Source organism: Apus apus, chromosome Z (assembly GCF_020740795.1).
Source record: "Apus apus isolate bApuApu2 chromosome Z, bApuApu2.pri.cur, whole genome shotgun sequence".
Lineage (NCBI taxonomy): Eukaryota > Metazoa > Chordata > Aves > Apodiformes > Apodidae > Apus > Apus apus.
Window position 1 is genome coordinate 4,315,579 of NC_067312.1, and position 576,716 is coordinate 4,892,294.

At 40.7% G+C, this 576,716-nt stretch overlaps 1 protein-coding gene across 2 annotated transcripts; it reads right to left on the reverse strand.

Moving 5' to 3' along the window:
• Positions 1-80,853: 80,853 nt before the first annotated feature.
• On the reverse strand, positions 80,854-347,762 carry SETBP1 (SET binding protein 1). Of its 2 annotated transcripts, XM_051642997.1 has the most exons (7): positions 347,502-347,762; positions 330,636-331,296; positions 295,166-295,249; positions 225,411-225,476; positions 161,412-164,877; positions 87,137-87,304; positions 80,854-81,586 (listed from the first exon to the last, which is right to left on the reverse strand). In XM_051642997.1, the coding sequence occupies exons 2-7, from the start codon at positions 331,125-331,127 to the stop codon at positions 81,030-81,032; spliced, it is 4,833 nt and encodes a 1,610-aa protein (XP_051498957.1). In that variant the 5' UTR covers positions 331,128-331,296; positions 347,502-347,762; the 3' UTR covers positions 80,854-81,029. The 2 variants fall into 2 exon arrangements, with proteins under 2 accessions (XP_051498957.1, XP_051498958.1); XM_051642998.1 differs by lacking the exon at positions 225,411-225,476.
• Positions 347,763-576,716: the final 228,954 nt, after the last annotated feature.

Below are 576,716 nucleotides of genomic sequence, written 5' to 3' on the forward strand. Positions count from 1 at the left end.
GAGCACAGCAAATTAAAGATATCTCCTTGCCCACAACATAATTGTTGTAAATTCATTCACCCATTGGAAGGAAGGATTTTCTTGCCAAAGAGAGATTTAATCACTTTTGTTTTCCCAAAGTCTCTATTTCATATACACCAGTGGCTGACCTGTATTCGTGCATGCAAACAAAACTTCATGTGTGTGGTTAGTTCTTACTTCCTGGACAAGGTTCTTGGACACAATTGTAGCTGGATAAAGATTTGACAGCTTTCTGGAGTGCTAATTCTTCACTGTTTTGACCAATACCTGCCTGTTTTAAAGTTATTGTGCAACACTGGAGAGTTACTGATTGGTCACCCGCGGAACATGGACCACATCAGTTTCTAAGGTTAAATTGGATTTAGATTTTGAATGGTGCATGGTCACCTCATAGATTTTATGGAACATGTTAAACATTGTAGGAGAAGATGAGAGAAAGGGTTTTCTAAAAATGCTTAAAGCAGTTGTGAAGAAGAAGAGTTTCCTGCTCAGAGGTGGCATGTAATGATTGGAAGGAAGGCAGGACTCGTAACACCAGGGACATCACTCCATAGAAGCTGTGGCCTGTAGCTGAAGGACTTTGGATTATGAATAGGAAAAAGAAAAAAAAGGAAAAGAGTATCAGAGGAAATAAAAGCAAAAACATAAGGCATGGGAAGATATATCACAAAATTGTATGCTAATAGTTGATAGTGGAATTGATGGGTTTAACAGCAGGGAAAATAAAAACTGGCTAAACCAAGAAGATTAGGAGACCAGACTTACTAATGCAATGATTCTGTAATGGTATTCTTTGGACTATTCTAAAGCCACAACAGTCCAGCAAGTGTATGGCAAATGGTCTACACAACTCTACTAAACAGTAGAATACATTAAGTTTATCTCCTACAGCTGCACAAGTTGTCTGTGATCAGCTTATTTGAATTGCTGGAAGTGCCTGAGCTCAAGAGTGATTCGTGTGTTTGTTTGAATGGGTTTTTATCTCCAAGGAGAATCTTCTCCACAGAGCTATTGGAATGGCTATTGATACTTTGTGTAGCCACTTTAATTTCAGATTTTTTTGCAAGCTAATATTGGTTTCTCAAAATTGTTTTGTTCATAAACATCTTAGGCAAAAAGTTTCTGGACTTTGAGGTATTAATGAACGGCACCTACTCACCACCAAAAGTACATTATGAGTCATGTCTTACTTCAGTCTTATGACATCGCTCCTTTCCCTGGACTGACCAGTGAAAATGTAACTAGTGACCAGATGACTGAAGTGTAATAGTCAAACATGAATCATGACCAACAGATAAACACCTGGAAAGCTTCATTTGGGGAACACAAGGGACATAAAAGCAGATTCAGAATCAAGGTGTGGTCCTCCATATACTCATTAAAAACCTTACAAGACTTTAGAGGAGCAGAGAAGTAAATGCATGTATTATTTTGTGCCTAACCTATTTTTGTTATTTCAAGGATTCTAATCTAACCCAGAGGGAGAGCATGAGAAAGTCATTAGACTGGAGGTATAAACACTTTTTGAAACAGAGATAAGCACACAGATGTATCTCCTTTCTCAAGCAAGTATCTGCCATGCTAGTTTTGAGAGCTCTACAGTAAGTTGATGCTGTTTTCACAATCAAAAAATGTTGCATTATTTTCTGATTAGCCTCTTTGTTTTTATTAAAAATGGTAAATTTACTGTAGCTTCTTTTATAAAGGATGTGCAACACGAACAGCTTTTCCTCCTTTACCTGCCTCTCAAAGACTAGCTACAGAAACAAAGGCACAAGAAAGCCTGTACTTTAGAACACCTGCAGAAAGAGAAAATTTGATTAAGGGAAGTTGCTGGGGTATTTTTTTGCCTAAAAAGACACTGATGGATTTCAGGCTTGCCCAATATTAGCTGGCAGCTCAGGGAATATTTTCAGAGTTGAAATTTTTATTCTGTTCTAAGGAAAGGCACAACTCAGTAAAACTGAACAGATTCTATCATAACGAAGTGATACAGACAGGTCTATAGTCAACCTTTAGCAAACTGCAAATTGTATCAAATGCCTATGAGAAGTGGTGGTAGGCAGAACTAGGCAGAAGATCTTTAAAAACTGAAGTCCTACCAATGAGATCCATAATATGCAGTCATGTCTTGTGTCATTTCCAGAGTTTTCTTTGTTTCAGCAGAGGCAATTAAGGATAAATGCTACCTGTCTTATAAAACTGTGAAATATTAAAATGAAAACAACCACTTATGATGAACTGTTGGGCTTAAACTTGCCAGGCGTTGTAATGACAAGATTATGACAAGGTTATCTAGAAAAGAAATATTCTAAACCAATGAGATTAAACAGAGCGACATCATCCATTGATTAATTTATCCCACAACTGAGAACAATGTAATAGGATTATAGGTGAGGATTTTTGATCATAATAAGATGTGGACTGATGCCTGAGAGAAAGTTCAGTTCTCACAACAACTGCAGCAAGTTCCACGTGTAGAGACAACATAATAATGCTTAACTGGCAAAATAACTTGTTGTGAAGAGATGCTTTTGCTATCATTATATGGGAAAGCTCTACAGAATTTAACAGACAATTGTAATATTTTGTTATTATTTCCACTTTCTGAAGTGTCTATCTAAATGCAATGGAAATACTATATCCATGAAAGAGCTTTTCATATATCTAAATCACCCTTCCAAGCATACATATTTGTTATTTATAATATGTAGCACATTTAATGAGGAGGCATATTTTTCTCAGTGCTCTTTTGGCCACAGGGATGCTCTTTCCTGTGGGGATTTCATGTTAGCATGTAATTTGGAAACTGTAAATTTTAGGTCTTAGGATGACTTTGGACAGCCTCCTTGGCAAGTCTGAGACACACTTGGTCATATGGGGGTATGTCCAGGAGTAATGCCTTGGGGAACACCTTAAGACTGTGTTACAGAGAGGTCCATCATGATCAGAGCTAGGCTCAGATGTGAGCTGGTCACCCAAAGTCTTTTTTGAGGTTAGTGATGAGAAACAGTACTCTGTAGAAATTAATTTCACTAACACCAGATAATTTCTTTAGGATTATGTTAATCAGCTTTAAAAACATCCTAAAAAACTCTTTCTCAGGACAAAGTGAAACAAGAGGGATTAGCTCAAGAAGCCAACTATATTTATTCAGGTGATAATGAGGGACTGTTCTGTATTATGGCTTGCCTCTTTTTTCCCAGTGTGCTGGATAGGCTTCATCAGTGCAATGGCTATTGATAGAGAAACTATGGGAGCGTTATTAAAAAAAAAAAAAATCTCTTTAGATTTCTGATTGCTGGAACTTTTTTGGATCTCTATGTGAAGTGAGACACTCTCACAAAAGATCCTTATTTGATAAGAAAGTTATTCTTTTTGCTTCAGAAAAAAAGAATGATTGAACAAAATTTTATTAACTTACTGTATGTCTAAAATAGACTCACAAACATGGGTCAGCTGAGCTCAGAGATACCCTGTAATGTAATTCTCCTGTTTTATAAATGGGGAAACACAGACATCAGAGGACGACGTTGACAGCACTGTGAAATAATTGGTTAATTATTAAGAAGTTCTTCTTCTGAGGCTCTCCAGTCAGAAGACCATGAATGTTAAAATAAAATAAAATAAAATAAAATAAAATAAAATAAAATAAAATAAAATAAAATAAAATAAAATAAAATAAAATAAAATAAAATAAAATAAAATAAAATAACTATGTGGTCTTCAAATGCAGGATGAGCAACTCCTGAAAGGCACAATTTTAATGGAACTCATTCAACAAAAAAGCACAGTTAGAAGTAGCAGTCAGAGAGCACATGTAACTACATGGACAGTAAAAGGAAAAAAGTCTTGGCAAGAATGTGCTTTGAAGTTTTCCACATAACTATGCTTTCATAAGGAGAGACCAGTCACAGACTCTATTGAACCCAAATGGCTGGTCTGAAACAACGCACGTACAGAGAACTTTCAGGGATTCTTGTTTTCAAGACTATATTTTTATTTATGTTCCTTACATGTGCTTAAAACTCCACAGCCAACTTTTATTGGCTTTGCTTGATTTAGACCAAACCTAGTTCTACAAATAATTAACATTTTACAACTAAAAAATCCTGTATAGGTACTTTATTGCAGCTGAATTTCAGTCTAATAATATAAAAAATAATCTTAATAACAATCCTGAAGTATATGCTAACTCTATAATCCATTAACATTTTATGGTATGGAAACACTTCATGTTTTATTGACATATTCCAAGAACATGTACAGAGGGACTAGCTAGGCATGGGAACAAGGGAGTTATCCTTAAATTGTAATTCCCTGTTATTGTAAATTATACCTGCTCTGCATCTTTATGGCCCCCTTCCATCTTGAAATGTTACTATGTTAGTTTTCTGTTTAACTTATGCACCTTGAATGTTGTAAAAACTGCCCTAAAAGTCAATAAAAGTGCAATAACATTTTGTCAATCAAAAACAAAGGAGCAATCTCTATTGAACAAACAATTGGAAAGCTGCAGCTAAAATGCAATTGCACCATGTTACAATTGATTAAAGATATGAACCAGAAAATTTAAAAGGTTTTTTTCCAGTGTTAGCTATTACCAGTTGCTTAATTTATAGAGTAGTTACTTTGATCCTATCTATAGTCCTGTAAAGAGGCTACCAGTGCAAGCAGTGATAGTGGTTTATGTTTCTTCCATTAATAGGGATTACCCATGATCATCCTAAATGCGGTGAGCATTTCTTGCCACAGTATAAGTCTGTTTCTATTCTGAAATGACTCAGTGCTACACATTTTTGTCTTTACCGGTCTTCATTGGATTTTTCTCCCTTGAACCCAGTTTTGATTAGATGTCAGCTTTCAAGCAAGCAACTGAGAGGGATTGTGCTGGTTTCAGCCTTTATTGCAATTGCCATTTGAAGAAGAAATTTCTCACAGGGCCACTGGAATGGATCAAAGATCCAAATGAGCAGAGAGGAAGCCATTGCCTCAAAGATGGAGATTGGGATATTTAAGAAAAGAGATTGGGTAGATTTAGCCAAGTGTGGGTATTGTTTTTCTGCTCTAATTTTTTTGTATATGCCAGGGAGTAAAATTCCTTCTTCAAGAGTACAAACATCCCTTTGGTAAATATGACAGTTTGATTCTAAGCTCATTTTATGCAGAACAGATAAATAAACAATCATAAACTATGTCATCATAAACAAAAGCCTCAGTGAGCTCAGGCAATGAAAACCAGTCAATAAAGGACACTCAACCCCAGTGAAAGCAACAGCTAATGCTCTGTGGTTCCTGGTGATACTCTACCGTTGTATTTTAAAACTGCAAGGAATTCCTTGTGTCATCAGGAAGGACCACTTTATTGCTGGTGAATTAGGAAATGAGCAGGGCTAAAGGTGCATTTGAATTCCAAAGACTCATTCATTTAGTTTGTCTTTAGATGCAGGAGATCACCTGGTTATCTCATGGGCTTGGATGGGTGCAGAAAAAGAAAAACAGACTCTTTTTTGAGTTTCAACTTACACATGATACCACTGATCAGCTGTCACATATTTATGTCTGTTCCTCTGGTTATTTCAGTCAAAAATCCAAATCTAAAACAAAACTTCTGAATTTTTTTATTACACTTCCTAACATTTTCTAGATTGACTATAACCCTTTTTAAAAGAGCAAAATTCTCTCTTTGAAAGTATCTCTATTAATTTTTTATGAGACAAGCTTTTTAAAAATGAATGGTTTTAACTTGAAATGAATAATTTTATTTCTGTCTAAAATAGATACTTTTTTCATCTCAGAAAACCATGTACCCCTCCCAGTTATTTTCTATATTATGGGGTATTTTAAATGAATCAGAAGGTTTAGCATACTGAAAACTATCTATGCTAATTTTACATTCCTACTATTTATTACATGAAAAGTATGCAGACTACCATCAGATACATTAAATCAGCCTCATTTAATCTAAAAAGTGATCAAACTTTATTTAAACAATGCCATTTCACTTGGAAGTATCAAAGGGAAGAACAACAATTTCAAATAATTAATTTCTCTCTTGCTTAATGAATTATTGATTTGTACTTTCTTTTGAATGATAATGCTTTGATGTGATAAACATTGATTCTAAACTTTATACAAAAATTGTGTATCATCAGCGAAATATGGCAAGAGAGCAACACACACCAAGCCAGACTTGAAGGAATGGAAAAATGCAAAAAATAAAATACAACATCATGAGGTGCCACAACTGTGTGCATGTGTGTAGGAGAGTGTGTAAAACAGCAAATGGAAAGGAAAGTTATACATCCAGGAGGACGATAACGATGCAGAATTATAGAAAGTTTACGTTTGGCTTAACACTGAACAGACTACCTTGGAAATGAAAAATAATTACTGTCTACTACTACTGATTCTTCTAACTTGACATTTCTTGCAACCACAAGTGCACAGCTGTCACAGGCTTAAAGCAAGAGCTCTCTTACAGTCTGCTCATGTTCAGAAGCTTTAGCTTCATGCACAGCTATTCACACCAATGGGAACTACACAGTCAAAAGACAAAAGTGCTGAGAGCAGTAAACAAATAGATAATCCTGTCCTCCAAACAATTTTGCATTTTCTTTATGCACCATTTATTTCAGACAAAAAAGCTGCCGAGAGATTTACGTCAAAGTGATTTCCCCAGCTCAGCTGCTCAAGGCTGGGGAGATGATTGAAGTGCTGAGCTACACTTTCCTGGGGATCTGCGTATACCAATCTCCTGCAAGGCTTGGAGGTGGGAGATCTCACATGTTCTGCTTCAGATAAGTTCATTTATAGCATAAGCTGGGCTGTTTTTGGCAGCCTGGATGAGGGGAATGATCCTGCCGCTACTGAGAGACAAAGAACTTTATTTTTTTTCCTTGCACAGCAGTAAGACCCCAGAACTTGTCCTTCCTTTTGATTGTCATCTCCTAAGTGGTTAGGTGGGGAGCGTGTTTCACCACCCTTCTCCTGGGACCTCTGCAAAGAGAGGACCCCTTACACATGCATGGGGGAAAAAGCAATGCTACGACACACATGGGGCAAAAATACCCAGGTCTTTGTAAGACACACCACAACAATATCATGCTGGAAGACACTCATGCTTGTCATGCAAGAATCCTCAAATGAGTATGGCTGCACTGGGACAACAAGTGCTCCTGCTATTAAATGCTTAGACTTGCAGCTAATTAACTATAACTATTATCCATCCAGGATGCATTGAGATTTTGTCTAGATTACTTCAAAGGGTAAGGAACAAATGCCACCAGTTGAGGACTAACTAGATTCAAGTGTGCAAGGTCAGACAAAAGACACAAAGAAGGATCAGGGGGAGCTGAAAACCAGGAGCCTTCTCTCTCTGACATCATAGCTAGCATGCCCAATACAGTTGAGAGGGTGTTGCAATTTATCCCATTGTAAACATCAGGATAGTATCCCCTAGAGTAGGAAACAATCCACGTTTCATGTGAGCATCACCACATAGGCAACATTGGCCAGCTTACTACAAAACCCTGGCTCAAAGATGTACCTGTTGGTAGAACCTAACATAAACAGGATAGGCAAGGTGTACAAATAAATATATTCAAATAAAATTGTATAGCGATCCATATCACACTTTTTTTTTTTTTTTCCCCCCATACGCATGCTTTTGTGCATGGACCCACTCTTTTAAAGTGTCTCTGCAAACTCAAAAGACTCAATAGAACAAAATGTCCCTGCAAATTTTGCAGTAGGTTAATTCATATTTGAAACCATAACTTCTTCTAGTCTCACCAGAATCAGGTGTCATATTTCTTTCACTCAATAAAAATGAGTTCTCCATTCCCAGGAAATATTTCTAGTATGAATTTAGAGAATGAATAACTTTTTTGTGGTTATCAGTAAAAAACCTCTAACAGCCCATTTAAAACCTATTGGCAAGAACAAGAAGGCTAAAGAAGGTATAATTAATGTAATTTTTTTTCCCTTTCCACATATTTAACGGTGTTTTGGAACACGATGCATAACATACACAGCCCTGATTGTCAGGAGGTATATCAACATCCTGCACCAATGGTCTTACACACAGAGAGGGAAAATGAAACTTGAGACTTCAGTTTGCAAATAGCTGGGAAAAATTGCAGGGTTGAAAACTTGCAATCATTATGGTATTTGCATTATGATAAATTAAAACCTGGTATTCTAGGTTATGAACGGTGCTTTATAGCTGGCATTCTACACTGTATTGCAAGCTCATTTAAAATGTACTCTTCCACTGCATGATAAGAACACAAATTATAATTAGGGAAGTAACCCAAGCAGAAAATTAGTCTGGAAGACTAGTCTGAATATGCTCCTGCAGACAAAGCCATCCTGTGTCCTAACTTTACTGTATCAGTATGGAGAGAGATTGAGGCAGAAGATAAAGGCAAGGACAGATAGGGCCTTCTGGGGGAAGAAAAAAAAACAAAACAGCACAAGAAACCCCAACAGGCTTTGCCAGTATGATCTGTAGTATTGGAGTAGTGCAAACATGCATAAAGAGAAGTCCCACCAGATCCCATCTTTGCAGAGTTACTCACTGCACAGGCTGTTACAGCTACCACATACAGGTCTATACCAGGACTTTTGTTCCCATAATGCTATTTGCAGCCAAAGATCCAAATTTATGAGCACAGAAAAGGTCTGCTGAACACACTATGAACCCAGAGCCTGCTCCCACACAAGTAAATGTACCCATCTGTAACCAACAAAGTTATGGCTATACAGTTAGTGATCTGAGAAAACACAGTTCAAAACTTAGTTCTGAAGCAAACTGACCCATCAGAAAGTCAAAGAGTACTTGGTACCACTAAAAGTCAAACCAGATAAACTACCTTGAGAAACTTATAAGCAAGCAAGACACATACCTGAGAACACTGACATTTAAGGTTTTCTCTTCCAGAAAAGTTTTGTGGGCTTTAAAAGAATAGCCACATAGTTCTGTACAAATAACTTGTTATCTCTGCGATTTATCTAGAGAGTGGAAAAAATCCACTCATGGCAAAATGATACCTACCTTTCAGTTGCTTTTTCTTGTGGAAAAGTACCTGTATACAAGAAAACGATTGCATTGCACTCAAAGGAAAGAATTTTTTTTTTTTTTTTTTAATTACATGTTATTTTCTTTTTCAATAGGAGCTGGTTTCCTAGAGGTAATTGATACTACTCTGTTGTAAGGGCACCCATGACTTCCCAGTGCCTCACAGGATTTGGCAAATTTACCTTTATCTAGTAAAAGATAAATGGGGAAAAAAAAAGCTTCTGAGGCAAAGAGCTATATCGATAGTTACCACAAAAAAAATTGTGCTCTTTTGTAAGGGACCAGGCTTTGACAAAAAATTTCAATGTTTGGTGATTCTGGCTGCCTATCTAATATGCAGGACTTTAAAAATTGAGAATTAAGACACAAGAGGCCTAATTTTCTCCAGGGGTGGCCTGCATCTGTGCTTGTCAGTGTACACAGCACTGGTCAAGACTTCATCAAAAAAAGCATTTGATTGAAAGGAGTGCAAAAACACGATCAGGCTGCACAAGAGCACACAACACCCCCTGTGCTGTACACTGAGTATGTCTTTTCTCAGTTACCATCTATGAACTGGTGAATTTATTTCCATTTCTGCAGGTGTTACCCAAAATATTTACCCTGAATACATCTTTGATCTCCAGGGTAACTGCACAATCCAGAAATTTGGTGCACCCCAGTATTGGCTTCTCCCTGGCTGTCTGCTGTTGTCCTGAACCCTTTCTGCTGCTCTGTCTGAACCACCTCTGGAAGTACAGAGTAGCAGTTAAAAATCACTCCACGAGCACAGATTTTAGCCTAGATTTTTTCCATACTAATTTTTAGTTATTTTTTTGGCTGAAATAAACAAAACAAGAGGAACAGAGGTTGTAAGTGCATAAATGTTGCTAGGAATGAGTTGCTTTTGTGGGATAAACAGTACTTGACATTTAGGGAAACAAGTAAAGCCATCAAAACACATTCAATTTGACACAGCCTTATACCCAAATCCATAATCTTAGCTCTCCAAGAACACAAATTATCCACAGTAGCTCCTGCTGGTCACCAGGTCTCTGTCATATTTGACTAATCAGTACATTATATTTCTATCTCCTACTCACAGTCTGCGTGGAGCATCCCACTTCAATGATGAAATGGTGTGGAGATTCAGTTGGTGGTTGGTGACAAGGATAAGGAAAAACCAGGAAAAAAACTCCAGGAATAGTTGCATGGACCTAAATGAAAGAGCAGATTGATTAGGTATAGTTGCTGATCTCATTTGAAGGCTGAGGTGCATGAAGTAAAGTAATTTCACATGAGTTCCTAGGCAATTTGAAGATTTTTGCACTGCATCCCACGTGTCTAAGAGCTTGGGAAAAGGGAGTTATAATTTCAAATCAAAGCATGGTCTGGGGCAGGATGAATACATTACTTTATTGTGTATTTAAATCCATCCCTGGTCAGAAGCTTCCCTGGGAGCAATGTTCAGTACAGGGTTCAATACTGTGCTTCTGTTCATTCAGAGGTGATTTATAACTGTGTCTGGGTAAGCACATGCTTATGAATTGTTGTTAAGGCTACAGATATCTCCTGAATCAGCCTGTAGAAAAAACCCAAAAGTTTCCAAAACCAAAAGCAAAAATTAAAGTGATAGCTTATTATTGAAAAGCACATAAACACCTTTGCAGCCAAAGCTCATGTGTTAAACATTGTCATGGGCACATGTGTTGCTAATTTGCAGTACTCATTTTAAAAACTTTTGGTGAAGCACTATTCTGTATTCAAAATGTCAAAAACACTTACAAAAAGGAAACACTTTCTGTAAAGAAAAAATCAGGAAAGGAATGCAGATTTGTTTTACAGCTTGTCAGAGACCTTACATGGGTTTTAGTTTTTATGAAAAGCATACAATACACAATCATCAAAAACAAAACCAGCAATGACGATGTAGAAGATTTGAGCAACTGAAGGTTTACTTTTTATTACTGATTCCTGATTTTTCATTCCTCCCTTAGATATTTTCAGAGAAATGCCTTCTGGGAAGTAGCTATATATTATAAGATAACTTAATTTTAAAACTCTGGTTTGGCGACATTTACAGGATATTTAACACTTTCCAAAACTGTGATGATATTTATATTCCTGGATATAGTTTTAGGAACCTAACTTCAAGTTTAAAAATGCTGACTCCTAGGCTTCTTGAGATGGGTGAGAAATGTCCTTAAAAACGTGGATAAGATTACAAGAATAAAGGTGTTGGGCTTAAAACATGGTCAGAGATAAAAAAACCAACCAACCAAACAAACAAAAAATAACAACCAGCTACTAAGAAGGCTGGTAATCTGCTCATGTAAGCAGCCTGCAATCTCCTGATGAAAAGTTTCTTACCAAAGGATGTCTTGGGCTGTGCAAAGACTTATTGAGCTGGAGCTCAGTTAAATCCAGCTTATTAAATTCTCAGTAGGTCCAAATTGAGGGTGCACATAGTAGGGTGTAACCAGCAAGAGGGGAAACTTGCTTATTATAATTATTGAACTGGGCAATAACACTTCCTGATAGCTCTGTATTTTTGTTTACTAGAGTTCCCTGAGTCCGCAAAACAGTATAGGTATAGGTATAGGTATTCCCCATGACAAGGATTTTGTTGTTGGCAGCTTTCACAGACCTGGATCAAGTGATAATCCAATAGCTAGTTCCATTATGAACAAAAAACCCAAACAAAAACACTTCCAACATTAATTATAGGGGTTGCAAGAAAACAAAAAAGCAACCGACCAAACAAAAAAAACAACACCAAAACAACACCAAAAAAACCAAACACCAAAAACCCAGTAGACGTTACAGTCATGTTAGCAGAGGGTAAGGCAGAACCAAGGCTATTCTTTGCCAAAAAAAATCTCATAATCTCAACTTCTTTTCAGGATTTTAGAAATTATTGGGTTATTCTGTAATTTTTTGAAAGCTTGAAAAATCACACTACAAACCTTCTGGTGAATTTTCTATCACTTGTTTGGATTGAAGAAATTAGAAATGTTCTGCTTTCCTGATGCTTTTCAGCACCTCCTCCTTTCCACCCTCCTACAGATTAAAAGTGATATGTTTTAGCAAGAATGGCCAAAAGAAATAATATGCAGAAGCATGTCTTAAAGCCTCAGGCTTTTAGACTCCAAAAGACAGGAATGAAAGCTTCAGACACAGGTGCAGCCATGCTGTTAGAAGGTGTAACCCCAAGATTACATGTAATGTCCTTTTGAGAAATCTTCCCTCAAATTTGAAACTCACTTGCAGCTCCCCTCTGCCTATTTCCTTGCTGCCTAACTCCTGCAATTTTAATTAATGATGCTATTATGTACTTCCATTGGAATATAAGACCCTGTTCAGGCAGCATGCAGGAGCACTTTGAAGGAGCCCTGCAGAAAAATGAGAACTCTGATTACCTTTTTCAAGTCAAGACTTCTTTAAAAAATGTGGACATACTGAGATCATTGCAGACTTCTAAAGAAAAATCTGTCCCTGTATTAGTGCTCTTCAGCAGCTGTAATATTTTGAAGACGAATAAGTGTAGAAAAATCTCAGCTTTGTTTCTGTCTTCAGAGTATACCCTTTCCTACCTGACCATCAAATACAGTTCCTGCAATATTTTGTTCACGAGGACCGTTCAGTAGACCCAATGATTTATCAATGGCCACAATCATGCATCTCTCTATATATGTGTTACTCTTATTTTATGGTAGTCTTAATAATTTGCTGTGCCCTTAATGATTTTTTTTTTAACTTTCAGTCAGCCCTGAATTGGTCAGGTAGTTGAACTAGATGATAGTTGTATATTCCTTCCTATTGAAATACTGTATCCTAGTCTAGCCTAGCCTAATCTATTAACACCAGACTCAGCTTGGTACCTTAGCAAAAGCTTCCCCTCACTGAGTTCTCTGCCTTGCAGCACTGCGCTGGGAACACAGCTGTATGAGCTAGATGTTATGAGAAAGAGGTGAGGTAACCCAGTGTGATTCAAGAGGTTTTCTTGACCTTCATCTGATATATTCCCTTATTTCTCTTCTACTGACACAGAGACCTTGCTACATCATTTCTATCCCTGACCTACATAGGTAGACTTCACTTATTCTGTGACTGCCTTTCCTCTGCCAGAGCACTGAATACACTGCAAGTTTTCATCCTCCCCTGGTCCCACAAGCATTTTGCAAGATAGCACAAAGAAATACAGTGACCAGGTGTGGCCGAAATGGCTGAGAGTGGAAAACTTTTCTTCTCTGTGACACAATGTTCTACCAGCCTGCATTACTCCCAGGTAAATTCCCTTTTGCTTTGCTGCACAACAACCTTTGATTTCTTAAAGCTAAGTAATTTTTCTGAAAGAAAGGTATGGAATCATATCTTTAAGTTGTTTTACTCTGCTTGTTTGATAGTCACCACTAGGAATCAGACATTTCTGCAGATAAAAGATTTTAACTTAAGCTGAAAACAAAACCATCACGAGTGTGCTGTAACAGCCATATATTCTGTGAGAGGAGTGGATATGGGGGAAGCTGTGACACCATTCATCACTGGATTACCACAAATGAATGCAAAATGAGTGGCCAAATATATTTTTAATTATTATTATTTTTTAATTCCTGTTTTCTGTGTGGTATTTTTGGTTTTGGCTTAGGTTTAGGTTTTGTATCTTGTTTTGTTTTGTTTTGTTTTGTTTAATTTATTTTAGCTCAGTGTAAAGAGATAAAACACCCTTACTGAAATGTAACATATGGGGGAGAGAAATAAAAAGAAAGAAAGGGAATAATTTTTAGGGCTGGTTTATATAATCCTGCTTTCCTGCTTGTTGCAAATGTACTTGTGTCTCTTTAAGAATACTCTTACATTGGTTTATAAAGTTAATGGCATTAAAAATAAGGTAATTAACATGTTCATAATGTAAATGATAATCATTTCACATGTCAAGCATCTTAATCCCCTACTGAATCAATATGAATTATTAAAACAGACTCTTCAAGACCTTTAAAATCAACTCTCAAAGCATGCGCTACACCATTGCCATACAGGAGTACCAAGTTACAAAATCATGTGTTAGACTGTCTGACACACTCATTCTGTTTGATGGGAAAAATAAAGCAAAAGATCCTCCCATCTATTCAGAATTTCATCATATGTATGCATAAGCGAAATGATAATTTTATTTTCTCAGAGATGTCTAATTTCTTTAAACATAAAATTTCTAGAGAGGAAAACAAAAGAAAAATCATATATCCAGTTTACAAAATAAGTTTTTTCCATAACAAAGTGGTGTAACAATCTAAACAATCCTTGAATCAGTAAGTATATAAAGACAACAAAAAAATCTAATACAGTAAAATTAAAATTTCTAGATGTTATTCCCACGTTTACTGCACAAAATGTAAGAAAAAAAGTTTTACTTTCAAACTCTGGCAAAATAGAGACAAAATTATCAGATGGGTCTTACCTCCCAGTTGGCTCACAATGCTACAAGAGTCATGAAGTCTCTCTCTTTTGTGTATATATCTATGGGTATGCAGAGACAGCCAAATATCTGCATAGGATGGCTGTTTCCTGGTCAACCCATTGCAAGAAGATGGCAGATATGAATTGTTTCATTTATTTATTTATTTGTTTGTTTATTCCCCAGATACAAAATAAATCAAGTTTTGCAATCAGGTAAAAAAACTTTCACAGGAGAGTGGGTCTCAAATATTTTTCCTATCAAATTGCACAATGCTCATGTTAACATCTTGTTCTATTTGAACAATCAGATAACCAACTGGATGTTGATAGGCCAGGGGTTGTTCTTGCTTTGGGAAAATTTCTGTGCCTGTGGAGTTAATTGATACGTATTTTCATGATGCTGTGATACTCAACTACACTCAGACCAGATTTTCAGTGGGAGTACAAGAGCACAGTCCCTTTCCCCAGCCACCCCTCCAATGCATACAACTGGATTAGCTTACAGCAGATGGGAATTTAGCCCTCATTTTCCATATTTTGATCCACCTGAACTCAGGTATAAGTTGAAGTTCTACCCTTCCTTGTGAGAAAAGTTCTACCTTCTATTGTGAGAAAGCAGGAAACTCATTTCAGAGAGGTTAAAATTTTACAAAGTTTGTGTAATCAAGAATAAATTATAAGGAGTTATATGTCTGATAGGAGATAAGAGTTTATGTACCTTGCTTTCCTGGCATGAAAAATAGGACTTATCCTCCTACCAACCACCTCCAAAAGAACAAAAAAATAATAAGAAGAAAAACCAACTAGGAAAAAGTTCAGCACACTGCCTACTGCCTCAGATGGTTTGTGATTAGCACTAACTACAATGAAAGGGCAGACAGAAAATGGAGAATTTCAGATTTGGGGCAAAATACATCAGTTGCAGTTAGGGAGGCTTTTCATGCCTCCTGAAAAGAGAAGAAGGTACTTCATATTTGAGGGACCTGTATTGGTGCCAGTCCCTTCTGACTAAAGAGCATAAACTTCTTTTCACAACAGGATATGAAACAAGCCTGAGAGATGTGAGAACAGTCTAGTATTTTCTAATTTATCTAATGAAAAACATTACCTCCAAACCACTCTTGGTAAACTCTTAAGGCATTCTGGCTACATTTTTATTATTTCTGAGAACTCAGAAGTGGCATTACACCAAGACTTTTTCTGAACTTCTGTTTGAACTTCCCAAACTACTTGTGAAGGCTACACAGTAAGCAGACAGATGTGGATACTTGTTGCTTTAACAACTGACTCTGGAGATAAGCACAAGACAGACTTTGAAGTGCTGTAGAAGGTGGGAGAGCTGAAACAAAAATAATGCTAGATTTCCCTAGATTATCTTCCCACAACCTGAATGTAAGATAACTTCCTTTTTTTTGTCTTAGAAAAAAAAAAAAAAAAAAAAAAAGCCAAACAAACAAACAGAAGCCACAAAAAAACCCAACTTACACACCTGCAACAAATATTCCTAAAGTCAGAGATCCAGAGTCAAAAGTTGACAAAAATGCAAACAGAATTACGTTACCATTATCTTTTGCAGGGTATTATTTGTATTACTCTTCTACAACACAGAACACATGAAGAGTAAGAAGTAGGCTACAAGTTTACCAAAATAGTTAAGGAAAATATACAGAGGGAAGAAACCGAACACCAGCAGGAAAGACTGGGGCTGAATGGGTACCTCCTTCACTGTGAGTAGTGCCAAGAAGTAAGACCAAATTAGATTTTTACTTTCTTTCACTGAAGGAACAGGAGAGATGAGTTGAGTCTGAAGCCATGAAGAGGAAAAAGGAAGAAGAAATAACAAAGAGTGGAAATGTGACAGTTGAAGGTGGTGTTTGGAGGTGACACAGATTTGGTCACTGTGCGAGTATAAGCAAAGAATATGATCCTTAAACCACTCCAGGACTGTAATTATGTAATAGAAATAACAGTCCTGAATGAGAGAGAGTGTGCACAAATCCCTCAGTGCTGGCAAACTACAGATGTTGGAACCGAGAACCTTCTATAACACATTACAAATCCTGACAAAACTGGAGACCCTGGAGCCTGTCAGTATAAAATGGATCAATGGTATGTGAGACTAAATAAGGCAGTGTCTTTCAATGGATTAATTTTGTCTTTCTAAGAGTCCTGATACTGTGAGTTGTCAAAGACTAAGCCTCTCAGGAACTTATATCACACTAATGTTGTCTAGTACTAGATGATATGTTACAATTTAATTTTGTAGAGATGTAAATGGACACAGCAGTATCAGAATGAGGTAAAAGGATTATCATCTGGAGAAGCTTGCAATAGTGGCATGAAAAACAGACAGGTTAGAAAGCAAGCAGATACAATAGAGTTGTGATGAGATTACTTGATCCTGTGTAACTACAAACGGAGTATCTTTAATATAAGGAATTATTCTTTAGAGAAAAAAGCACTGAGCAAAAGAACATACTGTTCATTTAATGTCCATATTTTCTTCCCCCAAGATTTTATTTTAAAAAATATGTCTTTCTATTCTATAATAATGGTAATTTGCTCATTTCCAGAAGAAATTGGTGATGAAGCATAGCCCATAAGTATGCATGGCTATAATTTAAGCAAATACAGTATTAAGGCAGGTATTAATATACAAGCTAGTTTGTTAACGTCCAAGTTTAGATTCTGTACTATGCAGAGAAGGAGTCAAGAGAAAAAAAATAAATTGCCTTATGACTTGCTGTCAGTTTTGAGTGCCTACTGACTTAGAAGGGGTATGCCCAGCCGTTTGTCATTTCTGTGGGAAAAGTACTGTGAGTGACATTTCTATTAAGGATGCAGACTCAGTGAACCATGCAATATCTACAGTGACAAACTATCTGCTGAGAAGAAAAATCATGTGCTTGTCATGCATATCTGATCCTTTAATTCAACATACACACCGTAGGACTGTTAAAAGAAAGGACTTCTCCAAGAGAGCATGCTTTCAGAACTAGTTAACTTGCAACCCCCTCCAGATCTGTCCATTGTAGGATATGAGGACAAATCTAAATTATTAATTTGCACGATGTTTGTATTATTAGAAATGGGAAATTAAAAAGAAGGACCAGGAAAGGAGATGAAATCACGCAGTAGCTTGTTCATAAGACCAGGACCAAGACCATAAGCTAAGGCAAATATTCTATGAAGCTCTCCACAGATCTGAAGTCAAGATTAGCACACTAAAGGAACCCAGAAATCTGGAAATCTGACTTTCAGCTGGGTTATTTCTGGATATAGTAGAACTTTTTACCTCATCTATCTTGGATTCTCTTGCCAACCAAGGGAGCTGCCACATCTAAAAATCAACCTAACTTAATTTCCTGTTTGACTTCAAAATTCTGTTCACAAATTGAACCTATATCAGAGGGACTGACTTCAGAAGGCAGAGACAGAGGAAATTTGAATTCAAGTTGAAAACTTCTTTTGATTCTTCTATTGCAGTCATCTCAGCTGTTAGTGCAAAATACACAAAATAGATGTTCATCAGTTATTTCAAATCAGTGAGGGTGTTAGGTCATTAATGACGGGATGGCAAGACAGAGAAAAAAGTGTATATTGCACCAGAGTTTTGTGTTTCAGAAGACCACCTTTCCTGAGCAAGGTTTGATCAAACGTTATTGTCATCCCCATAAGCTGTAATGGACCCTCTTCCAGCATGTGACATGAAAGATGAGACCCGTTCTTGAATCTGATCCTCTCTAGGCAGTGGAAGAAGATATGGACAAGATGTTTCTAGCATCCCTTCTGACTGAAAAAGGCAAGATTCTTGTACCAGTTTTGAAAACTGCTGCATGCTTCTGTTATAAGGGTAGGAACTAAAGGACTGCCAGACCAGTGACTGGAAGATCCTGCACCACGGTCAGGGCAATAGCAGGGAAAATAAGAAATAAGGCAGAGAATGGGCTGGAAATCATCCTGAGGAGAAGTACTTGGCAGTGTTGGGTGATGAGAAGCTCGCCATGAGCCTGTAACATGTGCTGTCAGCCCAGAAACCAACTGTATCTTGAGCTGCATCCCCAACTGCACGGCTGGGAGGATGAGGGGAGAAATCTTCCCTTCTGTTCTGCTCTAGTGAGACCACCCCTGCAGTGCTGGGTCCAGTTCTGGGGTCCCCACCACAAGAAGGACATGGAGCTGTTGGAGGGAGCTCAGAGGAGGCCACCAAAATGACGAGGTGGCTGGAGCAGCTCTGCTTTGGAGACAGACTGAGAGAGCTGGGGTTGTTCAGCCTGGAGAAGAGAAGGCAGAACTTTTAGGGAAGAGAAGGGAGAATTTCTAGCAGCTTTCCACTACATGAAAGGGTTATAGGAATGAAAGGACAAGGGGGAATGGATTAAAACTGGAAGAGGAGAGATTTAGATTAGTCACTAGGAAAAAATTCTTTAGTGTGAGCGTGGTGAGACACTGGCCCAGGGAAGTTGTGGCTTCCTCATCTCTGGCAGTGTTCAGCTCCAGGATTGATGGGGCTTGGAGCAACTTCATCTAGTGGAAGATTGGAAGTTGGATCTACTCCGACTCAACCTATTCTAAGATTCTATGATGATTCTATGATTTACGCATTGTGGAAAAAGAGATGAGCAGAAAGACTCTTGCTGGAGAAGAAAGAGAGGGAATCATTCTTACCTAAGCCTGAGATTGAGTGGGATTCATTAGATCTCTTCATGGACATCAGTGACTTCAAGTCCTGTCTGTGTGAAAAGAAGTCTCAAATCCTTTCTGAGCTCCTTGACCCTTTCCAGCCCATCATAGCAAGTCTATATAACCATGTTGTCACCAGTGAGAGTCCAACCCTCAATTTCTGCAGGAGGACCAGCCTGTAGAGCTCACATGGTTCCTCTCAGGTCTAACAAGAAGTCAAGTGTGAGTGTCCCTGGCAAGTTGCAAAATGTGCTCCAGAGAGCAGAAGGGCTTGGGGACAACATTCAATACATATTTCCAATACTTGCAGACTTCTCCACTCATGGTCTGAATGCTCTGAGCTACTGTCTGTCATGGTATTAATCTTGCCCAAGTCCACCACAGTCAGGTCTGTAGCTGCAGTTGTAAGGGTTATGCTGGATGGAGTAGGGGAAGCCAAGTGACACCACTCATATTGACTTGAGTTAGACACCTGGTCTTGCTGCCTCCATGTGTTGGAACCAGTTGATGTCAGGGAAAAGAAACAAAACACAAAGATCTTTTTCCTTCACGTCCATTTTTCTTGCCTGAACACAGTGACAGTGAGTCCCCTTAGGGACTTGGGTTGCAGGAAGCAGAGGAAATCACAGATTTTTCAATTTTATAGACTGCTATCAGGGAAAGTGGCAACTCAAAACTGGAAGAAATGTACCATGTTGACACTCATATACCTCCTGTGAGCTGGATTCCTTTATTTTGTATAAAACATGAAAAAACAATGTTCATTGTGGGATCAGTCAGCAGACCAAATAGACAATAAATACGTCCTCCTTCTTCCCAACAACTCCAGTCCTAAAATGAGAGATCATCTCAAAATCAGTGCCCTAACAAGGAAAATACTTCCTGCACCTCCCAGTGCTTTTTTTTTTTTTTTTTTTTCCCATGAAAATGTTTTTATTTGAAGAAGAGGAACCTGCTTTAAACAATTTGCTCTGCTCTTACTGTGACAGAGTTTTATCTTCCTGTCTTACTATTTTTCATGCAAGTTTTCTGCCTGCCCTGTGTCTAAATTCACAGAGCTTAGAATAAACCTCACAGCTAGGAAGAAACCTAAATGTAAGAGCAAAAAGTTATCTGACTTAAACAAACTCCACAGTAGCTCTCCACACCTTGCAATTCCAATTCTCTCACCAAAACCCTTTGCTGAAGTATGAGCCCTAAAGACACGGAGCCTCAAATTGTAACAGAAAAGCAATGTGCTCTTCTGGAAGTCACCTGTGATGAGCATTACAGTGTTTCATTCTTTTTCCTTTACTTCTCATTTAGCCTCCTGTAATACCAGTATTACACACGCAGGGCTGGATGAATCCAAGGAACAAAATTCAAAGGACTTGTTTTGCCCTAAAACAGCTTACCAGATGTTTTTAACCAAAGATTTCTTGAAATTTAAAACTCTCGGTCCACATTTTGCTGGGTCCGGCTAGTATATGTCTCAACTGCATGACTGGGAGTGTGGCACCTGTGAGTTTTATCTTCTGCTCAGCCTCCAGCAAAGTTCTTATTGACTATCTTCAGAGTTTTGACTTGGGAATTGCCATATTATTATTAAACTCTAAGTAAGGAGGGATGGTTTATCGCAGAGGGCCCTCAGGGACTTGTGTTTGGCACCTTGCTGTATCACAGGTACCTGTTATGTGGATACTTCTATGAGGGCCAGCTTCCCTCTGCCTACATCTTCTGCCTATAGAAGAAGAGAGATGCATCTATCATCATTAAGCCAGAGAAGTGCTACCAATTAGAGCAAGAGACAGCAGTCATGGAATTCCTACAAGCACCTCACAGAAAGCTGGAATAAACACATTCCTTTCTATTTGCCATTCTGCTTCTGAGTCCACTAACTACAGAGGCTCCTGAGAAAAACAGAAATGCCATTCTCTTCTCAAGTGAGATCTTTCAGTTTACTAGGCAAAGGAAATAAACAGCTGAGAAAGGACAGAAGTGGAGGTTGTGTTTCTTTTGGAGCTGCTGTTTATAATGTGTATGCTGCAGAAGATGCTTATTTATTCCTTTTAGAGTAGCTCCTGCACTCAGAGAGATTTTTGTTGTGTTGCTCTTACAGTTCTGAGAGAACACAAATCTTTGAGAAACCACTTGAGATTCAGACCTTAAGAGAGTCTCTCTTCACCCCCTGGAAGAAGTAAAGGAAGACCTGTACCACCACTTCCCTCTTCCTGAAGTATGGAGTTTTGATGAATCAGGGAAATTGGGGTTTTTTTTAAATTTATTATTATTATTATTATTATTATTATTATTATTATTATTATTATTATTATTATTATTATTATTATTATTATTATTATTATTATTATTATTATTATTATAATAATAAAATAACCACATACACACCTGCTGGTAGAAAAAGTAGATAAGGGGTAACTGGCTTCAGAGTCAGTAGCATAACATGCAATACTTCAGGAACAGCGTCCCTCCCCATACACCTTGTTGCATGCTCCCTTGTACTTCCCTCCAGGATTTTTGGAGTCTAAATATACATGGCTGTGTAAGTGACTGGGGCAACTACTTGGTAGGTCTGTGGAAGGAGATGGACTGGATCATCTTGGGAAGTCTTGTGTCTTCTTGCTTTCTTGAAGTAACACATTATTGTGCATCTAGGCTTGATTTCCCTGGAGACAATAACATCAGGGCATCAGGACATTTACTGAGTATCAGATTGTTATGATTCTTGCAAGCAAAACTTTACAGGGATTTGAAAGGATGACTTGACTTACCACAAATACTTCCTCTTGTAACTTAAGAATCTTTTGGTCTAGACGTAGAGGTGGTAAAGTTTGTATTGTGCTAGCATATGTATAAGAGCAATCTCTGCACCTAAACAGAAGTTTCCCATTGCTTGTCTGGCATTCATGAGCCTGGGTAATTTGTTAGATGTTAGAGAAGAAGACTACTGAGAAGACTGCCTCATTTACTGATGAAAAAGAATTCTTTCCTCAGAAGTGTAGCCTGAATGGGAGACAGACTGCAAAATTTAGTTCTGATTTTGCTGTCTTCTGCATACTGACTGAAAAAGGGTCTTGCTTTGCCCTGTAGTAAAAATTATGGTGCAGCTGGTAGCAGGGGTGTTCCTTGGAGCTTGAAAAATACACTTTGTCATGAATTCTCCTCCTAGTCTTGGAGCTCTCCTGCTTGTCTTTGACTAGGTGAGACAAGGGACTAGTTTGAGATCATGGACTAACTTGGGACAAGAGGACTGACTGAACTCTTACTTTCCATAAGGAGGTATTTGTCTACTTGGTGCAGCAGCTCTCCAAACGGACATTTTAGGTAGTCTGGAGATAACCCACCTTAAATAGTCCCTTCTGTGCTCAGACTAAGTCACTGACACTTAAACTGTACACACATAAGAAGTAAATAGTCGATAGAGTGTGTTCTTTTAGAGTCAGAAACGGGCACATATTATGGTCTTTTACACACAGTTTGGAGACATAGAATAAGTAGTTTAAGAAAATCAACAACAATGGGTCTGATGTGATCGTGTGTAGGACCATGGGCTGCCTAGGCATAAAGAATGAGATTTGGTGACCAAACAACTCATCAGGATCATCATTCCTAGGATTATTGAAGTCAGTCTTAAAACCATAAGCAGTTCTTCCTTTTTTTTTCTGTTAAAAAGCATGATGTCACCAAACTCCTTTATCCAACCCCAGACCACTTTATCCAACATGGCTTTGTCTGAATAATCGCAGGTACTGTTTTCTGTGTCCTGCTCCAGGGAGCAGAAAGAAAGCACACAACTATCCTGATAATCTTGTGAGACAAGCCCATAAGACTTAAATTATTTTCAAAGTACTCTGGGTGTGTATATATGAATTTCTTGGAGCATCCTGTGGGTTTTAGTGGTTCTGATGACATGGGTGTGTGTACACACATAGTGAGAGATTATAGAAATGAAAAAGAAAATGAAAATGAAAACAAAAACAACAATAATAACAATAATAATAATGATAATAATAAAGAGAGAAACGGAGATTCTTTTTTCCTGAAAAGAAACAGCCTCTGAATTTGTTCAGTGCAGTGCTATTCCAGCTCAGAAAATTGGAGAAGACAAGTCAATGACAACCTCATGTTTTTTCTTCTTGGCCTGGAATCTTTCAAAAGTGTTTGGAAAATGCCATGAATGTATTTGCTGCATGGAGCCTCCTTTGTGAAGAAAGTTTATTTTGACTATTACAGGTGAGAAGGAACATGTGAAACACACAGTCCTGCAGGAGATTAAATTAATTTTAATTAATATAGACCTAAAAAATTTGATGCAAAAGACATTAATAAACCAACCAACATTCTGTAGTGTTGATTTTATCCACTAGACATGTTCCTCAATCACTCAATTTAGTGTGTGTAATGTTTAGCAACCAGAACAATACCAGGACTCAAGTTAGAAAACTGCTGCAAACAGAAGATAGTGGAGCCTGTCATTAAATCAAAGCATAGGTTCCCTTCCTATTACCCAGTTTCCTAAAAGATGTTTTTTTCAACAAGGAAATACAAGTAAAATGAACTGTTAGTCTGAGTTTCTTACTTTCATGGATTTTGTTAATTTAGGGAAGCACAATGAAATAAATAGAAATGTGGCTGAGATACAACACCCTGCTTCTATGTGAGTCATGTGTAGTCTGTGTCACTTAGTTTAAGAAGAATGAAGAATAATTTGACTGACAGATATCAGGAATTACAATCACTACAGTTTGTGTCTCTTGCATATTGGTTTAAATAATGCTGAATACCAAATGTGCCTCTTATTAGGCACCAGAGAACCCACACAATCCACTTCCCTGAGAAAAAACCTCTTTGCTATCTTGGGTTTTGGTTATTTCTGATCCTCCCATATATCTTAACAATTTCTTAGTAATTATTTTAAGTCTGAATGTTCAATTTGTTGAATTATTTCTTTTTATAGAAATATTAAATGAGTACCTTCCAACACTCAGCCACTTCTTTTCAAGACTTATGCAAGGACTGGGTAGCTCTGACAGTATTACTCCTCTGTCAGATTTGTAGTTGATGAATGGATCCAGCAGTTATTAAGTGAGACTGACAGACAGAATGATGATCCAAGCCTCACTTCCTGAAGAAACCAGGCTAAAAATTATTCAGTAGTTATCAATAATTGGCCAGGATGCACCTCCAACAATCACTGAGGAACACTTAAACTGATATTTCAGTTTGTCTTTTTTTCTTTCAACACTGAAACAATCTTTTGTCCCTACTTCACACCTTCCCAGGGGTTCTTCCAAAGTGGTACTTCTGCCTCCCTAGATGAGCCATCTAGAGCATTTCTCTGACCATATTCCTTGAGCACAGCTAATATGGGTCTTATAACCAAGATCATCTTGGATAAAATGATGAGAACTCATAGATAACGTGGATAACTGTCAGACTGTGGCAATGAAAGAACTATTTGCTTAGGTAGTAAAACTAACCAGGTAACAACCTTCTAACAACCCCAAGAAAAATGAGAGTTAACTTGGATTTTGCAGCCACCAGAACCTGGAATTGGAATTGCCTTTATCTGTCCTTGAGCAAGCTGAAGCCATCCACCCAAATGTTGTCAGTTTCTCATACCATGTTTTACTTGAACTTGGAAAAGAGCAAGGTTTTCAAATAGACAAAACTACTGCTTACTTCGATGGAAAGCAGCTTTTCCAGATCTACAGGATGTGTGAAGAACAGCTACTCTCCTGCGGTGTTTCAAAGCAGCTGTGTCTTCTTGGACTGCAACAACCTGGATTGGAAACAAACCCATTGGAAATTTTCCTGCAGCCACCCTAGATCTGACCCTGTATCTCCTCTCTGATCTTCTCAGCAGCCTCAGACACCTCGGGCTTTTTCTTTAACACCCTCTTGTCCTCTTCTGTTATCCTCAAAGAGGACAACTCTCTAGTTGAACTGAAGGGCTGCAGCCCAGACTAGGCAAGCAAGGAGTCCTCCTCAATGCAGCTTGTCTAGACATCCTCGGCAGACAGAATGTGCAATCAGTGGTCAACAGTAACGGGTCATCATCTGTCACTCATTCCCACATCAACGCATTTGTACATGTGTCCTCAAATTACCATTTTTTAGTTGAAATTCAGTTGCAGCTAAACAGCTATCAGCAGATCCATGTTTCTATGCATTCCTGTTGCTTCACAGAACAAGAAAAGAAACACACACAGGGTTTTGTAATTGCAAGGTATAAAATACATAACTTTGTCAAGGATTCTTCTTAGAATTTGAAAGGCAATAGAATGAAATTCCCAAAGTCAGTCATTTGCATTAAATTTGAGGATAGACATACATCTACTAATAGAAAGAGAAGGAAGGAGGGTTGGTTATTCTGTCAGCTACTGACACATAAGAATGTCATGCTGCAACCATAATGACATCACAGTGTGGTTTGATTGCATGACAAATGACTTCAACAGGATCTTAGAAGTGGATCTCTGATACTCTGTTAAATAGATTTAGAGATCTCAAAAGACTAAGGTATTAATTCCTAAGGGAAAAGTGAGGGTAAACAGTGGGGTTAAGGTTATTTACTGGTTTAAGAGAGAGGTGGGAGACCAGAGTAGTCTCTTCCAAACGGACTGCTCCAGGGCAGCAGTACTTAGCTACAGTCAAACAGAAGTAGCCAGGTCTGCAAAGACCAAGTGGGAGAGACTTTAAAATTAAAAAAAACAACAACAAAAAATAAAAACCAAAACAAAACAACCAAAAAAACCATTTTTGTTTGTTTGTTTTTTGTACTTTCAAAGGGAAGCACATAGTATGGATTTAATGTGGTAAAAGAGCAAGGTATTAGAGAGATATTGCTTTGAGTGGGTGTTTGTTTCAGTTTTTCAGTTGGTTATAAGGCTAATGTTTCCAGGAGAGGATTCCTGACTACCACAAAGCTAGACTTAATCTTATACTCTTGACTTCAACCTAGCTCAAAAAAAAAAAAGTGCTGAATATGGGAAAGAAATAGACATTTTTAGTGTAATTTTATAATTTCTGTATTTCTTCATTTCTAAAAAGATGGAGTCCAACAAGTAACTTATTATTTTATTTGAGAAACCTGGCTTGTGACATTTTCATATAACTCGAAATTTTCAACATCTGTCTCTAATTAAGAGACATTTTTCTACTAGGAACAACGATTACAGTGTCTAAAAGTGCTGTTACATATATATGATTCATATCTGCCTCCTAAGAAGCTGTCTCATGTCCTGAAATTCTAGATTTGTAAATCCTTTAGCTAAACATTTATATCTGCTACTTAGGCCTTGATTGTGCAGGTGCTTCAATTTGCAATATTTTGCTGAGGTTTGTCTGTGAATGTGTAACAGACGTGTAAGTGTTTTGCAGGTCTGGGACCTTTTCTGTCAAGACTCTTCCAGTTTCAGGTAATGTATTGAATTCTGTCTCCTGTGCAGCACATTTTACAGTAAAAAATGCCCATGTGAATAATTAACTTCCTGCACTGACTGCCAACTGCTTTCCTCAAATTATAAAATAAGCAAAGAAAGATGACTGACTAAGACCAACAAAAAAGAAAGAAAACAGGTTGTCTACATTTTCATTTTAGTTAAGCATTAAAGTATGTTTGGTGGATTGGTTTTGGTTTGAAGGGGTTGTTTTTTGTTGTTGTTGTTTTTGTCAGCTAATATAAATAACCTTTTTCTATATTATACATGGTGGAAGACTGTATCAGGAATATAATCTGGGCTATATTTACTTCTGCATACAATTCTCTGAGGTGAGTTTATCTAGAGATTAAGAAGAGCATTTCCCTGACTATTCAGTGCTTCTTGCCAAATGTTTGATGAGAGAATGACACATGACAGTGCCATGTCCTTCCCTCACCTAAGGTAGTGCATAATAGCTGTATGCAACCTTGGAAGGGACACTGTTGTGCTTCAAATACATATCTGCACTACTCTAATTGAAAAGAAAGTCAAGTAAGTTATTAGTATGGTTTAGCACAGACAACAGTGCATCACATAGCAAGGATTAAAAAAAAAGATAAAAGTCACTTCCCTATCAAAATATACATAGGAAAGGAAAAGTCAATACTGGTATGGCCAAGTGTTATTTGTATACCTCTGAGGGCTGAGTGGGCAGCTTAGTGCAGCATTTTAGCACACAATAAAAATATACAGAGTGGAACTTCAAGTCAGATTAGACTTATCATGTATTTTCTCCCTCATTTGGGAGCAGACAGGTTAAGTGGAGAGACTTGGGAGAAAGTGTGTTCCCTCACACCTGCATATCTACCAATGCCATACCATCTTACAGCCACAGGCCTTGAAGCTTAGCAGAGGTTCACTGATAAGGAGCTTCCTTAGTTGTGTCTTATGTTGTGAAGATTAATATACCCTGGAGGCTTGGTGAAAATACAAAACCAAATCTCTTACTGTTTCTCAATGAGATGTTTATATTTAAACTAGATTAAGAAAGAATATCTCTGAGAAGCACATTAAAATCAGAAGAAAATGGTAATATTTGTCAATGCTGAAAAAAAATTGCTAGCAACATTTTCTATGTGGCTGAATATAAGCAAGTGTATTTTTTCTGAACAAATAGCAAGTAAAAGTTATCAGTGAGATATTGTCTAGCACGAGTAAAGCTTAACTCTTACACTAATATTTGACTCTTTTGTCCTGGGCTACTGTCTCTTCCCATTCATCTTAGTTGTGAAGGTGGGTGAAATTATTCTGAGCTGCCTCTGCAGAGGCAGGGTTTTGTCTTGGCTGTGTGGCAACACGGGGTGCCCGAACTGGCGCATAAATTAATGGATTCACTCGCAGAGTTTGACCCATTTCAGATAATTTCTGTGGGGTGAAAAAAGTTAGTTCTACTGAAAATAAATATTAAAATACTTTAATTTAAGGAGATTCATTTCTGCTCTGTAGCCTGTGAGAATTTGGAGTCTTCTCAGCTGACAGAAGTTCCTATCCTCAGAACTTAAAAGCACCTGGAACTGGTTTCAGTTTGGGATGGAGTTTTTTGATAAAAAATTTCAACACTGTCAAACTACCCTTTTGGACACTTGGAAAGGAAAGTGTATGGAATTTTATATTTTTGCTTTGAAATTTTTATACATTTGTACTTGAAAAATAGTGTAAGAAAGGTAAGAAAGATTTTAGAGCTGTTAAAATTATTGATTTGAGGTGTACCAATGTATTTTTTCTTTCAGTTTATAAGTGTATTTGAGGTTTTCAGTTTTCATGCCTTAGTGGGATGAAAATAATGAAGAAAACAGCATTCATGTGATTCAATACGGAAATTTAAAAAGGAATAAATTATCTTTCTAGAATATTAGTATTGAAGACAAATGACATAGAAGCTTTTTAGGACTGGTTATGTCTGATGCAGATTCAGACATTAATTTTGTGTTTGTAGCCACATTAAAAGAGACTAGATCATGTAAATATTATTTTACATACTTATCCTCAAACTTTGAAAGTCATCCTATTGATTTATTTTGAACTAATCATTTAGGTAAAATTAAATACATTCTGTTAAGCACCTAATTGTGAAAACTAGGCCCTGTCCCATTGGAGAATTAAGCTGAAAGGTAGAAATCTTTACTATAGAAACAGTTGATGTCATTTTAAGCTCAGTGACTTCCTTGTGCTTACTTAACTGTGACCGTTTCAATGTGACCATGCTCTAATATGATTATAGTCATTTATGTTGGTCCGATGCACTTGCGAGGAGTCAAAGTGTCTTCATTGCTGTTCTTTTCTGGCCCCTGCCATATGCTGACCCACATCAAAGCCTCAAACACAGTTGCCAAAAGCTGCAGATGCGATAAAGTATATGTGTAGAATATGCAAATCATCCTCAGGAAGAAATTTCAATTTCTGTACTAGTAGTTTTCACTTTAATCCTTTTGCCTTGAAGATTTCATTTCCTTGGAAGAAGGGGAAGAAAGAAGATGGATAACCACTCTAGTTCCATTTCTGCTGTTGCAGAGCCCTGATACTGAGATCTCATTTCTCAAGCTTTATTGACTTTGATAAAAGTCTTTGACTTGCTGAACTTTCTCTCACTTTAGGCACAGCTCTAGAACTATGGATTTCCTGACAAAATAATTAATCTTTCTCTCACTCTCTCTTTGCGTATGTGTGGGCACACTTACAAAATTATTTTATGCAACTTCTGTCTAAAAAAAATAACATTATTTTTGTTATAAACTTCCAGGAGAAATGGCCAAGATGATCTCTTCCTTGCTGTGCTAGGTAAAAGAAGTCATCGTGAGTTCTGACTTGCAAAAGTCACTTTAATTACATCCTTGCAAGAGAATTAAACAATTAAGCTAAGGAATAGATGGACAAGTGGAATGAAATCTCATTTTTTATAAAACAACAAAATGGAGAGGAACACATTCAGATTCCACCCAAACCTTTTTCAAATCCATACTGTTACTTTATTTAGAGAAAGACCATAAAGATTAATTCAATCTAGTATCAAATTATAGGACTTAGTGAGACTGTTGCTCCACAACATCAGTGCTGCATTTGATGACCGAAGTTCATCTGGACTTTGAAAGAAAGCAATACATTTTGAACTTGATGTATTTATTGTTTTTGTTATCATATTTGGAAAATCTGTTGGGGCAGAATTCTTTGTGTTGTGGATATAAACATCTTCAGGCAGAAAACGCTGAAGGTAGATTCTAGCTGGAGAACTGTAGATCTGTTGTAAAACTTAGAAGCTGGAGCCAACTTCTTGGTGACATGAGAAAACTATAACCAAGAAATTTATATCTTGGTTAAGTTCTATGAGTCGGATGTTTAAGGAAGCAACCACAGTTTAACAAGTTTCTGTGGGTCAGCTGAGCTGCGGTTATTTTCTGTTTGTACATTTTTACCCCACATGCAATAGAAGATAACTTATGTTCATGCCTGTCATTGCTGTCTAACTCAAGACCAGCAGCAGGGTAAGGGCATACACGAGGATGGTGACTGTATGGTAACTCTGTAGGCCATGGCAAATTGGTTTGATGTTTGACCCTCAGCATAGTGAACAGGGAGTGAGACTGTTCCTCCTTTCTTTTACAGGTCCCACCTCTGGCGTTTTCTCATCTCTCAAGGTAAGGAAAGAATATCCTGATGGTTGCTGATGCACATACAAAATAAAACATAGACTGATAAAGCAATAGTGAGCTGATAATAGCTTTCAGCAATCCTTCTGAATTGATGTTCATGTTTCCCAGACACGGACATGGTGGACTTTCAACAACTCTCCTTCCCTCCGCTTACACCCTCATGAGAAACATTAGCTAGATGATGACATTATTGGGAGGCTCACTCTTTTTTTGCATAGGAGTTGTGAATAATGTAATAAAAATTAAATTCAGGAATTCCAGAGGAGGGAATATAAATTAATAATACAGATGCAATGTGTTTGGTTTTGAGTCTAGAGTTTTCATTTTCATTAATATCCAAGTTTCAGTGCTTCAGGTGCCACTATTAATCTCTTAAGTCCATCTGCTTCTCAGAAGTGCACAAGCAGGAAAACAAGGACCCAGCATCCATCAGTATTAGTGAAGGAAATAAGCTCTACCATAAGTCAGAAGTCAGAATATTGCACACTTTTGCTGAGGAACCAATTTCCCAGTCTTTCTGTCTCTAGCAAACAGAAATCATTTTTGATGCTACATCTGATTGCCTTCCCTCGTCACCCTTACATGCACCTTTAGGGAGAACAAACTACAGTAAATGTTCTGCTATACACTGTCTGATCTTTTCCTCATCACTTTTTATCTGCCAGAGTGTCTTCTGCTTATTTATTAATTTGTTTCTTTCCTGAGTCCCTTTGGAGATTTGTGGTTGATGATGATATGTTTGATGCAAAAAGTCTTTGCAATGGGATTAGGGATCAAATTTCACATCACCATGAGTATGAAAGAATGGAACAAAGTCAGTGTTAAAATGAGCTGAAGGCCGCTGTGGAAAGTAAAGTTCCAGCTTTCTTTTCTATGACTATAAAATTACAACAAGGAAAGAGGAAGGATAAACCAACGGACAAAACCACGCATTTTTGCAGACTTAAAAAATATAAAATGAAGCCTCAGCAGTAGTTTTTATAACCTGATCAAAACAGATAACTCTAATGATGATTTTTTTTTGGTGTTTTAACCTTTAACATTATGAATGGCTGGATTGTACACTCTCTCTGAACCAGAGAAAAGACTGTTCTTTTCCATATTGGACACAATAACTTTTGCAACGTGGGTCTAAAATATTATTCTCATAGCAATGACAGAATTTTGTTTTCTGTTTATTTCAAGTTCTGCATGTAAGCAGGCAGTTATAATTCCTTATATTTGCAAATGCCAGAAGTATCTAAGAGAGGGCCATCCTTTGACCAACCCGGTGGCCTCTCCTTGTCCCTGCATAGGAAATGCCCCGTAAACTATTCTTCTGATGCAATCTTCGTGCTACCTTAAACTTCGTAAGCCCATTGTAGAGCTAGTAATTTACCCAGCTGAACAGAGTCAGTTTCTCCCAGTTCTCTAGTTGTACCCTATCTCTCAGGCTCTTTCTGATGGCTCATTATAGATGGGTCTGATGCAATAACAGAGAGGACTTGTCGGATCTTCACCCAGTAATCAAAAAGCTATTACTAAGAAATTAAGTGTCATACCTTCCTGTGACCTAGGCAGAGAGTACAAGTCTTGTGTCCATTTTGTTTAACATGTGTTTTCCAAATGCTTGTGATGTCTCTGGGTCTGTGTAACAGGGCAGCCAGGCAGGTGTCCTTGTGCTGTGGCCTGTTACACTCCAGGGTCTCCGTTTCATCCCATTAAGGACTGAAAAGAGTTTTCTTTCTTCAACATCTCCATTGCACAGGAAGCCATCTGCATGTTAAAGAGCCAAGAAAGGCAAGTTTGATCTGCCACTGGCTGATGGTCAGACAATCCTGCTGCTGACTTGGCTGCAACATAAGCATTTATTGGGCAGAGCTGTGGCAGGCACCTGAAGGGCACCAATATCACCATTAACTAGACTGAGGTTTACCGGACTGTCAAAGTCCTAATTTCAGGGATTTTTCCTGACATTATAATGACAACACTGGGACAACTTTATAACATCCCAACAACTGCATTTAACATGCCTATTAAATGTGTTATCAAATGAGGTCTGTGATTGTGTATGTGTAAATAATAAATTTACAATAAAATAAGTACTACATGATTTGAATATGTTCTAACTTTAGATGCAAGATACAATTCTCCAAGGTTTGGATGACTGTTTTTTCCTTCCTTAGTATCAATGAATGGTCCAATGTACCTTGCAGTAGAGTTAAGTGTGAATTTTTACCATGAGAGAAGGATACATCCTGACTGGGGTGGTTTTTCTCAAGTAATTTGAAGCCAGTAAAAAACTGCACTTTCAGTGTCCTGCTCATCATGCCTCACATAAAAATACGTTTAATTCTTTTACACTGCCTGTTGGTTTTGTCTTGGGCTGATGGGAATGAATTAATTTGTAGCTTGCATGAAATAGTTTTGCTCCCCATTACCATGTTACATGGTTGAGTTTTTACCTGGTCAAGACATTTAGCTTACTTCACAGTCTGTGGCAAGTCCTGGGGAAAAAAGTCAAGCCTACCAAAATGTCCAACTACAGTTATGGGAAAGTCTCTACAATCCAATATTCTCTTCTCTGAATTTTTTTTTATGAGTAGCTTAGCAATTTCATCTGTCAAGTTGATAGCTTAAGTACATAGACGAGGTGATGTGACCAAATTCCCACTCTCATATAAATAACATAGTTCTCTTCCAAAAAGCTGGGATTGCAGTCTGAAATGAAATGGTTTGGGACGTTCTGATTTCTGAAGTACTGCATGGCTTGCCTTACAGTATCCCAGTAGTAATGTCTAGCAGTTCATCTATTTCCCAGATGTCTGATTATTAGTGTACTTTGAATAATTTTTAAGGAAATGGTCCCTCTCCTGCTCTACTTCAGTTCATTTTCTGAGGCATCCTTGCACTTCAGGTGTCTCTTTTCTTTGCTTTCCCTTTTTTTTGTCTCTGTGACATCCACGCTAACCAGGCCTCTGACATCCTTGCCCGTATTTAGCCATGATACTGGTTTCGTAGACTCCTGTTTGGGATTCCTCATAATCAAAAAAACCTCTCCTTTCAGTAATCAAAGTGTTATAATTTAACTGACTCCATCTTCAGTGATGTTATGTATCCTTTTTTCACACATCACAGTACTTCCAGCAATGCTAAGAGTTGACTTGGCTTTCTTCCGTGTGGCTGTAAACTCTAACAGAATATTGCATCAACTATATACTTGGTAAATATTTCTTGGTAGATAACCATGAAATCTTTTACAAACAAGCCAGTTTGGCTTAAGACTTCCATATCTTTTCATGTTGTCTTTAGTTTCCTCCAGTTGAGTAGTTTATTTTCATATTTTCAGTGTGCAGTGTTTTCTGGATGAGAAAACAACTTTATACTTCTCATTACATATGATGTTGCAGGTTCAGTAAGGTACACGGAAGTCACACTGAAAATGGGTTTTATCCATTTTCATTTCAAAAGGTTCCCATTCCCTGAAAAGGGCACACCTTTTTTGTGTTAGGCATAGTAACATCCCTAGAAATCTTACCAGGTGTCCGTTGGAGGCAATGATGCTGTATGCTACGTTTAGGCCACTCTGTGTAGCCTCTTTCTCCGTATCATGTTCTCGGCATGGATAGCTGGCCAGAAGTTTTTTCTAGACACAAGACAGGTGAATTGAGTTACCATTTTATGGAGCACCTTTGATGTCTTGACGTATCAAAGACTCAAAACCACTTAAGATTAGAAGAAGGTTGCTTTATAAATCCTCAAGGCAATAATAATTTCAGTATATTTCTGGGAAGCTTTTTGCTATAACAATTCTATGTTTGGAGAAGTGTTGGAAGACATAAGAGTAGATGAAGTTTTCAATTTATAATACGTCAGCTAAGTAATTGAGGGGGCACTGTGCACTGTCAGCCCAGAAACCAACTGTGCCTTGGGCTGCATCACCAGCAGAGTGGTCAGCAGGGCCAGGAGGGGATTGTCCTCCTCTGCTCTGCACCTGTGAGACCCTACATGCGGTACTGGGCCCAGTTCTGGGGTCTCCAACACAGGAAAGACATGAAGCTGTTGGAGCAAATCCAGAACAGGCCACAGAGATGATAAGAGGACTGGAGCAGCTCTGCTCTGGAGACAGGCTGAGAGAGTTGGGAGTTTTCAGCCTGGAGAAGAGAAGGCTCCAGGGAGAACTTCTAGCAGCCTTCCACTACCTGAAGGGGGCCTGCCGAAAAGCTAGGGAAGCGATTTTTTACAAGGGCATGGAGTGACAAGACAGTATGAAACAGGGTTTCAAAGTGAAACAGGGTAGATGGTTCTCAGGAAGAAATTCCTTGCAGTGAGGGTGGTGAGACACTGGCCCAGGTTGCCCAGAGAAGCTGAGGCTGCCCCATCCCTGGAAGAGCTCAAGGCCAAGCTGGATGGGGCTTGGAGCAACTTGATCTAGTGGGAGGTGGCCCTTCCCACGCAGGACGGTTGGAAGTAGGTGATCTTTAGGTCTCCTTCCAACTCAAACCAGTCTGTGAGTCTATGAACTAGTTGCAATGTTTCCTTGATTTTGTTTGTATTCTATTTAAAATGTATTCAGTGACTCTCACTTGCAAACAGATGGGGTTGTGATTGTGACCTGCAACAGCTTCTGTCATATTGCTTCTGTGGGCTATGCATGATGTAGGTGGATTTACATACATACAAAAGTGTTAAGCTAGAGACAGTGATGAGTGACTCAGAGCAACTCCCAGCCAGGACTTCTAATGCCTGTTTTCCTGTGCAGTTGTGGAAAGAAGCAGCAGGATCTAAAATCTTGTAGGAGCTTAACTGGGGCATGGCAATGTTTCTATGGTAAAGGTAAGGAAGTATTAGTGTCATTACTCTGCTAAAGACTCTGAGGAGGATGTATCTGCAATACTGGATATAGCTTTGCAGCTCTTTTACATCACAACATTCACAGAAGTGTGCATTTGGTTTTTGGACTCTCTGGTACTACTTGTCAGTGAGATGGTATTCCATTTCCTCCAGAAAAAAGAAGGCAAAGAGACAAAGAGCCAAAATATATGCCTCAATGAGAGTCCTAGAAGAATAAATACAAATTGATCTTGAACACACAAAACAAAAACTAGTCCCAAGCAAGTCATGGCATAGAAGACAAAAATAATCATCTCAACCTCTGTCTGGTTAAACCTGCTAATACCCAGGTCTAACTCATGGTCCACATGAATGAGCTGTAAAAGGCAGACATTTTTACTCTGAGAAACCAAAAAGATGTGCAAGCACACAGAGGAAACAAAGCTGCCAAATTCAATACTGCAGTCTGGGAGAGTTGAGAAGTCAGGGAATGGTGAGGTTAGTGCTGTTTCTGAATCAGAACAAGGTTACAGATTTGCTGTAATATCTTGGAAAAGTGAACATTTTTAAGAGCTTACACTAAAAAAATAATGTAAAATCAGCAGCAGCTTAAAACCCAAGAGTGGCACAGAAAGAAGTGGAGGAGTTACCAGCTCAGGAGGACTCAAAGTAGAGAGAATGGCTCAGAGATTGAAATGCTTTGATTTAGGTATTCATGTGAAGGTGTATACATGTGAGTTAGGTGTCTAAGCAATCAGTACCTTAAACTAAAGTCAGTGGAGAGGGAGTCAATAGATGCTGGTGCAAAACTCATCTCTTTGTATGTCTGCACTGGTTGCCTGATCAATCCCATTCAGCCTATTGTGCTGCTGAGAGATTTGATTCAGTTACCAAAACACTGGCCTTTTGTGCCATCTGGCATGCCCTAAAGTATTTGAGACATTCCCTGGGGCTGGCAGATATGATCCAGGACATATAGGAGATACATGTTGCTCTAGATAAACAACTAATGTTGCATCTTAGAAGTCGCAGACAGCAACTGGCACCTACATTTAGTCAAATGAGTTAAGCTTTGGTTTGTACAGAGAACTCAGATACTTACCTCATTTGTACACACCTAGACATCAGTGTCTCAGTCTGTGATCTGAATCCCATTTCAACTAATCAATTATGCTCAGATGAATTTAGAATCATAGAATCTTTAAGGTTGGTAGGAACCTTAAAGATCATCAAGTTCCAACCCCCCTGCCATGAGCAGGGAACCACTAGACCAGGTAGCACAAAACCTCACCCAACCTGGTCTTAAAAACCTCCAGGGATGGGGCATCAACAACCTCCCTGGGCAACCCATCCCAGTTCCTCACCACCCTTAGGGTGAAGAATTTCTTCCTAATATCTAACCTTAAACTCTCCCATCTCAGTTTAAAACTATTACCCCTTGTCCTATCACTGTCTTCTCTGATGAAAAGCCCCTCCCCAGCTTTGCTGGAGCCCCTTCAGGCACTGGAATGTGCTCTAAGGTCTCCCTGGAGCCTTCTCATCTCCAGGCTGAACAGCTCCAACTCTCTCAGCCTGTCTCCAGAGCAGAGCTGCTCCAGGCCTTTGATCATCTCCATGGCCCTTCTCTGGACTCCAACAGCTCCATGTCTTTCTTGTGCTGAGGGCACCAGAGCTGCACACAGTATTCCAGGTGGGGTCTCACCAGAGCAGAGCAGAGGGGCAGAATCCCCTCCCTGGCCCTGCTGGCCACACTTCTTTTGATGCAGCCCAGGACACAAGTGGCTCTCTGGGGTTCAGCACACACTGGTGGGTGATGTTGAGCTTCTCATCAACTACCACCCCAAGTGTTTCTCCTCAGGACTGCTCTCCAGCCATTCTCCCCGCAGCCTGGATTTGTGCCTGGGGTTGCACTGACCCAGGTGCAGGACCCTGCACTTGGCCTTGTTGAACTTCATGAGGTTGGCACTGGCCCAGCTCTCCAGCCTGTCAGGGTCCCTCTGGATGGCCTCCCCTTCCCCCATGACCTTGCCAGGCACAAAGGTGAGACTGACTACAGGCCAGTAGTTCCTGGGTCTTCCTTTTTCCTCTTTTTAAAAATAGGGGCTATGCTCCCTTTTTTCCAATCAGTGGGAACCTCACCAGACTGCCATGACCTCTCAAATATTTAAACTCAGGACATCTCCTGTAAGTGGGACTTGTACATGTAGGAACATACAGAGATTCTGGCCTGGAACAGGATACTTTTCTTACCAACTGGTGGGTGAGTGGTACAACACAGGACAAGAGAACAAAGAGAAGCTGTGAAGTATATGTAACTGGGGCTTTGGAAAACAGATTTTGCATTAATATTGTCTTCTTAATACTGATTAATACTTAATGCTGATTTACGTAGACAGAAACTGAGATATGTCCACTCAAGGAGACAGAAGGAGCTGGGCAAGAACCAAGTAATTAGGGCAGCCCAAGAATCAGAAAAAGCGCTCACATTGCTTTGAAAAAAAAACCCAAAAAACAAAACCAAAACCAAACAAAAAACCCCAACAAAACCAAACCAAACCAAAACACAAACCAGAACAAAAACAAGAAAAAAAAATATTGTCTACTGCTTTACCTAATAAAATATTAAAGTGCATAAAGGTAAAATTTTTATGAGAAAATATCAGATTTTATTCAAAACTTTTCTTTTCTATGCAAACCAAGCTAAGGAAAATTGAAAGTTACTATGTTCTTTTAGGGCAGTTTTAATGTTTCTTTCTACCTGTACAGGTAATTTATGGAATATTTTTTTTCAACAAAACAAAACAGTATGATATGGGTTCTTTCTTTACCCACACTGATTTGAGGAATAGGGGAACTCCCCTCCTATCTAAAAGAATTTCAACAAAGGAGGTTGATCTTAAAAAAAAAAATAAAATTCTCTAAGGTGGCTTTACCGGTCAGAGTTATTGTCATTCTGTTTTGTCAGTACTGTCATATGGCAAGAAGTAAAGCATGTTTTATATTTATAATTTTTATGTGCTACCATTGGAGAAGAAATAGTTAGATTCCTCCAGTTCACAATGTTCCTTATCTGTGACATGTCTTGTCCCTTTGGCTTCTCTACACCACTTCTGAACAAGTTATTTATAGTCATATTATTATTTCTTGCTGCCTGTGCTTTCAAGTCTCCCTCTGACTTTAATTAAAGTGTCCTTAGGCTTGTGCATGTAAAAAGCTAACAAGTTCACCCAGTCAAGATCTCTCCTAATTACAATGCAAAGTAGGAGTTCAAGTGAGGAGAACATCAAACAGTTTTTATGTGACATATGAGAGCCTGACACTGTATTTTGACAAGCCTGTTGTAGAATACATGATGCCACTAAAATACATTTTAAAAGTAATATCCCAGCTTACACATCAGCCACAAAACAAGCTGATGGTGTAGAGAGCAAGCTGCACAACATGCTGTAAAGAGTAAAAGAGTGTTTGGTGTGTTACTGGTGTGTTATATAAACAGTGGTAAGATCCAAAATACGATGACTTTTGGCTTTACTTCTTATGTGTGATGGTATTTGCAGAGAGACCCAATCTATAGGGCATCTCTTCAAATCTAGGTTCCTACACTGCAGCTGCCTGATGCAATATTAAGCAGTGGACGTTCACCATTAACACTGCCTGCCCTAGCATAAGCTAATATGTAACAGTGCAACCTTTTTAGGCTGGAGTAAGAGCGCACCCACATTTTCTCTAGATGTGACACTGGAGAGAAAGCATTATACAGTCTCATTACTCTAGGAGTCTATGCACCAAAATCCATACTTTTCACCCCAATTATCTTTATTATCTCTATAAACTGTAGGTCCCACACTGCAGGTGCTCAGAAAGTCAGGCTGTGAACCCAGCATCTGCCTTACTCGTAGGCTGCAGTTCATCTACCCTAGGCTGAGACTAATCATGCCTAAAGGTTGTTGTTGTTTTTTTTTCCATCTGCTTGTAAGAAGAACCAAAGGTGACTGGCTGAGATGTTAATTCTTCAAGCATCTTCACTTAGTCACAGAAAACCCATCTGTGTACAGTTCTCTCTGCATTTTCTATGTCCTCTCTTAAAATTTTAGATTTCCAAGTACATAGTCTGCACATTAGTTGAAGAAAAAGACAAGCTGGGACTGGGAGAAAGGAAGAAGAGAAGGTGTATGTGGTTAGTGTATATTATCAGACCCAAAGCAAGCAGGAATTTTTTACTGGGATTTTTTTCTCTTTCTACAGAATGTTTCTTGCTCTTGCTAAAATTGAAATACTCTTGAAAAATACCTTGGGTTTTTTTGCGGTCTTGAGATATTGCAAATAAGACTGAGAAACATCACAAGAGGCATGAAGAAAGCATCAATGAATTAACTTCCTGACCTTCAGCTCTACTCATAGCTCAGCATCATCAGCAGTGCCGTGAGCACTCTGCCGTCAGAACCAACACCGAGGCAGCAGGAATGGGTGAGTCAAGTCCTGTGGGCATGCAGATGACTGTACAGGGCTCCTGCATGGCAAACACCTTTTATTTCACCGTTCAAGGTGCCACTCAGAACTCAGCAGTGACCTCTTCAGTTGCAAGATCGATACAGTGAGTGAGAAGAGGTGGAGAAACGACGATGCAAGGGACAGAGAGAGTAGAAATGCACAGAACAGAGAAGGGAAGGAACAGGATCAACACTATGAGAAGGCCACCAGGGTTTTTTAATTGTTGCGTAGTGTCAATCACTCATTTTTGGTCAAGGGTGACACTTCTGGGAGATTCCCACAGCACCTCAGCTACAATTTCTCCATTTCACTGTCAATATGAATGCAATGTTAATGGCAATATTATTTCATGCAGTATATTGCAGCTTAAATATTTAAAGCCACCTAACTGCAGAGAATCTGAACTGACAGACCATTGTATAAGAAAAATTTAGGACTGAACAGCGTATATATTCTGCATTGCCTCACAATTCAGGCCAAAATGAGGTAACAGCTACCAGATTTTGCTTTCTGCTCATCCCTGGCTGAGAAAAGCTACAATTTCCTTAGAAATCTGGATGCAAGTACAAAACATGCTTGGAGACAAAATAATGCGCAGAGACCAGAAACACTGTGTCTCTTACAGCATCTTAGACATCCATTATTAGAGCTGCATCTTCCTAAATGTATTTCAGTGTGTACTGTTTTGTAAGGAGGGTATGTAGACAGCGTTGTAGTTACTGTAACAGCCACAGGGCCTCCCTGGATGGCATAGCACAACATACTGTGCTTAATGTTGACACTGTTCAGTGAAACAATTATTACAATCAATTTGACTTCTAATGCAACTTCTCTTGTAAATCTTTGGGTCATTAACCTTAACAACATTAATGTACTCTCAGTATCTAGTTCCACCAAATTAGTGTCCGAGGTAATAGGAGAAGGAATGTATTAATGTGTTATTGGTGACTAATAAAGACAGCAATCCTCTAATGTGCTATGAAGAACAGCTGAAGCATGCAAGGGAAGAGGAAGCACAGACACATTTGGTACTATATGTCAAGTCATCAGATTAGATGTTAAACAGCTTAACCTCTTCACCACAGACTCCAAAGGAGCAGGGATGGGGCTGGGTCCTTGGCATATGACAAATGAGCAATGCTTGTCATATTGGGCTGGGCAGAAGAGCCATCTTCAAAACCTAGTGCTCCATGTTCCAGTAGCTAAAGAGCAGCATCATGTAAAATCATATGGTTGTAGAAAGAAAGGGAAAATTCTCTTAAGTATGAAAGTGTTAAAATTTTTTAACCCCCATTGTGCTTATAATGTAACTCACACTTCAGAGAACTCAGGTTATGCTGGGCTGATATAAATAGGCCTTTGCATGAGCACCATCCAGTTCATCTTCCAGCCAGCATGCTCTAAGTGACATCTTCTGATATTCTTTGAGACAGCTCTTCACTGATGGTAGGTGTCACAGCTCATCTTATCCACCACTGCAAAAGGAGCAATGAATGTTCACAGCCCAGCAGAAAGGGTGCACAGGGGCTCCTGAGGGTGTGACTAAATGAGTGCTGGGAATCCCACCAACATCCAAGCATAGGGATAAGGGCTGTGTTTGAAGCTGACTCTCGCCAGCTTTCATTTGTGGAAAATGGTGTAGTGGGTGAATGTGGCATTAGACAGGTAAGGTTTGGGTCACCTTTAATGCCCCATAACATCAGTCTTTACCTGTAGTTACTGAGTGAACAATATGTTCCTCTTCCAAGAAAAGCTATATTCAGATCATAGAATCACAGAATGATTTGGGATGGAAGGGATCTTACATATAATCTAGTTCCAACCCCTCTGCATGGGCAGGGACACCTCCCACCAGACCAGGTTGCTCCAAGCCCCATCCAAACTGCCCTTCAACACTTCGAGGGATGGGGCAGACACAGCTTCTCTGGGCAACCTGGGTCAGGGTCTCACCACCCTTACACTAAAGGATTTCCCCCTAGTAGCACGGAATAATGCATCAACAAACATCTCTCAATAATAATAATAAAAATAAATAAATAAATAAGCTACAATAACATTAGTTTCATCCACATGTTCCCAGATATCTTTATAAATTATAAACCAAAATTATAAATTCAACACAGAACCAGAAGTCCTTTAAAATCAACCTTTCAGAGAAGAAGAAAGGGACATGAAGAATTAGTGACAAGTTTAATCACAAAGGCAATTTTTCTGGAACCGAAGAGATTAGGCTCTTAATTTAGGGACTGACAGGATAACCAAGTGTGTACCTTTTCCTCTAGAAAAAGTGTTAAAGGATTTTAAAGTTTATTCTATAATCAGGATTCTTGTCATATGGCTGAAAAAAGTCATTTTGTGTTTTGGTAGGGCACTGTCCCTGATGCTTAATTTCTGTTTTGCAAATCCACATACCAACATAAAGAAAATCAATAATAACAGTAGAAATAAAATAATCTATACATTTTGGCCAAACAGACACTAAATGTACAAAAATGCAAACAAAAGACTTCAGTAAGCTTTATATTGTTGAAAAGTTTTGTCCTACAGAGCTGACCAAATCCCATAGTTATTATTTGCTAAAAATTTCAGTTTTCTTCCATCATGAAGACCTGATGAAACATGTAACGGAAAATTCATAATGAATGAAATTTTAACCATCACTACCTTCTAAAAACAAAACAATACAAAACAAAAAGCTCTGCTGCAATTACTGTATCCGCAAACTATCAAATAATTTCTAATAGTATTAATAAATTCTGGATAAGGCTTTTGTACATAGCTGTGCTTCTCATTAGTCTCACCAAGTGGGATTAGTTTTACCTAACTGGAGCCATCTAATAGGTTAAATGTCTAAACTGACATAGTGAAATGATCACCAATTCCCAGGAGCAGGGTGCGGGGGAAGGAGTAACAGTTACGTGAGATAGGCAAGTAGCCTGCATCAGCATTTACTGGTATCACTTGCTATTGATGGAGGAAGGAACTGAGATGACAAGTTTAAAACTTATTAAATCTTGACTTTTGAATTAATAAAGACAGCTGTAAAATAAGTCATACCTCTGATCTGTTAGTTTGTGAGGTGGGGCTGTGGGGCTGTCATGGAGCTCTCTGGCAACAGGCACAAAAAGTATTTTTACCTAAGGAAAAATATTATAGACAGGGCAATAGAAGGCAGGACAGACTTTCCCATTTTACTGTGCTGCCAAGGATTATAATTGTGATTTTCTTCCTCTCCTGGATGCCAAAGTAGCATAGAATTTACTCTACCTTCATCTTTCTTTCCTTGCCTTTTTAATGCTACAAGAACACAGAGCTTGACACTTGTAGTGTTTTGCCTTGGGCTGTGTCTGCAAGAGAAAATGGAGGCAATAGCTCTAATTTCAGCAACGAGTAGCCTAAGAACTTTTTTTTATTCAGGAAGATCTGATGAGGCAGGAAGTTTTTATTTCTTCAGGCCATTTCCATGGCATGAATTATGAATATCATGGAAATGTGGCTATTACACATTTAAGAATGTGTTGCTGCATAAGGCTCACAAGGGGGGGCACATGAAGAGGGAGAATCATATCCAATTTTAAATTATATGAAGAAACAATGAATTTTCAGCATATCATTTTGATTTGTATTTCTATAATTTAGACCAACAATTCTGGGTTTTTTTTGTTTGTTTGGGTTTGTTGGTTGTTCGTTTTTTCAAAATATACAGGATATTTTACATGTAGATTAATTGGTAGGCCACATATTATAAATAATATCTAATATTTCACAGCACTTTCCTTGGATGTAGTTCTTCATTAGCATTGAGTGGCATTGTCTCTTGAGATTCAGCATCTTTGCACCACTCAGGAGCTACAAAAAGACCTGAAACTATTCCAATCAGCCAAATAATGCAAAGCAGCAGATTCACATATGCCAGTCTAAATGGGCATAAACCACTGCTGTTGTTGAAAGAGGCAGTTGCATGTCCCATATATTTTTTTCCTACCTGGCCATGAAATCCAGCCAACAAAAACCCAAGCAGTGAATTGATTAGCTTTAATCAACTCTCTTAACCTGTTTGGTGTGTGGTTGTATAATATCTTTGTTGGCATTTGGAAGGAGGTGCCACAGGGTCAGAGGAGGATGAGGTTCACTCCTTAACTGCTGCATTAGTTCATGCTGGCTGAAAGTTGAATGTGAAACTATGACTGAAGATCATATCACCTACGGAGAGAGACCCACCAACAGTGGGCACTCTGCTTCCACCTGTACCACATGAGATGTGCTTTGGATAACAGTCGTAAATGAGCCTTTCTTCCATCCTGTACATTGGATGATCTGTGAGATTCTTCTCTGCTCAGCAGAGAAGTGGTCTTTCACAGCACTGAATCTTCAAGGCCAAGAAGGGCTGTTCTACTGAAAGAACTACATTAGTCAAACAAAAAATATTGGACTCCATGCAGAAGTAACTGAATACATTTTTTATTGCCTGCATTATGCCAGAGGTCAGACTTACTGAGATAATCCTCCCTTATGCCTTTAAGTGTATAAAAAAAAAAGTGTATAAAAACAGATAAAATTAATCCAGAGGACACTTTTGTGCCTGTAGATGGCTAGCAAGATATCTGCTCTATCTGACTTCTGGTATTTGGGGTCATATTAATTCACAGACTCTTATTTCTCTTCCATTGTTGGATTTTCCATCCTTGCAGCTCCCAGCTTTAATGGGCTCATAGGCAGAAGTAATAAGTGAGTTATGTGGGTAGCGTATTTTTTTGCTCTCCCTGCCAACCTGGAGCACAACCATATTCTCCTTAGTTGCAAGGGTTTTAATTTTTTGTGGCCATGAAGAAGATCAGGACATCTCCTGGGCAGAATACAGTCTGTCTACAACTCACAGGTCAGAGAAAGTTGTCTTAATACATGATAGAGTCACATGCAGGTATCAAGCCCATTTCTTGGGCTAATAAAGAGGATTTTTCATCTCTATCATGACTGAAAGAAGGAGAAGTCTGAAGGGTCAGGTCTGATGCAATGAGAGTGTCTCAGGAAGAAAGTTGAGGAGCATTGCCATAAGACTTTTCAGATGTATTTCTGTTTCCACACAGAAAACAAAACACCTGTTTAATAATAAAGTGTTCAGTTGTTTTTGTTTGTTTGTTTTTGTTTATTTTGTTTTGTGTTTTGTTTGTTTGGTTGGTTGGTTGGTTGGTTTTGTTTTGTTTTATTTGGTTTATTTTAGTGTGGACCAAATATGGCGTTTTGCTCCATACTTGCACATCATTACACATAACGTATCAATAAGAGTGCTTCCTGACAGGTATTGGTACATTTTTCTTTGTAGCTCCCAGGAAACTTGAACAAGTACTATTCTTGGGTTTTTTTGGATAGCAATCAAGGAGTAAGTGTCTTGCCTCATAATACACAGCAAATCAGTCACGAAGTTGGGAATCAAACATACGCAAACTCAGCTCCCTGTCTGGATCTGTAATCAAAGCACCAACTGTCAGTAAATTAAAATCTTAATAAAACCATTATATGTGAAAAACATACACATCTGAAGATGGATGAAGCAAAATCTATCTGGAAGTTTCTGAATTACTTTATATTTTTATTTATTTATTTATTTCCCCTGAAATCTTTCCACCAGAAATGCAGAACACATTTCCAAAGTACAAAGAGAAATGTGGACCGTTGAAGAACACCAACTCATGGAAATAAATGGGAGGGGAATCTTGGCTCTCAATTACACAGATCCTTTGTCACAGCTCAAGTGTGTTCTTTTGGCCTGTGAGTGAAATGGTTTTCTCACTAAGTCAGGCACTGGCAGAGTTTTTATCTTCATCACTTTAATGGACCATGTCCATTATTCGTTGAGTTAATTTCAGAAAGGGGGCCAAGTTTGGTAGGATTAACTGCCAGCTAAAGAAACAAAGCTTTCATGATCTCCTGTCTATCTTGCTTGAGGGGGAAATTGATGCAGCTTTCTATGTGTGTGCTCAATTCCAAGTGCCTTCATGAGACATGGCATGACAGAGGCTGCCAAGTGTTTAGCACAATAACTGGAACCACATTTTAAACACAATAAAAACCTAATGAAACCAGCCTCTTTTAAAGCCACCCACCTTTAGCACAACACATTAGAGGCTTTGTAATAGAAAAGAAAAAGGAAACAATAAAAGACATTCTTTATTAAAAATAAACCCAAAGAACAAAAAACACAACACAGAACAAAACAAAAAAAATACCCTCTATGCAGGCTTACAAAAACAGGGCCCTTAATGGAAATAAAAATGCCAGCAGATTTAAAGGTATTGCTTAACAGGCAGCAGCGACAGTAGAAAAGTTGTGCTCAAGGGACCTGATCTCTACAGTAGAGCTCAAGACCTTGGGGAAGGAGCAGGCAACACCTGAAGGTGAGCTGTACCCCTAGAAGAAGCATGGAGGGTCAAATTGGTGATCACCACATTGGGAACAAAGCCAATATTGAATGCTGAGGAGGGTTTTTTCTGTAGCAGTGGAAATCAGACAAAACTTCTCCCTCTGGCCACTTAAGCCTAGCAAAGAAGGTGCCTGAAGACCAGTATTTTCTGTCATTGTGAGGATGATTTGGAGACACTGTTTTCTTCCAGACAGTGGAAATTTCTTCTCTCCCAGTGGAGCACGGTGAATCCAGAGGGTAAGAGGGAAGGGACATGCGAGAAGAAGCAGGAAGGGAATGTGCCCTTGAAAGGGGCTCTTCTGAGAGCATTTGAGGTCTCTGGGTGGCCCATCCTGTCTTTCACATAGCTGTGCTTCTTAGATGCTGGGCCACAGTTCAGGGGCATAGAGCTCCTGGTATTTGTGGTTGTCCCTAAAAACAAGAGACAGGAATTTCATAAAAGCATTATGGAGTAGACAAGTTCAACAGTTTCAGTGTCCGTTTTCCTTGCAGTAGAATTACCTGATCTTCAAGGTGCTAGAAATGCTAAAGCTGAAGACTTAATATTTTATTAAGAGTGTTTTTCACGTTAGTGCTCTAGACAGCACCAAAGACATTTCAATTATGTGTAAGAAAGTGCTTTTTTCAGATTAAATGCATATATTTGTTCATTTAGAAGAGAAGTTAGGGATTGCAAGGGACCTTACCTTCAACTAAAGGGGAAGAGAGATCCTGCTGGGAAGGATGCATTTGTCTATGTCTTCTGCTAGTAAAATGTTTCTCTGGGAAACTTGTAAACAGTTTTGCAAGTTAAGGTGGCTCCAGTACACCTATAACATTGCACTGATAGCCCAGATTGGAGACCCATAAATGGCTTCTCTGTTTCTCTCACGTACAAAAAAAGTGCGGAAAAACATAAAGCACCTATAAAAGCTTTGAAACCTATGTGGCTTCTAAAACATTTTTCTAGAATGTGGCACAGAGTCACGTCTGTAGAAGAGGCTTCATATGTTCATAACACAGATATATAAAAGTCTTTTAGGCTGTCTTCCCGATACCTCACTCTCAGTGGAAACAAGGAAGCAAAACAGGCCAATGGTGTACTCTGGAACTCACCCCTCCCTTAATACTGTGGTTTTAATACCGGCTTTGGAGCACAGATAAAAGAAGTAACTCATGCTCTAATTTTATGTCATGCAAGTTTCTCCTTGTATCACGTGCAAAAGATATCAGTCAAATAAAATGTAAGACTATCTGACTCCTAAGGAGATGATATGATGATGATACTATCTGTTTGGGTTTTGTTTGTTTGTTTGTTTGTATGTTTTTTCTTTTCTTTTGTTTGTTTGTTTGTTTTCTTTTCTGGTAACTTATTTTTCTGTGGCCTGAGGGAAACAGTGAGTAGCTAGCTTTCCACAGAAGCTTGTGATACATCAAAAGCACCCATACTCACATGGAGCTTCAGTCACATTCCTTTTGGTTTAGTGACAATGACATTTTTTGTTGTTGTTGAGGTAGCTTTAGCTTTGTTCTTTTCAGAAGAACCAATTTCTTGGAAAAGACTGGATTGAATATAAATCAGTGTCCTGAAGAAGCCTACAATTTTTCCAGACATGTAGTCTGACAGTTTTAGGTCCCTGGGTGTCATCTCTAAGGAGAAAACTAGCAGTAAAGATGCCTGCAGTTTGTAAACAATGGCAAGAAGAACATCCTGACAGGAGGCTGTAATGTGGTCTTTTTTCTCTTAGTTATTTGCTGAAGAGTGAGATTTTTTTCTTCCAGCCCCTTCCATGACAGAAGGATCCTGCTCTGTGTGTTGCAATAACTCTCAACACTTGCCATTTCCAGAGAGTTCCTACTCCATGAAGGGCACAAAGAAAGCCCTTGGGGCAGCTGCCTTGGCTTGCTCTCCTAAAAGTGGGATCTACAGAGACAAAGCCCCATGGAACATGATTTAGCAGTTCCCCCACCACTTCAATGGAGCAGTGACGTAACCCCTAAGGGTCTACACATCACAAAGAAGGTACAAGATGTTCCAACCTGTGGTCACTGTACAGCATCTCCAAACGGTCTAGTCACAGCCAGGAAGTAAAGGAGTCAAGAGAGTGATGGTTTCATTTAACATGTGAGAAAGCCTAAGTGTAGTGGCTTTCCCTCAACACTGGAGACAGCTGCATGACCTTGCTGCTTTCCAGGGAGATCCCAAATAATTCTGCCTCCTGAAGACAGGGGTGAGCAACATCCAGCCTGTGCCCTCAGCTGGAAGAAGTATGGACACAAAGATGTAACTCAATATATAACAAACCATGAAGTCTGCTTGTTTTCAAAGAATAATGAGATTTTCTGAGTTGCTGAACAGAGCTATTCCTTCAGCTTTCAGCCACTTCAGTTAACCAGCTTTAACAGACCAGGGAGTTTGCTTACAAATATTTCAATGTAAGGTTTTTCAGTTTTTATGAAATGAGTCAAATGTGACTAGATAGAGCCAGCTGTCATGCAAGCTTCTCCCCATACTTTTGCCAGGCGGTCGCTATGTGCAGTACCTATATAGTATGTTGGCTGTTACAGCAAAAGGCTTTGTATAGCAATGCTGGAGACATGAACTGGCCCTGAATGTCTTTTGTCTTGAATTATTTATATGTGGTCCCAAACATGAGAGATGAAAATTGATTGTCACTATAAAGAAGTTGTGTTTTGCTGGTAAGTTGATGGCATTTATAACAAACCTTGCATAACCCTTCACTTCTTCAGTGATAATTTTTTTGTTCACAGGGTGAGTTCGGTTAATAGAATCAAACTAACACATTTTCTGAGATTAAAAAATTATATTTTCCCTTATAACTTTGAAGACTGATTTTACAGATATTTTATTTTAGGGAACTTCTCAGACAACTATGTGGGGTGATCAGCAAAGGGCAACCTCATCTGCCCCAAATTTGGATTTCCTTCAATGGAGCTTATTTTTAGTGGTTTTTTCTCCTCTCATTTGTTTCTGAATTTGCATCTATGCTTTAAAACATCATTATTTATTCACTTCTAAGGTGAAAAAGAGATAGGTATAAACAGAAATTTTTACTCTTAGGCTGTCACTGGTCTCACTAACTGGTGAAATAGCATAAACACATTGGCAAGAGAATGCAATATTTTCCACTTTGAGAATGAGGAGATTTTGTAGTCAATTGCAATTACTTTTGGATTTTACTTTCATGGTAAAATAATATTTTTTTTTTTTCTGATCAAACTAAATCAATATTCATTTCCATAGGCATCTTCAAGGTCTCCCTTAGGGCCCTTGGGAGAAGATGGCACACTTGACTCTTTGTGAGAATATTGATGATGACACTCTTGTTGCATCTCTCATTGGGCAGCTGTCACATCACAAGAAAGCACCACCAAGAGCTAGCCTGTCTCCTGCCTGCCTTTACTCAAGAAACTGGAGGAAAATGAAGGTGGAGACCAAGTGATACTTCCCCATATTAGGGTTCAGGTCAGGGTTGAGGGCACTTTGTCATGGGGCTGGTCAAGCCAGGCAGGCTGATGGAAGTGAGCGTGGTTTGGCCTCCGATCAGTCCCTGCATGTTCTTTGGATAAACTCATGACTTCAAGGTCCAGAGATGTCCATGGAGCATCTTTCATCAGTATAGATAAAATCTCCTTACTTCCCTTGTCTGCCACTTCCCAACCAACATCTGAATCCTGCTGAAGTTTTGTAGCAGCTACCTGCTTGCTCCTGAAAACCAGCACCAAGCTTAATATGCTGCTCAGGTAGAGTGGGCCAAGCTCCCTGCTGGTGTAAACCAGAGGCAACATTTTACATTGCATTACACTTACACTAACCTCTGTGAACACATCCCAACAGGAGACTTGGCCCTTTAGCTTCAGATGCTTTTAAGGAACACACATTAATGAAAATAAGACAACAGCAACGTGAAAGCACATGTAGACTTGCAGATTTAAAATTCTTTCTTACCCCAAACTGAGCACAAAGGGAAAGATAAATGGCGTTTTGTTGCAAGCAGAGAGAAGATGATAAATGTGTAGAGTTCATGATCTAATGTGAGAAAATGTTTATTTTCTTTGCCTGGGGAAAAGGAAATCAAGTAAATCCAGCTAACTAACAGCTCAGCTGTTTTTCTCTACACTTAGTTGTCCCCACCTGATTGCATTATGGCACGACTTGCTCACGTCAGGGTAAACAGTTCATTCCAGACACAGCTTCACAGCAGGAGGGCAGGTTGAAGATGCTGTTGTGTTTTTTTTTGTTTTCTTCTCCTTTAAGCTAACTCCTCTGGTATACCAGCTTGGTGCTTCTCTTTTTTTTGTATATGTTGGATTTTATCTCCAAACTCAGTTCTAAACACTGGATGTCTCTAATGAGATCATTTGGACTCAGGTTTCAGTTAGCCCTGCTGACCCAATGCAAAGGTCTGAAGAGAAAATGGAACACTGATTTTTTTGTGGGTTTTTTTGGGTTTTTTTTTGTGGTTTTTGTGTTGTTGTTTTTTTCTGAAAGAGAGAGAGAGAGAAGAAGGATTAGGGGAAAAAAGAAAAAAAAAAGGTAAAATTAAAACCTTGTCTTAACTGAAGTTGTCAAGAGTTCAGGGGAGTGGCTTATTTTAGAAATCAGAATTGGGCTTTTCACTTAGTCCTTAGAATAAAGTCATATAAATTTCTTCCTAGTTCACATTTTTATAGTGTTTTTTTTTTCTCCCTCTTCCTGCTTCAACCCATAAGAAGTTTCCCCTTGGAGAGGGAGCTGGAGAAATGAATCATACCAGGCTTCTCTAATGAGTGGTGGGACATTTCCCCCATCCCTGACTGCCCTCCCTTCATTAGTGTTGCTTTGGTTCCAAGTCTGTTAAAGACTTTCTGTGTGTCAGTGCTGACTAATGTCAGTCTGGTTTGGTCCTTGAACATAACATATTGGGCAGTGAATAGAGGTCTCATCCTGGTCCCTAGCTGACAATGAACCTACCCTTAAAGAGGAGGTGGTAATTAGCTTCTCTGCTGGCATCCTTAGAAGAAGAAGTAGGGATTGATTGGGCTGTGTAGCCTGAATTGCCTGCTTGCCACTAAAGGAAAGATCAGTGTATTGTTTCAGAATAATGTAAGAAAGGCTGCTGCTGCTGCCATTCCAACAGTATGGAATGAGATGGATCTTGCATGGTGTAAAAGAGCAATGGTCCATTGAAGAGAAATTCAATGGGTGATCTTGTCTGGTACAAAGGTTTGCTTCAATTCATGAATTATTTATGAGCCTCACTCATTCGATCACCATTTCATGCTCCTCTTTCAGCATACCATGCCCAGTCACTTCACTGGTGAGAATTCAGTGCTGTCACAGGGAGAAGCTTTGAGTGGCTCCTCTTGGTCCCCAGCCCCATCCCCAACCCTCTGTCCCCATCTCCAGTCCCAGGCCAGTGAGTTTCTCCCCATCAGCACGTGCATTGGGTACAAACACATTTTGGAGACCCCAGGATGAAACCTCTGGCAGTTTTCAGGAACAATAAAATCACCACAAGATTTACATATATCAGGAAATAGTGATGAAAGGGGTTTGTTTCTTAGTAAAATTCTACTTTTTTTTGTTGTACCTGATAAAACACTTTGTCTTTTCTCCCAAAATATTTGTAGGTAGTTTTCCTTTCTTGTCAGCTAGCATTCACAGCTATAATGACAATATTGCTGGAAAATAGTACAAACCACAGCGGAACATCCAAAAGCTTGGCTTGCTTCAGCCTGTTTTCTGCACAGCAGTCCCTGACTTTAATATCTCATCTTAACAGAGAACAATTTCTCTGGGAAAAGCAATAATCACACAATTTTCTCACCATGCCTCTGTATAGTTGGAAGCTCTCAATGGGAAAGAAGGCAAGTAATTTGGACTTCTATTTTAATTGGATGTTAACACTGAAAAAAACAACAACATTGATGAAACCTTCAGATGTGTTCACGCTATTTTTGATTGCGGACCAGCTTCTTTATGCTCAGAGATACATCACATTAATGATTAAGCTTCTCAAATAAGTAATATGGGAAACAGAGAAAATCAGATTTTTTCTTCAACAGTCCTTTGTGAAACCTAAATCCCAGAAGTGAAAGTGGAAAAGTTGTTCTGGGCATTCTAGGTTGATGCTGATTGGGATAGTTTAAGTTAAACCTTTTGGTTTCTTCAAAGACTCCAAGTCCTTGGTCCCTTACACTGGACTGAGTCCTTCAGTGATAACCCAGGAGATTTTTTTCCATCCTTATCTTCCCCTAGAAATTCCCATGCGGAAAATCCCTGTTTTATCCTGACAACTAACCACCCTGCCAGTGATTATACGCTTTCAAGATTCTTTAAGTGCAGTGGAGAAACAGAAATACTATAGAAAGTCAGCTCTGGGAGCACAGAGCTGACCAGCACCACCAGACACTGTCTGCAGCACTAATGCCGTGGGCGGCCTCCCATTACTTTCACCAACAAGACCATCTGGTTGCGGCTTCTGCAACTGTGGAGTGTTGGAGACCTTAGCAGGGGACATGACTTGAAGGCACAGCCCAAAAGTGGGGGAGGAACAACTGTGGAGGCAGAAAGACAGGGGGAGAGGGTGAGAATAAAATATGCTGTTAGGTTAATTACTGTAAAAAAAACCCAACAAAACAACAACCTTACTACATCCTACTACATGACTTCAGTCTTACCACTCATTCTCCCTTTTTAAACTGTGAATTTAATGCTTCTTTAAAGTGTCTGAGTGGCAGTTCTGGGGAGTGATGGCTTGTCCCTAGGACAGAGGGAAGAAACTGAACAAACTTTCTTGCACGGGAGCCTGCAAATGGGTTTCAGCTCCAGCTATTCATCTCACTCAGGAGCAGCAGGGAGAAGAGCCTCTTCCAGGTAAGGAGCCCAGAAAAATCCCACACCCATTCCAGAAACATGGCACAGAGTCTCTGTAGGAAATACTGCAACTCTGGACACCAGCAAGCCCACAGTGCAGCCAAGCAGTCAAGGGCAATTGAAGACCCAGCCTAATTTAAGCATGGTTATTTGCTTTGCCAAGTCAAGGATAACAAGCCAGTTGCGTTTCACACCCCTGGTTCAGATGTGTGGCTGAGCAGCACTTGAACAATGTCCTGCAGGGAGGTTTACAAGAACCCCTCTGGGCCCACACTCCTTCACTGTGCCTGGACAGCTCGTTTCATGCCAGTGTCAACTCCAACTGCATGAAAATTGGCTGAGTTCGAGGGTGAAACATGAGGTTTGATGTGTTTCTCATTCCAGCACAGCTTGCCCATGGGTTTCAAGGTCCAGCAGCTGCACGAGATGGGCTGGATGGTGGTTCCCATTCTCCTGGAGATCTGGCATTATCATTCTGCTACTGCCTCCACTCCACCTGGCTCTGTCAACATCACTCACTGCCACCCTCCCATGCCCCTCTGAGTCTCTCAGCCTGTTGCTTTGAATCTTTCCTGGAGATTGCCAGGTTTTCCTCCAGGCAGTGGCTGCACAGCACTGCCTGCTCAGGCTGGAGCTGGAGCCCCATGCTGAGCAGGGAAGAGCCACATGCAGGTCAGCAGCCGTAGCCTTGGACTCTGTTGCACAGGCCAGGGCCAGCACATGGTTCACATCACATTGCTGTGTTTTATTTTCCACAAGTTATTTTTATTAATGACTGTTTCTACATAGACTTCCTGAGCTGTGCTCACAATGCACTTGCTAGTGTAAACTCTAGTGCATTCACACTTCCAGCTGGTTGCATGGATACAGCCATGGATTTCTATGCCTTAGCTGTCCCCAGGTCTGATTTTTGCTAAATGGAAGCTTGTGCTTTTTTTGAATTTTCACTAGAACTGGTGGGGAGTTGCACAAACCCAAACAGTAGCCCACAAATGGTGCCATGGAATCATCACTCATAAAACTTCATTTCTTAACCAAGCCCATTTTTATAAAAAGATGTTATTTCTCCCAGTTGGAATGCATGCCTTGATTTTGTGCTGCATTTTTAATTTTTTTTTCTTGTTGAGAAGAATTTATTTTTCCTTAAATGTTTCTTTGTTTTCTCTTTAGGATATTGAGGTTTCAGAGCGGTGGTCAGTACTGTTTCCTTTGGACACAAGGAATTGCATTTTAATGTTTCTGTGTAGCTAAGCCTTTCCTTGAATGGATTTGAGAAGGCTGAAAGATCGGTAATAATGTGTTAAATCCACAGCTTGGAGCACCTCTCCTATGAAGACGGGCTGACAGACATGGAGTTGTTTCAGCCCACAGAAGGGAAGACTCCAGGGAGACCTTTCATTAACTGAAGGGAGCCTACAAGAAATCTGAGAAGGAACTCTTTACAAGGGCATATAGTGATAGGACAGGGAATAATGGATTAAAACTTGAGGAGGGGAGATTTAGATTAGACATTAGGAGAAAACTCTTCGCTATGAGAGTGGTGAGACATTGGAACAGGTTGCCCAGGGAAGCTGTTGAAACCCCATCCCCAGAAGTTTTCAAAGGCAGGTTGGATAGGGATCTGAGCAACCTTGTCTAGTGGGAGGTGTCCCTGTACATGGCGGGGGGGTTGGGTCTAGATGATCTTCAAGGTCTCTTCCAACCCAAACTCTTCTATGATTCTATGATTCTAATAGAGATGAGTTGTACCCCTGAAATTACTAGTGAGCTAAGGTATGATTTTATGATGTCTGATAGTTTTGAGTTTTATAGACTGCAGTCCATGGAAAACTAATATCCGAGGAGCATTCACGTCTAGTCCATAGAACGGTGACTCATGGAATGTTCATTAGTGTTCTGCGTGTTTCCAGCTTCAAAGGTTGTTTAAAGAAAAATGAAAACAATTACAGCTTTTTTACTGTACTTTCTGCTGGAAGCATTTGTAGAAGTCAGCACAGAGATATCCTAGTAACTGAGACAGAAAAACATGGCTAGCAGGTTTGTAATACATGGGGGAAGAACCTGTATAGAAATGTATGTGCCTGCTTATAGTCTGCTCCCTACATTCCTGGATCCTTTTTTCTGGATAACAAATTCCTTAGAACAAAATGGAAAAATTGGACTGGAAAATTTTTTGGTTTAATTGTTCTATAATAATAAATTTCAGAATGATGGGGTTCATCTGCTTCCTGCTTACGATGGGCTGTGGAAAGTTACTCAGTAATTCTTACATGAAACTTTAAATTCTACTGTCAAAAGCTAGACAAAATAACCAAAAAAACTAAAATGTCATCCTGGGCAAGTTATGCTAGTGATTAATTGCCTACACATGTTGTGGGTGAAGACTGACCCTTGTAAATAGTGAAGATGTTGTTATGGCCAAATTTTGAACTGCACTTTGCCATCCACTTATTAGAGAGTATTTTTAAGAGGAATTTAATGTTAATTCTGTCTTGCATAAATTTAATGCTTGGGGAAAATAAGGAGTTAATATCACTGATTTCTTCCAGGTGTACAACGAAAATGGATTTGCAACATTAACTGTGCAGCAAATGTGCAGTCTTTTAGAAATATGCTTCATTTACTGTTAAACTGAATTTTTTGTGGCAGGGATGAGCAAGAAAGCATGGCTGAGCAGGACAGCACATGAAAATAAGTCTTAGACCATCATCTGCTAGTCACTACTGCTGTTCCACACCACCCACTTGAGGCAAGAGCCAGATATAATCACCATCAGGGAGAGAAGGACTAAGAGCAGTTTTTAAAACAGCTGAGAGAGAAATTGTTCTACAAGTAGGCAAAGAATATCGTGAAAAAAACATGAATCAAAGAGAAGATCATTACAAAGAAAAGTATCTGAAATAGCCAGCAGTCCCCTTGTAATCAGAAAGGTGAAGGATTTGGAAATTAATAGGATGCCATTAATAGGATACTATCCTGCCTGAAGTAAAACACTGTTTAGTTTTTTCTCATCAGATAGCCAGTTTTATTGTGCATAGAAATGAATCCACACAATATCTCTGTCTAGATGAGTAGCTCAGATGAGGTCTGATAGGCACGCTAATCTGCATCTGAAAAGCAAAGAATGTCATGGCATTCAGACATGGTCACTTCTGTTTCCCAAGTCCAAAGAATCAAGCACCTAACCACAATGGTTGGTTAGGATGAACATGTTTAGATTTAAAATGAATTTGTAAGTTAGAGCTCTTTGGAAATTCCTTGTCACTTACCTTCCAGTGCAATTTCACATTGCTGAAAAAAAGCACTTTATTGTGGGTAACTGCAAAGGTGACAAGTTAAAAAGTGTACTGTCTGAGAAAAGATACAAATCCACATGCTGTACATGGGTATTGGCTGAACTGCTGATTATCTTTGAACAGTGTCTACAGGCAGATGCCTAAGGAAAAGTGTAGAAAACAACCACTTTCTGATTCCTAGGTACGTTTTTGAACCAAATACAAAATTAAGACCGGCTTGTTTAATAGCAACCAATACACCAAGGAAAAAGAATATTCAGGATTATTTCTTTGAAAACATCTTCCTTTGCACATCTATAAATTGATGATTTTATGCTGTTGATGGCAAAGTATGAACCAGATTAAACTGATTTAACATTATGCCAAATCCTAAGACCAATATATGTTTTTTAATATTAAGCAGGGGAACATACACAACAGAACTGATCAGGAAGGAGACATGGTCTAGCTCATAAAAGTTTCTTAGAATACAAGGTTTTCTCAAATCTCATTTAGATAATGTGTTAAACCATAAGCTTAATGTCAATTTTGCTATACATTTCTCAATGAGAGTAGGAAAATGTTAAAAAAAAACAACTTCAAGAAGGCTTTGAAACACTCCCATCAGTCTGTGATTGCATCAAAGCTGTTAATCCTAGAGTAAAATGAACTGATACTTCTTATCTTCCAAAGTTCGACTCTGTCTGTGAGATCTAGACTGTGTCTATGCGTAGACACTGTGACATGCTGGGATATGAAAGGTATGAGACATGACTGTCCTTTTGACACTAACATGACACTTTTAAAAGATGCATTAGGGTGTAAAATCCAAACAAAAGTCCTGTGATGTGAATGCAGAACTGAAATATTATCAATAGTTTATTGGCAGTGAAGTTCTGCAGGAATATGCCCAGCATTGTAAAATTTTAATTAATGACTTGAATTTCAGAAGAGTAGGCATACCTATTGAACTTTCAAATTATGTGAAACTGAAGAAAAATTAAGGATGTAAGGCTTATTGAGGTTTAGAATTCAAGTTGATCCAAAGAAAATGGATCATTAAATAGAAGAAATGAGTGCATCTAATGAGTGTTGTTGAAACTTCACTTGGGCAATTTTGTTCCGTTTCTAGCACTACAAATAAAGGAAGTTGGGAATCGAGTGGAGGCTGAAAGAAATTCCGGAGAGGGTAATAGAAATGATCTGATGTTTAGAGATTGGAACAGCTGGGAAAAACTAAAACAACTGAAGTTATTTAATTTATTAAGAGGCCAGGAGTACACATCATAACCATTTTCAAACACATAAATAATACTGTGTTAGGAGGAAGAAGCAAAATAAGAGCTGTTGTCCTTGTTTCCTCAGTGTGGTATGAGTAATAAGGGGGTGAAATCACAGAAGTTTTTTAAAAGTGTATTAGTAATAGGGAATATATTATTGTATTATATTACCTAGGGATGCTAAGAAAGTCTTCAACAGGAAATCAGGCAAGCACCTGTATGAATGACATAATGGAATTAGTTCTGTTTAAGGCATAGGAATGCACAATACAGTCTTTCTGTGATGTTTTATTAATCCTCACCTGTACAGTTACAACAGGGAAATAGGGAACAAAGCACTCTATAAGAGAGAAACCTTTTTAGCTGAAAAAAACAGTTTCTGTGAGTCACTAGATAAGAGATGGAGACCCTACAATGTAGAAACTGAATGTGATCCAGAACTCTATGCATATAGCTTGCCACCCTGCTATATGTCACATAATCAGAGAATCTCAAGGATGCGATGTGGTCATGGAAAAAAAGTAATGTATAAACTAATAGGAGAGCCAAGAATGGTGTCAGGAAGTCTTGTTTGGTCCTCACCAAGGGAAAGATTTCCTATAAATTGTATATTCAAATTCTCTGGAGTTTACAAATCAGTTACAGAATTATAGCAGTGCTGTGAACCTATCCAATGTCATGTTCTTAATTGAACCAATAGCTGAGAAAATGGCAGTAGTGGCAATTAATCATAAAGATTTTTTTTTTTTCCAGTTTTTCAAGGGAAAGAGTTCCATAAGGTCAAATCTACTACAAAACTACTTTTGTTGGGGAAATGTATCAGGACTACTTGTAAACACTGAGAACGCTCATTTTGGCTGAAACTGTATTACCTAGGGAGCCAAAAAATGATGAATTTACAGATGGTTGATGTCAAGGCAAGTGGCCAGATTCTTTTCCTTGGACTTTTCTACAGGAACAAAATAATATTGAAATAATACCTTCCCTTCCATTCCCTTCCTGTGTAATACCTGGCCTATGTTGCATCTGAACTATTTGTTTGCCCGTCAATATCACAAAAGACTTTGGAATAATCCTTAACAAGTGTACATATGCATTGACAAGACTAAATAGATAACAAGGACAGTTATCAATTACTTGAACATTAGTTACGATATAGCGACTATCAGAATGTACTGTCATAAGTCAGTTTATCCTACCCAGTGGTATTGCTGGATAAAGCAGGACTTCAAGTGTGATGGTCTAGTGAGATTTTGGGAAGATAAATTACATTTTTTTAAGTGATGGCTGTTTTTTGTCTTGTATACAGGGAATGTGTGAGTGCATGTGTGTGTGCAGTGTCCTTTCCATTACAAGGAACAGCTTTTACTGCCATGGGTAAGAAGGCTTGTGTCCCAAAAAAACATGTTAATCCTTAAATCCTGTTTCCACAATGAGAAAAAGCTACTTGTTCTAAGACCAGAAACTGGCTAGAGACCCTTTCATGAAAACCAAGTGCATGCTGTCCCTGTGTATTGTAGGGAGGTTGGACTAGATTACCTTTATAGGTCCCTTCTTTGATTCTATGATTTCTATGAACCCCTTTCTTTCCTCCTTTCTTGTATTATCTTAAGAAAAGCCAATCCCCTCCCCCCCCAAAAAAAAAAAAAAAAAAAAAAGCAAAGCACTAACAAAAATGCAAACCAAACCAAAACAAAAAAAAAAAAAACAAACCAAAACAAAACCAACAAAAAATCCCACCCACTCTGTAAGGAAAATTCCTTACAAGGTGTGACTGAAGAAGTCTTTGTGCAGCCAACCACTACAAAGGCAGGCACATTTCACGAGCTGTGTTTATAACCTATTTTGAATTTGGCCAAGAATACAAAATATCTTTTCTAATGAAAAGCCAGACAAAAACTCAATGGAGAAGGACCAGTTTCCTCTTTTCAGAGCTGTGGCAGTAGAACAGACCTTTGCACAGGGGTCATCTCTGCTAAGTGTACTTCTAGCATGTGAGGCATCCAGCAATGCCTCTCTCTTGGTCTTTCTCAGTGCAATCAGCAAAATATGTACAGGCAGAAATTGGGTAGTGGACTACACACGTGTTGAAAAGGTGACTATTTTCCCCTAGAAAATAACTGATAATTGTAGCATTGGCTATATAAGTGTAGTTTGTAGAAGGCAGCAATATGTCAGAGCTATTGGGTTCAAGGAGCAGCCTAAGACAGTGAATACCCAAGCTCTATGTCATTGTCCTTCTTTTGAGGTAGATGTTGGACTGAGACCCTAGACCTGATGTGTCCTATAATCAATGAGAATGATGAGCAATCCACATCACTGGGATTCTAAATTAGCATCCAGAAGAGTTTCTTTGTGGTCCATTGAGCTCCCAGGCCAACTTTACTCTCTAATTGAATGCCTCAGTTCAACAGGGTACCTCTCTAGTATTAAATAAGGTCATATTATTTTCCCTCTTAAGGGCTAGGGAAATTATGAGCTCTTGAGTGGCTTTTCCACAGCATATTAATACCAATAATATTGTACCTAGAATATACATTGAAAATAAATATGCATATCTAAAACAAGATGAAGGATGAATCAAGCACACAAAAGTCTAAAAAATAATGAGGTCCCATGACTGAAAAAATTCAAAGCCAGAGAAGAAAACAACTGATTTAAAGACCACTGCAGCACTAGTAGGACATACAAAAGAGGAGATGTCACTACTTGGAGCAGTAGGGACTGAAGTGAGCTAGTTTTCATGAGAAATATAAAATCTTGCACAGAGATTACTTTTACTCATGAAAACTATTATCCATGACTTACAGAATTAGCCTTGTTCTTGGTTTTCCATATCTGGGCCTCATCTTCTATCTGGTGTCATTTCAGCTTCTATTGATCTTTCTGCCAGTTGAAACTTAGGACAGCCACAACCAAAATAACTGTCCTTATTCCCCTGAACAGCATAGTCTAGTTTTGTGGAAAATCCTTTTTTATCCCCAGACATTCAATATTCTGAAAATGCCACTTCTTCCTTGAAATACAAACTCAGGTATCTTTATTTAAACAACTTTATGAAACTTCTTCCCATGTCTAATTTTAAATAGCAATCAGTGCCTCAATGTTCCACATCCCTACAATGCAGTTTATCTCCTAAAACTAAAACTGAACATTTCATCTTTCTGTTCCACTCTTCTGAAAGCTCCAAGTATCAAGATGAATCACTAAAATACCCTATGAACAACACAGTTCAGAATATATTCCAGCATGAATGATGTATGTACACTTTTCATGGGGGGTTGTGTAGCCTGGATAGCTGCAGTGTAGTCATAGGACTGCTCAGAAAGACAAACATTGCTACTTAGTTCTCCCTTCTCCAGTTTTAATGCCTTGCCCTCAAACCTCAGTCCTCTTATCTGCTTTTACAGCTTCTCACATTGCCCCTGTCAGTTCCACTGAATAAATGATGTCATCCTTGTCTGCTTGAATGTTTCCTTCTTTCTGCACTGCCCTTGGCACAGAATACTCTTCCCAAAACTAATCCATCCTGAAAGCCATTTTTCTTTTCCTTCCGATCTACCCTCTAGGCCCACAGTAAAATGGCAGCTGCAAATGGCTAAGCAGATGCTAAGAATGTAAAAGCTTTTTAAAGTATCTGGCTTCTGAAGCCAACTCTGCAGTCTTAAATTGAGCACCTAAACTCCCAACACAGGCATTGGAAGGCCCAAGCAGCTCAAGATATGACGGACTGCGAAAAGCAGAGTGACATTATTAGTGTTCACCTTCTGAACAAGCAGCTTTCAGATCTGCTAAGGGCTGGTGTGCATCTGAAAAGAACCACCACAGACTTTATGTCTTAGTTAGAGCTTCAGGGACACACCGCCCACTGCTCTCTGATCAAAGCTCAGAGCCTCCAGTAGAAAGAAGCCAAGAAAACTGTTTTCCTTTACAATGGATGGAAACAGTAACAGCAGCTGCATCTGATGCCATGTGTTTGTACACCAGCTAGCTGGCTACACTCTTCCAACAGGAAAGAGAAGTGGTTTCTTGATATGAAAAAGATTATCTACCATGATTTGAAAAAAAGTAGTAGACCAAACTTCCTCTGACAGGTATCTCCTCTAACACATAAGTAATTAAACTGGCACCCCAAAACTCACCACAACAACCCAGGGAGAGAGAAAGAATTTACCTGTGAATGTAGATCGAGCCTGTCCAGATAGGTGGGGATATGCTGAAATCGAATGTTGCAAATCTGTGGAGCTTCTAAAACTGAAATAAACCATTAGGGTGAGATTGAGGCTGTTTAGACAATCGAAAGGTTGTACTTTTTCAAGATCTGTCCCAGGCCTACTCTAGATTTGCTCCAGGTCTGCATCATTAGCCCCTTAGAAGAATGGAGAAAGGAACCTAGGTTTCCAGCTTCCCATTTCCTAAGTCTTTCTCTTCTAAAATAGGGCTACTTGATGTGTCTAAATTGGCAAACTCAAATAGAAAAAGAGACAATATGGATCATGGAAGGAGGGGCTGGCCACTTGGGAGGAATATAGGACTGTTGTCAGAGGATGTAGGGAGGCAACTAGGAAAGCTAAGGCCTCCTTGGAACTAAACTTTGCAAGTGAGATCAAACACAATAGAAAGGGCTTCTTCAAATACATTGCAGATAGAACTAACACTAGAGGAAATATAGGCGCACTGCTGGATGAGGTGGGTGCCCTGGTGACAGAGGATATAAAGAAAGCAGAGGTGCTGAATGCCTTCTTTGCCTCTGTCTTTACTGCTGCAAACTGTCCCCAGGAGCCCTAGATCCCTAAAGCCCCAGAAGACAAGACAAAGGAGGAGTTTGCTTTGTTAGATGAGGATTGGGTTAGGGATCAGTTAAGCAATCTGGACATCCATAAATCAATGGGTCTGGATGGAATGTATCCAAGGGTGCTGAGGGAACTGGTGGAGGTCATTGCTAGGCCACTTTTTATCATCTTTGGTAAGTTGTGGACAACAGGAGAGGTGCCTAAGGACTGGAGGAAAGCAAATATCACTCCAGTCTACAGGAAGGGCAAGAAGGAGGACCCGGGTAACTATAGACCAGTCAGCCTCACCTCCATCCCTGGAAAGGTGATGGAACAACTTGTTCTTGGCTCTATCTCTAGGCATATCAAGGACAAGTGGGTCATTAAGAGCAGTCAGCATGGTTTTACTGAGGGGAAGTCATGTTTGACCAACCTTATAGACTTCTATGAGGAAGTAATTAGGTGGATAGACGATGGTAGAGTGGTAGATGTGGTTTATCTTGATTTCACTACAGCACTTGACACTGTCTCCCACAGCTTCCTTGTAGATAAGCTAAGGAAGTGTGGTCTTGATGATCAGGTAGTGAGATGGATTGTGAACTGGTTGAAAGGAAGAAGTCAGAGAGTTGTGCTCAATGGGACAGAATCTAATTGGAGGTCTGTGACTATTGGAGTCCCTCAGGGGTCAGTACTGGAACCAGTACTGTTCAATATTTTCATCAACGACTTGGATGAGGGAACAGATTGTGCCCTCAGCAAGTTTGCTGATGACTCTAAACTGGGAGGAGTGGCTGACACACCAGATGAATGGCTGTGCTGCCATTCAGTGAGACCTGGACAGGCTGGAGAGCTGGGCAGGGACGAACTTGATGGAATTCAATAAGGGCAAGTGTAGAGTCTTGAATCTGTGGAAGAACAACCCCATGGACCAGTACAGGTTGGAGCTGACCTGCTGGAGAGCAGTGTAGGAGAAAGGGACCTGGGGGTCCTGGTGGGCAGGAGGATGACCATGAGCCAGCAATGTGCCCTTGTGGCCAAGAAGGCTAATGGCATCCCGGGGTGCATTAGAAAGGGTGTGATTAGTAGGTCAAGAGAGGTTCTCCTCCCCCTCTGTTCTGCCTTGGTGAGGCCACATCTGGAATATTGTGTCCAGTTCTGGGCCCGACAGCTCAAGAAGGACAGGGAACTGCTGGAAAGAGTCCAGCGCAGAACCACAGAGATGATGGAGGGAGTGGAACATCTTCCTTATGAGGAAAGGCTGAGGGAGCTGGGTCTCTTTAGCTTGGAGAAGAGGAGACTGAGGGGCTTCCTCATCAATGTTTACAAATATGTTAAGGGCGAGCGTCAGGACGATGGAGTCAAGATTTTTTCAGTGATGTCCAGTGATAGGACAAGGGGCAATAGATACAAACTGGAGCATAGGAGGTTCCACGTAAACATCAGAAAAAACTTCTTTACTGTGAGGGTGACAGAGCCCTGGAACAGGCTGCCCAGAGAGGTTGTGTCTCCTTGGCTGGAGACATTCCAAACCTGCCTGGACACATTCGTGTGTGATGTGCTCTGGGCTCTGGCAGGGGGGTTGGACTGGATGATCTTTCCAGGTCTCTTCCAACCCCTAAGATTCTGTGATTCTGTGTTCCGGCAGGTTCTCCAGTCCTCTGGTCATCCCTGTGGCCCTTCTGCAGCCTGTCTCCATCTTTTTTGTAGAGAAGGGATCAAAACTGAATGCAATATTCCAGTTGTGGTCTGACAAGAACCAAGTAGAGCGGCATGATGACTTCTTTATCTCTGCTGGTGATGTCCTTGTTGATGTAACCCAGAATCCTGTTGGCTTTCTTTGCTCTGCAGCACACTGTTCACTCATGTTGAGCCAGTTGTCCAACAAGACTCCCAGGTCCCTTTCCACAGAGCTGCTCTCCAGCCAGGTGGATCCCAGTCTGAACTGCGCTCCTGGGTTATGTGTTACTTACACTTCTCCCTCTTGAACTTCATAAGGTTCCTGCTAGTCCACTCCTTTAGTCTGTCCAGGTCATCCTGGAGGGTGGCTTTCCCTTCTAGAGTGTCAACCTCTCCACTCATCTTGGTGTTGTCAGCAAACTTCATCAGGAAGCTCTTGATGCCAACATCCAGGTCACTTACGAGGATGTTAAACAGCATTGGGCCCAATATGGATCCCTGGGGGACCCCACTTGTGACTGGTTGCCAGTTTGAGGAGGAACTATTTACTCTCACCCTTTGGGTATGGTCTGTCAACCAGTTCCCACCCACAGCACAGACCATTTGTCAGGGCCATAACGAGTCAGATTCTCCAGGAAGAGGCTGTGGGGGACCGTACCAAAAGCCTTGGAGAAGTCCAGGTAGATGATGTCTGTTGCTTCTCCTGCATCAATTGAGTGGTTCACTTTGTCATAGCAGGTGATCAGGTTTGTCAAACTTGATTTGCCCCTGGTAAATCCATGTTGGCTTTTCCCAATCACTTGCTTCAATTGACTTGTGACAATCCTCAGGAGGATTTGCTCAGTGACCTTTCCAGGGACTGAAGTGATGCTAATGGGTCCATAATTACCTGAGTCCTTCTTTGGAACTTTCTTAAAGATGGGGGTGACATTAGCCTTCCTCCAGTCCTCAAGGATATCTCCCAATCTTCATGACTTCTCCAAGATTATGGAGAGTGTCTGCAACAACATCAGCCAGCTCTGTCAGCACCATGGTAGATGGCACCCAGTTCCATCGATTTGTATGGGTCAAGCTCCTGTAATAATTGACAGATCAACTTTTCCTTCACTGATGGTGGGTCAATTTTAATTTTATATGCCAATTCTCTGAACATTTCAGCTTGTTACACCTGTTGGAAAATTCCCCTGTGTATATAGTGCCCTTACACCTTTGCACAGAAGCAGAACAAAACAGACTCTACGAGTGGTTAGCTGCTGCACCGTCTCAAGGTATATCCACTGACTGAGATGTCATTCAGGTCTGTTGATCCTAATGTGGCAGATCCAGCACTGTAGCTGTCGTCACAGATGCATGTCAGGAGTTATCAGCGCAACTGTTCAAAGGCTCCCTCTTTCTCTCAGACTGTTGCATCTTTATTTTGCTGATTCATGGACTAAGTTTTGGGAGGGCATAAGGGCACCTGATACATCAAAACTCACAATACTGCTATATAGAATAAAAAACAAATGTGTTATTTAATGTGATAATCAGATTGACAGAGATTAACAAGAAATATTTCAGAGACCAATTTTAAGTTATACTATGGGGTCATTCACCCTTTTAAAAAGGGCATAATCATTAATTATCACATCAAGAGTTACTTTAATGTTAAAGAAATATTTATAAAAAACTTTTTTTGTGTCCTGATGATAATTCATTCTTGACCAAATACTGTCTGTATGACCAGTTTAGCCAGCTACTGTCTCAGGAAACAGTTACAAATTTTGTTTTCTTCTTCACTCTACAACTATGAACATCCCTCTTTTTTTCTTCAAAAACCAAGAAAGAAATAAAGTATTCTCAAAGGTTATAAATCATCCTCTCAAATAATCTTACATTTCTTCCTATAAAAATGTTGTAAAAAAACTAACCTGCTTAAAGAAATGGGAAATAAGAACCTAATGAGATAAAACTAGGATCAACTACAGCAAACAAATGCCTTCCTTTAAGCAACTCAAACACAACTTTTTCACCAGAATGAGGGAACAACCAATTGCACTTGCTTTGTAGCATGTTTTACCAATACAAAATAGAACCAATTTAACCAAAAAGTTAGAGCTGGTAAAAGGGATGAAAAGGAGGAGGAAGAAATATTGGTAAGACCACATATGTTCAATAAACATAAGCAAGAAGTAAGGAGTGGAAATAAGAGTATTTACAAATAATGGCACAGTATAAAAGTATAGTAATATCATTCTATTCTACTCCTAGGTCCAATTTAGTCATACAGATAAACTACAAGAGAAGACGGTACCCCAAAATCTTCTTGTAAGTTATATATATTTGTTTGACAACGAAGATACAATATCTCCAAGCTAGTGTCAACCCAATCTCTCGGTGTAGATATATTAGTTCAGATAGCAACAATACAACCAGACTGCATAACTCTGTCCCTTAGGTGACATAATTAAATACATAATTACAACATTTCTGGTTTCTCTTGATGTATAGCCTTGGGTCATTTCACCAGGCTCTCTATGCAAATACCAAGACTGTATTGCATGCATATACTGTTAATTGCACTGGAATTATTTAGAAATTATAGAAAATCAGAACCTTTTAATTAAAATTCCAGACATGTAGCAGGCAGAGCTTACTACCATAGTGAACATTTACTATAACTTTAAGAAGTTTGCAAACATATAAGAGAATTTGAGGGAAATAGGGATTTATGTATCTCAACCTACCAATACTGGAAACAGTTTAGTAGCAGAATAAGCACAAGTTTGCTGTGCAGTTTCCATTTCCTCACATACTATTTGTTACTTAACAAATTGAACCAAATGCAATGAATTAAACAAACAAAAAAAAATCATCTACAATAACTATTATTGTTGCTATCCAAGAGGATGTGCAATCTCACTTCAGTTTTTCCCCAAATGGAATGCATTTGAGAATCCCAGGAAATCAGAATGTGTGAGGAAGGTCTACAGGCAGGTGTGGTTAAAGAGAAGAATGAAAAATATTGACCAGAACCTCAGTGTTCTTTAAATAATCTTTCCTTCCCTTTTGTAATCACAAATGTGCAATCCAGTACAGTTATAAATACTCAGTATGCTGGATGCTACAATTTTATCTTTCTTTTTAGGAAACAGTGGACTGTGTTTTCTGAGTCACTATTTTAGCCCTGTCTGATACACTTGTGTAAAGATTCAAGAAAAGGCTTTCTGGATAAAAGGAGTGCCAATCTTCTTTTTCCCTCATTGTTAGCTGCCAATCTGTACCAACCACTGTTGAAGGTACATCCCTGCCAGACAATCTATTTAATAAATATCATTCAAGTATGGTACTTGATGCATTTGCATTTAATTTCTCCAAGCCGTCTTCTAATTGGAGCATCAACTCTGTCTCCAGTTACAAAATGAGAACTTTGCTTTTCTTATGCCAAGAATTTTTCTATAGTTACATAACCCTCTTTCACCAGTGATAGGTTTTTGCTCAAGGAGAGTCTTGCTTTGAACATCCCTTGGAAAGGTCTCGGTATGGATCTGCAGGTAGAATCCAGTTAACCATCCAGTTAACCATTGTTTTCTCTTGCGGTCAATCTGCTTTTGACACATTGTGTAATTTCTCTGGCTGTCACGATTTATTCCATGGAAGATCCACAAGTGTCATTCTGGGTAAGATACAATTGCAGTTGTCATATAGGAAGCTTCCAGGTGCTAGGTTTTTCTTTTTTTCCCTAAGAAAGGGACCAGAAAGCTCTCTTCCTTTGATCTTGTTTTAATACCTGAAAATTCCTCTGACATTCGTCAGTAAAGCACAAGGATCATGGAGTGATTCAGGAAGCTGAAGCTGCGGATTCAGCTGTGCAGATACACAGTGTCAACTATGCAGGGACACCTGTGACTAGTGGTGTTCCCCAGGGTCCAGTGTTATTTAATATCTTCATCAATTACCTGGATGAGGGGATATAGTATCAGCAAGTTTTCTCAGCTCTCCAGCCTGTCTAGATCTCCCTGAATGGCTGCAGAGTCTTCATGTATATCAGCCAATCCCCCCAGCTTCACATCATCAGTAAACTTGCTGGGCAAAGATGAACCTAATGAGGTTCAGCAAGAGTAAGTGTGGAGTCTGGCACCTAGGAAGGAAAAACACCCTGCACCAATACAGATTAGGGGTTGACCTGCTAGAAAGCAGCCCCATGGAGAAGGACCTTGGGGTCCTGATGAACAACAAATTATCCATGGGACAACAATATGTCCTCATGGCCAAAACAGCCAACAGTATCCTGGGATGTGCTAAGAGTGTGGCCAGCAGGTCAAGGGAAGCTCTCCTCCCTCTCTACTCTGCCCTAGTGAGAACATACCTGCAGTATTGTGTCCAGTTCTGGGCTCCCCAGTTCCAGAGGGACAGGGATTTTCTGGAAAGAGTCTGATGGAGGCTACAAGGATGATTAAGGGACTGGAACATCTGTCATAGGAGGAAAGGCTGAGAGACCTGGGGCTGTTTAATCTTGAGAAGACTAAGAGGGGACCTTACTAATGTCTATAAATATCTGAAGGGCAGATGTCAAGAGTGGGACAGTCTCTTACCAGTGATGCCCTGTGATAGGATGAGAGGAAACAACACCAAGTGACAACACAGGAAGTTCCACCTCAATATGAGGAAAAACTTCTTTCCTGTGAGGGTGACAGAGCCCTGGGACAGGCTTCCCAGAGAGGTTGTCGAGTCTTCTTCTGTGGAGACTTTCAAGACCCATCTGGATACGTTCCTGTGTGACCTGCCCTGGGTGTTCCTACTGCAGCAGGAGTGTTGGACTCAATGATCTTCAGGGGTCCCTTCCAATGCCTATGATTCTATGATTCTATCATTCTATGCTTCATTCTCATTATTGTATTTCTGCTGCTTCTGACCTGTTGCCTGTCTTCTCCAGTTAGGATATAATCTCACCCAGGAATTTAATAGATTATCTCCTATCACAGAGGTACCCCAGTCATAACAGGAATCTAATAATAATAATAATAATAATAATAATAATAATAATAATAATAATAATAATAATAATGATAATAATAATAATAATAGTAGTAGTAGTAGTAGTAGTAGTAACAGAAATCTAATTAATTCAGAAGATCTGATTTTTTTTTCATGTATTTTGGGTATCTTGGTATTCCAGCTGACCCTGGGATGTACTTTCTCCTGTCAGATCTTGAGTGTGAGCAGTCCCAGCTGTTTCTCTAAAGCTTGCAAGAAGGACTACTTGGAGATCCCCCACAGAAACAGAAACAGAAAATAGGAGTAAACCCAGCAGTCATGACAAAAATTGACTGAAAATATCCAGTGGCAGAGATGAGACTGCAGTGAAAGAGTCCATTTGGTCCCGTACTTAAAATGCTCTAGTAAGGAATAACAGTGTCACTTCATGGGAAACAACACTATATGCATTGCCTGTCCAGGAGTCCCATTTTTTGCTTTTGCAACAGTCCTCTAGCACAAGATTAACACTGTGGTTGGCATCCAGCTGGGTGTCATTCTAAAATTTCCTCCTCCTCACTCAGCCCTTCAGATGTATTAAAATCTGGGTGCTTATTCCAAATCATCAGACCATATCATTTAACAATGTTTGGCAAGTTTTATTTATTAAATATTTTGCAACAAAAGCCTGTAAGGCAACAGAAAAGTAAAGCGTAAAATACATTTGACTTAATTGGCAGCAGCAGACTGCATGCGTCAGAAGGAATTAACCTCCAATAAAGCAGAATGTGCAGGAAACACAATGTACTAGTTTGATATGGTCTTTCAAAGCTACCGCTTCCTGGAACAGAGGCAGAAACACAGGTTGGCTAAGCCTGGAAAAGGCCATTGGATTTATGTCCTCGCAATAACTCTCCAAGGATCTCACACATGCACATCTAGGAGCCTGGCAAGAAGGAATTCAGGATTCTCTTGCCATATCAGGGATTTCATACTCTTTTTTTTCCTGTTCAGTGTTTGGATCCAAGGCAGATGGAGCAAAACATTGATGCTTCACCTCCAGTGATTCATCCACAATGTCCTTGGTCAGCCTGTGCTCTGAATATCAAAGCAGTCAGACCAGACAGCTTATCCTTTATCAGTGAAGGTATAAATGACCGAGCCAAAACTACATAGTCTATATCTTCAGAAACCCACCCAATACGAACAGATGTGCCTGAGAACAATGTATAGAAAGCTGAAAAAAAGAAAGGATTTCATGTTATTGTTTGAGATATTTAAGGCTGGACAGGAACATATGGCTGTGGTAAAGAAGGACAAAGAAACCCTTGCCCTGGTTTAAAGATTCATTTTCACTTTGCTGTGTACATGACATGGCCTCATTTTTCATGGTTGAAAGAAATAAAGAAGCTGACTTGGAAAGAATGTCCTGTCATGAAAGTCTTGATAAGGATGCTCTCTTGTACAAATTGCACCTTTCCTGCAATGAATTTGCAGCCTTTTGGTAACATTAACAAATAGTCATTTTAGTTTTCAAGAAGTACTTGTGGTAAACTGAGGCCTGGGGCTAGCAACACCTGGTGAGGCACTTTAAAACAGGAGTTGATCCATTTCTATTTCTACTCAATAAAATAAATAAACTTCACTTTGGCCAGCTGGAACTTGGTTTTAGAATTGGAAGTCAGGTAAATGCTCATTCTTGTAAAAACAATGAATCATCTACTTAATTTAGAGTGTTAAACTGCACTGATGTCAGTGGGACTAAACTGAAGGTTAAATGAAAGTTCTTGTTTATATTATGTCTTGAGTTTCATAGAATCACAGAATCATAGAATATGTACGGTTGGAAGGGACCTTTAGAGCTCATCCAGTCCAGCCCTCCTACAGTGTGCAGGGACCTTTTTAACTGGATCACACTGTTCAGAGCCTCATCAAGACTGACCTTGAATGTCTCCATGGATGGGGCCTCCACGACCTCTCTGGGCAACCTGTTCCAGTGCTTCACCATCCTCATGGAAAATAACTTATTCCTAATAGCCAATCTAAATCTACCTGGTCTAGTTTAAGGCCATTAACCCTCATCCTATTACTAAACATCTCTCCAGCTTTTCTGTAGCCCCTTCAGGTACTGGAAGGCTGCTATAAGTTATCCCCAGCACCTTCTCTTCTCCAGGCTGAACTACTCCAGCTCTTTCAGCCTGATTCCATAGGAGAGGTACTCCAGCCCTCTGATCATCTTTGCAGTCCTTCTTTGGACTCATTCCAACACGGCCATGTCTCCCTTGTTTTGAGGGCTCTAGAACTGGAGACAGAACTCTGGGTGTTGTATCACAATTTTCTAAATTGAGACAATGATTCAGACCACAGGAAGGCTATGTCTCCTTGCTATGCCTTCTTTTCAGGAAGCAGAAGCAAAATTATTCTGGCCCCTCAGGGTCACATTGGTCATTCTAGAGTTAACATCCTGGTGAACCACCTTTTGAGAACAAAGTAAAGCAACCAAAAAATTCTCACAGTATTGTGAGCAAAAAATTAATTATCTGGTTTCAAGCAAAATTCTTCATTTTTGTTTTACACAGTTTTAGGTAAGTTACCAAGATCCACACCTTGGAGAATTTGTGTTTAGCAGGCCCTTCAATGACCTTCATGGCCTCGTTTTAACATATTCAAACAATACAGAGCTATGTACAGTACTTCAAAATGGAAGTACCCTATAGCACCTGACAACTTGGATGATATGTGCCCCATTTGCTCAGTATTTAAGTTGTTTTCCCTGTATCAATAATCCAAGCAAAGCAAGTTTTACTTTTTGCAGTAACTATCTATTTATCTGCAGTTAAAGAGAGAGAACAGAGGACCAATGGTAACTATGCCTTGATGGCAGCTGTTTAATGAGGATAAATGATGAGCGCTGTGTCAGTTTAGAAATCAGCAGTAAAGTCCCAGTAAGCAAGTAGGCTGCCTCTTCCAACTTCTATTGCAAGATTCACTTTTATTCTCTCTCCATGACCTAAATCTTCATATCCTCCAGCCTCTCCCTCCCTTCAGTGAGTGTCCTTTTGTGTTTCTGAACTCATCACTTCCCCTTCAAGTGTGCTGATTTACATTTTTCTGCTGTCTTCTAGAAAACTAAGCAGTGTCCTCCTTTGTCATTATCTTCTTTACAGCTCTGCCACATCATAATTTGCTTCCTTCATACATCACTTTTCATTCCCTTTCAAATTGTGCTCTTGTCGTGTTCTGAAGATGGTCACCTGCAGATGCTCTTCACGTGCTCTCTTTCTTGCCCTCACCTTGCAGAGACCTTTGTAGTTAGCCTTTTAAAACTAATTTTCTGCTTGACATAATTGTTCTTTCAGTATATAAACAGAGTATTGGACAAGGCAAGCAGAAGACAGTAAAAGATATTTGAGTTCACAAATAGCATTGTTGCATGCTAGATCAGGGAGATGCAGCAGGAACATTTGTTCCCTTTGAATACAATGACAGAACTTCTACAGATTTGAGTGTTAATCGCCCATAACGTTTGTGGGGCAGCTTAAAAACTGCCAGATAGAAGCAGTAGTAGTAGTAATGTAGTAATAGAATGGAGACAGGGAGGAAATTTCTCATGCCTTTTCAAAGATACTCAAGGTCAGCTGAACAATCATACCAGAGATTTTTCCCCTCTTCTGGAGCAGGTCACCTGGAAAAGCAGAGAGATAATAGGGTCCCTGATCTTTTTCTTGCATTGCTGGCTGGGGAGATCCAGAATGGGATAAATCCCACCAGGCAAACATATGACATACAGCTGCATTTGTTTCAAGCACTGCAGCAGAAACACTGGGCTTCCTATATACTTGATTCATACAGGACTGATGTATTCCGTGTTACCTTGGAGCTGGGTAACTTTTTCGGAATTTTTTTGAAGTACAATGGACTCCCCAGAAAAAGTAGATTATTAATACTTAAATATCTTCCTGCTCAGTACAAAACTATGTCCCATCTTTTTCCCCTTCTCTCTTCTTTTCCCCTCATCTTTCCACCACAGTTTGTATAAAACCATGGTGATCTGACTGCTAGTGTTGCTGAGTCAATTTTCCAAAAATTTGATCTTTTAATAAACGTCTATATTATCAATATGTTTTTTCTTACAGGCAAAGTTTGTATTACAGCATGTTACTCACGGTACTCCAAAGCTACTTTGGGATTAATAGTTTCCATAAGGAAAATGAAAACAGATCTTTTGCTCCTGCAAAATGCTTTAACACATTTGAAATTGGTAGCACTGCTCTGCATAAGCTGAGAATATGAACCAGTGGCTTTTGCTCTGTGTCATAGAGAATGTTAATTGCCATAATTAAATTAAGATTGCACTAACATTCTGTTACACTGCTCTTACAACTCCTATGGTGCATTCACACCAGTTTTCCTACACTTCACAGTAAAAAAAAAAACAAACAACAAACATGATAGATTTCTTGATAAGACAAAATTCACTGTGATTTCCACACTTTTTATTAGCTCCGAAACTTCTGCATTAGCATAGTGGTGATGTGGTTCATTACTTTTCCATAAAAGGCCAAACATACATTTTTTTTTAGGTTAACATCTATGCTTCCCTTTGTTTCCTAAAAATTGCCAGATAGTTTTTACTGAAGGGCTTTGAGTAGGGTCTACTTAGTAAGAGTAGAATTTTTCTAAAATTATGCGCATGCTTAGTGTTACAGAATAGCAAATAATGATGACATGAGCTCACAGAACTTGAATACAAGCTGAAGGCATCTGCACCAAATAATCTTTCATTGACACAAGATAAATTCAACATATGAGTTAGCTGAGGAGTCTGGTGGGAGACGGTACTGTGAGGGAGAGCAAGCTGAGGCTGAGGACGAGTTAAGGTCTCACTGTGGTAAGCCTCCATAACCCAGAGGACGTGAACAATTTCCGTTATCAAAACTGAATTAAGACCATACTTTGACCCAAGGGACAGTACTCATCTCTTTATTCATACCTTGATTATTGAGTGGGAAATTCCTTCCTAAGTTCAAACTCTAATATTATGGCAAATGGCAAAAGAAGGTTTGCACAGAGCTCTACTCCTTCCATAAGCAGAGGACACTCTGCAAAAAAAGGAGGATAATCAGAAAATAACATTTCCAATGAGGGTTTTTTCTGACTCACTTGGAATTTTCATTATTTTCAGTTATTTCAGGGCAGAAATGAGTAATGAAAGTATTTTAAATAAATAAGGAAAACACTGAACTAATGAAAAAAGATGACAAGAGTATAGTATCTCATTAAAGAAAGAGTACCTAAAAAAAATACCAGAGCTTGTGTGCTTTCTAAAATTTGTTTTTAAAACTTTCAAAGATTTTCTTCAGAGGTGGCTTAATTAATAAAGCTGGAGTAGTTACCAGGGTTGAAACTGTTGCAAACAAGTCCGAGAAAGAGCTTGACTCTACCCTGAGAAAGCAGATGGGGATGCTGATCAAAAACTTCTCCCTGCCCAGGAGACTGGTGAGGAGTATGGTGCTCTGATACTACACATGGTGTCAATGATCTGGTGAAAAAGAATTCAGAAGCTAAAAAGCATGAAATACTCACAGATGGAGTCCCTCACCCACCCAGCCCCCAAATGACAGAAACCAAACATCCCAAACTCTCGCTCTGCCAATGACTGCACTCTCAGCCTTGATCCCACCATACTGCAAGGTGACACTAAGAAAATACAGCAGAGCTCAGCAGCGGAGGGAGGTTAATCTCAGAAAAGAGCTGGCAGGAGGGGTGATCAGTCCTGAGACACTACAGCAGTGAGCATAAAGCTTGACAGTTCACAGATGCTTCCAAGGGAGACTCACTGCAGGCCTTTTAAAAAAACGTGGTTAGAGTTGGAGACCAGTGGCTTATACATCACAGAGCCTGATAAAAACAGTGAGCAAAAATGTCAGCACTTTTGCAAACTGTTTTCAGAAGCTGGGGCTAGGCATATGTCAATGAGAGAAAGAGGAGCAAGAAAAAATAACCATCACATTTGAGATCTTTCCAGCAGCTCTACTCCAGTAACACAAAGCAATAGCTGCAAAAAACCCCCAACAAGTCATAGGGGTCATCTGTGTGGTTGGATGAGCTGGTCCTGCCAAACCAACCCACCCCACAAACCTTCAGAAGGGAAGAACATGAGGGGTTGCTAAGTTATCTATCCTGTCAGAGTTCTGCCACCTTCCCTAGGAAACAGGATTTACTTTCCACGCACAAGTTGCTGACCTACCGGGGAAAGTGGTGAACCCACTCTGGGGAGGACAAAAAAGAAGAAATCTGATGTTGCTGCAGAGGAACTTGTAGATGTTGAGGCTGACTGTATAATAGCAGCTGACCACGCTCAAAAGCAACTGGGAAAAGAAGCTTAAAACCATGCTACAATTGACTCCTGGTCCCTTGGTCACAGCATGAGATTTCAGAGAATGGAAAATACCCCTTGGCCTACAGCCCTACTGACACTCAGTGAGGAAGGGGTTGGCTCCCATTATCCCCTCATCCATAACCCAGCCCCTGGAACTCCCTTCTTCACAGGGATCAGGAGAAGGACACCATCTGCTTCAGGAGTAGAAATCCCACCTGGGTGGTGAGTATTAATGCCCTCGTGCCTGGGGGCACAATCTGGACCAGAGATGTTTCTGTTCATTTGGTGGTAAGCACAGCCTGAAAGTGTGAATCCCCCTTTTGTCTGTGGGGCCCATGGCATGGTCCATTTTTAACTTTTAAGGATATTCTGGGAAAACGAAAAAAAAAAAAAAGAAAAAAGAACAGAACCAAAGCATGGTTTTCTCCATTACCATAAAGAGGGCTTGTGAATGCATGGTATTAGTATCCCAAAAGCTATTAAACTCCTTAGTGATGGGAAACAGATGGAAAATAAGACAAAAGAATTCACAACTCATGTTAGACTGAATTGAATTCCTTTAATTTCACACAATGAATAACATATGAATAGGATTAACTTTTTTTTTCTTTTTTTTTCTTTTTTTTTCTTTTTTTTTTTTAGTTAAGTGCTCTATACTGTGCTAACCTGATTTGGTAGCGAAAAGACTGAGCTTTGTTTTAGAAAAAAATGTTTAAAAACCAACATCTAAGATCATGAAGGAGCATGACATTAAAGCATGCCAGATGTATCTAAGCCTCAAAGAACATCAAGTCCATATCCATTTTTAAATGTACAAAAATGCTTCATGAATAAAAACTGTTACAAAAAGAACATTTCAAACAATGTACAAGTTTTTTTTTCTTGCCTCTATATTCAATAAAATACAAATACATTTTTTTGCTCTAAAATATGTTTACATACAATCAAAGTAGAACATGCAAATTACACTTTAAAAAAGGCTTTTAAAAACCACTTATGAATACAAACTAAAAATTAGCCAGCACGACTTATAGAACAATCTTGTGCCCCATTCGTTTGATTTTTTTATTTTTTTTTGAAATACAGTATATACATATTTAACACTTCATGTGCATTTATTATTTAAGAAATAGCTTAAAAAAATAAAGAAAAAGAAAAAAAACAAACCAACATGGGATTGAACTGATCCCCCATGTTGTCCAATTGGCAGCTCTTTCAATGTTTTAATTTTTTTTTTCTTTTTAGTGTTTTAAACAACCTAGGCAAGCATCTTAAGGAGATGTCAAATATGTGTCCTTTGTTGAGATGTGCTTCTAATTATCTCAGAACTGCTACGCCCCAGTTTTTGGATGATATGGAACGAAGAGGCATTGTAAGGGCATGATGTTTGTGTTCTCAATTCAAAAACCATCTTGCTTTGTTTTTTTTTTCTTTTTCCTGTCTTTTTTTTTAATTTATTTTTTTTTTAGTTGTTGTTCTTTTTACTCTTCAGGATACTACTTAAATGTGCTTAAGTGCAGTCCTGAATCAGGGCCTGTGAAAATAAGAGTTGGGGAAATCCTTGGGTATATGGAGCAGCGATTCCTGTTTATTTGTCATATTGCTGTAGCGCTCAGAATCCCCATGATGAACCAGCACCTTATTGTAACAGACGCTACGCAAAAAATGTAACAACACAAACAGAATATTCTACACGAATGGTCCAAAGCATTCCTGTCAAATGGACAGTCATGGGCCACGCTGTAGGATACCCAGTAACCGATGACTATTATAACTTACTTTTTTTCTTTTTTTTTTCTTTTCTTTTTTTCTCTTTTTTTTGTTTCTTTTGTTTTTTCTGGGTTTTTTTGGTTTTGTTTTATTTTTTTGTTTTGTTTTATTATTTTTTTTTGTTGTTTTTTTTGAGTTACCCAAAAACATGCAAGGTGCTTCACAGAAAATTTAATATTGAAGGGCTCAAGAAACTGGCAGTATGAAGCTCTTGGAGACACAAGTGATTGTTTTTGTGTTTTTTTTTTGTTGTTTTTTGTTTTAACTCTCTCTACCACATGCTTGTCCTTGTTTCTGGTTTTATGCTGGGTTGAGGAATACAAGACCCAGGGAGAGGATGGAAACCCATGGCCTCATTTCATATGGCTCACAGCCATATGATTTTGTTTTGCTTTTTTATTGAAGCATGCTAACATGTGTGTTAATCTGTGACACAGCAGAGGTGTTTGAAAGGTCTTTTTGGTCTTAATAAGCAAAAGGGCTTTCAACCCAGTTTTATACAGCTCTTAGTAATGTGTGGAGAGAGTTTAAGAGTTCCTCAGTAAATCTTCCTAGTGGTGGGGAAAAAAAATAAAAATCAAAAAGCTCATTACTGGAATATTGTTGGGTAATAAACTGCAGGAGTGGGATTTTAGCCTTAAGCCCTAAAACTAAATCCTTTATGATCTGCATGTAGTACATTGCCTTATAATATTATTCTGTCAGCAACTGGCTTATCATATTTATAGACTATGCAACATGCAGAACACAAATTCTGAGTGCCATCTAACAGTATTTTCAGCCTACTTTCATACAAATTAACAAGCTAATCTTCCTGCCAGTCAGGACAGGCTGCACCAGGCTGTTGTTTGCACAAACAGCCAAGGCTGTACTGCAGCACTGAGACCTACCAGCATCATCTTGCAGTGAAAAACAAACCTTGGGAGTCTGGATAGAGCCCATCTTATGCTGACAGCTTGCAGCTACCAAGTTGTGAATGCTACACTTGGCTTCTTTAGGACTAAAAGGACCTCTTAATTTTTTGGCTCAGTGAAGTGTATATTGGGTTGTACATCAGAGTGGATGCTCTCTGTAAGCATGGTGTCTCTAGCAGCACTTTGGATGGTACTTCTCAGAAGGATAAGAACATTTTTTTTTCCCAAAGCTCAGGAGCATGGGAAACAGCAGCCATTAAGTGATCCCCTCCTGGCGAGTGGTTGCATCCCAGCACATCCAGAAAGGTCCAGCCCAAATCCAGCCCTTATTGGCACTCTGAAAGATCTGACATGTCTTGATGCCAGAACAGGTGTTCAGTGACAGAATCTGGTCCTATCAGACCTTTGCTCCACTCACTACATATTGAAATGTCCTTCAATGCTAATAAAGAGATAATTGAAGATAAAACTAAGGTAAAGTTATCATCTGGCTTAGTTTCAGCTTATAAGACTACCCAGAATTACAAACTTAACATTTTTCTTGCGTTTCAAACAACATTGTCACATACGTTGAGGAAGGAGAGACAGAAAGAAAAAGATTTCTTAATCAACTAAACTTCAGACCAATGTTTTTTTAAGGAAGAAGGGAGGAGCTCAAGGAGGCTTACCTATTTTTATTTTTTATTTTTTTTGCAGACCTACCATTTCAGTCAATAACACTGCTAATTCAAGAGAAATGAAAAGCAAAATTGGTTGTAGCAGAATGCAATCAGCCAGTTTATTTCTAAGCTGCATTAATTGGGAAACAGAAAGCGCAAATGAGTATGATGAATGATGCAAAACAAATTGGAAACAAAATTCTGCGATCCATCTTATCAGTTTTAAGGAGATAGGATCTCAAGATTTGTTCCAGCCTTTAAAAAAAAAAAAAATCCCCTCTCCCAGCCCCCAAACCCCAATCCAAACCCCAAATGCATTCAGTTTTAATAAGCTAAGGTGCTATCACAGAAGAAAAATCAGTCTCTAAAAATAATGAGCTGTATGTTTACAGTGTCCCTTAACACCATAGTCTTGATACGATTTTTGTAAATAAATAACAGAATAGAAGCAAAATATTTTTGTGGGGACTTTTTTGTTGAGTTTGTTGATTTATTTTTTTTGTTTTTGTTTTGGGGTTTTTTTAGTGTCGTGCTATTTGAAGATTCCTTGGCATTAAGCCAGTTCAAAGATTTTCTCAAAACAGGGAATAGTAGTTGACTTGTAAATCATTAAATAATTCCAATCCCCACTCTCTTGCTGGAATTTTCCCTCCCCACTCCCAATTTAATATCTGTCTCACCATGCCAAGTCTTGAGTGTCCTGAAGGACTTTTAAAAAAAATTAAACAAATTTGAAAGTATCTATTTCAGATTTCAACAACTGACTTAAAAAAAAAAAAAAAAAAAAAATTGGTACTGCAATGTAACAGCTTCATGTTCAGTCTTTGTTTCAGTTAAAGGTTTTTAATTAGGCTGTGGAAATGGAGCTTGGGCATTTTACCCAAGTTAAATCAATGGCTAACGTACAACTCGAATGAGAAATGTACAATTTGAACTGACCATTTAAAGAGACAATTTGTCACACACGGTTTGCATCCATGCAGACTGAGAGCTTTATAATTACATTATGTACAAAAAAAAAAAAATTAAAAAAAAAATTGTTTTAGTTTATTAAGGCAACCACAACTTGGAGAACATGTCCAAAGTGGCATTAATACAATTGCAGTGGTGATACCCTTTGAACATTTTTATTTTCAGATAAGAACACTTATTCCTTTTTTTTTGTAAGAAATAATTGCCAAGAAATAACCTATTTTCCATAGGGATTTGTTATCTATTTTTTTAAAACAATCTACTTTATCTATTTTCTTTAAAAGAACATACCAAGGCATTGTTACCCAATAGAGATAATTCAGATACTGGGTTTCCCAGTTTTCCATCAATTTCACTGGGAACTGCAGGTGGTAAGAACTGGTGGGTTTGGGCCCTGTCCTTTTAATCCAATTTTTCTGTCCTATTTTTTTTTCTTTTATCTTTTAATATTCCTTTTTTTTTTCTTTTTTTTTTTTTTCTTTTGGTGATTTTGTCCATGTTTACTATAACTCTATTCCCCAGAAGTGTCTTGCTGTTCTTTACTCATTATGTACCGAGCATCAAAAACAACTTGGTTGATGGATGACCCCTTTTTCACATGCCATTGAAAATGCCAAGTTGCTTTACAGAAATGTGCTATCGTAACTGAATATCCATGTACACCTTATTTTAAATTGTGATATTCCGTTGTTCCTTGGGATAGCACTCGGAATGAGTGTGTGCGCGTGTAAGGCTCTACTTTTCTATTGCCTATATTGCAGCTAGTTGTAACTAGGCAAGTAAATGAGAAAGAAATATATAGTTCTAGCAGGAGGCAGGCATTTGGGGTTATGGTGCCCCAAAGCCTGGTAGGTATATAAAATTGAGAAAAAAAAAAAAAAAATTCAGACAGATTATAATCAAGATCACAGTTGAGAAAATTACATTTTTTTTTGTTGCTTTTTTTTTGTTTGTTTCTTTTTTTTTTCCTTTTTTTTTTTTTCTTTTTTACAGTGTTTTCTACTATGGTATGGTTACTCTTAGTTTCACCTGGCCCGCTAAACACAATCAGAGTCGAGCAAGCAGCTCTAGTGACAATGTTCAGCTCTCTGCGAGGACAACCTCTCGCCTCCAGGTACGGTGAGAGAACAGCAATGCTGAGATGCTGACTAGTTTTGGAAACTGCAAAGTAGAATCTATCCCCAATTTTACACTCCCCCCGCCCCCCCCCCCTTGCCCTGCGCCTGTCCCCCACCTTTTCCCCCTCTTTGCTTGAGGGGGTGGCTGAGGCCAAGGCGATGAAGAGGAAGAAGCGAACCCCGGCTGACACGGCGCTCCACAATGGGATCCGGCTGCCGAAGCGTCAAGTGAGTCTGGTGGTTGCCGCAGGGGTGAAGGAGACCATGTTCCTCCAGCCCCTCAGTCACGGCTTGCCCCGCCACCAACGGGGTGCTCTGGCCTTAGGGAAGGCCTTCGCTTTCATTCCCTCTGCCTTTCCGGTGCCGCTTCACTTTCACATCCTCCTCTTCCTCCTGCGGCGATTTGCTTTTCCTTTTCCCAAGCCTGGGTGTACGGGGCAGAGGGAGAGGTGGAGGAGGTGGAGGAGGAGGAAGAGGAGGTGGCAGAGGTGGCGTCTCTCGAGCCATGTGTATGACAGCTTCGATGGTGGCCATGATTGTATCTTGAGTGGCTGTTTGCTCCAAGATCAAAGGGTTGAGTGTCGGTCTCTGACCTCTTTTGCTAGGAAGGTCAACACATTTTTCCAGAACGGGCATTTGGTCTCTGGAGTCTTCATCAAAGGAGAGGGGTTGCTTCCGAGGACGCCCCCTCCGCTTCTTGACAAAGTTATTGCCTGTCTTTGATTGTCTCTGCAGCCTCTTGGCTTTCAAGATCTTGTTCACATGATCCAGGTTCTTCTTCGTGGACAGGATCTTGGTGTAGTTGCACATCTTGCGCACCTCACACTGGATTGCTTCAATTTCACGGCGCTTGAACCTTTTTTTCAGTGGAGGGCTGGCTGTTGGGAGAAAAGAACAGAAACAGGGGTAGGTCTAACAACAGTGAATGGAAACCTTCCTTTGCACACTTTCAATGTCATGAAGACTAGATGTTTTCAAGCTCAGTAGGCTGAATGCAACTGCTGAAGAACTGATGGCTGCAAGAAGGACTCTGCATAGAAAAGCAACTAAAAGAACATTAAAAGATTACTACAGACCCAGAAGAATTGCTGTTACCTCCTGTTTTACTGTCCTACACTAAAATACAGCTTTGACTATTAAGCAGTCTTCAGAGATTTCTCTACGTTTCTCTCCTCTTCTAAAACAACAAAGCTTTTCTACAGAAATATTTTACCATGGGTTGGCTTCATTCTCACTTCTAAACCTCTAGGTGGAGAGAAGGAAGGGCTGCTTAGCATAGCTGTCATATTGACCCACCATGACTATAAAAATTCCTGTACCTCAAACATATATTCCTGATATCTTCATCCAGCCTTTAATTCTTGCTATAGATGCCAGTTAGTACAGAAGTGTTTGCTATGGAACCCATTGGCACAGACAAGCTGTGTGGGTCAAGTCACCTGTGGCAAATTAATTCCCCCTGCCTGAGTTTCTTTGCTATCATTTCTGCAGATACCAGTTGAAACTACTCAGTCATATAATTGACTTTAATGGTCCCTAAAGTAAGCTCACTCCTGGTTCAGATCACTTACTTTAGATCTGAATGAAGTCCAAAGTAGTTAAGTCTCTTGCCAAGGTCACATTGTGAGTCATTGTCAGAGCTGGAAAGAGTACCCAGCATTTCTTGGCTCCTGGTGCTTTGCTTAGGACACAAGACCTTGCTTGTTTGTTTTTTTTTAAATTGTCTCATTGTCCTTTACTGAACATGGCATCTGTTCAGAGCTCAGGATTTGCACATGGATTATAAGTAACTACCCCTTTGTGAGAGAAATAGAATGCATTAATTCTGCTATTGCAGTAACTGGTGCTTCCTTTTACTCCTAACATAACCGTTCTGCCCTGCTGGAAAAAGAAATAATGGAGTTCAGAATTTCTTTTCATTAAAGAATAAAACATCCCACTAAATTAACCTCAGCCCACATCTTCTTGCAAACTTAATTTTCACCTGACTGTCAAACAGTTATTTGGGTTTGAAATCCTTGAAATTTCCAGAGCAGCCAAGATTTAGAGAAAGGTTCACATAGGGGTTATCACTGCCTTCATGGCTAACAGGCTAATCTTCTAGCAGTAGTTTAAATAAGGTTGCTATTGTAGCATTTTCTGTAGATAACCAGGAGCTGTCAAGTGGTAGAATCTCTTCCTGCTCAGTATGGGCTATGACAGATTCAGCATACAAACCTCACTCACTGTCCCTCCCGCTTGGAGAACATAAATTACTAGCTCTCATACCAACATGTTGCTTGGATTCAGCAAAGAGCTTGCGTAAACAAACCCAAGTTACAGTGCAAGAAGTAGGAGTGAGTCATAAACAAAACACAGACATATGCTTTCTTATAAATAAAGACCTGGATGGCCAACTTCCCAAAGTCTGGTTTTCATTAATTACAAAACAAAATACATTTTCCATATGTAACCCACTCCCAGCATAAAAAAAAAAGAAAAACTAAAACCCTCTTGCAGTTGGTGATTCACAGAGTACAAAAGAAAAGAGGAATGCAGTCATTTTGGTACCAAAGAAAAAGAGAAAGGAAATTGAATATCCAAGTTGCTCAGGATAAGCTAATTAGTTGCACAAAGTCCCTCTCAAGTAGGTCACCCTTAAAGAGTGTGGATGCAAGTGCCCTAAGGCCAAGTGGCAGACAGCTATTTCTCAGTCACCTGATCAAAAAAAGGTTATATCCCTGTCACACAAAATGATTACTCTCATCTGGTCTCACTGCTGATAGACACATATAGTTCCAATATTTTCAGCCCTAAGCATTCAACTCCTTTGAGAAGATACTCCAAGATCCTGAGAATAACTTAAGGTCAGAATATAAAAGAAATCAAACATTTTGCACAGTCTTCATATTTGCTGTCCACCTTTTACCTTTTATTACTATTGTGAGGGCACATTTTCAAAACTATTTTTTTTTTAAATACCTACATTCAAGATGCATTTTTTTTCCAGAAAGCAAAGTTTATTTTTTTCAGTTGATGGAAATCATAAAGGTGGGAATTTCAGAAAAAAATACTGGAAAAACTGCAAGATTAACAGTGAAATCAGGATATTTGGCATTACTCTCAACTTTCATTGGATAGAAAGTAAGCCAGAGGATAGGAATCAAATGTGAAGGAAAGCATTAGCCAGGCATCAGCAAATGATTTATGTCTTTTCTTAGATTTATCTGTAGTTTCTTGTTCTGCAGCTTAGTATTGCCACTCCATCCCAGTCAGTGGAGATCTGGTCTGTAGAGTTGGAGGAGGATGACCTTCATTTCTGAAATGGGAGCTCAATGCAAGTAAGGTCACCATAGACAGGCTTGTGACACCCTGATACTTGATAAGGAAGGGACCAGTCTCCTGCCCACCCTGCCAAATTCAATCATGTCTTAGGCACCGTAGAGGCCCAAGTCACCCAGGCTGAGTGTTCTAAGTGGAGTCCAGTAGTGAGTAGATAGTGCTTGAGTAGAGTAAAGGCAAGCATCTGTTTTCTGCCAACCTTTCTAGTTTTCCAAAATTAATTATGCGGACAGTTACATGTATTTATTTTTACTCACATGTAAATCTTTAAGCTGAATAACCCTCTCAGTGTCTTCCTTCACATTGTTTAGTTACTTTTCCCTTCTAAACCTTTGCAAGCAGACAGACTGTTTCATTTTGGACTGAAATTAATTTTCTCATTTAGAAAAAAAAAAAAAAAATCAAACCAAATTTCTATCCTGGTCTACACTGGCTTACTGCACTTATTTTTCGATGTTAAATGCTTTGGGGTGTTTATGACTTTCTCAGTTAGCTTGTTAGATGCTACTAAAATGCTTTTGTTTTTCTTCCTAGCTAAGCCTCTCTAGCTTGTTAGCTCTAGAAAGTATTAGAGCTGTATTACATAGTCTGCCAACAGTCAGAATGCATGTACTGAATAAGTAATACGCTTTCAAGTCAAGTTTTTTAAAGGAGATATTAGGAAAACCAATATTATTTTGACTACTGAGAATCAGGGACATCTGATTCTATACTTGGAGTATGAAGACCATGAGGAAAAGAGCCTGATGAGTCTGTAGGGGGAAGATTTGATGAGGTGTGCATATGACAAAGTATCAGGGAGATCAGCCAAAATAATCCACTATTGAAGTGAAAGCCATTAGGTGTTATCAACTCATCTGGAAGCTCTTGGTGAGCAATCTTGATTAGAAAATATTTCACTATATTGCTATGTGATATACTGTTCTGCTGAAACCCAAAGCAAGGTAATAATCTTTTCACTTTTATCCAGACAGACTATGCCCACGTTGGTCTGCATTGTTTTTAGGCTTTGTTGTTCTCTTCTGGTATGTACTTTACTGTTTGCACATGGAAATTTTGATTTGGGAGGAAGATTTTCTTCTTTCTTTATCTGGTGGAATTAATCCAAAGGGGTTTGAAGAGGAGGAGGGAAATAGTATCACTATGTCTGCATTCCTAAAAGGGAATGTCCTACAGAGAGGATACAAGATGATGGCAACCTCAAGGTGCTGGGGACAGAGGGGCAGGATGCTTTGCTGCCTGGGCACAGTTATTTCCCTACAACTCCCCTACAACACTCTGCCTCTGTGAAGACCTGAAGTTATTTGGCACAATTCAGTCCAAGGTGAAAAGAAACTAGAAACTCTTGATGCAGCACAAGCTTCTGTACTTTTCCTCCACCTTTTTCCCATTGTCTAAACGACCCCATCTAGTTGCCCCAAACAAGCGATAACCACAGAATTAGTCTTAAAAAACAGTGTTACACATTTAAAATAAGGCCCACGGAGGCCTGGTGTTTCTACCCTCCCAAGGTACACAGATGCAGTGAGGCTCTGTCTCACAGACAGAGACAAATTGAAATGGCCCCAGGCCATGATGGGAAGTCACAGAGGATTGATATGATGCTGGAAAAAGCTTCTGAAGCAAGGAGAGAAATCTCTACCAAAAAAATACATTTCCAGGGGCAACTTAATGCAGTCTGGAGGACCCACTCCAGCACAGCACTACTGAGTGAGAAGGTGAGCCCAGGTAGGTCAGACTGCCTTGGAAATTCTCCATAGCTCTCCTAACTTTATTCTGCATGGCTTTTTTATGTCTGCAGCACTAAAGATCTCTCTTACTGCCTGTCATTCCCCAGGCCACTTGCAAGAACATGGCACAGAGAAGACTGTTTACTCAACATCTGGGCTCAGTTTGTCAGTTTGAATAAAGGAATTTTCAAAGAGCTCCCTATTAATTACAGAAAACTCATAGCTCTATCCTCTTTACCCATTAACACAGTTTCTTTCCGTTTTCACTAAATTGTTTCAACATCTGGGCTACAGATAAACCAACAATTTAATTAGACTTCTGAAAACGGAAAGAATGAACTATGCAGTCAAGCATACACTTTCATCTTGAAACTGATCATAAAATATTTGTGTGTTTTCATTCTCTGTTGCATTAAAAATCTGTCCTTAGTTTATATGTAGGAAAGTATTAAGAGCTAAACAGAGAATCTTGATTTTGAAATAAAAAATATAGCTTTATAGAGGCTACTTTACACCACGAATCCCTTGTTTTCACTATTTATTCAGGAATGAGAGTGCAATTAAACAGCACCTTCAATTCATAATTAAATAAATAATAATTTCACAACTCAGTGATGCAAATATAGTTTTTATGAATTTGGAATGAAAGGTTTGACAAGATTATGAAACTCCTAATGGCTGCACAAGGCTAATGTTCTGTGGGCTCCCCATTTGCCGGATATTAAGACACAATGTACAATTAACTTCTCTTTCCATGCCCAAGAAAAGGCATGATGATGCCTGAATGACTTGGCTCAATTTCTGACTTTATAAAGCTATCACCTTTCTGATCTGATTCAAAATAGAAGCACAGACTATAAGTTGATTGAAAAACATGCTATTCTGACTTATTTATTCTGATATATTTTACATCACTGTTCATTGCCCCAGACAATTTCACATTTGCAAGACAGACTATTATGCTAAAATCACTCAAGTATACAGAAAGAAATCTCAGCTGCTTCTTAGCTATTCATTGTGTATTAGGCACGTTTGAGCTACAGGGATGGGAACATTCAAATAAATGAACAACAGGGCTGAAAAAGGAACCCAAGAGTCTTGCTTTGGAGTCCCCTGCTAGACCATATGGGCTGGTGCTCCTTTTGTCCTCATTACTGCACAAGTGGTGGTATCTGCATAAAATAGACTTGATATGCCAAGATGTGATCATGATAACAAAGTGTTAAAAAAATAACAGCCTGATTATTACATTAGGTATGCACATTTGCAGCTATTTCTCCAATCAGAAAAAGCAGTACAAGCACAATATTGGTCAGTGCAGTGCCAGAAGGAAGAAGATGGGGAAGAAATAAAGGGGATAGAGGGAAACAACATTACCTGCTTCAGAGGTTGCTGATGATGAAGATAGAAGAGATAATACTGGAGTCGGCATTGCAACACTGTCAACAGCTGCTGGTTTCCTTCTGGTCATCATGTTACAGGCAGAACTTTCCATTTTACTATGAAGTGAAATCTGGTCTGCTTTTAAGTGGGGACCTGCAATTCCTGGGCAAGGAAACAAAATTTGGATTAATATTGATAAAGTGACCTTTCGGTGGAAAATCTGGAAAAGAATAGTCAGTTGCTGCCCTTCCTAACCCGATATATTTCCGTATTTTCCTGTACATGTGCCTGTAATACAATCTTGAAACTAGCAAGAATCATGACTATTTGGGATTTTTTAATAATTTTGCTTCAGGATGTACTAGCACTGATCTCTATAAACAACAGTAAACCAACATAGTAGCTTCACATTACTACTTTCCTTTCTCCAAGCAAAATCACACTCTGATGTCTGTACCAATTCATATCTGTATTTAACAGGATTGTCTATTTGTCATTCTCTGGGTAGTGTCTACTCCACACCCACACACTTCTCTTCTATAACGACTTGATGCAGTGGGTGTTTCATCTGAGTAAGGAGCATCAGGAACAGCCTCAGAATGTAACTCCCTCTCTAAAGTACACTACACTTATTTTTTAGGATTCTCCTTCCTAACGAAAATTTGTCTTACAACTCCCTAAAGAGGTGTGAGGTTTTTTTAAAAAGAGCTATTTGATACATGTTTTTCTACCTAGAGATTACAATTTTCTACCTAAAGAAGAAATGAGTGGTAGAAATATACCAAAGAGGTAAAATATTCAAGAAAAATAAAACATGCACTCAGAGCTCATACACTCCTCCCTTAATAATGTTTCTCAGAGTCATATTATTTCAACCCATTGTGTTTGCTTGTAAATGTGCTAAATTTAAACTACTGGGATTCAAATTTTTCACATTAGGTATCTGCCTAATACACCTGAATGTGTATCTATCCATTTATATGTAATATTTCTGTGAGCCCATGTCTGTGTACACACATTTCTTATATGCCCATAAATATATGGATTTGCACAGTGGAAAGGCAGCTAAAATGACTCAGTGGGAATATGTTTTCCCCACTTTAGAAAACTAGCAGTTGCTGCTTTGTAAAAATCCTGTAATCCCACTCTGATGAGACCAGAGAAGAAGTCTGCTAGAATGAAGACTCTGTGCTGTGTCTTTGTCAGCTTATGAAAATGCCTCCCAGTCTCTGTGAGATGCTGAACTTCAACATATCCAGAACAGTAACTCATCTTTCAAAGGTAATCCTTCATTACGTCCTTCTCTTTTCAAATGTCAACCTGTACACGGGCCTGAGACAAAACGCAACAGATTTTGGCAGCTAAATCACATGAAGATTCAAAGACCACAGAACAGCTGAGACTGGAAGGCTCCTCTTAAGACCATTTGGTCCACCCTAACCTGCTCAAGCATAGTCAGCTAGAGAAGGTTGCCCTGGACTATGCTTGGTCAAGTTTTGAGTATCTCCAAGGAGGAAAAAATCCAAAAGCTCTCTGAGTGACCTGTTCAAATGCTCAGTCATCCTTACAGAAAACACGTGTTTTGAGATGTTCAGACTTAACCATCTTTGTTTCATTTTGTACCCACTGCCTCTTGTCCTGTCCCTGGGGACCACCTAAGAAGAGTCTAGCTCCATCTTCCTAACCCTTCCCCATCAGACATTTTTATACATTGATATGACCCCTCTAAGAATTCTCTTCTCCAAGTTGAACAGCCCCAGTTGTCTCAGCCGTTCCTCACAGGAGAGATACTCCAGACCCTCAATCAACTTAGTGGCTTTTTGTTGGACTCTCTCCCATGTCCATGTCTCTGTTGTCTTGAGAAGCCAAGCCTAGGACTGGATACAGCACTCCAGGTGTGGTCTCACCAGTGCTGAATAAATGGGAAAGATCACCTCCTTCGATCTGCTGGCAACAGAGCCCAGGAAGCTTCTTTGCTGCCAGGGATCACGGCCAACTTGGTGTTCACCAGGACACCAGGCCCTCTTCTGCCAAGCTGCTTTCCAGCTGTTCAGCTCCCAGCATGTGCTCATGCGTGGGGTTATTCCTCCCCAGGTGCAGGACTTGTCCTTGTTGAACTTCAAGAGGTTCCCCTCAGCCAATTTCTCCAGCCTTTCAAGGTCCCTCTGTATGCCAGCATCACTCTTCCCAGATTTTTTACCTTCTCCAGATTTTCTGAAGGTGCTTTCCACCCCATCACCCATGTAATTAATTAAGATGTTAAACAGTTTTGGCCCTAGTATCAACACCTTTGGTGCACTATTAGTGACTGTCTCCAGCTAGACTTTCTGCTACTGACCACAACCTCTTCAGCTTAGTAGTTCAGCCAGTTTTCAGGCCATCTCAGCATATATTTATCTGGTCTGTATTTCAACAGTGTATCTATAAGGAGGCTATGGGAGACACTATTAAAGGGCTTGCTGAAGTTGAGATAAGCAACATCAGTATGATTTTCCAGTCATAAATCTATGCTGAGTAGTCCCAATCTCCTTCTTCTCCTTCATATGTCTGGAAATGCTTTCCAGGATTATTTGCCCCATCACCTTCCCAGGGATTAAGATGAGGCTAGCCAGCCTGTTGCTCACTGGATCTTTCTTCTTGCCCTTATTGGACTTATATTTACTCTATTTGAGTCCTCTCCCAGTCACTGTGACCTTTCAAAAGTAATCAAGAGTAGCCTCATAATGACATCAGCTAGCTCCCTCAGCACTTTTGAGTGCATCCTGTAAATTCCATGGATTTATACATGTTTGGTTTCTTCAGCTGTTCTGTAACAAGATCCTCTATCATCAAGAGTAAGTCTCCTTTCCTCACCAGTTTCAGGGGCCTGAGATTCCTGAAAGGTCAGCCTTACCAGTAAAGATGAAGGCAAAGAAGACAATGAGCACTTTGGTCTTTTGCCATTTCTTTGCCACGAGGGTCACTGCTCCATTCAGCAGTAGGTCCACATTTTCCCTAAGTTTCTTTTTGACCCTTATACACCTGCAGAAATGTTTACTGCTATTCTTCTGCCCTTGACAGATTCAACTGCACAGACTTTGGCTTGCAAAGCCCATCCCTGCCTGCATGAACATTGTCTCTGTAGTTCTCCAAGTCACCTGTCCCTGCTTCCACCTCTCTTTTTTTTACTTCTTATGTCTGACATTACTCAAGAGCTCCTTGGTTATTTGTGCAAGTCTCCTTTGCTTGATTTGACTTGCCCCTCAGATTTGGCTTGATGTCTCCACAATTTCTGTGATCCGAGCCCCAGTCCAGAAGCAAACCTCCCAGAACAGCAGGTTAGGTCAGCAGATGGGGGCCTTCATCCCCTGCATCAGTAAGCCCGCACTGCTATCCTTGGCTGCATCTGGATAGCACCTGATAGTTCCACAGAGAGTTTCCACAAGTACTCTGATACCTTCCCCAGGAGATCAGGAAGATCTCGAAGCAGAGCCAGAAACTGCTCCACAAAGTTCTGCGTCTGTTGGCTGCACAGAGCCTTTCCAGATACCAGCCAAGATTTCCTTGTATTTGCAACTTGAAGTTGTTATGAACAGTCCCTACCTTTGTCCCTTGCCTATGTGAAATATCAGATCCATGGGTTGTCTCAAAAACTGTGTAAGAAATCTCCAGAAGACTCAGGCACAGAAGAACTGCATTGGTGAGAGGAGTCTGAAAGATGGGACTACAGAGTGAGCCAGTCAGAGATAGGAGTCCTGATGGACCTGTGACCTGATATCAGCCTTCGACTTAACATAGGAGAATGGGGCTTAGAGCAGAAATAGTCAGGGAGTGAGATAGAATTACAGGTCAGAAATACAGGCGGAACCACTCAGAGGAGCTTCTGCCTATTAGACCACACATCCTTCCAGAGCCTCAAATCAAATACTAAGCATCTCAAATTTTATCCATTCAACTTAAATCTCTTTCTGTTCAGATCCCCTATTGCAAATGAGAACAATAATATACCCCTCATCTCAAGAGCACTGCTGTGAAAATAAAATTACCAACATTCATGAAACATTCATCTATTCAAAACAAGGCTCAGAAATGTAGAATAAATGAGACATGATGTCACACACTAAATAGTGAGAGAAAAATCCAGTTACCAAATAGCTTTTTGTTAGGTGAGCTCTATATATTGAATAAAGCACTGTGCCATAGGATAACTGGGATATCTGCCCAGGTAATTACACCTATGGGATCAGAGCACCATGGAACTGTGCATATGCAAAACCAAGTTTTCACCACTCCATAGTGCTTGAGTTTGAGCCTTAACATTATTTATTGATGAATGTCATTTGTGCACAAACGTATCAATACTCATGCACATATATGCATGTGCATATGGTACATAATAATGCTAACAACCTCATAAATTCAACATCTGGTTCTAATTAAACTGAAGGGCCTATATAAAGAGCCATATGAAAACATGCAGCTGTAACCTGTTGACCTCTATTGATAAAAAAAAAAAAAGTCTCTCTGAAGCCATGCTTCAACATATCAGGGGACAGTCATTCATTTTTTCAAAGGTAATCCCTCACAAACCACTTATCCTCTCAAATCTCTACCTGCACACAGTGTTTGCATTAGGGCCCTTGATTTATGGATTCCCACTCCTTGGATGGAGAGGCGGACTTCCTGTTGCCGTGGTTACTTGGATCTTGGTTCAAGGTTAAACTACTCCCAAATCAAAATCAGTGGCAGGCATAGCATCTAACAGCCAGGTTATTGACTACCCCAGGATGCTTAAAGGTCAAAGACCAAAGTGCTGCTTACTGCCTTTGGGGTGAGTCAATATTTTCAATATTTTTATTCTGTTTCTTCTGAAGAAGTAGTTGCTGCTCAATTACCACCTATCTGGGTTTAGCAAGGTCATACAAATAATTGAGGAAAATTCTCCCCCTACAGAAGAGACACAAATGTAATGAATTACTTCAAAGACCACATGGCCTGACTGCAGCTCATCACTGGTGAATCATGGGTCCAGCCATCTGTCTTTTGTTTCAGGCACTTGGTTGCTTCAGCCTGTATCCCTCATCTCACTGCACTGAAATTCTCATCTAAGTTGAGGAACAGAAGTAATTTATGGATCTGGAGCAGCCAGTAAGGATGAAACATCAGCTTTCTTTCACCAAATGCAATAGCAAAACACAAACAGAGATTTGGAGCAAACTTTGGAACTCACAGTGGTGCAGCAATTTGGTCATGAGACTAGATTCATGCTGCAGTAGTGGGAGGTCTGTACCTTGAGTAGATAGACCTGCTGGTACAGTATCATCAGCTTTTGTTGGACTTTTCCTTCCCATTTGGGGTGCTCATTTCAGAAAGCCTTAGGTAAGAGTACCCCCCAGTTCAACCCATCTTTGAATCAGGTGAATATAAATGATCTGCAACACTATCACAGTGGGATGACAGCTTAAAATTCACACACATATATCCACAATTCCAGTGTATTTTATCCTTCATTGCTACTCCAGAGAGAGAACAAGGCAATGTACACTGGTGGTCTTATTTATTGCCTGTCTATTGATCTTTGTGCACTTCCACCACATTAGAGCCCACTTCATCCCATGAAGTCCTTTCCTGAGTCCTACTGTGTGCACAGACAACACTGTGTGCACATGCAATTGAGCAACAGGGCAGAAAAGCAGAGAGGAAATCCATCATTATTTGTTTAATGAGAGAGGGCAAAGGGAAAGGGCAGCTTCAAAAGCAAGAAATGAAGGAGATCATCAAGAACCTAAAACAATAATGGCATGATTAGAAATAAGTAATCATAATGACCATAAGTAAAAGGGTGAATCAGGAGAAGAACTATTCTTGTTCAGGGCAGACTGGCAGAAAGCCTGTCTATCACAGAACACAATACTGATGTGAAACTGGCCTTTTTCTTAAACATTTATGGGTCCCCTGATACTTTGGATAAAAACCCCAGCATTCTTCATTCACTGGCTTAGCAACTTATGGGTTCTGACTGATAATTAATGCATTAGTTTTAAAGACCTAATCATGATTATTGTTGTTATTAAGTACTCATGTTGCAAGTAATGTGGTCTAGCTCCATTGTGCTAGGCTCTGTACAAATGGATTAATTAACTATTCTGGCTTTACTGTTAAATCATGTTAACTCTGTTATTGCATTCATCTGTTTTCTCTCATCTTGTGCTTGTATGGAAAGGTTCTTGGACAACACCCACCTTTTCCTTTTTTAATTTGTGCACAGAATCTAGCATAATGCATAGCCAGGCTGGAACTCGATGCCCCAGTTCAAAAGAGATAATAAATGTTAATTTGTCTTTGGAAAACAGAAAATCAGCTGATAAAATTGATCTCGGAGAAGCTTCTGCTAGGGAATATTTTTCTTTAGAGAGTTCATTGCCTTGGATTTCATAGTCCCTACAGATTTCTGGAAATCCATAGTTGTATTTAAATTGTTTCTGCTTCTGACTATTGTTATTGGAAAAATCTTACAGAGGATTTTTCTCCTGGCCTCTTTGCACAATGTAGCTATACAATGCAGATGCACAGGAATGCACATCTAAACATTAAGTTAGTCTTAGTATTTGCATTTTGATAACTCCTCTGTTTTGAATAAAGAACCAGAAGAAACCTTGTATCTGGATGAATCTTTTCTTAAGGCTGGTTTTAAATAGATCAGTCAAAAGTTTGGCATTGCATCATATTCCAGAAGAGGGAACTGAATTACTATGTGATAAATGTAGTTAAGGAAAGTAATTATTCTTCTTAAAGTAATATTATTACCTTTCTAACTTATGGAATTAATTTCCCTGGCTTCTATTTGACGTGTATTATCATTTAAAAATAACTGTACTTTCAATGTACAGCACTGCTTTATGGCTTCAGGTCCTTTTATCTTCCTCTCTTCACCACCACCACATTAGAAACTTCAAATTCCACCTCTTCTATGAGGGATTTTTGTATTGTGCAGGATGTGTCCCCCTGAATAAAGCTAAATTCCTGTAGAATACAAAAAAAAAAAAAATTACTCTTATAGCCAACAGGCAACACTGAGGACATGGAGACTGCTGTATTTAATTCCAGCTATTTTCCTTTTTTTTTTTTTTTTTTTTTTTTTTTTTTTTTTTTTTAATCAGGATAGCTTTAGAGAATGAAAGAGGGAGACTGAGAAAGCCATCATTAGATAGATCTTCTGATCTTTATCTGCTGTAGCACAGTCAGAAGAGCTAATGCTATGATGATAGCTTTGAAATCTCTTAGGAATTGGATAAAGAGAAGCGATAGTGATGAACTCCCAGCTAATAAACACAGAGTGCTTATTTCTGCAGAATGATCAATTTCCAGATGTCCTGAGGCTTGTCTGATACAGTTGATTTACTCTTTCTCCCTCACTTCACTAATAAAGCTCAAGTCCAACATCAGATTAGAGAAGAGCCAGATTTCTTAAAGGGGCAGGAGGAGGGCTGGAATAATGACACGCAAATGCTGGAAGACAAACTAATCTCTTCTGCCTCCTCCTATAACCACCAAGCTGTCTTAAACAGCTGCCTTCCTCTGCTGAAATCATACACTTTATCCGCTTTGGGTTACTACAGTAATACAGACAATTAATTTGTTATCTTGTTAGTGGAAATTTAATGCAATGATCTAAAAGAACTCTTACATATTGTGATAAACTTTAGTGCCTCCAGGGCACTTCTCTTCCATAGGACTCATTTCACATCCCATCCATTATGTAAATGAGATGTGGAAATAGTTTAGTTCCCCTAATGTATCTGTACACTGATGGATTGCACAAAGTCAGCCCTACTGAAAGTAATGAGGTTAAATGCATCTTGCCATTTCTTTCTACTTGGGTGAATCTCTGTGCCTGAGTTCAAGACACATGGTGCAAGTCTTCCTCTTCACTTCTTTATGAAGATAATTGTGTTTCCTGACAAGGAGCACAGTGGCAACTGCTGCATACCTGAAGCCCAGCAAGGCATTACTTAAGGAAGCAGAGCAGCTGCTGTTGCTATATACAGCTGTGGGGTTGTCTGCTGAGGCTTCAGATCATCTTCCACTTCTGTGAGGTGGGTCCCAGGACTGCATGGAGCTGCAGGAATGTGCAGCCCACAATGACATGCAGTGTTTGAAAACAATGTAGCTGTTAGTATTACCAATGAAAGAACTGAACCCAAGGTGGAAAGGGTAAGGAAGCATCATTTTACTCGTCATCAGGATGATTCTCTAAGGCCCACTGCCCCTCCAGCTAAGAGGATGGTCAGCTGTAATTTCAAATTTCAAAAGGCCTATGTCCCAGTTTCAAGCCTATATTTGTAGTGAATCAAACTTCCTAAGAGATGGAGCCTTTGCGTTTTGCTTTCAGATTGCTTTTTCATGTACTGGTACAGGAAGAATCACGGATCATCACAGAATCACAGACTGGCTTGGGCTGGAAGGGACCTTGAAGATCATCTAGATCCACTCCCTCCCTCCTCCTCTGCATGTTGCCAGCATGAAAACAGAGGAGGCCTGAGTCAGGAAAGAATAAAGGAGGAAACTCAGTCATGGGGGATGAAGTGGTGTGTGTCTGGAAGCTCAGTTTTTCATGTACTCAGAGATGAAAATTTAATGGGGCTGGTGGCAGCCATTCATATTCCAGGGCAATATAGGACAGTGACCCAAGGGGGCTGTAAGTGTGCTCATACCCAGTCTCCTCCAGCCCCCCTGTGTGCCCTCCCCAAGCTACCAGCCCTTCAAACAGAGTGGGACTGGGCTTTGAAAATGTCATGGAAGAAAACATCAAATTTTGTCATGCCAGGAAGTGATAAATAGGTGAAATGAGGATTTCCAGTAGAAGTTGGATCAAAGTAGAAGAACATGTTAGTTAAACGTGGGTGACAGCAATCAATAAATTTAATGAGAGAAAAACTTGCGAGTTCAAAAGACTAATTCAGAGTCAAAGGCCTTATGAACACAGATTTATGCCAAAGGGGCTTGCTAATGGGTTCAGAGTCAAAGGCTTTTCCTTCTCAGAGCCTGAAACTTTTAGCTGAGCAGAAAGTTACAGTTTACATTTGTTGGAAACAGACAGAATCAAGAGAGACAGATGGAGACCAATGATGTTGGAGAAATGAAATTTGCCATGAAATATCTCAGTGAATGAATAATTTAATACATGGTGATGAAGAACTAAACTCTTTCACAGAGGAGGAAGGAGAAAAATTAAAATCTTTGAAAGAAGTGAAATGAAAAAGAAGCATTTGAGAGAGGATGGCTAGGTGGAAGAGGGAGATGAAGGGCTCTTTTTAAGGCATAAAAAGCCATTAGGTATGCTGAGAGGCAGAAATGAAAAGACCTGCAGCTAGGAGCAAGGAACTACCTAGAAAAGAGTAGTCACACAGAGATGAGCTGTCATAGTGGATGAGGATATGCTCACTGGGGAGGAAGGGAATGGAAGATAGGATTTCTTTCTCCAAAATGCAGCTGAGGAAAGACAGATGGGGAAATTTCAGTCCGTAAAAAATGAGAAAAGTCACGGGTGATGTTTTGAGTTGTTGTTTTTCTTAACAACAGGGATGATAATTTTTAAATGTGGCAGATAGAGCTGATATTCCCTAGGCAAATGGAGTTGGGAGCAGTTTGTATTTATCACAGATTTAATGGGACACTGACAGCTTTTTTAGGAGTGTGCTGGCATGAAGCATGAGCAGGAAAGTCAAGTTGCTGGTGGAGGAAGGACAAATGAGGCACAAGGGCTGGGCTGGTGTAATGATGGAGTCATTCTTAAAGGAACATTCAGTGTAGAAAAAGTGGTGAAATATAAGAGAAGTTAGCAAAATAATTAGCAAAAATCTTGCTGAACAAGCTTGAATGAGACCTCCACTGAGAAAAAAAAGAGCTCAATGTTCCTACAGAGATGGTAAGGCCTCATTCTCCCCATGTAATGCAACCAGCAAAAGACAGTATCTGTATAATGCAAAATTCAGCTGATTTTTTTTTTTCTTCTTTCTAACTGAAATGTTATATTTGCATTCCACCAGTTTAAGCAGCCTTTTGGTGATGGTTGTGCTAGAAAAGTAAACAGTACCAAGGATGTCGCTTGAACCCAAATACTCATACTATTAGATGAAACCAAAACAAGAGAACCAGGTGGGTACTTCTACCATCTAACTTAATCCAGTAACATCTGAACTTGTCCCCAGGGGGGGGTCATGCCTTTCTACTCCACTGCACCCAGAAGCAAATGCAGCTAATCCATGGTGGTAGCCACTTGGAGACAGGTGGGAGGAGGATGGTCTTCAAGTCATGAAGCCAGTATGAGCATCCAAGACTGCTGACTTCTGAGTTAGTGTTCTCCCTACTGGGCAGCCTAGTAATTCAATTTTTCTTTGTTACCTGTAATAAGCTATGCCCCAGTTCATACAGTGAGAAAAACTCAATATGACACAATTTTGAAGTAAAATCTCAGCACTTAATAGAAGTCCCCATATACCCTGCAATCTAGGAGAGTGTAACAGAGGAGTTTTTATTTTTAGAAGGTTTACTGCTGGCTTTGTTTTCATATCTGAGTCTATTCATCCTACTTTATGCTGATTTATCACTAAAATGAGTGTTTGCTTTATCAGCACCAGAGATGAAAAACAATGCACACTGGGAGTGCACGTATCCTCCTTCTCTTGACTTTTCTGTATTTCAGATCAATAGATATGGGGTATTTTTTTTTTTTTTTTTACTTTTATTCTGAGAACCACATAAATGGATTGCAATATGAAAACTAAAATCTATTTAAACAGATGCATAGGTAAGATAATGAGTGTTATTGCCAATTAACCTTAGCAACAAAGAAGTTTAGTAGTTACCTATCGTTATGGTATCTAGGACACTAACTATTGCCCTATTCTAGTGTCATTCTGAAAACAACCACAATATTTTAAAATTTTCAGAGTACAGTCCATCCTTTTCATATCTATACTGTTAAAAACCTCTGTGACGTGTCATTTCTCTGATAATATTTTAGGGCAAAATCTTTGGATTTTACAGATTTTTCAAAATAAAATTCTGAATGAAGTAGTTTGTTGAGACTGGTTTTCATTAAAATTCTTGCTGGAGACTGCTTCCTTTAACAGTGTAAGAAGGATGGCAGAGAAACCATGTATAATAAGGTCAGAGCCTGCCTCTGTGGCGTATAGACCCAAGAAGGCATCTGACTGATGAAGAAGAGGTTAAAGAGGTGAAGAGTGCAAAGTGGAATGAAATAGGGAAATAAATGGAAATAGGAGACAAAGAATAGATTAGAAAGAAGCTGGAGGAGGAAAATCGCTTATTACAGACATGTGAAAAGTAGCCTGACACGAAAGAGAATAAAGAGCATACCAGGAAAATCCTAAATGCTTTCAAGCACTGACATCAGAAGTTATGCTATCAACTTGAATGCCTGAGCCACTCTAAATCTCTGAGTGTTTTTCTGCACAGCCTTCGTGCAAATTTATCTTCAGTTTTTATATTTTCTGGAGCCAAACCAGGCTATTTTAGGTGTTTCAACCAATGAACTTCTCTTCCCATATCCTCATATGCACCAAACAGACAAAATACAGAAAATTGTATCTGGATAGGAATATGTTCCCTTTAAGCATCAATCCCAAGAGAGCTTAATAATTGAGCAAAGATGACAAAAGCAGAGCTTTCATTGAATCATTACTGCTTTCCTGGGGTGGCAGAATTTTATTAGCCAAAAGGAAAGGTTTAACAGTGGCTGAATCCGCTGAAATTCTGACTCTGAGATTTTTGTCAGGCCATCAAACTATGGAAAAAAAACAATTAATTTGAGTAAGCTGTTAAGCACAAACTCTCCAACCTTTATGCTTGAAATTAAGTTGATAATTTATTTACTTAGCACTCCATTTCCCAGTACAGATTTACCTAAATATAGGCCCTAGTTTCAGACAATCATTTGCAAAAGCTGGCCTTGAAGTTTTGCAGAAATCTAGAATTCTGGGAGAAGCAATCTAGGCAGAAAAAGGTGCTCAGGCTTTGCTTTTGTCTGCAGGGACAACTGTCCAGTCGAACAGTTCAATCAAACTTAATATTTTGAATTTTGTGTGCAAAAACAATTATATGGATTTGTACATACACCCTCCTGATTTTTTTATTTTATTTTATTTTAATTTTTTTAATAGCTAAGGAAATAGGTTATCATCTCATCTAACTTTAGGTGGCTGCAACCAGGTGTCTACACAAGATCTACATGTCTAAGCTGCCATGATGGTCAACAGAGATCACATTAATACAGTCAGAAGAGTGGAGTAGATGATTCATTTGGAAAAGTGGGGTCCACTTCAGTCCAAGATTAGTCACTTTAAGGATCCATTGACAAAACTTTCTTTTACTATAACGAAAGCTGAAAAACTTAATTCACATAGTGATCTTATGCTGTAGACACCCAGATTTGGGTGAGAGAATCCATCCACCCTATGAAGCTCTTTGGCCAGATCACAATCTCTACTGTTTAAATTTCTCCTACTAAAATGGAGAGGGTTGAATGAGGATGGAGCATCTCTGGGCCAGCAGTGTGAGCTCTATACAGGCACCTGGTTATATTTGAAATGCTCTGAGGTATTCGAAACATCCGAGGGAGGCTGGCAGATATGATACAGGGCTTCAGGCAAGACCTCTGCCCTTCTGCAAGAGCAACTGGAGGCCAGGCAGGATATCCTAGGCATCTCAAATGACAGTTGACAACTACGTGTGGGCAACCAAATCAAGCCCTGAGTCTTCATTTTTGCTTGTCCCAGAGTCTCTTGTGGGCAGGGAAATATCTCATCATTGTAAATACCCCCTTGTCACCAATGAAGGAGCAGAGCAAATATGCCCTGTCAACTCTTCCCTGAATGGGAAGAAGAGCGGCTGCAATGCAAGGCATCAAAGTATACGTGCAGTAAATTTAAACCCATGGAAATTTCCTGTGATCCTTTAGAATGGATTTGTTACTCAGGAAGAACATTATAAATATTTTGTTCTGTCCCACAACAAGCATCTTTTGGCTGACATTATAAAGAAGGGAGCACTTTTTTTTTTTTCTTAGTAAACAGAGCATTAAAAATAATAATAATAAATTTTTAAAATCCTAGCAACTGAGCAATTCAAAATTGCAGGTGAGTGAAAAACACAGGAACTTTTGGGAAACAGCTCTGTCATTGCTGTATGTTGAGAAGGAATTGATTAAATTAATATAGCCTAACCAACAGATACAAGAACAAGCCACCCTGAGTGCATATTTTTCTTCATCTGTGCTTGAGGCTAACTCAAAGCAGAGGGTAAAATGTCTCAAAATTATCAGACAACTAACTAAGTTTAACATTTATTTTCTCCTCTTGTTTATCCATTCTTCATTTTTAATTCAGAGTTGGGAAAAGGCTATGGAAGTAAAACCATTACAATGGTTTACAGATATATATCACTTAAATCCAGCTCAACTCCTCAAAAAAGCCTTTAAGGGCAATCTAAGTTATGGTTAGATCTTAAGCTGCATTTCTCCACAGGAATTTCTCTCCTCCCCACAAACATTAGAGCCATTTCATCTAGAGATGTGAATCCTCAGAGATGGGGAAAAAACCCACCACAAAATGGCAAAGATTCATCAGTGAAATATCTTCATTGATGATTAACTGTTTCAATGGAAAAAAATAAATAAATTAGCAACTGCTGGGCATTTTGAGAACTTGCTGTGCTATTTCTGTATAGCTGTGCAGCTGTTTCTCATTCCAGGAGTTGAAGGGGGAAAAAAAAAAAAAAAAAAAAGAAGATAAAAAAAAGTCTTCTGTTTTTCTTAAATGATCTTGAACCACTTGGCATGTGACTTCTGAAGTGTTTAGCACAGTCTTACACAAACGTCATGAAAATTTATCAGCCTAGGCCCCAAATCTACTTGCCTGCCTTCTATCATCAGTCATCACACTAATGAAAATACTAATGATATTGCAATTGCTTTTCAAGAGAAATGAGCTGCTTCAAATGAACAGGAATGAGAAGGAAAAAAAAAAAAATATTGCACAAAGAGTATATCACTCTCCCTTTTTATTATTATTAATTAGATGAAGCATTTGGCTTCAATGACATCTGAGGTTCCACTGTACAAATCACAGTAGACATAAAAATTGAGAAACATACCACATCACTAAAGAGAGAGAGGAAACAAGTGGTAAGAACAGGAAATGGAACGGGAAACAGAAAACACTGAAGATGTTTTCAAGTCACTCAATGAAGTCTAAGCTAAGCTATTTTAGGACTTGAGATGATCAACAAAGAGAATAAGACATGTCTAGAAGTCAACTCACTGCACCTGGACTAGAGATGCCTCTGTGTGGGGACAATTAAGCCATGCACCCAGATCGGGTAGCTCAAACCCAGACAGCAGACTTTCAGAAGGCAAGGTACAGCCATATGAACTTCAGGCAAGGCATTTTCTTGCCATCACATAGCAGATCAGTGAGTGATGCAGCTTCACTCTCCTAGTCCCCAATCCAATTCTTTATCATAGCTGCTGTCTTGACTTTATTGCTAGGATGGGTTCAAGCAGTGCATCTCTGAAGGAGAGAAGCTGAAGAAACAGGTATTTGAGCTCCTCAGGTGGCACCATGCATCTTGTCCTTGTCTTGCCAGGAAGGAGCTGGACAAGAGGCCCCCAGCAGATTAAATTGTCAGTAGGTGGTGCTGATGATCAAGGGGTGCAAGTACTGGTTTTGCTGTACCAGTGTACTTTGATCATGAGCAGTACCTGTACCTCCCCGCAGCTCACATTTTCCCTAGAGATCACACACATTCACCACAGCATCTTCACAGACAGGTGAATTTTACCTGTTAGGTTTGTCAAGTGCTGTCTTTACCTTAACCCACATGGGGTTTTTTGTTTGTTTGTTTTTTCATCTCCCTGTCCTGTTGAAGAGCAGGAACGAGAGAGTAGCTGGGTTTAGGGACACAAGAGAGGGTGCCCTTAGGACGTCTCGTAATGCATTCATGTGGGTGCCATGGACTTACAAAGGAGAGGTTGTGTCAAGAAACTGGAACTGGTGTGGGATAGAAAGGAAGGGCACTTTCTCCCAGGCACAGTCCTTGCTGTATGGCTTGGGGAAGCATCAGCACTAAATTAACTGCCTGCACCAGTGAGTGAGCAGACTTGACAGCACAAGGGATGCTTGCCAGGTCTGATCCTAAACCGAACACTTTACATTTTGAAAACTTTTGAGCAAAAAGATGAAGGAGTGGATGCAAAGCCTCTCCTAAAGAAAACAGTAACAACAACAACAACAACAAAAGAAGCAAAAAAGCAACCCTAGAAAGCCACAACAGTTCCTGTGTTCCAATCTGCTCTGCCATGAAACCAGAACAAATAGGCTGTGGCACGGTTTTAAGAGTCGATTATAAAACACCCCATCAGAACATAAACATCCCACATCGACAAAGTAATCTCTGCGGATCTCAGTGGGCCTGACCTGCTGCTGCCCTCTTCCTTGTATAGTCATGAATACAAATGCAAGGTGAATGCTGGCTGCCTTCTGATCTGGTGACATTTTACACCCATGTTACTGATGTCAACAACTGCATGAGGGAGCAGAGAATCAAACTCAGGATAACCACTTGCAAAAAATAGAAGAGCAAGCTGAAGGCATGTTTCCAAGGAGTTTAGGTATTTCAGATCTGAAGCTTACATGGCTAAGTCAATTCTTTCTGCACTCCCACATTTACTTAGGGAAAAGCTGTGTGCTTTACATTGCACTATAATTCATGGTTTGAACAGGCACTGCCCTGTCTCAACAGGAGAGCTGTTCTCTGTCCCTGCCATCTCACTTTGAGAGTACTAAATCAGTGTGGAGAAATACCTCCCCAAGAAAACTATTCCAAAATCTCTGGAGATCAAAGCCCACAACTTCTGTCTCTGGCATGCAATGGGATAAAAGATTATGGTTTTTTGGCTCATGGTCCTTTCTCTTTCTAAGCAAACAAACAAGTAAACAAACAGCAACTGCCCTATTCCCACCTGGCATTAGCACAATGTTATGTTTGAGGCTTTAAAAGCGTAAAAGTCAAACCATTCAAAATGATGGGTCCCGTAGCAAATGTAACACGGTCCCAGGGGTACCTATGTAGTGTGTGATATTGCTGCACATGGTATTAACTTTTATGCCTTCGTCTATATATGCAGTGTGGCTCATTTATAGCTGCTCTGGGAACCTCTATGTTTACATAAATTTTAATTTCCTGTCTTTTGTTTGTTCTCTCTATCATCTTTCTAAAACAAAATTTTCCTTGTGAATTTTAGTGCTCAACCAATTATCTGCAGATGGAGGCACAGGAGAATTGACATCTTCTGATTCTTCCATGTGGCCCTGGCAAAAAGCCTCCACTTTGGTTTGGACTTATTAGAAAATGCAGATCTCCAGCAGTGGCAGTGTATTTCTACCAAACCAGGCATGTTCCCAGAAGTCATGGTGATTTTGGGCCGTTGTCTCCTGAGATGTGTCCAAAACCTTCCTGCTGAGTTGACATGGGACATATTTACTATATCATAACTCATTTTCCTGTTTTTGTTTTCCTTTTAAATACACGCAGCTTGTGAATTGAACAAATCTGGTGGCTGACTTCATTTAACTGCACTCAAGTTATATGCCTTCAATTTTTGGTGCAAAAGCCCTTTGCCACCTGCTCCGATAACTAAAATAAGGTGTTTACAGCTGCCTGAAACACATCTTTTGTTCAAGTTTGCAAAACTAGTGCCTTGCTTAGCAGAGATGTGATAGCACCTTGTTACAAAACATTCCTATAAAAGATTGAAACTGTAGAGATGCCAGTTGCAGAGAAAAAAAATTCATAACGATCCAGATACAGATTAATGCAGTGATCTTCATAAACTGCTAATTAAAATTCAGCGTTGACAGGACCAAGCCTTGCTACTATTTTTTAGGGAAACAAAGAAAAACAGATAAAGCCAAATTATAATAGGTCGGTGCAGCAAATCCCAGAAAAATATGGCAGTTCTCGGCAGCTGTGATAGGAATCCTTCCTCTTCTTGAATAATAAAGGCTTTTGCTAATTTTAACCAGAGCAGAATCTGAAAAACCTGCAGTCGTGTGTGACTCAGAGAGCCCCAAGGGAATGGGAGGTGGGGGGGAGATATGTGTGTGTGTGTGTGTCTGTGTGTATCATCTAACAGTGCCCAGAGCTTTTGAGATCCTGGACCACTTCAATCACACAGGCCAGATTCATTAAAAACCCTGGCTACATTCCAGCAGTTAAAATTGAAGCAGCATATTTATTGCATTTCGCTCAAATAAATCTGAAAATGTGTGAATCATATCCCTGGGAGAGATGGGGAGAAGAAGTAAACAGTCTTAGGTCGCACTCAGAACCGGGGCATGACGAAGAACAAAGATGCAGGAGGGTCATGGTGGCAGGGCACTGCAGGATGCCTGTCGAGTCAGAGGGTTTGGGAGGCTGAGGGCTCAGCCGCCATTTTCTCCACTGCTGCTCTTCTGGCCTGTTTGGTTTTCTCTATTTTTATTTATACCCCTGCACACATACACGTGCACACATATCTTAAAGAGCTTCTCAGCTTATGCAACTCCACTCTGTGGTTCTCTGCGGTTTTCCAAATGCTGTTCATGACGCTGGCACCTCACCCCAACTGCAGCTGCATTCAGCTGGGATTCAATTACAGCTTGTCTTGAAAAAGCAGATTGGTTTTTCAAAGATAACATATTTGGGGGAAGGATTTTTTTTTTTTTTCTTTTCCTTCCAGAACCCAATTTTTATTAAGAAAAGAGAGGCATGACTTGCTGCTTGATCTTGCCAGGTGCTGGATGCCTCCAGACTGGTCCTTAGCACCCTTGGTACTGCTTTATTTTAGCACTTTTTAGAAAGCACGCAGCACCCCGTGGGATTCAATTCTGCGAGATTAAAGTGCTGACAGAGCAGGCTCCAAGCTGGCTGCTCCCACAGGGAAACTATCAGAAAATGTATGTTGATAACCACTTTTCTCACAACTGATTTTGCAAACAGAAATCAGTCTAAAAGTAGCAAACCTAATAATTGATTTTTTTTGGACAGAGGGTGGTTTGTTGCCTTCCCCCCCCCCCCGAAAATATTGGGAAAGGAGCGTAGGTAAGTATTGCCAAAACATGAGGGAATTGAATAGTCCTCCAAGGCTTTCTCTGCACCCTGGATCTCCTCCTTCCTCAGGCAATGTGCAGCTCCCCCCAGGTGATGCTGTGCAGAAAGGAGTCCTGTGGCTTGGCTGGGTGGGATGCAGGCAGTGTGGGAGATGAAGGCGCTTGATGTGACTGCTCTACAGGCAGGGTGGGAGAGGACAGGTTTGCTGGTCTGTGATGGACTCTGAGAGACTGGTGCTGGGGATAAGAACAGGTTACGTGAGTACAAGGGCTGGAGGGATGACAGGTTTTCAGCTTCCAGTCTTGGTTTCCACTTAACCACCTTTGCCTATTCAATTATCTATTGCAGTAATGAATGGAAATTAACAAGGTTATTGCTTCCTTCCAGCTTTGGATGGTGCTCAAAGAGGCTGAACACAGTACTAGAGCTGGGGACACAGACACTGCTCCTCTAAAGCATCTTGAGTGAAGTCATACATCACCTGTTCCTCATATTAGGCAACAGAAGAAGCAGCCTGATTTCTGAGGATGCCAACCGCCCATGGTGTCTGGTGAATCCCTTGGGAACAGCTGATAGCAGGTACCTTGGCAACCCAAGTGATTAGACATGGAGGTTTTGTGGCTAATGTTGTTAGCACTTTGGCAAGGGCTGGTCTACACTTTCTTGCCTCAGTTTCCCCTATCTGTAATCAGAGCAGAACACTTTTTAACTCAGCTCTGGGGCTGGCAAAAACAGTATGTAATAAGAAAATAAAAAAAAAAAAAAAAGAAAAAAAAAAAGTTGCTTCTTCTAAAGAAGAAATGGTGCTTATTAAATGAAAGTATGTCTTTTGGATCAGACAAGGAAACAATAATAGCCTTATTTATTATTTCTGTATAGTTCTAACTTTCCTTGGTCCTTCTATATGTGATTTATTCGCATGCTATTAAAGGAAGAGAATGGATCTAGGAAATAAAACTGCATGTCTTTGATGGAGTTTCTCCAAATCAATAAAGACCAAATAGGTGAAGCTGGCAGAGCAACAAGGAGGACAGTGCAGGCATGGTGCAACAGCAGAGAACCTCAGTACGTACCCTTCTCAAGCCACTGAAGGGCTGATGGAGCACTGAGCTTTTACAGGTATCTCTGCCTGTTTTACAGGTTCAGCTGCAGTGGGAAAGCCTGCAGTGACTGTGAAGAAAACTATGCTGCATTAAGGAGATATAAGAGTGGCTTGCAGCTGAGAGCAGCTCAGCACAGCTTCTTCAAACCCACCTGGGGAGTTCCTGATGCCAATGGGTCCCATGGCCCCAGGCACAGGTAGTGAGGTGAGAGATGCACCTGGGGTTTGCTTTGCAAAGCTTCACTTTCAGGGTTTGATTTTGGAAACAGCATTCAGTGGTGGTGCAGACAGAGCTCCTGTCTAATCTGAATCCGAAAATTTAATAATAGCTTTGTGTCTCATAGTGCCTTTTGTTGAAGCAGTGCAAAACATTTATCTATCTATATATATTATATATATATATATACTAACAAATGTGGCTATCTAGAACCCTCAGAGGTTGGAAACATCATCCCTGTTTCTAGTGAGTGAAACTGAGCAATCCCATTGATTTTGTATCGTGATTTCTCTTGAGTTTCAGCAGGGAGGCATATACTGTATCTAAAGGCAGACTTTCTGTATTACACCAGCAATATCTTTGAGATAAAGACAGAATGCTTAATGCCAAAAAAAATTTAATTTTCTAATTAGTGAATCTGAAAACACAAAGAGTAATTGAAGGTCCATTCAGTTTGGCCTAGGGAAGCACTGCCACTGTAGCAGTGGGTTGCTGACGTGAGACGGTAGCACAAGGACTGAAGAATAAATGAGGAGCTTCATGGAGAGAGGAGGACAGCACTGCAGACCTTCAGCATCCCTGACACTTATTCTGTGTAGTGCAAGGAGCTGCCATTAATAACTTTTCAAATGACCTTTCTCTCAAGTCCACAAATAAAATACTTTGCAAAGGAGGAGAAGGGAAGGTATTTACCCTCCCTTTACTAGGCACTATATGGGAGCCTATACATCTCTGTTGCCTTTATCTGTATATCTCTACCTGTATATTGCTGATTACCTAGCAGAGTGCTGAAAGTATCCTGGTTCTTGCATGGCGTTTGTCATCAGAACATCTACCTTGTCAGTTTTGCTTTGTAAAAATAATATTAACAAAAATAACCCAATCCAAAACATGGTGCATAAGTCCTTGCTTGTGTTGACAGGCAGGAATTCAGGGTAGGTAAGGAAACTTTGTCTAAATATTGCCCCATCTGACTTATGGCATGTGTTTAATAAAGACATTTTTAATAATGGCATATACAGTGTCCAGTAAAATCTTGACTGGATTTCTGTTGGCTGCAGTGTGTTTTGGATTGGGCCTCAAATGAATAAAATAAAATAAAATAAAATAAAATAAAATAAAATAAAATAAAATAAAATAAAATAAAATAAAATAAAATAAAAGGAGTGACATCAAATATTTAGCTAGAGATTCATATTTATTAAAGGATAAGCAGAGCTTCAGCCAATGCAGTTTAAAAATAAAAGCATGGGTCACAAAATGCAGTGCCAGCTCTCTGCTAACTCCCTCCTCCCTCATCACGTATATTTTCTTGTAAGAAAAAACAAAAGCTTTCAGGCCACTTGTGTGGCATGTTATTTGCCGCCTGCAAATAGAAACAGGCGTGTTACAGGCCTCTGAAAAATGCAGTTTGTAACTGTAAGACCAACTGACCCTCAACTGCGGTGGCACTTTGTGGCCCTCACATGCAAACAATCATCTATTGATTTCTGAGCCCTTCAGCTTCAAACCCACTCTTGTTTTCAAGAGGCTTCCAGTTGCAGGCAAGACACTGTCCTTGCTAATTCTCCCTGCCCAGAGGCTGCTCAGTATTTCTGCTGCTTGCCTGAAGTGTTATCAAAATAATGACGGCTTGCAAAGCAGAATTATCGAATGTTAGTTTTTCACTGTTTTGGAGTAGAGGCAATGAACTCATAGTCATATAACTAGGCTTTTATTACCACCCTCTTTGCACATCTGCCAGAAGAATATTGAGGAATATGATATGGGAAATTACAGCACCAGGAGGAGGGATGGAGTAGATCAACCACCACTGCATGTTTCCCAGGGCAAATTTCAGTGAATCAAAGGCCATTGAGGAAAGCTGCTTAAGTGTCTGTGTTCCCTATAAGCACATTACTGTATGCACACCACAAACAAATCTGCTTTATGGGCTACAGGGTAGACAGGGAGAGATCCTACAGAATGAGACTCTGAAAGAAAACGTTCTCAAATAATATCTCAGATCTTCATCCCAACAGAAAAAAAAATTGCATTTCCACTGTCTCTTTCATTTCAAGATTTCAAATACTCAGATCATTTTGGTATACCAGCACAACGTGGGTATGGAGGACACAACAGTGGCACAGCACACACAGCACTGCTACGCCCACAGTTTGGAATGGGCTGCGATGGTAACATGTTGGCCTGGAGACAGTGGCTCAGGCTGTGACAGGCAAGGATACAGATGGTGACTGCACCCCTTCCTGGCCAAGGCAGCAACTAATCTAGTCCAAGAAATAGGCTTTGAGCTTTTGCTGGTACATCTAGGTAGATTAGTATCAACTAACTGGAAGTGCCTCAATGTTAGATGGGTAAGGTCAGAGCTCGTAACTCAGGGTTTGATATGTGTATGTCAGGATGGAGATTCCATTGATTCCTCTCCATGGACTGTAATTATTGACCTGTCCACTTGTCATTAGCCTCTCTTATCCCAGAAGAAGCAGTTCTTAATCTTTAGTACTGAAGTTGACTGTGATGGAAAATAGTGCCTTAATCCTAGTGTGAGTCAATGGGAAAACCTAGAGCATTGACTTGGCATAGGCTCTGGGGAAGATGCAGGATCTACAGAATCTCTAGCAATTCAAGTCACAACCCTCATTCCCTTTTAGCTTTTTTTCCCAGGTAATTACAGGACTTCATTTTACTAAGCATGTGATAAATTAAACACGGGGGGGGGAGGGGGGGGGGGGGGGAAGAAAAAAAAAAAAAAAGAAAAAAAGAAAAGAAAAAAAAAAGAGCCAGGGCTTCAGTAGAAGAGTTAACAGTTGAGCACTGAAAGAGAGCACCTCATGGGCTAGGAAATATTAATTACTGTTTAGGGATCTCAACTTTCTAACTGTTAAATATCTCCCAATAGATGCAATGAACATTTTTTTTTTATATAAAACGGCAGCCCTTACTTTCCCCTGGAAGGGGCATTCAACAAACTCACAAGACTGAAAAATAACACAGTGGAAAACAGGGGAGCTATAGCTACATACAAAAAAAGAGCCACAAGAGAATTTGCTTTTTTGTTTTACTGAAAGTTACTGTACTAAAAATAATTGGACAAAGATTGCGAGGGAAGTCTGGGTGGTAATTTAAGCATCCTATTCTGAGCAGCATGCAGATAGACCATGGAAAGAGGGAAGCAACACAAACAAATACTGCCAGGTGCTGCAGCCTTAACATCTTGTAATTTAATTCTAAGCCATTTTTCTTAAAAGTGGAAACTTCTTGAACTGAGTGATGAGTTCATGTCAGATGTCTTTTAAAAAACCACAAGAAGAGTTACTTGTGATGGGCATGAGAAAAAACGCTGCACCCTGGAAGTACATGGAATAACAAGTTGAATAGAATGGGAGCTGTCTATTTCATATTTGTAAATACTGAAATAAAAATTGAGGCATTCCCCAAATTGCTGGTGCATGTCAATGTTGGAAATACTTGGGATGTTATGGCACTGGATTTTAGGACACTGGATCAATGTCCTTGGATGATAATACCAGGAAAGGAGGAGACCTCAGTGGAGTGCTTTACAGGGAGGCTGTGGAAGAAATCAGCTCACCCTGTGGTAACCCTGACAGTTTTTTGGGCTTCGACAGACCTTATAGGCTCCTATAGGAGGGAAGCAGCATGACTGAGCCTACAGTGTAGACCTTCTCCCCAACATGCTCAGTGCGCTCTGTGTATCATCATATTGGCAAACGCCAGGAAGACAAGACCTGCACTTCTGCACTGAAGAATAGACAGACAAGATGAATAGAGATATGTTTCTGAAGGCATTGGTGTAAATGATGGTGGTGTAAGGAGATACTGCACTCATAAATAAGTACAACAAAAGTCTCAAAAAATCAGTTCATGGGGTCAGAAAGTTGGAAAAACTATCTGTGAAGGGCCAGATCCTGAGTTAGATAAAGTGGAGTCTGTGCTGTTTAAGCTTCATGGGTTTATAGAGAAGGTACATACAGACTGATTTTTGAGCTCAGCAGCTCAGAAGATGGGCATTCAAAGAATCTGAGTTATGCATAGGCTAGTCTTCTTCAGTGTGACAGACAACACGCTCTTGAACTAAAAGGTAGTTAAAAAAACTCTTAGGTGAACATGTTATTACGTTCTCCCAAAGACTTTCCAGGGAGTATACTTATCCTTCAATCTGGATTTTGTTCCTTACAGTAAAATCACAATCCAGGATTGACTTGGTCTGTGGTCATCTCCAAGGAGAGCAATTATTGAAGCTTTCTATTGATTTCCCACATTTCACATCCCCTTGCTCTTTTGCCCTATGGGAAATGAGGTAGAGAAGGGAGGTTGCAACCAGCATTACACATTGCTAAGGATAAACCAGTTTCCACTCTACAGAAAAGTTTAAGGCATATTATACCAAATCTCTGACACTGAACCTCTGCTCAAGATGTAGCTTTTGTTGGGGGAATGTCAGTGTAATACCTTGCTATAGTAATCCTACAGGTTGGATTTTTTTTCCTGGAAGGATCCCATCTCATCCCTGAAGTTAACCTGATACTATTTGTATAGTTGGTTTATTTTCAAAGTTCAGCTTTCATAAAGGAAGAATGATGAAACTATTGCAACAGAGACTCCCCAAAGAATCTGGGTTACAGAAACTGAAATGCAAAAGAAAATAAATATATATACACACACTTAGGGTTAGAACCATATCCTCAACAATCCACATGAAAATTAAGTAATACTTTATTTACTTAGACTCTACAGACCATGACAAGTGGGAGGAAAAAACAAGTTATGTCTGAACATTCATATCCATGTTTCCAACTCAAAGTTTGTTTTTCCTGCTTGGAGGGATATTTGTCATTTACTTAAAACTTGCACCACAACAAGGCATATGTTGATTTTCCAGCACCTTTTTCTTCAATGTTCATTCCAGAGTCTCCTCTTTTCCTCTAACTGTTTCCCAAATTCCCAAACAAGATGACATCAGTTCAGAAAGAGAAGGCCTGAGTCCTTAGTACTTTTGGACAGCAAAGTGTCTTAGCACAGAAGTTGGAGAGGGAAGAAGACAAAAAGCCACAACTGAATGTCCAGGGATCCTGTGGTTATGACTTGTCTGCCTACTAAAAATGCTGTTCCTCATTTTCTGGTGTGTTCCTTGAAAGCATATCTGCCTGTATTGGTGGGTCTCAACTGTCCAAGTCAGATATATTAGAAATGGAAAAGCCATATTAGCTCAGCCAGCTCATCCTTCCAGCCATTCCAGAATGGGTCAATCCATTCAGCCTTAAATGACTGGGCTTCCCCAGCTTCCCCAGGGGACACTATTTCACAGCCTGATAGGTTTTCCTTGTACGAGTCTCTCCTGATGTTAGATTAATTTAGTCTTGGTTACTGAAGGGGAGGGCTTAAAAACTGTCTTCTGATGTGGGAAAGACAGTGCTGGGGGTGCTTAATTTGAAAGAAGAGATTATTCTCAAACTGCCAAGCATCTGCAGAAAAGGGTTTTTAAAGGGCCCTCAGCTGGGTGAGCGAGGCACTAGGCACTTTTGAGAGGTTGTTTTTATATATGTGTATATACAGGTGGATATACATAGGTAAATATATACAAAAGTATATGCAATATAAAAATGACGGATTATTAAAAGCTGATGGCAGGACAGAACTCACGCCAAAATGCTTATCTGAAATGTTTCTGAGGGGTCATCTCCCTGGTCCTTCTGCCATAGGCTTATGACTGCTTACAGGGGCCGACAAAAAATTCCCCTAAGTAGAACTGAACATGACACTTTGTTGTAAGTAAATATGTTACATAGGCTCTTTTATGCTCTTTAACACCATACAGTAAGACTTAGCAGTGGAAACTGCTCCTCACAGCTATGATGAGCACCCTTCCAGGCTGCACATATGTGATGACCTAGATTATCCAAATATTGGCTGTGTAAGAGAATAATAGCTTTAATTATAATGGCACCCAAAAAAAATCTCTCCTTGAGCTAAGCAGTGCTTGCTGCACTGACAGCAAGTGTGTGCCTGTGACTGGGAAGATGCTGGAGGAATGAGCTGGTTCTGGCATTGCCCCACTCAGAGTGACAGCATTTTAGGAAGGTTTGTGCTGAAAACAATTTAGCAATACTGCTGTGCAGCCCACATGACCACTGCTGTTTGTCTTCCTCTGCAGCCACTCAGTGCTGTTACTCCCTTCTCCTGGCTCCAACACATTACTCACTGACCTCTTTTCAGCCTCTGTGGCTCTCTTCATCAATGCAAGCTCTGCTGGCTTTAAGAAAACTGGCCCCAATTCCCCTTGCTGGCCTTGACAAAGGAACTGGCAGCAGCTCAGATCAATTTTTTATCTGACCTTGATCCGATGTGCTACCTTCTCTCCAGAAATTTGCCCCTTGCTACCTGCCTTCTAAGTGGCTAATTTATGCTTCCGACATAGTAATAATTAAAAAATAAAATAGAAAAAACCTGCTGGCCCCAGACAAATGCTACCTTCCTCTGATAGAGTCAGGAATAGATTAAAGGGTTTGGATATAAATATTATGCCACTAAGGTTTTAAATAAAGACATCAGGACTACATGTAAGCTGAGAGGGAAGGGGGATTAGAGGGAAAACACATGCAGAGCATCCTGACATATTTCAGGGGAGTGAGGGCCAGAGTCCATAATTTATCCAGCACAGCGTGGCAAAAGGATCTGCCAGCTGACCTAGTCAAGAAACATTTGCCAAAGGCAGTGCATGCACGTTGGAGGTGGCTGCGCTGGCACCATGCCGATGGCACCTGTTCAATAGAGGCCCTGAGCCATGTAAGGTAAGGATGGCCACTGCACGTTCCCTCTGGCAAAGTCAGGGGATCTTCTCTGGGAAACTGAATGGAGAAAGAGGAGGCATAAACACCTCCTCGGGCTCGGGTGAAGTTTTCTTATTGGTCTTTTTTCAACCTTTCGTCTCTAAAAGTGTGTGGGGTTTTGAGAAAGATCAAGTAAATCTGTATGAGCTACATGGGACAGGCAGGAAGGACATTGTCCTTGGCCCTTGCGCAACAGGGGAAGGAAGCAGGTTTAAAGAGCCAATTAGGTTCTTCGATGTCCCCTTTTATCCATTAGGGATTCACTGAAGGAGGAATGAGTAAAAGCATTCACTGCCCTGCAAAGGGAGGCCAAGTTGAGAGGGTAAATGACATTTCCCTCCAAATGAGCTGGTTTTGAGCCCCTGGAATTGTGGGACAATGCAGTTTCCTCTTGCCTTCTAGTAAATGCAGATATAACTCCACCGAGCTGACAATGCAGTGACACAATCTGTGGCTGTGATATTATTGTGATTTATACACATCAAAAACAGACTGCCATGACTGCTGCAAACAGACATTTTGATAGATGTGGACGTGAGAACAGAGAGGTGGATAAACGGGAAGGGAGACAGAACAACAGATAATGTTCTCTAATCCTAAACTAGAAATGAAAAGCAGCAAGGGTAGCTTTGCCCTCTCTTTGAGCTCTTCTCTCATCTCAAAGTTCATCCTGAAGTAGTCATCAGGTTTCTCATTTCCCCCCACCAATGCAGGGGGAATCTGAAATGATGAGTGCTTATGCAGCTGGCCCTGTCACTCTCTGGAAACTATAAAATGCTGAAACCTTTTTTCTCAGCCATATGATTTTTGCTGACTGGAGAGCTACAGAGAAGCAGGCCAGCACTAGAAGTAAACCTGAGGCTGCTGCAGATGGCCAGGTCTCTCAGGATCACATGTAGACTCAAAACCAGTCCAGCAAACATGCTGCAGCACTCCAAAAAGTTCACAACATCTCCATACCTGAACCACACTGGTCTTAATACTATTCCTAGCTCATGAGAAATGCCCTCAGCACCTCAGGAATAGCTTAAACCCAACCATACACAGCTCTCTGCGTGATCTCTCCACAAACAAGTGTTAATATTATGCTAAGACCCCATGTGTTCAGCATACTCTCCATTCCTGTGGATGAAACAAACTTGAAGCTGTTAATTTTACAGATGCTGCTAAACCAGAACCTGAGTTATGAGAATCTCTAAATGTTAGCACAGCTGCATGCTTTTGCCCAGTCTTTAGAAATATCCCATCTTATAATGGACTAGTAGGGGGTTCAGAGCCCAAATTCAAGTCAGGGGTCTCAACAGTGTTCCAAACTATTTTGTGTGTAAGGGACTTAAATTATACAATACGGACTTTTTTTTTTATTCTTTCTTTCAAATAATTTCTTTCCAGCCTACATCCTCTGGTCTGGGTGGCACACAGACTTTCCCAAATACTTTTGCTCTCACTTGAGAATTTACTTACATGTGTTTAGAATATACTAATAGCTTTTGAGACAGAAAATGTAATCAAACCTGACCATAACCCATAGTTGCAAAAATCAAGTGTCTTTAGCTTAAATATTTGCTCCCCCAGAAAAGCTGGGAAAAAACAGCTCTTGTAGTTTCAAGTCACTGATGGAGAAGTGCCACCTAGTACAGAACAGGGAAAGAGTCATAACATCTCTAATGTATTATCCCCAGTCCAGTATGTTATGGCTAATTAGTTGGAACATAAGCAGCTGAAGTTAAAATGTCAGAGAAGTTAAAATGCATAGTTGTGAGTTCAAACCACATTGCCATGTTTCAAAGAGCTTTGAAGAAATAAGGATTGAAGCAACACAAACATTTTGTTGCCCTGCAGAGGAGGGGAGGTTGAAGAAAATGACCTGAGATTACAGATTTGCAGTTGACTTGTCAGAATTTTTAACATCTCAGAAAAGTTCCTGATTTCAGAAAAGTTCTGCTGACTAAAGGATCAAGAGATACATCAAAACTGCAAGCCAACAGTTCATTAAACAGCAACCGGGTTCATCCAAACCCTGGTTTCAAAAGTAAACTGCTCTCTGTCTGCTTAGCAGCAAGAAAAGGCTCCTTTCTATTGAGAGATTAACACAACTTTATTATAGCACTAAACAGATACAACTGTCTTCTTATCTTACAGAAGAAGGGTGCCTGTTGAAATAATTACATTACTCAGTAGCTACTGTGTTTCCACAGAGCAGTAAACTCAAAGTTCAGATCAGTGCCATGCCAATAATGAGCTGATAGTAGTCATATATGAGCATAATCAGGAGAGCAGGTAGACAGATAACACTAAACTTTTATGGCCCTCTTCATTCAAATAAAGGAGAAACTGTAATGATTACAAAGAATCACATTAACAACTAAAGAAAAGAACAGGAAGCCTCCAGCTGCTTCAGGGGTTTTGCTGCTGCTTTAGAGTTTCCCTGCTCCTACAATAAATCACTCTGTTCCTTGCCTCAGTTTCCCTCCTGCAGAGGGGAGCTCCAAGGACAATGCTCTAGCAATGCTTGGCTCCTTCTGTCAGACCCTTCTCCAGGAGAAACCCCAAGGAAGGATCAGAAAATCCATGTTGATACAGTGATACTGACCCCATCACACAGACATGCTGAGTGGGAGTTGGTACTCCCAGACAGGCAGGTTCCTCTATGATACCTGCTGGGGTGCAGAGAAAAGCACCTCTGAAGTGTGGTTAGTCAGGAGAAAACAGGGAACAAAAAGTCTATCTAGACTCCAACCCATCCTCCAGCACTTTCACCCATTTCAAAACCTCTTTGGCAACCACATGAGCAGCAATCGTTCTCCCACGAATGCAGGTGAAGTACAGTGATGGCATTACAGCCATTACCCAGAAAAAGGAAAACATAAATTTAACCCTTCCTCAGGCTCAGGGGAGCCCAAACCTGCCATGTACCAAGACAGTGCTCAGAGCATGCAGTAATTTTTGCCTGTGCTCTGCCAACACTCAGAGGCAGTTGGAAGGGGAACCGCCTCAGCTCTAAAAGCTGAAGCATGGCACCGAACCTTCCAATAGTACTCATTTATCATCCAAATGGGACAAACCTGCCTTGAAAACACTTCTTGTTGCCTCCTTCCCAGAGAGCAAAATTGGACCTACCAGACCACACCATGGCTGCCTACAACTGGAAACACTGATTTCTCAGCAAGTCCTTTATCAGTAGCAAAAATCAATTACATGCTGCAGAGTTTAAGGGGCAATTAAACCCAGCCTAATGTTGATGCTTTTGGATGAATGACCCTGCTGTCAACCCCACTGACCATGCCACACTGACTCATCCACCTTTCTCCCCCTGTTCTGGGCTGGTTGGGCCAGCGGTTCTGGGTTCGACCCACTTGCACAGCACAACATCTCTGCGTGCTGCATTTTAGGTGCCACAACTGTCCATCACTCATGTGTGGCATCACTAGAAATACGCAATGCAAATGAATTAGCCAGAATCCTACACCCACTGACCTGCAACACAGCCCAATTAAAACATACACACCACCCTCCTTCCTTGCAACAGTGCTGCTGCAAATTTACAGCATTTAGGGAAGAACAACACCATCTCTGTTGTGCTCTTCCTCTTCCCTGTGCCTGTTGCCACATGTGGCATTTGCCTCACACTCCCTGTCTGCAGCAGAAAGGACAGCAGAGCTCAGGATGTGCTGCAGCAGCCTACAGAAACATCTTTCTGTTTTAAACATGCTTGGCACAGAATGAAGCTCTGATTCTCCTCACCACTGTGGCAGCATAAAAGAGGAGTAACTTCATTGCAACCAGGGGGATGAGAAGAAAATGAGCCTGGGAGACAGGGGCTGCCTGCTTGATTGATTTATTGCATCAAAATTTAAGCTTTCAAAGATTTTTCCTTTTCCCTTCATTTTTGGTTTTACCCGGTAAAGGGGAGCTGCTCCAGACTAAAAAAATCATAATAATCATAAAGGCAGTAAAGCTGCTTCTCCCCTAAATGAGTTCATTGCTTGGACTCCTCTTGTGTAGAGGACTGAAGAAGGGCAGATAAAAGCTAGAGGCTGCGAACAGAGAGGGTAAAGCCACCCACACATTGTAATAACAACCAGTATTTTAAATCTGGCACTACCTTTGGAAACATTTACGGTCTTAAAACATAATTATAAAGATACAGGGGTGAGGGGGCGGTGGGAAGAAAGACACACACACTGAAAAGAAGAAAAATTATTGAAACAACTGTTTAATTTCTTGCTGTCATTAATACCAGAGTATTAAATAAAATCTCCCAGATGAATAAAATGACTCTGCTGAGACAAAAACAAAATTCCACTGGACTGGCCCTGGTTTTTGCAAATAGCAATATGTGTATGCAAAGGAATTCCTTGTCCCTGAAAATGTTTACAACTCAGAAATAATTGAAATCAGAAGCCAATCCTTTCCACAAAAAAAAAAAAAAAAGGGGGGGGGGGAGGGGGGCTTTTTTTCCCCTGCATTTGTTTCTTGACTTCTCCTTCTCCTTCTGTCCCTCTCCCTCTCCATTTATGAAGGAAAAACTCCTTGTAATTTTAACCCTTTCCAGCTCAATCAAGGCAAAAAGAACAATTACCTTAGAGATGTGCCAGATTTTTCCCTCACAATTTGAATAGTAACAAACCTCTGCCTAGGTCAACTACAGACAAAAGGGGTGGAAATTCACTTATTTTTTGATATTTCATGTTTTTCAGACAAAGTTCTCAAAGCATTTTACAACTTTTAGTAAATCAAACCTCAAAGGCCCTCTGAAAGAGAGGGAAGTACCAACATTCCCCATCTGCAGTTGTTATAACTACTTTCTTACAGAACATATTTAGAATATATTGAAAGGTATATGGAAAGAAATATCCCATTAGAAGAAAAAAAATCCTAGTGACTGTTGTTTTGCTTTGTTTTCAATAACACATAGAATCATAGATTCACAAAATCACTTAGATTGGAAAAGACCTTCAAGATCATCGAGTCCAACCATTAACCCTACTCTCCCAAATCCAGCACTGAGCCATATTCCCAAGTGCCACATCTAGATGACTTTTATATACACCCAGGGATAGTGACCCACTCACTTCCCTAGGCAGCACATTCCAATGTCTGACAACCCTTTCAGTGAAGAATTCTTCTTCCTAATGTCTAGTCCAAACCTCTCCTGGTGCAGCTTGAGGCCATTTGCTCTTGTTCTATCACCAGTTACTTGTGAGAGGAGATCAACACTGACCTCTTTACAACGTCCTTTTAGGTAGTTGTAGAGGGCGATGAGGTCTCCCCTCAGCCTCCTTTTCTTCAGACAAAACAAACCCAGCTCCCTCAGCCACTTCTTGTAAGACTTGTTCTCAAGACCCTTCACCAGCTTCATTGCCCTTCTTTGGACATGCTCCAGGGCCTTGATGTCTTTCATCTATTGAGATGCTCAGAACTGGACACAGTATTCAAGGTACAAAAACTGTACAGTCCAAATCCCCCCTATTTAACCTTCCCTTTCCTTTATGTGTACTGTTGGTTAAGTTATCTCCAAGGATTAGGACATACTTTGGTTCCCTGACTCATTTGGCCTTGAGACTCTGCTCAGGACATGGCTAGAAGTACTCATGAGTAACAAAACCGTGGTGATTTTCTGCTATGTCTGCAGGGGATTTGAGAGGATGTCTTCGTAATTAATTATTTCTAGGGTCCACTGTCGAATTTTAGACACACAGAAACTAGACAGTCTCATTTTTGCTTGTTTGAGCTCCTCAAAAACAACCTATTTATATGTTGAAACAATGCAACAGGTATTCAACTTCTTTGTTTCTTACTTTTACTTCTTTTTAGACATTCTTTTTAGACTCCACCCTCAGTAAGTTCGCAGATGACACCAAGCTGGGGGGGGAGTGCTGATTTGCTGGAAAGTAGGAAGAAGCTGCAGGAGGACCTGGACAGGCTGGGTTGACGGCCTGAGGCCAATGGCATGAAATTCAACAAGACCAAGTGCTGGGTTCTGCACTTTGTCCACAATAACCCCAGGCAGCGCTACAGACTGGGGGAAAAGTGGCTGGAGAGCAGCACAGCAGAGAGGGACCTGGGAGTACTGGTTGACAGCCAGTTAAACATGAGCCAGCAGTGTCCCCAGTAGCCCAGAAGGCCAATGGCATCCTGGCTTGTATCAGGAATGGTGTGGCCAGCAGGAGTGGAGATGTGATTCTCCCCCTCTACTCAGCACTGGTGAGGCCTCACCTTGAGTACTGTGTCGAGTTCTGGGCCCCTCACTGCAAGAAGGATATTGAGGTAATGAAGCAGGTCCAGAGGAGAGCAACAAGGCTGGTGAAGGGACTAGAGGGAAAGTCTTACAGTGATAGGCTGAGGGAGCTGGGGTTGGGCAGCCTGGACAGGAGGAGACTCAGCAGGGACCTTCTCACTCTCTCCAACTCCTTGAAGGGAGGTTGTAGTCAGGTGGGGGCTGGGCTCTTTTTCCAGGCAACTAGCAACAAGATAAGAGGGCATGGCCTCAAGCTGCTCCAGGGGAGGTTTAGGTTGGCTATTAGGACACACTTCCTCATGGAGAGGGTGATTAGACACTGGAATGGACTGCCCAGGGAAGTCGTAGAGGCACCATCCCTGAATGTGCTCAAGGAAAGGCTGGACGTGTCACTTAGTCCCATTTTCTAGCTGGTGTGGTGGTGTTGGTCACAGGCTGGACTTGATCTCAGAGGTCTTTTCCAGCCTTGATGATTCTGTGATTCTGTGATAAATGACTTCTACTGAATACACCAAATTCCACTTCAATTTTATTTTTTACATTTTTCAATTGGAAGGCATTTTATTTTCCGATAAAGAAACCTAATGTAAAGAATGGTACTTTTGACCAGAAGCAAGCCCAAGGTTTCCTGCAGGACCAGTTGCTCCAGGTACTAAACTGTTTTTACATATTCCTAAGGAAAACACTGCCTGTTTTCTTTTTCAGAGGCATGCCAAAGAAAATAGAGTACCATATGTTAATTTTGATGTATACTGAAGCTTCCAGTTTGCATAAGGGGAAGAGGAGAGACTGTTGCAGCCATTTTCCTCTATGTAACTAAAAAAAAATCAAAAGCATAAATGGTAAGCTAAAAATGTTTTATTCTATTTCTTCCTCAAAAATACCTAATGTGACCAAAAGGGTAACATCATTCATGCTCCCTTCTTCTCCTAGTAGCTCCTAGTTTTAGGAGAAGGCAGATTATCAAAGTTGTCCTTGGAGACACTTCCCATCACATTCCTTCTCGGACATGCAGGAACCACCAAAGGTTTGTTACTAAAGATAGTCTTTAATGGCCCAGAAAAGGAAGACCTTTGACTCTGATTGATTCAAATAAACACATCAGCATCCACACCCTGCTTGGTTCTGATGCATAAAAGGGCAATAGGACATTGACACCACTGGATCCAACTTCATTAAGAAGTACTTGAAAAATTCAGTGCTCTAGATATAATAATTTATGGACTAAATTGTCTAGGTGAAAGACTACATCTTCCATCATTGGTAGAGGACAACATTTCTAACACTGTATATCCTTGCACCATCCTGCAGGCTGTCAAGGTCACATGTGTTGGTCATCTCATCCATAGGAAGGGAAAAGAAAAACAACAAACCTGGTTTGTGGATTGCCTTCATAAATATGTTTATTGAGTCCTTGGAAGTATCTTCATTTGTTGATCAGTATTTTAAATGCTTCAAGAAAAGCATTTACATATTGTCAATAATTTTGGATTGTACATCTTTTCAGAGTTTCATAATTTACATGGGGCCTCTTCTTTCACCTGTTAAGATTGTGATGATACTTTGTGGTCTTTTTCATAATACTAATTTAAACAATACTTCAAATTATAATATCTATTTGATGACAAAAATTTGTCTGGAAATGCAGACAAGGGGAAAGGGTTCTGGCATTTATTTCTTCCTGATTTACATAAGGACCTTTTTGCTTTGGCTACAACAGGAATAATCAGCTACCACAGGACCCTGTTTGGAAACTGCCCGGGTATGGTCTTCACAAGCAGGGAGAAAATACGGGTAATACCTCAGGTGAGTAACCATGCATCTGTGCATGACTTTTGGGCCACAATCACAGTCCCAAGAAGAACAGATAGGGGCTGGTGGTGGGATGACAGATCTCTGAAACACAACCAGGTAGTCAAAGAAGATCCAACAATCAGAAAATATGCAGGTTGTCAGAGTTACTGCACCACTTTTAGGTTATTTTAGTTAATTAGTCAATTAATTAATGATCTCAAAATAACATCAGCTGGAAAGGGATAGCATGTAATCACTAACTAGGATGTGATTTGTTTTGACTCAGTATGGTTTCAGGGCATGTGAGATTTTCCAGTAAGATCAGGTCATACGAGTGTTTGTCCATGAAGATTGAGAGTGGCAGAACAGCAAGGCAGCAGCCTGCTATAAGATCAGCATGTGGCTCTGTCTCCTAAGATTGTACGGAAAACTGCTTAAAATGAGGTGAATTTGTAGCTCGAAGACACAAAACTATAGGTCTGTGGATTTCTTGCACCCGCCTCGAACTGCAGTTAACACTTACCAACTGCTTGGCTTTAAATTACTACATACAACTAAATGGAGACAGCACATACCATGATATATATTTTTACCATCATTAAACATCATGTAGCCATTTCAGTCTGATAAATAGGCTTGGGATCTGCAAAGATGCTGACACCTAGATTGCTGCCCACTGCTGAAAGTAAAATGGTGCTAATGATACCCAAAACAGCAGTGAAAAATATATGCTATTTTATGACGGTCACCAACAGACATGAATGACCTTTAGATGTAATGACTGTATATTTAAGTACCTACACTTCCCTAGATGTTTGCTCCAAGTAACAACCTATATTAAGACAGGGTGAAATGGGCTGAATTGCAAAACTACCATATCTGGCATACAGTCTTGAGGCAGATATGTGACATTTCAGCCATATCTGATAATACTTGGCTCAGGTCTCTGAGTAGCCTCATAGATCTGCAAAAATCCCTACCTAAAGTCCCTTTACATAGCATTTGCTGCTAAACAGCTTCTTATTGCCTCCAAAATGTGGTGCTAATTAATGTGAACTAAGTTACAATATGTGCTAAAGATTCCAGCTTTGTTACTTATTTAATGAGCTTCATGGGATTTGAACACGAGGCTCAAAGTAGCAGGGGAAACCTCATAATTAGTTTCAATTAGAAGAAGTTCCTACGCATTACAACTATTTGATAAACTGCAGAGGGAAAAAGAACTACTGAACAGATACAAATCACTAGCTTTGTTTCATTTGTTATTATACTTATTTTCTTCTTAATTAGTGCTGATTGGCTTATGATCCTAATTAATGCAAAGGAATTTGGAATGGTATACAATGGTATGGCTTAGAAGATGCCAGAGTGTACAACTGCTAAATTATTGCTAATTGTTATTTACACGAGGACAGGAAGACTAAGTAATGTGCTGCCTAATTAGCATTAAAGATATGGTTTCCATTTCCAAATGAAATAAAGGCAAATGTGATAAAATCATTACGGCTACCAAAAAAAAAATTCCCCATCCTTCTCTCTGAATGTCAGTGGTTGCACTGCCAACAGTTTTTTAAAAAGAAACAACCAAAACCAGCCAAGAAATAAAAGACCTTCAAGGAAATGTAGACCCTTAATCCAAAGTGGACACTGTTAAAACCCTTTCAGCTGCCACTTCAAATTTTGAATGTTGTATCTATTCTGGGAATATATTACTAACAGCAAGCACTGTGCCAATCTTAATTAGTGAAGACCATCATGATTTTAGCAGTTAGTACAGGTGTGCCCAGACTATAGAATTGCTCTGGTTACAAAGAGCTGATGTATATTGTTACTCCCCTCAGAGCTAAGTGGGAAAATGTCCAACTCTGAGACATCAGAAAGCTTGGACAATATTCCTGAATTGGCTCTACCACAGATTCACTGGCAATCCTTTGTGGTCACTTCATCTCTGCCTCAACTTCCTCACAGACCAAGAGCAAGTCTCTGATAAATCAGCATCAGCAATGATAAAGCACTTGTCAAAATAGCTGATTTACGTACACATTTCACAGGATCTCTACAAGAATCACAATTCTTTGAAAACATAAAATGCTGTGTCAGTGTCATAGCAATTATCTCCCTTCTTATTTTTAATCACTCAACATTGGAAACAAGATAAGAAGTCTCAACATTAAGGTTTATGGAAAACTTGTTATGCAAGAAAGGAAAGGCCCAAGGCATTTAAACAAAGCTCCAAATTCTTTTTCCTTTCTGTGCATCAGTTTTGAGCACTGCACAACATAAAGTATGGTGGCTGTCGCAAGACTCTTGTTTGCACTGATTTCTGCAAAAAATAGACATTTTATTTATTTAATGCTGGTTTTTTGTTTGTTTGTTTCTTTTCCCGCTCTCCTGTATCTCAGTGCCAAGGAAATGGCCAAGATGATCTAATAGGCCTTTCCTATCTCTAATTTCCATGATTTGATGAAAAACTATATTCTGCACACTTCTCAGCCCCACATACAAACATTATTCTTGGCCACTAGTCTATGTTTAAGGATGTGATTCACTTCTCAGGGTTTCTAGAGGTTATATTTTTATGCATACATAAACGCGCATATATTTAGTACCTCCCTGTAAATTTTCGTTTTTGAAATAATTTGAAATAAAAAATATCAACCCAAAATATCAGGGAGATTGCAGATATTGGATGTTTTCTGACTAAATACTTGCATACACATACACATCTATGTTATAAACATACATGCATATGTAATAGGATGCTGCCTGTGCTTGTCTGAGTTGCCTTGTTCCAGTTTGCTTCTGGGCTCAGGGAGTTTGTGCTTTGCTGCCAGCAAGGGGCCTTTCATTTACCAGATCAACACAGATAACTCAGCACAGCCCTGCTGTATTGCTGAATGAAGACGCAGGCTTGTGCATGAAAAATGTACAGTTTTCCTGAAGAAAAATGAGCATTGAAATCTTGAGCAAAGGTCAAAAGACCTTTCTGTGATGAACCTCCACTTAACTGAGTATATAGTGTAGTTACACTATAGGGAGTGCATATATATGTATACATACCAAGTGTATAGTATAGTACAGTGTAAACTGAATATATACTGCTCCAGCAGCTCAGACTTAGTCCACTTAGGCTTCATTCTCACTTACTTAACTTTTAGAACTTAAGTTCTAAAAGAGCCATTTTCCCCTATTGGGGTTTTAACCTGCCAAACCTATCAAAGCAAGGCTTTCTGGAAATGGGAAGTCAGTCTACAGACCTTACTGATGCCATTTACATGCTGCAAGCTCTGTTGGGCTTAAGCTCCTTGCTGAATCCTGAAGTCCTTTGAAAGGCTTAATTTTTGTCATGACTGATGTTCGAAGTCTTTCATCCTCACCATAACTCACCTCATGCTGCCTGTCCCCACACAGCTCCTTCCCTCCATGCAATCAGCTCCACTTCCCTCTCATCCCCACAGCCCCAACATTTTCATGGCACTCTGGGACCCTCTGTAGTTCTGCATGCCACCCCGGACACCTCCACGATGGCACTGCGGTGGTGGTGACACCAGCATCATGTACGTGGCCCATTTAGAAAGATGGCAGCATATTGTCTGTGGGACCTTCCCCATGGCCATCATTTTCCATTTCAACAAGGCATTCCTTGGGTGAACCATTCTAACATATTGCACAGCTGCACCATGTTGCAGTCTCTCAGCTTTCCCTCATTTGTTGTGTTCTACATGTCCTCCTTGGCTCACCTCTCTGCTGGCATGTTCGTATTTTTTAACCTCTCTCATCTCTGGGTATCTTCAGCTACAACAGCTTTTTCTCTGTCCCTTGCAAGTGCCTTCAAGAACCTTCTTTATCTTTACTGTCAGACTGAGAACTCCCAGCCAGGCTTTGCTCTGCTGCAAAAAGTCTCCAGCACTCAGTTCCCACCCTGCACACCCCTCTGCTTCAGCAGACCTCCATACCCTCACTAAAGCCTCAATGTCTTGCAAGCAAGACATGGTGAGAGACACGCAAATGTGTTGGTGACAGGCTTGTCAGCTAGGCTAAACTCCAGCCCACCACAGCAACACTAAGGAAGGTGACAGAGCACTGGGCATACCTGGGCCCCAGACAAAGCAGGGGCTAGAGCTCTGGGGTTTCGCCAGCTGCACCTCAGCATGGTCTGACACTGTCACCTTGAGGAGCCCAAGGCACAAAGTACAGCCCAACACCACGTGTGGGAGGGAACAACAAGGCCCTGTGGTTTGCCATTGCTGCAGGTGAGATCCAGCACAATTCCAACTCCTATTTAATTGTCACCTTGGCTTGGCTACCACTGAACAACTGTTTTTTTTCTCAATTGAGTTAGGAGTTTTTTACTCTCTGTTTTAAAACATAAACTGGCTGCAAGTGAAGTTAATGGTTGTTGTATTATTCATTTCACCTGGAGCTAGAACAAGTCTACATATTTATCCAGGACCTGATACTAGCAGTTATCACAGAAGCATCTGAGAGGCATCAGATGCCTATTCTTCTTGTCTTTGGTGTAGTCAATTGACATTCAGGAAAAGAGAAAAAAAAACACTCTATATTCTTCATTTATTGGCTGTGGGGAAAAAAAGCCTCAGGAACAATGTGGATTAAAGGAGACATTAAAATTTGGAGGACATTTCCTGAGCGTTGTAAGAAATTTAGATAAGGTCACATTCAAGAACTAGAATACATATCTTTCAAATCATCTGTACCTCTCCAATGACACACTGACAACATTAATAAAAATCAGAGGCTCGGAACTAAAATCAGAGTCTGCCTCAAACTTACAAATTTTCAGTTCACCAAGTGCTGCATGCAAATAGCTTGCTGGACTTGGTGCCTTAAGCGAAAAATCCACTTCGTATTCCCCCTCCCAGGCTGCTGCAGTTAACATAAAGTTGTTCCCCATCCAATGGCTACAAAGCAGCCTCTGGAAAACAAGAAGATTGTCATTTCTGTCACTAGTGGAGATGATCCTCTTATAAGAATAGCATGAATGGGCACTAATTCTTGAGCTCTTTTCTCAGAACTCAAAGTAAGGGTCAAAGCAGGATGGCTGTAGAGCAGTGTGGATGCTTGCTCTGTTATGTATTTACTATCCTTGCTGAAGAGACAAAAATACTAATTTTTTTTGAGAATACTGCATACAGTGCTTTTCTTCTAATCATTAAGCTCAATTACTTTTCCATTAAACAGACAGGAGAGCCTTGGAGGGGACCACTTGAACTTGAACTTAGGAATTTATCTTGGATAGATGTGTAAGTAGACTAAACCGCTACTTGTATTTTATCAAACACTGTGATTTTAAAAACAGACATCATGAAAGTGTTCAGTTTCTCCCCATTTTTTATCAGGATTTGTTGACTTTGTGTGTAGCAAGGCTTGAGGACTCACTTCGCTGCTGTGAAATTGTGTGACCAAATCAGCACAGTTTATTTTTCTGGTAAATAAAGGGAAGATCTGAATTCAAACTTCTAGACCTGCCTGGCACAGATCATTTTTTCCCCACGTTATTAGGCCTGTGTGCCAGCCAGTCTTGGCAAAGGACAGGGACTGAAGGAAAAGACCTATAATGACAGGCGAATTTCTAACAGTGGAGATTTACTGGAAGAAGAGTAAATTCTCCACAGACTGACACTTTTATACCTTTCCAGACTATTTCCTCCCATTCAATACCAAGCTAAGGTTCATTTAAATAGTAACCAAGAGTCAGTCTTCCCTGTGCTGGAGCAATTGGGTGATGGATTTCGTTTGTACTTTGCAATAGGTCGCCACAGATGAACTTAATAACTTCTTCTGTCTGTAAACCTCAGACTCAAGATTCCCTGAGGACAATCCCAGCAGCAAGTGCTCAGCTTGGTGCCTTCTCATGAATAACATCAAGGTTAACTGAAGTCACATGTGTGGGCACCGAAACATGAACCAAACACTGAAATAAACACCAGGTTCTTGATCAGTAGTAATTATAATTATATATATTCTCTGATAGGGATCTGAACCAGCTGTGACCAAGTCTGTACAGAAAGACACTAACACCTTTTCACCTCTCTGGAAACACACTAAAGCCCACAGGGGAAAGGCACAAGATACGAGCCACTTTGTTTGACAACTCTGTATATTCGGTGTCTAGGCAAAACCCCAGTGTGTCCCTTGGAGAAAGTATTTCTGATAAAAGCGTCAGCAACCCCATAAGCAAAAGGAGTGTACTGATTTGGTCCTAGTACATGATTAGAAGCAAGAAGTTGTCCCGGATGAAGTCTTCAGCAATGACATAATGTACACAACACATACACAGAGGTGATGAATTTAAGAAACACAGAAAAAATAATAATCTGTAGAAATATGGGTAACACAAAATCACAGAATCCTAGGGGCTGGAAGGGACCTGGAAAGATGATCCAGTCCAACCTCCCTGCCAGAGTAGGATCACCCAGAGCACATCACACAGGAACGTGTCCAGGTGGGTTTGGAAAGTCTCCAGCCAAGGAGACTCCACAGCCTCTCTGGGCAGCCTGTTCCAGTGCTCTGTCACTCTCACAGGAAAGAAAGTTTTTCTGATGTTTATGTGGAACCTCCTATGCTCCAGTTTGCACCCATTGCCCCTTGTCCTCTCACTGGACACCACTGAACAAAGCCTGGCTCTGTCCTCCTGACACTGCCCTGAACGTGTCTGTAACCATGGATGAGGTCGCCCCTCAGTCTCCTTTTCTCCAAGCTAAAGAGACCCAGCTCCCTCAGCCTTTCCTCATGAGGGAGATGTTCCACTCCCTCCATCATCTCTGTGGCCCTGCGCTGGACTCTTTCCAGCAGTTCCCTGTCCTTCTTGAACTGTGAGGCCCAGAACTGGACACGATATTCCAGATGCATTCTCAAACATATGCTATTCTTCACTCAGTGTGCAAGGGCCTTGAGATCTGTGGAGGAAAAGTGCTACAGGAGAAGAAAGTTTCATTTTGTTACCACAATTATTGATCCAATGAGTGCTTTTTTTAAAGTCGCACAAGGCCATTTTCCTCATTTTTTGCTGCTAACCAAATCTCCCACCTCCCTCTTACCCTCAGTCCTACTGTTATTGGCTTTAAATTATGTCAGAAAAAAAATGGCATTTTTTTTGCAGCCTAACCGTTTAAATGCTGATGCATAAAACAAATGGTGTCAAATCATATCCTCAAATCTGATTAAAAATAATCCTACAGATGCTAAATATGGATTACCACAGCAATTCCTGAAAATTCATAAGCTTGCTAAAAAGACGTTCTATTGGAGTTCTGCAGCATGGTGCAGTTAAGGGCTGTTTATTTTTTTTAAACAATTTGCAATATAACGTGTGAAAACGTAGTGTCATACAAGCTTCATTCAGTTTTGAATACCAAATTGTTTGTGGCTGCTGGGATGTGTCTCCTGGTATACGATACCACCAGAAGCAGTGTTATGGCTATTTCTGCTGTTGGACCAACTCTGACTCAGGTTATGTTCTCATTATTTCTCTTTTAACATTTAAAAAGCTTTGAAATCTAGCTATTTCATGCTAATGAAGGCCATTTCATACTATATGTCACACTAGGTCAAAGACACATTGCACTAAGGTCTGTCTGTTCAGGTCTGTCTACTACACAGACTTTATTTGACACTGTTACACCCTATCGCTGATGAGAATGTAATGAGCAAGAATCTTGCAGTTTTAACCCACAGCCTCTAAATAATATATATGAACATAGTAAATATGAAAAGCTTTCCATATCCCCTCTTCAGTATAGATTTAGTATTTTTTTCAGTGACAGCTAAATCTGTGCTGAGCTTCGGCAAATTCTTATATTGGCAACTCGGCTGCAACTGTCATTCTCACAAAACACCAGTGGTTAAAGTTGACTTTTCCATGGCTGAGCTCAGATGGAAAGAACATCATCTCCGAGCATCAGAAATGTAGAAAAAACAGAAAGGGAATGGATAAGTGCTCCTCTGTATTTTGCTGACCTTTCTGGGAATTCAACTCGGTTGACAAGAGCAGAGAACTATGAATGTAACTACAGTACACTGTTGCTGTTTTCCTGAAGTTATTTTTTTTAGACTGAAGATTTATGGTTTTGGGTTTTTTTCCTAGTAATATAAAAAAAATAAAATAAAAAATGGGGACTTCACCGTATTTTGTTTAAATGGAGAAAGTTATTAAAGATTTTTCTCGATACATGATGAGAGTTATAGCTGTAGATTTTTCTTATTATCTCCACTTAACCTGGAGAAACAGTAGAAGTGAGTAAGAATAATCCATGTATAAAGTATACAGTACTTCAGTTCATCTTACAGCTTTCCTAGGTAAGAGCATTAGAGGATGGAAGCACAGGGATTGAATAAATTGTTCTAAAGTCTGGTTAAGATTAAGAGACAGGTTAAGTTTAACCTTAACACATTCTACCATTTCTCCTCCTAGTGACTTGAAGGCAAAGGGGATACACTTGCTAGATTTGAAATCAGATGCCTTGATTACTTTCCCATTCTCTGATAAGGGAAATGTTACTCTACATATGAGGGAAACTGATTATGAAGGTACAAGTACTTTGCCCTTATCTAGCATCAGTCTATGCGTATCATATTGAAATGTGATCCCTCTAAATGTTTGATAATATCAGGGCAAACAAGAAAGAAGTATGTTTCAGTTGATAAAACCATTCTTCTTGTAACAACAAATGAATTTATGAATCATATACTTTAAAAAAAAACAACAACAACACAATAAAATAAACAAAAAAACCACCCAACTAACCACAGAGAGAGCTAGCCTAAGGATTTCTTTCACACTTGCTGCACTCTCCTACTGCCTGCTGGCTGCAATTAGGTGCTCCCAATGGATCAGATTAGTGGTGGTCCCAGTCCCACCAGCAACCATGATGACAAATAAGCTCTTTCCTCACTTCCACCAGATCAGATTCCCAAGGAGATTGGACAATACAGGCTATAGAGAATGAAGACCTAAAACTGCCCTCCTTAAGCAAGATCTGTGCTTCTCTCTGTGCTCTTCCAAAGGTATTAATCAATTTAAGAGCTGAGGGTTTATTGTTGCCTGCTACTTTCTTCAGTCTGTGTTCAATCTCAACTAAGCAGAAGGCGCAAAGCTAATGAAATTAAAAAGTTAACTTAGATTTTTTCCAGCCTGTTTATGTACTGCCTCAAAAGAGTTATCTTTTGTGCATGTGCCTGTTGAGAGAAGAGGAAAGGCTTTTAATTACATCTGAAAAGGATTATCCCCAACTCTACAGAAAGGCTCTTGACATTTTTTGAAGACTAGGCATCTTTGGTTGCGCTGGCAATGGAGCATGTATGACAGAAACAGAGTATGTTGCCTTTCCTAGTTGGTAAAATGACCCATGCTGCTAATGGCAAAGCCCTCAAAGCTTTCTGTTTAGCAGGAGTCTACACAAATACAGATCAGTAGCCTCAATTTGATTCTCACCAGTCCATCTGTAAAAACAGTATCATTCATATGTCTGCTGTCAACACAATCACTCTCTCTAATCCTAACAATTTGTTGTTTGTTCTTATTTGTTCTGAAAAAAAACCCTTCTGAACATTCAGATTACTCTTTTTCAAACTACTCTGTGCTTCATAATACTTTTTGCCTTATCTTCTATGCATTAAAGATAAGTTGTCACACAGAAATGTAATTATTCTTTTATTTTTCAATAAAAGGTTGGAATCAGTTCCTTCACCTTAAACTAAATAGTACATAGATTTTAATAGAGAATACAGGTGATATGATGATAAGGGCACACTTTACCATGCTAGAGATAATGCTAGAACACTGTGAGGTGTTTAAGGAGAACATAGGAAGCATGATGGAAGTTTGGATTTGCAAGAAAACATTAAATTAATTACTTTAGCCCAAGCAAACAATGACTAAATGTAGAGATTATAACAATCTGCAAGCGTTTGATGGAGACAAAAAGAGGAAGAGGTTTTCTTAGGGTCATCCAAAGGATAAAAGTAGCAGTAATGCTAGATGGACATGATAAATTAAAAGGTTCTTGCCACCTCTAATGACTCTAATTCTATTATATTAAAACAGAGGAAAAACTACAGAGAAATACTAACTCCATTTCTAATACAGACCTTCACTAACAGATTAAACAGTACAGTAGATGGTAATTTGTTCTTTTGTAAGTCAAATGTTAATTAGATTCCTCGCAGCTGTCTGTATATCCTTCTGAGCTGGCTGATGAGCACATTAACAATGTGAACTGATTCAAGAGTAGAGTGAAACTTGCTTAGGAAGGATAATGACACATTTGAAGTACTGGCTGGTTCCACCAAAATACAAAACCCACTAGTATGCAGTGTCTCTGTTGCATGTTTTATACTATGCGCACATGGCTTGCTGCACTGGCAGGCTTCAAATAATCTATGACTCTGAGTTCCTCCACCAACAGAGCTACAGAACATTAAAAAAACAACAACAACAACAACAAAAACCAACAACAACAAAAACAAATAGAGAAACTGGAAGCCAATAGATGCATTTTTTCATCATTTTCCAACTAGTTATGGGAACTAGTCAGGTTACTTGAGACATCTAAGTCTTCCTCACACATCTGCAAAACGAGGAAACATTACTTCTCTTGTTAGTTCAATTACTGGTAGAACCTCAGTGTCCTTAGCTGAATATTATGGAGGTGCAAACTCTTATGACACTATATCAGTGGCAATTCTATTAATTCCTAGACATACTGTAATTTTCCCAGACCTTTAGTCAAGGAATGAGCTGGAGATGGAGGTCTCTGTCCAATTACCTTGTTCTAGAATTGTCTTGAAAACAGTTCTTCCACAGTTAATTTGTATTTCGATTGTATTAAAGGTAAGAATTAAAGTTCAAATTCAAAACAAAACAATAAACTAAATTCTTCTCAAAGATGAATTAATAAAATATGAACAATGAGTTTAAAATTCAATTTTGGGTAGCTTCTTTTAGTTTAAATTATCTGAAATCACTGCTTAAATATGAATTTAGAACTTTTTGAGTTGGAAGGGACCTTAAAGATCAGCAAGTTCCAACTCCCTTGCATGGGCAGGGACCTTCCACTACAACAGGCTGCTCAGAGCCCCATCCAACCTGCCCTTGAACACCTTCGGGGATGGAGCCCCCACAGTATCTCTGGGTAGCCTGTTCCAGTGTCTCACCACCCTTACACTGAAGAATTTATGCCTGATCTCTAACCTAAATCTCTCTTCTTTCAGCTTAAAACCATTACCCCTTGTCCTCTCACTGCATGCCCCTGTAAAAAGACCCTCCCCGGCTTTCCTGTAGGCCCTTCAGGTACTGGAAGGCCACTATGAGGTCACCCTGGAGCCTTCTCTTTTTCAGACTGAACAACCCCAACTCGCTCAGCCTGTCCCCATAAGAGAGGTGCTCCAGCCCTCAGATCATTTTCATGGCCCTTCTCTGGACACGTTCCAACAGGTCCACATCTTTCTTGGGCTGGGGGCACCAGAGCTGGACACAGTATTCTAGATGAGGTCTCACCAGGGCAGAGTAGAGTGGCAGAGTCACTTCTCTTGGTCTGCTGGCCACACTTCTTTTGATACAGTCCAGGATGGAATTGGCCTTCTGGGCTGCAGCTGCACGTTGGTGGCTCATGTCCAGGTTTTGATCCACTGGTACCCCCAGGTCCTTTTCCATAGAGCTGCTCTCAAGTGAGACCTCCCCCAGCCTGTATTCATATCTTGGGTTACCTTGGCCCAGGTGCAGGACCCTGCACTTGGCCTTGTTGAACGTCATGAGGTTCACCTGGGGCCACTTCTCTAGCTTGTTCAGGTTCCTCTGGATGGCATCCCATCCCTCTGGCATATTGACTGCACCACCCAACTTGGTGTCATCAGCAAACTTGCTGGGGGTGCTCTCAATGCCCCCATCAATATCGTTAATGAAGATATTAAACAACACTGGGCCCAGCCCTGACCCCTGAGGGACACCATTTGTCACTGTTTTCCATCTGGACTTAGAGCTGTTGACCACGACCCTCTAGCCAGTTCCTTATCCACTGAACAGTCCACCCATCAAACCCATATCTCTCCAATTTAGAGAGAAGGATGTTGTGGAGGACCATGTCAAAGGCCTTGCAGAAGTCCAGAGAGATGACATCCAGTTTTTTCCTGGTTGACTGATGTAGTCACTTCGTTGTAGAAAGCCACTAGGTTGGTCAGGCAGGATTTGCCTCTGGTAAAGCTGTGCTGGCTGTCCTGGATCAACTCCTTGTCCTCCACATGCCTTAGCATGTCTTCTAGGACGATCTGTTGCATGAACTTCCCAGGCACAGAGGTGAGGCTGTTAGGTCGGTCATTCCCAGGGTCCTCCTTTCTACCCTTTTTAAATATGGGCATAAGATGTCCTTTCTTCCAGTCACCAGGGACTTCACCTGACTGCCATGACTTTTCAAGTATCATGGGCAGGGGTTTGCCAACTACATCCACCAATTCCTTCAGGACTCTGGGATGTATCTCATCAGGTCCCATGGACTTGTATATCTTTAGGTTCCTCAGAGGGTCACGAACCTTATCTTCACTTATGAGGGGATGACTTTGTCTCTCTGGTCTGCATCTTTGTGGGCTATCAACCTAAGAGTCGTGAGGAGAGGGGTTGCAAGTGAAGACTGAGGCAAAAAAGTTGTTAAGAACCTCAGCCTTCTCCTTGTCTGTTGTTACCATTTCACCATTATGGCTCATCAGGGGTTACGCTTTCTTTAACCTTCCTTTTCTGGTTTAGGTACCTGTAGAAACCCTTCTTTTTTTTCTTAACATCTCTTGCCAATTTCAGTTCTAGCTGTGCATTGGCCTTCCTGACCTCATCCCTGCATAACCCGGTAGTGTCCCTCTACACAGGATACCTGTCCCCTCTTCCACTGCCTGTGTAGGTCCATCTTGCCATACGTAATTGACTCACCAAAATCCCAGGACCTGGATTTTTACGTATAACTTTTCACTGAAATGAATGAAACTTCATGCCAAAGTACTCCCCTTGGTTTTGAAAAATCCACCTTTTGTTTTAAAACTTAGCACATAACAGACTGAAACCGCTCTAATTAAAACTGTAAATTTAGAATAAATTATATATTTATCAAAGATTTCGGGCACAATTTTTAAAACACCTAGTATGTACTCCATAAATAGCTGTGAATACAAATTAGGGCAGGCAGGTGAGCTGATGTGTACTATGAAGTATCTATGAAATAGATATCCAGTTGCCATTTTTTCTACCTGCAGTTTATTTTGCCAGCAGTTAGTTTTGGGTGTAATGCATAAAAAACATCCTCAAAGGGTGGATACAGCAGTAGCTTCATTACTTTTTGTAAGTCTGGTGTTTTGTCCTTTTAAAATAATGAAATTAAACTTCAGGTCTGAAAAATGATCCTGCAGTGGAAAGAAAATGGAGTATATGAGCTAATAAGCTCTATGATTCTCACTTATGATCTAATTGGCAGCCAAACATAAATTCTTTCTTAAAATCAAATCTGATATTTTTTCATCACATACAAAAATTGCTTAGAATGTGATTCTTTAAGAGGAGTACAATTTTTTTTTTTTGCACTTTGCTGATGCTGCCTCCACTTGAGCACTGTTCTTGCTATAACCACATGAAGCATTCCTGTTCAAAGGTTCTGTTATTGTCAAGGAGATGAATTATAAAACAACTTTATATTGTGCAGTCTGCAGATTTTATTGACAAATGTGTCAGGACCAGAAGAACTGGGAGTCTCTCTGCTTGTCGTGGGATAAATAAGAGGATCTTCAGAGCTCTTAGCTTTATTCAATTTGTTTAGATACAAGTTGACTGTGAGCATTGATTCGATGCAAGACCAGTTATGGATTTTTAGGTAGGTACATACACAGTGGGGAGTTATAGATGGCTCTAATGTGAATATACGGCTGCAATTCACATGGGAGGCTGCAGAGATCATGCAAGTCCAGCGTGCTGGATCGAGGGCGGATGGGTTTGATCCTCCAACAGAAGTGTTCTGTCCTGTTACTCCATGTCATGACACGGGCAGGGCAACCCAGGGAGACTGAGATGAGACTCTCTTGTTTTCTGAACCTTCTCAGAGAGGAGTCCAGGTGCAGCTGGATCCAACCTCAGTCTCAGACCTGGCCTTTCCAGGGAGAGTAATTAAAATGACACAGTCCAAGGAAATACTTGACCCCCTGATACTCGTTGATCAAATTAAGATGAATTGACACTCAAGGTCTGTATTTGCATTATAGAATCACAGAATCATAGAATCATCCTGGCTGGAAGGGACCTTGAAGATCATCAAGTCCAACCGTAACCTAAATCCACCTACCATAACCAAACCTATGTGTTCAGTGCTTAAATCATGTCTCTAAGCTCTATATCTATATTTTTTATAAACACTTTCAGGGATGGTGACTCCACCACCTCCCTGAGCAGCCTGTTCCACTGTCCAACCACTCTTCCAGAAAAGAAATTCTTTCCAATATCCAATCTAAACCTCCCCTGGAGTCCTGTCATTATTCACTCGGGAGAAGAGGTCAGCGCCCACCTTCCTACAACCTCCTTTCAGCTAGCTGTAGAGAGCAATGAGGTCTCCTCTCAGCCTCTTCTTCTTCAAACTAAACGATCCTAGTTCCCTCAGCCTCTCCTCACAGGGTTTATTCTCCAGACCTTTCACCAGCTTGGCTGCTGGTTTAATTAAAACTATAGAAAAAATACTGATACTTCAAGTATTATCTTAGGCTGCACAATCATAAAGGCTGACAATTAGATCACAGGAGTACAATACGTGTATATTTAAGCTTCCCAAACTGAGGAAAAATCGTGGTTAGGCCTTGTGTTACTTAATGATGTTAGGAAGGAAGAGAGAGTAGGAGAAGGGAAGTTCAGAGAGAGAGAAAACAGAAAATCACCAGTCATGGATCCAGTGTTAGGCCAAGCAACAGGGGAGAGTTGGTGTCAGTGAGGCTCCCAAAGCCCACCATTGCAGCCCCCTGTATTATAGGCAGTTTCCTTGTTTTACAAGGATGAGCAAGCGTGTTTGAGTCATAAGCCTGAGCAGCTGGAGTGGACCTGCCCCCTCTGCCCCTCCATCACTGCACGTGCAGGCCAGGCCATATGCAGACACTCAGTGCAGTCTCCATCCTCTCAGCCAGGCCTTTTGGGATGCAAATGAGACTTTGTTCAAGGGGTTACAGTGGAGTTTCAACACCAATTCCAGCAAGTATAGGTCCTGAGGGCTGGCCCCTTGAACTCCAGCATCAATATATCACTTGATCTCATTTCCCAAGAGGGAAAGACAGGATAGATCATACTGGTGCACTAGAGGGTCTCTGTTCATAGCATCTCATTATTTCAAGCTTAGTTTCCTATATCTATCGTCCATAAACAGTGAAAGCCTAAGCTGTGAATAACAGAATCACAAAATACAAGCTAATTTGCAGGCTAAAACATGTCAGAACATGAGACTAACACAATGACAGAATCACAGAAAGACAGAATTATCACAGTTGGAAAATACCTCTAAGATCACTGCGTCCACCAACCTCCAACCCCCCCCAAAAAAAAAAAACAACACACCAAACAAAAAAGCCCACTAGAGCATGTCCTGAAATGTCTCATCTACATGGTTTTTAAATACGTCCAGGGATGGTGACTCCACCACAGAATCACAGAATCATCATAGTTGTTAAGAACCTCTGAGATTACCAAGTCCAACCATAAACACACAAAAAAAAACCCCAACCCAAACAAAACCGAAAAACAGAACAAAAAACCCCAAAAAACCCCAAGCCACAAATGACCACAAACACCTCAACAAAAAATACCCACAAAAATACCTCCACAGCCTCAGCCACTAAAGCATGTTCTGAAGTGCCGCATCTTCACGTTTCTTGAATACCTCCAAGGACAGTGACTCCACCACGTCCAAGGCAGGCTGCTTCAGTACCTGACCACTCTTTCATCTTCCTAATTTCCAAACTAACCACCCCTGCCACAACTCCAGGCCATTTCCTCTGGTCCTATCATTATTTACTTCAGAGAAGAGGCCAAAACCCACCTCCCTACAATCTCCTTTCAGGCAGTTGTAGAGGATGATGAGGTCTCCCCCCAGCCTCTTCTTCTTCTTCAAACTTAACAATCCCAGTTCCCTCAGCCTCTCCTCATAGGACTTGGTTCTCTAGACCCTTCACCAACTTGGCTGCCCTTCTATGAACTTGCTCAAGAAACAAAATGTCCTTCTTATAGTGTCCTTCTAGAACTGCACACAGTACTTGAGGTACAGCCTCACCAGTGCCAAGTACAGGGACAAGATCACCCTCTATCCCCTGTGGGCCACAGTATTCCTGATACAAGCCAGGATGCTGTTGGCCTCTGGGCCACAATACTTTGTTCCTTTCTCCTGCAACACAATGTCTTTTTCTCATCCATATGCTTCCTAACCAGTCTACTACTACCTTGGAGACCCAGTCTTTTCCTTATCTGTTTAAAGAGTATTAGTTTGTTGACAGTGTGCTACAATGCAGGTGAAGTTAATGCAAATGTCCAAATAAAACCCATGATCTTAAGATCTCATCCCACCTTATTGTGATTAAACTCAGTCCTGAAAATGCTTCCTGCCTACAGGCAGAAATACCCACGGGAGCAGTCTCATTGGAAGTGCAAACCCAGTGTGGGTTTCCTTAGGCAAGTGAAAGTCAGCATGAAAGTCAGTGGGAATACAATGCTAGGATGGTGGCTGAATGAGAAGAAGATAAAGTCTAAAAGGCAACTCAATATCTTTTTGTGTAGAGAATAATTTTTTAGTAACAGTGGTAGCTCCTCTTGCACTTCACTGCAAACTGAGCTTGGAAAGTATTTCTGCTGGGTACCTCCAATGGTGCCGCTGAGGAAGTGGATGGTGCTCAGCACAGGCAACAAAGAAAGGGGTAAGGGAGGGTGTGATTTATCTATATTCCTGCCACCTAAATGTTTTGTATCGAATCTTAACCAGTCATCTAGTATGTCTACCTTAAGAACAGGCAACTGTTATGTTGATGCAAATCTTTGTTCATAACTCCAAGAAGATCTTAACTGTAAACTTTTACATTGCAGTTTTCACTGAGTATCAAGCTGGAAGGGTCTTGGTCTGAAATCTTGGAATAAAGAACTGTGCCCTTAGGCTTTTGAGCCATGTATGCACCATATACTGTATCAGTTATCAGGCTTTGACATTTCATAACCCATGCAAGATAGTTCAAACATCCTATGTTGCTTTGCATGCTATTCAAGTAATTAAAAATGGAAAATGCTCTAAAACCTTTTGCGGGTAATGGTACTTTAAACATAAAAGCCTCCCTTCATCTCTGTTGAAATTCTTTGGATTTGCACTGGAATAAATCACTTGTTCAGCACTAGCGGAATGTTTGGATTAATATAACACTGGAAAGAGAACAACATATTTAGGGTTTTTTATTTTATTTTATTTTTCTTAGAAATTGTTTTATTTCAGCCAAATCTCTAGCTAATTCTGTTTATTTTTCAATTCCCAGTGATGGTGAGAAACCTGCAATGTTTTGATCTTTCAAGCATTCTTCACAAAATGCTCCAAGGTCATTATCTTAAAGATAACTCTGTTCTTCTGTTTTAGTATTTATTGAAGCAGTTATTTCAAAATAATGATTCAAACATTGTGTTTCTCACCACAAGTGTAAGCTGAAAGGGAAAAGACAACTTGGACTTCAGTAGGGTGAACTATAAAAAGCTCAATAAAAAACTCAATAAAAAGCTAAAATAGAAAATGAATTAAAATTTATATGATCCACAAAGTACAATTCATTGGCTGTTTTCAAGTATTCTGGCAATTTTCTAACATCATCCAGTTTCAAAATAATGGATCATTAAAACAAAGCCACTAGAATGTTATCAGTTGATTGCTAAAGAACAGAGAATTAGGTGCTCTGGCTCTGAATGCTAGGTATAATCCAGGTTTGGGAAAACCACTTAGTGTCTCTATCTTGCCAATGTTTCATAGAAGGATGATGAAGAACTCCAGGCTGGACCACTGCCCGCTTTCCAGCATCAGCAGCACTGAGTCACTGACAGTGGAAATGCTGAAGGTCTACCCACGACAGATGGAAATACAGAACACCAATAAATCATAATACAGAGATGCTCAGATTTTAAGGATAGCAATCACATTTCACTCAAAATCTTTTTATTAAACCAGGAGATCTGTGTGTGAACACAAGCTAACAGGCATGTCTTCATCTGAAATTTTTAAGACATGGAGCATCTATACTGTGCAGTCGCAGTCACACCTTCACAATCACCTTGGCTTTCCTTTGCTTTCCTTTCAAATTGTTCTTTAATTCCTTCCCCCACATTTAAGTGTCTAAGTCTGGAGATGAACCCCAGGACTTTTTTTCACAGTGGAGACTCTTCTGCATCCCATCAGCAGGATAACATCCTCATTCTCTAAGTATATAGCGACTGCTGTCTGTGATTAATCTACTGCACCATTTTCCATTGGCCTTCCATATATTTCTTAAATGAAACACTTCTGGACTATCTCCCATGACATTTTTTACACTCCAATGCTGTTTCCTGTAACCATCCAGAGAAGCATGTTTGCCTTCCACCTCTCCTTTTCTGTAGAATCTAAAATCCCTTGCAGTCACATCAGTGTCCTTCCTATCAAACTGACCAACACAGTCTCATTGCTCTTGCATTCCCCTTTGCCCTCTATCTTTTGCTTTAGAATTAGAGAGGGTTTCAATCCCTCACCAACCCTTGTTATTGTGGGCTAAGGATTACCATAAAAAATACAGCATATGGGTGCAAGTGTTTGCACTCTCATGTCTTCTCTGGATCTGCAATGCTCTTCTCACTGTGCTCGTGAACCAGACATGGCAAAGCAGCCATGAGAGCTGGAGGCCAGGTCAGCACAGTCTTCTCAATGCAGACACTGTTTGCTGGAGTGGGACGCCAGATGCCAGGGACACTCTGGGACACTGAATCTGCAAGAGGTGATCAGTGCTTAACCATAAAGGCACAGTAGGCACCCAGGGCTGTAGCCCAGCCACTGGTACAGAAACTTCATGAGCAACATCCTGAGGCTTTAATTGAAAAAAAAAAACAACAGTGCCTTTTTGTTGAAGTGACAGCAGTAGAAACAGCTATTGTAAGATACAGCACATCACTGAAGATTTTCTTTCTCCCTTCCTCTCTCATCTTTCTTTTGCAATAAGGAAATGAATGTGTATTTGGAGGAGAAAAGGACTAATTCAGCTAAGGGCATAAGATTAATAAACCCCTCCCCTTATAAAAATATCCTGTGATTTTTAATAGCTATTAAACCCCCAAAGGATCAGATTTCTTAGGATTTAACTCACAGGACTTGTTCAGTCTGAAGTAAATGGCCAAGTACTCAATAGATCTGCATTAGCTCCATAATGACCCTGCTGGTATTTGAAATTATGGCCAGACTGATCTGAGGTATATGGCTTAAGCTGCTAAGCTGTTGCCTGTTGCCTCTGTTTTTCATTTGACTTGGTAGCTTCCTGAAGTCCTGAGTTCATTGTTGAGGATAATGCAAGCTTTTCCTGGCAGTGAGTGAGCTGTCACAACTTACCAATGTGACATTTAAGTAAGGTAAAGAAGGATTACTCTAAATGCCTGACTTAACCCAACTAAAGTTTGACCCGACACATTATATTTCAGTGTCATTTTCACGTGTGTGGTTTAGCTATTTAGACATTGCTATCTGTTTTCTTTGGAAAGCTTCAGATATTGAACAAGATACAATCTTTCGTCCAAGGTTAACATAAACAGCAAACAAGGATGTTCCTAGTATAGAATCATACAACAGAATGGCTATGGTTGGAAGCGACCTTAAGGATCATCTACATCCAACCCCCCTACATTGGTAGGGACACCTCCCACTAGACCAGGTTGGTCATAGCCTCATCCAACCTGGCCTTGAACACTTCCAGGGATGGGGCAGCCAGAACTTCCCTGGGCAGCCTGTTCCAGTGTTTCACCACCCTCATAGTACATGTCTAGAAGCAGTTTACTGACATACACTGCTTCTGACAATAACTTTATATGCTTTCAAAAAAATGAACTTAAGAAAGTGTTGCCATGACAAGAGTCTAAGAATAATTAATTGAAATCAACTGCAGTAAACTAATGCAAAGGACAGGAAAAGTGAGTCTAGCCATTGCTAAAATGGCTGATAACATATACAAAAATACACTTGCCCTAAGAGGGAAGAAAATAAATATAACTCTCTTTGTAGCTTCAGCTTCCAAGTCTTTCCTCCTAGACAGTGACATGATGTTCCCAAGAAGCAAATGTCATTTGAGTCGCAGGACTGCAGCCTGTTGCCTGCATGCCCTTCCTGTACAGCACCACATCAGGTTCCATGGGGTGGAGGAGAAACAACTTGGCCCTTTCCTTCATGAGCAGAGATGTTACTGAAATTGTCAGAAGCTGTGCAAAGCAGCAGCAAGATGTGCTGTCAATCAGGAATTGGGGTCTCATAGGCACCCTCCCAAACTCCACCCTCTCTCCAGCATGCTGTCCCTCTCCAGGTCAACCTCCAAGGCAGCTACTGGGGTGGGTCAGTGCCTCCAAAACACTCATTTTCTGAGCTCATCACAGCAGTGATCGTTTCAGCAGAGATGCATCATTAATCACATCTGAGACTACAGTAATCCTGAGGGGGCAGAGGAAAATGCCCCCCAAGTAATTCCTGCAAATGATGTACTCCTGCCACAGTACCCATCCCCTTTCCTGGGAAAGGTATGTCATGGCTTTCTCTCCCACATGCTGCAACGCCTCCCCTCTGGCAAAACAACCCTAATCAGTGCTGCTCAGCAAATCACTGCAGTCACTTACGTTAACTTTGTGAGTTACACAACTGACACGCTCATGCAGATGTTGTCTGCAAAATATTGGAGACGATGCCAGCTAGACACTTGGCACACAGACTCAATCTGGGAAATGAGGAGCTTTCTAGGCTCATTCCTAACATTCATTATTTTCGTATTTAATATGAAAATTGATGCGACACATCAGGGAGACTGGTCAGTCAGCTAGTATGGAAACTATTAGTGCAGAAAAATGAATAGCCTGGCAGTTAAATGTCTGCAACACCCACACACTCCCTGGAAACAAGTTAGAAAAAGGGTTATTCATCCGAATTTATCCCATGGTCCCCGGGTCTCATAACGGTGGTTTAAAGTGGCTGAAACACTTTGCACTGCTTGTTGCTGGATCTGGGTACTCTGTGGTGAAGAGGGAGTGTTTTTAAGGCAGAGTTGTCCCAAGTCTTAAAATCCAGAAGGCAGAGCTCAGAAACTTTGCAGAAACACTTGTGTGACACTGCGCATTTTCTTAGCTACAAACTCTCTGGAGATCAGTTTCCTAATCATGTTTCCAAGGGGAATCTGAGGGGTGATTGGTTTTAGAAAGCTATTTAGGTGCAGTAGGAGCTGGAAGCTTTTCTTTACAAAAACTGTTTTCTCTCGTCACTGTCAGTCATCCTTTAGCATCAGTACAGGGAATGAGTGTCATTAAAATGTGCTTAATAAGAAAAGTCTCACTAATAGTGGCTCTTGTCTCTTGGGCTGCTACTTGAACCCAAGTCCCAATTTCATATAATGCAAATTAAGAACTCTGAAGTTCATCCTTTATTTTATTGGCTGTGGCTTTCTTCACTGCTTATAACTCTTTGGCTGTATCTACACCAGCAAATAAAACGACCCAGCATCTGCTGTCTGACCCTGAAAGCAAGCAGATGGCATGGCTTGTCTTACTAGGGCTAAAAATTCTACCTGAAACAGAGTAACCTTATCTGTGTCTTTTTGAATGAAAACCATCCCTGGCTCACGATACCCACAAAGTCATGCTCAGGTGTTACCTGGAGGAAGCTTACTGGTCACAGGCCTAAATGTGCCAGGGAACAGGCTAACAGCAACTTAGGAGAATTGTCTCCTGTTTCCATTCAATACACCACTATAATGTTGCTTTTTGGGTTCCGGCTCAATTCATTGATTCATCATTAAGAACAGTGGATATTGAAGAGATTTGCACTCCTATTTGTGACAATAAATTTTTCCCCCAGCTCTTATCTTAGGATTCAATTAACCACTCTCTCATAGTTGCTTCCTCCCTCTAGTGACCATAGGAGGAGCTCAGATGATTGGTTTCAACTGGTTGCATGACTTTTGGGTGGCTGAAGTTAAATGAAAATCTTATGCTAAAGTATTAAGGATTTCCTCCATTTTTAAATCTGAATGGTATTAAATCCAACCTCAGATTTGCAGGGAATGAAGAAGTACTACTTAGAACATATGCAGTTCAGTTCTTTCCTGTGAAGTTGCCATATGGCAGAGGAGTGATAGGAAGAAGAAAAATATTGACAGTGATGATATATCTTATTACAGAGCATACGGACTAAATTTTCCTCTCAGTTACATCAGTGAAAATCTGGAGTGAACAGCCCTGTCTTGATAGGAAAATCAGATCACTCAGTGGATATACAACACCAATTATGAGAGTGAAACAAAAGCAAACTTGAGAAACATTATGGTATAGTAAAGGAGACATGTGGTAGGATGCCAGAAGACAGGAAGTCATTTGACCCGGCACGCTTAGTCTTCCTTTGAAAAAATGATCCAATCTACAGTAACCACAAGTGGTCAGGATCTTGTTTTATGCCTGAACTTGGCAAACTGAATGAAGGCTGCCCAAAAACATCTGTTCTGGGCTCCAAACATTTATATAGCTCTTTGTTAGAGTACCAAAGATGGCATCACATCAATAGAAAGGAAGCATTGCAGCAGAAAGCAGTACAAGGATGCTAGAGAGAAAAGTCCAACACAAGATCTGCAATGGTTTACACATCAATAACTTTCATTTATTTGATGCTGAACATTCAGCTGATCAAAACTTTAAAACTATAAAACTACATTTGACAGACGAAACCAAAAACTTCTCCAAGGAGAGAAATTATGGTTCATTCCTATTTCTATAGCATTTAGAAATATATTGTAGACAACTGAGCAGTGAAAGTTGCAAAGATAGCACTGTTTATCTAATAAGTTACAAAAAAATAAAGGCAAATATATAGCTGAGAAGACTTCTGGAAATAAAATAGGAAGTATATTTATTCAATAATAGTTGAGTATAATTTCTTTGAAACTTGAGTTTTGCAAACAACTAGCAAATAACTGTTTTCTATTCAGGATTCTTTCCAGTCCATATAAGATGATCAGAAATGTAGAGGGGTTTTTTGACCTAGGTGGCAGGATGATGTTATTCATGAAAATTAGAAGAAGTAAGTAACAAAAACTCAGCTAGACAAATAAAAACCTGGAAAACTCAAATAGAATTACTAACAGCAATTCTGCACACAAAAGAGTTAAACTGCAACTAAATAAATAAACTATGTAGAATTTTTTTTTTTTTTCTTGGATGCCTATGAAGACTGAGCTTTTGCAAACGAGTTCAAAGACAAACTATAGCCAACTCAGTGTCCACAGTTTCTTTGGAAGCAGCATGGAACATTTGGCCAGAATAAATGGTGCCAACTATCCAGTGCAAAGCCTATACTTTAATTTGCAAAAGCAAAAAGCTGTGATTTATACCTCTGAAAGGAAGAAGTAAAAAAAAAACCCAAAAAACAAAAAGCAAAAAACCCCAAAAAAGCTAACAGTACGTTCTGTGTAAGTTTATTATTTTGCCAACAAATTTTGTGGGTTGGATGATGAGGTACGTTCCTGAAGATTAGACATCACCATTTTTTTTTTAAAACAAACAAAACAGCAGGAGAAATCAAAATTCCCCTAAAGCAGAGGCAGTCCTTGCGAAAGTTTAGAGCTGCTGTGGCTCCCCCATGGCTCCTTTAAAAAAAAAAATAATAAAAAAATCATAAACCAATAGCATTAATCAGCTTTGGCTCACAGACAGCATTTTCGCTTCCAGTTGAGGGCAATTAGAGGCACAGTGTCAACTGGTCATTTATTAGGCTGTGCAAAACTCTATGGATACACATTGGTTTTGTGGCATAAAAAAATTCTCACAAAAAATGGTACAGTTACTTGTAGACATCCTCTGGTTTCCTCTCCTTTTCTACCAAACTGTTTACTAGTTCACAGGAAACTAAGTAGTGCTTGGAGAATACAGAAAAAGAGAGTAAAAATCAACTGACAAGTGAAAACCAAGTGGGATGGATAGTGAGCTGTTAATCCATACAATCAAACTTGGTAGTATCTTTCATAGTATGGCTAAAGGAATGGGGTCTTGACCTACATAAATATTAAGTGATGAAATTTAAGAAGATAAAGATTTAATCCTTTATAATTATTGTGACAGTATTACTGTCACATAATTGTTCAACATTATTTCTTCATGTTTCTAAAATTATAAAAAAACCCTTAATGGAAGGCTTTAGGAGGTCATGCATGTTCATGATAGAGCCTCAAGAAAATTTTCAAGATTTGGCCAGATATTATGCTTAAAAACGGAATACTGTTTCTCACAGAGGAATCTTTTTCACTGTCATGACTTCTCCTAGCCAACAAAGGCCTATTCTAAGACTGCAGATTAAAAGTAAAAATAAATTCCTCATCATTGTGCAATAAAAGAGCTCTGCCAAAAAAAAAAAAAAAAAAAAAAAAAAAAGGGTGCATGAAAACCCAAGGGATGCAACAATGTCATTTTGCAGTCTGAAAAATATCACTTACAGCTGAAAAAAGCCATTCACAGGTTACATGCTGTTAGATGGTTCTTCTGAGTTTCCTGGCAGTCAGTCTGGAAAATCTATTTCTTTAAACTTGCCTTTTGATTATCGTATATAATTATAGTTATAACAAGAGAAATATGGGTAAGAATAAACTCCATTAAGGGCAATTCCAGGTACCTGTTCTACTGTTATGGACAGTCTTCCAGCCCCTGAAATGCCTATAGGATTTCAGCACACCTCTACACAACTGTCTACTTAGATGTAGCTGCCCATTAATAATTTTCTTTGTAATTTCTTCTCCTTTGACAGCAGCCAGGGCAGAAGGCATTCAGGCAGTGTAAAGGTAACTTTGTTCAGGTCCTACCTAGTATAAATCAGGATGTGTGCTTATTGAAATCTTAGCCTTTCCCACAGTTTCTCTCTGGTAAGCCTTGTATTTTATGAATCATTGCTATTACTCTGGAGCTGGTTTCCATGAGGGCTCTCATGGTTTCTGCTCCTAATCAACTGGTCACAATTCAACTTTGGCTTCCTGTAGCAGGATTTATCAAAAGCATTCTGAAGATGAAAAAAACCCCGTGAGTTTCCAACGCGTGAATGGTGCACTGGGAAAGAAGAAGAAGGGATATAAAAAATGATATAAAAAGTGATCCACAAGGACAAAAGTCAATCTGATAATCACAGGAAGGAGGAAGAGAGGCCTTGCACACACACATCATGCCATTCTCTGTTCTGTGTCTCTTGTTTTCCATGTTCATTGGGTGGAATACTGGATGAGATAGATGCAGTATAGCAATTACTACATTATTCTGAAATGTGGTAATTGAATAAAACAGCAGTGTAGTACAGCAAGCCAACACGTGCTTACATGTGCTTGATCAGTCTTCATGGCAACTGGATTTTTCTTATTTGTGTGAATTTCACAAAATGCATCCTTCTTATATTTATTTATTTATTTCTCAATTCGATTTTGTATTATCTTCTAGGACCTTTTAAACCAAGATTATGCCCCACTGGCAAATTTTCCTATATGAGTGTGATAGTCATCAAGAGAACAATGTCATTTGGGTGAAATAAGATTCTCCAAGCAATCCTTTAAGAGCTGGGAAATCTATACATTTCTTACTGAAAGGTAACCTAAGTTGTGATTTGGTCTTTTGAAGTAAAATATTAGGGATGCTTTATAGATTTGCAGCATTTCTCATTATGGGAAAGAAAAGATCATTGCTTTCTTAGGCTATCAATATATATTTGTGAGGCAGCAATAACTCTTCAAGTGATTTCATGTTCCCATTGAAATGTCTACTTGTTTTAAAAAAAGGCAAGAATTATAAAATGATACTATGCTGACAAGATCTAAAAATAAAGTCACTTGAGAATTGTGTTAAAATAAGCACTGCTACTAGCTTGATGTAAACAGGAGGGAAACCATACCCTAAAAAATTACTTCTATTGCCTCTGGGCATAGTCATTCAAGTGGAGAAATGGCACCTGCTTTTCTGTAAGTCATTTATCATTTCTGGAAGAAAAAAAATACCGTATCTCTAGAGAAGAGGTCAGTACTGCTCTGTTTGTGTCATTGGTATCTCTACATAACTTTGTGGTTTATGCTGCAATACACTCATTCACAATGATGCATTTAAGTCTGTTGCAATTAGCTGTTTCTCACTCTGACACCAACCTTCTGGCATTAGACCTCCCTGCACTTTCGTTTACCCACCCGTGAAATGAGGGTAAAGATACTGACCTCTCTTGTAAAACCAGTCTGAGATTTACTGCTGAAAAGCACCACGTGCAAATTAGATAGAATATTTAACACCTAATAGCATATGTAAAAAGAGCACAAATTCCACTGGCTTGTCAACTTTCTTTGAGAGATGCAGTCTTGGGATACCCACTGCTGCCTGAAACTGACTCAAAGTGGCCAGTTTACATGAGACTCCACTGACCACCACACAGTTTATAATGGAAACATTTTTCTTGGTCTCAAAGGCATCTCTTATCCTCTGAATTAGGAATTGCCCCTGGTGGAAAATGTAAATTCTGCCTTGGATGAGGGCATAAGACATAAGTATGGTACTAACAAAAGGGTTGATGCTTTCTAGTTACAGCAGTGGGTTGGAAAAATAAGTATTCTTCTGTGGCAAGGGTCAATACAATGCATGAGAGTCAGGTGACAATGCCAGGACCCTTCTTGCACCCTGTCAGGAGCAACGGAGGCTGCCAGTACCATGTTGTGTACGTGAAAAGAGCTGCCCCTGATGCAGGGAACCTGCTAACAGGACCACAACAGCAACCTAGTTGGCCATCCAGCTGCCTGAGAGCACCTCTTTTACTAGTGGCTAGCAGAATGTCAGGATCCCTCATATGTTTCGTGGCATCACCTGGATTTACACTGGTTAGGGGCAGATGATCATCCTTTCTCCTGACTTTACCCTGCAGCATTTGCCTGCATTTCACATAGCAGTGGAAGGAAAATGCTTAGCAAGTAAGTTTATAGCATTCTTCATTAAGAATTTACATATAGAGAAAATCAAACCTGACTAGGAACCTAAAGACCTGTTTCATAATTTGATGAAATAGTGTGACATATCAAGAGACTTAATACAAGGAGTTCTGTGTGCTAATGTGATGCTAAAGCACAAGAAGGACTTAAGGGATACCAACTTCTCCCGGGTGTCTTGCCCACCACTGAAAGTGCATGGCTATAATAAACACCAATCATAATAGAGAAATGGAAGACCAAAAGCTGCCTGGGGGCTATAGTGCTCAAGATGAGAACTTGTACTAGCCAAGAATGTTGCTGGGGAGTAATTAGGTCTTCTGTAAATCCTAGTAGGACTCTTGCATCTCCACTACCTTCTGGCACATCTTGCTTAAACACTGAGTGCTGGATGACTGAGGACTCCAGTATAGAAGGAGTAATACTGAGAAGAATAAAAAAAAGGGAAGCTGCCAGCACTTTGAACAGTGTATGAGGAGTGAGAAGTAGTGTTTCTTCCCTGGAAGACTCTAACCAGTGTAAGTATATCAATACTATCCACATTTTAAGTAGGCTTCTTTGTGAATCACGATGAATCAGAGGATAAAGCTGCCCTGCTCTGTGCTCAGGTACAGTGTGAAAGTGAAGTAGAAAGTGCCATCAAGTCATAATAAAACACTACATTTAAAGAACTCATTTAATTTCCAATATTTCAAAGATTTGCCAGTATTAATTAATTAAAATCTTGCAACAGCTCTTTGACCTGGGCAGAGACTACATCATCACTGTATATCAGTCAGTAAACGTGGAGACCCTGAAGGCTAGACTGAGACTTCCTGCCTTAGGCACTTGATTTATTTGTTGCAACATCTGAAAAAAATGGGTGCTTGGCTCCAGCAGAATGATTCAGACCCCTTAAGGCAGGTGCCTAGGCAAACTACACAAGCAATGCAGAGGCAGATGCCTCTGAAGTAGCATCCAAGTGATGTTCACATTTTTCTTCATCAACTGAATGGTAAGTTGTGTGTCCTTCAGCAGAGGATGACTTTGTGTGGTTGCATGCATCTGCTCAGGTGTAGGCACTAGGAAATAGTATTCTCATGAGAGAGGCTGAGTAAGTTCTTAATTCAAAGCTCAAAAGTGTGCAAGCCCTCTTATGTGGGAATGAAAATGCAAATTCCCCTCTGAAGAATAAGCACCTGGGTTATGGGTTCAGTGGAACGACAAAGAACAAGATATTAACGGTTTGAGCACTTATCCAGAAGACAGAAAAGTAGAGATTCAGGCTGTCTTAGCCCAAGGAGGTCTGACTCCAGTACTTCCACCTTCCTGGACTATAGCAACCTACAGGCAAGGCTGGAGCAGACACATTACTTCCTCCTGCTGAAGGCCAACTGCTCAACAGCTAGAAGCGTAAGATGCAGAAGATACAGTTTCAGACCAGTGGAAGGGGAGGTCTTTTGTTTGTCAATTTCTATTTTAGAGCTGTGTCAGATAAATGGCATGAATGGAGTTAGGCCTGGGAATAGATGTTCCCTCATGCCCCAGGCTTAGCTGGCACTTAAAAACGCCTGGGTGTTTCCACACTATCAGACTGACTTGTCCCTCTCCTTTATCCTGGTATCCAAGTCCTCCATATTCTGCACTTGTTAGCTTAATGAAGTGGGCTCTTGTCAACACCTGGGGAGATAGCAGCAGCTCCTCATCCACTTTTGAGTCATGATGGACTGCCAGGAGCTGCTGGTCACTGAACACATACAAAACTATTTGCTTGTGTGCTTAACTTACCCATAAGTCCCAAAGACACTGTTCAGATTTATGTACATGCTCAGTTTCTCTTTGAGGCAGGTTTGCCTTCAGATGAAATGGACTAACCCATTTCCTGGGACTTAGGCCCATCCATCTTGTTTTCACAGGGACTTAAATCGACTCATGGATGGTCTAAATCACATTCACTGACTTGTTCAAACTATGAAGCACCTCAGAAACAGCTGACAAAAACATTCAGGAGGCCTGAACCTGGGCTTGAAACTGATTTATGATAATTTTTACCTGCTAGGGGTTTCTTTGATCTCAGCAAGAGTCTTCTGCTGATTAGCAGAAGTGAAGGAGAATCAGAGATAATGCATCCAGCTCTACCCACTCTTTAACGTAAGAGTGGCTCCTATTAGAGTTTTCACAGTTTGTCCTTTTATGCAAGAACTTGCACAGCTGACTTGGCTAAACTTTTAATAGTTTTGCTTTTGGTGTGGGAGGAAACGTTAAGCACTGCTTATTGTTACTTAGAATTACACACCCAAATGCCACAGCTCCATCCAGAGTTCCCAGGCATCTAGCTACTTTATTATCTACCACAGCACACTGTATCACAAATAAGATCTTCCTTACTGCCTAAAGTAATGTCATGATGCAGTGTGGGAGACAAAGAACGCTGGGTTTGCAAAATGCATGCATTACTTCAGATTGCAATGAATTCATTTAAGAGGAGATCAGGCAACAACCATTAATTTTGGTGTCATAGATTTCTCTACTCTCTTTTTTTTTTTTTTTTTTTTTGAGATCTCCCACTAGATCAAATAAATGAAATTGCAACAGATCTCCCAGCATTCTAACATGCCATTCTAACAGCCAATATCTGCCTAGCAGCTATGAGAGGCATCCCTTTATCAAATGCCTCCAGCTTCTGTCTACCACATCTCTACCATTCAGTCTGTGCTGTTGGAAATAAAAAAGCTAAAGTTTTCCAATGTACTTGGCTGAGTCAGATGCTCTTTTGGGCAGTCATGCACAAGCACACGTACTGACTGTCCTGCTAGCTGCAAATTTGGCCCCAGCGTGCCAAAGGAGATGTGCTATTGTCCTTGGGTGCACTTCTGGAGGCCACGTGTGGGGCATGCACAACTCCACCCTCAGCTGAGGTGGAAAACTTGTTCAAAGTGGTTTTGAGGTTTTGTTAAGAAGCAAAACAGGAAATATGCATGAATCTGGAGTTTAACAATTTTTTAAAAAACTTTTTGCTCTCCCAGAATTGGTTGGGTGTTGTTTTGTTTGGTTTCAGTAGAAAATAAATAAACATTAGAATCACAAAAATTCTGAAACTGACTAGGTCCCAGTTCTGCAGTAAGTCTGCTGGTGCAGCAAAGAGAATATGGAGTGGTTAAGAGATTTTCTTTTCTTTTCTTTTTTAAATGAACCAAGCAACTCAAAGGCTGTGTCAACTTACTTAAGTGCTCCTTATGCCAACTCATCATAGCTGGCACAGAAAACAATGCTGACTATTTCTCCCTTCCCTGCCTACACTGGAGGCGAGGAAGGCCAAAGACACAGAGCTGAAACAGCAGCTCTGTGCCATCTGGAGAGACTCTGTATCCTCAGCCTGGCTGCTTGGGAGCAGAGAAAGAACTACTGAGATCCTCCTAAAAATCAGTGAAAAGGACAATGCCAGGATGCAGTCCTGAGTAATGTGCTCTGGGAGATCCTCCTTTAGCAGAGGAGTTGGACTAGATGATCTCTAGAGGTCCCTTCCAACTCTGACAATTCTGTGATTCCATGAACACATCCGTGGGGTGAGAAGCACAAGCACAAGACTTTCTGACCCAACATGCTGGTACCTGGGCTTCTGATACCCTTGTATCCTCCCTCTGGTAACCATGAAAACCATAAGAGTTGGTTTTATAGCCTCAGCAAGATGGGCCCTTGCCAGCCCTGAAAAAGACACGGTGAAGCCACCAAGTTGTCTCAGGAGTGCAGGAATGAGAAAGTCATCACTAACAGTCTCTGTGTGGGACCTAAGAACAAAAAATTCCATCACCAGGACAGCAAACTCCTGAGCTTTGTGGTACAATGCTGATCCACATTTCACATTTCACAACATGGCTGAGCAAACTCTACCTGGATGTCTCCACAGCTCTGTTTCTAGGAGAGTATAATGTCAGGCTTGGGTCAGATTCTGTCATGAGATATGCGGTTGTCATTCACAAACAATCTCACTGTGACAAGTGAGGTACTGATAGGTGCCATAGAAATTGGCTGATCTGTATCTTGCATTCAAGATCAACCAGAAAGGTTCCTCACAGTTTGTTCACAGTTTATCCAAGCTGCCTCTGAGTGCTGCACAGGGCACTATCAATGCTTTGGCTGCTGCTCCAGCATCACTCTGACGTCAGCACTGTGATTTGATTTTCTGTCACCGTTCTTGCAGATTAAATTTCAACCAGTGACCCATGGGCTTGATAGCTCATTAGCAAATCCCTCTGAGCCATCTAGATGCCCTTGTTTGGCAGCTGACTCTGCATTGCACATACACGCAAAGCCTCCTGAAATCAGCACCGCCCAATGTAAAAGCTCTGTCAGAGTCAGTGTTGCTGCAAAAGCCTATGGGGATCCATGCCCGGCTGCGTGTTTTCAATGACATATCACTAATGATTCCTATTATGAGTCCCTGGGTCTTTTCAAGTCATTGAGGGTGTGTAAAAACCCCTCTGTGGACAGTAGAAATTTCCCTTTCCCACCCTCTCATCAGCCCTTGATCTATAGGGGAATTATTCTTTCTTCTCTGTGAAACCTTAAAACAGCACATTCTTACTTCTTTTGTTGTTCGGCATAATTATTGCAACCAGGCAGACTAAGGCAGCTGAGATAATGCTCTTCCAGCTTTCTTTTGCTGTGATACATGAATACAAAACTCTTGGTAGGCAGTGGGAACTGAGAAGCTGCCTCAGGTCATGCTCTGGATGTCACAAACCCCAGTTCTTACTGTTGTAGTTGAGTCTGATGGGACACAGGTTGCTCTGCGTGCACCAAAATCCCACAATACTTGCTAATGCATCACTAGCAGGTATCTGGAGCTCATCTTTTCCTGTGCCCAGGTCTGAGTCACAGTGACTAGCAGATTAATAGTGAAGATACATCCATTGCTTTGTTCTACTTCCTCTGTGCACCTGAACAGACCTCTTGCCTTGTACCTAAATTATCAGTGCCTTTGAGCAAGAATCACAGAATCACAGACTGGTTTGGTTTGGAAAGGACCTCAAAGATCATCTAGTCCCAACCCCTTGCCATGGGCAGGGACACCTCCCACTAGACCAAGTTGCTCCAAGCCCCATCCAATCTGGCCTTGAACACTCTCAGGGATGGGGCAGACACAGCTTGCCTGGGCAACCTGGGCCAGTGTCTCCGCATTCTCACAGCAAGTAATTTCTTCCTAATATCTAATCTGTGTCTCCCCTCTTTAATCTTAAAACTGTAAGCCCTTGTCCTATCACTACATGCTGTTGTAATGATAGGATGAGGGGCAACAGTTTCAAACTCAAATAAATCGTATTGCCTATAGTCTAAAGCTACAGGACACACTTTTCATTTTAGCTCTTCTTAAACTGCCACTTCCACAAGTATCCAGGCTGCACACCATCAAAATCTTAACCAACCCTCTTCCTTATAGCCAAGAAAATATCTACAAATGCTAAACCAAGGCTATTTCTGGCACATGGCAGGTAGAGCACAGCAACAAGGACTCTGGCACACCCCCAGTGAAGCCAGGGATGGGACTTCCCAACCCCACACTCCCTTCTCACTTTGGCAGATACTTCACTCCAGAAGTCAACTTCACCAGTTTCAATGGGGAGACACCTGATTTCTGCCAGGCCAAGACAAGAATCCGGCAAGTGATTCTTTATTGCCTTTTAAAGCCAAGAGCCCAGCAGAAGCCAACTGTGTCTGACATGAAGCTGCTGCACACCCAACGTGGAATCTGCACACCCAACGTGGAATCTGCACAACTCCATAAACCAGCAGTGGTATAAATAAAAACTTCAAACAAGACATTCTGGCTTTGGCCAGAAAGAGTGAAGATAAATAGCTGGGACCCGCCAAGTTGCGAAGGAAGAACTGCTCGACTGTTGGACAGAGAGCAAAGTAAGAGGCAGGAATTAGTCAGGGTGCTGCGGGGCTTGTAACACTCCCAAAAAGCAAAGGGGTCACAGCTTTTAATTTGATTAATTCATCGCCTGTCCAAAGGCTTTGTACTGAGCCTGAGGCAGAGCAATAAACATACAATCATTAAGAAAGGAAATAAAAGGTTGGTTGGGTGGTAAATACTCAGTTCTCTCTCCCACTCCATCTTTCCCCTTATTTCTTCTCTCCTTGGACAGTGCAAACATTGCAAGGAGCACAGTAAGTAAGCGGCAGCACCAAAACATCAACAACAAAACTCAATGTATTACAAACGCTTTGATCAAAATGCTTTCAAGGAAAGCTCTGACTTGCTTTTTTCTGCATTTTTGCTTTCCCTCAAGAGTGCATTCCTCTAGGAAATGCCATAAGCAGAATGGAGCAACAGTCATACTACCTTGGCCTTTTCTCCCCATCATTGCCAGAAGACTTAGTGGAAAACAACAAGAGGGACATTTATCCTACAGGGGGCAGATAGTGCTTTTTGAGGTCATTTCAGTAGTTTTGGTTGTATTCCTAAGCATCCAGGGGCCCAAACAGCTGTTTTGATGAATGTAATGTTTTTTACAAATAATGGTATTTTGTAAAGCTCCAATGCTAACTGTTATGGGCCAGATGGTACAAACACTCACTCTGTAATTGTACAGTGCCTGTCCCTCACAACAGGACATAGTGGAAGGGCACAGCTCTCCCCACCCTCTGCCAACACTGGTGCTGGAAAACTTTTGCAGCTGCTTGAAGCCATGTAGGAGCCTGGGCTATCTGAGGAAACCACAGCAGAGATTGCCAAATGGGGAGAGGGAGGGTGACTAATACTCCATCCATCCTCAGTCAGTGAAGTTCAAGTCTGGCTCTTCTTCCACCTGCTTCAAGCACTGCCACTGCTCCCACACTGCATTCCCAGGGCACAGCTGTGTATCAGTCCTCACCGTGGCTCTGCACTGCAGCAAACTGCTTTTATTCCCTTTCCCCAGACAGATGCTGAGATATGCTGCAATTTAGACATCTTTCTGCAGTCAGACGAGAAAACTATGATACAGAAGATGGGTCTCCAAACCCTGGACCACGCATCAGTCTGCCTGTGCATCTGTGTACACAATGCCATGTGACACATAGGTCCTCTTAAGTCAAGTGCCACTACTGAAGAAATCAAAGTGACTTCTACATGTGTTTGAATTGATAACTAATTAACTTCATTCCTCCCTTGATTGTCACTTATCCTCCCATGTTCAAGTATGTAAAGGTGCATCCATGACTATATAAACAAGATCCAGCTAGTATAGACATTCATTTTATGTCTGTAAGCTGGTCAGATGAAAAAAATATTAATCAAATATAGTGGTGAACCACTGTTTCCCCTGTTACTGAAATAATGTGTTCACTGCAGAAAAATGAACCAAATCTGTGACTCTGGAGCTATTAAAAATTATTAGTTGTAAGTACTATTATAGAAAAATCAGCATAGTTTGATTAATAAGGCAGTGGCTAACCCTGCTTGCCTGTGTCTTCCAAATATATTCAGGAAACAAATATGCTTTCTCACTACTGAAATACAGATCCTTTCTGGGTGTAAAACTGTGGCTGTTTCAAGTTTCATGATAATAGTGCAGAACTGCATGTGCTGTTTCTCAAAAAAAATCCACCAAACAACACCCTTCTCAAACCAAAACAACACTCGTGGTGGCTTTGCCAATATTTCACTATGTTTGTTTTTGCACATAGCAAGCCATGTTTTAAATCATGCTGATGTATTTGACTTCTGAGAGAGGACGAACCAGAGATTTATTCAGGACTATGTGGCAACAGCTCATTCCAGCAAGAAACTGAGCTGTGGAGGGGAGTTTTGTCGGGGAAGAAATCTCATCTGGATAAATGACACTCCTCAGCAGAGCATGGTTACTTATATGTGTGTTTGTGCTGACATCAGATGAATGATGCTCATTTGTTTGATTGTCACTTCTCCTCCCTTCTTCCAGTATTCCTCCTACTCTCCCTTTGGAAGGTTTAATCACCTACTGTAAGGCTTTTTAACAGGAACAAGGTCACTTTTAATATAAAGATGTTGGAAAACAACTTTAAACAAATGCAACATACAGTCATGCATATAATAAGGGTGACTTATGTATGTACACATGTATGACACATCCCCTCTTCTCCTACTCAAGTCACAGGGCCAAATGCTACCCACTGTGTGATGCCCAACTTCCATCTAAGGTTGATACCAGTACCTTCAGGGTTAAACCAGCACCATATATACTGGCTGAGCAGAAAAGGTCAAATCAGAAAAAATTCAGCCTGTAGCACTGCCGGATGTTGAAGGGGAAAGGTGTGTGGGGGCTTATAGGTAAGTTAAGCATTAATTTGTAAAGCATGTTTGTCATGCTAACTATCCAGTATTTGGAAACTGATGATTACTACCTTCCTAATAGCTGCAAATGATTAACTTTATACTTCTGTAAATTTACTGTGCGTGGTGTCTGTGCTGTATCTGACAAAACCTGAGTACTTATTAGCTGATCTTTGAGCCATGATGCCCAATATGAAAGCAAGGCAATCTTTGCTGGTTTGGGTTTTTTCATTTTTTTAAAAAATAAAGCACATGGCAGAAATACTGTGAGCAAAATGAAAAGCTGCATAGACCTTGACTAGTCCCACTACAAAGAATAGCAGAAATAGAGTGTCCTGCATACAGTGACTTTTGACCTCTGCTTCACCCCCAGCTACGTCATGGCCTGCAATAATAGTAACTAGGACATAATCAGAAGGGTCAAACACACAAATGCCATCTTATCTATGCACTTTAAAATGTTAAATATGTTTTTCCTCATTTGGTCACCTAATGAAATAGGGAAAAAGTAACCGTTCCTGTTCCTTTTTTTTTTTTTTTTTTTTTTTTTTTCCCCAAAAACACAGGCTATGGCATTGAGACAGCTCATCAGCAATGCAAGTCTCCTCTTCAGCATCACATACGAAAATGAAGCAGGCAGACACATGACAAGGAGATGTGGAGTCTGCTATGAGGACCTCTTTAAAGTACAGCTCTGCTCTCAGTCTCCCCAGCCCAGCTGTGGCACCAATCTGTGGCTTCTCCCTGGGTCCCTCACGTGAGGCTTTAGTAACTACTGGAGAGCAGATGAAAAGATCAGCCATCCAGATGTGCACAGTGCCTCAGGTCACAGAGTGCCAGAGGGGATAAAGAGTGTTCTGCAAATGTATGAGGTGCGCATCTAGCTATGGGAGTGGAAGAAGGCAGTCACCAGAGTCAGTGCTTGGTGCATACAACTTGAAGGTGGTGGAGGCCCTGCCCCTGGAAACATTCAAAGTCAGGCTTTACAAGGCTTTGAGCAACCTAATCTAGTCAAAAAGGTCCCTGCACACTGTAGAGGGACTGGACTAGAGGAACTTTAAAAGTGTCTTCCAACCTCATACATTCTATGACTCTAAGCTTTAATAATTAGTGTCAATTGAAAGACCTCCAGTTCCTCCAGAACAGTAGTGGAGAAACAGGCTGTGCACTGGGAGAACAGCCATATGCATTAACACCACACCTTTAATCCCAAGAGGACCCAGGAGAAGTAAAATGAGCCAAAACTCACAAGTTCCCCCTTAAAAAATGGCCAGTGATAGTGCAGTCTGGTGTACTACAGGGAATGGATGTGGCCAACCAAGGTGACTGGTGGCACTTGCTCATTGGGAACCTCCACTTTTGGTACTGATTTCTTTTGCTAGGACTGCAACCACCTCCTCCAGAAAGTAAGAGGGATAACTCTTCCCTTCACACCCTAGTCTCTCTAGACAGTAAAAGCATAGATAGGCTTTAAGGCTATATGGCAGAACTGTTTTCTACTAGATGCGTGGTAGAACCAGGAAACATACCAGGACTACATAGCATGAGGAAACAGTGAACTTTCCAGAAATGGCTAAGGGCTGTTAAATATGGATAATAATAACTAATATAACAAACAAACAATGGCACCTGCACCAGCACATTACACTGAAACAAACTGAACTCCTGAATGCCAAAGAGCACTAAATACTTCCCTCATCACTCTTATCATAGATATCTCTACTGAGAGTGGGTGAATTTAGTTTCGTATTTTATCTCCAAAAGACACAGAATGAAGCTGCAAATGGCATTACTGAGCATGCCAAAATGTCCATGCAGTAAAGATAACACTGAAATTGTGATATAAATCTATTTCCAGCTTTCATCTGAATATTCAGGATGTCTACTCTTATCTCTGTTAGATATTATTTTTATGTTGTGAATGATGACAAATTCCAAATGGCAAGAGCAACCAGGCTATGGAAATAGCCTCCTGAAACAGAGCTGTATGTTCTCACAGGGCTTTTTTTTTGCTTTTACCTTTTATTTTTATGATTAGTCAATCACTGTTTAGTCACATAAGGGAAATACAAGGTGAATTAGGAGAAAGAAGGTCAAGGTTATCATGGAAAAGTTTAATCCCACCTCAGTGGGACCTGGTTAATAGTTATGGTTAGACTCAAGTACGGACCTCTACTGGGAATCCCAGTGAAGGTCAAAGGCAGAGAGGAAAAAAGCTGCACTGAGATCTTAGACAGTCAGAAGCAGACAGATGTTCCTAGGTTTTAATGAGCAGTCTTGGCTCTGGGCCTTTCTTGGCAAACCTGTTTAGTTTTAGTATTTTTCCTTGTAGTGCAAGGTATGGCTCTGGTTAGCTGCCCTGCTTAGCTAATGGCTGATGTTTTTTCCATCTAAATAATAAGTTTAACAAAGAAGAAAACACTCCATAATCTGAGACTTGATGGACTAGCTCAAGGGGAAGATGTGCAGTTGTAATAATGAAAAGTAAAACTAAATAAAAAATACTATTTTTAGCTTAAATCAGAGCCAGTTTTAAAAGTTTAGACAGAAAATCTGCTGGAATTCCAATTCTAAGTTCTTCAATGCCATCTTTACTTTTTTATTGCCATGGACAATAAACTGAAGGAAAATAACATTTTCTTTACAAGTTCTATTTCCAAGCCAGCCTGGTGGGATCATGTCCCTAATTTGAAAATTCATTTTGGGGTCAGCAATGCTGAGAATCTTCTCTTAAAAATTTGCTATGCTTAAATGAAAGATATTAAATTGGAAGGCACAGGTTTAGTAAAATTCTTCTGTTCAGAAAGAAATAATGCTACAAAACCAACTGTTATCAAACTGTAAAATCAGGAACATCCACTAAAAAAATTAGAGAAGTAGCCTTGTTAAAAATTTTGAAGACTTTAAACCCTTGTCTGCTAGGACAAAACTTCCTTAATGCATTAATCACTGCAGCACTTGGTAGAGAATAATTTTGTTCTTTTTCAGGCATGTGGGACCCTATTATAACCAGTGACTGAATTAATTCTCTTTTCCAGTATTTCTGGGTGTTACAATTGGTCTGATATAATCAGATACAATTAATTGAAATGTTTTCAGGGGATAAACACTCATTGTAGACTGCTTTTCATTGCTGTAGTCCAGATCCTGGTCTCAGTGAAGAAAATGGAAATGTCTAGGTGGCTTAAGCATGAGCAACCTTTGGATCTCCATCAGTTACAAGTCAATAAAAAACTTAAGAGCCTTGTATTGGCAGGTTATATAAATTCTCTGCTCCCTCTGTGTTCTCAGCTGATTCTCTTTTTATTTTGGAGGCTATGGATTACTTTTCTTTGAAGCTATTTTTTAGCACATCAGGATCTCATCCTCCACTGGTTTGTTCAGGAAAGCTCACCCTTTTCCAGAACCAAGTGTGAAATCTGCTTTGTGATAAATATCTGATGGTGAAGGGGATCTGGGCTTGCTCCCAAGCTAAATGCATTTATATTGCAGCAAAACACCTGCCTCTGTGTCACCACAAAAGCAGCTCCCTATTGTAAAGCATAATTCAGTCTCTCAGACAAGATTCAGATTCTTTTTTTTTTTTTTTTCCTCTGCAGGAGAGGAACAGATGTCCTTAGCAGTCAAAGGGAACTTCCTCCCTCCTCATCTGCCCAGTTTATATTTCCAAGTCATGAGTTCTAAAACTCTTCAGAGTAAATTGGTTAGGGTTTACTGTTTCCATGACACCAGTCCCTTCCCACAGCCAGTCAATACTCAGGATAATTACTTTACATGACACCTGCCAACTGGAAGTGACAGATTTACATTAGGATTGTACCCAGGTTCTCCATATATGCAGCCCAGCTATCACCATGATAGGTCCCTCTGGGTCAGCAGTACACCACACCAGTCATGGGACACTGATCCAGCTTCACAACTTCCCACGTGCCTGGTCCATCCCATCAACAAATGCATTTTTTACACTTTCTGGGCCAGAGCAGAGTCTCTCTGCTCAGTGCCATGGCTGTTTTCTCATTTCTCAAAGGCTGGGCAATGATTCCACCCAAAGATATGAGACACCAGTAAGAGGAATGCCTGCCTTGCCAACAGGCATTAATTCCTGTTGTTGCAGAACGCAATGGTGAGATTTTTGGAGGAAGTGCAACAAACCATGACAGACAGGCAAAGGCAGAACAGATTTCTTTTTTTTATAATTATATGTTAGAACTTGAACTTTTAAAGATTTGGGCTTAATGCATGGCCAACTTTCCTGTTGATCACCCCAAAGTCTGGATGCAGGAGTCAATTACAAAAAGCCTGGGAAGTTATAGAGTCATAAACATATTTTCTGTAAATGGCAAGTCCCTCTTTGTTCAGCATTAAAATGTAAATGCAGTAAGTTAAAACAGAATAAAGCAGAGCTTACCAGAAGAAGCTGAAGTCTCATAAGTAGTTCTGTCCTTCCTATTCGTCCTGAAGGGCTGAATGTCCTTCTCCCTATAAGTTCCAAACCCTTCAAAGCTTCTTCTTTTATTCCCACTTGCATCGTTGTCCCGCTTCTCACTTGAGGAAGTCATTTCACCAAACATGTCCAGGGACTCTGACCTTCCATTACTCTCAGTATTACCAGAGTATCTCTTTGTGCAAGAGTCAATGGGATCACTGCTTGAGTCACTTTTATCTTTACTCTGTGACCACTGCTGGGCATCAGAAAGTGATAATGTAGACAGCGTATCCACTTCAAAGTTACTCTTGGAGCCTTTGTGTCCGGTTTCACAATGCTGGTGCTTCTGCTTCTCCTTATGCTTGCTTTTCTCATTGAGCAAGGAGAGGTCTTTATCTGAGCCGCTTAGCCTTTCACTGATTGCATGGCTAGAGAAGCCAGTGGACTTGCTAGCAAAGAGACCACTCAGATCTTCATGTGTCCCCAATATCCGCTCATCCTTATGCTTGTGCTTATGTTTGTGTTTCCTTTTGTGAAGTCGGCCACTTGAAAGGCTTGTTCCTCCAACTTTTGGAGGAGCCAAAGTGGACTGCATGTCTCCAAGGCCCATTCCCACAGGTGTCTGTAGGTGCACTCCGTGTTTCGCTTTATGCTTGGCAGTGGTGGACATCTTCATATGAGAGCTTGCATGGAATTGGGGTGGGGGCACGGTAGGTCTCATAAATGGGGAAGCCGCTCCGAGCGTGTGAGACAGGTACAAAGGAGCTGGGTACTGACCATAGTAACCAAGATTCATCATAGGCATTGATGTGTAAGGCATTCCATAGGGTGCATAGTAACTCCCACTGGGAATAGGGTAACCGAACCCTTGTAAAAAAGGCACCTTTGTCATGGTGTCATTGGTTTTGGCAGGTCTACCACGCTTCTTCTTAGACTTCATGTCAGAGGTCCTGCGAAGATAGAGCAATGGGTCATACTGGATATATGGCACAGGGTAGTAGTGATCAAAATTAATCCTGAAGATGCTGGGATATGGATTTTCATGATAAAATGTGTAACTTCTATGGGAAATCCTGAACACTTGAAACTTATTGATGAGTTCCTCAAGGTCTGCCAGAAACTGGAGGTCATCTCTGTTCTGCAGGCATTTCCTTTTCCTCTTGTGCTTTGGCTTTTTAATACTCTCATGAGAGAGAAAGTTATCCACAATGAGATGCTTTTGCCGGTGACCATGCCTGTTCTTTGTGCTGGTGTCAGATGGGATAGCCTCTGGATTGTCCAGGGTGCAGAAATCAAAGGAGTATCTCCGGCGGGATTCTGAGCTCTTCTCGGCTTGGTCAGAAGTGCTGTTGTTGTCTGTACCTATCCCACTGTCGCTAGGTATGGTTTCCTCGCTGTGAGACTCGCTCACTGGCGACAGTGTGACTTCTTTCAGAGAACCTATTTCACAGAGGTGGGAAGGTGAATTAGCCATTAACCGGGGTGGAGACAGCTTCCAAGTTCCACTGTGCATTCCTTTCTGGGTCTTTGTAGGAAGAGCACTGATAGGTTGAAGATTTGGCATAGTTTTTAACTCTGAAAAATTTGTTTCAGTGCTTGCAGGGCTAAGGTTGCCATTAGTCCCCACTAACTGTGTGGAAAGCGGATGAATAGCTGCTGGTGACGATGCCACAAGTGACTGCAGGTTGGAAGGCACTGCTGGGTTTTCTGGCTGGCTAGAAACAGGCCTTGAGTGCTTGATGGCTGTCTTAGGTTCTTCTGGCTGAGGCTGCAGCTCTGCTCTTGGCTTTCTGCCCCGTTTTTTACCAATGTAGATAGTTCCCCTCTTGCTGACATTGATCTGCTTCCCTAGTCTGGCATCAATGGTGGTTGGCCCAGCACTAGATGGTGGCTGGACTTTTGCTTTCAGAGCTATGCTGCTGGAGCAGGAGGACAAGATCTGATTGAGAATATTCTTCCTCTTGAGGGTCTTCATTTTATTAATGGTCTTAATGGTCTTTTTATCCAAGACCCCAAGCTTCCCAACCTTTTTGTGAAACTTGAGTTCACTGGTGGACTTGTCCTCTCCTGGGACAAACTGGGCCAACTTGGCCAGATTCCGTCTCCTCTTCCGTTTCTTTGTTCCTGGAAATTCACGATTGATTGGACTCACTGGGCTGGTGGAAGTTCCCTCATGAATGGTTTCAACAGTAAGCAAAGGTTGTTTCTTTGGTCGTCCTCTTTTTTTCTTGACAGGTGTGATCACAGTAAGACTGTCTGTATTGGTATACAGAGGGCTGGATGGTGTGATGGGATAGGCTGAAGGAGGCTCCACCATCAGCTTCTCAGATGTTGTCATGGAGGTCTCCCGAAGGATAGATTTAGGTTTGCTGCAGGTCCATCGCCGCTTAGCTGCATGTTTGGGGTGCTGGACCTCAGATAATTTGGTGGCTGTCGGAAGATCGGTGGGTAGGAGACTGGATGTCACAGCTACAGATTTTCTAAGTCTGGTGGCACTGTTGGGGGAAGCTTTGTCAGTGAGCACACTGCTGTCAATAGCTACTAAGGGAGGCTCATTTTCAATCACTTTCCCTGGCTTTGTGGCTCGAAGATCTTTTTTACTTCCCTCTGGTAGAGAGCTGGTCCTATTTGCTACTTCACTGCTCATAGAAAGTCCATAAGGCAGGCTTTTCTCCTGGAGAGTTTTCTCGATGGAAGATTTTGTAGATTGCCTTTTTTTCCTTTTGTGGCTAGATGTATCTATGGTTGGAGACTTTATTGGGATAGTAATTCGTACGTGACTGGTATCGCTTTCACAACTGCTCGCAGAGGTGGGATTCTGCTTCAAGGGTGATGTATCCAGCACACTGTCAATTGAGTAAGACTCTTTTTTCCCTTCCATGCTGTCATGGGATTTGCTGTCAAATGTCTTCTGAGCACTCTTCACCCATTCAATGTCTGTGGTTTGGATAGTTTGACTTATCAAGTCCTTTTTGCTGGACTTCTTCTTTGTACTCCCAGTGGGTTGATCAGGGGCCTCCAGCTGCAGACCTCCGTCTTGATCCCCGAGAGGCAAAAGCCCATTGCACTCAGAGGTGCTGCTCGGCTGGGTGGCCACGCCAATGTTGGTGGGTGATGGGACTGCACTGCAAATGGCAAGCTCTTTACTACTGGCCGACAGCTGCCCCCATGGGCTGCTGGTACAGGACTTCTTTGCTTGGGATTTGCTGAAGGAAACTCCTGGCTCTGAAGCAGAGACCTTGGTGGCACTAACCGCTTCTCGATTGGGTTCTGTGTTGATGAAGCAACTTTGAGAAGCAGATCCAGTATCAGAGCTGGCTGACCAGTCAAGATGGTGCTGGTTGCTACTTTTCTGCTGGTGCTTTGATTTTAAGGTGTCACTGGTGAAGTCTTGTTGGAGGCCTGGATCATAGTGCAGAGCAGGATGCTTTTGTGGCCTGTCATAAACCTGGTAGGTAGCAGAAAATATATATGAAAAAAAAAAATTAGTTTATCATTCTATCCATAACATCTGGTTGCAGCTCATTATTTGTAGTGTGAATGAGAACTCTCCTTAACCAATATCCTTGTAAGCGTTAGGAGCCTTTATAAAGTCTTCTTATACTTGAGCCAAATTTGCATTTAAATTCTTGCACTGTAAACAAGTGTGGTTTTGTTTTCCCACTCTAAAAACAATGGGAAAATTTCTACAAATGCTAAATGGCTAAGGAAACATATTCCATTGAGTTTTAATTTAAAACACAAGTAAAATATTCCCTTTCAATGGATGAATGGTGCAACTCAACCTCCTGGTGAGAATCCCTCTTTCCTAAAAAATAACCCCTCACAGAATTTGATGCTCAACAACAGCAACTAAGCTCATTGTTGGAAACAAGAAAAATGCAAAATTATCTCAGAAGAGGAAAACAAGAGGAAACAAGAGGAAAACCCACGGGTCCACTTCCCTATGAAACCAGAATCTGCAAAGATTGAGTTGCTTAAATTTCCACAAAGAAGTCATCTGCACAAACTTAGTGCTTAAAATCATATGCATAGCATCAAGTGTGTGAGGCACACTTGGCAGGTTCAAGATTTGCCTTGCTCCCTTTCCATTTTAATAATCTGCTATTTGCAGTGTTGGGAAGAGGTATTTTCAATAAGATTTCTAATCTGATAACAGCTCTTCAAGCTGCAGAGGTTACAGTAACTAGAATCATGTTGGACAATGTTACAGAGTTTCTTTAACTGTCCTCTTCTAGGCATTTGTTTTCTCCTGTCACATTTAGGAGCTTTTTTTCTGTAAAGCTCTGGATCAAACTGTGCAACAAATTTAGTACACCTAGTACTGCAAACAACTGTTCTTAGCAAGCTGTACTGACATGGTTCCAAATGCCAAACAAATGATCAGAGACTTAAAATAAATATGTAACCAAGGGAAGAACAATAGAAAAGAAATGCTAAGTGTCTTGTGTTTCTGCAAGCATCTGCAGACACAGTTACAATTAAGTTTCTATCAGTAGTGTTACATTCAAGTCGCTGTTTGGGGTGTTTGCAGTAGAAGTTTTGGGGCAAGGAGGCTGTCAGCATAAGAGGGTTTTGAGCTGGGAAACAGTGTCCCCAGTTCTGAGCAACTTCAGAGGGATTTAAAAAGTGTTAAACACCCCCAAGCCCATAGTACATTATTTAGTGACCAGTAAACACACATTATTGGCAAACTGATGTCGAGATACCCTCATATGCATAAAAAAACGGTCATGTGCCTTTCCTGGAACAGTCAACAAAAATGAGGCTGTTATGGTCCACAGTCTGAGGAGTAATCAGTGCCTCTTTAAGTCCTGCAGATAGTTCAGCTGTTGAGCACATGGACCAGCCGTGCTCAGGGAAAGCAGAGATTTCCAGGAACTGTGGACTGAGAAAATGAAAGCAGGCAGCTGCGGTGGAGCTGCAGATGTCGCGGGTGAGAGACACCCGGGTTCTTCAGCCTGAGAAAAGAGCCAAATGCATAAACACCCTTTGGGGAATGAATCAGTTGTTCCTCTTCCTCCTCCTCTTGCAGTGGCCTCCCACGCAAGCCACACAGCATGCAGCAGTCTCAACCCACACCACTGATACACTTTTTTGCAAAACGGAGCCCACCCCAGTCCACATCCTTGGAATGAGGCTAGGAAAGGATTGAAAGAAAATCAGCAGCACTGGCACTGAAGTTCTATAGTTTGTTTTGAATTTTTTTTTTTTTTTTTTTTTTTTTAATTGATCACAAAGCTCCTGAGCTTTGTTTCACCCCAGCTATTTGGGGCTTCTCCTGCTCTCAGGCCACCAGGCTGGGTGTGCTGTCTAGCTACGCATAAGGAGGTGAGCAGGAGGTGGCCATGCCCTGGCAAGGACCCAGTGGACAGAAGGTGGGTGCCCTCCCACTGATGCCTCATGTGAAACATCATCTTCCCAAGGTACCATGATTTGTGACTTGGAAAAGCCCTGACAACGATGGGCTGAGACCTCTCTTGGCCTCCAGGCCTCACAGCAAGGCAGGTACAGGCTGTTTCTGCACAGATCCTGACCTTACGACTGCAGTTAAAGCCACTCCTTACTCCACTGTTATTTCCAAAAGGCTGAGCTGTGAAATTAAATTACCTGAAAAATTTCATTTGGAAGTTGAAAAAAAAAAAACAAACAAAAAAAAGGAAAGAGGGTTACAGCAGGGAGTGAAAGCACCCCAGTCCCTCCAAGCACACCACACACACACAGATTCTAGCATAGAAGGAGTAATAATCTCTGATCTATATTTTACAACAGTTAATAAGGGCTCAGAACTGAGAGGCCAGCTATATATCAGTGATGAATGCTGATATATCACTTGACTCTTCCAGCCTCATTTCCTCGGCCTGCACATTATAAAATGATGATGCAACTTCCAACATATACCTAATGATAGCCTTGTCATTACTTCAGCACCACAGGCCACCACAACATCTATCTTACAATTAATGAGAAAGATATGCCTATGTCATCAAAGGTGCCAACTCTGGAGGCATTTAATCACACGGATAAGCACTCGGATTTCAACAGGCCTTCAAAAAATGGCCAGTCTGCAGGATCAGGGGACTCCATATCCTAAGCGGGATGTCAAAACTGTACCTCTGCTCAAGCACGTAACAGCCCACTGGGTTTTTTCATGCAGCTTCTTCCCATGTAACATTTACTATTTGCTATCTCTTGCCAGACACATCCATATCACCCCAAAAGAATTATTCTGCAGCACAGCAACCAAAGATCATTTGGCTGCAGTAGGTTGGCTTTCAGTGGTTGCAGTGGATATGTGGGAAATGTTTACCTAAAAGCACTACTAAATCAGTTAAGAGTAATGCAGCCAAGTGTATTTTATTCCCTGTGTATCCACCTGGGGTGCTGTCTGATCCCATTGATCTTAATGTTTAGGTTTCAATTTTCCCTGCTGGGTGAGTATCACCCTAAGCCAACAAGCCCCAGCTGAGCTAACTTAAAGCCTCTGCTGAGCTACTGGAGGACACCAGAGCTGTCAGTAGGATGAGGGCAAATAGGGTTCTTCAGAAACCAGGATCTTGATGACTTTCACACAAGTTCATTACTTTACTCATCAGTAAGCATGCAACATACTGCAGCTCCATAAGTCTTGACAAGGGGTTGCTGACTTGAATAGAGTTCCTATGGCAGCATCAACGCCACTAGCATCAGGAATGGGCTTTTTCATGAAAATGGAGAGATTTACTTTTATTTACTTTGTGGTTTATGAGACCCTAAAACTATTTCAAGCTTCAGCACCTGCCTTTATTTGTAGTTTACTCTTTCATTAGATGGGATTTCCTTGAACAGCCAGCTATTCTGCACTGGGAGTCTGCTCCTTCAAAAGCATAAGTGTAACTTAAGCCACGACATTATATAACATCTCATCAGACTTGGTCAATATTTCTCTTTATACTCAGTTTACTGGGTGTGATTGTGAGGAATAGTAGCATCTTTCCTTTAAAGAAAATAAAACATACATAACGAAGCTAACAGTTTTTGTTGCTGCAAAAAAGTGTGAGTAATGTGATTCAGCACATACTAAGGCTTGGACTTAAAAAAAAAATATATAAAATTGAATCCTCTTATTATCTGCTTATGATTAGTATACAGTTTTAATGCCAAGATCATAAGTTTCAGTCCTCAGTTTTGGTAATGATGTGTAGACCTATAAGCAGTATATACCTGCCTTGCCAGAGCTATGCAACCTTGCATCTGCAGAGGTGATTACTCCTCTTAACAATTTTGTTCTGGCATGCAGCCCTTGCAAGTCAGGGGATGAGACTGTACCAGTCCCATGAGGAGCAGCACCCTAGTCTGCCAGTAATACCCAGCAGGAAAATCCATCCCTCAGGGACTCTTCATTGAACTACTGGATGTTTCTCTCTGCTTCCCCATTTCCTCAACTGAGCTTCTCTCTAAATCCACATTCTTCTTCCAGTCCCAGAGCAACTGGGAAGAGATGACAGCAACCAAATAAAATGAAATAATATTAACAAAATATATATTAAAATGAATATAACAATGACAACAACAGCAATAATAATAATAAAACATGTAATTAAGAGAAACCCATCATAAAAAAAACTGATTACAAAAAATGTTGCTCCCCTGCTCCAAACACACCTTTTTGTGGAAGGTAACACACAGACAGCTTGTCAAGAAACTGGCTTGCAAATCAAAGTTAATACTACAACGCCCCCTCTTTAAATCATTCGCAGATCCATCTGTGTAATGGCTCCTCAAGTGTAATTCCCTATTAAGAGGCTTTATCTGGAGAGATAAGCAGCTGGTTCCCCTGTCACTAATTGCTGTCTGCTGTGATTTTAAAACATCTGCACCATTGTGCTCTTAATTTTCATATTCTAATCACCCTGAAACTTGAAAAAGGTACATCATTGATTGTTTCTGTGGGTTAATTAGTACACAGTCTCCTTGTAGAGACAATTTAAAGGCAGTCAGAACCTCAATCAGCAAGTTTGTTTTAAAAATTAATAACATCAGGAGAGGAGCGTCTGTGGGGATTGGCATCCACAGTGACACATCAGAGTGTGCTCTGGGGACATACCATCCTTTGTTATCTTCTTCACAGGCTGGAAATAAATTAAAAAAAAAAAAAAAAGAGGGGGAAAAAAAAAGAAAAAAAGAGATAAAGAGGAAAGGCTTTTCTAAATGGATAATGTCACTTAGAATCAGAGTCTTGGGAGGTGCTTGCTTTTATCTCAGGGCCACCTCTGCCTCTCTGTGAGAACAAATCTCATAAAAACACCATATAATACCTCTTTGTGCTCTAGGTACTTGTAAGCTGTTTTTGGTAGCAATTTTGGCAAGCAGGAGCTGGAGTCTCACTGGAAATCTACGGGGTGAAGCTGTGACTGTACGTATGTGGACATTTGCTCTGCTTGCCACCTGGGCTGGCTAGATGCTGGGTTACCAAGTGCTATCTCCAAGCCATGCAGAGAAGGATACTATGTCAGACACAGCACTCTGCCATGGCAGCAGTCTTGCATACAACCTGGGCCTTCCCTTGCCAGCTCAGAGCACAGGCAAGCCTGAGTCCATACCTGCTTTAATTTAAGCTTATACCTGAAAGTACTCCAGACAATGCTGAAAAAAAGGCCTTTGGTGCCTAGAAAAAGGTCAAGCTGAGATTTTCTAAACAGAATTAATAAATCTAGTGGCAGTGAGGTTAAGTGGAAAATGCAATGGGCAACTGCCTTCTGAAAAGTCAGACTCTCCTTTGCAAGAAGCTTCTAAAAACTATAGAAGTTCCAGATGATTTGTTCTTCTTGGAAAAGCTTTCTTTTCTATTTCTGCTTCCTAGACATGCATGAAAACATCTTACAGGAGGACAAAACCTTTTGAGAAGAAGAACATTGGAGATTTCCAGCTCTGACACATAAATAAGTAATCCTGGCCCAACTTACACTTTCACTCAAAACCGAGCATTTCCTTTTGCGTCCCAATGGGACAGCTACAAATTGTTCACTCTAAGGCTCTAATCAGAATTACAGGTTGGAAATACTTCATGTATTTTGGTGAGTACATTGAGCCTTCCTGGGGGTAGCCTGGCCCTGTAAATAAAAGATGCCAAGCAGAGGAGACATCAGGTCTAGAGAAACTTAACTCTAGCCTGATGACTTACAGGTTGAGCAGTCAATGTAATCAATTTATGGGAGGGGCCTGTGATCAAGTCAGGTGAGTTCATCATAGCAAGTGTCTGAAATGGTTTTAAGAAGACTTTTAGATCCTTGGTGATTCTAACCTGGGTGGAAGAATCACAAACTGGCATATGACACTTGCTGGAAGTGCAAATGGGTGTAGTGTCTTCTGAGAAACCCCACTGAATGTTGTGCAGAACTTATGTAGTGAATTTAATTCCAATTTAAATACTAATAGAAAACTTGTCAGCAGGCTCTAACATAAAATTCATCATTATCATCCCAAACAAGGGTGATTTTCCAAAGCAGTGAAATGTATACCTCCCAGATTTTAATCCTTTCCCAGCTCCCTGAGTCTTCAATAGCACAAAGTCTTCACACCATCACACTCACAGGAGTGAGGATCATTCATCAGACATCGAAAGAGGGGCAGGAATTAACACGAAGCTGCAGGGGCACTACTTGAGAGCAACACACAGCATGGGGTGGTAGTGGGTTAATTAAAAACAAGCCTTCACCTGTTTGTGTCCATTCACTGAACACAAACATCAGACTGTGGTGCAAGCCTCATGCAAATCAGAAAGATCTTCACTGAAGCTGCTGGAGGTCCTTCCAGGTTTGCACTCCCATTGCTGTGTAACTCTGTTGTCCCTCAGGTATTTTTGTAAATGTGTCAATACAGAGAAACTAAAGTTCAGGCCTTTGCATTATAATTGTTTTGAGAATACCTATCTAAACCACTTATTCTTCAGGAAAACACAAAGTAATGTGCAGAGATTATCAGACACGTTGCTGATGTTGTTGCAAATTGTAATTTTTCATGCATTCCTGGTAAAGCATGATGATTTGTTAAATAATTCAGAAATTCTAAAGTTACTCCAAATGAATTTCACTACCTGCTCTAAAATGGAAGATTTGCACACTATTTCAATCATTTGTTGGGTTTCAGACACTTCAGTTTTCCACACACAGGAACTGAGAATTTTGTCTGGGGAAAACTGCAACAACATGTTGATGTATAAAGGTAGGATTTGGTGCTGCAGGCTGATCTGCTCCTTACTAGTGGGATAAACCAATCTCTGCACATATTTTCCTTATCAAATGTTTTAACAACTCTGCTCTTTTCAGAGCTTTGTATTAAGCACCAAGTCTGGGAAAACTCTAAACAATGGGATTTTTCTGTCATCTCCAACAAAGAGCCCATCACCACCGACATAACAATGCAGTTTAAATATCGCGTTTAAGCGTAACAGCTTGCTGCCTCTGCTTAGGCAGCTGGGAGAGAACAAATGGGCATCAGCTAAGGTGGACTACAATGGGACTAATACCATTTTTCACATTCATCTGGTGAGATAACCATGGTTTGGTCCTTATTTGGCCTCAAGCCAGCATAAAGATTTTTAAGTGAGCGTTTGAGACATTATGTCCGTGAAGCCCAGGCTCACAGAGCAAGAATCCTTTCCTGAGCTGCGTGCTTTCTTTGTTCAAAAGCCTTGCTAATTAACTTAGCAGCAGCAGCAGTGATATTAAGGCTTTATTATTCATATATAAAACACACTTCCATCCCTTTGGAAGTGGTATTGTTCCACAGAGCTTCACCTACTCTTTCCCATGTGTAACTATGAGGTTGTACTTCCAGGTTTCTATCTCATCCTGCTCTTCCACTTTGCTCTGTAATTTCAAGTTGTAGAGGGCAATGTGTATCTGTGTAGTGACTTGGCCAAAATCAAACTGTAGAAGGATCCCAAGACATACTGGGACCTGCAGAAATGCTACAAGTAAGGGCCATTCATCTCTGAAAGGTTTGGTGTCATCCAGGATGTTAATGCTTCAGCATGTCTCAGATGACTAAATTGGAAATAAGGATGTGAGCAGCTGTGCACTGTTTCTGCTAGAATTTTAAAAGCTTGCAGTCCTCAATTTGCATTGAAAGATTTCTTTTATCCTTCATGTAGTATAGGAACCTGAATACTTTTTTTTTTTTTTTTTTTCCAAGGGGTGGGGGAAATTTAAATGGCTTTTCCATTGAGGGTAGTGATTCTTTCCACTAGAGTTAAATAATTTGATTATAAACTGAGTCCTTAAATGTCAAGGAGATGCTGAATTCACCTGAAACCAGGCATTAAGAGAAGCTCATAAAAGCTGTGAGCTCCAGTCAGTTAGCTCATCATTCTTTTAGAATGCACTTCATTTAGCAGTTACTGACTGCCAGATTAATTCTTTCAAAGCACCCTGATTGTAGGTAGGGTCTAGCATGAAGCTCTGCATGTGCAACAGCATTAGCAAAAAAGTCCAGAAATCTTCCAGAACATCTATCTGGGGCAGATGGGTTAAAGCTCATTAAAATTTGCAGGAGAGGTAAAATACTCAGTATCTTCCCACCTCCTCTGTTTAAGATATGAGTCCTGTACCATGAATCCAGAGAAAGTATCACGTGTGCCTTCAGCAAATGCACCCTGAACAAGTGAACTCCAGTCATCTGCAACAAAATGTGGGAGGTTCGTCCCCTTTGGAAAATCTGCCTGAAGAGGTCACACCTCATGAATTTCTGGCTCCACTGAGTTACTGAAAAGTTACTACAGTCTGTGCAAAGCCAACAAATGGTGTGGGGTGTACCATCCAGAGATGGGACATGCTCTGGGCTCCGCCAAACAGCTGGTCTCAGATCAGACTCCCAGGCAGGATTCTCCTTTGTTTTCACCAGTGAAATGATTATCTGCTGATGGAAGGGAATAGGAGCACACTCATCTTCCCTTCGAACTGCCCAAGCAGGCATGCCGTGAAACCTGCCCTGTTTACAAAAGGCTACAGGATAAATGGAGTTTTAGAAGTTTTATCCTCCCAGTATGCCTATAACCGCTGCCTATTTTTCATCACTTTCAGCAGATAAAAAGTGATCCCTTCCCCCTTCTCCCTAGAATTGGCAGCAACTGCATGAGGTGATAACTGGGAAAATTTTCTGTACATGTTGAAGATGTAAAAAGCCTGGCACATGTCTCTGTTTCTGTGCTAGTCATGATGTCTCTGTGACAGAGTTGTTGAGGATTTTAGTGTTCAATCAGGTGATTTTATTTTACTTCTCTAAGGAAGAGAAGTTTGAAGAAAGGCACCCAGCAGTGCAGCAGGATGCTGGAGGTGTGGACATGTGCTATGAAGATGTTAATGCCCACCTGCAAGTACTTTTTCAAGACCACAGTAGTGGTGATTTTGGGCAGTAGCAACACCATAAGCTGCCCTGGGTGAACCTGAATGCTCTCCTGTAAGAATCAGTTTTATCATCCCTTGGAATTGGCTCCCTGCAGACACTTCTTCCACCCAGATGTTTTTGTAGGATCCCCACCACACCCCTAGCAAAGGCTTTCGCACTTGAGGAAATTCAGCCAGGCTGGCAATAAAGTTTTGGAGCAACAGCAACAAAAAAATAATGACATAATAACATTTCCGTGGTGATGCTAGGTGAGGTGATGATGAGTGACATCACTTTTTAGGGGCATTGCTGTTCTTTTCTTATGACACATATCTCTGTTTTGATGTTTATCTTTAATCTCTCCTTCCTCCCCTCCCTCCCCAGCTGTGGCAAAATCACCTTTACTAATAAACCTCCAACTCGAATAGCAGGTTTTATTTAGGGTGCTATAAAAACAGTAATTTCTCAGATCATAAAAGGGGCTCGACTGGACCGCATCATTTTGCTGAAGTGAGTTTTCTGGTGGAGTGATTCTCTCATCTAAATGCCACAGTCCCCCTCTACCACTATTTATGTACCAAAATAAAATGCAATTTTCTGTATTTTATTATGTGTGAATCTCCAGCGGAAATAATCCGAGAGCTGAACCCAATATTTAATTGCCCCTTGATGTTGTATTTTCAATATTTTCTCAGCCATTTTCACAACAACAGGACAAGGCTACCTACAGTTTTATTAAGGTACAGCAGCATTACTTAAAAGTCCCAAACAAGTTCAGGTGTGGCTTCTACACACATATTTCAACAGCAGTACAGACCAGAAAAAGAGAAGGCAGAGAAAAGTGGTCTAGAAAAGATGACTGCAAAGCACTTCATGCACATCTTTGTGCTGAAATGACGTCCCAAACTTCTCTAGTTTCTCCCTTAAGAAATAAGGGGTAATATTCACCCATGACGTCTATAGGCAGGTGAAAAGCCTTTTTAATATAGATTTAGGCCTGGCGTTACCATCCAGAACAGGAAATCTTGTTGCTCTCCTGGGCCAGAAATTGGCTTATCCTATGCTGAAGATCTGATTTGGAGGAACCCTTAAATTCTTGAACCTGTGCAGAAGTTCAGCACGTGCTCCCTGTAAAAGTGGAGGCATCAAGACCAGACAAAGCAATGGTGTGGTATTGCCAGCACTTCAGAGCATTGCCCTTTTAATTGCCCTTGCTCTAGTAACTCGTCTAAGTATATTTCTTTGCTCTACACATGTTGGCAAAGCAAAACCATTCCCAGCCCTGTTATTGCTTCCTCTTAAGTGCTGACTGTGTGCTTGAGTTGAGCAACTCTATAAATACTGACACGGAAGATACAGTCCCCTGTCCAAGCAGCTTGGCACACAGGGTAAATCAGAAGCAGGCAGTACACATTTCAGACATCAAAATGCATTTATCCATTGCTAAGGGGACAAAGTTATGCCTCTTTCTTTTAAAAATGTAACTTGTTCTGAAAGTTTGGCACTGGAAGGGTTGGCAGAAGATAAATGTTTCCAAGAGCCACTTGAGGAGAGAGTGGGAGATTGGCTTAAAGCACCAGCGAAACTGGTGTTTTAAGCATCTGAGATACACACCAGAGGGACTACAAAAACTTGGGGACATAAGTGCCAGACAAGGTCCTTCAGTTTAGCAGATATACAGGGTTAGGGGGAGAAGCTAGAAAAACTGAGATGAGAAACAAGGCCCACATTGTTAATAGGGGTATAAATAATAATGAGAACAGTTTATCACAGTAATGATTATCTGTTATCGGAAGTTCCTTTTAAATCAACACTGGGTGTTTCTCTAACCAGTATGCATTAGTGCACGACAGCTATTGGACTTGTAACAGGAATACATTTAGGCAAATCCCCTGGTATGACTCATAAGTGATCACAATGGCTCTTTTTAGCCCTAAAAATGTGTGACTACATATCCTCTCTATATCCTCCAGTGTTTTGTCAAACCTGGTGTTAAGCAATTCCAGCAACGTGTCTTCAACCCCTTCCTCTGGGAGGCTATATCCCAGCATCATAAATCTCACTGCTCAGAGTCTCTTCTCTCTTCCCCTGGAATAATTTCCATCCCTAGACACACCTCAGTACTGGATTCATCCCAACAATTCCTCCTCATCCTTGGCACCAAAAAGAGTATTTCACATATTTTAACAATTAATTTCACTTGCCATATTCCCTGCTGCTGTGAAGCAGCATGTCTTACTGTTATAACAGAGTTCATTTACTAGAAAGGGCCTTTCTACCTCAATATGCCCAGTGAGATGTGGTTCCCTCTTGGACAAGGACAGGCAGCACTGTACCACAAATGGTTCTGCAAGTGCAAGTGGTGCCAAAAGCCACAGGTTCAATGCACTCAACATGGCACAGGGACACTTACTATGATTCCTGTTGCCATTTCTGTACACTAGCTGAGCACGGATTTTTGAGAGGCAAATACACGTGAAATATCCTTCCAGACTGACTCTGTCCTCACCAAATAGCCAAGATCTGGCCCTGACCTTTAAGAGAAGGCACCCAATCTGGACCTATGTCTCACAGACATCTGCAAATCAGCATGAAAAAATATATTCTGGATCTGAAGATACATAAAACCCTGGAGTCAGTTTTAGGCATTGACAGACTTTTTTGTTTGTTTGTTTTTTCTTCTTTTTTAATATACGGAAGAATGTATTTATTTGGTCTCCTCTGGTTTAAATTTCTCTGCTGTTTTGTATGCTGCATCACAGTCTCAAAACACAAACCCAGATCCAAACCTCTGAACTGCTGGAGGTCTCTGCCTCAATCCAAATGTCACACTCGGTGTTCTGGAGGGTGTTTGGGGGTTTTCTGGGTATACAGGGAGAAAAACAAGGAAAAGCTAGATCTCAAACCACTGTACAAAAAGATTGTCTATGATGAAGTCACCGGTGCAAAGACTGTTCAGTGACTGCTTTAGACATATTTCAAATAAGGAAAAAAAAAAAAAAATCTACTGCACTGTGGGTATTTTCTTATTACTCCATAGTTGTTATTTCTTTTTGTGCTCTTCCTCTGCTTTATTCTGTTTTCCACTAGACAATGCACACACTTCTGCATCGTTCCCCTTTGAGGATTACTCTCAAGGATACATGCATGTCTATTTTGTGCAACCAGACAGCAAAACCTTCTGAAATCAGTGCAGATTCATCACCCACCCTGAGCACGACCTTATCAGCAGTTGCAATGGGTGTCCCCCATGGAATACTATGGAAAGGGCAAAGCTGGAAAATGTGCACTTTAAAGTGCCAGAGTCTTTAGTTCATTGTGCACCACTTGTAATTTCTGCTGCTGCAGATTGCTCAGTTTGTTATGCGTTTCTGAGAATTTGGGGTTTCACTGACTAGAAATAATGAGATTTATTACAGTTTGGTTTTGTTTTTTTTTTTTACTTTTTTTCCACCCTCCTGGAGTAAATAAGGCATAATTGAGGGCACCAGATACCAGAATGAATAAAATCACCTGACATTGGGAAAGAAAAGAAATAAAGCTTCCTGAGACTCCTTTCCCCACATGTAACATATTTTGCATTTACTCTTAGCAATGAAGGGAATATTTAAACAGAAACCAGTGCCATGCACAATGGCTGGGCTTTGATAGGAGACATACAATAAAAAAACCCCAAAAAACAACAACAACCAAACAAAAAAAACCCAACACAGAAAAAAAAAAAACAAAAACACAACAAAACTAAACCAAACCAAACCAGAAAAAAAAAAACACCCCCCAAAACCCCTAAATGCCACATACAAGGACACATTGAGGTTTGTCAGATTGACAAGGACTCGGATGGACTGCCACAGCAGGTATGAAAAATTAAGATTTTAGTCTCATCAACATATGTGTTCTAAACTGGTGGCACCTCCTTGAAAATATATATAGAGCTGAAAATAATTTCTATCAGCTTGCATGCCTTTCTCCACCAGGTACCAGGGATATACATTTTGTAAATATACTACTTCAGTTAGTGCAGTTAGTGAAAACTCTGTGTTTGTGTGTTTACGTGTGGCAGAGGGATATAAATAGATGAATAAACAAGTAACAAAAGTTTGTAACTTGTTTTCTATCACAACCTTCAAAATTACATTCACCACATCATTCACATGAAGCAAAAAGATCATGTTGGTGTTTAAAGTCTATCTTCAATAAATCTCAAAGCACTTCATCAAAGAAGTAGGAGTCATTATTCTGCACACTACAGATGGAAATACTAAGACTCAGGGATTTGCCCAAGCTCTTTACATATTCCTTTGCCACTGCCAGCAAAAGAATTCAGGTTTCCTCACCCTTGCTTTTGCCAGTGCCCATTAAGTTTCCAGTGACCAAGGTCCAAAATCTGTGTGTTCCCAAGACATTTTACAAATTAGAGGAACATGTCTTCAAAGAACTGAATGTCTGGCTGAAGGGCAACAGACTGATCCTTTGCTACATGAATCTATGCATGACAGTGTGTGTGAAAATAAAAAGGCTCTGAACTGTGTGAAATTTTGATTTGCCATCAGAAGTGACCATGGGTATCACAGATGGAACTGGAATCCCTGTTTGCCAAAGGAGGATGAACATGGGGCTGTGTTTCAGTGCAGCAGAACCCCTTCCCAACCAGGCAGCTAAGGTTTGGAGACTTCTAAGACATATAGGTCTATCATTTATATGCTGCAAACCTATGAACAAGTGTTTTTTAAGACCTTTAGCTTTGTGGTGATATTAAAATGGATTACCCATGCATCTGTGATTGCAGTATTCCTGCAATGCTCTACCTGCCCCTCTGTGTGAATGTATCTGTGTGTGATTGTGTTGGTGAGCGTTTAATTTTAAAGGGCTTTTTATTTTTTTTTTTCCTCACAGAAAGAAATGCAAGACTGTGGGGAAGATCCCCAGTCATCCACCCATGAGGTAATTACACCAGGAAAAGTCATCAGGTCTATCCACTTCTCATCAAGCAAAAGACACGGTCGCTGGCAAGAAGTGACCTTGTGTTTCTGCTGCTCAAACTCCCAGCAACGCACAGCAACTTAAATTAGAACGTGCAATATAATTAGATTTTCTTCCCTCGCAGAATTATACTTCTCCTGTCTGAAAAGGAGGGGACACTTCAGAGGCTACAACTCAGCAGGGCTATCGGCTGCACACCAGGGTTTTGGTTTGACTGAGATAGGAAAAAGGCTGCAATTAAAGAAAAGCCATTGTGCTTTCAGCTTCTGCCCTCCAGAAGCCCTCCAGAGCTTTTAGTTAGGAACCACAGAAAGTGAATTGTAGAGTGGGATGTGAAACAAGAAATTCAGGTCAAGATTCAAATCCGAGTTTCTTCCATGTGACTGAGCTGTTTGTTATCAAGGCTGTAGCTCAGAGTTACCTGGTCAGGTATGAGATGAGGTATGACATCTATTAAAATATCACAGGAATCGGACATAAAGCCCCATCTGCAAAAAAGCTTGGTGCAGCTCACCAGTCAGAGCAGAGTATTCACAGAATGTAGCTCTGGCCACCAACTGTGACCAACACCTAGTTTAGGAGCCTGGTCCCCTATATAGTCCCATGAGGCCTCAGGAGAAGACAACAGAGCACGCTAAATCACTCTGCTGACTACATAGGACACCTGAGCAGCTAATTCAGGCCCCTAAGTTAGGCATCTAAATAGGGGCAGTGTGAATGTAGCCCAATTTATGTAGGTGGCCAGTTATGTATACTCAATCCTTTTCCTGCTGCCCCACAGCAGACTTGAATAGGCTGAACTGTGCCTTTACAAAAGTCTTCTGGAAACACTTCCTGACCAATAAAATGCAAGGAGGTCAAACAAGTTCCTCACAGAGCTTTCAAGATTCCCACCTTTGCTTTTAATTTCCTCCCATCTAAAGCAGAGGACTTTTCATCTGCCTACTGCAGAGTAATTTTCATTCCTCATCATCAAACTATAACCTTACAAACTTTTAATTTGAAATTTCTTGAATGAAAGACCTCTTCCCTTTTTGAGGTAAACCAAGGAAGAGCACAGAGGTACTGTCAGATACACCACAGACTCTGTACCATTTTTAAAGTGATCCCAGGCAGAAAGTATCTTGTAAACAACCAAACACAAAAAAGAACAAACTTATGCACAGAATTCAGGGTGGAGGGTTTTTTTTGTATGCTAAAAGAGGCTAAAATTTCCTTGTCCTCTCCCTGTAAATGATGCATTATACTAATGGGCATTTGAAAATGCAGAAAATCTGTTACCAGGATTCAAGCTGGTCACACTGTTCACATGAACTTCTAGCTTCATGTTCAAGCTTTTATTCAGTCTATTGAGGTTTGTTCATCAGTAAAATCTCAAGTTATGAATGTTCTGTTAGCCACAGGGTTCAGCAGCTGACCACAGGAAAAATGAAACTGAGCCAGCTGCCTGCTGCCCACAGAGCAGTAGTGTCACCTGCCTCTGGGTGTCCTTTGCCCCTGCTTCTTCTATAGGTCATTTCCAATGAGAGCACCCCTGCTCCATTCATGGTGCTCCCAGAGAGGCTTCATTTGGTCACTACACCTTTAATGAGCAGTATGCTAATCAGCCCACTCAGTCAAGTGCAGACAAGGGCTGTGAGACTAGAAAGGCTTTCCTCTGCTGCAATTAAGTGTGGTTTGATGTAGGCACACCCTGGTTTATCTGTGTCCTTGATGCTTGGTCACTGTTCCCCGGTCTTATGGCTTCAGCAGAACAGGAAAAGGATCATGGAAGTATGAAAAGTTTTAGGGAGAGAGCACTGCCTGATGCGGCACATTTAACCTGAGCATAGCAAGTATGAGTTCTGTCATTCATATTTCCAGTGGATTTTGACCACTCTGGTGTTGGACCAAGCCTTGGCCCTTATTTGGGCATCCTTTGAAGGACTCAGACACCTTTTCTGTTTCTTTCAGTTGCCAATTTCTTGTTCTTGTCACCTCTAGCTATTTTAACTGGCAGACACTCAGATCATTATTTTAATAAAGAAGATCTTTCAGAGCTTTTCTCCTATTCTAGGGGAGGTTCTGTTAAAGCGAGAGCGTCTACACTATTTCCTCAAAGAAACACAAGCAGAAAAGCATTAATTTAAAATGAAAAAAGTAACAGTGAATTAAACACATTAAGTTTTGACCATTTCAGCTCACCACCTTCTCTGAAGAACCTGTCCCATCACAAACCACATAACTTTGTAAGAACCCCTTTCCAACAAAATAAGGAGAGTGGGTCACCTGGTTTAAGCTCCAGTGATCTGATTTCAACTCCCACTGGGGCAGCAACCCCAGGACCTAGATGAAACACGCTTCCTGCACTGGTAAGTGGGTTTGCTTGGCAGCAGCAACCTTGACCAGTAGGCAAGCTGCAAAGTTTAGCTGAAGTGTGTGTTTTGCCTGCATGCTTGTGTGCTGGGAGAGCAGCAAGAGCTAAATGCAACAGTGCTTTGCATTGGTGCACTGAACAAAAGAGCTACATTCCTCCCTTTCAATCAATATATTCTGATGGGAAGTGAAGTCTGGCCCTTACTAGAGAGCAAGGCGTAAGGCAGGAGCTAGTGAGGGAACCCTAAGTGGTACCAGAGCAGCACAAAACCCCCTCTAAAGCACGTAAGAGGAGTCATAGGTGCCTGTTTAAATTTTCTGCCCACGCTACAGTAATGGGCAGCAAACAAAACCAGGCTGCTGTCTAACAGTATTGTCTCAGAACCAGTGACTATTTGGGGAAAATAACTGCGAAGCTATGGTGTAACTTAAATGAAAACATGAAGGTTACTAGGGATACAAGGAGACTCATGGAGTAATTAAATAACCAACAGACACACACCCACACACACAGCCCTCATTTACTCAAAACCCTGACAGTTGTTTATTGAGAAGTAGGTGTTGATGGTTCACTTGTCTTGGATGGATTTATCCTGTAATAAACACTTGTGCTTTCAAAATGCCTGATCCCAGTTTCTTGTAGAAGAAAAAAAATAAAAAATAAAAAATTAAAAACCCACAGACACTATATACAGTGCTGGTATCATAACTGCTCTGTGCCTCTTAGAGGGGACACCATGTATGGGAAAGATTGAGGAGCTACAAGAGTGTTTTGGAAAATGAAGAGTTATTTCGCAATAGGCCATGACATCTCCCTTGGAGAAAACTTGCCCAGATTCTGCAGATTATTTTGCAGATGGTAAAGAGACAACGTCTGATTGCAATATACGCTCAAACAAAGTCAAATCTAGCTTGATCTATAAACTTTCCCTCTCCAGGGAGCCAACACTGAACACTGATGACATCTATCCTTGTTTAAGATAAGCTTTATATTCAAGTGCAGGTGCAACTGATAACACTGTTTTTAGAAAGAGTCCACCGAATGCCAAAAGGCTGAGAAAACTCCTCCCCCCAGTCCCAACGTGGTGCTATCAACAGCTGAAGTGACAACACAAATGGGAGGGAAGGAATGAAATGAAAGGAAATTCAGGCTTAATAGGACCTGCGGACAGTGAGATGTATTAAGTTATAGGGCAGCCTATGAACGCAACAGGAAACTGTTTTTGAACATGTAGGACTAGACAAAACAATAGAGAATGGAGAAAATGCTACAGGAAACAACTGTGCAAAGACAGGGAGAGAGACATGGAGTTGATTTATCTGCATCTTCCCTGTTCTTCCCTTCCATGTTTCCTGAGTAATCCCAGAGTTTCTGATGTTTGCAGAATTTTATTGCATGTAATCAAGACAATGCCACTCTGATACAGGTCTGAGAAATTTACTTTGGTCATAAGGGGTGAAACCAAGGATATATAATGCTGACCAAGGGTGGTTTTCAGTAAGTACACGGAGCTGCTGGACCAGCACTTCAATGTGCTTACAAGCCTACATTAACAAGTCTGTAACATAGGTAAGCTCCTTATAAGAATTCCACTCCTGGCTTTCCTTGCATTAAAAATGTAGGCACATTAACTCAGGGTATGGTCTATGTTTGCTTTACCCAAGCCTGTAGCAAGAATCAATCCTAGACAGCAGGAAAATTGTTAGCAATGCTCCAGACTCCTGTGATTCTTCTTTTCTTGTTCTTTTACTTTAGTTTTAAGTGCTTTTAAACATTTGAAGATAATTCTTTTGAAGGTACAATTAAGACCTTACACACAGGTAAGGTACAGAATTATTTTTTTTTTTCGCATCTAGGAAAACAGAGAGTTTCAGCATTTGTAAGGAGATATGAAAGCCACACAGAATCCATTCCAGCCTTCTGCACTAAGGACAACCTGAGCTTGTTTTGATTTCCACACCACGAAAGACACTAGATGTTAAATGGTGAGACCAAGGACAGGTAGTCAAGACCTATTTACCACAAAAGCACTGGGAAACAAAGCTTTGAATTCTATACTTTCTTCTAAAAATGTAAAAGATTCACTGTATTTAAGCATAATTCTTTTATGTAATTGTACGTAAAATGAATAAATATTCAATTAATATGTATTGAATACCTATGTCTTGGTTTTATTGGAAAGAATTAATGTTAACAATAATAAATAAGGAATTCAAATGTAATTAATTTATTAATGGGATCACAGACTGTTTGAGGTTGCAAGGGACCTCCAGAGGTGATCTTGTCCAACCTCCATGCTCAAGCAGGGCCAACCATAGCAGGTTTCCCATTATTTGCACAATGATTACCTGAGAATTCAAAACAGGAGTGGATGTGCTTTATTGTAACCACTGTACAAAAAAAAAAAACCAAAAAACTCTCCCAAAGTCATCCCTATAAAGTAATAAAGGCAGAATTGAGAAGAGGGAAGGCACAGAAGCAAAGGAGAGAGACCAAAATACCACGCAACACAGAAGCCACATCTTCTGACTTCACAACTGGGTCTGAAATAATTTCAACAGGGCACTGCCAGGTTTGCCACACTCCCTGACTTACCAGTCCAAACAATCAAGCACACAACCCATCTCACACATGTGTTTAAACAGGCCTTACACACTTGCTGTGTGCATTCTCCAGGGGACTTTCAGATGCTGTTTTGTACACAGTGCAACATGGGCTCTCGATGTGAAATAAAAGGTTAATGCCATGGGGAAAGTTCCAAGCACAGAAAATACAGCTCAGGATACATAACTAATGAAATTGTGTGCATTTAAAACACACACCATTAAAAACAGCTTTTGTGGGGGACAAAAAAAAAAAAAAAACAACACAAAAAATCCCACCAAAAACAACCCTGTAGGATGCAGGTTAATCTTTCATAAGGCAAACCTTCAGACAGTTGCTTGCTACTGCATGGACACTTCACAGTGCTGTTTCCTTTTGAACCAAGCCCTCATACAAAAAAGCGTTTTGACAATCCCACTAGGATGCTCATCCTCTGTGTTCAGAGAGAGATTTATAAAGATCACAAGGCAGGATTGTGATTATAATGATCCCAGGGATTAGCCTTTCTTCTGAGTATGGTAGGATAGTTCTTTGGACCTATCTGAAATCAGAGAGGGGGCTCCGCCTCTGAGCCAGTGTATGGCTTTCTTCTCACTACCACTGTCCTTTCCCCACCTTTTCTCATGTGCTTGCTATATTTTAAATACTTAAAAGTTTAAGGCAGTTGTATGTTACCTATCACCATCCTTGTCAAGGGAAAATGAAGGAATATCTGCTAAGAATCAGTGAACTGTTGCTCCCAGTCAGAGCAGATCTACTACTGGGAAGTGCTGTTAAAGTATTGATAAAGGAACATATTTAACCTACTGGAAAATCAAGACCAAAGGACAAGAAAAGCTTATTCAGAGGAAATAATCTTTTGTGATTAAGACATTGGATAAGCATTTAGAAGACCTTTAATTTCCTCTTACTCTCTCATACCCTCTTTGACTTTGAACAAGGAACTCGATCCATTAAAAGAGAAGAGGCTGGCTTCCATTTAGGCACTTTAATATAGTGGATTTAATAGGAGTTTATTTTAATAGGAGCTGGGTTCACTCCTTAGTCAAAATGCCCAATTTAGGAACAAAGACAGCCACCTGGAGGTACTTCTTTGGTCCGTAAGAGAGAAAAAGAGACACTGTCATAGGGTGATCAGGCCAATGAAAAACCCAACTAGCGCTCTAGAATTCCATGGGCTATGGCTGGAGTATAAGGAGAAAAACATTCTTGTAAGAAGTTGAGAACTTGCAAAATGCTGTCCCAAATGGTGATTTTCTGTCCAAAAAGAAGAGAAAAAAAATAATCCTTCCCTTCACTTGCTCTTGTTTTGGCTTTAGCCAAAACAGGACTTGTCTCTCATGGTGCCTACCACAGCAGGGGTCTGGTTTAGTTCAGGTATTCTCAGACTGAGTGCAGTGGAGACATCCACATTTAACTGAATTAACTGCTTTCACCCCTTGTCCCTGAGGACTAAAAGGAAGGGCAATAATATCATTAAAGCAGTTGAAACAGTATCACTCACACAAGAAGAGCAAACTAGCATGCATGAAGAACTATGTATTATCTGTCAATATTTCCCTAAATTTTTATGCTTGTGAACATTTAAGTGATCACATTGGTTAATACAAGCTACATAAGAAGTATATATAATAAATAAATTGAAAAACTTGTAATAGAAACAGCACACAGGCAAAGACAAGAACCTGAAATATCTCATGACTAAATAAGTTTGTGAACGTGACCTCAATTCAGTCCAATTCTGCAAACAGATTAATGTACAGACTTTCATTACATGGTCACATACTGCTCTTTTCTGCAAGGCCTCTGCTTCACTGGGTGCCTGCAAGAGGTTTTCATTCCTGTAACTTTATAGCACATTAATCATGGGTGATGAGGCCATGAATCAGTTATGCAAGTCATCCCAAAAACATACTGATGAAATCTGTAAACCACCACCCAGCACCCATACTCTGATTATCCACCTATGTTACAGATGAACTATTTTGGGATAGCTTTAAACGGCACTGAGGATGTTTAGTGTTTTTTCCAGTAGCACAGGGATATCTGACCCATCATCCCTGTAACACCACACGACTCAGTTACCATGCAGTAATTTATGAAGGGCTCATCAAGGAAAAATATGATGGTCCAATATTTAATGTCTTCAGTGGTGACCAAGGGCAACCTTCTGCATGGAAAAAGTCCACCATAGTATCTTTAGACACAATTTGTATTGAATTATGGAATGTAGATAACCCTTTAGGTGGTGTTACAAAGCCCCTAATATAAGCTCCACGACAACTCAATATGTTTTTAAAAAATCTCATTTGTACAAGCAACAAGAACATTGATCATTGCAATTTTTCCATCTAAGTGTGCACAAACAAGATGGTCTAGATTTGGAAGGCATTAAAAAAAAAGCAAAAACAAAAACAAAAACACAAACACAAAAAATCCAGATGAAGTAGCAGAAAGACAAAGTCAATGAGACGTATGCATTTTGTTCCTATTTGTCACACAGAGACATATATGCAGGTTGTTCCAACTATTGGTGTTATACTTTATTCTTAGTGGCTTGAAACCTACCACTTACTGTGTCAAAAACAGTGTATTTGGAAGGGCCTCTCAGGCTATCCAAGACACCCTCCTGCAAAAGGTACAACAGTCCCTACTGAATATTACAAGTGTAATCCATTTTTTGCCATGAGAAGGGTAATTTGCCTTCTAATTAGCATGGAAATAATGCAACAGACCACTAGTTCTTTATCACAACACATATATTACTTTCCAGTATACTTTAATATATAGACACATTTATTGTACTTGCCTATTTAGTTCACTGCTAAAAATGTGCAGCCATGAGTACCTTTTCCAATAAAACCCAGTGCTGATCTAAGGTCTCAGTCAAGAAACCTCTTCCTCTGCTTTAAAGTCTAAGTTGAAAATGTATAGAGAGCTAACAGCAGCATTTCTTTGAAGAGTACTGATCATTACAATAATTTGCTTTCAAAAATTCAGTTTTACTAGGATTTTAGATGGGGAATAAATAAGAAACAATGGCTTTGAATTATTTTCAGAGAAAGAAATTAGATCAGGGTTCATATTTTACACTGATTTACATCTTGTGCAACCCCATTACATTTAATGGGACTACTGAAGGTCTATGTCAACATGGAATGTGACTCTTCAGGCTTAAGTGCCATGATTCATTGACTGGGTTACAGTGGTCACTGGTTTTAGGATAAGACTTTATCTCCTGGGACTACTGATAGAGGCTTTAGTTTTATTTCTTTGGGGTTTTGTTTTTCTTTTGTTTGCCCCTTAAGGAATATTCAAGGGGATTAGCCAGTCTGTCAGATGCTCATATTTCATGTCTTTTGATGTCACGATTATTCTAAAGGGAGTACCTGGAATCCTGGAATGTATACTGTCATGTTTTTTAACAGCACACCACTTTATTATTGATCACGTAGAATATGTAGCACTCAGAAGGGAGCAGTACTGCCAGCAAGTGAAAACTAAAGGCCAAGGTGAAGAGAGGCAGTACGTTATAAATACAGATGGTGATTTTCCCCCTCTTAACTTATATTTGCTTTATTGGTTTTGGCTTTGTTTTTTTTTTGTTGGTTTGTTTTTGTTTTTTTTTTTTAACCCTACAATAAGCATATATGGGTTTCTTTTGCTTTGCGTTTTGGGGTTGTTTTCTTTGGTTTGGTGGTGTTTTTTTTTTGTTTTTGTTTTTCCTGTAAAGATTTATAATTTTAAATTACTATCCTGGCTGAACCAGAGTTGCTACACAGCTTTTGACATTGTTGAAACAACAGACTGCATGTATATATTTCAGATGCTATTGCACGAAATGTTTTGATGCCTTGTTCTCATCTCTCAGGAGGGTAGTAAGAGTATAATGGATATTTAACATTTCTATTCTATTTTTATTAGATTTTGTAGCATCTAGCAAACTAGTAAGGAAACACTTAGTGCTTTATCCCACATATGCTTTTCCTGGCTGGGACTGTAAACTCCTAGGCAGCATTTAGAAACCACCCTAAAAAAGGAAAAATAGTCTAGCAAAACTACTAAATTACTTCAGACTACTGAACTATCAAAAAATATATGAAAAATTATTTGGGATCTTTCGTAACTGCAGTTTCTAAGGAAAGTGCATTTCTAACCTGAAATGCAGTAACAAGGCACATTCCCTCCCAGAAGTTTCTATTCTAAAGGGGAAAAAAAAAAAAAAAAAAAAAAAAAAAATCTATGCAAGGGCTGGGGAATTCACAGTGGAATATTCCAAAGGAAAGTACACTCAAGTCACACTGGTGCAGCAGTACTTTCTACTTGATATTACCCTGGCAGCTGCTGGAAGCGCCGTGTCCTTTCTCTAGATGCAGTGACTACGAGGGAGTGGGACAAAATCTAATCTGGGAAACTCTAAATTAAGGCAAGCCTACACTTTGTGCTTGGCCTAGACTTTCAAATTTGTTTTTTCTCCAACTCTGACTCCTATAATGCAAAATCTCATTTCATGAAATTTTATTTGTACTTTGAGCTTGCAGTTCTTTGCCCAGAAGAGGATATACCTGCAACTGTCACCTTTTGGTATACAACTGGAGAAGACTGTGGGTATGCCCTCTCAAGTGGTACCTGAGAGCTCATTGCCTTTCACAACAGATGCAAGATGTCTCTGGCATTTCAGAATATATATTAGAAAATTAAAAAATGGAAATAAATCCCCTATTTTTCTCCACCAGATTGGGCACCAGCTCATTAAAATCAGGGCAAAAGAACTCCCAAACCAAACACAGTGTCTGAAGCATTACCACTTCCCATTTCAAATGGCAAGAGGGTGCTTTTGGCTGTGTTGCTGCATTTATCCACCTCCTTCCTTGAATACATGCAGAAAGATCTCCAAGGCTCAGTGGGAGCCAACTGCCCTCTGACAGGGTGTAGGACTAGAGCCTGCTACTCGCCAGTTTCCTTCACTTCTTCATGCAGGGTTTACCTCACTCCCTTCGGATACCCACAGCGTGAGCACACAAACCCCAGCAGCTTTGTGACCTCTGCAGAAGCATGGAAGGGGAAGAGAGGAGAAGAGTTTAGAGGTGGGTTTGATCTACTCTGCAAATGCTGACCATGCGGTGAAACAAACAGCTGCGAGGGAAGACAAAGAAGGTCTGAGAACGGAAACCAATATATTCTGAAAGCTGGGAGTGGTTAAACGCGATGAAGAACCACAGCAGCTGACGGGGAGGGAGCTGGGAGAGGAAGGAGGGAACGCTTTGTCACATGCATTTGGCATATTATCATTTTTCAATATTCACATTAAGAACAACCCAACCACAAGGTTTCATAACTTGTCATTCAGCTTAAGGGGGAGAAAAAGAGGGAGGGGGAGGTTAAAAGAGGAATAATAAAAACAACTCTGAACCGCAGAGAACTGCAAGGTGACCTTCAAACAAAACCAGGGGTGAGCAACCCACTTCTTATCTTCAGATGTCTTTCGTTTCCTACCTTGCTCTTTGCAAAGGAAGGACAAAAGACAGTTTCTCAAGTTGGCCGCCGGAAGATGAACAGAACAAGGCCTTTCTGTTCATACTTTGGTGTTCCTCTTTTTAAAATAATAACAGTGAATAATATGATCAGAAGTCACTGCCTGGGGGATTTTTCTTTCAGTTTTTAGTGCACTTCTCTCTCTGCTGAGTGAAGGATCCATGCAAGTAAGTGGACAGTTTGCACCAAAGAGACTGCACGGGGGAAACAGCCAAATTGATTGCACACCCATCAGTCTGCATGCAAGTGCTGCCAAGTGCCTGGAGTACACAATCCAAAAAAGAGAACAGCACATTGTGTTCTCTTGAACTGGTTTAACTTCTCATTATCTTAGGCTCTCCTCATAATTGCTCACATTTAAGATACAAGTCTGATTTTTCTCTTAACCTTCCCTTGCTCTTCTACCACAGTTTCAGTTCATAGCTCTCAGGAACTTCAGGAGTGTCTAGATCTTTGATGGCATTTGGGTGGGGAAGTGGAGGTGCAGAAAGATGATGTCATACGCTCCATGTCACCCTTCCCATCAGGGATAATCCTGCAATCTGATTCAGACATCCCACATTCCAGTTCCTTCTTTTGCAAATTGCTATCACTTTAAAATATGCATGCTTAATAAGATACAAACTGACATGTTTCAGGATATAAACCAAATACAGAGTGAGGGCAGTGGATAAGAAGCTATTTTTCTTATGAACAAATTATAACTAATATTGACTGCTACAGTCAGTAATTGGAAGCTCATAATAAGACAACAATAATACTTTACTGTTGTAACAGTTCCTGTATTCCAATGTTTGATAAATCACAAGAGTTAAAAAAAAAAACAACACCTCATGTATCCAATATTAGTATCTAGGAAGCTTTCCTGAGTGAATGTGGTGAATTCAGGTTTTCATTAGCCATAACAGAAAAGGGTTTATATCCTCATATCCTCATTATAGACATTAACTCCCTGAATATGAAAACGTCCTTAAAGTGATGAAATAAAAATCCTTCCTGCTTCTCTGTCACTGGTCCCAGCTCTGTCCTTCAGGTACAGGAGAGGGTCTGGATATAAGGCACTCATCTGAGAATTATAAGACAGTGTCAAGCACCTCCTGGACTATAGAAGACGTTCTGCCTCTCCCAAGATGAGTTTAGTACCTCACAGTACATATGGCATAAAAGCTATTATTATTTCTTAGTAAATGTTTCCCACAGTACAATAGCAATTATGTACCTATCTCAGAAAATCAGTTATCAATGAAAAAGTATCTCAAGTCAGAAAGAAGTCTGAATAGTGGTGTGTCTCCCTGAGTGTGCTGGTGTCTCTATGCGGAAGGTGGTATCACCATGCTATCAACTTCTTGAGCTACTCCCTGAAGAGAGGCGGTCTGCTTGCTCACACACTTTGTTGTCCTCAAGGCAGCTAATAAATGCCACTAGCTTTTTCCAGTTTTCCCTTTTGGTGGGAGAAAGGTACAATCGCAGTAATTAAAAATGAGAATGATCTCAGTTTAAAAACAAAAACAAGAAGTAACAACTTTTCAGAAGGAAAAAAACAAATATGAAGTAGGTTTACAAATATAAAGGGGTTTCTGCACTTCTTACAGTCTATCAGACTGTAATGAGCTCTGACAAAGTGGGAAAAAACAAATGTCAAGTTAGAGCCAGGGTTTCACAGGTCACCCTAAAAGCTTCAGCTCTTTATTTCCTGCTGGAGAGACCCCTTAGGCATTTTCTGTACCTGTGCTACAAGTGAAGCTCCTGTTGACGTCAGTAGAAGCGTGTCATGGGGGAGACAAAACTGCACTGAGAGGCCTCTGCTTAATGGGATGGTGAATTTTTACAAGGGCTAAGCCTGTGTGAGCTCCAAAAGTGCAAAGTTTCCTCTGTATCCATAGTTCAGGTTAGTGTACAGTAATTTTCCCCCGGATACAACCTTGGCACAGAAGCCTCTGTCACAGCAAGATCTGTGCCTCCAAGGGGAGCAGAAGGTTAACGTTCACCTCTAACCACCGTATTACCATGGGCACTCTGGAAGGAACTGCTGCAAACATAAAAAATCACCACTGGCTGAGGCAATGTGCATACCATCATGTCAGCAACAGCTGGATGTGGCAAGAGTATCATGTCCCCCATAATTGGAGAGGATCAGATTTCTCTGCAGCAGTGAGTGGGAACCAAAGAATGGCTCAACAGCCTGTGGTGCAGCACCATGGGAGCCTGCAAATTGCATAGGCGAAGAATCAAGAAGAGCCGCCTTGTAATGACAAGCCTGTTCCTTCCCGTGCCATCTGGTTGCACCATTACTGCTCCCCATATCAGGCTGTTTGTGCAGAGTGATACAGGCAACATATTGCTATCTTCAGCATCAGTGGTGCAGAGACCCAATCTGGGCATGGTGTCTGCAACGACACATGTTTACACAGCCCCTCTACTTCACAGAGCTACCAAAATTCACATTATTCCAAACCAGTGAGGTATGCCAGGATTGTTCTGCCATTGTTTAGGTGCACAGCAGCAGCTGTTGGACACCCGAGAGTATCCAGGAAGATAACAGACAAGGAGATGGTAGTCTGATAACAGGTAATTGGCAGTGACCAAGACTTGCTCTTTGGCCATACTCGACTTCACTGAAATTATATATAGTGATCAACTCACCCTGCCTTGAGAATCTACTCAGTGATACACTACGAAGATTCCTAGATAGTATGTGGTCCACGGTCATCCAACATTGCCAATCCCAGCCTTCTGGCAGTGGGAACATGACTGGGGCATCTAGGACACATCTCTTTCCTGTGGTCCACAGAAAGACAACAGCAGACTTTCCTGTGCTGATGAACCTGCCAGATGCACCCACCCCTTCCCTTGACAAGTGAAACAATTTAAGATAGTTAAGCTTGCACATTAAACACCAGTGTTGCTCACCTCAGGTGTGGGCTGATCATTGCTCCAAGTGGTTTGGAGCACACCTCTAGTGTGATGACAGGCTTGTCATATTGAGTGATGGGGCTAGACTCGAGGAATTTGGATACACTACACAGGCGTCGGCTATTAACAGGAGAGGAAAGAGGCACAGGTCTAAACCAAGTAATACCAAGTGATGAAGTGAATTTGGAGCAGCTCCAGGAAGACTACAAGACAGGAAGAAATGAAAGATTAAAGTGTTTTTAACACTGCCTCCACATGCTCACCAAGGATTTTCTCAAGAGTCTTTGCTTTATAAATGCTCTGAGATGTATAACTTTTTTTTTTCCCTTTTTTTTTTTTTTTTTTTTCCCCCAGATCTGCCCTTCATTCAATCATTGCTTAGGCAGAAAGAATCAAATTGCTATGACAGTTAGAGTAATCCTTTCAAAACAGCTTATTACTGCTTTTATTCTTAAGGTACAAGGCATGGCAATGCCACAAAAACCTGTGAGATTGCTGGAAATGTATACCAGAGTAACTCAGAACAGGATTTGGCCCACCTTTACCCACACTTGTGGCCCTAAATAAATGAGAGCAATGTTAACAGGTTCTCCTTTCAAAACACAAGATGTTTCACTGACATGGGAATACGACTCAAGCAGTAACCAACTCATAAATGATGCAAAACAAGTACTACCATGAAACAAGTCTCTGCCCTATAAATTAAGGGCTCCTCTTCCACAACTCCTAGGTGTTCCACAGAGGGATGAGTCTTTCCTCGGGCATCTAAAAATGAGATGCCTGAATGTGAACGAGTCACCACACGCTTCCTTGATAGTCAATGGAGAGGAACAGGTACCCCAGAGGACAATTTGTGTCACACTAAAATAGGCATCTAAGGCACATCAAACAGATTGCTCCCTGGAGATGCCTATTTCTTACTGTTGACTAAAAGGGGAGCATGAGGTGACCAGTTCAGACTTAGGCATCTAACTTTAGACATCTAAAGTTGTGTGAAGTGAATCACATCCGTAGAGGGACTAGTAGATAATCCATCTTTCATATATCATAGAGCTTTAATTTTTACCCACTCTTTTGTTGAGCCAAATAACTTTTTTCTGAAATGTTTCCTCCAGAGAGGTCTTCAATCTTGAAGACATCAAAAGGTGAAGAATTCGTCACTTCCCTTGGACTCTTATTTCAATGATTAACCACTATCACTGCTAAAAACCACTGCTTGTTACAATTTACCCTTGGTTAAAACTCCATTTCCCTATGCTATTTTGAAAAGTTTGCTGTGTTTCCTCTCTGTAAGCATTGATGCAGATTCAGATCACCAGGTCTGAAGGCCAAGTGGTCCAGCCTTTCTTCCCTTCCAAAAATAATGATCTTTGTATTAACTTGTACAAACTTCGTACAAACCACCTACCAGAAAGCCTGCTTAATTTTTATGTTGAACTATGACATTATTTAATAAGACTGATGTCTTTCCATACCCCAGCTTCCCAGGGATCTGAAAGAATGCTGCAAATATTAATAAATTATGTGTCAGTATCTCTTTAAGTAAATATTGCTATGTACCTATTGGGAACTGAGAAGCTTTAGCAGAGCGAAGAGAGGACAAGTCACTGAGTCAACTCTAGAGCAGAGATGTGAGCAGATCTCCTCAGTCCTGATTTATATCAATGTCTTCTAAGCACTGGACTTCAGTTAGCACTCTGCCACTTTTAGTCACACCTTTTCTACTGCAATCGGACATGAGTTGGAGAGGAGAAATTCTATTTTCAGTGCTTTCTTTCCAATAACAAAGGAGGAGTTTTTTGTTCGCTTTACAATTAGCTCCAAAACAGAAGTTTTCCAGTCTCTGACTTAGGCTTCATGGCATTACAACTTGTGTGTGTTGCAATATTCAACAAGATGCTAATATAGTCTGAGATAAATCTTCACTTATTTTTATCACTACATCAGTAACCAAATCTCAAACTAATCTCTGCATTTGATGAAATGGACATTTGTAGATGGAAACTGGGCAGTGAGGATGGCAGTTAAAATGCTAAGGCTGTGTGAATACTAAATGTGTTAGAAACAGCAATTTGACAAAAATGTCTGTATTTTCTTTACTCAATTGCCATTACTTATCACAGATAAGGAGCCTATTGCACCATGCACGACATATAGAAAAAAAAAAATATATATATAATTCAGGTTTCTATTTTCATAGGGCTTCATCTACTACAGCCAAAGTGAAATAATATCCTTGGCAATATCTCTATATAAAAAACTCCCATGGCTATATATAGATGCTAGATGGAGTTAATCATATCATGCAGATACCATGTTTCTATGATCAGCTTCCAGATATACCTAGTAACAACAGGGTTCCTGCCAATTTTATGCCTTTCAATCTATTTCATAATGGACATGAACAGCACACATCCTTAAGTATAAACATCTCTCCTGATTTTAGGTTCTGGTATCTTTATCTTACAGTACTCTCTTCACCTCATATTTATTGCAACTGTGTGCTTTGTTTTTCCTACTTAAAACTGGATAATCCTCCTGAAGGAAGAACTCAGCTACTTTAAAGCATCTTGTTATCACTATGCATGTCTAGGGCAGATCAAGCAGTTACAAATGGTCCCCACCCACAGTTTGGATGATATGATGACCTAAGGACTCTTCAGAGCCAGCATAAGAAGATATTGTTCAATGTGCATGTGTGCACACAGAGGCACACACTCTTCTAAATACTACTAGTACTATTACCTGTTGTAGTTGTAGTTGTTGTTTTTGTTGTTATTGTTCTTACTATTTTTATTACTGTATTTTTTTGTATGTGTTCCTTAGCATACAGCTTTTGAGCATCTGGCTTAAATGGAGAGTGAAATTGTCAAGCACCTGCAAGACAGAGCTCAAGCACATTAGGTTTGCTTTTATACCAACCATGTAGGATCCTGCTCATCAAGCCCTGTGCAAATTACTTTTTCCAAACTGTCCAACCAAGACACAGATTTAGAAATGTCCACATACCTTCCCAGAATGTTTTGCGTGCTTTAGATGAAGGTCATATTAAAAGTACTAGTTTTATTATTCCACAGTTTCAGCAGATGGTCTGAACTATTAAGAATCAATTTGAGCCTATTAAGAATGTCATCTATTCTATTTCCAGACAATATCACAGCAGTTCAACCTCATTACTTATCTGTCACTATGAAAAGTAGCTAAACCTTCATCCATCACATCCAGCTATTTCTTTTCTTTCCAGAATTCCTGATCTATTTTTTCACATTTATTTTTTTCTGCTAAATTATTCCTTTCCTAGAAGCTCTGCAGCAATGTGGGCATCCATTCCCCATTCCCTGCCTGCCTCCCCTGCTCCCCTCCATATATATGCCATAAGAATATCTAGGCTTTATGCAGCACTTTTTTCCTAAGAATCTTTAAGTACATCACAAATGTCAAATGGACTCTTGTACCTGTTACTCAGATGAGACATCTGAAACATGAGGTAATTTATCTACATAATTTGACAAATTTTGTGATCTCTGAAGGTAAATAATGAAATCAATGCTGACACAGCAAAAGCTTCATGTTTTAAACCATACAGGATTCTGAAATTTCTATGACTACTGTCAGCTCTTTTTTTGCAATTGCAACTCTAGCTTCTTAAACCAATAATTAAAAAAAAAAATATCCAAATAATTACTTCAAAAATTTTATTTGACTCAAAGCTACTTTTCCTTGGAAAATATGAACAGTATTTCTGCAAATTTCTTTCACTGAATTTTAAAATCTACATGATAAGTCTTTAGAGCAGGTATTTTATTTTATTCAAGGAATAAGTGGTGCTTCACACTTCATCTTAAACAGTGAAGCCATTAGTAACTTTTTCTTAATTTTTGAAAATCCCAGTCTGATCTTCAGAGGCTCCATTTTGGAGGACTGAGATTCAGGCCTGTATTACTCACATCTTTCTTTTTTCTCTTGTATAAAATCAGCCACAAACTATGTAACTGTCATTTGACTAAGAACAGGCTTTAAAACTCCAAGGGCTATCCAGATACATTAATTTTATCAATCATGTTTACATATTACTTAATCACATCTAACCTATTGAAACAAGACTATCATCAACATCCATGACTACAGTATTTATTCATGCTTACAGACAGATGAGAAGTAATCATAAAGGTACAGTCATCCAGCATGTCTTCACGTGACTGCAGCTCTGATATACTTTACTACATGAATTCAGAGGGGCAAAGGAAAATTTTGATTGCCATAACTCAATCACATTAGGAGAAAAAATATGTAATACAGGTCGTCTATTTTTATATGACAACATAGAAAGAGACACTTAAAAAATAGAATGATGCTTTGAATTCACTAAGGAGATGTATTTGCTGATATCTAATACAACTGCCACTTTAGGGGAATATGGCTCTTTTCACATCACAGACAGTATCTGGAAACATGAGAAGCATCAATCAATATCTTCAGTTGCATGAGAGGCAGTATTACATGAGAAATGACCACTTCCTTTTCTGCTACATTCCTCTAGGAGTATCTACACAGGCCTATGTTCCAGCTAAGGCAATTAATGATTAATGCAAATCAGATATAGCTTGTTTAGAGAAAGTGGGGAGCCCATGGAACTGAGCACTGTGTGATGGCTTCATTAAAAAGAAAATGGCCAAGCACTGTATTGGGGAAAAAGAAAAAAAATCCGAAGCCTTGTTTTGAACTCTTTGAGCTTCCATCAAACACATCACTGAGCCTTCTTCCTATGGTATTTCATGGACTACATGGAAGGAAAGACCTTCACCAGGTACAGATGTGTACTGAAATATTTGGTATATGGCGCTCTGCAGTTCTGATCTCTGAGTCACCTGGGTGGGAGATGACTTTGGACTTGGTCACTTAATCCACTCCCTGAGGCTGTGGTTGTAGCCAGACTCACCATTAACATCCTTGTCACAGTGTGGTTGGACTATGTCATGCATAGGAGGAGGTATCTCCAAACTTGACAGCTGCTTCTACTGTTTCTAACATCTTAAGAGTTGTAAATGTTTAACAAATATTTACTCTGCATCAGCTTATGGGCTGGATTTTTTTCTTTTGTAGCCAGCTGGAGGGGCAGTGTGGCAGTGGAAAGCACAGGAGAAATTTGGGTTGAGTTGGCCAGAATCCTGTCTGGGATACCCTGAGGAGAAGACGTTGCCATGGCAGATTTGCTGTTCCTTCAACTGGTGCAATAGCTGCTGTTGCTACACTAAGCCAGCTCTGCTGGTCTGTGAAGGTGAGCAGCCTTCTCTGGATAATTAGAAAAGTACCTGCATCCCCGCATGCCTCTGTTACTCATCCCTCCATCTGCCTAAGGTACACAAAGATTTTGTTATCCTTTCAGCAGGAGATGACCTGCTGCAGTCGTCATGCTGTTCATCTCAAATTGTAACAGCCAGCTCCAACTGCAGATTTTACTGAGGGATTCAAGCTGGCCCAGTAAGGTTCCTCCTAGAAATTGAAGTGATGTATTTTCATTTTAGGTCTGAGTTCCACAGTGACATTCATCCTCTCTCCTCTCTCCTTTTTTTTTTTTTTTTTTTTTTTTTTTTTTTTTTTTTTTTTTCTTTGTCTAGTGCCTATGGCATCCAAAGCTTCTACAAAAAAATACTTGATGAAGGGCTGAACCACTCAGGATTGACCCAGCTGAGAACTTCAGCCTGGGATCTCCCCATGGTAAGATCTCAATCTTATTTGAAGAACTGAGCAAAATTGTCCCCTTTGCAAACACAGCCAGAGTGCTAATGCCCCTTCACCTCTTACACAAGGCCTGCTGGCTGGATCACACAGATGAGCCAGAGTTGAAGCTCTTTTGTCTCTCAAATCCACATCTCACACCTCACTGGAGAAAGCCCTAAGGCCACTGATGACTGAGCCACAGACATTCACCCGTCTAGCCTGCTGAAACTGTGCCAGATGAAATCAATGGGATTGTAAGCATTTAAACAGGAATTACTACTGCTCAACCAGCTAAAAACGTCCTTTATCAGACACAACCTCAGCCACATCCCTTTGCTTGAGCTGTAAACAAAGCACGTCAAACTGGAGGATGCAGAGATCTGTGTGCAGGTAGCAGCCTCTGCTTCTTGTCTCCATTACAGAAGAAGGAAGGAAGAGGTATGTTTTTTTGTGTACAGATCCTGCAGCTCTGGAAAGGATATAACTATCATACACATTTCACAGGGCCGCTTTAAGAAATGAACACATTATTAAGAGCTTTGATTTCTCTATGTTTAAAATAGGCCCAGCAATGTTGCTGTGATTTAATTCATGCATGTATGCACTTCAACCCAGACTGATTCCCCACAGTTAAAATGAAGTAAGAGTTTAACAAGGGTAGAAACTTGTAACTGATTCCTAGGCTTCTCAATGAGAATATCAAATTATGTGAAACCCTTAATTGCCCTGAATGAGACTGACATCTGAAATGGAGCTACTTGTCTCCTATAAAAAAAAAAAAAAAAGAAAAAGAAAAAAAAAAAAAGGCTAATTCCTTCTTTCTACCACCTCCAGAAAATAAAACTTTTTCAAGCATAAAAACAGACTGTTTTACTAAAATCCAAGCACAGCTTTTGAGCACCTAGTTTAAAAGGAAAAGTTGTTTGCGCAACTGATATGATATTATGAAACTTTAGACATTTCTTTCACAACTGACAAGGAACTGAATGCATTAGACAGGCCTGTTTCACATCAGAAGCCACAAAGGCTCCCAAGTCCATATTCCTCTGGATTTTTCTCTGAACTCCATTGTTTGTGGTTAAAAAACCAGAAGGGTCTGACCCATTTTAAAAGAAGGAAATAATATTTCTTAGGCTGCAAATGATACTCGCTGCTAGCAGAAAAACAGCTAGAGCTTAATCCTCCTGAAGAAAGGAAATGTCCCAGGTCAAAGTCACAAGATGTAATGCCCCACAGAAAGCAGGAGAAAAAAAAAAAATACACCAGGCCCAGGCTGGTGGTGCAGAACCACGTAGCACTGGCAAAGATTACAAATGGCTTTGTCAAACACAGCTGATTTCCATCTAACAATTAAAGCAGTGATATGTTTTTGGTGGAAGGTTAGCATTATTTTTTGGCAAAGCAGAATTGTACCTTTATTCTTAAATACTGCTTCATGGTGGGAAGTGTTGCACACAGAAATGAAAAGCAATAATCTGCCTTCAAAGTCCTTATGAAAGGTCTAGCTCATTCCAGTTCCTCAGGGCAAAGCAAGACAAAGCTAAGTGGAATTGTTTCCATTTCACAGATGAGAAAGATGAGGCAACAAAGCAGAGGAATAAACCGGGGGAGGTTGGTATGATTCCATTTTTGGATGTTCAGATTGCAGTCTCAGGCAGCCCGTCTTTTTGCATTTGCATTCGACTTGAGGGTAAACATTTCTGCGCCGTCTACCAGCGGCGCGTGCGAGATCGCGAACATCTGCAACTCGTTGTGCAGCCTGAGTGCACCAATTGGCCCGAACATCAGGGAAGTGAGCACACCGGTCTGGATGAATCTCTGGCCTTTTGCCAACCATGCAGAGATCTTGTTACTTGGAATAATCACTGAGTTAACCTCTTTGCAGGGAGAAGAGGAAATTACAGGAGCGAATATTTTTTTTGCCAAGCCTTAGCACAAGAACTCAGGACATCCTGGGTCTCTCTCCTGCTCCGATCACTGGGTTTCCGCTTCATTCCAGCAATTCCCAATGCAAATGGATTTAGCAATAAGGAAGAGACATATCCAAGCAGACAAAGACTCTTAGCATGACTACAGACAATGTAGTACTGAACTTGTGGACTGCTCATTTTCCCTTGGAAACTGAAGTTAATCACTTTCCCTTTTCTTGGCACTCCACAGTGAGTTGCTCTCTCAGGCACTGACCCTGTTAATACTGACTACCAAGCCTAACACTTATTATCATGATAAGTCTTTTTGGTTAAGCAGCCTTCTCCTAATAGTTTTCACAGACACATTACAGCATGGCATAATTCACCAATGCCTCACCCCAATGCTAGAGAACATGAAAAAATTATGTTTTACTTGCAAAGTGTGTGCATTTCCTTGTAGTGCCAGTATTTCCAAGATGTAGGACAATGCCCATTAGCACCTCAGTTTGTGTTGGCCAAGCTTGACTTTGAGAGGTGACTGAAACAAGGCTCTCTGTCAATCGTGTATCAAAAGTAAGCAAGACAGACTTGATCTAGCCTTACCACCTGTGTATTACAGACCACAAAATCACCCCGATAACTCCTTGCATTAAGTCCAGTAAAGTTTATCTAAATTACATATTCTGCAAAAACCTCCTATCATGTCCCAAGGCAGAAAATCTCCAGGAACCAACTTGGTTTAATCTGTTAAACATTTGTCCCTTTATTGTAACTTGTACTTTTCTGGTTTTAACTTCTGGTCATATGTTTTGTTCTGTTTTTCTCATTGTGGTGGGTACTTTCCATGGGTAATTTCTTTGTATACAGAACTCCATGACTTGCGTTTTATTATAAGACACTCTGTGTTGCCTGGCAAGTGTGTCTGTTTCAGTGCCTGTCATTATGAAAAAGCAATCTTCCAAGAGAAGAAATTACAAAAAGGATGTGAAATCATGACAGTCCGGGTAATTTCCTTTCCAGCTACAGCTCTGTTGACATTAACTACAACATTAGCAGCTATGAATTAGGTTTTCATGTACACTCCATGCAAAGAAGAAAACAAATGGAAAAGTTAAATATTTACTCGCTGACAGCTTATTTTTTTGCAAGTGTATTTTTTAACTGAAGTTCTCCAAAACCATCCTAAACCATTTTGCCAAGGGTACTGCTGTTCGCAGGATCAGGAGTTTGTGTTTGCTTAAGCACATCTGTGAAGCCAAAAGAAAATAAATAGAAAATAAATAAAAAATAAGAAAAACCCCTTATTTCATTCATTCCTCATCCATTACTTTATTAACCACAATTTTAAGGTTAGAAAAACACCTACTCTATTAACCTCCAAGGCCTCAGACACAGGAATCAAGCCTTCATTTTGTATTTTGTTCTGCCAGCTTTCAGCACCTACCAACACTGTGTGGCACCATGCAGAGTAGACTGGACTGAGATTTTTTTTTAAATGGCAACCTGGTCAAATCATGCCTTTGGCTCTTAAAAAATACCATGCCCCAGGGTCAGTTCAAACTTTCCACTACATGCTTGAGGTGACTGGATGATACATAAACAACCAGTGGGAAATTTTGATGCTGGCATATGCCATCTGGTTAGCTTTTAGAAGGAGGAAGTGAGAAGATGTATGGTTGATTTGCCAAAGTAGTTTAAAATAAAATAAAAATATTAAAAAAATTAAAAAGTACAGTCCTTCTGTCTTCACTTTCACATGCAGATACCTAAAATCAGACTTTCACTTGTATAGAGGTGCCAAAATAAACAGGACTTGCTCTCAGAGCATCCATTAACTTCAATTTGGGTACTCAGTGTGCTAAGGCTTTTGTAGGAAAGTTTACTTTTAAGTGCCTAAAAAGGATTGAAGTGACTTGCTAGGAAACAGTCATCCTGATTTGGACATTTCTGGCAAGGCAAAAGCACAAGGATAATGGGATGTCTGAAACGGATTCATTTCCTGGCTAGATCAAATTCCAGACTAATTTAATATGTGTCCAAAGCATAGAGAAAGGAACTAATGTGGCACTGTTCTCTGTGGGTAGCATAAAAAAATAATGTAAATAAACTGGGTAGGGGAAATGTAGATGAGATGTTAAATGAAACAAGTAAATGCTAAGGATAGCTGCATGTCAGTGTAGGTTGCCTGAAGGACTCACCAGCCCTGGATGTGTGTAGGAGCAAAATAGATTAATGTGTGCTGAGTAGTTTGAGGTAGACCAGGTCTTGCCTTAAGAAGGATGGATGCAGTGACCTCTCAAGCTTGATCTGATAAGACATCAGTCATATGTAGCTACAGAGAGAAAGGATCCTCTAAGGGTGTCAAGCACTAGTACCAGACTCACGCTTCACTCCCCAGATGGCCATATGTTTGGTAGCACTGTGACCCTGTACTCTTAGTAAAGGAGGATGTGATTTGTTGCACCTAATTTAGAAGACTATAGACCTACCCACACCAAGAGAGGAGAGAGGAGGTAATCTTTTACCTCAGCTTTGTTAGAACCTGTTTTTAAGAAGCCAGTAAAAGAGGAATAAATAGAATCTTTCTCTGTGCACTAATCACATCCTTCATATGAAGAGCTCAAAGCACTTTTCAACCACTAATTAAACCCAGAAAGTGAGGGAGATCACAGAAACATAGAATCACGGAGTTCATCTAGTTCAAACCACCCTGGCATGGGCAGGGGCACCTCCCACTTGATCAGGTTGCTCCGAGCCCGGTCCAACCTGGCCTCGAACACCTCCAGGGATGGGGCAGCCACAGCTTCTCTGGCAACCTGGGCCAGGGTCTCAATCTGCTCATTTGTAAGATAACAAGGTGAGGTGTCTTGCCCGCAGGCCATATGGCAGAACACGTGCAAAGATGGAGATGCAAGTCGGGGCCAGGTTTTGTCTAAAGTCAAGAGCTTTCCTCCTCCAAGACCACTGAAAATGAGATATTGATAAAGCAGGGAAATTAAATTCCAAACAGTCTAACACAAAACAGCAAAAATCCCATAGCCTTATGGTCTTCAAAAGCCCTTTGCATCTCTTTCTCCACTAGATCGCGCTGCTTTTGCCCACTGTCAGCACTGAAACACCCAAAGAAAAAGCCAGAATAAAGCAAAGGCCTCTAGATAGAGCAATTCTGTCACATACACAGGCAAAAATTCACAAAGCACTGAGGTGGTGATGATGCTCTGTTGCGAACTGCAGGACACACTGGCTGTTCTAGACACCAGGTGTCTAGGACATAATGACCTCTTAATTAATGACCACTTATAATTAAGCTGTCAGACGACAGAAGAAAGAATAATGGTAAGTACAATTCCCTGTTTACAGTAGGAGTCCCTCCCATTTCTCACTTTCTGGGTTCAGTTCTTGAACACCTTTCCTGTCCACAGGATTTTCTTTTCCTATTTCACTTGCATAAAAGAGAAAGGCAATTTCAGAGCAAGGAAGCCTTCCTCAGGAAATTAGGAGCATTGCTTTCTGCATTCAGGTTGAGGGGCAGAAAGGGAAGAAAAGCCCACCTGAAATTTTTACCAGTTGGCATGGAAATACCCACATATCAACTCTAAACCTTTGGTTTTTCATCTGTGGCAAATTTTCCCTGCTGCAAAACCCTTGGGCATATCTATCTGCCATACAATATGGTGAACACTGCTACAATGGCACTTTAACAATAACTGTGCTCTTTTGAACCTCCCCATTCAAGACACTCCATTGATTACTTGCAAGAATGCAGACTCTTGTGTTATTTGATCAGCACATATACTCTGAGCATTTAATCCCCTCAAATATTTTTCAATAACTTCCTTTAATTACAAGGAAAACACATCGAGTGATGCATGTATTGAAGAGCTTCCTCTCATGTCTCTCTTTTTTTTTTTTTTTTTTTTTTTTTTTTTTTTTCCTGTTTAATGAAGAATTTGAATCACTTTTCAGCTTCTTAATCCTATAATCCTGGAAGGAATTTGCTCTCTTCCAAACCCTGGGGGTGGTAGGCTTATGCTTAGTACAGTACACCAGAGAGATCTTTCAGCAGGGTGTTTCCAGAGGAGTCCCAAATACCTGCATTCCACAGCTGTGTGGCCACTATGTAACCCAGCCTCACCAAAACCACCTTGCTTAAGTGATTTGGGGACTGACTTGTGCCTGGGAGGTGTGAGGGTAACACAAGCCAACAGTCACAAGGCATTCAAAGAACCAGGCTTGGCCAGGAGGAACAGGTGAACAGTGCTTAGCCGGACAGCTTTACCAGCACATTTGTTACATGCGATGGATCCATTCTCCTGGATAAATGACAAAGGCAGGGAAAGGGCCACCTTGCTAATGCTGCATCCTTGCACATTGCTGCCTCCCATTGCCCAGGGAGACTGAGGAATGATCGACAAGTCTGTACAACTGCTCCTGTTGGAACGGTTGGCCTGAACCTGTTGCCTGTACAGTCTTTGCCTTGAAGGGAGCTGGGTGCATTTGCAGCACGCGACGCTCCTCCCTCTCAGCACAGTGTGCTCACTGCACAACAGCTTCAGACTTGTCTAGTTTTGTTGGAAGAAAATCCTTTGTTGTTGGAATAAGACAGTTCTTTGTGCAATGAAAGCAAAGTTCGCAATTTTTCTCCTCCTGATTTTCTTGTAGTATCAAGGAAATCCAAGGATACATGAAGGATAAATATTCCACCTTGTCTTTCCAGGCTGTTGTTCTCAAGGAGTGGCCTGCAGATCTTTGGGGACCCATAAAATGTTGAAAAATGGCACAAGGAACAACTGCAAATGAGTAAAACCACAGTAACAACCCAAACCCTTCAATTGCAATTCCTTATTAGCCAGCAAGCAGACAGGGAAAAAGAAAGGTGTAAATACAAAGTTTTGCAGCATTTTTAGCCGGTTGTAAATCTCAGACCTCGGAGCTCCCTAGACCAGAGTAAGTCTTGGCTTACTCTTCAAAATGACTTAAATGTTCTTTCATTACAAGCAGCAGAGAGATGCTGCTGCAAAGTAATCTGCTATTCACTCCTCTCCTGTTCTAGGTCATTCTCCTCAGCTCACTGTCTTCTTCCCTTATTTGTTAGTTCAAGTAACCATTGCTTTGCTAATGGTTATTTTTCTAATCCTGTCACACATAACAGCTTGTCATGACATTTTTTTCTGTGCTAAAGTAAGAACACACAGAAATAACCAAGAAACCTGAACAACCCTAAGTTTATCTCAGTGTCTTGGTGACACAAGATGCCATCACAGGGCTCAGCTGAGTTAAGACTGGGAAAAGATGAGTGCACAGGACACAATGATGTTAACGAGGACACAGCATGGATACAGTGCACACAGTAAGGACATAAGAGTATTACTTGCATATCAACTCCCTCCAGTTGAAGGCAAATATTTCAGTGCTGGATCTGCCTGAAAGCCTGGCCTCTTTCAAAAGTTTGTGCATTTTTAGTGCAACTCCGATGATCAGTTTTATGATCTGACAATTGACAAACTTGCTAAGACCTTAATCACAGCTCAGCTGGCAGAAGATGATGAAAAATTATGTCATACTGTGATGTATGACTGCTGCTTTCCATTGCTGTAATATACTCCAGTACCCAATTCATACCCAAACAGCTCATCTCATGTTTCTCCCTCTATGGGAGCAATTACTTTGTTACTTGCCTGGCTGAAGCACTATGTAGACAGCAGCAGCTCAAATTAGGGGTCTGTCACTGATGTAAACTAATTGCCTTATATTTTCCAAAAAATCTTCACCTATTTTACCATAAACTTGCATTAAAGGAACACGATTTTGCTATTACCAGAAGAGAGCTGACATAAAACTGTCTGAAGGAATGCGCCCCTAGGAATATTTCACAGCATATATGGCAACTTGCGTATCTGTGACAGTAGTGGATGGGGTACATGCTGATGTCCTCTCTAGGAGATAAGTCTCATTAGAATAGACAGCAGTGACAGTTTCTCTCCAGACTTTGCATGTACGTAGTGCTGCCCTCACCTTGAGCTTGGGAAGTAGCTAGGCAAGTTTAATGAACCAAGCCCATTAAAACCTCCAGGTTTGCTGAAGGGTGAAACAAGTCACATGCAAGTTGTCACTTGCTGCAGGTCACATGTCAATTCAGGACTGGAGCTAGTGACAGAATCTAGGAAAAGAGCTGAAGGAACAACAAATTTTGGAGGGGAAAAAAAAAAAAAAAGATGTCAAATTATTTTTGAAGTTGCATTTGTTTCCTTTCTTTCATCCTTCCTTCCCTCTCCACCTTTCTCAATATAAAGTATGTCTTTCAAAAAGAAATTTTAAAATGTTTCTTTGGAAAACAGTATCAGTTCATGTGGCTTTTTTCTAGAGTTCCTATCTCCATTTTTGGAGCCAAAATTACTGGGTGAATTTAGTTCCAACATAGGAACTATTTACATGGGCAATGCCATACTTTTTTTTCCCTCACCCTTCCCCCCAGGTTTTCTGCTAAATAACAAAAACACTGATAATAATCACCAGTCCTCACTGGGAAACTACATATTCGTGCCTTTCTTCTGCACATGCTGCCTTTGCACTTCTAATAGTTGTATTACCAGCAGTGACCCCAACACTTACATGGCACTTCAAAGCCATGTAAGGACTATTATCCCCTCTCAAAAAGTAGAAGAAAGTGAAATTCACTGCACAGATGACTTGGTGAGCTTGTGGTGGGATAAAACAAACACTCTGGAAAGGGAGCCCTGGTGAGACGGCTCACTTCCAGCAGGCCAGACCAAGGGCTTTTCTGCAGCAGGAATTTTTTTGCTCCAAGAGCCGCACCCAGCAAAAACAACCTGGGAAATCAGTGTAACAGCATCTGTAATCCTGCTGGGATAAAACAGAGCCTTTAGCTGTTGGGTTTGTTGCCTCCAGAGGGTGTTTGAAAAGGACATATGGAAGGGGGCACAGATGTGTCCCCCTGGCATGGGGGTGTTTGGAGGCAGCACCACTAATGGCAGCGCAGGGTTGAAGAGGAGAGGGCAAGGCCCCTGCTCCCTCTCAGCTCTCTGCAGGGCACAGATGGGCAAATTAATAAGAATAAAGGAATCCAGCAACCAAAAACTGCCCTTCTCCATGCTTGCCATGGTTTTCATTATTGAAAGGCTCCTTATTTATAAGATCCCAGGTATGCTTAATAATAATAACAATGACAACAATCATTCTCTTAAAACCAGATCATTATTTTTTTTAATCTAAGGCAAAACCCAGGGACCCCCTGCCCACAGCAATCTCTCCTCTCAGCCCCAGCCTCCTTCCTCCATGGACAGCAGGTCCACTATGAGCAAAGGAGAAGGAGCAAAGCCTGAGGGCACTGGCAGGGCACAGCAGTCAGTGTGTCACTGTGATAATCTGCTTAAAGGAGGAGGCCAGGGCATAATTAAATATCCTGTCCTGAAGTCCTAATGGAGCAGCTGGAAGATCTGATGCTGTCCCCATAATAAACTGTAGCTCATTTATTACTGCTTTGCATATGTATCTAGAAATTAGTTCAGCCCCAAGCTCTGACTGTCCCCATTCTCTGCCACCAGAGAGATACTGATCTCCTGTTCTCAGACTGTTGTGACTAGAGCACCTACTTTTATCTATATCTGAGAAGTCACAAAACTAAGCAAGCAGATTTTGTCACACATTTTCCTGTGTCAGCCACAAAACCATGTGTTGCAAAATCTTAGAAAAATCATTGCAAATACACAAAACACAGAGATGGTCTTTCAGAACACACTTTCCTACAATCTTCTTCTCTTTTTTTTTTTTTTTTTTTAATTAATTTATTTTTTCACAGTATAAAGGACGATGTCTTGAGTTTCTAAACATCCTTTAGCAATTCAGGAGGATGAGGAGCAACCAGCTGGAAGTCAGTCAGCAGCTGACCTCTCAGATCCTCATAAGAGGCCAGGAAACTTCTCTTGGTTTGCGTGAGTCCAACAAGGCAGAGAGGATGCATTTGCTGTCTACAGGTATAGCATATTTATTAACAGGGAGACTTAAGCAAGCTGCTTAAACTCACTTGCACACTGTGAACATGAGAGAAGGGGTATGAAAAAATCTGGGGTATAGACTGGAAGAATCAGTGGGGACAACAAACCAAATGAAGGTTAAGATAGAACTTAACAGATTTGTGTTGAGGAGATTACAGAACACCAGGGATGCACTCGCTGTGAGCTGGATATGACAACCCAAGAGACCACATCCAGCTTTACATTGACCTTATGCAACCTTTGCAGAAACACCATTCAGATTGTACAGAGTTATTACTGATGACGGTAGTTAGAGTATCCGGAATCTGTGGCTCTCTCCAATGCCCAGAGCTCTGTTTTGGCTGTACAGGCAGCATGAAAGTCCAGCTGGGACTAGATGTCCACCTTCTTAAGACAGTTAATGGCAGGGTGATAATTGCACTCTTTGTCATTCTGTTTTCTCCTCCATATGTTTCCTCATAATCCTGAATTTTAATGGCTTTCCTCATCCTTTGCCACAAGCTATTTTTGCTACATCCAGAAGGTGAAATGGAATTTCCCACTCATGTAAAGCACGATAGCTCCACTTCTGCCATGGAGTTACTCGGATGTAAAAGTGGCAGGAGGTAAGTCAGGCCTTCAGATACAGCAGACATTAACAGCTGAGGTTCATTCAAACACTGTAGCTTCCACTTGGATTATCTTACCCTTTTGTCAGGTTAATCGAAATGTGCCTGGCTGCCTTATCCCTGATGCTCAAACAACACACCGTGTACTCTGATCTTTTGTAACATGTAAGAGGTCTGTATTTCACATACCAGTAATTCATCAGTAAGAATGGGTAAACCTAATGACTTCCTGCAAGAATGCTATTTTTATAGAGATAACAAGAAAAACAATCTAATAAAAGCACTGTCTTAAAGAGCAACCATCATCTTCTTCAAACAAAAAATTCATTTTTGCTGAAAGAGAAATCAAGTCAGCCTCACAGATTTTTATTTTTTTTTTTTTTCCCAATGGAACAAAAGTAGTGTAAATTTTCAGGAATCTGGGAGGGAGGGAGTAGACATTTTTCAGGACTCACTCTCTAGCAGAGGTAGTGGCATGGACCTTTAACATTTGGATGCCAAGCTGTCAGCAAGTGACTTCAACACCGCCTTTATCTCTCCTCTTTTCTATTTATACATTACACAAAGCTATTTTTTCCTGGGTTTAATTGCACATCAAAGGAACAACTGAATGGATCAGTTTGGGAGGTTGCTGATAGCAACACTGGGGAATCCTGCAAATGCAGGTCTAAAATTTCAGTTCTTTCCAGTAGTTTATTAGCTAATATGGGAAAAGCCAGTCAAACACTTACCAAGCAAAAACACTCTAGCTGTGCTTCTATTATTTGCAGGTTCAAGATGGGTATGGAGAAGATTAAATAACTATATACTATATTAAGTCCCTCCCTCTAACCACTACTGAAGGAGACATCAATGACAATGCTCCTTTCAGTCTTTCAGAGACATAGTGGCAAATCTTTGAAGACACTCAGGTGGCTCAGAGTCCATCAACATGTCCCAGGAAAAGGAGTTTATCCTCCTATTAATCCAGGGATGTATAAAATTAATCTCCCAGTTACCTTTAGGCCAAATATATGTGCCTTGGCAAACATGGATTTTGAAGGACTGCTCCATGATAACAGGAACACAAAAATCACAACATTAAAATTGGTTATATTTGACACAGGTATCAGACTATTTCATTGACTTGGTACATGAATAGAAATGCCTCCAACTCTATTCATCATAGAACCACATAATCATAGAATATCTTGGGTTGGAAGCAGGGACATCTCACACTAGAATATATTTCCATTGTAAGAAAGATGTGACCACTGCAAAATACCTCAGTTGGCTTAAAACCATTTTTCCAGCACTGAGCCCATCTCCTCTGGGCTTTATGCACAAGAAAGGTAAACAAAGACAACTCCAGACAAAGTTGCACAGCGTTTTTTGACACACTGACTTGATTATTTTTGTCTGCTTCCCCACGCTCTCCAGCTCATACATTCTTAGCTTCTCTCAGCTGAAACCTCAGGCAAAGCTGCTGGTGTTTCAAGATCCTTAAAACTCCTTTGGATGTCTCAATGTCAATTTTTGCTTATTTATGAAAGGAAAGGAAAATCAAAACACACCGACCCAGACTCAGGAAATAATGAATAGACAGAGTTCCACATTCATAAATAAAACAATATACTTCCTATAGCTCTCACATAATCCTAAGGGGTTGTTTCGTTTTAAAACCAGCACCATTTTAGTAGGTCTTTTTGTTCTACGATTGTTGTGCTACTTTTAAGTGGGAGAGATGTTTGACAAGTGAATTTCAGTAATGACAACTGCAGCTTTTATTGACTTTTTTTTGAAAATATTGAGGTAACTCAGAATTACTAAGCTCAACAGCACTTGCGAGCATAAACTAAAACAATATATGACTGGCACAAGTTGCATGAGAAGGTATTTAATGTTAAACCCAACAGAAGATTATATCCAAACCTAGAGACGCTGAAATGCTGTTGGAAAACCTTTTCCCTCCCTGTATTGGACATAATCCATCTCTGGGATTTATTCCATACACACAAGTATAATTTACCACAATCATTTATAACCATGCATAAATTTGCAATAGGCCAGGATCCTTAAGCTGTTGCTGTTTACTTGCAAAAACATGACTTTCTGGAGAGCAGAAGCATACAAAGAGATGGACAAAGGTTTGGAGTGAGATAGAAGAACAGGAAGATGGCTGAGCCCTCATTGCTAGTGCTTCCTCATAAGCCACAACTCTGCAGGGGCCAGTCCCTTGAGGAATGCCTCAGAATAGCTTCACAGGACATACCTGTTTGCAAATACAGCAAACTAATTACGTGGAGTCAAATCTCTATGGAAATAATAATAAGAAGAATTAGAATGTTCCAAACAGTACTCATTTGGGAATCTCAATTAGCTTCACAAACAGTAATTAATTTAGCTTCTTAACTCTCTGCAAGATAGAGAATTACTAATGTTCCCATTTTATGGATGGGGATATACACATGCTGGAGTCAGAGAGCATGTCTTCTCATGGCCTGTTCCCTGCCTCGTGCTGTCTCCCATCATATCAGCTGGTATCATCCCACTCTTTTTATGCATATTCTGCTGTTTTGGACCAAAAAAGGAATGTCTCCATAGTCTCCTAGTGTTTAACATTAACAAGGTCTGCAGTACTCAGCATGAGACCTGCATTAAATACCATTTCTTGGCTTCCCCTGCTCTGTGATAGAAAACGTGTCCAGAAGGGGAACCCACTGAATTTGACTTAATAATCAAATGGTGAAGTCTCCCTAATGAAGTCTATGATAAACTTGGCTGTTTTTCTCCTGCTGAACACTGCTATTACCCAGCAGATGATGGTATAAAAACTCAAATTAGACACCCGGAAAGAGACCTGCCTGCCTTTGACCTTAGTTGCAGGGCACTGAAGTGTCAGGGTTCTGAAGGCAAAGCTCCAACGTGTTGAGATAACAAGTCCTTCCCTGAAATAAACACCAAGCTGGCCATACCAATGGAGCCGCCTCTAGCTTTATAATCCCTTTGCCATTTTAAATCTCCAGATGATTTATTATATTGCGACACACACACACAATATGTCACGAACCCTCAATAGTTCTCAGTAAGTATATAGAGGATAGGGAGGGATAAGGAAAAAGGCTAGTGACATTGACAGCAATCTTAACTGAACTTGTTTTACCTGCTTTCTGAAAAGGAAAATATATCAGTGTCTTCAAAATATTAGAGATGTTTGTTTTAGATGAAGGTTAACTGAATATGGCACGGACTTAGTGAGTGCTGAATTACTGCAAATGCTCACACGTGAAACATCCTTGAATATAAGACTATCCTGCAGGTAACTCAGGGGGCAGGATATGTTCTCTCTTATTTTTAACTTAGTTGCAAAGTAAGTTTGTGACTTGGAAAAATTATTTCTCATTGTGTCTCTGTTTCCCACAAAGAAAGCAAGGCTTGCAGCTGATGTCCATGGCAGCTGTACTGCAGAGCAAAGGGGTTGAAAAATATTACTACTGGACTGTGTAAGGAGAGATTTCAGACCCACTCATACTTTGTAGCATTTTGGAGGACTACATAAGATGCCTGGCCAAGGGGAATAGGGTCCTTTGCAGTGGCACATCTGGAAAAAGGAACCACATCCTGGTGTGCTCCTCTTCTGAAGTCTACCTCTGCTTTAATTTTCCCAGTTTAGGGTTACTAGACTGATCCCCAGCAAATTTCCTTTGCTACTTTTCTCTGAGCCTGCAGCTTGTCTGATTTGTGTCTATTTGTGGCTGGTATGAACTGTGAGGGTTGAGAACATGTCCAGAGGATCTTTTACAAGTCCTGGTGATGAGAAGGGCTGCAAGCAGCAAAGTGTGTCACTTACATATTTGTCAGCTGGAAAGCTGAAACTGATATCAGGATAGGAATAGAGAGATGATAGCCTCACCTCTAGTTGATACTTCATGTGACAGAACATGTTGCTGGGGGCTCCTTTGCCTGCCCCAGGGATGACTAGAAACAAGCCTTCCTGCACCACGGAGGGGATGTGCCCACATTAACACACCAGCTGCCTAGGACCAAGAGGCCAAGGTAAACCAGGTGCACAAGAAAGCCCTGCATGAATTGTCTGCTGTTCATCGGTGTCTAAATACTCACAGTCCTGTGTTAGTCAGGAATGTGTTATTATGGCTTGGCTACTCCTCCTTGCCTGTGGTGTTCTCCAGGCATCTGCACAGAAGCTGGCTGTGAAGACAAGCCAGGGATGCAAAGCTGAGCACAGGCCACCAAAACCACATGAGGCAGCTGGGAGCAAGGCTGGTACACGCAAAACACAGTATCATTGAGGAGCTGAAGAAGGTAGTGGCTGCTAATGAATCACACATATTGGAGGGGAAAATGTTGCACATCTTTTGAGATAAAGCCACTCATCAGTGTCTCAGATAAGAGGATAGAGGAGGAAATGTCATCCAAGTCTCCCCAGCCTGGACCTGAGTGGTGAAAGAAGGGAATTCAACCAGCTTTTAAAAGCTCTGGGAGATATCATAGCAGTTTACATTCAAGTTGTCAGTCAGGCAGATGCACTCTTTAAATGCTCATGATTAGCCTTCTTCCCCAGTTAGCAGGAGAAGAATCACAGCTCTTGTGCAAAGTGGCTATGGAGACAGCCGTTAATGTCCACGGACTTGAATGTAAACAATAATGAAAAGCTTCTGCTAACTTTCCAGGGAAACTCACTTGGAGTGCATACGTGTCCTTGTGTACCTTTGTCATCTGGAGAGACACAAGGTCTCTCTTTCCTCTCCCTGAGACAAAAGTGATGATCTCCATAGCCACCATCCCCAGCAGATCCCAACTGCCCACTCCTTGACAAGCTACTTGGCTTCTTGGGAGGATTCTTTATTTTGTAAGCTTAGCAGCAGAAAGAAAATGCAAGGAACACCTCTGCTTCACAAAGTAGTTTGGAACAGCAGCAACATCTCTTGCTCCCAAGGGAAGTCATCAGCCCTTGGCTATGCCCCACCCCAGCTGGAAATGGGCACAAGGGGAGGAAGGCAGTTGTGGGCTCTGAGCTGGGCCCAGGGAAAAGAGAAAGCAGGGAGGAAAAAAACAGAGAGAAGCTGTGCAAATGAACAGTCAGCACAAACAAAGCTGATCATCCCAGGCAAAAGGCCGAAGCATGACTGCACTAAACAAATCATGGTGGAATCAGCAATTGGCAAAGTAATTGGCATTATTACAGCTGATGGAAAATTTCTGATGCTGCCCATGTTCGCTTTCAAAACACGACTGAGGCATTTAATTGGCTTGGTTCTCACGTAGCTGATTGCTCTTTTTCCTTTTGGAGTGTATCGGGCTTGCATCTACAGATACACACTTTGAGAGCAGGTCAAGGGAGATGATTCTCCCTCTCTATTCTGCTCTTGTGACATCCCACCTGGAGTACTGTGACTAGTTCTGGAGCCTCCAACATAAGAAGGACATGGAGCTCCTGAAGCAGGTCCAGAGAAGGGCCACAAAGATGATCAGAGGGCTGGAGCAGCTCTGCTATGGAGACAGGCTGAGACAGTTGGGGTGTTCAGCCTGTAGAAAGAGAAAGCACTGGGGAGATCTCACAGCAGTCTTCCAGTACCTGAAGGGGCTACAGGAAAGCTGGGAAGGGAGGATTGGCTCCTCAATTACCAGGGAGTTGTATCTGAGCACACATTCTCCCTGGAAGCAGCAGGAAGATTTCTGAACCCACTCGATGGATTTGTTCATCGGCTGATTTCAGTGGGATACAATCCATTTAGATTTACAACTCATTTCCAAGGAGGAGGGAGTTAAAGAGGCTCATCCGTCATATCCTCTGTCATAAAAAAAATCAAAAGGAGCTTCATGCCAGCAGACTTGCAAAGCTGAAGGGAGAGGGCATTTGGCAGCATGGCTCCCAGAGACTTCTGGAGCTGCTGAACATCAATCCCTTTGTTTTTTTCCTGAAAGTAAGTCCCTCCCTGCCAAATGATCTGGTGCTTGATGGCAAAGGCATGCTGGAGGATTTGAAGGGGCACAGCTGGACCAAAGCATTGGCCCCTCCAAGTCTGCAATAAGACTGGCCAGTACAGCCATCTGTAACAGAGCAGGGCAATTTGGGAACACCACAGGTTCCCAACTCAGACATCACAAGGACAGCATCAGGATTAAACTCCTGCTAAAGGGCTTTCAGGACAATCTCCAGAATCACAGGGTCAGGGAAGAGGATCATCTGAAGCAAGCAGGTGTCTTTCCACCCAAAAGAACTGGATAATTATGAATGATCCAGTACCACAGTTAGCTTTTGCAGGGATTTACAGTATTGTCCTCCAACCTCCAAAGTTTCTGCCACTGCCACTGCCAAACACCAGCACAGGACCTGGTGGGTCTCACAAATCTTCAAAGGAAGGAGACTGAACCTGAGCTGTCTTCAAAGCAAATTTGAGACCAGAAGACAACAAACAGGCAAGTCTAACACAGGAGAGGTTAGCTCTTCCTTTCTCCACACCAAACAGGACGTACAGAAAAGCCCAGTAAGAAGAGCCAACAGGATATGGCCAGTGATAAAAATGGAAGAAAAACACAGGCAGCCTCATGCTATTTGTTTTATCTACCAAGCTGAATATTTTCCCTTGCAGTTACCACTTCTCAGTGCTTGACTCTGTCAGAGAAGAGCAATCAAGGGCCCAAAAAGTCACTGGAGAGATGTCTGCTCCTTTCACCCCATTTTGATGCAAGCCTTTGATTAGCACCCCATATGACCCTTTCCACAAATGGGTAAAACTTCCCATGCAGTGGATTTCCAGGATGAGATTTAAGATCAAGGTCTGCTCTCAGCAATGCTGCTCTGGGGCCACAATTAAATTACCTCTCTTTGTTGTTTTTTGTGGGTTTGTTTGTTTGTTTGTTTGTTTGTTTGTTTGTTTTCCTGTTATCTGAAATAGGTATAGCATCCTACCCTGCTTTGTGAGATGCTGAGATTTATGTGTGAAAAGCATGACATAAAAAATAAGTATTGTCACATAAAGCAAGATGAAGCTATAAAAAGAAACCAAGGTAATGTGGGTGCCATTAAAATTCTGACACTGAGTTCTAGAAGTGGATTAAATTTGCTGCAGTACTCCCACTGTTCCTTTTTATTAAGCATGGGGAAATACTGCCTTGCAGATAAACACTGTGATGTGGTAAATGTCCAGAATTTAATGGAGTCCATTATAATTGATGAAAATGTTGCTTTCATTAGTGTATGAATGCCTTATTCATACATATTTTTTTAAAAAATCCAGAAAGAATGTTTTCCCTAAGCAAGTGCCAAGTAAGAGAGTAAACACTTCTGCTAATACACCTTCATCTCTTCCCCAAGGCTGTCTCTCCTGCAGGGAAAGGCTCTTGTTACACATCCACCAGCCTTCTCCAGAGTCCTCTCACAAACCTCTCCCAAGGAGATGCACTCAATCCCAGTAACAGCTGGCCACAGCTGGGTGTGTCGATCAGCAGGGCGAAGCCTTTTCCTGCTGCTGCCTGCCTGCCTCTGCCAACTCTTCGACTCCTGCCTCCACCTTTTAATGTCAGACAGCCTTTAGGCCAAGAACAATAATATATTAGCTTTATGATGCTCCAACGATGGCAGGGATTTTTATGGACTACCACAATATCATCTTCCTAACTGTGGACATGCTGCTGATTAAAAAGGTCACATTGGCAGTGAGGGAAGCTATAATGTCTTCACTTGCTCATGGGAAGGATACAATGAGAGTTCAAGTTTCCCTCTCCAGCCCCAGCCTCTTGGTGCTTTGATCCTGACCACCTTTGAGAAGAAAAAGGGAGTTTAGCTGCTAGATGTGATTCGGTTACTGGTGTCTCGCTTAACACCACCCATAAAAGGATCGGCTTCTTTGTTACACAGGACAAGGCTGAGACCACAAAGTTGAAACAGGAGTAGCATGAAAAATATGTATCTTTTCAGCTTAAAAAGGCCAATCATTAACCGTGTAAATAACTGAGTGGCTATTGAGTTTAATAACACACTATTCTGTTGCTCATTCATTAGGAGATATGAAGTAAAAACATTTTGAGGTCTCAAAAATATTTTATTTTTTAAACTACAGAATTACACGGTGGTATTTCAGCCCCACAAACACCTGCTGACAGTATGAATGCAAAACAGGACATTCGTGAGGCTGTAGAAAAATGGGCACAAAAAAAAAGAGAATGCTGTTATCAAGTAAAATATCTGAAGACTGTGGTCGAGTGTGTTTTTTTCTCTGACTTTTAAAAGCGTCACATCCTCAAATTCAAACAAGCAGATGGTTGCCAGAAACACTCTGAAATCAGCAGGCTGCTTGCATTGGGCACATCATTTTGGTGTCTTGGCCTCTTGACTTTCACATTGATTTTTATTTCATTTGGTTTTGATCCAAGGCAATTGGAGAGGACTTTAAAGTCACCAGTGACCTCTGAACTTCAATGATGGCATTTTGAGGCATTTTATCTAAAAGAGAAGATAAGGGCAGAAATGGCCATTCACTCACCATCCAATGAAAAAATGTATAATGACATCATTTGTGGTTTCAGTTGAAGCAGCTGAAGTAAGCTGGTGAGGCTGTGAACAGGTGATACTCCTGGAGGGAGAAATGTTTTTTGAAGAATGTGCAACCATGGCATCACCTCATTTTGCTGATAGCACACAGCCACAACTGATGACAACTTCAGACCTAACTCTTACCATGCTCTTACACAGTATCAGCCCTGAACTATAAGTCACATCAGCTCCTGGCTGAGTGTCTGAATTTTGTTTCTTCCCTCTGAAAGACTGCAGAAACGTAATCTTCGATACAAAGTTGGGTTGTAGGAAAACCCAGCAGATACAGAGCCTTGCACTGCATCTCCCTGCAACTCAGACTGGTCTTAGCATGTCAAAACCGACCTTGATTCCTCCCAGGAAGAGATAGTACTTGTCTCTGGTTCCTCACATAGACTTTCCAAGACATTGTCTTGAGCTTCATCTCCATGGTGCTAAGTGGTTTGCCACACAGGAGATAAGCTGGAGTTCTCAGATGAAGGGCTGATGAATTTGCTCCTTGGAAGCAAGGGGACTTTTGGCAGTGTGGGTATAAATGTCCCCTGCGAGACAGAACTAATTTGGTAATATCATCAAAAAAATTCCTGAGGTAGACACCCTGTGGCACACAGGCCTTCCACTCAGGGGAGGACCCTGGCCATTGTTAGTCATGTTCCTCCATATAGTGTGTGAAGCTTCTCAGACCCAGAGAGGTGGCCAAGCGTGTGACCATGTTAGCAGAGGGAGTCAGCTGAGGCTGAGATGGCTTCATGTCAGTAGCTGCATCTGTTAGGGTGCTGCTCCTCATTCTGCCACAAGGAAAGGAAGGTTTCTGTGATAGCCATTTTTCTCCCTCGCTTTTTTAGGGACTTCCATGAACTACTTCCAGCCATCTGAGGCTCCTGCTTTTACCCTTCCACCATTGACCTTTGCCTTTCCATAGCTATGGTGGCAAAATGGAACCATTTTCTTCTCCCAGATGCCTGAATCTCCTTGCTTATTCTCACCTCTGCTCACATTCAGGCTACTTTCTTCCCAGCATTTGTGTTACTGAAGTAGAGCAACTTATAGAAGAAACACTATAAATGATGGCAGCATCCTGTAGTGCTTCTGCTGCCAAAATACGAAACAAGAGATTAGAAATATAGCATTCCCATATGAAGAGTACTATGCCAACTAATTTTGGTGGTACGTAGATAAAATAGTGCTTTAATTTACCTGAACCTAGTCAAATCTGAAAAGAACTTATAGGAAATCATGCCTATATCTTAGTTAATGAAATTCTGGGCTGCTTCTGGGAAGACTGACAATTGTAAAATCAATCTGCCAAACCTTCATTCACAGCTTCATCGTGAAGCCATTACAGATATGGCAAAGACTGTCAAACTCACAGGGGTGTGTGTGGTCGCACACATGGGAAAGGGGAGCACCACATTTTCTTCCTGCCAAGGCAGCCTGTCAGCCTGGCGGGGGGGGGGGGGGGGGGGGGGGGCAGGAGAGCAAAGAACAGATGCTTTTGACACTGCCAGCACACCTTGATGTCGCAGGGCTTTTTTCCTCCCAACCAATAACTTGAGCCTGAAGTCACCTCTGCAAGCACACCACACAAGCTCTCATTTAATGGCATTGCTCATGATGCTTGGAGAAGGCTGCCAGAGGACTCAAGCCATCCGTCCACAGCCCTTCTCACTCTTCCCATCAAGAAGAGCACACTGGGACATCAATGAATTTGACCAGCCAAACTGCTACACTGCACCATCAGAGGCAGATAGTGGAGCTGATGCAGCTTGATTTTACCAGCACTCTTTGCAGCTGGTTTGCTGCACCTAGAAACCACAGAAGGCTGAAATTAAACTGTTATGTATCATATCTGCAAGTCACGTGTGCCTGGGTACCCTTGCCCTTATGTTCATGCTCGTTATTATACACGGAAGGAGGGTGTGCAGCAAGCACTGGTCCCGGGAGGACAGCACGATGCAGCAATTTTCAAGCTGGTTGCTTTGCAAACAAAAGCCAAGGTGCCAGCAAGTGATGTCTGCAAAGTTTGATGCCTTGATTTCTGCTGGGTGGATCAATATTAACAGTAATATTGCATTTCCAGGGCATACTCAGCTGACAGAACTATTGATTATTTGGTATGTAGCAGTGCATTGATACTTGCTAGCAAACTGGGACACTGAAACAATAAATGTGCAGTTGTTAACAAGCAACACAGGGCATTGAGTTTCAGTGACACAACATGGGTATTGCTTCCTTTGACTAAAATGGAACATCTTTAAAATGTCAAAAATATAATTTAATTATCTGACATACTGAAATACCACAAGAAAATACTTTCTTCACTGAAACCTGCAGATTGAGGTCATATTTACAAATATGTGACAAATTAGATCAATAATTTCACCCTTCTCCCCTGTGAACAAACACTTGAGGCATTCTCAAAGGGGAGATGTTTTGTTTGATATGTTTAAATGCGTATTGTATCAGATCACCTCATCCATGAAGTTTTCAGTAAAAGATAATGCAACATTACACTTTGATTTCAGTAGTTGAGCCAAAGTTGTTTGCTTTTTTTTTTTTTTTTTTACCTGGCTTTTTTATTCAGTGTGAGGTATACATATGCATGTGTGTATTTGCATAGGGCAAACTCAAATTAAAAATTTATTACTCAAACAATGGGTTTATTTATATGTGAAAGACATAATGGTATATACTTCCATAAGCTGCTGTCTTATATATAAATTCACAATTGTCTCCAATAGACATGTTTAACCATCAACCACCAAACTATTAGAAGGAAACTGTACAGAAAACTAGCTGTATAACTGGAATTAATTGAAAAAGGAGTTTTCGTACGGTGCAGGAGAAAGAAATAGTTTCTGTGAAGAAAAAGAACTCATGGTACTTGCTGTTGCAGGAAAGACCACCTAAATGGCTTAACATTTTTCTTTTAATCTGAGTGTGGAGAGGCAGGGGAGGTGATGAGTAAACATATAGAAAATGCACCTGTACTATATGAAGGCCTCTTCTGGGATAATAGAGCCTTTTTTTTTTGCTATCAGGACATTGAATCCTGTAGGCTTAGTCGCCTTATCTGCCATTTACAATTTGGAGAGGTCAGGAACAAGGGAGGCTGAATCAGCCTCTGATGGTGGCTCCTCTCTCTCTCCCAGTGCTGACAAATGGAGTCTAGGATGTTGGAGTCCAGTTGCTCAGCTGAGCCTGAGCTTCTTCAGCTGATAGTAAATGAAATGTGCCCAGAAATATTCCCAGGCATCAAGGCCAACTGGCACAGAACGGTTCATATCTCTGCTCACAACCATGCCTTAGGATCCCTAATGCAGCTGCTAAATGCAAACAGCTCACTGGGATGAACCCTGATCCATGCTTAGGGATGATTTAGGAGTTTACTAGTTGTCATGGACCAAAGCATGCCAATGAATGGTCTAGTAGTTTGAGTACATCCAGTCATGCTGTCATGCCAGTGACATTCCCAGACACTGTTTAACTTGCTTAAGACAGATGCAGCCTAAGACATTGGTATGACATATCTCCTTTTTCACCTTTCCTGTCCAAGGTGACCTCTTTTCAAATAAGAGAAGGGAACTGTATGGCCCTAAGTTTGGTTATAACAATAACATTTGGCTGGTTCATGGTATCACTCTTACTGAGAAACTGTAGATTACTGCTGTCCACAAGCTAATAATTATTCCAAGGAAAGAGATGTTATGTGTTCAAAATAGCAAAGATGTAACACATGGTCAGCTTAACTTAAGAAACAAATCACCATTCTCTTTGTCCCATCCCATACCACTGTCATCTGCTTGACACAACATCTTCAACATTTGCAACTTTAAACTGCATACCCCCAAAAATGCATCCCACCTCAAGCAGTTGCCGTATGTTCTAACCATGCTACACCAGAGGATCATAAGATGTCCCACAGGAACTTCTGTGCTGAGCTGTCCAAGGCAAAGTGAGTCTGATTTCATGGATCCCTTTGAGCTACAAGAAACTGAATGCAAGCACTTGACTTTGAGATGAACTGACTATATCAGGGCAGTGACCATCTGGAAGAGGCAGAGCAGTATTAACCCAATCCCACACCAAAAGCGAAGATCTTGTTATGGTGTCGCCCAATTTTGGGCAATCTTCTACACTCCACAGGGACCCAAGCACTACAAGGCAGTGGAAGGAGGCAGAGGAAACATTTGTACCTGCATTCTCTTCCCCACACACACCAAAAAGCCCTCTCAGTTGAAAGGTTTCAAAGCTGTCATCAGAAGCTCTTACTCTCAGATGGGAGCCATTCAGAGAAACTCATCCCTTTGAATGGTTTTGCTCATGATGCTTGCAGTACTTGTCTGTGGGCATCACCCATGTAACAACCAACTTGTGGTTTGAAGAGGGAGCTTACATCTAGCAAGCTAGATGTATTACAGCAATGGCACTTTCTTGATGTACAGAAAGCACCAAGGCTGCCATCCAACCTTTGCAGTGCCTGCTTTTCCCAAGGAAAAGGTGATGGAGACTTGTGTTGAGCAGCTGGTGCCTCCTCACAGCTCCTATCTGGACACCTCTGCGGCCCTGGCAGCTGCAGCTAAAAGCACTGTGTGGGCTAATGGCCTTAATGTTTCACAGTGGCTCCCTGTCTCTGGGAGCTATAACGCCAGGAGGATGGTGGATTACTTCATGCCAGCAGTCTAATACGTTATGATCCTATGATCTAGTGCAAAAGGCAGGAGGAGTGGGAAGCCCAGCAGGCACCTGATTGAAGAGGCTGGGGGAGATAAGAGGAGACGGTGTCCTGCTGTGCATTTTCTCCACCTCCATAACCTTCTCATTTTCAAAGAGTTTCCACAGGGCTGTGGCAGCTATTGTTCTCAGGACCTTATGCATCAGCATCCCCACTACACTGACAGCACTTTGGGATTCATGCACTGCCAGCCCTCCATCTTCTCCCTCTCAGGAAAATGAGCAGCTCTTTTGGCTTCAAGAGAAAACAAAATATGTTCAGCTCAGATAATCCTGGGCTAATGTGTACAGGGATATGCTACATACTCCATGCTCAGACAGACCCAAATGCATCTACATCAGACTTCACAAACACATGTCCATCCTTCCTTCCCTCCAAAAGTGGCCACAGCAGCCATATCAAACTTCGGCACAACCATTACCAATGTGTAGAACCAGAAATTAATGAGAATTCCTTTATGCATAATTATCAAGGAGGCTGATGATTCCTATTTGCCATTGAGATACAAAAGAGGCTAACTTAAACATACAGCAAAGTTTAAGGAGTAATCCTGCACAGTCAGGTAAGTAAAAACAGTGTAAAAGTTGTTCCTGTTTCTGTTTGGCTCATAATAGTACCAGGGATGTGCATTTTTTAAAAACCTGCTTTTTTTTTTTTCTTTCCTAAAAAGGGTTGAAATAGGTTTGAGCATTACAATTTTTATCTCAGAAATTACAGAGACATTTCCATGTGAACATTTCCCTTCACAGTCAGACACCCATATTCACCATGTGTGTAACTTTGACTCGGGGACTGCAGCTCCCCCGTGGTCCAAGGGCTCAGGGTCCATTTTGTGTAGATCTTTCTGCCAAAATGGGGCTATTTGTGAAAGGAGACATTGTAAAGTCACCCACGGTCTTGATAGACACAGTCAGGTAGGATAATATTAGGGAGAAATTATAAGCTTCAATATCCAACTGCAGTTGGCAAACCTGAGCCTGTGTGGGTTGCCTGTACCAGTACTTCACTCCTTTGCTTTCAAATGTTTGTCCTGGCCCTGGTGATTAACCACCTGAATATGCTGAAGAAGGATAGTCACAGGAAGGATCTCATGATAAAAAGGCTATTCCTGGCCCTCTTTCCATCACATCATAATCTGTCCACTAATATGGCTTGAGATCTCAGCTGATCAAAAGGTCATAAGATGCTACTGCTAAGTATCACTTGGTCTCTGTTCAGCTGAAGGCATTTTTACACCATGTAGAGGAATGCAATAGCAAAGCCTTCAAATCTGTTTGTATAATAGATGAAGTCTGCACTGTACGGCACTTATCTTCCTTCAGGGAGTGACACCTGATAAATACATCTCTAGTTCCCAGCAAATTTGAATGAAACAAAGGCAAATCATACCGCTGTACACTGTAAATATATCACCGTAGAAAACATAAGACTTCCCACTCTCCCACCATTTCCTTTGCTAAAAAAGGTATAAAGTGCTAATCACTCTCAAATTCTGCTAAAATCAAGGGAGCCCAAATCTCTGAATACATTACTGAGAACTCCGTAATAACATAAGAGGGACTAGAAGATATAGCACTCATTTTAACTAATGAACTGATAAAAAGTATGTTGCCTTTTTTAAAATTAAAGTTAGCAAAAAATAAAAAGCAAAGAAATAGTGCTCATTAGCATATCAATAGGAATACTGGAGTAAAAATGGGGAGGAATCTAGTAAGTGGACAATCTGTTTCCCAGTGAATAACACTAGGATGGACACATTTCAAATATCTTGGGATGAGTAACACACCAAACCACATCTTACCTACTACCACATTGACTAGTTGTTCCCTTTTGTACTGTGGTGTCCTGGTGGCAGTGGGTCCATCAGTCCTGCACTGTGCTTATCCTTGGATGCCAGCCATTGCCTCCAGCACTGACTCCTGCCTCTTCTCAGAACATCCTGTGACCAACCAGTTCTCCATGGACAAAACCACAGACTGCTGCCCAAAAACAGCAAGGAGAGAGAGTACCACTGCCAACAACCACCTGCCACCTGAAGCCCTTGCCTAGCAGGTCTGCACAGCTAGTTTCTGTGAGCATGACAATTGGAAAAAGCATTATTTTCCATCTCCCACACACCTCAAGAGTCGTCATAATCAAATTAAAACCCTCAGCATACCCCAGACTATGCATCTGCTCCTTGGGTCTCCAGATGTCCAGATGCAGAGTTCTACAGCGTCTACTGACCAACAGACAGTTTCTTTAACTGCAACTGGCAGTCATTTTGCTCCTCTCTGTGCTTTCAAAGCTGAGTGCCATCAAAGATTAGCAGAAAAAATCATGACTATTTTTCCCTAAGAAGCAGCAGTGGTAATAGGCTTCAGGAAAAATCCTCCTAAACGCAAGTGATAAGCATAGACTGTGTGGAGGCTGACAGGTCTGATTATAATTATCACTGCAAGGGGACCAGCACTAACCTCCCTTCTAGAAGGCAATGACAATTCCTGGGAGGGAACATGTAAGTGAATTATCATAAACAAAATCATTGCAAGTGGAACTGTTTCACATTGGGAAACTAAATAAGGCCTTGACTTGGAAGGGGGGAAAAAAACAACAAACCACACACCAAAACAAAACCTTGAACACTTATTAAAGTTCCCCGGAAATAAAATCATACTCGATCATATATTTAAGTTTTTCTGACTCTGGACTGATGGGAGTAAAAGAGTGAAGCAGGACACTTGAAGCATGGGATGGAGTTATGGATGTATAAGGTGTTTGGAAATAAAGGTTATTTAAAGAACATGCTCTGCAACATAAGGTGAAAAAAGAGCCCCAGAGAGCATGTTGCTCCAGACTGAGATAAGCCTTGAAAACTAAGGCAAAACTCAGGCAGCCTTGTTCCAACCTTTCCCCATTCCTCATGCCTTAGCAGGAAGAAAGGCAAACACAGCACTCTTCAGGTTGCCTCTATGTTCCTCAAATTACATCTATGCATGGACTGAAACACTGCAACACTGTGTTTCGGCATGGTTTTGAGGTAGGTACATGGTAGGTAGTATTCCTTCAAGACTGTCCTGTCCTAAACTTCTTGGGACATTCTCTGACAGCATGACATTTTTCTTAGGTTGCAGGTTGTTTTGGCATTTCTCATTCTATTTCCATTGGAAACTTGGAAATAGAGAAACCTGGGCAATCTGGAAGTTTGCCCAAGAATCTTAGAGTAGAAGTACAGTAGCTTTTTCCTTCTGAACAAAGATAAATAGATATTATCTTCTTAACAGTGGGTTATAACTGCAGAGGAGATGAAAAGGAGAGCCTCAGAGTCAAAGGCAGTTCTAGGAGTTTCATTCTCATTATATCTCAATGGAGTGAAGCAAATAAATTGTGCAAGGAGACATATGGAAGCTCACTACGCAAATGGCCTATTTAAGGCTCTTACTTCATAATTAGGTCCTGGTGTCAGGAGGTTGGTAACAATTATTCACACATAGATCATCTCGATACAATACAAACTGTTCTAAAACCTAAATGATCAGAATGGCATGCATTAAAAAGACCTATTTAGCTTGATCTTTTCAGACTCTTTCACTTAGTTCTTGGAATACTGGTTTCTGTGCTACACACATCCTAAATTTCAAGACTAACTCTGGAATAATGGGTTTGGAGAGCAAAAAGGAAGAAATAAAAACTTTCACAGCCATAACCCTTTGTTCTTACCTTGTTCACAGATTTCACCACTGGACTCTGCACAGGGAACCCACAGTCTCTTCCCAAATTCTTCATCTGACTCAGTGGCATTTCCCAGAGCAAAGAGAAAAGAGAAAACCTTGATTGTGGGAATGACTGTGCAGAAAATGGTCAAAAGCATCCAAAGTTTTGCTCTGCCCTTCTCCATTTCATGACATCATTTTGCATGCCCACCACCACCTGCCACCCCTGAGCACCTGGTGCTGGCATTCACCCTTGGCCCTGCCCAGTTTTGGAAGGACCCCTGATCTTCTCTTTAACCCATACAGATGCGCAGTTTTCTCCTCCCAAGAATCCCTGGTAAGCATGACAGCATCACAGCTTTCCTCATCAGCAGCAGGGCATGCAATGAGGCCTGATGGCAGGGAGTGGTGCCATGGATTTCTGTGACAACCTGTGTCAGAAAAGCTCGGGAAGAGCAGGAAGGTGTCACGGGTGGGGAGATGAAGCCAAGGATTACCACATTGCAAAACCATTTAAAACATGGTTAAGTGTTTGTGATTCGACATTGTGACTGTGACAAAGAGTACTTCTGGTATAAAAATTAGATCTTCCTCTCCTCTCTTTGTCCAGCTCTTGAGCCCTTCACACAAAGGTGAAACATTTTACATTTTCACCTGTAGTGATGCAGATCAGAGAGTGTTTTCTTTGCTCTGCTTTTCACTGATTTTGCCCAAGGCATCCTTTTAAGCAGCAGCCTGTGCAAAGATAATAGGTGGCACAATTCTCTGTAACTGGAATCAGCAATAAATCAGCCATCTGCCACTCCAGGGGTCTGAGATTAACCCAGCTGCTGGACCATGACTGCAAAGCATTTGCACATTTAAATTACAGAAATACGAGGTTACCAGTGTTTTGTTTTTTTTAAAAAAAAAAAAAAATAGTGACTGAGAGTGGAGAAGGTGCAGGGAGAAGGGGCAGAAGATAGCCTTAAAAGACTCCTCCAGATTAACCCTTCTGGACACCAATAATCTCGTAACTCCAAGCAGACAACATTTCTTATATAAAGTGTTAAAAGGATGAGAGATTTGAAGGAAGCAACTTGAGATTCATGAGACATCATGTTTCAGATGACACTTCTTTGACACAGGGGGAAAAAAAAAGACAGAGACATTCAGCTTTCTTGTCAATGCCTTCCTATGCTCCTTGGGAAGTATGACCAAGCTACACAGATGGCTTACTTGGACCCCTTGGAAAACACCAGAGTAACATTTTTGTCCCAAGATGGACAAGCTCCCTTACTCCACAGCACTGGCAAGATATCAAGGAAATTAAAGAGGTCTGCATTCTGAAATTTAAAAGTTTAGGAAGATCTTTTCATTTACTGTGTTCATTTTACCTTCCTGAGTAACAAATATGACATTGCTACTTTGTGCACATTGGTGCTCTAGGTCCACATTAATATTTGTCCACATCTTTGGGATCCTATCTATAAATATGTTCAGAATTCTTATTTGGTAACTGAAGTATTAAGAGGCTTAAATCACTAGTAAACACAAGCTGGCTCCACAACTAAAAGCGTGAGCCACACTCTGTGCAGGTGCATGGCAGGTTAGGACAGCTGCCAGGGTCTCCCCTGCTCACTTTGATGTGGGCTTTAATCCCTGCTCCTGGCATTTGCTTTTGCAGGTTGGCATCCCACGGTCAGTGATCTCAGGTTAAAAAGAAGCAGTTGTGGCCAAAGAAAGAGGTGCAGCTGCAGCCAAAACTATCGGCAGCCACTTGTGGGAAATTCAGGCAAGGTCTGCATGGAGTGTGCCCTTAGTGAGGATGGTAACTTCAATACACAACTCATTAAGTCAGAAGAGGCAACTGAAAAGCAAACAGCAATCACATGTGTGCATACAAAACCACACATTTTTATGCATAGACTTTATTCAAGAACAGGTGGGGTCTGGTGGAACGTACAATGGCACACAGATTACTCCAAGTTACTTGGCCAGCCCTCTTGTTGGCATTTGCTGTTTTTTTCACCCTGTCCAAGGTTTCCTAGGCCAAGCATGGCATATCCCTCTCTTGTGACAAAGAGGAAAATACAAGAAGAGAAAACAGCATCTCTTCTGTGCAAGCTCAAGACAAGCTGCTACAACTACATGGTTCAAGGCAGAGCTGAGAGGAGAGAGATATGCAGATGTCCTACAAAGCCTGCTAGAATCACTTCAGAAATGAGTGCACCTCCTAGCAGCATTAATTTGGGACTGAACTTCTGATCTTCCCTCTAATCTTCCACAGAGGAAGGACCATTGCTCTGCAAGGAGTTGTGAGAAGACCATGAGGAGAGCAGGCTGGAAAACACATTTAAGTCTCCGTAAATTCTCCACTATTTATCATAGTATTTCCAAAAAGGCATTACATAAGTGGAATTACGTGCTCCAAAACCAAGCCCATGTGTCTGAAACCCAACGTGAGATCTGAAGTGATACGGGTATATACTAGGGCATGGTTTTCAGGTGGGAGACAGGTCACAGGGATCATCCCATGCCTAGGACTACAAACAGGGCCAAGCTAACAACGCAACAACCCACAAGCTTCTGAGATGCAGCAAGTTAATGAGCCTCTGCCCATGCTTTGAAAAGGTGTCCTTGAACCTGACCTGCTGGCTGTGTGCATGCTAAAACTGCTGTTAAAACAGGATCTGAACGTGTTTTAAAACCCAAAGGCAGGGGTTTTGTCTGTCTCCAGTTTCTGTAAAGTAAACCTAAATGTTCACATTGAAACAGCAGCACAATCTAGAGAGGAGTATTCTGTGTGTGTGGTGGAAGATGCTTGTATTCAGTATTAAGTACTGGACTACTACAACAATGCAAGTTCTCATAGGAACTTGAAAACTATTTTTTTTTTTTAATTAAAATAAATGTAATTTAAAAAAATGAAATAACAAAAAAAAAAATACTACCATGTAACTCTTCACAGCCTGGGAATGGCGGGAAGAGGGGACCAAAACATTTTTTTTCTTTGTTTTATCCAGATAGGATAGGGAAGGGGCTTTTGCAGAAAGGGGCTTTTGTAACCAAAGCACCAAAACAGCATCAACCAGCTCAGCTGAGCCATGGAGCTGCCTGGAAGTTGCCTCTTCCCTCAGCAAATGAGGAGGGGAACACCGACACAGGCGACGCTGCACCTTGCAGAGATTCCTGTGTCCTACAAGTAACCTTGCATCACGATACAGAACCACGAGAGCAGCCTTATGGGTACGGAGAGAGGAGGACAGTGAGGAGGAGGGGAAGGAGTGGCAAGAGGGAAACAATCAGAAAACTCCCCGGGAGCCAAGTCTTTTCCTCCTTAATTTAAAAAATAAAAATAATAATAAATCCCTCCTCGAGACAGAGATGGCAGGAGGGCATGAGCACACTCGTGACACACACACACACCACACACACACACACACACGCTCAGCTACAAGCAGCACTCCTGCCAGGTGCTCGCCCCAGTGCACCAGCCCCGGGGGGACGAGGGGCTGAAACCTCCCTACCCAAACCCCTGGCAAGGACTCCTCCCTTTCCCAGAACGCCTAAATATCACCGTGGGTGGGTGATATTTAGGGAATATCAGGGGGAAAGGGGCGACACTTGGGGGAGCGGAGAGGCGGCAGCAAAGCCCCGCGCCCGGCCGGCGGCCCCGCATCCAATTCTCATTCCCGGCACGTTTCGCTCCTCTCCGGCGCAGCCCGGCTCCCAAACACGAGTGCGGCGCAGAATGTGCCATTTTCGAGTCGCTGCAGCTCCTTCTTGGCACCCGTTCAGCTTTTTGTCTTGCCTTCTCCTCCGAGCGCCCAGCGGAGGGAAGGAAGGGGGGGGGGGAGGGAAGGAAGGAGGGAGGAGGGAGGGAAGAAAGGCAGAAAATGAAGCCTCCCTGCGGCACCCCCCGCCGCCACCGGGGCACCCCCCCCTCCCTCCCCAAAGCCCACTTCCCAACCGAACCCACTCCGCAAACATAAATCTCTTCCCACCTCCGCAGCAGCCAGTTCGCAGCCTCCTTCCCCCACTCCCACCACCCCTTTTCATCGCTCACTCCTTTGTACTCCTCTAAATTTTTCCAGCCAAGCGTTACAGCTTACCACCACTCCCCTCCCCCCCACCGCACACATACCCCCCACCCTGCCGCCCTTACTCCTCCATCCCCACGCCCTCCCACCTTGTCCTCTCACACCAGCAAAAACAATAATAATAATAATAATAATAATAATAATAATAATAATAATAATAATAATAATAATAATCGTGCCACGGTTGCCAATGCGCTGGCATCTCCTCGGCGTGGAGACCCCCTGCACCCACCACACGCCTGGCAGGTCCAACCCAGCAGGGCACAGCTGCCCAAGCGAGCTGCAGCACTCACGGGCACGCACACGTGTGCACACACACACATGAGGGCACGCACACGTGTATCCGTGTGCATCCCTTGGCATTGCTGTACATACAAACTTTCTGCAAGCCTGTGCCTGGTGACCGAATTCCTCCTCCTGCTTGTGGGGCAGGGGAAAAAAAAAAACAAAACAAAACAAAAAAAAAACAGAGCTGGAGTAATGAGGGAGGGAGGGTGTATTTCTCTAAGCAGCCCAAACGTGGCACTCACAGCTTCTACCAGCAAGTCCTCAGCCTGCTGTGCTGGCAACCAGGTGCCCGTTCCAGCCTGGCACCAGCTTTCATTTGTTTTTCTCTCCTCTTAAACGCTCTCCTCCCAGATATTTATACACTTATTCGTTTTATTTTTTTGCTTTTTTTCTTCCCTTTTCCCCTCTTAGACTGCCCACAGAGGGGGGTCCCTGCCACTCCCACCCACAAATCCAAAGCAGCACGTGTGGAAGGAGCAACCAAAGAGAGCAAAATGTGATGCTCAGTGGACCAACAAGGCAGGGGGGAAAGCCCCATATGTACACACACAGCTTGTATGTATGCTCTTCTCCGAGGCAGAAGGAGCAAGAGATGCCCTAAAAGCAGGCAACATGACTCTTGTGGATGCCAGGATGTGCACGCCCCAGTGCCCTCCAGCAAGGAAGGAGACAAGTTTAGTTGGGAGGTAGAGAAAGGCTGAGGCAAAATGCATGGAAAGGACCCAAGAGAGCAAACTTTGAGCCAGCAACTTGAGTACAATTAAACTGGGCTTTGAAACACTACTAACACATGCATGAGGGAGATAAGGGGGTGTAAAATGCACCTTGTCTAGTGCCTGGAGAAAAGAGGTTTGGAGATAAAATAGAGTAACACTGATGCTGATGAAGAGGATGGCTTGGGAGGGGCATGGATGGAGGGGAGAAGATATTCTGAGGATTTCAGCACAGCAGAGGTAGTGTCATGAGTACATTAGGCTGGAGACCCAGAGCAGGGTATGGCCCCATAAGCAGCTGCTCGTGTCCATGGGGATTTTTATGAGCCTGGTTGGACCCGCTTGTCCACTGAGACACATCAGGATGGCTCCTTGGAAGCCACCAGAGTTAGAAGATGGTGAAACAGATGGGCACTCGCTGCTTCTCAGATCCAGTGCCTCCACTCCTGGTGGCAACGAGTCACTTTCGGAGACCCAGCAAAAGTGCTGGGAAAAGGCTGGTTCTTGCTGAACATGCTCTGGCCACCCTGGGGAACAGCAGAACAACTGGTTCAAAAGACGGTTTCCAGAAACAAACCAGGAGACAGGCAGGTAGACAGACAGCTAGCATGCTCAGGGTGGTACAGACAAAACAGCAGTGTCCTGAGCAGCTGCCCAATACATATCTTGGCAAAATCTCACCTGACTGTGGTTGAAGCAGAAACTGCAGTCTGGAATCCCAGACCTGTCAGCTGGTCTGACTTTTACTTCCCTGCCCTGTGTGTATAATGCAGGAGGAAAGCAGAGGGCTGGGGGACAGCGTCTAGATGCCAGGAGAAACATAGAGGAGCTGGTCCTTCAGCCACCCTCAGCTGCTACCTGTGGAGCAGCTGATGGGCAGGCTCTGAAGTGGACTTAAAATAAACAGATGCCCTGTTGTGACTGCACTCATTAAGGGATGAGTGCATTTGCATACTTAAACTGAGCCTCAGCCAGTGTCCTTAGGAGCACCTCTGTCTCTGGGTGTGTCCCCTGTGCAAGGTTCACATTGGAACTTTCTCCAGGCCCCTGCAGCACAGCTGGAGATAGCTGGGTTGAATGGAGAAATAATCAGTTAAGAGACACTACACCCTCTCTTTTGAAATGTATCTTCACTGTGCAGGCCCTTTGTGTAAGGATATCATCCAGCATTGGCAATAGTTCATAGAACCACAGAATCATAGACATGTATGAGTTTGGGTTGGAAGGGATCTTAAAGATCATCTAGTTCCAACCACTCTGCCATATGCAGGGACACCTTCCACTAGACTAGGTTGCTTAAAGCCCCAGCGTTCTTCCCAACATCTGCCTCCAAAGTCAACCTGCATCCACCCAAATTCTCTCTCCCAGCCAGTTTACATATCCCTTTTTCACTCTTTGCTGTTCCTCAGGTTTAGAGTGGATTTCCTTTCCCCCAGCTAGCAATATCATGTTCCGGCATGTGGCAAGGCAGACTGGGTCCCTCACACATGTCCATGACAAAGCAAGCCCTGAAACCTCAGAGGCCCCCACAGAGAAGCATCCCTGACCAAAGGTATCATTGAAGTTACTCCCAGATGGAGGCACTTTAAGATCCTTTCAGTTGAAAGGCACTATAAATAAAAGATATTACGGACTAAGAAGTTCTCAGTTGCAAACTGGAGTGGGAAAGAATATTTTAGCATCTTCTTTCTAAGCACATTAACTCTTGGCAGACAAGATCGTTCAGATCTTCGGAGCTCAGAACTTCACACAGTACACACCTCGTTGAGCCCGTGTGCTCCATCTCCAGTTTCAACAGCTCCAAAATCCACACTGCCCCAGTGCTATAGACCCCTCAGTGCAGTGAGCATCCAAATACTGTATTGTTTTGGGGGCTACAACAGTAAATACACACTCCGTGGTGATCTTTCCCAGGAAAAAAAAAACCTCAGCCTTTGCCACTGTAAGCTCACAAGAGAGGGTGTCTGTGCCTGAAGATTTTTTATCAAGTGGCTTCTGATGCTTCGCTTCCCAGGGTGAGCAAGCACTTTGTATCAATCTGGCCTGCTTTAGTGCAGTGACCCAGCGCTGTGCTCTGCTGCTGAAAGTTCAGGTCCCAGCTGCGGGGCTAAACTCTTGCTGACACTGTGCTGATTTCTCAGTCTCTGTCACCCACACTGCCAGGGAGGGGGAGGAATGTTGGTCTTTTTTTTTTTTCTTTTTTTTCATGCTGGAAAAGAAAGAAAACAATTGTGCAAAACAAAGAGAAGATGCGGCAAAGGATGAAGGGGGAGGAAAGCGATCTCAAGGTGTATGGTGATGTAGAGGAGAGGAAATCATCTGGACAGCATGGGGCACCTCACCTCATGCTTCTTTTTCTTCACCAAGGAGAATACGTGCTTGAGAGGTAATAAAATGTTGTGGGCAAGGAAAAGCTTTTAGGAAGCCTTGGAGAACATGTGTGCATGCACAAGTGCATGGGGAGAGAAGCAGAGGGGAAAATCACTGTTTGTGACGGGTGAACTACAAAAGGTTGGGTGGTTTGTTTTGGATAAAGATCCCTGCATGCAGATGCTTATCTAAAGCCTTCAGTTTTCAGAGCAGGGCTGGAAATGTCTTAAGAACAGACTCTTCTTGCATGATTTCCAGTATCTCTCAGAACAATTGTCTATGCCAAAAATACCAAAAAAACATATTTTTTTCTTCTTCTTTATTTTATGCAGTGTTTTGGCTCTTCTGCTTCTGGTTCCAAGCAAAACCTAAACTCACAAAGTCTTTAACTTCAAGGTTGGACTGTGCTTATTTAATTTCAAGCCATCCTGGTTCTCATGACTACACACATATGAGGGAAATAAGAAAAAGAGGTGCTGTGAATTCTATGGAAAACTGTAAGACTCCTTGAGAATCAGCAGCAAAACCAGCTGGCTTCCCTAAAAGTGAACTACAAGCCCTGATTTCTCCCACCTTAAGCAGATTATTTATCTGTAAGCTGGCTACTCCTCTCCTGGATGATGCATCATCACAGCATTCCAAGTTCAAATGAGCCTGATAGCCTTGGGTGATTATTAGTCAGTTATTGAATCAATAAACAAAATAAGGACTTTGAAGAGAGTCTTGTTTCCCCACCCAATCTTGAAACTCATCAGATCTGCAGTAGCCCTGATTTTACAGATAAGGAAGAAATAAAACAGTTTTAACATGATCTGGTGCCCTCCAGTTTTGTTAAATCAGAGTATAATTGAGGTAAAATATCCCAGGGATGGCACTGTTGGGATGAAAGCAGTATGTTTTCCCTAAGTCCCCTGGACAAACATGGCTGGTTTTGATCTCTGGCTGGATTTCCACCAGGATACCTCAAGTAATGTTGCTCACTGTGTTAGGCAGATCAGAGGGCTGGAACACCTCTCCTGTGAAAACATACAGAAAGAGCTGGCATTGTTCAGCCTGGAGAAGAGAGGGCTCCAGGGAGACCTTAGAGTACCTTCCAGTGTCTGAAGGGACTACAGGAAAGCTGGGGAAGGACTTGGGACAAGGGCAGGGAGTGATGCGACAAGGGAGGGAATGGTTTTAAATTGGAAGAGTGGAGATTTAGATTGGCTATTGGGAAGAAATTATTTCCTGTGAGGGTGGTGAGACACTGGAAGAGGTTGCTCAGAGAAGCTGTGGATGATCCATCCTTGGAAGTGTTCAAGGTCAGGTAGGACGGGGTTCTGAGTAACCTGGTCTAGTGGGAGGTGCCCCTGCCCATGCAGGGGGCTTGGAACTTGATGATATTTAAGGACCTTTCCAACCCAAACCACTCTATGATTCTGTAAGAATCAGGCCAGTGTGCTTTTAAGGATGCTGCCATATATCCTATGCCCCTGGAGTATTCACCTCAGGAAAGTTAAAAGCTCATGCAGTCACTCAAGATATAGTGAAAAATTACTGTTTTGCTGCTAAAAAACAGACAAAGTTTTCCTTAAGTGATTTCTTGTCTTTTTTTCTGCTTGTCTTATTATTTATTAATTACTCAAGCAGTGATCTTCAGCTCATCCAAGTGGTTTCATGATCAAGACTCAGGTCTTGAGCTAGTATAAATCATGATAACTCAAACCAAGTCAACAGAAACTATGGATTAAGTCTGTGGAAAAGGTGTGAACCAGGCATTTGTGCTACAGAGGCTTCCAAAGCAAGGGCACAGTCTTCTAGACAGTGCAGTAATACAGTCTTTTTTTTGTCTTTTTTTTTTTATTTGATTGAAGCTGTTGGCACTTCTTTTGAATGACCAAGACAGGTACAAGAGGCCCAAGGAGGCCCAAGACCCCATTTGTGTCCACAGGTGTGAATCGGGAGAAGCTTTTTTACCTGTCATAAACTGAGCTCTTTGCAAAATCTGTTCATTCTGTCTGGCTAAATGCTGCAGGATGCTGATAATTTTTTGTCAAAACTTGCCTGTTGTGCAGCTTCTTAGTTTAGATGGGAGGAATGTGTTTAACTTTTGGCTCGAAAGAAAGTAAAAAATCTGGACCCTTTCAAAATTGCTGAATGGTTGAGAAATCTGTCCCCAGGCTTTTCTGAAGAAAGTGACCCAATCTATCTAGTTATTACACCATTCCCTGCCGATGTCTAACACATGGATTGATATTTACTTGCAGGAAATGCTGGCAAGAGACGGGGGCTCCCATTCACTTGTGTTGTTTACTGCTCCCCCGAGATCACTGGTGTCAGCGACGATGGAGCAGATCTTTTCACAGGTGCACAATTTAGATGCCAAAATGGGTTGTAAAATAGAACGAAGGAAGAAAGTGCTGGAAGAAAGCTTGTTTGTAGAAGGAGCCATTGGAAAGGGATGTTGACCACATTCATTTTACAGGGCTGATTTCCTAAGTCTACACTTGCTCACACTGCATCAGAGGGATTGGGTACCGTGTCTGAAATCCAAGGAGCACGTCAATAATTTGCCAGTTGATTATACAGGGGGTGAACTTGTCCCTGCTCTCCATTATTGGTTCAAACCCAGGAATTCTCATACCCTTTCAGACAGATGGCGGGTCCTATTACTTCTGATGTTAGATTTCCCATTGAGGCTGAGCGCAAATCCACATTCAAGCTGAAAGTAAACAACCTGCGAATTCAAAAGGCATTAACTCGAGCTGCCAAAGCATTTGCTGTGTATGCTGCAGATGTCAAATAGACAGTTTCCCACAGCCCTGAGCCTAGACACATAACCAAGTTACACAGCAAAACCTTCCTCCCAGCCCAAAAATCCATCCTGAGCAGAACTCTCTCTCCTTGATGGCATTTTAAGGGCTGGAGTCTCAGCTGGAGTGAATTAATATAGTCTCTCTGATTTGAATAGAGCTTCACCAATTTATACCAGATGAGGATTTCACCCTTTGGAAGTGAAGTGGGAAATGACTATATAATACTTTTTTAACTGGGGGGGGGGAGGGGCGAGGAAAGTGCTGTATTTTAAAGACCACTAAGTTTATTTCAATTTCTAGGATTAATTTCTGAAGAAACCTACTACAGAGTGTGGTCCCAAAGAAGCAGGCTTTGCAGAAAAATGCATATAAATAACACAACTAATAAATACAAACAACGCAAGTTACCCAACATTTTCCTAGCACAACATTGCTCTGGTATTGCAAGACATTCAGAAAGTGGAAGGGACCAAATACACCAGCCTGTTGTTTTTGTTGTGTTTTTTTTTTTTTTTTTCCTGCCAGGGCTGAATGACTAGGACAAAAAATCATGGAACTAAAACATACAAACAAAAACCCCACCTATTGCTTTGAACATTAGTACCATGATGTTCTCATTGGCTGTAAAGATATGCTAGACTATTTTTCTAAAATATTTTGGTGTAAATCACACAGCACCACTGAAGTCATATTCTGTAAATCAGGTTTTGTTACATTTAAGGCAATAAAACCTTACATTATAAATTCAAGAATGATTACCCAAATTAAGTGTATCATTTGTCCTTTCGTATGGGAGGCCTCGCTTGCAGACTTGGATATGCCTTCTCCATAGTAAACTGGAGGTCAAGTAGTACACCAGTATCAATGAATGGAAGTTTTTAGGACAATGGTAATGGGAAACCAAACTTTAAACTTTAACTTGAAGCCACTAGACGGGTAACGGTCATCAGAAAACTCACTTCCCCTTTCCTCCAGCCATCCTTATTTTCACTTTACAATTCAGTGTAAGCTGGCAATTAGTAATACTTTGTCTGTTTATAGAGCCTTCTATCTGAGGATCTAGAAGCACTTTGCAAACACTAATGAATTAAGCTTCTTAACACCCCCTGAGAGACAGACACTACTATCTCATTTCCACAGCTTGGAGAGGAGGTGCAGGATTGCCAAGGGTTGAAGCCAGCCAGGTTCAGGGCTCAGAAGCTACTCAAGACTTCAAACCTCACCTTCTGCTCAATAAAGCAAGGTTTTCAATGAATGTGGTGATGTGCTTGGCAACGTCTGAACCTTGCAGTTATCTCTTGGGACTGCCGGTGTGCCCTGATGTCTGACAGGCTGAACACACAAAGTGTTGAACTTCTACCCACAGAGAAGAACTTAAGTCCCATTTACTGTTGGACAGAAACACCATAAATATGCCATTCATCCTCACCTAAAACAAGGGAAGGGACCTTAGAGATTATCTAGATCCAACTCCAATGCATGGGCAGGGAGAGCTCCCACTAGATCAGGTTGCTCAGAGCCCCATCCAACCTGGCCTTCAACACTTCCAGGGAGGGGAAGCAACCTCACTGGGCAACCTCTTGCACTGTCTCACCACTAACATAGTGAAGAATTTCTTCCTAATATGTAATCTAAATCTCCCTTCTTCCAGTTTTCATCCATCACTACTCGTCCTCTACAAGTCCTTGTAAAAAGTCCTTCCCCAGCTTTTTTGTACCCCCTTCAGGTACTGGAAGGCTGCTATGAGGTTTTCCTGGAGCCTTCTCTCCTCCAGGCTGAAAAACCCCTACTCTCACAGCCTGTCTCCAGAGCAGAGCTGCTCCAGCCATCGGATCATCTTTGTGGCCTCCTCTGGACTTGCTCCAGGAGCCCCATGTCCTTCTTATGTTGGGGTCTCCAGAATTGGACACAGTACTGCAGCTGGGGTCTCACGAGAGCTGAGTAAAGGGGGAGAATCACCATCCCTAACCTTCTGGCCACACTTGCTTGATGCAGCCCAGGACACAGTTGGCTTTCTGGGCTGCAAGTGCACATTGCTGGCTCATACTGAGCATTGCAAACACAGGAGAAAATTGGGAATTCAGTTGTCTTTACCTGTGTTTTGTTAATATCACAGACCCTGGACAAAACAATACAAAGGTCTGGGAGGATTCCTTTGCTTTTCTTTGCATCTTTAATTGCCCGTATCTTTTTCATATAGGGGAAAGGTAAAATATTCAAGCATGATTGCAAGCCATGATGACAAGAACCTAAAAGATATTTAAAGAAAGCCTAGAGGTTTTGCTTGCAGCACTATCAGGAATGCTTAGATCATATTCAAGCCTTAGGACAAGATGGGCATTGATGAGACAAGTAGTTTTTCTCCAAAGCGCTATCTCATTGATTCAAGAGCAGCTAATTCTGGTACCTATTGGAAGCATTTTTCCAAGTAGCCCTTTTACAAATGTGTGGCAATCAGACAATTTCCATGATGATTCTTCTGTCTAAAAATATACACCTCCCCCTATTTTCAATTCATTACTTAGCCAGTTGGTCTGTTTATTGTTGAAGTTTTTCCCATTTAATAGTGCACTTAGGAAAGCTTAGTACAAACATCGACCAATTCATCACTGTCACCATAATAAAAGCCTTAGAAATCATTCATCTGACCAGGAGTCAAGAGCAAGAGTCTCTTATTTAGAGATCGGTCAATAAGAAACAATGTTATGGAAGCTATTCTAAACAGATCAGAGTTTTTTTTAAAACACCTCTTTTCTTTCAGATTGAAATTGAGAAGAATACCACTATTTGGGTTTGCTTTCAGAATTTGTTGGTGACCTTAAATCCCAGAAATGGGGCACTAGAGAAGAGACAGGCATTTGACATACTCAGTGTGTTGATTTGTGAACTAGTATCAGATTGCTGTTTGCCTAAAAATATGTATTTGAAATTCTTTTCTAAAAACTGTTCTTGATCTCTTCCCAGCTTATGAGCTGTTAAATGTCTCTGTGACACAGCAATGTTTGTCTCCTGAGAGCAGCATAGGGGAAAGGGACCTAGGGGTCCTGGTGGACAGGAGGATGACCATGAGCCAGCAGTGTGCCCTGGTAGCCAGGAAGGCCAATGGCATCCTGAGGTGGATTAGAAAGCATGTGGTTAGTAGGTCAAGGGAGGTTCTCCTCCTCTGTTCTGCCTTGGTGAGGCTGCATCTGGAATATTGTGTCCAGTTCTGGGCCCCTCAGTTCAGGAAGAACAGGGAACTGCTGGAAAGAGTCCAGCACAGAGCCACAAAGATGAGTAAGGGACTGGAACATCCCCCTCATGAAGAAGGGCTGAGGGAGCTGGGTCTCTTTAGCTTGGAGAAGACTGAGGGACAACCTCATTTATGTTTATAAATATGTAAAATATATAAATATGTAAAGGGCGATTGTCAGGAGGATGGAGCCAGGCTCTTATCAGTGATGTCCAGTGATAGGACAAGTGGCAGCAGGTGCAAACTGGAGCATAGGAAGTTCCATGTAAACATGAGGAAAACCTTTCACTGTGAGGGTGACAGCACTGGAACAGGCTGCTCAGAGAGGCTGTGGAATCTCCTCTGGAGACATTCAAAACTTGCCTGAACATTTTCCTGTGTGATGTACTCTAGAGGATCCTTCTCTGGCATGGGGGTTGGACTAGATAATTTTTTGAGGTCCCTCCCAACCCCGGCCATTCTGTGATTCTGTGAACAGAGAGACATTACGATCTCTAGGAGCAGGTTTCCAGCTAGAATTTTAAAGGCAATATTCAGGAATATTCTCCAGTATTTGTGGCTTCCACAAATACTCTTGCTCACAAACATTTTTGCTGGAATATTTGTCAAGAGTAAACACTACAGGAGAGTGGGAGAAAGTGTATAAAGTCTAACCAAGTGTATAAAAACCCAACAGCTAATGCATACTCATGGAAAATGTCTTACAGTCTTTCCTCAGCTACAGATACTAATTAGGAAAGCCTATAAAGCTAAAGCTCTCTTGCTGCCTTCCTCTGCATGTATTCCAGAACTGAAAGCCACTTCCATGGCTATCTTTATCATGTTCATCCCTGTTACATTTGCTGGATCCAGAAGTAGTTTTATTTTTTTTTTTCATATATGTATCAAGTGGGTGAGGTTGTGAACAACTGGTCAGAGGCCCAGAAACTCTTTTGAAATAAGAAACTCAATGTCTAACAGCTTCTTACTGTATGTATACAAAAAAAAGACCTAAAACAGATATGAATTTATATGTAGAATAGTCAATGTATAACATTAACCAACACTGAATCACCACAGTGCTATATAGTACTATGGTACTATAGTACTCTTCAAACCTCTTTCTTCAGTGACAAAACTAGCTTTCGGATTTGCTCTTCTTCTATTAAAAAGTCCAGAAGGCATCCAAAGAAACACAGCAAGCTCATGTTGCTACAGTCCAAAAGCAAGTGGCCAGGGAAGAGAAATGAGTATCAAGGAAAGCCAGTGGACATCCTCAGGTCTACATGTCTAGGTGCTTGAGGATGGTGAATTAAAAGACTCTGAGCCAAGTCAAAACCATGGAGGTGAACAGGCACTTGTGCCTGAGAAAATCAGTTCTTAACTGTGTGAAAACAGTGCTTAAAAACCCAAGGCACTGGGATTCAGCATTTGCAATTAACAAAAAAACGAGCCCATTTGCAATGCATGGTAGTGGGACACAGCACAAGGTTAACAGGAACCTGCCCACTGAAAAAAAAACATGCAGGGAGATAGTTTGCTCTCCTACTCCCGTTAACTGTATATTATAAACTCTGGACCAAATTCCACTCCTAAAAGGAAACTTACATTCAGTGGGACTGCTCTTAAGCTCCTTTGCCACACTACTGATGATTACACAGGCTAGCCAGGAGACAAGGCCAGGGTGAGTTTGTACCTGGACTACTTGGAATGATGTTGCAGTGTCAAGGCTCACTATAAGCTCTTGTAACTTGCCACCATTATCTGTTTTCCAGTAAAACAAGACACTTCCTTTTCACCAGACTAATACCGAGACCCTCAAAATGTTTTCTGAGCCAGAGTTTACTGAAAATGATCTTCGCTCTGCTGTGCATTCAGCCAGCTCACACAGTAATGAGATAGAGTTGCCCTCCTTTCTTTAAAAAAAATGCAAATCCTAGTTCACTGCAAATAGGTTTTTACTTTGCAAATTCTGCCTATTAACTGAATACATCATTTTTTATGTTTCTCTTTCCTGGAAGGTAAGGGAAAGCGGTGGACCATCCAGAATTTTCACAGACTGTCCCCTCTGGTCATGCATTGCTAGAAATGGTACTGTATAATGCATGACTTACCTGCAAAGACATTGGAGGAGTAATGAAATAAGCAGATGCTCCGTCAGCAGGCTTTTAAAACATTGGTATTGCAATCTGAGATGCAGTCAGCCATTACATGCATATGCCCTTTATTTATGGAGCTGATAAAGGCTCTATGTCAGAAGCAGTCAAGCTGCCTTTTTACTTTCTGTCTTTCCTCACATTAAAGACAGTTGCTGCCTGGTTATTTTACTCTTGTGCAAACTGAAGATTTGGGAGGAAAAGCAAGATTTACCTCCTGACTCATCCATTAAAAATTGAGGTCTAAAACCCAGACAACTTCATCCAAACAATTCACCAAGGACTCCCTATAGTGCTTCCTCTCCTCCTAACACAGGTAGATCTCACTGGAGTTACCTATTTCTTTACATCAGCTAGCAAGGGAGTCTGGGACAACTAGCCCAGCTGTAGGTGAGAACAGCCTAGATGCCCACACCACCAGAGGTGCACATATTCACTCATATACAAGTTCAATGTTTTATACTTATAATCATCAGTGTTGCTCTAGGTGATTTCCTGGCAGCACTGAACACATTTTTCCCCCAAACTCCGTTCCAAGCACCAGTTTTAGATAAGAAAACAGGGAAGACTGGCACAGATCATAGGGAAGGACGTTGTTAACATTAACAGCCACCATACGAGGAGTGTTTTGCACTATCAATAAAACAGCCGTTCCTCAGCTGCATGAGGAGGGAAGTTCTGAAGTGACAGTCTCATGGCTGTGGCTCAAGGGAGGATTTTGGCTCACAGTCAGCACTATGTTTGATCACTGGTACACCACCCAAAGGTTCACAGAAAACAGGTGACGGGACACAGAAAAGCTCTTCTTCCTAACACTGCAAAGGAAACTGCTGCTTGCTGACTGACAACTCCCCAGCCAGCTTATGTGCATCTAATTACTGAGCCTCAATTCAAATCAAAATGCCCTGTTGCAGCTGGTGTCTCACTTAATCCATTCATAGCACGAGCTAATTAGCATTGATGTTTTTGGGTAAGTTTATTTCAAATGTGGTCAAGTCCCAGGCTTTCAAGCTTAGTTGCTAGGACCCATTGAAGATCCTGGGAGAGGTTGTGTTTTTGCCTGGAAGGCATTTTCTGGCCTGCTGATGGCTTAGGAGTATGTTCAGGGTGTGCTGGGCTGAGATGAACACTGGCATATAAGTACTGCTGCTAGGCTGCTCTTGCAGAATAGTTTGTAGCAGAATCAAGATATTTCATAGTTTTCCTCCTGTCTGACTTTAAATGTTCTGATTTTGGGGTGGGGAGTGGGAGGAAAGAAAAAAGTAAAAAGTGGGAGAAATCACAGAACAATTCTGTATTTTGTGTTATTCTCTTTGAGCAGAGCTGAGAAAAGAGGCCAGTTACCAGGGCTTTGCATTTCCTTTTCAACCTATGGGATTAGAAGATGAGAGCAGGTGCTAATGGGAATTTTGCCCATGGCAGAAAATCAGGATCCTAAATCTTCATTGCCGAAAATCACGAAACCCCCTAGCAATGATCTATAATGGCTGCATTTGGAAATTGGTGATATAAGGAATTGTCACTTGGCAGAAAACTGACTTTCCCCTCCTTCGCTGCACCACAATTTCAGTTTAATTTGTAACAGGATGCAAGTGTAAATGAACTGACAACAGAGCTATCAGCTATTCTGCTGGTAACACTTGGAGCAATAGTTTCGATTTGACTAGACACAGCTGTCCACTGCATGGAACAACCTTTACCCCCGTCCTTGGCAAAATTCAATTCTCTCCATGTCTGACTCCGTCCACAGGGACTTGAGTGGTGGAGCTGCCAGAATAATCAGCGCATTGCTTAATGACAGGCACTTCAACGAGCAACGTGGTTGTGCCTTGTCAGAAACAGAGCCCACTGCTCCATGGAAAGCAGGGGGGAGCCTCCTTGTTATTCAAAAGGAAATAAAGCAGTTGTGTAGGAGCCAACACGGATGCGCGCGGCTGCATTGCCTTGATGAGCGGCACGGACGTGCTCGGTGTTGCATGTTTGTATGTAAACATGGAGTTTTCTAGCATGCTTCTCAGCAAATACATATTTTTATTAGATTCACCTCTCAAATAAGGCTGGGATTCTGCTGCTGCTCTGCACTGCACCACTGTGAACTGTAATTTCTATTTTTATATGTCTAAACATACATACATCCCATATAGTGATGCTTACATTGGCATCCAGATGTGTATCATCTAATGTGTATACATATGTCTAGATATACTCACTTCTGGTGTGTTTATTACATTGGCCACTGCAGTAAGAAAAATGTTTAGACTTCAAGTATGAAAAAAAAATTGGAATTTCCCAAGTTCACAGCTATTGGTGCAAACATATTTATGTTTGATTGGGTGTCCTTCCAGCAGCATGACCAAGGCAGTCTCTTACACATGATAGGTATGGCATGATGAACTCCTATGTGCCCCTGCTCACATCATGGCTGGACCCACAAGGAAGAACCCAGCACATTACTGGTTGATTCAGCAGCTTGAACACAGAAATCAGAAATTATGCTGGGTCCAAAAGGATCATTGGTGATATGCATTGCTTTGTCTGGCAAGACTTACTACAGCCAGTTAGTGAGAAATTGCAAGGGGTGAGACACCAGCTCCATCTGCCCCACAAGCCCCTGGAGACTTCTCTCTTTGCTGTATTTGCTTTGGCAAAGCTGTGGGCCCGGCTCTGCAGAAAACTCATGTTTAGTTATTATTCTGACCCACTGCCAACATTTTCCTGAGAAACACAAGTGAGAAATGGGGAACGGTGATCTTGCACAGCTCATAACTCAGCCAGAACAGAGGGGAATTTCATGGGAGAAGGAAAAGGCATGTCTTCGGCTGCAGAGCTTTTGTCCCTGCCAAAATTCAAAGGCTCTTTTTTCAAACATTACAGCTTTTTTATTTTGCCTTTTTTTTTTTTTTTTTTTGAATAATATTAATAACAAAGAAGTCATGAGAACCATTGATTATTATGGAAAACATTAGCAATGTAAAAACACTGGTCTGTGTAGATGAGAAAACAAGGCGGTCTCCCAAAGTTCTGAAATCATGTTACAGTGGAGCATGTTAAATGACCAAAATACAGGATTCACTGCCACTGCCCTGTCACACACACCCTACTAAGTGCTATTTATTCAGGAGCAGGAGAAACAGCAGAGATCCTAGATGTTTTTCCTCACCTAAGTCCATCCAACAACTTTGTGTAGACACAGTTGTGCATGGTTTGGTCTAGTGGTTTCTCCCTCCCCATCCAAGTTTGCTCCTTCCTGGATCTCTCATTGACTTCCCTGTCACTCATCCCACCACACCAACAAATTTTCACCAGGCCCTTCAGTGGCCCTTAATGGACAGGTCCTTTCTTGCATTTGCCTTTTCCTAAGGGGTCCAGCAGCTTCAGTGCTGATATTCATGACTCTCCCTTCTTCCTTTTCCTTCCCGTGCTCTATTTTTCATTTTTTCATCTGTAACTTTTGATGGCGCCACATACATACAGAAACATGTACAAGTAATCCATGTTTTTATTGTTTCCCTTCTCTCCAAATGCCTGAATAATTCAGAAGCAAGTATTTTAGGATGCCTGCATAGTAGCAACAGTAGAATAGTATCACCTTTTCAGATAGCTCAGAAGAATATAGCACCTTGCTGGGGCCTTGTAAGAAGCATCGCAAGACTGTGTCATGCACAGAGAAGCTCAGTATAGCCTTTCCAGATGCTTGTCAGAGATGTTTTTCCAGTTCTTGAGCACATACTGCTTTTTATTAACTTAAAGCCAGATAGTCTTGGTTCAAAGTCCTTCATCAGTAATACAGAAATGAGGCAAACTGAGACATTCATAAGATATCCATCCTCGTTTCCAGCAAGCAGATAACATACAGACAACTCAAAATGTGTGTTTTTTTCCATAAATATGCAACATTTTCATTTATTAATTAGATAACCACTTTAATCTCCCTCATCAACTAAACCCAAATATGCAAAGTAGAAAATAGACAAAAGTTGCAAAACAACTGTCAAAAGTACATACACAAAACTCCTCATGAACATTCTTTCTCTTTTTATTCTCTGCTGTCAAATCCATTTATGAATCTTGAAATACTGTATTTCTATAGGCCTGGTTAAAACAACACATTATAAACCAATGCAAAGTACCTCAGTAATGTAGAAAGCAATCTTTTCTACAGCTCTGAAAACTAGAATATTAAATTGGTCTTTATATAAACAAGAACTTACCAGAATAGGTCATTGGAACAAGAAATGTAATACTAAAACTGGAAGGTATTTACCATCACACCAAGATGTATGGGCATTCCCCAAGTTTCTTGCCAGTTTCAGTGGCCTAAAACCCCTCCTGGCAAGTTCACAAAGTGCAAGTGTACTAAGCACCATGTGCATAACAGAAATACCCTACCAACAGTGTAATACATGTGGGACTTCAGAAACTGCATTAAGTAGGCAGGCATTGATGTCCCCATCACTACTGCAGAGGTAGCAGGAAAGGAAAAATAATGCCAGTTAGTTAGTTAGTTAGATAGTTAGTTAATTAGTTAGTTAGTTAGTTAGTTAGTTAGTTAGTTAGTTAGTTAGCTGTCTTCCAAGGCCACTATCCTTCTTGATAGTGAGGAATGGGAGGCAGGACATTATGGGACAGCCATTTGGGATACTACATCCTCCTGGAAATACCCCTAGCACATAATCTGTGGCCCACTGAGAAACAATCACAGCTAAGCAAATGAGTGTTGAGTAATTTCTGAGAAATTAGACATAGGCATATAATCAAAAATGAATTTTATCTACTCTTTGGAGAGGATTAGAAGAAATAAAGGAATTGTACATAATCCAGCCTCTCTGCCAACATTTTCTATTGCATTCTTTAATTTCTCAGCTAAAAATCAAATCCAAGGCCCTCCAACTCACCCAGCTCCCTAGTTCTACCCAGATGGAAGACTACAGTGATACTTTTTTCCAAAACTCATCACACAGCTTCCAAATACTTTATGCAATACCTGGAAGTCCACCTCAGTTCCCACTGTGGTCACTTAACATGCTTCCGGTGGAAACCAGAAGAAATCCTTTGCCAGTGCCTGCTATCTGCAGATACAACATGCTCAGCTAAGAAACCACTTAAGGATTGACCCATCAGCCTGAAGCAGAGCCTTCACCTTGGCAGTGTCACAGATGTCTTCACTGTCACCAGTGCAAGACTTTACCCTCAGGGACATGGCCAAGGTGATGAAACGTTGCTCTTCTGTTTTTGCCACAACTTTCAAGTGATGCATAGAAAAGTGAAAACAACAACAGCAAAAAATATTCTCCTTCTAATTGAAAACACAGTACCAGTTAATGGTCTTTGATGTGCGTCTGTGTGTGTGTTTCCTGGGGGAAGGGGGAGAAATGGATCACTGTAACCAACAACACCCCAAAGGACTATAAATCAAACAGCATACAGCTGTTGGTATCAAATATAACTCCTTTCACACTACATCAAAAAGCTTTAATTAACAACTAATTTATTCAAGTGAAAAAAAAATAAATTCCCTTGTAACAAATAATTGTATTATAACTTGGGGACTAGGCTGTGTATTTTCCCCCTCTCTAAAGCATGACAGGAGAGAAAATTGAGCCTTTAGAGAAAAGCTAAGTAGAAAAATGGATGAAAGATTCAGGGGGCTTGCTGATTGTTTTTTTTGAGTCAGCAGAGACAAAATCAGCCCATTTAATAATAATAAAAAAAAGTCACACTGCAAAATCTGTTTGCTCTAGGACCTACTTTTCATAAAAACAGTCATAAAGACAAAAGGCAGCAGTTTGTGCCAGGTGAGGTGGGCAGGTGTTGCACAAGCCTCTCCATGCAGTGGTGTCAGATCTGCTCCATGCCCATGTTTTGTCAGCCTTGGACAGGTCCCACTAAGCAGGCTGCTGACTGAGATTTCAGCCATGTGGGGCTTTTGGCAGGGCAGCCAAATGTCTGCAGGGCAGGCCTTGGTGCTCTCCAAACGTACTTGCTTGGGAGCTAAGCCACACTTGAACCCCAAACATGAAAGAGGGGGGTGGTAAACCAACTCTTTCCTTTCCCTTGTGCTGGGAAAAGCTTGCTGGAGCAGCCCAGACCTTGTATGCACCCCTCAATGCTGCTCTTCCACAAGCCAAGAGCCCACCCACAAGCATCCTTGTACTCTAGAACAAGGACTGCATCCAGAGCAATGCAGCGTGACCTAGATCCTCTCTTCACCTACTGCAAACCTCACTAAGGCCAAAATGGAGGAGTGTTGTGGGGTTTTTTTATTTTGATTTTTTTCCTCCGTTACTTTGTGCTAGCGACGACTAACTAATCTCTGGTGGGGTAAGGTAAGTGCCATTATCCTGCTCTAATGGCTAATGAACCTGAAGCAGTGTAAGTAGTTTACTGGTTGTCTTGTCTTCAGGGTCCCATCATGCATGTTTTAGTGTTCCTTTGAGTGCCGTGAAGTTTCCCATTAATGCTGCCATTGATTACAGCGTACAATCTTTGGGGCAGGGACTGTGATTTTCTTTTCATTTGCTTAATGAAAAGCACACTGCCTTTTAATTCCTCTGGATTCGGTTGCCTAGGTATGAGGTGGCAGCCTTGATGTCAGGGCCAAGGGGTACAGCCATGCAGTGGTGCCACGTGATGTGCATGAACCAGCTGAGGCTAATGCAGAAGACCCAGGCTGCAGCTTCAGAGCATTTCCCTGTATTCACACCCACTTCTTAATCTCTGTCAGTGTAGTGCTGGTCCACCACTGTGCACAATGCTATTCTGAAAACTAGCTGTATATGAAGCCTAATCATGTTGTGACATGAATGATTTTCAGTAATAAAAAAGTACAAAGGAAGCATTGGTTTGTCAGCTGCAAATATCAGATTGTCACGGTTTGACTCAGGATTGGCAATTAAACCAGACAAATGGCTCCACCAACGAAGAAAAGAGAACTTATTGAAGGAAAAAAAAAAAACACAGTAAAAAGAAAATTGGCTTCATCCTGGCTCAAATCAGGACACAAATTTAACCAACAGTTCAACACATAAACACTACCCAACCCAAAGGACAGTAAAAACAGAAAACTGGTTAATTGATTAGTTTAGGTATAGAAGTAAGTAATTGGGTCCAGCATTCTATTGATATACCACATTGTAAAAATGGTTTGAAAGGCAAGCAAGTTTTATTTTGTTATTGTGATTGCTTTATCCTTTTAGACCTCAAAAATAAAAATAATTAAAAATCACTATAATTTATAAAGAACACTCCAAAAATCTAAAAAAGGGCTTCAAAAACCGATCAGCTTAAATATTTTTTATGTATTTAAAATGTACAGGTCTATGCTAAAATATGTTTGCTGTGCAGATTTCAGAGATAATTTTAACAAGTGAATATGTTTGAGGTTTTAAATCATGATCTAAAATTCTGAAAAATCATAGAATGGTTTGGATTGGAAGGGACCTTAAAGACCATCTAGTTCCAAGCATCCTGATTTGGCAGGGACACCTCCCACCAGCCCAGGTTGCTCCAAGCCCCATCCGACCTGCCCTTCAACACTTCTAGGGATGGGGCAGCCACAGCTTCTCTGGGCAACCTGTTCCAGTGTCTCACCACCCTCACACTGAAGAATTTCTTCCTAATTTCTAACCTAAATATCCCCTCTCCTAGTTTAAATCATCCCTCCTTGTCCTCTCACTACAAGCCCTTGTGAAAAGTCCCTCTCCAGCTTTCCTGTAGCCCCTTCAGGTGCTTGACAACTGCTCTGAGGTCTCCCCAGTGCCTTCTCTTCTTCAGGCTAAACAACCCCAACTCTCTCAGTCTGTCTCCATAACAGAGCTGCTCCAGCCCTCTGATCATCTTTGTAGCCTCCTCTGTACTCACGCCAGGAGTTCCATGTCCTTCTTGTGTTGGGGACTCCAGTCCTATATTAGTGGTATAGGTAGATGTTATTAAAAAGCCTTTTTTTTTTTTTTTTTTTTTTTCCTTTTTCTTTTTTAATTTGGTAACCTACAGCCCTAAGCATCTAGCCTTGAACATCAAGGCTATGAACAGAATAGCTTTATACACAAAGAAAAGTATCATGGTCCTCATCTCCTGCAACAAATAATTGTGCTGTTAAAGATGTGAATACGTTGGCTAAGTTTTCAAGCCAACAAGAACAGTTTCCAGTCATTCCTTCTGACCTGCACTGTTTGTGCAAGAGAAAATAAAAACTAGAGAATACAGGGGAATCAGGGCTGCAGGGAGGGGATTGATTGGTGACCTGATGATCGAGACACACACCTGGGCTCAGGTTGTCCATCTGCTAGTCACTACAAAGATGGAAAACACATCAACTTTTCAATCCTCATTTATAAAATAAAGGTATTAATCTCAGTGTGAAATTCAATGGGCTGTGATGCTCAGGTTCCTTCGGGCATTACAAATGATGAAAAAATTACAATTTTTAAAGAACAATCTTCCTACTTGCTTCCATCAATGAACAATTTAAGCCTAGTGCATAAAATCTGACAACTCTATGCTGGGTTTAAGTATCTTTTATTGTTGGCCATAAATTGTCTACCTCCTTATAAATCTAGTTATAGAATATAAATATACTCAGGGAACGTCTCCTTGAAATTAAGTAAAAAATACAGCACACAACATTAAGAACCAAGATAAAAGAAATTCTGCTGGTGTACGGAAGCCTTTTTAAAAAATATTTTTGTAGAAACATAGTGCTAAATTCATGTTCTCTCTGATCTGGAGAATCCATTTCTCCCACTGGCTGACCCAGCTGGTGTGCGCAGAGGTTCACCTCACCCCATTCCCAGGAAGAGGTGTGGAGAGGAGGGGACATCGTGGGTGTTTCAAGCTAGAGATGCTCTGAGCACAGCAGCATCCTTCGATTCCTCAAGGGCCCTTTTTTATTTCTCTCACTCCTTCCGTTTCCTGTTTTCTCCCACTCCTTCCCTTTCTTACCCCCCAAACAATAAAAGCTCAATGAGAATGCAAATGCAGCTCTCCATTTAAAATCCCAGCCAAGAAGGCAGTGTGTCACCCATATTTATGAGCTCTAAATGGCTTTTATCAAAGTGAGGTTGCACTAAATCACCCCCAAGCTGTCATAAATACAAATGACTCAACATAGACTGCAACAAGCCTTCGGGGGAAAATTATATGATCTGCTGTTGCAGTTATGCTATATCACACAGCGAGCTCATATATTTCCACTGGCAAAGTAACCCAATCCTTCAAAGGACACTGAAAGGTGAAAGGGGGACGAGAGAAACAGTGAATCAAGCGGCATGTTCCTGCGCGTGTGCATGCGTGTATGTGCACGCACCTCCGAGCTCAAACCCAGGCTCCTCTCCCCAGTGGAAAAGGAGGTCCTCAGTTGTTAGAGTATGAGGTTTCCTTGGCTGCCTCAATGGAGCAGGGAAGCTGTCAGACAAAAGAGAAAGATCCAGGGGCTCACCAGGTTATTTCCCATTTTAAAAATTCATGTGAAGGCATGAAAATTATTAAGATATGAACCAGAGCTATTCAGACTCCAAAGACTGGACCACTTCCAAGCAAATTAAAGAAGCCATTCCTCCATCTCAGCTGGAGAAGCCCAGGATTATAGCAAAGTCTACAGGATAAAGAGGAAATCCTTATAAAGGAGGCATGAACTGGGTAGTGGAAAAAAAAAAAAGCATGAGCTCCTGAGGTGACAGGCACTACTTTTTTTTTTTTTAAATTCTATTTTTATTAATGTCTCTTCTATATATTAAGTGCTGTTTGTATGTGCATAAACATAGGAACATACACATATAAAGAAGGAGGAACTCTAATCAGATACCATCTAATCTGTAGACAGTGGCAGTCATTTGGGGGAGCCTCCAGACATCAAGTTTAGGAACACTGTCCCCACTTGGCTCTCTGCATGATTTGATGTGACAGTGTGGAGGCTCATGTTCAACAGCTCTTCCTACAGTCACGCTATGCTGTTGCATCAGTTTACATATCAAGTAAGTCAATTCCAATGAGCTTTAGTTCATTTTTTTATCTCTGAAATGAAGACAGTGTTTCTGTCTGCTTGGCAAACAATTACAATGATAAGTCAGTTTGGGTTTGCTATCTCTAACATAATAGAGGCAATATGCCAATTTCAGCAATCCAGGTCGGATGTGGGCATTTATAATGGTCCCCTTTCTTGGAGAATGAGGTCTCTACCATTAAATTATGTATTTTAATTAAAAGCTGGACTTAACAGAGCTTGAGCCACTTAACTTGATTTTCAGCTGCCATGAGCCTGGTGGAAAGCCAGTGGGCAGTGCTGCCATTTTCTGCTGCTGAGATTTTCACAATCATTCCACTGAGAAAGCATGCTCACTCTGGAGATGAGAACACAGCCCAGTGAAATGCATGTTTGAGCTTTCACCAAAGACACACTTAAGAGGATGATAGGATCAAAGTCATCAGAAAACCTGTGCTAAACTCCTTCTGCTGCCATGCATTGTGCTGTTTCTCTCAGGTGGAATATGTCCTGCAAGTGTCAGGGGACAGACAGACTTGCGTGGAGCTGAGGGATGGAGGGTTATCAGCTCTGCCCAGCCTAGTGGAAAGCCTGCACTGTCAAATGGGAAAAGCCCAAGGACTAAGCGAGCTAAACACCCTGCCTGAACCAGCTCACTGTGCTTCAGGAAGAGCTTCACCAGTTTCCACAGCTGGTCTTTTTGGCATAAGCTAGCGCTGCTTGGCTTCACGGGTAAGGAAGCAAAAAAGACACAAGGCGTTCTTGCAAAACAATGAGGTGGTGGCAGGCTGACCTGTGCTGACGGGTCAAGCAACACGGCTCGTCATCTGAGAAGCGGCACCTGGAAGCGGTCCAGCCATCTGTCCGATGCGATTAAAAGCAAAATATGAAATGCTTCAGAAGAGGGAGAAATAGGATCACAGGTCTGGGTTGCATAATATCATGCAACCAGTCTAAACAGAGCGTGTGAGTCGACCAGATGTTTTTCATTTCAGTGTACTGCACTGCGGAGCAAATCAGAAACAAGTAAGTGCCAAACACAATGGCGGTTTCGCCAGCGCTGTTGTAATCGGAGCTCAACAAAGGACACTGTCAGCCCCAGCCTCTGGTCAGGCAGGTCAGCCTCCTGGCTGGTTAAAGAAGCCAGCTTGTTTTTTACACTGAGTACCTATACTTAAGCTTAATATCAGTAGTAGGTAGTAAACATGAGATTGGGACTCAGTCCTTGGATCAACTGTCATCAGAAAAAGAGTCAGTGGGGATGTGTGTATGATTTGATCAGTTCTGGGAGTGGGCCATAATGTGACATGTATATATTTATTTAGAGCTGGATACTGACTTTGGGAGGTAAAACCAGCCCAAATGAAAACAAGGAGGAAAAATTAATCTACACCCTCATTTTTTAATTATAGTACCATTCTGGTTTGGAAACACTCACTTCTACTCAAGGACCAATATTCTTCCACCTCGATGGACAGAGGAGGTGCACTAAGTCAACGCTTTGAAGGCTGACCGATTTTTCTATGGTAGAAGCCACTTTTACTCCCAGATAGACATGCATACAGCTATAATGATACACACACACACCAATATACTTCCTGGATTGATTAATTGACCAGCCTGAATTCTTTGGCACCAGATAAACAACACACAGTGCAACCTAACACAGCCTTGAGACGCTAGTTGGTCATCTTTGGCTTAAACTTACGTAGATAAGAGTTGGTCACAATTTGCAATGCTTTTACTACATGGATATAATTATATAAAAAATGCTTCCAGAGTGTAGTTACATGACAATAGGAAGAAATTCTCTCTAAAGGCATCCTGATTCACAGAAGTGTGTGCAATCTAGATATTATATGACTTATTATTGGTTTTCCTGGCACAAATTGTATACTGGTCTACACAGACCAGCACTCCAGATGTTACCTGCAAAAAACACTGTATGTCCTATGTGCATCACAAGTTTGATATCAGATAGTTAACAGAAGAGATATTTTTAAAGCTAAGTTGCCTTTTCTGAATGATCTCCTCTATTTTCCTATTTATTTTTATCTATAATATTGAAGTCAATACAAAGCCAAGTATAAAAGGGGACAAAAGCCTGGAGGCTGAATTTTTCTCCTACGTTTACAGAAGATAGTACACCACAGCTGTGCAAGCCACAAGGTGCTTCCAAACTTTTGACTTGAACAGCTCCAACAGTGAGGGAGAAGGCTTCTTCTCATGTCCATTCAAAATGCAGACACAAGTTTTAAAATTCTGCTGACCGGGAGCATGACAGCAGGTGCACCTCTATGCAGACCAGCAAGCACAACAGTTAAAAACCTTGATGTGCAAGTCTCCATGTCCTAATACAACTTGTCCCTCAACAACCTGATTTTACCCAAAAAAATAAGAAACTCTGCGAAATCTGACCAAAGAGATTTCATAACTTTAATGGAATTGAGGGCTATTCTCCAAAATACTCCCTTGCTATGACTCTGAGAAACAGAACTGATTTGCCTCGGAGAACAGCACAAGTTGGAAGCTTCTTCAGTCTCAGATTCCATGCAAAGGCTTCACTTCAGAGTATTATCCATTTCTTTGACTCACACTTCTCCCAAGATTTCCAGTCCAGCCCTTGGAGAAGATTAGACTTAAGTGTCCTTGTTTCCTGGGAGGCGAAGAAGCTTTTCCTAAGACTTTTCCAGCTTGCAATATTTAAAACCTTAGCTCCTATTTTTGGCCTTTTTAAGCATTGTTCATTGACATCTGGCCAATATCTGGCTGTTTGTATCCCCAAAATTCCCAAAGCACCACAGCTGAGGACTTTTTTAAGTTCAGATTTTGTATTTTGCAGCCAGACTGTATTTCAGTTGTGCAAAACATTAAGCAATTTGAATGTCTAAGTGGATTTTTGTTATCAAACAAGTGAAGATAAATGAAGTTAAATGAAACAACTGAATTAATACACCTGTGCAAGCTTCAACACAGGCTAAGTGCAGTCAAAATGTAACTGTTGCTGTCCTCTACTTCTTTTTAAGCCATTGTATCACAATACAAAATGGTGATAATGATTGTTCCAGATGTGAACCTTGTTTGTTCATGCTTCCTTTCCAAGCTTAGCTTCTCCAAGCTTACCTTAGGGGTTAAAACAATTTACCCAGGAAAGAATTAACACATTTGCTCTATGCTTGATCAAAATGTTAGATTTAAATTTTTTGTGGTGTACCTTCTCTGTTTATTTGTTTCTTGAGGTGAAAAGAATGATACTTTTTATTTCCATCTGGCCAATGTAACCACCATTTGTAGCAACGGAAATATTTTTGTTTGTATCGGAGTTACTACTACCTATACATGTCCAACCGGCTCTTCTGGACAGGGATTGCTACCAGCCCAGGTCTGTTGGCTGCCTCATCATCTGAGTGGGCCTTAACCTTGCATCAAAAGCAGCATGGTCAGCAGGGCAAGGGAGGGGATTCTCCACCTCTGCTCTTCTCTCTCGAAACCCTCCCCTGTGGTATTGTGTCCAGTTCTGGACTCCCCAACACAAGAAGGACATGGAGCTGCTGGAGTGAGCTCAGAGGAGGCCACAAAGATGATGAGAAGGCTGTGTCACCTCTGCTGTGCAGACAGTTTGAGAGAGTTGGTGTTGTTCAGCCTGGAGAGGTCTCCAGGAAGATCCCAGAGCAATTTCTAGTACCTGATGTGGCTACAAAAAAGCTGGGGAATGACTTTTTAAAAGGGCATGTAGTGATAAGATGAGGGGGGATGGTTTTAAATTGGAAGAGAGGAGATTTAGGTTAGACATTAGGAAGAAATTCTTTCCTGTGAGGGCAGTGAGACACCAGAAGAGGTTTCCCAGAGAAGTTGTGGCTGCCCCCTCCCTAGAAGTGTTTGAGGCCAGGTTGGATGGGTCTTGGACCACCTTCTATCTAGTGGGAGGTGTCCCTGCCCATGTAGGGTATGCAGGGGAATCAGATGATCTTTTAAGGTCCTCTCCATCCCAAACAGTTCTATAACCCACATCTGTACTCCATCAGGGATGGAAATCTTCTGGTGAGCAGCTAAACTGAGAGAGTCAAAGAAGTGACATCCTGAAACCATGGGGATTGATAGGCATGGGAAACAGCTGTCCAGAGTGTGACCTGCCCATCCCATGTCTCCTGAAGACAGAACAATATACCTGACCTTTCATCTAGGTTATCTGAGCTGATGACACAATTTTGCCCATCTATGCCCTGAATCAGGTTCAGAAATTGCGTGGCTCATTGAATCTTTCAGGTCATGTTACCTAGCCTGGAGACATCAGAAGCTGGAGAGAGCCTAAGATGAGTTTTGCTCAAATAATTTAACACCTGCTCTGTTTAAAATGTGTTTACTAGCCTTGATGCAGCCTGTCTGCTTATAACTTCCATTCACTTGTGGACCTGTCTCTTCTAGGCAATATAGAAGATGCAAGAGACAACATGCTGCCTCTCACTGTCCAACAGAGAGGACTCACTGCTATATGATAATGCCCTACAGGGAACAAATGTTTGAAACATCCAGCAGAAAAAAGAGGGGAAAAAAGACATAGAGACACATACACATGCACATGCTGCTGTTTGGAGTCTCCCCCCACAGACCTCCTTTGTCCCCCTAGCTGCCATCACCCCCCATAGCCCACACTCCCCTCTGTCCTCCCAACCCCTCCTCTCCCTCCATTCATTCTTCCAGAATTTATCCTGCTTCTTTAACTCGGCATGTGTCTGGGCAGATGTCCAAAAAACCTCCCTTCAGCAACCCGGGGGGAGGAAATTCCTCCAATTCAACCCAGGCTCTTTCCCCCCACCCCGCTTCCCCTCCTTCAGTCTCCCTCTTTTTCTTGCTCCTTTTTCTCTTTTAAGACGCTGAATGATTGATAACGCTTGCCTCACCTCACCGCTGCCTGTTTTGAGTCCATTCTGCCCGGCTTCTACAGCCCTGTAGGGAAACCAGTTCTCATAGGCAATGGGATGTTTGGGACCCCCTTTGGTTCTTTTCACGAATTAAATAAATAAAAGGAAAGTGGAGAGAAACACAAGGGAGCCTGGAAAGTTTTGCAGGGGGAGGGTGGGGAGGGGAAAGGGAGCAGCTCAGAAAAGCCCTTGATTTGGACAGGTCCAAAGCAAACAAACAAATTAAAAGCAACTCCTCTGCATGCCCCCAATTCTCTGCTTGCCATTAAAAAAAAAAAAAAAAAAAAAAAAAGTGGAAAGCTTTGTTCTGTTGTTTTGCATTTTAAGGCCCAAACAGTAGGTTTGTGCAGACCTTCCAGCTTCTCGTGATGCTGCCGTGATTAATAAGTTTGTTGTCTTAAATTCACACCTTCTGGAGCCATTCAATTACTTGCAAATCTTGGACTTCATTTAAAAATAAATAAAACTGTATTTTTCTTTCCAATAGTGGAAAGAGGTTTGACAACATAAGTCCTAACACCTTACACTTTAGAATCAAAAAACATATCTAATTTACACGTGTCACCTTATGCCATTATGTTCATATATACATGTAAGCATTCTGTTTCCATAGTTCTCAATGTATCCACAGGACATCATGCTAATGTCTAGATTCTGATTAGATGTTCACATTTACTTTATAATTTACATTTCTGGCATGAAACTCATTAAAACTGATGTTCAGGCTATATTATTTTAGCATTTTATGTAGTACATATATAGTATATCTGTGTCATAAAAACTCCCGTTAAAGTAGTGACTTAAAACTTAATATCATTACTTTTATCATCTGAAATGCAAGTGAGATCTCATGGCCTGTAGCATGATCAGAGCATCACTGCACTGGGCAGCATGTGCTGAGCTGAGAACACGTGAGGAGGTTCCAGAAGGATAGATAAAAAGGAAAGATTGTTGCCTTCATTTAACAGAATTCTGGAGAAGAAATTATGAAGAGAAGGGTTCATTTTATCTAATTTAGACATCCAAGTGTCTACTGATTCCAGACTCCATCTATAGACAACAAACCAGCATTTCAAGAGAGGTCTCTAAGGAAGACCTTGAGTGACCTTCTCAGATGTGACATGACTTTAGGATATACATACCTATGTAATTTTTAATCCAAGCAACACCACCCAGAAAGTCTCTGGCAGAGCTAAGATTTCTGACCATGTATCTCATTCCCTAGCTCAATGTCTTAGCAGAGAGAGAGAAACAACAACAAAAAAAACCCTCATCTGTTCTTCTTAGCAATGGTACCTGTCTTCTCTGTAACAGAAAAATTGCTCTTTTAAACCAGGAGAAAGAGATAGCATAAACTCTTCATATTTTATTAATCAAGATACTGAGTTTTGAGGCTCTGCCTGAAAATGAAAGGTAGGTTTTCATGACATGATGATACAAAGTAAAATAAACAAGTGACTGGTGTTTAAAAGAACTTACATTTAAACCTTAGTAAGATGAAAACAAAACATAAAAAGCAGCAAGCTGATTTATTTATTTATTTATTTATTTATTAGATTGAGGCAAAAGACCATGATGTCAGTAGCACCTGGGAAAACTCTGTGTTTAATATTTATTCCTTTTTAGCTCATAAACTCTCAGAAGCCTTGAAGTAAGTGATCTACCTCTTCTGGGCCTGAAGGATACTTGTTGTTTCTGTGTAGGAAACAATCTGTCTATCTGCTGCAAGCTGCTGACTACCTCATCAGGAACCAGGGAAGTTAAGTACTCATGTATTAATTTGAAACAGCTATAAAGTGCTGTTGGGAGATTTCAGATGTATTTCCTTGTCAGATGTGTCCACATGGAAGGTCTCCTAATGCAAAACTGGTAATTACCAGAGGTGAAATATCCAACACAAACATCCAACCTACTAACCCAGCATTCACCCAGCATCACTGAATGACATATCCCATGAAAATAATAGCAATAATAATCCATTTTTCAAAGAAATTTCCTGACAGAAGGCTTGCTTTCCTTGGAGGCAAGTGTTAATGGTGTCCCACAAATCCAACATGACCTTCACAAATGATTAATTGATATCTGAAGCCTAATCATATAAAGACTGGCAAACTCAATTGTTTTCAGACAAAATAGTTAGCTCTTGATTTCTGACCTCCCCAAAGATCACATAGAAGCCTGAGGTGAAGAAAATATCTTCAAGCCCCACTTTTTTTTTTTTTTTTTTTTTTTTTGACACAGAACCACTCATGTCCCATCTCAAAACATTGGGTGATCTCAGCTGCCAATTAATTTCACTTCTTTGCCACACCTACTGACGCATTCATAATACAGACTTTCCAGTTTCAATACTGCAAAATACTAGGTGTGACAACCAAGACTCAACCCTTTGGAGTCCCACACCTGATGAAGCCTTCATGTTGAGGGTTGCTACCAGGCAGAGGCAGCTCTTGATCCTGCAATCATGGCCCAGAGCTGGCAGCCTCTCATTTCTCTTCAAGCAATCCCACGGTGGGCTCAGTTGCAGGGATTTGAGCTCCTAGGGGTGTCAATGTGAGGAACTCATCCCTGCTGGGTCCTGAATGGGCAACTGCTAAATGGCAACCCTACCCTTTGGGTTGAGAAGGGGAAACCTTCCTGAACTGTCAGTGGTAGCAACACTTATCTGGTATCCTCTTTCCAGACCTCTCATTGCTTTTGAATGTGAGGTCACTACAAACCATTTCAAGCCACATATTTGGAAGCAATGCAGGCTTATAGTTTCCACAGATGTCTTTTGTTTTTCCCCCTCTGCTTGAACCCTATCTATTTAAGTATTTGTCAAAGTACTCTTGTTCTCCCACAGACAGGCACCTTTTTGGGGATGAAGCCTGCCCCTGCAATAAAGCCCAAACTATTCATCATTTTCTTGGATGACAGAGACATGACCTAAACTTTTTGGTAGGAGAGATGTGCACTTTTTGTTCAGCCAAGCACAAAAATAAGTCCCTATCTTTAACTTAGATTCAGCCAAAGTACCACTGAATATTAGCCAAACTAACTCCACTTAATGTCATCTCCCCTGTGCACATGATCTTTGTCCCTTTGGAAGGATAGTAAGAGTCTCTGCAAAATTCCACTGGCATTGCTCTGCTCTATACACCCATGGCAGGAGGATCTGCCCTTAGCCAGGAAGCAGTGGGCTGGGTGACATTCTGTGGGAGCAGTTGTGGGGTTTCAAAAGTGGTACCTGCCCCCATCAGGTTCTGATTGTGCCTGAGCCCGGGTGCATCACTCCTATAACTAACTTAGGTGCTGGTCTGTGAGGATGCAGCTTTCTTGCTTCTGTGTTCCAACAGTGAACTTTGGTACAAGGCTCTGTAAATGGTGTATGTGTAAGTGCTTCTCTGAGCAACTGGTGGATGAAAGTGGAGGAGACCATAAACACACTGGGGTCAGTTCTCTTTCCTCTCCTCATGTTCATCCTACAGACAATTCCTCTTTGAACCAGAATTTCTAGTTTTTCACTTGTGGAGTCACTGGTATCTCCTCCAGGAAAAAAAAAAAAAAAAAAAAAAAGTTTTTTTCAAAATCTATGCCCATAAAAACAACTGCAGGCTTTGTTAAGAATGGACCCAGTAGATTTTAAACAATTTTGTAACCACTAGCAGCTAAGGGCCCATAATGTCAATCTCATTTGTCATGGGTGGAGGGGGAATAAATGCCTATTACCAGTGATTTGTTTATGATTCCACAGAGAATGCAATCCAGATGAAAAAATCCTGGGGGGGCAGGGGGGACGGAATAGTAATTTATTCCCATTTATTGAGTAGTTGAGATACGCGGTCTTGAACAAAATGTAATTTGTCATTGGTATGTGGCAGCAGAGATATGAAGCAAAAGGAAGGCAAGGTAGTGGTATGTTGGAGGGATTTACATAAAAAGAACATGATGGGGCAGAAAGAAGACTATAAAAAACATGGATGACAGAAAATTAGTGATTAATAATTGGTAGTATGGCATCATCTATAAGCCCTGCCTTGGTCTGCCAAGAGATCAGATGCCAAGTCTCATGCATCTCATGCCTTTGGCTTCTTCTTTTATTCATGGTATGGGACACACTAAAATGGGTATGAATATCTATAGCTATATCTGTATTTACACTGGTATCTGTATCTATATTCATGTATCTATGCATGTATGTATGTATGTATGTATGTATGTATCTATCTATCTATCTATCTATCTATCTATCTATAGCTATAAAAATAAATACACAAACCAATACCTGTGATACCTATGCCTATGTTCCTGTCTATTTTTATCTCTATACCTATTTCCATCTCCGTCTTTATCTGTGTCTACCTTAGGACCATGATTTTCATTTAAAAGTTCACAGAAGACAAGCAGAAAATGTCTGCCTGAAGGACACCACAGAACATTAGAGGGGAAAAATGCAATAAACAGAGATAAAATGAAAGATTATGCAACCCTGCATTGTCCTCTATCAAAACCAGCTTTTAAATGCTTGTTTATGACCAAAGTTATTTTGTGTAGCACCATCCCTGAGTTTGGTTAAAGCTCCTGTTTTTCCCCATGTAATGTATGAATTTAACCTGAAGGGCAACATTATCATTTGACCTGGGAGAGTGTAAGCCCCAAAGATCATCAATTCCCTTAAACTGGTGGCGCAGCCACTCATTTAACACCTCCCCGTCAGCTTGAAATAAGACTTACAGTTTGATAGGTCAAAGTGAAAAGTGGAGGATGGGAGGGGGGAAGAAATAAAAAAAGCAGACAGACTGATTACAATAGCAATCTTTTCTTTTTTTTTTTCTTTTTTTTAAAGGAGGAAACACTACTCAGTGAAAGCATTGTCAAAAAATACATCTAGGGGAAGGAGCAATTTTACAACCTCCCATAACCGAGTTGTCCTGAGGTATTGCCTCTCACCGTCTACGCAGGAACAGGCCTCCAAGAGGTTGTAAAAACACCATCTATTATTCCCACAGACCGAGGCATTGTCTGGAAGGGCCTTCTCATACTGAGAGGCTTTGCTCTCAGTGCAGGCACCATGAATGGGCAGCTCTCTCCCTGCAGTGCCTGAACCAAGACCAAGCCTCAGATGGGGTGAGTGGGGTGAGGAAGGAAACATGGTCCTCATTCCCCTCCAGCTCCTGCTCTAGGGTCCCCAAAAAGCCCCCCAGCCCACGTAGGATGCAGACAGGGAGGGCACTTTGTGGATGCAGTCTTGCTCCATGAACACAAATTATGCCTTTGGATGTAAAGTGCACCCTGGGCTCTCCCTCACCCCCCATTGCCCACTGTCTTTGCCAGACTTGGTTATCCTTGCCCCATATGCCTGGCTGCTCTGTGGTAACTTGTTTTATTCCCACTTCTTAATGTTCTGTACTGAATTTCCCATTATTTCCACCTTCCTCTCACCCCATATTAGTGATTTGTTTCCTGATTATTTTTTTGTTTTGGTTGTTTTATTTTGGTAACTTTACTATCTGACAGTAATAACCAGAGCAAGGGAAATTATTTGTTTATGAAGTGTTGAGAAAATTCTTGGAGGATGCAGTACAAAACAGCCTGGTTAATTAAAAAAAAAAAAAAAAAAAAAAGCCAGTGAGGACACCAATTCTAGAAACAAAACAAAACCACATACATGCCTAAAATGATGAAATAATAAAAACTTATGAATAAGGAAACTCTTTTCTGCCAAGGATCCCAAGGCAGTGGGAGACCAGTGGGTCTTCCAGAAATGTGACCAGAGCACCATACTCATGAGAAAAGTGAAGAGTTTAGATACAGGAACTGGCTCTGGGTCAGGGACAAAGCAGGACACATGGTCTCACACCTTCATCCCCTGTGTCCTCTGTTTGGATCTTCCTTCAGCTTCACCTCTACAGATGTATTTTTCACCCTAGCTTTCAGGCCCACATGCCCAGGTATATGAATGTCCACCATACCACTCACACTGATCAGCATCTCCATTGGCAGTAAGCCTATTTTAATAAGTTTACTGCCAATATGAGACTCAATCCTGTCACCTGGAAGAAGCAAAGCATAACTGCAAAAGGGTAGCAGCCCCTTTTCTCACCTCCTGCTTGGTCCCACCTATCCTTTTTCTTTCAAAAAATGTCTAGCCCTCTATGCTAAGGCTGAAAGCCCTCTTACAGACATCTATTTTCATTGTGAGTTAAGATTGGAGGGTTTTTAAGTTTTACTATAAAATCCTCAAGTAGAGGTAGTCTGCTGTTGGATGCAGACATCTACACTCTCCCCTGCTGGGAGTCAGTTGAGGTCGATATACACCCCCAGCAACTTCGTTCCCTCTGCTCTGCTCAAAAGCTGTATTCAGCATGAAATTATTTAATCACAGCTCCCTGATTTATTTGCTTAGGCAGCAACATTTGTCTTCTTGTTATCTGAAGATCACATTACCCAGAACTCTTCTTGTGCCATTTAATCCTAAATTTCTCTTCCACCATCAAACTTAAATTTCACCTCCACCACATTGTGTGGTCATATCTATTGAAATAGATTAATAAATTTTGATCAAATAATTGATTTATCAATACATTCAGTATCTTTAGAACTCAAGCAGGATATAAATGCAGCTGTCAACAGGCTCCTTGTGAGATACCTGTTCAGACTCTGATTTTCTATATCAAATGACCATGCAAAACCACCTAGAGAGCTTTTTCCTGGAGCTCTTTGTAGAGAAATCTGTATCTACAGCCAGTCGAAGCATCACCACCTATGCATGATTACTAACACATTTCCCTCAGCACATGAACTCAAGAACAGCCATTACCTCCCATGCACCTCTACAAAATACCCAGTTCCAAGTCATTTCAAAATCAGTTGAGGGTAATTGCAGAGCTGAAATTCAGAATTCATTAGTATCTCTTCTGAAGGAAGAAATTCTTCACCATGAGGGCAGGAATGCACTGGAATAGTTTGCCCAGGGAAGTTGTGGACACCCCTTCCATTGGAGATGTTTAAGGCCAGGTTGGATGGGGCTTTGTGTAGCCTGGTCTAGTGTGAGGTGTCTCTGCTCATAGCAGGGAGGTTGCTGATGATCTTTAAGGTCATTTCCAACCTTACCCATTCTATGATTCTACCTGAAAATCCTTCTTTCTCCAACCTAGTACAGCTCTATGAGCCAATGGTGACCAGGAACCATTCACAGAAATTGAAACAAATCAAACAGGGAAAAACAAACAAACCAATCACCTAGGACAGTTGAAACATAATATATTTTGTCTCAAGGAACTCTTTGTCTTTCTTAAAAGAAATAAATCCCAAAGACAGAAGACCTTTCTGCTCTAATTTTCAAACTTGAACTATAGTGAATAAAGCATGGGCAGGCAATCAAAAGAATCGGAGTACATTAAGTATACAAGTCTAAGCATCTACTTCTGTATCCCAGAGGAAAAAAAAAGAAAAAAAAAAAGGAAAAAGAAACCTCCTCAAAGGAAACTATAAATGCCTAATACAATGAGATATAGAATTTTATGGGCCCAATTACATAACAGTGGAGCCAAGTGCATGCATGGCTCCAATTTCTAAACACAAAACCCCCCTTCTGCCATTATAATCCATCTGTTTACTGATATATATGTTGCATTATCCAGATTTTTCTGGATTTCCCACTTTTTAAGCAGTTCTGAAAAATACTCTTATGTTTTCACTCTGCCCAGTAGCTTCCTCCATGACTCACAACTGTGGTGTAAAAATGTGCCATGCACTGAAACATCCAAGTAAATTTTTTTACTGTATATAGTCATATGGAATAGATTGAATGTGATCCTACTCTTATAAGAGAAGCCACACTAGATTTCTGATAGCACAGAGAGGCAATATGGTATTATTATTATTATTATTGTTGTTGTTGTTGTTGTTGTTGTTGTTATTATATCTCATGTTTCTTTTCATTCTTATCATTGACAGGATAGCAAAATCAAGAGTTTATTTTTTGACACTATCATCAGATGCAGCATATCAAGATATGATTCCAAGAATCATACAGAAACAAGAACAGCAGATCTCAATTTAGGGAGATACTTTCCATCTTGGGCCCATCTCTGAAACTTCTGTGTCTAATCACATATCCTTGACAATTGCAGGTTCCTCAGCACAGTAACCAAAGCTGAAATTGCTTTCCACTGCAGCTGAATTATCTTGCTCTTGATGAAATCCACCCAGAGGCTGGGTGCCTACCATTGGATATACCATCAAGCAAGGACAACTTTTGGGAAAGTGAGAACTGGTGAAAACCATGAGGAAAGACTCATAGTTTGAATCATCAATCCTGTAGCTCCTTGATCAGCTGTTTACTCTGGAAATGTCTCTTTTCTCAAGGTGGGTGCAACCCCAGGCAGGTAAACTCACACAACCAAGACCAGGATTGCCCTATTAATGAGGAAGGCAGCAAGGCTGTTTTTAGATTTTCATCTCACAGAGAATTTTGCAGGGACAAGTTTGATTCAGAGAAACAATTTGCCTCTCAATAGGCTGCCAAATAAAACACTTCCCAAGTCGGGTGGCCACTACATAAGATCATGCATTTCCCTTTTTATCTAGTGGGGTGATACGCAGCGTCCGCTGCCTACCAGAGGGCATTCAGCTTAGAAAACACTAATGTGTAAAAACGTCTGCAGACTGACTAAGTGAATGGCAATATACATTTTTAATTTGAATAATATGCAGTGTTTACCATAATTAGACAGCACATTAACATGATTAAACCAGCGCTGCGGATCAGAGTGGCAAGGCACCCGACGCGAGTCTGAAGCCTTTATTGCTGGGAGAAGCATGTCGTGCTTGTCCATCGAGCGACTGCTTGCCCTGCCCTTTTGCAGCCTGAGTTTGAAGCTGTCGTTGCAGGGGGCAAAATTTTCCCTGACAAGCAAACATATCCATTAACATGTTAACAGGTTCTTGGGTGTATGTGTGGAATATACTAAGCATGCCAACGCAACAGCACAGTTAGGAGGATACCATTTATTCTAGGATTACAAAATGCTCAAGTTTTACTGTGGGAGAGCAGGCGATGTGCTTTTACCTATCCTGAAATGCAGGAAAGGAATTGATTTTCAATAGTGTTTAACAGAACCAGGAATCAGCAGAAATCGCTGCTATTTATAGCTGCTAGCTTGTTGATCTCTAACTTTAGCATCCATCGAATGGCTGCAATTATACTGCTATGTATGATTGCTTTGTGTACATCCTCCAAGTACTCCAAATCACAGTTTGCTCTCCTACTCATCACTGGGAGCTGTGCCATTGATTTTAATCAGGCCAGAACTTCACCCTTGTCTCAGCCAGTGGAAATTCTGGCACCCAACCTTTCCTTTGGACCAAGCCAAATGGAAAGTAGAAATGATGGCAAATGGACATAAAAGCTGCCCACACATTTAAAAGTGGGAGCATCCAGCTGTGGAGCTTTGGTAGGGCAGGGGGGCATCTGCTGTGTTTATTTAATTCTGAGTATTGGAGGAGTGTGAGCTTGGATTGCTTTAGAAAGATAGTAAGTGGGCACATAGGAAAGAAAAAAAACCAAATATTAAGTAAAAGTGGATGGTGATTCAGAATCCCTTCATGTTCATACTTTCACTTGCAATATTTGGTTTCTCCCTGTATATCAGATAAGCACCCTTGCTTTTATTCATGAAGGAATTTGGCAACAAGAGCTATTCCAAAACACAGCAGCTGCAGAGCATTAAGGGTCTTCTAACCATTAAGGGGCATCTGGAACATCTCAAAATTAGTATTGCATCAGTCCACAGGCCACAGATATTTCCATACAATGGGTAAACTTCAATTCATTCCAGCTTTAGCTGTCTTTCAGCAGTATGCCCAGTACTTAAAAGTGGGAAAGCGCTTGTGAGCTGCACTGATTTTGTGACAGTCAGGGAATGATTTTCAGCATATAATCTGCAAAACAAAGTGCAGCAACCCACAACACAGCAGTAAGATCATATCTTAATTTTTACAAATTATTTTCTTAAGACATGAGTGCCTAAAGTAAAAAAAAAAAAAAAAAAAAAAAAAAAAAAGTCCTTTTGAGCAAGGTGAGAGAAAAACTTTCAGGGCATTTGACAGTGTGCAGTCTGAATGCCTAAAGCAGGCACAAAATAGAATTAAGAGGCAGGATATAAGTAGCATGAACATGGCGACAGCTGTCGATACTATGTTATTCCTTGACATCTTGGTCCCATTCATCTTAGATTAATGGTGGGGTCATTTGAGGAGGGGATTAGAGGGAAGGGAAGACAAAGCAAGGATGAAATGATGGAGAACAGACAGCACTAAACTGCAAGAGCATTCTGGTGATGCCAGTGCCCACAGGTCCCTCCTCAAGTCACTCTCATGTTCTCTTCTTCCAGCATAGGGTCTGTAGCCAAATTATCCTTCTGTCTTTCTTTCCAAATGGACACATGGCCTGGGGCTGGGGGAGCTGGTGTGAATGGATATGAGAGAGGAAAAGAAAAAAAGAGTGCGTGTGTATGTGTGTGTGGTGTTGAGCATAGTGGAGGTTGTAACTATGAGGCTTACATACAGTTGTTGTGGTGAAGGATGTTGATGCATGTTAAGAAGCCTCTGTTAGATAACCTTGCCCAAGGAATAGGTTTTGAAAGAGAAAGACAGGAGCAGAATATGAAGGAGTGTCCCACAGTTGCCCTCTCCCACTGCCAGGGAACACGGGAGCTTCATCACATCCATCAGGAGTGACAGACTTCTGAAAATCTTATGCCATGTATACAGAAAAAAATCTTAGAAGACCAGAAAAAAAGGAATCTTTAGTGGTTTATTTCTGCCTCAAACCTTCTCTGGTATTCCTAGAAACCCAAAAATAACCCGTTCACTGAATTTCAAGGGGATATGAGAGTTGAGCTCTGTGGGTCTCTTTTGAAGCACTTTGGTAACAGGATGGTAAGAGCAACATAAGAGACATGGGGAAGGAAATACAGATTACAAGATAAGCATAACTTTTGCAAGGAAACGACACTTTGCAATACTTCTCATGTCTCTGGACATCTGACAAGAGCAAGCAAAAAATTGTTCTGTACCTAGTAGGAAATCCAAACTTTTCATCTCTGGTTTTCAGAGATGAAGTCCAATGTCTAAGTCATGTTTTCCTTGCTTCCAGGAGAGAAAAAACCCTCTAATCCTGAGGTTACCAGGATGCTTCCACAATATACTGGTCTGCTGTGTACAAGGGTCGGTGCTGATGTAGCTTGGCCCTTGCACAGGCCAAACAACTTCAGCAGGAGATGCAGATGCTTCATGTCTTGGGTTTAACATGGTGGATACCACCAAGCCTCAGAGGACTTGATTATGGACTGGAGAACTCAAAGGGACCTCTCCAGAGCAGGGCAGGGCTTGCTCACTCCTGGCCATCTGACAAGAGCATCACAGCAGGACTTCCCTGAATCTGACTTCAGCACTTGGACAAGAAGGAAAGGTGGATTTTTGCCTCTGAACCAAATATCTCAAGCTCCAGTTTTGGCATTTCAAAGCATGCCTTGCTGCAGCTGACTGCAGAGATATGAAAAAATAGGGTTAAGAGTTGAAGTGTTTTCCCTTGTGAGGCTCAGCTGGGGGTCCAGCCCTTGTGGAGGAGCTGGCAGCAATGCTCTGCTGAGGCCATGGTGGAGGATGGCACAGCATCTCGCACAAATGAAGCCCCTAGTTCTGCTCCATGGCACTGAAATCACATTATCTGATAGTAACACTGCTGGAGGAGCCTTGCACAGAATGAGATGTGTCTCTCTAATCTTTTAAAACTCATTCTGGAGAGGACTGATGTCCCTGATGGGATGAGCAGTGCTGCTGGGACTTAGGACCATCAATACCTGCTGTCAGCATAGTATCAGCTTCCCAGAGGTGACATCCCTCCTGTTCATGTGCTCCCTCCCCCACGGTGCAATGCCCTCATGGAACAACTGGCTCAGGCACCACATTCACAGCCCAGGCTGACTCAAGAAATACTAGGATATATATTCCAGGTTTGTCTCCCAGGCCCCTGAAGTATAGATCATTTTTAGAGTGGCTAAGGGTTGTGACCTATCTCCTGACAATAAATCTAAAGGGACAATATACTTGCTCTGCTTTGCTCCTCATCATCTAAGCCAAAAAATTATTGTCGAAAGACTGGATGGGGAGGGAATGTGCACTTTTTCTCTGCAAGAAAAAAGAAGCAGGTGTACTAAGTGTGTAATCTGTAATGCTCAGAGTGTTGTAAAGGGGGTCTAATAAGAATTTACCAAATGGAATAATATGCACAGTTCTTTCCCACATAGCCAGAGTTTGCTTGATTACGTGGATGTTCAGTGAATGCTGAAGGACTAGAGATAAGAGAAAGTAAAGGTACAATATTGTAGACCTCTTACAGATTATAAAGGAGAACGTGAAGAGTCCAAGAACTCGTATCATTCCCTGCCTTGTGTTGCTGGAGGACTCATTATGACCTCAAAATTTTAAAATGCTTTTTCATTAAAAATATATTATTTTCCACGTATGACTAGGTGATTCTCTGTAACTTATGCTCTGGAGAAAGTGTAGAGTATGAGAATTCTGACCTTAACTGTTTGTGCATCCACAAATCATGTGGTAAACCACACAGGTCCTGTCTCTGCACACTAGCTGTATTTAAATCTGCAGGAGCACACAGTGACAAGTGGATGGGAATACTCCTTTCTCCTAAAGAATTACAAGTCTGACGCATTTGGACTATTGAGCCTGCTTCACTTCAAACCTGACAGTTCCTATGATACAAGAGCCTTGGGCTTTCCTTCCCAGGAAGGAAAACAAAAAAAGGCTGTCTGAACTTCTGGGCACCTTGGGCATTGCCTTTGGCACGCCCATGGCTTGCCAAGTCTGTAGAATTCCTTAATGCCTTTGTGCTGAGACACACTGTAAAGCTGCAGTGTTCCTCCACAGAACCTGTCAGGATGAGCACATCCCTTTCAGCAGTGGTGCTCTCCTGGCTTAAAAATAGCAGTAAATGATAGGAAGGAGAAAGAAAAAAAAAAAAAAAAAAAAAAATTCAAATTCAATTAACTTGAAAGGTTTCATCCTCATTCACAGTGAGAAAAAGAACAGGCTCCTGCCTGAGACTTAAGAATCAAGATAAAGTCTCAGAGGTACCAAAATAAAGTCTCAGAGGTATCAAGATAAAGTCTCCTTCACCATGAAGGTAAGCAGGGAGACAGACCCTTCTATGGAGGGCACAGATGTAGCACATGGACCACCTCTTGTTGATCAAGTTTGGGAAAGTGCTGTCGAAGAATGCTGCTGTAAATGCAGATTTTGTCTTCAAAAGTCCCAAATCTGGGGAAGCACAGAAAAAAGTGCAACTGGGAAGCAGTGAAGGAGTAAAAGGGGTGGGGGATGGCAATAGAGGAAGGCTGGGGCATCATATCTAATGCCCAAATATTCCTTGCAATTTTGTCTATTACTCCTGGGATCAGCCCTTCACCAGGTATAAATCATTAAACACCACTAACGTCAGGGAGCTGTGACAACAGGTGCCAGCTGGAGATCTGTGTCCAGACCAGCCTCATGACCCCCCTCAGATTCACAGCCCTGGGTGGCTGGGGCCAGGACTCCCACGGGGGGTAGCAAAGCTGGGAGAAAGAGCCCAGTAGACCTCCCCCACCTAATAGGAGCTGCAGGAACAACATCCATCTGTCTGTCCGTCGAGCGGCACATTCTGTCCTGGCTGTCAGATGCAGCCCTGTGTACATTGCTGCCTAGTCTATATTTAGCCCCTGATGTAACTAAAGTCAATAGTATTCCATTAGGGCAGCTGCTCTGAAGTCCTGAATAGGCTTTCCTACATCGGCTCCACCTATGCATGTCAAAAATCTGGACATATACAGCTACAAAACCTTCCCGTGTTTATACACACAGCGGCACAGTTTTGAATAGAAAATATACGACTGTTAGCATAGTTTAATGATCTGCTGTATAACAGCAGTGGCACTTTTCTTAAAAGAGACATTGATTCTTCTTGTCCAGGGGTGAGTTTAAAAGGGCTTAAGCTTTGCTGCAAGTCAATATTGGCCTTTCCCTTTTTAGGGTATGTTTCTGCATCGGAGCATTCCTTATCTCTGCTGCTGACGACAGGTTCTGTAGAGTTTTCTGGGAAGGAAGACGTGTATATAAAAAAAGAAGAATCACATTGCAAATTCCACACTTAAGCCTCCAATAAGGTTACATCTGGTGTTTTGTATTACGTAAATAAGGCTCGTGCTGAGCAGTATATGAATATTCCTGTATGACTGCTCTTCCAAAGTAAAATTCCAATTTAGACATGTTGGGCCTCCTTTCAGTTTTTCTATGAAATGCTACAGAAGGCATTGCAATGCAAAGCACTAAACAATCATAGTGCACTACCACAGCCCAGGGAAGTGCAGGAAATAAGTGAAGAACAAGATGAAGAAAAGTTAAAGGCACAGAGAGACCTGAAATCATGAATGGGGAAAGAGAGGAAATAATATATCACTGTATTCTGCAAAAGATCCATCCATCCCTCTATATAATGATGTACTTAGTGAAAATGCCCCAAATGCATTAAAACTAAGAAATAGTCCTCTAAAAGAAACACACTTCAAGAAATATTCAAGAAGAATAACAGGTTTATACCTGAAGTTATATTGCTTGTACTCAGTCCTTTGACCACCACCACGTGTGCTAGAAGGGCACAGAGAACCTCTGTTGGCATTTCTGAGTAAATGTAAGTATTTCTTCTACTAGCAAGGTACATTTGGAAGCACAAAATTATGACTCTGGAGTCTGCAGATATGTTGCCATTTAGGTCAGTGGTTAAAGCCAAGCCACTCAGTTACTAAGCAAAGTCTATTCCTAACTGATAGCTATCTAATGTTTTTTAAGGAATGAAAGGATGTTTCTTTATTTCTAAATATAAGTATCTAAATCAAACACTATGAAGGATGCAAATTAACCAGGATTTGGTGCATTCAGAAAGACCAGGGGATCAATGGCAAAGTTTCCTTAACCATGCAGCTCAGAACATAAAAAAAAATATCTCTGGTGACAGTTGAACACACAGTGAAGTGACACCCAAAAGGGCACCCGGACACCCACGTTTACACCCTGCAGCCATGCATAACACCACAGTGCTGTGACACCACAGGTCACACTCAGTTTTGAAAGTCACTTATGAACCACAGGATTAGTCCCAGCTCTGCAGGTCCAGACCTCCTCTGGGGCAGTGGCTAAAGGAGTAGCACCTTCTGGAAGCTAGACTAAAACTGACCACCACCGGAACATCACAGATCACAGCAAAAGCCTCCAAATTGATCTCCTAAAGGTTACGGTTGCTCCTTACAGAGCCAAGGAGACCAAGCATGCAAAAGTGTTGATGTCTGAGACCTGCACCTGGGATGGCAGGCACCAGAGAATCTCCAAGTGGGTCTGGAAGAAATAATGGTAAAGAGATAAAAACATTTCAAGAATATTGCCTAAGCAACACACTGACTCCCCAGTGAAGCCTGGGTACATCCTGAGGTCTCTGATTTATTTTTAAACCTCTAGACATGGAGATTTTTTTCTAAAGGATTTCCTTTCTCTATCTATACGTGGTGATCAGAGAACTGATACAATGATGGAGCCAAGCCACCTACGCAGATGGACCTGGCTGTGCCTCTCCATACTTGGGATCAACTATGTCCCACCTGTCCAGGGGACAGCATAGGATTCACCACATCCTGCTCTTCTCAAATGCTACTAACCACATGGTCCATGGATATGTCTCTTGGGGTTATGGAGTAACTCCAAATTACCCACCTGAAGGCTCAGAGGATGGGGTGATACTAGAAATCATAGAAACATATCACAGAATCATAGGGGTTGGAAGGCACCTCTGAAGGTCATTTGAGTCCAACCCCCCTGCTGCAGCAGGAACACCTAGGGAAGACCACACAGGAACATGTCCAGACGGGTCTGGAAAGTCTCCAGAGACAGAGACTCCACAAACTCTCTGGGCAGCCTGTCCCAGGGTTTCTCCTCATGTTGAGGTGGAACTTCCTGTCACTTGATGCTGTTTCCCCTTGTCCTATCTCAGGGTACCACTGAAAAGACACTGACACATTCTTGACATCCACCCTTCAGATATTTATAAATATTAATTTATAAACATTAATAAGGCCACCTCTCTGTTTTCTCAAGACTAAACAGCCCCAGATCTCTCAGCCTTTCCTCATATGACATCTCCAGTCCCTTCATCATCCTTGCAGTCTCCGTTGGACTCTTTCCAGTATATTCCTGTCCCTCTTGAACTGGGGAGCCCAGAACTGGACACAAGACTCCAGATATGATCTTACTAGGGCAGAGTAGAGGGGGAGGAGAGCTTCTCTTGACCTGCTGGCCACACTATTCTTAATGCATCCCAGGATACTACTGGCTCTCTTGGCCACAAGGGCACATTGCTGTCCTATGGATAACTTGTTACCCACCAGGATCCCAAGGTCCTTCACCATGGGGCTGCTTTCTAGCAGGCCAACCCCTAAATCCTTGGCATGAACCAGCAAATCATAGATTATCACAGCCAGATCAGCTCAAAAAAAAAAAAAAGTTATTTTTTGCTTCTCTTTTTTTTTTTTTTTTTTTTTATCTAGAACTTCATTATTATCATGGAAAAACCCCCTTGTGATGAGGATGCTCTTAGGAAGAAGAGACCAGCCTGAAAATATTGGAAGCCTACAATTTTTCTGGCAGTCTGTTCACTTTGTTTTTCTCAAAAGGACATTTGGACATGTGTAAATTCTGGGCAATGTATCCCATTGTGTAATGGCACTGTCAAAAATTGCAGGGAGAAAAAAGGGTATGTTTTCTAATCCTTTTAGAAGTGCAAAATTTCCAGGCTTAAAAATTCAGGGTCAAAGCAGGTCCTTATGGTGACAGTGGCAGTAGAAGAACAATAGACCCAAACAGAAGAGACACTGTATTTTCTTTATTCAGGTAAGAACATCATTAAAAATCAATAGGCCTAATTTATCCCTTATAACATTCTGTTGAAGCCTGTATGTTTACCCTAGGGATTAATTTAGCCTAATGGGTCTTCACGCACAAACAACACAGGCAAGGTTTGATTCTTGGAAGTTACAGCATAGCAGATGCTACTACAGGATCTGATCCTCTCACTTGTGAAGACAGTGGGTTAAATATCTGGTAGGCTTAAAGCCCTTGAATGATGTCCAAATATAGTCTGTGATGAATACATCTTACTTGGCTAAGCATTATGTCATTGTGAATCCACTTTTTTTTTCAAGGTGCTAATCATAAAATGGAAGAGCAGAGATCAATTTATATATTTCAAAGGGAAAAAAAAAAAAAAAGAAAAAAAGACTCATGTTTTTGTTGGACACTGGCAAAAATGCCAAAAATCCAGGCCTACTGTGATCCTTGCAAGGACATAGTTGTAGAAAATTAACTCTTGTCTTGCAGAACTCTGTTCTTATTAAAAAAAAATAAAAAATAAAAAATAAATCTGAACACTCAAGAGCTTGGTTTCACTGAGAATATGTGACAGTGAATTAGTGGCCCTCAGGTGTCAGTATGTAGGACAGCGAATTAAATTAAGCTCTTTGCTTCTGTTCTAATGTAGCAGAACTAATGCAGTCACGGCTCAGCACTGCAGCTTTTTAAATGTGGGCACTGCTGCTGCCACAGGGAAGGGAACCTGGTTTCCAACCCCTTGGGAGGCCAACTGGAGTCAGCAAGCAATCCTGGGAGCTGTGACATAACGTCTGAAGACATGGCCAGGAGGAGGACCAGGCAGCAGAGGCAGCTCCAGTTCCAGCCTTAACACTATTAGAGTGGAAATCCAGCACAGAGGCTTTTAAGCACTGACGAAGCATCACACTACGAGAGTGAAAAAATCCCCAACGACAACAACCAAAGCCCAAAAGGGCAGCAGTAACCCTTTCACATCCTCGGGCAGCAGAAGGCAGTGCTTGGAGGTCCAGGAAAAAACTCCTTTCCATAGAGCTGAAGCTGCCATGATGAGAACCAAGGAGCATCTGGCCTGAGAAAATCAAGGCAAGCCCTACAGAACTGCTGGTGGCAGCACCATAGAAACATCCATCTTAACAGAAAAGAAAACAATACAAAACAACTGTGAAGACTTGGTGTTCCCATGCATTTTGTGCCTCCCTGACTGTATCTTTCCTTTCCCTGCTCCTGCCCCTCCCATCACCCTGGCTGCACAGTAGCAAGCAGGGTAAATATTAACCATGATAGGAAATGATTAATGAATTATCAGTTGCAATCAAATTGCATAACACAAAGAGTTGGAGGGTAAGGAAAAGTACTGGCTGTTGTGCCTTTATTATTATGTTGGAAAGAAGGTGGAGGCATGAAAGCATGCTGATATGTCTACCATAGATCCTGAAATATATCTTACTCCTTGGATAAGCTGCGTAACTCTTTGGAAAACAGAGCATAAAAACTCATGCAAATCTTTGTTCTTGATTTGCATGCAGAAGTTATTAAGATAGTCCATACAAAATTCCATCTTTTCCCATGCAAATGAAAGGGTAGAAGAGCTGCCAGCAGCTGCTCAACCAAAGCCAGGCTGCAATGCCATGTGCCTGAAGAAGAGTAGAAGTGGAGCTTCTCTGGCAGGAGGCTACTGCCTGATCCATTTCCATCAGCAGCATTTCCAGCCCACTAATGAAAGAACAAACCCTCAGAAAGTGTCACATGAGGCACCTGAGATACTTTTCCTAGTTATAGTCAACCCTGGCAATACAAAGAGCTGTCCTAACAAGTTCCTCCAAGGCTAAACTGAAGCAAAGCAGTGATAAGGTCAATATTTTCAAATGAGGTTTCCTAAAACGTCCAGTGAAGTAAAAAATAATCAAGACAACCACTAATTTGGATTTTCCATTGGGGTGTAACAACACAACTTGAAACTTTTATGTTTGAAAACACTGGTCTTAACCATTTGCTTGTGGTTAAAGAATGGATAAGGAACAGACCTGTGCTGGTTTTCAGACCTAACCACTACAAACAAGTCATGAAAAAGGCTGAAAAAGCAGTGTGGGCACACAAACTTGCCTATTTGTTTGCTTGAGAGAGAACTGCTCCTGGGAAAGGGCTGGGATCAATGCTAAAGGCAATCAGGTGCATGGAAACCCATCTGTGGTCAAGGTATTCCCAGGCAGCTCTGGGAAAGGGAACTGTGCTACTCAGCCCTTCTCACTCCCTCTGGAAATGCAAGCACCAGCAGCTCAGCCACTGACTTCTTTTGCATTCGGACACGGATGACATTGAGTGGCATATCCTTAACAGCTCTTGCTTTTCTAGTTAAGCATTAATGTTTAACGAGATCAGCCTGCAGTTGCTTGTTAGTGTGCAGTTCTCCAGCTAATTAATACATCACCGGGAGAGCCAGCCTGTGAAAGGAGAGTGAGCAAGTGCATTCCTGAGGCATTTCTCAGCCTTCAGAAAAGATGAAAAAAAAAAAGAAAAAGAAATATGGGCAAAGGGTTCTTCAGAGAGAGAAAAACAAAACAAAACAAAACAACAAAAACACAGTTGAGTCCTCTGAACGTTTGTGCTGAAATGCTCAGCTGCCTTTCTATGAAGAGGCTGTCTCTCACCATGCCAGCATCTTCCTGATAAAAGATGAGTATGTAGCTCACAAGGAGTGATGCCGGAGAGGCAGCTCAAGTGTCACAAAAACACATAGGCCCTGACAGCCACACACATTGTCCAAGCAAGAAGAAACAAACAAACAGCCTTCTCCTCCCTGTCTCTGCTCATTCCTCTTGCTAGCTCACCTCCTACAACAGGGGTCACAGAGACATCAAGAAAAGTTTTGTCAGCACCTGCCTTTCTGCTGCTCTATTGCATTTGGCTAAGCTGGTACGTGCCCAATTGGCAGACTCTTTTTTTTGTTGTTTGTTTTTAAATTATATGCATTACTGCTAATTCTCATAAATTTAACAGGAGTCCCATGAATTTTCAATTTATTGTACCAACAGAACCACTACTTGCATCAAATGATAAATTGTCAGCCTTGCTATTGAAGGTAAAAACTTTGAAATGCAACCGTAGTATTTTCTAGCATTTCAGAATCTAGAGAAAACTGAAAGACCCTTTTCTGGTTCCTGCAATTCAAGTTTCAGCCTGATTCTTAACCAGAGAAGTACTTTTGGAGACAGAAAAAAAATTACAATTTCTGGTTGCTCCTGCTGTAAATAGTGCTATAGACTCTAGTGGTTATTTTTCACAGCTATTTTAAAATGTAAAATAAAAGATGTTCTTGCCCTCTTTAATAGGAAAAGGCAGCCACATGGTGTAAAACTCCCATTTGTGCATAGTAAGAAGGAGCAATTGGGGTCGTCAGAGCCACTAAGCATAACAATTTGCGGCTTAGTATTTAGACATTTGGTCTTAGGAGTGTTGTAAGGAAGCAGAGAGATAGGCCAATATACCAATCACAGATTTATGAAGAGGACCCAGATTTACAAGGGAAGTGTGTTGCAGCTGCCTACATGGAAATTATTGTTATTTGGTGATGGATCATACCCACTTCAATATTAAAGTTCACACCTATACATCAGCAGCATTATTATCGGAATTACTAATACTGCTAAAGTAAAAATATTTGAAGATTGTGGGCCATGCTCCTTCAAAACACTGAATTAGCTTTAAAATCTTACAAATTAGATCCTATTCATGTGCCTTCTGAGTTTCAGGGACTTTGTAATTTAAGCCTTGTCACTCATTGATGCCACTGCAGATGTTTAAAAGGAAAAAAAAAAGTAACAACAACCAAACAAATGGGAAAAAAAACAAAAACAAAGCACATCATAACATTCTTCAAAATCACAAGTGTTGGCTACTCAGGTCCCAAAACAAAACTCAGCCCAGGATCCAGCTGAGTGCTAAGTGGATAAAGTAGGTAGGAGGTGAAGATTCAAATGTCAGTGCTTAAGCAAACTGAAATGCATCAGCAAAGTTGGGAACTTTGGTGTGGCAAGGATGAAAGCTTTTCATTGCTTCATACCAAGTCTGTGGACATTAAACAGGAACCAGGTTCCACCACCTTTTTCATTACTGGGTAAATGACAGCTGATGTAGAAGGACAATTTGCTATTATTGCTGGGGACATAGTGAAGGAGTGAAGTGAGAGTTGAAGGGAAATACATTGTACAATAGGAAATAGCTGAGAATGATGCTTTAGTGCTAAATGGGACTCTCCAGTATGAGACACAATCTTTACTTGAGCTATGCTGTAAGCATCCTTTCCATAGCAGCAAATAAACCATGACGGCAGATAATTTTAATACTCATTACCCAATTCAAGGGCAACTACTTTATTTAAGAGAAAGATGTAAATTAATTTACTTTTAGTCTTCAATCCCACAGGCACAATCATGTTATGTGTGCAAATATGTCCAAGCATAGATGCAAACTTTATTTTCAATGGCTATACAGCCTGAATTAGTGAAATAAATGGAATCTGTTACCATGATTGCTAGTGGATTTCTACTGGCACCAGTTTCAGAGATTACAAAGTTGTGATACCCCTGTTATCTGATGAGAGAATTCAGTCAGGGACAAGCTCCAGGGTGACCTGGCAAGGCCAGAGATGAACAGAGTTCAAAGAGCAAGGGGAAATTTCATCTCAAAACACTGCGAGTTGCCACAGCCCAAATAACCAAATCAAGGACTTATCATGGGAAGTGACAGGCAACCTCAACTATAAACAAGGTCATCAGCTCCATCTAAACCCTTTCTTTGAAATCTATCTGCAGGGGAATAAAAACAGGATGGCAAATTATTCAAGACTAAATACTCTGACATATCCTGCAATACCCTTTGCACTCTCTTTTTGACTCCAGGAAGAGCCAGGAAGCTGAGAAGCAGCTCAGTTTCCTCTCCCTTTTCACCTCCCCTCAAGAAAAGCGACTTTTAACCTTATTATTTATATTACTCTCGCATCTGCCATTAGGCATTAGACAAACACATGACAGGAGGGAAGTACCTGAGCCAAGGAGCCCATAGATGGGCAGAGGCAGGGGAAGCCTCAGACCAGGAGATAAACCATCTTGCTCCATGTCACGAGGCAGAGCTGGATGTATGGGCCAGCTCTCAGTTTGGTGACACTAAACCCCTCCTGGGGTGACACAGAGCAGCCACGTGGCCATCTCTGTCCTGCTGGCAGCACCGGCCTGAGGTGGCAATTACCATCTGGCTTCGTGGGCGAGGGAGGTCAAACACACAGGAGTGAGAGCATCCCCTGGCCACGTTCCTTTCCGCTGGGCTGGGTGCAATTAGCTGGAGTTGTTAGAGCTGCCTTCATGCCTTCCTTAGAGCTGCCACTCCTCCCATAAAAACCATCCTGTGGATGGTGGGCAGGCTTTGCTCCATCAGGGTCTTAACTAACAGCAGGTAGCTCAGTGGGCACTTCATAAAATAAAGACCAAATTCAACATGAGCAGTGGCTTTAAGATTTTCATTTTTATTTTTTTTGCACCCCCAGCCTTTTTTCTCTCTCCTCCAATTTCTGCCTTTGTAGGCATCTGTACTGCCCTGACAGAGGCTGAACACATTTAATCTCTCTGCAGCAGGAAAGCAGAGAGATGTTTATTTTCTCCCTCTTTTCTCATACTTACTGAAAGCTTTTAGACAGAAATGGATGGAGATTCACACCTCGCATCCAGAGTGTATCGGAATTCACTGAAAGCTCTTTGGTTTCCTGCCACCCAGTGAACATAAACAAAACCTACAAACAACTACACCTCCCCTTGGAAACTGTGAAAAAACAGAAAGAGCTAAAACCAGCACTGAAGACCCTTGGCTGACGGGTTAAATAACAAACACACGTGCGTGCACACACGCACGCACACACCTACCTTGCTCACGAGTCAGTCCCTGCACTGGAATGTGTAATACAAGCACAGCAGCTGCCTATACCACTAATCTAAGGAAAAGGTCAAACAAAGGTATGTATCCAGCACTTGCTTTGAAATACTCTATAAGGCAAATGTGGGGTGTTTGGTTTTTGTTGTGGGTTTTGGTATTTTTTTTTTCTTTTCTGTTGTCCTCCTGCTTCTTTCATATTCATGCCATCAAGAAAAAAATACAGGTTAGCCTCTGATATCAAAGACCATTTCTATATAAACGTTTCAACTGGACTGGGGTGGGTTTTTTTGAGCAACTAAAATGGAGGGAAGATGTATGTATGAACAGAGATTTGCTTAAATATTAAGTAGTGATTTGCTTAAATATTAAGTAATGAAATACAGTTGCAGCTGCCACTTGGGAAGGATAGTGGTGATCCTGAATGAGGAAGAGATTAATCTTTGATGTTTTGAAGTAAAAAGCAAAGAATCACAGACAGACTTGGGTTGCAAGCGACCTTAAAGATCAACTAGTCCAACACCCCTGCCATGGGCAGGGACAACTTCCACCAGACCAGGTTGCTCCAAGCCCCATCTAACCTGGCTTGAATGCTTCCAGGGAGGGGGCATCCAGGGCTACCCTAGGCAACCTGTTCCAGTGTCTCACCACCCTCAAGGAAGGAAGAAAGAATTTCTTCCTAATATTTAACATAAATCTGTCCTCTTCCAGTTTAAAACCATTGGCCCTTGTCCTGTCACTCCCTGCTCTTGTCCCACGTGCCTCCCCAGCTTTCCTGGAGCCTCTTCAGGCCCTGGAAGGTGCTCTAAGGTCTCCCTGGAGCCTTCTCTTCTCCAGGCTGAACACCCCAACTCTCTCAGCCTGGCTCCAGAGCAGAGCTGCTCCAGCCCTCCCAGCATCTCTGTGGCCTCCTCTGGACTCTCTCCAGCAGCTCCATGTCCTTCCTGTGCTGGGGACCCCAGCCCTGGCCCCAGCCCTGCAGGGGGGTCTCAGCAGAGCAGAGCAGAGGGGACAATCCCCTCCCTGGCCCTGCTGGCCACGCTGCTGGGGATGCAGCCCAGGACACGGGGGGTTTCTGGGCTCCAGCGCACGGTGCCGGCTCATGGGGAGCTTCTCATCACCCAGCACCCCCAAGGCCTGCTCCTCAGGTCTGTACTCAGCCCGTTCTGCACCCAATCTTTGTTTGTGCTTGGGACTGCTCTGACCCAGCTGCAGGACCTTGCATGTGGCCTGACTTGTAATCAGGTAACAGGGAAAAAAAATTAAAATTTTAAAATTGTATTCATTGAAAAAAATCTAGATTAGTGCTATTCAGGGTAGTCCTCTCTATCTGAACACTTCTTCACTCTCTGAGACAGCGTTTATAAAAAACCAAGTGTATTCACTTAAAGACACAACCTTCTAGTAATAGTGATAAAACTTGGCTTTTCCCTCCCTAATTTCTTTACGAGAGTGGAAGGAAAATAATAATCTTATAATTCATGTATTGATAGCAAAATGTTTAACATCTCAACCTTGAGAAGAAAAGAGTAAATTCACAGGAATTACTGAGAATTTGCCTGCAAGTGATTCTTTCTCCACCCCTATTATTATTTTTTTTGGTGGTAGATTACTTTTCTAATAGGATTAACATTACCCTCTTGGCTTCTTTGTAAGTGGCTGAGTTCACCTTGCCATAAGCTGTTTCAGTTGCAACAGAGAAATTTCTAAAATCCTTGAAGTTGGTGGTTTGTTTTTTTTTTAGAAAAAGAGTCTCCTGATGGGCTATTCTTCCCATAAATAGAGACATTGATATTGGTATCCCTCATGATGGAAACATTCTCAACAAAAGTTGTCCCAGATCCAGCTGGTTAAACTTCAAGGAAAAGGTCTTGGAAGAACTTAATGGGCTACAAAGCTCTTGCCTTGTTATACAAAACAAAACAAGGACAACAACAAAAAAAGCAGCACACTTGAGGCTCAGCACTGCCAAAACCTGCTCAAACAGGCTGTGTGGACCCCCACACACACCTCCCTTCATCATTTCTGCATGACAAACTTGTCCCCCTTCTTTTCACTCCTGCCCTATTGTTGGGGGTGATGGCTTTTTGTGACCCAACTCTACCGGAAAAAAGCTTCATTTCAGTGCCAAGAGAAATGTAGAAGAGTCCTCCAGGATGAAAGGTATGATAAGAAAAGCAACTTATTCCATCAAGTCAAAGCGCAGCTCTTCCAGCACAGGGAGGCCATTTGCATGCCACTCAGAAGACATGCCTCTATTCTTCCCCCATCCCTGCCTCCTGGTCTGTGAGTGAACACGGGGCTGAAGAGGGGAGTCTACATTACACTCCAAAGGCATTACTGCTCCCCACACACTGCTATATGCCATCAGAACAAACCTGACAGCGCTTTGAAGTCTGTAAACCGATTCCTAGGTAACTGCTTAGAGTTTCTCCCCTCCCCGTGCCCCAAACAGCTTTTCATTTGATGTTCTGGTGCAGAGCTAATCTGAGAAACGATCAGAAACTCAACGCTATTGACAGTAGTGACAGGAGCGTCTCAGTGTGGCAGCTGATTGAGCCCGTCTCGCATTTCACTGACAAACTCAATTGCTCCAGTAAATCGAGTGAAAGTCAATACAGGCAGCTCCTTCTTGGGCCCTTGGTGTGTCCCCCCTTCTGAAGCCCTCCTGGAGGCCCCTTGCCACTGCCACCTTTTGTAGAACCCAGCTGAGAGCCCCCTCCCTGTGCATGATGTAGAAATGGACCCACAGCTCATGTAGGCTTCAAGGGCAGCAATGCAGTATTCACACTGCTGATATAAACCTTGGTTTATCTTACCTCTTCCCCTGTACCTTTTTTTGTTCTTTTTTGCTTTGTTTTGTTTGATTTTGGTTTTTTTAATTAGAAACATCTCCTGGAAAATTTGTTTTCATACTAAATCCTCAGCCCAGGCTTCTTCTGTAACAGCTGGGCAGCACTGAGGGTGCAGGAGTGTGTGTCTGCATGGCCAGCCCACTTCAAGCAATGCCCATGTGGCAGTGCACACTGGGGACAAAAAAGGGAAATATGGGTCTGTCTCTGCTGCCTTTCCCTGGTCTAGATCAGTAATAAAAGTCAGCTGCAAGGAAAAAAAATCTTACAAAGGTTAAAGAGGTGGGAGAAGAGGCTCAAGCCCATTGCAGATGGTGACCTTGTGTTAGCAGTGAGTAACCAGGCAATTAAGTTAGTGACTTAACAGGCTTTTTCCATACTTTAATTGTGAAGCAAGGGTGTCTGTGGCTCAGAGCAAGCAAACCACAAAGCGGACTAAGCATCAGGCAAAGGGAACCTGAATTTGCACAGAAACTTGTGCAGGGAGATGGGCTACATGGTGAGGAACATATGCAGGCTACTGTTTGCAAATGGAAATCAAATAGGTTGCCATTACCAATAATGAAGTGTGAGGTTGGCGTGGTTTCTGTCTCTCATATTTCAGCGTGGTTTATTTTTATAGAGGCAGCTTCCTCGTGCAAAGTGTTGGCAAACAGGCTGCTGGCAGGGAGGTGGGGAGTGAGGAGGATGAGGCTTCTTATGGAGGGCACAGGAGCCCTTCCCACCTGCTGTGCTGGTGCAATGAGAAGCACGGATGGAGCTCCAGGAGAGAAAAGTGAAATTTCATAGAGACAAATGGCTGAGCTATTAATCTTGTTAATGAGAGGAGCAAGGGAAGATACAGGAGCAAAGGGAGAGAAAAGTAAAATGGTGCTGAGCAGGTATCAAGGGCTGAGAGGGCAAGGGTTAAAAACAGCTAGCTGAAAGACAGAGCCTTGCAAAAGAAATAACAGGCTCTCTGCCTCGTGGAGTTATAGGAATAACTACTACAGATGCCCCTACCTAAATACATTCCCCTGTCCTCAGATTCTCAGAGCATGTCCAGCTTTGCCTCCACTTACCCTACCCAGCAAACAGCTGAGGATACAATAGCTACACTGTCCCACCTACCTTTAAAGAAATCAACATAAACATTACAACACCTCCACCCCAGCGTTACAGTCTGATGCCAGAATCAACACAGGGACGGGCTGCCTGCCCTGCTCCCATTGCTGCTCCCTGGCAGCTCAACACCTTGGAGCTGAAGCATCCTGCAGGCTTCCCTTCCATCCATCCCTCCCAGCTCCACACGGACACGTGTGCTCCCAACAACTGACTTCATCTGAACTGAACTGTGCCTTCCAAGTCAAAATAAATACAGCATATTGGAACTGGCAGTGATTTTCAAAGGTTTAAGTTGGGTCCCTCTCAGTTTTCACTCAGCACTTTATACATTTTGTCTGCTACAAAATAGGAGCATTTTATATTCCCAGCTCCAATACATATTTTATGAACCTTCAAAAAAGCTGCCTCCTATGAAGTTAATATTTTGGTTCCACAGTTAACTGGTTAAAGCACATATTAACAGATTGGGCATGGGAAAAAGAAAAAAAGAAAAGAAAAGAAAAAAAAAGGCAGGTGAGAAATGCTGGGGAAAAAAAAATAGCAGCAAAGTTTGGAACGGCTTTGCAGCCAAGACAGCAAACCTGGTCTTTTTAATGGGACCACCCAAGAGAGCAAGACCTTAAGCTCTTACTCATGTATACTATGTTCACTGCAGTGTAATTCCAAGTCCAGAGGGGAGTAAGAAAAAGTAATGGTGGGGTTTAATAAGGGCTTAGCAGATGAGAGAAAGTACTAGGTTCCCACCAAAATTCATTCCAAACTTGCCAGCAGAGTATCATGTGATCTCAAGTCCAGTTCAATATAAACACAGAAGCAGGGAAATGGTGCTGCTGGAACAAGCTGTCTCTGCCTGGACTTGCCAGAAGTAAATTGTTCATCAGCTCCTCCTGAATATACTGTTGTGGGATTTTTCTGGAGGTGACTAACACCACCTCCTCTAAACATGTTCCTGACTTCCAAACCAAAAGTATAAAAGCTCAATAAACCCAAAAATCACTTCTGAAGGATGCTTAAGAGAATAGTGTTTGAACCTGTGGCATTTTCTCCAAAAAGCAGTCTATGCAGGCAGCCACCCTTATTTTAAAATAATTAGTTAATTCAACACCAGTCCTTTATGTGTTATGAATAGTTGAGTTGTGTTGACTGAGTCAGGTCTGAGGTTAATTTCCAGGTCACAATTAAAAATATTGCCAGTGAGGAAATTATATGTAGGATGCAGTAAGTGCCAAGATAAAACAAACCAAGAAGTAATAAAGGAAACAGAAGTTTAGAAAGCCACCTTAAATAGGAGAAATGGATGGAAATACAATAGATCACCCAATGGCGGCAAAACTGGGTTCTTAGATTACCCCTTCCATTGCTTTCTCCAATCTAGTGCAAACACTCCCATCAGCAAAAGCCTATTGTTGGATTTAGTGATGGCATCTCCAAGGACAGAGCTATAGTCATATGCAGGATTGGCTGTATCATTATCCTTTCTCTCTAGGATTACACTGTTTGTGTCCCAGTCTCTACGAAAACAGATAATTGATGTGTAACAGGAGAGAAGGGAGGAAGGGGACAAACAGTAGGGGGAGAAGACATTAAAATCTGGTGCCTAACATGAAACACTTCAGCATTAAACTTCTGTGGGAATATCCTACCCTGCAGTGTCGTTGTGTTGTGTTTTGTTTTTTTTTTTGCCACAGAATTAAAAAGAAGGACTTTTCCTGGTGTCACTATGGGCCACAGAGGATAAATCCAAATGACAGGGCTTAAGTTATGAATATAGATGAGAAGTAAAGCAGCTTACAATAGCTCTCCCATTTGCTCTTCGGAATACAAGGTTCAGTATTGATTTTGAAATGCCCTGTCTTCATCCTAGCAGCTTCTTGAAAATGAAGCTTGAGACTTTCTTTGCCTTGCAGCCTCTTCAGCATGATTTGATAATCATAAAAAGAGAATATGAAAGCTTTTGCAGGCTGTTATTCACTAGGAATCATTCCCTTGTTTTCTAAGTACAACCACTGACCTCTAGGGAGGATGTTGAGAGATATTTCAATCAACTTGTGTATGAAGATAGCTGTGGTTCAACGCAGAGCCTCTGTTCCCGACAGAGTCACTGAAGGGAGGCATGGATGCCTCAACACAGGTCAGACAGTCATCTGAAGTCAAACCATAGAAACGACCCACAAAAAGCCTCCAACAGCTCCAACCCTGCAGCACCAGGGAATGCAGAGTTCATAGAAAATGGCTAGTGTCTTCTTGTCATCCTGTCTACATGGATAATTGGGCAGCCTCAGGACTCTTACCCAAGTCTTGGCCTGTAACAACTACAGACAATACAAGTACCTATATTCAAATGGAAACTTTTGCACCACTTCATCAGATTTCCTCATGCCTACAATGTGACAAGGTAAAACACCAAGCAGTCCAGGGCATATTGAGAAGGACACAGGGTCGGGAAAGTTAATTTTATCATCTTTTCTGACCCTAGCTTCAGGGTAGGGTAATCACATTTCCCACTCAACTGCAAAATATTTGGAGCTCTTTTTAAAGGGCTTGACACTAACAACCAAAATAGTAATGATGGGCCTTTTTGGTGGAACAAAACACAAAGCCTCATCCCTCATAGCTTTTCCCTATTTGCTCAGTCTCAGTGCCATGCAGGTAGAGTCCAACCCATCCCAAAATTGTGTGAAATAACTATGCTGTCAAGTAACTCATATTCTTGAGGAGATTACACTAAGAAGAAAAACTACAGTGAAATAACTTGGCTGAGTTTGTAGAACCACTCAGCATTGGAGAATGACAGCTGATTTGCTGGCCACCTACACCAATACTCAGCTGCTAGACTAATCCTGCAGCCCTCCAAAACAGAACTTCACTACCTGAGGAAGAGAGTGAGGTTTCCTGTGGCTTTTCACTTTCCGTATTTTTTCTCAACAAAAGAAAAGCCATTAATATTCGATCATTCCTGCATGTAGGATGCAGTTGCTAAAATGGTTTTGCACTTAACAGCCTCCAGTTGTAGACTAAATTGATGGCACTTAAAACATGCCCATGAGCCATAGCAGAATGATCCCATTACCGCAGTGCCTTAGTAATGTTGTGTTAGTTAAGGTTATGTTGTCTGGTTTTGAGGGTTTATAACACAGCTGTGAACATATTCTCCAGGCTGGAACCAGTTGCAAAAGGGATTAAGTTCTGCAGCAAATCATATGGCTTTTTCTTTTACTTTTTTTTTTTCCTCCCTTACATTAGATCAGATTTTGGTCTGGTTCCTTTCAAGATATGACATAAAAAAGGAATAAAACATCCCTGTTAGGATGCTAGTAGGAGCCATGCTACTTTTCAAACTGGTTAACCTACCTCAGGCAAGGCCTACACCATGGTAATACCCAAGTATTTCCCAGTCTTTAACTTCTTCTTTAAGAAGGATACCCATGCTGCTTTCTCTGCTTTAAAAAATGAGCTGAGGTCTTGCAGGAATGAAATCACACATCTGGTTGTGTAGGAACCTGGGTCAGACTGAGGGACTGAACCCGCAGCTCTGAAGGGTAAGCTGACTCCTCAGGCACAGAACTACTTCTTCTTCCACCTGCTGTAAGAACTTTACAACTACAGATTGAATTATTTCTCCCCTGCACAAGGGTTGGTGGGGTTTTTTTGGTTTTGGTTTTGTTTGGGTTTGGGTTTTTTTATTTTTTTTTCTTCCAGAAAGACCACTTTGGTAACAGTTTTAGTTGGCACACCTTTATGAGTGTTCTACTGGAGATACTGTTTTTAAAACTGCTTTGGATCAATATAGGGAAACTTTAAATTTAAGATACACATGTATCTCAGGCTGTTGCTGTCTCTCACCAAACCAGACTCATATACATGAACAGGAAACTCACAAAGTAGGATATAATGAAGAGTAAAAGTTATAAGGAATGAAAGACTGTTCAGAGGGAGCAATCCAAGGATGTTCGTATCAGTATGGTCAACCCAACAGCAGAACAGGCTCCCATGAGAAAATCAGAAAGTCATTGCCTGAGCTGCCAGAAATTTCAACTGAATACATTTACCATGATCAACCAGTGTCATGACTGAGTATTCACTGAATGCAGAACAACCATATTGGGTACAATTCCACACAGATGACCTGCTGAGATTCAAGAGTTGAATTTCATTATATTGACACTGATTCTGGTATAGCGTAAGTAAAAGAAGGTTGCAGACTGCCACCATTCTGCTTGGGTAGCAATTTGAACCCATGCTGAGTTGGCGTGAAGTGCTCCACAAAGTTGCAAGCACAACACTTTAACCAACGAGTGGGTCCTTCTCTCCATCTTCCATCTGCCATCTGCCACAAAGTCTTTGCACTTTCCTTGTTCTTCACAGCTCTCAGCAGCTCTGAGCAGGCCGTTGAGTTTGCACAAACCTCAGTGTAGATAGGATCTGGATCCATGTGACATCTGTCACCTAAAAGGTGGCTGACTGATACTGACTCTGCAATGGTGTCTTCACACGTTGGCATTTGCTGTGGGGACATGGGAACAAGACAGAGTGGGAAAGGCAGCAAATGCAGCCAGAATGACTGAACGTGATGGGGAAAGATGGCACTTGCTATATCATAATCAAATAGACATGTCCAGGTCTTCATCTATGCCTTTTCCTTATTCATCTGCATGTTGTCCGTGCCCTGCTGGTGTCTCCTCACAGCAGGTAAGCTGCTAATGTGGAGAGTATGGGACGACTTGGAGAATCTCAGCAGTGCACCTTTTCTGTTCCAACTCCTTTCCTATCTGCCCATGTACAGAGGTAAGTGAAAACAATGAAACAGTTATTAATGCTCCCTGGGATTGCAGAGCCTGAAATTACATGAGACAGCATTTTCTTCAGCAGCTTTAGTTCTCTTTTAGCATGCTGCTCTGTGTTTGCCTTTGAGGAGTATAAATGACCCTTTCAAATCCAGGATTTGAGGTTGATGATGACAATTGATACACTAATTTTTTTCATGTGTGAAGCACTTTTCATTCAGAGAGCTCTCAAATTTCCTTTCAAACCTGTACAGTTTCCCTTCATCCACCACTGAAATGAACCTACCTCCGAGGTGGAACAAAGCACCCATCAATGCAAGGTGGCATCCCACAGCAATTTAGGGCAGGAAGTGAAGAATAATGTGTCCCACTGAAGCCACAGGGTCAAGTAAAGTCGGCAGAACACACTTCCTGAATGAGAGTCTGGACAAAATATCATTGCCAGGACCCACATGTTCCAGCTCAGGAGGGAAAGTGCCATGGGATCATCACTGACTAGTAAAGGTCAGAGCCCTAAATTTTACATCTCAAACAAGGGCAGAACACCATGTTAGAGCATGCATTCAGAATGGCTTCAAAAGAAAAAAAAAAAAAAAGAAAAAAGAAAAAAAAAAAAAAGAAAAAAAGACAATTTGCTGACTGCAATTTCTGAAGCCTTTCCTGAAAGAAAGAAAAAAAGAAAAAGAACTAAGAGTTTTTTGGTGCCCACCTTCCTGTAGAAAGGCTCTATTGAACTTCAGTCTACACTGTGCTACACTTTACAGGAAGCCCAACCTATTTTTAAATGAATATGAGCTGTAAGAGACTACAAGGTGGGAAACTCTTGAAGTGAGTACAAGACTATTCATAAAATAAGTGAGAAAGGGAAATAGGTGATTATAAAAGGTCATTAGAAATGTCAGCTCACCAATGGCATTGTATGAAGGAAGTTGTAACTCTGCTGCAACACAAACCTACTACAGCTGAACTTGCAAAGGACATCTATAACCTCCATCTTTTTTGTTCGGACTCTTACATTTAGGAAGTTTCTTTAATAACATCATCCCTCCAAAACTCAAATAAATCCAAAGAATGGGGACTTAGCCACCCACCTTCCATTTCACAACTGCTTCTGTACCACACAACAGATTAATAAAACAAAACAAAAAAAACCCCAAACTTTACCAGCCACCAGGAACACAGATGCTTAACACTAGATTTAGCAATTACCAAAGCAAAATTGCTGCATGAAGATCCAGAAAAGAAAGGCAGCTGGTGAGTCTCTCATTCAAATACCTATTGTCCCCAGTCAGATCCCAATGAGAAGAAGAGATTTACAGCTTATAAAAAGAAGCTTTCTGAGATTAAATTTTCTACAGCATTTTGGTTTACCAAGTAGAACTGTGTTCCCCCTATGGCAACACCTTGTGGCAAGAAAATGGTGGTGGGTGAATGGAAAAGCACAGGTGACCCATCTTGCTGAGACCAACACTAATGTTACGGGGCAGGGGGGAACACTATGATCTGGCAACAGGAACATGATTCAAAAGTATGACATGAGTGAATACTGTGGAAAGTAAAAGATTAATTGTTGGGATGAGCCTAAGGGCAAAGCTGTGAGGTTTCTTTTTTTTAATAGGTAACAGTGCCAAAAGGGTCATGTTCACTGGAGGTGCTGTATGTAACAGCTTGAGATCTCAAAGGCCTGGGTGATCTAGGACAGTTTCCTATAGCCCTGTGCTTCTTGTATGATTGTCTAGCCTGCTTCATTCAAGAAACAGAATATTTTTCAGGATGTTTTACTGCCCAGACAACTCAGACATTTAACAGCCTCTCTCTTTGTGTTTTACTTCTTGTTTTAGCTCTTTATAACCCATGCAGAATCCAATGATTTTTCACATAGAGATTCAAACTGACATTACACTCGAAGCAGGAGGTGGTGGACAGCATACTTTCACTCCCTCAGTTCTCTCCTCCTGCTCTCTTTCACTCATGTATTACCAAATTAGCCAATGCTTTCATTTATTTTTATTATTGTTATTTCTTTTAGTGGAGAGAAACATTAACTGTGGGGGTGTGATCCAGACTTGTTCAGATGGAGTGTGGGAGCCTTTGCACTCTCTCATTTCGTGCTTCAGTGCCTTTTTATCTGACAAGCTGAAGAATGCAAGGAAGAGCCCATGAAGCTAGGGCAGATTCTCTGAAACCTGGTCTCAGCTCTCTGCTACACCCTTATCAGATATTGCTGTGCTGGCTGCCAAAGGTACTTTGCTCTGACACAGCTCGGGCCAGGCCAGTTAGCTATTTGAAGAGGTGGGTTTATTTATACTTTTTACACTCCTTCCCTCCCCTCCAAACTCCCCCTCCCCCTGTTTTTTTAAGACGGGAAATTACCAGTAGCCCTCAGCACGTAAAATTTGACAGTGGTTTACCAGATAATTTGTATTGCACCCTTTGTCTTTGCTGGTACTTTTATTCTTCAATAAACTCCTTCAACCATTAAACAATGTTGCTCCCACAACACCACTGGCAGACATCAAAAGAGTATAGCAGGTTTGCTCCAAGTTTCTACTGCTACCCTCCAGGTATTGAAGAGGTAGATGGAGACAAAAGACATTTTTATTTCCTTTACTCCCTTCCGCATCTTCAAGGAAAACATTTTTTAAAGTAATTAGGGTGGGTTTTAGGGGATGGGGGTCGAGGCTGGGGATGAGGGGGAGTTCAGAAGATTACTTTCAATCCAGTACTTAGCTCATGGTGCTTTTGCTGAAATAATGACATCTATTGATAGCACTGTCTCAGCTTCTTAAAAAGATCCTGAAGTGCTAGAAAAACCAGAACAAATGTGAACTAAAGTACTGTCTACTCTCAGCAAAACTCTAGTGACACAAGGGGTAAGGAGATACATTTCGAGATATATATATGTGTATATACATATATATGCATATATATGTAAACATCAGAAAAAACTTATTTACTGTGAGAGTGACAGAGCACTGGAACAGGCTGCCCAGAGAGGTTGTGGAGTCTCCTTCACTGGAGACATTCAAAACCCACCTGGACGTGTTCCTGTGTGATGTGCTCTGGGTGATCCTACTCTGGCAGGGGGGTTGGACTAGATGATCTTTCAAGGTCACTTCCAACCCCTAAGATTCGGTCATTCTGTGATTCTATGTATATGTGTATGTCTATATGTATAGAGGCCTGCAATCCCCAGTCCAGAGACCTGCAGATAGAAACTTGACTCCTTGCAACTTTGTGCATGAGGTGAACAGTGCTGCACACCTCACACTCACAGCCCAATGTTTCTTCAAGGAAACCAGAATTCAGCAGTCGGGTGGTTAGTTTGGGATCTACTTGGGACAACTGGCATCCCAAAGAGCTAAGCCCATCTTCAGTCTAGCCAGCTGCTGAAGTCTGCTGCACCCACTAGATCAGACTTTAAGATCTTACCTGTGCAAGGACTGCAAGTGCATTTGGTTATACTGGCATATAAGAGAATTTAAAAAGCAGACAAATAAAAAAGCATCAGAGACATTATTTCATCCCCAACACTGAAAGCAACCTGTGGAAAGAGGCAAACTCTCAAGAGCCTTCAGAGGAAAGGAGGACACTCAGATGAGGCTGAAGAAGCCCACAGGGGAAGCTGCCTATTTCGTTTCTGGAACGTGGACCATGTGTGTCTATTTTTAATTTTGAACCGAGTTCCTCTCTCTCCTGCCAGAAGTCATGAGCCCTTTGCTGGTGCAATGAGAGCAGTGTCCCAGCCATCCCCTAATAGCTATTACTTCTTAATAAAGAGCAGCACTTAGGCAACGGATGAGGTTACTGTCGGAGGGGTCATGATTAATAATGATTAATCTGATCCTTGCCAACATTAACTGGATCCCCCATTCACTAAATAATTACTCTGTAGCATGGATATTGTTTCCAGAGGAGGCATACATTTGTCATATTAAAAACAAAAACAAACACTCAGAAGGACAGGAGCATCTGACTTCTCAGTAACACTTGAGCTCACAAAGAGACACCAGAAAAGTTAAACAAAGAGAAAAAAAGAAAAAAAAAATCAAAGGGTAAGAGGAGTTAAACACTGATGAGCTGCCTACCTTTTAGGAGAAGCAGCAGAAAACAAATTAAACACTGAGAAGGCAGAGCTGCATATGCTGAAAATATGGAGCCCTCTGCTACTTCTGGTTCTCAACTTCATGCATACCTGTAATAGGCACATTACTTGTCCACCCATAAAATTTCCTCCTGTTTTTAAATGACATTTTTCTTTCCTCAGAAAGTACACAAATGAAATCACCCCCTGGGAACCATCTTTCCTGCTTTATGTTAATATACTACTTAACACAATAAAGTCCTAATCCAGGATTGCCATTCTCATGAAGCAATGCACCTCAAATAATAAGCAACAGTATAATAATTTATGGGGAGGCATAAATTACTGGGAAACTAATAACCACTCTTAAGAGCATATTATGAACCTTACAATTAGAGAAGGACATTTGTGGTCCAGAGACTTAGTTCTGGGCCTTGGAACAGGGGTGCATTTCACTTCCACAAAGCACACATACAACTGGTACTAGTGCCAATGGCAGTCAAGGACACAGGAGTTTTGCTGCCAAAAGGTGGCCGTATTTTGGGATTCCTCTCAGTCATCCTGCTTCATTGACCCAAAGCTTCATCAAGACCATCCATGGAAGAAAGGACTCTAGTTCTTCAGTGCGCTCAGCTGTATTCCAGGTTTTCAAAGCTTTTGTAGGCTTTTGTGGTCAATATAATATTCTCAAATCTTGCATTGCACTGCTTAGCCTTCTGCTTCATGTTGTAGATTGTGATTTGGACTGAGAGGCCACACAACACAGACCACCAGTCCCTCTCGTGCTCTACTGCAAATTCAACGTGTGTGTTGGGTTCCTCGTGACTGTTGTGAGCCCCATGAGAAGCTGTTTGGACTTGTGTCCCCAACAGTGACTGGGCCAGGATTTATACCCTGATGACCTGTATCATGGAAAATACTGTTCAGGTAAGTGCTTTTGGATGACGGACTCAGGGAAGCAGCTCTCAGGTCAAGGACATTAAGGTGCCTTCCCTCCCAGAAGCATGCTGAAGAAATGCCAGTAAATTAAATACTCAGCAAAGGGGTAAAGGCTTGGTTCAGCTGGGGATTTTCACTGGTGGGGCAGTGTCTCTAGGACCTTTTAAAAGTTTCCCAAATGTCATGAAAGAATGAAAAAAATATAATCTTTGCAAAGCTTCACCTTTCACAAAAATGTGAACCAGATGAAAAATAGCTGGTTAGTCCCAAAGCTTTAAACAGTTAATGGTGTAAAACTCACATACCTATTTACTTGTACATTCATAAAAATAAAAACTAGGTTGTATTTTCACACCACTTTACAGAGGCATCAAGGGAAAACACAAAGCAAGACTGAAAGAAAAACCCCAAGAACAACAAGGAAGATAAATCTTTACATTCTGACACAGGGCACAAGGGGAGAGGGTAAAGCTCAGCAAATAAAAATAAATCCAGTGCAACGTTTTCCCCCTTTGCGAAGTGAAACAAGCTGTCCCTAAAATAATGCTTCCTTGGTTTTCTGGCAATTAGTGTCCTGAAGGATTAGCCTACAATCGTCAGCAAGTGTTTGCCTTTCCCAGCCGATGTCACCATACAAGTCTGTATTTATCTACAAGGCCCAGGGGATCATTTATAAACTGAGCTGAGGTCTTGCTTTCACAGACAAATGTTCCATGCTGCCACCCACTCTCCTGTACCTAGTTTCCTCCCTATCCACCTCCTGTTCCCTGAAATACTGGCAGGATCTGCCAGAGACACAACAAATGATCTTTACAGCCTCTGGAGCAAGCACTTCCCCAATAGTTACTGAGCAAAAAAGTGTTACTGAGACAGTCAACATATCAGTGGACATAAAAAAATAGATTTCAGAAAGTAATCGAATGCAAAGAGTAATTTATCACTGTCCTAGAAAACATTAAAGAGAATGTTTTTGGTTTTTTTCCCCTCCAAAACCTGTTGTCTAGTCTATAATAAAGTATTACCATCAATGAGTTTAGGTCCAACACACAGGGTTTGTTAGAGATGGTGTTTTGTAAAACCTCTGTGCACTCAAGATGTTACCATTTGATTTTTAATTTCTAGTACAAACACTCTGAACCTCTTTTAGTCCTGTTGTAAATCAAGAGATATCCAGAGTCTATCAAAATATAAAAGAGTAAAACTGGTAAAAGTGTTTCATTTCTAAATTAATTTTCTTCTGGTGTGTTAGAACTTCAACATGAGAAAATTAAGATTGTATTTGAGAGAATGGTAAACTGCTCTTTAAACAAAAGTAGTATGAATCTTCATCTTGATGGTGAACTGATAGTATGGCTCGTAACAATGAATTTGTTATTTTTAAAATATTAATTTTAAAAAAACAAGAAACAGAACCGATGAAAGACTCAGTACTACAAAGCATTTGTAATTGTGACCAGCATTCTCACAACAGAGTCCACCACAGGATAGACAGATCTGTTCTCTGATCTTCTCAGACATTAGCAAAACAAGGCTCAGAGACATCATTATTAATTAGGGTTGATAAGCATGCATGCTGAAAATGAAAAACATTTTTCCTCCTGAGAATTCATCTCTCTTCCCATCAATAAATTACTGGGAGTTCCTGGAGCTTTGTGGACACTTTCTGAATCTGCTTCAGGTCTACACCTGGTCACAGGTTGTTCACAAGATAGATTAGAAAGCAAAGTTATTGGATATTTGAGATCAACTGTTCACTACTATTTTTAACATTGGATGACCCAATATTTATAAAATGTTCCTGCTGAAATTTAATTTTGTTTCAGCTTTGGAGTGAATTATCTCTGGATTCAAATTCCTCTTTCATTACAAAGCTAGAAGGTGATACCAACTGAAAAATTAAACAGGGAATAAACTCTGCATAAGTGCAAAGAGGTAGGAGGTAGGAAGACACATCCAGATGGCTGTTGTTCAGAGCACAGTCCACCTCACTTGGAATTACTGAACCCCACAAGTGGTCTCACTGACATCAATTTGACCAGTTTTAGAATAAGGGGCCATTCATTCCAAGTAATGAATATTGAAACTTGGTCACCAGCTTTCTGTTTGTGAACAAGCTTTTACATGTCCATCATGAGGAATCTCAATAAAGAATGTTCTTGTGATGGTGTCACTTTGGAACAAAAGCATGCAACGAATGGCACGTTTCTCTGTAACTATCACCCATCCAGGCAGCTACAGTACGAGACCAAAGGTTGCATGCATTTAGCCAGCAAGAAAGTGCAATATCCTTTAAGAAAGGCATTGCCTGGAGTGGATTTTTATAAAGAAACAGAATTCATGAATAAATCAACCAGACAGGAGTAAATCAGGCTAGGGCATTACCAGCTCCTCGTGCAATGAATCCCTGATCTTGCTTCAGGGTTTTTTTACAAATAACAAACACAACAACATCAATGTTGTATCATTGCCAGCCATGTTGAAGACTCTGATTGTGTCCAGGAACCCCAATACACAACAGCACAGTTCAAATCAATCAGATGTTAACACATTCTTCAATTTCCATCAGTTAAGGTACATATTGACTGACCTGATCTGAGTCTTTCACTTGTGCATTTTTCCCTTTTCTGCAACCACAACTCATGAGCAGTTTTGCATCTCCAATGACTTTTCCCTACAAGAGATAAAACAAGAAAAACATCAGCACAATCTGATCCACCAAAGAACAAGAGGCTTGTATTTATGACCAGAAGCAAGGAAAGAAAGGGCATTCGGGAAGCCTGTGGACTCTTCCTGCATTTCTTGAAGATACCCTTCAACAGAGGGGAACCTCCCAAGGTGCCAAGGAGACTTCCCCAAAGGCCAAACATTTCAGCATCACGGATGCCACAGAGGGACACAAGGAAAGCAAGGTGTGTAGAAAAACACAGTGGAAATATTGACAAGCCAAGCTAAAAAGAAACAGGTAATTTTAACCTGATGTTTTCATACATGTACATGATCAGGAAGCAGTTTACCACACTCAGGGAGTACAGTTCTCAAACTGGAGTGACTTGAGGTAAAGCTCTTCCACCAGCATTTCTGTTCACCAGCATCTAGTTAGTGCTAACTAGTGTAGCAAGATTTGGTGAAATAAAACCTACAGGTGTGACACCCACATTTGGGCAAATGGTCCACATAACCACTGGCAAGTCCTTGCCAGGAGCTCAAGAGCCCGCCCTCTCCCAACACTGCAGTCTCCTGGGGCAGACCCTGCAGTGTTGTAACACTGGGGCCAACAAAGATTTCCACAGAAACATAGCCTCCTCTCAATCCTTTTGCCTACAGTCAACAGCCTGGGAAATATACTGAGCTTAAACACCTCCTTTTCATTGACAACACATCAGGTTGACTGAGCATGATCTGGCCAGCAAGGTCCCTCACATTACACTGATTCTTTTCTGGGGAACATTGAACTGCTTTTGTTCTTCACTAAAGGGGATTTGGATCTTATTAGACCTGGACATCATGGCAGAAAGGGGTTGGGATACCAGGTTTGATGAAAATGCTCCTTGAGCTGAAATGGTAACACAACCAGTTGAGTTCCCACAGACTCATCACAACTACTTGCTTTCCAACAGACACACACACACACAAAGTCTTTGCCTTTTTTCACACTTCTGCTGTCAACAACTGAAAAAGAAACACTTTCAGCATCTGCTGGGCTAGAAAGGGAGAATCTGCTCATGTACAGCCATGGGGAGTCATGAGATTTCAGCTGGATGTCTTTATATGGAAAAGGAAACTTCAACATTAAAGCAGTTAGTGAGTTTAGCCAAGTGGAAGCGCTCTGCCCTAAATGATGAGGAAGGGAAAGGGCACGATTAAAAAGAATTGCAGCCATTGCTCAATGTCAGGACACAGCAGAGAGATGACCCTTCATGGCAGGAATTGCAAACACACAGATAAACTTCTGGTCACCTAGGGTGAGCCTGCAATCTGCCAGGTGTGGTGAAGTCTCTTACTTGGTGACCCCAGCATCTCACAAGTCCCAGCAAGGTCACATAATATACAAAATTTATCTTTTCTCCTCCTTATAAAAAAGGGGGGAAAAGACACTGGAAAGGCTGTACCTACACCTGATACCTAACCAAAATATCCAGTGTTTGGGCTGTTGATTGTAACCTGTCAAACTTCAAGGTTTTCAGAGAACTATCTGCAACTCACATCCTATCGCTGTGATTCTCATCTATCAAAGGTATTCTGCTCTTGCCTCATTACTAGAGTCTTTCAGCAATTAGTCTGCAATGTCTTAAATTTGAAAACCATTCCCCAGAATTCCCCAGAAAGAAGTGATTAAGCTAAATTTAAAGCAATTGCATTAGGTTATTATGTCAAGAGACAGGAATCTGAGGCACAGGGAGAGACTTGTCTGTCTAACCAAAGGGTACTTCCTTGACACCCCAGAGTGTGTGAGACAAGTTAGAGATACAAAAGGACCTAACAGAGTCCCACACATTTCCTAGCAGGCAGCTGATGGACTGCCAGGATACTTTAGGGTGCCTATAACAGCAACACACACCTGTGTTTAGGGAACTTCATCCATACATAACTTGCTGACGGTCAACTTGCCCCAGTACCCACTGTAAAGTCATTAAGTTGAAAAAGATACTCCAGCCCTTTTTACACCACAAAACAAGGAAAACCTCCCATTTTTAGACCCTCTTCTCTGGCTTTTCAGGATACACTGACATGCAGCCTGTGTTCATGGCAAACCATGGCTATGTTCTCCTATCTGGCTAAAAGTATCACCAGCTTTATTTAACAGACAGAATTGCCCACAATCACTCTGAAAATCCAGAACAAAGGGGGAATAGGAACACAAAACTCAACAGTTTCCCTGACAGTATGACAATGCATGGGCTTTTTAATTCCCTAAAAAGGCAAATGGAAGCAAAACACTGAATCAATAATTCCATCTCCTTTTCCAACTGCAGATGCACCTCTCCTAAAGGGCATCACCTGAATTAATGGAATCATGGAATAGTTCAGGTTGAAAGTGACCTTAAAGCTCATCTAGTCCCAACACCCCTGCCATGGGCAGGGACACCTCCCACCAGACCATGTTGCTCCAAGCCCCATCCAACCTGCCCTTCAACACTGCCAGGGATGGGGCATCCATAGCTTCTCTGGGCAATCTGGGCCACTGTCTCACCACCCTCACAGGAAAGAATACCTTTCTAATAGCCAATATAAATCTCTCTTCTTTCAGCTTGAAACCATTCCCCCCTTGTCCTATCACTCAATGCCCTTGTAAAAAGCCCTTCCCCAGATTTCCTATAGCCCCTTCAGACATTGGAAGGCTACTAGGTCTCCCCAGAGCCTTCTCTTCTCCAGGCTGAACTCCAGCTCTTTCAGTGTGTCTTCACAGGAAAGGTGTTCCAGCCCTCTGATCATCTTTATGGCCCTCCTCTGGACTCAGTCCAGAAGCTACATGTCCTTTTTGTGTTGGGGGCTCCAGAACTGGACCCAGCACTAGAGATGGTATCTCACTAGCGCAGAGCAGAGGGGAAGATTCCCCTCCCTGGCCCTGCTGGCCACGCTGCTGGGGTTGCAGCCCAGGAAATGGTTTGTTTCTGGGCTGCCAGTGCATGTTGGCGGCTCATGTCAAGCTTCTCATCAACCATCACTCCCAAGTCCTTTTCCTCAGGGATCTTCTCAATCCATTTTCCACCCAGTCTGCATTTGTGCTTCGGACTGCTCTGACCCAGGTGCAGGACCTTGCACATGACCTTGTTGAACTTTATGAGGTTTGCACAAGCCCACCATTCCAGCCTTGCCAAGGTCCCTCTGGATGGCCTCACTTCCCTCCAGCATGTCAACCACACCACACAGCTTGGTGTTGTCAGGAAACTTGCTGAGGGTGCACTCAATCCCACTGTCCATGTTACCAACAAAGATGTTGAACAGAACTGGTTGGAACCAGAACTAATTACTAATTAGCTACTACCTCCACCTTTTTTTTTTAGGAAAGCCTATTATCAGCAAAAGACAGAATGTTAGGGCTTGGAAAGGACTCGAAAGATCATCTAGTCCAACTCCTCCTGCCAGAGCAGGATCCCCTGGAGTAGTTGTTTAATTGGGGGATAGGTGTCTAACATTAGGCAGCTAAGTTGAAAGGCAAAAAAAAAAGAAAAGAAAAAAAAAAAGAAAAGCATATGGACAACATTTGCAGCCAGTCGCAACTCTGTTCAAGAGCAGATGGAGGCCTTGTCATTCAGGGGTTTCCTCACATACACCAAGCAGTTCAGTGGGGATAGGGAAAGGGGCTTCTGTTTAGATGCTTCTGTCTGGAACCAGATTAGAAAAAAGCGTGCTTTTCCACAGCACACGCCTCGTGTTACATTAAACATGCATATGCAACTTCAGCTTTTATTCAGCAATCTGAAACAGAGCCCTCCAGGGTGCTAAGGGTCAGTGAGTTTTTGTTTGTTTATCTGCATGTTATTTTACAGTTTCTAGTGTCCAAGGAGTTTGTTAAGAAATTAAAACACCTCGCTGGGGATATCTTGCTGTGGTTGTTGCCTCCTTATATAACCCTCCCTCCTTTGTCCAGCAGCGCCTGATGCTTATGGGGGAGGGAGAGGAGAACAGTGCAGAGAGGAGCCTCATCTCACTGGGTGCTGCAGACATTCGGTCTTAATTTGTGGAGCATCATTTCCATGTTTTGTGGCCTTTAAATAACAGAACTAGGGAGAAGCAGAGTGATTTTGAAAGCTCACAGATGTATTTTTACTAAATGATCCTGTGCTTCCTGCTCTTGATGTGATGCTTAGGTTTATACGCAGATAAGGTCAAGGATTTGCCACTGAGAACTCACTTTGCCTTCTGCTGGTTCCCACCCATTGTCAGGCATCCCCTTTCCCAAGGCAAAGAACAAGAAGGCTGCTTGGCAAGCACTTAAGAGCAAAATGTATCATTCTCGTTATCCCATCTCTTACAGGGAGTGCCACTGGCTTCACTCTCCTCCTTGCACCCTCCAGCACTTGGCCGAAGTTGGCAGAAAAAGAAGAAAAATAATAATAGCAATAGTGACAGGCTAAATCCTCTCAGCTGCATGGGGAACAGGAGCTGATCAGTTGCTAGTTCTAACAGCCTGTGGTTGAGAAACACCAAACTGCATCACCCTGAAGTCAAATGAGGCTGGTCACAACTCGTTCCACACCAGCAGCTCCGGGGGGAGGGGCAGGGGCACGCACAGATTGCAGTCCCTGGGGCAGCCCTGTGGGCTGCAGCAAGCACCAGAGTTGCTGCCTTGCTCAGGGAGGGCCCATGCCAATCTGCCAGCCCTGTCTAAAGGAGTCAGACATGATGCACATGGCAGTGGAGAGGCCTCCATCGTCCATGGAGCTGCCAGGCTCTGTGCTTCAAAGGTGCTGGGCTGGGATTAACCAGAGGATTCTGTCTTCCTCCTCCCAGCGCTGTGGCTGGAAAGAGCAACTCAAGGATGAGCTCAGTGGAGTCCAAGCTGGGCTCTGTCCTGCTCAGTTCCCATCGGCTGCCCTTGCTTTTGAGCAATGGCTATCAAAAACATTGGCAATAGTTTCACTCCCAAGGAACTGGGTCAGCCCTCTCCATTTGGCCCCTGGAAGGTCTCACTGGCGGAGCCTGTCCCTGGCTTTCACCTGCTCATGCTCTCTCCTATCTCTCCTGCTTTGCAGTACCTTCAAATGTTCCCCCACTCACAGATGAAAACATGAGGAGCAGAAAGGATAGATGAGCCTTGGCCCATGGCAACGTAGGGAAGAGGAAAGCTTGCAACATGGCCTTTTCCAAGGATTTTATTAGCATTTCAGCTGCTGAAGCAGCCTGGCTCTTCATGGAGAAGTACTTTTCTGAAAGAGATTTGTGAAGCTGAGCTAAGCAGTGCTTCGCAGCCTCTTTCCTTTTCTTCTTCTCCTGTCTTACATCACCGAAATAGCTCTCCAGCACAACACCTGCATAAAAACAGCAGTAGTGCCTGCTCAGGAATGACTAGCTTGTTGGAAGTCGATGCTGCCTTTTTCTGACTCTTTCTTTCTCCATCCACCCAAACATCCCAACAATTCCAGGACAAGAGCACACATTTGCAGCCACCTCCCCTGATATCCTGCACCAGGGAGACTGTGCAAATTAGTCTGCTGTCCTGCCACTGAGTTTAATAGTTACTTTAAAATTAAAATAATTACTTTTTTTAATTATGTTCGGCTACTAAGTAACAAGCCAAGAGGAATATGGTGGGGTTTCTTGGTTTTGATTTTTTTTTTTCCCTAGGGACATAGTTCATTTTTTTTTTAACCAAGAAGAAACATGTCTAACACTGCAAAACTGAACCCTAAAAAAAAAAAATAATTAAAAAAAAAATTATCCCCACGGGTGCATAAATTACATTGAGAAGAACAGCATATTCAATGTTTATGTTTTTTACCCTGTTCTGTCAGGGTGATCCACACATCTTGGAGAACTGGTGCCCAAGTGCCCACAGTGGTAGAGCAAGAGAGAAGAGGGGGGAAAATGCAGGGAAACGAGAACTGAATCCAAGGTGGAGGCAAGCAGCAGTACAACAGACAGCTGGTGTTTGGGTGGTGGTAAATCACCCTGAAATGAGCCTCTTCCCTCAGCTCAATGAGGCCTAAACAACAAAGGAAGGCACAGCTTGCAGCCGGACAGCCTGCTAGCCAACCACAGACACACATGACAGCTTCATTCAGGAGCCCGGAGTCAATACAAAAGCTTCGAAATCAATCCGACATCCTGCGACCTCAAACAATGCACCAAATCTTCTCAGAATTGGAGCTCCAAATGAGGGGGAGCAGCATTCAAGGGAGATCAAACCACAGGGCTGGCATTGAAAGGGACTAAAAAGGAGAAGAATGTTCCCAGTTTATTAATGGTGAGGTCTGGCCGGCTGCATCCCAGCCACCATAGGTTACGTTCATTAAAGGGCAGCGCTTTGCACATATTATGCTGAGAGCCCTGAGAGTATGTGTGTGTGTGTGTGCGTGCGTGTGTGTGTGCGAGCGTGCCCCTCGCTTGCTAGAGATCAGGATGTGCCTTTCTGCTTAGCACTGTTGTCTCCATCAGAAATTCCTCCTGTGTGAACCACAAACTGGGTTTTTTCCCACTTGAGTGAATGTATGGGCACAGACGCGCACACGCCCTCACACATACGCACGCTTTCTCTCATCCCTGAGCCTGAAAAGCATAAACTCAGGCTTTCTCCAAGGGGGGGGGGAGGGAAAGGTGCAGCCTTTCACATCCCTTTCCCTCCTGGCCATACTTTCAGCTCCCACACATGCAAAATCTATTTCAAAAGGCTGAAGCATTATGCGATTGCTGCTGCTGCAGATGGAGTTTATTGCTCCGTAAACTCTTGACCATGCCTACATGCTATAAAGGACCAGGTCCCACAGCACAGCAAACCCACAAAGAGGAGAAAAAGAAGTGCTTTGGTTGCAGGAGTTGCCCACTCTGGGTAGGACTGTACCCTCTGGGTAGTTTCACCTGCAGCATGTGTCTTCTAGCAGTGCACACAAATGGCACCCTTCCCCCTACAACCACAAAAAGGCCAAGCAAATCCTTTTTATTATCTTCCCTTTGAAGGCAGGTGGAGAAGCAGAATCTAGGATAAATACCAGTTGTAAAAGCAGTGTTTGGATTTGCCTGTCCTAATTATCTTCTTTTCAGCTGCTACATGTTTGAAAGACTCTGACTTAGCAAGTTTACTCCTCTTCAGCTGCCCAGCCCAAGACTTGAGTGCTCACTTGAGGAAGTCAGCCTTGAAAAACTCTTTTCCTGTGCTAAAATGGGAGTATATGAAGAGAGAGGGCTGAATTTTTCAAAGTTCTCTATGGATTTTGATGGACATTTCCCATCTGTTTTCACTGAAGATGTGTCAAAGTCCAATCACTTTTGCTTTTTTAGTGTTACGTGGACCCACGTTCACAACAGATACGCCTGTGGGAGCCTAGTAATCTCTCTCAAATTTGATGGAAAGTAGGTGTACAGAAACTGAAAACAATAAATGTTCCTTAGGATTAAGCAATTCCAGCACATTTTATTCTCAAAATTTGGGGTAATTAATTTTCCACAAAAAAAAAAAACAACACAACAACCAAACTTTATGCTTCACTCCCCCTTTCCTTCCCTAGTCTGCACTATTATTTGTCACAACTCTGCAGTACTTAGAGACCATGAACATGATTCCTATCTCCTCCTCTGAGAAGACAGCTCTGTTTTAACTTTGTGACCATGTTATCCAGTTGTCAGAGGGTACCTGGACAAAGACTAGTATAGCAGATTCAACAAGCTTTTTCCCCAGCACAAGGTAGGATGGAAGATCAACTCGCTGTGCAAGACAAGATGAGGTGATAGTCGAATGCCAGGTAAGAAGACCAGGAAAGTCCCTGCCTGGTTTATGAACAGTAAGACAAAAGGCCTCTCAATTAGCATTTGTAGAAAGAGGAAAACTGCAGCCAGGCTGGGCAAGTGCCCAAAGATGTGGCAGATGAGTGGTAGGAAACCACAGAGGGCTGCAACACTTCATAGCAATGCAGATGAAATGAAGTCTGAAGAGGTAAGGCAAAGAAAGATTCCAGGTTAAGTTTGTTGGGAGGATAATAAGGTTAAAATATTTCATTTTAAAATACATTTTTCTTTGCACTGAAATAGCACATTTTGTTTCAGGTATCTAGCACGTCCAAATGTAAGGAAATGCAGGAAAACCAGGCTTCTTAGTTGTTGGGTTTTTTTGGGTTTTTTTTCTTGCTTGTCTGCTTAAACTCTGCTATTTGAATAATATAACAATCTATCTTAAATTTTTCACTAATAAATCACAGGCTTGTGTTTCTATTTCACGTTAAAACTAATCAGTGGAGGAATGTCTGAGCTGGAAGTTAAAATTCTGCTCCACCAAGCTGGCGATGCGTAATCTTTTCTCCGCAGACTCTCTGGTGAATAAAAACTTCACTGCAGAATTAATGTAATATAAAAAGTTCTTTGTGCAGGCATAGAGCGCAACTGCAGTCCAGGATTGTCTGCATCCTGCCAACAGGGCTTGAGATTTCCCGGGCTAATTGGTTTGTAGAGTTTTCAGGCCCCACCAAGCACAAGCATGGGACTCCAAGATGAATCCCATCCACATGCGCATCAACCCAGAGTCAGGATGCTGATACTATTCATAGAGCTCCAAATGGTCCACATGGGTGATGATTGCACTGGGATTCCATGTTTGTTCTCATTGAAGAGGAATAAAAAGAAAAGAAATTAGAACGCTGTTTGTCAAAATAAGAGATTTTCAAAAAGGCCTCTGGAGTCAAAGAGATGAGAGGATATATATCGAGGAAGCCCAAATCTCATTGAGCATCAACAGGAATAAAACTAAAGTTAATAAATTGTGTAGGCATTTTAACTACATTTCAATGAAGTTCTGACAGAAAATCAATACACATATAAAATTCAGAAAAGTACACCTACACTCCCCACACACACTGTCTCCTGAAGTCTCAGCTCATCAAAATGAAGCCAGGAAGCCTCATATATGTATAATGTAGTGCAATTAACTCTAATTTTGTCCCTAAATCATTGAGACATATTCAAGGCAAGACCCACTTTGGACGCAATCAAGAAAATCCAAAATGCATGAACAATATTAACAGATAGCAAGAAGTTGATAGCTAACATATTCAATCCAAAAAGCAAAACAGAAAAGACAAAAATGAGTGGAAAAGGGAGGGGGAAGCAACTAGCTGTTATGTTGTTACTAAGCTCCCTTTTGTTTCCTGTCAACTTTTTACTTAGTTTTGTAGCAAAACTTTAAAACTCATGCCTTTTGCTTCAAAGAAGTCTATGGAGAATGATCTTGCATTGATACCCACAGTAATGTATGAGTGTAACATACACAGCCATAGGCACAGATAAAAATCATCATGGGCAATATGATTCCTCTTCTGCAGCTGGACAAATTTATCCACATCCCTCCTTCTAAGTGTGGCTGGAGCTTGCCTGGAGGAGGGTGCGTGAGCTGGAAATCGGAGACACATCCTCCTCCTCCTTGTTTGAGGACAGACATCTCCATCTTTCCTCCCCATGTGTAGCCGACAAGACTTCCTACACAAACTGACACGGCAACAGCTAATTTACTGCTTTGTGTCAGGAATGCGGCCAGGACTTTGGTCCCCTGTGCCCCAGACTCCCTTCGCTGGGCTTCTTCATCCCAAAAAGGGTTGCCCTTTCCTCCTGCCCCTCCTCTTCAACACCCACTCCTCCTCCTCTTTTGCTTTTGTAACTTATATCCCTGCAAGCTACTTCTCAACAGGAGTCGAAATTAAACAGGCTGCCCATATGCCATGGCTCACTTGTTGTCTGTTCCCCTCACTGCCATCTGGCATATTTGCTCAGCCAAAGGGGAACAAAAAAATTAGGGGAGGGGGTGGAAAAAAAGAAAAAGAAAAAAGGGGAGCCGGAGAAGAAGAAGAAGAAGGATAAAGCCAGACACAATGAGGGCAAGGAAGGACGTGGTGATGCTGTCTCTTGCATCTGCTCCTTGGCCAGGCTCCCAGATAGATCAGTAATGGAGAACAGCAGAACCAGTGACAATTAACCCAAACATGGTCCTGTTTATTTAACCTGTTCAGAGAGATCAGCTCATGTGCTTCTCCCCTAGCAAGGAGGCACAGTGCTCCAGCAAGGAGCTTCCCAATGAGAAAACTCCAGCCAGAGGGAGATCCTCATCTCCTGGACCAGGCTGGAGAAAATCCCCCCAATTCAGAGCACAATAACTCTGCTGCCAGGCTGAGGTTTTCTTTAACTTTCCAAATCACCTGGTATTTTTATACAGCAGAACAGGCAGAAAAGCAAGGAGAGGTGAGACCGAATGTGGGGAGAGTTGCAGATCTGCCCTGGTTTTGATGCAAACTGTAAGTCCTGGCCCTGACTCTGGGGGAAAAAAAAAAGAGAGAAAAAACCAAATATATCCCAGAACACCTTGTTATTTTCATGCTGCTTCTCTAAACACAGCTCTGCAAGGTACTGAGTGCTGGGATTGTTTTGTTTTTTTTAAAAAAAAAAAAGGAAAAAGAAAAAAAAGTGACTCAAGAAACTGCATGTCTCCCTATCACTAAACAATTCTGCCAGACTGGGGGAAAAGTCTGGGAGTGGATCTGTGGGAATAACAGAAGTTATGTTTGTTTTTCAAGCTGAAAGGAAAACCACAAGATTTAAAAATATATATATATATTAAATTGAAAAATAGTTTTTTAAAAAGGACAATTACTAAGCCATGTACGCAGCAGAATGAAAAGGGGCTAAGGAAAACCTGCTTTTTCAACACCTTTTGCTGCTTTTTCTTTCTTTTTTTTTCTTTTTTTTCTTTTTTTTTTTTTTTTTAATTTGCTGTAAGACATTGCATACATGTGCAAAGGCTGGTGCATATGGTGATAAGGAACTTAATGGCATTCCAGTGCTCTTACCTAGTTTTACATGTATTTACCTCCAAGAAATGGAATCAAAATTCAGCTTCTGTTTGTCTTCAGAGTGCAAACTGCGGGTAGTACAGAAGCAAACACGTGCCTCATACTGAGATAGGTATCAAAAGTCATATGGTTAGTTCGTCTCAAGGAAGATAGCACTGAGCCATGAGACACCAATAATTACCATCAGAGTTCCATGAGATCATGGTGGGGAAGCCCCTGCAGGGAGGGGCAGCCAAGGAGGAAGAGCAGACCTCCTCTTTCAAAGGCAGCAAGGGTTGAGTGCAGGCATAGAGAAGCCCCAGCTGCTTCCCAAAAGCAAAGGTGTTGCTGCACAGACCATTAGGGAAAGAGCCATTCCATTAGCTGTGAGCCTACAGCTCAGTCCTTCACAAACACAGAGAAGAGATGATCTTGCCTGAAGGATCATCACCTTCTGATTCACACTTCCATTTTCCCATTGCAGCCTGACTCTAACACAGAGCAAAACTGAGCAGGTTGAGTGTTTTTATGCATTATTATTTTTCTGCTTGCAAATGTTAAGCAAAAAGAGCATTTTCTGTCTGCAGCTCCCTGTTATGCTTCAACTGCATCTACACGTGAACACATGTAACATGCATGGTATGGTAACAGATGCCTCAGAGCGAAAGCTATGTTGATTTTTACAGCAGCTGAGCTTGCTGTCCTTACTGATACAGAACAACTCGTCCCCCATCCTAGCAGCTTGTTTGCAGCCTTCTGAAAGAAGAAATGTTTTGTGAATGCAAAATACTTTCTGATAGTGGAAACAGAAACAAGAAGTTTGCCTCACTCCACAGCAGGGTCTTCTACTTTGGGAACTGTCTGCGAGGGGATGAATTCCACCACAGGTTTCGGCTGACATCACAAGCTCATCCATGCTCAGCTCTTGTGGTTTATGATCTCACCACAAAAACAACTCCATGGAGTCATTCCCTTCTATCTTACTGCAGCCCATCCATTATCCTCTACCTAATTGCTTCCACAGCACCACTGCAACAGAGATACTTCCTACAGCTGAACAGTTGTATTCCCAGGAGTAGGCACCTGCCGGGTCAAGTTCCTCAGTCTTTACATTTGATATTACTACAATGAGAAGATGTTCCAGGGAACAGAAAAGCACACGGAGCCAACAATCAATCTGATTCCTCCATTCAGATTCTTATTTAAACAAAAGGAGACTTGCCAAAGATCACCTTACATTATTCTATGGAAACAGGATGGAAGGAAAGGGGATGGGTGTCAAGTGCAGTCTCTCCAATACACCATTAAATCAGAATTCCCCGGATAGAGATAACAATGTACTGCAATAAAGTCAATTGGAAGACGGTGCAGTATTAAAAACTGGGAAGAGTTGGGGGGAGGGGCTATTTTGGAGGTTTGTTTGGATATGTGAGAGCTAGATGCAACCAACACTGAGCATATGGCATCCTGAACATGGTGTAACTCCCTGGGGTTTTTACCCCAGAAGATCATAGAATCATAGAATTATTTAGGTTGGAAAAAATCTTTAGGATCAAGTCCAACCATAACCCAGCACTGTCAAGTCCACTACTAAACCATAACCCTCAGCACCACATCTGCATGGCTTTTAAATACCTTCAGGGATGGTGACTTGACCAGTGTCCTGGGCAGCCTGAGACAGGGCCTGACAACCCTTTCAGGGAAAAAATTGTTCCTAATATCCAGTCTAAACTGCCCTTGGCACAACTTGAGCCCATTTCCTCTTGTCCCATCACTTGTTGCTTGGGAGAAGAGCCCAACCCCCCTGGCTCCAACCTCTTCTCAGGCAGTTGCAGAGACAGAAGGTCTCCCCTCAGCCTCCTTTTCTGCAGGTTGAACACCCCCAGTTTCCTCAGCCAATTCTCCTAAGACTTGTGTTCCAGACCCTCCCCCAGCTCTGTTGCCCTCTCTGAACACAGTCCAGGCCCTCAATGTTCTTCTGTTCTTGAGGGGCCCAAAACTGACCCCAGGATTCAAGGTGCAGCCTCACCAGTGCCCAACACAAGGGGACAATCCCTGCCCTGGTCCTGCTGGCCACACCAGTGCTGACACAAGCCAGGATGCTGGTGGCCTTCTTGGCCACCTGGACACACACTGGCTCATATTCAGCTGCTCTCAACCAACACCGCCAGGTCCTTTCCCTCTCGGCACTTTCCAGACACTCTTCCCGAAGCCTGGAACGTTGCCTGGGGTTGTTGTGACCCAAGGGCAGGACCTGGCACTTGGTCTTGTTCAACCTCATGCAATTGGCCTTGGCCCATTGATCCAGTCTGTCCAGGTCCTTCTGTAGAGTCTTCCTACACTCAGGCAGGTAAACACTCACTCCCAATCTGGTGTCATCTGCAAACTTACTGAGACTACACTTGATCCCCTGGTCCAGATCATTGATAAAGATATTAAACAGAACTGGTCCCAACACTGAGTTCTGGGGAACACCACTTTTGATTGGCTGCCAGCTGGATTTAACTCCATTTGCCACTCTTTGGGCTTGGCCATTCAGCCATTTTTTTACCCAGCAAAGACTGCACACATCTAAACCAAGAGCAGACAGTTTCTCCAGAATGCTGTGGGAGATCCACAGATGTTCTCAGTCTCAGGATGGCATCTGTGGTAGGTCAAGGAGCAGTAGGTACCATCTTTCACATCTCTGACTGGAGCTTTTAAGCACCAAGTCACTCCAGAAACACATAATTTCACATTTCTTGTCTCTACTGAGGTTCCAAAATACTTTGCATGTGCATGTTGGGCTAAGGGAAGATGTTGTCCTCTTATGACTAAACTATTGGTGTGACACTGAGAAACTTTGCTTTTCCAATGCAAGTTTGTGTGGTTTAGGAAATCCTGTTAACTCTCTGTGCTTCTTTCCATCCTTCCATGTGCACAGGCAAGATTTTTTTAATTTGTAGGGCTTAATCAATGAGCCTAAAAGAAGTTTTCCAAACCAGTATTAGAATCATCTCTAATCTAGCATACCTGTCATGTCATTAATCCATTATTTACACCAACACAACCTAAGGCTTTCAAAAGTTCTTCTATAAAATATTGGACTAACCCAGGCATACTGAACCTATCCAGATATGGACCATTCAACCTACAGCATGAATTTACAAGACCACTAGCAGTGAAACTCAGAGGATTGTGTTTGGCCATCTTAAGTCTCACAAAGGCCAAAGGGCTTCTGTCACCCTTAAAGACAAGCTTCCTCAATGTCTAACCTTGCCAGCAAGAGGGGGAACACCCTTGGGACTATTACTGCAATATGTTGTGATTTGTTGGCTAAGGGAGCCCAACCACATCACCAGTATGAAGAGTTAGAGATGTAACAGCAGCCTGATGACCTAAGACCCTCCACCTTAAAAAAAGAGTCCCACATCTCCCAGCCATAAGGCAGATTGGGTGTTGGTGCAAGGCCTCAATGCTTGTCTCAGCTGGTGGTTCTGACACTTAGGGGTGTTCTAAAGCCATCTGCCTTCCACAGCTCCCACAGAATCACAGAATCACTTAGGTTGGAAAAAAACTTCAAGATCACCAAGTCCAACCATTAACCCTACTCTACCAAGTCTAGCATTAAAGTCTAGCTCCCCATGTCAGCTGCACTTGTGCTGGAAATTAAAAAAAAAAACATGGCTTTGACTCTTAGTGGACCACAAATCCATTACTTAAGACTAGACCTAAGCCTGTGAGCTGGTGGCAAGAGAATGGAAAAAAAAACCCTGGGGTTTTTGTTTTGTTTTACAGCACTGTAAGAGCTGGACCTAAAATTACAGGAATTGAAGTGGCAATAGGCAAGACAGTGGAGAGCACGAGAAGAAAGCCAGCAGCTGGCCAGGCAGCCTGATTTGTGGTGAAGGAGACAAAGCACGATCAAAAGCCTCTTGATTCCCAGAAGAAGTCAGGGGCAACTGGAGAGACGCACTAAGTCCTGAGTGGAGTGGTGGCTGTCTACTAGAGCCAGCCTTCTCCCTGGCCTGCCTGGATTTTCAGAGGCTTAAATCAAACCACTGGGAGTTTGGACTCAGTTTAATAATGGTGTCAGTTTTTTTGTTTTGGTTTTGGTTTTGGTTTTGGTTTTTTTTTTTTTAAAAAAAAAGAAAGAAAAAAAAAGAAAAAAAAAAGCCCAATGATCTTTTGAATCTAGCCAAATGTGTCCAAAAAAAAATTGTTTATTTTCATTTACATTCCCTGAAGGCAATGTAGATTTTTCTGTGGATGTCTGAAGCCTGAAAAACACTCCAATTTTTGCACATTTTCATTCTTTGACAAATTAATTACATTTTTGGGGAAGCAAGAACAACTTTCTTTTTGTTCAGTCTGAGGGAGATCTTGCCAACCAAATGTATCAAACTTTGCCAAACTTTTCCTTATCTTCAACTGTCATTCATGTTATTTCACCATCTTTTTCACATTCACTATTCACTTTCACTTATATTTTCTCATCATATTTGCCTCAAGAGTAGCAAGAAAAGTCAGTGAGGGGAGGAAGAAGTACATCTAGAATTCTTAAAATATTCCAAATAACCAAAGTGTCCTGTAGGAAACAGGGATGAACCGAGCCACTGTCTCCAATGCTAAATGCTACAGCAACAGGAAAAGCAACTGAATTAATAATATCATAATGTTGATAGCCCTTACTGCAATATACCATCCTTTCTTTGGACCCCAGATGCTACAAATTGCATCGCTTTGAACTGTTATCACCCATCCCTCTCATCCACTCATTTGAGAAGATAAAAACCAAGGTCTGGGCTGCTGAGTCAGATTACAAACATCCAAAAAAGACATTTACTCAGATTTGGTTTTGGTCACTACTTCACTGAAACTCTGTGTCATGGGACTGGTAGGAGGCTCTTTAACCTCTTCTAGAGAAATGAGCCACTGAGAACCAGAAACCACATGCGAGGAAGAAAAATAAATAAATAAATTTGCTTTGTGAACAAGGCAAATTTCTAAATGTCTGGTCAGAAGCTGGTTCTTCTCAACACAAAATCCTGAGTAACAGAGTAGATGACCCTGGAGAAACATGGAATGGAAGAGAAAGCAGTAGCCTGGAAATGGTGAAATTTAAGCTTTTTGGAACTGCAATGTCATGTATAAATAACCTGTGGCAACTCAGGTTACAGCTGTGAGCCTCAGTTTCCCCTGAAAACTGATATCCAAAGATGTCTGGCCCTCCCCACAAAAAAAAAAAAAAAAAAAAAAAAAGCTCTACTAAAGGAGGTTGATATCATGGGTATTATTTTAGAAACTAAAACTTTTGAGATGACCTGACTCCTCGGTCTCCTGAGAGAAGCTCTTCTCTTTTTGTTACATGAACAAGTATGATTTGCCAATCCAGACTGAGCTCAGCCTTCAGACTGCTACAGCTGAAGACACCCTGCAAAGCTCAGTATTTCTATTTCTCTTGGGCTTTTTCAAGTCTCCTTTTTAGTTTCAGTTTGTGTTTCCTGTCTCACTTCCCACACCTCCCCCCTGGCCCCTGTAATTTCTGGGGCTTCAAACAAAAACCAAAAGCATTGCTGACTCAAGATCTTTTGTATTTCTCTCATTTTGACTAGAAACCAAACCAGGCCAAATAAAATGAAACAACACTTAGATATATCACTTTTGGATTCAAAATGCTTTGTGGACTTTAGGAACTATCTCCTTCATCATCGAGGATGCAGTGTGCTGCCATATCCCTAATTTGCAGAGAGGGAGATCAAAACAGAGGAAGTTTAGTGGTTTGATATTTTCATTTTAAGCATAAAATCCATGTTTCCAATTCCTTGGCTTGCATACTGGATGCACCTGGGTTTTGAGGTCCAAAATCCTTTGGATTTTAAGCCCCAAAACTTAATGCAAATGTGATGCAGTACATGTGCTGAAAATATAATTGATTAAATAAAACCAAACCTCCCTTGCTGAACACAGAAGGGAGAAACTTCCCTTTTGGAGGTGAACAGGGGTTCATGGCTGAGAACCATAGTCTTTGCTGCAAAACATGGTTTCATGTTGGCCTCAGATCCGCTGGCCTCTCAACATCCCCAAGCCAAATAAACAATGAGGAGTTTTGAGCTGATTTTGATTGACTTCTCATGCTCTCACTCATGTTTTTCTGGCAGGGCTGTAAATGAAGGATCAGCTCTTTAGTGACTGCAGCTAAAGCCATTAAAGCTCCCTTGCTCCCTGCCCTGTGGGGAGTGCAGAAGGTGACTGCTCACATCTTTCTCCTAATTTCAGCACCTGGGAATTATTCCCTGTATCCTGTAATTTTGACCTCTTTTCCCTTCAGTGCCACTTGCACTCAGAAAGCAAAAATCCAGTCCCGGGGGGAATATAAGGGATGTTTTACATCTCAGGACAACACTTTCAACACTTTGTTTTGGGACTGAAAAAGGAGGCAAGACAATCACCTGCTTGAGTGAGCTCTTTGGACGAGGCAAACAAGTGTCACTTTGTTCTCACTTGTGCAACCCGGGCAGCGACTGAAGAGGGTAGGGGAAGGTCAAGACAGACCCATGATTTAAAGGCAGGAGGATGGCTTTGTGACTGAATGAGATGAGGGGGGAGGGGAGGGGGCTTCACTTTCCACTCTTGCTGACACAGAGCATTACACAGACAGGAGGTACGTTAGTGCCTCAGTTTCCCAGTGTAAGGTTCTGAACATGCTGCCCACTCCCACCACTGGGATCCTAATAAAGCACTGCTGAATTAAGGCACAAATCTGCAGCGCCGAGCAATCCCATAAGAGACCAGTGGCTCTGTGGCCTTGAACCTAGAAAGGCATCCCTTGCCTTCTTGTTCTGGGAGCAGAAGCATCACCCCGACCCGGTCACTTGCTTTCCAGGACCAGCTGTAAGGCAAGGCCAGCAAAAGGGAACCCTGGCAGACCTCAGCATGCCTCACTTGAAGATGATCCACAAAACAAAGCAAGCTCTCTTTGCTTAACAACAAGGTCTTGGAGCAGCTGATGAACACTGAAGTTTTAACCAAGTCCATATTGACTATTAAAAAAAACAACTCCTGACTGCCTCTTGGGTATCTTTAAGGAAAACATAAGACTTTGAGGGCCCAAACATAGCGTAGTTTGCTGGTCATTAATAGGATATACCTCTGCCAAAACCTTCCTCTGCTGCAGCTATTGCATTCTGCGGAAATCATTTTATAAGCCAGCCTCTGAGTTTTAAGACATGCATATAGAAGCAAATGTAGACTCCACTGACCCTCATGCTGCATTTTGGCTCAAGGAGCTGCTTCTTTTTAGATCTTTCTTCCTCTTCTCCCCAGCTCCTTAACTAAACACAGATTTCTCAGTAAGAAGGAAATTATGTTAATTGAAACCTTCTCAGTACATTATCAGGTTTAGTGGGAGCATTTGGGGAAGGGAAAGGCTGGAGGCTTAGGGCAGAGGGGATGTTCAGGATTAAGTCACCCCTTAGAAGAAGATGTCAGGGTGTGAAAGGCCAGCTAACTGCTTTTGGTCATATCAATCTGGAACTTCCTTCTCCCAAATGCCACTGAAGCATCCCACCCACTTTCATGAGCAAGTGAGGGATGTGGAGGGCTAGGCTGAAGCAGGACTGAATGCAGCTAGCCTGTGATGCACCACAGAAACACAATTTTTCTCCCTTTGCTCTCACAATGACTGTTAACAGCTGTGCTTGGGCATGCGGGCATCACCCAAGTCAGGCTTGAAATGCAGCTGAGTGTTATCCACACTACAAGTGGATGTACTCCAGGGTTGAGTAATCATCATGTTTTATTGACACACCATCAGTTGTCATCCACATCATGTGATGAAACAGCTCATTCACCTCCTGACCAGAAAATGATAACTGGAGTTGCACATCACCAGAATTTTCATGATAGCACCTCCATGCAAGAAGCTAGACTTGCAAAGCAAATTTCTGTGACTGCAAAATTATCAGGAATGGGTCAAATTCTGATTGGGAGGCATTTTGAGTTCAGAGGGGGAGTATTTTGACACCATAGTTGCATGGGAAGAATGTCCCAGAAAAACATAAGCACCAGGCTCTAGGGGTTTCCATGAACATAGGTGTAAAGTTTTCGGAAACATGTTTAGTGTGAATGGTGTTTCCACCAAAGTTCTCCCCTCCTTCCCTTCCCTGGCTGGCTGACTTTCCCAGCATCTTGATTTGCAGCATGCCTGAATACCACTCAAAATATTTTCTCAATTAGAGGATAAAACAGGAATTTGCCACTTGTCTGCCTCTATTCTGCTGCCTGTCAGTATTCAGTAAATATTTCAATCGTAGCCCTTTGCATGCTGCTAGCCCTGCTCATTTAACCTTTGGCCCTTCCCTGGGATAATCCATTGGCCTTTACCATCAAACCTTTACAGCCAAGAGCTGACTATGGTTGGTAAGAAGGATGAAATGGGTGGGGGAGGTAACTTGTGCCAGATTCCAATATTGCCAATTTCGGGAGGGAGGAGAGAGAGTGCAAACCTCTGACCACACTCCTTGAAGAATTGGATATACCGGCAGCTGGGATTTGTGCTTCCACATCTGGAAGATGATGAGGAAGATTAACACATTTTTATACTAAAATTAAAAAAAAAAAAGGAGGGTAGGAAGGCCTCTGTCATCTTGGCTCTTCTCTGTGTGGCATCCTAAGGCAAGCCTAAGGCAGGTACCTAATTGCTCAAAGAGCATTTGCTCTTCTTTTCCCACGTCGGCCGCTCTCCTCCCCATCTCGCGTGTCGCCGAGATTAGTAGCGAACAGTTCCACTGTCAAAAGCGCATGTGATGAAAATAATGCCCAGAGCACAGCCTGTCAGCCTCAGAAGCGCCTGCTTGACTTTGATGGCAGAGGACCCTGGAAGCCCGTGCCTGCCCAGCCTCCCCCCGGCCGGCCACTCATCCGAGCATCCATCGTGGCTCTCCTGGGGCTGTGCCCAGCCGCCTGCTCTATGAGAAACTGCTGACCCTTCCATCACGTGGATGCTTTAATTGTTCACATCAGTATTTTCTTTCTCTCTGCGGTAGACAGTTTGCTGTCTGTTATCTGTCCTTCATATGTAATTAATTGTGCTGTCTCCCGGCTCATTAGAAGCAAGCCCCTCTCCTCCACATTCCCCCTCTTCCCCAGCCAAGTCACAGTGTGCATTATTTAGGTTAAATCATGTTTAAGTAACTACATAAATAGTAGGTCGAGTTTGCCTTTTGTCTAGGCTGAGACTGTTGCTTGTCTCCTTTCTCAATGTGCCAGACCAGGAAAGCCCTTATTGCTGGAATCTCTGGAAAGGAAACCCTTACCAGGCAGAGAAGCCATGCTGCCCCAGGAGCAGGAGAAGGTCCTTTGAGCAGAAGGCTCGTCCAGTAGGTGACAAGAATGAGCTGCCAAACTTGAATAAGGCAGGCATAAAAGTCAGCACCACAGAGCAAAAACCCTGCCAAAAGGATGTTTACTGTCTAGCAAAAGATAACAGCAAGAGGCAGGTAAGTTTTGGGTGATTTTTTTATTTTTTTTTTTTTTCCCCTCTGTAACATACTCAAGACAGTGAAACGCACTTCAAGTTACACCACTTCATACATCCTGGTCACCAGCTACCAACTGAGCAGACCTCTCTTGCACCAACATCACTGAAACACAGATGCTACAATGCAAGTGAAAAGCTTCTGAGCTTTCATTCAATTAAGAATGAAACAAGAGTTTCTGAAGTGGGTTCGCTCAGTGCACCAGTTTAAAAAAAGTAACTGAGGATGTGGGTGTACATGTTCAAGCAATCTAAAAACCAACATGAATCATCACCTTGAACTCAAACAAGACCTGCACTGAACTGTCTTAAAGGGTTATGTTAGTTAAACTAAAGTCTGTATAGTTCATTTACTCACTTTTCTGAGCCAAAGTTTAATGTTCTTGTAGACCATTTTCCTTTGCAAAAGCAACTCCAGTATCAGCTGATGTAAAGATACGAGGATTTAAAGATCTGCTTCTAGCTGCGAGTAACCACTGACAGAACAAACATGAGAAAGCTTGTTTCCTCAAGATTTCCAGCTAGCTTAAGAGATTTAATCATCTGGATGAGCTTCAGGTGAATCACCTGAACTTCTGGATACTGACTCCCGCCAAGACCTCCCATCTTTGTGTATGCACATCCTCACTGATAGATCTAGGCTAGCCAAGTGCTTTAACTGATTGGACTGGGATCAGCTTTGCTGGATTGCCTGCACAAAGGTTGTGAAGGGCTTCAGTGAAGACTTCCACATGAAAAGCACTGCAGACGTTTCCAGCGGCGTTATATGAAGCTAAATTACTTCTTGGGAAAACTGCTTATACCAGGAATGTGAGGCAATGAAGTTCTCTCTTCCCAGCACAATATGGGTGCAGATGATGGCAGAACAAAAGCCTTCCGGACCGCCTAAGACCAATGAATCTCACCAGTGACATGGGAAGACCACCATGAAGAGCCAGGGCATAGTTCAGTTTTCCAGTCTATCTACAGCTGGCCCTCTCCACCATAGGGGCTTAAAAAAGACGGAGGTCACGAGCGCATGTCATGCAAGTTACTGAAGTTGTTTTATCAGAGACCCTCAATCTAAACTTGCTGCCTGGGCTTAATACAGCTGCTGATCTGCCAGGGAAATGTGCTGAACCCAACAAAATGGCAGTCTGGCTTCCCATGCCTACCCAACTTGCCCTCCTAACATTTCTTACTCCACTTTGGGAGACAGTCTCCCCTGCAACTTTTTCCAAATTTAGGCAGAGAGAAATAAATTATCTGCAGCTTGGTTCATCAGAATCACACTCAGCTTTTAGGTGATGTTGTATTATTAATAATATATGCTTAAAAAAAAAAAAAATGTTTTCAAGAAGGAAAGGGGAAAGGAAGGAAGAAAGGAAAACATACACAAGTAGGGGAAGGGGGGGGAAAAGGGACAACAATCTGAGACTTTCAATGGGAATGTCCAAAAATAACACAAACAGGATCTCCCTGCCATCTGCTCCAATCCTCTCTGAATGGCTTTCAAAGCAAAAAGCCTTGCCAAAACCTGACAAACAAAGCACCAAGAATCAGTTTTAATGAAATACCAATACTGCATTCCCCCTTCCCCCCTTTTTGCTACATATACACACACCTTCCACACCCCTCCAGTTGCCAAATAAATGACACTATGCAAAAAAATTTGCTTCGGTTAGGAAGCTGAATAAACAAGGAATAATTCTGCAAGTGCTCCCATATGTCTCTGCTTCCCTGCTTACAATGGACACTAATAAGATTTGCCATAACTAATTCATTATTTCACACCATTACCCTATTCTTTACCTTTAAAAAAAATAAAAATAAAAATCTGCCTATCCCATGTGCATTTTCATGCAGTTTTCACACAGCTAAAACAAGGGTTTCAACAGCAAAGCCCACCCATCAGAGAACAGACACTTTCAACTTAGTTTAGGCTCCTCAACAAGGTTTAAAGGTGAGTTTTACTGAACCTTAGCCTAAGGAAAAGAACCTTAGCTGAAAGAAAAATAGAAATGTTTGTCAACTTTTTTCTTTGAATTTGTATTCCCATTATAAAATAAATAAATAAATAAATAAATAAATAAATAAATAAATAAATAAATATATATATATGAAAAAGAGATGTCTAAAGGTTATGATGAGGAATGGGGAGGCACAGGAGAGCCGCAGTCTGTGCGGCTATGTGCTAGTGCACATGAGGTAGAAAATCTCAATTCCAGAAGCAATGTGCTAGCCTGTGTGAAGCAGAAGCAAAATTCATTAGCTGCAAAAACCAGCAACTCTCCTACACTTCACCTCAGCCTAAGTGGACCTAACACAAACACCCAGCAATGGATGCAGCCCACGCTCTGCTCTCAGTCCTGCAAAACCAAACACAGCGCTGGGATGCAGAGATCTGTGTGAGAAGGGCAGAAACCCATTTTGCTTTGGCTGTTATTTTATTTTTGTTAGTAGGTTTCTTTCAATGATTCGTATGCCTCCCGACAAAGCTGAGAGAGAAAACCAAAATGCTAAAATCCGTACTTCTTTGTTGCACTCTGTTCCCCCTGCTACTGAGTTATTTTTATGTGCAAGGAGCACACCTTTAACAGTGCTGGTCAAGAACTGTTTGGGTTTTTTTCTGTTGTTTTTGTTGTTGCTGTTGTTGGCGTTTTTTTTAAACATCTGAGGCCTAAATTACTTGAACAAACAAAAGAGCTTTCCCGCCCTCTCTCCCTCACTGCCAGCCCCCCCAGTGCCGGATCTGCCCCTCCTCCTCCAGCACACAAATGGCCTCACACCAGACGGGACGGAGGGAGAGCTCCCAATTACTTCTCTTTATTAACAAGGGGCCATGACAGGGAAGGGATTGAGGCAGGGTGGAGGACAGACAGGGGCTGCCAGCACTTTCCCACTACCCAAAATGGGGGGTAGAGGTAATCTGCAGGAAAGGAGCCTGTGTGAGAGAGCTTTGAGCCACCTGCTAGCCCACCCTATGCCATGGGATGCCACGGTGAGCGGGTGCTGCTGGTCTGCCCCCACTGCTACATCTGGGAGGAGGACCCACAGGGAGCTCAATTCTTTCTTGCAGCCGTGGATTAAGAGAGCTAGGTAGTGATGGAAGCCTGGTGGAAGCACCAAGCCACAGGGGTGGCACAGGAACTGGCAGAGGAGAGATTCTTGCTGCTGCTGGAGCAGCAGGAGGTGGGATGCCCTGTCCAATGGTGCTGGGTGAGATACTTCTGTCTGTCTCAATTTTCCGCTTGCAAACTGGGGACAATTCTAGGAAAGTGATGAAAACCTATGCTCTTTGGTGGTATTCAACCACAATTGTTACAGGGCACTGCCTCCAATTTTCTGTCTGTACCATTCATCATTTGATTCCTTTCTCCCTGTCTTTGATGATTCACTTTCTTCCTTCACTAGGAAATACAGGAGGGTATTTTTGAGAAAAAACCCAAACAAACATGGTCAAAAGAAAAAAAGTCTTTCCTCTATCCTCTTTCAACCTCAGGCCACTCTGTGCATCCACCTTTCAACGTTGTGCCATCACACCTGATTATTAAGTTGCTGAGTCCCTCAGGTCTCTGATTTACCTATCGGACCCTTTCTAGACTACCTGCATGGTCATCTTCATTTGGCAGAGCCCAAATCTTCCTTCTCCTTACCTCGCTGTTTAAATTCCTCTCCCAATGGGCTTCTGGCTTTTCCACGAGAACAAAGCACAGCCCCCATAAGCAAACATTTCTACCCATCTGTGTCCAGCAGTCACCACAAAAACAGCTCTCCTTACTCGCAAAGCCCCCCATATTTTTCCCCAGACCTCACAACACACTTGATGTCCTTCACAACTTCTTCACCACTCTGAAAAGCTACATTTTGTCACTTTGTCTTTTCTTTGGGCTTATTTATTTACCAGTCCTTATCATACCCCTTTTCTTTGTAGGGGTTGTTTGGGGTCAGTCTCTATCTGTGTTTTCACAGTTTTCACAAATGATAAGACTGTGGGCAGGCAATGAAGATGTAGGCGAGCGAAGGGGACTATTAGGGGAGCATAAAGCATTTCAACTTTTTCTAACCAGAGATTAACACATGGGTTTTAAACAAGGGAACTCCCTTCCCAGCTGACAGCAGCAGCTGCAGCTTCTGACTTGCTTGCAGAGTGGCAGGGAATCGAATCAAAGAGAAAAGAAGAAAGAGGACAACCCTTCCTTGGGGAGTAGGAAACACAATACGAGCTATTCTAAAACCCCTCCAAATACTGGCTTGGTTTTAGGTCAGGCTGTCCTTCCCCCTTCTGTCTCATGTCCCCTCACCTCCCCCCCTCCCCGCCTTCTCCTGCAACAAAGGCAAATTGGTATTTTTCAAAATTCTTCTGAAAGCCAACCCGGCAGATGGTTCTTTCCATGCCGGGGAGGGAACAAAAAGAAAAACCTGCCAGGATACACATCACCGAGATGTGACAAAGATGGGCATGGTGGCTGGCCTCTGACCCAGGGATTTTACAGAGGCCTATTAAACCATGTGGCCAAGATGGACTGAGACAACTTATATCTCCAGCACACAGCTGCTGTACCCCACAGCCTCGTGCTGTTTTATTGGTTTAAGTCAGGCTAGATAGACTGACAAATGACAGCGTTTCTCTACATTTCCATCTCGCCTTTTCAGCATCTTAGGACAATCCTCCTTAGAAGGTGGAAGTGAAGCTCAGCTTCAGGTTCACAATGTAACAGTGAAAGACTTATTTAGACAGCAACTAGCAACTGTCCTCCTTTACCAAAATCTTACACGGATCAGTATTGTGAACTACTGCAGGTGCCAAAAACCAAGGGTATCTCACCCTTAGTCTCTCTACTGCATGAAGATGCTTCATGTTAAGGATCTGGCTGTTCTTCACAATCTGCCCTTACTTGTCTAAAAAGCCTCCTCTTCCCTCTAGATGACAACAACAGCCAAATTCTCACTCTTTTCAAGGGTCCCACACACAGACCCAAGCATTCCACATCCCAAGGACACAAGTTGCCTCCAAGAATGAAGCATGACTTGGTTACATGCCACATCTGCCAAACCATGGCACAGGGAAGAAGGCAAAGGAGGTACCGACCTCCTGCAGAGCTGCCCCATGCTTCACAAATTCCCATGAAGCATGTTGGCAGTTGCTGTCCCCAAGTGACTAATAGCAGCTTCTGCCCACGCCCAAAGTCAATGACCTAAAGACAGATCACTCCCTCCCCATCACGCTCTCCCCAGCTCTTCTTGCACTCTCTGTGCTGTAGTCACAGAAGAAAACAGGCTTTCCCCTTTCCCTGCCTGTGCCCCCCACCTCTCCTTCAAATCAGGAATATAATTACAAGTAATGCAAAGGAATCAAGACAAGAGAGAGAAAATGCTGGAGGGAATTCATCCTAATGATTACATAAATTATTGAAGAAAACTATCCCACGGAAAGCAAGAAGCTGTCTTTGGGAAGAGTACTCAGCTGAGTGCTGGTGAGTGCAATGTCAGAAAACAAGCAAGAACAAATTAATTATCTCATCTAACCTACACATACATGGGGTATAAGAAGTAAAACACATCGTCAATCCAATACCATCAGTTCCCAGTGGAAGATGCAACAAAGAAAGTGCCTCCAAGCTCCTGCTAATACAGATTACGCAGGATACTGATGTAGGAAATGTCCCTGCAGCTGAAAAGCCTTTGGTGGAAGGCAAAAAGGAGGGCTGATCAAGTGGCTATTAATTATGCTGCTCCCCAGTGGAAAAAATATCTGCCTCAGGTCTGTTTTTCTTAGACTTAAGGGTGAGCTTTCATCAAATTACCCACCTGAGAATACAGCAGGTGAAATTTAGGTGAAGCTACCCAGGCCAGCACAATATTTTAGCATATACTGGAGCTCAGGGCAAACTACTGAAAAAAAGTCCATTTGGAAATTACTGGGTAGGCTTAACCTTGAAGGTATGAGGAAACTACTTCCTATGTATACTCCTAGCAAATGCTTGCCTAGTGCATTGCAGAAGTGCCTTTTCACAGAAGCACCAGCTGGAGAAACAGTGAATCTGCCCCACAGTGAAGCAAGGGCACTGCTCAACCCTCTCCTGGTCAGACAGAGCAATCAGTGAAAAGAACGGGGCCGTGGCCTCTGGTTCATCTGCTTGTGCCACCACATTCCTCCTGAGAGCATTGAGCAAGGCAAAATTACCCGCAAATCCCCTCCAGGCTGATTCTCATCTTTCAGCCATACGGACAGAGGCTCACATGAAGCTGTGAAGTGCTGAAATTCCTCAATGAACCACCCAGGTTTATAGTGGCAGAGTTGTTGTAACACCGATGTCAATAAAAGATACCATCTCTCTCTACAAACCTTGCCACCCAGGTGAGACAGAGAGCCATGAGAAACTGATGAGAAGATAATAAGTACTCCAGTAACTATTTTTCATTTGACTCTTACCACATTTTAGGATTTACAGACCAGAAGGGCCTCCTAAGAACATCTGCATGAACTGATCATATGCAGGTCCCAAAACTCCAACTCCCTCATTTCTTCATCAAGCCCTAACTCTTCTTTGAGATAAATTTTCTTTTTAAGCTAGCAGTGAAGATGCAGAAAGTTAATAATTTTTAGACAAATTCACCTGTTTTGATGACAAGTAGAAGACTGGCTTCCAGAAGGGCTGTGCACCCAATGACTAAAGATCAGGCCACTACCTAGGAGTCTCAGCTGTATCATAGTTAAGCAACTACAGTTTAATGAAGAAGGCCTGAGTGTTATCCTGGTCTGTGACAGGTCCCTTGAGTGAGTCGCTTAATCTTGTTACTCTATTTCACATACCGTACTAAGAGACAAGATAGTTTCATTTCTCCTCCCTGTATTTCTACAGAGCTTGTGAACTTGCAGGAGGAGAGGCTCTCCTGATGCCTTCATATAGGACCTGTCAACAGTAGGCTTTGATGTACAAAAGGAACATGAAGCACCATCTTAAAACCAGCCTGGAAGAGTCTGCAAATAGCTGCAGCTGACTGAACTATCTTGAATGACCATGTCCTTATGTTCAGCAATGCTGTCTTCCACAGTGGCCACAGTCCAAGCCACATCTCAAATACACAGCCTCATTTCTGTAGTAAGACACCTTAGCCCTTCCATTGGCCCTTCAGCTGCTCCAGAAAAAGAAGAAAAAAAGGAAAAAAAAAAAGAAAAAAAGAAAAAAAGAAAAAAATATAATAACTAAGTATTTTGCTTGATATCACGCTGGAGAAGTAGACTTTTTTCCAGGCTGACCATCCTACTTGGAAGCAGTGTCCTGTTACTGGTTCATGCACAATGGCTTGAGAATCTCCTGATAGCAACTGCCCACAGCTTAAAATCCAAATATAATCATGATGTAGAAATAGCACTTCATGTCCTGAAGCAAAGGAGCCAACAGCCACTGGTCTAATTCATGTTAGAGGTCATGGCAAGAAATGAAAAATAATGCTCTTACAAAAACACAGCTAACTGGACTTGTCCTCGAGGGTCACATATGAAATGGAATAATTTTAAGGTTCAAGAGTTGGAAAAGTCTCAGCATTAAAAAGCAAAACAATGCATGTTTACTCTGGATATTTTTAGACTGGTTTCCTAAGGAAACAAGGCTAACGTGATCACACTGTTTGTGAATGCACACACAAACTCCTTGCCTGCCTGCATGAGCCTCCCCTTAATGTTTCTGAATATTTTGACCAATTTTGACCAAATTTGATGTAAGAACAGAAGTCTTTGATATTCAAAAAAGTTTTGTTCAAAGTGTTTGCTGGCTGGAGGAGAGAGACCCCCAAGGGGCCAGCAAGTTCACTCATCACTAGACAACAGAGAAAGCACATAAGGGGAGAGTGGTCAGAAACCAACTTTCACTGATTTCAGTGCACTTAAAAAAGACAGAAAAAGGCAAGCTGAGGACACCAGGTGAAGCCCCTCTTTCCATTTAGATAAACTCAAGATGAGCCCATCACACAATCCCACTGACTATGCAGGGGAATGTAGGTAGCAAGAAGACCATCTGGGAATGAAGCATGTGAAGAATTAGACCTGATGTGAGGGGCCTAGCTGTGTGTGCATGTGTGTGAAAAATGAATTGAAGATGAAAAAGCTGTAGGTAAATCAGAAGGCATTTGTGGTCAGGCACACCTGGAAGGAGAGGGAGTGCTGCGTGCAAAAGTTGATGCTGGAGGACCATGAGTATGTGCATGAAGGTCTGACATCCCTGTGCATCCCAAAACCTCTGCATATGAAAGCTCAACCAGTACTGAGGCTTGCAGCTCTGGGTGGACATGCCAGTGCGTCATGTTTCCAGCACATCTCTGTTAGCCTGGAGGCCACAGGGCTTTCAACACACTGTCAGCATGCACTGACTTGGCCAAGCCTTTACGTAGTTGCTGGGAGCAGCACCCATCCCCTCCCATGGTTCAGTGGTGGGCACTGCAGGACTGCCAGCTTTCCTGCACTAGTCCCAGTTGCTTCCCTGCAGCATGTCCTCAACCCCAAAAACAGCACTGGGGACATTTTGTCACAGTTTGAAAAAAGAGGCACAGCAGAAGCAAACACGGAAATGTCACAGAGGGCCATCGAAACTTGGCTGTGGGAGTGACTGCTGCAAAACAAAACCTGTCCTCGACAGGGATGGCCTCCACAAGCCCTGGTCATATGTCAGCTAATCAAATACAATGTGTCTTCCTCATTTGGCACTCCTCATAACACAGTGAAAGCTTGCTTCTATTTCCACAGCCCATCCCTTCACTGCCAGATGTTTGCTTCTTTAAGAAATACTTGACTATCTGATGAAAAAAAAAAAAAGGCACACTTCTTTGGGTGCTGACAGACAGTGAGGAATGGGCATCAGCTGGCTCAGGCAGAGCACTGGGCTAGAAAAGAAACTCTGCCTTATTCCTGTCACAAGGTATTCATGACACGATGCAAAGCAGACACTGTTCCAGCAGGCTTTGGAGGAGGCAAGGAAGGGTAAATGCTGGATCCAGTCCTCCCTGCTCTTCACAGAGAGGGCTGAATCACCTTCAGGAGGGACCAGCCTCTTCCAGGTGACTACATGACAGCCCAGGAGGACTCAGCTCCTACTTCAGACACCTCAGGTGCCTCCAAGGACCATGATGAATCTGAGCCTGAGTGATTCTCAGCTCATAGCAAAATTGTTTTCTTAAGCCCTACAGTTTTCAAAAGAAAAGTAATTCCTGCTCCTTTTCTGGGGGGAGCACAAGGTAGTGATGACACGAGTACAGCAAACTGCAGCTGTTTCTTCTGTGCCTTTTGCAATGTGGTAGAAAGAAAAGTTATCCAAGAAGAAACCAAGGACAAATACCAGAGGGCTGAATTTGTGTAGCTTTGCACAAGAATGTTTGCTCAAAAGCCAGTTTCACCTTAAATACAACTAGAAGATGACTTCCTCACGGTGCTGGCACTTCTGGGGCTCTCTACCACTGCCCATATCCTGGGCAGAAGCTGAGGCCTACACTGCTGGTGTGAGCTTTCAGATACCAGCCACTAGCATCACTTCAAGCAGCCTCACAGCTTTGCTAAACAAGAGTGAGGACCAAACCAGCCCAGCCTCCAGGCTGAAAGGGCTATGGAGGCTCCATCCTCTGGAAAAAAAATAAATGCTGTAAGTCAAAGCCTGCTATGTCAAGCAGGAACTACCACAAATATGCAGGTGCCTTCTCCTCTTTGTTAATCAACAGGCAGCACAGGGAGCAAGCTGTGAAGTCCCCAAGCCACAATTGGGATGGTAGCAGAGAAAGCTGACTCAGAGGACATCTCACATGGGGATGCCCCTAGCAAGGAGCAAAAAGCAAAAAGCATGCACTGTGAGCAATTGGATGATCATGCACAGAAATCACTGGGGAGAGGAGTCCAGAACAGGGGTAACCAGGCAGGAGCTGCAGATGCACGTGAGAACCTGGAGTGAAAGAGCAATGTGCAATCAATAATGCAAAGACGGGGGAAGGAGGAACATTCACGACCTTCTGGAAAAAGGAGGGGTGCAAATGGGAAAGCCTGTGAATGAGAGAGTCCTCAAGAAAAGGCAAATCACAGGAAAAAGTTGAATGTGGGGGGCAGAGGAAAGGAAGACAATTAATTTAATTTCAAGGGAAAATGTGCTAGAACCTCTTCCTGAAGAGAAACAGCAAATACCTACAGGAATTCAAAGGGGAAAAAAAAAAAAAGTTCCAAGAAAATCTAAGGATAGAACTTCCTCTGACTGCACAGAAGAAAACTTTACTTCCAAGTGACTTGCTGCCACTTATCTCTAGCAATAAAATGCATTCTTCTAGCCCAAGCTCTCAAAAAAACCCCAGTGCAATAATAATTACAAAAAAATGAGTTTACATCCCCCAAAGCAGGACATTATGCATATGATGGAAGCTCCAAAGAAACTTTGTCAGGCTAGACTTCAAGAAAAGAGGTGGAAAATGAAGTGTTTGCAGACACAGGAAAATACAAAGAGCAGTAAATGCAATGCAGAGAGGAGGGGAAAAAAAAGGAAATAAGCAAAACCAGGGAAATACTGCTCATCTGGGGCTTGTTAAATGCTACATGACAGGCAGGGAATGCTGATGGATTGCTTTGTTGCATTTGGTGCCATGCTTTCAGTGCCCTTCCAGACTGACAGCAGGTTTCCTTATCCAAAGGAAAAGGCTGAATTTGAGCAGCCCTACCACAGGTTGGAGATCAGTGGCTGCAGGGCTTGACAACATGCCAGCAAGACATCCTTCGGGTTCCTGGCTTTTTTCTTCCCTCCCTCTCCAATCAGACTAAATGAAATTGAGCCATTTGCAGGTTGAGAAGTACCAAGAGTTCAGCCCACTCCATCCCAACATGCTGAAGGGTTGAAATAAGAGCAAAGGCTTATAGAACATTTGTGCACTTTGCAATTGCCTAATTTTTCAACAGCCCAAGCTCCAATTCACCTTCCAAGCAGACCCAGGAAAGGGTTTTGGAAACTACCTTCACTCTTTTTTTCAAGCTGATGTGAAATTTGGCTTGGTCATGACTTAAAAAATACCTCAGAAGTTATTGGGTTGCAGCCAAGTATTTTGCTCATCAGAGCAGAGGTTCCCAAGGCTGATGTTCTCTCACCTGCTGCCTCCCTTCCCACTCCTGGGCATCAGCAACCACACCCAGCAGATCCTCTCCTGGATTCCCTCCCCTCCCATGTGTGATCGCATAATACCTCCGGGGCGGTTGCTCACATGGAAAAGCAACATGAAGAAAGCATTTAATGTATGTTTACATCTTTTAATATAGTGTACCAGCTGGAATCAAAGGCAAAAAACCCAGGCCTCGGCACATGAGCAGCATGGCTCTCCACAGAGCCCCATTCTAATCACCGCTGCTCCCTGGACCACAGCTTCAGAAATCAGGCACTAGCCCCTCTTGCCTAATTAGCAAACCAGTGGAAAGCTTAGGAACAGGCATATCTTCTTCTGCCCTAAGTGGCCACTGAACAAATGCGATATCCCCAGTTCACAGCCCTTTTTTACATTGCAGGCATTACCAGTCCTTTGTGTACCCACATGCTGTTACTTAAATTGCTTCCATGTTTTCATTACTTGCCCTCTGTGCTGTGTGTATTGAAACTCCTGCAAGAATGCTGAAGTGGTATTTCAAAGCACTGGGGACTACTGGAGCTGTGGCTGAAATTATTATGCAACAAACTTAAGTGATTTTTCAAGTCCTAGTAGAGTTTGCTCCTCCTCCGGGGGGAAAGACAAATTCAGATGCTACTCCATGAGGTGCAGAATAATCCATCCCACCCACTGGAGACACAAGCATGGAACTTGCAGCTCAGGTTATGCTCAGCTCTCCGTCCTTATATTCAGGTCTGTGGGGCCTGCATAGACTCACTGCATTCATAAATAAGGTGGCAAAGTCAAATAATGATGCTGCCCCCATGCACAAGGAAAATGTGCAACACTGAGCAACAATCTCCCAGTAAAAACCCACAGAGGACAGTGGAGTGATAACAGCTGAAGATCTGCCTCACTGGCTTACATGTTGCTCCTTGCTGCTGCTGCCAGTAGCTGCTTTTTTGGAGTTTGTGCTGATTGAAGCAACAGGCAACCCAACAGCCTAACTGAAATATCAAAACCACCAAAATAAATGTGACAGTCACTGTTTTTGTTTGTTATGTTGTGGTTTTTTAACCACTACCACACCTCTCAAAGGTTCTGTAAGTACATGCAGAAGGTACCTGCATGCTCCTGTCTCCCAGGAAAACCCACAGGTGGATCTAGATAGCTTCAGCTCCATTCCAGTTTCAACTTGCTACTTCCTCCTAACTATCTTCCCCAAAATATCTCTGTAACTGCCATGGGACAAGCATCAGATGTGAGAGCAATCATGCTTCAAGTACTGGAACCCTTCTCCCATAGATTTCCAGTCTCCCACTCCTGCAGTGCCTTTTGTCAGCCCCTTGATACGAGATGTTCACAAACAAGGCCTGATCCTGCAACCCATGAGCTAAGAGCCAGTCGTGTGCGAAATCCCTTTGGCTGCAGGGATGCAGGTCATTTACCATCTTGGTGATGCAGGCTGCAGGTCTCGAAGCACCAAACCCTTGGAGATCACAGCACTGAGGTCTTTCAGATCCCTGCTGGGAACCTCTCTGCCACGGCCGCAGCTCAGCAGCTGCCGTGCGGCAGCCGTTGGGTGTTATGCTAATGGCTGCGCTGCCGCGGCAGCCCTCTCCCCATCTGCTCAGAGCATCCACCTGCTGGGGTTGTTTTTTGTTTTGTTTTGTTTTCGTTTTAATGGCCAGATTAGGCCAGTGCTGTCCCAAAGTGCTTCCAGGCTGTGCACAGGGTGCAAACACAGCACAACCAGCCCAGACCTCACAGCACAAGTGCGAGCTGGATGCAGCCGCATTTGGGCCATGATCCACTTCTTTCAAGCTCCTTATCTTTCTGCAATTAACGTCTCACCCTGAGCGCAACCACATTACCCAGGGCTTTTCTTGTTGTTGTTGGGGTTGGGGTTTTTTTGCACATAGCTTCCTTATAGTTATTAGCTTTACTTATTTAAGCTTTTTGGATGGCCACATGGAGGAATGAATGTTATCTTCCTTACCCATCTGACTGGGTGATAAACAGAAATGAAAGCCCTGATTTTTAAGCATTTATATTCTTCATAGTCCATGTACGCTAGTTTGCAAGTCTTTTTTTCCTCCTTGCATGGCCATGGAGGGATTGCTTGTGACACCTTTGCTGTCACCAAGCATGGTCTCACACAACTGCTAGTTCCCCTGAGACCTTTGCAAGTATTCAGGGAGGAAAGGGAAGTGGAAATAAGACATTGCTCAGTGCAAAGAAAACAACCTGTCCTTCTAAATAGGTGGAAGAATCTCTCCTCAGTGTTATAGGGCCAAACTGCTGCTGTGCTAAAAAGAACTATTTTTTTCATGCACATATAGTATGCAACTTAGCACGATTCTAAGAATAAAATCCCCTTGATTGTTTTATTTTTTCAAGTTCTGCTTCAAAGAGAAGTGTTCTCCAAGTGATCAATGTTAATCTCCCAGGGCTCTGCCTTCAGTCAGTAGGAAATGTTGATGCTTCAAAAAGTGAATTAGAGTTATCAGAATTTCAGTTTAAGTGAGTCTGCCAAGGAAAGTCTCCACGAGAAGAGCCATTGGCAATTAACCTCTTCAAGGTTTAAAGCAGCCCTTCATGCATCCCTCACTTTTACAAGGTATGAAAGAAGTGGAGACTTTCTGCACAATGAGGGATCCAAGCTTCATGAGCAGGAAAGCCAAGTCATCCTCCTGAGCAATAATCAGTGGAACCCTACATCCCAGATCAATTTGTCCAGCTTTTAGAGATAAACCTGAGTCTTTCATCAAATCTGGGTTCTTGGCTGATCTCATCATGATGCCCACAAGCTACTAAGGAAGCAAACACTGTGTCCTGTGATAAACCTCAACCTGACCAAAGCTCCTTTATCTAACGCCTAGGACAGAAAACACCACTACACCCAAAATGACATGAGTGGTCACCAGTTGTCCCTCTTCTCACCAGTGCTGCTTAAAACAGAATCAGAGGATTGTCAGAATTGGAAGAGACCTCTAGAGATCATCCAGTCCAACTCCCCTACTAAAACAGGATCACCTAGAGCACATTACTCAGGACTGCATCCAGTCGGGTCTTAAATATTTCCAGAGAAGGGGACTCCACAACCCCATTGGGCAGCCTGTTCCAGTGCTCCATCACCCTCATAATGAAGAAGTTCCTTCTCATATTTACATGGAACTTCCTGTGTTCCAGCTCGTGTCCATTGCCCCTTGACCTGGGAACAGTTGAAATAAATTCGTTTTAAAGACTAAGTGTAGGGCACATTACTGAGAAATCAAGCCCACAGCAAAACAAAAGGGTGCTCCTGAAGACAGCTTCTACAAATAAAGGATTTTCTTTCTTTCCTCCTCCCTCTTCCTCCCCTTGACTACACGAAAAAATAAAAAATAAAAATACCAGTTTTTCCCCAAACCTAAAATACCAAAAATTTCTCTCCAGAAGGATATCTCAAGAAAATGATATGCATTTGGAAGAAAATGAGACATATAATGGAAGTATTTTCCAAAGGATAACTATAGTGTTGCTAGCACAATGCTGTAATCAAGAATAATGAAGCCCTTCAACCAGTATACAGGAATGGTTTCAATTGTTCACTGCGCACATACCTGTATTTTAAAAATGTAGTTGAAAGCTTTAACTGCCAGAAGACTCGAGCATTAGCGTTCAGACACAAAGCAGTTCAGAAATGGCCTCCTCCATTTATCACTCTTGCCATGATTCATCTTAAATCTCAATTATGCACAAAAATAGGAGAGGTCCCGCTGAACTTTTGATCCTTTCCAAATCGGTTCCTCTGAAGCACAGTTCAAGACCCTCCCTGCAGCCCACGCAGCAGTGCAGGGTGATACTCTCTATTATCTCCTCCACAGCCAAGCAGGGCTTTGCAAACCTTGCCAAGGTTACAACTCAGACACAAACTGTTTCAGCAGGTTTAATCCTACCCTCACCCTCTGCTTTCAGGAGAAAGGGGAAGTACAAGAATCAGTAGGACTTACCTTCTTTTTGGAGTGTGACCTGTCCTCCTCTTTAGCTGCTTTGCTGTTTTTCCCAGCTCTAGAAAGCTTTTGCTCCCCAGACTGTTTGATGGTGATTTTGATCTCAGGGGGGCAAATATAGTTCTCCAAGTTCTTTGGGGGCTTCTTTGCTCTCTTGGTAGTCTGTATCTTTAGTTTTAAACTCCCCTCTGTGAAGTTAGCCTCTTTGATGGAAAATTCCTGCTCCTCCAGGCCATCTCCTGCCACCCATTTCTCACTGTCCGCATTGGAAGTGGAATCCACGTCTCTGCCAGAACCCAGCTCATCCTCTTCCTCTGGTTCCAGCCTCTCACCGCTCACTGGGATCCCTTTCCCCGAGGCCACTGCAGGCAGCATCGTCTCCCCCGCGCAGCCGGAGGTAGATGGAGGCTTCGCAGAGGGGACGGTGGCAGGCAGAAAGTCTGCCTCACCCCCCCTTTGCCGGGAGCTGCCCAATGTCTCCCTAGGCTCCATAGCAGTATTACAATGCCCTGGAGTTTTATCAGAGGGAAGAGGAGCACAGGAGGGGATGAGGAGAGCAAAGGCAGGTGCGACCCGAGGTAATGAATGGTAACTGTCCGCCGAATTCAACGTTCTGATTGCCCAGAAGTTGCAAGGACCTCAGAAGAGACCAAATCTGCCACTGTCAAAAGAAAGGGGAAAAAAAAAAAAAAAAAAAAAAAAAAGGAAGTTAGCACATACACATGTACTGAACACGAGTGTGGAGATGACTGAAATGGGGCACGCTTGGGCTTCCCCTGCAAGGGCTTTCCTTGAAGCAAACTGGGAATCAAGCCTGGCAGGCATTTCTGAGGGCTGGATCTGACATCACAAAGCATGGAAGGATAGCCACGTATATTGCTAAATTGATGAAAATGGATATATACAGAAAGACAAAAGTAGTGTATAGATGTAACTCTGGACTTGGGAACCAAATGAGGGGCAACCAGCTCTCCACATCCATGAACCACCTCACAACTTTAAAGTGCTCGCTGCCACAGGATGTTTGAAAGGGGTAAAAAACAGAAGTAGACACTTGCTTGTCTCAGGTTAAACAATAACCCAGTGATCAGAGAGCAGAAAATATGGTGCTGCCCTATGAATCAGGGAGAAGATTTCCAAACTTCCTGTTTCCCACTTTGCAGGCAAGAGGAAGATGCCCACCACTGTCAGCTGTTCTGAGGGACACTCTGCTTTGGATTAATTACTCACTACATACTGGGCCAGGCACACACTGTCTGCAACCCAAGATGCCCCCTGGATGCTGGAAGTGCAGGAGGATCCTCCACCTGGGTCTCTTTCAGGACATACCAGGGACCTGGAGTATTGAGGACAATGGACGAAAGCTATACTCAGTGTTTTCCAGAGTCTCTCATGCCTGTGGGTTCCTTCTGTGATGAAGACTTGGGCCAACTGAAGCAAAGGCTGTGGTCTCATCCTTTCAAATGTGGGCTTCTTTAAAATATTGCAGATTGAACCCTTTGAGATGGAAGCACTTGTACTTGGTACCTTAAAAAGTCTTGGCCAAAGTTAATGGGAGAAGCTGTGAATGTTCAACTGAGCCAAAAGTTGTGTCACCCAATGAGATAAAAAGGCTAGGCCAAATATCAAACATTTACATAAAATAATACACCTTGTTTTTTTTTAAAGGTGTTGATGTGCTTTTGTACAACCTCCCTAAAATCCCTCATATAGGCATTCCATCCATCATGGCAAGTTAGTTCAGGTTACAAAATTAGCAGAAGAATGTCTCAGAGAGAAACAAAGATATTTTCTGCCACTTCAGTAAAAGAAAAAGCTTCCTGATGTGTCAGAGGAGTATGACTTCTGGCATATGGGAAGGAGACAAGAAGGAGACACTGCCAGGAGAAGATGCTGAGGCTGCCAACCTAGTAGCTCGATCTAGTAGCAGAGAGAGCAGTAGCTCTCTGCTAGATTACCTCTGCTACACTACCAAACCCCACCCCTCAACCATGTGCAAGAAAGATCTGAGGACAGCCAGGGACTTCCCAGGTCACCCTTAGTTGCAATAAACAGAAAAAGATAAAAATTATCTTGCTACCTAACACCAGTTTACAACAGCATTATCAGTGTAGACTATTTTTAAAGCACCAAGAAAAATCCTATGTCCTTGTACCAGTGCCTTCTTTCTGCTTTTTTTAAAATATTTTGCATGAGCTTAAAATTCAAAAAGAAGCAATAATGAGCACCTTTTATTAGTTGTATATCCACACTGCCACTGGAGTATGGCCATGGGTCACTCATCTGACCCTAGGACATATGGCTACTAATGGAAAGTCCTAAGCATCCTAGAGCTCCATGAAGTTATTGAGTGACCTCCATGCAGGTCCCGGCAGACACAAATTCAAATAAATTTCCCATAAATAGCACAAGCTGACAGTCCAAGCAGGGGAAAAAAAAAAAAAAAAGAAAGAGAGAAAAGGAAGAACTATCATGGAGCCTGAACTGCCTGGGAGGTGGTTTGTGTGGCTCACAGTAGATAGAAGCACACCATAAAAACACTTAGGCTTAAGTTGCACATCTTCTGACAACAGGGAGGAGACGCATTTCCCAGAACTGCTGCTACTGGTCTCATTAAGGTGATTTTGAAGAACTAACAGACCCAAGGTCTCCTGCTCACCTGCCCTGACTCACCCTGCGGTCAGCAAGTATCCATTTCACCACCTGTGAAACAAGGCTAACGCTTACCTCATGCAAAGCCATTGTAGGGTGGGTTGGTTAATGCCCTGAGATAGTTTGGAACCCAAGTGTTTACCATGTGGTAGTTGCTAATTACTAACGCAATTAGTACATTAAAGCCACCCAGTTGCAAGGAGCTGCTCCACCTAATTGACCAACCTTGCACCTCACCTCTCCTTTGTGCCTATGGAGGTAATGGGAGCCAACCGGTCCAATAAAAAAAAATTTAAAAAGGGCCGTCCTATTTATCTGCCATTTCACATTGTTAATCTCCTTGGAGAGGGACGAAATGTACACATACTCCTGGGCTGCAACACAAACACAAGGTGGTAAAAGCTTGGAGGTGCAGCATTCCAGGGAGTTACTGCTCTGGTATGCACGCATGTACAATGGGCACTCTGTGCCGGCCTCCGCCCACAGGCTTTTAACCTCTCTCACTGCTGAAAGAGAAACAAAAAAAACCCAAAAAAAACCCCAAACAAAACAAAACAAAAATAATTAAAAAAAAAAAAAAAAGAGAAGGCTTCTGGCATATAGCATCTAGTTTGGCAGGCAGGGCCCAGCCACCAATGGTGCAGGGAAGGGACCACAGACACCAGTGTAATAAACCAGCCTGCATGGGACCTTTATGTTGGATAGGAGCCGGAATAAAACTCATGGCTACAAGCTAGGAAGGGTCTTTCAGGTTTTGAGTCATTGTGTAATGTTTTATGGAGGGTGAATAAAAAGCCAGGTTTCTGCTCCAAAGTCTGGTTGTGGGTCTTGGACTCAAACTCTGGGTCATGATGGCCAAACAGTCATCCCTGCTTGGCTGTGTGCCTCCAGGTCAGTAGAAACCAGAAGCAGATTAATCAAGTCATTACATTACACTAGTGTCAGGTAAGTTCATGCCAAATCCAACTTCAAATCCCACTTAAAAATATTGGCCTCTTGTTCTGTTGAGAGCCAGCAGTGATGATATCACCAGACCTGCAGGTAGCAACAAATAACCCTGTGCTCAAACACCACGCAGAATTAACTAGGTCATTGTTTTAGGTATCTCCTTACTCTCCTCCGGGGTTAATAGTTAAATGACTCGGGTGCAGGGACTTTATACTTGTCTTTCTTGTTTGGGCAGGCTACCTGCGCTCTGACTAATTAGGAAACCTCACTTCAGGTTTCTTTTGGAAGCTTCCCCATCTCCCCTCTTCAGACTGCCTGTGAGCAGAAGAGCTGAAGGGATGGTGATAAACACTTTTCCTCCAGCAGTTCTTCTGCCTTAGCTGGCAATTTGCATACTTGGAAATCTGGGCAGGAAGCGGATTTTCCAGGAGACCTCTAGCTCTATCTGAAACATAGAAGAGGTGGGGGTGTCTAGACTTTTAAGTGCTCACCCAGACTGCCCTTCCAAGCCTGCCAGGATTTGGGATTCTCTGTCAAGTGAAAGGGGTATAACACTTAGCATGGCTTCTATCCTATGCAGAGGAGCTACCACATTAGTAGCAAGCAAATGCTGATTTGACCAATGTGAGCAAGCCAGGTTTGGCTGCCCTGTGTTTGTGCTGCTGTTCTGATTTGCTCAAGCACCGGGAGCACCAGCAGGGTGCTCAGAGTAATATTAAACAGATACTGCCCAGATCTCGTAGCACACTAACCCCAGCCAAGACTGTAGCTGCTAAAACTTTAGTTTTATCCATAGAATCCACAATGCCATAAGATGAAAAATATTCTATTTAATGGGTTCAAGTGAGGGGAAACTGAGCAACAAGTCTGAGAGTGTCACAGTGAACATGAAGTGTAGCTCACATCTTCTCGAACTCTATGTCTATCGTGCGGCCTTTGGATCTCACATTCTCCCATGTGACACACAGTTGAATCCTTAATCTCTGCAAAATTATCAGAAATCCTGGAAGCCTCTTTACTTTCCATCCTTTTTAAAACCCTTCACCACAAAGCACTGGAGACTCTACAGCAATATTTAATGATGCGATATCACCTTTCACTCCAAAGAACTCTGGGTTGCTTCCTCAATTATATATGCCACCACTGAAATGCAGCTGCCTCTGGGGCAGAGGCCCATGGACAACCCATATTACACCCGAGGGGAAGTTTTGGTCAGAAGCCTGCTTTTATGAGAAGTGTCAGTGAAACTTCAGAATCCATCATGGGACATAAAAACCCAACAGCCTGGCATGCAGCAAGCTGCAATGAACTCAGTTAACCCACATTAGGAACACAAAAAAAAATAAATAAAAAATGCCTCAAGCTATTTTTTCATTATTGCTTTGCAAAAAACCTAGGAATTTCAAGCTTGGTTGTGGTCACGGTCCATGCACTGCCAGACCAACAGCAGTACAAGTCTGATGCAGATCAGGAACAGTCATCTGACTGCTTTTTTACTGAATGGACCAGGGCACCCAAGATGAGGGTTAAGTGTTTTTTCATGCCAACTTACAGGCAGTTCCAGAAGATAGGTAAAACTTGTAAGACATAAACCCAATGTGGTGAAAATAAGTGATCTAGCATGACACAATACAAAGTCTTCTGGGATTAAAAAAAGTCACTGAAATTTTTTTCAAAAAATTTGAGCCAGGAGAATGAGTTTATACTGGATCAGTATTATGAACCAGTAGTGCATTTAATCTGCTGCTTAGAGCCCTGGAGGTATATTTATCATGTCTTCAGATCCCAGCCTTGGTTACTTCCTGTGGCCACGATACTCCAACAGAACAACCCAGCTTTCGTAGGGAGCTGGAAAAATGCCTGTGACAGCTATTTTCCATTCCCACTATGGATCCCATAAGAAGCACCCTGTTCCTTTCACTTGTATTGCATCAATACCGACAGAAACAAGGCAGAAGGACCTCCCCTTCAAGCAAAACAAGTGAATATTATCTCTTAATAAAGAAACAGAGATGGCCTGGTGATGTTGAAATTCCAACAAAGCACAACCAGAAGCATGCTGAGAGAACTAGCGTTGTTCAGCCTGGAGAAGAGGAGGCCCCAAGGAGACCTCATATCAGCCTTCCAGTACCTGAAGGGGCTACAGGAAAGTTGGGGAGGGACTTTTTACAAGGGCATGGAGTGACAGGATGAGTGGGAATGGATTAAAACTGGGAGAGGTTTAGGTTAGACATTAGAAAGAAATTCAGTGTGAGAACGGTGAGACAATGTAACATGTTGCCCAGGGAAGTTGTGGAAGCCCCATCCTTGGAAACGTTCAAGGCCAGGTCAGATGGGGCTTGGACAAACCTGATGTAGTGGGAGGTGTCTGTGCCCATGCAGGGAGGTTGGATCTAGATGATCTTTAAGGTCCCTTCTAAGCCAAATCATTCTGTGATTCTATGATTCTGCCCTACGTGACTCTGCACTGAGCAGCACGGTGGACTGGCTGATCTCCAAAGGTCCTTCTAACCCCAGCCATTCTGTGCTCTTGTGAGGTACTATCTCGCCTCTATCTCCAGTGCTGGGCAAATTGTTCTCTCCACTGCATGACATACTCCTAGAATTCCCATCCATAAGATATACTGGGATACAGACATGTATAAAATAGGTGTGGGTGTACAACAGATACAGTATGAGATCCTCAAATGAAAAGAACAATTGTGAGTGGAATGAAAATAAATGAATGTCTGTAATTCACAAATTTTCTATAAAAATAACTCACTAACTAAGTTACGTGATTCAAAATTAGGATGAATTAGAAGAAAGGTGGTTCCTCTCCACATGGTCGCCCTGCCTCCAACACTGCTTTTATCCCAGCCCTTCCACCTCTGCCTCTGATTTTGCATGGGTTATGTGAGAACTTCCTCTGCAGGGAAAGGGGTGCAAGCTCTCCCAGGTGTGGTTTATCCACATGAAAACAAGAAGCAAGGATTAATGTCAGTTACTAGAACAACAGCAGAAATATAATCTTCACTTGTTTCCATCAGATTGCCCTAAGACCAAGTGCTACCAGCCTCCCGCACCTCCACCAGGGTGACTGACTAATGCTGACTGATGGCTCTGCCTCAGCGTGCCCAAGCCCAGCAAAGGGAGTCAGAAAAAGGCACACTGGAGGGAAAAAGACATGATAACCCAAAGATCTCTCACAGCCAGACAAGGCTGAAAACATCTCCCCCAAGATAAAAAGACAGAAATAAATGAGAGCCCAACCATATCCATAATTACGGAGGCATGTAAATGTGCACATTACACACGTGTGTATCTGTCTTCTCAACATAGAGACATTAAGAGCAGATTATGGAATAATATTTGACTCCATAATTAGGTTTGAGACTCCATAATTAGATCAGATAGTCACCTTTCTATGTAAGTAACTAAGTATCTTACAGCGCTGAAGGGAGGGCCAACTGAATGATTAAACAACTGACACGGCCATAAATCACAAGGCCCATAAAAGCAATACTGCCCAAGGTACAGCTGTGGCAACAGACAGTGGAGCAAAACACCCATCTGTGGTAGGAGGAGAGATGCCCATCATGTTGCCCAAGGACTTTTACAAGTTCCTGCCTGAAAACTCTGCCAAGGCTTTATAAATCTACTCTCTCACAACCTAAGTCTCTATGTGGGTGTCAGGTTAGGAAGCATGGTCATCAGACCTATAAACACCTCCTCATGCTGACTTCTGGTCTATAAAGGACCAAACTAATCCCACTGGTGCCCTCCAAGACAAGCTCTGCTACAGGACAGCTATAAAGCTGGGCTTGGTTCAATACAGATTTACATCTCTGAATCACACAATAGTGTTTGATCCCAATGACATCAAGAGTTGGCGTGTGATTTTTACCCATCACCCTTATAAAGCCTCCAGGACACTAGAAAACAGAATGACATGCCAACTGTGCTCCCGCTCATTACAACACGAAGAGCCAAGCCAGGAGATCTGCCTACATCAGGTCAACATCAGGTTGCTGAGCTCCCAGACCAAGCATCATCACCCTTGGCATGATGTATAATCAAAGATGACTCTTGAGATGATCCACGAGAATAACCTGAGCACTCAGCTGGGTGCAGCAGAGTGTGCCATTGCAGGGATAAAATCTACTCCCATTAAAAACAGCCATAAAACTCTTTGGGGAAAAGTGTCAACATGCACAAGAAGGGGACTTCAAATGCTTACTCTGGTCTGGGCCAGCTCTTGCCAAGCACACCATCCTGGAGGTAGTGGCAGCCACTCCAGGCTACAAATGGAAAGTTTTATGGGTATTTAGGGAAAGGTTATTGGCACAGAGACCAGCCACAGAAAGCAAAAGCCTGCACAGTTCCATCATCTGTGTTACCAAACTTTCCTAGATTGACTCTGCTCTTGGAGAGCTGCCATCCGACACAGTAGCCTCCTTCTAACACCGTCATGCTAGGGCAATAATCTCTCCTTTCTCTCTCTGATCAAAAGTTTCCCACTGCACCCTGAAATGTGTAGAAAATGATTTCTCTGTATAAATCATTAACGAGAGGTTTGTTTTTATTTACTGCTGCTTCTGCCATGGGACTCCTTCTTCCTCCTTTTTTCTTTTTTTCCCCTCCTCCATTATTTCATTTTTGCTTGCACAAGTGCCAAATACACCAGCTTTCCCTCCCTTCAGGAAAAACAAAGAAATAAAAAAAATAAAACAACACATCTGATAGGGAATGCACCAGGTCTTGGCTCAGCATCCATTCCTCAGAGCCATAACTGATGGCACAAGAAGCAAAAAGGCTTTGGTCCAGAGTCGATCCTGTGCCCAGTCTAAAGGCTGTACAAACAACACATCCCATATTACTCAATTTTGCATGCTTCAGAAGATACTAGGAATAAGAAAGATTGGAATTTGTCCATTCAGGCTTGCATTGTGTGTTTCCAAGTTGAGTAGCGGTGTCTTGCTTGGTGCTGTACAATGCACCAAGCTTCCCCAGCATCAAGGGGGAACTGTGGGAAATTAGAGCATTTAAAGAGGATGCAAGAAGATAAGCAATAATTTTGAGATTTTAGAGAAAGGCATAGAAACTGCTTTGACTTGAGGAATGAGTCTTCTGGCTTTGAGAGAGGAGTGAGCGTTTGGGTCAGCAAAACAAGTCAATACCCTTAAAGCCTCATGGTTTACAGAAGCAAAAGCAGGAGGAAAAAGTAGGGCAGGACACAAGTGGTCCCGGACGGATGCACACAGGGCAAAGAGCAGCCCACCTTTCTGGGACAGCAACAACAAGAGGCTTAAATGTTATTTGGGAGAATGCTGGTGGGAAGACCAGAGGCCAGGAATAAAGGCAAGATAACCAACAGCTGCTACGGGTGAAGGAAAGGAGCAGCCTCGCCTCTAATGAGGCTGAAGAGGAAGCGGTTACAGAAGTGCTGGGAGAAGCTGAGTCAGATGGGAGATAAGAGCCTGCTGAGTACCTGCATGCCCGAAAGGCCTCTCCAGCTGAACTACTTCATTGTGCTCTTTGTGCGGTGTTGCACACATTGGGCCCTCTCTCCAGTGGCAAAGAGGGTTGGGAGCACCAGGTTCACAATTCAAATCTCCATTCAAGGAGGACCAGGAGTTTGGATTGTTGTTCTCTTGTGATGCTACTGACTTCAAGAGAATGTTAAAGGTCGGGATGTGGTCAGAATTTGGGGCAATCCAAGGTCAAGTCAGTTATGGGTGCCCCCTCTCTCTACAGATGACATATAAGTCTCTGTCTCCTAATCTTAGTCCTTCATTTAGGTCCCAGCCAAGCAAAGTTTCGTGTGTGGGCTCTGAGAGATCAAGAGACCCTTGAACTGAGACATTCACACCACTGCTCCCCAGCTGGAGATGGATGCAGGTTTAAGTAGGGCCCCAGTCCCTACACAGCACCACACTGCAGCTAATTGTCCAGAGCTTTTTCTCAAGGCTCTGAGAGGCCTGTTCACTGAGCTAAACATGAAGAAAATGTTCTGGCCTGACAGCCACACTTAAAAGGCAACATGTTTTAAGAGTGTTTAAGCATATTTAAGGTGTGTCTTCAACTCTGATAAAAGGATGGAGGAGCAGGATGTGTTTCTGTGACTACATCCTATGACACAGAACTGGGATCTATTGTACACAAATACCTATAGTAAATGCCATTTATGACACTTATCCAGCAGGATTTGTAAGGACAGTGTCTCTCTCTTTTAGCCAGCAGACTAAGAGATCCCCATCAACTTTAAGATGCCTACAATTACACTTTCAATTTGTCATGGCATCAGAAATCATGACCTCCATTTTTTCATCTCACTCACCCATCAACTGAAAGTCAGGCAGGTTAGAATTGCTACCCTGTTTAAAAGCATATGGTTAGTGTTTCCTTTTCTTTCCCCACCCTCAATTTTTCTGAATAAATTAAAAAAAAAAAAAAAAAAAAAAAAAAGGAACAACTGACAGCTGGAGAGAATTTACTCAGCCTTTCAGGAAGAAAATTGCCATCAAGCAAAGAGAAAGCTTGACAATTTTCAGCCCATTAGCTGAAGGTTTATGGAAGTTACAAGGATCTCAATATATGGGTTAGTATTTTAAACTGGTTTGCAACCTTAGTAGGAATGAGCACTTTGCCCAGGTGCCTGCTATACCTTACATGTACACAATACCACTCGAACACTTCCTAAACTCCCCCAGTTAAGTCCCTTATCCCTTCTGATAAAGAATAGAAGAATTTAGTAGAGAATTATTCCCCTGTAACAGAATTCTATTGAATCCCTACTATGGAGCTCCATCGGAAGGCTATAGAAAGAAAAAATAGAAAAAAAAAAAAAAAAAAAGAAAAAACTGCAGGAAGGATTTCCTTGTCTACCAAACTAATAGGATTTCAGAGGAGTTTTGGTGGAAACTCCATTGCATTCTCCAAAGCAAAAAATTTTGCAGAACTTAAGGAGAGGTACGCATGGATCACAGCATCTCCTCAGAATATGCTGAGTCTGGAAACACATGGTTAGGCCAGTGTCCAAGTCTCAGAAATCACATCAGTAGGATATTCAGGATGTGTGGATTCATATGGAGGAAAGACATGCCTGTAATGCCTTGCAGCTTGACCTCTGGTTTGAGTATTATCATTTTCTTCCTTCCATCTTAAAACCACCTTCCCCATCTGCTAAAATACCAGGAGAAGCAGAATGATTCATTGTATACATATATATCTCTCAATTTTAAAGGTTAAAGCTAACAAAAATTTCAAAGTAACATAAAACCTCAGGCTTCCGATCTTCAACCCATCTCTAATTTTGAGGTATTTAAGTGAGCCCTGGGTTACCCCTTGCTTGCCTACCACACATTATTTTGAACAGCTTTCCCCAGCACTGTTGCAGGAGATACCATAATATAGTAGAGGAAACTTTGCTCTCATCGCTGCCACATTCATAGAGCACTTCACTGCCCAGTTTAACTGCACAGCAACTCTTACAGGAACAAGAATTAACTCTTCAAGAGGCAGTGAGAAGCTAAATAAGTTGCGCCCACAACAGCATTTAGCCAGAACCACAGCACCGCGCTCTGCCAGACATTTGCATCCCAATATACTACACACTGCAGAACCAAGCCTTGGGCCACATGGTGCTCTGGTATTCACCAGGGCAGGTCAGAACCTCGCCACCACCTTCTCAACTCGCTTTTGCATGGAAATTGGTGTCCTCCTGCCTGGCTTTTCCACACATTGAGCTTGCTTTCAAAAATGTTCATCAGACTCACCTCCTTATTATGGGGAGGTCAGATCAGGATCATCCTTATAATTTTGCCCAAATCCTTTCTTCCCTGCAAAACCTCTGCACTGGATGGACATGTACATGAGCCATACCACTGTCACCACTCATAAAGAAGGGTAAACCTGACTGACCCTGGGATCTGTGAGCAACAACCAGGATCAGATTCCCAGAGTACTTCTCTGGCCATGTCACCTGTGCTTCAGCCCCATTACTTTCCCCTTCACATCTGAAGTAGACAGAATCATCACCACCGCACGTGGGTTTAGTGGACAGGCAGCCAGGCAAAGATCACAGAGATACAGAGCCCTGAGACCTTGCAAATATCTCCAGCTAGACTGGGAAGTAAACTAGAACTGTAAAGATCATAATCAATCCCAGATCAAATCCTCCCAATCCTAAGGGAGTCTGAGGTCCAGAGTTTCAATCTGGCCTTTTAGAGAGAGAGGTGACTAACCTCAGAACCCTTCAAAATTTTCAATTTCAAAAAAGACAACAAAAGCCTAAATGAAATAAAGTCAGAAGATTGCCTTTCATATCCAGCTGCCCCACAGCTTACAGTAAAAGCTCATCATTGTGTTTGGACAATCTGTGCGGCAAAGTAAATTCAACTCCAAAAGGGCAAAATAGCCCCTAACTCTGCTTCCTCTCAAGAGCTGATAAACAAAAATTACCACCCCCTACTTCCTTCAGTCATTTTCTTAGCTCTGAAGGACAGGCTGCATTATTCTCTGACTGCTTTTATTCAATTTAAGAAATGGTTTTGCCTTTCGTTCCCCATCCCTCCCCCCCTAAGTTATTTATCCCCCTTGCTTTTCTCTTCTATGACCAGTTACATGTGAATACAGAATCTAGATGCCTGTTGGGGAGCTGCACTTTCTCCCAGCATCCAGCATATCTCTAAGCAGGTCCAACAATGCAATTAACTTTTGAAGATACATCAGGTGAAGACTTCATGTTGGGAGAAGGGAAAAGAAACTGTGTCTGAGGGTCTGAGTGCACCTCAGAGGCAACCACACTAACAACGTGTGCTTGCAACCCGATTTCATGCCCATAGCAGAAGGCAAAGTGGTCCCAAGCTCAAAAATTTGGAAATTGTTTTCACATCTGACAATCCCTCCAGGCTAAGACCTGGAGCTGAGGGGTTTTAAAACCCATCTTTAATCAAGATTACAATTTCCTAAAAGGATGAGTCATTTTATTTCCACAACAATAATGACGGGAAAGGAAACTCCTTTTTTTTATCAAGTTGGAAAGAGAGAAAGTAATGAGAACATAACCTATAATAGCAGCAAAACCAGTCCCAGTAGAAACCACAAGCCCTGCAGCCAAACACTGGGAACCTTCTACACTACAGTTCTCCCAGAGACTCTTGCCTTTCTTCCTAGGCTTTGGACTAGCTCTAAACCTTTGATTTCTGCTGCCCTAAGACTGTCTGGACTTTCCAGCAGTGGGGCTAGATTTGCCATGGATTCCACCTGACCACCTGTCTTTTCTATGCACATACTTGCTCCCCTTCCCTCAGCATCAAGTGCATGTTTATCTGCAGCAGTTAACAGGCTCAAAAACCTGTACGCCTGTGTGTTATGGTAGGCAAAAATGACATGCTGAATTTCTGAACACGGCCTAAATCCTGTTCTATTGGCCCTGCTGTGGTCCATGCATCACAGAGTAGATTTTGGCAGTTGCTAATACTGCCTTTCAACATCATCTCAGACTCACAGATCACAGAAACTCCAGAGATGGGTAGTCAACAGGGAGCAAGAAAGACTGCCTAGGCATATGATTAAACAAATCAGTCATCAATTCACTGGGACAGCTTTCATTTCCATCACAGCAATCTGTTGGATCCTAGAACTGTTTTTTACGTGGTTCATTAGACAATAGCCTTTCTTGCTACCAGTTAGGTCAAGAATCAAAAATGCTGTGTAATTTCAAGTCTCTGAGCACAAGGCAAGAGTTTTTCAATCCTGAAGGGTGTTGTCCAAAGGGGAAAGAAAAAAGAAGGGAAAGATTATGTGTGAGCAATTGAGCCCTACTGAGAGGGCAAAAAAAGTCACTGAAACTGGGATTAGCACAATCTTTTAACTGAAAACAGAAGTCCCATTGGCAAAATGGCACTTAAAACTAAGAGATGTGTGTGCTGGGGAAAAGGAGCTCAAAGGATGGGTCAAAAGAGACCAGATGAGGAGATTAAGCAGCACCCAAAGCCAAAACATGATAGTTGGGCCTTTTCAAGCATTTAGCTCCTTGAATTAATTAAGCACATGGCAATGGCAGCTACTAAAAAAAGAACAGTTCCTAACTTAATCTAAGTACATTATGGGAAATGAGACTGAGGAACCTGAAATGAGAAACCCAGTAAATATTAACTCGAGCTAAATAGCTCAGTTATTATTATTATTAATAATAAATCATGGCCACTGTTTCTTTTGTTTGCCAACAACTAACATATTTTATGGCTCTGCACAAATCTAACACACCATTTTATTACATTTCAGAGAGTGCATCTTCCTAAAATGATAATGTGTTAATAATCTATGCTGGGCTTTTTGGCAGCAACGAAAGAGCTCAAACAACTTGAAATAACATCAGCAAAAAATTATTTATTCCCCATCCCTAGTTGCAGAGAAAACAGAGGTTTTCTTGGCTCAGTTACTTCTCAATAGATTTCTGGTTTCAATTAAAACTTTGAGTCTGAGCAGTTAAAAAAAAAAAAAGGCAAAGCCAATAAGAGATGGAAGAGAAGTCTCCATTCACTGAATATTTCTGCTTTTTTTTGTTGTTGTTGTTGTTCTTTTCCTTTTCTTTTACATAACCCATCTGACCTAAGAGCAGAGATTAAAGTACAAGTATATGACTTGGATCTTTTTTTTTTTTTTTTTTCCGCTCATTTTAGCTAAAAAAAAGCAAACACAACAAATGGAGATGAAGACTCTCCTTTAAGTGGAAGTAGCTCCTCAGTGAGGGATGTAATCTCAGCAAAGGCCGAGGAAGGGCAGCAAGGTGTGCATTGTACAGCCACTTGTACATTTTCCCTGATAGGCATTTTTTTTCTCCCGCCTACGATAAAAGGTCCTGGACACTTGTTTCCTCGGGTTTGTGCCATTGCTGCCTGACATTAGACAGCCGATTATATCATTACTGTAGCCTGCACCAAGTTAGTCCTGGCTGCAGGGGCTGTCGGATCAATAATTGTTCCCATTTGGGTCCATAATATTCAACATGGGATTGGATTTGCCAGCAGTCCTTTACCCCTGAAATCCTCCTGTCAATACCGAGAGGATCACATTACTTTCCCTGACAGCAGAGCACTAGCAGGCTCAGCGCTTTGCTCGCCTCGCACATCCTCCGCGGTTTGACAGATGGACATATCAGGGCAACACGGCGGGTCCCCCCCGGCCCGACCCGGCCTGGCACGGCCCCGGCAGGGCCACCACGGGCCGGTGGCTAATGAAACACCTCTACTTGAGGGGGGAGAAACTCTGCCCGGTTCCCCTCTACCTCCTTCATCCCCTCCCCACCGGCTTCATTTGCTTGTGGCGGACTCCTCCCAGTGCCCGACAAGCCGAGCTCACGGCAGCCGCCGGCCCACACCCCCAGCCCGGGGCGGGGGCATCGACAACGCACGGCACCGAGAGGGGTGGGTAGTGATCCCCGACACTCCCGCAGCCCCCTCCCCATGCGTCCCCCGCCAAGCACATCCTGCTCCCACCAGCATCTCCCCTGGCAAACTCTCCCGGGCAAGGGGGACCTGCCCGTCGGGGGGGTGGCCGGGCTGGGTGTCCCTACCAACCAACCCCTCCCCGCAGGCTGCCGCTCCCCCGGTCCGGTTCCCGGCGTCGAAATGCCCTTTTAGCATCAGGCGTCAGGCCCGAGATTATCAGTGCCGTTTATTTGAAGCGGAAACGAATCGGAAATCCTTCTCTCAACTGCCTTTTTAGACACATAAATACGCACGGGCAGGGGCAGGCAGCGCAGGGGACCGCCAGTGCCCGGTGTGATGCACACACACACACTCACTCACACACATGTGCAGTCACACACACTCACACACCGGGAAACAAGGGCAGGAGGGGGGCCCCTTCCTCGCCGGAGGGACTTGATTTCTCACTGCCCGCAGGGGAGACCCCGAGGGAAGGGGTGTGAGTGTGAGTGTGTGTGATTGAGTGGGTGTGAGTGAGTGTGCACGGAGGTGGGCAGGGAGCCTTGCGCCAGGGCTGGAGTTGACAATAGCCGCCCGCGGCTGCAAAGCTGCGTTTTGCACACACAGACACACACACACACCCCTTTCCCGCTCCAACCAAACACAGAAACACCCCTTCCCCGATAATATCGGCGATATTCAAATCGCCCAAAGCTGAACTCCACTTTCACCCTTTTTTTTTGGGGGGGGAGGGATAGTGTAGAGGAGAGGGCCCACCGGGGTCCGGGGGTGGCGATCACCGCCTTATTAATAACCATTATTAACGCGCCTCACTTCGGCACTGAACAGAGGGGAGAGTGAGGAAGGGGGGTCCAGCATTGCTAATTACGGCCCCTCTCTCTCTTCCTCCACCCACCCCCCCGCCCACCCCCCACCCCCCCACACACACACACCTCCAGCGCCAACACTCCTTTTAGATGATCTTTCGAGGTCCCTTCCAACCCCTATGATTCCATGATTCTATGATTCTATGATTTTGCTCCTGCAAATTGCCGCTTTTCGGGGCTGCGTGTCCTTTTCAATGTCAAAACAAGCGCGGGGACGCGGCGGCCGCCCCGGGGCAGCACTGCCCCCCCCCCGCCCCCCGGTCCTCCCCGCGCCCAGCGCCGCGGACCCCCGCTTCACACTCACACACACTCACAAATACCCATAAGGTTACAATGTTGCTCTCTAGCTCCACTTAACCTGCAATTTACAAAGCGGGGGGGGGGGGGTTCTCCCCTCTGCCCCCCCCCTCCGCCGTTCCTCCTTTCCACACATAGAGCTGCCACCTAACCCCGGCACCGTGTCGGGGGAAACACATGCAAGCTACCAAAGGGGTGAGGGGATATATGGGGCGCCGGGATGGTGGTGGGGAAGGGGGAGGGGGGGGGAAGGCAAATACATTATGCAAACTCCTAAAAAATCGCAACCCCTTCCCAGCAGCGCGCTTTTACACCACCCCCCCCCCCCCCCCCCACCCAAACATACACACACACACACGCACACCCCCCACCACAAAGCATGGGGAAGGAAGGGGTCGGAAGGGGAAAGGAAGACTCGCATGCATTGTACAGCGGAGAAATATTACCCCCCCTCAAATAAATAAAGCCCTTTCCGCGCCATTGCAAAGTCACAACATGAAAAAAAAGGAGACGACATTAACTTTTGCATGCAAAGACGAGCAAGGGGGGGGGGGGGGGAAGGGAAAAGAGAGGTTAAGACCCTCTTGCAATCCTGATCATCAAGACAGACCTTTCCTCGATGTCTCAGGTTTTTTTGTTCTTTTTTTTTTTTTTTTTTTTCTACTAACCCATATCCCCAAAAAACGCAGCGGGGGCTTCTTAGAAGCTTCCTCTTCTTCTTCTTCTCCTTCTTCTTCTTCTTCTTCTTCTTCTTCTTCTTCTTCTTTCCTCTTCTTCCTCTTCTTCTTTCTTCTTCTTCCTCCTCCTCCTCCTCCTCCCTCGGATTCCCCCCTTCTTGTCTCTTCTCTTTCAGATCCCGGTTTCAATCCCTCGCCACAGCCCCCAAAGGTGCTTTTGCTTGTGTTGCGGCAAACCCATGGCGGTGTTCATCTGTCAGATCAGGGGAGCGCACGGCCGCGCAGCACGGAGAGGGAGGAGGGCGGGGGGAGGAGGGAAGGCACCCGGGGAGAGGGAGATGGACGGACAGACAGAGGGATAGATAGCTCGGTAGATAAATGAGAGATAGATAAATAGAGCGAGATAGAGCGAGAAGGGGGGGAAAATGGCGTCTTGGAAGCCGGAATCCCGGAGTAAATCAAATTAACACGCAACACCCAGAGCAGTCCTGGCTAATTTTAGCAGGATCCAAAATAAAATGAAAAAGGAAAAAAAAAGGGGGGTGGGAAGGAGGAGAAGGGGGGGGGGGGGGGGGGGGGTGAGTGAAAGAAAGGAGAAGGGGGAAAGGGAAAAATAAAAAACGCGAGAAAAAAAAAAAAAAGAATAAAAAAATCAATGCACTGGATAAAATCCTGGATTTGAAATCGATGGAGCTTGTCTCTGTCTTTCTGGCTCTCTTGCTTTTCCTTTTCTTTTCCTTCTTTTTTTGTTGTCTTTTTTGTTGTTTTTTTGGGGTATTTTTTTTTTTTTTGACGGGGGGGCTTTTTTGCTTTCTGTTTGTTGTTGTTGGTTGGTTGGGGGCCTTTTCAAGGGGGGCGAGGGTGGGAAGCGTTTTCGGTTTTGCTTTTCCCGGCGAGGAGTTTAAAAAAAAAAAAAAAAAAAAAAAAGGGGGGGGGTGGAGGGGGGGTGGGGATGGGGCGGGGGGGGGGGGAGGAAGAGGGGAGGGGGGGGGATTGGAAATCCCTAAAAGAAAGAAAGAGCAAAGCCCCGCGACGAGAAAAGGGCTGCTTTGGCGGCGAGGAAGCTGTTCCCTTTATCCCGCCTGTCTGGTCTGCGGAGCGGGCCCGCGCTGGTGCCGGAGCTCCGGCGGGCTGCGGGGCTGCGGCGGGGAGGGCAAGGGGGGCGGGGGGGGAAAACACCCCCTTTTCCTAGCGGGCACGGGATCGATGCTCACACACAGACAGACAAACACACGCACACACACCCGCCCTCCTCGCTGGGAGTACAGTCTGGGAAAGGGGGCGCTGGGGGCTGCTTTTTTTTTTTTAAAAATTATTATTTTATTTTTTTTTTTGTTACCCGCTGGATTTTTTTCCCTTCTCTGTCTTCTATTTTGTCTTTTGGGCTGGTTTGCGCCCCCCGCACCCCCTTTCCCCCACTCCTTCCCGCTTTCCCCCCCCCCCCCGCTCTCCTTCTCCCTCCCTGCAAGGGGCGGCGATTTGTTTAAGCAGATCTGCGGGCTGATGGCTCCGTCTGGCTCTTTCCTCTGTTTCTCTCGCTCGCTCCCGGATTCCTGCAGCACTGGGGCGGAGAGGGGGGGGGGGGGGGGGGGAAAGGGAGTGGGGAGAGAAAAAGGGGAACGAGGAGTGAGGGGGGAAATAAATGTTAATGATCAGGCGCGCGCGCACACACGCACGCACACACATACACACACACACCACACAGACACACACACACACACACACGTACACACACACACACACACACACGTACACACGCTCGGTGCGGCTGCAATGCTCAGCCCTGGGTTAATGTACTCAACAGTGCCACTACCTGACACAACAGCAGCAGTGATGGGGTTAGGGGAGAAAACGGAGAGAAGGTGAGACTCAGGTTAGTGGTATTTACCCCAGTCCAATCTCTCCGTCTCCCACTCCTCCCTCTTCCCCTGCCCCGTTTCATCCCCCCTTTCCCCCCAACCCCATCCCTCCTTTTCACAGTGCAGCCCCTGTGGGCTTGTGACCTATGCAGGAGATTTTTGGGGCCCAGTGACTGCTGGTTAGACCTGAAGTGAGGAAAATGCCTCTCTGAGGCTGGAGAAGACAAGCACGACCTCCCAACACCTATTTTAAGGATTAAAAATCCTCCCCATGTCTTTCGGTATGAAGCAATAACAGTGCCCAAAATACAGCACAAATTCAGCACCGGGCCAGTGGAGCTGTGCAAAATACATGTCCTTGGGGTTTTACTCTCCCACATTTGTTCTGCCAGCAGTGTGGATGATTGCTGCCTTTTGGGCTGCCAGTTTGGCAAACTGTTACTCACAGGAGTAAGTTGTTGGCTTACCTGAGTAATCACACAGGTGATAAAGAGGAATCCCCAGAAAAGGGAGGTTTGTGGGACAGAGCTGTGGGAGTGTGCTTACAGCTTGAGGTAAACTGGGGGGGAGTAAGGTATAGCCCCCCCAGGTACCTCTGCATATTTGATTCCTTGCACAGATGCTGCCACAGAGATCTCTGTCCCAGAGTGTTACAGTAGGCTCAACACAGAGTTTCTCCCCTTCTCTCTGGGACTTACGATATCAGCATCAGGACAACCTGAATTCAGGGTTCAACTGATGCAAGGACTAACTGGGTTGACCCTCACCAGTCATGGAGTCTTGTTCATATGCCACGATCCCTTAAATGTGTAGCAGCAGTCTACCACACAGGTCCCAGTCTAGCACCAGCTGGGTAGGACAAGTGTGACCCATGAGAACCCATCAACCCTGTGCAGACTCAAGTACATGGAAGAGTAGGTGCCCTCAGCCCCATCTGCTTCCTCCTGATTTCCAGGAAAAACTAGACAAAAATCACTCCAAGCCATTATTTTCCTTTGGGTCTGTGCATATGGGTGACCTCTGCCATGAGGCCTAGAAATGCCAAGGCAGTGAATTTGGGTAGAGGCAACAGGCTGTGCCCTTCCTTCTTCTCCTGTCCTTGCCTTCTGCGTTTCTCCACCAATAGGAGAAAAGAATAAACAAATCAATAAAATACACAAAAAAACAAGGACCAGCAGATCAACCCCGCCTCCATCCCAAACAAGTATTAAATCCAACAACTTTTGAATTGGAGAAGTCACACTGGAAATGTTGACATTTCTGATTGAAACCAAACAAGAATTGTAATTTTGAATCAGCTCTTTGACACAGAAGAGGGGCTTGTTTGTCGAGTTTTTTTTAATTATTTATTTTTAAATTAATTCACTAGAGCTACATTTTGTCATTTTATATCTGAAGGAAACAAAAAGAAATAGTTTCAACATTTCTTGGCAGAGCTGCCAGTGACCTTTTCCTGTGAAGAATTTTGGTTTCAAAACTTTTGGCAGGTAAACCCTGTGAATTGAAGAGCTCCATTGACCATTGTCTTCTTCCTTGGAATAAGCCAACACATAGTTATGAAATAATTGGCTTGACTGCATTAACACAGAAAACCAAATTATGGACGAAAATTATTATTAAAAAAAAAAAAACCTTTGATTTTCGTTTGTTAGAAAAGACTAGGGTTTTTATTTAATAGGTTTGGGGTAAAAAAATGTTTTGTGAACCTTTCCTCTTTTAATCTTGTATGTCTTTCCTTCTGCAGAGTTTACATACACATATACAAATGTATTTAAGCAGCCCTGCTCAAATAATTTCAAACCATGTAGTTCAATTTGGGAAGCAATCAAGATAATGGCTTATGTAATGTTTACTTACTTTGAAAACATGGGAGAGTCTTAAAAAGACCAACCAAACAACAAAACCCCCCTCAAAAAAACTAAAGGAAGTTTTTGATTGACCCGAAGTTACTTTTAGGCCTTTCTTATGTATAAGTAGGAAAAAAATATCACACCTGGTTCCCTGCACACATCAAATTCTGAAAAGACCCATCAGGATAAATTTCATAACCAGAAAAAGACTCATTTGAGTGGTCACCTTGTAGGATTTGTGTGTGTAAATCATTGTGGATCAGGGTTGACATCAGAGGTTTTCTCACCCATGGTTTTGTCTTCTAGATCTAGAACAGTTCTTTTTTAAAAAAATTCTCCCTCTTACTTAGCTATGTGTACAATGTATGTGTATAATCTGAAAAAGGAAATTTCCCTCCCTTTATTATTTTTACTTAAAAAATACCGTGACATTCATAAAGTTGGTTTGGTTCCTGCGGCAGACCTAAGATGAGTTTCCTATTTGTGTTTAAAAATCTGCACATAACCTTGACTGCATGAGACAGGCAGATGTTTTATAATGAAGGTCATGAGCCTGTTATTTTTATATAAATAGCATATTGCTTTAAGTGTGTACGTAAGCCTTTCTAGGTTCAAGGTATGAATTAATGTTGTGCAGAATTATTGGGTGATTTGTAAGCTAATCTGAAGGAAAAAACCAAATATCCTGCTAGGCCCCCAGCAAAACACTGCTAACATTTTATATGATTCAAAAATACAAACAAATAATAAAAAATAACATTTTTCAATTGTTTTATTTGATTAAATAAGACTAGTTTACTTACATGTTTTAGCTTCTCACATGTCTAGCATACTTCTGAGCTTTGCATAGAAGGTATCTATCTATCTATCTATCTATCTATCTATCTATCTATCTATCTATCTATCTATCTATCTATCTATCTATCTATCCACACATAAACTTTCAGACATGCTAGAGTTAACAATCCACTGATGTAAGTCATGAACGATTACATTCCACGACAGTTGAGAACCGGGGGCAAATGTGAATGTATTTTAATCCTCCCATTTTTTTGCTTAAGAATTGGAAATCAAACTGTTTAAACAATTGACCCCAATACAGAAATAACAGTGATTAAAAAAACTCTCCTTTTATTTTGTAAATCCCTCAGACATGTGATATCAAGTTTCGACATTGTTATGTGAACAATGGCAGGCAAGGATCAAAATTCAGGGCCAAGGGTTAGGAAACCAAGTGCAAAATTAATTTTAGAGGTCATAAACCCCTCCTTTGGTGGATTCTCCACGGGTTTAGCATATGTGTTCCCTCAGAATTCCCAAACCATTTATCCCATGTATGTTATTCTGATAACTAAGTATTGTTCTCCCTATCTCAGCATCTTCTTGGTATGACAAAGACTATGTCATGGTCACTACTGTCTAAATAAATAATTAAATAAATAAATTATTTTTTTCAATTTCTCCAAAGGACAATTAGAAAAAACCTTGGCAGCTTAGCAACATAAAAATACAGTGTGGGAGATGGTAGCATGGGAGGCTCAGGTTCAAGTCTAGACTTTCTGATCTATCAGATCTTTTCACAGCCTTATTCCCCCTGTGGAGCCAGTGACTAAACATTTCTCTGTAATCAGGCAGCATACAAAAGTTGTAGGGGTCAATGTTGTGGAGTTTGCTGACACACCACCAGAAGACCAGGACCTGCCCTTTGCTCAGGCTGCTCAGACATGCGAGTCCTTTTGAAAACCTTTCAGTGTTTGCCTCTTGCAGCTCTTTCAACATCTGTCAGTGTGTTACTGCACTTACAGTCGTGGTTATATTTTGCAGTCTTTTCTGAACAAACAAGAATCTCTGATCTTGTAAGCACACAAAATTCTTTTTCTCATAAATAACTTCAAAGAAGCTAATTACTAATAAGCTTCAAAAGCTATCCTGGATTCTCATGTGTATTGTTGATCTATGATGCTGTGGATTTCAATCACACTTTTCATACTGATTACAATTTTGCATATATATATACATGTACCCTTGAATATACATGCTTATATATATTTAAAGATTTATAAACTAATGTAGAAGCAGTAGCATGAATAAGAAGCACAACACATTAGCAGAAAAGTAATATCAGTCAACGAAGCACAGGATCAGCAGGAAGTAATTTAAAGCTAAGTAGTTTAGGATAGGGAGTGAATGGAAATACTGGATCTGCTTGGGAATTCCACTTATAAAGAGTTGTTTAATCTAGCTAGGAAAGTCATAAAAGGAATTGATAACTAGAATCTGAATTCAGAGAAAGTATCACATTGCAATGAAGACGTACATGGTTCATAGTGATTAATCCTTCCAGAAATTTAATAGGAAGATTGGTAAAAAAACACCATCTCATGACATTTTCAGGTTGGAGACCAGATGACTTTCTTGAATATATGTTTTATCCAAGCAAAAGTAATTGGGTTGAGGACAAGAGCAGACATTAAATGAGTTACGAACTGCCTAACTGACAGATCTCTTGAAGGTAATTGTCAATGCAGAATTATTGTTGAAGAGTGTTACTAGACTTTCCCCTTATGCTTTTCATCAGTGACCTGGAAGTAAATATAAAACTACTTCTGATGACATTTGTAGATGACATTATGGCTGGTGAAACAGCGGAAAAAAAAAACACGCCAAAAAAATATCCAGGGCAGGGCAGCCTGATGTAATAAACTACACTGCCTGGCTTGGGCAACCAAAATGCATTTTAATTCAAGAAGATGCTAAGCCCTGTTATGTGAGGAAGTGCAGCCTGGACAAGCACTGCAATGTGGGCTTTGAGTTGGACCCTCAAATCCAAAAGCACTGATGTGATCCTTGGCTCTGCATCCAGGTGTCTTGTGGTGTATGGCACTAGAAAGGTTGAGCTTGAGAGACTGTTTATGGGTCTGACAGCCACATTTTAAAACATATGGTAACAAAATTGGAGAGGGTACAGAAAAGAGCTACAAAAAATGATTGAAGGCTGGAGAAAGTTATTTGCAGGGCAAGCACTGAAGAATTATGTTTAGCTATCAGAAATAGATTTGATTCCAGGGGAAAAATGCCTTGTAGGCAAGGAAATTACGTAGTACCAAGGGACCAGAGTTAGGTACCTAATTTCTCAAAGGGGCAGGGATGTGACCATTCCTCCTTTTAGCATTTCCTATGTAACAGTTTAAATGACCCCTACCCACTGTAAATCCAACTGATTTCTGACTGTCCACAGTTTGTAATCGAAACATCTCACTTAAAGATTTGGAGTCCACTCTGGAGTTAGGTGCCATGTTGTCCTGGTGCAATTCTGGATTTGACCTTGGATTCCTTTCTTGAAACAAAATTTAGCTGAATAAATAAACCTGTTAATTAGTCTAAGCCAAGCTGAAACACTGATGAACTTGACAGGCTGGAGACAGACTTGGTAACCTAGATGATCCTTTCTGGGTTGACAATCTTTGAGAAGGAATTTGCAGAATAATAATGTAAATGTCTATTGAACTTTGATATTAACATATGCACAGTGCAGTTCTCATGAAAAGTGGCATGTAGTATCAAGCAAAGTCTTACTACTCCTAGTTGCAAGTATCAACCATCCAATGGCTGAAGAAACACCACCAAGGTGAGGACAAATAATACCTTTTCCTAAGAAGCTGTTGAATCACTGAAACTGGAGGTTATCGCTTTGGCTGAGTTTGTCTCAGAATATTTCTCCGGCCCTAGACGGATTTCTTGGCATAGGAAGGGACCCAGTCTTTCCTACCTGACCAAATCAAAGCAGATACCTGAACCTCATCTATCAGATCAGTGCTCCAAATATGAAACAGTTGGCTGTTCTTGGATGGGCCTGTCATTATGTTTTATCAAGCTGCTCTGTTAGGCATGGATGACATTAATTGGATCAGAAATACTTGATTTCTTTTGTCCAAGTATTTTCTCAATCCCATAGAGAGTGTAACAGGTTTTTATTCCTCCTGAAAAAACACAGAATGGCCTTGGCTTTATTTAAATATGTAGTGTGCTCTCCTCCTCCCCCCAAAAACCCCCACCCCAACAACACTCAGAGAATATGAAAATGTTTTTTCCCTTTGCTCTGTATGATTCCACTGAACCACTCATACAGTAGAAACACAGAGCATGAAGCAACACCAGCAGTCAGAGGGTGCATTTCACAAGTGGTCTGAGGTTGGCCTCAAAAATTGTTTGAGGAAAAAAAATTAGTATGCTTGCATGCTATTGGTAATGTGCAAAATCCTTCAGTGGAAGTGGATAATATCCATGTGGAGAATGTCCAGTTCTTTGTATCTGTGTACCTTCCTTATCTAAACTGTAAAGCATCTTAGCTGTTCTTTCCCTCCAAGGGCTTTGCAAAACTTGACACATGGACACCTTATATGCTTAAATTATTTATCTTTTTTGTGGGACACCTGAAACTTTTGGCGATGGAAACATGAGGAACAAGATGTATTGCATTTCAGTGTGAAGCTCCATCTGAGTAGCAGTTTGCAAACATACTTCAGGGTGTTTTGCATGGTGTGTGTGAATGAACCTTTGCCAGCTCATGCCCGGAGAGAAAAAGACTCCACAAGGCAAGGGTGCAGTATTCAGCAAGAATCGATGCTGGTACTAAGCTTCTGTCATCTGAGTTGCTTTCATCTGATGGACAGCACCTTTCCCAGCCAGGCGGCTGATAGCATCAGGTTGGTCAAAGTGCTTGTGGGACACTCGAGCCTCTACCACAGTAAGCAGTAGCACACCCAGTAGAAATCACATTATGTTTGTCAGTGCCATGTCTACAGCAGAGCCTCAGGATATCTAATTATGTCTTTTTTGCCCATTTCCCTGTTCACTGTCACTCCCTGACACCCCCATAGTGATAGCCAGTCTTGGAATCGGGGGCTGGAAAGATCCCCCCCAGCTACAGGGAGTGGCACCATACACCAGCCTGAGCGACCCTCACTCCCCAGTCTGAGAGGCAAGAAGCGCTAGGTCTGCAAAAACAGCAGCTGATTGATTCCCAATGCTCCAGGGAATGTGCAGTGCAACTTCTTAATTCACACCTCAGCCATTCATCAGTATTTTCTTATTGCAGAACTTCTCTATCAGCCAGTTAAATTTGGAAGAAAACCATCAAAAATACGTGGGTGCCTGGGGCTGACACGGGTGGGTTTTGCCGCACGGCTACGGTACTCCCTTGCCTCTTGGCTCACAGCATCTTTTTCTTGCCCTTTTCCCCGCCAGCCTAACTTTTGTTTGTTTTTCGGTGGTTTAGAGTGAATAGCCATGAAGCATTGCCCTCTGCCGGCAGGTCGCACACCTGGTTGTCAGCGCCGGGATGTCACTGCCTCCTGCAGCGCTCAGGCTGGGGAGAGGATTAAAAGCTGAAAGATTTGCAGCTGGATATTTAGATTTTGGAAAAGAAAGGGGAGCAAAGTCAGAAAGAAATCACCAGCACAAAAGCATCACTTGTGTCTGTAGAATGTAATACATAAATATGTTTGGGGTTTTGGTTTTGTTTGTGTTTGCTATTTTGTTGTTGTTGTTGTTGTTTGGTTTGGTTTGGTTTGGTTGGTTGGTTTTGTTTTGGTTTAGGTTTTTGTTTGGTTTGGTTATGCTTTAAAATATTAACCGACAAAGCTTTTCTTGCTGCAGCAGCACAACTGTGTGCTCATGCAGCAGCACGTGTGGTTGAGAGAGGCTCCTGCCTCCCTGTTGTTCATTAAGAGTGAAATGCAGACCAACAGCATGGGTGGTAAAAAGTCACTGACAATAAAATATTGCTTGAGAACAGGATGCAGATACTTTAGGTGCTAATTTGGCCCTTCATTATAGCAGGATCTGAGCCGCTCAGAGACTCACAGAAGAACATTTATACTCACAATTTGCCAGACTTGAGGGTACTCCAGAGCTCCTATTTAACAGGCAAGGAGGCAAGACATAACAAAAAAAATAAATAAATAATTATTTACATCTTGTCACAATGGAAGTCTTGGGCAGAAGGGATTGAAATCACATTTCTCACATCCTAGCCTCCTCTCACTCAACCCACAGATGAGTTTTCTTTGCTCTGAAGTTTACACCATTTCTGTCCAGCTTAAATTGTGAGTTGATGTAGCAGGATACATTTTTAACTTTTCTCACTCTCACAAAACTCTGCATCTCAAATAAATTATATAATATGGCGCAGAAAACTTATAGTGAGAGCAAATTAAGCATTTATTTATTTATTTATTTATTTATTTTGGCTATTTATTAATTTATTTCCTCTATCACAGATCCTGTTCTCAAATTACTCTTGCCTTGCTTGGAGTCTTAGAAAGCTGACACAGAACAAATAGTTCCATGTAAATTGCAAATTTCCCTCTGATTGACAGCAATCCACAAAGATGGAATAATTCCAGAGGAAGTCAAGCAAAGACTGTGTCATAACTATTAACTCAATTTTAAAGACGTTCCAAATTGCTGCTGAGTTGCCAGCATGTCCTTCATGTAATGGTGCATGTAAATCCAAAGTACAGGGGACAGACAGAGCACACATGAGCTGGACAAAGTGGGCTACAGGTTGCCTGTATGCAGTTTTGCTCCCCTGGCCACTGCAGCCTGTCTTGGGATGGGACAACCATGAACTCCTCGCTTTTTACTGGAGACTTTGATCTTGAAGTCATGTAATGGGCAGTCAAGCATATGACCACTTACATTCCTTCTGCTTGCTTTGGCTGCTCTTGTCCTTAAACCAAAACAAGTCATTAAGGGAGCAAGGACAATTATTTTTTGAAATTTGTCTGAGGGGAAGAGAGAGGGAATATGGGCTGCTGTAAAATTGGTATTGTCACACATCTGATTTGATTATGCCACACCTTACTGCAGAGCCGTGACTGAGTTTATCGAGGTCTCCCTTTGCAAGTGATAATAAACCTAATAGCTGCCCACAGCTTAATATATTTTCTTGCACTACATATGTTCACTTTTGGGCCTTAGATTATTTTTTTCTCCAGTCTCCATCTGTTCTTTTGCCTTTGAGGTACTTTAGTTACCATGGAAATGACAACATCATCTGGATGGGTGCAGTTTCGTGCAGCGTAAAGTTTGTTTCCTGTATAAAGTGGTTTGCAAGGTATAGGGATGGCTGACAAAAGTACAACATATTATGTGATAGCTTTTTATGTTGTAGGTGTGCAACAGAGAAATACCTATGTGTATTCTTGAGTGCACGAGATGCCATGTGCCTATTCCAGGAGGGCCCATGTGCTCCGTTTTTTGCTCTGCCAGATTAAAGCTTTCACTTGAGTATTTCACACCTGATTTCTTACAGCCCTTAGTTGCAAGTTGGCTTTCATTTGAGAAAGCCCTGTTGTAAAACACATTCTCAGTCCTATGATTGTCAGATGGGTCAGGCAAACTGGAAAGCTCATTCCCTGAAGATGTGCATCTTTTGTCATCACTGCCATGAAGAAGAATTGGAGGAGTTAAGTTAGTGGGCGGTTGTCACATGGGCTTTCATGTCTGGTTATATGAGTGACATTGCCATCTTGGTTTTGAGAAGGTGCCTTGTGCCTTGAAGACCACACAACAAATGGTCCATAATCAATATGATTTAAGAAATTTAAGAAAATTGTGCCTGGACTTCATGCTTTTAATCTCAAGAAACACAGGGCAGAGCCCTTGTTTATATGAAATTAGACCTTATTTCAGTAGTGACCCCCTGGACTCTAGCACAGTCCCAGAAGCTGTTATACACTATTATACCCTGGAGCACCTGGCAATATTGATTGAACAGTCTTGTGGAGATGTAGGTATTTTAGATGAATAATGATTTTTGGCAAAGGATATTGAGAGAATGGCCAAGTGTGTTAAAAAGATGAGAACTCGGCCCATAAAACCTAATATTAAGCCCTGTACAGTCTCCAAAATGCTTTTAGGCTAGTTTATGTATTTAGTGGATGTCTCTTAAAGAATATGAAGTGCTCTCTGCTTGTCTAATCAAGTATGTGAATGGGTCCAGGGGGTATGTCACAGAAAGGTTTTAATGCAGTTCCCACTGAGACCAAAGGAACAGGAAAGTGCTAATTCATCAGAGCATGGATTCCTGATGCAGAGTCTCTTGAACAGAGGCCCATTTGGCTGCCAGGAAAAGCATTCAGTCCTTTGGAAGTTTGGTGGGGAGAGGGTGAGGGTCCCACAAAACAGTGGGTAGTCCCATGCAAAGTCCATGGCGATGACTTTGGTCAGTGCTTAGAGTTTGCTGAAGAGAGGAGCCTAAGGTCAAGCCCTTGAAACTCCTGTCCTAAGCCTACTTTGTCATGTAGCTAAAGTTACAGTATTTGTTTATTTCTGTTATAGTTATTTTTAGGTGCTGTAACTCCAGCTGCAGCCACTTCTTACCACAACAATCCATTCAAGAAGCAACCTCCCCTGCAATGCTGGTAATCTTTCCTATGGGAAAAAAAAAAAAGTAAAACAAAAAAAAAGAACAGCAAACAAACAAACAAACAAACAAAAACAAACAAACAAAAACAAACAAACAAAAACACCTAAAAATCCCAGCAGCCATTAGGAGAAACCCTTCCTTGTGAAAGGCACATTCCAGCAATAAATAAATTTATCAGAAAACTCAGAAGCTGGTGGTGGTGCTGGAGTTTTTGCAGCAATTCAGGAAAATCCATCTCTTAGTCCAGCATGGACAGCAAACTCCAGGACCAGGGACCCCTGAGCAGTCTCCCTTGTTTTCTATTTTGTGCCTTGGCTGCAGCATGCTGGAGCATTTATGTGTCAGGCAACATCCTGGCTAAAACATGGGAAACTGTGGCACTGAACTCCAGAGCGAAGAGCATGACCTGTTGTAATGGATGCCAAGAGCTTCTAGCCAGCTGGTGACAGGCTTGCACTCAGTAGGAAGCAAGCACAGGCAGACTGCTCATCAGACAGTGTCATCAGGAGAAAACCAGGGCCCGAGGGGAAGGAAAGCTGGTTTGAGTCCTCTTAGGGATGGGGATGTCTGAAAGAAGACCTAAAGCTTCCAGTGTTGTGGTCTTAGAACAGCAGATAGCTTAATAAGCCAGCAGCTGCTCCCAGTATCAGTTCTTCTCTGGAGCAATTTCCATTCGAGGCCTATGTGGAGTATATTGGAGTCACAGGAAAATGGGGCTCAGAGGGACCGGGGCTGAGGGAACGACACAGTCACCAGCGTCACCTCTGCCACCCGCTGACACAGCCTTTGCAGCAAGCACTAGATCTGAGAGGACAGCTTTGAAACCTCTTGGGCAAACACAGGCGGGAGCAAACAAACAAAAATAAATACATTTTAAAAGCCTTTTCTTGCTGTAGTATGGCCAGTTAAGTGCAAGTGGAGATTCAGCAGTGAATGGCCTCGAGGCATCTCAGTGGTGCATTTCAATCTTTTTTGCTGCTCAGCTTTCTGTCCACTTCAACTTAAAACTGAATTTGCTGGGGTTGCTTCAGAGGCCGTCAATCATTTTTCCTAGGGGTCAGCTTTCCTGAGGTCTCTTTACAGGTCACAGAATCTGCTGTCAGGGTGTTTGTCAGGATGGCTGGCCACGGGACATGGCTTTCAGCTGTGGCAATGCTCCTCACAAGAATATGGGATCTTCCAAGGGAAAGGAGGAGATATTCCTCAGACAGCAGCTCTGCAACTTCCAGCACAATGTACACAAGATCCAGATCCAAAGAGACATCGAGTATGAGGAGATATGGACTAATTCTAGATGTACAAATGTGTTTTTCTTACCTAAGGTTGTCACAACCTACATTCCGGTTGTATCCTTCCCTTGGGATGATCCACAGTGGAAATCTAGGGTAACTGAAGTTAGTCCCAGTGCAGAATTAAAAACTGAATGTCTTCTTTCTGATCTGCACTCCAGTTGCAGCCACTATAAAATGTTAAAAACTTGGGAGTTTTTCTTTAATGTATCTATCTTTACAAACTGTGTGTTCTACACTGGGGTTACAGCTTTGTGAATAATAAACCTACTGGTCTGTTAGCCAGTCCACTCAAAATAATATGAATGCTTTTATTTGAGGTTATTCAGATATTATTATTTTTCTTGCTCTTTTTCCCACCAAAATGATAAATGGTTGTGAAAGTAGATTGAATTCAATGTACTTCTTTTTGTTGTAATTTCTTAATTTTAGATAAATATGAGAAATGAAGAATATAAGAATAAGATATTTTGACTTTAAGAGATTAGGTTTTTTCAACCAAAGTGATTAAACCAAGAAAATGAGTGAAATATGGATTCAAACATAGCTTCAATAGATACAAATTTGTCAGGTTTTTTTGGTTTGGTTTTAGGCTTGTTTTGGTTTTGTTTTATTTTGGTTTATTTTTAAATGAAGTACATATTAGATTGGAAAATGTCACTAGGATCTTATTAGGATTAAGATGTTAAACTGGCGTTGAGAACTAGAGTGGAGGGGCTAGTACGTGGGCTTCATGTACTCAGGGTTGCTTCACCCATGCAGGAAGTGGGGAGAAGTGGTTTATATCAGCTGCACCCTGTACATTGTTTTCTCATTCATCATCAAATGCCAGGAGTTACAGTAATCCATCCTGGAAGTGACCAACATATGATACCATGCGGCCTGATCCTGTGGGAGGAAGGGTGGAATTTCCTATGGGTACAGATGCCTCAAGAAAAAGGACTTTTGTTAAGCCTGGAGTCTCTTCCTGGCTGTCCAGGGTTAGTAACAAATGGACCATAATTTCAAGGCTGTGCATATCCAAAACCCCAGGATTTTTTTTTATCCTTAATTTACTGATTAGGTATTTGCTGCATCTGTTACTTGTGCCCTTTATTTCTCACAATCCTGTATCTGTTCAGAATATATTCTGACCTCTAGACATTGAAAGAAATAATCTTATAACAAGATTGACAATAAAAATGTGTCCTCATTTTATGAAAGCTATTGGAATGGCATCCACCCTCTTAAGCAGGATTGAGGTTACTAAGGCAGAAGTAACATTATTATCTCCTGATCTCGTGAGTGTTGGACAGTCCAGTCTCTGCGTTATCACAGAATACAGAATCAGAGAATGTTAGGGGCTGGAAGGGACATCCGAAGATCACTGAGACAATCCCCCTGCATGAAACAGAAAAGTGTTTTACCCAGAGCATCACCAACTTGTTCCCCTTCAGGAGAGATACTGCCACTGGCCAAAGCACTATTTACCCCTGGCTCAGGCAGGAATGTAGCTTCATCAGAACAGTGCAACCTGTAGAGATTTAAAAATCCTGGTCATTACATCAGCTTGGGGAACCATTCCCTGTGAGCACTGCATCCTTTGGTTTGAATTCCAGATACTCCTTTGGGCTCCCTTTTTTACAGGTGCCTTGCATTTAATATCTAACATTCCTTTATTTATTCTTCCTCTTCTTTTGAACTTACTCTTGCTTTCACAGGAGCACCTGCAGAACATAAAAACCCAACAACTTAACCTAGTCTGACATTTTCACTCCAGAACTTTGGCTGTTTTTCTTGACTGAAGTACTTTGTTTCCTACACCCATCAGTTGCATTATAGCCAACATAGCTGGTAAGAAAACACATTTCTTGTCCAAAAAGAAATATTTCTTTTTCAGTTTTGTTCTGATTCCAAATTGAACTTATAGGAAAATGTCTTCACAAAATTTCTCATGGAATGAAAATTCTGGTAAAAAGACCCCACCCACCACATATTAAAATGCACTAAATAATGAAAGGATTTGCATAGACCGAGTTCAGATTGTACAATTACAAATGTAAAAACAGTATTTCAGTGACCCCAATTCAATTATGCACATATGGATTTCTAATGCTCTTCCATGCATCAAAGATGATGACTACAAAAATGTGAGACAATGCAGGGAGTGAATTAAAAGCTCCAAGACCCAGCTAGAAATTAATCTGGCCTCCATGGTAAAGGAGAAAAAGAAAAGCTTCTATAAATATATTAACAACATAAGGAAGACCAGGGAGACCCTCCATCCTCTGTTTAATGCAGGACGAAACATGATGAGGAATGATGAGGAAAAGTCTGAGATGCTTAATGAATTATTTGCCTTAGTCTTTAGTAACAGGGGCAGTTATGTTGAGGGAATCCAACTCCCTAAGCCAGGCGACAGGGACCAGGAGAAGACAATCCCCCCGCAGTCCAGGAGGAAATGGTCAGTGACTGATTTCAGCACATGTGCCCCTGTCTGAGAGGTGGTCCACTAAATCTTCTGCATGCCAGTGTTTCCAAGCAGTGGTATAGACCTGTGAAGCTTGCCTGAGTGCTTGGTGCAATTCTTGGAGTTTATGTTTGAGTGTGGACCTTGATGTAAATGTGACATATTTATCTCTGTAACACAGCTAACACTGTCAGCTCTTGTGTCACTCCAGAAAAATTCCATTTACACCATGTTTCCCAAAACCTTGCAAAGCCTGGGCCAGATGGAAGTCCTCAGTGCTGGATAGAGATGGTCTACTATTAGTTGAAATAACTAGGATATAAAGAAGCACATAAATAAAAAGAATAGAGCAGATTAAAATAAACTGTGTTACAGATACTGGAATCACATTCACTCAGGGTTAAGCTCATTTCTAGCATTGCCTCAATAGTGTTCCCCTTCCCACTTTTTACCTTCTCTTCTAGGCCAAGCCCATGACCTTGAGTGATCCAGCTCACTTTATACCTTGGCCTAATTACAGTGAAAGTACCAAGGGTGTAATACAATAAATGCCCACATCTTCATCATAGGTTAAAACAGGCAGAGTAATAATTTAGGGTGGCTGAAGTAGGTAAGGCTGGGAGTAATTAAATGGAAAGTTTAAACTGAATATCAAGATAAAAAAGTACATTATTTTAGGCAAGGGGATGTATTAGGTCTCAGTTAGTGGCAATATGATTTAATAGCACCACAGCTACTGACAGCACCATGGTCCCTTTGCCTATTAAATCATCTTTCAAAGAAATTATAGAATGACAGAATCTGTATTGATGGAAAATCTAAACTGATGGAATGCTGGACTGAGCAAACCACCAGTAATTGTAATATAAGGACTAATCCCATGATGGAGCCAGAGTGGAATAAATAGGTAACTTGCATGTCACTCATGAGAAGATATTGTGCCAGATAATGATATCCACCATGCTCTGCATCTGTGCAAAGATCCTTGATGGCATTTCCAAAACTGCCTAAGTGACTTAGGAGTCCCAATTCTATTTTGAAAATTCAGTATGGTAATTTAGATATCTAAAACTTATTGTATCACCTAGTGAGACTGAGATTTATGAAGCTCCCTCTCTTAAAAGTGCTTAAAATATGCCCACCTAGACACATAGATTCATATTTATGCGGAGTACTTCAGGCAGACACAGAAGGACTAAAAGGAAGCTTGGTAAAGGATAGATCAGGTCCTTATATATATATATATTATTTTTTTTGGCACACAGCAGGGGCTTATCTGCAATTTGCAGTGCAAGCAAACCCTAAACCATGATAAAACTAAGATGCAGTCTCCTGAAGTGGCATTTCATGGGATGTTTCTTTCTGAATGCCTGTTCTGATGGCACATGTACTACATGAATCAGCGTATGTCACTGCCAAATGTAGTACATCTTCAGTGCAAAAACTAGTTAGTGGCAAATGAGCATCCAGCTCTGAATCTTCATGTCACTGACACAAGCCTGAATGCTACAGAAATTTAGAGCATCAAGGATATTATTGTAATTTGCATAAGTAGAAAACACTGTGATTAAAAGTTATCAAAGAAAGCCATCGCTCAGTTGTCAGCTCCACAAGCAGATTCCAGTGATGTCTTTCCAGCTCCTTCATAATAATCTCCGTAAGTTCTTACTAAGAGCTGCATTGAAGTAACCTGTCATTTACTCTGTCTTTCACCAATTCAGCTCAAAGAGATGTGCCAGCTGTGATCACTCAGAGCTGCTGTGTTGCAAAGCAACACTACAGAAGTGGGCAAAATGTACAATGCAGATCTGCTCAACTCAAAAGTAATGGGAAAACCAGAGTTGTACTGCCTATAGCACCCCAATATCATGGCAGGAGAGGTGCTGTGCTGGGAGAGGGGAGCTCAGTCTCTGGTGTGCTTTGCGTATGATGAACAGGGGCACTACGTAGGAAGGAGTTCCTTGTCTGGTGTCTTGTCTTCTCTTTACATGGTTTCTGCTGGCCTGTGGTATGGATGCAGTGTGGGCAAAAGGCTGTGGAAAACACCACGGGCCACACCTACTGGTGGGTCTGGAAGACCTGATGTTTTGTTGATGGTAGGTAAGCCTTCATCTGATTCAGTTTTCCCAATATATACTGCTGAGTGCCACAAAACCAAGGAGGTGTTATAAAACTCCCTCAGGCAAGATGATGTAATTTCCAACCTACATGTGCTTTGGAAGGCTAGAAAATGCCACTATCAGTCAAACATCACTTTTCAAGGTAGAAAATGAGATTTAAACAGTCTGTTCTTCCTATGGCTGTGTTTCTCTACCCTAGAAAACATCTCCTGGTACACATGCTGTCAGGTGGCTGCAATTCTGTCTCCCACACTCAAGATTTCTCTTTTATTTTTCTCTCCCCAATCTCCAAGTGCTAGTGTTCAATGTAAACCAGTTTAGCACAACTGCAAGTTGGTGCAGTTTTACTGAAATTTCTAGAACTGACAACAATTTGGCATCTCTTTTTCTGCCAAGCAAAGCTCAGTTTGCTGAGGCCAAAAGTGAGACCAGCTCTTCTGCTGACACTCGCAACACAGGACAGGCAGCTCTGTGGGCTGGAAGTCCACAGTGTTGTGCTTCACTGAGACATTCATCCTCACTCTCCCTTTCACTACCTTTCATCTAATGATAATATCCCTGGGTGTAAACCATAAAGAAACCTGTGACAAGATTATCTCAAACATTGGTGCTTCTTGGAAACTTCAGCCTATCCACAGCTAGTGGGTTCTTGAGACTAAGTGGAATGATTACAGTTTCTTCTATGGAGCCAATTAGAGGCTGGTAACATTATCACAATTATCTGATTAAACTTCTACTCACTGTCATTTAGAGTTCCGCCCAGTCCTCTTCAGACACTAAAAAGCATGAGGCTGTGAAACAAGACTAGTGGTGCTGAGAACTTTCCAGGTGCTGGCATTGCCAAGAGACTGAGCACCAAATGGTTCATGTCTGTTTCAACCTGGAAACCTGTGTTAGTCTGGAACCATAGAGGTATGTGAACAATGGATAGGGCATAAGCAGACTAAATAAAACCAAAACAAACCTAAACAAACAACAAAAAAGTGTAGTGGACTGTTCTCTAGTGTCACAGTGCCTGGCCAATGGTCCTGGTTTTGATTCAAGCCACCTTTATCACAGCACACCAAAGTCAAACCTCATCCACAGGACAGCTTGATTAGACCATGGATTTTTGTCAGTATAGTTAGCCTCCCAAACTCAACTTAGTTTGTTATATTATTAATCTCTGAGTCCATTACATCCAGAAGCATTTAAGATTGAATATACTAAGCAAATTGTGTGAGAAAAAAAAAAAAAAGGGAAAAGGAAAAAAATAAAATAAAAAGGAAATTCCAAGCTTTTAAGTTATGTTTCTGGGGACCAGAGGCATATGAGCCCCCTCAGCATGAGTTAATCTAAATGGTTTTCTCCATATAACAGTGATGAGAATTAAGTCTCTTGAACCTTGGAAAAGCATGTGGTCAGACTTGCATCCAGATCTTGGAGCCTGAGGGACTTATTGGGGGTCCATGATGGCAATACCTGCACACCTCAGCTTTAACATTTTAACAGATGCAGATAACTGTATTATTTCCAGATGAAAACTGGAGGCATGGTGAGCTAGGTAATCTCTGCTGGATTTACCCAGATCTGACGGGAAATCTGTGACAGAGAAAGAAAATAACCCTGAAGCCTACCTGGCCCACTGAGGTCTTCTTCTCATCTGTTATTCATCTTTCTGTACTCAGTTCAGGATTTTGAATGTTCAGGCAATACAGACAAAGAATTGCCTCTCTTTCCAGTGAATGAAACACCATTGCCCCAAGTCTCTCCAGAGCAGGCCTAAAGCTTTGTGTTTGCCTGAACCCAGTTTTTCAGTGCCCCCTGTTTTAGGTTGGAGTTTCAGGACTGAACCAGTCCGGCTTGGCTGCTTGCAGAGCGACATCATGTGGAACTGCTCACCAGCCCAGCAAGAGGCCATGAGCAGCTCCCCACAGAACCTGGCCCTCAGCTGGTTTGCAGCCTAGCCCAAACCAGCCTGGCTTCTGCTCTCATTCTCAACTGCTTCCCACGCCTCCCATGTTTACTCTGGCAGCAGGTACCTTCACTGCCCAAATCTCATAAAACCTAAAGGTGGTCCCAAACCACATTATTTGGTTTTGGATCAAGATTAAAATTTCCAAGCCTGTCTGAGTCCAGGATTTCTATTATTTTGCCTGCCATAGACATGAAGTCACCCTGGAAATGTGCATCTGGAAAACAGACAATTTCCAATAATTCAAGAGGTTTTGGATTCATGGGTACATTTGTTCCTGCATCTAGTATTGGTAGTGCCTGTAAATCCAATGGACCTTCTAGGTTTTACTAGAGCACTAGCAGGAACAAGGTCCCTTTTTTGCTCTGAGTTAAGATACATTGTTCTACTCAAAAAGGGAAAAACAGGTCCTATTTTACAGGTGATTTTACAAACATTTCCAAGGTTGTAAGACAATCTGTTACAAAACTGAGTGCAGGACCTTTAAGTCCAATGCTTCATTAAAAGGGTGGAACATGCTAATAGAACAGAGGATATTGTCTGTTGGTAAATGCTGTGAATCAATTTATTTTATTCTTGGGTACATGTTTATGTGAAATGGGCTAACTTTCTTCTCTGTCAAATATAATACATATAGTTCTGGCAACATCTGTTTTGTTTCACTTGCTAGAGGTGTGGGATGCTAGACTCAATAAGGTCTCTCCAATTCAAAGAATAAAAGCTCTGAGGAAAGCTGGCCAGGAGACCCTGTTTTTACAATAGATTTCTTGGCTTGTTGCAATCTGTTCAGCCAAACGTTTTTTTTACAGAGTTTGAGAGCACTGTGTGAATACCAAGTACATGAATTGTGATTAGCAGCTTTCCTTAGAAGTTTTCTTCTAGGAGCTCTTATTTGATTTGATCTTGTCTTGGGTAAATAAAAATAACAAAGTGGAAATGGCCTTTGACCCACTAATTAATCATTCGCTGTTAACTATTCCTCCATCAACGTTATTAGGTGGCAGCATTCAAGGGTAAATAGGCAACTGTGTAAAGAGGCTTAAGTACCATCTGTCCTTACCTTGCTAAGGTTCTTTTGCCCTTTGGAGTTGACTCCGTGGTCTTACTGTTCTGCTTTTTTTGTTTTGTTTTGTTTTATTATTTCCCCCCACCCCAGAAAGATATTTGCACTCAATATGATTAAAATACACAGCTGGCCAGTGGAGCTTGCCAGTTCCATGGCTGTTTGAAAAAACTCGGTGATTGCAAGCAACTGTGGCTACAGATGCACTGTTTATTTCTTGGTGATCAGAGGAACGAAGACAGCAATTGCTGTCACATGCAAAGCAATGGTGATTAGCAATACTTAATGCGTCTGTTGAATATTAGCAGGGAAGCATTTACTTATACAGTCCTGATGAGGACTTGCAATGAATGAAAAATATCCCTTCCAAGAACATGCCTGGAAGATTGCTATCTGATAGTAGTACTCTTTCTGTTAGACTGGCTAGAAACATGGCTTCAAGACTTACTCATCACCCCATCTTATAGCATACACTTTGTTCCACACAAGCAATCAGATTGTTTTCAACCTAGATGTCATTTAAGTGGAAAAAAACAACAACAAAGGAAGGAATATTTCATTGATACATCTCCAGGATGTGGGTCAATTGCTCCTGCAGACCTTATTAATGTCCATCAGTACCTAAAGGGCAAATGTAAGGAGGATGGAGCAAGACTTTTCAGTAGTGCCCAGCAATAGGACAGGGGGCAATAGGCACAAGTTGGAACACAAGAAGTTCCATCTGAACATGAGGAAAAGCTTCTTTACGGCAACGGTGACAGAACACTGGAACAGGCTGCCCAGGGAGATTGTGGAGTCTCCTTCTCTGGAGACATTCCAAATCTATCCTGAGTAATGTGCTCTAGGGCATCTTGCTTTAGCAGGGGAGTTGGACTAGATGATCTCTAGAGGTCCCTTCCAACTCTGACACTTCTGTGTTTCTGTAAATTGAAGGATGGAGAATCTGGTCAGTGATGATTATAAATGTTTGTGTAGAATGATTGTACCCTCCTTTGCACGTCTTACTCCCTGAGAAGGAATCTTTCTGTGCCTGGATCGTTGCACCAGTCTTACTCTTCAGGTTTCCAGTTAATGTGTAAGATCAGCTTTTGGGCAGCCTGATATGTTATAACAAATGTGCTCTGCGCTTCTGCAGGGAGAAATACTACATTAGGTTGTGTGCAAGACTGCACATGATGAATCTCAGAGTCCAGAGAGACCAATGCTCTCAACTTCATCTCCACAAAAATCAAGGGTTGAACAAGATTCTGACAATCTTCATGACTATTGATGGATGTGGAAGCTGTGGCATTTGGCAGTTTTCAGGATTATGGGCCCTTATCTTTGGAGATTAAACTGAATTGAAGGATTATAAGGGCCCAGTCACAAGCCATTGATGTTCTCAGTGGCTTTTATAGCTTTTAGGTTGGATTATTGTGAACAGATCAATGCTATCTAATCAAAGTCCTTGCAAAAGTACAATCGTTGCTACTTGTTTGCCACAAATTATCCATCAATGTGGACGGGCTGTTTAAAATCTCTGTACTCACAGTGCAGAAGTGGAAAGTACTATGAATAGTGGGGTTTTGCAAAGAGGTAAAATCACCCTTGAAAAAAGAGTGGCTGGTTTAGAGGAGTCATACAGAAGTATTTGAGGTTAAAGCCAGGCAACCAATGCAGGGTCTTTTCCTCTACCTTGATGCACCAGAGAGTAGAACCTGGCCGAGAGCCTGTGATCAGTTTGAGCAATCTGTCAGATGCTTTGGGATTTGGAGGTGAAAGGTGCTATGTAAATGCCAGTCATCATTTGCTGGAGCACCACATCCAGGCAGAACAGCAGAGTCTGCCAGAGACACTTCAACAGGGCCTTAGGAGTGATCTTCTTGCAAAACATATTGCACTAGATGTATGGATGTTTGTTGAACATAATAATACAATTCTGGTTGCTATAAATCACCTGACATACTTTCCTTAATCACCCTATTTTATCTAATTTCCTCCCAAGTTCTTTTTATTATTTAAATAAATCAAACCAAATAGCCGTGTACTAAGATATTTATTTATACAAAAGAGGTGTGATCCCAGCTCCCAAGAGCTCATATAGAAAATAGCAGAGCAGTGTGAATAATTTAAACTGGATGGTTTATTTGATTGTGGGTTGCCCTTTTTGGTTTGTGAAATGTTTATGAGCCAATCACAATATTCTCACATGCATTCGGTATTGAAAACCACCTGTGAAGTAATGAGTAGCTGGCACAGCAGCTGGGGAGGACATTCATTGCAGAGACTTCAAAATTCACACAATATCTACTACTTCCACTAGACACCTGGTTGTCTCACTGCTTCCTGATTGCATTACTTAATTAATTAACCAAAAGAGTGTGAATTTTGAGTATTGCACCCACATATGTGGCTTGACAGCTGCTCTGAGGGATATTCAGTGCATTAGAAGACTTGAATCTAGGCCCAGATTAACAAATCTGGTTCAAGAGAGGGGATGGGCCATAAACAGCCTCCTATATGGATGTGAGTTTTCCTTCACTGAGTATTTGTGACTTAAGTTCCAGGTTTGCTTTTCAACATGATAAATTTCTGGAGTGATCTTTTCGGAGCTGAGTTGTGTTGTTTTGATTTGATCTATTAAGTAGGAAGGATAAGAAAGACAAGAGGAAAAAAAAGGAAATCCTTGTATAAGAGAGTTCTGTTGTTGGAAGCACAATACTAAAAAGTTATTACTAAGAAAGGAGCTGCTTCTGTTTTACATGTACCACATTTTTTTTGAAAGTTATTTTCCCATTTAAGAGGAAAAGCAGAAATAGCATTCTTCAGCACAAGTAGCACCTTTTTTTTTTCTTTTTTTTTTTTTTTTTCTCTTCTATTTTTTTATTCAACACTCTTAGAATCAAGATTCAACTTTTTAACTGTGTGAACAGGGTTGAGAAGCTGTTAGAATTTTTTTTAATGTGACAATATGTACAAATAATTAAAATATTTAAGTAGCTCAGTAAAAGCATACTCTTCAAATATATATTCTGGACATAAAATAGCCATTTGAAATTTAGAGAAAGATATGCCACAACTCTCTACCCACTGATCTTTGGCTTGAACATTTACCATGTACTGTCAAGTCTAGAGAGTGAACTTGACAGCAGACACCTTCATGAAATTATGGTGATACTGCTGAAATATATTTGTGGCTTCAGCTCCTTGGAAAAAGTGAGGAAAAATTCACCAGGTTTTCCTGGGGCACCTCTTTGTCACAATCTCAGCTGGAACCTTATCAATAAGGCTAAGCAATTTTTTCTCATCAGTATGCTGAAGTTTCCCTAGATGTTGAGAACAGTAATCACTTTGAGAAAAGATATATGAATATACTAGGAAGGAGAAAGAAAAAAAATATAAAACAAAATTGGTCATAGTTTCTTAAGTATTTTCAATTTTGGATGCAGCCCTATGCTAGCAAAAAGAGTCCAAAATAAAGTCAGACTTTGGAAATACCTTAAAAGTTCCCTTTTCACACAAACACAAACTCATAAATTAACCATGGATTTAGCTGATTAAACCACCCACATCAATATGATCTTGTGCCACAACTTGGTATAGATTTGCATTCATCATATTAGAAGATTGAAAATAAATGTCAGCTTTAAGTGAAAAGTATTCACCCATAAACTCTAACCAAAAATGCACACAGTGTGGTGTTCTGCTTAAAAAATACATTAGCCCATAGAGATAAAAATATTCAAACACATGCTTACATTAACTTGTAAAAAATACCTGAACTTGCTGGAATTTGGCCCAGCCTCACTTCCCTAAATTTCCAGCATCATTCCCAATGGCCATCACTAGCATCTTGTTTTAAACTGTTTTTTCTCTGAACCTCCCTTCCCAACAGAAGCAAGGGAGGGTGGCACAGCAGATACTTCAAAGTGACTATGATCCTGGCAGACCAAAGCAGCATCCTCTCTATTTCCCCTCTATCTTTTGCTGTAGTTAAGAAATTAGTGCCTGCCTTGATTCCAGGCTCTGCTCCTTCCATCATGAAAGAGGCTACCAGGAGGTTTATGGCAACGCTTTTACCCCTGCTGCTGCCTCCAGAAAATCCAGCCCTAAAGGAGAAGATAATAAGACTCCTAGTCTCAGCTTTATGATTATCCTGAGCTAATGTCGCCCACTTCCCCTGGAGTGCAGAACTTGTAACTATTACGTTACTTTCATTTTTACATATGTAAGAAAAAATGCCTTGTTGCCCACAAGCTGTCAGTTAATGTCACAGTGCTTTAACTGAGAGGCTGCAAGCATCACCTGCTCCTTAAAATGCTAATGATCTGCCTCAGATGTGTGATCACAGAAGCCCATGAGCTGGGCTGTTTTGCAGTCCTCTTGTATTTTTAGCTTATATTTTAGCTTTATCTTTTGCTGTGTTCTTCTGGGTTTACTGTTTCTTAAGGATTTGGGGGCTTTTGTTTGTTTTTTTTGTGTGTGTTGTGTGGGGTTTTATTTCTTTGTGTGTTTCAGTTTTGTTTCTGATTTTGTTTAGTGTTGTTTTGGTTGGACTGGTTTTGTTTGTTAAGCTTTCCTTGAGTTCACTAAATTGGGGAAAAAGAAATAATAAAAAAAGGAAGCTCACTGGTAATATTTCTAATTCATAAATAGAGGGAAAAGCAGGAATAAAACATGATGGGGAAAACAGAATGGGATATACTGTAGAGGCACCGATATGAAGCATCAGCTCTACCTGTGCACTTGCAGTGCCAAGACCCACAGAGCACTCAGATCCATGTTGGAAACTGTCTTACTGTGTCACTAACAAGAAGAAGAAATTCTCTTAGAATTTCCAAATTCTGCTTCTATGATTCAAGTTAATTGTGCAACACTCAGGATCATGTCCACTCTGGGCACAGGAAGTTTTATTTGGTGATGGGACTGAGGTTACAGAACAAAACAAAACATACTCACCCACTTCCTTTTTCTTCCAGACCTTCCTACATCAGAAATAAGTCTCTCTGTAAAAATGAAATAGCTGATTGTTGCCTTGGTGAGGACTAGGTGCTGAGCAGCAACAGACCCACAGACCCTTTCAGGAACTAATTGAAAACTGGTATCTGTACAAGCCTCATTAATTACAACCTAGATTAAGGTCAGTGTTTGGGCACCTACATAGAGAAGGTGACAAATCAAGTAAAGCATTGACTCGCTTGTCAGTAAAAGGCAGTAATAGCTAAGTCAATAATCATGTTCTAAAATGTTTCTAGGGGGGGTTGGATGGCCTTTATGTGCATCATCCTACAGATGAGTTTTACTTACTAAACACAACACACAGTTTCGTTGCTGTACCTGTCAGAACTTCTACACATTAGGGAATTGGTTGCTGTTGATATTTTTACTTTTTTTCTAAATATCCAAAATCATAATATTATTCTGTGCAACATGCTAGTGTTATTTTGAGATGGGTATCTTTCCCCCTTCCCAGTGACTGACGTAACTGGTCTAAATAGCGACTATCCCAGACTCTCTATGCCAATGAGTTTATTTTATTTTTTTTTAATCCAACGAACTCCAATAGTTATTATTTTTTTCTTCATGGATGTGCAACTTCAAATAAAAGAAGACCTGAAGTTTCAAAGTCCTGAGCTTTTGTTTGTGGTTCAGTACAGACTGTCCCCTGGATTTCCTGGAGCAAGTAATTGAGCATCCAGTTTATTTCACCTTTATTGGTTGGAAAAGAGGTGATAAAAAATGTAGTCTATTCTTTAGGTTTTTATGATGTAATTTCAATGAAGTTAGATGTTAACTACTTGCATGAGAAACTTTTTAATGGAACACATATTTGCCAGATGGGAGAAAATATGCTGCTTGCTGCTATTTTATATTTTTGCGTTTCCCTCAGGCTCCATCTGTATTGCAGCCATAATCCAGCCCCAAAACCCAGTCATAACAAGGCTGCCATTTTACCCCACTGCAGAGTGGTTAACAGTTCCCATGCTGGAGGGGTCTAACCATGTTTCTGAAGCAAGGTAAGAGGTTAGAGGGTACCGTAATACCCTTTGCTGTTCAAAGATTTAGCAAGATCAAAAGGAATTGGTTAGCACCTTGTACGTCCTCCTGGTTCGATCATATTGAACCAGGTTTTCTGGCTGAGGTTAGTTGCATTTTAATCCAGGTTTTAGGTTCACATCTCTCAGCATGCAGCTGTGCAGCTGTCATATTCAAATGAGCACTGTTCCTCATGATACTGACGCTGCAGGGTCAAGAGCTCAGCAAAAATGCTGGTTCTTGTCATTCTTTCTCCTTCACAGGAGACAAACTGGGATCATGCACTGGACTTACAAAACCCTTGACCAGCTCCAAACTTTGACAAAGGTGATAATATGTGGGTTGACATGATTTTTCCTCAGGGCAGGAGAAACACCTGAAACCGTGCAGGTCTTTGCCTCAAGTTAACTCATGGATCTGGAATATATGAAAAATTTAATGAAGGAGTCATGTATTTATTACTATATTTTTCATATATTTTTGGCTTATAGCTTGCAGTGCCATCAAGGATATGGTTGCAAAGACTCAGTTCAGGGTTTTACTATTAGTAGTTATGAGCATCCTCTTCTTCTTGAAGTTAAATCTGCAGAAAGAGGTGCCAAGTGCTCAGGAGTGTGAGCCCTAAAAGGATTTTATCTTTTGTAGCTTTTCATTGCCTAAGGCAACACAGTTGCCTAGAAATACTTAATGGTGCTCTTTGCAAAGTCTTATTCTCCTTTTAAGGGTCATCGTTATCTCAATTTTAAGACTGAACCGAGATTTAAATTTAACTTCACATTATTGAGATGCAAATCGCCCTGGTCTCATAACTATTATATGTCTAAACCATATTTTTCATCATTAAACTCTCTCTCTCTTTTTTTTTTTTTTTTTGTTTCCCTTTAAGTACATTTTTCCATTAAACTAAATATATGTTTAATTTTTTTGTCCTCCAAAGGCAAGGTCCTTTCAATTCATGCCAGTGTTATTATTTCTCAAAACGAGTTTCATCTCGATCCATAACATTTTATGCCAAGAATAATGCCGTTTTAAAGACAATAACTGCCTATTTCTGCCTGAAGCCATCGGAAACCCCGTAAAGGAGGAATTAGGAATTAAAGACACTTAATCATATTTCCTCATTTTTAACTGTTATTTTTTTTACACTCTGAAGCAGTTTTTCTGTCCTTGCTGAGTCCTATCGAATGCCATAAATCTTAATTAAAGATGTAATTTTTTTCTTTATGAAATCTGAGCTGGAAAGAACATTTCTTATTTTTAAGACTTGCACTATGTGCAGGCTCATAAAACAAACAAGACTTTTGCACTCACAGGGTTTCAAACCCAGTTATTGCTGCCATCATGTTGAATTGGTTCCATAATTATTATTATTGTTGGGTTTGGTGTTTTTATGATGATGATTATTAATGCCTGAGCTTTGCATTTTCTATGCATAAGACATCATGGAGAAAATAATAAGTTACACAATGTGCATATCTGTATGGAAAATGAAGAAACATTTATAGAAATATACCCATCAGCACAGGGATTTGCCTTTCATATATTCATTATAAGGTGTTGTGATTCTTTTAAAATTTTATTTCTTCTTTTATTTGCTGCAGGAGCTGTTTCAGTTAGGTAGACTTAAATAAAAGAGCTTGTTTGGTGTAAACTTACATCAGCTCACTGAAGCCAAGAGAATTATATTGCTATACACTGTGAGAAGTGCTACCTCTGATAATGTAATTTTCCCGCTGTTCGACACAGTTTTCCTATTGAGGGGAGGCAGGATAGAGAAGTTTTACTGTCTTATGTGTATTGCTGAGAAGAAATAAGCACTCCATACCTCTCAAGGTGAGACTGTATTTGTAGTACCTTCCTGTAGCTGAAATGGAAAGCACTGTAGAAAGGTTTTGATCTGAAGCCCATTAAATGCAGTGGGAAGATTTGTGTCAGCTCTTGGTAACAAGTATTTGCTCTGTTCTAATGGCACCCTCTGGAAGTATATCATTTGACAGTCTCGTTCTGAGCACCAAGGCATTTTAACAGCCTGCTCCAAAGTCAAGGAAAATCAACATGAATTTTCCCAATAACTTCACTACGTTTTTTGGTTGAGCATCTTGCAGACTAATTGAGGCAGACATGATCACAATGAACTTGCCTTGCCAAAAGGGTGGCTGGAAGCACCGGCTACCAGGTGACGATGGCTTTCTAAGCACATCTCACCTCAGAAACAGCCTGATGCCATCAAAGAGGAAGCCATTCAACTTCACAAATTACTGAGCACTCCGGATGCAGGGGAAGTAGCAGTACAGGCACAAACATAAAGGCAATCCATCTATTCACAGCTCCCAGCTGGTAGAGGCTTAAGAAGCCTCTTGTCTTTCCATGGAATAATTTCAAACTTCATGTTAAGGTTAGTTATACATTTACATACTAAAATGTTTGAGGTCCTGCTGATTGGTAATGATAAGCCCATTAAAATTTGTCTCATATATCTGAATTTTTTTTCTGATTATAATACATCTCTGTATTTTGGAAAATGATAATAATAAAAAACAGACAGAAGTATAACACGCCAAGGAGCAAGCTGCTGGTTAAAGCTGTGAGTTAGTGTACAAAAATGCAGTTTTACAGTCATTAAAGACAGGAATAATGTTGCTCCTGTGAGTAATGCTGCTGAGTTAACAGTGAAATATTCATGTGGATAGACTAAGTCTTTCTGGGAGGGCACCCTCATGCTCACATCTTCTGCTGCAAGGTCACTGTGTTTCCACAGCTGCCAAGTCAACCAATGAGACACCAGTGGTTTTTATTAGATACTCATAGTTACTGTTCCTTAACATAACATGACCTTCCTCAATGAAGCCTGAATCAAAAGGCCATTGATTTACTAGCTGTGAAGTGATGTTTCCTCACTGACATCTAATAATTTATTTAAAACATGGTTTTGCCAGGAAAATCTCTCATTACTTTAGATTCACATTTCTGCATTCAAAGGCGTTTTGGAAGATAAGAAAAATACAAAGAGAAAATACTTCCCCATCACTGAGTAGGCAAGAATACCAGTCACAAACTATATTTTATGCAGGTTTCATGATTGCAGCTATAGTATCTCACTTCTACTTAGGTACTAAATTTGGGAGAAAAGCAGGAAGCACTTGTTTTATATCAGAAATAATTTCTTGTATTTGATAGTTTCTATTAATACATAATCATAAATATGTTGTTAAAGCTATTCTGAAGCTTATAGTGGAAGATGATAATTTTCATGCTTGCTTTACTTTACAAAGGATAAAAGAACTATGATGGGAGAAAAAAACAAACCAAAACAAAAATCAAAAAACTTTTAACTTTTTTTTCTTTATCAAGGTGTTAAAATTTTGGGGGCAAGGATTGTAAAAGAAAGATGAAACTTTCTTCTGAGGATTCCCTGACAAATACTAGTAGAAGGATATGCCAGAAACAATCTGGGGTCAGGGATGTCAGGGAGAAAGAGTGATTCTGAGTGTTTGTTTTATTTTGTTTTGTGTTGTTGTTGTTTTTTTAAATTTCCATATGTTCCTTGGACTGTGCCTCTGTGTGATCTTAAAAGAATTTTAGTAGCTGTCTTGCAAACCCCATTCTGAAACCTTCCAGACACTCAGTGTACAGGCTGAGAAATACAGGACATGACAATTTCTCCAGGCTCCAACTAGTTTTATTTTCTGTAACACTGTGATCTTGCAAGTTCTTGGGTGTACAAGTAATTTAATGCAGGTGAGTAAGGAACTGACATTGGTAATTTTGGGTTATTTTAGTTTAATTTCATTTTTTAGTTCATGACGTATCTTGTTGGAAGCTGATTAACTGTGGTTTTGATTGATTGTTAAAACCACTATTAAAAAAAAAAAAAAAGTGATGAAAATAACCCTTTCAAATTATAATACTAACAAAACCTCCTTCCACTGCCTCTGACAAAGGTTAGTGAAATTTGTTTGAAGTGTTTGTAATTCTTTATTTTTAGTTGTTTTGAGAGCTATGCACACAGATGCACACATATATATACAAATACACACACACACAAAATATTACTTTCCTGCTTAAGTCCTAAAGGTAAGTGGTGGGCTTTGAGGCTGAGTACTCTTCAAGCAATGTTTTGAGGGAACTTAAAGCTGAGTTTTCCTTATGTGCCTTTTGTGTACAACTCACAGGCTGAAGAGTAAATACAACTTCTGGGTTCATACGGTTATGTACTTTGTTCCAAGCCACTGATGCATTAATGCTGTTGACACCAGATGGCTTTTCAGTATCTGCAGAATGGTCAAATGTTTCTGACGAGTGTTTGTGGCTGATGAGGTTAGTTCTCCTCCTGGCAGTATGCTGAGAAAATGAGTGGTTATTTTTGTTTTTCTTTTTTCTTTTTGGTAAAACTTCTGTTATTTTGTATTGGTGAACCCGATCCTGTTAACCAAACCAGAGGAGAAGACTACTGTTTTCAACAGAGATCAGAATATGCCTCAGAATTGTGATACTTGGACAGATCTAGGTAGAGAACCTTAACTTATTGCAGAAGTTCGGTCACACTTATTTTATGACTTAATAGAAATTTTACATTTAAGATTCTGTATTGAGTGGTTTACCAAATTCACTAGCCCTTCAAAGAAAATACTGTCATTCAAGGACTGCTTCATACCTGAAAACATAATCTAGCCTCTACTAGGTATTAGAATTAATTGCTAGAATACAAAATCTCCTCTCTGCTGTGACCTCAGAAGTTCAGATGAATATACAGTGATGGATTTGGATCTATTGTGGCTTGAATTAGAAAAGCAGAATCTCAAAAAACATCAGACTTCTTAGATGCTGAGATTCAGGTCTGCTCTGATAGCTGAGGATTATGGCTTAGGTCCATCTATATAATAACATTATGTTAACTTGAAAAAATACTTCCCAGTAACTGAATAGGCAAATTATAGCAAATAATTATAAATTCATAGCTCAGTTGTTTGTTTTGTTTTGTTATTTTGTTTTCTTTCTTTTTGTTTTGTTTTTTCCCCAGTGGCTTTAAACACTGCAAGTACTTTAATTATGTTTATTTATGTAATAATATATTTGTCAATGTTAATGTTTTAATAAATAAAACAATTTTCTGATAATTAAATAACCAATGAATAAAATCATGCATTCATACTGAGAAATGACTGTTTTTCCTTAAATAGAAACAGACACATTTTCATAAGCCTGTGAGCTGTTTGTCTGCACTTCTGAACATGAGGAGCTCTGCCTCTGAATGAACTAAAGGACACCTTTGCCTCCTGGTGAAGGCAATGGAGGGAGTTGTTGACATCAGTGAGAAGGGGATGGTGCTGCACAGCCAAGGAGGTGAGCAGTCTCCAGCTGCACAAACAGACAACCGTGTTTGCACATGTACAAGAAATGAATCTGATTTTCTCAGTCAGGTTCAGGAAAGGGCTGTGCATCTGAAATTCTAGACAGCTAAAAAAAAAGAGAAGGAGAGGAAAGAAAAAAAGCTATTTAAATGTATAGGAATCTGCCAAAGTGAATAGGACTGAGTTGTGTAGAAAAGGTTTCCATTCCAACAAAAATACAGATTTTAATCTTTTATTATTTCACCCTTTTCAGGAGCATATTCCTGCCACCTGCTTTTTCAGCTCTCAGTCAGTTTTCTAATCAAATAGTGTCTCCTGAAAAAAAATGTTTCATAGTAAGTGAAAAAATATTACAGAGGTTGGACTATCTAGATATTTTGAGCAGGTAAAGGGAAAGTTGTTGTATCAAGTAAAAATTATCATTTGAAGAAGACAAAAATATTATCTTCTGATTTTTTTCCTAAATAGATTTTTTACTACTTTTGTGGAATATGATGTCAATAGTATTTCATGTAGTGTACTTAAATATATTGCATTCTTACCTTCTATATGTAAAAAATCAAATACAGTATTTTACTCCCTCAAAAATTGATTATTTTGTGGTTCCAATGAAAACAGTTTTCAAGTCTCGTGCATTTTACTGTGATTCAGAAGAGAGAAAAGAAAAATATCTTTACAGTATTAGAGTTGCATGCAGATTATTTGTGTCTCCACATGCTCTTTCATTTGTTGTGTCTCACCTGCTCATTGATGTTCATGATGGTCCCACAGAAGCCTTGTACAGGAGAAGTGGCCTGGGTGGAAGGACAGAAGTTCCTGGTTCTGCTGCAGCATGCCTTTGCACTGTGAGACCCAGCTATTCTGCAGCAACTGGTTTACTATCCCATATATGACCTAGCTGGAGCATTTGAACCAGTCTGTGACCTTTGACAACTGAAGAGAGAAAAGTGGAGCTCAAGCTGTGTGTAAAACTGCTGCCTGGCATTGACCAACATCATCTGTCTCCAGAGCAGTGTGATGATACCACACACCATGCCTTTGGGGACTGCGGGTGTGACAGGAGCTGTTAAATTTGGTTTATTTCCAAGCTATGTAATCTGGGACATTTAGCTGTTTTTTGTTGCGGTAAACCCAGTAAACTGGGTGGACCTTTCCCTCTGGTTAGTTAGGATGCAGAGCAGTTGGGTGAATTAGACTCATCCAATTCATGGAGACAAGTGATGAGAGCTGTCCCTCAGGGATCAGTATTGGGACCAGTGCTGTTTAACATCTTTGTTGGAGACATGGACAGTGAAATTCAGTGTATCCTCAGCAAGTTTGCTGCTGATACCAAGCTGTGTGGTGTGGCTGACACCCAAGAGGGAAGGGAGGCCATCCGGAGGGACCTTGACAGGTTGGAGAGGTGGGCCAGTGCCAACCTCACGAAGTTCAACAAGGCCAAGCGCAAGGTCCTGCACCTCAGTTGGCACAACCTCAGGCACAAATACAGGCTGGAGGGAGAATGGCTGGAGAGGAGTCCTGAGGAGAAGGACCTGGGGGATGCAGTAGATGAGAAGCTCGACATGAGCCAGCAGTGTGTGCTGGAGCCCAGAAGGACAGTTGTATCCTGGTGTTCTGGCTTGGTTTGGTGTTTTTTTTAGTAGGGAGCGAAGGGCCACAGGAGTGGCTCTGGTAAGAAGCTGAGAAGCTCACCCTGCTCCAAAACACAGCCAAAGATCCACTAGACTGACAATAGATGCACCTCAGTGATTGACATATGAAAGAACTGCTATAACACCTGAGCAAAGAAGCACTTAGAGGAGAAGAGCTGTGCTGTAGGAGAAGAGCTGTACTGGGGAAGGAGAGTGGTGCTGGTGGTTGGTGAGGAAGAAGGAGAAGAAGGTTCCCAAGCAAAAGTTTCCCTGCATCCCATGGTGAGATGGCAGCTGTCCCTCTGCACTTGTGGAGGAATGTGGTGGAACATTCCTTGGAGGCCCCAGGAGGGGTGAACTTGGCCAGTGGACTTGGATCTTTTGGCCAGTGGATTTGCTGCCTGTGGACTCTGATTATACAGCTTTGGAAGGTCCTGGCACCAGGGGAGTTTGCTCCCGAAGCAGCCCTTCTGCGGGAAGCCCAGGTCGGAGCAGCTCCGGGCCTCGTGGGAAGGACTCATGGAGGAGAGGTTCATGGAGGACTCTCTCCCATGGGAGGGACCCTGTGGGGGGCAGCAGGAGAGGACTGTGAGGAATCCTTCTTCCTGAAGAGGAAGGAGCAGCAGGAACCACCAGCCTGTGAACTGACTCTAAACCCCATCCCCTGTACCCCTGTGCCGCTGGGGGGAAGGAGGGAGAGAAACCAGGAACAAAGGGATTTGGGCTCAGGAAGAAGGGAGGGGTGGGGGTAACATATACAAGCCCTGCTCTATGTGTGTCTGTGTCCTGGGTGTGTTTGATTAGTGTGAAATTAAATTATTATTTTCTCCCCAAATTGAGTCTGTTTTGCCCAGTGCCTTAATCGGTGAAGAACCCTCCTTGTCCTTTGTCTCGACCCAGGAGCTTTGTCCCAGAGTGTGTGTGTCTGTGTGGGAAGAGTTGAGTGAGCGGCCATGTGGCTGTTTGTTTGTTGTCATGTTGGGCCCAAACCACGACACCTGGGCTGCTGCATCTAAAGAAGTGTGGCCAGCAGGGCCAGGAGGGGGATTCTGCCCCTCTACTCTGCTCTGGTGAGACTGCATCTGGAGTACTGTGTGCTGCTCTGGATCATTACAGGAAAGACATGGAGCTGTTGGAGAGGGTCCAGAGAAAGGCCACAAAGATGGTCAAAGGGCTGGAGCACCTCTGCTGTGAAGACAGGCTGAGAGAGTTGGGGCTTTTCAGCCTGGAGGAGAGAAGGCTCCTGGGAGACCTATAGTGACCTTCCAGTACCTAAAGGGGCTATAGGAAACCTGGGGAGACGCTTTTCACCAGAGAGGGCAGTGATAGGACAAAGGGTAATGGTTTTAATTTAATAAGGGTAGACTTAGGTTAGACATCAAGAATAAATTCTTCACCATAAAGGAAGTAAGGCACTGGAACAGGTCGCTCAGGAAGGCTGTGGAAACCCCCTCCCTGGAGGTGTTTAAAGCCACATTTGCTGAGACCTTGTGCAGCCTAGTCTAGTGGGAGGTGTCCCTGCTCATGGCAGGGAGGTTGGAACCTGATGATCTTTAAGGTCCCTTCCAACCTTAATCACTTTATGATTGTATGAATTAGGAATTGTATGAATCATGGCAGCTATGAATAAGGTGAGCCAATGTGGCTGAAGAAGCATGATTTGTGGTGGTCCTGCTCAGGGTGATGTTTTGGCTCTGTGTAAGGGAGCTAGACTTTGAAGTTCAGGAATGAGCGTTCAGACGTTGCGTGAGAGTGGTGCTGAACCTCAAAACTTTTAATATATTTTCTCAAGACAAACTCACTCCATGAACCACAGAAAGCTCAGAAGCTAGCCTACCAGCTGTAACCATTCTTGTCACTAAGCATTGCCTGTTGTATTTTGAAGGGAAGTAAAGCCTTACATTCATGACAGGAAATTGTCACAGATATAATTATACATACGATATGGTTAGATTCCTGTGCAATATGTGTTACTACCCATCAGTTACGATATTTGTTGCACAGATATAATCTGTTTCCTGATAAAATACAAAGGCTTGTAACACACTATACATTGCACTCATAGAGAAAACCCTGTCTGTGACTCAAGGCCCTTTATTCACTTTAATTGTTATTACTTTTAGCTGCATGGTACCTGGGGGATAATTGGACTCTTACTGTATGCTCTGAAAGGGCAGAAGCTGTTCAGGCAGCTGAACTGGTAAAATGAGAACCAATGGTCTGAAAGGGGATAAATGGGGGATGGGGATGAATTCTGGATGGTGGATCTGGATGGAATAAGAGGTTGTCCACTCCTTGACAGGTTCTCTTACTTGTTGCAAGGCTACCTGTGAACTGCATCACAGAATAATTCAGTCTGGAAGGGACTGCTGAGGGCCATCCACCACAGCCTGTCCTATTACATGGGGTTAGCCCATCCCAAATACTGAACTCAACTTCAGGAAGTTTCTTCCTGCTCATTTCTCTGGGCCATTAAAGTCCTTTCGAATAAGAGCCTTGTCCTACAGGGTATCAAACTCTTAATCCAACTTGTTATCACCCACCAGCACACTGGAGCGACAGCAACCCATCCTGTTGCCCAGGCTGTTAATAAAGTAGTTGAACAGTGCAGCAATCTCAGTAGGAGTCCCTGAGGATTGCCATTGGCAGCTGACCACAGCCTGGACTTTGTACTACTGACGGCCACCCTGTAAGCCTGGATATTTAGTAATCCTCCACACTCATTATAGAACGTTTATTCAGTTTTTATCTTGGCAATTTGACTACAAGTATATTCTAGGAGACTGAGTAAAAGCCTTTGCTCAAGTCAAGGCATATAACACCTGCTTGCTCTCCATTTTTCCTCAGAGATATGATTGAAATCTCACACCCAAAATATCACACTCATCTTTTAGAGTGAGAAGCTGAGGCACAGGTGATTGAATTTCCCACCAATTTATGGGGTCACAGTGGAGGATATTAAGGACCTAGATATAGTTTCCTCAAGAGCTTTTAACAGTTTATATCTTTTGCAGTGGTAAGGACTATTTTGCATGTTAGCAAGAGTAGGTACAATGCAGCAGCTGCTCGTAAAGAAGGCTGGCTCCTAACAGCACACCGATTTGTTAATGTGTGCAGTGCACCATGTTAATTACCCTGTGTTTACTCTCTTTATGGACATCCCTTCCATTAGTTGAAATCAGGCTTCAGTGTGCCAGCCTACCATACCAGCATGGGGCAAGAATCCCAACAAAAACCACTGCCCTAATTTAACTATGTCAGGGACATACCATATTTTTTAGTTAAACAAAGGCAACTCAACATTTAGATCATCTTTCTTCTTTCAGCTGCTGCCCTTTGCCTGGCTTGTAAATTAAGAGCTCCTCTGCTAACCATTGATTTTCCTCCTCAATACTAGGATCCCAAGGGTACACATCCTGCTGGGTTTATTCTTGAGGAAGCCTATTCCACTGCTGCACAAAGCTGGCATTGTCAGGAAGATTTAGCTCCCAATGATAAAACATCTTTCATTGTGAATTCTTCTCATCATATGGAGCTTACAAATCCTAAATCACGGTGGGGCCACCTCTTCTTTTGCTCTCAGTGCACAATCGTAACTCTTCCACCTTAACTATCAGAGGAATGCTGTCTATGCCTCTTATCATGCTGGGTCAAAGGTGAATACCTGAGCTTCTAGGTCACGGTGATACAAAGTGGTGTGAAATATGGTAATAACAATCTTTCAGGAATCTCTGAGGCTGTTCTCTAAAAGTATAAGCAAGCCCTTCTGACTCTGTGTTTTGTCTTCCACCACAGACTTGATGCTACCTTCAAACATGAGGTTAAAAATCCTCCTGAAAGCAGCTTCTGTGTTTGGGGTGATGAGGGGGAAAGGACTGGATTTTAGCCATTGATAGTACTGGGGAACAGCTGGGAGGTGAGTTTGCATAGCTATCTCTGGTCTGCAGTTGAGCCTTGCAGGCTGGATGCAGGTTGCTAATGTAAATAGACACTGATTACTCCTGGAGTCATTCAATAACCTTTCAGCAAGCCTTCTCGTTAAAATAAAGAGCTCTTTGTTCATGGGGGAAAAAATAAAACAGGAGTATCACCCATGAGCCAGTAGTTTCTTCTAATTATCAATTGCCCTTCTCTGAGATAAGCTTTTTTTTTTTTTCCCTCCTTTCTGCTCGACTTTTGGCATTCAGTCTTGTTCCTACTGCTTTTCTTTAAACAAGAAAAAGGTAAGTTGGGCTGCGAACACATTAAATAACCACCACTGACCTCCACAGGGAAGTGTGTCTTTGGGGAATGCTTCAGTCTTTTTGGAGCCTGGATAAATCTTGGGTGTGGAGCGTCAAGGTAAATGACAATAAGAAACAGAGGAGCTTCCCTGGGTTTGTGGCAGGCAGCGGGGGGAAGCTGGAGGAGCTGGAGAACAAAGTGCTCTTTATTCTGCAGAGCACGGGGAGCAGTGTGCATGCATGGTAATTAGAGGAGAAAGGCCAGCCATTGCTGGTGTGTTCTGAACCCATAATGATTATAATCGAAATACAAAACACCGTGAGATGGAGCATGATTTCCTATCATCGGAGGCGTAGGGAGAGCACGGAGGCTGCAGAAACCAGGAGGCACAAAAGAGGCTTTTCCTCTGTGCCTTTAGGTGAAAGGCAGCGTGTAAAAAGACCCCTTTGCTGTAGAAGCTCTGCTGGAGCACACGCGGTTCACTCCCTCACAAAGCTGTTGCATTTCTCTAACCCCAAAAGGAATTAAGATAAAGATATATACTTCATGGCAGTGTTACAAACGTGCTGTAGTGATGCTGTGACATTAAACTGAGCATTTACTCAGCAGAAGGAAGGAGTCCCATTTTTACATTCTGCTCAAAGCCGTTTTGTTCTCTCCTCTGTTCCTCTTGCCCCTCTTGCTCCCCTTGTCCCACCCTATCTGACCCCTCCTCTCCACCCTGCTTAATATTCAGAAACTTGCTCTCTAATTACTATGGTTATGATTTGCAACCTGCCCAGTGGTGCTAGGAAGTGAAACACAGCCTTTTCAAGGGCGGAACAGTCAATCTGTCTCCAGAAAAAAACAGAGAGATGGATTTCTAGCTAATTCAGAGGTTTGCTGACAACAAGCCCCATCAAGCATACATGGTCTGGTGTCTAGTGTGCAACAAAGTCTGGGCCTCACCCTACAGGAAGGGAAAAAGTTTTTTTTTTTTTTTTTACTGTTCTTATTTATACTCAACTTGTATAATCACACACAAATGGGAAAAAAAAAAAGAAAAAAAAAAAAAGAAAAAAATAAAGGGAAGGGAAGCTTGTCCCTGGACAATTTTAAGGTCTGTTTTCAATCAAACCTATTTTGTTTTTCCCCAGGGTCAGTGTTCCCCCCGTTCCCCCAGCCCTGCTTCCTCCTCCCCTTTTCTGAGCTCTAGAATCAAGTTATTTTTTTAAGGGCTGTGACAAGAGACTTTGCAGACTTCATATTTTTGATGTCATAGAGTGCAACTGGCTATATAAGAAATATGAGGACTAGAGGAAAACAGAGGTCTCAGACCTGGCTGCTTTAGTAGCGGTTTTGACTGAATAGTAATTCTAACATTACAACCATAGTAATATTAAATAATATTATAGTGGTAACATAGAATAATAACAATATGTTGGAGATTAAATACAATATGTAGAAAAAAATTAATTGAATAACAAAGGAAACTTGAGAATGAATCCAAGTTTTCATTTACAGTTCTGACAGAACCAGAAAATAACAGAACTTAAGACCAGAAACAAACCTTCAACTATATGCTTTTTTTAACCTCCTATTTAACAAAGCTTGAAAATATCATCCAAATTTTTCAAAGGTTGAGAAATAGTAATTTAATTTCTCCTTTCAGCTTGCTATGTTTTAAAATAATTGGAGAGGAAAACAAAGGCAAACAAAAGTTGATGTAAATTTTCCCCAGTGTTGGAATTTACAGGTGCAAAACTTGGATTCTTTGGATCTCACTCATATGACCAGCTAGCAGGACTGAGAAAACAACAACATAATCTTTATCATGCAGCCACAAAATGTTATATCTGAGAATATCTATTGCATGTAATTAATTGGCAGGAGGTCAGTCCCAGACCCTTGTTCTGCAATTCAAGCAATCTGGGAGCAATCTGGGCTCCCATTTGCTTCTGTGCATGACATCAAAGGAAAATCCTGGGTCCTACCTCATGTTTGAATGTCTTCACCAGTCCTGTGGAGCAGAGATGTTGTGGATGAATATTGCAAACACTGTGGATAGATGACCCAAAATCCACTTGTGTAAAGAGCAGGTGAAATGATGTGTAGCTTGTAACATAATTGCAAGTCTCCACCGTATGTTCTGCGTGTAACTGTGAAATTTCTGTATATAAAGATTGCTTTTTTTCCTTATATTAATAACCCTAAAGCAATTGGATAAGGGGGAGAATGGTATGTGTTTTTAGACTGGCTGTGATGCTGCTCTGGTTGGTATTGCTGAAATTTTGAGGCATGTTCTTGACTAAGGAAAGACTTCCCTGGGTATTGAAGAAATTATGGCAAAGGCAGTGGATATTTTTCATGTTTAACTAGGCTATTCAACTAGTCTACATAACTTACTGCTGCACCTTGTTTGTGGTTGAGAGTATGGGCAAAATCATCTCAAACTGAAAATGAGCAATCACAAAATATTATTGCCCTATAAATTGCTGTATGTAACAGCTTGAATGTATAGACAGATATTCAGTCACAAAGATACAAAAGGCAAAAAATTACTTTTAACTTGATGAGTAATAATTTGTGCTTCAGTAAGCTGTCTTTCATGATCCAAATGAAGAAATAAGTGATATTTTAGATCTCCTTAGCCTAATTAATAAAGCAAATGGAAAATGACATATGACCAACTGTCATCCTGTTTAGAAAATACATTTAAGAAAAAGAAAAATTTTCAAAAGCACACAGTCAACAGTAGACTGGAATCACAGTATACAGTTTGGAATGAACCTTTGGAAGTCAAATCTTCAGCTCAAAAGAAGACTTAAGTACATTAGATAGTCTAAGTCTCTACTGAGGTAATGAAAAAATCAGTAGCACTTTATCTCTTAAAATACCTCAATCCAGAATTCAGATCCATCTGACATACATTAAATGTCTACTTTAAGTTTTGATGAAAAGCATCCTAAAGCTCCTCTTTCTGTCCACTGGCTGTAAGGGTGATATCTGGGGTGGTACCTTCAATGTGGTGGGGATATCCATCTGATTAAATGAGGGTATCCACAGGGCAGGTGTCTTTATCATTTCACTAGCCAACCACTTTTGTAGTCAGCAAAATAGAGGACATGATTCAATTAATTCTAAAGCAGATGCCTGTACTGCCAGATGAACTGTGAAAACTACTGGTGAAATCTCCACTGGCAGAAACTGAGTCAAGACATGTAGTTGCACGAAAAAATAATGGTTAATCCCATTTTCACTGACCAAATATAATCCAATATATTACAGCCTATACATCTGGAACCTCACTGGGGTCTGGGAAGGATTTGCTTATAGGCTGACTCAAGAACTAACTCAGACACAGGTCTTTTAAGACATTAAAGTCTCAACTTTACGACCAAGAGAGAAATCTTACTTAAGATTCTTTATAGCCTTAATTGGGAAAGTGCTATTTGAGCTGTATATCTTGTTCAGCATACTTTTTATTGTTTATGTTAAAGAAATGAACCTGCTAGAGATGAATGGATTTCCAAGAAAATAGAGCAGGAAGTCCTTGTAGAAAGCCCAGAATGCAGCTGAGGTGGGAAACAGCTGTTGTAATTCTCACAGTTGTCTTTCACTCCAAATACATTACAGTTGTTTCTGCATACTGGAATATTTAGATACAATTCAGTTAGTTATAGAAGGATTTTTTTTTTTTTTTCTTTTCTTTCTCAAATATTAAGAACTCGAAAGAATATAGTGATTGTTCCTCACAGGCTCTTGTCTTCAAAAATGACCAAGGTAACAGGTATTGCACAGAAAGGGAGAAGACAATACCTGCATGCAGTAATTCTAACAGAAGTAGCCCTGGGGAGTATTTCCTTCTGACCTCCAAATACTTAATAGATTAGTTTAAGCCATGAAGCATGAAGGATTGCTTTGGTATGGTAATAGTAAGCATTGTGCAGGATTAACCTCTGAGTATGGTAGTTTTGAATGTGGCAAAAAAAGAATTTCAGGTTAAAACAAAAGGAAATAAAGAACCTCAATAAAGCTGAAGCTATGAGATTCTGGCTCTCAGACTTGCCCACGAACTTATTTTCAATACAGCACCATAGGATGCTGTCAATTTTCACTTCCTGGTGAAAGAAAACTGAAGCTGAAGCTGACACACTATTCTAAAGTAGAAGTTTGGACCGTGTTTTGATTCTGTAAAAGCTAATTTGCTCAGCAGTTGCTTTCTCCTGAGCTCATTCAGCTTTATTTATGACTGCAACCTTACCTACAGCAACAGAAAACAAAACCCACACCAGAACAGAGCTGCTATTTAGGGGAAGATGTTTAAGTTGTTTCGTTATTTCTTAGGAATTTGTATGACTTTCATATGAACAGGTAGGCATCTGTCAGTGTGTATTTTCACTGAGCAACCTAATTAGCTCTTTATGCTATGTAATGTTATGATAAATGACTTACCAGAAGTTACTAATTAAAGAATTAAAGACTCATTATTTGTTAGTAATGAGGCATATGGGAAGAGAGAAAGGAGTAGGACTTTATTATTAACAAATTTCAGGGAACAGTGATTAAATTGGATAAACAGAGGAAACATACGTCTGGTTGCTTCCATTTGTTGTATAAATCATTTGATAGTTTATATTTGTTGCAGGAATCCTATAAATACTAATGTGTCTAGAAATAATTTAAACTACTAGTATTGTTGGCTGCTGGTTAAAATAAATCTTTTCATAGTCAGCTTTAGGAAAACAAGGTTTCCTCAAACAGAGTCTTTGGCTCCTCAGGGTGCATTTGTCTGTATTTAGCCACACATTAGACAGATTTGATGAGTGGTCATTCCACTTTGGTATGCTTTTAATAGTGGAGATTGCAAGTGATTTGCTCTTAACTGGGCTGACTAAATACTGTATGTAATGGTGAGAGAAGGAGATGGCCCTTAGTGTCAGTGAGCTCTCTGGTCAACTTCTTCTGTGTCACAGTTTTGGGAGTGAGGACTTGAAGTTTCCACTTTTCCGTCATTGGCTGGTCTTTAAAATCTCATGTTCATATAGCAACTGAGACTGCATTTGGAGACCAGGGTTGCAATTTCTCTTTTGCCCTGAGGTCTATGCTGCATCTGTGTCTGTTTGAGTTTGGTTTCCAGGTTCCCATTACCTAGTCAGTATCTGGGTGTAATATGAAATTGAAGATTTACTTAATTTCATCAGAATTTATGTCTAAATGCAGTCAGAGGAATTTGTTCCTGAATGCTACTGTTAATAGTGTTAGGTTTCACTCACCTGCAGTGGGAACCCTGACAGCTTGCACAGATAGATATTGATATCACAGATATCTTCAGTAAGGGAGGAGGAATCTCACCATGGTTTTTATATGTGAGTGTTTTCCTGTGTTGTGTTTAGTGATCAAACAGTTATTGTGCAGTATAAATCTGGGTTCACTGAGAATGCTTGGGAATAAACCAATCTGAGACTGATGAAGACTTGAAAGTTCCCCCTCTGAAAGTTTGTGCAATAGAAGAAAATATCCTTTTTGGTTAACTCTTTCTTCGGATGAATTCTGTGTTGTGGTCTTCTCATCTTTTGTGAGATATTTCTCTTTCTAAGCTCTGTCTGAGAATTATGTTCAGAAAGCATTACATCACTGCTCTGATAAAGTAGAAGCAGTGCTGGTCACCAGGCATGCAAAGGAGAGAAGTGGGGAGAGACTCTCTCAGAAGTCTAATGGTACCCTGTTTTAGGGAAATGAGGGAGTAGATTTCTAAGGGATTTCACAGGATAAATTGCTAGGTGCAAATACAATCTCTGGCAAACCTGGGTGAACCTTCTCAGAATTCTGCTGATACTCACAGTAGGTGTCAAAGACATCTTGAAAATTATTTCTAATGAGCAACAATCATAAAAAATTAATCAATGAATCAGCACAGATTTTGGTCTTTGCCCAAGGAGAGGTCGTTGCTTGATGCTGTTTCAACAGTGGGATGGAAAGAAGAATGCTGGAACATGCTACTGGACATTTCTTCCCTGCCATGATATTATTATGACTTTGAGAAAAATAGCTAACAAAATCAACAATAGTTTGAATGCATTTAAATTTTAAAAACTCCATAGAGTTTACATTTTGTCTAATTATGCAACATGTCAGCTGTGAAAATATTTCTAGTGGCTGGGAAGTATTTTGACTCTGTCTCCTCCTCACAACCAGAAAATTTCCTGTGCCAAGCTGAACCAGTCAATTCGTTGAGAATTTACAAGTACATGCATATGGAGGGAAAAAAATGTGCACAGTAAAAGCACAAAGATTAATTACTACTCAGGAAAAAGATCTTGAAGTTAGTGTTCAACGTAATTGATGATATCATCTCATGTCCAGAAGTGGTAACAATTGTGAATAAAATGCTAGAAATTACAAGAAAAAACCCCCCCACAAAACTTATTGTGTAGGTCCAGGGATTGTCTATATTTGAAATCAGTCTCAGAAAAGGTATGGGAGAAGAGCGCAAAAGATAAAGCTGTGCAGACTGACTTGCATTTGAGGAGATGCTTGGCTGTGGTCTTAACAGCTTCAAAATGAGACAACCAGAGTGGGTAGTGGGTTGTGAATATTTTCCACAAAGACATAAATGTTTTATGGGTAAAGCACATAGTATATAATAACTAGTGTTTCCACAGTTGAAAAACAGCTATCAGAGGGCACTGAATGAAATTGCCAGGCAGTAGTTTTAAAGTGAATGTGATCTTGGGCTACATTGTAGTAAAATTCATGGTTAAACTATTAACTCTGCCAGAACATATTATGGAGGTCAGATATTAATTATTACTATAGTCTTTCACAAACAAGCTGCTGCTTGAAAAGTTCGTAAGATGTTGGAAAAAGGAGCTTATATTAAGAGAAGAGTACTGCTCCACTATTTCATTGCTCAGACATAAATTATGTCTGAGCAAAAAATGCAAAGATTTTGTTGCTGGAATGCCAGAAAACATTGGGTAGATGTGAACTGTATCAGAGAGATTGGTTTAGTGACAAAATGCACCTTTGGCTCAGGGAATGGTGAATCCTAAGATTCTGTTAAGCCTTGGTTCATGCAAAGCAGGTTGTTTGAAGAGATATCATCCTGAAGGTATTCGTTTCAGGTATCTCTGGGCAGGAAAAGATGGGACTGAGAGAAGACAGCTATGAAAAGGAAATAACTATGAACTTAAAAAAAAAAAAAAGATCAAATAGATGATGTTGGGAATGTAAAGTTTCAGAAACAGATTGTTTAGTACTATATATCAGCTTTTGTAAAGCTCTATAAGCAAGGACTTTTTTATTTTCAAATGTGTATCTACATAAATGCTGTTTTAAAGATGTCAGCATTATGGCATTGCTAATCTTTTTGCAGGATGGGAAAACATGAATGGAATTAAATTTTGCAGTTGTAATCGTTAGATAAACAGTAATATTATACAAGAAATCAATACTTTTCACCTTCAAGTTTCTCAAAGAACCTCACACCATAACTGTGTGTGTGTTTGGAAATCCTGCCATGTGCATCCATGTATCGCAGTGTCTCCAATAAGAGATCATTGACACACATGATCATGCACACACACAAGCACATGCAAATAAGGAAGAAACACTGAATCCTTCCCTCTTACAGTACAAAGATAACAAACTGCACCACTCATTTGGCTGCCAGGAAGAGTCTTTTCCTCTTGCATCCTCAGTTCCATCTGGGTTTCACTAACACTGTCTTTATTATCTCTAAATAATAAACTATTTTTTACATCAAATTACCCTATCTTCCAATAAAAATGTCTTTGTTTCCATCTTGCCTCCCTGTTGTGTGGAACACATGCTGTAGCTACAGGATGGTGGAGACCACTTTCCTGAAAGCTGAGATGAATTCCAGGAAAACAGTGTGTTACGCTATATCCGTCAGCATAGCCTGGACTAGGGTGGGATGTTTCTCTAGTTATCTGTGGCCCTGGGAAGTGGTTTGAGACCAAAAGCGATGCAGGGGAGGGCTTCAGGAGTAGCAAAGGAACTGCAGGAACTCTCAGGAAGAAGAACTACTAAACAAGCAGGAATGAAATCTCAGGGGATTGCTCAGCCTAGTGAAAACATAGGTGGCAGTGAAACTGCTACAATCTCTAAGGAGCAAAGAGAACTGAAAGGACAACAGTTACACAGGAAATGTGTATGAGATGCCCACATGTAAATTTTGAGTGGAAACAATGGGAACTACAGATTAGAAAAGGAGTTAAGGAGTACCCTCTAAGAGAAGGGTATTTGTTTTAAGTGGGATCATTGCATCCTTAGAAAGGACTTGCTGAGGCAACTGCTGGTGATATAAGGATGGTTGTCTTTGTGACCAAGAATGTCTGATCTGGTCTGATCCACAAAGGATGTCTTCTAACCTGGTCCATCTACTTAAACCAGTTTTGCTGCTGGTATCTCTTTTCCTCTTCAGTCCCTGTGACTGTCTGTCCCAGCTTGTAAATTTCCTTGGAATTGAGACTGTCCCCTTAATGCTTAGCCAGCACCTACTCTTTTAGTTACTTTTGCTTTAAGTACTGCCATAAAAGACTATTGTTAATACTGTAATGACCATTACACTGAACTTAGAGTAGACAACCAGAGCTTAAGTTTTCCATGTGACCCTAATTCTGAGTTCCTATGACTTGTAAATTTTAAGTCCTCATATACTATTTTTTTTCTTTCTTTTTCTCAAATTCAGATCACTGAAACAGTGAGTTAATCCATTTTATACCAAGTCATGTGGACTTGACAGATATCAATAACTGTGTTTCCTTTCTGAAGTCAGGAAAATTTAGTTTTCTGCCCTGACCTACAATTCATATTTTCTTTTACACATGTACAGGTTTGAGGATGCAAGGAACTAACAAGGCCAGAACTTCCCTCATTTTCAAGGAGCCTTATGACCTTATAGCCTTCCTGCTGCAGGTTCTTTTTGCTTTCACAGAATCACAGAATGGTTTGAGTTGGAAGGGACCTTGAAGATCACCTAGTTCCAACACCGCTGCATGGGCAGGGACACTTTTTGCTAGAGTAGGTTGCTCAGAGCCCCATCTAACCTGATCTTGAACACTTCCAAGGATGGGGCTTCCACAGCTGCACTAGGCAACCTGTTCCAATGTCTTACACAGCAGGACAGAGCACCACAAGGCAGCCTCACCAGACAAATATTCACTACTCATGTGCCTACAGTCATGGACACAACTTAATTGACCACATAATATGAGAATTGCAGCTTATTGCACACAGAAGGTTCCTAGGGCGATATACTTGTGCCCCAGGAGGAACTCCTCCACGCTCTCTTTATTCACAGGTGGTTGTTCTCACTCCGAGCTGCTGCTGCTGAGCTTGTATTGGAATGAGAACACAAAAATTATTTAGTTCCCCTCAGTACTGGATCATAGAACAAAACCTGTGTGGAAATAGGTCTATAAACAATGTGCAATTCTAAGCAGCCAGCCGTAAAAAGTAATTAAAGAGGTAGTCTAAATCACATAAAGTGCACAGAATTTTAAATAGCCTGTCTATGTGTATTCCTGCTCTTTAGCTAAGTAATTCACAATCACTTGTTCGTTCTTTTAACTACATATTAAAACTTGCCTCCTCTGCAGATTAAGCCTTCATATAAGCACAGACCTGAAATGTGTTTCCTCAAAACTCTTCACTTTCTACTGTGAAGAGACTGCAAATAATGGAGCTGCAACTTTACTTTCCATTTCTTCAAAGCTGTCTCCCAGCACTGCATCGTTAGGAGCTGCAGAGATGAAGCATAAACATACATGTTTCTGTAAGAGCAGCCTCTGAAATGGTTTTTAAGTACTCCAGGCTCTTGACTCCCATCCATATCTTGGCAATACAGATGCCAGGCAGATAATCTGCAGTCTTAGTAATAAAGACAGCTGGTGGTGTATTGAACTTCTTAGCGGGACTGACACAGCTCGCTGGGACTCCACTGTTAGCAGCAGAGGTGAGTCTTGCCTACAGATAGTAGGTGGACTACTGGCAGGTGTAGGCTTGAACAATGAATTTCACTTTCATTTAGCAATGCCACTGTCCCCCAACCTCACAAGTAGTTAACTCATGGGTTAGATTCAGCTAGTGATTAACAAAGTAGTAAATCAGCAAACTTCACTTCTATGAGCAACCTAAGGGAGAAAATCAGGTATTGTCAGTTCACCTCCTTCATGCACTTGCTCTTGCTTTGCTTTTATTTGCATTTCTGGTTAAGTTGCTATCCTGGAATAAGTTTCACACTGTTTTGTTTTAACTCAATATGTGCCTCCTAGCCACTTGTAGATGCTCTTTGAACCTAGTGATGTACTCTCTGCTCTAGCCACTTTGTTGTTAATCTGGGACCTTTCCATCAGGCAGTGGTTGCCACAAAGCCTTCTTCAGACTTTGCAGACATGGAGCTAATATTTTCACAGTCAGTGATGAGCCTCTGTTGGTTGTAATCCACAGCGATGCACCTGGATGCAATTGTGTTTGGGTAACTAAATCTGACTCATGTGTTTCACTTAGTGGGGACCCTACTTGTTTCATTGTAAAGATTAGAGAGTGAATCAGCATTCACGAGAAAATGTGGCAACAAAAGATTAGCTGAACAGTGCTAGGAGTGGAGCCATATTGGGAGCAATTGAAGGAGGAAATGGCCTGGATTTATTGTCTGCATTAAAGATATTGTGGGTCCCATGGATACCAGGAGTGTCATGGAGACACAGCTAATAGGATTTTTATTGGATTATTGTTGAGCTGTCACACCTGCTTCTGAAGGGGATGGTGCAGTTGGCTTTCTGGTACAGTCCTTAAACAAGGCAGCAGGAAGTAGCTAAGGGAGATGGAAGGTCAAATTTTATTTTTTTAAGGAAACTTTTACAACTTCCTCAAAGTCATTTCAAGCAATTCACCATCCAGTGAGTACTGCTTCTGTCCTTTTACAAATGCTCCTGCATAGGCCAGAAAGTTGACTGTATCCTGGGATGCATCAAAAGAAGTGTGGTCAGCAGGTTGAGGGAAGCGATTCTGCCACTCCTCTCCACACTTGTGAGAACCCTCTGGAGTACTGTGTCCAGTTCTGGAACCTTCAAGGCAGGGACGACATAAAACTCTTGGAGAGAGTCCAGAGGAGGGCCCTGGAGATGATCTGCAGGCTGAAGCACCTCTCTTATGAAGACAGGCTGAGAGAGTTGGGTCTGTTCAGCTGAAAGAAGAGAAGACTCCAGGGAGACCTTACAGCGACCTTCCAGTACCTGAAGGGGCTACAGGAAAGCTGGGAAAGGACTTTGTACCATGGTGTATAGTGATAGGATGAGGGGTAATGGTTTTAAGATGAAAGAGTAGAGATTTAGGCTAGACATTCTCAAGAAATTATTTACTGTGAGGGTGGTGAAACACTGGCCCAAGTTGCCCATGGAGGCTGTGAATGCTCCCTCCCTGGAAGTGTTCAAGGCCAGGTTGGACAAGGCTTCAAGCAACCTTTTCTGGTGGGAGGTGTCTGTGCCAATGTAGGGGGTTTGGAACCAGATGATCTTAAGGCCAAGCCCAGCACTACCCATTCTGTGATTCTATTATTCTATTTGCTGAATTGAGCGAACACACTAAGGACCTAACTTACAAGTCTCTGCTCTCCACAGTCCAGGGCTAGGTTAGATTGTATTTGAACTAATGTGAAGAAAGATTGCTTTTGTGTTTTTTGCTTAAGAGCAGTTTTTAGTGCTGCCTTATTTCTGTATTTTCACTGTAACACTTACACTTAATTTAATCTCTCATTTCCTCTATCTCCAGTGTGTAAGGTAACAATATTTCTTTTTTCTGTAGCCTTTTTGAGGCTCCTTTACCTGCATCTGTATGTATAACAAGGTTTTGATAAAGGTTCAAGGCAAGTCTCCTTTATGGTCATTTCAGCCCCTGCAGATCTGATACACAGTTTGCCCCTGCTTCAGGTTCAGCAAAAGATTTCACAGCTCCCTGTTTTTTTTTTGTTTGTTTGTTTTTGTTTGGGTTTTTTTTGGTGTTTTGTTTTGTTTTGTTTTGTTTGTTTGTTTGTTTTGTCCACAGAGAATGGAGCTGTGGAGAAGAGAAGAGGGAGTTTCCATTATCAGTTCATCGTCATTTTCAACTCTGGTTTCTAATGAAGCTGAACATTACAGAAACTTGAAAGTCATCTAAATTCAGGTGTCAAGTTAAACATATCAAGGGGGTTTACCTGATTTAAGGGTGTTTTGTTAGTTTTTAAGTAGGTTTGGATGAATAATTCGTAACAAGATTTCTCATGAAGTGTATCTCATTTCTTTGTTCCTTGCAAAGGAAGCAAAATTATTCCATGCAGTATCTAATCCAAATGTCTCTGTAGTTAATGAAAGAAAATAAATGCATTTGGGATTAAGACAAAAAATGTATTTTATTGAACAATGTTTGTCTTGTAATTTATTCACAAGAACCCATTCCTAACCTCATCCAGTCCCCCAGCTGTTGTTCTTTGATATGTATCTCTAATATATATTGTATTTCTGTCCCCATATATCAGAATGTTTTAAGTTTTTGTCATAATTTCCTTTACAAAATCAGTCCTCCTGGAATTTCCTATTAGTGTCTTGTGGATATAATACATGTTTTACTTTAAAGGTGTTCTTTTAAAGATTATGTTTTTCAGTTAGCACTTGTAGCTAGAAAACCAAGACTGTGAATCAGTGAAGTCAGCTACTTTAACCTCCAAACAAATAGTAACTTAATTTGTCAGCAGTCCTGGCTAACTGCAGAGATCCAAGTGGACTGGAGGGTAGCAAATGTAGTGCCCATCCACAAGAGAGGCCAAAAGGAAGATCCAAGGAACCACAGACCTGTCAGTCTGACTGTGGTGTTAGGAAAGGTCATGGAGCAGATCATCCTGAGTGCCATGGAGTGAATGGAGTTAAACCCAGCTGGTGGCCAGTCACAAGTTGGGTTCCACAGGACCCAGTGTTGGGACCACTTCATTTTAACATCTTTATCAACAATCTTGATGAGGAGACAGAACGCACCCTCAGTAAGTTTGCAGAAGACATCAAGTTGGGAGTGAGTGTTGATCTGCCTGAGGGTAGGGAGGCTCTACAAAGAGACTTGAACAGACTAGATTGGTGAGCCAAGGTCAATTGTGTGAAGTTCAACAAGGCCAAGTACAGGGTCCTGCACTTGGGCCACAACAACCTCAGGCCTGGGGAAGTGTGGCCAGAAAGCTGTTTAGCAGAAAGGGACTTGGGGAGTCTGATTGATAGGTGGCTGAATATGAGCCAGCAGTGTGACCAGGTAGCCAAGAAGGCCACTGGCATCCTGGCCTGTATTAGAAATAGTGTGGCAGGCAGGACCAGGTATGTAATCCTCCCTCTGTTCTCAGCACTAGTGAGGCCACACCTCACAAGGAAGAACTTTTTGACTGAAAGGGTTGTCGGACACTAGAATGTACTGCCAAGGGAGGTGGTTGAGTAACCATTCATGTGTTTAATAGTTGTCTAGATGTGACACTTGGGAATATGGTTAATGCTGGGTAGGGTTAATGGTTGGACTCAGTGGTCCTGAAGGTCTTTTCCAATCTAAGTGATTCTATGATTCTGTGATTCTGTTTTTCTATTTTCAGTTAATATTATAATTAAGGATTACAGTCAGTGGCTTTTCTACGTCTTTTTTTCTCTTCTTCTGTTTTTACCTGGTGGATTAAGTCACACTCACCTTAAGGTATATTGCACAGAAAGAACTGTGTTGAGTAAAATTTCACAAAACTGCTTTTGCTGAGAAAGTACCTGTATTGAAATACTGTTAAAGAACATACTTGCTTTGACAGCATTTTTATCTATCCACAGTTTAGGTGTTTATTTACACTCTGGCAATAATAGACTTCTTTAATTAAAAAAAATGAGGGAAAGTGATTTATCTTATGATAAAGTAGGTTGAAAAATTGCCTTCTGCAACTGCTTTATGAATATAAACCTGGCCTAATATTACTAGCCCAGGGATCTATCTCCGAGACTTTTAAAGCTACATAAGTCAAATCCTAACCTTAACATTTATCTCGCTCAGTTCTTCTACCTGGAAAATGCAGAGAATCTGAAATCTGTACTCATTATCTCACTAACATACACATAATATTAAGGGGCAAGCTTGAAGATGCAACGGTAGAAGGCAGCTCAGAGATAATTAGCCAAGCAAGAAATCTGTTCCCAGTTTACTAGAGGAAAAGGCAAGGCTGACTACCTAAAGGGAAGAGGGCAAGGTAGTAAATTATCCTGCAAGTACCCTATCTGTTTGGGCTATAAAATTATTAGGATATGGATTGTATCTTTTAACATGCCATCTAACTCATGCAAGGCAGAACAAACACAGAAGTTCCTTGCCTTTAATTTGCAAAAGTTAAAATATATCTGTTAACACTCAATTAGACAGTTCTGGGAAAAACTCGTGGAGCTCCTTTATCCCCAAGCATGTTTTTGATAAGGTTGGCACTGCTGTAGATATACCTGTATCTCACTCTATCACTTAGTGTGCAGACACCCTCTGTGCCTCCAGGCACTCTCAGGGAAAGTAGTACTAGGAAAAGCTGCAAAGGGAAGGAGAAAAAACATGCATCACAATAATGGCAACTTGGCTAGAAAGACTTGAAAAGAGGGATTGCTGGTACTCCATGCAGTGACCTAACTCTGATTTTGGTGAAGTTAATGTCTGTAAAATCTGCCAGTTTAATCTCTCTAGAGAATAGTTAGTTCCATTTAAAATGCTAGAATCATTAAGGTTGGAAGGGACCTGAAAGATCATCAAGTTCCAACCCCCCTGCCCTGCCATGAGCAGGGAACCCAGCCACTAGATCAGGTTGCACAAAATCTCATCCAACCTGGCCTTAAAAACCTCCAGGGATGGTGCATCAACAACCTCCCTGGGCAACGCATGCCAGTTCCTCACCACCCTTACAGTGAAGAACTTCTTCCTAATATCTCACCTAAATCTCTCCTCTCAGTTTAAAACCATTACCCTTTGTCCTACCACTGTCTTCTCTGATGAATATTTATTGGCCATTCTAGAGCCTCCTTCAAAAAGAGCAGGGGGATCCCACCCAAGTGTCCCCTCTGGTTAGGGACACAATATCACAGACTGAAAATGCAGTGTTAAAGACACTCTCATTGTGAACAACATAACCATTTTGTATTAATATAAATGCAATTTAAAAAGAAAGTTTGTTTTTGGTAAAAAGTTTTCACAGTGTCTCTATGTGTCTAAAACTACTACTAGAAAGCATTGACTCATAATACTCACTAATATTGCTCCTGAGAGAATAGTAGGGTCATTAACAAAACACAGTCATCACATCTATGGTGCTCTATGGCATCAGCCCAAGCTTTGTAAGAGTGTTCCTCCCACAGGGATTGTGAGGTCATTCAGATTTCTGCCACTTTCCAGGATCAAAACCATGAGTTCAAAAGATTCTTCTTGACAATTGGCTGCTGATTCCAGTTCCTAGGTAAGAATGACCAAAAATTTCACTGCTCGTGATGCAGGATATGCTTCCAGAGTCAATGCTAGTAATGCCCCAGAAGTGACAGAAAATCAAACAATAAAACCCTTATGCATACATAACATTGATTCATTTCACCCAAACTTTTGGGTTTATTCCATCCCAGCAAGATGCCTACATGACTTAGAATTTATATTTCTCAAGCCATGACTAGATGTCAAGCTCTGAACTAGACAACTAGATACTGAATCCAAAGCTAGCTGACAGGAATCCCAGCCTATAAGCAATACTGGATGTAGCTGTTTGGGTGGAAGAAGTTAATCACACACATATCCTCATCTTACATATTTGTTTGTTCTGAAAGCACTGGGTTTAGGTATTTAGCTGCTATACAAAATAGGAAGACAAGAGCTGTTGATGATGAGTTTAAAAGACATGTATCATATCATTGATCCAGAACTCTCTAAATCTGCAAAACAATGTTGTCTGCTCAGTCACTCACCTTTCCAAGCTTATGGGGTTGTACCATCATGTTGAATCAGCAAGTAAACCACCTGGCCAGTGGTGACTGTGGTGGCATTTACTCATCTTAAGACTGAGCCACAGGTAACGAACACCTTAATTTCACTTGGACAGACAAAATCAATGCAGTACAGATATAAGGGGGATTTGAACTGGTAGTTTAGAAAAAGAACATTCCTTATTATCTTTGTCATTGTCAGATGTGAAAATTCAGTTGACAGCATAAGATATGTCTTAGAAAATGTAAATTATATTAAGAAACCCTTTGCTGAGGTTAGATTTGCTGAAATATTCAAAAAGGTTCATGAACACTGCAATAAATATAGGTAAAATATCTACAGAACTTGGCCAAAATTTGAAAGCAGACTGTGCAACTTCTTTTAAAACCAAAAGTTGTGGATATAGCTAATGTGAGCAGACGTATATATATATTTTACCAATCATTTGTATTTCCACATAATTTTATTGTATGAGAAGCTTAGAGCTATGCCTCCTGTTGTTTTAATTTTAGTATCATTAGAATGGTGAACACCTGAATTTTAGATGGCATGCCTGACTCACAGAGAGTATGAAAGAGACTCAATTGAAAAAATATAGACATATGGAAAGGAAATTATAAAGATCAAAACACAAACTGTCATACATTAGACAGAGTAAACCTCTGAACTTTAAATCACATTATTTTTAAACTGTTTAACAGTTTCTCTGACATTTATTTATTTTTTGCACATTATTTAAAAAAAACATGTAACCATGCACATCATTAAAATCTTACCATCGACCCAACGTGTAGTTTTAAATATTATAATCTCTCAGTAGAGTCACTGAAAGTTTATTCATTGCTATTAAAAGTTAACAAAATATTTTTCAACCACCTCATTTTCATCTTAATGGTAATTAAAACACTATATAGTATAATGTCAGAGGAAAAAGAAACTGCCCGATTAAAGGAAATAGATCTGATGATGAAATCTTTGTCTTTCTAAAATCAGATCTCACATTCTCCAAGCTCATAAAAGGTCTGTTATATACATTTTCCAGTGATCACATAAAATCTTAGCCTTCAAAATAAGAACATTCTTGTTAAAAAGTGTTGCTTAAACTGCAGAGCAATACTTGTCATATGTTATTTTAATGGCGATGTCACTGTTGCTCATTGAGCAACTTTTTTAGATAAATTGTACTAAAGCTATGTAATTGGCTGAGCACTTTGTGAGATCATCTCTTAAACAAACTCCTTGAATTTTGTTAATGGATATATCAATGGAATCGTACGAGAGGAGCGCTACAGTGAAGTATTATTGTTGAGCAACAGATGAAATGGCACAGATGAATATAGCAGTTGCCTGGATTTTTTGCTTCAGGTTAGTATGACCATTAACTGAATTTTAAGTTGATAAAAGTTTGGTTGACACATCCTTTCTCCTCACTTCACCATTAGTTTTCACTACAATCTGAGTCTCAGTTTTCAGTAAAGGGAAAACTCCCAGGCCCCTATAAAATCTGTAAAAGCCTCTACATATTCTCTTGGAAAACATATGACTTACTGCCCTATTTTTAAAAATCAAAAGCTTCAGCTTAGTTACAGTTTTCCTCTGTATCAATCTTTTTCCAGGCACATTCATTTGTTCTCCTATCTCTTGCTTGCATGTTCAAGGAACTATCCACAGGGTTATTTTCACTCCTGAAATACTGATTCTACTCAGATAATCTCCTTTCTTTCTACCTTCAATTAAAAACAATGGATATGAGCTTAGCTCTTTGGCCATATGTTTGTTTATAAGCACATGCACTCACTGCAAAATGTGCTTTGACAACCCCCTGCTAAGGCTTTTCCCAGATTAAGGAATCATAAGCAGCTTTGGACTGCTTGACCCTGCTGGTTCATCATTTATGATGTTCAAAACATGTACATGGCCAATTTGAGTTTATCTAAACACTTAAGAAGAGACTCTTCAATTAAAGATCATATTAAGTGACACTGACAGTAACTCTCTTACCAATGCGGTGTAGTTAAATCACCATCAGATGCTGGGAAAAACAAAAAACAAATCAGAGAGCACTGTATTTGGAGCAGATCTTTCTCAGAACTCACTTTTTGTAACCTTGAAAGGAGAAAGTGGTTTGCCACCAAATGTTCCATCAGGATGGCACTGCAGAGTTACATTTCAGCTGTAATTTCCAAATGCCTCAGGTTCAATGGAAACAAAAATATATTTATATATAAAAAGGAATAATACTACTTTTTTCAGTATTAATCATATAGAAAGATTTATCATTTTAGTAGATGTTGTCATAGAATCTTTGCATCACATCAAGCACCAAAGAAATAAATTCACTGGGGGATATTTACAAGTGTATCCAGGCTGAATTGAGATGTGTTGTAGTCCTTTTTCTAAATTGTCACATTTACTGCCTGCTGTAGAAAAGGGAAGCCACCAATTGATTTCTAATTCTGCAAACCCCAGGGTGTAAATGTGATTAGCCGTAATTGGAGAAGTTCAGCAACTGTTAATTTCTCCTCTCTTTGTTGTTTTCCCTATTTAAAATATTAACGAAACGTGTATGTAGGCCAAAACTGACTCCGATGCAGCTGAACAAAGGATACATATTTAATCAGAGCTGTGGGACCCCGATGCGGTTCTCTGAAACAAATGTGACATGTGCTTCCTCTCAAAAAGAGTCAGGCAGCTAATAAACAGCATCAGTATTTTGTTGTAATGTTCATTGTCTACATGTTGTTGAGTTTAATGGCATTACACTATGTAAAAAAGCCAGAAGTACGCTGCTAAATTTGTCTTTCCCAGTTGGGCTGTCCCTGAGGAGATTATAATGCAAGTGGTGGCTTTGTTTGTTGCATGCATAAGTGTGCACATGTTCCTAAGTTTTAAGTTGTAAAGGAAGGTGGCAAGAAGAGACGTTAACCCCTGCATGGTTGAGCATCTCCTTAGAATGAAGCAGTTTTACAGGAGCATCACGTAATTATGAAAATTTAGGATTTGCTCCCTTACTGCGTTATATCTCACTTCCATTTTTCTAGTGAGATTTTTCCCCATAAGCACGAAGACTTGATAAGTACTTTTTAGCAAGGAAACGGCTCTTATATTTCAGCCCTGGAAAGGAGTCTATGTTTACCTTTAGTCCCTAGAATTAAATATTTTTCTTTATTAACCTAGAACCAGGAAGGCTGAGTGCACTACAGTGTGCAGTCCTACTCAAAATGCTTTGAGCATCTCAGGTTGCTACCTGGAAGCTTTGATTAAAGTAGCATGGATATCCCACTCTTAGATGGCTTAAGCTAGGGTAGATGAATCTCATCTCTAACACTTTTGGAGCAAGAATCTTGTCTGGGAATGTCTGAAAAAGAGTTCAATGAGTTAATAAAGATGCTGGTTGAAGAAACCAAAAGGTACTACACGGAAAAAGTTCTTCACAGAAATGTCCTGAGGGTATCTTCCCATGGAGTAGTGGTGGGGCTGTACAGGACTTAAGATTTGGAAATCTAAAGACCACAGGAACATCAGATGCCTAATTCTATTTTTGAAAGTCTGGAAGATTGCCCCAGGTAGGCAGTTTTATAGCTTGAGTTTATACCTTTCTAACAACCAACCTGAAAGGTCATATTACAGAGATACACCCCCAGAAAGACCCCATGGAAAGCTGCAAACATGCTAGAAGCAAAGACCCACAGGGGCCATCTGGCTCTGAGCTGTAGGGAACACTCTGGAGAGTTAGTATGATCTTACAACCCTCTCTACAAGACAGGGAGCCCCAAAACGTCACTTTACCTGTCTCACAGGAGATTAGTAGTAAAATAAACCCCCTTGTAATAATACCAGAGTTTATTCCTTAGCAAGTTTTATGCCTATAGCAAGAAAAGGGGATCAAAAGGCTTTGTATAACTCAGCACTCACATCCTCTGATGCTTAAGAGATTTGGGAAACAGGAGCTCTGGCTGTTCAAATGCTGAAGCACTTATCTCATAGAGAAACTTCTAGTTTGGGAATACCTTTCCCTCCTGGATTGACCCAGTAATTAACTCCTTTATAAATAGAGTAATGCCCCATAAGTATAACTTTTATGTCTCCTTGGTGCTTATTGACTTGCCTTGCTCTACTGAGCTGAGTAAGATTGTGAGATAGAATATAGATGCCCCCCTGAGCTCAGACAGGTTGTCCATAGCAATATGAAGGTTCAACTGTTGTATGAAGGGGCACAGAAAATAGATCTGCATCACGTTGTGAGATAGAATAGATATTGCCAGATGCCAATTCCTCGACCTCTTGGTAATCTACGCATTTATTTTATATGTCTTTCACTGGAAAACACAACTTTAACTTCTTCTGCAAAGGAAGGTCAAGAGACTCACTGTCTTTTTGTTAACTGGACTGTAACCAGGGTCATAAGGATCCCAAGTGTCATGAAGAAAAATAATCTTCTATTTTTCAGTATTTTGAATTGTGTTTGGCATTGCTGTTTTTTTGTGTTTGTTTTGTTTTCTTCAGTCCTACCTTGACTTTAAACAGTCAGCTATTGCTAAAATATTTTTAATATATTATAAATATTAGCTACCTTAATATAGTGTAATAGAATAACTCTCCTCTCCCAATTCTTACTGCTATTTACATAATGATAAATATTTCTAAGACACCTTTTTAAGTGTATAGGGTATTTTTTCCTTCTCTTTTATCTGAATTACATCCCAGAAATAGAGAGGCACCACCATAATGAAAGTCATAAACTGGAAACATGCCCTCTTGCTGTTTTATTATCTGTTAAGAAGAAAGATGAAGTTGTTCAAGAGTTTTGTTTCCTCTTCTGGCTGCTGTTAAAACGAATTTTTTAAAAGACTGCTTTGCTCCAATGACACACTACATAGCCTTATTCTGCAAGTGTTACACATGAGCTTGGACTTCAGGGGAGTTTTTGAGACACTTCTTTTCTGGCTGAACACCTTTTCTAAATGCTTATGCCAGGTATAAACCCACCTGTGACCTGAGCTACCTTTCAGGACTATGTTTCTTCCTGCTGACAGCTAAAATTAATCTGTTTAATACATCTAAATGAAGTGAATCAGAGCCCTGGTTCTGCAACTGTCAGATAAACAAATATGCTCATAATCGTCCTCTGAACAAACCCACTGAAGATTTTCTCCCACAAGCACTTTCTAGAAGAAGTGTTATGATTAACTTCATTAAAGGTGTGAGGCACCAGCCCTCAGGTCCCACACCTGTAAAAAGTGGTGTGGAAACCCCATTGTAACCCCTGAAACAAAATTTCATTTGCATCCCAAAAGGCCTGCCTGAGAGGATAGAGACAACTATGATACAATGATTGAGATAACGACGGACATAACCGAAGCATCAGTATTCCTAATATTAAAATACAGACCTTGAGTGTCATTTCATATTAATCTGATCAAAGGGTATTGGACGGTTGAGCATTTCCTTGGTCTGTAATATTTTAATCACTCTCCTTGGAAGGGCCAGGTCTGAGACAAAGGTTGGATCCAGCCACACCTGAGCTCCTCTCTGAGAAGGAGTTTAGAAAGCAAAGGGGTCTGATCTGAATCTCCCTGTGTTGCCTTACCCAGGTTGTGAAAAAGTGTAGTTCCAAAGCCCAAAGAACAGTCACCACAAGACCTCCATACATGCAATAAAAAGAGAAGCACCTCCAGAGTATGGTTCAAATTATAGGACTCAAAATACCTTTCTCACTCTTCCTTTATTCATGAGGGGAGCCTAAGATGAAGAGTGGGTTGACTCACCTGGCTTAATATCAGATGCCTAAGTCACCTGTAGGTATTTACATCTGGGCTTATTCCTCTTAAGTTGCTCCAGCATTTGGAAGAAGGTTAGTCAGTATAGTCAATGGAGTTATGATTCATTTCATTAAACACATACTTAACCTTTGTCATGTGAAAGACACTGGAAGCTCCATTAAATCATGCACTACATCTCTGGGACAACTGACTTAGATGTGAACACTTTTTTTTTTCTTTTTTTTTTTTTTTTTTCTTTTTTTTTTTCCCCAGCTTTAATAGAAGAAGAAAAAAAATGAGGAAGTAAAGGGGTTAAGAGCAGAAGCAAAGTAAAAGGAGGTAGTAAAAAAGTAAAAGGAAGCAAAAGTAAAAGGGAGCTATTTGTCACAGAAGAACTTGAAAGACAAAAGTTTCTCCTTTGATCAGGAGAAAAGTATAGTTCTTCACTGGATACTGTAGTAATAAGGTACATGAAGTTTAATGAAGTGAAATTATAATAAATCCCACTCTTTGTAAAATAGTACCCAGATGGAAAATGTATAGACATGCTATATAAAACGCTTGCCTTGTTACGTTCCCAAGAAAAACCCATTTCTAAATAGTTTCTGGAGTTGGAGGTTTGACTTTTTCTGCTGTCTCTTTTTATGTATTGCCTTCTCCTCATTTCCATCTCTGACATTAGCCATTATACCCCTCCACTCAGTTCTCTGCCTCCTTCTATTGTGTCTCCTTTCAGAGAGTGATCTTACTAAGCCTTTTTATCATGCTAACCTTCAGCGTGTTTGGAGATCTCTCATAGGAAATCACTTTTCTTCTCAGTAATGAAGAGGCAGCTCTAAACACAAAGCAAGCAAACAAATGTAGTTAATAAAGAAGCTGAGAGTGAGTGAGTCATTGCTATGTCTATGCTGCTGAATAAAAGAATTCAAGGACCAAATTCTAGTCCAGGGGCTATGTGACAGTGACTGTCTCACATCTACATTGCTACTTAGATCTCTGTCTTTCAGAATTGTCTTGGAGTGAGCTCATTGCCTAGGTTCAAAGGTGATCCAAAAAGTATTATATTTATTTCTTATCCTCTATATTTTTTTATTTATTTCATGGTAAAAGCAAACCCTCTGTCTCTTGCTCAAGCCAGCTGTAAAGCTATGAACAATATAGTGGAGTTTCAAACTTAAATTACAGACATATTGACAACACTTGGTTACTATACTGTCCACTGATTTAATCACCTTTATAAGTATGAAAACAGCTCTTTCCCTGTGTGTCACTGACAAACAGTTGTTTCTGCTTTTAGGCTGTTCTTTAGGTACTGCTGAGATAGGCACCATATAGCTTTGTATGCAAGCAATTTTTTTAAAGTTTGCACTTCTGCAAGGTATTTGGCTCATATTTCTGGTCTGAGTGTTCACAAAAATGCTGTGCTTCAAAGCTGGCAGAAAAAAAGTTATTTAGCCATGTAGAAAGTCTTGGTGGAAAATAAAAGTTACACCTTTTATACAAGATTAGTTAGGTGAGAGGAAACTTTTACTTTAGAGCTCTTTAACTTCTGTTACAATTAATCTGTCTATTTCTCAATTTTCCTCTTTTCTCTCTTCTTGCAGCCAGCTCCACCCACATTTTCTTCCTAGCACAACCATAACTTTGCATATACAGCTAATTTGCTACGCTCAGAAACTCATTTTAACCTCTTTAAGTGAGGCTGCCTCTTTCTAAAAAGAGAGGTCTCTCACTGCTTTTTTAGCCTGATGTACATCTAACCCTGCTCCTTCAGAATGGCAAGTATGATAAATGTGTCGAAAACATTTACATCAAAACCATGAGGTATAAGTTGTTATTTTGACTTCTGTTGACAACTCTTGTTCTCTTTTACCCAGATGTTCCCATGAAGTAGCATAATTTTTTAACTAATTTTTTTTCCTTTTAGTGGGATTAGAAACAGGAATTTTTATTTCTAACAAAAATGATCATTTTTCCTTCCTCTATTACCCTCTTTGTGTGCATGGAGGGTGCTTTAATGCAGACGTACATTTCTTTACTAGAACTGTCTTCAAGACCTGGTAGGCTTTCTGTCCAGATGTATCTTTAATTCACATTGAACTGCATATAGATTTTCAGTTCATGCAAATCTTACGTTTTGGCAGATACTTGGCTCAGACAGGTTTCTCCCCAGCCAAAGAGATCAGATTATCACAAAATAAAATGTCAACATTTTTTGTGCCAGAAGGTATGTTTTTTATGGCTTTTAGATCAGTGTTAAAAGTGTCTAGACACCTAGGTACTATTGAAGTAATCTACTTTTAAATATCTGTAAAAGGATTGTTCTAGAAATTATTGACATAAGAATTCAAAACTGCAACGTTCATCCAAGGTCTAGTGCACTGTGGGACACCCAGCCATGACTACAGCTATGTGAGTGATGAGGAAGACTGAGAAAAATGTGTGCATACTCTAGGAGGAAACTGGAGGCCTGGTTATGCAGTATGTAGAGAAGGCTGAGGTATTCAATGACTATTTTGCCTCAGTTTTAATAGGCAAGGTCTCTGAGTACACCATCCAAGTTAGAGAATGTGAAGGCATGTTCTGTGAAAAAGATCTCCCCACTGTAGGAGAAGAGCAGGTTTGAGAACACCTGAAGGACCTGAAAAAGTACAAGTCCATGGGACCTGATGGGATTCATCCATGGCTTCCGTAGAAACTGGCCGATTAAGTTGCAAAACCTCTCTCCATCATATTTGTAAAGTCTTGGCAGTCTGGAGAAATTCCCTCTGACTGGAAAGGGGAAAACATAACTCTAACTCTCAAGAAGGGCAAAAAGGAAGACTCAGGGAACCATAGGCCAGTCAATCTCACCTCTGTGCCCAGTAATATCATGTAGCAGACCCTCTTGAAGGCTCTGCTAAGGCATGTGGGAAACGAAAGATTCTCATTCCTCCTGGAACCTAAGCTACATAAATCTGACTGGCTTGATTATACCTAGGGCTCTGTGCTTTCCAACCAGTTTCATTTGACAAGTCTCAATGTGCATAGCAACATGGGGGAAGTGCAGGGCCTGTAGTGAGAGTACAAGGGGTATTGGATTAAAACTTGAAGAGGGGAGATTTAGATTAGACATTAAGAGAAAATTCTTCACTATGAGGGTGATGAGACATTGGAAGAGGTTGCCCAGGGAAGTCGTAGATGCCCCATCCCTGGAAGTGTTGAAGACCATGTTGGATGGGGCTCTGAGCAACATGGTCCAGTGATATGTGTCCCTGCCCATAGCAGGGGAGCTAGATATAGATTATCTGTAAGGTGTCTTCCAGCCCAAACCATTCTATGATTCTATGACTGAGAAGCTCAGGGTCCTGCTATCAGATACTGATGGAAGAGATGGCTATGAAAGCAGCTATGGTCAAAAGCAAGGAGCTGCCTAAACTAGTCACATCAGTTGCCCAGGAAAGGAGTTAGAATTGCCCTCAAGGACAGGTAATTGGTCAGGCATCTAACTCTGGATCTGAAAACAAAGACTATTTTAATTCAGAGTGACTGTCTCCTGAAGTCAGGGTGTTAGCCTGGGCACCTTGACAAAGGTGCCCTTAAATCCAACAAACTGGACACAAGTGAGGATGCTGAACTCTTCTCAGTGCCTAGCTGTACCTGACCCAAAGGAAAGACTTGAATCCTGATAGCATTTGTCTCAGTGGAGTGTCCTTCCCATGAAGATAATGCAAATCTGGGGCATATTCTCCCTTTCTTCTCCACATCCCACACATTCATCTCACTCTGCCAAAGAACTTGGCCTTAAAAGCGTCTTGTAAAGATTTTCACAGCATTAAGACCAGGAGAGATCATTGTAACAATCTAATTAAACCAGAATATTTTACCCATTATTTCCTCTGTTAAAACCAGTATCTTAAATTAGAGCAATCACACTCAGAGGGAAGGACAGACTAGATTTAAAGACTTGCATGATGTTAAATCCACCACATCCATTGGCAAAGCTGTTCCAGTGATTAATTGCTCTCACTGTTTAAAAAATTACATCTTGCTTCCTGTTTGAATTTTCCAGTGCTACTTTAATTGTTTCAGTCACAAGTTTCTTAACTTCTAGGTTCTGGCCACAACAGGAAACAGAAGTACCAAAATACCATGAAATTTTTTTTTTTTCTTGTTTTTCCTCCCTCAGAAGGAGAAGGAAGCACTGAAACCAGTGAAAGAGAAACTAGGGATTTGCTTGGTCTGAGCACAGCTTTGCATCTAATCAGTTTGCAATGTTATTGAATTTAATCTCTTGTTATCTAATCCGTTGCAGCAATTTTTCTACAAAATTTCTGAATCTAAGATATCCTCTAGGTAAAGTAGCTCATCCCAGCTGAGTCACTGAAACTTGGATTCAAACAGCTTTAACTACTGTACAAGTGCTTGTGTGCTTTTCCACTGCTGCTGAAAAAGTTTCGCAAGTCTCACAAGGCTTGGTTTAATCAGAATTCCAGCACTTGTTTATTTGGGTCTAACCGATGCATCTTGTTGTTGTCTTACAGTATTTAAATATTAATTAATCTAATAATTCCCCCTCTGATTGCAGGGAAGCAAGCTCTGCTCTGGGTTTGTTATTCAGTGGTTTCTGACTTTCTGCCTGTGTGTTTCTCTGCTACAGCTGGCAGGAAAACATGCAGCAAGGGCACTTAGTACACCCAGGGAGAATGAAGCATGTGTTTACATCTCTTCCAGATCCAGGGTCAAAGCAGAGGTACTAGAGTAGATTGTTTGTTTTCTTCTGTCTTCTTAACATCAAGATCTGGGTTTAGCTTCTCCAAGAAGTGTTTTAGCATCAGCTTGGCTTCAAGGGTAACATTCTGGTCACATACAAATTACATCATCCACTATATTTGAATTGTTAGTAAGACAAAAATTCTTGAGGTTTCTTGTGGCTTTCTTCATTCCTTTCCTCTTAATGTACTGTTTTAATAGTAGGACGAATGTATGTTGTGCAATTCAGTTTACACATGGTTCTACCATTAAGCACCTAGATCTAAAGCAGTTTCAAATCCCTGAGGCTTTGAAAAAATGCACCAGCCTGGTTTCAGGATCCAGGTTACTATGAGTTAGTCATGTGCCACAGGAATATTAACTCAGAAAACGCTGTAGCTGTTTGTACTGCAAATGCAGCTCTGTTGCACGCCATAATTAAATAAATCAGCCTGTATTTCTTAAATGACAAAACCTCCCTGTGTATTAATTTGGTCCAACATAACAGTACTTGTCATGTTGCAGTCATGACAAGCCGATGCTTGTCAGAGCAGCCAGACAAATGTGAAAATAAATACTAAGAGAATTGTCAGAAAAATAATTTATGTCAGGAGGTTGATGATCTTTTGCTCTATGTTACGTGGCTTTACTTATCTTCAGAAGCAAAGCACAGGAAGACTTCCAAGTAATGAGTGCACTTACAAAATCATTTGTTGGCAAAATCAGTTCTAAAATAGGTTAAAATTTCCAGTGTTTCTTTCAAAATATGTTCTAGCACTAGTATGTGCTGTGATACGGATACATAGGTCTGTTTATATATACATACCTGTTTACGTCTTTTGTTTGGATTATTTGTATTGCAGAGCTGGGACAGGTACTGTAAGGGATAGTGCATCTTGCAGGAACTTGAAAAAGCTTCTTTTACTAATCCATAAATATTATGGGAGTCCAGCAGACAAAGGAAGGTACACTAAACAGGATACTGAAACTATGAAATATCAAATTGGAAGTAAAATGAGAAAAAAAATTGAATTCAGACTTGAATCTGACATTGATTTTGGAATTGACTTTAGTCTGAATTATTGAAATAGTGTAATTTGCCAAGATTTACTGTTATAGTTAATATAATTGTTATATTAAATATTTTGACTCTATAAAATAAAGACTCATACTTCTATATAAGATACACCATACTGACAAGTGACTGATTTAATTATTTGTTTTCCCTTTCTACAGGTGGGGAGAGTTTACTTTATCTTATCCAGGAATCTCTTGTTAATGTTATTCACTTAGATAAGGTTATGCCACAAGTTAATCTTGATGATTATAATAGCCTTTTCTGACCTGAAAGCCTATAAATTTCATATTATGGTACTTCACTTTAAATAAGAAGTCCTAGAATATATCCTTTAAAAAGGCTTGTACATATGGGAAAACATGTAGGACATGAAGTGGCAACTATGTTGCAGAAAAAAATTTTCACATCACATACTTTGGATAGGGAATGATTCACCAGGAATCGTTTGCAAATCCTTGGAATTTGTGAAGTTGTGTCTTCGTGTAAGAAAAGGCAAACAAATATCCAGAGTGCTTGTCAGCCTGATGCTTATAAATGTTTCTATTCTGAGGGTTAGGTTTTGGAAGGGAAAAAAATAAACCAAAACATCTCAATAAAGAACGTGACTTTAACTATGAGCTCTGCAGGCACCCTGAAAAGAGAATGGAGTAAAAAATGGTGCCACCCAATAACAGATTAGCTGCATAGGTACCTTTTCCATCATTAAATTTCTCAGAGGGCATGGTTGATGTTATGTGGCTCAATGGCTGCAGCCAACAGGTGTTCCACATAGCCTATTTCACCAGCTGTCAGGCTCACATCAATCAAAACTTTAGTGCTATGCAGTGTTCAGTTTTTAATTCCAGTGTGCTTAAAGTTATGCATGGACTGAAGTGCTTCAGAGGAGTGTAGCTTAAATGTGCATGGTCACACCAAAAAATCCTTCTTATGGTTTTTGCATTGGTAACTGGTGACAGCTGAGAAACCCTTCGGTGTTTAAAAGTCACCTCATTTTGGAAGCTGAGATGAAATCTCTGTTGCTGACATAATGGCTTGGTTTTAAAAACAGCAATAAATCAGACACCAGAACTGTATAGCCATAGCCAAATATCCAAAAGAGAAGAGTTCCTTCATTCCCCTTCCCAGTCCATTGAACCTGTAAAAGCCTATGTTTTCCCTGCAGCCCAGGCTCTGTCATCAAGTCCATCACTGTGCTCTGACTGTCAGAGATCACTTGTGGGAAATTTTCAAGCTATGCTTGTTTGGTTTTCCTCTTCCTGTTTGACTTGTATCTTTAAATAATGTGGTTACTTCACAACAGCTTGTTTTTTGACTGGGGCACAGGGCATATTTTTCTAGCAGATAAAAAAAAAACTTCCCACAATTTGCCTTGTGTTATTTCCCCTTTTGAAGGGAGAGCTGATAAATTCAGGGTAATATGTAATAGATGCTTTCCTGTTTTTACTTATTGCTCTGTCAGGCTTGTCAGACAGAAATTTATTAGCTAGTTTTGTGGCTGTAATGTTTAAACAAGAGCGAGTAAGCAGTGCACTTACCCTAAAAAGCAAGTGTGAATAACAGTGCTTATGTTGTATCCTGCTCCATAGACTGGCATTGGTGAGGGAGTGTAGGTCTTTTCCAATAAGCCATTACATACTATGCCTATCTTAATTTTCAGTGTTTATTCTCTCATTTCTTCTCTCCACTATCCTTACCTTCTGAGTAACTGGGAAATATGAGGAGGGAGACTAGAAATAGCTGTCAGTCTTAATTTCAGCCACCTGAAAGTGAGTTGATCAGTCTGACCTATCACTGAAGCCTCCTCTTTAACCATTAGAGTGAAGAGATCTCAGTGAGCTGATCTACCGTATTTATTTCTGCTTAGAGTAGATTATTCCCTAGATCTTCTTACATCTTCATTGCACATAGAGCAAGCCAAACTCACTAAATAACCCGATCTGAAGTGAAAAAATTCAGGGAAGAGAATGCCTCATTTCATGTAGTGGCCACAGGGAGAAGTCTCAGTAAATATCCAGGAACCAAGGCTATATAACCGAGGCTATAACCAAATTAGCCCAACATTGCTCCTGGCACTCACAAGTCCTTCCTTCACCTCCACCTGCTTATCCTACTGTTCATGTTGGTGTCTGATGGCTATATTATCTTCACCTGACCAAGACTGACTCTGAGACAGAATCAGTGCCACAGCCCCTCAGGCGTTCAATAAAGACTGCACTTAACAAAACTGAACTACTCAGATCTAATGAGTGATTTCTGTTAATTGTTTTGCTTGTCTTTTTGTCTGGAACAAAATGCCTTTTTTATAGAGGGAGGATGTGTGTATTTCCAGGGTTGGAAGTGGATATGATAATGGGTTTTCCCTTCTACAAGGAAAGAAAGTGACTTTTGTGACACACAGGATTCCTGCCACACAAACTGGTGATGGGACTAAATAAAAGCACACTGTGGATCTCTTCACTCAGTGGCAAACCAGCTTCTGAAACTCTCAAATTACAGAGAGAAGTTAAGAGTTGCCTGAAGGTGGCAGAAAATCTGCCTTGCTGAGCTGAGTTAAAATGACATTAAATGCTGAGTCAAAAGCATTTGAGTTGACTTTACCCTTTTTACCCAAACATGAGGCAAAATGCAAGCTTCCTCTTGCACTTCACAGCAGCCATCAAAATGCATCCTTATCTGAAGTTTCTTAATAATTTCAGACTGCTGCATGCAGGAAGCACTGGTCCTGCAGAGCAGCTGTACAGATGGCACTGGTGTGCTGTCAGACTCATACCCGCTGGAGCAGTTCAGTGAAAATACAAACTTGGCCAGGACAAAAGTCTTGCCAGTTGGGAGGGGACTGAGGAGGTGATGTATTGGGCACTTTCTGTGGTGTGAAAACAGCCTGTTTTCTGTGCTACCCAAATAACACACACCTAGGGCTTCAGACCTTGTATGCTGCATACAAATCACCTTTCTTTTACTGATTTTGCAGCCCATGATTGTGCATAACTAACACAAATTAACAAACACATCCTTTCTTCCAGCCTGCAGATCATAATACAGTCACACAACATGAACTGCCCTGGACACAAGAATTTTGTGGCACTTTTGAGACAAGAGGTGATAAAAGGAAAGCAAAATCATAATGGCCAAACTAAGTTGAGTCAAAAGTGTCTTGTTATTAGTCGCCTTACTTTAGCACTGGGTGGTAGTAAATTTTTAGGAAAAGTGTAAAAAACAGAGGGTCTGCAGAGTATCTCCAAAATTATTTTTCCTTGGTGCATACAAGTTTTTATTTTTGGATCACAAAAATCAGCATCAGCCTCTAACAGTTGTGGTAGGAACTGGGCAAAAGATATAATCCGGAAGATTGTACTAAATAAAAAATATTTTCCCATTGCCCTCAACCCAAACATCTATCTGCACACTGCATAACACTCTTTTGGAAACCAATGTCTTTTCCTTCCACATCTTCTCCACATGAGTGCATCCAGACTGAAAATTGTTTTGTTCAGCATCTACTGATGTTCCAAGTTCAATCAGCTTAGGCATTTAACTTCTACTTTGTTGACTGTGAATCCCGCTAGCATTAGCCGTGAGCTAAAAAGCAAAAATGGGCCAATTTTTTTCCCTCTTTCCAAGTGCTTCTTAGAAATCTAAATCATGTAATTTGCTTCACCATTTCCATAGTTGATGGCATATAATATTGTCTGTACCGTTAGCGTACTATCAGGAAGCTATTTCTATCAGATTGTCTCAAGTGGAGAATTCCAGCTCTGGAAAAGAAACAATCTATGGATCATTTTATGACTGAAACAGATACTTATAGGAAAAATGAATATCCCTTTATCCTGGAAGGGATAAGGCAACTAAAGCACAGTTTTGCAGTGCTAGAGAAGGAAGGACTTCTGCACTGCCACTATAATAAACTTCAAAGTACATTAGAATTTACTTTACATCCCTATACCCAGACACAAAGTCTATACATTCTGTCACTACACATACAAAATGAAAACACCTTCCAGTCCAAAGCAGGAAGGGACTTCTTGTTCAGCAATTAAGGGGTTCAGTTATGGAAACATTGTGCATTCTTCAGTTTGAAAAGAATCTATTTCCTTATGATGTCCGATGTTATGAAATGCACATTAGAAGGACAAGGTTTACAGAAACAGTGAAGTCATACATCTGAGTCGAATAGCACCAAAATCCATTTCTATCATATGCTGTGTTTTCTAAATTACAGCTCTTCATACTTGTAGATGGAGGGTTGCATTATTCTATTTAGCTAACAGAAAATAACTTCTAGCAATTTTCCACCAGCAGTTCCTAAATCACCATAAATGTAGAGCTTACTTAGAGATTGTGCATATATACTTTTTCAATTTAGCGGCCAGTAGAAAAACAGCCAAACAAAACATGCTCTTTTGGACTAAATTAAATGTGTCACATGACCTGAAGTGTATAATTTCTTTTTCATTTGTTCAGTCATAATATGCTATTTTGAAACAAAAGTATCACAATATTTTGCTTTGAAACTATTAAAAGCTTTATGCAGAAGCTTACCACTTTCCATACTGCACTACTCATTCAAAAACCACAGAAGAATTGATCAAGATTATATCAGGCTATTTAAGGAGATGTATGAAGCATGACTATCAGGCAATGACCACTAAGCAAACCAGGGAAGGTTCTAACTTGATAAACATAAAAAGTTTCTCAGCAGGATATTGAAGCATTGGAAGAAGTTCCCCAGAGAGTTTGTACAATCTTTGCCCTTGGAAGTTCTGGAGACCAAACTGGATGAAGGTCTGTGGAACAGAGGTTAATTAAATGCTGACCCTACTTTGAGAAAAGGGTTGAACTAGGTGTCTCCTAAGGTTCTTACCTGTCTAAAATATCCTATGTTTTTATGAATTTGGCAGAAACAAATAATTTTTATTAACTCAATCTCTCTTGCTCAGGAAATAAACCTATTGAACCAAAGACATCTCATTTAAAACTTACCAGCCATGCACCCATTAATTTAACCTGAAGTACAAAAAGGTCCGTTGTAATGAGTTTACTGGGTGGCAACAGAACAGCAGAAGATAGCATGTCAGAATTATTAGAACTGAATTTGCTATCTAATTTCACTTTTGTTCCAGAATTCATGTCTTGAGGTGTCTTTAGCAACGTCTGGGTGGGAACTGGTCACAGATGCTCAGGGCTCAGGATCTTCTTCCAGGAAGGGGATGGTTTTTTAAAGTAGTTACAGTAAAAAGTCTTTTCTCAGGTGTGGTTAAACCTGGCTAAAGCAACAAAACGTAGGGTTTTTGTTTTTTTTTCATTAGTTTTAAATTTTTTTTTTAATAAGAAAATTTTACTCAACAATTGTTATTGTATTTGTTATAGTTGTACTTCTAATTGTTCTGGAGAACACTTTCCGAATCATTGTTCTTCCTTTACAGATTGCTACTGCAAAACAATTAGTGAACACTGTGGTGTTTTACTTTACAGGAATGGAGCCACCCAAATGGGCTTATGGAATAGTCACTGTCTACATGAACAGCCTTGGTTACTGGAGCAGTAAATAAATATTAGTAACTAATATTTGATGGACAACATTCCACAACCAAAGCATGTAAGAGTGGAGGCCTCAACATCTCACTGACTCAACCGACTCTGCTACCTGTAGGTTCTGAACTGACCTTATTACAGGGTGAAGCAATCATGTCCAGATGGTTTCCTTCTCCTTGTCAGTCCTAAATCAATATTTTAGAAAATTTTAACACTTTCAAGACTTTTATTCTAGTAAGGTGGGAAAAAAAAGGTAATTTTATAACATTAATTATAAGCTTTTGACCAACAATAGTTAGTCTACTGGCAAAATATGGAAGAAATAGGCCAACTTCTGCAAACTAGGTGTCTACTTACAGTTTGAGTCTCTATTCTCCAACCAGAAAGAGCACTATTCAGAGATATCCAGCACAGTGCTGACCAAACTAGTAAGTTTGGCCATGGTTTTTTTCTACACATATACATATTAAGACAACTGTTTGCCCAATGAGGCATGATTATATCTGGTGAGTTTTCAGGGCTCATATGGCACTTTGCAGGGTGGTACGGATGCCATGGCTCCAAAGAGTGCTGACTTGGGGAATGTGTTCAACCATGACAAATTACCATTCCCTTACTTGACTCTAAGCCCTAGACAGGGAATATGAACAATTTACTATTTTTTTTGCATCCCCTTAGCATTTTGTATAGTGAGTTGTTGTCTCTCATTGTGTGCTTAGACTATGATGGTTCATTGGAGAGGGATTAAGACCATCTGATTGTTCCCTGTCTCCTTGCCTGTCTCCCATTCTGAATACTTTGTTCAATTAAACAACAAGAACAATATAAAGAAGCCCAGATTGGAGTGGTAGAGTTTCCAAGCCAAGGATCTGGGGAAAACAGGTAACCAGAGAGACATTACATGAGTAGGGAATTATTTTGCATTATTCTGATGTTTTTTCATGCTTTTTCATTACTTCCTGCAGTGCAGTGCGATAGGATGAGTCATCACAGTAGCAAGGACTAAATTTAGGACATCTTTGAAGTAATGACCCTTCACTGCCTACACTAAATGGCCTCTGTTTTCTAACTAAAAGGCTGCTAATTCAAACTGTGAAAGAACAGACACTTAGACTTTTGTCCTAATACAGGGCCATCAGCAAGAAATAATGAGCTTCAGGAGATACCCATCAGCTGGTGTTAATTGGCAGTAAATTCTTAGAAGTCATATTATGTAAAACAGGATTTATGGTTTTCTTCTATCTTATGAGACAAAAATAGTAATAGCCACTCTCTTTAATGTATTCCTGTAACTGTAAACTAATTATTATGGACAATAATTGCAGTGCTAGGGTCAGTTACAGTTCTCATCACTGCATTTGCATTAGCTAGCACTCATTCATTAGTGATGCTAGCCGTCAGCATAGCACATACCAGATATTGCAGATCTCAAGCAGATATCTGCACACAAATCCCAGGGAAAATTTCAAATTTGTGTCTTTTATATTCTCCATCTACATCCTCATACACCCACTTATGTGATGAGGGAGCAAAAAGTAGTATTTTAATGATGGGGAGTTATACCTGGCAGCCAAGTATCTGTGGAACTGAAAAGGCCAGAAAAAGCAGTCAAAGAAAGCTGGTGTTTGGCAAATGGTGTCAGCCACAAAGAATCTTACAAGACATATGATCAGAATTCCCTGTCTACGCGCCAGCAGCTCCTGAAAAAGACCAGCTGTCGGCCATGAAAAGGAGAATGACTCCTGGAATGGTGGCTGAGAGCTAAAAAATGCAGCAGTCTTGGGAGATACAGACTTTGGAGCCTTGTATTTGCTCAAGCACCTGCAGAATATCATCAAAGAGAAAGGAAAAAAATTAGGAAAGGGAATTAAGGAAAAAAAAACAACAACCAAAACAACAAATATTAAAAAAAGGTTGTTAGGACTTGCCTGGGGCTTGGGGAGCATGAAACATCTTACAGGAAGGATCACTCTGATAATTAAACTTTAGAACCCGATTAAAGCTCACAGCGGTGGGGAGAAGCAGCTCTATCAGCTCACAGCTGAGGCAGAGCCTGGGAGGAAGGAGAGCTCTGACTTAAAATCCACCCAGGGAGAATGCATGTGGGGAACATCTGGCACACTGGAGGAATTAAAAGGATCAGCTAGTGTGGTAAGCAAGGGAATGCACCTGGCAAGACCCAAGTGGAATTAGGTCAAAGCACCATACAGCAGATACCCAGATATATAGCAGGTCCAGCCCCCTTCAGATTGGGAGCTCACAGGACAGCAAAAGAAGGGAAAAGGGTATTAATGTAGATGGGTGTCTGAGAGGGGAGGGAGAAATCTGAAGCCAGGTGACTTTTTCATAACAACTAGTTCATAGGAAATATCATAAAAGAAGTCCACAGAGTAAAATTCTCATGTTAATTCAAAGTACATCTTCAGGAAAGTGGGAAGGACAAAACGTAGGAAGTGAAGATAGTCTACGTTTCCTGTGAAAAATAATAGCATTTGCTCCTTTGGAAAGTGAGTGTGTGGCAGGATGAAAGATGCGGTGTTTTGTTGCTTTTTTTTTTTAAGGCATTCTGTCCTTATTGAATGCAGAGGCTTCATGTGGACTGTTTGCTCCAGGCATAAGGGCGACTCTGAATAAAGGACAAGCAAGGGAGATTGACCACCTGTATCCATTTTGAAAAGTGTCACCTCTGAGTGTTTGTGTTTATGTACCAGGTCAGCTCAGGCTGCTTAGAATATCAGTGGACACCACTAGCTCTCATTAAGCTGATAGTCTGGATGACTGAGTACAACCTTACAGGTTTGGAGATTCAAGTTTTAGCTTCCTTTTTGATAAGTGAAGGAAGTTAAATCCTAAAGTGAGAGATTCAGGGTAATTTAAGATTGTATTCAGCACCTTTTTTTTTTTTGAATAGCCAGAAATTTGGAGAGCCCCTAAAAGCTCTTTTAGAGCAAAGCTTAATTGATGTAGACAAGAGTTGTCTTAGAAGTTTGGAAGAAAACTGTTTATTCCCATGTGCCATAAAACTAGTCCAATGATGGATGGTGGCAGGAGCAAAATCTTGGGAAAGACAATTTCACTAAAAAAAAAAAAGAAAAAAAGAGAAAAAAAAAAGTTTCCTTCTGACACTGTAGAAATGTGTATTCTGGGGCCTCTATTTTCCTCCCTCCACCCTACCTAGGAAATTTATACAGTTGAAAAGAAATCTAAACAATCAGAGGTAGTTTTGGCTGGGAATGTTGAGAGCTGGCAAGGCCCTGCTCCCTCCCTAACTGCAGTACTTTACAATCATTAAAGCTAGTCTCTCTAGGAAAAAAAAAAAAAAAAAAGACAAAATGTGGAAGTGCATGAATCATACATTCCAAGTAGTAAAAACATAAAATTATAGAAGTTAGACTGTATCATTTTCCTGTCCCTCCCCTACTTCGCCTCCATTCCCTGACTTAAAATAGAGTGAAGAAAGCTGCAAAGAAGTGAGACCAGGGATTAAGTGAGTCAAGAAAAGAATCAGTGAAGCTGCTCTGAGATTTGTAGGCAAAGCAAACAGTGAGCAGCAAAAGACATAACTATAGCAACATGTAGAGGGGAAGAAAAAAAAACAACAACAAGCAAAAATTAAAAAGCACAGCAGATTAGAAAGGTCACAATGGATTTATCTAAGTTTATTTAGGATCACTTGTTCTGGGTCTCAGATCCTGAAATGGTATTAGGACCTAATACCTGCATTGCAAGAGAGAATCATCCAATTTCCAGTCTAAGCAGACAAAACAGGGGAGGAAAAAGCCAAACAGATAAGACACACTTGCCATCACTGTTCAGGGGACAGAACAACCTAGAGCACTACCAGGGATGATGATTCAGTTGACTAGGAATACATCGTCCTAGTTATATCCTAGAGTGCTGTGTTGACCAGCTCAGTCTCCGTGCTCAAGTACTTCAACTTGTCAGAAATAAATATTACCAAGAAAAGTGCACTAGCATTAATTTTCACAGTTGTCCTCCTGGATCTGTGTTATTCTGATATATATATCAGTCAGTCAGGCTTAAAATTGAGTTAATCCCAAAGTAACAGCAATTATAGAGATGGCTCTTAGCTGTTTTAACCATTTGTCATCTTTTGGAGGATGTTTTTTGCTACAGCTGATAACATTTAGATCTGAAAAGCTTTGTGAGATGAAACAAAACCAAGAATAGCCAATATAAGGTAAGCAAACAGTGTTTTGCCTTCAACATTTCTTTTTCTATTTGGAAAATTCTACACACCAAACTTAGTAAAACCCTTTCTCCAGTCTGTGTAAACCATCACAGCTTCACTGGGTGGAGGTTACACATGCTCTGGATCTAGATCAATAAACAGAAACCTATAAAACCTTAACCTAACCAGGAAAGTGGGAAAGTAATACCATTATGGTGAAGCTCCTCTCCCAGCAGGTGCACTTGTGCCCTTACAGAGGTAAGTAGCATGAATTTCCATTAGAAGAAAGAGAAGTAGGTTTCACCAAGCAACTCTGATGAAGAAAACTGAGAAACTGCCACAGACACGAAGAGGTCTGAAACACCTGTCGTAATGCTAATGATGGTTCTTTAGAACCAAATCCATTGGAGAGGACAAATTTTAGATTTTCTTTGTTTTCTTGCCACTTACAGAACTCAGTATAAATCCCTGTACTATTTAACAGAGAAGGTTCATTCAATTTGAGATCTGATAGTGTCCCTATAAGCTCTTCACTTAAATGAATCAAAATTACTGTGGCAGTTTATTTTGAATAAACCCTCAGGTCAGTAGTGCCAATTATGGAGTCTGAGAAAGGGGGAAAATCTAGAGCCAGAACAGTCTAATAAAGGAAAGCATATTTGAGTCCAGAGGCTTGTTGCAAGCTCTCATATAGCTCTGCTGCATGATTTTGGGATAGTCCCCTCGCCTTTCCATGCCTTACTTTGGTGCTTCCAGTTTTAACACACACCTTTTATAACTGTCCTCGTTTCAAAAGTAATGAAAAATCTAATGAAAAGGAAAAATAAAATCAGCCCTGCCTGTTCCTGCTCAAGAACTTTTAGATATTACATAAAACCTAGGAATTTAAAATAAAATTTACAGGCTAAAACCTAATCTTAGGGTAGTTACCCTGAGGCCTTACCCCAATGCTCCAAGTTATCTATTTAATGATAATTTGCATGAGGAGTGTTGTTCAAAGATCTATACTTTTTTTGAAAGGTAGAACAAAGTCTCCTAGGAGACATTTGGGTGAACTGTAAACAAAGGATTTCTACACCCAAAACAGCAGCCAGCACCTGAAACATTATGACAAACCCAAGGGTCATCTTGCTTTTCCGAGCACAAGAAAATACAGAAGTTCTGTGACCCATCACAACATATGATGACAGCCTACTAGGACAACTGCCTGCAGCACCTGAGCTTTGGGGTCTCATGTGACTCAAGGCAGAGAATCATAACTTGCCCCAATTTAGACTGAAAGTTGAAATCAGGAAGCTTGTAAGAAATGGTGGTCAATTTTCCATGGTGGATTATGACTTTTAATAGTCTTCTTGTGGGGACTTAAGAGCCTCTGGGAAGGTGAGGGTGCATGTGCCAGAAAACATCCTTGAGAACATCTGGCAATACAACCTGCAGCAGGTGGAGATTTTGTTTTCCCTATGCCCTATGGCAGGTTCCTTATTTTGGCACACCTTGAACACCCTTTTTCCTCTCGGGTATCATCTCCCCCTTCAGGGCAATGCTGGGGAACAGAGCACCAATGAGAGTCATAAAACAAAATAAAGATTAGTGGCACTAAATTGTGTTGACTAAAGTGTGGTCAAAGAAGGAGGAAAAGCTTTTGTGCAACATCTAGGAGAGATCAATAGGATGAGAAATAGGGGAAGACAGTAAAAGGTAAAGAAAATAAGCATACAAGAGCAAATATAGGCAATATGCCTAAAGGTTTTTAGATTCAGGATTTTATTTGTCCCTTTCATTCTACTGTGACTGCTGAAACTTTTCAATAGTGCATGTACGTGGTACAGCTTGGACAATCCTACCAGCTGGGATACAGCCTGCAGACCTGAGGAGCACTTTTGCTCTTGCAGCACTGCTTTCCTTTACAGCTCTCCAGTGGTGGTGAAACAATGACTGATGTTGCTTAATATCTTTGTAGGGGATATGGACAGTGGAACTGCGGGCACCCTTGGAAAGTTTGCTGATGACACCAATCTGTGTGGTGTGGTTGACACGCTGGAGGGGAAGGATGCCACCCAGAGGCACCTTGAAGGGCTTGAAAGGAGGGACTGTGCAAACCATATGAAGTTCAACAAGGCCAAGTTCAAGGCCCTGCACTTGGGCTGGGGCAATCGCAAGCACAGACACAAGCTGGGTGGAGATTGGATTGAGAACAGCCCTGAGGGGAAGGGTTTGGGGATGCTGGTGCATGAGAGGTTCACCATGAGCCGTCAACATGTATTCACAGCCCAGAAGCCCAGGGCTGCATCCCCAGCAGGGTGGCCAGCAGGGTCAGAGAGGGGATTTTCCCCTCTGCTCTGCTCTGGTGAGATGGCATCTGCAGGGCTGGAGCCAATTCTGGTGACCCCAAGGCAAGAAGGACATGGAGCTGTCAGAGTGAGTCCAGAAGAGGCCACAAAGGTGATCCCAGGGCTGGAGCAGCTCTGCTCTGGAGCCAGGCTGCGAGAGTTGGGGTGTTCAGCCTGGAGAAGAGAAGGCTCCAGGGAGATCTTAGAGCACCTTCCAGTGCCTGAAGGGGTTACAGGAAAGTTGGGGAGGGTCTTTTTACAAAGATATGGAGTGATAGGATGACTGGGAATAGTTTCAAGCTGAAACCGGGGATATTTAAATGAAGTGTTTAGAAAAAATTCTTTACTGCGGGAAACAGAAAGTTGAATTTCTGATGCAGACAAAATATCAAATCATCAGTAATTCTTGCCTTTTAGAAATAAACCTGTTATGCTTCTTTGATCAGTGAATAGTTAGAACAGTACTGCATATCTGTATATCTTCTTCTGACAAAAAATTTCCTGTGCCAAAATTACAGAGTCCTCTGATATGCACATTAAATCTAAATTAGTGTATTAAATGTGTTAAACTGCATGCAAGTGTCAGCTAATCTGACGTTTATCTCGCATACCTGATAAACTGCCACCCACATCTTCACCAGAATCTGAGTGGTAATACACTTTTAGTATGGGGAATAAATGCTTTTTATAGAATGCATTATAAAAATCATTAAGGCTACATACATATAAGTGGAATTGAATATACCACAGATGCGGTGATAATATTGAGGATGATCAGCTGAGATTAACTGGGTTTCTGATGTGGATCAACACTTTCTGCCTATGTCTAGGCTGCACACTGCAATCTCAGAACACAAATTACTTGTTAGGAAAGTGCATTGCTACAGAAAACTCCATTTCTCATTTAACCACAGGTAGCCTACAGAGTCTCTGTCCAATGCAACAAAGAGATATTCCTGTATGCAAATATAAAATTATATTGCTTAATTAATGGAAATTTTAATAAGGCTGTCAGTCACTTTGAGTACAAGGAAGTTATTCAAATTAGCAATTAACTGAAGTGACAACCAAAAGCCAAATAAAACTGATTTCTGCAACTTGATTATTCAATTTATATTGTGCCAAAACCATATGGAAACATTAGGCAGGTAGTACATGGGACATTGTGCCACAGACTGGGAAAGACCGTTAGCTGTTGAGAAGCCTATGGCCTGAGGACGAGAACAGAAGACTTGTGGTGTTGTTATTATTCTGTAGGATTTCCTTGGTCAGCTCACCATACATATTTGCATCAATTTCTTGCTCTTTATTGAGGATTGTCAGGAAATAATTTGTTATAAATAACTTAGTGATGAACTTTTGAAATATGCTGGAAAAAATGGTATGGAAAATACCACAGGTTTTATAGACTATGGAGGATACAAATACCCGCTCAATATAGATCTCTGTAGACTTAAGGACAACATCTGTTCTGGATTTCTCTATCCTTGCTGAGTTGCCTGGGTCAGGTAGAAATTCAATGACACTACACTAAGAAAGGGAAATGCTTCCTATAATGTATGAGCAAGATATCCTCTTAGAAAGACTCTTCTGCCACTTATAAGAAACCCCATAAGACCAATGGCAACCAAGAGCTGCTCTTAACTGCTTCTTAACTGGCACAAAGAGAAGGTATGATCCTTACAGTGAGGTGGCCTAAGTTACTTTTACAAGGAGATCTTAAAATGAAGTACACATCTGGAAGGCAGCAGACAAAGGCTTTCAGTTATTTTGAATACGAACTAAGGAGGTTTAGGGAAGGACATCTTAATGACTGCCCAGGGAAACAGAAGAAAACAACTGTTTTTGTAGAGATAGAAAGGAAGGTACTTTGGCACAGAAATGCCCTTAGCTCCCAACTTCTGCATGTCTCAGCATCAGGAGAATTACTAGTGGATGTAAGAGTATTAACATCTCTTTACCAGCACTGTCTGTGTAATATAGTTTCACCAGGTTTGAGGGCATGGCACATCCACATGGAAAATTCACCTGTTAATCAAAAACTTAATTTACCATACCTAACTGAAAAAGCAATCTGAGTTTTCCAGGCATTTTATCTTTCAGTAGCAAAGGGACATAGAGTCACAACTGCTGAATCTGAAGTGGAAAGGCATATTCCCTGTGATGGTGCCATGGGATGCTGTCAGCTTGTCTCTGTTGTCAACTGTGGCACACACTCTCCATACACAAAATTTGGGTGTGCCTTTTCTGATAAAGGAATTAACATTAGGCCAATAGAGGAATGTTGAAAAGGGTTTGAGGAAGTGGCACAGCTCTTCTTTCACCCTTCCTTTCTTTCTCAGCTCCCAAAGGCACCTTGGTAACGTATTCCTCCTCAGCTTTTTCCCTTTCATTTTGAGAGCTGCTACTACTTCCAGTTTAGCTGACATACTTCTTTGCATGATTTATGGACAGTTCAATTTACAGTGGTCCTACTCATTCCATGATCTTCACCTGTACTTGAGGAATTCCTCTGAGGATGGTAGCAAGTGTAAAAGTCACTACTGCAACACTGAAATCTCCTGTGGGGTTTGGTCTTTGGGAAGCTTCAGCAAAGTAAGAGATAAAACCCCCCCACCTCTGCTTGTAAAGTGCCACTTCTCCATTTCATTGCAATGTACTCATATTTCAGAGTATTCTGTCATGAATATCACTTTTTCAGTGGCCCCTTTAATCACTGTGTGGTGGAGACTGGGAGCAGAGCTTTCCCAGATCTGTGTGAATTGTATCCCATCCATTGCTCAAACACAGTTAGGATAGTTTTACTCAGCCATGACATCAACAGCCTTTTTTTTGCCTGGCCCACAGTGGACCCTGTAACTGCAAGTTCCAAGACAACAAAAGAGTCTAAACCAAATTTCTCCATGCAGGGTTCTAAAACATTCTAAAGCATTTTTCAAATGACAGCAATGCACAATGTGCCATTAATCACAGCTGACAAGTTCTTCTGAGTAGCCCCTGATTGATCTTGATGTTGTCAAACTTCCTTTCTCTTTTGACATGTCTCTGATTGCCGTCTCTCTTTAGTGCTTTTGTGACCTTTCTTCTGTTATTGATCCATGCAAACCACAGGGAAGTGAGCAGTTTCTTGAGGGGGCAAAGTTGATAAGAACAGGTCAAACAGTTACCGGGATCCCAACACAACACCATTTTAATGATTGATTAGTAGGAATGTGGAGGAAGTGCCAAGGACATCAAAATTAGAAAATGATAAGGTCTCAATTAAGAGGTTCTTATTGTCTCTTTTTATGGCTTCTATTGGAGCCCCTTGTCTTCCTGGGTTGATTAGTAATGCAAATAGACTTTGAGTTGCACAAGATCATTTTTAACAACAACCTTATTGAAAGATCTGGCAGTTGCATGCAGTGAGCTTGGTAGCATCAGTTTTGTAGAGGAAGTTCTTGGCATCAGAAACTGTCCTTCCTTCAACATAGTCTTCATGCTTTTGTTGGTCCCAAGAGGCGAGGGAAGCTCAGTGCTCTGCAGTTCTGGGGTCAGGGCTGTGCCTGGCTGCACACCTTCTGGGTATCTCAGAACATGATGCAGCACAGTTGCTAGATGGGGAAGTGTCTCCAGCACAAAACTTGCTGGGTCTCAGACATTCATAGTAAATCAGTAAAATCTTCAGCCAAAGTCCACCACAAACATGTAGATTAGAATGTGGGAGTGCATAGGAGGGTGAGCAGGGATGAGAGCTGGATGCAGATGAATGCACAGAATCCCCAAGAAGAAATGAATACTCCACAGAGTCAGCTGCCACAGCATAGAAAGTCTTGCTGTATTTCATTTTCTTCCTTGTCTCCTCATGCCTCACTCCAGGAAATGTGCTGTCCAGAGGGATATGTTAAGAAGGGAGAAGAAGCTAGCTGACAAATAATTTGGAGACTGAGTATCTGAGGCCTCAGTTTTTAATAATTCTTCCACTTCAAACCCCCATGCATTTCATATGGAGAGCACATATGTGAACATGTAGTCGAGTGTATCCCTTTCCTGAAAAGCAAAGTCCTTTATAAGTATATTTCATCAGAAATGGTCAAGATTATTAGTTTCTGTGATAAACCTGTTGCAGATTCTGAACATTATGAATTCTGCTGCAGAATCATTGTTGTTGTTTTATAATGAGTGCAAATCTGAGTTCAGTGCAAGGATATACTTAGAGGACTGAGAAAATAAATTACAGCCCTTCAAAATGTGAATAACTCATTTTCTTTAATCAATTTTAGCCAGTCTTTGTGTCTAACACACACTATTAGTGTGTTAAAGGTCCATATTCAGATATCAAACAACTTAGCTGGACTATGTTTTCTATGGAGATAGCTGGTTCTTAAATTATTACATTTTCTTCTGAGAAAAACAAAAATCACCTCTACTGAAAAGGGTCATTGTGTTGATGTCATGTCTTCCACCCCAGCTGGGCTTCTTCCTGTCAGCTGAAAATATTTAGTTAACTTTCGTCACCCAAGTCCGATAAAAACACAGTATTTATTTTTTTTCCCTCTAATTCTTCACCTCACTAAGAATTTAATTGAAATAATTACAGTTTTGCAAAACGGTTCCATGTACTCACAAAAGGTTTACCTCAGGAAGCATGCTGCTGCCTTTTAGAACAGGCCGCAAAGTTTGATTTTTGGAAGGTATATTTGTGTTAGTAGTGCTCCCAGGGCAGTTGGTTACATGTTGGCAATTTTATGGTTATGGCAAGAAAGCCATGTTCCTACAACTATATATTAAGCTGATATATATAACCTCCTTCTTTGTAGAGAGGTACAACCCACTACTGTCACTCTCACACTATGTGGAACGTGTGGTGGAATCATTATCTATTGTCAGTACACATAGACTACCAGTGTATTGGACTTGGCTGGTTTACGTTTTTCTGGGTGCTCACTAGGGTTTAACATTATGAGATGACATTTTCAACACCAATCCTGAGCCAGAGATGTGCACTGGTTTACTCAAGCTTTGTAGGTTGAGTTTTAAAGAATAATATAGAGCAATGTCATAATAGGTGGTACTTGGAAGCTTGGAATCAAAACTGCCCTGATACTGTATTACTAATCCTAATTGTGTTCTTCTATTAAGCAATGCAATTATAAATTTTATAAACAGATAAAAGAGTTTTGGCTGTTTTGTTTTGCATTTTCATTAATTTAAACTTCTGTTTTACCATTTCTGTTGGCAGCAATCCTATTTCTCTTATTGTTAGACCTTGAGTAGCACATGGTACAAAGAAAATTCAAGGCATGACCTTCTGGGGCAGCAAGAGGAGAAGTGACAGGCATCGTCAGTGACTTGTAAGATCAGGTACACATCTGATTATCTCAGGTGTAATGCAGCGTTAACTTGGTTGGATTGCTTCCAGTAATGGGCTAGCAAAGGGATTCACTCATTCAAGTATATGCATTTCACTGCTATTTTAGGGCAATGACAGTTCTTAAATATTTTTCTGCCTAATTGCTCTGAGGAACCTGTTTTGGTATTAATAATTTGAGTGTCCTGTGCAAAATTCCTGCAATTGCAGCTTTTCCTTCTCTTTTCAAGTGGTAGAGGGACACCTGCATGTTGCAGCTATTTACACTTGAAAAATGCACTACAATAGCTGAGGTGTTCAGATAGAATTACCACCTTCCTGTTTTTCTTTTTATTTTTCTTGATTTCTGTGTATTTTTTTTAAGTGCACCTGCTCAAATTAAGAGCCATTTTAATGCTTTGTCAGAAACAGAATAAACAGACTTTTCATTGCCTTCTTTTTACCTTGGTTGACCTGTGCAGGACATTCATAATTTCACCCATTTGTTATCAGATCTCTTTTTTCAGTTTAGATTCTGATTATAACATTACAGGCAAACACATTTTAGAAAAATTAGATTGCATCATTTCCATTAGATTAAAGAAGAAATATTAAGCATAAACTGAAAAAACGAGAGATTCAGATTGGACATTCTATGAATTTACACACCTTTTCTTCTAGATGTACCTATTTACCTGCTACCAAGGTTCTCAGTGTCATTTCACTTCCATTTCTGTAAGCCTTTCTGTACATGAAATAAGCATAATTATGGACCTCATTTTCTTTGGAATGCTTCAGAGATCTGTGGGTAAAGTAAATTCAACTACATTCAATAAAAGGAAAGGACCAGGCAGAAAATTACAAAATTACTTTCTATGAAAGTGTCAAAGCATGTCTGTGGTTTTAGGCTTCTTTTGGTTGTGTTTCTGCTTCCCATGAGGAAGATTTCTCCTTTTGGACTGTCAAAGCTATGTGATGATTTACAGTTTGCTAGAAAAGCTTTGTCTGAACCTTAGCAAAGCTTACATTACACGGTCTTGTGCCTCTCAAGATACTGGCTTGTGTAAACATAGAAATAACCTGAGGTTAAGCTGAATTTGAAATTAGATGCAAGATACACACGTACACACTTCTACACATCCCACACAGTTTATGTTCAGCAAACTGCTAGCTGAAAGAGAGGTGTGTTCATGTTTGAATGGCTTCAATGTGGAAGATGCCTTAACCAAATCCAATAGATTGGGTTCTTCAATGTATGAAGAAGTATGTAATTCTATGGCATGTATTATATATGACTGACAGGTTTAGTTGTCGGTCTCCTTCTTAAAATTGTATTACTTTTGCCCATTGTGGAGAAGAAGTTTGGAACTGCTGTGTTTCCCAAACTCAAAATCAAATAAATTATGCCTTAGCAAAATATCCAGACCAGAGCAACAAAAGGCTATGAAATACCACCAGACCTTATAATGGCATGAGAAAAAAAAAGAAAAAAAAAAAAAGAAAAAAAAAAAAAGGAAACTAAATGGTATTTTCCCCTTCCTTCTTCTTTTTTAAAAAAGAGACAGGAAGAAATTATGGTGGACACTGACTCCAGCCCACCAGTGAAAGATGCATTCCCAGGGAAGACCTAGATGGTGACATCAACTTGTTTATTTTGTACTAAGGAATTGTTAGATAAAGAGGGCTAAATAAGAAACTGACAGCTGGGAATACCACCATTTGTCCAGTCAATAATTTCTGCTCTAGCAGAGTTTTTAAACTAAGTTTTTCTGGGTTGTTATGAGTAGGTCAAAGAACAACAAATTTCAAATATCTTTTAGCAAGGAAAAATGTAGAGGACACACAGAGTAAAAGCTTTTAAGATGTAGATGGTGAAATGCTGACATACATTACTTAGGACACCCAAAAGTCTTCATCATTTCTGGCCTTGAAGACCTAAACAAGAATCCATCATCATGTAGGAAATACTTGCCATCTGATGAAAAAGGGCAGCAGTTTGTAAGAAGGATCTTGGTCTCTTTCAGTTGTGTGTGTTGTTGTTCTGCAGCACATTTTGGGCAATCAAATGAGCTTTCCATTTTATGTTCTTAGTGAATCCTGCAAGATGAAATGTTTCTAGATAGCCTAAAATACTGTACTGGTTTTTTTAAGCAAGTCTTCTAATACACCTATAAATACAAACATTTACATTAGACTGTACTTTATACCAGTGTTTCTTTAAAAATTATCTATTTAAATTACCTACAAGAAATATTAGCATTTATAACAAGATGTGAAAGTGTTGCTCAGGATGGTGTGGAGGAAGGCATAGCTGCACCCACTAATGCATCTTGTGAGTCAAAATAAACCTTGCACTGGGCAATACTCTGTGGGATGTGGGGAGGAGCTGTCAGGGCTGTATACCTTCTATTATCTTCTCAGTTCTTAACTATTTGGGGCCAAGTTTAATAGAAAGGTTCGGGATCTACAGAAGACTACCTCAAGTGCTTTCCATTTTCTAATCAATATTTAGCATGCAGATCCCTCAGAGGTCCCTGAATTTGGGTTCCCTCATCTTCAGAATATTGGCTAAAGCCAGGCTAATCACTTTAGAATCTTCTATGTGTCTTCAGTATGCTGTAAAAATTCAGAGGGTTCAGCAAGCATTCCTTTCTTACATCCTGTCTACACAAATCTGTCCCCTGTGGTATGTTTAGAGAAAAGAATCAGCCCTCAGACTAACCCATTTTCCACTGGTACAATTATACAGTTTTTCTCATCTTCAAAGCATGTGAATTTGATTCTCCCTGATTAGATGGGAAAGTTTCTTGAAGTTATTTAAACTCACTGCAACAATATGACACTTCCTCTCCTCTCTGCCATCAAAACAGGAATGAAGATGTTAGTTTGGGGAGCAATCAGGCAATCTAAATTATTTAGATCTCTGAGTTTAGGTTAGAACAGTTTTTCAAATTCATTTGTATCTGGAATACAACAGACTCAACCCATGTCTGTCTAATGAAGCTCCTGCTGAAAATCTCAGCTGGAAATTCAGGGAATCAAGTCTATCTGTCATCTCAAAGTCATGATTATTTCATAAGTAACACTCAATGTTCAGTCAAGTCTTTAACTCATCATTTGAGTTACCATAGTTTAACCATACAGTTATGTTCTTTTAGAAGAACTCGTGCTGAACATTACTTGATGAAGCTAAATCCCACTAGCAGAACAAACAGAACAAAAGTCTGTGTCCTGATACCACAATGAGTTACATTTAAAAATTCACAAATGATACAGGTACAGTTCTCTCATCACATATTGAAGCACATCCAAGGCCTCTAGGAAGAATATTAATAGTCCTTTCTCTCACTTTTGTGTTGGAGGAATAGCTCAGTTAGTTTCCATCTGCTGTCTTTCCCTTATCCATTTTGCATTTGAGTGATTTACCTTTGTTTCTGAAGTGCACATGGAAAGATAAGCATTAAAAAGGTAACAGAAAACAGGAGAGCGTATGGGCACCCTGTCACAGAATCACAGAATGTGTTGGAAGAGACCTTAAAGATCATCTAGATCCAAACCCCCTGCATGGGCAGGTTGCTCCAAGCCCCATCTAATTTGCTTTTCTAGGAACTGGACTTCCACAACTTTCTGGGGCAACCTGTGCCAGTATCTCTCCACACTCATGGTGAAGAATTTCCTCCTAATGTCTGACCTAAATCTCCCCTCTTCAAGTTTTAATCTATTAGCCCTTGTCCTCTCACTACCTGCCCTGTTCTTGTGCCCTTCCCACATTTGCTGTGCACATTGAGACTTGTCAAATGAAAATGGTTGGAAAGCACAGTGCCCCAGGTGCAGCCACCCCAGTCAGCTTTATGTGGCATATGCTCTGGGTGGAATGAAATTAATATACAATACAGAGAAGGGTGGAAAAGGTTAAAGTGAGGGGAGACCTGAAATGGAGAGACAGGATGTTGGTAAGGAACATAATCAGTGCAAGACACTGCAGGTCCAGTGAAGGAAAGAGAGGTGGGAAGGGAGAAATGGTTAAATTTGACAGGAAACACAGAAAAAGTCACTTCTTTTTGAACTGTGCCCTGAACAATTTTATTTATTGTAATGTATCTGTGGGTCTGTAAAAGAATGGGCATTCTGTTAGCCTTTTACCTTTGATTTCCACTTCTACTGAGTCATGAAGGAGACTTGGATGATTAATGATGCAGAATCATAATTTGTGGTATATGCATGTTCCCAAACACCTTCTAGAGTTCAGTGAACAGGTCAATTAATAACACCTATCACCCCTTAAAAGTGGGTTAATAATCTATGGGGGATAATACCATACATATTTCAAACTGTAATTACCTAGCGTGAAGCTCTAACAAGGTTCATTTTCTATCATGCCATCTACCATAAATGCTTCCCATGTGATATATATAACATGGTTTGACTTTTGAAAATCTGATAGACTACGATTATCTCTTAGGATACATATTAAAAAAGAGACTACAACACATGTAAAAAAATATCAGATTAGTGTCATTTGAGCTGGCCAGATACATTCAGTTAATAAATGATGGCTTAAGCTAAAAATAATCATAATAGCTGTCAGAAAAGGTTTATTGAATTCTACATTAAAATAGTGTACAATTTCCAAGGCAGAAAAAAAAAAATAAAAAATATATATATCTTCTGTTCAGCTGAGAAAACCAAAGCTTCATGCGTTTGTGGTATGCAGAAATAACACTACAGAACTCCTTCTCCAAAACACAAGACTATTCAGCTGAGTACAGAAAAAATTACCACCATCTGTCATCAGTAGAGAGCCTATGACACAACCTAGGAATTCGGTTTCCAGGCAGAAGGAAGGGTACTCTGTACTGCAATAACAAAATCCCTATGTTCACTGGGGATGAATATTCTAAATATTCTAAATATTCTGTTTGAGGTAGCCCTGGTATGAGGCTAGGGATGTGCCTTGAGTCATCTCTTGGTCCTATTCAGAAAACACATTGCTAGGGAGTAAAACAGTCTGAAATGCTACTGAGACTGCTTGCATAGGGAATTGAGGCTCATTTGTGCTCTATTCTAGCAATTTCTCAGTCAGAGCACTGGACTTACTATATGAACTTATGATGCATGATTCAGTGTGGCTTGGCTTTATGTTTTTCTCATGAGAACAGAATTGGAGCAGTAGCACCATCGCTACAATGGAGTATCCCTTTACCAAGGCTCTCCTGAGTTAGGAACCAACCCAGGTTTCTTCATTCATAATCCAGAAATCTTCTCGTTACATTCCACTTTTTCTTAGTAAGCGTATTCTCTCATTTTAAAGAGCTTTATGAATTGCTACAGTCTGAAAGTCTTGTAGCACTGACATCTCAAATGTGTTCTTCATCCCATGACTGTTGCATGCAAAATGCTGTATGAGCCATTATCTTTGCTTTTTCCCCAAAGAAGAATACTGTAAACTTTAGATTCTTCATATAATAATATAGGCAAATAATTTATACTCTAACGGGTGGAAAATATCCCTTCACAGAACACTTAGCAGCTGCCTGGGAAATCTGCCTCCAAGAGCTGTCTAGACATGGGCAGAAGCAGGGTCTGAGTCTAGGACTCCTTATCAGTTTGAGAGTCTCTAACTCACAATGTCTTTCTGTTCCCTTCCCCCTTACATGCTTTGAAAGAGGTAGGTATCTTCTTCATTTGTTTGAAAGAAAGATCAGAGGCATCTACCTGCAGAAGAAAGCTCTGAACTGCAGCTTCCCTGTGAGTAAAAGTGTCTCCTTTAAACAGAGACAAAAGCTTCTGAGAGGGAGAATTTGAGACTTGTTACCTGCTCAATAGCTAGAAACTCCATTGGGAAACTCCTGGCTACTCTTTGCTCAGCTTGCTGGCTGATTTTTATCCCCTTCTAATGTGTCTTCCTTGTGTACTGAACACTGGGACCTTACTCTATGACATAAATCCCACTCTGCAGAAAATTAAATCAGACTTTGTGATATTAGAGGAGATGGGAGCTGGCAGGAGACAAAAGACAATGAAGGGATATTTGACTTTCATTCTTCCTGCCTAATACTTTCTTATCTCCCAGAGCTGTGACGGAGAGAAACACTAAAGGAAGCTTTCACCATACTACTCTAATAGCAGTCATATGAGTACTCACAATTAATAATGAAAATGTACCTTCAAAACACATATGAAAGAAATCTTGCATGGAGATGGGAGAACAATGGCATCCCTTGTGTTGCTGCTATGGAAAGGTGAGTCCTCTTGAACCTGTGCTGTATTCACCAAAACCCTGAAAACCTCTTAGGTAGATATTGCAAATGAAGTAAATGAGTTGAGCTTCAGAACTCAATTTAGAGTAATGGCACCCATCTCCTATTTCATATGTTACATGTATGTTAGATAATTAAATTTGGAATATAATATGGACACGAATACAAACTCAACTGACTAGCCGAAGACAACTGAGAAAGTGTATCATAGAATGGTTTTGGTTGGAAGAGAACTTAAAAGATCATTGAGTTCTAACTCCACTGCATGGGCAGGGACACCTCCCACCAGACCAGGTTGCTCAGAGCCCCATCCAACCTGCCCTTCAACACTTCGAGGGATGGGGCAACTACCACCTCCCTTGGCAGCCTGTTCCAGTGTCTCACCACCCTGACAGAAAATAATTTCTTCTTAATGTCTAACTTAAATCTCCCCACTTCAAGTTTTAATCCATTACCCCTTGCCCTCTCACTACAAGCCCTTGTACAAGCTCCTCCCCAGCTTTCCTGTAGGCCCCTTTCAGATACTGGAAGGTTACTATGACATCTCCTCAGAGCCTTCTGGCACGAAAGAAGCTAAACTCTGTTGATTCACCAGATGATATAGAGTCTTAGAAAGGAAGGTTCCCACATGAGTTGTGCTTAAATTAATTGCTCATATGGTTTTATTGGCTGATGATAAGATAGTAATAAAGAAGGTAGTAAAGAAATATAGTGGATGACATTAAAATGTGATGAAGATTGTTTTGTAGCAATTCAAAATGCAAAATTTAAATGGCATAATAATTTATTTTATTAGCCTGCTTGTGCACGTAGAGACCTATTGTTGAAAAAATGTATTGCCTGGTTGCACAACAGTTTTATAATGGAACAAGAGCAACTTTGGTGCATATCTCATTGGGGGATTACTATCCAAGGAAATATTTGCATTTTTGAGTTCCCAAAATGGATCAGTTATTCATGTGCTTAACTTGAGGAATATTCTTGCACTAGATCGGGGTCTAAACCCCTTTGGATTGAACATGAGAGCAAAATGAGAGTTTGTCATCTCTATGCTAGAGAATGCAGTGGCTTCCATAATAATTGGGTTCCCACTTAGTGGAAGTAGTGGTAAGTTGTTGCAAAGGGCTGGCATGGGAATCAAAATAAGCCATGTTGAGAAGCAGGTCATCTTCATCTGACAGATTCACACTTTACATGGAGCATTTTGGTGTTATCTTTAGTGTAAGAATCAAATGAATTATGCTTCTGCACTAGCAGACTGGTTCCATTTTAAGCAGAGGCCAGCAGTGAGTGCAGCACAAACACCCACCCTGCAATCGATCCAAAGAGGTAAACAGAGTGGATCAAGTAGGCTGAATTCAAGCTGCTGAACAGCTTGCTTTGACACGCAGGGTCCTTCACCATGAAAGGAGGATTCCTGTTGAAATTGTTGACAGCTTTCAAGTATCTTTAGTGCCTCTCTGCCGAGGGAGGGGACTTAACCTTTGCATTGCTGTGACAACTTGGAAAGAAAGGCTCTGAAACTGGAAGGAGAGATGAGAGCAGAGAATAAGCCACTTATGTCAGTAAAAATGGCTGAGTAGATGAGAGGGAAAAATTGCACTCTTTGGAGGAAAACAAAACAAAACAAAACGAACTTGAACATATGGCTCCAAATCTGTAAGTATGCACATTCCTATTGCTGCACTAGCAAATGGTCCTATTAGCACTCAAGGATGCTGGTGGCACACAGTACCTTTGTAGATCTGGGTCCAGTTTGTCGTGCTATAATATGGCTTAGGTCAGAGCCCATGAACCATCTGGATGAACTAATAAACATGTCTATTTTATTTTATTTTTTACTTAAACTGTTCCATTTGGTTTTAGTAGCGTCTTTGTTATTTAGTCCAGGGTAAAAAACTAAACCTTTGTGGTTTAAAATACTCATTTTACTTGATGTTTTTTCTGCATCCATTTAATCCTCTGTGTGTGTGTGTGTATGGACAGTGTTCAAAGAACTTTTGAACTCACAGGCAGAAAACTGCTACTTGTTAGATACACCTGGTACAGGCTAGCTGTAAATTTTGATAATACCTAGACTAAACAAAAGTGACACTTCTTGGGTCCCTAAGTATATAAAGAGACATGAGACAGATCCACCAGTTTGAAGGCTGATAATCTGATGTGCTTCTGCACACAGACTTTTTAGGTACCTGGAAAAAAGAGGTGGTGGGAAAAAAAAAAAAAAAAAAAAAAAAATCCTGAAGGCAGAAACAGCCTCAGAAAGAAGAAGATTATGATGATTATGATCCTGGTGGGAGAAAAGGTCCAGGAATGGGGGAAGATCCTAGAGATCAGGGAGATGCATGGGCATGGACTCTATGTGATGCCCAGGGACCTGAACAGGCACACCAGCAATGGAACTGGAGGAGCAGCATGGATCAGTATGGTTTTCTGTCTGACCTTGCTGGGCCAGCAGCCACTACTCTGTGAGGCAAGGCAGATGAGATCTGGTGATCTCAATGTTTTTGAAGGAGAGACCAAGGGAGAGCATGACATAATCCATTCACATTAAACTCAGATCTCACAGGTTCTTACATTAACCCTAGAGTCTGGATCCCTATGGGCTGTTGCTTGCTCCACATTGCTCATGGCAGAAGAGAAACCTTGATCCCAACTCTGATTCCTTGGTGTCACAGGAAAACAGGTTCTACCAAAGCAGTGTTTAAAAGTGGTTGATTTCACAAAAATTATGCAACTGGGGAATTAATGGGCTAGTGGGAAGAATGAAAATATTGGAAAACAGGAGAAACATGCAATTGGCTAAATTAATAGTTGTGAAGGTCGAGATAAGTATAACATGGATGGCTAAAGGAGGATTCAGGGCCTCTTTTTTTTGCTATATTTCCATGATGTGGCATTGTAAATGTCCTGTGAAAGGACAGAAGACAGGTACTGACTCTGGTCAGTTGTCCTCCACACTCCCCAAACCTATCCACTTTCAAAATTTACACAGTCATTGGTTTTAACATTAGGTTCAGTTGATTTATCCATCTGCTAGATTTTACTAACTAAAAACTGAGTGTTTGTTGTTTTCTACAGTTGATGATGATGCAGGACAAACCGAACACTATGGGACTTGTCACCTTGTCTGCAGATGGTATGAAACAACCAGCTCAAGACTCTGATAAGTGCAAGGGAGTTTGTTGGCTTGTAGAAAAGAAACAGGAATAGCCTACAAGGTCTAATAAGTTTGCAGACAAGCAGAGGGGTGAAGATGAAGCCAAGTACATGGCCAGCACAGCCTTTTGACTCCTGAGAAGAAAAAATACTGCTATTTTATACCTACAATTGGGTTATTTATGTGACATCCACCACACGTTTCCACATGTTTGCACATAATTATTTATCTTTTCTTTTTAATTAGAGATTCTCTTTACACCTCTGTTCCTCACTGTTTAATGTGACACCATATTGATTAGATTTCCAGGGCATATAACTTCAGACATATTTATATGGCTGTTTCAAATGATTTACAATAACTAATGTTGCAACTGGAATATCATTTTGGAAATATAAAACCATTCAATAGCAGTAGAGGTTCTGCTAATGGCCAGTACCATGTGAATAAGCCGCCACTAACAAATTATCACCTGAAGGCCCAATCTTCAAGTTGACGTAATTTGGCATAGGATCAGATTTCAGTGCTCAGTGGAGCTCTACAGATTTAGCTCAGCTGAAAGTCTATCTGTTCTAATTACCTTGATAGTAAAGCTGGATAAAGCACAAGTAAGATCCCTACACAACAGAAAATTCTTCTGAAGCTTGTAATTGTGCAGGAAGCCAAAGTTCCTGCATTCTCTCTTCCCAAGGAATTTCGGCTTCTGTTCCCCTCCCCCCCACTTCAGAAACAGTTTGAATCAATAAATAGTGATTTGTATCTATGAAACACTGGCCACCCAACAGGAGAGAGCTGGTTTTAACCCAGTGTAAAAATACATTTTCTAGAAGACTTTGAGATTTTGAAAGAAAGCGAATCCCTCTCTCAGTATTTTGTTGTTTTATTTCTTGAACCATAGACATTAATGATTCTAGTTTTGAAAAAGATTTATTAGAATAAAAATATTACATATTCAAACATGTATGTTTCATATCCATACCTGGCAAGGCATACTTACCCAGTTCTCATACTGAGAAGTAAACTCTCCTTGTACGGATATCGGCATAAGGAGTAATTACCTAATTTAATTGTTAAGGTTTTATCTATGAAAACAACATGATGAAAAGAAATATATTATTTTTACCTGAATATCAGCTCATTTATAAATACTGATGGAATGCCTTTTTTTTTTTTTTTTTTCTCTTATGCATAAACATGCAATTTTTAGTTTGCAAAATTCACAAGAATGAATGAAATCTAAATGAATGAAGTCTAAAGTCTGTCAGAAAAGCAATTGATCAAAGCTTTGCTTTGTTGGCTGCTGGTTTTATTAATAAACAAAAGAAGTTCCAAATATGCCATTAGCACTAACAGAATTGAGTTGCTTTATCTCCAGATCTATTTGTAGATCTATTTGCAGTCACCCAGTACATTCTGTAATAATTGTAGAAAGGGCATCTTTGTTTTCCACATTGAGGACAGTCTCTGCATTATGGAGGAACTTTTGTTTACCTAAAAGATCTTTGCACAAGTAACAAAACCACTCAAAATAGCAGTCTGAAATGCTGGCACGATTTCAAAGAAGTAGTCAAAGAGGTAGACCTTTTACTCCACAGATGTTGCGTTCAATTGCTAAAGGCTGATTTGACAAAATCTCAAGTTTCTGCAGAAGAACTGTAGTAAGAGTAAAATCTTCAAGTCCATGTAAAGCAATAGTGTTCAGGGAAACCTGACCTTTCAAAAACTCTTCCTGTTCTTATTATAAACTCTTTCATGCTAATTGATTACCTTAATTCATTATAGACATCAAGAACTATAAAGTCTGACTTGAAACTCCAATGGCATTTTTTGCTGTCAAAGGATTAGGTTGGATGCAATTAGTAGCCTTTAACTAAGTGTTTGAGACCAAGTAGTTACCTAAGAGTGTAAAAAACATCTAAAGTGTACTGCACTCCTTGAAAAAGTCTGAGATTTACAAGTGCCAGCTTCTCTTGAGAATGTAAAAACTGAAGCAAATGTTGAGATTTGTAATATATTCAGGATAGTTAAATAAAAATACAGCACTTTAGGATTTATGAAATCCCTAATCCCTGATTTAAAATCACATTTCAGATCAGCTCCCTAAAAGGAAGAAAACATTAGCCTTCTGTTTCTGATTTAAATTTTAAAAAATCTATTTAAATAGCTGCATAGTGCAGTGAGAAAAAATACGAATTTTTAGATGGAAACAGAGTATCATAGATACACATGCAAGCACAATAAATGCAAATTAGTTGAAGATAAATCTTCAAAAATGCAAATAAAATTCAAGAAATGTGAAATATCAAATTTAGTTTGGAAGCAAATGCATCAAAGCAGAGCCTTGTTTTTAGACAGAGCATCATATATTTGTAAAGCAAATCCGTTGAAGTACCAAAAAACTAAAGTGTGCACACACAGATACAGACATGCATATTGAAAAATGTTGATTTAAGAAGCAATGTGCAAAAAGTACTTGAAATAATGAGTAGCCCACCCAGAAGATGTTGCAAACTATCTAGTTTTTGAGACAGCTACATCCAGTGCCCAGAACACTCCCTGGACCACTAACTAGTATCTTAGGACTTTCAGGTTGAGCATTTGCACACAAACTATAATGACACAAAGGTAATTTGATTTTGTAGATTTTACTCACAGAAAAAAAAAACACAAAAAAACCCCAAACAAACAAACAAACAAAGTTATGATAATGAACACACACTCAGAAAACAGTATATGCAAAGCATAATTAATATGCAAGCATATGATGTGATGAACATACAGGTATTATTATATATTATCAAATATATATGAAGATACATAGAGAGAAATGTAAATTTACACCAGAAGTAAAAGAAATTCAAATAAGCTAGTCAATAAGCAAAAGTCCCATCAGGGAGAAAAATATTATGAAAAAAAGCTGAAAACAGAAGAAGTTTCTGACATTGAGAGATTATATGTATATGTAAAATTGGATCTGTGGTCTACAGGTGGAATAGATTTCTTTGTGTACACTGAAGAAAACTACGCACTGGTTCTACATTAGAATTCCTATTACGTATAAAAGGTGTGTTAGAAAATACAGCTGAACATATAGTCTCAGATACAAGGTCTATATTTGCTTGCAACCGTGATAATGATAAATAACACACAACAATTTAATTGCTACGAGTTTAAATGTTTTGCAAGATAGTATGATATTAAACCCTGCTTGGAGTGTAAAGGTATTATGAAAAATATCTTTAAAAGATGTTAAAAGAGTGTTTCAAATGCTTAGGAGTTGAGTTGTGATCCTAGTTTGACACCATTAAGCTACAAAGCAGCATTCCAGAAACATCTGTGAGCTAAAATATTGTTTCAGAGAAGCTTGGACTTGGGCTTCTATGTCTTGAGATCATGTCTGTTAAATACATTCTTGAACATTTTTGTAATAATCAAACAGATAGAGGATCACATGAATTAAAACCTTGCAGTTGCTTGACTGCAGGTTTTCTTTGATAAAGGCAATAGAAAATAAAAAAATGTATAAGTGAAACAGAGCACACCTCCACTGATTTCTAAGACAAGGAAAGAAAGGAGCTTCCAAAATATGACACAGAAGAGATGTTGGAGAAACCAGGGGATCAGAAAATTACAAGGGAAAAGATGATGCAGAGCATTGCACTAGCTGAATTAATGAGATGTCTTCTTAGGAGAGGAAGGCCATCATTTCAGAGAACAACTGAGAAATATTGATGCATGCACACATTATTAATAATATTTCTTCATTACAGCATGACAATAGAAGCGGAAAGGGGTCTTTAAGGATGATTATGCTACAGTATGTCTACCCCTGCAATACATGGTTCTATATTCAGGTTAGCTGCTAAAGTGAGTTATTAGGAATCACAGAATCACAGAATTGCTGGAGCTGGAAGGGACCTCTAGGGATCATCTAGTCCTACTCTCCCACTGAAGTAGGATAACTGAGAGCACATCACACAGGACTGCATCCAGGTGGGTTTTGAATATTTCCAGAGGAGACTCCACAACCTCCCTGGGCAGCCTATTACAGTGCTCTGTCACCCTCTCTGTAAAGAAGTTTTTCCTCGTATTTAAATGGAACTTCCTATGTTCCAACTTGTACTCGTTGACCCTCATCCTGTCACTGGTAACTACTGAGAAGAGCTTGTCTCCATCTTCCTTGCACTCACCCTTTAGGTACTTACATACACTGATAAGGTCTCCCCTCAGCCTTCTCATCTCCAGGCTAAAGAGTCCCAGCTCTTTCAGCCCTTCCTCATAAGAGAGATGCTCCAATTCCCCTATTATCTTCATCATCCTCCTCTGGATTCTCTCCAGTAGCTCCCTATCGAACCTGCAAACATACACATATGAAAGAAATGCACTCAGACACAGGAACCCTTTCATCTCCCTTACAAGCTTTTTGCCGTCATGCTCCAATATAAAGACCACATGCAGCTCCTGTAAACTCTATAGTAAAAAATCCTATATACTTTTAATAAATAATTGTTTTTATAAATAAAATTGCAGTGAGTGTTTGTGTGTTTCTCCACCCACACCCACAAATTTTATATCCACACATGTGAAAGTTGCTTGGGAAAAAAAAAAAAAAATAAAAAAAAAATTTCACACTTCTGTTAGGGCACCTTCTCCCTCTTTCTCCTCATCAACCACCAGCACCACTCTCCTTCCCCAGCACAGCTCTTCTCCTCCAGTACATCTCTTCTCCTCCAGCACAGCTCTTCTCCCCCAAGTCCTTCTCTGCTCAGGTGTTATCTCAGTTCTTTCCCATGTTAATCACAGAGATGCATCTATTGTCCCTCTGATGGCTCCTTGGCTGGGTTTTGGAAGCAGGTGGAGCTTCTCAGCCTCTTACCATAGCCAGCCCTGGGGCCCTTCCCCCACTACTAAAAAACCCACCAAACCAAATCAGAACGTTCAGCCACCATATCTTCTTGGTATTAGGAAACAGAATGAAGTTGTCCAAGTCCCAAAAATACTAATAAATATTATTAAACATAAAATATATCAATAATAAATCAAGTTACAACTCTAACAGAACTCCAGAAAAAATCACAAGTATAAGCATTATTTGGAGGGATTTTTGGGGTGAGGTGAACTGGATTAATTATTTTTAAGAAAAATTCAAAATTAGGAAAAAATTGAAGATAAATTTAACAATCTAAATTTTGGTTGAACACTTTTTTAGAGAAGGAAGTGTTTCCTATGACTTGTACAAATTTATTAATAAGCTGATGCCTTTTACCTCTTTCCTGCATTGCAGTGTCTGTTAAATCCTGAAAAGTTTTCAAATAGGGGATAGAAAGTGAAATAGCAGGATGTTTCCCAGTCTAAATATTATCCACAGAAATTACCAAAGTAATCTGATAATTTCCAGTATTAGTATATAGCCACATAGATAATTTAATTAATGCAACATGTCCCCCTCCATGAAAAAAGAAGAAAAATAAAGAAAATAAATGAAAAAAAAGGAGGAAAGGTTTGTTTAAAACCTACAAACCCTACTGTTTTGCATCAGACTTCTAAAGGTTCAATAAAAATTCTTAGACTCATAAGTGCAGTTTGTACATAAAAAGAAATTAAATTTTATTAAGACAGCACAGCTCAGTAAGAAGTGAGGACATCAGATCACATTATCAAATCAATGGCACAGGGGCTGCTAATCACCGCTTTAATTGGTTTTGTAATGCAAGAGGAAAGAGAACTGCTAAGAAAAGGTTTTGCCAAGCACAATGCAGTTAGTCTGCATCTTACACGATTAAGTGCTTGCAGATGCAAACAGAAATATTACCTAATTCTTACAGAGCACTTTTTTTTTTCTTTTTTTTTTAAAAATCACAGTATCTCAAAAGTGCTTTAAAAATGATATAACATCATCCGTTTCACTGCTAGAAATAGAGTCATGGAGAGAAATAAAGTGACTCACAACACACAGAAGCCCTGGAAGAAAATCAAGATTTCCTTTTTATCCAGTTAGTATTCAAACCTGTAGGCTGCATCTTTTCCCCAAGTCAATGTGTGCAATTTCTCAAGAAATCAGAAGGAAAAAGTGATGGGAAACAAGTATAAAGAATGACTACAATAAATGAATAGAGCAGCCACAGTAGCTGTTTGCAAAGCAGCCATTAAAAACCTGTTTCCAAATGTAAAGTTCCCAGAAAGGCATACTGGAAAACTCTCATACTGTATCAAAATGCACAATTTCCTATGGAAAGCAAATATTTTCTGGGGAGTGCTACTGGAAGAGCAGTGTGAGCAGAACATATGTTCAGCCTATATCAGGGCACTGCAATAAAGGTTATACTTTAAAGGGTCTTAGTCAGACAGTTTAATGTCCACTTTAACCTCTGGGCTTAGTCAGAGGAGAATACAGACACATCTAATAATTCAAAGGTTCAATTAATGTTCCTGATTTAGGAGTCTCCCAGACCCTATCAGACAAAAGCACCAGATACTGAGGTAGCTGGAAGTTAGCTTGAATATATCTTTGTGTCTTTATTGATTTTCCCTAAAAAGACTGATGTGCAGAAACTGATCTTATCTTCAGAGGGAGGCTGATACCAATCCTGAGGACCTCATCCAAAATGGTGTTACCTGCTGCTTCACAGTTGTCAGGCTTAGGTTCAAGCTGCATATAAAACTGTGTATACAAGTGATCTAATTATGCATGCAAATACCTTGTTAGTGCTCCAGCTGACTATTTGCCTATGTAATTCCTGCAGTAAAGAAGAACATATTATACCCAAGCATTTTTATATATGCAGTTCTAAAAAGCTGAACTCATCAAGCAAACATTTCTTCTCCAAGGACGATAAAACTGAAGAACAGCAGAAGCAGCAGCTGTATGATCATCCAGTGCGGGCCAGGGCCACCTGCTCTGAAAGGCCAGAGACCTTGCAATTAAGGGAAAATCTGCTCAGAGGTCAGGGAAAGTTTCTTCTTAATACTCAGCAGCTAAAAGTTGGTGCACACCAAGGAGCACAAGAGCTTCGACCCTTCCAGAACTCTGCATATATTTTACCTAAATACATGTCAGACCCTTTGTAATCCTCTGAAATTCTTGGCTTTAATAATAGACCAGGGAATTATTACCACTGATTTCAGAGCACTGTATGGTAATATGCTTTCTTTAACATATTTTAGATTCTAAGTCCACCTTCAGAGGATAACCCCTTAATCTTGTGTTAAAGTGGAAAGGAGACTGGATATTCAAAGACCTGAATTTTATCTATTTACATTTTTACAGAATGTTCAGAAATACAGCCTTGACCCTAATTCAGGTTTCTACATTTTAATTACCAGTTCGTATCACTCATTCATGCCCCAAGGATATCTTTTCAATTTAGAAGTGAATGGAGATATATGTATGTTGCAGAGATCCAATGTCAGCTCAATTTTCTACAAATTGCTTCAGAAAACATTGCAAGGATTAAATTCTTTTAATTATTTCTCAGATTGATTTCTATTGAAGTTCAGAGGTGATGGCTGCTCCATATTAATCATCTTTATAAATGGGAGAATAATAAACAATAAAATAACAAACAATAAAATGCTTCTTTGTCACAGTTGTTGCATTGTTTATCACATCTGTTTTTTTCACCCTGCACACAGCAGGTATCAATAATTCATGTCCAAATGAAAGCATTTCATACCAATAGCAATAGATCAGTTTTAAGCATCTTTAGAGTCTCCCTTCCATTTTCATGATTTTGGTAGTTATCTTCATTTCAATAAAGAAGATTTATTTTAAAAAAGCAACACACCATAGGCAACTCAAACAGCACAGCTCAGGAAGGAGAATGTAGTTCAAATGTAAATACCTTGCCAGCATTTGCAAATAGATTGCCTGAATAAACCAAAAGCCAAAGTCAACATTTTGAAGACCTTTGCAGCGTTCCAGGAGTCTAACTCCCATTTTGTAGAATCAGACACTTGACACTACACAAAGCTCTTATTTCAGCCCCTCATACACCTGGAGAAAAGTTCAAAACCTGGAATTGTAGCTGTGTAGCTACCATACATACAGATTACTGGAAGAAGTGCAATATCCAGACTGTAAATTAACATAATCAGCGTGATGCAACCTGATCCTAACCACATAGATCATTTACATCATTGCCACGAGTTGCATATATAGTATCTGAAAGATTTAGGTCCTTCTATACGATGACTGCACTTATAGAAAGGGAAGCAGCCACCACTTGGTGCTAATGCTGGGCCAGGAGCAGGTCGCAGATGCTCATCTCAGGCTTGCAAGCAAGTATCTCCCTCTGCTTTGGGTTCAGACCTCAGACTCATTCTGAAAGGGTGAGGCTTATGTCTCTTCCAAAGACCTGGATGGCAATAGGGCTTTTCTTTTAAAACAGAACTTCTAGAGAAGGTGATGCAAACAGCTCTCCTGCATATTGATGTCAAAGATCCCCAGAAGATCAATAGATCACAGCTTTGAATCTCTGAGGTGAGGAGAACCAGCCTGTCAGCTCCTTTTACCCCAGTAACTCTACAAAAAAGCTACAGTGCTAGCTAAAGAGGGGGCAATTACCAGCCACTTGCTGATACTGCAGAGCAAGGAAGGATGCTAGAAAGCATTGCTTCAGAAGATGAGGAATTCAAGCATGAGTGAGTGCACTACAGAAAGTTTGCCCTGTTTCTCAGCTTACCCATCCACCTCATTTTCTAATGTGTTCTTGAAAGTGAGAATGTGTGGATAAGACATTGTTGAGAGATAGAGGAATTGCACCCCCAAAAGGAGCTCAGTGTTTAGAAGGAGATTGATTTGTGCCTGGAAATGAAATCAGGGTAGGTGTACCTATTACAGAATGCATCATGCCAGTGGACCAGAAAGTACTATTGGCATCTCTCTCTTTGAAAAGGGTGAATATCATCTATGCAAATATGCAAGCACCAAAAGAAATGCTAGTATGCTGAAGAGCTGTGGGAAAGAAATCAGATCTATTTAAAGTGAGTGTATATTTGTAGCAGCTGATGACATTATTTCAAATTCAGCAGGTTCAGAAGTGTTAAGGGTTTTTTTAACCATTCTTTTCCAGCATTACTGATGTTTTTGCAGAATACCTTATAGTACCCCGTATAATTTCATTTGAAATCTGAAAAAAAAAAAAAATAAAAAAAATGCTAGCAAGTATAATACTCTGCTGAGGCACTGGGGGAGAATAGCTCATATGCAGTATATTGATGACTGTAGAAGTGATGCATTGCCTTAGGGAACAGACTGGTCTGTACTGATAGTACAGATTTCGACACAGGAAATTTGAACATATATTTTGCCTTTATTTTGGTAGTGCATAGGTGCAATGATGATCACCAAATTCCTCAGTGTCCCTAGCACTGTATAGTTGCAGCATAAATATATATCACCCTAAATGGCTCAGAGATCGTGTTTTTAAAAGCCAAATGTTAAAAACAATATTATCTACTTATTTTATTGGATTCCAAGGCAAAGTGAGGGTTAATTTTTCACCCACAAACTGAAAGATTCTTCAGCAGAGATTGAAGTAGCATAGTTTTTCCCTGGTTAAGCCTAATACCTTCCAAGATTATCCAGCTCTGTTTTCCCCATATATTCATTTCTAAGCACATTATTAAAAATAAATGCCAGGGTTTTGTTTTGTTTTACATACTCTTTGACATAAGCAGGACTCAAATCCATTTTTTCTAAGCCCACCTACAGTGCAGTGGCTTGTGCTTGCTCTTCTTTTTAATCGAGTTGTTAGTATCCTTCAGGAGAATTCTAGACTTCTTAGGAATGAATTGGTGCACTTGTCTTTAAAGTAATTTTTGCCTCTTGTTTTATCTTTATTTTGATTCAAATGTTTTGAGTCTTTTCTGGCAGGCTTCCTGCCTTTTGGATTGTTCTTTGCTTCCTGTGGAAACTTCACGTAGTGTGTTTTAGTTCCTTTCTTTTTTTCCTTGTAATATAAGGGTGTCTGAGCAGGTCAGTGAGAGTTTTCCCAGTCTAATTTTTTTGTGAAATACAAAATTTAAATTTCATCTCACCAAAATAATTAATTGTTAAGTACTTACTTCTTCAGCTCTGTGAAGTAATGAACCTTGATATACTCGTATTTTAGATGAGGTCTTGTGACAGGTAGTAGGAGAAGTTGCATGTAAGAGGAAAAAGTAACATTACAAAACTTATCATTTCCCTTTTGCACAGGACTGATGAGCAGCCAGTGCTCAGGCTTTTTTAGAGGGGAATAAGATAGAGGGTCTATAATCTATGGCTGAGATTGACCAGTGTTATATACAGGTCAAGAAAGAAATGTCCAATCTTCTGTGCCAAAGACAAACAGAAATGCATTTTCACTGTAATCTATGGTAGGAAAAATATTTCCCAAAAATCTTTTGAGCATTTCTTGCTTGGTCATAGTTATATGAATATGGAGAAAGGGCCAAAGTTAATTTTATCTGTTCCAGCAAGACTGTTAGATCTGGCCGTGTCACACTAGGGCCAAATACCTGACTATTAGTGCAAAACACGTATATGTGTGTGTTGGAAGCAAGAGATGTGTGGGTGCATCACAAAAAATATGCCTTTTATTTTGGAAAGAATGTTCCATATCTCTGAGTTAGGAAGAATTAGTACCAGAGTGGAGTTTGTACATGTGCTTTTTAGACAATCTTATTATCATCTTTGGCTTAAAACAGATAAGATACTAGCCTGTCTTAGAGGCACACATACAGTTTTAATCTAAAAGAGATTTAAATAACCCATATCTTCCCTAACTTCAAAGAGTTCAACATTTCTGCCTCTTGGACAACCAGGACTTGCTTTAAATGTCAAGCCTTGGTCCTTGTTCTGTCTTATGGTCTAGAAACTGCCCTCTGTATCTATTTCCACTTCAGTGTGATGCTATTTTATTAGGCCATGTGAGCTGTGAAATGTGTTTCAGTAGTGTGGAAATTTCAGACTACTATACTGAAGAACAATAAATGCTAGAGGCTGTAAAACATTATATATTTCTTTGTGGTCAAGTGGACCACTTTTGTGCTGGATTTCTGGTTTGAGGAAAGTACTTGGATTCCTCTGTGAAGTAGTAGTGTGGAGTACTGCCATATAAAAGCCCTTTCAAACATGCAACACGAGAGTTTCCTGTGGAAGCCAAAGTCACTCCAGATTAACTCGTACATGCAGCTGCTTTCTTTTTTTCCCTGAGGAAAATAAAATATAGTGGTTTGGCGTGTTTCAAAGGATCTGAAGAATTTCTCTTGAAGGCACTCCTTTATGAAAAGTTTCTTCCTTTATCCAATAAAACAGTTTTCATGACAGCAGAACCACCTCCATCCCCTGCACCAGCCCTCTTCTGGGACTACAGCCCTTTAAAAAAAAGGAAAAAAGACTAGGGAAAGAGTGACTTATACTGCATCCCTGTGTGATGCAAGTCTCAAGATAAAATCATTGCTTCACAGCTTTAATGGGGTTTTGTTTTTTTCAGTGCTTTACCTCAAAATTATTTCCTGAATCAAAAACTTCGCAAAAGAGCATACATTTCTTCAGAACTTCCCTACAACTGAAAATTCCCCCTCTCTTCTCAGAAAGTACATGCAAGGAATTAAAATATTCTTTCTTCAAATACATGGCATGGCAGAATTTTTCTAGCTGTAGAGTGAACAGTCACAATGTCCTATACTTGAAGGAGGTCAGTTAAACAAGAATAAGGGACAGGAAAAGGGAAAAAGAGAAACAAAAAGAAGAAAAAGGAAAGGAAAGGAAAGGAAAGGAAAGGAAAGGAAAGGAAAGGAAAGGAAAGGAAAGGAAAGGAAAGGAAAGGAAAGGAAAGGAAAGGAAAGGAAAGGAAAGGAAAGGAAAGGAAAGGAAAGGAAAGGAAAGGAAAGGAAAGGAAAGGAAAGGAAAGGAAAGGAAAGGAAAGGAAAGGAAAGGAAAGGAAAGGAAAGGAAAGGAAGGAAGAAAGGAAGAAAGGAAGAAAGGAAGAAAGGAAGAAAGAAAGAAAGAAAGAAAGAAAGAAAGAAAGAAAGAAAGAAAGAAAGAAAGAAAGAAAGAAAGAAAGAAAGAAAGAAAGAAAGAAAGAAAGAAAGAAAGAAAGAAAGAAAGAAAGAAAGAAAGAAAGAAAGGAAGAGAAAGAAAGAAAATGAAAAGTAAAAATAAAAATAAAAACAAAAATAAAAATAAAAATAAAAATAATTAAGAAAACTAAAATAAAAAAGAAAGGGAAAAAGACCATGACATGAGGAGAAGGAAAAATAAAAAGAGAAAGAGGAAAATAAAATAATGTGTTGAATTTCCCAAACAATTTTTATTCAGCTATGCTAGACCCTTGTGCCCATCAATCTGCACTGCATTTTGGAGGCCCGAGGAGATGCTTTGGCTTTATAAAAGTGTCAAGACTGGTTTCAAAAATCCTTGATTGGATCAAAGAAAGTTAATTAGATACAGATAGAGTAGTAACAAACAATTTCAAAGTTTCTGTAAAGATTAGAGAAAGTTTTTATTACTATAATGTTGCTGTTGCTAGTGCAAAATATCTTACAGAGGTGCCTTAACTGAAACTAAGATTTCCTGTAAACCTATTTCCAAATGCCCTCTGCTCAGAAGGAGAAAAAAAAACACTTCCCATACCCGTGTATGTCAAGACAAGTAGAAGTGTCTAGTTAACCCCTGCCACCAAAGCCAAAATAAACAAGTCTCAGACTGCTTTTCTTTGGGTAAAAAAAAACCACAAAAAACCCAACAAAAAAACAAGTCTCAGCTATATCTGTAAGATTTACTCTCTGAGCAAAACATTTCCCTTATTTTCTTCTCTCTGTTACACTAAGGAACTCTCCTGAGTCCTTATTCCTCCTGTTCTCTATATGCCCCCACACTGATTTTCCGAGTTACCAGGTGGGCTTTGTCTGATTTCAGTGAACAGCACCTCATCCTTGCATGGGCTTACAGGCCAGGACCAAGCCCCCCCTTCCTGCTGAGATGGGCTTGTTATGCCAGGAGAAATAAATATTTATTTTTTTCAGAGTTTTCTCAGCGACAGGTGTTTCATCATGTAAGAAAAAAAAAAAAACACATTTCATACCGTTTCTGCAGAAAAAAGTTTTCCATGAGGACAATAATAACCTAGAGAAAGAAAGAAGAACTTTAAAAATTCACTTGAATTTGCTACTTCACTTTATTGTATTTTGTTTACACATGGTTTCTTATTAGGTAAACAGCCGTTCGAGTGTCACTGGTACTGTCACAACATGGTATACAGGTCTCTGTAGTGCAAAAATTGATGTGACGTAACATACTGTGACATAATATAAGAAAAAAAAGCTTGTATTAACATGCTTGTTGTTGACTGAAAATCTTACTCTCTTAGATCAAACAAAAATCTGCTATTTGTGTAGGAATTAAACTGTGCCACTTTGAACAAGCAAAGGAATATGCAGTTTGTGTAATACTTAGGGAAACAGCTGGGTGTTTTATATTCAAGGAAAATAAAAGTATACTTGATTGATGAAGCAGCACATAACAGGCCTTGGCAGATGCAAGATGAGTATCTTTGATGGACTTCTGATCTCTGCATTATACTATGGTTCCTCCTACTGCTCATGGGAAGGATCTGAAGCTGTTTCAGTGCTCAGAAAAGAAGTAAGTGTACAGTTTTCTCAAATTTTTTTCTTATTTTGGAATTTTGATGCATTTTATGTTCAATATGCACATGATAAAACGAAATAAATAATCTCAAAGAAATCACTGGCTACTGGACCAACCCTATGTGAGACTCCTCCAAGGCATCTGGACCGTCATTAATTTTGAGTGTGTCTCTGTGTAGCAGAGAACAGGAGAGCTTGGGTTTGCCCAGGATAACCATGACTTTGAGCAAACTGGGTGTAAAGTAGTGGAATCTGCTAGGGGAACTACAATGTGAATGCTGTGGTCCTTGTTCCAGTGCACATAAAGAATGCTCCCAGCTCTCCTTCAGGAAAAAGTGACCATAATTCAGTGTCCAGGGCTCTGATACTGTCATTTAACACTGTTTTGAAATTGATGCTAGATCCTGTTGTTCAGTGGTGTAGCAAAAGGGAAGGTCTAACAGCTGGGTTTCCCTTTAAAACCCTGCTGAGTAATTCCCTTGGGACCATCATGAACTGTAAGGATGTTAAGGGCAAGAAGTTGGTCAGCTATAGAGTTTGTAAGATGATTGTGAAAGTGTTTTTTTAGAAACAACTGTATTTAAATGTCACCTAAACTCTTAGGATCTTCAGTGTGAACCAGAAACAAGCAAAACTGATTTTTTCCAAGAAGCAGAAATTCTGTAATATCCCATCAATAAAATCAAGATAGCCTCCTCTCATCCACCATACAGTTAGGGGATGCTAGGTCTTAGTTTTCTGGAAAAGTAAAAGACAACAACAACAACAAAATAATTTATGTGCCTTTTCCCACCTAACACTCCCTTTAGTGCTGTATACTTCTTAATTCAGGATTAAAAACCAGTACATCAGGCCTGGAAGGATGACGTGGGGTTGAACAGTCTGAAAGAGGTCTGATGGAGGTGATGCTGGGGTGTCACCACAGATTACCAAATAGCTGTTTATTACTGTTTGTCTGCAGAGCACACAGTCACTTTGCACAGAGTGAGGCTGCTGACCTCTGCTCCCCTCGAAGGCAGGTGCTCAGGCAGTGCTGAGAGCGCTGTTGCCTACAGAATAAGCTGCAGATATCTCTCGGAAAACCCAGTGAATCTGCTCAGGAGATGATTTCTCATTCAAATTAAAGTCTGTCAAATGAGCTAGGTACAGTGGTTAATTCCCTACTATCTCAGTTGTTTATGACAACTAAGTGTGACAAGGTGGTGTGATCTGCAATGAAATGGAGGATGGTCATTTCCCAGACCCACCCCCATTGCAGAAGATAGACACCTCTGAAAGTGGAGGCTCGTAAAGGGTCTGTTGTGAGTCTCCTGTTGCATGGATGGGAATTGACGCTTCTGAGAAAGGCCACAGCTGACATTTTGTCCTTGGATTTGGGGTTTGCATCTGACATTTTATATAGCAGTCCCTCTGTGCTGTCTGTTTCTGCTGATATACTGAGGCCCCTATCTCTCTTTTTTCCCCTGTTGTGCTTTTTAAGGGCTTCGAGGGAACAATTCCCCAGCCTGCTAAAATAAACAAGTATGTCTCCTGGATAGTAAAAATCCTGAATCAATTACTGAAACTGTCTGGGAATCTTAAATCGCTCTTTTAAAATATATTGTCAGATCTGTTCAAGAAGAAGTAAAGGAAAGCAAATCTTTACTTGCAGTTAGCCCAGAGAGAAAATGCCTTCCCACACAAATCCTCCCATTTCTGCCTCCCCCCCTTTCCCTCTCTCTCTCTCTGTCTCTCATGGTGACACATTGCAGGAACTAACAACCTGAACAGCCATAAACTATGGCAGTAACTTCCACTCACACACCTCATTAGAACTTTAACACATTTTCCTTTGCATTTCCCCAGCACTACGAAGTGGCACAACTGTTAAGGTGCCCTTTCACATTGTAATTGGAAGGAGTCAGTGGTTTTTATGCTCTGTAATTTGGTAATTATTTGGGCTGTCACTTATTGGCCACTGGTCTGTCTGGTCATTTCAGGTTTTGGGTCTGTCCAGTAACTGTTAATCATCAAGGAGTCCTCTAAAACCTTTATCCCTCCTCTGTCAATAGAATCCCTTTTTTCTGTAGCCTTATTTTTTCTTCCATTTTTTTAACTGACTGGAGAAACTATGACTTGCTCAGTGGAAACACTGATATATCCTGTCATGATGTCAGAAGACCTGCTTTTATATTTTAGCCCAAGTTTATGTCACTGAAACTCTTAAATTGCCCACTTGACATTGTCCTGAATTTGCCTCTGTGGTGTATCCAAGCTACCTGATTTGCTGCTGCTTACATAGCAGTTTTGGGGATTATTTGCAAAAGCTTAAGTAAGAGTTAGCAACTTGCTTCCATTGAAGTTTACCAATATTTGAGTGCTGACTTTTCCTTTCCATGTCCTGCATTTTCCTACCTCCTTATTAACTCCAGCCTTTTTAGGCTGTGTTTTTACTTTGTGGAGTAAATTCATCTTATGCACTTTTTCCTGAAGAATGATCTCAGAGGCCAAGGGAAGAATTTGCCGTCAAATTTCTCAGTTCTTCATCCCATTTTAATTTGTTCTGTAAATCAGGAAATATCACTGACCTATTCCTCAGAAAGGTGTAACATGTCCTTAATTTACTGGTAAGATGAGGTGTAGCTGGTAGAAATTTTGGATGATGAATACAAAGAGAATTAGATATATAACAGCAGGTAACAAAGGAGTTAAAAGGGTTAAGGACTTAAGCACTTAGGCTGTGAAACACTTAAGCAGTTAAATGTGCAGTTGAAGCTGACTGTGGCAAGTATATAGTAAATATTAGACCTTAGAAAATATAAGTTAAACAATAAGAACATATTTAAAGGGTTAATAACTTAGTAACTCCCACAAAGCCAGGTGGTGTGATAATGCTAATGCTTGTTTTTAGGGCTAAGACTATAGTGGTTGTGATAGGTAGCAGTTATTGTATGAATAACTATTATAAGAGTACAAGAATATATACATATATGTATTTATTTTTGAGAGACAAGGTAGATTTTTTTTTTTTTTTCAAACACAGGCAGTTTTTTCTATTTTCCAGAAAAAGTAAAATCACAGAAGTAGAGAGGCATAAGGGCTAACATACCAGTATGGAGTGCAGGGGAGTACAGTTCCCTTATGGAGCTTCTTAGCATCCTACCCTGATGACAGGGTGAGCTAGATTAATTTGGTGAACTTCTGCTCCTGCAGATGGATGGAAAAACCTAAGGATGGCTTAAAATTAGTTATTATAGAGATGAAAGCTAAGCCTTCCTTGTAAATCTAGCCCTAGTTTTCTTTATACAAGAGTTATAAGGCAAAGAGTTGCTAAGGCTTTCTCCAAGGCATTTTAAAGGCAAAGATAAAGATACTGCCTGAAAGAGCCTTTGTTCTGTGAGTAAGAGAGTGCCCAGTAGATTTCACCTCTATTTGGGAAACAGAATGTATGCCCTGGTAACCTAGTGGAAAACCATCTAAGGCACATTATTACATTGTCTTTTTCTCCTCCTAATCTAACCATACCACTAGGATATGGATTCTAATAGTTTCTCAAGTCAGATGCAATGCAATTGCTTTTTGCCAGGCTGTTATCTTCAAAGTTGAGCTGGAAACTAGGTGGTTCCACAGACTATCAAGCATAAGAGATCACAACACTTTTCCATTCTCCTTCCTGCTAGTTCCTTTAGCTTTTTGTTTAGAAGCTGATGATCGGATATTAAAATAATAAGAAAATGTCTGATATTCTTAAAATCTTCTGTTAATTATACAGATGAAAATTTTAAAAAAAAAAAATTATTTTCTGCAAGGCAGAATTTATTGGAGTTGGGCTCTTATGCTGCTCAAGTGTAACTGAGCTCCATGGAGCTTCCACAGTTGTAAGCATACATAGAAACTCTACAGTCTCCTCCTACTTGCAATGCTTTTATTTTGGAGCAATAAAACAAAACTTCAGTGTTTGCAAACTTTTGTAGCAACCTTTAGAGATCTTCAGGAAGGAACATGGGGTGCTGGAGGGCAGGTACTTGAGGAGATACCAACAAATCAGACTACATCTACATAAGCAGAAAGTTAAGCTGTAGTTTCAGCTTCTGTGTTAAATGGTGTTGGCAAAGTACAGCCCCAATGCAATTAATTTTTCTACAGTGGAAGAGGAAATCTTTAAACCTCATAAATGCTGTGCCATGCAACTCCTAAAGGTATTCAGTTATTAGAACAAAATTGTATCGCTAACAACGCCGAGTGAAATATAGAGGTCTGAAAGTGACAACAGGGAAATCAAGTACTGATACGCTGAGTTATGCAGGTTACTGCAGTCTGCAGTTTACAGAGTATGAATATCTCCTGACTGCAGTGAGATTTATTTGTGTTCTCATGCTCTTCAATGGATTGTAATCAATACTTAAATGAAGGAAAGGGGACAAAATGGGTACAAATAAAGAATGCTTCAGAACACTTTCCTTCTAATACAAAAGTAGGTTATCCCTGATAAAGGTGGAAGGCAACAAAACTGGAAAAAAATGCTATTTATTATGCTCTTCATTAACTTGAAAAACTAGCAAGTGCAACAGACTATCCAGGACGAAAACTTCTAGACATGCAGGTGGATAAATAAGGACAATCAGAGAACAAACACAACCTATGAAGAGAATGACAGACAGAAGAAAGACACTGACAGAATATATTACTTATTTGTTATTATATTGTGTGTTTTTTCTTAATTATCTGGCCCTGGACAATGCCAGACAAGACTTAATGAAAAGGGCACAGTTCAGCTGAGTACAGACATAATTATTTTAAAGTGTACAATAAGAAAAGACTGTTGAAAAAAAAAATGTAAGTGTGAAGAACTGGGACTACGACTCCTCGGATTATGCAGAAGATGTTTCACTTTCCCTCATTGGAAACAGATTTCATGTCCGCATGTCTGTGGCTCTGATCCAGCCCTGGTGTTCCAGAATGACCAATGAGAGTTACTGCATGCATGCAAATTGATTATGAAAATTGCCCTAAAATATGAAGACAAATCAAATAAAAAGGTCACGAAGTGGGTTGCAACTTCCTCATCTGTCTGTTTAATAACATTAGGAGAAGTAGGAATTAAGATGGGCAGGATTTCCCATTGAAGTTGTACACTTTATTAATATTCTTCGTATTACCATAGCCATCAGTAGTTCTGCAGATAGTCCATGAGCTCACTGTTGTAGAAATAGTATGACTATAGAATTAAATGTCTACAGAAATTAATAATTTCTCTTTCCTCATCGAAGGCCAGTGAGAGAGGAAACATAATCCAAGCCAAAATTTTATTTGTGGGCATTGGCCCTGAACACAGAGTTGCTACAGAGCTCTGAAACAAGGAGTTCAGCTTTCAAAATAGCCCTGTAGCCATTAGGAGGTTTTTCAAGGTCATATACAAGTCACTGAAGAAACGAACAAGAAACTGACCTTCCAGGAAAACGGTATACATCTACATAGGCACACAAAAATATTTATATATACAATGTGGTTTTATTTGTAGTAGTTTTTAAAGCCATTTTTAATAAAGAAATTTTCAGAAATCCAGCCTCTGTTCCCTTGTGTATTTATTACAGAATCTCAAGAACCCCACATTCATGATCTTTACACACCAATGATTTGGGTGACACTCAGTGGTCCTGATCATGACTACTACAGGAGCCACCAGCAAAGATGTTATGTGCAGTGCCACTGCCACACAGAACTTTTCACCTCAACTAAGAGCAATTTACTGAGGATACCATTACCATATTCACGTTTCAGACAGAAAAGCTATAATGCATGGCAAAGAAGTGGCTTGTCCCTACTGACTCTGTCACAAAGATGACAGAAGAGATCACACCTTTGCAGTCTTAGACTGATGCTTGAAAACCACCAACTCTCTAATCCCAAACCAAACATGAAATGTCAAGGGAATAAGGGATTCAAGTTCTAGCGAATTGTGCAAAGAAGTTGATTTGCAATAATAATTGTCAAACTTTCAATTATGTTCCAAAATTAGCCTTTGAAAAGTTAAAGCCACCCTCCTGTCCTTTTTAAGATGTTTAGAATCATAGAATAGATTGAGATGGAAGGCGCCTTAAGGATCACCTATTTCCAATCCCCCTGCATGGGCAGGGACACCTCCCTGACCAGGATGTTCAGAGCCTCATCCAACCTGGCCTTCAACACTTCCAGGAATGGGGCTTCCGTAACTTCCCTGGGCAACCTGTTCCAGTGGCTCATCACTCTCACACAAAAAAAATTTCTTACATGATTTTCTGACCTATATCTACCCACTCACAGTTTTAATCCATTCTCCCTTTCCTCTGTAAAAGGTCTCTCCCCAGATTTTCTGTAGGCCCTCTTCAGATACTGGAAGGCCACTAAGAGGTCTCCCCAGAGCCTTCTCTTTTCCAGGCTTCTTGCAGCTTCTGGAAACTTCTCACTATCATCTTCTTAGATCCTGGCTTCCCTATTCCTGCTATGCTTTAAGTTGGCATTTTCTCTTTGACAATGAACATTTTTGATGGAGGCCCTCAGAGGTGTTTTGTTCAACCCTGTTTCCTCCCTGGGGCACATGGTACAATTCAGGGTGTTCACAGGATGAGATCTGGATTCACTCCCCAACAGCAACTGTTGCAAATATGCAAGGTGAGCCTGATCCCTGAAACTCAAATATAGAAAGAAAAGCAGGAGGTCTAAGAGAATCATCAACTGTCTAAATATCTTGTCACTTTAAAGCTTAAATAAAGATAGAATTGTGGTGTTATGTAGCAGTTATAAGTCCAAACTCCTGTCCATACATTTAAGTTTTACAAAAAGTTTTGACCCAGATGGGAAAGAGCTCTAAATACATCAGGCAGTTGTGACTGTTAATGTCCTTGAACTGAAATAGAGGAAACTCTACAAAATAGACAGGTAAATTAAAGCCAGTCTCCTGCTCCCTCTTTCATTCCCCTTTCTGCTTTTTCAGTCATACAGGTTTGATTTCAATGCACCTGGAGGGGAGACCAACGAACCAGTAAATTTTACTTCAATTTCAGCTCATCTGTGACTGAAACTGTTTTGGTTTAGCTCCAATTCACACCAGACAGAAACTGCTAACCTTGAACTAGTTAGAAATTATTCCTCTTGAAAAATACATTTTAAAATGAAAAGCCCACATGACTAAGAAAGCACTGGAGACCACAAACCAGTAGTACCAATTGTACCGCTGCTTGCTTAATTTAAGGAATCTAAGAGAAACTCAGCTGTTGAGCTGGTTGTACCAGAGGAAAAGTAAAGACAGCAGGAGATGGAGTTTAATGATTTTCAGTCATGTGCACCATTGAAAATATATTTAGCACAAAAGGAGAAGGACATAGGTATTTCTGTGTAATGAGGTACATGAGGCTGGCTGTGGGGGAAGCAGTGACACACAGCCCTGGTGGGCTGTAGGGGATTAACAGCACTACCAAGACTGGGTCCTCCAATATGGCAGAATCACAGACCTTTTTTGTTCTAGAACACTGCCTGGTGGTAGTGGCAGAGGGATTCAGTTTGACTTTTATCCCATTCGGTTCTGGCTTAAGTTTAACAAATAATTTGAATAATTGTTCTGGTTAATATGATATGGGGGAAAATAAAGATTTTGAACTGGTTTTGGGTTCAGTTTTTTTGCTGTCTTTGAGTCCCACTGAGGTGTTTTACCAGATGCACAAGATGAGGCACCTCAGGTTTGTGTTGGAGGTGAGGCCCTGGTACTGGCTGGCCACTGAGCAGCACCAGAGGGGTTAGGGTCTGGTAATGCCTTGAGTGCCTGAGCACAAGCATAGATTAAGAAAAATAGGTCAGGAGTTTAGCTGCACCTCATTTCTCTTTCTGGCCTGAGCCCTTCTTGGGTTTGTGGGAGGGTATTGAGAGGCATCTTTCTGCACCAGATTATACAGTGAAATAATTGAGAAAAATCGGCATGGAAACCAAGACACACAACATCAAGCCCACTCAGTAGTATTTCTGACAATCTGCTATGGGTCTATCCCCAAGCTGCTGCTTGATGTGAGCCAGTGAAGGAGGAAAGGCCTTTCCCACCCATGGCTGTGTCCCATGCCTTCGTGTTATTCAGCTGCTCCAGGCCAAGTGTCTTAACCATGTGGCATTCTGCAGCTACTTCTGTTCAGTGCCTTCCTGCATTCTTCCACTTTTCATTTCCAACTTCCACAGCATTGTTTACTGCACTGCCAATGCCAAATAGGATTAAACCTGATAAAGAGAAGCAGATGCATTACATCTGGCAGAAAGCAAAAGATCAGCGTTTGGCACAAGGGTTTATTGTTTGTGACAAGGCTTTGGAATGTAATTAATTTTGCAAAGCCATGCCAATGAATGCCATTCAAATACACCAGATGTGCCAGGGAGGGAGATGCCAACTTTTTTCCAAGAGGACGGCTTGATGCCTGCTGACTCTCATTTGTGCAGCTCCATGGGTGTCAAATAAAATAATGTCTCTTTGGATGGCAACAAAGAACATGCTATTCTCTGCAGAGCCACTGCATATGCAGTGAAAAAAGGGGCTTTTCTCTTGGTCATGGTGTGTTTTTTCTGGGTGAATTTGTGTGTGTGTATATGTGTGTATGTATGTATGTATGTAATCAGTCTGTCTGTCTGTCTGTCTATCTATCTATCTATCTATCTATCTATCTATCTATCTATCTATCTACGTAGAGTCTTTGCCCACAGTCAAATTCCATGAAAAACCATCATTGGTCAGAAGTCACAAGCACTCAGTCACACAGATGCTTGCAGACTGAGGAACATGTATAGCCACACAAATAGTTGCTCATGCAGAATAGGAAACATGAAATAAAGTGCAATTTCCTCAAAATATGGCTTTGTATCCAATTTTTGCTCACAGGGAAAACTTCTCCAGATGCACGTCTTGCCTCAGGCAAGAGGGAAAGTGTGATTTTTATTTTTTTTCTTTTCTTTCTCCAGTAAACTTCACTACAGTACAGACAGAATAATACAGGACACAATATGCAATAACATGCAGCTGTTAGTGTTTCATTTTACTGGGATTTAAAGTTTCTGTAAAGCTGACAGCAGAGTTGACAGGCTTTTAGTGGGGTAGGTAGTTTTTTCCTGTCAACTGGTGACTGCTTTTAACACAAAGCCCATCTTCTGCACTTGGCTTTGGGTGTCTGTGGGAGAAGGCTGAGGGAAACAGGTCAGAATGAGGCTGGGTGGGAGAAAGAGGCACACAAGCCAAAAAAGGGTTAGAAGTCCAAGAAACTCAGTCCTGCATAATGTGAAGAAGTTGTTTCTAAATAAAATTCATTTTAGCACATTAGCTTTTTTTTTTTTTATAGCACAGCTGATGCTTCTGGCCTGCCAGTCTTCTGCCTCCTGCACACATCTCCTGCTTTACACTCCTGCACAGCAACTGTGAGCTTCTGCCAAAGGGATTTTTGACATGAGTGGAGAAAGAGAGGCAGAAGGGATGGCAAAGCAGCTCTCCTCTTGCTTCTCTTGCTAGCCTCTATACATCTCCTGATGTACGACACAACTATAGGACCAGCTTTGATGAACGTCAGCAGGTGGCACTGCATAAAGAGCAGTAGGCTTCCTCCTGTCCTTCAGCTTTCCACATCCAGGAGATAATAAATGTATTCTTTCCCACTGGTGAGAGATGCAGTAAGTGTAGAGGCTGTTTAGGACAGAGAAGTAGCTTCAGGACAGCTAAGCTTGAGGGTGAGAAGGGACAAGACAGTCACAGGGCTGAAAAAAACTCTGGGCTATAGTGAGATGTCCAGGGCTAAGTAAGTCCACAGTCATGAGACCTTCCCACTTAACTGACTTACACTAAAGCCCTACCACAACTTCATACCTGCAGTAGTGAGTACATGCCTTTACCTCATTCTTGCCCAGTAGTTTCAAACCTTTCTAGTAATTATTAAGACATTGAGTAAGTAGACACAAGTTACAGTTTAGGCCACATTAATATTATATTAGGAATTATTCCTGCTGTAGAGAACACACTGGCCAGAATTCAAAAGAAAGAAGGGTCAGGAAGCCAAGCTTTCATCATTCAATGTATGCAAAATGAGTTATGAAATTTTATGCCTTCCTGATATGACATGGGAGGCCAAATTTTAAATGTCTTTTTGTTTGTTTATGATGGCATTTTGGTAATTAAAGATGCTTTCTTTCCTTAGGCTCTATTCCATTGAGCAAAACAGATTGTACTGGTGTGATTCTGCTTCCAGTCTTCCATTGGCCCTGTACAGGCTCTTTCCTGTCCCTGCAAACTCTGCTTAAGCCTCCAGCCAAAACTTGGCAGCTCTGTATTCTACAAGATGTTTTTTTCCCCAGACTAACTTTCAGAGAGGCTTTATCAACTTTAATTAAAATGCTGACATGTCTCTTGGTATTTAATACTTGGACTACATGTAAGCAGCAAAACATAACTCATCCTTTGCAACATGGCAATGTGAAGGGAAATCTGGTATCCTGTAATGATGGTGATAGTAAAATAAGTCATGTCTGATAATTTCTTTAATGTTTCATAGTATATTTCTTTGATATGATCACGGTTTATTTGAGATTTTTCCTTTGAAAATATTCACAAGCTTATTTTTCTGAAGGAAAATGTGCCGTGGAAATCAACAGCATAATCAGACCTACTCAGAAAAGCAAATATCTTACTCACACAAATCACAGTATCTTCCCCTGCAACTTTCAGATGGCATAGATTTTGGGCCACTGTCACCATTTTGGGGCCTTGGACTTCAGGTGAAGAGTGGACCTACAAGAGAAAATCAAGAAGAGAGCTGTAGGAATGGCCTGAGGTAGAAACCATGACCTATCAGAAAAGATTAATACACATGAGGATGTCAGTTCAAAGAGGACATTGCAAGAAAGAATACTGAGAATGTTAAAGTATGAAAAAAAGTAGTTGGAAAGAAGGCAGGAGCAAGCCATTTTCCATGTCTACTGAGGATAGTAGAGTCAGCCCTATCTCTACTTGAAGGAAAGGAGATATAGCTCAGAGATAAGAAAAATGTTTCCAGCTGTAAGAGCATTGAACACCAGGGAGACTGTGAGCCTCCATTGCTAAATGTTGTTACGAGATGGTTAGACAAATGGTTCAGAAGTAACTGGACCTAACCAAATAAGAAGGACATAAGAAGGACAAGGAGCTCTCGGAGAAGGTCCAGAGGAGGGCCACAAAGATGATCAGAGGGCTGGAGCAGCTCTGCTCTGGAGACAGGCTGAGAGAGTTGGGGCTTTTCAGCCTGAAGAAGGTTCCAGGGACATCTTCGAGCACCTTCCAGTGCCTGAAGGGGCTCTAGGAAAGATGGGGAGGGGATTTTTTAAAGTCTTGTAGTGAGATGACAAAGAGTAATGGATTAAAACTGGAGAAGGGGAGATTTAGTTTATACATTAGAAAGGAATTCTTCATTTTGTGGGTGGTGAAACACTCGAAAGGTTGCCCAGGAAGTTGTGGAGGACCCATATCTGGAAGTGTTCAAGGGCAGGTTGGATGGCACTCAGAGCAACCTGTTCTAGTGGGAGATGTCCCTGTGCAAGCAGGGGGGTTGGAACTAAATGATCTTTAAGGTCCATTTCCACTCAAACTGGTCTATGAGTCTATGAAATAAACTCTTGAGACTTCTTTCAACTCATGGCTTTCCCTGGGATCCACGTTCCTGCCCAACTTGATCAGAAGAAGGTGGTAGAAATACAGCCTTCTCTTATGAATGTCCTTTTTGTCATGGATATATTTATGTATTAAACATGGACATAATCATTTTAGCCCAGTATCCTGCATCTGACAGTGATCAATAACATCTGCTTTGGTAGACAACATGCGAAATAGACAGATACATCTTCCAAACTCTCAGCAGTGTGCAGCTTAGAGATTTTTGGGGATGGGAAAGCACCCAGAGTTTGAAACCAATGTCATGGTGCCATCTGTTACAAACAATCTGATATATCTTGCTCAAAATAATGTAATAATAACAATTAATGACACAGACTTAATAAAATATTTTTTTTCCATAAGATTATTTAAAGTAATTCCTAATTACTTCTCCAGGAAAGCAACTAATTTTTAAATACAGTCCCACTGTCTGGTACTCTTTACAAGCCAGATGGGACCCAGGAAATTTTCTACAGAGAAGTAAAAAAGTTGAGGAGAACTGGGAAAATTGTATTCAATATTTAGTAATTCAAAATTTTGACTTTTGAACTCTATTTCTTCCATACAGTTGTGGATTTTGATAAAGCATTCTGGAATATATAGCTCCAACCTGTCAATTTAAAGCCTTTAACACTGGGTTTGATATGAGCTTAACCTCTTAATCCCAAGCAGTCTTCTAGATGACAGAAACAGCAGTCACTACATGTGATGTGCTAGAGAAGAAATGAGGGTCTTTAAATCATAGACATTTAGTTTAATTTTATTTTGTGTCTGGATCCTGGTTGTTCTCCAGTTGTCACACTAGGAAGGAGAAGACTTCCCATAGTTTCTGTGTCATATCTGTGAGCTCTGCAAGGTGATCTGAACTACCTAAGTTATCTCAAATGGCATTTTAGAACTTCACAGAATCACAGAATGACAGAATTGTCAGAGTTTGAAGGGGCTACTGAAAAGAGTCTGGCTCTCCCAGCCTTTCCTCCTAAGAGATGCTCAAATTCCCCAGTCATCTTTGTCACCCTCCACTGGACTCTATCTAACACTTCCCTGTCTCTCTTGAACTGGGGAGCCCAGAACTGGATGCAGTTCTCCAGCTGTGGCCTCACCAGGGCAGAGTAGAGGGGGTGAATGACCTCTCTCGCACTACTAGCCACTCTCTTCCTAGGGTACCCCAGGCAACAAGGGCACATTGCTGGTTCATGGATCATTCACAATTTACCAGGACTCCCAGGTGCTTCTCAGAACTGCTTTCCATCAGGTCCACCCCTAGCCTATATTGATGCAGGGGGTGCTTCCTCCCCACGTGCATGATCCTCCACTTTCCCTTGTTGGAACTCATTAGGTTCTCCTCTGTGCAGCTCTCCAGCCTGTCCAGGTCATGCTGGATGGCAGCAATAATATCTACCAGCAATCTCAGAACTTGTAGATGCCCACTTATATGTGGGCAGCTGGATTAAGACCAGAGAAAATGTCTTTTCCATGCTCATGTGTTATGATCTTCTCATCCCTGTGATTATGAGGATGTCTGTTAGTCCAAGGAAGTTCTGAATACAGTCATTTCCATTCACACCAATTAAATATAAAGAACCTGTCCTATATACCTTGTATATGTAAGGCACTGAACTTACGCACAGACATTGAACTTTTTTTCCAGCTTGGGAAATTTAATCTAGTGACTTTGATGACACTACTTATGTTAGCTTCCTTCAGATAAAAAGAGGTCAAAATGGTGCCACCATAATATAGGTACTTTCCTTATGTTTAATTGTTTGTAGTGCAGGGACTTAATAGTGCTGCTGGGGCTCTCAGGCCCTGAACTCTCAGTTGCATCAAATCACAAAACATATTTGAGGCAGAACTCAGGAGTCCAGCTAAGCCTTTTTCTTCCTGGTCCCTTTAGGCCATAGGCCATACTGCATCTCTGCAGGTAACAGTTTTACCATCAAAGAGTCAATGAAAGTATTGAGGAAAGCAATTTCCATGTGCAGTATTTCTTTGTGGCAAGAATAAAAAGAATGAAAAAAAAAAAAAAGCCCTCAAAACAATCCTCACCTTCCAGCTAATCTTTACAATGCCATTTTAGCATTTTATAGTGTATAAACAACACCCTGATGTTATTGCTCTGCCAGAAGGCTGATTACAATGGAAGGCAATAATAGGCCACACATGTGCCAAAGTCCAACTGCTACTCCAGGTTTGTTTTTTTATAGAAGGACACATTTTCACATTCTTCTTTATTGACTCCCCCTGTACCCCTCCCTCTATGGGCTGTTAAAGAAATGCCAACATAAAACTGGCTAAAAATAAAGCCAGTTGGGGCATATTTTGTATATTACTGTAGGATAAATAAAGCTGTCTAAAGGAAGTATACTATTAACCATGAATCATGGGGGAAGCATGGCTCTTACCTGACTAGTGTTGGAAGGTATAAAACATTCCTTAAAAACAACAACTCTAGCCCTATTTTAGGAACTAGATATATGTAGGATTTTATTTTCAAGTACTTCCAGAAAAATAATAAATGCAATATAAAAGAAAACTGATGTTAGGACCGGGGCCTACAGTTTTGGGGAAAGTGGGGGGAAAAAAAATAATAAAAAAAATTCCCAGGATAGTGCAATTTATTGAAGCAACAGATACACAAGTTCTGTTGGATTGCCAGTGATAAATTAGTGGTCTACAAAGCAAGTGCAAATACCAAGAATATGAGTGTATGAGAATATAGCCTGGCTACTAGTATGTTAAGTGATAAGAAAGAAAGAGAAAAGGAAAAAGAAAAAAAAAAAAAAAAGGGGAGTTCTAGGCAGGTTTCTAAGTTTCTTGGGGTGCACTTGGCATAACCAAGTCTTCCAGCCTTGCCCAAAGGTGTCCTTCTGGGGGGAAAGAGAGGCACAGCCCATTGACTGGTCCCAGAAGTCAAGGGCAATCCTGGTATAGACCTGGTGATGGGATCTTCCCTTACATGGATGGTGTCTTCCTTAACATTCTTCCCCTCTTAAGCTGTTTTTACAGGATTGTTATCTTACAGGTGGAGTTTGAGGGGCTCTAGTGATGTATACCTTTGTTAAGATTGGTGTAAAATTCCGTTACTTTGCTTTTAAAGGTATAGACTAGAAAAAATTCACAGCAAATGCTCATTCAGGGCTCTTTGACCCTTGGAGGCAGGTAGCTTTTGGGGTGGGGGTGTGTTTTAGTATTAAAATGAGGTTATAATGAGCAAAGTTCATCAAAGGACAGTCATTTGTCAAAAAGTGACAGATTTTTGGTCAAGGGTATCAGATATGAGACTTATCAGTTCTAGGGGACCTTCAGATCCCCGTATTATTAGAAAGTCCAGACATAATGTCCCCAAGTGTGCAGCTTATTGGTTCCACAGTACCTTCAGGTCCCCATATTTACCACAGAACCTGGCCATGGTGTCTCCACTCTACTCCAGTCCGTGCTGGTGTCCTTAGGGTCAGCACATTTTTAGGCTGATATTTTTCATGGAAAAAGTTTTGGATGTAAAGTAACCTATTTTTGTTGTTTTGCATAGTAATGTACACATATAGAACAAGTAGAAGTGAAGAGGAGATAGAAAACTGCATGAGTGTTCTATTAAATTTTTTGTTTGTTTTTTTTTTAAGGTGCTTGTTTTTTGGGTTTTTTTTTAGAAATTAGCCTCCAAGAAGGCAATTTTATGCTTAGCAAAAAAAAACCACAAAAAACCAAACAACTTATATTGTTGTCTGTGGAATGCAAAAAAAGCCCTAAAAGCAAACAAGAAATTAAGTGAAACCCAATTTTTAAATGTTGTGATTTTTTTAAAACCTGTGGCTATTGATTTTATATGCTGTGGAGTGTCAAAAGACATTCTCATATGAGAGCAACATTATTTAGTGACTATTGGGTGTCTGGTGTGGGTACTTAACTATTGATTTTGTAGGCTACCTTGGCAGAGTATTCCTTACCTAAATCTGAATGTTTGAGGAATAGAAGTGCGAGCCTGAGCCAGTCACTCCGGGCTCTGACTTGAACAGAGAAAAATTGGCTCACCCAGTGGGTGACTCACGCTTCATCTTATAAAATGAAATTAACTGCTTTCTGAACATGCCTACTTTCCTCCGCCAAATGTAAATGGGCCTGAGGGATCTACTCACTGAATCTAAACACTTGTAACAACATAAGTAAAAGCAGACAAATCTTACCCATTATGTCCAAGTTCAAGAGGGTGACAAACAGTACAGACTGACTCCTCCTTGGCCCTGCCAAAACCTTGTTGTCTAATAGAGAGAAGCAGTCTTATTACCTGGGTTGACACATGTAATAGAATTTTACTGCCCTTCCTTCTCATCATTATCATTCTAAGTCTAGGAGGTCCTGGTGAAATTTTATAAGGAATCTGATTTTGCCAAAGTTCTAAGTACTCCCTCTGGGGAGTGGCAGGAAAATGCTTTGTTTCTATTAACTTTTGTACATTAGAAAATGTATTTTCATACATCTGTATTCAATTTCTGAGGATAATTAAAATAATTATAAATAAACATTTGAAATTAATTTCCCTCAGGAGTGCAGTAGCATGGATACATCACATCTTCTTTTCCATGGCAGCAACTTCTGCAACACATAACTGCAGCACTTTAGTGAGTGGAGCCTCAAAACATGAGAACTACAGATTAGTTCAGTTGCCAAGCCTGCTGTGAAGTGGGGCAGGAAAAGGTTAGAAAAGCTACACCCATCATCAGGGACTGTGTTCAGTCATCACTCAGATCCCCTCACATTACACAGAGACAAAAGGTATTAGTTTGGTATTTCCACAGCTTTTTGATAGTGTTTGCTTTAAGGATGTAATTGTTTTGAGTTTCTGTCATTATTCACAGTAAAAAGTCTTGCAGTGTCCTGTGATATTGTAAGTCTAAATATGTACCAGCTGTAACAGTGAGACAGGTCTGGAATATACCATTAAACATGCAACATTAGAAAAACAATATTAATTTATGACAATTTAAAAATAATCTGTCCTCACTGATGCCCAATGATGTACTGCTCTCCTTAGATAAAGTTGTGATTCTTCAGTATTCGGGCGTTATGATGCTGCACAAACTGGATTAATAATAGAATTGATGAAATAATAAGTTGGTAAAGGAAACTTCTGTTCATACAGGTAAAAGCAGAGGTGAAATAAAAGTACTTCAAAGTGTCCAACAAAATTGTCATATAAGTCTGAGGTGGGAACAACAATCAGATCTTTCTAAATTCTGTTTATGAGGCAGCACCATCTCCCTGTACATGGTTGCCATATATCTGTGACCAGACAAAGCTTCTTTGAAGCTTCTGTCAGCCCTGGTTTCCAAGAAGAGCCATCACACAGGCACTCCAAGATAAAGAGGCCTGGCAATAATACCTATTACAAGCAAGAGTCTGTTTCGATGTGGAGCTAGAAGCAGAGAAAATAGAAATCTAACAAGCAGTAAAGGCAACAGAACATTTTCAATCTATTGATTATTTATTTCTTTTTTATTTTTTTAAATGCAGAAAAACTATTTTTCTTTATATTCCAGTTAATTCTGGGATTATCAGATAATTGACAAAAATTACAGTTGGGAAAGAAGGAAAACAAATGAGACAAAACCAAAGTGTGAATCTTAATTATGAGCATCCTTTTTTTCTTCTACTTTTTTCTTTTTCCTTTTTTTTCTGAAGAGATACATCTGCTCCAGTGTTAGCCATTTAATTGTTAGCTTCCTAATATAAGCTCATTTGTTCCTCCTTATCATTAGTGTATAAAGACAGGTGTATTTATAGACCTCTCAGATCCTGATAGCGTGATGAGTTCATCTGTTGATGTGTCTGTTTCTCTTCATTGACAGAGAGGATAATAAACATATAATAGCTTAGGCTACAAACCTTACATTGACATTATTAGTACTACAGTAGATGAATCTATTCCAAATTACTTAAGCTATCTATTACTTTGGGCCAGTTGAACAAGTTCAAGATCTTGATCAACTCCAGTACTAATAAATAGGAAAATGCTTATTTAGAATCAGAATTGTTTGGATTGGAAAATTTTATTTAAATTTTATTTCTGTGCACATGTACAGTCATTTGCATCTGTAACCACAAGACACTCAGGTCAGAGTATTGTTACTTAGACTTAATAGTGCAAACTAATACACAAAGTAATACAAAATAATGGTAAATTGAACTCCCAGAGAAAGTAAAGACATTTTAGATTTCCAGCCATGGTAAAACTAACTGTATTTCAAGAAAAAATATGTCAGAGTTTTGGCCAAAATGTAGGTCTGTGCAGGTACCAGGTCCTGAGCAGTACACTGTAGAGAATAACACTGCACTGGCAGGTGGAGGGACTGGGTGAGTTATTGAATACCTGGTATCTATTATTCTCTGAAGGAAGAAATTATATATGCATCTTTAGAAGACTAAAAGGAATTTTTTGTGTAGTAACTAACAATATTGTTGACTATTCACCTAAAATGATGAATCATGTTGAGCAAGGCTGTATCAACTTTCATTTTTTTTATCCTTCAATTCCCTTTTACTGAACATGTATTCACCTGGCAAACTCCTCTACTTTGCCTGTAGGGGAGGTTTATAGTAGCAATAAGGACCATCTCTAAAAAATAATGTAAGTTGATGGAGTGCCCATGTATTGAAAACCTGTATGAACTAAATACTAATGGATGCCTGGAGGAGCTAATGCATTTCATTTGTAACTATTTGCAAACTGAATACACCAAATAATATTTTATTGTGGGAAGAGGGAATAAAATGCTAAGTTGGGAGTAAAAATAAATTAGTTATGGATGAAAATGTCTCAACTGTCATACTCATATACACTGCAGTACCTTTTTCAGAGAAAGGTAAGGAGGAGGTTTGTAGTATTTTCTATATGAGGGACTAAATAGACTAGGACTCCTCTTCGGCAAAAGGGTATAACTGAGGAGGTTTTAAAAAATCATGAATAGTATTGATTGTTGACTACTGAAGGAAAACACTGAATGAGTTTCTACTTTTCATCACAGCATAAGAACATAATAAAGTACCATGCAGTAACTATAAAGTAATAAAAGTTATTTGGTTTAGTTTTTGTTGGTTTTTTTGTTTTGTTTTGTTTTGTCTTGTTTTGTTATGTTTTTTTCATACTAGATGCAACAGTGTTTTGGAATTTGGTATTGAAGGATGTTATAGAGTTAAAAAATGAGTTAGTCAAATTTTTAGAATATAGACTCAGTATTCGCAATCCAATAATGTTTCTGATTATTCCCCTAACTGAAGAAATTTTAAACAGAGCTGCCAGACAACAGAGGATATTTCAGCACCTTCTTTCTAGTCATTTTATTTATGAGTTTGCTAATGGCTGCTGTTTGCAACTGGTTTCTGACCAAGTAGTATTTTAAACTGGTTGAACTAGGATCTTGTCTTGTTCACTTTTTGTGTTTTTTTCTATTATAGAATCACCTTTATAAAATCAATTCTAAAAAGGCTTGGCACTTTGCCAGACTGTTTATGAAGAGGAAAGACACTATTTTCTTAATTTATCTGGTAAATTGCATTGTTGAGTTGACTCTCAAAGAATTTTTATGAATTCTCAGTGGCCCAGAGGACTTTGAAGCAAAAACTGGTACACATATAAAATCTCTCTGCCACTATGTGAGTCTTTTTCCACATAGGACAGCAGAGATATGTTCACTGAGGATTTGTCTATGCTTCTTCTGGCTTGCTATCAAGAAACTTTTGGAAGGAGTGTTCAAGTTATAAATATAGGCATTTCTCAAAACTGGATGTCAGCCGTACTCTAATTACCTTAAATGAAAAAAAGTCTAGAGAAAAAGTAGTAATAAGAGATTCTCTTCAGCTCAAGATGTTGAAGTGTGTGAATGTTGGGAGGACTTTCTAGGGATTCTGAGGCACTTTCACAATTATCACTAGTTTCATTCACTTTGAGAGGTAATTTTTATTATAAAGTTATTCGAAACCCATTACATATCAAAACCCCACTGATTCCTAAAAGCTTTATATCAAACCCAGAGTAAAAGGCTTCTTAATTTATATCTCTAATTTCCACAAGAAGTTATTTTATAGCCATTTATATATGCAAATTAAAACACTGAATATTATAGTTGCTTGGTACCTTGGTGACTGTTTACTCCAGGTAGCTCTCAGATTTCTTTAATACTTTGTGTTATTGCCCTCCAGAATTACAGAGAGAAATCTTTCACCTAATTACTAGACTATATATGCAAAATATGTCAGATTTCATTAGTATTTTTCCCCCTTGAAATGATGAACAATGCTCAAGAAATTTTAGATGGATCATGTTCTACAGATACTGCATTAGCAATCCAATGCCTTTCCACAAAAGTTCTGATCTCCCCAGAGGATTAACAAATATGGGCTTGGCCTGTAATGAGTCTATTGGTACACACAGATAAAAGGTCACATCTAAATGGCACAACAGAGGTTACTGAAATCTGTGTTAGAATCCACCTGAATTGGTAGTCTACACAGTATCATGTGATCTATACTATATAGAATTGTTTCTGTTGGAAAAGATTGGGTTCATTTACAGTTGTGTGTATATCTATATCAATATCTATCTAGATCTAGATCTAGATCTAGCTATCATCTATATAATCTATGTATATATATATATATATATAATCTATATCTAGATCATCTATATCTGTATCATCTATACCTAGTCTATATATCTATATATATATCTTCATAGACAGGCACTTCAGGTGATCTACTAGTAAACTTTACTTCAGATTTTCCATACCGTTCCATTATTTTTATTTTCACTGTCAGCTGCATGAGGGAGGTGCAAAATACATACAATAAAACAGTATTTGCAAATGCTTTGTTGGGATACCCAAAGGATCTAAACAGGGATGAGGCCAGTTATCTTCCCATAGGATTCTGGACAGTGATCATACAAGGGGAAATACAAGGTGTTATTGATAGAAATAAGATGCTTTACCTTTCTTCTAGACTACACATTCATTACCAAAATCAGTCTTTCCTGACTAGAGAACAGGGCTTGACAGAAGGCTGAATATTTCATTCAAGTCTTTTTGGGATTGTATGATATTTCTTTCTTCATTCATCCTTCTTGGTCCTTAACATGCCTGCTAGTCACTTGTGAACAGCACACTTGCACACAGCATCACTTTAAGATAGTACCACGTAAGTATTTTCTTTCTCAAGATAGGAGTAAAGTTTAGATGTCTCTGAAGGACAACTCAGCACACATGCTAGCAATACAAGGAACCAAGTATAATGAGTTATATTCCTAACTTTCATACATTTGAAATTCGGTAAGATTACATTCACCCAAGCACTATGCTTTCAGAATTAGTTTTACTTAACCTAGATGTAAGCATACAACCTACTTGCTTCTTGCAGAGATAGGTCCTTAGAGAGACACTGGATAATTCGTTATATTGTGTGACAGTGTAGTTCATGTAATGACTCCACTCTGAGACTTTTGTCAGCAACTTGTATTTTAGACACTTTTTGCTTTTCCTTGAGCTGGAATCAGAGACATCCACTGGATTTTCAAGCACTTATGAAATTTGACCCAAAGATTCAAGCCAGTGACAGAGCTCATTTCTCTCTGCATTCCTAGAAAATAAATAAATAAATAAATAATGTGAAAGAAAGATCTCTTGACCGTTTATAATTTTCATGTAAAACCAAAGGTTGAAAGATAACTATTAAGCCAGAAAAAAACCACCTCTGATTTATTTACTGGTGCTTAACAAAAACAAACAAAAAACACTCTAATAATGTAATTCTGAGTCAATGCAGGCCATGTCCTACACAAGAAGTCTTTAACATCTCATCTACCCTACCTTGCTACCCTAGCAAACCTACAGTTTGAGCCGTTCTCTCAAGAAATGCTCTGTAGATTCAGGAGTAGAAATTCACTGTCTGGTTAACAATATAATATAAGCTTGTGATCTTTCCTTTCCCCTCCATCTACTGGAGGGTCAAATACCAAGTTTGTCTCAGGTAAGACACTCCAGACTCATATTTCATTGAGTAGCTAAGAAGGTTCAAAACAGGACAGAGGCACAGAAAATTCAAAAAACTGTAGAAAGATAGCTACATCTTAAATGAGTCCCTGTAGGACTAAATGTCTGTTTGTCAGTGTATCCCTCATATTTCATAGGTATCTTCATTACAGCTCCCTGATAACACAACTTTTTTTCAATATTTCCTAAAAGTCTAGTAATCTGTTCAAAGACAATCTGGTACATGGTTGCAATATTGTTTACAAAGTTGACCTCAGTGTTAGTGCCAGGATGTTTAGATGCTGAAAACAGCAACCATACAATTATTAATTACTCACAGGGATTAATTACTTTGGAAACTGAAATTTAAGGGTTGCTACGTGAATCTCTGCTGGAAGAACATAAAGGGTTGCATAGGAAAGGTGAGCAGGCTAGACTGGGTGATGAATGAGCTTTTCGATTCAGTAAGATTTGCAGAATATAAGGGAAAATTATAGGGTCTAAGTATCTTGACTTCAGCTTTTTTGTGGTTTGCTCTAGGATGAGGTGAATAAAAGTAGGCCTATAAGAAGTCTTGGGAAAGACCTGTTCACCAAGGCATGTAATGATAGGACAAGGGGTAATGATTTCAAGCTAGAGAAGGGTAGATTTAGGCTGGACATGAGGAAAAAGTTCTTTATTGTGAGGGCGGTGGATCACTGGAACACGTTGCCTAGAGGGGTGCTGGAGGCCCCATCCTTAGAGACATTCAAAGCCAGGTTTGATGGGGCTCTGAGCAATCTGTTCTAGTTGGATATGTCTCTACTTATTGTAGGGGGCTTGGACTATATGATCTTTAGAGATTCCTTCCTATCCAATACATTTTAGGATTGTATGTATGAATCATATTGGAAGTGTATTTATTTTTTTTTTTTGACAAGAGATGATTAACTCAACTATGACTGGTGACAGCATCCAAATCTAAAGTTAGGTGAAATGAATATTTCTACTGGTGATTCAAGGCAATAATCACTTAATGCCTCAGCAGTGCCAACCTTTATGGCCTTCTTTCCTACTTCCCTCCTAAACATGAGGTTATTTTCCATCAGGCAAGATCTAGAGAGCAAACTGTTCTGGAAAGAAAATGTCAAATGGATTCAGGATTTCATATTTTTTGTTCATAATTACCCTGTCTGAGAGAGCTGCCAGGTGATAATAGTGAAGCAGCTGGGACACAGGGGCAGTTTACTACTACATCTGTTAAACTATTGCTCAGTTTCAGGTACTGAAATTTTCTGGCATAAGCCAGAGAGACGAGGTAGTTCACTGCCTCTATAGATCCCAAATAAATTCTATTGCTTTAAAGAAAATTTTAGCCCAGTTGCAGAGTCAGATTCTGCATCTAATTCCAAGGGCTGGAGGAGTTGAAAATCTAACTTTTGAAGGTGAGTAGGGTGGGAGTGAATTTGCACACGGGCCCCAGTTCAGTCTCTGCACAGGCTAGTAGCAACTCTTAACTGCAGTATGCTTTTGATCAGAGCTGTGCATGCTGGAAAAAATCAATCCATTTCCCTTAGCAAAGAAATGTACACATTGGTATGCTTAAAGGTGAGTACCAAGTCAATATTTCAGGCAAGGCAATAAAAAAAAAAGCAGGTGGTGCCACCATGACATTGGTGGACAAAGGAAGAGCAACTGACATCATCTATCTGGACCTGTGCAAAGCTTTTGACACTGTCCTGCATGACGTTTTGTTATAGAAAGTGAAATGATATGGATTCAAAGGATGGACCACAGTTTAGGTAAGGAACTGGCTGGATGGTTGCACTCAAAGAGTTGTGGTCGGTGGCTTGACGTCCAAATGGAGACCAGTGTTTCCCAAAGGTCAGTACGTGGACCAGTGTTGTTTAATGTCTTTGTGAGTGGTATGGACGGTGGCATTGACTGCACCCTCAGCAAGTTTGTTGATGACATCAAGGTGTGTGATGAAGTTTACACACTAGAGGGAAGGGATGCCATCCAGAGGGACCTTGACAGGCTCAAGAGGTCGGTCTGTGCAAACCAGATGAAGTTCAGCAAGGCCAAGTGCAAGGTCGTGCACCTGGATTCCCAAACACAGATACAAGTAGGGTGGAGAATGGATTGAAAACAACTCAGAGGAGGAGGATTTGATGGTGATGGGCAAGAATCTCAACATGAACCAGAAATGTGCGTTTGCGGCCTAGAAAGCCAATCATGCCCTTGGCTACATCAAAAGAAGCATAGCCAGCAGGTCAAGAGAGGTGATTCTCCCAATTTATTCAGCTCTTGTGAGACTCCATCTGGATTAATGCATCCAGTTCTGGAGCCCCCAACATAAGAAGAACACGGATGTCCTGAAACGGTCCATAGGAGGGACGTGAAGATGATCAGAAGGCTGGAACACCTCTCCTATGAAGATAGACTGAGAGAGCTGGGGCTGTTCAGCTGGCAGAAGAGAAGGCTCTGGGGAGACCTTAGAGTGGCCTTCTGGTACCTGAAGGGGCCTAAAGGAAAACTGGGGAGGGACTTTTTACAAAGGCTTATAGTGAGAAGACATGGGGTAATGGTTTAAAACTGGAGGAGAGGATATTTAGGTTAGACATTAGGAAGAAATTTTTTACTGTGAAGTTGATGAGTCACTGGAACAGGTTGTCCAGGAAAGCACTGGATGCCCCCTCCCTGGAAGTGTTCAAGGGCAGGTTACATGAGACTCTGGGCAATCTGATCTAGTGGGTGTTGTCTGCTCATGCGTGGGGTCTGAATCTAGATGATGTTGAAAGTCACTTCCAACCCAAACTATTCTATTATTCCAAGATTCTATGGTTCCTAATGCCCAAAGTAGAAAAGGGTAAACTTCATCTGCCTGTGTATAACCCTGGTTTCAGTATGTTCTTTTAAAAAAGAATATTAGCATTAGTTTTTTAACATTAACGTTTTTCATAAGCAGGCATGATTTTTATGTGAAGATTTTCACATAAGCCTCATTTCAGTGGAGGGTTCATGGTGCCCAGTTAAAGGAACCATCCTGGAGATCATATGTATCACATACAGCGGTAGGAAATAGTGGAAGTCGCTGCCCTCTGTCCTTCATTTTGAGGCTTGTCACCCTTGCTCCCTGATACTGTTCATGCAATGAGGAGACACTGCATGATCCACCCTTGGAGTTTTATGCATTGCCTGTATAATGTGGTTACCCAGTTTTGAGTCTCCAGGACACACACTTGCTATATTAATAACAAGTTTACCAGATCCCAGCTAGACATACAATAAGGAAAATAAATTTGTAGAGCTGGGCTGCATTGAAGCAAAAGTATATTGAAATGAAAGCAAGGAATTATCCAGACTGATTTAGGGTTGACCCCCTCAGGCTATTGCTCACTAACTCTGCACTGCAAAAGAACAAAAGTATTCCCTTGTTCCTCCTGGAAACTGGTTTTATATTCTCATAACAAACTACTTTTCCAACAATCCAAACACTCTCCTACTGGGAAATATTATTGCCTGAAAAAAATTTTGTTCCATGCCTGTAAGTCTGACTTTCAAAGCTTTTCATAGGTGACCCTGTAATGGGGAAAAAAAAAAAAAAAAAAAAAAAAAAAAAGCTAGCACTAACAGGGTAAGCAAGAAAGTACTTAACTTCCAGATGAACAACACACAAAAGGCATATAAAAGAGGCAGCAAGTAACAACAAAAGTAAGAAACACTGAACAACCGAACAACTCACTCCAGTCAGCTAGGGTTATTTTCACGTGTTTTCTACACTAGACAAATCAGTCGACTCTAATGTCCTTCAACTGTTAGTAGGTGCTCTCGAGTCTGAACAGATTGGCTACAGTCAACTTTCCAGTAGCTATCACTGGTATTTCTGCAGAATATGTGTGTCTGGAAGAGTTCATTCCACTACTGGGGTAGATATTACATATCCCACTGATTTACCATCTGCAGCAGCAGAGCTAACCCATCTCTCAACTATTCTCTTTCTCTGGCCTGAAGCCATCTAACCACAGCAATGGTATCACGTGTTTTACAGAACCTTCCTTGGGAGTTATTATCTTTTTTTTTAATAGCAGTTTCTGGTGCAGAAGTGTCTTTTTTTCCTTCTCAGAAGACATGTAGTTTCTTCCAGCTGCCCCTTCCTTCATCTCCAAGAGATGAGAAGCTTTGCCAATTCCTCAAGTATACAGCATCTCAGCTGTGCTGAGGAGTATTGACATTTTTCCCACCATTGATTGAGAATCAAAGGTTGAAGAGGGGAAAGGCCTGGAGACAAAGCCACAAAGTCCTGAAAAGTTAGGAAAAGTATAATGAAAATGGTGTAATATTAGACTGTGACTATCCGCCCTCAATCCTTCCCTGAAAATTCATGGCAGTTTGATACCACACCACTTGTTCAACAGACAGGATGCCTGAAATGCAAGATTGAGAAGTTTGCATGTAAGAAGTCCATTTACACTGTTGTTTTTTTGGTTGTTTTTTGTTGCTGGTGATGGTGGAGTGGTTTGGTTTGATTTGGTTTCATTTGGCTGGGTTGTGTGTTTGTTTTTTTTTTAACCTGAGCTGCTTACTTGAACTGCCTCTGTGCATCTAGTCTGGAGCTTTACAGAATCAGTTCTTCAAGAAATGTTGCTGGCTCTGCCATTTGTACAAGGCACAAGCAGCGACTTGCATGTCTTTCTTGCTTTCATGGTTTTACAGAGGTTAGAAATGGACCAGAACACAGTGGTACACTGTACTGATTTTTCAGCCATGCTTACTTAAATTTTCATAGATAGGCTCTAGAATAAACAGGACTTAATGGAGCTTTAGATTTGTCAGCTGGGACAGTGGAAATATACTAAAAGAAAAAAAAAAAAAAATAGTTACATTTTCATTACTTAAGTCTCAAGATTTTATTCCAGGCTATTTTTTAAACTCTGCCTAAGCAGACCTTTTGCTGATGTTAACGTCATATACTCAGATATGGCTCCAAGGTACTTCTGTGTGTGTTGGGTGGAAGATACTGTCCCAGTACATAATCCTGGCACGTAATTCTTTCTTTAAGTGCCACTGCTGAATATTCGTAGTACTTCTCATGTAGTTTCTGCAGTAAACAGAGGCCTCAGAGCAATGAAACTGTCACTTTTTCCATGAGTGCAAAGTGGGAACTTTACCTTTGCTTATTTTCACCATTCATTCCTCAACATATTTTTTAAATCCTCTTTAAGCCTTGGCAGGCATTTGCAACTGCACCTTGAGTTTTCTCAAGAAAAGGGGAACAACATGGCATCTCAAAATGAACTCAAGCCATCTTCCACACAAGATTGGTAGACTAGGCTTGAGTAAAGACCAAAATTAAAATGGGGCAGTTTTACTGCAGTTTTAGCTTTTTAGGTGAACAGAAAGTTGTAGCTCTGGGGGTTCAGTGTAACCTGTGCTTCAACAATGCGCAGTAGCCAGTGTATTGTAAATTCGTACGCTAATCTAACTTCCCCATGTAGACAAGCTGTGAAAGCAAAACCTACTAGGAAAGTACATGTGCATATGGCCACATTGAACTGAGGCCAAACTGGCTGCTTAGCTCTTCAGAAAGCAGAGCACTTACAAAACGTTAAAGCAGAGTACATCAAAACCGCTACACATATATGGACAGTTCCCCCAGTTAACACTCTGGATACCTCAGCCTGACAGAAAGAGACATGAAGGAATAGCACAGTGATTAAATCTAAATCACATTCCCCACTTTATTTTCTTTTCCTTTTTTTTACATTTTTATTTTGGGCTTCATCATGGTGAGAGAGGAACAGTTCTGATTTTCATCCAGGGCAAGTTTCTGTGATATTAAATCAGTACTTTTTATGACCAAGTAATACAGTTATAAGACAGACCCAATCAAACAATTTTTTTTTTTATTTGTGACATGCTTGAGCCTCTTTCATGTTGTTCCAATGCTGTGAATACTCCCCAGAGATATTGCAGATCCTTTGTACAAGTAATTAATTCACTGTATCCCTATCCTAGGACATAACTGAGATGTTGTGGTCTTCCCATGCACTTTGATTTCAGGCTTCTTGTAAAAGACAAAACTTGTCACATACATTCCTGATCAATAGAGTTCAGGTCCTTCTTTGGGAAAAAAAAAAAGAAAAAAAACCCACCATGTTTTACCAAAATAGGCTTCCAGGAGGGTTTGAACCTACACATTTCAGCATCAAGCAGTTTTCTCAAAGCTGGAGGGACTAAATGACTTCCACATCCATTATTCTTATTGAGAAGGAAGGAGTTTCAACTGCACCAAAATCACATGGGAAAAACATATCTTCCAGATACATGCTTTCCATCTGTTGCTTTTGCTCAGCAGTTAGTCTTAGGTATGCTGAGTAAAAGGGAAAGCAATTTCATTTCAGAATTTCGTATACAATACATACTACTCCACAGAGTTATGATGACTCAAGGGAAATTTTTCAGGAACAGGAGGTAAAAGAATAAACAGCATTTGCTGCAAGATCACAGGTTGCTGTACTTTTCTTTTACCCCCTCTAATGATGACCATGAGTCAGAGTTCTCTGGTGTTCAGACAGAAAATCATGCCCTGGTAAAGGATTATTCTTGTTTCTCTTATTTAAATAGATCTGTCCTTGACTTTTCTGTGTAAAATGTAAAGTAGCATCTTGGTTCACAGCAACTACTGTAGAAGAAAACAAGAACAACCAACCAGTCCTTGCTAAAATAATGGTTCTTTAAAAATAATGTCTCCTTTTCTGCTGTTTCACTTTTTCTTTTTTTTTTTGTTCAGGTGACCCAAACCTACCTACAGTCTGTGAACCTGTCCTAGAGCATGAGTCAATAAAACAGGATTAATTTTCACTCTCAGGCTTATGCATGTCTTGTAGAATCCTTGTAAGACAGCTATTAAACAGCAACAGCCCATTCAGTCCGTTGGAGCATGCACTCATGCTTTTAATCCTGATCACTGAAACACATTGTTTGGTGTATGACTGAAAACTATTCATGTATTTCAGTGTCTTTAGACCGTACATTTATATTTATTTACTTTAATGAAGTTAGAAGACAGTCAGTCCCATAGACTTGTGTCAAAAGAGTATTGGTCAATACATTTTACTTACACAAATACAGCTTCCAAAAGCTGTGTGACAAGTGTAAGTGAATATGCTGTGATGACGGGTTGTGGTGGGTTGACACTGACTGGATGCCAGCTGCCCACCAAGCTGCTGTATCACCTCCCTCCTCAGCAGGACAGTGTGGGATAAAATAAGGTTAAAAAAAACCAAACACCTTGTGGGTCAAGATAAAGGCAGTCTAAAAAAACAATAGCAAAAGTCATGTGTGGAAGCAATGGTAAACAGATTTATGCTCTACATCAGCAGATAGAATTCAGCCACTTCCTGGGTACCAGTGCTTTGGTACACACAGCCGTTGCTCTGAAGGACCAACATCATGGATAACTAATGCTCCCACCTTCCTTCTCCTTTCCTCCTGCTTTTGTTGCTGAGCAGATGTTTTATGGTATAGAATACGCTTTTGCTCAGTTTGGGTCAGCTGTCCTGCCTATGTCCTTTCATGAGATTTTGCACAACCCCAGCCAACCAGGGAGAGACATGTTGGAGAGACAGCCTTGATGCTGTTCTAGCACTGCTCAGCGGTAGCCACAACACTGTTTTTTTAGCAACACCTTTCTAGCTACCAATACAAATCATAACACTATGGTGGCTGCTGTGGGGAAAAAAAACCACCATCTCAGCCAAAATCAATACAAGGATGCATGGAGAAAAGCTCAGACATGGTATGGGGCTATTACACCTTCAGCAGCACACACAAAAGGCAGAGAGAGGAGTTACTTCCAAGGTAATAACATATGGCAGTGAGCAAACATAACCAAACTTGATAGTGCTATACATGGATGTAAAAAATGTATAAGACCAGTTTTTTTCATTGAAACTTGAAAGAAGTAAAAGACAAGTTGTTCTGTGTTCTTTGTTATTCTGGGAAGCACTGGCAGCAGCTAAGAGTGACTGAAGGAGAAACAAACTTCATGTCTAGAGATTTAAAAGCTAACAGGTGAAATCTTGGCTCAGCTGAAATTACAGGTTTTTTTGTTACCAACTAAAGAGACAGGATTTTTCCCACCCTTCATATACCTAACCACTGTTTTTCCTTGATAGGCTTGAAATATTGTGCCAAATGTGACTTGAAAAGGACCAGACATCCTGGAAACCAGTCTGATCTCAGCCCAGGATTGCTGAGTTACACATGTGTAAGATGGTAAGAGTTACCACTCAGTTCATTATTCATGTAACACTTTCAGCTAATAAGTGCTGTAATTTCCATTATTAAAGGTTCTGCCTTCATCCAGTATTAAATTTAAAAGCTTTGAGAGTGTTCTCACACACCCAATTAAAATGAAATTGTCTCTAAAATGAGCTGATGAGCTCAGCTGAGATTATAGTCCTGAGGTTTATTTGTCCACATTGCAGCTCTTTAATTTCATCACAACAGACACCTTTATTAGTGGCTCCCGTATCTAACCACAGAGCGATTCATGCCACCTTCACAGGGATCAACAGAGCAGGGAGTGGAAGGAGAAAGGGAATTAAGTAGTTCTGAGCCACTGGGATGCTCCTTGAAACAAAGTTGGTCCCAAGAAAAAATGTTACTTTGACAAAATCCTCCAGATTAAATGTATTTCAGCATAAATAGGTATTACCTTTTGACTTCAACAGATACAGATAATATTAATTACTAATGGATATTATCTTCTGACTTGCTCTTTTCCAATGAAGTTAGTGTAAATGAGTGCTTGCCTAAACAAGGCAGGATGAGAAGACATGGCCTCAAGTTGCACCAGGAGATGTTTAAATTGTATATTAGAAAAAACTTTTTCACCAAAAGGATTATTAAGCACTGGAATAGGCTGCCCAGGCAGGTGGTTGGACCACCATCCCTGGAGGTGTTTAAAAAGTGTGTAGATTTGGTGCTGAGTGCTATGGTTTAGCACTGTACTCAGTAGAGTTAGGTTAATAGTTGGACTGGATCTTAAAGATCTTTTCCAACCAGATTGATTCTGTGACTCTGATAAAGACAGATATAGTGCAGGTGGATACTCAGGCCTATGTCAGTATACAATTGCCATTGCTTGGACAGATGAAATCTAGAGTCAAAACTACCAGGAATAAATAATTTCTCTTCCCATATAATTTCTAAGAAGCTTTCATCCCACAAAACCTTTTTATATCTAAACTTTTTTTCAATTCAAGAGGAAAACATATGTGAAAACATTCAGATCCTGGTCCTCCTTCACTCACTGTGTTTGTGAGCCAAATACACCTTACAGACCTTTTTCCTGAGGTTGGAAGAATATATATTGACTTTGGTGGATATTTTCCAGATTTCAATTGACGTAAATGAAAGCAAGTTTTGGCCTAACAGCCAGGCATCTGACACATCTATCAGCAACTAAATATTCTTAAGATTTTAAAAGACACAGATCACTATGAGTGGCGACTGACACTATTTACTTTTGACAGGAAAGAACTCTCACCAGGGATGGCCAAAGCCAGCAAAACAAATCTTGCATTTGTTTTCCAACCTTTGACATCGAAGCCATTCTCTTTCTTCTCTATCTAGGCCCTGACAGGTCCTCAGCAGCTCCTGTGATCTCTCATTTCATCCTTGTGACATAACATGAATTCCTCCAGCAAGCCCAGGATTAAATGTTGTTCAGGGCTCACAAATCGTATCGTCTTTCCCAAGGGTTGTCCTGTCCTTCACTTCAACCTCTTTCATAGCTAAAAAAAAAAGCAAGGCCAGCTCTCAGGAGTCTTGCTGCTGCGTTTCTACCTCTCTTCCTTCAGTCAGGCAATAGAGTGCCTACCCGGCTCTGTGGCACTGAACATTGTACTACAGGTGTAGTAAGTTACTTTTTCAGTTCCTGGATTAAAAGGTCAAATGAAATGCCTAAAATATTTTCTAGGCAGTAGATTTTATATTTCAAAACTGCAAGATGTCCATTCACTGGGTTATGGTCTTTCATGCAAAGATGTGGAAGAATCTCTTTGGGTCACCTGGCAACTGCAAGATTCAGAATTTCTGGCTGACATGAAGAACTTTCAAGGAGGTTTAATGCCTTGAAGAAATAAATCATATAAAATGAAAACATCCAGTTTTCTCATAGCAGAGTGATTTGTTTAAATTTCTAAGGGAACTTGTGTTGTTAAACACGTCAAGTTGTGATGAGGAACTACCTGACAGCTGAAGGTAACTTAACATCAGCAGTGTCCCCACTGACAAGGGTGTCCCATGGGGTCACTTCATGGCCAGCAGAACTGGGGGCCAGTGACAGTGTCTGTCAACAGCCCTGGATGTGATGAGGAGATGAGCCATGTCAAGGGTTCAGCCATTGGTTCCCATTAGGAACAAAGGAGAAAAGGCTGGGCTCACAGCTAGACTCAAGTCACAGCACTTGTCTAAGGGGTCCATACAGGAGACAAATAAAATACAGTATAAGTCTGAGGTCTACCAAGGAAGAAGTCTTGGATACCAGAGATAAGAGGGGGTCCCTTGAGAACCTGGTCAAGACAGTTAAGACCCACTGAGACCTGAGGTTCCTTACAACTTTTACCGAATTATGATCAGAACAACAGGGTTGAAATCCTGGTATTTGGGGAGCGTAGACTTACTGTTGTTACTGTTGTTGTGTAAGCCAATCCAAGAATCATCAAATTTGTTCACCAACCCATCGTTCCTACTTTATCTCACTCAAAGGAGTTTCACAGTGTACAATAAAAATGCCTATCATTAGAAAGACACTATCTTATTTGTGCATTTTTCAAACATAGAAAGGGAGATGACAAAGAATATGGAGTAAGAAAGAAAATTCTTCCACAGGTCTAAAGTTTTATGTTACTTATTAGAATTAAATTAAGGCCTTACTCAAAAGGATGCTACTAGCATTTATTACAGCTTAAATGAACAGTGTTTTGAAGAGAAAAGGGCATGGATATGACCAACCTAGAGGAACCTGGAGCACGTAGGGCATTCCAGTAAAGGAGGTCTGAAATCATAAATCTGAGGCAGGTATGGAATACTTTGCCCAGGTGACAGATACCTCAATTGACATTAATCAGTGTAAATCTGTCCACTTGAAATACTCAGACAGATGCTCAGCTAAAGCAAAAAAGTACAGTTGTTTTGTAGTCAATATGGCCATTGTAATTCAGATTAACCTGCCTATGGACTACAGTAACACTGATCAATTTACAGCTGAATGTATGGCCCATAAAGTGTAGGTGAATGAAATTTAAGCCATACGAAAGAGATCAAATATTTCTCTCGTAAGATGCAGACAAAAACCAAAGAAAAGTCGGGTTTTCCGAAAAGCTGAGCACTCTTTTCAGCAAAGATAGACTGTTTAAAAGTATGAAATGGCAGATATTGTAGACTTATGTGAAGGAAATAGGCCTGGTCAACAGGCAAAAAAGTCCCTTGCCATTGAAAGGCAGGAAAAAAAAAAGAAAGTCTGGTCAGAAGCATGGAATAAGTTATCATAACATATCTAAATAGATGTTAACTTCTACAAAGAACTGCATTCATCTTCTGAAAGCACCTGCTCTCCACAGGTTTGGCACTTGGTATCACCAGCTCCTAAGTTGATCCCTGCAGCTGTGACTTGCCGTGTTCATTAGAGATTTTCAAATTATATTTTGAGTGGTAGAAGCTCCATAAGTATCTCTGCTCTGTGCTGTACACTGATTCATTGCTTTCTCAGGAGACATGAGATAGTTCTTTTCTTATCATTTTGAGACAACTGAGAATGTAGTAAGGTGTAGAAATAGGTTTTGGATTGTAAAATTGGCAGCTAGCTTAGAAATAAGGAAAAGAAACATTCTACTAGAAACCTCTCTCTGTCCTTTTGCCCCTTAGAGCCTCCCTATGCCACTCCATAAAATCCAAACTTCACCAGTTTCCACGACCACTTCTTAGTGCTGATAATCTATTTCATAAAACAGCATTCTCTTCCTTGATCTGGCTCACAGTGCAGAAACCATTGCTAACCTTGCAGCGTGCTTGCAGAAGTTACCAATTTTTTTTTATTATTTTTTTTTTTTTGAGAATGTGCAATCTAGGAACAGCTGAATCTTCTCTCTTATTTTTTACTTTAGGAAATATTGAACAGTTTGATTCAGTAGGGAGAATAATAATAAACTGTACATTATCAGACAGACTACTTCTTTGGTCAAGCATAAAGAAATGTGGACAGTTCCTATACCTGTGGAAAACTGTTTCATCTCAATGTCTCCCACAAGGGTTACACAGCCTGTACATGCACAACTTGTGGATTATGCTGCACCAGCTCATCCATCAGATGATCTTTTCTTTTTTTTTTTTTTTTAATGATATGGTGGAAAACAAAGTAATTATATTAATGACTAAGCAATGCTTAAGATATTATCTAGGAAAAAGAAGGAAAAAATGGCAAAAGTACTACAAAACACTATACAGACAACACTGTGCTAGGAACTAGATTAATAGAGACAAGTTTTTCTCATTTTTACTAATAGGAAGGATGGTAAAAAAAACCAAACAAACCGAAACAAAAACAAACAAAACTGTCATCTGACAGGATGGTAAAGCTAATAAAAGATATTATAATAATCAGGGGGGAGAAGTAGTTCAATCACTTAAATACAGAGTAGTCCAAAATTTTGTCTTGTAGTTTGAATCAGCTTACCTTATGATATTGCTTTAAACAAATTGAACCAGTGGTGTAACTCATCATGAGCAAAAGATCCTCATTTGTGGAAGAAGAAAACAGTTAACATGTGGTTGCAATTGAAAACACAACCAGTAACAGAAAGGATTGATAGCTCTATGTCTCTATCTATCTATCTATCTATCTATCTATCTATCTATCTATCTATCTATCTATCTATCTATCTATCTGTCTGTCTGTCTGTCTGTCTGTCTGTCTGTCTGTCTGTCTATCTATCTATCTATCTATCTATCTATCTATCTATCTATCTATCTATCTAACAATATAACCTGACTTCCCACTTCTTTCAACTTTATATTGCCCTTTTCAGATGATAACACAAATAGATAATCAAAAGGTGTATTTCTGAGGACCTGAGCAGGATCACATTGCAATAGAAAATGTCTAATTGAAATGTTGGTAAGCTAAAACATGGACTTCAGTTTTGGCAAGAGAAAGCAAGTGAAGTGAGGACAGGGATATGGACATAAACATCCATGTGATCATGACTGAAGTCAGGAAACAGAACTGAGGCGGAACACATAGGTAAGAGCAAAGTCACAACAAAGAAAAGGGACTCTAAGCAGTGAATATTGCTAGGAACTGAATTTTCATTCCTCAATCACTCTATATAATATATAGCCCTCTTTTACATATTATATCTGAATAACTTTCTCATAAACTGTTCTCTAAGTTAAAATAATGAAGAGCATACAAGTTACTTCTTGTGGCCAGAAGATGCTTGAGTTTGTTTTTATTTGCCTTTCCATCCCGCCTTCTTCTTCTTTCCTCTTTATCTGTTTATGTTGTAGGGTTTTTTGCATGTGTGTGGGTTTTTTGCTTGCTTGTTGTTTGTTTTTGTTGTCGTTGTTTATTTGTTTATTTGCTTTTCAATACGACGCCTTCACTTGAGCATTGTTGAAATGTAAAAAAATGTTGGTGTGGGAAGGAAGAAACCATGGACTTGGCTTATCTTATAGAATACTTTGTCTTATTGCTAGCTTTCATATGGATCTTAGTGTTGAAATAAAAATGCTAGAGTTCTTCTGTAAAAGTTTACACTGGAAACTACATCCTGTTGAAGAAGGCAAGCATTCATCAGCTAATTATCTAAGTCTTTATGAACAGAGGGTTGAAAGAAAAGGGACTGCACTTCATGGAGGGTTTTTTCAGTTTGTTGATATTTTTCCTGCATACAAAAGAGGAAATCAATATCCTTGGTTGAGAACTCTTTGGAAAGTCAAGCCAGTATTATAAACCAGTTACCTACATCTAAATTTGTGTCTTGGCTTCCCACTAAAGTGTTAAGTGCATTTTTCAGAGTTAAGAGCAACACAAGTGATGTTATTTTTTAGCAATTATGACCAATACTGTGAAAATTGTATGCATAATTTAATTATGCATTTGGCTCAATAGGAGGAAGTTGTGCTTTTGCCTCATATCTTACAGTATATCTTTTAGTATATATGGTAGTTACTTTCTCTCTGAAAAGTTACATCACATATTTAGAGGTAGAATTTTTCAGTTACTACCATGAAAAAATTATGATACCTTGGAAGTCAGAGTTTGCTTAAAAAAAAACCCAATTACGTATGGATTTTGGGATTTAAAATTAAGTGCATTAATGTTATATTCTCAAGATTCTTTCCATAAGCACAAAACCACATTGCATTTCTTTACCTTTCTACCCATGCCCATGCCCCTTAGCTTCCTACAGAACCCCTAATACTATCCAGTAGTTCCTGGAGCCAAAGCTTAAAAAAATATCAGTTGCTCTGAGACTCCCTCATGACAATTGACTTAATAAAAATATTAATGTAACACATGATAATTCAGCATGTTTGGTGTGTCATTTTGTCTTTTGGATCCTCACTGTGGAGGTTTCCAAACCAGTGGTCATGAGTTCTTTTTTTAGTCAAAACAAAAAATGTTTAGTAACTATATTCTTGACTATATGTGATACAGTAATTCATTGTTGAATAAGGAAGGATTTCAGCAGAACTGCCACCTTGGACTTCCAGGGCAAATTGAACTGGTTGACATAGTCGCTTGAGTGGCTGTCCTGAAGGACAAAGGAATCCAAGAAGGCTGGAGATTTTTCAACAAGGGAGTCATAAAGTCACAGTTGCAGGCCACAGGTGACCTGCTTAATGGATGAGGGAAAGGCTGTAGATATTGTCTATTTGGACTTTGACACTGTTTCCCACAGCATTCTACTGGAGAAACTGGCTGCTCTTGACTTGGACCAGTGCATGCTCCACTACATAATAACTGGTTGGATGGCCAGGCCCAAAAAGTTGTGGTGAATGAAGTTAAATCCATCACAAGGGGTGTTCCCCAGGGCTCAGTGTTGGGACCATTTCTCTTTAATATCTTTATCAATTCTCTGGATGAGGGGATTGAGTAGGAATGTTGGTGTACTCGAGGGTAGGAAGGCGCTCTACAGAGGGATCTGGACAGGCTGGATTGGTGGGCCAAGGCCGGTTGTCTGAGGTTCAACAAGGCGAAGTGCCATGTCCTGCACTTGAGTTGGGTCACAACAACCCCAGGCTGGGGTTGTTGCTCCACGCAACAGGTGCTCCAGGCAACATGCTCCAGGCATGGGGAATGTTTGCTGGAAAGTGCCCAGTGGGAAAGGACTTGGAGATGTTAGTTGACAGCAGCTAAATATGAGCCAGTGTGTGCCCAGGTGCCCAAGAAGGCCAACAGCATCCTGGCTTGTGTCAACACTAGTGTGGCCAGCAGGAGCAGGGCAGGGATGGTCCCCCTGTGCTGGGCACTGGGGAGGGGACACCTAGAATCCTGGAGTCAGTTCTGGGCCCCTCAGGACAAGAAGGACATGGAAGGGCTGGAGCGTGTCCAGAGAAGGGCAACAGAGCTAGGGAAGGGGCTGGAGCACAAGTGTGAGGAGGAGCAACTGAGGGAGCTGGGGGTGTTCAGCCTAGAGACAAAAAGGCTGAGGGGAGACCTTCTGGTTCTACGCAACTGCCTGAAAGGGGGTGGAATTGAGAGAGGGTGGTCAGTCTCTTCTCCCAAGTAACAAGTGGTAGGACAAGAGGAAATGGCCTCAGGTTGTGCCAGGGGAGGTTTAGATTGGATATTGAGAAATACTTATTCACTTAAAGGGTTTTCAGGTCCTGGCTCAGGCTGCCCAAGGCAGTTGTGGAGTCACCATCCCTGGAGGTATTTAAAAGCTATGCAGATGTGGGGCTGAGAGACATGGTTAAGTGATGGACTTGGCAATGCTGGGTTAATGGATGGACATGATGGCCTTTTCCAACCTAAATGATTCTATGTTTCTATGATTTTATGATTCTAATAACAACTGTAACCAATCCCAAAATAAATCGTTCTTCCAGTTGTACACAATTTCTTGCTTGCGGATTCTTCTGCATTAATTTTATTACATAGAAATACATAATGGGATATTACTTGCTGTTCTATATTCTGAACTCTGCACATGTAGCTCAGTGCATATTTCCACTTTAGAAAATTAGAATGAAATATCTCCTTGTTCCTGATATCCTTGACATGTAATAATCAAGTGAATCAAGATTTAGGCTGTTGTTTTCTCTTAACATGTATGGTAAGAGAAATAAAATTTTCCTTGTGCATGATTCCTGTGTATAAATTCCTTGTAACTGTTATTAAACCAGCAATTGGTTCTCCAATCTTCTATTAAAATATCAATAGTATTTTTCCGAGCTTAAATTGAGCAGTGATTTTATTTAAGGCTACACCTAGACACCACTTTTCTTCGAAGAATCTCTTGTTGTTGCTAAAAATGAAAGCCATTCAAACAAGTGTGATTGAAACAGGGATAGGGAAAGGGAAAAAAATCAATAGAACATTTTCCAGGGTACTATCTCTGCTTTTGAAGAGAGACCATTAATAACATGCTTACAGTAAAAGCAGCTCCTTTTCAAAGTGCATTCAAGGGTGAGCTGAAAGGATGGCTTTCTCTACATAGCCCCCCTGGAGAGAGAGTTTGCAAAGATTTCAAAACCCGACCTCAAAGTATAGACAAAAGCCTCTCCTAGGCATTTTAAATATTTTTATCTAATATTCTATTGTGAAGCTGGGGCTGAAATGCCTTCTAATATTGTGTTTCTTATGAAAGGCAATGTGGGAGAATGAATGAGCTGTTGCTCTGAAAAGCATTTTACAGAAAAAACACTGCAGGTTGTTTTGGTATCTCTGAGGACTGTAGTTGCTAATGCAAATTGTTACAGTCCTCAACAGTGATGGGCAGTGCTGGGGGGAATATACAGCAGTTCTTGCTGAAACATAAAGCTTGATCAGAAAATGATGGTATCTGGAGACAAATTCAAGTTGAGGGTTAGGATAGGACCGAAACTTTCATCATAATCTATCTTGCTTTTAGTATTATTTCATTTGCAGAAATGTTTCAAATGTGTTGAAATATGTAAGAGGTCAACAGTGCAATTAATATGTTAGAGAACTATTTCCATGAGTTTAGCACTCTTTGGCAAAATCCTGTAACCTCTTTCATGTTCTTTTTTTGGATAGCTGAAACAGATCTATAGCTTTCCAGGAACACAAGACAATATGTAAGGCATATCTATAACAACAAGCATTTTACAGATTATCAAAGACCTGAGCTTGTACTTACAATCAAGTTTAAGTCACTTACTATGCACTTGTCTTGTCTGTGGAAACAATATAATCACTTGAAAAGCTTACAACCTTCCAATCTGTGAATGCTATTACCTGTATTATACTGGTAATTAATCTGGTTCTGTCCAACCCTTGTCATCCTTTTACCAGAATGTGGGTAGCTGCAGAAACTTTTGTATCTCTGACATTCATGCCTAAGGGCCAGATTAATCTCATCTCACTTCATTAAGGTTCCCAACAACCATTGTTAAATGAAGACCCTTCTTGTCCTTGGTCCTTCCCAGAGTCACTGAATAGTGACAGGAGCCTACACAGAACAAGTTGGGTCTTAGCTTGATTAAGAACATGCCAAATTCTACTTTCTGTGGGGATTTGATCAGAGAAATCTGGAGGGAATTTTCCATCTAAGAAGTTACAGCTGCTTCTTTCTGCCTTTGACCACTTGTTCCTACACTCACATTGCAGGAAGAAACTGATCTGGGTTAGAAAACTTCTGTATTACAAACAACAATATCAGAGTAAAAAACTCTTCTTCAGAACAAGGGACAGAAAGCTCAGTTAGCTGATCCATCTCACACATATATAATATCAATTGTTGATTTGAGTCCAGTGAGGAAAAAGCGATATGAAAAGGATATGGCTGCGTCTGGGCCTGATTTGACCCCTAAAGCTCCTGCATTGTCAAATCATAGAATAAAACTAGCAGGAAATTCCAAACCATAAACTGTCATGGCACATATTACTCTAAAAACAGAGACCATCACTGAAATAGTCAATCCTTAATGACTTTCTTCCTAGTCTCAGCCTTACTGGCTACAATTCCATAGATTTTGTACAGCAGTAACAATTTGGCATCCTTTATAGCAATGGATTCATTTGAGCACTCAGGATACAAGATCTCATTGATTATTTTATCTCTGAATTTCTATTCTAAGGAGATGCTACTCATATAATCTGCTGGGTTGATAGATGAGGAGATGGCATTATTGCAATGTGCTGTCCACAGCCCCTTTTCATCATAGTTACAGCTGTGGACTAGCAGGAGCCCCTCTGGAAATGAATGTTGGAAATCATAATGGCACTTTGTATGGTGCAATTTTATTTAGGGAAATACTATTCAAGACATAAAATAAGGAGCTACAGTAAAAAGAAATAAACAACTGGAAACTTTAATAAGGTGGTTTCAATAAAGATCCTTATTGTTTTCAAGAAGAATTCTGATGAAAATTTTATATTCTAGATTTTACCTTCATTTGCTTCAACTTTATCCAAAGATTAATATGAGATGTTCATTTCAAAAACAGAGATTACCCCAGTGATTGAAATCTCTTTTGTTATGTGTAAGCAGAAGTAGCAGGTATTAATATTGAAAAATAGATTACACTCCTCTGCTCTGCTCTGATTTCTCTTGAAAGCTACTCCTATCCAAAACATGGGCTTTTCTGGAACACCATTATGATTTATTTCTATTTTTTACCTCTATCTTTGAGAAGCACCACTTTTCTAAGATGTTTCTGGTGGTTGTTTTGGGTAAAGGAATAGTCTTCCAATAGAGCAAGCTGATAGAATAAAAAATCCCTGAAAAAACTTGATACCACTTAGGGATGAAGGATTAGACCTCATAACTGGGGAAGAAGTTTAAGCTTCCCAAAATACCTACATAACCAGCAGTATCATTTAAAAAAAAAAAAAAAATAAAAAAAAAAAATTGTGAGCTGCCATTCTCCCTCCGTAAGCAAGGGAATGTTGTTACCTTAATTTCAAAATGGGAATCTGAGACACTGAATTATTTAATGGCTTTTCAAGGAAAAAAAGGAATATATGAAATTAGACCAAAATTGCCCTTTCCAAGCTACTCATTAAATACCTCTGCCTTGTCTGATTTCAAGAGAATGTATGCACTAAAGAATACTGAAAATTTTGCTACTTTTTTTTAGTGAATAAACAGGATATCAATTTGATGAAAAAAAAAAAATCAAACACCACAACAAAGATAAACAAAACAAAAAAACCACCCACACACAAATCCAACCCTGCTGACAGCTATCAGAGTTTGTTTTTCATTCATAGAATCATGGAATTGTCAGAGTTGGGAGGGACCTGTAGAGATAATTTAGTCCAATTCCCCTGCTAAAGCAGGATCCTCTGGAGCACTGTACACAGGTGGGTTTTGAATATCTCCAGAGAAGGAGGCTCCACAACCTCCCTGGGCAGCCTGTCCCAGGGCTCTGTCACCTTCACTGTAACTAAGCTTTTCCTCATATTTAAATGGCACTTGCCATGTTCCAGCTTGTGCTCTTTGCCCCTTGTCCTGTCGCTGGATCTACTGAAGAGTCTGGCTCCATCCTTCTTGCACCCACCCTTTAGATACTTGTCGGCATTAATAAGGTCTCCCCTCAGCCTTCTTTTCTCCAGGCTAAAGAGTCCCATCTCTCTTAGCCTTTCCTCATATGAGATGCTCCAGTCTCCCAGTTATCTTTGTCGCCCTACTCTGGACTCTCTCCAGCAGTTCTGTCTCTTTTTAGCTGGGGAGCCCAGAACATGACCCAGTTCTCCTGATGTGGTCTTACCAGCGCAGAGTAGAGGGGGAGAATGACCTCCCTCGATCTACTGGACACACTCTTCCTTATGCACTGCAGGATTCCGTTGGCCTTCTTGGTGGCAAGGGCACATGCTGGCTCATGGATCATTCACTATCACCCAGAACTCCCAGATCTTTCTCCTCAGAACTGCTTTCCAGCAGGTCCACCCCTAACCTCTATGAGTGCATGGGGTTCTTTCTTCCCAGGTGCAGGACCCTGCACTTGCCCTTGTTGAACCTCATTAGGTTCCTCTCTGCCCAGCTGTCCAGTCTGTCTAGGTCACAATGGATGGCAACACAGCTCTCTGGAGTGTCACCACCCCTCTCCTTTTCATATCAGTGAACTTGCTGAGGATACACTTTATCTCCTTGTTCAGGTCATTGATGAGCATGTTGAACAAGACCTGGCTGAGTACTGACCTGTGGGTGACACCACTGGTTACAGGCCTCTCTGCTGTGTTATATTTCCAGCAAACATCTGGGAAGTTGAAGTCCCTCCCAAGAACAAGGGCTGGTCATCGCAGGACCTCCACCAGCTGCTTGTAGAATACTTCATCAGCCTCTACATCCTGGCTGGGGGCCTTATTGACCTTCCCCATGATTCTTACCCACTAGCACTCAACACTGTCATTCACATTGTTAAGTTCTAGGCGTTCAAATCTGTCCCTAACATAGACAGTCACCTCACCACCTCTCTTTCCCTGTCTATTCCTTCTGAAAAGCTGGTAGCCATCAGTCATAGCATTACAGTTCTTCGAGTTTTCCCACCACGTTTCTGTGATGGCAACTCTAGTTTTCTTGCTGTACAGTGGCCGTCAGATCCTCCTGTTTGTTGCCTGTGCTGCATGCATTGGAGTAGATGCACTTCATCTGGGCAGATTGTCCTGCCACCTTTTTGGGGGAACAAGCCCTGATTCCCATCTGACCACACTCAGACACTTTCCTAGTTACCAACCTTTCACTAACCTTCATGTCTCCGCTAATACATGGATCACCATCCCCCACCTCTACTGAGACAAGAGATTGCAAGACCTCTTTTACCTACAAGCACTGACATGCAGCCCCCAGGCTCCTCTCTAGTAAGCCTGGTTTCATCCCCATCCCCCTTCAAAGCTAGTTTAAAGCTCTTTCAATGAGGTGTGCTAACTCTTGTCCCAGGATCCTTCTTCCCATTCAGGTTAGGATTTCCCCACATGTTGTCAACATGCCTGGTGTCCTGTAGATCAGCCCATAATCAAGGAAACCAAAGTCCAGCTGGTTACTCCAGTCTCTGAGCCAGGAGTTAATCTGCTGGCTCTTCCTGTTGATCTCCTCATCAATCCCTGCAACAGGTGGAATAAAGCAGAACACCATTTGTGTTCCTGGTCCTTTAATAGCCATCCCAAGACCCTGAAGTCTCTCTTAATTGCCCTTCATAGCAGAGATTTTTCACTTCCAGCCTTAAATTACACCCACTAGCCACTCAGTTACTGCTGAAGATATTAACCAGCAATGAACATAGGGATAAAATAACAACTTTGGCCATGTAAGACAAGTAATGTTAAATGAGGGTACACTAGAAGAGGCAAAATTTATATTCTGAGACAAATTTTGTCTATTTGGATTTTGAAAGTGACCTGAAATGAGTTTTAGATGGTGAAGTGTATTGAGAAGGACTGTCCAAGACCTGGGGCCTCAGTGGGTTTACCCATTTGATTAATTTGATCTCATGATTAGACACTTGAGGGCTAAAGACTCCTTGGGCTCAGAGTGCATATCAATAGATTATTCCTATGTTGAAAAAATTGGGTTGCAGGATATGTCACCCTTCAACAGACTTGTCACAGAGCAGAGAATACCAGAGAACAAGATTCCTGTTTCTGTGGCTCTCCAGCAGGAGTTTGCACAGAGTCTGGCAGAAACAATACGTGGGATACTGCAAAAGTCTGTCAAATGCAAAATCTTTCAAACAAAGCAGTCTGATGCTCAGTAAATCAATGCTTTTACTAGGGCTTTGTTTAGAAAAAAGTGTTCATTTAGCTCCATTAATTTCCAACATTTAATCAGGGGAAGATGCAGACTGTAATTGCACTCCGTGGAACTCAGCTATACTCATTATCTTAGAGACTTTTAATTGTAAAAATAACAATGTTTATTTATAGCTTTAATGGCCATTCTACAGCAAAAAAGCAAATATAGGAAGACCAAGAACTGTGAACAAGGGCAGGATATGGAGTGGCAGGAGCAGCTACAGGATCAAGATTTAAAGAAAGAAATGAGGGGACATTCTTTAGAAAGAGGTTGGCCTGACAGAACATACGGGGGAAGAGAAAATTTGATTAATTTTGCGGATAAGAAAAAGTGAGGAGGTCTGGTGATGGAAATGTAAGACAAGGTTTAGAGAAGAAGAAAGAGGGGGATTAGAGAAGAAGGGGAAAAGAAGGAAAAAGAGCAGAAGACATCTATTTTTCAGGAATCCTGTCTCTTCTTTCCAGGCACAGACACCATAGCAGCTGCAGTGGGTCTTCACCAGTAACCACAAATGAGTATGTGTGTCATCTATATAACATCTGAATGAAATGAAGCTACTTCACTGAGGATGTCTCCAGACAACTTTTCTTGAATGGAGTGTGATGTGAGTTCAACATGTGTATTACACAAGCCATACAGTTTTCTTTATCTGTTGGATGAGGTTTGATTGCTCCAGTTGCAGTCTGCTGAATTGAATACATCACATTCAGCTTAAACATCCTTTTATCTGACAAAGATATTAAAGGAAGATAGAACTTCCCATATCCAGCAAACAGAGTGCATATGATAGCATTCATCAAGTGAGTCTCATTTAATTACCTCAGTGCTTTTTAAAGCAGGCTGCCATGAACTCTATGCACATGCATGTGTTTAAAATTAAAACAATAACAGTAACCAAAATCCTCAATGATGAAAACCTACCCATGTGAAAATTAGGTAATTTTATTTAAATGCAATGTATTTCTTCTCTAGTTTCAATCTCTTTTTGAGGACATTGGGGGAATGTTACTGCCTGATATAGATTTGTTCTGTAAAGTTTTCTCGTTTTGACATTTATGTATGTGTACCTTTTTATGTAAGTATAAGCCTAAGTGGAAAGATTATTCAGGAGCACTCATACAAAAGCAGAACATCTGTGACCCTTACCAAATTTCTTTGGCTCCAACATTACAGAACAATAAATTGCTGTCTAAGTGGACTAAAGCACAGAACAAACAAAGGAAAGTTTAGATAGTAACACATAGCAGAAGGAAGTAGGCAACAAGCAAGACTTTTCATAGCACAACTTGTCTAACAGGAAAAGTGTCCTGGAAAAATAACAAAGCCCCACTAACCTTTAGGGAAACCCAACAATATGTTTAGGTGTATTGGGAGAACACAGTGCTCATTGAGTTGAAATGTGAGAAAATATTTGACTTTTTTAAGTAGATGGGATGGGTCAGTTAAATACCTGTTCATTAATGAGGTTCATCCTTCTAAACAGTAACAAAATTTGGAAAGAAATTTGGGAAGGTTGGGGAGGGAACGTAGGACACATACACCTACATGATGATGTACATCCATGGTCCTAAGAAACTGGCAAATGAAGTTGTTACTCCAATATCCATAACATTTGAAAAGTCATGGCAGCCTACTGAAGTTCCCACTGTCTGGAAAATGGGAAACATAACCTCCCGTTTTTAAAAAGGGAAAAAAGACCCAGAGATCTATAGGCCAGTCTCACCTCTGTGCCCGGCAAGATCATGGAGCAGATCCTCCCGGAAACTCTGCTAAGCCACATGGAAAACAAGGAGGTGATTGGTGACAGCCAATGCAATTTCACTAAGGGGAAACCATGCCTGACAAATCTGGTGACCTTTTATGACAGGGCTACAGCACAGGTGGATAGGGAAGAGCAAGTCATGTCATCTATGTTATCTGCCAGGACTTATGCAAAGCATTTGACACTGTCCTGTGCAACATACCAAGCCAACATGGGCTTGATAGATAGACCACTGTGTGGATAAGAATTGTCTGGATGGTCTCACTGAGAGAGTTGTGGTCCATGGCTTGATGCAGTAGTGGGGATCAGTAATGAGTGGTGTTCCTCAGGGGTCAGTATGGAGACCAGTGTTGTTTAACATCTTAGTCAGGAACATGGACAGTGAGGTAAAGTCCACCCTCAGCAAGTTTCCCAATGACATCAAACTGTGAGGTGTGGTTGACATGTTGGAGGGAAGATATACCACCCAGAGGGACCTTGACAGGTTGAAGAGATGGGGCCAATGCCAACCTCATGAAGTTCAACAAGGTTAAGTGCAAGGTCATACACCTGGGCCAGGGCAATCCCAAGCACAGTATAGGTGGAGAATGGACTGAGAACAGTTTCAATGAGGAGGACTTGTGGGTGTTGGTTGATTGAAGGCACAACACGAGCTGCCATTTTGTGCCTGCAGCCTAGAAAGACAACGGTGTCCTGGGCTAAATCAAAAGAGTTGTCGCCAGCAAGTTGAAGGACAAGATTCTCCCTCTCTACTCCACTCTGGTGAGACACCACTTGCAGTGTGGTGTCCAGTTCTGAGATCCCCAACACAAGGACATGGCACTGTTAAAGTCAGTCCAGAGAAGAGCCATAAAAATGATCAGAGAGATGAAGCACCTTTGCTCTTGGGACAGGCTGAGAGGATTGGGGTTGTTCAGCCCAGAGAAGAGAAGGCTCTGGGTAGTCCTTAAAGCACCTTCCAGAACCTGAAGGAGCTACAAGAAAGCTGGGGAAGGACTTTTGACAGGAGCCTGGAGTGGTAGGATGAAAAGCAATGGTGTCATCCTGAAAGATGGTAGACTTAGGTTAGATATCAGGAAGAAATTCTGTCGTGTGAGGGTGGTGAGACAGTGGAACAAGTTGCCCAGAGAAATTATGGTTGCTCCACCACTGGAAGTGTTGAAGGACAGCTTGGCTGGGGCTTGGAGCAACCTCGTCTAGTGGGAGGTGTCCCTGCTCATGCACGGGGGTTGTAACCAGGTGATCTTTAAGATCTCTTCTAACTCAAACCATTCTCTAATTCTATGATTCTGGAATTCTATGATATTAGAGAAAACTCTCTACACTAACATAAAAAACCCACATAATATGAATTTATTCTTCTTTGTTATGTTGTACAGTCTTTTAACGGTGCAAATAATAAGGACTTTGACAAATCGTAATAATTCACTGTCATATTCTCTACACCTTTGACCCAGTAGCAAGATGAAGTAAAGATACTTTACAACTCAGGTAGCTTAAGCTTTACTCTCTGTTAATATCTCTTTCCAATAAACTCTTGCTTCTGCAGTTCACATTCTTCTGAACTTATTTTTGTCTTTCAATCAGTATGACGGTTGCATTAGAATATCACCAGACACATAATATTGTCAAACATCAACTTTGCAGGCAGCTTGAGAAGTACACAGTTACTTCATTAATGCCTCATGAGGACACTCAACACTAAAACGTCTTAATTACCTAGCACAAAATTTTTGTACCTAACATCTAGTTAGTTTGCATGATCAATTGCTTGCATTACAGAGGGTTCTAGACAGGCTTGACTGATGGGCCAAGGCCAATTGCATGAGTCTCTGAATACCAGGTCCTGCACTTTGGCCACAACAACCCTCAGCAGTGCAACAAACTTAGGGAAAAGTGGCCCAGCAGAAAGGGACCTGGAGTTATTGACTGACAGCAGCAGAACAGGAGCCAGCAGTGTGCCCAGGTGGCCAAAAGGGCAAATGGCATCCTGGCCTGTATGAGGAAAAATTGTGGCCAGCAGGACCTGAGAACTGATCTTATCCCTCACCTGTACTCAGCACTGGTGAGGCTGCATCTCTAGTACTGTGTTCAGTTTTGGGACACTCACTACAGAAAGGACTTTGAACTACTAGAGCATGTCCAAAGTAGGACAACAAAGCTGGTGAGGGTTTTGGAGCACATGTCTTTTGAGAAGAGGCTGAGGGAGCTGGGGTTGTTTAGCATAGAGAAAAGGAGGGTGAGGGGAGACCATATTAACTGTTTACAACTACTTGAAAGGAGATTCTAAAGAGGTGGGGATCGGGCTATTCAGTGAAATTACAAGTGATAGGAGAAGAGGTAATGGCCTCAAGTTACATTAAGGGAGGTTTAGATTGGATGTTTGGAGAATTTTCTTCACCAAAACTGTTATCAGGCATTGGAATAAGCTGCCCAGGGCAGTGGTGGAGTCACCATCCCTGCAGGGATTTAAGAGCCCTATAGACGAAGTACCTAGTGGTATGGTTTAGTTAAGGACTTGTCAGTGCCGGGTTAACAGTTGGACTCATTGATCACGAAGGTATTTTTCAACCAAGGTAATTCTATGATTCTGTGATTAGTCCATTAACAGTGACTATGTGACATTTTCCTTCTATATCCAAAAACTTAACCTTCTGCTTTTCCAAAAAGCTTAGATTCATTCAGCCAGACATTTAGCTAATATTTTGGTTTTAAATTCTCAGTAGAGAGACAACATTGTAAGTAAAGGGTTAGTGCCAAATATGACAATTCGTCAGCTACAGTCCTGTCCATATTTCTAGGCATGATAATTGCTCAATGTAGCTGCTTTCTTATGGGCAGCTTTCAAGTATCTACCTTCCCCAGACCCATGATTTAGAAACATGGAAAGGTTAATTTATGGCTGGGTCCAGAATTGGTGAGTTTGAAGTTGCAAGTCTGATGTATACAAAACTAAATGGGAATTAACCTCATCCTAACCTAACCTAATTCCTAAGTAGGAATTAACTTCATTGGAATATAGCTGCCTAAAGACAGTCAGAGGTGAGTTTTAGACTCCTTCTATGACCAGGGGACCTGAAGGCAAATTCAAATAATGTATACAAAGAGGTATATTAAATCTGAGAACAAGTCATACTAGTTTTCTCCAGCTACATGATGTGAATGAGCTACGGAAGGTGAGGTGGCCACTTCAGTCAAACTGAGCCAGGCATAAGAAAAAAATATTTATAACATGCCAGAAGTCAAATACAAGGTTGGACACAGTTATAATAGCTAGCCATGGAAATAAAGAAGAACAGAGAAGAGCTCTTTTGGTTTGCTTGTTTGGGTTTTATTTTGTGTAAAGTCAGATAAAGGATATTGAGTTATGAATAGGGCAATAATTTAAGGTGTGAATTATCCAGGGTCAGTTGTACAGGTTGTACTAGTCCTCACTGGAATGAGTCTGTTAGTTATACTATCTGAAGCAATAAAATACTTATGACAATGGACTCCAAATACAGCTTCAATGCCTACTATGTAGTTTCCTTCCAGTGAGTTCCTAATATGAAGTTGGCTTAAAAAAATGTTTTAAAAATTAATTTCCATGAAAAAAGCCAATGACTGGTGAAGAAAACAAAACCTACTAATCAATGAGAAAAAATTACTTTAAAATGGAGCTATGATATAATACAAGCAAAACGGCATAAATGGTCAGAAGAATATTTTTAAGATTTTTTTTTTTTTTTAATGTAATAATTCAGCCTTAAAACAAATCTACTCCTAGACTGGTCTGATTCAAAAGAAAAAATTTCGACAGCTGTTGTACAAATAGCACTGTTCTTAGATTTGAATTCCTAAGCTGATTATAGGAGAACATCTGGAAAATTGAATTGAATCCAAATCTACTAAAAATTGCTGTGTCTGTTAATTTGCTGTGTTCACCTCAGGAAATGAGCAATTTTATCATAATTTAAGGAATTTCATTGCACAGTTGGTGGCATATGCATTGAAAGAGTGAAATAATCTCTATTCTGCTATGAAGAACACAATCTTTAGAAAAGGAGAAACAATCCCACTTTCATCTCTAAATATCACCATCCTTCTCAGGGAGTTTGAACAGCCAAAGCAAAACCCAGACCTCTTCTTTAGGAACACAGACACAGATTTATTTAGACCTTTAACCTGTGAAGAGAATTCTGCCTCTGCAGTTAAGATAGAAAGAGTGAAAGAGAGAAAGAATGAAAGAATGAAAAACAGACAGAAAAAGAAAGAAAGCCAGCTCTTGTTATTACAGCTTCGTCTTAGATGACAGAAGTAAAATGCTGGCCCCAGTATCTGCATGGAGTCATTCAAACAGCTTAATAGCACAGGGGATAAATCACTATTATTATTATGAAACAGGAGACAGACTTCTTGGGACTTGGAACTGCGCAGCTCAGCTCCAACTGCTGTTCAACATTCAGAACTATGAAGTTCATTTCCTCCTAGCATGTAATAAATAACACATCTACCCAACATGAAAGCATTTTTATAATAGCAGTAAAGGACCTGCAGAGAGTGTGATTATCATGAACTAGTAACACCCTGTAGAAGATATGCAGCACAGATTGGAGATGACCTGAAAATGAGACTATGGTTCATGTGGCTGGTACTGTACCTGACCAAACAGTCCCATTTTGATCATGCTATCACAAACTGCTACCACGTTTTAATATTCTCTCCCTTTGCCACAGTAATTTACACTGAGGGAGTCCATTTATCATTGTGGGTTTCCTCTTTATGCGATGGCTTCTAGCACCAGAGCTAAAATGAATGCCACATTTTAATTCATGGCACTGTTAGCTCCGTTCATGCACCAGCTCACACTGCCTGTAGTATTTTCACAGCATCACACGTCTTAAGGAAACAGAAGGGAAGCTCAGCTGGTCTCATTTTAGTGCCTCTAGTGATACTCCAGCTTTGCAGAGGTGATGACTGTACCTTCTAATGGGAGAGAATGGGTTTCTTGCTGGTTAAAATATACATTTGGCTATTAGCCAAATCAGATTTGCTCCATGTATTTGCATAGACTTATGTGACCAGTGGCTTCATGCATCATTTTTGCTGCCTGTGAAACAGATCCTGCCTCACTCTGTTCTTGCATATGACTTTGTTCTTGCACTTCTTTTACAAGGGACCCCAGCACATGTCTCAGTACTAATGCCTGAATACCTGTACAGAGGGAAACTGCTCTGGGTATGTGCTCCAAAAGATGTTTATTCATGGAGGAATCTCTCAGTGGAAACACATGCATGTGCTCTGAAACAAAGAAAAATCCACCAATATTCCTACATCTGGTATCACTGGGAGGGAATGAATGAGAAAACAGAAACAATAACTTAATAAAGTCCATCCCTCAATTACAGCCTCACATAATATCTCTCAGATAAATTTTAACAGTGTGGGAGAGTCACATGGACTATATAATCTTCTCACATCAGGAAAGAAGTTAGAATAGTTATATTCCAATGGTTAATGTGCCCTTTAATTGTAGTTACCCTTGTAAATGTCTTTATCTCCTCTCTGATGGGCATCTGATGACAAGAAAATAGCTGCAGTGATCCAGAGCAGTCTTTTGTGACAGGAGTTTTTAATCTTTTGTTGGGTGTTAGTGTGCATATTCCCAGTGAATTCCTCTTGATAGCACAAGAAAGCATGGGCAATTCTGGCTAATCTTAGAGTTTTTGGTTTGAAAAGTAGTTTTTTTATGGGATTTTGTCATATTTTTGGGACAGTATTTATAATCTTGGGATTACAGATGGAAAATTAAGCTGAGCAGAAGACAGCAGTCACAAAGACAATGCCGATCTTGATGGAAAGAAGACAAATATGTGCTCTGATCCTCCTCAGCCATCTATGGACAGTGAGGAACTGACCAATAAAGGTCTATTTGTTGGTAATAATCTTGGTAGGGCCCCATGAAAATAACACTTGTTTTGTTTTACTTGCCAGTTGAATTAAAAACTGAAGACAGGAGCTAAGTTGATTGAGAAGATTCCGCTCCCCCCCCGGCCCCGCCCCCCCCCCCCCCCTTGCATTTTTCTGCAAAATCTGATTTGAACATTTGTTCCACTTGGATTGGGAAATTTTACTTTACGGAGGGAGATCTGGCTTAAATGACCAGTGATAGGACAAGGAGTAATGGATACAAATTGGAGCATAGGAGGTTTAAGGTGAATATCAGATTTATATTTTTTTTTACTGTGAGGGTGACAGAGCACTGGAACAGGCTGCCCAGAGAGGTTGTGGAGTCTTCTTCACTAGAGACATTCAAAACCCGCCTGGATGCCTTCCTGTGTGATGTGCTCTGGGTGATCCTGCTCTGGCAGGGGGTTTGGACTAGGTGATCTTTCGAGGTCCCTTCCAACCCCTATGATTCTATGATTCTATGATTCTATGATTCTATGATTCTATGATTCTATGATTCTATGATTCTATGATTCTGTGATTCTATGATTCTATGATTCTATGAAATGAACCTAAGTGACTGCCAACATTTTTTTTCCTAAAAGTTGTGACTTCGGTAATTTTAAGACAATTCAAACAATGAAGACATGGATTAAGCAAGTGGATATTTGTTTTGTAACCAATAGTTTCACACATTGTAAGTATTTTACATTTTCATATTAGGGCAAGGTTTAATATATATGAGAAAGGTAAAGAGTTCTTAATCTTCTCTGTTGATGCTATTACACATTTTAGGGACCATTCAAACATGCATCAACCAAGAATAATGAATATTCTTGAAAAGAGTGAAAATACATCAGGTAAGGTAGAACTATGGTAACATGGAGACTCAGCTCAGCCTCCACAGAAGTATGATGTAATGTAAGACAAAACAAGAGGGAAGAAAAGCATAATTATTAATTCAGAGAAGGAGGTGTAAACCAATGCTAAACTTACTGCAGTGGGAACAGATTGTCTATCCCTGAGGGAAGGCAGCGAAAGAAGCAACTGTATGCAAATGAGTATGATCATTTATGCAAATTATATTTGCAATTGGTCACAGGATTTTCGTGGGACCAGATAAGTTCTGTGAGAAGTGAAACAGCAGGATCTGGGCTAAATCAATATACTAGTCTAGGCAATTCCCCATCTTACCCAACACAAAGATATAAGATATTGGATCAGAATAAACATTTACCAGGACATTGTTTGCAACAGTAGTTACATCAGATGCCCAGAAGAGTATTAGAACAGCCTAGGAGTGTGAAAAAGGGACACTGTGATCCCCTGGGACAACTTCCTGCTTTCCAGAGGTAAGTAGTACAGGGACTGCTGAGCTTGCGATTGCAGATGGGCTGCCATCTTTAATAGCTGCTGGATCTGTGGATTTCCATGGATGTCTAATCTCTTCTTTGAATTAATGTGTAATTTTTGACTGCCTGAAAATTTTGTGACAGAGCTTCTCATTTCATTGTGCAACATAGAAAAAAACCCAAACAAACATAAAAACAAAACCCAAAACAAACTGCAACTGCAAAATTAACAAGAACCAAGCAAAACAAAACAAAAAACTTTTAAATGTCCTGTCTGATAATTTCTTCAGGTGTCTTGCAGATACTGTACTGTGAAAAGGTAAATTATTTCCTTTCCTCCCATTCTTCACATCATTCCTTTTTCCAAAGAACCCTGTTTTATCTATATCGCTCTGTACTCTATCATAGCCATTCCTTTTCATTTTCTGGGAGGAGTTTTATTCTCTTGACCGTCTTTGTTGACTTACCTCTTCCAGTTCTACTATATCATTTCTGGGACGGTGTAGCCGGAGCTGGACATACTATTCAGAATAGATGAATGAAGTGCAGTGACACAAAGCTTAGTTGGAGACATCACTGAATATGCATAGTTGAGGTTATTTTCCCACATGTGCATTACTTTGCATTAGTAGAAATTAAATTTTATCAGTCATTTTATTACCCAGTCAGACAGTACTGCAAGATAATCCTGTTACTCTTTGCAGTCAGTATTAGATTTGACTATCCTGAATAATTTCTAGCACCTGCAAATGTTGTTTCCTTTTCAGATTAAATGTGGTTCTGTGTGAAGAACAGAGGCCACACTGTGGCTCAGGGAGAAACCATCTGCTAACTTCCCGTTTCTGCAAAAATATATTATGTGTTCCCACTACTTGTTTCTTTATCTCAGCCAATCTTAAAATTAGAACTTCTCCGTACCAGTCAGACCATGGCAGTGTGCTCCTTACAGAATGCTTTAGATCAATTGATCAATCAGTCGTAGAATGGTTTGAATTGGAAAAACCTTCAAGATCATCTAATTCTAACCTGCCTACATGGGTAGGGACACCTCCCATTAGATGAGGTTTCTCAGAGCCCCATCCAACCTGGCCTTGAATGCTTCCAGGGATGGGGCTTCCACAGCTACCCTGGACAACCTGTTCCAGTGTCTTACCACCCTCACACTAAAAAAGTTCTTCCTAATGTCTCACCTAAATCTCCCTGCTTACAGTTTTAATTCATTACCCCCTGCCCTCTCACTAGGTGACTCTGCCTGGCAAGAGGGTTGGACTAGATAATCTTTCGAGGTCCCTTCCAACCCCTAAGTTTCTGTGACAATTCTGTGACTATAAACCCCTTTGAAAAGTCCCTACGCTCTTTCCTGTAGGCCCCCTTCAGGTACTAGAAATTGCTCTGTGGTCTCCTTGGAGCCTTCTCTTTTCCAGGATGAAAAGCCCCAACTCTCTTAGACAGTCTTCGTAGCTGAGGTGTTCCAGCCCTCTGATTATCTTCATGGCTCTCCTCTGGACTTGCTCCAACAGCTCCATATCTTTCTTATGTTGGGGGCTCCAGAATTAGACACAGTACTCCAGATGGGGTCTCATGAAAAGGGGGAGAATCACCTCCCTTGGTCTACTGGCTATGCTTCTTTTGATGCACCAGGAAATTATTGTATTGTTCTCCAGAGCAATGCATTTCTTCACTGCGTGATCCTGCCTGGGGATAGAAACAAGTGTCCTCAGTGCAGGGAAAGCTGAGGTCTCCACTGGTGCCTTCTACTCAGCTTGGCACACCTTGCCTGCAGCAGCCCATTTTGCAGTGCTGTCCATGCCTATCATGTCTGTTTTTCACAGCGAGCTGCCTACCTGTCCCATGAGAGAGACCACAGGGCACTGGTGCCCTACTTCAGAGAAGGGGTCAGCAAAGAGTCAAGTGCAAATATATAACATTTGTGATGGAGCAGGGAACAGTTTACATCACCCATAGACTGATCTGCTGGTACAAACTAGGACTTCTAGTGCCCTTGAATTAGAAGAGATGGCAGAACAATTACCTGATTTTGTCAACAGAGGTCTTTCTATCCCATAGCCTTACCATTACTTGGACACATATATATTTGAGCTATTACATGGGGGATGAGATGCCTTACCCTGCATAGATGTAAGTTCATGTTGAAATTGGACAGAAATTTGTTGCCCCTAAAAGTTTCTGAGACTGTGCTGTCTTCTAGATGATAAAGATCAGGCTGGTCTTGATACCTTGACAGGAAATTAGTTAAGTGAGGAATATTGTCAAGATTTTTCAAGTCTTCCAAGCCAGAAGACACATTGTCATGCATTATGGTGGCATGTAGAGATGCTTAATATAATACATATTTCACATCAGATCTGCAGAATACTGTCAGTTGTCTGAGGGAGCTTTGACTGGGCTGCAGGATGTGGACACTGAAGTTGGCTACCAGCAGATACCACTTATCAGGCCATTTACAGGAGGGCCTGAGAACATTTCCAGCTCTTCTTGGTTTTTAGCACAGAACTCTGCTTCTCAGTTCCAGCATAAGCTAACCCCTATAGCCACAATAAATGTCAATATTTTCACTGATACCCAGGAAGTGTATTCCTAGATCCTGAATTCCTAAATCCATGTCTGCCCCCTCTACTTCTTACATTACTTTCACATTACTGTGCTTTCATAAAAGATGCACCACGTGGGTCTGATTCTTCCTTAATTTCATCTAGACTGCCACTACTACTCATAAAAAGAAGAATTATCTTATGTTAGCAGTCACAAGCTGCTGTAAGAGCAAGGAAAACAAGGCCAACATACAGTCTTGGCAGTATTTTGCTCTCCCAGGAGGAAGACTGTATCAGATCTTTACCACATGATAGATGGAGAAACGGCACGGTGTTGACTGAAGCTACTCCTGATTTACACAAGGGAAGAGAGCAAATAGCGGCTCGCAAGTCTGGCAAGGAGAAAACCAAAATACAAAACAGCTGGAAGTGACAAAAATGATGCTTTGTTTCTGGTCAGCGTAATCAGATAGTGATTGCTTTCTGCCTTTGGTGTTTGTTGATCCATCAATACTGATCCTTACTCTGGGCTAATTATGCCCACATCTGTGCCTCTAACAGAAGCTCCTCATGTTCAGAATGTTCTCTAGGTTTGGCTATACATCTTTTTTATGGTCTCTTCTAGTTGCCTTTTGTAGTAGAGAGCAGAGTTCTCTTTTCTGCCTGCACTACCTCCAGGACCAGTTGAATGACATCTAATGTATATACCAGGTTTGTGGCAGCAGGTATATAGAACCCTACAACTAAGCCAAAAATAATCAGTAAATTTTTGTTGAGAACACTTTCCAATGAATAGTCATTTAGATTAAAATGAGCAAAATTAACTGTAGAGAGATGTTAAGTTTGTTCAAATATTTTCTGTGTTTAGAAAAATTAGCTTTTTGGAAGCTTCTAAAAAGATCATAGGTTCTTGTAGGTTTTTTCCCATTTTTAAATTATTACTATTAATATTAATAGTTACTATTATTATTTCTTAACATCGTGCAGGATTAGTAGCCAAATTATGGCTGGAGATAACATGGGACAGGATGTCTCAGTCTTGTAGGAATTCTTACATCATGCAACTAGGACTTTGTCCTCTGTGCAGTTAAAAAGGAGGGAGAAAAAACTATTGTTTGCTCACCTCTTCTCCCTAGAAGCCCTGGCAGGTACCCATCTACTTTCCTTCTTTGAGATATCAGGAAAGGGATTGTCATGATCTCGCTCAAAAGACAGCAAGCTATGAGATGCCCACAACTGAGATTAGAACAATTCTGTTGACAGTTACATTTCAAGATGTGATAAGATATTATAGGAATTTGTCATTTTTGGTAGTTCTAGATGAACTGCTGGTGGAAGTTTTGAAAACTAGATAAACTGGATGGAAAGTTCTCTGAGTAAGAAACAAATGTTCAGCATTGAAGTCTCTGGGTAGCACTCATTCTTGACATCACTAACCTTTGCTTTAGGGCAATGGCTTCAAGTAGATTCATTGTAATGATGATGACCTTTAAGCCTGCGTTGGTCCATGGGAGGACTGGAGCAAGAGCTGTGGATATGCCATCAGCACAGCTCTACCAAGAGTCTTTCATAGTGTGGAAGATCATGGTGGGAGAATTCCACACCAAAAGAGCCATGGAAGAAATTGTAACAAATCTAAACCATCAAACCATCAAACTACAGTATGCTTCAAGCCATTGTGCAAGGGAAGGGGAAGGAATTGGAAAAAATGCTTTACATTTCACTAGTGACTGTCAGAAGTGGGAGCTGGCCAAGACAGAGAATGAATTTACTCAATGTATTAATTTACTTGTTAATAATTCATTAGCTATAACAGTGGCAATTAAGCTCCAGTCTAGCTCTTTCGGTCCTTTCGTCTTTCAGCCTGCAAAGATGGACTTTGGATAATCCATTCCTAGAGATGTTCTGTCTAGTTTTAATCTCTCTTTCCCCCTTCCATTCATTGCAGCTCTATTTCTACTTTCAATTACATTCATTTCTTCACAGCTTCATTCCCAGCCACATACTGTTATTGCTCTTCTATTTCCCAAGGTGATCCTCCTAGTGTGTTTTTGAAGTGGCTTGAATAGCTAAGATTGGAGGGGACATTAAGGATCTTTTCGTTACTACCACCTTGCAGGGCAGGGACACCTTCCACTAGACCAGGTTGCTCAAAATCACATCCAATCTGGCCTTGAACATTTCCAGAGAAGGGACACCCAGTGCTTCCCTGAGCAACCTGTTCTAGTGTCTTGTCACCCTTGCACTGAAGAATTTCTTCCTAAGGTCTAATGTAATGTCTAGGTCTACCTTCTTTCAGCTTAGAACCATTGTCCTCTCACTACAAGGCCTTGTAAAATGTTCCTCTCCAGCTTTCCTGTTAGCTCCTTCAAGTACTGGAAGGCTGCTATGAGGTTTCCCTGGAGCCTTCTCTTCTCCAGGCTGAACAGCCCAAACTCTCTTAGTCTGTCTTCACAGGAGAGGTGCTCCAGCCCTCTGATCATCTTTATGGCTCTCCTCTGGACTCATTCCAACAGCTCTATGTCCTTTCTATGTTGGGGACCCCAGAACTGGACACAGTACTACAAGTGGTGAGGAGCATGACAAATGCAGAGCGGAGGGACAAAATCACCTCCCTCAACATGCTGGTCATGCTTCTTTTGGTGCAGCCCAGGACACATTTGGCTTTCTGGGCTACAAATGCACATTGACAATTCATGGTCATTAAGACCATGTCTTAGCTCATTTTGCTATATACACTATGTTGTCTTAGAACCGGTTAAGGTCACATGTCAGAAGCACCAGTAAAAGAAGGGAAGTCACCAAGAGTAAAATTTCTCTAAGTGTTTTTGTGAAACTCAGAAATAATACTTGGCTGTCTTTCACACCATTTCCCTCTTTTCCTCTGTTTTCTTCATTTATATGCAGACATGAAAGACAACTTCAGCTCTACTGTGCACTTTTTATATCTGTTTATAATCAGCAATATAAATGACTTGCGGTTCTTCTCTTGGCTGGACCACGCAGGCAACATCTCGGGTGGTATAGATCAAGCTAGCACCAGTGACAAAGAGGTATATTTATTTATACCAGCTGGGAATTAGACACCAGACTTTTCTCTGCCAGCAGGGAAAAAATAACACTGACTTTCTCCTACTGCAAGTGAAACTGGACAATAACAGATTCAGGAATTGCCTATTCTTATTTTCCAGGACAGGATCTTCCTGTCTGGGTGTTTATACAGCAGCCACCACTGTGGTATCTAAACCCCCTATTGATTTATTAAAGTGCACTCATAAAGCTCTCTGTATTTTTTTCCTTGCTCTGTTATTTTATGTGGTGTTATTGTGGGAAAGTGAGGTCAATGGAAGAATGTTTTACATTTTGTTCTGAAAGTGCTGAGGTTTACAGTCACTCTGATGTGTTCCAGAAGCAACTATCACAAGGTGGACCAGCAGCCAAGAAACCTCTGTCTTCAGCTTTCACGAGTTTCCTTCTAGCAATTGTACATGAGGAGTGGAGCAGCCCTGTGTGATCTCTCTGATAAGTCTGATAAACAGAACTGGGATTCTTGGAAACTGAGGAGCAAATTCATGATGTCATCTGAGAAGTCATCAGCATCAGTTCAATTGCTGGTTTGCTTTTTCAGTTGTTTGTTCAGCAAATGGAGTCTTGTGCTCTCCATCATATGGAGGGTGTGTTTTGTTTTACTTTTAATCTTGGCCGTTGCTTGACTAACTACAGTTTTATACAGTCTGCAAAATGAAGAGATGTGGGATGGGTAAGCAGATGTGGCACTCTTTGAAGCTGCAGCCAGAGCTCACAAGATGAGTGCAATAAAACCCTGGTTGAGCCTGAAACATGCAGGCCACTTTGGGTGACCACAATGCACACAAAGAACACACCTTCTATTTAGACATGTGAATAATAGCAGTAATCATCAATAGAGTGGGAATACCACTGGAAAGGAATCATCACCTCAAATGTTTTCAGCTCTGGCCAGAAAAAGTTGTTCTTCATTTAACTGCTAAGCCAAGAGACTGAATAGCTTGTTCCCAGAATGGCAGTATTTGAATGAGGTGATCCAGAGAGAAAACCTGCTCATTTGTTTCTGGCGCTCCTGTTCATGACATCTCAGAACCTTCACTTCAGAGGGAGGTTAGACACCCTGGAGTTTAAAGCATGGCTTAGATGGAAATGTGCACAGATGTAACCTGGAAAGAAAGATGCAAGGACTAGTTACGAGAAGGCATGAAGTTTGGCAAATTTGTCATCTTCCACCATTAGGGGAAGACAGCAGAGTATCAGCTCACCCATGCTACACAGAGTTGTAGACAATGTAAATATCTACATCAAGTCCTTGAAAGAGGTGTCAACCTTCATGCTTTGCAACAAAATTACTAGTACTAATTCACTTAAAGGTACAGTGTCAGTCCAAGGACTTGTAGTAAGTCCCATATAACTGTGCAATTAATGGTTCCCATCCATGGCTTGCCATCAGAAGGAGTAAACAATTAATTTCAGTAGACATTCCTGTCCAAACCTGCCAGAATCCTGACTGACTTGTGAACTTTTGGCCATGGCGGGAAGGATGGATTTGGATGTCTGTAGGGAAGGGACTTTACTACTGGGCAAAACTTGTTAGTAGAGCACTACAGAAGATTTCTGAACTGTGTACATGGACATTTTGTAAGGTCAGGTGTGGCAGAACTAGGACATCTGTAGTATTTGCATGAAACTTGCATACTTAAGAAAAAAGCAAGCCAGCGGTATTGAAAATCTTTTTTTTTTTTTTTTTTTTTTTTTGTCATTTTAAAGCAAATGAAACTGAAATAGCTATCTGCAAAAGCCAATCTGTTGCAAATTAAAAACTTCATGAGAAAAAATTAGCTTAATGAGCTTTTTTTTAATTATTATTAATTTTTATTAGCTGTAGTCAGAACTTGTTCATGACAATGTGGTACTGATAATGGAACAATCATAAATATAAGCAAACCCATATCTCTTTATTCCTGTTTCCATCTTTTCCACTCTGACCAATGCTTTTTAATTCAGTCCATATGAATGAAGTTCAACCATTAATTTTATATAACCTGATCTATGCCACAGAATAAATAATACAGTATTTGTTGCCAAATTAGAACGGTCAATCTGAAATAGATATGTGCATTTAGTGAAGCCAAGGAATAATTTGCTTGAACCAATTTTAGTACAGCAGCCAATATCAAGGATTTTAAACCCAAAGTACATTTGTATACTGGCTATTATAATGCAAATGGTATATGTTTTTCAAAACCATTGTATATTCAATGCAACCCACTAGCTTCCTTAGTGTAAGATGATACAGCAGTGGGTAACATGCCATCTTTCCTCCTCTCATGTTTAATGAACATGTCTAAACACATTCTAAACTTGTCCTGTTTAATTTATTTTGTTTCTGGCAGAAACATCTTCAAAAGCAGGATGCTTCCCTATGATTTTAAGTTCATTCTTTGATTTCTCGGTAACCGTCCAATGTCCTAATTAATCTGTAAGGAAAGGCAAATTTCCAAAACATACCTGTAATTATCTTGCACTCCTCTCCACCCTTGGAATCTGTCCATTTTGAAATAAGCATGGAGTTGAACCACCCAGAGGAAGAGTTTTCAGAAAAGAAGCACTGAGACAAACCCACCTCAGTGAATCAAAATAAGTTATCTTAAGCACTGATCTGCATAAGCAAAAATATTATAATCTATGTTCAATATATTAATAGAAAAGTGCTTTTAGCATTCATATTTTCAGATGTTAAAAAGAAAGTTTTGGTGTGATTTGCCAAAACAAGAAATCTGTAGCTGATGGTAATTTTGAAGGAGGTGAGAACTGATGTCAGTGACAATAAACTGTGTAATTGTATGGCTGGATAGAGAAATTTCTTCCTAGCTCCAGATGTTAGTGTTTTTCTTACTTTTTCTGGTGAGAATAAACAGGCAATCCTCCCTGAAAGTATTGCTGAGTCTGTACATCACAATCAGCCACTTTGTGCTTGAAGAAAACTTTTGAGTTTCTGTTTCCTAGAAGTATCATGTTGGGATATAATAAACACAAAAGATTGACCACCAAAATCTTGGACTGCTTGTGATGCAGGACCTTCTGCAAAAGTTCTGTGAAGTAAAGTATGATGTCTACAATGAGTCAAACCAGCCTTGGTTCTTTTCATGAATTTTGCTCTCTTTTTACAGCAGTGATGACTTATGGATGGAATAGACTCTAACCCAGCTGAGCACACAGATACATATTCTAGGTGTTAAACCATATTACATTTTTCCCTCACTTTTAGATGTTTTGAAGATTCCTTTCCTTGAGTGTAAAACATGCTGACATCTCTCATGAAGCATGTTTTGCAGAAACATGCTTGAGGATATTTAACATTATTTTTAACATCACAAATTAAAAGTTTGTGTGGTTGATTTTGTTTCATTTGCAAGACAGGTAGCTCAGGCCTTGCTTGAAGGCAACTGCTACTTTCACAGTAAATCAATCAATACACCTACAGAAACTCCATCATTAATTTGTTTACATGTGTTCTCTAAGGATATTACTTACAAGTTATTCCACCATACTTTTCCTCTTCTAATAATTATTTTTATCTAAAAAAAATATGCACTTAGAATACAGAAAATTGTAATTAAAATCATAGAACCATTCAGGTTGGAAAAGCCCCTTAGAATCACCAAGTCCAACTATCATCCCTACTCTATAAAGTTCTCCCCTAAACCAGATTCACCAGCACCATATCCACATGACCCTTAAACACGTCCAGGGATGGTGACTCAACCACCTCCCTGAGCAGCCTATTCCAGTGTCTGACCACTCTTTCTGTGAAAAAAAATTGTTCCTAATGTCCAGTCTAAACCTGCCCTGTTGCAGCTGGAAGCCATTCCCTCTTGTTCTGTCACACTAATTACGTGAAAAGAGACCAGCACCAACCTCTCTACAATGACCTTTCAGGTAGTTGTAGAGACTGATGAGGTTTCCTCTCAGCTTCCTCTTTCTCAAACTAAACATTCCCAGCTCCTCCAAGCATTCTTCATAAGATTGATTCTCTGGCCCTTCACCAGCTTTGTTGCCCTCCTCTTTACTCGCTCCAGCACCTTGAGACCTCTCTTGAATTGAGGGGCCCAAAACTGGACACAATACTCCAAGTGTGGCCACACCAGTGCTGAGGACAGTTGGACAATCACCTCTCTACTTCTGCTGGTCACACTATTTCTAAGACAAGCCAGGATGCCATCGGCTTTCTTGGCCACCTGGGCACACTGCTGGCTCATATTCAGCTGCTTGTCAATTAGAACCTTGTCATAGAATAATAGAATCGCTTCAAGATCATTGAGTTCAATCATCAACCCTACTCTACCAAGTCCACCACTAAGCCATATTCCCACGTGCCACATCTAGACAACTTTTAAACACAACCAGAGATGGTGATTCAACCACCTCCCCAGACAGCATGTTCCAATGTCTGACAACTCTTTCAGTGAAAAAGTTCTTCCTAATGTCTAGTCTAAATGTCCCCTGGCACAGCTTGACACCATTTGCTCTTGTTCTATCACCAGTTACATGTGAGATCAGTTCCAACTTCTTTAGATCGTCCTTTCAGGTCCCCCTTTAGAGGGTGATGAGGTCTTTTCTTCAGACTAAACAGCCCCAGTTCCCTCAGCCACTCCTCATAAGACTTGTTCTCAAGGCCCTTCACCAGTTTCGGTGCCCTTCTTTGGACATGCTCCAGCACTTCAACGTCCTTCTTGTATTGAGGTGCCCAAAACTGGACACGCTATTTGAGGTGTGGCCTCATCAATGTTGAGAACAGAGGGACAATCACTTGTCTGGTCCAGCCTGCCATACTATTTCTAATACAGGCCAGGATGCCAGTGGCCTTCTTGGCTACCTGGTGACACTGCTGGCTCATATTCAGCTGCCTATCAATCAGAATCCCCAGGTCCCTTTCTGCTGGACAGCTTTCTGGCCATCCTTCCACAGGCCTGGAACATTTGATGGGGTTGTTGTGGCCCAAATGCAGGATCCTGCACTTGGCCTTGTTGAACTTCATACAATTGGCCTTGGCTTACCAATCTAGTCTGTCCAAGTCTCTCTGTAGATCCTCCCTACCCTGAGGCAGATCAACACTCACTCTCAACTTGGTGTCTTCTGCAAACTTACTGAGGGTGTGTTCTGTCTCCTCATCAAGATTGTTGATAAAGATCTTAAAGAGAAGTGGTCCCAAGACTGGGTCCTGGGGAACCCAGCTTGTGACTGGCCACCATCTGGATTTAACTCCATTCACCACCACTCTCTGGAACAGGCTGTCCAGACAGTGTTTACCCACCAGAGCAGATGCCGTCCAAGCCATGAGCAGTCAATTTTTTCATCAGAATCCTATGGGAGACAGTGTCAAAGGCCTTACAGAAGTCTAGGTAAACAACATCCACAGCCTTTCCCTCACCAACCAGGTGGGTCATCTTGTCATAGAAAGAGATCAGTTTCATCAAGCAAGACCTTTCTTTCATAAACCCCTGATGACTGGACCTGATCACCTGGTTGTTCTGTATATGGTGTGTAATGGCACTCAGGATGATCTGCTCCATGACCTTTCCTAGCACTGAGGTCAGACTGAAAGGTCTGTAGTTTCCTGGATCCTCCTTTCACCCTTTCTTGTGGATGGGCACCACATTTGCTACCCTCCAGCCCACTGGGACCTCCTCAGTTAGCCAGGACTGCTGGTAAGTGACAGAAAGAGGCTTGACGTGTGCTGCCACCAACTCCTTCAGTACCCATCTGGCCCCATAGACTTACGGATGTTTAGGTGGTGTAGCAGGTCACTGACCATTTCCTCTTGAACAACAAAGGTCTCATTCTGCCCCACCTCACTGTTTTCCAGCTCAGGGGACTGGGCATCTAGAGAAAAACCAGTTTGGCTACTAAATGCTGAGGCAAAGCTGGCATTAAGCCCCTCAGCCTTCTCCTCATCCTTTGTCACTATGTTTCCCGCTGCATCTAGTAAAGGATGGAGATTCTCCCTACTCTTCCTTTTGTTATGTATGTGTTTATAGAAATATTTTAATTGTCTTTGACAGCAGTAACCAAGTTGAGTTCCAGTTGGGAGCATGTAAAACAAGCTAATCTCCCTGCCACCAAAAAAATATGGTTGAAGGGTTGTTCATCTTACACACTTTCATGTTTCGACTGTGTTAAGTATCTACATCCAAACTAAATGTTGTGATTCTCATTGTAAGCAGTGGAGATGTAGTCAATATGGTAATATGGTTTAGAGCTGTGTAGTCATTGGACTTTAACCAATGGGTGATCCCATCCTATTTTGGTATGAATTTTCTTCTGTTCACCAGACTAATTAAAGGTTTGGATCAATTATTTAAATACATGTCTGTAATGACCAATGAGACATCATCCCAGGCTGGCGGATACAAAACCTGTGTCAGACCCACAGTGTACAGGAGAGCCAGCTGGGCACCCCGAATGGCACTAGATGTCTGTGTTTGTTGTAGGCACCTGTGCTTAGGCAGTTAAACCAAGTGGTTAGCTAACGTGTTGAAAGGGATCAAAGTGAATTAGTATCTTTTTTTTTTTTTTTTTTTTTTTTCAATATTATTCTTTTGTTCTCATGAAATGGCAGTTTTCTGCCTCTTCTCACTCAACCGTGCTACACGGACACTATTGGGACAATTGCCAATGAGCATCATATGAGGATCTGACCCTGGATTAAGTGTTTTTGGCACAAGGGCAAGTAGTAATAGTACAGACCTACATTAAAGAAGGGCATTTGTTTCTTATTAAATCAACTAACAGTCACAAAACACACTTGAAATTAATAGAAACTAATTAAAAATAATGGAGAATTACCTGAAAATGTAGCACAAGTACATTAAATTAATTTAATAGAAGTGATAGTGACTGGAATTAATAAAAAAATGGAAACAAATTTGGCTTAATTGAAATTTATTGAAATTGAATTAAACTCAATAACTCAAAACCTATTACATTTAATAGAATCTAATTGATATTAATTTTATGCAATGTTTAATAGTAATATAACATTCTTAAAAGGGATTTTTACTAGATTTTTATTTGCATAATATTATTTTCATATAATAGTAAGAATAAATTTTAACAGAAAAAAAATATGCGAGGCACAGAAACTTCAGGCTCCTTTTTGAATAGTTGTGTGGGTAGCATGTGATACTGATAACAAAAGTTCCTGACAGGATTTAGTAAGATGAAAAACAAAGATTCATGGATTTTATACTATGGTTGAGGCTTCTATTAGAGTTTAATGAGAACATTCTACACATTAAGAAGCTGGCTTTGATTTGATAAATAACTCCTGGACCAGATATTGAATCCAGCTTATGTCTTCTTTATGAGTGTGCTGTGAGAACCTTTATTTGTTGCCTTTAACTGTGAAGCATTTTAAGCCTTATGAGCTTCCTTGCAGATTTCCTTCTGTTATATTTCTAATGTTTTTTACCATTTCCACCTCCCTCAACCTTTGCCAGCTGAAAGAACTAAATATTTTCTCACATAAGCCCATTGATATATATATATATATATATATATATATATATATCTCAATAATTTTATTATACTTTGCATAGATGTGTACTTGCAGTAATGTATATGAAGGTGAGAGATTATGTGAAATACTTTTACTGCGCTGGTGCTGAAATTCCATGTTTTAAAAAATGTGAAAGATTAAGAAACCAGAAAAAAAAAAAGAAAAAAAATTCTCAAACAAACAAAAACAAACATGCACCCAACTGAAAGTATATCTACAGGCTCTAGTTCTAATTAAGCCCAAATGTATATGGGGAAGACCAATACCATTCAGGAGAGCTGAAAAAGAAGATGCTACTTTTAAAAGACAAACCAATGTTCCCATAACGGCAAAAAAGAAACATTGTTTAAGCTAAACACAGGGTTTAACTTTCATTTTAATTTAACTTTGTTAAGTTCTATTTTGCTTTTGAGTAAGGACCTACTATTCAATGAAAATGTTAGAGAGGGTGAGATTTTGTAAAATAATGGAAGAGTAAATAGTTATGAATGCTTAAAATAGACCTGCAAGTATCAGGAGTGTCAATGAATCTGGTTTCTCTATTCACCCATGTGCAAATCCCTGCTCTTTGTACATACCTGCCAATTCGTTGAAAAAATTAAGCAAAGTTAACAGAACTTAATTCCTTTACTTCATGTGTCTTTCTTTGTGGGACTCACACAACTGGTGAAGGAGACAAACAAGGTGAGATTAAATATATAATCTAGGATATCAAAGTTTAGGAGACTGAATATAGGTTTTTGCAATTGTCTTTCTGGCATCAGTGCCCACTGTAGTAACTGGAAATGTAGCCAGTGCAGCCAGTGGAGCCTAGAGTCATTCAGCTAACTAAAAGCAGATGTCTTCTTTAGATCAGGTTGATTAGATCTCTAGACTCCACTGAATATCTTGAGGCTTGATTCTGTTCAACACTTAGCACTAACTGCTATTCAGATGTGTTCTAGATCCAAGTTATCCATGGCAGACCTTGCACAGGATCTACAGGATACTTGTGGTCAACTGGAAATCATGGAGGGTGCCTTAGGACATTTCAAAGAATATTCAGTGCTTATGTTAAAGCTACTGAATCATGCCCTTGACAGTAAGGGGCATTTACACACTCAGGTCATATTTAGTTATCTGTATGTCAATGTCTAAACTTATGCACTTTAACCAACAAGTTAAATCATATCACTAGTTGGTCCCAGCAATTAAAAACAGAGCTGAGGCTAATCTATTCATTTCAGTGATGTGTTTTGCACTCAGCAGTCATTAAGTGGATTTTTCAGGCATCTCTAAAAAACAATCTTTGCTTGAGGAGGATAATTTTTTAGGACAAAGGTATGCTTTTTGACAAGGACAAAAATGGACAAAGTTGAAGAAGTTAGGGAGAAAAGAAGAATGACAAAAAAAGCAAAGGAAAATAGGAGACGAGGGAAAGACAAAAGGAGGAGACAGAAGGAGGGAGAATAGCTTGAATAGATACTACACAATTGTCCTCCTGGACATAAAACCACAGATTTTATGTGTTCTCACACAAATCCCCAAGACTTTGCTGTGGCACCTGTAACTGGTCACGTATTATGCTAGAGCTCTGCTGCTGTCCAAGCACAAGGCAAATTGGCCTCCAAGTTACATTTCCTAAAATACAAATAGCTTTAGCAGCATATGTCAGGGAAGTTCTGATGGGAAACAAAGCACACTGTGAAGCTCTAGAGAGAGCTGTAAAATGCACCTCAGGAATGAAACCTGAAACCAAAATCCATCTATTCCCATTTGTCATTGTGAGTAAGTTAATGGCCTGCTCTGCCTGATGCATAGCAGCAGACAAGTGCTTTGATTTACTGACTGTCTGGGTGATGTTTGAACCAGATACACTACTAGGTAACACTGTGGGTTCTTCTTGCCCCCTACAGCCTATTTACCCACTTCTGGCTTCCTGCTGAGACATTATTTCCTTTGATTAAACACTTGAATTTAATTGCTAAATGGAAACAGAAACATAAGACATAATCCTTTTGAGCTGAGGGAAAACACCAAGTGACTTTAGGGTGGGAAAGGGCACAAAAATTTATTTCCATGTCCTGTGCTTTTGACTTCAGCAAGAGGCATGTGGGATGGTAGAGGAAAAGGACAATAAAGTGAGTACTTGGAGAACTTAAACCAGTCTAGATGACCTGTTCCAGTGCTGCACTGCCTTCCTAAGCCATAACTGTTGCCCCTGGCAAAAGATTATTGCAACATCATCTTTGTAACTCTAATCAAATAGGATGCTTTGGATCCCTTCTCAGCCCTCCTGATCACCAAACCAAAAAAAACCCAGCTACGAAGATTGTTAAATATTGTGTATCTCAGGATCCTGGTAATCCTTTTAACTTCCCGGTGGACCTCGTCCTATAGTTTTTCAATATCCTTTAGCTGAGGAACACAGAACTGTACAAATTATTTTCTCATCCTCTTGCCTGTCAGAATAGACTCTGGCTTATTATGGAGGCCTTGCATGAGATTAAAAAAATGTCTCAAAAAGAGAGGGATGGAGGATTATTGAAAGCACCTCTGAGTACAAGACATGCCAGAGACCTGTCTAAATAGAGTTTGCACAAAAATAAGTCAATCAGCCAGAGACAAACAGCATGTTAGATTTTGATGGCAGAAAAGCTTTGCCTCACATTGCTTTCTGGGAGGAAAAAAAAACCAAGAAAAACAAACAAACAAACGAACAAACGAAAAAAACCCACAACACCAAAAATGCAAATAGGTTTATCAGATGCTCAAGATTCCAGTAGCAGGCTTAAAAGAATGCTCAGGAGGAGGGAGAAGCTTAGAAATAAGAATCACAAATGTGTTAAATCACCTAGAACTATATACAGCAACAGTTTTTTGAGCAATAAAAGCATGTTACAATTTTAATGCATTACTCAGTCTAGTTTGATTTTTTACAAACTAGCTTTGATTAGGCAAGGAGATTTCTGGGGAGATGGGATAAGTTCTGTGAATAGCTCAGATCATTCAAAGTTGCTGGTTAGATATTCTGAACTGTCACATTGAATCCTAGCATTAAAGTATACTTCTGCCCTTTCTTATACATCTTGAATTACATTCTAATACAGCTCAACGTTATTCAGCATCAGCTTTTTCCTCCTTCTTTTCATTGTATTTATTTATTTATATCCTGATAATAACATCCTTGGGGGCACTGTATAGGCAAGACATGCATCTTGGCCTCCTCCTTTCCCCAGGAGTGCAATTGCCTTGCGGTAATTATAAGATGTCGTATGTTATTATGGAGGTGCCTTATTGCTCAAACACATCATGTGTTATTATGAAGGTGCCTTATTGCTCAAACACATCAGGGATATCTGATAATATAATTACTTCACCTTATAAAACTATTATAAATCATGCATGGGGAACATTTTTTCCATAGCAATGCTGTCTGAAGAATTATCACATTGCATGGAATGGGAATATCATGGTATGGCCAGCATCACCTTCCCTATGGCCACAGTAGGCAATAGGAGTATTAAAATAAAATATTTAACATGAATGATTAAAGAAAACACATTCAGAATGCATGGCTCCTTTCTAAGGATTTAAGAGAACAGATTATTTTCTAAGTGAGCATATTTTGCACTTGAGCCTTTTGAGACATTTATAGCAGCTGCAGATCTGCTATTTCTCTTTTTTTTTTTTCTTCTATTTTTTTTTTTTCTTGACTATCCTCCTTCCTTCTCCTCCTCAGCTTTCCTGAGTGCAGTATAATTGTTATAAAAGCTAATCAATAAGCACTTGAAACTTTGGCCATTGCACAAAGAATTGTGCTTCTATTTGCCATCACTTAAATAACATCTAATGATTATTTCTCCCTCTTTCAGCCTTTGAGGTTTCCTGGCACTTTATTGATTAGAGCTTGTGACAGAGTTCTGATTATAATTAAAAATCATCAATGGCCAAACAGAAAGCAATTCTACTTAGCAATAAACTGAAAGGATAATCACTAAGTTAGGTGATGCAACCACAAAATATTTCCAATAGTACCAGGTAAAGAATAATTGAAAGTCCTTTGATGAGTCACAACTCGGTAGGACTTCATGAATCTTAGATAAAGGCTTTTGTTTCCTAAGTAAATATGTTGTGCTATTGCTCTAAATCAAACTCTTTCACATCCAGGTTCCTGATTATCACAATGGACCAATTTTGAGATTTTTGTCTTGAAGGTAAAAATATAGTCCTCTAGGATTCACTTAAAAAAATACATGAGACTAGATTTGATAATGTGACAGGCCAGTGTATAGAATAGGGAAAGAGGGAGACGACCTCCTTTGGTGTTTCCTGGTAGAGTATGTGTTTCTAGAGACATGACCTTGAGATCAGCTCAGCATCTACATATTAGCTATACCCAGCTGTGCATGTTAAAGTAACAGGAGACAATTTCCAGACAAGGCAGTGTGAAATGGTTGCTGTGAAACTCCCCAGTGGAGCTAGGATCAAGTAAGGTAGAAGCAAGAATTAAAAAATCACAAGGCTGTTGTTAGATACTGAGGACAAGAATAAGCATCGTTCTAAGTATGTGGATTTGGGACATAGAATCATAGAATGTCATGGGTTTTAAGGGACTCCTAAAGGTCATCTAGTCCAACCCACCTACAATTAAGCAGGGACATCTCCAACTAGAACACATTGCTCAGAGCCCCATCAAGCCTCACCTTGAATGTCTCCAGGGATGGGGCCTCCACCACCTCTCTAGGCAACCTGTTCCAGTGATCCACCACTATCACATTGAAAAACTTCTTCCTCATGTCCAACATAAATCTACCCTTCTTTAGCTTAAAACCATTCTCTTTTGTCCTCTTGTTACATGCCCTAGTGAGCAGGTCTTCCCCAGCCTTCTTATATACCCCTTTCAGGTATTGGAAGGCTGCTATAAGGTTCCCCCAGAGTCTTTTATTCAGGCTGAACAAAGGCAGCCTGCCTGCATAAGAGAGGTGCTCCAGCCCTCTGATCATTTTCATTGCCCTCCTCTGGACATGCTCCAACAGGTCCACATCCTTAATGATAATTTCCAGATGGGTTCTGATCAAATTCAGTTACAAATTTAGTTGATACAATGATATTTGCACCAAGCTAGTTTAATTAGAAGGACTAGGCAGTCTAAAGATTTTAACCCTATTTCTCACACCTGCTGCTTTATGATCTGAGAGCTTTTTTCACTACCCATATTGTCCATAGTACCCACCTTTGAGAAGATAAATCTTGGGTACCATAATGTATACTAGATCTTTTATTCTTAACAGTTATTTTTCTTTTATACATTTCAAAGGCTGACTTTTAAGACCTGGAAGCTCTAAATATTCTCCACCCTTTCATCCAGAGCTCCACACAAACTGATTTATAATATGCACTGGGAATTGCTAAATGACTTCAGCTTTGTCATAATACACTGAAAAGCTCATCTATATTCCTTCTGGTTGTTAAATTTCCATTAAGCTCAATTGTTAAACAAATACGAGGGTAGCTGGTGCTTTTAATTTTATGGCCTGCCTACAGTGCTGTATGTCCTCTCTAGTTTGGAGGATGCTCTGGGTAAGTCTCTGGAACTGGGCTGAGTGAATCCTGTTCTCACAATACATAAAACTGGTCTGGGAAATAATGTTGGGTGCATTCATCTGAATCACCCTTCAAACCAGTCACCTTGACATAGCTCAACCCTGTGCTTCAGTTTAAAAACTACACAAGGTGTTTTCTTAAATGGTAGGACAATTGTCTTCTGTTGTGAGGAAGTAAAAAATAAGAGATTTTCTATCAGTCTTCATATAAGCCTTTGTGAGCATGCATGCATTATTTACAGTCATTTTCAGTCACATAAAAAGGAGTCAGTATCCTACTTAAGTTACTTTATCCTTGCTCTTTACCATACACTGCCTGGAATAAATAGCCTGATATCCTTTGTGCTTTCAACATGCTGCTTTCCTTCTGCCCTTGGTGTGTCTAACTCACTTGCAATGCAACAGCCATAATCGAGGATCTACCCTGTGCCATCAGACCAGCAGTGGTGCCTCCCTGATCTTGTCAGAGTCTCTGTATTTTGGAACTGTAAAAAGCTACTCACCATCATTGTCCTCCTTATCATAACCATAAACGACTGGATGAAAAATGCCCATGTAATGCAGAGCTGCACAGTGAGATACTTAGCCCTTTTAATCGTTATTTGTTTATATAAAAGTGCAATTTTTGCCTGTTTTCTCAGGTTCTACATAATTAACTGATCATCTTTTTTTCTGTTTTCAACTGCTTAACATACAATAAGGAATGAGGAGCACTGCATTTCTTTGCTATTGCAGCATTTTGCAAGTGCTTCACTAAGGAATTTCTGGTCCTGGTAACTGGCATATGTGTGCATATGAGCTTGAAATCTGCCTCCAGGGTCGTCTTTGTCCAGGCAAGGGACAGAAGGAGTAATGTACAAATGCTTCTTCTCAAATAGGTGCTGCACTCTGCTGGTCAACCTTGAGATGCTACAGAAATCTTGCATTTATTTGGAAGGCAAGTCAGTAAGGTTATGTGTGTAAATGCACAGGTGGAAATAGAGTAAACAGCACTGGCTCTTCCCCATATATATTACTAGAATTATTTAGTTTCCTGTAGAGTAAAAATATACTATGAGAGTGTGGGACTGAATCTGTGGTTCCAGCTGACAAGGCAAGAACTCCAAGTCCCATGGCAACAGAAAGGGCACCCCAATAAGCAGTGGTTCAGAGACCATTACACCTGCGTTTATCTAAGCTGAAATCGCCAAGTTCGAAAACAAGTGAATGGCATGAGAGCCATACTCAAGGTGTGACTGCAGTGACCAATGCGAATCAGCAGATTGGTCACACAGGAGAAAACCCCCTCCCTGTTTATATAAGGAAGAGATGGGAACTGTGTAAGGGGGGAAAAAAGAAGTTAAACAAAACCAAAGGTCTGATCTCTCACTTAATTTCCCAGAATAAATACAGTCTGTAAATTCAGCTAGTTTAAAATTTCCCACTTAAGACACCTCCATGTTTATTTAGGTAATATTTGGACGTTTCAAAATTTCTCATCTTTTCTGATTCGATGTGCTACCTCTTCTCTTATAGCTCAAACTGGGACATGCTCATTGCACACACCTCATTGTGTTTCTGTTTTTCATGGCAAAGCTGCTTATGACTGATGCTGAGTTTCACTGATAGCCGACATAGTACTATCAATTAATGTTTGCTGTGTCTATAGGCTCCTGCTGTGTTGAACATGTTGGCTGCTATGTATACTGTGGAGCTACTTGTCTCCAATTAGAACGCATGTTGAGAGGACAAATTTTGAATATGATAGGTCAGTAGTGGCTATTCCTCAACAGACTTCAAAACGCAGAGCAGATGTAAGTCAGTACTGTTGAACTGTCATTTGCCGATATTGCGAAGTGATACAAAACATCTGTGGTCCACTATACACAGTGCTGTCTCATCTGCAGAGGACATTTTTGCCTCTACCTGTCCTTCCTTTGCTCTGAGGAGGTAAGGCATGATTTAGTCCAGTCCAAAAACAGTGAAGGTGCACCAGTCCTGAAGTACACCTGAAGCAACAAAGACAGGTAGAGTGACAGACACCAAAGTGGTTCCTCATCACCTGTTCATCACAGGAATCTTACATCATTAACTTGGGACTAGCTTTGCTTTGTTTTTTTAACTCCCAAACTTCTGCTGTTCACGTGCCAGAACAGTTCTTTACATTTGCGGCTAGGAAAAGTGTTGTTCATATTCCAAACCAGACAAGACCTTATTTTTCTGATTGGTCTTACTAACTCCTAGGTGTAGAGTGAACTTTTCTAAAAACAGCACAAAAGTTACAACTATAAAGTCATAGATGTACAAAATACTGCTGAGTGAAAATGCCTGTGTATGGCTTTTTGATAGACACCTCAAGACATACTTGCAACGCGTTTTCGTGTGCTTACAGAGTTCTCACTTGAGGACAAAGAAAATGGGATCAGATCGTGGATGCTACTTTTGGTATGAAGCAGTTTTATTTATCTCTTCACCACCATATCACACTTACTTTGTATGGATGTGCTCACTGACAATGCAGAACAACCATGAATGATGCTACTTGCTGTTTTACTCACAGTCACAGAAACATAGAATTGTTTGGGTTGGAAGAGGCCTTTAAAGGTCAACTAGTCGAATCCCCTTGCAAGGAACAGGAGTGTCTTTGACATTGGTTCTCATGTGTTTTGACCAGGCTTAGGTTAGTTTGCTTACTCTTGAGCAGCTACAGCCAACAGCATGTTCCTTCTCCAATAATGGGCCTCATCACTCTGAAGCAATGAAGATTTGTGTCGTTACTCTCATTGTTCTGCAAGTGCCTGTAAGAGTGCCAGTGTTCTCCATTAAAAGTGGAGCTGTAACAGCAAGTGAAGCAGAAAAGTAGTGGAAAAGTATACAGGGAAAGGATCTGGGATATAGGCTACAAGTCTCATAGTAAACAAAGTGCTAATGCCCTGTCTAGCCTGAAGTCAGCAGGACTCTGCATGAATTTGTCTACAAAAAACTCCATGCAGCGTCAAGGACAAGAAACAAGAGAGACAAGAACATCCTGAGCTTACAGTTTAGTGAGAGCACTTTCTTTAGAGTCTCCCTTTCTGTCTGATTTTCTGAATGGTAGAAAATATCGAAGATCTACAACATAATTACATGTCGCTACAAATACCAAGTCTTATTAGCAATGAGTCTTGACTCTGAATTCCCATGCTTGGAAGTGCAGGCTATTTTTTCTTCTCAAGCCCTGGCATATTTGAATCTTACTGCAAACTGGGTGAAGAATATAAAATAAATCTGAAACTACAGAGTCTGACTGGAAACTAAAAGAACTGCAACTCAGGTAAGATTTGAGAGACCCTGTTTTCCAGCAGATAGGCAAATATTAAACAGAGCTAAGCATATTTTCATTATTAAAGCAAGGCAGTTTAGTCTATATGCCCATGTGTGTATGTCACTTGAAATTAGAGGTGGGTCAAATTACCCATAAATAATCTGGCTGGTCAGTGAACCACAGGGGCTGGCATTTCCCAGGTGCCACAAATATTTTCCCATTCACTTCACTTTCATATAGTTTCAAATAAACTATTTGACATCTAAAAGGACTGGGGTGATTGCAGCTGGAAAAAAAAATTACACTTAGAGGGCAAAGTCCTTTCCCTATTCTTGCTTCTCATAACACTGTAAAAGGACACATTTTGTTTGATATAAACTATTATTAGAAACTGAATAAGATACATCATTGCCAATTTTTCACCCATTACTCTTGCCATACAGTCGTACACATTTAGGCCTGATAGTATCCTACTGAATTAAGTGTAAAACTTTCTACTCCTAAGGTATTTAATCAAGTCCTAATGTAATTGTAAAAGTTCCCCATTTGTTTAAAATATACTCAGAAACAAGTCAATATGAGAAGTTTCCCTAAGCCCTTTACAAAAGGCCTTTTGAGCAGCACAGATGAAGTCAAAACTCTGCACAGTCACTTCCCTTTGTGGTCTCTAATAATAATATATTTTTGAATAATCCATAATTAAATGAGAAGAGCATAACATTAATTATTTCACTAGATTGTTAATCAGCAGGGTATTTTATGCCCCCCTCTTCCTAGTAGCTAACCTGTCAGGGTCTAATAATTGTTGCCATGAACGGGGTTGGGTTAAGGTCCCTGAGGAATGTCAATTCTCTTGTTCCATTAGTGAGAGCACATATAGATCATTTTCAGTACTAATCTAGGGCTAAAATCAATTATGTCTCTTGTATTTAAAAATTAAATTGACTCACCATGGGAGCAGGATAAAGGGAGAAAATACATTCCTCTTATTATGTGTAATTACAATTGTAAAACATTTTCCTTCGAAATGTAATTGCCGCCTATAGAGACAGAAGCTGTAGAGCTTAAACTGTTTAGCTGACACATTCGGTTGTCTTTCAGGTTTTTCCTCTGGATAATTTAATGTGCTGAAACAGTCTTAAAGACTTCTTGACTTTTAAAGGCTCCCTGAAATAGCTCAGGGTTTAAGAAAAACAAAAAGATTCTGGACAATGAATTAAATCTGTCATCTTATTGAAAGACATGATGAAAGTAATTTCTTCTTAGAGATGCTTTACTCTTTTAGGAAGAAAAATGATCAAGCAACCATAATCTTAAAGTTCTCATTTTCCTAAAAACTGTACATCTTACAACCTAAGTCTAACTTTTCACTATTGGGTTTTTATGAGACCTTCAAAAAAAGTTAATCAATGTTATGCAATATATATGACCTTCCATTCAGGGAAAAGGTTTTGAAAGTCACCAGAAAGTGTTGTATTGGTCCTTTCCTCAGCTGGGCATTATTGGTCTGAAGATCATGTTCTACAGTATAGTCATGTAAGATACTGCCTTGATACTCAATAACTTTGTTGCCATGCCAGTCTGAGTTCAGGCTGCAATCCTACAACACTTATTATCACATGTTTTTGGTTCTCTGAAGGCTTTCATGTTGACCATTAGTAGCAGGTTTGTGCACCAGCCATATGTGCTAAAGACTAAGTTTCATATAGCGTAAGAAACTGCTGATGAGGAAATTTGGCTTCCTTCTTTACAGATACACACACCTCTGAATGAATTATCAGGAATAACAGTGCAGAAAAAACCTGTATCAACTGTCACACTAATCAATACTTAAAAACTGCTTATAAAAGATTTATACATTACCAGTGTCTTAGATGAATCAGTTGAAAAATAGGAATATGGTTTTGAGGAAACCTGTATGCGTGTGTTCACTTGCAATTTTCAAGCTCTCATTGTTTTTGCCAGCTTTAGAATCCCTTGTAGAATATGATTAATCATTTGCAGAAACATACACAAAAATACCTGTTTTTCATTTTGTTTCTTATTTTATTATTCACCAGTTCTAGTTATATGCATATTGTGGATATGAATGGCAATCTGTGTAGTTACAAGCACCTTCCATGATTATGGTTTCTGGACAGCTTATTATTAATGTGGTCTATTTGCCATGTTTAGAAGTAACCTTTGACCTGTGGATTCTATAACGATTGATTAGTCATTTATTAAGACATCTAAGAATCCATTATTCATCCTCCATACATTATTTATAAATGTACTTCTAATTTGATGCATGACTGCTATATTTAGAGTACATAAATAAGTCAAGAAAGGGTAACTCCTGCAGTGTCCTAACATTGATAAGATTGTATCAATAATTAAGTAGAAATCCAATGGAAATTTTTGATTACATGAATATTTAGTATTGAAACAATGACAGATTTCACTCCAGCCCATGAGAGCCAATCAGACAATTTATTTTAAATGTTTTTAAAATTTTAGAATTCCATCACTTCTATCACCCTGAGCAGAATGAAACACTACTCTTTGATATGTGTGAAATTAATCCTATGTTTTCCAGGGAGCAAGAAATGTTATTTCTTCACAAATTGTCTACACAGGCATGGCAAGATATTTACATTTTTCATAGCTGTGCGGAAAGGCTGAACTGAATCACAAGCGTGCTGAAATTCCATGGCTGGTTTCACTTCAGCCTTGTTTAATAAACTGAATTTTTTGAGGCTCATGAAGGATTAATGGATGTGAGATGGAAATGGCTGTGTTGCTGGGAAGCCAACAAACATCTTGGCATTCATCTGATTTCTGTTCTGTCCTGTCCTGTCTTACCCTATTCTGAATCATCATGTTGTGCCTGAGTCAGAAAACTGTATGTTTATTTGACTTGATTTCTCACCATATCAACCAAAAAGACCCAGGTAAATTGTTGTTAATTTCTGTTTCATAAAAATATACCCATTTCCATGTAACATCTCAGGGCAGAAGAAATTTAAGATCCAAGTATCACTCTTTGCTGTTGGAGTAAAAAGGAGTGATATGGGTATTGGTCTTCCTGATTATGTTAAACTGGTACCCAAAGGAAGATGTTGTGAAGTATTGACTGCAACTCTTCAGTAATGGGAATCAGCTCCAGGTAAACATCAAAATGTATTGTATGGCAAGCCCACTCAGAGAGTCTGGTGAACAGACAGTTTCTTAAATTATGATCTAGCTAGAATTACCTAAAAAATGAGACAACTGAACATAGAGCTCTTGGAGCGAGTACAGAGAAGGGCCACAAAGATGATCAGAGGGCTGGAGCACCTCTGCTATGGAGACAGTCCGAGACAGTTGGGGCTCTTCAGCCTGGAGAAGAGAAGGCTCTGGGGAGACCTTATTGTGGCCTTCTAGTACCTGAACGGGCTTCAGGAAAGCTAGGGAGGGGCTTTTTACAAGAAGTAGTGATAGGAAGAGGGGTAATGGTTTTAAGCTGGATGAGGGGTGATTTAGTTTAGACATTAGGAAGAAATTCTCCAGTGTTAAGAGTGCAGAAACACTGGCACAGGTTGCCCAAGGAGGTTGTGGATGTCTTCTCCCTTCAAGTGTTCAAGGCCTGGTTGGATGGGGCTTTGAGCAACCTCGTCCAGTGGAAGGTGTCCATGCTCATACAGGAAATTAGAATTAGATGATCTTAAAGGTCCATTCCAACCCAAACCATTCCATGATTATATGATATTGCAGCATATTTTTATCAGTTGAGAAGTGATTCACCTTATAAAAAACAGAAGCAGTGACACATACTCTATAAAAATAGAGAATGAAAACAAGAGGATATTATTGCCTGGCATATCCAGCTTCCAAGATAGGGTGATTTTCTTTGCATATATATATTTCTAAGGGACTGAGTTGAATAGTATCCACCTCTGTGTGGGTTTTTTTAAATCATATACAGAAATATCCTTTTACTCTTGGGCAAAACAAGAGCACTATCTTTTTTTTATTCCTTTCATCTCAGCTATACCATCACTCACAAATGACAGTCAACAGTGGGACTTTTGCTAGATCTGGAATGATAAAAATTTGTACGATGGTTATTTGCATAGTTTGTTCATCATTATACGATACAAACTAAATGAAAATACTAGGTTTACAGAACAAGATCTGGGGTACAATTCAAGGGCAAGAAAAATCTATGTTACTGATGAGAAGAAAAAAATTGTGATGTTCAGATGACAGAATGACTACATGGAATTAGGGAAAAATTGTTTTGACGCAGAAGACATCAGACTCCAGCAACACTATTTTTTACAGACCAGGTGCTCAGCTTGTTGAATTATGAGAATGTTGGTGACTTTAGCTGAAGATCTGCCAGAGTAAAAAAGTATTTTGAGACCATAAAACTTTGTTTCTTGTGATGCTGTTTATTTCTCTCAAAATATGATGTCTATAAAACTGTCCATTTAGAAGTGCTTCTGGGGCCTGAACTTCTGATGTTATTGTAAACAAATATTATTCTGAATTTTCACAACTAGAAAGTGACAAAGTTGTTGCAAAGCCCAGCAAAAATGAGAAAACATAATCTTTGTTTGAATACCTATATTTTACACCAGAAGGCAGATGCTACAAGATGCGACAGAACTGCATTTTGTATTACATTCTTTCCCTGTCTCTGCCTGTTGTTGAGATGTAACTTGTAAAAATCAGGAGTAACAAAGAGGAGGCCAAATATAGAAAGACAGCAACAAGTGAGATACTCTTTCCTCCTTCACCCTGAGGAGACCAACCTATTTCCAGTCTGATCTACTTGGCCTTGTGAGACAATGGGGAATATCATACTGCTTCCACAGCCTCTGCAGATAACTATCACTCTGCATTACTGTCAGTATGCAGATGCCAAAACAGACACCATGCAAATACAAGCTTTAGAAATGCAGACAGACAGTAAGAATATGACACTATTTATCAGCAGCAAGCCATTTCAAAACTCCTAAGTTTTAAACAATTATTTTAAATCCCTTCTTGGTATAACTGATGCATAGAACAATGCAAAGGAAACAGTGAGTGTACCTGGATGTTTTTCATGGATTATTTACTTTTGCTCACTCTCACCATAGAAACAAGGAGCGTCATGTCCCACTGACATCTGACTCTCTCACTATCTTTAAATGCTTCCCCAGATAATACATGATTATGTTTGTAGCATCTTCCCTGTGGTTCTAACAGTGGCTTCAAAAACACTCTGGTTTGTTGGCAAAACAAATGATCCTGACATTTTGATGGAAGACACTCCTCCCCAGAGTTTTCATGTAGAAAAGGCCACTGCAGTAACCCTAAACGTTAGAAGGAGAGGCAGAAGGAAGATAAGAAAGACAGGCAATTCAACTGTACACAGGAATTCACAATCTTATTTTACTGGAAAATATTATTGACTGTGAACCTGAAACAACTTGTCTGGATCTCTTGGTTCCATCATGCTCTGTGACCTTCTTGGCTAACATTACACTTTCATACTTCATCTTCAAAACACCAGTCTGATAGGAATATGAGAGCTCTGGGCAAGGGCAAAGAGAACTTCATCTTTGGGTGCAAAGAGTCTGTACTTAAAATAATTCTTTGCATTTTGTTTACTCAGTAGTGGCAACTACTGAGTAAAATGATACGCAAGATCTGAAACAGAGTTTAAAAAATCTCACAACAAATGCGGTGGCAAAAGGTGGTCTGGCCTAATGGGAGTGGATTTAAATAAGCAACTGATATAAAGATAGTTATGATTAGGGAACAATGTACAGAGATAGATACAGGTTCACTCAGTTAACTCTGGGAGAAGTTCTGAAGTGTTATTCACAATGTACGAGTGTCATTAACAATTCTCGATGTATTACTCTTTGGCTGTTCTTGATGTTTGTGAGATTATTTAAGGATTAAAATACTCACCAGTAACATCATATGGCTATTGGGTACTCCAAGTTGTCATTTCATTCCCCTTTCCTCCCTCTCAAAGTACGATCAATATTAATATATTTTTTCAGTGGTCTAAATAACCCAACATATAAGATTGTTAGAATAGGTAACTCTAAAATGTCCAAGACTGACTCTTCCACTGCTTTGCTGTCTTCCCTGATGCAAGTTTCCTTAACCCCATTTTAACTTCTTACCAAAATAATCTCTTGCTTACCCGCCAGAAACACCAAGAACAGATTGTTCCCACTTCCTCAGCAGTCTGCTGCAAACATGTAGGATATCAGCAGCAGCTGTAGGCCATCTTCTATAGACAGAAGAACCTGAATTAACTCAATTTTTCTGCTTACGTTATTTTTGGTAAGCCTGTTCTGACTTTGCTTCTTATTTATATTTTCTGAATTCACTAAATACAGATCAGTCCTTTCTTGAAGCGATATCTTCAAAACTGCTCCTAGCACAAGTAGTAATGCTGTCCTAAGAGTCTAGAGATGACAGAAGGCATTTTATCACTAAGCACTATTGATAATGTTTATTTTTTGTCATGAAAAACTACTCTTATGACATATAAAATTGATTAATCTACACCGAATGAAGTTTTATCTTGCCCAAAGACCAGGGAAGACACACAATGCCAACTATTTCTTTCAAAGGTATAGATTAGTTTAATAAATAGTTGGAATAAAAATCAAGTCCATCCAATAAGCAGTTCCTTCAAATCCATCCCATTTTCTTTTAAATGTCACAACTGCATAATTACTTGCCCAGTTACCCCCAGTCACAGCAGGAGAACATATTGGATTTATATAGCAATCCTTCAGAAATTAGAAGGCAGGTAATGTGAGGCTTACTTTCAGTCAGTCTGTTGTGTTGTTTTGTGTTTTTTTTACTAGTGGTGTTACAGAGCAGGAGAAAATAACTTGGCATAATTTTTTTACATATACATTGTAAAAAATCTACCTGCCCAGTAAAAACAATCTGTTTTTCCCTGCTATTTTTCCTAGCAGTTTTGGAAACCAAGAGATGAGACTCATTATTAAGTTACTTTATCTTAACTCTTACCACACATCAGCTGAGCCACAATCCATTTTCAAACTCTTACATTACTGCAGATAGGATGTAATTTGATTTACCATATAAGGGAACAGATTAATCTGGGCTAAGTAATTTTAAATTTACTAATTTTAAAGCCTGCATGTAAGAAGATGATGCTGCTTAGACAAGAAGTTTAAATTACAGAGTGAGGATCCTTTAAACTGAAGCAACTTTATAAAAATTCTGAGACAAAATATTATCTTTTCTGAAGTTATTCTTCCCCAGTGTCTTTGATGGCTTATACGAAACAGCTGAAACATAACAGCAGCCTAATTAGCAAATAATTTTTTTGCATTAAAAGACCCAGGGTTAATATTGGTAATTACAATGCCTCCAACTTCCAAACATTATTACTGTGACATGTCCTTGTCCTAAATACAGGGATTAGCAAAAGGAATACTGTCATCTAGTCTTCTTTTAGTAGGGCAAAATTGTAGTCAAGTAAAGCCAATATTATCTCTGAAAGATGGTACAGCTTTCTTTTCTGAAGAGGATGTCTGGAGCCTGATTGTTTGGTCACCTGTTTTCAAATAAATATAAGAAAGAGACTACACGATATCCAACGTTATGAAAAGACTTTTGAGGAGAGATTCCATTTGCAGTATAAAAGTAAAACTTCTTTTTCCATCTGAAGGTAGTTCAAGAGATTTCCTTTGGGATGTTTAACCACCTTTGTACAGATACATTCATGTTTTCTTCTTGAAAAGTCATTTGTTCAGGAGATGTCCAATAAAGTATGATCAATGACCTACAAAATGAAAGCTGATATCATGGTGCGAGTCTGATACAGACCACCCAATCAGGATGAAGAAGCAGATGAAATATTTTATAAGCAACTGTGAGAAATCTCATGATGTCTATCCCTTGTTCTCATGGGAGACTTCAACTTACCAGATGTCTGCTGAAAATGCCATACAGCAGAGAGGAAACAGTCCCGGGGGTCTCCAGAGTGTGTGTAAGATAAATTTGTGACACAGCAGGTGAGGAAGGTAAGTAGGGAAGGTGCCCTGCTTGGACCTATTGTTTATGAACAGGGAAGGACCAGCTGATGATGTGAGAGTTGAAGGCTGTCTTGGGCATAGCAACCACAAAATGATAAGAGTTCTCTGTATTGGAAAAGTAAGGCGAGGGTTCAGCAGGACTGCCACCTTGAACTTTCAGAGGGCAGACTTTGGCCTGTTTAGGAGACTGGTTTACAGAGTCCCTTGGAAGGCAGTCCAGAGGGGCAAAGGGGTCCAGACTTTTGCTGGACATTCTTCAAGAAGGAAGTGTTAAAGGTGCTGAAGCTGGCCATCCCCCTGTGCCCAAAGATGAGCTAGTGGCGAAGAAGACCTACTTGAATGAATAGGGAGATCTGGTTGGGACTCACAAAAAAAGAAAAAGATATTTTATGGCCTTCAGAAGAAGGAGCAGGTAGCTCAGGGGGACTACCAGGGTATCAATAGGTTATACAGGGAGAAAATTAGAAGGGCCAAAGTCCAACTAAATATTCATCTGGCTACTGCCATAAAAGACAATGAAAAAAGTTTACATAAATACATAAGCAACAAAAGGAGGGCTAAGGAAAATGTCCATCCTTTATTGCATGCCAGGGAAAACACAGTGACAAAGAATGAGAAAAAGGCTGAGTTACCTAATGCCTTCTTTGCCACAGTCTTTAGTAGTAGGACCAGTTTCCTGTGTACCCAGCCCCCTGACCTGGAAGACAGGAATGAGGAACAAAATGAAGCTCCATAATCCATGAGGAAATGATTAGTGACCTACTGCACCACTCAAACATACACAAATCTATGGGGGTGGATGGGATCCACACAAGAGAACTGAGTGATCAGGTGGAAGTGCTTTCCAACATTTACTAACAGACCTGGCTAACCCGGGAGGTCCAAGTTGACTAGAGGTTAGCAAATGTGATGCCCATCTACAAAAGCAGGAGAGATCGAGGGAATGACAGGCCTGCCAGCCTGACCTTGGTGGTGGGGAAGGTTTTGGAGCAGATTGTCTCAAGTACCATCCTGCAGCTCATGTAGGACAACAGATGATCAGACCCAGTCAGCATGGATTCATGAAAATCAGGTCCTGCTTGGTGAATCTGATTTCCTTCTATGACAAGGTGACCTGCTTAATGGATGAGGGAAAGGCTGTGGATGTTGTTTACCTGGACCTTAGTAAAGCCTTTAACATCATTTCCCACAGCATTCTCCTGGAAGAAGTCCTGCACATGGCTTGGACTAGTGTGTACTTCACTTCAATCCAGGTGGCATCCAGTCACAAGGGGTGTTCTCCAGGGATTGGTGTTGGGTCCAATTCCATTTAATATCTTTGTCAATGATCTGGATGAGGAAATTGAGTGCATCCTCAGTCAATTTTCAGATGACAATAAGTTGGGAGGGATTGTTGACCTGCCTGAGTGTAGGAAGGCTCTACAGAAGGACCTGGACAGGCTGGACTGATGGGCAGAGGCCAGATGTCTGAGTTTCAACAAGGCCAAGTTCCAGGTCTTGCACTTGGGTCACAACAACCACAGGCAATGCTCCACACTTGAGGAACAGTGGTTGGAAAGTGCCCAGCAGTGAAGGACTTGGGGACATTGGTTGAGGGCAGCTGAATATGAACCAGTGTGTGTGCCCAGGTGACACAGAAGGCCCATGGCATCCTGGCTTGTGTCAGCACAATTGCAGGACCAGGGCAGGGATCATACCCCTGTGCTGGGCAGATTAATCCTGGGGTCAGTTTTGGGGCCCTCAGGACAAAAAGGACATGGAGGGGCTGGAGCGTGTCCAGAGAAGGGCAAGGGAGCTGGGGAAGGGGCTGGAGCACAAGTGTGAGGAGGAGCAGCTGAGGGAGCTGGGGGTGTCCAGCCTGGAGCAAAGGAGGCTGAGGGGAGACATTCTGGCTCTGCAGCTGCCAGAGAGAAGGGAGAAGTGAAGGGGGAGGGGTCAGTCTCTTCTCCCAAGTAAGAAGTAGTAGGACAAGAGGAAATGGCCTCAAGTTGTGCCAGGGAAGGTTTAGATTGGATGCAAACTAAAAGTTCTTCATTTTAAAGTGTTGTCAGGCTGTGGCTCAGTCTGTCCAGGGTAGTGGCGGAGTCACCATCCCTGGAAGCATTTAAATCCATGCATATCTGATTCTTACGGCATGGTTTGGTCCATGACTTGACAGTGCTGGGTTAATGGATAGACTTGATTGATTTTAATGTTGCCTGATGAATTTTCACCTTTTAAAAATGTATAGAAAAGAGGGGAAAAAGCACTACTCCTCCCTGGCTGTGCTCTATTCTAACAAAGTATTGGACTAGAAAGCAGCTGCATTTGGGCAATATTATTTTTCAAAGAATTTTTTGTGGGGAACTTTAGTTTAGCATGACTTTAACTTGTTAATAGGCTATTGTCAATGCTATGTCAGCACTATACATGACTTACAAGAAATAATCAACCTGAGTATCACATTTTTTAAAAACACCCTTACAGCAGGGTGTTTCTATAGCAGTAATGGCAGTAAAGTAGTGGAAGGGAGACTGGTGCTAGCTATTCAGCAGAGCATTGCAGTTGCAGCTACAAGTAAATCATGGGAATCAAACCTTCTACTATAAGTCTGTGATCTTTTGGAGGTGAAGCTGCACTATAAAGGGTGAAACTTCTGGAAGCCATAGAGACAAGCTTCCAGGCAAGGCCTGCTGAGATTTCTGTGTGAGAATTACAGCAGAGAAGTTTTACAACAGGATCTAGAGACTTCAGAAATATGAGCAGGAAACTGAAATGAGATTCAGTCTGGAACAGTGGAAAAATGCCATCATCTAATGCCTCTGGAGAGAGGTGCACAAAGAGGTAATCTGAAACAGGCATTCAGTAAATGGAAGATGTGATATTTAGGTTGTAATACAGAGAAGGAAACCTGTGGGGTGACAATGAGCCATTTCTCCAATAGTAAAAGAGAATAAAAGAGAGCAACAGAGAGTATGAATGTGCTTTTGGGGACTCCTCCAAAAAAAACATGACACCATGGCCCAGAGAGTAGGCACAACTCTTATGTCATTTAGCCACACTGGAATTGTTATGATCCAAAGATATTGTTACAAGGAAAAGCACGAACAAAAATTATTAAACAGCAGAAAATTACTGGGGGAGAAGTGTCTGATGAGACAATCAAGAAGCAAGAGGGGGAATAATAATTGCTTAGACAGTGTGGGAAGCTGTTGATATTGTGAAGGAAGGAGATTAAGGATGGTCTAGGGTGACTAGGCAGGAGACACAGAACAAAATACTCAGAGAAAAAAAGAGTGGCTGAATTAAGTAATTAACAATTCTTAACAGAGAAGTTTGTTAGATGAAGAAATGTTCTCCTAAGAGACATGGCTGTAAGCTCTTAGTGCAGAACCATGACTGTTTATATGTTTGGTGCATTGCACCTAGCACAGTGGGGATCCAAATCCTTATTTGATCCTGTGGGTTCTACAGCAATAGAAATAACAAACAGCAATAATTGTGTACTAGGGTACAGCCATAACGGATACACTCTGAGGCTGAATTCTCCTCTTAGTTACACTCTGATGAGGTCAATGGGATTATTTAGATACACACACTGGTGGTGTTGACAGGACAATTTGGCCCTGTTCATCTGCAAAATCAGAATATGTGTGGTTTCTTCCCCCAAATCTATCTACCTATTATTTGCTGTACAATTATGCAGGCTAGACATTTTCTATCTGCACAACAGGGAATGTTTCATGCCCAAAGAACTCATGTCAGAGGGCAGACTGGCAGATGTGCAGAGCCAGGGAGTGGAATGCCAGTGGGTGTTTCTTCAGAGCAATAAACTTTGCCAGAAGCTGCAATGTAGAAATGTGCTCCTTCAGGACTGGTATTCAGGGACTGAGAACACAGCCTTCCCTCCCCCATGACTGGATTTCAAATAAGTTCTTCTTCAGTGTCTGATTCTTTCTCCAACATATGGGAGTAATTTTAGAGAGCAGATCCTGAAATAAATCATGCCAATCCTGCAGGAACAAGGACATTGATGAATGTGTAGAAAAGAGCCCCTGGCAGTGCTGTAGCTTGGGAGTGGTGGGTTGGGAGCATCTCTATAGGTTACATGGAGATGATAGACTTCACTGACAATAACATGGTACTTTCCTTTCTAAAGGACTGGGGTGTTGCCTTGTTTTTCTCAGAGTGGACCTCTTTTATTGTTATTATTACTACTACTATTACTATCACTATTACTATTATCATTTTTATTATCACTATTATTTTATTTTAATGGATGAAAGCTAAGAAGATCTGTGGCTTGTCAGAAAATTGAGCAATTGATGAGAAAGCAATTGATGACAGCAGTACTATTCTAATAATTTTCTGTCTTACTTTTCTGGTGCTAGGGTGTACTTTAGGAAAATGACTGAAATAAGCGGTACATTTTCTGTCAGCTTTATCCCTGACTCGTGTGTATCTGAGAAAGACCCAGCAGCAGGTTTGGCAGATAAAGTGGGAAGCAAGATAGGAACTGCCATTATGAAATGCAAAAAGTCAATTTGAATGTCAACAGCAAAGGCAGGGGATGAAAGCTTTAAAGAGCTCCAGTTTGAGAAAATGAGGGCACTACATTGTGTGTCCCTGACTAACTGCTCATGTTTCAAGCTTTAGAAGAATGCCACATTTAGATGCTTTTTCATTACACATTGATTTTTGTTATTTTAGACCACAGGACTCCCCAAGCTTCTTGTGGATGCTACATAGGTCAGAAGAAAATGCTGCCCCAAACCGTGAAGTTTGTGAAAGTACACATCTAATTGCGTAAGTTTTTTCATTTTGATGGGACAAAACTGCACTTTGTCACTATGTGGGAAGAAAGTCCAGCTGCACTACAGTATTATACAATACTCTTCTCTTCTAAAACTTGTTTTAATGGGAAAATTGCTGTACAAAGGAAAGGAGAATTGTCATATCAGTAGAGAGATGAGGTAACTTGCCTGGATGACACGAGCCACGAGACATTGCTAGCCCTAGGATTCACTGCTTTTAAAAAAGAGAAAGAAAGAAAAAAAAAAAAAAGAAAAATATAAATACATTGTGCTAAGGTTGAGCACTAAATCCTACAAAATTTCCTGTATCTCATTTAGTTTAGTTAATGTTTTGATACTGGTGAGATGCAATACAATTAGTGACCTGTCTTGGGAGGAGACAAATGCACAGAATACATTGATTAAACAGTGGGTTTAGCATTTATGTTGAAGCCAAGACCAAAGTGACTGTCTTTATTTCTGATTGAGAGGTAATTCTCTGGTTACTGCATTTCCAGATCAGTTGCCACATGACCATAAATAAATAGTTTATATGTTTATGTCTTTGTCAGTAACTTTGAGTCTCTAATCTCTTTCGTGACACCAGCCCCATGTTTCCGTCATTTTCTCTCACTACGTGAGCAAAACAGACACTGTAGAGGTATGATTCATTCACATTTGAGAGGTCTGTTGCAGGATGAGGTGAATCATGCCTGTTTCTTTCCATTGACTATAAAGGGAGAAAAGGGTGACTAATTGAGACATAGATGTCTGTACTGCAGACAACTAACGTTAAGTGAGACAAATCCCACTCTCACAGACAGCTCAAATTTGACAGAAATGGTGACAGCCAACTGGGTCCAGCACAACTTTGGCTCTGGCACAGCACTACATGAAAGTATATTGCTTCCAAGGCTATTTCAAGACCATATAGCAACCTTCATGGTGCCCAGAGCCCAAGTTAATTAGCATGGAGCACAAAAGCTGGGCCTATGCAGAACTAGGGCATGTCTGCATGTTTCTCTTCAATTAAGTAGTTCTGGGGAGTATGGTGCAGAGGCAAGGCATAGTAGCTTATGTTTAACATGATCTTAGTGCTCAAGCATACCATCTACCTTGCTTGCATGATTTCTCTCCATACAGAGCTCCTTGTGTGTGTCTTCTTTCCATGTCTGGAAAGAAGAGCAGTGCTGCTGCTCTACGCATTTCTACAACCAAATGTCTGTGACAGTTGCACTTATTTCTTGAGGCTGCAGAGCTGATGGAAGTGGGTTTGTGGCAACCAGCTTAGCTCTGAAGGCATTAGTGTTTCTAATGCTCATTTTCTCTGTCTGTATCATACCAGACCCTGTTACTTGGAACACTTGTTTGAATAGGCTGAATGGTCCGTTCTTAAGATGCCCTCAATGCATATGAAGAAATACCATGGGTAATTCAGTTAACCACAAACAGCATATTACTTTGTATATGGAACCCAAGAAAACATGAAGTAGTCTCTTTGGGTCTGGAATAAAATTACTGAGATTGTATAATGACAGATTTCTTCTTCCACAGAGTTGCTAGCTGGACAGAAGTCTTGGAAAACATGCTGGGAGTGACCATAAAATCATAGAATGATTATGATTGGAAGAGACCTTAAAGATCACCAACCTCCCTGCTATGAGCAGGGACACCTCCCACTAGACAAGGCTGTACAAACCTCATCCAACCTGGCCTTAAACAACCCCAGGGAGGGGGCATCCACAATCTCCCTGGGCAACCTGTTCCAGTGCCTTACTACCCTCATGGTGAAGAATTTCTTCCTGATATCTGACCTAACCATCATAGTCTTGTTTTCTTAAGTCTGTAGTTAATGGGCTACCAACTTCTTCATCTTACCTGTACATTATTTAGTGATAAAAGTGGGCAAGTTGAACTCTTAGTGATGCCAGAGTTTGGCTGAAATGTCTAAGAGAAATCCTACCTCCATTTCCAGAGAGATTTATCTGGTTCCTGAAATTGTTTCTGCCTGCCATGACATCACATGGCAATCTAAATTTCAGTGATCTATGAAAGGAATCACAGAACCTTAGGGGTTGGAAGTGACCTTGAAAGATCATCTAGTCCAACCCCCCTGCCAGAGCAGGATCAACCAGAGCACATAACACAGGAATGTGCCAGGTGGGTTTGGAATGTCTGCAGCCAAGGAGACTCCACAACGTCTCTGGGCAGCCTGTCCCAGTGGTCTGTCACTCTCACAGTAAAGAAGTGTTTTCTGATGTTTAGAGATTAAATTTACAAGGAAAAAAACACCCAAAAGTATTACCAGAAAATTCTTATTGATATGGAATAGTCACCCTTATCCTCATCCACAGTAAATCTCAATTTTCCACAATCACTCTGTGGAGGTATTTTTCCACCGTTTTCCTACAACATTGCTGCTCAAACAAATTAGTCACCCAAAACTGAACACTGAATTTTGAATAGGTGATAGAACCAAACACTTTCCCAGGCATTTTGTTCTGAAAAATCTTGACCATTAATTGTAACATAACTGTGTCTAAAAATGTGCTAAAAATAACATGAAAAAGGTTTTAGTTTTGCTGGCATTTTTTATACTAATCTTTTTGTGAAATACCCAAAAGCTGCGAAGCTTAATTTTCTTAAGTATTTAGCTCCTAAACACTTTTGGAGAGGGCTGGTCAACCAAGGTATGTTTTCTGTCATCCTCCCTTATTTGTTAATTTTGTGAGCAAAACAGATGGCAAATAGTGTTTTCAATAAAAACAATATTTAAGTAAAACATTTATTCCTATACAAAGGTCTGTCTTAATGAAAAACACATTTTTCACAGAAAGCAACATTTCAAACAAAAATATAAGTAGAATAGATGTGTTGTTACACAGAGTTGAGTCTGAACACAGAAGATGAATGATTGTTTTTGTAGTATGAGGGGAAGAACTGAAAGACCAACAAGGGAAGCAGAATAGTAATCAATGAAGCGATGACTAAGCCAGTTTGATTTCTAGCAATTGAGCAGAGGGAAAAAGAAAGACACATTTAGGATATATTAAACAAGTAAAAGTGACAGGATTTGGAGTTTGAATATAGAGCTCTTCTTTAATAACAAACTGGGTTTTGAATTAAACCATCCATCAGCATGGTGTCTTCAAAAGGAAATGAAGGAAAAGCTGCTTCATATGCATCTTCCCAGTAACAAAATTATAGAACATTACAATCCAGGAAACAGATCGTTTGCTGACAGATCAGTTATGAGGAGAGTTTCCAAGAGCACTGACCATGGTCAACGGAAAGAACTAAAAGATACGCTTAACTTCATCCACGCATTACAGAAACGGAGCTAAATAACCCTTAGTGTGATAGTAGCAGTAGCTCCCAAGCTTTAATGTATTTCTTTTCACTATCATGAAGTTGAAAGTGCTATTCATTATGCCTGATTTACAGGAGGGAGCTTAAACACGTTTAGAATAGGTTTCTAATTCCCACTGAGTTCAGCTCTTTTTGAGGATGTGGGGCTGCAGGTCTGTACAGTGCAAAGACCTGAATCACTGCCAGCTGAGCCTGCTTGTAAACAGAGCTTATTAGCATGGACACAGAACCATCCTAATGCCATGATGTTGCTTCCAGGCCTGAAGCAAAGCTCCTGCATAGTGCAGCATTGCTTTCTGGTTTTTGTTGTGTTTTGGGTTTTTTTTGTTTGGTTGGTTTTTTTTGTTTGTTGTAGGGTTGGTTTTTTTGGTTTTTTTTCCGGTTTTGTTGGTTTGTTCGTCTGTTTGTTGTGAGCACACCAGATCAGAATAAAGGTAGCTTGGAAAACACTATGATCTGTTAAGCACTGTAGACTTAAAAAACTTTGCTTTGGTCACCCATCAATTCCCCAGCAGACAGCAAGACTGAATTCAGTTTTATGACGCCAACATGATTATTCTAATGGATGGACTACCTGTCTCTAAGGAGCTAGATATATAGATTCTTTGGCTTTATTTGGCTTATCTATATACTTGCTTATAGATAAGTACATTTGCAAATGCTTCCTAGAACTGAGACTCAGACTTCATTACATATAGGAATTCTCGGGAAACAAAAAAAACCCTGAATTTCTACAAATGGCATTTCTGATGCCACTAAATATATATATAAAATATACATATATATGCATATATATGCATATATATGCATATATACATATATATTTTTATATATTTTATATATACATATTTTTTATATATACATATATTTATATATATATATGCATTTTCTGTTGTCCTTTAAAAGCAAGAACAACATATTAGACAGGAGTCAAGCTTCACATTGTAGCCCTAGTAATCAACAACTGACTTGAGCATTAATGGACTAACTTTTCCATTAGGTAACAGCCAATAAGTTGTTGCAGTCTTATATTATCGCAGTGTTCCAATGTCCTAGTTTTCTCCAACTGCTAATTTAAAATGCCTTTCACTGCTGCAAATAGTGTAGTTAACTGCTAGAGAACAATTTTATTGCCCTAAAACTGTAATATATTTGCATTCAATACTATGAGTCTTAAAACCTATTACTGATATAAAAGAGAGAATAACAACATGAAGGGTTTGAAGGGCAGTAGATAATAGTCTGAAAAGGGCTTTGAAATGCCTGAAGACATAAAATAGGAATGATAAACATGTTCATTATTTGTTAGTGATGGTTATGCTAGAGACAATATTTTTTTATATATATTTTTTTTTCTTTTTTAGGTTTTATGGAGAATGTATTTCAGCCCTAAGCTGGGCATAAATTTAACATGTTTTACCTGGTGTTCAGTTAAGAAACAGCAAGAACTAATGAGCTGTATAGTGGTAAAGCTGTTCAGCTGATGTGAAAGAACTCTATAAGGCAATCTGTGAAGTACGAAAGAGAGAAAAGTGTCCTTTCTGTAGCCATTTACTCCTTCTCACACATTTGGGTAGAACTCAGCTCTCTGCTACCTTGGGTTATATGTGACTAACAAAGAGAATCTTGTCTTGACTGTTGGGCAGGCAGAAAGGAAAAATACAACTATAATATGAAGGGACATGGAAGTTCCTTAAATAAAAAGTGCATTTCCAAATCTTTCATTCTGACAGATTTTAGATTATTTGTTCAGTGCCAGATTTTTTAGGTCCTGACCAGCTATTACTCATAGAGGCTTTGTTTAAGTGTGAAGTTGCTCAGCTTCCTTGCAAATCAAGTCAGTGAGGGAATCTCGCCTGTCAAGAAACTTGTATTTAAAAACAGTATTTCCTTTGGAAGATGTTGGCACAGACTGGTGGTTTTCGTGTTTGCAATTGTGTACAGTCATACACAGATTCCTCTCCTTCACTTGGAAATTTTCTTCCACATATATTGGCTGATTCACTTGTCTTAGCAGTAACCTCTCAAGAAAGGCTGGGTTTTCCACATAAACTATTTTAAACATAAAAGAAAATACAAAGAGCAGTCTGCAGATACCTGCAGTGCAAAACAGACATCTTAATCACTTTCTTTACTAATTCCAGTGTGAATAGTTGAATTCTGCTCATTTTGTTGTCTCTCACAGGTGAGACTGAAAAGCTATTTAAGCTATTTCCTTAAACTATTGCACCGTATTGCTCCTCAAATGGTTACAGCTTCAGAATCAATAGCTCATCCAATCCTTATATATTCTTAGGTTTTGAAATTATAAACACTCAGTAAACCATTGCCTTTCAGATCCTCCTAGGAAACATTTGAAAAGACAAGTTTACCAGAGAAGCTGTCCTTGAAGGATGCTCTGTAGAGATGGGGACAGGTTTTCTGATTGACTCATCTTGAGATTAGATATCAAGAGTTTTACCAATAAGAATCTAAACAGACAAAGGTGCTTTATCAAGTGATTGTAGGGATGTACGCCACTTCTATTCTATTATTTAATATGAAACATAAACTCACATTTTAGTGTGTGTGTGTATTTTTTGTATTTGATTTAAGTTAACATTTTTTATTAAGCCCCAAGGTTTCCATGATACCCAATGCAATAGAATCCAGTCTGTCTATGATCTTTAAGTACTACTGCATCTTTCTTTTCCTTATTACCACCTTTATTGTCATCATAACTCCTAATACTATTGTTGCAGTAGTTATTGTTGTTAAAGCATCCTCATCCCAAAACAGAAGCACTATCGGCGTAAAAATCTTGTTAAGAATGGATGAATAAGTTCTTAGTTGGTGCCTGACCTAAAATTTTATCTCCCTTTATAGCTGATGAAGACAAATTCACTTGACCTGGTTTATAAAGACACTTTAGAATAAGATTAATCTTTCCATAGCAATCTTAGAGACATAAGCTTCCAGTGGAGATGTTTCTTTTGGAAGACAGCAATCCCAGCCATCAGTTCCAGGTGACAGTGTTTCCAAAGCAAACTCACCCACCTTTTTTTAAACCTCCCATACAACACATGCAGTAAGTTATTTATAATGTTATAAGGATGCAGAAGCTTGTTCTGTTGTGTTTCTGATTTCATGAATTCTGATTTCATATATTACTAGGCTGTCACAGAACAGCCCTGTGAATTTGTAATTCTGTGATTGGCAAAAAGGAAAGCAAGCTATGAAGGACCATCCTGCTCCTTTAAAATTACTAGCCATACTGGGATGGTTATTGTGAATTGTGGTGGGAAAAAAAGACAGGAAGAGAGAGAAAAGAAAGAAGAAAGAAAAGAGAAAGGAAAAGAAAGAAAAAGATGAAAAGCAAAAGAAATCACTATGTTGAGTTTCCCAGTTAATTTTCATTCAGCTGTGTAAGAACTTCTGTGTCCATCAATTTGCACTGTATTTTGGAGGCCCAACGGCATGCTTTGGTTTTATACATGAGTCAAGATGTTTTTCACAAATCATTGACAGCACCAAAGAAAATTTATTATATAAATAGAGTAGAAAAAAAACCAAACAATCCAAAGTTTCCAAAAAGATTAGTCACAGTTTGTATTGCTACACTGTTACAGTAGTTAGCATTGACTTTTATTGATATTTTTAAACTGAAAATTAGTTTTGCCATTACAGAAGGTGAAAAGGGAATAACTGTAAATGATGTACATACATTACGACTGTTGCACAGGAGCAGAGAACACCTCAGGTAAGTCTTTGGCTGAACTGTTAGTGTGACTGATGTTTTTAACAGTAATAATGATAATTTCAATAATGATCAGGTTTAAATCATTATGTAACTCCTTCGAAAGGACAAAATATAAGATCCAAACATCCCTAACATATCAGGCAGTTTCTCAAAACTAGGTACCAGGGTACAAAATGTGTGGGACGTGGTCATGCTATGTAATGTAGTAGGACTGATGTTAACACAGTCATAGATGGATCACTCAGTTTGCAAATAGTGATTCCACATAATTCATTATGAAAAACTGACTGACTGTGCCAGTTGATAAATTTAAGGCAAGTGTCTATTTCCATAAGGCCTAAGCAGACAGTGTTAGGGATGCAAACATGCCACTACCACATGCAGTAGTTAATGTGTTAGCATTTTAACAAATTGAGCCACTTCACTGGCCTATTTATCAGTTCAAGCTATTTAGAAATGTTGCTACCATATGTTGTCCATTGAAATGAATGCTAAACACTGCATTTATAAATGGTAATTTATGACTCATAAGCGTCTCTGCTATTAGAGTCATTCTGCCACTGTGAATGGAACTGATAGCAGTTTCTGCACTTCATGTCTTGTTTTTTCACTCTCCTCATTTCAGGGATATTGTTTATATTAAAGCTTTAGTGCCTCATAGAGGCTGTTACTTAAAAGTCTGTGTGCACCAGAGAGAGGTTATCTTTGTGTGCTATGCAACCTGTAAAATGATTCCAAGTAAACTTCTAGGACTAAATATTCAAAGATGACCTCTGTAGTATGCAAAGTGCTCAAAGAGTTTCAGTTATAATAGTGCATTATCTGCATTTATAAAGAAGTACTATTTTTACCAAGCAGGTTGACTCCAAGTTCCAATCTGTGATTAAGGACCTTTAGGTCTAATATTTCAAAGACAGCCTTTGGAGCGACACTCCAAAGTGGAATTAATGTCTGAGTTTTATGCATCTAAAAATCCCTTAAATATTTTGGTGAATATAATTTCTCACAGTGGAAAAGACCCTGACAGTTCAGTCCATCCTGTTTGTCTCAGACAGACCTTCACATGTCATAAGCTGCTCTTAAGAAGGAACTAAAGAAGGAGTCTTATGAGTTAACTTAGACAAGACACTTGAGTTTTAAGTAGCACAAATCAGGTAGGTGGAATTTCAACTTGGAAGAACACTCTTTCACGTGTCTAATGTATCTGTACAAGTGTCCAAAGATATCCAAGGAAATAAGAGTTGTGTTTAGAAAGGACTATCTAAAAATGTATCAACTGTCTGCAACACTGTCAAACACAGCTACACATCTCATTACTAAGTTTAAATTTTTTCCCCAAATATAAGGATGATTACTGTCAAGTTGAACTAGATGGTCATTGTAGGTCCCTTCCAACTGAAATAGTCTATTTCATTTTATTCTAAACTTGCCTGTATTGCTTAGACTGACAAACCCTTTATTTTTGAAAGAACCCTACAGTAGACACACCACATTGCACTAATATAATTTTCTATAATTATAATTTATTTGTATTATCTATTAAAACGATTCCAAAACCAAAACCAAAAGACAACCAAACTGCTAAAGAGATATGTATGTAAATTTCAATTTCTTATTTAGATGGCTACTAAAAAGGTGAGTTACAATGACTAACAAAAGATTTGACCTCTTGTGTTCTCTTTCAAATATGGCCAGTGTGTCTACAGGCAAGTCCTGTATGGTCCACCATATAGAATAGAGATACTTGTTTGTTTTTATCTCAGATATGTTGTGAAGAAAAAATCTGTACCTGAGTGTGACATACCCAAATACTATTATTGTGGTGGTCCAGGAAAAGGATAGACAGAAAATCACTATACATTACATTATCAGAATTTAGGTCACCTATTTCAGTGAGAATCTAGTTCTCAGTTTAAGGATCTTTGTAATATTTTCGTATTGTTGTGACATTATTGACTCAAACCCACCTGGCTCAGGATCTTGAAAACTTTATCCATGTCTGGAATAATCCATTCAGTAAGTCTCTAGTAAGAAAAAAGTTAAACAAACAAACAAAAAGTTCAGACTTGGTCCTCAATGTTCCAAGTGCATAGGATGTTGAAAAACAATCTTAATTAGAAACAAGATGTTTGGAAGAGGTAAAATGAAAAGCAACTATTAAAAGGATATGGTATCTATGGCAATAATGCTAAGAATTCATATTGCAATATTTTCAAGGAAATATCTTTGAAATATCTTTTAAAGACATTAATCAGACTTAAAATTTAGACCTCCCCTGCAAACTACAAAATATTTTATCATTAAAACACAAAGAAACAAAATGAGTAGCTCAACAGGCTGACTTTCAGATGGAAAAATCCACAGCATAAGGCAAGGCTGGAACTCCCTCTTGCCCACTTTAACAAGCATTTTGAGAAGTTGTATGCCATACTTCTGGCTTGTGCTGTGCGTGTTACAGTTTTTACAGCTGACTTGGAATCTTGTGTGGTCAGCAGACGAGTGAGAGTGTTGAAGGAAATGCAATTGGTATCATGCAGTTTTATTTCCTCTTTCTAAGTGTTGCTAACTGTTCTGTGGAAAGGCCAGTTTGGGGCTGTTTTGTTTTCCAGAAGACCTTTGTCACCTCATCCCCATTTTGAAGTAAATGGCTTTTTTGAGTTCTTGACAGGAGAAAAAAAAAACACAATTGGGATCCCCACAGAAATGTTTCCTTTAGAGTCTATGCTTTATTTTATATTCAAAACAACATCTGTTTGGGTTTTTTTGTTTGTTTTAATGCCTGTGAAATGCCAACACAATTAATCTATTTATTTTGCAAAGACTAAATTAAATCCAGACTTGAGAGCTTGACTTGTAACAGTTCAGGTCACTTACTGCTCTGGCTAAAACAAAAATCACATTCATGAACTCAACACCTCTGACTCATGAAATGTTAGTTGGAAATGTTTGACTTTGTTTTAATCAGTTCATTAAAATATTTACATCTAGTGCCGGAAAAGTGTCACTTTTAAAGAGCAAGTTAGTGGTCTGCTCTGTTATATATTCGTAGAATCATAGGATCATAAAATGGCTAAGGCTTGGAAAGGACTTTTAAGATCATTGGGTTCCAACCTCCCTGCATGTGCAGGGACACCTCCCATTAGATTAGATACCTCAAAGCCCTGTCCAACCTGGCCTTGAACTCTTTCAGCAAGGGGCACCCACAACCTCCCTGGGCAACCTGTTCTGGTGCCTCACTACCCTAAAAGAAAATAATTTCTTCCTAATGTCTAAACTGAATGTATCTCCTTCCAGTTTAAAACCATTATCCCTCATCCTATCACTATACATGCTTGTAAAATGCCCTTCCAGCCTCCCCCACTTTCCTGTAGCCTCTCCAGGTACTGGAATGCCACTACAAGGTCTCCTTGGAGCTTTCCTTTCTCTAGGCTGAACAGCCCCAACTCTCAGACTGTCTCCATAGCAGAGGTGCTCTAGCCCTCTGATCATCTTTATAGCCCTCCTCTGGACTTGCTCCAAGACCTTCATGTCTTCCCTGTGTTGAGGACTGCAGAACAGAACACAGCACTCTAGGTGAGGCCTCTCAAGAGCTGAGTAAAGGGGAAGAATCACCTTCCTCGACCTCCTGGCCACATTTCTTTTGATGCATCCCAGGACATGGTTGGCTTTCTGGACTGCAAGTGTACATGGCAAGCTCATGTTGAGCTTTTCATCAACCAACACACCCAGGTGTGGTTCCTCAAGGTTGTTTCCAACCCATTCTTTGCCCAACCTGTACTTGTGCTTGGGGTTCCCCAACCCAGGTGCAGGGCCTTGCACTTGTCCTTTTTGAACTTCACGAGGTTGGCATAGGCCCACGTTCTCGAGCCTGTCAAGATCCTTCTGGATGGCCTCCCTTCACTCTTGGGTGTCAACCACACCACACAGCTTGGCATCATCAGCAAACACGCTGAGGGGGCACTCAATCCTACTGTCCATGTTGCTGACAAAGCTGTTGAACAGCACCAGTCCCAGTTCTGACCCCTGAGGAACAGCACTCATCCCAGATTTCCATCTGCATCCAAGGATCTGGATGAGGGGATAGAGTGTATCCTCAGCAAGTTTGTTGATGATACAAAGCTGGGAGGATTGGCTGATACACCTGAAAGCTGTGCAGCTATTCAGAGAGATCTATACAGACTAATGAGATTCAACAAGTGTAAATGTAGAGTCCTGCACCTGAGGAGAAAAAACACTATGCACCAGTATAGATTAGGGGTTTACCTGCTAGAAAGCAGCCACATGGAGAAGGACCCTGGGGTCCTGGTGGACAACAAATTATCCATGGGACAGCAATGTGCCTTTGTGGCCAAGAGAGCCAATAGTATCTTGGGATGTGTGAAGAATGGTGTGGCCAGCAGGTCAAAGGACGTTCTTCTCCCGTTCTACTTTGCTTTCATAAGACCACATCTGGAGTATTGTGTCATTTTCTGCGCTCCCCAGTCCAGAGGGACAAGAATATGCTGGAAAGAGTCCAACGAAGGGCTATGAGGATGATTAAGGAATTGGAAAATCTGTCATAGGAGGAAAGGCTGAGAGACCTGGAGCTTATTAGTCTTGAGAAGAGAAGACTGACAAGGGACCTTATTAATGTCTATAAATATCTGAAGGGTGGATGTCAAAAATTGGCCAGTCTCTGTTCATTGGTGCCTGTGATAGGACGAGAGGAAACGGCACCAAGTTACAACACAAGAAGTTCTACCTCAACATGAGGAGAAACTTCTTTTACTGTGAGGGTGGCAGAGCCCTGGGACAGGCTGCCCAGAGCGGTTCTGGAGTCTCCTTTTCTAGAAACTTTCAAGACCCAGCTGGATGCATTCCTGTGTGATCATCCCTAGGTATTCCTGCTGCAGCAGGGCGGTTGGACTTGATGATCTTCAGAGGTCCCTTCTAAACCCTAATATTCTGTGATTCCATCTGGACATCAAGCCATTGATCACTACTTTCTGAGTGCAACCATCCAGCCAATTCCATATTCACCAAGTGGTCCATTCATCAAATCCATATCCTTCCAGTTTTGAGATCAGGATGTCATGTGGGACAGTGTTGAAGGCTTTGCACAGGTCCAGGTGGGTGACATTAGTTGCTTTCCCTTGTCCACCAATGCTGTGACCCCATCATAAAAGGCCACCAAATTAGTCAGGCATGATTAGTGAAGCCATGCTGGTTGCCACCAACCACCTCCACATTTTCCATGTGCCTTAGCAGAGCATTCAGGATGATCTGATCAATGATTTTGCAGGGCATAGAGGTGAGACTGACTGGCCTGTAGTTCCCTGGGTCTTCTTTCCTTCCTGATTTTACTATTTCTTCCTTCCCTATATTGCTAATTTCAAGCATCAATCCTTTGCAGCCAGTATTAATGTCATTGAAAATCAATTCAAAGCAACTTGTGGCAGGTGTTAAAGAATATTTTCTGGAAAAGGAATGGTTTCTTAGCTGAACAGAAAAATTGGAGACCTTGTTTATATTACTTCTAAATTGGAAATGCTCTTAGAAAGTGTTTAAACCTCAACCTCCTTCTTCTGTGGTCCTTTCCAATTCTGGACTACTCATGTATAGGAGGAGAAAATGATATTATTATATTGTTGAAATAGGGTAAAATACCAAAGCATAATCATTCCAGTGCAATTTGGATTTTTTTAATGCTTGGTGTTTCATGCTTATTCTTCCAGTAGCAATTCCACATTAAAAAACACAGAGAAGTTAGATATTAGATTCTCAAAGTGAAATAGTTTCATTCTGAACAAGGTGACAAGGGATTGGACATGCAGAGCTTCACTGTGCAACAGTGACTTCTGATGTCTAATAAAGTCAATGGGGAGAAATGGGTATTTGAAAGGAATGATTAATTTGATCTATTTTCAGTGTCCAGAAAGGATAAGGTGAACTGCACTGCAATATGTCCTTATACTGGCAACAAAGGGAGTTTGAAGTGACTTTCTCAAGCATAAAGACCTGGAGTTTAATATTTATTTATTTGTTTTATAAGCTAAATCCCAGAGAAAAAAAAAAAGTTTCACATCCTTAATATTTCTCACAATAATTGTAAGTAACAGAAGCATATAGAGGAAGATGGAAAGAACAGATATAAAAAATTATTAAAGCTAAATCAGACCTTAAAATAAACAAATAAATAAATAAATATTGATTTTTTAAAAAACAATGTGTGACAGCAGTACAAGTGTCAATGAGTTTTTCTACAAAAAGAAGGGAGACTAGGCTGCAGTGACCATGATACTGTAGAATCTAAGATCCTTGGGGTAATGAGAAAAATATGAAGTAAGCTGAGAACACTTGATTTTAAAAGGGCAGGCTCTGATCTCTTCAAGGATCTTCTTGGTAGGGTAGAATGGAACAAAGCCCTGCATGGGAAAGGAGCCCAGGAGAGCTGAGCCATATTCAGGGAACACTTCCTGTGTGCCCAGGACCAATGTGTCCTTATAAAAAGGAAGGCAGGCAGGAATGCCAGGAGGCCAGCATGGATGAGCAAGGAACCCATGGACACATTCATAGAATCATAGAATCATAGAATCTTAGGGGTTGGAAGGGACCTCGAAAGATCATCTAGTCCAACCCCCCCTGCTAGAGCAGGGTCACCTAGAGCACATCACACAAGAACGCATCCAGGTGGGTTTTGAATGTCTCCAGTGAAGGAGACTCCACAACCCCCCTGGGCAGCCTGTTCCAGTGCTCTGTCACTCTCACAGTAAAAAAATTTTTTCGTATATTCACCTTGAACCTCCTATGCTCCAATTTCCACCCATTACCCCTTGTCCTATCACTGGTCATCACTGAGAAAAGCCTAACTCCATCTCCCTGACACTCACCCCTTACGTATTTGTAAACATTAATGAGGTCACCCCTCAGTCTCCTTTTCTCCAAGCTAAAGAGACCCAGCTCCCTCAGCCTCTCCTCATAAGGGAGATGTTCTACTCCCTTAATCATCTTTGTAGCTCTGCGCTGGACTCTTTCAAGCAGATCCCTGTCCTTCTTGAACTGAGGGGCCCAGAACTGGACACAATACTCCAGATGCGGCCTCACCAATGCAGAATAAAGAGGTAGGAGAACCTCTCTTGACCTACTAACCACACCCTTTCTAATGCACCCCAGGATGCCGTTGGCCTTCTTGGCCACAAGGGCACATTGCTGGCTCATCGTCATCCTCCTGTTACATTTAGGTGTAAAAATTTACAGAGGGTGGAAGCAAAGTCAAATACCCTTGGAGAAGTACGGAGAAGTAGTTAGAGAAGCAAGAGATCAGGTTAGGAAAGTGTAAGCACAGATAATTGGATCTGGCAAGGGAAGTTAAGAGCAATAGGAAAAATTCCTATAGGTACATCAGTGATAAAAGGAAGACTTGGGAAAGTGTGGGCCCACTTCAGAAGCAAATGGAAGAGCTGGTCATCCAAGATGTAGAGAAGGCTGAGGTACTCAATGACTACTTTGCCTCAGTCTTCACCAGCAAGGACTCTGGTCACGCCTCCCATGTTACAGAATTCAAAGGCAGGGACTGGGAAAAGGAGGATCCTCTCACTGTAGATGAAGAGGAGGCTCTAGACCACCTAAAGAACCTAATGGTGAACAAGTTCATGGGATCTGATGGGATTCACCCATGACTCCTGAAAGAACAGGTGGATGAAGTTACAAAGACACTGTCTATCATATTTGAGAGGTCATGGCAGTCTGGTGAAGTTCCTGCTGACTGGAAACAGGGAAACATAACGCCCATTTTCAAGAAAGGAAATAAAGAAGACCCAGAGAACTACAGGCCAGTCAGTCTCACCTCTGTGTCTGGCAAGATCTTGAAGTAGATCCTCCTGAACACCCTGCTAAAGCATGAGTACAACAAAGGGGTGACTGGTGACAGCCAGCACAGCTTCACTAAGGTCAAGTCCTGCCTGACTAATTTTGTGGTCTTTTACTATAGCATCACAGCCTCGGTGGACAAAGGCAAAGCAACTGATGCCATCTACCTGGACCTGTCCAAAGCCTTCAACACTGTCCCTCACAACATTCTGGTCTCAGAACTGGAACAACATGGATTTGATGGATGGACCATTCATTGGATACAGAACTGACTGACTGGTCACATCCAAATAGTTGTGATCAATGGCTTGATGTCCAAATGGAGACGTGTGATGAGTGGTGTTACTCAAGGGCCTGTACTTGGACCACTGCTGTTTAACATCTTTGTTGCTGACATGGACAGTGGCATTGAGTGCACCCTCAGCAACTTTGATGATGACACCAAACTGTGTAATAAAGTCAACACACTGGAGGGAAGGGATGCCATCCAGAAGGATCTTGACAGGTTCAAGAAGTGGGCTTGTGCAAACTGCATGAAATTCAGCAAGGCCAAGTGCAAAGTTCTGCACCTAGGTCAAGGCAATCCCATACAGGAATGCAGGCTGGGAGGAGCGGTAACTGAGGACAGCCCAGAGGAGAAGGACTTGGGGGTAGTAGTGGACCAGAAGTTTAACATGAGCCGTCAGTGTGCACTTGCAGCCCAGAAAGCAACTTTATCCTGGGCTATACCAAAAGAAGTGTGGCCAGAGGGTTGAGAGAGGTGATTCTCCCCATCTACTCTGCTCTTGTGAGACCCCACCTGGAGTACTGTGTCCAGTTCTGCAGTCACCAACATAAGAAGGACATAGAACTCCTTGAGTGTGTCCAGAGGAGAGCCACGAAGATGATCAGAGAGTTGGAGCACCTCCTCTATGAAGAAAGGCTGAGGAAGTTGAGGTTGCTCAGCCTGGAGAAGAAAAGGCTCCATGGTGACCTTCTAGCAACTTTCCAATATCTGAAGGGACCCTACAAGAAAACTGAGGTAGGGATTTTTACAAAGTTGTATAGTGAGAGGACAAAGGGCAAAAGTTTGAAATTTAAAGTTGGGAGATTCAGGTTGGACATTAGAAAAAAGTTCTTTCCTGTGAGGGTGGTGAGATGCTGGAATGGGTTGTGCAGGGAGACTGTGGATGCCCCCTTCTTGGAGATGTGCAAGGCCAGGTTGGATGGGGTCTTGAGCAACCTGATCTAGCGGGAGGTGTTCCTGCCCATGCCAGAGTGTTGGAACTAGACAATCTTTAAGGTCCCTTCCAACCCAAACCATTCTATGATTCTATATGACTGATTCAAAATACTGCTCCTAAAATATCTGTCTGTCTGTCTGTCTGTCTGTCTATCTATCTATCTATCTACCTATTTTAAAAACAGATATACACTTCAGGACATCTTTTGTGCCAAATCACCTATTGGACTGATGGTGGAAATCATGCAGTCTGCTCAGAAGAGAAGGAACCTGCCCAAACCTGTACCATAACAGCTTCCAGGATTCTACTGACAAATCTGCAGGGAACCTCTGCCATGCAGACAGCACTTAGGTTATACACATAGGCTTATAAATACGGATTTACAGTTAAATTTTAGGGATGATTTTTGTTTCATTTTGTCTTTTGAATATCATCAGGATGCTGGTATAGTATTGACTTTTCTTCCCCAACCAACAGAATAAATTGTCTTTTTTATCACTTATGTTAACGGTTGAGCACACAGTGTTTCATCAATATTTTCTGCTGTTAATGCTAATTCCACAATACAATTGCTCACTATGATAGTTTTATTAAATGGAAACAAGGTATGGCAGCTAGAACATGAAAGAAAACACATGACTAAAAAATTTCAAATAAGTATTTCTTACTGCTGGCTGACCTTGAAGTAGCTTCAGATTTTGAAAATTGATAATTTCAGTTGTTTTTCAAGGTTGCAATGGAAGCACAGATCTGTCCCACATGAACCTAATTTGTCTCTGAGGCAAACAGTGACCTTCTGTAACCTTATTTTATCCACTTGGAAACACCTTTTGAAGTCACAAATAGTCGTTCTAGTCCACCTACTCACTGTCTCCTAACGACTGGAAACCAAAAAACAAAGAAAGAGCTGTAAGACTAGGCAAGTCCCTACTGGGACTTTCCTCAGCAAGACAAACTCTGTAAGAAACTTAGAAACTGCAACGTGTGGAATTCTTGAGATAGATATTTGTATTTAATAGCCATATATGTTTCTAGTACTTTGGGGAGCCCCATCTCCCCTTCATCTGACATCAACTTTTTGCATCAAAATCATCCCATGACAACTTAACTACATACTGTGCAAATTATGAAATCATTCTTGTTTTTTTCAAAACCATCCCTCTGACAGCCTCCTTTGATACCTTTATTTCTAGTTTCAGAATCTACCATAGAAATCTTTCCCCACTCACCTTCTCCATGCCATTCACATCTTTATAGACCTCTGTACTAGTTTCCCTCAGCTGCCAATAGTCAGGCTGAAGTTTCCCATATTTCTCAGTGACTCCATACACAAAAACCATTCTCCACCTTCCACCTGTCCGACCATTGTTCTTTGGCCCTTCCTGATTGGGACACTGAGAGTAAAGAGATCTTGGGGCATATAGTCAACAATTCCTGGGTGTCTTGTTTTTCAAGTCAACCCCTGTCTGTTCATTTATGACAGTGGCAGGATTTTCATCACAGATGTTTCCAATTTAAGGATGGTTATTATACCCACTGGAAAACCATTCTGCAGATAAATATGCTGCTGAACTAGAACTTTCTCCCTAAGACTCCCTTAATTTAATTTGTTTCACTTTAATAAGAAAAGCTGAGAAATAAAAAGGAAACAAAATTTTTAAAGTAAACAAGAAATTTCCTTCTTAGTTATAGCCTAGTGTCTCCGTCACTGGGAGAATGAGAGGCTGAAGATTTTCTTTCCATGATCTTTCTTTGGGTTTGAGGTTGTATCAGAAAATCATAATTATTTCCTCTGAGTCTTTTGTGGTTGGTTGAAGTAAAATGGTTAAGTCTCAACCACCATAAGTTTTTTCTGTCAGTAGTCTTGTGAGAATACTTAAATTTGACTGGGAAGTACAACAAGAAGCAGTAACAGAGAGATCTAATGTTATAGATGCACTGGTATCATGAACCTGTGCACTTGAAGATGGTTAGATATCGTACAAATAAATGTAGAAATAAAAGTAATTAACTTTGACTTTGAAGGGCAGAGCAATGGAAGAGGTCTTGAAAGCCCCTGTTAAAAGCTGGAATTTAGACAAATTAGAGAGATTTACATAGGAGTGAGTAGCATTTTATGGTCCTTTGGCTTACTTTATAGCTGCAACGTCCATGCACACTTGTAGGGTAGGGTATAAATAATAAATTGAAACATATTGAAACAGACTTCTGGAAGTCTCTAGTCCAAACCACTTCTCAAATAACAACCAATTAGATGAGGCTGCTCAGTGTGTTTCCCGGTAGAGATTTTTATGTCTCCAGCAAAGGAGATATTCAATTCACTATGTCTCTGGATAAGTTCTTAAGGGTTTGACCACACTCATCACCATTCACAATTTTTTCCAAATATATAATCAGAATTTCCCATATAAAACCTGCATCTGTTTCACCATTGCTACACTAGTACACTTTCAAGAAGTCTAATTATCTCCTGCTTACACAGACCAGAGTGCATCTGGCCACTTCCATTGCACAGGCACATTAATGACTCCTGTTCAACTCCTTGCCCATCAGAACTCCCAGCTATTTTTCTGTAAAACTGCATTCTACTCAGCCAATCCCCCGTCCTGACAACTAAACAAATTGAGACAGATTACTCCTACAAGCAGCTATTTTTCTCCATAAACTGTAGAGAGAATCTAGAGTGATTAGCTCAAGTGCAGCTATCTGCACTGAAGATGCCTAAACTTATGTAAGAGGCTTCTATCTGCAGACTCTTCCAAGTTCCTGCAGTTGGCTGACTCTGGAAGAGATTTTAATATTGTTAGATTGGAATTATAGAGAGATATCATAGAGGCACATCAAGGAGCAAGAACACATAAAAGCATCAGGGAAGATTGCCCTCCTACTTGGACTTTTGTTTAGATGTATCTCTGGACAGTCAATTGCTACCTAGGAACTTAACATGGGGTTAAGATTCCAAGGAGAATAGTTTATCTTGCATGCTGTTTGACTGTTTTATGTTAAGCTTGTCAATAAAACAAATCACACTTAGGATACGCATGGATTCGTTATCACTGACTTCATTTTTTTTTCCCCTCTTAGGAAACAAAACTGTTTATGTGACACTGGCATAAAAACAGTAAGTTAAGGAAAAAAAGTAATGGAACATTATATTAATGTTCTTTTAACTTCAAATTCCCCTCCCCATTTTCCTGACTCTAGTGCAAACTTTTTTTTTTTTTTCCTTTTTTTCCCAGCTCCTGGCTCAGAAGCAAAGAGGAGAGTGCTGAGAAAAGGCAGCCCACTTCCTATTGAAAGCAGCTGGCTTATGAACAGATAATTTGCCATCGTAAACATCCACCCAACCCTTTTGTGAAGTTTTTCTTCTCTTCAAAATCATTCTATAATTTCATAATCCTATAGTCATAATGGCAGAACAACCTTTTCACATTTTGAGCAGGTTCGTACCTTGCAAAAAATATCTTACACATCAGCTAAACTGATAAGCATGTATTTTCAGTGAAAGATTTTTCTCCCATCTGTTCAGATGGTGCATTTTCCAACTAAACTATCACCAAGCTTGGTAGATTAGGAAAAAAAAAAAAAAGTTATGCTTAAAAAAAGAATAATAATCACATTTATATATTTTTTTTTACTTAGCTAGGGAATAGATGACTTTTTGCTTAATACAGAAAAGTTAAATGGGATATGTCAGCTTTGCAAGACAGTGGTCACTTCTTTGGTTTGTATTATGGTACTCTTCTTGTGTCTCAATGTAGAATGAAAATAGAAGTTATAGAGCTCACCCTTCTTCATGATGAAATTATAGGCCATGGGCACTTAGACAGCTTAGCTAGAGCTGGGTGAGTAAGGGGAATGGAGTAGTAGAAACGAAGTCTGAGAAGAGTTGTACATCATTGTCAAATGTAATTATCTACCAAAAACGCTTGAGCCATCCCTGGAGTCAGAAGTGCAGAGCAGACAACTACATCCAGTACTGTGTGGGCCAGTCCAGGTGTGTAAAAGTGTTGCTGGCACCTCAAAAACAACAGCAGCACTACAGGAAACCAGCAGGATTGGGTACAGCACTTACCAAGTAGCTTTGAGTTTAGCTCAGAGGACACATAGCACCCAGGAAAAGACAAATCTGAGCAAGAGGCAATACTACAATGTCTCAGATCCATAAATATAACTAAACTGTATCCTGATCCAGTGGTTGGGACTTCTCTCTACCAAAGGTATATGAAGCTTTGGTGTTCAAAACTGAGTTAGTTATCTAAAACTCCTTCTATAATCACTGGAGAAAATAACTTCAGAGAATGATCTATCTTGTTTAAGGGTAGTCATCAAAGATCATAGAGTCACAGAATCATAGAATCATCCTGGTTGGAAAGGAACTTGAAGATCACCAAGTCCAACCGTAACCTAAATCCACCTACCACACCTAATCTACCTGTTTAATGCTTAAATCATGTCACTAAGCACTATATATTTCTTTTAAACACTTCCAGGGATGGCGACTTTACCACCTCCTTGGGCAGCCTTTTCCAGTGTCCAACCAGTCTTCACTCTTTCAGTGAAGAAATTCTTTCTAATATTCAGTCTAAACCACCCCTGGTACAGCTTCTGGCCATTTCCCCTGGTCCTGTCATTGCTCACTTGAGAGAAGAGATATGTCAAACTGTATGACCTTTGGCATATTGAGTCTCCTCAGTCGAATAAAAACAGTCTAGACCAGAAACTTAGTCTAGTTGAAATGATCAAGTGAAAACTGAAATGGTCTTTGGAGTGAGTGAAAATTTGGTTTTCCCCAGGTCTGCCTGAGTATTCTCATGAGTGTCCTTGGTCTGCATTGGCTTGGACTCTGAGAGGGAACTGTTTTGTAAGGGATGGAGCCATAAGTCTTTTGAGAAAGTGAAGGTCCAATATCATTCACTGCTTAAAGAGCTGAAATGACTTGAATGATTTGATCACCAGGACCTACCTAGAAGGAAGATGTCATTCCATATTCAGAAAACCAGCCCTTTAGAATTTGCCATCTTGTGGGAATCTGGATCTTGTACACCTACCTATATTGAACTTGTATCTAGAATGTTTCATATTCACTTCAAGTCACCCATGGGAAATTAGTTAATGTTTGGGTAGGATGCTAATGCTAGGTACTCAGTGAAATTGCATCTTAAGCTCAGTAAAAATTAGCTGCACTAACAGTAATATGCTTTATGCACCTCAGCTTGTGTACCCTGGTGTAGATACCATGATGTCAATCTGTGTTTTGTTTCATACCTCTAGGATACAAGTCAGATAAAATGTATTCTTACAGATGCCCCTGGCTGTCTGTCTCCTGGCATCTAAATTCCTTTGAAAGAATGGTCCTAATTGCTGGTATAAACCACAGACACTAACTCAAAATAATACTTGAGTCTCAAATCTCCCATATTCATTCAATCTTTACAATTAATTTTCCTTCTTAAACCTCTCTTTGTCTTTTAGCTATGTCTCATACTTTATAATTTCCCACCACTCCCAGAAAACCCTGCACCATCCCCCTATCCTGAAGCTCTCAAATCTAAAAGGATAGCTGTAATTTCACTTTGCATTTCTTTCCTTTTGTAATAGTAAACCACCCACAAACACAGGCAAACTTTTGACTTGATTTAAAGCCAGCTCTCTGATGTGTCTCCAGCTTTGCCTTCTGACGTTCTGTCTGTGCAGATGTAAATTATTCAGTAAGGGGTGTTGTAGACATGCCTCCTTCATTAACATCAGTGGGACTTGTGAGGCTGAAGGAAAAACTACCCTCCCCACAGGCATCTCATGTTGGAAATTTACACTTTATGGTTGTCTAGTAGGACCATATATCACCACACTCTTCATAACGGTTATTAATTCTCCGGAAGAAAAAGAAACAAAAAAGAAAGGGAAGTTCTGGTGCTCTTCACATTATACAGATTCTTTGCCACATTAAAAAAAAAGAAAAAAAAGAAAAAAAAGAAAAAAAAAGAGTTTCTTCTAGTGTTTATATTGTTTATTATTCAGTACCATCAAAATGTGAAAGGCAAATAATGTCCACAGTTGGGTGTCATTTGTGATGCTGTAATTAATCACACAGAATCCATTTTTATCTGTAGTACCTATTAAGTGATTTTACACAACGTGTTCAGACCACAGACATGGTCCAGTTGGTGCTTTGTACCCTTTCCTAGATTTCACTGCTGAATGGATTGTATCATGTGATCCATTTTGAAGCATTATTTGGCCCATGGGAAGCACAGTATCATCATTGTTGCAAAGCACAGAATAATAAGGCAGAGACATATACTAACAGTTTGGGATAGCCAGATTCATCTGATTCATTTTAATGAACAGCTAGGCCAGAAAAGCAAACCCTACCATCTGTGCTGCAAAGACACTGAATGCTGGATTTTTTTTCCCCCTTCATCGTCATGTTGCTATCTCAGCACATGTGCTAACTTCAAACCTTTCCCGTAACACATGTGCTCCAATTGCAATCATTTGGATGCAATGTGGTTTATACTTCCATTTCCCCCCTGTTGATATGAGTGGGGCGGTTGTTGTTGCCTTTGGAAATGCTTTGACATCTCTGTCTCAATTTCTCAATGTTCTTCCATGTGACCTTGTCCAATCAAATCTAACAGGTACTGTAACACACATTTCTGCCTTGATCTGAAGATACGCACAATTATGTGCTAGTTGTTTGTGATTTGTGGTTGATGGTGCTTAAAAAATATGCATATATCTTCCCAATGAAGTAAAGAAACAGGCAGTGCCTTGTTATAGAATCTGAGGTTGCAGGAAAAGGCATTTTACGTTGAATATTAAACTACTAAACTTGAATTAAAGCCAGATGACCAAAAAGCAAATGCAAACAAATAAAAAAAGTTCCTGGTTGCATAAAAAAAACCACAACAGCAGTCTGAGAGCTGGCAGCTCTTTCAGTCATTATTGCCTGAACTCATTTATCCCAGTTTAGGCCCTCAATTTATGTCCCTGTTCATCCCAGGCTTCCTTTGCAGCCCTGAAGGTATAAGGAGAAGGTCACTTCAGCATTACTAGGACCATGCAAGATCTTACTTAGCCTCTGGAAATGCTGCTTTCTCTCTTTCCATTTCTCATGGAAAGAGCATGGGGTGAGCAAGCTCTCTATCTAGTACCTCACTTAAAACCTTGGTTTCTGTAAGATGTGTTCAGTAGAATTAATATCTAATCACAGATTTCACTACAAACATACAGCATCTAAGGGAACCCCACAGAGTAGTTACTGTACTTGGCAGTGTGGGCAGAGAAAACTTTGGAGCCAGACAGGCTGTGACTACATCAGTGAGTCCTACTGTCTGATGGAAACCTTTACTAATGAAGCTTCCCTGCTTTAGGGGCATAAATGAGTACTTGTGTGTGGCTTTTTGCTCATCTGAGTGGATACATCAGCTCAATTGGCACTAACTCAGGGATCCCTCCAATCTCTCCAATTGTCTGCCTCCAAGGCAGACATACCCCTACTATTACAATTACTACAGGGTTAAAATGAGGATCACAGAACAGTGCTGGATGCACTGAATAGTGCTAATTTTGATAGCTACATTCCTCTTTGCTGAGCCAAGGGCGTTTGGGAGCTGGTATCTGTTCCATTAACAAACAAGGATGTTACAGTGCTACAGGGTGAAAGCATATTACAGGTGTTAAACAGATGGGCTGAGAAAACACAAAACAGTGTCAATAGTTGAATAATTTTTATTATTAGCTTTTTCAGTTGAAGGTGGCAGGATGTAAAGCCTGCATGTGGGAATACATGGGAGGGCTGAGGAAAGAAGATGAAACCTTGTTGATGGACAAAATGTGGTCATGGTTAAACATAATGGTAAAATTATGTCTTTTGTGTTCCTTCTGTCATGGGAGGATTAGTCTAGAACATATCTGCATGGCTATGGCAATGCTGTATGAGAAGTTTTAGGGAACATCTACTGTCTAGTGCATGTTTCCAGAAGTCTCTCCGCACTTATTCTGATGTGAGTATTTGTACTTGCTTACAACCTACTGCCTCAGTGCCTATTAAATAAAGCAGAACTGTTTTAACCCTTTGTAAACACTAGTTTTGGTCTTACGTGCCTTCTAGAGAAGACTCTTTTTCTTCATTTCTCTAAGTTATTTTATTCTGATTCCTCTGGGATTTTAACAGATGAGTAATTGTTGCTTGGTTTTGTTTTTACAGAAAAACATTGTCAAAAATACTGTAGTTACTACATGTTACAGTTTTAAGAGGCTGTAGCAATTTTCTAATCTGTCCTCCTGTGTGTTATCAACACGGTAAATTCTGCATCTATCCTGTCACTTACTTTTGGGATAGTAGTATATTTTTAGACGAAGATACCTAAAGATGTGGTATTCTAGAAGAATCTGTTGTTCTCACCATCAGAGCTAGGTGAAACCTCAGCAATAAACTCCCCTCTAACCCCTGCAAAAAAAAAGGAATGTTTAGATCATTTTGCCATAATAGTCTGATTAAAAAAATATAATTCTCAAAGAAATCCACAGTATGTTGTTGTATTGAGAGAGATGAAATTCTTCATTTTATCACAAAAATGTAGACACCTGAACTCAGATGTTTATATCCATTGAAATACTGTGAAATGTCTGACATATCTACTTGGGCCTCGCAATGAAAACCAGGAGCCACTGAATATCTGCGCTTTTATAAAAGTGACAGCGGGAGGTGGCAAAACCCAAACGAGAAAAAGGACAGGAGATATCCAAGGGTAGGATGGATAATCCCACCCAGAGTATCACAGTTCTTCGTTTCAGAATGTCCTATTTTTGTTTGCTTGTTGGTTTGTTTGGTTGGTTTGTTTGGTTGGTTTGTTTGTTGTTGTTGGTTTTTTTTTATTTTTTGCTTGTTTTGTTGTTTGTGGATTTTTCTGTATCAGGAAACACAAAATACAAAAGGTGAAACAATTCACCACATTTGAGGTCACTGAAAAATTCTGTTCTACCCAAGGTTATTTTGGGAGTTCAGCAGAAAAAACATACCCATCTCTTCCTGCCTCCCAAAATGAAACAAAACAAAACCTTTTCGTTTACTCTCCCCTCATCAAATATTTTCATTTTACCCAAATATGAATCACTTAATTACAAAACAGATATAAACAAAGAACCCCAGTTAATACTGCTCGCTACTGCATGGATATAAAGAGAACCTAGAAGAAAAAAAGGGATCAGATGCCTAACGGTCAGTCAGCGAAACTGAGATGAGATTAAAAACTACCTTGCAAACAACTTTGCCTTCTAGTTCTGGGTTCTTTGTATCAGGAATTTCTGAAGGGCAGGAATTTCTGAAAGGCAAATACAATTCAGGTCAAATGAGAGAGACTGCTATTTAAATTAATTCTGTGGTTTGGGAAAAAATGATGGAAGACTCTAAACACTGTTTAACAAACTTGTGGCAGAAATGACAAACTTACAGCAGAAGACTTCAGTTATTTAGCTGATTATGTGGCTGATAAAAATTAATGAAAATACCCCAATAAGGATTTATATAGTTACAATATTATTAAAAGTTTATAACCACTTACTAATTGGCACCATTAATGAAAATTAATGTGGCTACATGCACTTAAGTATTTCACCCTGTAATGAGGAAATGAACATGAAATATTACTAATAATTAATACTGCATATATTTATTAGACAGATAAGTATGTCCAAGGCTTTGCCAAGAGAAGGAAATGCAATTATGCAGCCTGTGTGTGACATGCAGTGGTAATGAGTTAGCATTCTAGCTAGAGATGGTGTGAATAATGTTTAGTGATACAAATACATCAAAAAGAGTTCCCATAACACAGAAAAGTTATGAACAGAAGCAGAAGTTTCTAATGCATTTTCATCTGTCAGTTGGACAAAGTTGTTATTTCTCTGTACCTCATATTTGCTTTTGCAAATACATGTCACATCATTCCCTCCCAGTGTGAGGTAAAAAGGATGTATAGTCAGGAATGGAGGAGGCTCTTAGGCAGTGGGGCTCCATAACTGTAGAGGCATGATGTATTAAAGGACCTGCAGATGTGATGGTAGATTCTATATCAGCAGTGAAAGCCAAAGTAATTTGTCAAGTACCTGTGCTCCCTGCACAGTGCATTTGGATGGGTATCATATGAAAAGCATTGAACAAACTTGGCTGAGAACTATCTTGTAAGAAACTTGAATGATCATAGAATCATAGAATCAGGAGCAACTTTTGCCTATTACCCCTTGTATTTTCCATGTGACTCTTTGTAAACAGGGAGTCTCCATCTTCTTGGTAGCCACCTTTTAAGTACTGGAACGTAAGTCTCCTCTAAGCCTCCTCTTCTCAAGGCTGAACAAATCCAGTTTTCTCAGCCTCTCCTCCTATGCCAGGTCCTCCAGTCCTCTGATCGTGTGGCCCTTCTCTGGACCTTCTCCATCCGTTTTGTAGAGCAGGGACCAGAACTGAACACAAAACTCCAGGGGTGGTCTGAAAAGCACCAAGCTGAGCAGCAAGATGACTTCTTTATCTCTGCTGGTGATGCCCTTGTTGATGCAGCCCATCATCCTGTTGGCTTTCTTTGCTCTGCAGCACACTGTTCACTCATGTTGAGCCAGTTGTCCAACAAGACTCCCAGGTCCCTTTCCACAGAGCTGCTCTCCAGCCGTGTGGATCCCAGTCTAAATTTCACTCCTGAGTTATGTGTTCCCAGGTGCAAGACCTTACTGTTCTCCCTGTTGAACTTCAAAAGGTTCCTGCTAGCCCACTCTTCTAGTCTGTCCAGGTCATCCTGGAGGGTGGCTCTCCCTTCTGGAGTATCCACCTCTCCACTCATCATGGTGTTGTCAGCCAACTTCATCAGGGTGCTCTTGATGCCAACATCCAGGTCACTTATGAGGATGTTAAACAGCATTGGGCCCAATATGGATCCCTGCGGGACCCCACTTGTGACTGGTTGCCAGTTTGAGGAGGAACTATTTACTCTCACCCATTGGGTAGGGTCTGTCAGCCAGTTCTCCACCCACAGCACAGACCATTTTTCAGGGCCATAACGAGTCACATTCTCCAAGAAGAGGCTGTGGGGCACCGTATCAAAAGCCTTGGAGAAGTCCAGGTAGATGATGTCTGTTGCTTGTCCTGCATCTACTGAGTGGGTCACTTTGTCATAGCAGGTGATCAGGTTTGTCAAGCATGATTTGCCCCTGGTAAATCCATGTTGGCTTTTCCCAATCATGTGCTTCAATTGACTTGTGACAATCCTCAGGAGGATTTGTTCCATGACTTTCCCGGGGATTAAAGTGAGACTAATGAGTTTATAATTACCTCGGTCCTTCTTTGGAGCCTTCTTATAGAAGGAATGACATTAGCCTTCCTCCAGTCTGCAGGGACATCTCCCGATCTCCATGACTTCTCAAAGAATATGGAGAGTTTCTTTGCAACAACATCAGCCAGCTCTCTCAACACCAGGGTGGATGGCATCCAGATCCATTGATTTGTATGGGTCAAGCTCCTGTAATAATTGACACATAGACTCTTCCTTCTCCTTTGGCAGATCAATGTCTGCATCAACCTGGACTTTTGTTCCTATGGCCTGGGACCCAATAGCACTAGCAACAGGTGATATATATTCCAGATCTCATGCTTTTCTGAATCTTAGGCATGTTGCTCAGTCTCTGGAACGTAACGTGACACAGAAAGATTACAGTCACAAATCTCTCTTGAACATATTTATTTATGATTTATTTTTTTTTCCAGATGAAAATGTTGTCTGTTTTGCTATTCATGTGAGAGTTTGGTGATTATAGAGCACATCTTAAAAAGTGGCTCACCCAATTTTTATTTCCTCTTTTTTTTATATAATGATTTAAATGTCATCTCCAGCTTCCTGGGAGACACTGCTAATAAGCAGGATAAACCTGAATTTTGTTATCAAATGGATGTGATAGAGAATCAAGAATGAACACTATAGTGTATTTTTAACTGGACATCCCAGAACATACCGACCTATTCAGTGTTATTCCTTTTTCTTGGGTCTAATTGATTAATCTTTAAGTGCTTCCTATAGCATTTAAATTATTACACAGCCAAGAATACTTCTACCCTAATCTCATCTGTGATATAAAAGATAGGATGCTTTCATATTATGAATTGAGGAGGGCAGGAGCACTTTCCTGTTATCCTGTTGAAGCTTTACCATTTAGCACAAAAAATATTCAAGACTCTTCAGATGTAAGAAGAGAAAAGAGATTAAATTCCTGCAGGGAGGAATTGAACGTGGCTTTCTCAGTCCTGGAGAGCTGCTATAACCACAGACTTACTTTTATAAAGACAGATTCTATCATTACTTTTTCAATCTTGTTCTCTGGAGGAAGGCTAGATGAAAGACTTACAGAATGTATCTTGGATACCCTGTACGTACTGCTCTGAAATGTACTGCTCTGAAATGCAGCCATGAGAGCCAGGGTTTTTATTTTCTTCCTATTTATTTGGTTCTAGGCTGTGATTCCACACACAGATTAAATAGCTTTTACCAATTTTGTCATGGAGTGATGTAATGAGAATTGTTGGGTTTTTTTTTCAATTATTGTGCTATCTTTGATATAAAATCCATTGAATATGTGAATATATTTATTGATGTAACTTGTTTGACCATTTTCAGGGATTGAATGGAGTAAAATAGGAAGTTGACACCCATGGGAGTTAATTTACCTTTCCACTATCTAACATAAACAGCATTCAGAAAAGTATGTAACCAAGCATCACTTTTTTGTATGATTTCTGATCTTAAAACTGATCGTTAATTTATGGACAGAATTGCTGAAATTTCATTGCAAGCCAGGGACAAATTTTACAATAGAGCTTATCATAGTGAAACCCTGCATTTTTTACTGACTCTTCATTGTTTCTGCTTTTTCACTCCATGCTTACTTAAAGAATAGGAAAAACTTTGAAGTATGGCTGCAGAGATGTATGACACCTTTTGCCTTGCTCCCTTTTGCCTTGCCCCCATGGTGTAAAAGTAAATTAATGCAATGAAAGCAATTAAGTTATTCCAAATGTTACAAGCCATCAAAGGACTGATTTTTTCTTTCTGCCCTGCTCTGGTTTTGTTTTCTAAGTTTTTACCTTCTTCAGGATGACTCATCCTAGTGGAATGTTTTCCCAAGGGATATTTGTGTAGCAGGTAAACTATTTAATTTCAGATCTCAGTTAGAAAGTCACCTTTGGTTTGCTTACAATGGCTTGGAAAGATACATTCATCTTGGTGTTGAAAAACCCTTTTCAGCTTCCATTCCATTTTGTGGATCACCCAAATAAGTCAATTTGCAGTGTAGCACTAATTACACCTAATTTTGAACATCTGACTTGTAGATATGTCCATCTGTGTTGTTATTACAGGTTCTTTTTAAAAACTATAGAAAGAGATAGGCAGGTTTAGAGTGAAATTAATCTCATCTTGAATTAGACAGCTTAATGCAGGACAGAACAGTCCTGCTTTAAAATGCCTATTTCTTTTGACAGGCCATAAAGAGAGCCATTGTTGAGCATCTCAGTTGGAGACATCTGTATTGTAACTCTCTGTATTTAAGGAAGATGAATCCCAACCAGAAATGAGAAGTAATGGTAGCATATTTAAGACCACAATAACATGCTTCCTCTCTCTGTTCTTCCAGTCAGAGAGGAATACAGTGGAGCTGGACACACTTCACAAATAAGACAAAAGGCTCAACCAAAGTGAATAGATTAGCACAAAACCACAGATAGAATGGCTCAAATCTGCTGACAAATAAAGTTGGACTTCTAATAAAATGCTGAAAATCAAAGCATAGTAAAAAGCATTTCAAGAATAGGAGTGGAGAGATGGAAGAGACAGGGGTGGAGGGAAAACAAATGACGTTCATTTAGTAAATTTTTCGGTTAGAAGGCAAGTGTAGTCTCAGGTCTACAGCTCATCCCTTGAGGCTGTTAAGTGTTCTCTTGCATTCAGCAGAACAGGAAGGGTTTACATCATCCTTCCAACAATGCGATACCCAGGCTGCCTTCTCTCCAATCTCATTTATATTCTACCTTTCTGACTTCTATTAAAATCAAGCTCCTTCTCCACAGTCTTGCTAAATGCTGCCATTCTACTGTCCGTCATTAAATTATAGCTTTTTCTCTTCCTTCTCCTCCTTTCCTTTCTTTTCTGCTCCACCCTGCATCTCCCAGAGGTATTTGCATTTGTGTGGCAAACACATTGATTCTTTTTGCACAGACTGCTCCAGCATGACATGAACTATTTAATTGTAAATTATTAAGTCATCTGTACTTTCCTGAACTGATTCACAGTGGAATGACAGGGAAGTATTCCTAGTGGAATGACAGGCTATGATATGATGCAATCACAATTCACATGTAAATTGGATGGCTGCTGATAGAAATCTGAAGTCTGCTGAGAATTCACAAAAAGAAAATGCTGCAAGGCTTATCCCTTGGTTAGATTATTTATTAATGGATAGGCCCTCTATTAAGTCTGTCCACCCTTAGTTGCTAAAAGCCTAGAGTGATTTTTTTTTTCTTTAGTTTTAGTTTGATGTGAAGATTTTAGATAAACAGCAACATTTCTAGTCTTCCAATATATATTTTCCCCTCAACTATTTCATTTGCCAATCACAGACATAGACAGAGACAGACAGACAGACAGACACACACACATACATATATATATATGTGTATATATATATATATACATATATATATATATATAAAGTCTGACCACTAGCTGACATAGCTTTATTACCTGAATGGAATTATGCCAGTTTATCTGTGCTGATGTTCCGTAGACCACAGATTGAATTGTACACAGCTACACAGAAATTGTCTTTTTTTATTATTATTTTTGTGCCTTCTAAAAAGCTGTCAGCACAAATTATCTCTTTGGCTTCCTCTGATTTACTTTAAAAGTGTTACATTAATTTCAAATGCAAATTGCAATAATTAAATTTGACCTTATAAACTATCAGATGTGATGGGAATTTCCCTTCCTGATTTTTTATCTTACATTGGAAAGGAACCAGATCAAACAATCATGGAATTTAAAAGTCAAAACAAATACCATTCTTAGCTAAGGACTCTGCTGCAATAACAAAAAAGAAACCATATGTATGCATGTATGTATGTCTGTGTGTATAATATAGATGTTAACCACAAACTATCAAAAATCTTTAAAACTGTATGTGAAACTGGCAGTAGCTCATCTTCTGTTGTTAAGGAGAAAAAAAAAACACAATCTAAGTGACCCACATAGAGATTTGTTGGTTTTTTTTCTTTAATAATGGATACTTTCAGATACCTCCTAAGGTCCTATTCCTCCTGTCATGTTTAAAGGGTTTATTGTTTCCAGAAAAGCTCTTGCTGCTCCCTCTGGAGACTGAGCTGATCTAAGGTAATATTAATTCTGTACCTTTCGCTTGTCGGAACTCGTCTTCAAACAGAATAAATGAGATGAGAGCTGAAAGAGAGGTTATGCAAGCTGTCATCCTCCATTGTGTTGGAGGCATCAATGACTCTCAGAACAAATTAGGTGTCACTGTACTAAATCGCAGTCAGAAAGGCAAATCAGTTTATAGAAGACTTATTTGGTCTCCTGGAAAGCTCTTGCATTCAGAGCACAGTTAATCTTCCTTTTCTTTCAGGAATTTTAAAAATCCTCATTTTTTATTTCTTTTTAAACAAAGATGAAGCAGACTCATAACATTCCCCATACAATTCATGCTGATAAGTTCAGTCTAATTTCTTTCTATCCAAAAGAAAAAGAAAAAAAAAAAAAGTCCCACAGAGATTTGGTTCACTTCTGAAAGAGAAAAGACAAATGGAAACATATGTTTTATTGGACTTCTAAATTTTGTGATTGTGGCTTTGGAAAGAGGCCTGTGATAAAAAGAGTTCTTGAAGAAAAAAAGAATACTCATACAGCTTGTCAAGTATGAAATCTTCCAACTGCAAATCTTACTGATTCTATTAACTCTTTACTAAGTGACTCTCAGCCTGTGAACAAAAGAGCTAGCATTATTAAACTACCCAGTTAATAGTTCACCTCTGGCACTGGATTGAATATTGGTTTGGTTTTTATTTATTGTTGTTTTTCCTTTTTTTTTTTTTTTTCTTTTATAATTGAGTGCTGTGCAATCAGGTTTTCACCAAGGAAGGCATGCTCATCCATTTCTTGAAAGAAGAAAACTATCATACTTTAGCAAGGTCAGGACAAAAACGGAATAAACATCACATAAACTTAGGTACCTATGTTAATTCATGAAGCTTATGTATACATAAGCAAGGAATATGGCACAATGAGCAGATATTCTTAGTGAAATGGTTATTTTTACAGCAATTTTATATTTAGAAGGGATTTTTCAGATTAGATTTAGTCTAGGCCTATAAACTAGAACCCAATATTTGTTGCAGTGCACAAGCGTGCTTTTGAAGAACATTTTTTAGTTTTGCTTCATGTGAAAGGTAATGAGAACCTGCCTGAAGTAACCTGGGGACAAACAGATTTGCTTTAAAAGTACACTCAACCAAAACGGAATGGAGATACAGTTTCTCAAAAAGTCCAAGAGAAGAGATAATTACAGGTACCTAAAACTGGAGTGGATCTCAGTCACTGTATCACTTTGTGATTGAAGTTGTGACTTGGCAGCCCAATACTAAGTGTCCAAAGGCAAATCACATCTACTTTCTTAAATGTTGGAGAACTCTTTACACTTCACCAGGTTGTTTAGATGCCTTATAGAACACATAGAGAGCGTTAAATGGTTAAAAATATGTTCTCAGAAGTCACCAAACTCATATAAGAGCATCCTAAACTGTCTAGTGAGAAATACTGATAAAAGATTAGAAACTAAACCCCCTCTAACAATAGTTAGATAAACTACTAACCTTCTCCTTCAGCTGAACTCCTAAGAGCAGTCAACCTACATGGAAAGGAACCAGAGATAGTCCTTTCCTTTCCCATTGCAAACGACAGAAAAACTGTCCATGCATTCAGATGAGCAAGGGGATCTATTACTGAAAGCTCATCCTGCCTACTTTGAAGCAGGGATTTAAATGCAGCTCTTTTTTTTTTTTTTTTTTTTTTTTTTAATTAGCAAAGTGCCAACACTACAGACATACTGGGCATTTGAAAATGAGACTTTCTGAATCATTGCTGTTGACATTTTTCTGCTTCAGGAGATAAGCAGTGTACTTTTGAACCTCCTCAGGCACAGGAGGGAGCTGAACTCAGATCCCCCACATGCTGGAAGGTAGATCTAAGACTTAATTAGTCACAAAAACAGAGTTAATTCCCTTCATTCCTGCTTTAAAAATAAAGACTTTTGCCTGAGCTTGCTTGTTTGTTTTCATTTAAGAACAGAGAGAAGGATAATGATTGAATATCCTGACTGGAAATATATTCCTCTTTAGGGGCAAAGTTGAGATGGCAAAATCCTGAAATGACAGGGAAATTTCTCAACATTTCCGACATTGCTTTAAGCAACTTACCAATCCTTCTCTTCGGAGTACAACACCCATTCTATGGATGCTGTCACATGACTAGGAACCTAAAAATTAAGCCCTGTATTGACAAATGGTAAGGAGTCAGAGCATCGTCACATTTCCAGGGAACATCAGAGAATCCACTCTATGCTTTAATGCTCATGGAATGTAAAATGCTACTGTGAAATAAGGTGTCCAAGATTAAAGGAAGAAGTATGATCAGCCTCAATGTCAGCACTCTGATAATATCTACCTTTTTTCTCAGCATCCTGTGAAGGCTCTTTAGAGATGCTTGAACCTAACTAAACATTTTCTACCAGCATCCCTTTCAAGTAATAAACACATTTTATTGGACCATGCTTTTGCATAATTTATACTCACTTACTATTGAAATTATGGCAAATTAGTTCACTGGAAAGATTATTTGCAGAAACAGCTCATTTGTAAACTCATATTACAAAGTATTTGGGAAAAGGAGTTTCATAATACTTACGAATGGTTAAGAAACTTGCCTTAATGAGTTTGATTTATACAAAAAGTAGTGGAAGAAGCTTTCAGACAGTGCAGCAGTACCAGAAGATAATGACAAGCCTGAGGTTGTGGGACATGGGCCCCATCTCCATTATTTGCATCAGGTTCCACAATCTAACTGCTCTGTGTCATGAAAGTCAGGATTCCCACCCTTTGTCTCCTAAGCTTGATCCAGTTATTTTGCCACATATGCTTTTTTCTGTGATGTGTCTCTACTCACCAGAGTGAAAGGCTAGAGGTATGGGCAGCATGTACCTGAGGAACACAAGGAACAAGCTCAGAAGGAGTCCTGCTGCTAGGCAGATGAATGATGTGGGATCTCAGAGACCAATATCAAGTTGTCTGCCCTAGCTAGCAGTCACAGCATCAGTATCAGCACTTCCAAGATGCACATCAGGTGCACAGAGGGACAGGGCACCCTTTCTAGCTGAAAGAAGAGTGGAAAGCTGTGAAAATCTCTCTGCGCTTCTCCTGAGATAGGGGCTAAAATCAAGGTTAATTTGTAAAAATGGGATGCTTTCTCATGTACTGCTGTTTCTACAGGTAGTGGTAGTGTCCTCAAAAAGGGAAATGGTGAAAAATCTTAGTATATAATTCCCTCATCCTTAACTACATAAAGAGAAAAATTACACAGACATACGGAACTATATATGTAAGTGTAAGTATGTTTCTTTATCAGATATTTCCAAGTGTAGGCCTACCAAGGGGATTTCTAGAGCTATTAAAAATAGAAAATAAACAAAAAGGTATTTCTTGGAGAAAGGGATGGAAACACTGTATTTACCACACAAATTATATTTGAGCACTCTGATGCTTAACCACACTTATGGTTTCACTTATTTGATGTGCTCATGGAGTACATCAAACATAGGCTGAAAATCCATGAAAGATGGGAAACAAAGGGAAGGAATAAATAGTCAGTGTCACAAGGTGAACAGTGGGATGCCTCGCCTCATTGTTCTGCATTAGATCTTGTGTTTGAAATCTGTACTAATGATTTTGAAAGAGGGTAATACTGAGGTTAGCAAAACTTGCAGATGACACAAAGTTATTTGGTTAGCAGGGACCAGAGAGGTCCGTAAGGAACTTCAAAGAGATTTAGCTAAACCATGTGAGGACTGAAATGAGGGCAAATGAAGCTCTGTGCCAATAAATGCAAAGTAAGGGATACTGAAGGGAAAAAAATAAATTAAACTGCTTGTACATCTGACAGGAGTC

Bases quoted from the DNA above. Each gene is read 5' to 3' on its own strand.
- SETBP1 (XM_051642997.1), bottom strand. From the start codon at position 331,127: ATGGAGCCTAGGGAGACATTGGGCAGCTCCCGGCAAAGGGGGGGTGAG. The intron at 164,878-225,410 runs GTAAGAACAAAG...GCTACCTACCAG, and splicing joins TGGTGAAATCTGTGAACAAG to GTTTATGACAGGCCACAAAA. The intron at 81,587-87,136 runs GTAATGTTGTTT...TTCTCCCAACAG, and splicing joins ATCAGCAACCTCTGAAGCAG to CCAGCCCTCCACTGAAAAAA.